The 576,716-nt window shown below is 48.2% G+C and overlaps 2 protein-coding genes across 7 annotated transcripts in view; both read right to left on the bottom strand.

Annotated features, from left to right (window-relative positions):
• Positions 1-200,097: 200,097 nt before the first annotated feature.
• LOC309608733 (uncharacterized protein) lies at positions 200,098-506,078 on the bottom strand (the record flags this gene model as incomplete). The annotated part of the gene is made up of 3 exons (XM_082349153.1): positions 504,253-506,078; positions 200,983-201,222; positions 200,098-200,103 (listed from the first exon to the last, which is right to left on the bottom strand). Exons 1-3 carry the CDS (start codon positions 504,538-504,540, stop codon positions 200,098-200,100), a joined length of 534 nt encoding a protein of 177 aa, XP_082205279.1. The 5' UTR covers positions 504,541-506,078.
• A 36,785-nt stretch (positions 506,079-542,863) lies between these two features.
• Positions 542,864-576,716, bottom strand: part of TBC1D22A (TBC1 domain family member 22A) — a 314,445-nt gene continuing 280,592 nt past the window's right edge. For 4 of the 6 annotated variants that reach the window (XM_082350602.1, XM_082350601.1, XM_082350604.1 and 1 more), the window contains 2 exons: positions 576,707-576,716; positions 542,864-544,761 (listed from right to left, as the gene is read on the bottom strand). The exon at positions 576,707-576,716 is cut by the window's right edge and continues 86 nt beyond it. In XM_082350602.1, coding sequence (XP_082206728.1) covers positions 544,352-544,761; positions 576,707-576,716 — 420 coding nt within the window. In that variant the 3' untranslated portion in view covers positions 542,864-544,351. The remainder of the gene's footprint in view (positions 544,762-576,706) is intronic. The other 2 variants (XM_082350605.1, XM_082350606.1) reach the window with 1 other exon arrangement.

Genomic DNA, 576,716 nt, shown 5'->3' with positions numbered 1-576,716 from the left:
GGAACACGGGGACCCTACTCGCCCTGGTCCCCCACCTCACCACATGCACAATTTTGGAGGCATGGTGTCTACAAAAGCAAAATGCTGAACTGACAGTTTGGCTTCACAGTTCAATTGCATGATCAGGAACATCAGGACGAGAGACAAGTGACTCTGACACCACATCAATAAGAAATGAGATGGAAATCCAGGAGGGCAAGTGGGAAATTCCTCCCTGCCGTTCTCCACTTCCAGAGAAGCACTGAGGAAAGCTGGAGTCGTGGGGTTCTCCTCTGACACAGCTGAACAGCCGTGGGGCAAGTTAACCCTCACGCAGAGAGTCAGCGAGGGGCCTGAGCCCGTCACTCCCCAGGACCCCCAGGACCCAAGGTGGGCTCTGGAGGCCAAGTTGCTTGTCATCCATCTCTTAATGTGGTAGCAAGATGCTGAGTAAATGAAGGTCACACAGGTGAGGGGCTCTGTCTGTGGTCTTCTCCCATCACCAAGGTTGAACCTCATGGACTTGCAATAGTCAAGCTAGGAGTTGCCAGTGTCATAGGGCTCAACAAAATATTCCTTTATCCATGATTAATTTTCCCCAGAAATTCTGCTGTGATGCTCCCAGAATAACATGCAAGCCTGATGCCATGGTGATAGTTGACCCCCTCAAACCTGCTTGCTTTCCAAAGCACCCTGAAAATCAGGTGGGGAAACCCCAGAAGGGAATGTAGGATCAGGAACCCCCCCCCCCACCACCAAAGTGGTATCCAGATGTGGAGGATCCTTATCTGGTGGCTCTGCACAGAGCATAGGATCATGTCATGGTCAGCTATATTTAAGCCCAAAATAAGGCATCGGAGGGGGAGGAGTTGCTTAGCTGTAAGAACGGGGTGGTGGTTTGAGTGCAGACACTTAGATTTGGGTGAACTAGAGATTGCCAACGCCCCACAGTGATTCTTTCACCCAGCAGTCGCAGGACCTCAGCACAGCCCCTGATGGACACCAGCCCTGCTCCTCAAGGCAATGGTCTATGAGCGGCATGGCAGGGGTCACCCGTTATGCCCAGTGCAATTACCACTTCACCCAGGCCCGCCCAGTTGATCGACCACTATCTCTCGTCCACCCTGACCTCCTCAGGAGTCTGCTGGTCATCCCCACTCTCCCTCTCCCCAGACACCTCCACCTCCGGTGTGGTGTCCTGTCCCGAGACCAACACAGCAGCCTTCTAAGCACCGTCCTGCCTCTGCGGCTGGACCTCCTTGCCACCAGCTTTCCCCAGGCCCCTGCAGGGGCAGCTGGCCACAGTGCCCCAGGCAGAATTGAGGAGCGGCCAGGACTCTGGGTCCTGGGTTGCATCTGGACTCCACACCCACCGGCTCTGTGACGTCAAGTGCATCATCTGACCCTTTGTGTCCCATCTCCTCACCTGTGGAATAACAGCATTTACCTCCTGGGGTTGCACTGGGACTCAAGCTGATTAAAATGTCAAACGCTGTACAGGGCGTGGTGAACATCCCAGAAGCGTCCACTCCTGGCATTTACGTGCATTCACTGAAGCCCTGGTCGCAGGCACTTTGTGAGGGTCAAACAGCAGCTCTGCTGCCGGGAACCCCTGGGCTCCCAGGATGAAGGGAGAGCTCCTGTAGAGCTCCAGGGATCTGGGCCCAGCTCCCCCATGTTCCAGCCACACAGAACTTCTGCTCTTCCCAGAGGAATCTCATCCCCCTTCCAGGACAGCCTGTTGACCTCAAGTGGGATTTCATCTTGACCTCCATCTGGGAGGAGAGGCAGACAGAGGTATCAAGAGAATAAATGGCATCAAAGATGCAGGGACCGGTGATTTGCAGAAGGAGTCTTCTTCAAGTCCTTCTATGGCTGCCCAGCCCCCAGGATTTTACGCATGGGTAGGAGTTTTCATCTGGCCGGCAACACCACGTCCCTCGAAGAACCCACAGTCGGCTGTTTCTGTCCACAATTGCGCAACTACCCTCCTCTGCTCCTTTTCTGTTTTCAAGCATGAGGGGTATGTTACCTCTGTGTCCTGGCAGATGGGAGCAGACGAGATTATCAAACAGAATAGGGAACCCTGGGCACCAGAAACGAGTAATAGGGGATTGAGGGCCTGATTAGAGGCGCTGATCCCAGAAACGATGCGGTGGCTTCAGCTCCAAGTGGTGGCAGGGAGGTAATCCCAGGGCTGGGCACAAGGACGTGAACGTATGCTCCGGATGTGAGAGCATCTTCGTGAAGACGTTGCTTAGCAACAGTGATGCTAGCTCGCCTTTTGACCCCATCCCGAGTCTCCAACCTGGACCTCCTCCACGGCATGCTCACCCCTGGTCTGCTCTCTTTCCCCTGGGAGGCAGACCCCTCCAGGCGCCCAATGAACCTTTTGGGTGGCTCTGGGATGCAGCCTCCCCACCAGAACACCGTTTCTTGGAAGGGGCTTCCTAAGGCTCTTAGAGAGGAAGGAACACGGGCCAGGAGCCCACAGAGCCACGCCCAAGTCCCAGCTGCTGTTAACCCAATGGGAGGATGGGAAAGTAGTGGATGGGAGCCTGCAGCACGCAGACGGCAGCCCTTGGCCTGGCTGCCGGACTGAGCTCTGTTTCAGCCTAATGGATGGGGTCCTCCTGCTCCCAGAACCCTTGGGACCAAATGAGTTTCAGAACTCAGCATCCTTCAACATCTAAAACATACATGATGCACATAAAGCATTTTATGTAACAGCCCCGGGGGTACAGACAACACCTGTAATCAAACACAGACATATGAATAGTCATGCCAATTGGGTCAGTCAAAGGCCATAAAGAACCTCAGGTAGCTCAGGTCAGATTTGTCCCCAGAGGACTGCAGGTCGGTTGGGTTTTGCCGTTACATAAGATCCATGAGTACTTCAGGCATCCGGACCCATTAGGATGCTGGCCCTGCAGGTGAGAGATTCTGAGCCTAGACCACCTGTCGAGTGACCCCAGGGAAACGATGGCTTATGGGGGCAGAGCTGGCATCACAGCTCACTTGTGTCTTACTTCAGTCTGTGTGGGGCTCTGCCACCCAACCACACAGTCCCTGAAATCCCAGCACGAAGAGCGACGTCCAGCACACAGGTGAGCTGGCCTTGCGGGGAGGCTGGATGCACAGGTCACTTCCTTGTCGGCTGTTCTGTTTCCTCCCCCAACAGGGAGAGTGTATCACCTCTCCTCAAGTCTAAGACATGTGCTTCTGAAGTTGGACATCTTGTTATGCGTGTGTACATTTAATTTGAGAGGATTTTATTTCCCACTGCCCAAAGAGCTCTTACTAAGACTCTGACATCTTACTCTCTGGTACCATAGAACAGTAGCTGGTGTCAGAATATGGAGGTCGCCTCTGGGCCCAGCTGCCAGGAGATTGGACGAGTAGATTCTATATAAAGCACCCAAGACAATTTGGGGGGGGGCAAGGGGAGACATTAATAGTGCTCAGGAAGTGACACGTTCCATGAGTAGAATCTGACCTCAAAGAACTCAGGCTCCAGAAGGAAGGAAGTCAAGGTACAAATAACTCTAATAGGAGGTGGAAGGAGGTCGGTGCTGGGCTAGTAGGATGGCCGAGGTGCTGGGGGAACATATGGGCTGCAGGGAGGAGGAGCTGATTACCAAGGATGGCATTTGGGGGTCCTCTGAATCTGAGAGCCTCTGTGAGTGGAGATCAGGCCCTGCGTGGAGGGAGATGGGGTGGGATGGTCAGCCCTGGGGTCCAGCCTTTTTGAGATGCTGCCTAGATGTGTTCTGTGCACACTGGGTGGGTGCTTCAGGTGGTCCTTCAGGTCTGAGCTGCGCTGGACTCACTGAGAGCTCAGTTCTCTGCACCCTCTGGAAACCCATCTTTTTCAGAAAACTTCATATGTTGACACCAGTGACCTTTGGGACTGATGCTCACAGGGGCACCTGGCTTGCCTGGGAGAACAGGTTCTGGATCGGAAGGCAGAGGCCCTGTTCCCGCCCATCCCAGGCCCGGGCTCACCTGCTGTGCAGCTTCCCCCACCCCCCACCCTGCTCCCAGGTGCAGCCTCATCACCTTTACTGAAGAAACCCCGATTACCCAAAACTCTCCAGGTCACAACGAGAACTCCAGGAGCAAAGGAGCGTCAAAGTGCCCTTGAAGGGAAAACACCTGTGAGAAGCATCACTCCTTGTCTAGTCCCTTATAAACACCTGCACAGGTGCTTTTGTGCTCCAGGCTGGGCACCATGATTCCCCAGGCCAGGAACCAGGATGTCCCCATGGAGACACCCCTGCTGCAGGGCCAGCAATACTGAGCTTGTCCCTGCACAGGCAGGGCTTGATTTCCTCTGGACCTGAAACTGGCTTTTATTTTGTGGAAAGGGCACCCAGGTGGGGTCTGAAAGCCTGTCATCTGGCACCTGGTGTGTGTGGGAGGTGATGGCTCTCCACCTTGTGCCATGCACATGATGGCACCTGAAAGAAAGGACGCTCAACAATGGGTGACAATCTTTACTTGATTTTGTGTCTGCAAATTTCAGTGTCTGCCTGGAGATATTATTCTGTCTGATTTATGGACACTTTGCTGTCTGCCCACAATAATTGTTTTCCCTTTATAGGTGGCTTATTTGGGTTTATTGGCAGATTTGAATTCCAGTGGACATTTAGAGAACCATACAATAAAGCACTTAACTAAACGTTGTCACAGGAAACTGTGCTGAGGCCAGCCTCTGATGTAGGACTGCAGGCTCAGCCGTAGGAGACCGCCTCAGAGGATTCCAGCCAGGAGGACTGGGATGCAGTGCGGCCAGGGCTGCCCAGGTTCCCTGTGCTGTTTTGTACCAGGATCTGAGCTCAGAGAGTAGCAGAGACTGCGAAAGGATGGGGCTGAGGCGGGGCAGGGCAGGGAGCAGAAAGAAGATTCCATGTCACGGCAGGAAGGGCAAGAAAGATGATGGTGATGCTGCTGCTGTTGCTGATGATGATGGTGACGATGGTGATGATGGTGATAATGGTGATGATGATGGTGATGATGGTGATGGTGATGATGGTGACGATGATGATGGTGATGATGATGATGATGATGATGATGGTGGTGATGATGATGGTGATGATGACGATGGTGATGATGGTAATGATGGTGATGATGATGATGGTGATGATGGAGGTGGTGATGATGGTGATGATGGTGGTGATGATGATGGTGATGATGATGGTGATGATGATGATGATGATGGTGATGATGGAGGTGGTGATGATGGTGATGATGGTGGTGATGATGATGGTGATGATGATGATGGTGATGATGGTCATGATGGTCATGATGGTCCTGATGGTCATGATGATGATGGTGGTGATGGTGACGACGATGAAGGTGATGATGATGATGGTGATGCTGCTGCTGTTGCTGCTGATGATGGTGATGATGGTGATGATGGTGACGATGGTGATGATGGTGATGACGATGGTGATGACGATGATCGTGATGATGGTAATGATGGTGATAATGGTGATGATGACGGTGATGGTGATTGGTGATGACGATGATGATGGTGATGATGGTAATGATGGTGATAACGGTGATGATGACCTTGATGATGATGATGGTGATGATGGTGATGATGACGGTGATGATGATGATAGTGATTATAATAAAAACAATAATTGTCATGTTCAGAGTTGTGGTAGTCATAGAATCACTACTGGTGCTTAGTGACTGGGAGCAAGCCATGTGCTGGGCATTGCATGCTACTTTCCAGGTATCCATGTTTAATCCTCTCACCAACGCTATGAAGCCAGGACCAGTATTATCCCTGTTTTGTAGATGAGGAAACTGAGGCTCAACCATACTGCCTGTCAGAGTCCAGGTCTGTCTGAAGCCCAAGCCCACGCCCTCACTACTGTGCTCTCCTCCCTACGGTGCAGCAGGAGAATGGGACCCATAAAGGAGAACCCTGAAGAATTACAGGTACAATCCAGGTGGGGCAGTTTAGAGAGGGCTTTGAAGGGCAGGCTGAGGATTTGGGGCTTAATTCAAGCCAGTGATGGGAAACCAATTTAAGAATTCTTACCCTAGTGGAACAGGAGCCGAACTTCCTAAGGTGATTGGCAAAGGGCTGGGAGCCCTGTAGGTGTGTGCTCAGGTAGAGAGACCCAGGCTGGGGTAGGAGAGGGCCAGGCAGGTTTCCAACCTCAGTGGCTTCATTGCGTGGGTGCATTTTTTACCTAATAAGCTCAGTCAGAACTGAATTCTTAGCTGGGGTGGGTGATGTGTACAGTGGGACCCCCGTATCCTCAGGTTCTGCCTCTCCTGCTTCAGAGGCAGATTCAACCATCCACGGATGGAAGGATCAAAAATATTTCCACCCCCCAAATCCAGAAAGTTTCAAAAAGTAAAACTTGAATTTGCTGCATGTAGGCAACTATTTACATAGCATTTACATTGTATTTACAACTATTTACATATCATTTACATTGTATTAGGTATTATAAGCAATCTAGAGATGATTTAAAAGTGTAAAAGATAATGTGCATAGGTTATATGCCATTTTATATAAGGGACTTGAGCATCCGTGGGTTTTGGTATCTGTGGGGGTCCTGGAACCAATCCCCCATGAATTGTGAGGGCCGACTCTATCTGGTTGTCCACTTGGAGCTCCATGGCCCACTTCCTGCGTGTCAGTGCAGGAACAGTGCACGGAGGAGTCTTCTACGAAGAATGTAAGGAAGACTTCAGGACCACAAGTGAAGACAGTCCACAGTGGAGAACACTCCACCTCCGCAGAGGAGCCAGGGACATTGCGCTGACACTGACGGCCAAGGCTTCCAGCAACATGCAAGGCGGAAATTCCATGATGGCAGGAAAAGGAAGACGAGGCTTGAGGCCGAGTGGGCTGCGTTTCCTCTCTGCTCGTGGTCGGAGTTGTGTTCATCGTCTGTCTCCAGAGCTCGTGCTGTTCTGGGCCGGGTCGGGCTCTGATCCCCTACTCTCAGCCCTGGAATACATGCTTGCTTATGTCCTTCTAAAGAGCATCCACTGGCCCATGTCCACAGGGCTTGCTTCTGTCTATGGCTGTAAAAATACTGCTTTCCACGGTGCTGGTCAACCTGGGGAGGGCTGCCAGCAGTGAGCCAGGCTCCACGGCCCCGTCCTCCACCCTTGCACCAGGAGCTTCTCTCTGGGAGGCTGGGTGCAGAGGCTGCCCTTCACCCACCTGGGTCCAAGCCCAGCTCAGCCAGGGCAGGCATGAGTGACCTCCTGGCACCCAACTTGGGCACCTTTCTTGATAAGGAGGAGCAAACAGCCAGACTCTGGGGCAGCCGAGAGCCTAATCTGGATTCCCAGGTGGCTGGGGCCCAGATGGGGCTTTGTACGGAGGTACATGAGCAGAAATGCTGCTCAGCCCATTGTGATCCTATTAGGAGCGGAGAAGTTAATGAATAGTGTGTTCTTTCTTGCTTTCCCTGTCTGCCTCCGGCACGTTGTGTTTTATCTACTTACTTATGGAAATCCAGGCCTTCTTAGCAAGCAGAGCAGAGAAACAATGTCTTGTCTTCCTGTAACGCTGGCTCAAATCACTCTGCTCAGGCACAAGCCTTGACTGTGCTCCTTAAGACTCAATCAGATGTCCTTAACCCTTCCTCCGCCCGGACGCTTGTTGTTTTATGTGGGCTCTTTAAGGATGTGAGAAACAAAGAGCTGCTCAAGGAACAAAGAAATTCCCTGGGAAGGACTTTTATTAAATTTTATTATAAGCTTCAAGAGACACAGAGTGAGAAGAACAGCTGCAGAGTTGAGCTACAGAGTAAGGAGCTCGCCAAGGGCATTCAAAGTCAAAGACGCTGTGGCTGAGCCATCTGGCCGTGTTCCAAAGGTACAAAGGCTGGCTCCCGCCCTGTGGTTGTCCTGAGTGCCTCGCTTCCCCCAAGGACTCAAGTGCAGTGGATCAGAGCGAGGGTCCAATGGTGTTGGCCAGTCTGCCACCATCTGGCAGAGTCTTCTGCTGGGTAGAGCCTCCCCTGGAGGGCGCTGTGGGTGTGGATTGAGCCCAAGGGAAGATGGGTCCTGGAAAATCAGGGACAAGTGTTGGAAAATGGAACTGCTTTTATGTGATAATGACAGCAGTTACTTCTTTTTGCACATTGATCACGTCCCAACACTGTGATGAGTGTCAGGTGCAGACACCCAGAGCTGTGACAGGTGACCCCAGCGCTTAGTGACAAAACCCGCCATTAACTGTGCTTACAGATTCCAGGACTTCTGGGCAATTATGGCCTGGGGTGTCCCATGTGGCTGCAGCCAGATGTTGGCCAGGCCGCAGTCATCTAAAGGTCTGACAGCCACAGAGGACCACACAGGCCACGTTTGGTGCTGGCTCTTGGCTGGGGGCTCTGTTCCCTTCCACGTGGACTTCTCCTGGGGCTGCCTGAGCATCTTCATTGGATGCTGGCCACCTGCCCTCAGAGCAAACCATCTGAGATCCAGGTCCAGGTGGAAGCTGGAATGGCTTTCATGGCCTGGTCATTCTGAATTCTGGGGTCACACAGCCCTGGCTCCACACAGGAGGGCACCATCTGAGGATGTGAGCACCGGGAGCCATGGCTCTTTGGGGCTCCCCGGGGTGGGGGGGGTACCACAATCTCTCCTCTGGTTTCCAGTGATTACATCTCTCTCCTAGGCAATCCTGGAACTTTCCATCACTGTGTACCAGGTGCCCCTGCTTCCACTAGAATGACCTCCCTTCACTTTGAGCCCTCACCTTTGCCTCTTAGACACACCACCTAGTGGGGGTGGGGAAGCAGCTGTAACAATTACAAGATGGGACATTATGAGAAAAAGTAATACAGTGTTACCATTATAGCTGGCGTAGGGGGGCATTGTTGAGAAAATAACCCACTTACCCCTGTTTTCTTTATAAGGCCCAAAAGAGGGATTTCTCCCAGGCCATAGCACGGGGGAGGCGGGGGGGACAGACTCGGACAAGCTCCTGAAGATTTGTGTTTTTATTCTAATAGATGCTGAATCACACAATTTTCATTCTGCTCTGGCTGTCAGGTGACTCACGCCAAATCCACATCCCCCTGTCAGGGCCGTGGAGAGGGCAGATGAGCAGCTCTCAGAGCTGACTTTGAACCTGCTTTCTCACCACTCGGTCCTTACACTCCCCCCAACCAAGCAACACTGATGTAAAACCCATCACAGGCTCTGGGGTGTGTGAAGACAGCAGAGTCCAGGGGAAAAGCACCGCCTACTGTGTGCTACCACCCATGTGACCTCGGGCCTTAATTAACCTCAATGCTTGTCCCCGTATCCATCAAATGCTTCCTGATGACGAGGTCTGGCTCAAGCACCATCTCCTCCAAAAAGTCTTTCTCTCCCACTCTCCTCCATCCCAGGACCAAGTGTGAGTGACCCTTCCCTCCTGGGGACCCTGGGGACATCCACGTGGAGAGGAACCGAGACCCCCAGCCAAGAGCCGACAACTAGCTGTGCACATGGACCCTGCCTTCTAATGAAAACGCTGATAGGAACTTACCTGAGAGTTAGGTTGCGAGGTGCCAGCCTCACATCCATTATTTCATTAACTCTACGATCATTCATTCATTCAAAGAGGTGTCTGCCGTGAAGGTCTGTGCCATGTACCCAGCTCCTTCTATGCTCTGAAGGCCTGATGATCAGGAACTTATATTCTAGGAAGAGAAGACGGCCATAAACTAAAGCCAAGCAAAAATTAATGCAAATTAGACATGCTCCCAGGTAGCCATAGGCCCTGTGTAGAGATGCATCTACGTGGTTTGTGGGTGAGGCGATGGTACCCTAGCTTACCCACCGGGGAAGCCTTCCTGACACCGTGCACTTTGGTTTGAGATGTGAGTGAAAGACAGGGCTGCTTGGGTAAACATCTGGAGGAAACTGACCTGTAGGGGCAGGAAGAGCTAAGGCAGAGCCCCCGGGCCCGAGGGAAGGAGAGAAAACCAGTGAAGCCACAACAGAGACACACCGGGACAACGTTCTGTTGGTGACACACTCAGCCCCCCAATAAGCCCTCCCACCTGCAGGTGAGGATCCCGTGCACCCACTCCTCTTCCTGCCCCACCTCCCTCTTTAGGGGCGCTGCCGTCCTGACTCGCTTCTCAGTGGACGCCGGGCCCTGAGTCTTACTTTCACCGTGTCTGTCTGAACGTGCTAAGTTATTTCTCTCTTTATAAAACTGTCCACTTTATAAACATGTGACTCTTTCTGCAACCTGCTTATTTTCTCAACATTATATTCATGAGGATAGTGTATGTTGTTATACATAATCCCAGGTCATTTATTTTCTCTGTAAAGTGTCTTGTTGTATGAATATACTACAATTTATCCATTTTCCTCTTGGTGGATTTCTGCTGTTTCTGATTCTTTTCTTATATCAGACTAATTTGAACTGCAATGACGGATCCTGTATGGGGTTCCTTATCACTTGTTTAAAGGTTGAGTACAAGACTATGAATGAAATTGCTGGGTGGTGGGAAATACGCATCTCACATTGACCGGTTATTGATAAATTTCGCTCCAGAGCAGTGGTACAAACGCATTCTCTTGCCAGGGGCAGGTGTGTCTCATCGTTCACATCTTCCCCACCCCTTGGGACTGTGTACCCTTTTAATTTCCTGATGGGTGTTGTCTCAGTCTGCTTGGGCTGCTGAAAGAATGTGCTATAAGGATGCCACAGACTGCGTGGCTTATAAACAACAAAAATTAATTTCTCACAGCTCTGGAGGCTGGAAGTCCAGCCCCATGTCAGCCCGGTCAGGGACTGAGAGCCATTCTCCAGGTTGCAGATGGCTGAGTCCTTGCTGCGTCCTCACAGGGTGGAAGGGGTGAGGGAGATCCAGGGCCTCTTTTATAAGGACACTAATCCCATTCATGGGGGCTCCACCCTCATGACCTCATCACCTCCTAAAGGCCCCACCTTCTAATACCATCACATTGGGGGTTAGGATCTCAATATATAAATTTGGGGAAGATACAGACATTCAGAAGACAGATAGCAGGTATGAAACTGTAACTCACTGAGATTGTAAAATGTATTTCCTGAATTATTAGTGAGTTTGGATTTTTTTGATATGTTTATTCAATATTCTAGTTTCTTTTTCTGTGAAACACTTCCTCACATCCTTTGGCTTTCTTTCTCCTGTGGTTCTTTGTCCTGTGGATCAGTGGGAGTTCTCTCTGCAGTCTGAGGTCTGATCTTTCATCAGTGATACACGTGGCAAATATCTTCTTCCAGGTGTGGTCTTTGTTTACAGTGTCTTTTCTTTAAATGAAGGTTTTGATTTTTAATGCCATTGAATGTATTCATATTTTCCACTGTGACTTGTGTAGTTTAAGGCTAATGTAAAAATGCATTATTCACCCTGAAGTCATAAAGATACTTTCCTCTATTTTCTTCTAATATCTGAAGTTCTGCATCTGTCATTTGCCAATGTCACATGATCTTATTTGGGTCACTTTTATAGTAAATCATTATTTCTGCTGAGGCAAAATGCTCCCGGATGTTCTGAACACTTTCTTCTTCCATATGAAGTTAGAATCAACTTGATGTAGTCTATGAAGAGCCCTGACAGCATTTTGACTGGGCTTCCTTCAGCTCTGGGGATGAGTCTGGGAAAAGGGACGTATGTTCCTTACTGAGCCTGCTTCTCTACACACGTGTATCTCCCTCCATTTATTTAGCTTTTTAAAAATGTCCTTAATCAAGATTCATATTTTTGTCCTCAATTAAGTCTTATGCTTCTTTTGCTAAATTTATTCTTCAGTATCTTGTAATATTTTTTCATTTTTGTAATCACCATTTTTTGTTTTTGTTTTCTGTACACAAAAATGAAATTTTTTATTGCTCTTGCACTTATAATTTCTCATTTAATAATTTATCTGTAGATTCCTTTGGTTATCTATTTTTCTCATAGTATTTTCTATGAATAAGGAGAGTTCTGGCTCTTCCTTTTTTAATTCTTGTAACTTGTATTTCCCTTTATCTTATGATTTCTTTCCCAGAATTTTTCTCTGACCTGCCTCTTAAAGCCTCACATGCAGGTGATCAGGGCATGAGGCTGAAGTGCTCTGGCCAGCAGACCTGAGGGCAGTGCCCTCAGGACACACAGGTGGAGACTCCCCGCTGCTACTGGTTACTCAGGGAGGAGTCAGGACTGGAGACAGAGCTGGAAATCGTACTCTGGATGTGACGGAGGAAGCTCCTGGTGTGGATGGTAATGAGAAGGAGGTAAGGATTGACAGGTTGGAGCATACAACATACTAACATTTGGAAAGAAAAATCTAAGAAGGAGAAAAAGATGATGAGAGAGATGATGACCAGCCAGGCTAGGGCAATTCCTTAGGGATCAATAAAGAGAGGTTGGAAAGCAAGAGTCAGCAAGGTGGCACCAAGGGTCAATGAGAGGTCCTCCCCCAATCTCCTAAAGCAACATGGAGGCAAACATCAGTGATGCCAGTGGGCAGGTTAGCTTTTGTCCAAGTACACACCTGGCTTTGTCCTTGGGCAGTGGAGATGACTCAACAGGACCCGAGCTGAGGGAGGTTCCTTTGATGAATCTGGCTCTAAGTCTTTACTTCCCCCACCCCAAGTAGCAGCTGCTAGGAATTTGTCTGTACATGGATGGCGCCCTCCCTACACTGCCAATAATTGATGAGAACCCTAGATTTGGGGAAGGGGCAGGGAGCGAGATTTGTTGTAGGAAATGCTAATCCAGGCAAGAATTTTTCTTATAAGAGAGAAAGGGGAGGAGAAGTAAAGGAGGTAGGTCATATGCTTAATTCCTTCATCTCTTATTATTTATTATACATTTAACATATTGATGCATTTTCATTTTTAAGAGATTCTAGAAATATATGGGGGAAAAGTAGAATGTCTCTTTCAACACATGCCCTCCCTCTTATGTACCCATCTGGCCAGATGCCATCAAACTATCCCACCTGGTGTGCACCCTCATGTTCTCTCTCCTTCCTCACCTCCTCCCCCATGGATGTGTATATATTGATATATGTATTCTAGTATTAGTGGGATCATATTTTACCCTTTCTATAACTTGCTTTTTTTCACTTAACAATATATCTTATTAATTTTGCAAGTCAGTCTTGTAGATGTAGCTCCATTTTTAACTACTTTAAGATTCCATTGATTGGATCTGACATGATTAATTTAACTATTTTCCTCTTGATGATTGTTTAAATTGTTTTCATGATTTGCTACTACAGATAATGCTGTGAAGCATTTCTTTTTACATGCATGATACATGTCTCGTGCACATGAGTTGGTTCTTTTTTACATAGATTCCTAAAATGTAAATACTGGATCAGCGACTATGCATCTTCAATTCTGCTTGACTGATAAACTGCCCTGTTAAAAGGCTTTATCAGTGCACGCTTCCCCCAAATTCAAAGACAGTGCATCCTGCCTGACAGTTCTTGTTATGATTTTTTTTTATGCTTTTCCCCTAATATAATAAGTGAAAAACAATCTTTAGTTTGTATTTGAGAATAGTTTAATGTGTTTGTTGGCCATTGTGTTTCATGTTCAGCAAACTTACACTTCATATTCTTTGGCTATTTTCTACTGGGTTGTCTTTTTCACGTTGATTTGAATCTTCTCTAAGTTCTGAATATTAATCTTTTGCTGTTTCTATTGAAAATATTTTTGTCATTCTGTCAGCTGCCAATTACCTTTGTATATTTTGTCATTTATTGCAGGGAATTTGTCAGTCTTTTCCCATATGGTTTCTAATTGTTTCATATCACTAAGCTTTCACCTGCCAACAGTCATATAGATATTTTAAGACATTTTTAATCAAATTGAAATGTATTTACATATACTATAAGTTATGATCCATCTATACTTTTTTTAGCAAGTGGAAAGTGAATCATCCCAGCATGATTTATGAGGTAGACTCAGAACGTACTGACTGGCAATGCCCACTTTTATTATCTATTAATTTAATCTTATGTGCAAATTCCCTGATGTGTCCATTTGTTTCTAGATCATCTATTCTGTTCCATCACGTATTTGTGTTGCATTAATATCATGATGCTCTTATTATTCTAACTTTGTGTCCCATCAAGTAGGGCAAACTCACATCCACAACATGCCCACGGTGTATCTTTTCAAAATGATCCTGGCCATTCCCATACACTTACTGTCCATACAAACTGAAGAATCAAGCCATCTGTCTCCATGATAAAACCTATCAGATTTGCTAGAGATGTAGATAGAATGCATGGATTCTTGAGGAGAAATGACCTCTTTATGACGTTGGGTCTTGTCATGGGTGGAATACCCTTGTTAGTTTGCCAAACCACTTTTCATTTCCTCCTGGATTCGGGGCGGGTGACACGTCTACCCTCCCTCACGTTTGGGTGTCACTGCATGAGTAGATCCAGACAATGGAAACTTGAGCTACCTCCGTCGGCCCAGAGAAACCCAGCGCACTGGGCCCCACCATCTCTTCCATCTTCCCCCACCTGTGTGCAGAGCCCATCAAGGGAACCTGGGGCCATAGGATGTCAGAGCTGCAAGGTGGAAGGATTCTGGGTCCCTGGATGGCCACATGGATGGCCACATCCTGGAAACCCACGCAGAACGATTATTTAAGCAAGAAAAAAAACATATTTTGCTAAGCCACTGAGATTTTTGGATTGTTGACTATAGTGTTGTTCTATTCTGATCAATCATATATGTCCCTTCTTCTATTCAGGCCAATTTTCATTTTTTTTTCAGCAGGTTAGTATCATCTGGAATTCTTTTATAAGATTATTTTGGCTGTGAATAGAATGTTTTTACTTCTATCTCATTTTCTATTTGGTTTCTATTTGGTTGTTGCTGGTTCTAGAAAAACTATTGATTTTCGTAGGTTGATATATTCAGTCCCAGGTTCCTGAACTCTCATGACCAGTTGGAGCAATTTACCAGTTTATGCTTCTTCATTCTTGTAGAAAAGAACATTCTCATATACATAATGTCATATTTCTTATGGTTTTTTTTTTGCATTTTTACACTGGTTAGAACCTTTGGCACAATATTAAACAGTGATGTATAGTGACCATCCTTGCTGAACGGACTTTTAGAAAATATCACTAACGTTTCACTATTAAGTATGATGCCTGCTTCAGTTTTCTGGTAAATACATTTTATCAAGATAAGAGTGTTTCATTACTGTCTTTGTTTTCTAAGTGGTTTTTATCAGGAATGAGTATTGACTTTTATCAAACACTTCTTCAGTATCTAATGAAATCATTAAAGTTTCTCCTTTATTATCTTAGTGTAACAACAACTTTGATAGGTTTTTCTAAACACTGTTATATTCCTGTGATTAACTTACTGTGGTTGTAATGCGTTATTTTAATACCTTGTTGATCTTGATATTAAACACGATTTAGGATTTATTTATCTGTTTAAAGTGGACATGAATATATATTTTTCTTCCTGTGCCTACTTGTCTAATTGTGGTGTCTTACTTATAGCAACTATTTGAATGGAATAAGTATCTATCCCTCTTTTCCTATTCTCAGAATTTATAAATCTTGTGATTTAATAAATGTGTATGGGCATTTGATGTAAATATCTTTCCTTTTAGCTACTACTGTTTACAGATTTTATTTATATATATATGTGTGTGTGATATAGCTATAGAATCCATTTCTTAAATATTTACTTCTTATCAAAGTTATGTAATATGTGGTTTTAAAAGCTGTAAAATTCTACAACTCTCTTATGCCATCATAGCAGCCCCCTGCACCCCTACTTTCTCTGCCTGCTCCCCAGAGGTAATTACTTAATCTATTTTAGCTGTTTCTTTTAAGATTTCATATGTCTAAGTAATGCATTTTTACTGCCATTTTTGATTCATCATTATTAGATATTAACTACTCTCTTCCTATCAAAGAAGTTGGGGATTTATTTTCTTATGATCTCCCTAAAACCTACATACACACTTTCCCCCCAACCAAACTCTATTGCCTGCATATAATAACTCCAGGATAGGTTTATACTCAATATTTACATAATTTTGAGTATGTAAACATTTTTATATATGAGCCATGTATAAAGTTATTTACTGTTTTATAATGTTTTTCACTTGTTCTTAAGTTAATAATGATGGCCTTCCTCATTTCTAAAATAATTAGTCCCAAATTCACCCCCAGATCTGTATAACCCTCTCCACACATTTGAGTCAAGGAAGGGTTTCTCTATGGAATTATCACACACACACACATGAGCACACTCATGCACAAATGCATATGCCATAATATAACCACCTAATAAATTGTCACAAGTAGACAGACCCATGTACCCACACCTCAGGGCAAAAAATAGAACATTACCATTATCCAAAAAAAATCTCTCATGACTTCTTTCCATGATTAACCCCCCTCCCTAAACTTAAACCATTAGCTTGGATTCTGACACTACAGATGCTTATGCCGTTTCTAACACACACATGGGCACACACACAAGCACGTGTATGCACATGTGTGCCTGTGTCTGTATTCTTTCACTCAAAATAATGTTGTTGAGAGCCATCTATGTTGTTCCATGTAACTGCAGCTTGTTATTTCATAATTGCTCTCATATATGACTGCAGAAGTTTGCCATGATGTATTAAACCACTTTACTGTGATGGGCATTCAAGATATTTCCAATTGTTGACACAAAAAACAATGGGACATATTATGCATGCCCACTGGTGTTTCTGATGTTCATTCAAAAATTATCTCTGATAACATAAGTTTTAGTGATTTATCACTCACATGTAGATCTAAGACATATCTGGAATTGCTTCTTGTATATGATGTTAGGTAGGAAATCAAAATATATATTTTTTCCATATAGGTATCCAATGACTCAGAACTACTCTTTAAAAAAATATTCTGTCCAAACTCCACAAGAGGGACATTTTTGTCACTAATCAAGGCACCCATAACATATCTAGGGCCCAGGTTAAAAGTATAAATGAAGGCTCTCAAAGTGTAGTTGTAAATATTTAAATGTTGTAAGTCAAGCAAACAAATTATTACATAAAATATACTATATCACCCTATATTGACACATGCACACTTTTCTTTCTTCATATTTCTATTTAATAAAATAGATTTCCATGTAAGCATTAGTTTAGACTTATAAATTCTACTACATATTATTTGTATTAGCATTTAGTTTAAAACAGTTTCCAATGTTCATATTAATTATTTTGACCAGAGTTATTTTAAAGTGTATTATTTAATTTCCACATGTATAAAGATTTCCTAGTTATCTTTTTGTTATTAATTTATCATTTCAGCACTTTGATATGATAATTTTTCCATTATCTTATGGCTTCCATTTTCTCTTAAGAAATTAGCTGTTAGTTTTCGTTGTTTCTTTGAAGGAATTCTCATTATTTTTTTGTTTGCTTGTTTTTTAATTTTATTTTTGTGACTTTTAAGCCTTTCTTTTTGTCTTTGGTTTCCAGAATTTTTTGATATTGTGATTAACTGTGACTTTATTTTTATTTATTCTGCCTAGATTTTACATTTGGTATGAAAATATTTATACTCATGTTTGGAAAATCTTTATCCTTATTGTTTTCAATATTGATCCTTTACAATATTATTTTCCTCTCCTCTTGGAACTTCAGTTACACGTATGTCAAACTTTTACACCATATCCCCTCTGTCTTTTATTGCTTTTAAGTATCGTTTAAATACTTTTATGGCTAAGTACATGCCTGAGTATTTTCTTCTGATCTGTCTTCCAGTTTTCTAATTTTCTTTTTAGCTGTGTCTAATTTTGAATTAAAATCCTTCCCTTAAATTATTAATTCCCTTTGCTTTTTAAAAACAATTCTATATTTTCCATTTGTTTTATTTTATTAGTCACCAATTTACCACATAAATTATTAATCTTGTCTTTTATTTCTTTGGGTATAGCAAATATATTTATTTGAAAGTTTACATAATTCATTATCTAAATCCCCTATGAACATGTTCTTTTTACCTTTTGTTTCTTTTGGTTTTGGGTCATGTTGTCTTTTAGTAAATGCTGGGCACTGAATGTGAAAAATTGTAGAGATTATTTAATGTTCCGGACAGTATTGTCTTCCTCCAGAGAGGAATTCTATTTGCTTCTGGCCAGCAGCTAGGCTGGAAACACTAGTAATCTCAAAGCCTTATCAATGCATGGATTTAGAGAGTTTGATCCTGGTCTCCTACATTTTAGGGCCCTCTCTTTCCAGTGGGCTCCTACTTCTAAGGTATATTCCTTTGGGGCACTAACCCAAAGTTAAGGGGAGCATTTCCAAACTCCTTTCTTAGGCGGGACTCCTCAGGAAATGGGTTCTGAGATACAGGTGTGTGTGCAGTTTTATTGGGAGAGTTCTTGGGAAAGATTCTGAGACAACAGGGAAGTTGGGTCAGGTAAAGGGAGAAGCTGAACTGGGATGCAGGTACAGCAGAAGCCTCGGCTGATCCCATAGGGGGATCTGCAGCTACAGTGCCCTTAGTAGTTGTCCTCTATTTAGGCGAAGGATCCAAGTCTTTATCTTCCATCAACCAGGCAATGGATCTGTACTGTGCCAGTGAGGACTTGTAGCCCTGGACAAAGCAGGTCCCTTCAGCTAAGAGCACTTCATCTGTACCCTGTCAGCAGCCAACACTCCTGAAAGCTGGGGAGTGAGTCAGAGGTTGAAAAGCTTCATCTACAAAAGGCCAGAGAGTCAATATTTAAGCCTGTGCAGCCCATGTGGGATGTCTCACAACTACTCATCTTTGTTGCTGTGGTATGAAGGCAGCCACAGGCTCTATGTAACCAATGGGCTTATCTCTGTTCCAGTAAAACTTTATCTACAAGAACAGGCAGTGAGTTGTATTTGGATCATGGGCCATCATCTGCTGACCCTGGCCTTGGTCACAGAAGGAGGCTTAGTTGCCCATAACATCATCCTTTTCACCCCCTGTTCTGAGTAGGCTCTGGGCGCTGATATCTTGATTCTGTCCCCCTGTTCCAGCTGTCAGCTTAAAGCTCCCATCTGCCTCCCAGCCTCTCACTTGCTTTTTCCAGATTTGGCAAATGCCTCTGGAGTGGTGCTACCCAATACAGTAGCCACTAGTCACATCTAGGTATTTAGATTTAAGTTAACTAAAATTAAACAAACTCTAAAATTCAGTTTCTTGGCCACAGTAGCCATGCTTCAAGTATTCAATGGCCACCTGTGGCTCATGGCTACTATATTGGACAAAGGAAATGTAGAACCTCTTCATCATCAGGAAAGTTCTGTTGGACAGTGCTGGACTAGAGAAAATGCCTCATGTGCCAGGATAACCTCCATGAGTTTCTCCTTCTCCCACACCTTTGCTGCATCATACTTCTCTCCCTTGATATCTCTCTGATAACTTCAAGCTTATTTTTTTAATATTTTGTTCTACTTTCTTAGTTGTTTTCAACAAGAACACTGGTCCTCGTTTTTTGGTCCATCATAACCAGAACCAAGACTCTATACTATTTTCTAGGGTTCTTTTCTTCTTTGATGTAGTCTGCTCTTTGTGTTACCCATTTGAGCATATTAAATACTGTTATTCCAAATTCTATTTGCAGTCACCCTGTTTATTTATTTTCTTGTGTGGATTTCTGAACTGGTCTTTATTTTTCATCCTCAGTGGCAGTTATATATTGTCCAGGGTTTCACATGTGCTTGTCTTGTTTGTCTTGGGGCCCTATTAGTTCCACTGTCCTGGGATAAGTGTGTATGTGTGTTCTGTGTGTGTGTATCCTGTGTGTGTGTGTATACATGAGCATACTAGGGGTTTCTGTATTGCCTTTAGCAGAAAATCTATGTCCTGTACCCACTAAAAGTACAGGCTCAAGTTTTGTTTTATCAAAGATGCTTTGCTTCTATTGATGGTCTGGGGAAGTTGGCTCACTTCTAAGTTGAAAGACTTGGGCCATCAAGTGTAAATTTTACAGTCCCTTTTTAACAAAGGTTGTAGTTCATTATGCAGGAAGCTAATCCCCCCATGAGGCCTTCAACTTCAGATCCTGATGAGTATGTCAGTACCAAGTGGTTGGCCATGAATCATTTTAATTTTTGTCTAGAAAGTATATCTATATTTCAAGCATGTAGTGAATTCTCCTTCTTATCTGCAGTCTGACCTATATTTTCTACATTCAATATGTGTTTAATCCAAAATTTCTGTGTTTGAAGTAGAATCAGAGGATTCTCTACATCTGTTCAGTCTTCTATCTTGAGTAGAAATCCCATATATTTATTTTTCAAACATTATCACTTTCCATTCTCACATTGGCCCTAAAGTTGGTAACATAATCATTATTTTCTGAGGAAGGAAAAAGGCTTAGAGAAGTTATTAGCTGTGTGACTTTGAAGAGCTACCTGATATGGGATTCTATTTCCAAAGCCTGTCATCTTCCTGACATGCTGTTCTAGCACCCAGCAAAAGCTCTCTGCTTCTAAGCCCTGGGAGGCCAGGAGGATAGGCATTTACCACCACTGACAACAGTCCCACCAGGAGCTACTGGAAAGCCACAAGTTCAGAAAGAGTATCTCTGACAGGGAGCTTTCATCTGGCTTGGCACATGAAATGAAGTCAGTAAATATTTGGGGAACAAGTGCTCAGTTTCCATTAAGAATATGCTAGGCAGTAGAGGCAAGATGATGTGGAGTTGTCAGTGCAGACAACCTTTTATCCTGGCTTCCTCTGAAGACCTAATAATGCTGCTGTTTGCCCTCCTGTGAGTGATTTTGGGTGATGGACTCAGAGAGGGGCTCTGGGCTTCTTGAGCAATGGAAAGATACGAGCAGTGGGCAGTGAAGAGCATTTGTTTTTGGAGAGCAGCTAGTGTGCTTTGAGCACAGTGTCTGGAACTCACTGAGCATCTGATAAATAGTCATTGAATGGATGGATGAACAGATATATGGATGGATGGATAGACGGATGGATGGATGAATGGATAGATGGATGAACACATAGATGGATGGATGGATGGATAGATGGATGCACAGATGAAGGATTAGGATACAAAATCAATTATATGAAGCTAAAATGAGGGACACCTGCTATAGCAGCATTTTACGTGGCGATAAGTAAATCTGTTATTTACTGGGCACCTGTTGTAATAGATATTTTTAAATTTTCCATTTGATCTGGTTTCGATAAGAGATCTGTAAGATACTATTTCCCAGTTTCCAAGTGAGATGAATAATCTCACACACAACCAGTCCTGAAACTTGGAGCTTTCAGATTCTGACATCTGCACAGAGCATGAGATTTCAGTCTGATCGTAAGTTCTCTGTTCTACTTTTGAGACTGTGTCTAGGCATTGAGTGGAAGGATGGCTTACAGACCCTGAGATGGGCAGGGACAGTAGCGGGGGTGGGGCATCAGGCAACAAGGAGGGGCATTTCCTTTCCGTGCTGGGCTGGCTGGACCCAAGTGAGGGTGCCATGTTGGTTCAAGGCACAATGTCACATAAAAGTCAGTGGATGACAACTGGGGTGGATCATACAGTCTGAAAACCAGGCAAGTGATACAACAGGACAGAGGGAGATTTTAGCCTAGAGAAGAGGCATTTTCTTCCCATGCCTGAGGGCTGTTACAGGGCAGAGGGACTGATCTTCTGCAGGGTGATATATTACTTCAGAAGCCTAGTTTCATGACATTTCCATCCACTTCCTCCATGGGAACCAATGGTGTTGACTTGTGCTTGTATCACCATTTGTTCTCACCTGGGAGAAGGCAAGGTGGAGAGATGGTTTCTAAAGACCTTTGAAAAACCATTATCTCGAATCAGAAACAAGGACTGGTTTATTCTGTTCTCTTTTCTTTCTTCCTGAAATATCAACAGTTATAGCTCATCTGGCTTGATCTCTTCTGGGCCAGGCCAGTAGGGAGCCCGTGGGCTTGGCAGGGATCAGCAGTAATTGCCTTGCTTGAGCAGATAAGAATGACATACAAATTACTCCCTGCAACCCAGAATAACAGATGACAAGGAAACATTCTTACAGCAGCATTTCCCGGGAAGTTTGGAACAATCATCAGGGTCTTCAATCGCCTGAGTGGTCCCCACGCAGCAGCAGCAGGCCTTGGTCTGGGGTCTCGGGGGCTGATTCCAGCATCTGCTCTTGTCGGCTCATTCATGGGAGCTCCTCAGATGTCAGCTCAGGGAAGTCGGCGCTGCTCAATAGAAATTCATGTCCCTCCAAACCATTTTGGAAGTTCCGTGACCACAACCATCCCCAAATAGGAAGAGCGAGCCATATGGCTCCTGCTACTAGAAGTTGCAAAGTGGACGTGTGTCCATGGCCTGGCCTGGGGCCTCGCCTGGGCAGATGCTGGCTGGTTAATGACAGGTGAGTCTGAATCTGATAGAGAAAGCCTCACAACAGAAATCTGGACGTGGAGAGGAAATACCTGGATTCCCTGACTGGGGCAGACTTAGGCTCGGTTGGGGCCTTATGCCCTCACAGCCCTGCCGACTAAAGGCAAGCCAGTCTTCTCAAGCCAGAGAGGCCTCTTTTGAATGGGGTCATAAACTCTGATGCAGGGACATATCAGGAAAAATTGTGATAAAGGGATGATGGAAGTGATGTGCTTCACACCGTGCCTGGTGGAGGTGAAGCCCTAAGCCTTCCTGCTTGTGGGTGAGGTTTGCTCCCTGTGATGACTACCTAAACCAGCCAGAGCTATTCTCATAGACCATGCACCCCTACATGACTCCCCATCCATCCCTAGGCATGACAGCCTGGCCGTGTGTAATTCTTACGTAGGACCTGCACGGACCAAGGCAATGGGCTGATGGTCTCAAAGAGAAGTGGCCTCCTAGTGTCCCGGGTTGTCCCCCTCTGGACCTCTCCTGCTCTGTCTGTAAACAGAGCTGCCCTCTCTGCTCTGGGTTTTTCTGCTCTCCATCTTTTTAGCTTGAGAATGCATCAACACGCCAGGCCCCTGATCCTGCCCGAAGCGCCTGCAGCAGCTCCACATCATCTGACTTCAGCCCGGAGACTCTTACTCAACCTTCTTAAAGAGATCTCAGCTTGGTTCAGCTCTCCTGGTTCACTTCTGGGCATGTAGCAGGACCTCAGTAAATATTTGCTAAATGTAATTCAACTGAAGGGAAAAAGCCAAGAGGAAAGTGTGTTTGATGTTTGTTCGTGACCCAGCTTCTCCATAAGTGGCACGTTGAACCCAACACTTGCACGTGCGTTCAGAAGTCGGAAGGGCCTCCCTAATGGCAGAAAATCTGTAAAGACAGCAGGAGGTGATTACATGCAGTTCCACAAGCTGCTGAGAAGCCAAACCAAGTGGGAAACCAGCAGTCGAGAGCAGACCCTATAGTTCTCGGCCACACAGACCTAGGTCCCTCCTCTCTGCCTGGGCTCCTGAGTGTTGAACTGAAAGTTTAAGTCCTGTGAAGATTACAAACAGAGAGTCCCTGGGAGAATCCACAGAGTGTTCTGAGCCAGCTGCAGGTCTGGATAGATCTGGCGCTCGTGCAGGGATAAATGAATGGGGGAGGGGAAGTGAACATATTATTCAGCATTGATCAACACTATGCAACAGATAAGTGAAGCCTATTTTTATTCTACAAATACTTACTTCTAGATAAGCCATATTGTTGAACCTCTTCTTCTGGATCGATCTCAAGAATAGACTTGTATGTGCTGGCTCCTTCCTGGGCAAAGCCTGGTAAGAATTTTCCTATTTTCCCTGCCTCTCTCCCTCTCTCCACCTTCCACTGTTGGTGCTCAGGTAGGCAATTTTGCATCAATAGGTTAAATGAATACCGTTTTCATTTTGCTCCCTGCTTATTTCTACTTCTCAGATTTTCACACCCGCGACACCCCTTCTGTGAGGCCTGGGAATGTGCCGATCCCTTTGCTGGAACCTTCCTCCTTAGCTGGTACAGGGATCGATCCCTTGCATGACTAAGACTCAGCTTACAGCTCCTCCGCAAAATCTCCCCTGACTGTGCATGGAAGACAGTGCCCCCATCGCGAGGGACCCACTCCCCCAACTGCACTTTGCTCCTGGTGCTGAATCCCTTCTACACCAATCTTAACCCAATCTTGTCAATCTCACGGTGATTGTGCTTTGCTTCTCTCTTAGGACGGGAGCCCCGGGACAGCAGGGGCCTTGCTTCTCTTTTTCTGCTGTGTCCCCCCACCCAGGGAAGGCCAATCTCTGTTGGCCAATGGCATTTATGAGTTTATTGAGGCGCCAGCCCTAAACTGTAAGTAGCCACTGCCCTTGACCTCCCAGGACAGTGAGGAAAGTTCACTTCTATCAAATAAGATAAAGTGACCACAGTCAGATGATATTCTGAGATGAACTGAGAAAAATGCCAATTCATAGACTGCATATCGATCAGGGTTTAACAAGAACAGAAAGTAAAGATAACGATAATGAAGGAAGATTGGGGAACACTTCCCAGAATGAAGAGTAAAAAGGCAACATTGAGAAAGAGCTCTGAAAACACGAAACGACGCAGAGGACACATAGTGTGATTCCAGCGTCAGCACACAGAGGTGTTGGGGAAGCAGTACGTCAGATGCAACAGAAACCACGTCCATGTAACTCACAGAAAGAAACCTCCTTGAACTTAGCAAGTCAGCAGGGATCTCACCGAGCAGACATTACAAACATGTGGATGTATCTTTAAGAAATGATTCCGTTTCAGGAACCTGTAAAAAATAAATATACTGTGAATTCAACTCAACACATTAATAAAAGGGAAACAGAAACGTAAGTGTAAACAAAGATACACCCAGGTCAGAGCAACACTAAATAGATAACAGCAAAATGACAACACTGAAATGAAACAAGTCTATAGAATGATTTTCTTATTTTAAAAAAAACAACGCTGCAGACTAATTCAGAAAAAGAAGAATAAAAAGTCAAAGAAAGAGGCGGTGGCAATAGATGAAGGGAAAATAAAAGGGATTGTGAGATACATTTTTCTAGAATCTGTGCAATATAGTTTTAAAATGAGAGTTTATTAGGGCATTATAAACAGACTGCATCAGAAAGAGGTAAAGTGTCTGGGCCACTCATCAGACAGCATCTTTCTGAACCTTCGCTCCCAACCAGCGTGACCTGCAGCCCCTCCCCCACAGAGCGGCCAGCATTGTCCTTTCAGCTTGGGTCATGCCCACCCTTGGCGTGACCCCTCAGTGGCTACTACCTCACTCAGAATCAAGTCCCCCCTCCTTACTGCAGCCAGGAGCTCCCAGAGCCTCCCTCACCATCCTCTCTCTCACCCCATCCCCCTTCCACCTTCCCCAGATCAGTCATCTGCAGTTGCCGGGCCTCTTTGTTCTGTGCCCATCTGCCCCAGGGCCTTTGCACATGCCAGGCCCTGACCAGGAGAATACCCCAGACCTTCTCCCCTGTTTGCTTGGAGTGTGATAAACTATCACCTTCCCAGTGAATCCAAAATGGCACCCCCATCACTGACCCTGTGTCTGCATTATTTTCTTTTCATCATCTAATAGATATTATGATTACTTTTTCACTTTTAAATCAGTATCTCCCTCCCTTCCTCTTTCCCTCCCTCCCCTTTCTCTCTTTCTGTCTCTCTGTCTCTGTCTATGTCTCTGTCTCTGTTTCTCTCTCTCTCTCATACACACACACCACACACAGTTGGTGCAAGTATTTCAACATATAGATTTAAGGAAGAGATTCCATCCCGCTGGGAGCCCACATGGTGGGTCTTACTTCAGCACCAGAACAGGAAGGCAAAATCGCCCTCTCCCTGGACTAGAGCAGGAGGGCACCCCCAGCCCCTCCCTGACAGGCTCCTCTGTTTCAAAATCACCGTCCGTGGCCTCAGATGGCTGTGTGTGCACGCATTTTATTACAAGGAGCCTCCACTCAACCTCGCTGTGGCCCCGGGACAGAGCGGGAAGCAAGGACAGGCCACCAGCCTCACATTCGTCCATACGTTCCTTCATGCTCCTTTAGTCCGTGGTATCTGAGTGCCTAGGACTTGCTGGGCTCTCTCCTAGGACATGGGGCTCAGCAGTGAGCGAGGGGACAAAACAGAACAGGTCCCTGACAGTTCCCAGCAGAACCAACATTCGAAGGGGCCAGTAGGTCATGAACAGGGGAGCTCTGAATTTGAGAGATGCTGCGAAGCAAGGGGGCAGGGGCATGCTTTGGGCACCCGGGGCAGCGCTGTCCTGACTCGGGGGGAGGTCAGGAAAGAGCTGGTGACGGGAGCTGAGAGTGAAGGAGAGGATCCAGCCTGGGGAGATGGTTCTTAGGGCGCTGGGTGGCCAGGGCAGGGGACGAACCACTGCAGACAGAGGGACCTTCAGTAAGAGCAATGGTCCAGAGACAGGAGAAAGCACGCTGAATAGAGGAACAGAGTGGACACTGAGTACCCGGGGCTGGGGAGAGGGGATGCCTTACGGATTCTGGTCTGTCTGCCTCCTGATTTCTGCTTTATGATGCTGCTGTCGCTGCAGCTGATTCTGCTGGCATCAGGCAGCATGTGCACATAGAGGGCAGAGCCAGGCCTTGAAACTCCCAGAATCCAAAAACAACATGAGAAATTCAAGAACAGGCCGATGGCAGAAAGGCAATCACTCAGAATCAAGCGCGTTGGCGCTACTGAGGGAGATGGATGTGGATAAACACAGGACTCGGGCTTGGGAGTCAGGCTTGGGCAAGCTGCTGACCCTCCCCCAGCCAGACCTGGTCTGTCCTGCAGCTGGAGGAGCACCTCTCCTGCCCCCTTTACAGGAGAGGAGCAGGATGGACGTGGGAGCCCAGATGTTCCAGAGGAAATTTCATGTAAGATGCCAGATGTTATTTCAGCCATTGCCATGGGGCGAAGCCGGTTCATGGGCGGAAAAATCTCATCCTCCCACTTGTAGGTAGGCAGATAGATACCCGAGTTGATTAAAGGAAGCTTCTAGAAGGTCTCCCCCACCCCCATCGTTGAGACCTGGCTTCAAGCCCAAGCGCCAGGCCCTGCCATTAACCTTCAGGGCCCCTCAATTAGCAGCAGCGAGGGGGCCTTGGCAGGTGTCAAGAATTTGCAGGGATGGGCCCCGCACATCGCCCCAGGCTGCCTTAAAAGGGTCTAAGTGTTCTGTTGGAGGGAAGCCCAGGAGACATCGATCAGCTGCAGGTGGGGCGCCCCCGCCAGAGGCTGCTTCCCCAGACCCCGTCCTCTGTCCAGAGAAGGTTTTCAGTGGGGCCGAGACCCCCGTCACCCCCTCCCCCCTCTTCCATGCATCCCTCCTTCTACGTGGACGGAGGCCGTGCAGCCGAATGACAGCACAACTCTGGGCATAAAAGGAAGAGCTTTGTGGACTTCAATAATGACAGTTTTGTTTAATCAGCAAACTCGGAATCGGGTGGTTACCGGAAAAGGAGATCAGCCCCTCACCTGCTACTGCGTGGCCCTGAGCCACAGTTTCCCCGGATGTAATGAAGGCGCTGACACCCCCCATCCCAGATCTGCCGCTAAAGAGTCACGTGGCCTTTAGCAACGTGCGAGCTTCCCTGGGACTCAGTTTCCACATCTGACACTGCGAATAGCAAAAGCGGCTTCAGGAGGGCATTTTGAGGGTCACACGAAATGATCTGGGAGTGTTGTACTCTGGTAGGCTTGTGCCAAAGTCCCTGACCCCAGGGTGAATTTAGGAAGAGCCCAGAGGGAAGTCGCAGGTTTGCAGTCCAACAGGAAAGGCCGCGAGTGGGAGCTTGGGGTGGATTTTCCCTGAGATGCTTCAAGGCAGTGACATCTCGGATCTTAGCTCCTGCCCCATCGCACACTCTTCCCTCAAGCGGGACCCTCTCTGCACTGGCCCCGTTTCTCAGAAAGTTGGGGGTTGGGAAGGCCCTGGTCCAGGAGGACATGGGATCCCAGGTCTATGGTGGGTGTACTCCCCTAGGGGTCCTGTCAGTAGGACTTGACTTTGAGGGGCTCCAAACCCAGGAGAGTGAGTTCTAGCCCCCATGCCCTTACTTCTTCCTCCCTCTCCACAGAGTTTCATAAATTCCCTTCATTAAAAGTCTATCTTGGTTTCTAAAAGTCATTCTCCAGTAAAAGGAACAAGGCTCCTCGGAGAAACGGCTGATTTGAGGGCTGAGCAGGAAATACATACAGTGAGCCTGGAGCGCCTTGTAATCCCTCCAAAACAAGACGTGCTTGCGTCACTCCTGAGCTGGGGGTCTGTCAACCGAAAGTGTTCCTGAAGGTCGAAGCTGGGACATTTTGGCCAACAAAATAAAGTGGAATTGCGTTATAACCCAGAGAAAGAAATAAGTGCCATGAGTCCATATGATATAGGTAAATGATTGAATACATAAATAAATAGGGGAGAGAAGACAATCTCTCATACAGAAGAATTCCAAATTATTTACGTGGGCACTCCACCCTCAAGAGGTGGAGCCTAACTGCCCCCCTTTAATTTGGGTCCAGCATTGTGACTTCCTTACTAAGAAGATGGAACAGAAAGGGTGAGAGAAGAGGGATCCTACAGTGGGGAAGCCTGACAAGCACACCTCAGCCAGGTGACCACAGAGATTAGTCATGTTGATGGCATGAGCCCTGATGTGTGGGGATGAGGGCACTTCACCTTTGGGGTCTTCTTCCCCAAACCCAGGACCCCAGTCTAACCAAGAAAAACGTCAGACAAACCATTTGAGGTGCGTCCTACAACATACTTGCCCAGCACTCCTCAAAACTGCCAAAATCATCAAAAACAAGGAATGTCCAAGAAATCCCACGGCCCAGAGGAGCCTAAGGACACAAGACAACTAGATTTTATATGGGGTCCTGGAACAATGGACAAAAGCCAGTAGATTAAACACAACAACAAACAAACAAGTCAAAAAAAAAAAAAAACCTAGAGAAATCTAAATAAATGATGAAATGTGGGTAACAATAGCACACCTATATTGGTTCTTTAATTATGACAAATGTACCATACTCATACAAGATGCTAATAGCAGGTAATCTAGGCATGGATCCTATGGGGATTTTCTATGCTATCTTTGCCATTTTTCTGTAAATCTATAACTGTGCTAAAAATAGTTTTTGTTTTTTTTTAATCACCCTATAGTTAGATGTGCTCATCCATTCAAAACACACCGGAGGCTGGGCTACGGGGCCGGGATCTTTCTACTGTGAAAACCTGACAATCTGTGCTGTCCCCCTCTGCACATGCTTGCTGAGGGTCCCCTTGCTGCCAGTGACACGGAGGGAGGGCCCCGTGGCCAGCACCCCCTGGAGTATGCACTCCAAACAGTCCCTTCCCTCATTGTCCTTGAGGGAAATATCTGCCCAGGAGATAGTGACCTACAAATGAACACGTTGTATTGCCCGGAAGATCCAGCTGCCACTAGAGGCCTATGGTGAGCTCAGCTGGATCCCGTGGATCCCTCTTTCTGCCAAGGCAAGGAAAACCTCAAATTAAAGCAACCCAGACCGCCTCCTGTGCTCCGTGCCATGCCCACTCCCCCGCCCACACACAAGTCTCAAACCTTCCGTGTTGGCCCCAAAGCCCAGATCAAACAGGACGTGGGTAAACCTTTCCAGCCAGAAAGCCCAACTGTGTCGCCAAGGAGCCTTTTAAGGTCTCAGATTCTGGATCAACTCTGCCTGCCCAGAAATTTTAGGTGCAAAGGGGGCACACGGTTTGCTGTGCATGGATATGAGCAGAGGGGGGAGAACCAGAGAGAGGTCACCTTAGATCCTGTCCGCAGGAAAGTCAAACTCACCTTCGCAGAAAGAGCCTGGCAGCTGCAGGGCTTCAGGCTGAGGATGGAGGGATGGACAGCGGGACTGGAGGCCATGGGCACTTCTCCCGGGAGCTTGACACGAGTGCCCCAGCCACTAAGAGGGGGAGTGGACAACACAGCAGGGCCTGCCCGAGGGACGGGCAGATTTCTAAGCCGCTCCTCGTAAGTAAGAACCTGGTTCAGGCAACACACCCCCAGCAAGAGAGAGAAAGGGAGAGAAGGGAGGCCGCGAGGCCTAGGGGCTGGTGAAGCTGGCCACGCCCCCTGCACCTGCCGCGGGGGCTCTGCCCAGAGCAGCCCCAAGGAGGAGTGGGAGATGACCCCACTTTCAATCACATTTAAAGTTTTGATTATCACACCAGACCGAGCATACTAATAATCAACTTCCGTAGCTTTTACTACCTGAGATGACAAGGAATTCCACGGTGCTTCTGGCATTTTCATACAGGGCAGGGGAATAAAGGACCCTGCAGACTGAACTTAAAGGTCAGAGAGAAAAGAAAGGAATTCTGCTGAATCACAGCAACCGTCGATGAACCATCCACATGATGGTTATATGAGACATGCGTGCACATGCTGTACATGTATGTGCAAGCATGTTATCAAAAAACTTTGAAATCAAAGTGTACACAATGCTTTGTGATCTTATAATATAGTGTGATTTTTTTAATTAATTAATTTATTTGTTTATTTATTTATTTATTTATTTTTGGCTGTGTTGGGTTTTCGTTGCTGCGTGTGGGCTTTCTCTAGTTGCGGCGAGAGGGGGCTACTCTTCATTGTGGTGTGCAGACTTCTCATTGCGGTGGCTTCTCTTGTTGCAGAGCACAGGCTCTAGGTGCATGGGCTGCAGCAGTTGCAGCACTCGGGCTCAGTAGTTGTGGTGCATGGGCTTAGCTGCTCCGCAGCATGTGGGATCTTCCTGGACAAGGGCTCGAACCCGTGTCTCCTGCATTGGCAGGTGGATTCTTAACCACTGTGCCACCAGGGAAGCCCCAGTGTAATGTCTATAACCAAACTTCTGCTGATGGACCTCTAAGCTGTTTTCCTGTTTCTAATAAACAGGGATGCTGCTGGGATGGGGCTTTCACAGCCTTCTCTTCATGTGCCGCCAGGAGCCACAGTTCCTGAAACGGATGCCCTACCCTCCACCAGCAGGCGCTCCAGCTGGGGGCTCACGACCCTCTCCCCCTCCAGCATGGGCCTGGGTCTTGTTCGGCCTGCATGTGTCCTGGGAGGGGGGGCCTCGCCCTCCATCCTGGCAGCACGTTTCCTCCTCCAGGCCCACAGTCTTCCCGGCACTGCCAGCGGCAGCCTGAAAGCCCTCGGCTCCCAGCACTCTCTGGGTTTTCCAAATGTGGCTTGTGTGTTCCCAGGGGAAATAAGGCACAGAGTGGTGCAGATCCTGTCATGAGCTCCTAATTGACACTGTTCCATAAGGAAATGACAACGTTCTGCGTTCTGATGTCCCCAGGAAATGCTTCCCCTGAGAGTTCGGCAATGTCTGTGTGGCCCCTGGACAGACATCAGATGAACAGGCAGCAGTAATGACCCTCCCTGGGCACTGGGCAATTACACACAATATTGGCCTCTTTATTACGTCTGCACTCATCACATAGTGACTGGCACCATAAACCAACAACTTTCTTAAATCCTCAGAGAACGAACCTCCACAAACTCATACAGAAGCCTATTTGGTCCCATAGATCGAGTGCATTTCATGCATTAGACATCATCCCAGACCCGGGAGAAACAGTCATGAATAAAAGACCTTGGTATACAGTTAGGTGACGAACAAGCCAAAGAGATAAGTGCCTCCAGATACAAAATTGTAAGCCAGGAGAAACCAAGTGAGTGTGCTTAGAAAGCAAAGAACAGTGGGGACACAATTTAGAGGGGAATACCAGGGTCAAGGACTTTCTCTGTAATGGGATGTCCTTCAGGCTGAGACCTGGAGGATGAATATAGTTTAGTCAGGGCACTAAGTGGGTGGGGTGAACCACAGCCATTGGAGAAAACTCCAGGGAAAGAAGGTGTTTGTGGTTTGTAGGCACCAAAAGAAGACCAAGGGGCAGGGCGGTGCATGGAGAAGCAGAGGCTGAGGGGCCGGAATGGTGGGTTGAATCGTGTCCCCCTAAATATTCTGAAGTTGTGAACCCAGTACCTGTGAGTATGACCTCATTGGGAAACAGGGTCTTTGCAGATGATCAAGTTAAGATGAGGTCTTTAGGGGGAACCCCAATCCAATAGGACTGGTATTCTTATAAGTAGAGGGAAATCTGGACACTGAGACATTTGCACAGAAGGAAGAAGGTGTGAAGACACAGGAAGAAGACGGCCACCTACAAGCCAAAAGGCAGGCCCGGAACAGATCCTGCCCCCAGAGCACTCAGAAGGAATCATCCTTGTTCTCAGACTTCCAGTCTCAGACTGTGAGACAATAAATGTCTGTTTTTTAATGTCTTTTCTCTTATTTGTAGGAAAGCTTTAGCCTCCTAGGCCTTCCCCAAGTTTCAAAGAGCAAATTTAATCAGAGAAGTGAGAAAATGCAGAAACAAAGGAAAACAGTCAAACAAGACAAAATGATAATAGTTTAGCCATAAAACAAAGTCAAGGACATTTAGTTCCTCCTCAAGGGGCTACAGATAATATCCTGAGCCATATCCTTGAGCTATTTTTGCAGATATGGAAACCCTCACCAGGTGGAAGAAGTTAACTGCATGCTGACCATCAGCACATAGACCCCAGAATGGCTGGAACCAGGAGGCTGATGATTGAGATTCGTGAAACATCACCCTGTTACCTCACCACCCAACAATCACAGAATTGTACACGAGCTGATAACACACCCTGTGACCCTCTCCCTCACACTGTCTTTAAAAATCCTTCCCTGAAATTCATCAGAGAGTTTGGGTCTTTTGAGCATGAGCTGCCCCTTCTCCTTGCTTGGTCCTGCAATAAACGCTGCACTTTCCCTCACCACAACCCAGTATCAGTGGATTGGCTTTGCTAGGTGTTGGGCGAGTGGACCCAAGTTTGGTTGGGTAACAGCCTGTGGTACTTGTCATGGCAGATGAATACAGCCAGCAAAGGCCAGTCATGTGGGGCCTTTCAGCCAAAGTCAGAGTTTTACATTTAATCCCCAGGGTAGGAAGGCTGTGAGGCTACTGAGGAGAGGTAAGCAGGTGGTGAGGTGAAACGATCAGAGTCAGGTTTAAGAAGATGCCCTGGTGGAGGTACCACCCGGACCACAGGGTCAGTGACCACGATGGGATACACACAAGGTCACCTGCTAGGGCAAGAATCTGCTACTCTCCGTAAAATGCACCACATTGTCCAGAGCAGAATACAAATACAGTCAGCCATGAGAACAAACAGGGAAATGTCACTCTTAGGTAATAGAAAAGCCATCAAGAAAAACTAGTGCTGAGGGATTTAGATGTCAGGATAGCAAACAAGGGCTTTTTTTTTTAAATTTATTTATATATTTTATTTATTTATTTTGGCTGTGTTGGGTCTTTGTTGCTGCACCCGGGCTTTCTCTAGTTGTGGCGAGCAGGGGCTACTCTTCATTGTAGTGCGCGGGCTTCTCATTGCGGTGGCTTCTCTTGCTGCAGAGCACGGGCTCTAGGCGCGTGGGCTTCAGTAGTTGCAGCATGTGGGCTCAGTAGTTGTGGCTCACGGGCTCTAGAGCACAGGCTCAGTAGTTGTGGCGCAGGACTTTAGTTGCTCCATGGCATGTGGGATCTTCCCGGACCAGGGATCGAACCCGTGTTCCCTGCACTGGCAGGCGGATTCTCAACCACTGCACCACCAGGGAAGCCCCCAAACAAGGGCTTTTACATAAACTAAAAGATGAACTGGGCTACACTTAAAATAAAACTTCTTTTCTTCAAAATGTACCAATTAGAGAGTGAAGTCAATGCATAGACCTTGGCTTCTGGTCATCGTATCATTGTAGAGTCACTGGTAAAGAACTTGGTCTTTCCCCTTAAAGAACCACAAATCAGGTTCCAGACACTGGACAGAAGGCAGAGCAGAGCTGTGTCCTGGGAACGGAAACACAGGAGGTGAGCACATAGTGACCCTGGCTTTCTGCCTGTGGCCAGCTTCTGGGCAGTATCAGCGAGCCAGTGCCCGAGCACAGCATGGACTGTCTGAGATGAGGCAGAGACCGAAGAGACCTGGGAAGTGGATCCTCAGCCAACAGCAGGACTGCAGACACCGGGGTGAGGGTCCGGAGACTCTGGGACTCACCATTGGCATTCTAGACTGGCCGGTGCAGGTGCCGACACCTCCCCTAGCATCCTGGGCATCTGGTAGAGAACCCAGAAATATCTCAGCCAAGAATAAGAACAGCACTACAGAAAAGAACCACACACTCAGACTAAGACCCAAACTGCAAATTACTTGCTGTAATAAAATAAAAGAAAGCCTGACAAAATAAAATAATCTGCTTCTAGGAAAACAAACAAACAAAAACTCGACACCCTTTTAAGGAAGAGAGTGTAATCTACTCTCTCTAAAATGTATCACCACAATGTCCAGAGAATACTAAAAATATTATCAGCCATGAGAAGAAATGGGAAAGAATGCCCCTTAGGTAATAGAAAAAGCATCAAGAGAAACTGATGCTGAGTGAGTTAGATGTTGGGATAGCAAACAAGGGCTTTTAAATAGCTATTTTCAATATGTACAATGATTTAAAGTGAAGGATGGCTATAGTGAGTGAACAAATAGTGATATCAACAGAGAAATAGATACTATAAAAATAACCATATAGAAATTCCATAACCAAAAAGTACAATATATGATTTTTTTAAATTCACTGAAAGGGATTCTTTTTGCATATTGCAGAAGGAAGTGTGAACCTGAAGACAGAGCAATGAAAATTATCTAATTTGAAGAATAACAACAAAAAAAGATATGCTAGCTACATAAAAAGGATCCACAATATGACTTCTCATCAGAAACACTGGAGACCAGAAGAAAGCTGAACAGTGTCTTTAAAGTGTGAAAAAAAAGATGAACTCTTAAACCAGAATTACAGAAGCAGCAAAATATAATTCAAAATAAATGTGAAAGAAACAAAGACAACTTTTCCTAGAAGAAAGGTGGGAAAATTAGTCACTGACGAACCAAAAATAAAAGATATGCTAATAGGAGTTCTTCAAGCAGAAGATAATGATATGGAATGAAAACTCAGATTTGCAGAGAAGATTGAAAAGCATTGGGTGAGTGACTGTTAAGATATTGTAATAACATTGTACTGTGGAATTGATAATGTATCAAGGTGTAAAACATATGACGACAATAGTGCAAAGTACAGGAGGAGAATTTAAATGCTATTGCTGGAGGGTTCTTAAATTTTAGATAAAATCATTTAATATTAACTCTCAGAGCCTCTGATAAGGAAGGATCATATTGTAATCCCCAAGCACTTAAAACACACATACACATGCACACATGCATTTACTTGAATGAAGTAAATAACAAAAAAAGGAGCAGATTAATTAAATAGAAAACAATTCAAATTTCGTTTTTTGAAATGATTAATAAAATTTTAAAACACCTAGCCAGATTGATTAAGAATAGAGAAAACACAAATTATCAATACAAAGATTGATAGAATAGATGTTACTGCATATACTACAGACATTAAAAAGATAGTAAACTTTATGCCAATGACAATTTAAGGAAAACAGACATAACCTTTGGAAAGTACAACTTAACAAAATTGACAAAAACACTATAAAAAATAGAAAGTTATAGGTAATGTTCATGGCAGATGTAGATAAAACAATAATCCTTAATAAACTTAGTAAATTGAACCTAGCAATATATGAATATGAAATATACTAGAAGCAAGTAGCCATCAGAGAAACACAGAGTTGGTTTAATGTTCAGATGTCAATCAATTAACATTCACAGAATAAAAAAGAAAAGTTTATGATAATCTCATTAGGTACAGAAAAAAATATTTGACCAGCATTCAACAGCTATTCATAATGAAAACGCTCAACAAACTAATAGTGATTGAGTGCAATCTGCTAAAGGATATCTATAAAAAATACCTACAGCTAGCATAACTTAATGGTGAAATATTGAATGATTTCTCCTAGGATTTGGGAACAAAGCAAGGATGTCTGCTCTATTTATATTGAATACTGTGTGGAAGATTCTATCCGGTGCAATAAGGCAAGGATAAGAAATAAATGCAGAAAGATTAAAAGAAAACCTACACTTACTTCATTTTCAGAAATGATTTTCATGTGAGAAAACAAGGAATCTATCAAAACAAAAAAAAATTCTCCCACTGATAAGTGATTTTAGCAAGGATGAAGAATACAAGGACAATATGCAAAACTCAATTGTGCATCTCTAGAATATCAGCAAGAAAAAGGAAAATGAAAAATATTATATTTACAATAGCATAAAAACAAAATATATTCAGAAATAAATAAAAGAAAATATCTGCAAAATCACTACACCAAAAGCTATAAAACACTGCTGAGATTAATTTAAGAATATGTAATGAATGGATATATATATTAATATATGTTTTTCATAGATTGGAAAGTTCAAGCTTATATCATGTCAGTTCTCCCTAATTTAAGTAATAGATTCAAGCAATCGCGATCAAAATTTTTAAAGATTTTTTTGTAGAAATTAGGAAAAACTATGTAAAGTTTCTAGATCTCAGAGAGGCAATGATTTCTTAGAGAAGACATAAAGAGCAATGAACTTTAAAATTAGTTAAAAATTTTACCAAAATAAAAGCTCTGCTTGTTAAAATAAACATTAAAATTTTAGAAACATGCTATGGATTTTATATATTTATATAATACTTATATAAATTCTATCTCTCTATATAAATTATATATGCAACTTAAAACCAAGCAAAAACCACTTCATCATACCCATAAAAATGACCAGAATTAGAAATACTGACAACAACAAATATTTTCAAAGATTTAGAACAACTGTATCTTTCATATATTTTTATTGGAAGTGAAAAAGGAAACTACTACTTTGTAAAATGTTTTGCTAATTTCTTAGAGTTAAACATACATTTACCCTATTGCTCTCCCATTCCACTTAGAGAGATAATGAAAATGTATGTCCACAAAGTGGCTTTTATAGGATTGTTTCCAGCAGCCTTAAACATAATAGTCCAAAACGGGAAGCCACACAAATATCGATCAACAATAGAATGGATAAGCAGATTGTGGTTTATCCATGGAATGCAAAGCTACCAAGCAACAAAATGCATCAAGTTCTGAAAACACATGACTACTACACAGATGGACCTCAAAGCACGCTGAGTGCAAGAAGCCAGACACAAACTTACACCTGCTGTAAGACTCTATCCACATGAATAGAACAGGAAAAAATAATCTATGGCGATAGAAATCAGAAGAGTGATTTCCTGGTTAGGGGGTGTGCTGGGAACAACTGGGCCGAGCTAGGAGGCAACCTTTGGCCTGAAGGAAATGTTTCACATCGTGATGGGGGTGTGGACCATGTGGGTACATGCATCCATCAAAGCTTCTGGGACTGTGTACTCAATATCTGTGCATTGCATGGTTTGAAACGTATTCCTTAAGGAAATTAAAAACAAAGATCCATGCCATATCATGGGAGGACGTATTTTAGTGCAGACATCCAGAATGTAGCAGAGATTCTACAAAGTAATAAAAAGAGATGGAGACTCCCAGAGAGCCATGGACAAAAGACTCAAGCAGGCCCTTCTTAAAAGAGGATCTCCAAATGGCTAAAAGGAAAAAAACATAGGTGCTCTGCCTTGTTAGTCATCAGGAAAACGCAGACTAAATCAAAACGAGAAAGCACTCTACTCCCACTAAAATGGTTTAAATGGAGACAGAAAAAGAGATAGTACCAAATGTGGAATATTCTGATGGAAGTTGAAATTCCATCAATTTCTTAGGAAGACTGGGTATGTACCTGGCAAGCCTTACCATACTGTCAAGTCCAGACCTAGCAACTCTGCTCCTAAGGAAATACCCAAATGTTTATGTATACTCTCTAACAGGCATGCTCAGGATTGTTTCTAGAAGCTCTATATGTAGTAATCTAAAATTGGAAAGAACTGAAAAGCCTATGAACACTTCACTGGACTCACAGATTGTGTTATATTCACACAGCACTTTGACTGTAGCAATTATCTCCTCTTCCACAATTGACAGGTATGGATCTCACAGATCTCATGTTGATGATGGAAGCCAGTCCCCCCAGAAAACTTCATGAATGCAAGATTGCATTATATGGAATTCAAAATTCACACAGCCGTGTCTAGGAACACAGAGAACTTGTACTATTCAGTGTTTTTAGGAAAGCATGGGGGTTAGAGATGGGTGAGCTTTTGCAAGTGTAGTGTTGCTGATTTATTGGGCTGTTTTAGACCAATTCTTTGGTTAGTAGTTTAAGCCTGGGACTAGGGACAAGACATCGTCAGCCTATCTTGAAGGTGGAGAATGCCGAGTGCGTTTGTTCAGGGGTTATTGACTGTGAGGGCAATTAAGAGGCACTGAGGTGCTGGCGATATTCTGTATCTTGATCTGGACTGAAGCTACATGTGTATTTGCTTGTAAAAAGGTCCCCAGGCATTAGATTTGTGCAATTTACTTAAGTTTGCAAAAAAATATATTCACTAAACATTTAGAAAAAGTCCTTATAAATGAAAAGGATCGTTTTAAATAAAAAGTTAATGTGTGTTTAAAACAAATTAGAAATAGCTTTAAAAAAGAAAGAAAAAAGAACTATGAATCTAGAATATGAACCTAGAGGGTATATATGACAAAATAACCCAAATGCAGCTCAGAGATAAGAACACAGGGAATTTAATAGGCAAGTTAAGAGGCAACATTAATATTAATAACCACACTAACAAGAGCAGTAAGTGAGATTTATATAGTTTTTAAATATGTTAGTGTCATCCGTTTACTCCTCATGGCTAAAATCATACTCATTTTACAGGTGAGATTTCAGAAGAACAGAGATTTTAAGGAGCTTGCCCAAGGCCACACAGTTAGGAACTTTTGGAAACAGGATTTAAACCGTTCTTCAGCGATCTTGCATTTCACCGCCATTCAAGATTGTCTCCGGATGAGAGAATGAGAAAGTCTAATATTTTTTTCTTCCCACAAAGCAAGAGAAAGAGAACAGGGAAGAAGACATACCAGCAGAGATACATTTCCATAATGTTAAAAGAAATGAACCCACCAGGATAAGAAGTGCTGCATATCCGAGCAGGATAAAGCAAGCTCCACGCCTGGGCGTATTGTTAGCAGAAGTGCAGTCCAATGTGACAAAGATAGTCTCTGAACAGCAGCCAGAAAGAAAACAGAGATAAAGGGAATGGTTATTTCCACTCCACCTTGCTCCCTCCTATCTCCTTTCCCGGCTGTGACACCAACAGACTGTGAATCGACTCTCCTGGCACTGGCTTCTGTTGGTTTGGCCAATGGAGGGTACCACGGGGGACAGGAGGATGGAAGGGGGCATCTCTCCCCTGCTGTCTCCACTCTCCAGCACCTCTTCTCTGGAAGCCCATGCCTTAGGGCTCCACCTCCTGAGTTGCACCCCTCAAGAGCACCAGATCCCACAGGACCCTCGTAACACGGTTTCTTCCCTTGCCTGTTTGGTTCTTGAGGTGACAAAGTCTTCCTTTTGTTGGTAACCCTTGGCTGTTTCATGGCCCCCATTTCCTTCCTTCATGCCCCCTATACTCTTATGAGTTGTTATTTCATACAGGTCTCTCCATTTAAACCATTCATGTGAATTTTGTTTTCTACCAAGACCCTGTCTGATACAATTGTTGCTACCAAGAAGGGACCAGGAACTAAAATCTCGAAATGGGATTTGGGGACTGGGTTTCTCACCTTGTTGATGAAAGCATGGGTGGCCTACTTGCTGGAGAAAGTCCTGAATAATAATACCCCACGTGCAATGACACCACACTTACTTGATGCATCCCTGATGGCAGCAGGGGATAGAGTGCTCGTATATGGCAAGGCTTTGAGTAGGCAAGTGACTGCTGCCCTTGGGCCCTGTGGCTACAGTGGCAATGACCAAGATTGTTGGTAACTGTGGGGCGTGCTGGCTTCTGATCACATCCCCGGAGAGATTACAAGAGCAAGTTAAAATAAGGGTCTTACACCTACAAGAGAAGCCTGGTTGGAGAACCAGGAGGTTTCTATGGCAGCCATGAATGAATCCGTTATCGTGTGTGGCCGGTGTGACTGAGGATCAAACCCATCACAGAAATGGGTGGTTTGCTGTGATTCAAAGTTGACATTCTATGTTAACGCACACATTTTCCTGGTCTCCATGCTGAGATTAAGAACTGATTGAAAAGAAAGGAGACTTGAGGAGATGTTTGGAAATGTGCAAGGGAACTGGGAACCTTGAACCTCTAAATGCAGGTGAAGGTCTCGTGCTGGTGGAAGTTGCCTGGCTCCCGCTTCTGAGGAATTAATCTCCTGCTGCATGAAGACCTTTCAATGACCTCACCTGCAGTAGCTGCCTCATAAAGGGATGCCAATTCGTTCATGACTTGTCATTTCCTCCAAACCTGAAATGTAGTTAAATCTCAGCTTAGCCCAGAGAAAAAGTTGCCAGGTCTGCCCTGGGAGAAGATCGAATACACACCAAAGCAATTGTAAAATCTTAGCAGTTTGTATCAGCGGGACCTGAGAAGCCTGCTTAAAGATGGATTCTAGCAGCCTAGACCAAAACAGATGAAATTTAATTTTGGATCAGGGCACAAGTATTGATAAGGATGCACTCCACTGGGATTTAAAAGTCTTCACTTGAGCAGCTAGAAGTTCTGAGTATTTGCTTTGTTTGGATTCAACTAAGTTCTACACTCTTTAAAAATGAGATACAGAAATTTTCCCTGCCATATTTTAGAGTAAGGAGTCTGAAGTAAGGGGACATGTTCACGCCAGTTTGCCTGGGACTTTCTTGGTTTTAAAACTAGAAGACCCGCATCCTGGAAAACTCCTCAGTCCCAGGTAGACCAGGACAGTTGGTCACCTTCGTGTAAAATAGGAGTGGTTCTTTAATGTGCAACCAGCTCAGCTACACCTAAACTATATCTCTCAGGTGGTGAAGAGGACACATCCTTCACCAAAGCCTTAAGACATCCTTGCTAGTGTGGAGGCCACCCTCTGAAGCCTGGAAATAATGGTGGCAGATTCTGCCACTGGGTTCCAAGTAGTCGTTAAGAATAAGGATGACAGAGTTTGATCTGTAGGGAACTGTGCTGGTGGCGATTTGATCACAGGTTCCCTGTAAATGAAATAGATGGGCAGTCTACCTACTGAGGTTTTTCTTATTCCATGTTCTGGGAACAGCATCTCATTCTGGTGGCAAGACACCTGGTTGTGTCTCTATAATAACCCATGACCTCATGCCCTGTCCCTAGACTTTGGTTAGCTGACAGATCTGAGACCATTTTGGGGAAAAGTCCAGTCCCTTTGGGGAATGACCTTGTGATGCAGTTACATGTGTGTACTGTTACTGAATCAAACTTGTGTCCGTTCACCCAACACACAGCAAAGCCAATCAACTGACACTGGGTTGTAGTGAAGGAAAGTATAGCATTTAGTGGAGAGCCAGGCAAGGAGAAGGGACAGCTCAGGCTCAAAAGACCCCAACTCTCTGATGGCTTCCAGGGAAGGGTTTCTAAAGACAGCATGAGAGAGAGGGTCACAGGGTGCCTGATCAGCTCATGCACAATTCTCTGATTGGTGGGTGGTGAGGTAACAGGGTGATGTTTCAGGAATCCCAATTATCAACCTTCTGGTTCCACCAGGTCTGGGGTCTACGTGCTGGTGGTCAGCATGCAATTAACTTCTTCTACCTGGGGAGGGTTTCCATATCTGCAAAACAACTCAAGGGTAGGGCTCAGGATATTATCTGTAGCCCCTGAGAAGGAACTAAAAGTCTCTGACTTTGTTTTATGGCTAAACTATTATTATTTTGTCTTGCTTGGCTGTTTTCCTTTATTTCTGCATTTTCTCACTCCTCTGATTAAATTTGCTCATTGGAACTTGGGGAAGGCCTAGGAGGCTAAAGCTTTTCTATAAACCAGAGGAGGAGGACCCTGGGGTCTGTCTTCTGGAAGGCTGTGCAGGGTCCTGCTCAGTTTCAACACTGTGACGGTTCCTAACCCTTCCCCAGAGGGAAATGTGGCCCTTTACCAGGGTAGCTGTCAAGAAAGGGAAGTACTTACCCCTACCTTCCTGGGTTTTACTCAATACTATTCAGAGTTGATGCTAATCCTGGAGACCCAAAACACCACAGTGGCCAACCAGGTTGTGCTTGGGCTTATGGGGGTCAGACGACACATGAAGTTTGGCTTAAATTGGTCTCATTCTGGGACCAATGGGCCAGGAGGACCTGGCTGTGGTTATTTATCTAGTTTTTGAATGTAGAGTTGGAATAGATATTCATAGCAAGTGGCCTAATCCCACAGGGTCCCCCTGACCCACAGGTGAGGTCTTTATGGCAGGTCAGGCCAAGGTCAAATCTTGAACTATTTTCTCCCACAACCAAAAGGATAAAAGTGATATCATGTCCCTGGGGATTGCAGAGATCGTCACCATCAGCTTAGACTTGGGAAGTGCAGGGGTGGTGCTTCGTCCAGACCCATTTAACCCACCAGTTTGGCCAGAAGCCAGAAGCATGCTTAAAGACTAAGGATGATTTTAAACCCAAACACAGGTGGTTGCTAGTCTCAGCTGCTGTTCTAGATGCAGTAACAGAACTAATCAAGTCAGCCAAAATGTTGATTCCTAGGTGCTACTACTCTTCACCTGGGTCAGGAGAAATGTCAGTGTCGAGTCTCATGTCCTTGGGTGCTGGGAACCTCCTTGAATTACTAATTCCCTCCCTCCCACGATAGTCTCTCCTTCTGAAACTTGTCATTAGGATATTTGACATCCTGCACTTACCTAATTTGCCTTCTTTTTTTCTAAGGCTCTCTCCTAGTCTGCTTTCTTTGTTTCTAGTCCCCATTTCCTCAGGATTCTCTTCCACCTTTCTAACAGACGTGCGTGTTCTGCGCTGGCTCCCAGATTCTCCCCATCAGCATCAAGTCCTACTTGTTCGTCATGGGAATTGGCTCCATAATAAGCCATTATTCGCACCTTCCTTTCCTTGTCTCACTTCCCCACTCCCTTCTAGGTATTCCCTGCTGCCCTAAAGTAAGTCAGTCGCAGAAGAGTCTTTGTCTCAGCTGGAAGGCAAACCAAGACATGCTGGTCTGCTAAGTTACCTTCACCCACCCCCTCCATTCCCACTTCCAAAATGATGTTGCTGTCATCTGTTCTCTTTGTCCAGGTGGCCTTTGGAAAAGTCCCTTAATTGTCACTTGAGGGCTTCCCTGGTGGCGCAGTGGTTAAGAATTCGCCTGCCAAGGCAGGGGACACGGGTTCGAGCCCTGATCTGGGAAGATCTCACATGCCGCGGAGCAACTGAGCCCGTGCACCACAACTACTGAGCCTGCGCTCTAGAGCCCGCGAGCCACAACTACTGAGCCCACGTGCCACAACTACTGAAGCCTGCACGCCTAGAGCCCCTGCTCTGCAACAAGAGAAGCCATGACAATGAGAAGTCCGCACACCGCAACAAAGAGTAGCCCCCACTCGCCACAACTAGAGAAAGCCCGCGCACAGCAACAAAGACCCAATGCAGCCAAAACTAAATAAATAAAAATAAATAAATTTATTTTTTAAAAATTGTCACTTGAATGCGTCTTTGAGAGGGAGCAGAGCTAAGCCAGGCTGTTACATGTGCCGTGTTTAACCAGCAGACGTCTCTTACCCTTCACGGTGTCGGCAGAATCCTTGCCCGGTTGTCTGTCCGTTCACAAAGACACAAACAAATGCATTAACACATGACTGAGAACTTGTAACTTCTCCCCTTCAAGGGGAAAGATGCAATTCTGACCTGTCATCTGTGATTCTTCAAAATTTACTGGAGTCCGAAAGGAGGTCTCCATGCCAAGAGGCAGTTAGCTTTGCCCAGGTATGACGGTATTTCATCGCTGCAGCAGTTGGGAGCCCATCACTTTACCGTGGGAAGCGGATGCAGGCTCACAGCTGCTACTCCCCCCCCGCCCCTGGCAGCCCTTTCATCCCTGGACCGTGAAGCCATCCTCATTAGCACTAAATGCGACGCTGCCACCAGCAAGGTCACTCAGAGAGATGCAGGCTCCTTGATCGCCGCACAACACCAAGAATAATGAAAAGACCAGCTCCCAAATCAGGTTCTGGTGAGGCCCATGATGCCCTGATGATGACATTAGGACAGGCTAAATTGTTTTCATTAGAACATTAAAATGCAGCCCCTTACTGTAGATGAGAACAGAGCTCCTTGGAGGGGGATTTCAGATGTATGCCTTGTTTCACTGAATTATGGAAAATTAAGGTGCTTCCACCTTTGCTTCCTAAAGGTAATCACGTTCCCTCAATTGGAGGACGGAGCTCGTGTGATGAGGGAGCCAGGAGAAGCAGGGCATATGTCTAATGCTGCTTTCAACAACGGCAATGACAACAAAAATAATACCGTTCATTAACAGCAGAGAGGGAAGAGATATTTATATATGAAACGGGTGCTTTTGATTTGATCCCTGGAGTGAAATGTCATAAATAGCTGTTAATTTGGGTCTGTTTACTAAAAATTTAATGCCTGCAGAAAATCTATTTGACTCATCAGAAATGTAATAATGTCTACCAGGAAGAAGGCTGGGAAGACAGAAGCAATTTGGGATGAAACCCCAGTGTTTGGGAGCTGGTGTCAGCCGAAGTGCAGCGTAATTAATGTTGATGTGCTTCCCACCGAGCGGATTCAAACCCAGCAGAGCATCAGTTAGAGGGACCAGCCCAATCCTCAGGCCTGGCTGCAGCAATAAACATCTTTTTTTTCCCTAGTACTAAATGTTAATGCTATTAATATGTGGTCCTTGAATATTTTCTTAACTCTCCTGATGAAAGGGGTTAATTATCACGATGATTATTTCATCATATGATTTTGTTGCTCTGCCTGGAAAAACAAAAGACATTTCCTGGCACAAGAGGAAGGATCTCCAATAAAGTTGTTGTGTGTAGACCCCAGGGAGCTGACTCTGACACCTGACCGTGCCCCTGATAGTGGTGTCCGCTATGAATGGCTCTGGGGGCAGATCAGGGGCCTTTGATCCGGGCTCCTGAGTCAAGCAGAGAGGAACAGAGGCCTTTTGTTTTTCCAGATCATCCAAAGGCAACACCTCCCCGTGTTCTTTCTGCTCTTCGCATGTTCTTTCCTTCGAGTATTTCAAAAGCTATAGCATCTGGGTCAAGGTATCAGAGAAAATGACCTTACTCCTGTGTTCCTTTCAGCTGTGCTAGCCCATAAGTGCTGTGGGGTGTCCTGATGGGGACTCCTCCTCACCACCTGCAGGGAGGACCCAGCACCTCCGTGTGACACGTGGAGGAACAGCGGTTGGAGAGCTGCTCAAGGTCTTTACTGGGATGCGCACCTTCAGCTTCATTTCCAAGCTCGTTTGCTTCCGACTGTCCTAAGTCGCTGCCTCAGTCTCCTGACACATCCATCAGAGCCCACAGGCCTGGGGCCATGCTTCCGGCTGTGGTGGGTCCCTGTCTGGGGACCCCACCTGGTGGCCTGGAGATGAAGGAACTCCCCCACCCCATGGCCTGAGGCTGGCTCAGCCAGACAGGGCCTCAGCTCTTACTTTCCACACGGAGACGGAGGAATGGTCTCTGCTCTTCTTTAGGTCATGGGCCAGAGGTCTTGGAGTGAAACCGGTCTCAAATTTCAAACTGTCCACCCTCCACTCAGCCTCATTCGGAGTGCGTTTCTTAACATCTAGGGTTTTCCCATCTCCTGGGGTCCTTGGTGAGCTCCATGCTGCGCCCAGAGCAAGCGGCTGGCTGTGGCTCTCTGGAGCTCTCTGGAGCTCCCCCTCTGTCCCGGTGAGGGCATGTTCCCATCCCCTCACTGGGACAGCTTAGCTGCACCCAGCCCCATCCCATCCCATCTCAGATTGGATTCTGCTCAGAAACTGCCTTTCTCCCTGTTTCCTTTCTACTGATGTTGTGGGCACAGAATCTCTCCTCTGCTGGGCTGGAGCCAACCTTCCCAGCCCTGATGACTTTTGCTTTCTCCTCCTCAGCATGACCCTTTGAAGACAGCTTGTGTCCACCTCTGTGCCCCATGCCCAGATGTGATGGAACAGCCCAGCCATCTCAGAAATGCTGAGACTTTCTCATCAGCGTGGACCGCACAGGAGTCAAAGGCCAGCTTGGGTAACCTGCCTCTGGGGAATTGAACAGGTGTTGATGGAAAACCAAGAGGTCTAATCAGAATCAAACACAAAGCAAGACAGAATGCCTACCAGGTATAGTCTAACTTTCTAATTGGGACATGAACAAAGAGCGTTTAAAATCATTGTCAGGGTACCTCCCTGCAAAAGCATCCCCCAACTCAGGTGCTCCACATATGGGCAGGTGGAGGGTCCAAGCTCCAGGACCCGTGAGATGGAAGGGATGGTGTCTGCTTTCCCAGCTAACAGTCATGGTGCCTGGTGGACGGCAGGAAGGCAACAGTGATGAATGAATAAATGAACAGATACATAAAAATACAAGATTGAAATAGAAGAAAATTGAAATATCTGCTGCTTCGGACCCTTGTGGTTTTGGCCAAATTCAGCCACTCCCTGCTTCCCACCCAGGATCTCATGGGGATGCTGTGAATCTGCTCTAAGCAAAGCCTTTCTGGTTCAATATCTTGCATTTATTGTCAGTGATCTCTTTGACTTAACAAAAGCTTCTGTAACTTGGATCAGGCTGTCAAGCTGGTTTGCTACGCTTGAAATAAATATATAATAGCCCTTGTATCTTGAAGTTGTCTTTAACTTGGCAGTGGATGCCCAATGGCTACACAATCGCTGGCACCTAGGAGCTCCTCTCCCCTCACAAAAATACACAAACGAATAAAGAGAAGGAACGAGAAACCAGTCGTCAGAGCTGGATTTGCTACATCTGGTGGGTGCAGAAGCTGGCTTGTACCAGCTTGAGAGAGCCAACAGCAATGTCTGGTAATGCCACGATGGACACATGATCAGCCACGGTGGGAGGATTCACACCATGGACATGGGACCATGCTACAGATCAGGCTTTTAATTTCTGGAGAGTGGGCAAGCCTGCACAGCCTGGACAATTCACGCTCTTCCCTTCCTGTGCCTTCCCTTCTCTGCTGATCTGCACCCTTGAACAGACACACTTCCTGCAGGATGCCCTGTACCGGCACGCGTGTGGCCATGGTTTCCATCGCGCTTGTTGGTCTCGATCAGCGATGCAGGGCAACAGTGAAGGCTGAAATGGTAGCCATGTGTCATTCAACAGTGGTCTTCCTTCCACGCGGGAACGGGGGTCTTGGGCTCAGCCCAGGACTGGTGGGGGATTCCTGTTTCTAATGAGAAGATTTCGTTAGGAGAGAACATCAATGGATTCCATCAAATGTGCTGATTTCTCTCTGGACAACAGGGCCCGGTGAGGCATTCTGCGCTTGGCAGGACAACAAAGTCCCATCCAGTGGGGCTCAGGGGCCACGTGGTTGATCCCATGGCTTTGAGCTCAGCTCTGGACCTCACCATTGTTACAGCAGGCACCCGGACCTCTGTGCTTCTCCGTTTGCTCCCCTTCACTGTGGAGGTTCCGCAGAATCTAGGAGATGAGGAAATACCCATCGAGGGCTCAGAATGGGGCCTGGATACCCGCTGTGTTCCTGCTCATTGTGTCATTCTGTTATGTTAGACCAGTCCTGCGGATATTATGCTACAGCAAGTGTGGTGAGTCATACAAACAACAGCAAAACCAGGGAAACAATGTGCTGTCTCTGCACCCTTGCAGGGACATCACGACACACATGAGCATCTGAAAAGCGCAGAGAAGCCCTTTGGGGAGTCTCTGACTCACCGCGCTTCCCATCACTCGGCTCTCGGTGACCCCAATGGCGCTGGAGAGCTGGGAATTCGAGAGGCTTCGCAGGAGTCAGGATGAAATTCCCTGGACTTTGGGCAAGCATGTGATGCCCAGTGCATGTAATTCACATCAGGGAACAGGGATGAGGTGGGGGAGTCTCATCAACACCCAAGGGGGGAAGATGAGTAAAGAGACGGGTGAGGACCTCCTGGGGTCCCAGGTGTCCTTTGTCCCAGCACTGGTCCATGGTGTGGTGACATCGGTCCAGCGTCCAGCATACTCCTTAACACTTAAAGCAGTGCCATCGTTGCCGAAGGAGTGAATGGACACATGGATGAAGGATGCGAAGGCCGGAGTGTGTCCTGGGGAGGGGGCTCAGAGGAGGCTCAGCGCAGGCTGGTCTGACCGCATCTGGGTGGGGAAGCGGAGGCTGCCGGCAGAGGCCAGGAGGAGGCCAGCGGAGCGAGGCCATGGGAGGGAGGGCCCTCATGGGAAGACTCTCCCCAAATAGCATAGGGGCCGAACCACAGCCCTGAGCACAAGGACAGGGGAGAGTGGGCAACAGGAACAGGCAGGGGGCATCTGAGAGACGAAGGGGGAGGAGGAGCCGGCATGGGCCTCGACTTCAGGAGCCTGGTCTACAGGTGGGAGGGATGGAGCGTGCGTGGGAAGGCTGCTCCTCAATGATTAGGATTTCAAATTCTGGCTGAATCCATCTGTGCCCAGGAGCGCAGGAGAGGAGCCCTGGTCAGGGGTGTGGGTCTAAACTTAGAGAAGAAACCCAAATACACAAGGAGAAGTTGGATAGAAAGCATGTTTTACAACATGAAGCAGTTCTCTGAAATGCTTGCTCAATGAGCATCTATTGAGTGAGCCCTGGCCCTGAGGGCAGCCTGTGCAGGAGACAGAGGGGACGTTCCCAGGACTCTTCCTCTTCTCAGTCTGTCGAATGAGCAGGGAACTCCTTTGCTGTGTGTGACAGGCAGGGAGCCTCTGGTCCACGCGAAGACATGGCCGTGGGTGACTGAACTACGAAGAACATTCAAGTTTCTTAAGAGAGGCTGGTCACGGCTCACAGATAACAGAGGAGGGAACCATCATTTGACCCAGAGAAATCAGGGTGGGCTTCATGGTGGAGGAAACATCTGCGGAGGATCCCAAAGTTCCAAGTCACACATTGTGAGCTGCACAAGGTTATCAGGGAAAACGTTTCCCTCACCCCATCCTCACCCCTTCTGATACCCACACCCCCATGCCTGCCATTTCCTGCACTTCCATCTATTTTCCCATGAACCCAAAAGGAGAGATAGCAGCAATTAATATTTTTATGCAAATGTTCTGTGCCTCGGGGTACATCTTTGCTGTGATTTATGAACAATGATTAAAAATAACTCATTTAATGTAATCTAACATGAACAAATACGGGAAGACAAGATTAAATTAAATTTCTTCCCCCTGGAAAAAGAACTTTGAAGGTCACCACCCTCTTGGAAATAAAAATGGCCTCCTTCATTGGTGTTCAAGGTTTCAGGCCCCAAAATGAAGTTTTAAAAATAAAAGGAGCTGCATTTAAGTCTGTGCTTCTTGTTTATCTTCAGTCACCTTTCAACATCTCTGAGCTCTTTTTCTGCCCACAGAGCAAGGTTTTGAACTGGGATGAGCTGGTAAGTTTTAAAAGCACAACCATCTCCCCTGGACCCAAGGGGTCTCTTTCCAGAAAGCACTGTATCTGAAGGAACAGCCCCAGTCATAGACCAACAGGTCTTCTGTGCTTTTACCTGCGTGAAAATGACTGAAGCTTCCAGCTGCGAACTTCACATAGGATTTCCCAGAAACACAGGAAGGATGCAAATCCATAACTCAGAATGAGGTCTCCAGCTCTCCAGGCCGGGGCCTGAAAGTACGTCACCGTTTGCATTTGATTAATCGACACTATTACGTGATAGAGGGGCACTTAAGTGGGAAAAACACAGGGAGAGTGCTTTGCATCAGGAAGTCATTCTTAGTCTGAGAACTGAGAGCTGATAGGAAGTACGTATCATAGGATGTAGCCATTTATTTATTTATTTTAATTGAAGTATAGTTGATTTACAGTGTTGTAAGGAAGTAGCTATTGAAACATTTATTTTCCATCTGGAACTGTGCAAGTTCCCTCAGGCATCTTTTTTTTTTTTTATTGAGGTATAGTTGGTTTACAATGTTGTGCTAATTTCAGGTGTACAGCAAAGTGATTTAGTTATATATATATATATATTTTTTTCAGATTCTTTTCCCTTATAGGTTACTACAAAATACTGAGTAGAGTTCCCTGTGCTATACAGTAGGTCCTTGCGGTTTACCTATTTTATATATAGCTCTGTGTATATGTTAATCCCAAATTCCTAATTTATCCCTACCCTGCTTTTCCCCTTTGGTAACCATAAATTTGTTTTCTGTGTCCGTGGGTATATTTCTGTTTTGTAAATAAGTTCATTTGTACCGTTTTTATTAGATGCCACCTCTAAGGGATATCATACGATATTTGTCTTTGTCTGACTTACTTCATTTAGTACGATCATCTCTAGGTCCATCCATGCTGCTGCAAATGGCATTATTTCATTCTTTTTTGTGGCTGAGTAGTATTCCATTGTAGGGTGTGTACCACAGCTTTATTCAGGCGTCTCATCACCGCTGTGGCTACACACACACAGGAAGATGTGACACACCCTCACTCCAGCGAGGCGTGTCCCGAGTCAGACAGCAAGCACACACACTGTCCTGGACGCCACCGGTGCTACCAACCGGCCAGGGGGCCAGGCTTCATCAGGAAGGAGGAAGGATCCACAGCCTGGGGGCATCTGTGTTCTGTGGCTTGGCATCCTTTCAGCCTCCTTCTGGGAAAGTACTGACGTTCTGGGTTTCTATGGGTTTTTCAATTATTTTTATTTTTATTTTTATTTTTTTATTTTTATTTTTTTCAATTATTTTTATTTTTTTAATTGAAGTATAGTTGATGTACAATATTGTGTAAGTTACAGGTGTACAATACAGTGATTCACCATTTTTAAAGGTTATACTCCATTTATAGTTATTATAAGACTTTGGCTGTATTGCCTGTGCTTATTTATTTTCTACGTAATAGTCTGTACCTCTTAATCGCCTCCCCCGTGCAGTGCTCCTCCCCGCTTCCCACTCCCCACTGGTAGCCACTAGTTTGTTCTCTATATCTGTGAGTTTGCTTCTTTTTTTGTTGTATTCACTACTTTGTTGTTATTTTTTAAGATTCTACATATAAGTGATATCAGACAGTATTTGTCTTTCTCTGTCTGACGTACTTCACTTAGCATAATACCCTCCAAGTCCATCCATGTAGCTGCAAATGGCAAAATTTGATTCTTTTATATGTCTGAGTAGCATTCCATAGTGTACGTGCGCATGTGTGTGTGTGTAAATATATAAACCACGTCTTCTTTACCCACTCATCTGTTGATGGACACTTAGGTTGCTTCCATATCTTGGCCACTGTAAATAATGCTGCAATGAACATTGGGGTGCATGTATCTTTTTGAATTAGTGGTTTTTGGGGGTGTTTTTTTCGATATATACCCAGGAATGGAATTGCTGGGTGATACGGTAGTTCTATTTTTAGTTTTTTGAGAAACCTCCGTACTGCTTTCCACAGTGGCTGCACCAATATATTATGTTTCTTGTCGCATCTCATGACGGCACCAGTGGGCCTTTATTCCCAAGAACATGGGCTATGACACCAAGAATCCCAGGCAGGTAGAACACAGGAAATGCAAGCCTCCATGTTGGAGCACCCATCAAAAGCATCACGAACCTCAGAGGCCCCAACAACTACTGTTTCTTTACGATGACAACTCTCCATCCATCGATTCAATCATCCTTGCACCCCCCCACACCCATTCACTCAGACACCTGACTGCACACTTTCCACGTGGGTGCTGGGCACCAAGTGGGTCGCTCACTCTCCCCTGCTGTCTGGCTGGGAAGCAAGAGGAGGAATCGTTTATTTCTCAAGAGCTTCCTTTATGTAGACAACATGTCAATACTACCTCACTTAGTACCCTTAAGGACTCATAATAACTCGTATCTGAATAATAATCATAGTTATATTTCATTGAATTGAACTTATTCATCCATTCTCTCCTTCAACAAATACTTACTGGGCATCTCCTTTGTTCCAAGCAGTCTTCTAGGTACTGGAGACACAGCATGGACCATAGAGAAAATGATATTATCCTCACTGAGTTTACATTATCATGGAATACCAATTATGCAGCACTTTCTGATATTCACTGTCTGTAACATAAAACAATGCCCCCGTTTCATCAATTCTAGGAAGACTCTTTGTTCACTTTTTAACATCTCTGAAGCCTGGATGTGCTTTGTCGTGCCTGTTGGCCAGAGGGTGGTTTTATCATAGTGGGGTCATTGCCTGGACGTGTGCACTGAAGCTTGCAGAACAGGGGCAGCGGCTTGGAAGGAAATCCCCGACACCCAAGTGGATCACTCCCTTAAGGCATGATACACGAACACTTGTGATGGTATAGAGGAGGAAGTCGTGTGGAAGAACAAAAATACAGGCAATTCTTTAAAAGTTCCTGAGATTCAGGCTGCAAATATGAAGCAGTGTGAAGAATACTAGGGTTGGTGGGCAGACAATGGCCTCCAAGGATGTCCATGCCCTAATCCCCAGAACCTGTGAACTTGTTAGGTTACATGACAAAGAGGGATTAAGGTTGCAGGTGGAATTAAGGATGCTTATCAGCTGACCTTGAAATAGGGAGAGTATCTGGCTGGCTTTGAAGGGGAGGCAGGAGCCGTGAGCCAAGGAATGCGCCCACCTCCAGAGACTGGAGAAAGCAAGGAAGCACATGCTTTCTGGAGCCTCCAGAAGAAACCAGTCCTGCCAACACCTTGGTTTTAGCCCAGGGATATCCACATCAGATGTCTGACCTACAGAATCATAAGGTAATAAATTAGTGATCATTGGTTACAACATTGATTGGAAACGAATACCAGTGCATTACCAAATTAATTTCACTTCTATTTTATGAACACACAAAAGTGATATAGGATAAAAATCTATAATACGCAGACTAATTCTAAGTGATAGGAGAGCATTGCATCTAAGTACCATTGGGAGACTTTTTTTCTTGCTTATGGTACAGAAGTGATCAATGTCAATCAAGGACACCTTAGATCCAATGAATAAGTAACAACAAAGCAACAAAGTTATCCATATTGCCATCTTCAGATGTGGAAATGGAGGGTAGTGAGCAAGGAGCCATGATCTCATTCCTCAGCCTACCCCCAAGCCCCTGTCTCCCCACAGCATCCTTCTGGCCTGAATGGTTGTGCCCAGGTCTCAGAAGGAATATATTGACCTTGGATCTCAGACTTAAGGGGCATCTGGGGGACTTGGAATCTAAGCCACAAGATGTAAAGGGTGTGGGGCCCATCCTTGTTATCCGAACCCAAAAGAGGAGGGCTGTGCTGGCCAAGCTTCGTCCCCCAAAGTCAGCCTGGTGTCCTGTCCCTCCTGCACAGGATATTGGGGCCAGTTATGACTTTGAGAGTTCAGATGGATGTGTTTATCTCTCGGTGACCTGGAAAAATGAAAACCTTCATTGCTTACGGCCCTGGGCTGGATCTCTGAGCTGTGTTTTCTAAGAGACCAGGCACTGAGCATGAGTTTGCTCTTGCAATTCACTGGCAGTGACGCCCCCTGGAAAAAATTCTCACAAAAATGTCACTTAGGAATCTTTATGACTCAAGCCATTCATTTGTCTTCCCAACAGGTCAGCTCTTGACTACCTGTGAAAAAGATTTTTCAGAAAACCTTCTCAAGTGAACCCTTAATTCCTTTTCTCTAACAACTTAGAAGAACAAAACTTTATGGAGTTGAAAAGGAAAAGCAGGAGGAGGCAACTTTCTTGAGGCCCCATGGGCACAATGTGCACCTGCACTCCCTCTTCCCTCCCTAATGGGCACCTCTTCCCACCGTGAACATCTGGCAGGTGCCTTCAGCAATTCCCCCTCGCTGAGATCCCTCTCTCCTGGAGGTCTCCAGAAGCACAAATTATGTGCTGACCCACCTGGAAGTGAGTTGCATTCACCCTGGACCATCCTTGATGGGGCACGAGTACCACGGAGCTTTCTCACTGTCACTGAGGGCCCAGGACATCTCCCAGGAACCAGAAACCAGAAACATGCCCTCGATCTGGGCTGCCAGGCACCCACCTGATCTTCACTGGTGGGGCGGGGGCGCTGAGACTGCCTGCTCCTCTCTGCTACTCCGGCCTCTTCCCAGGAGCCTTGTCTCAGACAGAAATTATGATGAATTCCCTGCAAAGGAACAGCTTAAAAGAGAAAAAATAACAGAAGACAGCCTGCAGTCTGACCCCTTCCAGGGCTGTGTAACTCCAGGCAAACCATTGGTCTTTCTGAGCACTTGCGTGCCTCATCTGTAAAATGGGGATAATCACGACCACCTTATACACCCTCCAAGACTGTTTGACATAGAAAGATGCAGCTCTTAAAAATAATAGATCTGCAGGTGGATGTGAATGCCTGCCTCTCAGGGGCCTGCTGGAGGAAGCAAAGGGACCCAGGGATCAAGAATCAGCTCCCTGAGCCCAGGTCCTGCTGAATCTACTTGCTCCTTTACGGGGGGCGGGGAACAGTATATCCGCCACATCCTGGGGCACCCGCTCCCCTGACTGGGCTGGTCCTGTGATGGGTCTGTGAGCCCCGGATGGCTGGAGCTCCCACCACAATAGTGGTGGCCCCCAGTCCCTGTCATGATGAGGTCTTTACACCGTCGGTGGCCATTTGTGATTTTGAATAGATGCCTGAGCTATGGGGATGCTGGGAACAGTAGGGCAGCCTCTCCTGTGTTCCGGAAGGTCCTGCTCCAGCATCCCCTGTGCTGAGAGAGCCCTGTGGAGAGAGAAAAGGGAATCAGAATGTCTGTCCCGGGAGTATTAATAGCGGAGTTTGGGGCGGCGGGTGGTGGGTGGGGAAGACAGAAATGATTGGGGCCTTGAGTAGAGTCAACACCAAATTCCTCACAAGAACTCGTTTCCCAAGCACACACTCTCCTTGACTATGCAGGGCCCTCACTTGGGAGGAATGCGAGCCCCACCCATCCGTGGTTTGAACCTGAAGGAATGAAGGCAAGCAGGGGTCAGGAGACTGGGTTCTTGCCAGCTTGGTCTCTGATATGAGTCCCACGTAGGCTGTAGAGAGGACACGCAGAACTATTGCGTACCCGTGGACCCTCACGTGGAAGGGCAGGGGTGCCGGGGCCCAATGCTGGCAAGGACAGTCCCAGGGTGGGAGGAAGAGGGCGCTCCCTCCTGATGCAACCTCTGAATGCATCCGGCCCCCCAGCCTTGCCAGCTGCTTCGAGAAGGCCTGCGTCCTCCTGGGAACACTGGCCACGGGGCTGTACCTCGCCAGCAGTGGAAGGTGTGCAGTGGGTCAGCCGAGGCTAATTTGATTGGACTGGACCTAGGAACCACGTCTTCAACAGCCCAGTGTGCTTGGCCTGAGCTTGTGGTCGAGGAGAACGACCTTGATTTTGGAGAAGGGGCTGGAGGGGAAAGTACGGGTGCACACGGAAGGTCAGGTAGAGATGTCACCAAACAGCCAGACGCCTACAGAATGGTCCCTTTTCAAAGGAGAGTGTGCCCTGGTCACAAAGACCTGACACGTTCATGTCCCAGGGAAGAGGAGACCAGGTATTGGTGTTCTCCAAACGTTAGAGCAGAAGAGATGGCCAGTGTGGCAGTGATGGGACACCCTCCTTGACCAGCTAATGTCACCCCCTGTGAACCATCTTCTCAACTGTGCTCCATCTGTGGGCTTCGTATCACCCAGTTTTAGCAAAAATCCTGTCAAGTCGATTTAGCCAGAATCTCTTACCCTCCGTATCTAATCAGTTTCTTCATCCTCACCATCTTCTCGGTGGTGCCAGGTCACCCTCAGTATCTGACCAAAGTCCTCATCCCACCCCTCTCCCACGTGATGTCTGGTCACCCTGGCCTGCCCCCAGCAAAGAATGACCCTACCGTCTCAGTTATTTTCAAGTCACCTGCAGCCTGCCCCTGGGCTGTAAGTCCCCACTTTTCCTTGTTGTTGTAGCAGCTGAACCCAGTTCCACACCAAGGTCTCTTTTCTCCTCTTGCAATAATTCCAGAATAAAACCTGTTTTTACCACTTGACTATCTGGCTCTGGTTTCCTCCCGCAGGGGAGGCTGAGGTGTGCCCTGCAGCAGACAACGGCAGAAGGGGACGCCCGGGCAGGACACTGACACGGAAAGGGCAGCAGTGTCCCAGGCAGTTCCAGCAGCAGCAAAAGCAAGAATAACACCCAAGTTCATAATGACGTGGCAGCACGCTAGAGCCCCAGAAGAACACAGGTACAGGACAGTTTAGAGACAATTTGGCAAAAGTGCAAAGGATTATTAGGACTGAACCTCAGTGAGGGTGTCACTTGTTCGGGGTCGGTGCCAGAGGCAGGACCCAAGCCCGATCCTGGGACCTGCGCCTTATCCTGAGTGCTCTCCTTCACACCACAGGCTCTCCCTGCCCCGTGGACAGGAGCAGGAGTGGTCCAAGCCCAGGAGCCTGCGGTGGGATGAGGAGCCTTGGGCAGCGGAGGCAGGGAGCCCGGCCATCGCAGGGCTGGCAGGAGTGCGGGGGCATGGGAAGGGGACGGCCAGGATGGGCAGCTCCACCAGTGCCAGCCCAGGGCAGGCCGGCTGGACGGGAGAATGGATGCAGGAGAGGAAGCCGATTTCAGCCAGGAGGAGGAAGGAAAGGCAGAAAATGGGAAGCAATCGGAGTGCTGCCAGGGCAGAGAGAGGATAAATCGAGTCCATGGTAGAAAACAGAGCCCCACCTGAGGTCCGGGTGGAAAAAAGGAAGAAAGATGAGGAAGACTTTGGGGAAATTAAGGGCTGGCAGAAAGGCCCCTCGGGACACTCCCAAGATTATCTACAGGACACGTAGAGCCAGAAGCAGGAGAAGGTAGAAGCTCTGAGTAATTGAGGCCAGCATAGGCTTGTCCCCACCACGTCCCCATGAGAAGCCCTTGACTTCTCCATCACTCCCTCGGAGCTTCGTGACCTCAGACCAGGTCCATCATTTCTTTGAGCCTCTTTCTTCTTCTGTAAGCACATGAACAATAACATGTCCTTTTTGCAGACACCTTCTTTCACTCATTCATTCATTTATTCAAGGATGAATAAACTCTCCAGCATTTGAATCACATGCACTATAGGAGTAACTGGGTAGGAAAGATTCATTTCCTCCAAATACCCAGCACAAGAGCCTTGGCACCTGGAAAGTGCCCACCTGCTTGCTTCCCTGGTAACTTTATACTGAGAATCGTTTTGAGCCAGGAATATGTAGAGCTGTGACTTCACAACCTGAGATTTATGTGTCATTAAGTTCCCGCAGCACATGGTAATAAATAAGGGCTAAGTACCCAGAGGTCCCACCCTGCTCTGCCAGGGGAAATAGGGGGTGGGGAGCTGGATGGGGGGACTGTCTTCCACTGTCCCAGGTGTGAGTGGCTGGGTGCCTGCAGAGCCCTCAGAAAAGGGCAGAATTGCTGGGAAATAGGTGCAGGGGGTCCCAAGGAACGGCAACAGATGCCTGGTTGCCCTGGCTCGCGGGGATGGATTCAGAACATCTATAATCTGTCGGGGAATGGAATCCAGTGCTGATTCTTGCCCAGAAATCAGTTCAGTGGGCACGAGGTGGTGGATCCTTCAACAGAAGGGTGATCTGTTAGTCAGGACCCACTTGGTTGCAAGCAAGATACTCACCTTGAAGTTGCTTAAGGAAAAACCATGTCAACTCATTAGACATTTTCTAGAAGAAATAAACAATAAACCCCAGGAATATGGACACGGTGTGATTCTAGGTGCCTTGAGGTCTACAGCTAGTAATTCCCACATCCTTGAGTCTATATTTTAATATTTAATTTAAGGAGGAAATTTCATCTTTTTTTAGTGTATTGTTTCAGCCAAAAGTCTAGAGAATAATGAATATTTTCATACCCACTGCTTGGTTTTCTGTGTTTGGTTTAGATGACTTTCTTTAAAAACAAAAAGTTAATGAGAGAATTGAAGCATCCTATTTGCCCCTCTCTAATCTCACTGTTTTGCATTTTTTTTAATTTTAGAAGAATTATTTACATTCTATAACATATTGGATTTATACATTGAAATTCATACTTCTGATCACCATTACGTTTTTGAGATTTAGATGTTTGTATCCAACTTTGATACTTCCAGGTATAATTTGCACATCCTGTGTCTTATGTAAGATCCCATTCCCTAGCCAGAAGTGGTAAAGATATTATGTTGAACTCGGAAAGCTTGAGGATTGTGTGTTTCTTGTTTATATCTTTAATCGACCTGGAATTTAACTTGATGTATGATGTGAGGTGGGATCTATTGCATTTTTTTAACACCTTTATTGGAGTATAATTGCTTTACAATGATGTGTTAGTTTCTGCTTTATAACAAAGTGAATCAGCTATACATATACATATATCCCCCTATCTCCTCCCTCTTGTGTCTCCCTCCCACCCTCCCTATCCCACCCCTCTAGGTGGTCACAAAGCACCGACTATAGAAATGATCCCTGAAAGTATAGTCTTTATTGCATTTTTATTTCATATGGAAAACCTAACACCCCCAAACCATCTATTGAATGGTCATCCTCTGCCTGCTGATGTGTAGGGCGAGCTCTGTTTCACACCAACATACACAGGGACTTGTTTCAGGGCTCCTTGTCCCATTTCCCTGTTTGTCTGTCCCCACAGCAATATCATTCTGTCTTCATTACTATTGTTTTACAATAAACATTGATATCTGGCAGGTAAATGAGGCTGTAACACAACAGAATACTAAATGTGCTAACAGTAACCACACACATCTCTGTCCATCTTTCTAAACTGTAATTCAATAGCGAAGATAAATAAAGACATGTTTAGACAAAGCCTTTACCTCTGTGTGCTTCCTCCTGGTTAATTTCCATAGTTTTATCTTTCAGTTTGTTAAGTCTCTTTTACGCTGTCTCTAATATGGTGCTCAATATGACCAACGAGCTTTAGATTTTGCATATATGTATAATTTTTATTTCTAAGACATTCTATTTGATTTTTCTGCAAATCTGCTTATTGATTTCTACTTTATACTTTTATGCCCTTAATCTGTCCGATTATATTTATTTATCCTCTTTTTCAGGTTGTTCTAACCTGGTTCCTCCTATCTGCTAAGGGGACACCTGAGTGGGACCTGAAGCCTGGGAGTGAGTAGATCCCACATGTGTGAAGGAGGAGAATTCTGGCCAGAAGGAGCAGTGGTGCCAAGGTTGAGAGGGGCGTGTGCCCGGGGGGTTCAGAGAGGAGGTGAGCGCAGAGGAACAGCCAGGGGCCAGCTCACGGAGGCGTGTAAGACCAGGCAGACCTTGGACTTCAATCCAAGGGAGATGGAACACCGCTGGGGTGTTTTAAAAGAGGGATATGATCTGGCCAACTTCCACTCATCATTCCAGTGGCTGCTTTAATGTAATTTACAAAAAATGCCTGACTCTGCTCCTCTGCTGCTCTCTCAGCATCCCAGCCCCACTGACTGCTAGCACTTGGTTCTTTCCCTGGCATCTGCTGTGGCAATGAGCAAGTCCTCGTGCGTCTCACCTTCTGAACATACAGTCTGCACGTAGGTAACTTTGTGGGTTCTTTAATGCTTGTCTCACAACTAAGCTGCACACCCAAGAGGTCAGACCCATCTGTCTGGCCAGGGGCTCTGTAGGTCTGTCTGCTCTCAGCCTTACTGTCTATCCCCTCCTCAAACCTCCCTGCTGTGCCTCCTTTGACACCATACTCCTGAAACGGCCGCTCTGTGTGCTCAGCGGCTGGACCTCTCACCCACTGTGTGACTATGGGAATGTTTTTTCATGTCTCTACATTTCAGCGTCACCCTCTGTAAAGTGGGAACAATAACATTACGAACCTCACAGGGTGCTGTGCAGTTTGGGTGAGTTCTGAGAACACAGCTGCTAAGTTCTCAGTACATGATCTTGGTTCCCATCTTGGTTCCTCTGTGTCACTGCATCAGTGTGCTGGGGCTGCTGGGACAGGATACCATACATGACACCTGCTATGGCATCTCTCCAGCAAGCTTTTAAAAATTTTTTGTTGCTATATTTTTCAGTTATATAATTTCTGATTCTTTTTTACAACTTCTCTCTCCTTGCTGAAACTGTTTTTATTATTAGTTTCAAGAAAATTTATAACAACTGATTATTGATGCATTTCTATGATGTCTGCTTTGAAATTTTGTCAGATAATTCCAGCATCACCTTCGTCTTGGTGTCGCTGTGTGTTAATTATCTATTCTCATTCAAATTGTGATTTTCCTGGTTCTCGGTGAGATAGGTAATTTTCAAGTGTATCATAGACATTTTGTCTATTATGTTAGGAGACCCTGGGTCCTATTTAAATCTTTTATTTTAGCAGGCGGTCACCCTGTTTACATTAGCACACAGGTCCTGGCCTCCTTTGGGAGGTGATGGTTCCAACGACAGTTTAATTTCTGGAGTTCTTGCTGTATTGTTTTGGGCTGCCTGGCTTACCTGGTGCTGTTGGAGTACTGTTGGTTCCACCTGAGGGGCTGAAGGGGTTTCTGCAGACCAACCCCCGTGTGTCTCTTGATGGTGGAGGGAGGTCTCGGCATTCCCTGTCCAGGCAGTCATCGTGGGGGGAACCCTCGCTGGTGCCCCCAGGCTCCCCACTGTCGGGGTGGAGGAGAGACGTCTCAGGGCTGCGGGGACCAAGAGGGCTCCCAGGCTGCACCATTTGCTTTGCTGTGGTCCCTCTTGCGCTGCCCCCAGCATCGCTGTAGGTCTAGGTTGGGGGCAGCCTCAGATCTGGTGGGGAAGGAGAGTGTCTCCCCCAGCTACTTATTTTTGGCAAAGCTCCCGATTGATCCCCTTGGCAGTGGGTCTGGGATCCCCTGGTGCTGCTGGAGGACTCGTGTTTGAGCAAAGCTCCCGATTGATCCCCTTGGCAGTGGTTCTGGGATCCCCTGGTGCTGCTGGAGGACTCGTGTTTGATCCAGGGGAGAAATGAGTCACCTGGGCTGGCCTCTGCTGCTCACCTGGGGGATGGGAAATGCCAGGGTCCCTTTCTTCTGTGGGTGAGGAGACAGGAGGCCTCCTGCCACTGTGCTGTCCTTCCCTTCCTTGGGGTCCTAACCCGTTTGCCGGCCTCTTGCAGATTTTCAGCGACCCCAGGGGTCGCCTCCTGCATTACCTCCGGGTTGTAGTTGTGCTGCGCAGAGGCACCCTCTCGTCCAGACCAAAGTCCTCCTTGTTTCTGTGGGCCCGTCTCTTCTCTGAGCTCTCGACTCCTTCGAGACTCTGTCAAGGCCCCTCCTTCACCTCTCCTTTTCCTCTGGCTACACGTTCTCCTTGGGTCACCCACCTGCTCCCCTGTCTTTAGGTAACACCTGCCTGCTCGTGACTCCCAAGTCCCTCCCTGCAGCCGGAGCCACAGCCTTGAGCGCGAGACACGTACATCCATCAGCTACTTGCACGGCATTTCTCGTCTGATGCTTAACCGCATCACACTCTTACCTGGCTAAGCAGTGCCATTGATTTTAGCCCCTAGATCCACGATGACTGTAGCTTTCTCCACCTTAGAAAACTGTAGCCTACCACCCCATGGTTCTGAGCTGAAACCAGGGAGGGTCACTGAACGGCGTCTTCTTTGCAGCCCACACACCATGCATTAGTGTCCCATCCCCTCTACTCATGGTCACAGCTACGACCTCAGTCCCAGCCAGCTCCTGCTTCACTCGGACAGCCTCCTCTCGGGTTTTCCCACATCCTCTCTGCTCTATAGCAGCCGAATGAATGGTTGGATGCATAAAGCACCCAGGTCACAACTCTTGTCAAAACACCCTGGTGGTTCCCATCACACCAGAAGCAGAGCCATAGGAGCCCAGAGACGCAGACCTGGTCCTCACTTGATGTCACCTCCTCCTTTTCTCCCCTGATTTACAATATGCCCCAGGTTGGCCTCAGACCCTACAAAACTCATTTCCAGTCCAGGGTGTCACTTCACGGTCTTTCTGTTTGGGATGTTTTCCCCCGGATTTCCTGTGGCTGCTCTCCCTTCAGGCCCCGACCAACCGTCCCCTTCTCAGAGAGCCCTTCTCCTGTGGACCCGAACCTCTACTCAGTATCTCCTCCTTCCCCTCCCTCAAGGACCGTCCTCTGGGACGTTAACTAGCCTGATCTTTCCCAAAGCTCAACAATTGCTGGACGTCCATTATTTGTTTACTTATTTAATGTGCTCATTATCCGTTTCCTCTCACACGGACCCACACCCTTGGAATCCAAGGGCCCTGTTTGTACCGTTCACTACTGCCTCCTCATCTCCCACAATAAATGTTGGCTGGAGAGTGAATACAGTTAATGAGAGCACCAGGTGTGCCAGGCAGGTGGTAAGGAGCCAGGCAAGGTATCTGAGCAGAATGCCAGCATCCTTCCCACTGATCAGTTTCCTCTCGGCTCAATCGTGAGCCTTTCCTCCAACCTTGGAGCGACCTCTCCAGTGGAGAAAAAGAGCGAGAGAAACACGGGTGAGCAGATTGAGGGGCTGGGGCGGGAGGAGACAAGACTCAGAAAGAGCTGGCTTGGTTTCTGTTCTTACCAGACCCTGTCCCAGCACCCAGATTTCTGGAGACCCTATGAAGCTGAGCCCCTGTCTCCAGTTGTGTTTCTAAACCAGACCCAAAGGGGCAAGGCTCCACTCACAGGTGCCCCAGATCTGGGGGCCAGGGCTCTCAGCACGTGACTGTTTTGACTTTTCCAATTCACAGACATCTGGCCAGACCAAGGTCCCCACATTTACTATGGGAGGAGGTAGAGAGAAGCAGGGGGGGAGGGAGGAGTCCTGGTAGGGAGGGAAGGGAGAATCCAATAAGCAGAAAGAGGCAGAGGCAGGATGGGAGACATAAAATGAGAGAAATAATTCTTAAATTGGATGCTGGCTCTGGCATGGGTTTTATAGCATATTATGAGATTCTAATGCAAACCGGTGCCTCTGGGTTTGTTTGGGTTTTTTTGGTTTTTCTTTTTTTTGGTTTTTTTTTTTTTTTTTTTTTAATGTAGAAAACCGACTGAATGATCTGCGTGGAGATTCATGAATTTGAACTCCTGCAGATCTAGTGTTCGGGAGTAGTGGGTTGTTCTTTTCTTACCTCTGCATCCCCTAGTCTTCAGTGTGTGTAGCTCTCAATGGGGAAATAATCTTCCCTTTGATTTCAAACTGTCTCTGAGTCTTTCAGAATCCTTGGGGCTGTGGTAAGAAGTTGGTAAGTCATTCACTCCAGAGCCTGGCCTGGTAGATATGGATTTATAGACACAATGTCTGTAGAAAAAGAGTCTCTGGACCCAGAAGGACTGTGAAGCAATTTCACTGCAAAACATGGTCTTTTTTATTAGCCTCATCCATTCATTCATAAGCTATGGTATCGCAACTGTGCAAAGACCCAGCCATCCATCCCCTCATTCATCCAGGGACAGGAATTGAATATCTATTGTGTGAAGAGGACACACGGGGCTTTGTGGAAGATGCAGGGGCAAAGGAGGCTTGCCCGCTACTTGGAAAGACCAGAAACAGAGTCTGCAGCCACTGAGGACCATTGCCCGTTGCGTGATTTCCCAAGTGTAAAACAAGGCGGGCACCTGCTGATTATGCGAGTCTAGTGATGTACTTCAGTCTTGAACCTTTCCCGATGACCCCAGCTCTTCAGGTCTGACTTCCCCATTGACTGTTGAATATATTTGCTGCATAGTTAGGAGAAAACTATTTTACTCACTTAACGTAATCACTTAAGACATATACTCAATGATTTCTATTTTTTTTTATTTGATACAAAATTTCAAACATACCTGAAAGTAGAGAGGTCTTATTTTTCACATTTGCTTCATTTATTCGTTTGTGAATTTTCCCTTTTTTAAACCTATTTTTTTTTGCAAATGCCAGATATTGATTGTATCATTTCACTCATAAATGTGTCAGCGAGTATCTCTGAAAAATGGGCATTTTCATTTATAACGAGACCCCATATCACATCTGACACGATTAATAATTTCTTGCATTTATTCAACCCACAGTCCAGACTGTTCCTGAGTGTCTGTATAGGGTCAGTTTGTTTGACTCAGAATCCAAACAAGGTTGATACATTGAATGTGGTTGTTAAATCTCCTAAGTACCTTTATTGCTCCGGCGTCTCTCACCCCCTTTTATTTGGTACATTAATTTGTTTTAGAATTTAGATCAATTGTCCTGTATAACATGAACCAAATGGGATTTGTCTGTTTGCTCCTTGTGGTGTCATCAGACTGATCTTCTATTCCCCATTTTTTGTAAATGGAAGGTTAGAGGCTTGAGTCATTTCAGATGTAATATTTTGGGGAAGAATACATTATAAGCAGAGCTGCATGATCCACGCTGCATTACATCAGGAGACACACTTTACAACCGTCTTTAGGGATGTTAAGATCAGCCAGTGGTTTTAAGTGGTAGCATCTTGATCTTCCTATTATCAAGTTTACTGTCCTTCACCTGATGGATTCACCCATTGATAAGCATTGCCTGGATCGATTAATTCTACAGAGGCTGCAAAACAGTGATTTTAAAACTTCTCTAATTCCTTCTACATTTAACAACTTATGGCTTGAATGAATAAAACTAAAAGGGACTTTTACATGTACTCAATGGTGTATCAGTACATTAATTTCTTTTTATGTGCAACGGAGAAAGGAGCTGAGCCTTTCCAGCTCTGCATTGTCTCAAGAGGATGGATGCTCATTTATTTCAACTCTGTCCATGTTTACCAAGAGGTAACTCTGCGCAGGGGTCTTAAGCGAGTGTCTGGAGATCTGAGATGCTTTCTGCCTTCAGGGAGCTCATGCTCAGGAAGGGAGAGAGAACACAACAGTTCCTTTACGCTCCACCTTTAGTAACAGATTCCTGTACTAGGAGCAGCGTTGGCAAAAGCGAAGATATGAGCAAATATGCCTCCACTGAGCAGGAAAATTTAACAAAAGATAGGACATGGGGGTTCACCCTTGAAGGATGAGCTGTGTTTCCAAACGGATGCGGGATGGAGTGCAGAGACCCCCTGCAAGGGCAGAATGGTGCAGAGGCTGCACATGTGAGACAGTTCAGTGCTACCGGGGAACTCCATGTGGTCTGGTTGGGTGGAATATAGAACAACCATGTAACTGACCACCCAAATCAGGACCTGCTTGATAATGAAAGGGGTCAAATCCTGGACTATCCAGGCAAACTAGGATATATGGTTACTGTGAACATTGGCTCAAAATAGAGAATGATGGAAAATAAAACTGGAGAATTAAGCAAGGGTCAATGAAGGAGCCAGCTGTTAAGAAAACAAAATTGGTGGATTGGCATGCTTTGGCAGAATAATGACACCCTCCACCTGCCCCCCCGAGATGTCCATGTCCTACTCCCTGGAAACTGTGAATATGTTCAGTTATATGTGAAAGGGGAATTAAGGTTGTAGATGGAGTCAAGGTTGCCAATCAACTGACTTTAAGCTAAAGAGATTATCCTCAATTATTGTAATCACAAAGGTCCTTAAAAATGGAAGTGGGAGGCAGAAGCGGTCAGAGAGGATGTGACCATGGCAGGGAGGTCAGAGTGCAGCAATGTGCCAGGACTTGGCCCTTCATTGCTGGCTTTGAAGATGGAGGAAGGAGCCACCAGCCAATGAATGCACACAACCTCACGGGGGCTAGAAGGAGCAAGGAGATAGATTCTCCCTTAAAACCTCCAGAGAGAGACACAGCTCTGCCAGCACCTTGCTTTTAGCCCAGTGAGACCCATAGCAAACTTCTGGCCTACAGAACTGTAAGATAATAAGTTTGTGTTGTTCTAAGTTTGTGGTCATTTGTTAGAGCAGCCACAGGAAACTAACAAAAGGGTCAACAGATGACCCTTAAATTTCATTTTTGGAAAGCTAGGTGTATCATGGGGCCATTCATCAATAAAGAATCCTATTCAAGGATAAAGATGATAAATTCAACTGTAGTAGATGTAGTAGATGTCATTGAGAATCCTGAGCTAAGCAGTACAGGCAAAGACCAAATGGCTGGATGGATCTCAAGAGATTTTTATAGTCCACGTGGTATTTAGCACACTGTAGGGTTGAGAAAATGCCTCAAAACCAGACTCAGACTGGGAAATGTTCATTAACATTTAAAATCCCTCACATCATAATATCATTTCTGGGTTCCTTTCCCTGACCATGTCAAGGGATCGATCTTGATCCATTGCTCATATTTTATGATTTGAATAACTACAAAATTGATCAACTCTTGGCATCTTGTGATAACTGTAGTGTACATTTATTGCTTGTATATCCAAACATAATCATCTTCATTGGGGAAAAGATTTGTTTTAAACCATAGCTTTGTAAAGAAGACTACTCCTTCTAGCCTCAAGATTGTCACATTGCCTATTCCACGGTGATTATAGAGATCCATTTCTCATACCAGAGATTTGTTCCAGAAATGCACACCTGAGCCCTCACTCAGTATAGCTGACACTTGAGAGGGTGAGGAAGGCTGGTTCCATGGGTCACAGGGTATTAGGATGTAAACCCAGTGTCTCCAGCATCAAAATTTGTCCTCGTGGAGTGAGTCTTGTACCAGTCAGCTCAGGCCAATTGTGCTGCAGTAACAAGCATCCTCAAAGTATCAATTGACTCGAGACAAGAATTTCTTACCCACATTGCATGCCAGCTGATGGTTTGCTGCTCCATATCTTCCTCAATCTGGGGTTCTAGAAGAAGGAGGAGCCTCCACCTGGACTACCCGTGAGCCCAAGACAGATGGAGAAGAATGATGGTACAACCATTGTGTGGTTGTACAGGGCTGGGAGCTCTGTTACAACCTGCTGCAGTGCGATATGAGAATCGCAAGAGGTGGTTTGTTGTGTGTGCGTGATATTTTTGGTTGCTTTGGTTTTATTCCTACTCTCTGGTCCTTCCACCAGCCTCAAATCCTCGCCACTCTTGGTACCTGTGGTTGTGTATATTCAGGGAAAGATTCCTACAAGTGAGATTGCTAGATTAAAAGGCAACTACAGTGGGTACAATGAACTAGAGTGAAAAGATGCCTTAAAAATGCTTTAAAGTGGGAACAATGACGGGCTTCTCATGCAGGCCTGTGAGTGGCCTCACAGATGACACAACTTTCAGCACTGGGAGCACATCACCAGGCACTACCAGATGAAGCACAAGAATTATTGAATCATAGTCTCTGATCTCAGATTCACAGTTTTGTGGAGAGCCAGGGCAAGGAGATTTCTATGGTATCTCCTGGCTTCTCAGAAAATACCCTGAGCTCCTGGGAAGTAAAGTTTCAGCCGTGTGGCTGACAGGGTCTTGCTGCTCTGGTCAGGTGTCAGACCTGAGCCTCTGAGGTGGGAGAGCTGAGTTCAGGACATTAGTCCACCAGAGACCTCCTGACCCCTATTAATATCAATCAGCTAGAGCTCTCCCAGAGATCTCCATCTCAACACTAAGACCCAGATCCACTCAATGACCAGCAAGCTCCAGTGCTGGACACCCCATGTCAAACAACTAGCAAGACAGGAACACAACCCCACCCATTAGCAGAGAGGCTGCCTAAAATCATACTAAGTTCACAGACACCCCAAAACACACCACCGGAAGTGGCCCTGTCCACAAGAAAGACAAGATTCAACTGCATCCACCAGAACACAGGTACCAGTCCCCTCCACCAGGAAGCCTACACAATCCACTGAACCAAACTTACCCTATGGGGGCAGACAACAAAAACAATGGGAACCACAAACCTGCAGCCTGTGAAATGGAGACCCCTAACACAGTAAGTTAAGCAAAATGAGAAGACAGAGAAATACACAGCAAATGAAGGAGCAAGGTAAAAACCCACCATACCAAACAAATGAAAAGGAAATAGGCAGTCTACCTGAAAAAGAATTCAGGGTAATGATAGTAAAGATGATCCAAAATCTTGGAAATAGAATGGAGAAAATGCAAGAAACATTTAACAAGGACCTAGAAGAACTAAAGAGCAAACAAACAATGATGAACAACACAATAAATGAAATGAAAAATTCTCTGGAAGGAATCAATAGCAGAATAACTGAGGCAGAAGAACGCATAAGTGACCTGGAAGATTAAATAGTGGAAATAACTACCACAGAGCAGAATAAAGAAAAAAGAATGAAAAGAATTGAGGACGGTCTCAGAGACCTCTGGGACAATATTAAACACACCAACATACGAATTATAGGGATCCCAGAAGATGAAGAGAAAAAGAAAGGGACTGAGAAAATATTTGAAGACATTATAGTTAAAAACTTCCCTAACATGGGAAAGGAAATAGCCACCCAAGTCCAGCAAGTGCAGAGAATCGCAGGCAGGATAAATCCAAGGAGAAACATGTCAAGACACATATTAATCAAACTATCAAAAATTAAATACAAAGAAAAAATATTAAAAGCAGCAAGGGAAAAACAACAAATTACATACAAGGGAATCCCCATAAGGTTAACAGCTATTCTTTCAGCAGAAACTCTGCAAGCCAGAAGGGAGTGGCAGGACATATTTAAAGTGATGAAAGGGAAAAACCTACAACCAAGATCACTCTACCCAGCAAGGATCTCATTCAGATTCAATGGAGAAATTAAAACCTTTACAGACAAGCAAAAGCTAAGAGAATTCAGCACCACCAAACCAGCTTTACAACAAATGCTAAATGAACTTCCCTAGGCAGAAAACACAAGAGAAGGAAAAGACCTACAAAAGCAAACCCAAAACAATTAAGAAGATGGTAATAGGAACATACATATAGATAATTACCTTAAATGTAAATGGATTAAATGCTCCAACCAAAAGACACAAATTGGCTGAATGAATACAAAAACAAGACCCATATATACGCTGTCTACAAGAGACCCACTTCAGACCTAGGGACACATACAGAATGAAAGTGAGGGGATGGAAAAAGATATTCCATGCAAATGGAAATCAAAAGAAAGCTGGAGTAGCAATTCTCATATCAGACAAAAGAGACTTTAAAATAAAGACTATTATACTACATGATGATCAAGGGATCAATCCAAGAAGAAAATATAACAATTGTAAATATTTATGCACCCAACATAGGAGCACCTCAATACATAAGGCAAATGCTAACAGCCATAAAAGGGAAAATCAACAGTAGCACAATAACAGTAGGGGACTTTAACACCCCAATTTCACCAATGGACAGATCATCCAAAGTGAAAAAAAATAAGGAAACACAAGCTTTAAATGACACATTAAACAAGATGGACTTAATTTATATTTATAGAACATTCCGTCTGAAAACAACAGAATACACTTTCCTCTCAAGTGCTCATGGAACATTCTCCAGGATAGATCATATCTTGGCTCACAAATCAAGCCTTGGTAAATTTAAGAAAATTGAAATCATATCAAGTATCTTTTCCAACCACAACGCTATGAGACTAGATATCAATTACAGGAAAAAAAATGTAAAAAATACAAACACATGGAGGCTAAACAATACACTACTAAATAACCAAGAGATCACTGAAGAAATCAAAGAGGAAATCAAAAATTACTTAGAAACAAATGACGATGAAAACACAACAACCTAAAACCTATGGGATGCAGCAAAAGCAGTCCTAAGAGGGAAGTTTGTAACAGTAAAATCCTTCCTCAAGAAACAAGAAAAATTTCAAATAAACAACCTAGCCTTACACCTAAAGCAATTAGAGAAAGAAGAAAAAAACCCCAAAGTTAGCAGAAGGCTAAAGAAATCATAAAGATCAGATCAGAAATAAATGAAAAAGAAATGAAGGAAACAATAGCAAAGATCAATAAAACTAAAAGCTGGTTCTTGGAGAAGGTAAACAAAATTCATAAACATTAGCCAGACTCATCAAGAAAAAAAGGGAGAAGACTCAAATCAACAGAATTAGAAATAAAAAAGGAGAAGTGACAACTGACACTGCAAAAATACAGAGGATCAGGAGAGATTACAACAAACAACTATATGCCAATAAAATGGACAACCTGGAAGAAATGGACAAATTCTTAGAAAAGCACAAACTTCCAAGACTGAACCAGGAAGAAATAGAAAATATAAACAGACCAATCACAAGCACTGAAATTGAAACTGTGATTAAAAACCTTCCAACAAACAAAAGCTCAGGACCATATGGCTTCACAGGTGAATTCTATCAAACATTTGGAGAAGAACTAACACCCATCCTTCTCAATCTCTTCCAAAATATAGCAGAGGGAGGAACACTCCCAAACTCATTCTACGAGGCTACCATCACCCTGATACCAAAACCAGACAAAGATGTCACAAAAAAAGAAAACTACAGGCCAATATCACTGATGAACATAGATGCAAAAATCCTCAACAAAATACAAGCAAACAGAATCCAACAGCACATTAAAAGGATCATACACCATGATCAAGTGGGGTTTATCCCAGGAATGCAAGGATTCTTCAGTATATGCAAATCAATCAATGTGATACACCATATTAACAAACTGAAGAATAAAAACCATATGATGATCTCAATAGATGCAGAAAAGACTTTTGACAAAATTCAACACCCATTTATGATAAAAACCCTGCAGAAAGTAGGCATAGAGGGAACTTACCTCAATATAATAAAGGCCATATATGACAAACCCACAGCCAACATCGTTCTCAATGGTAAAAAACTAAAACCATTTCTACTAAGATCAAGAACAAGACAAGGTTGCCCATTCTCACCACTATTATTCAACATAGTTTTGGAAGTTTTAGCCACAGCAATCAGAGAAGAAAAAGAAATAAAAGGAATCTAAATTGGAAAAGAAGAAGTAAAACTGTCACTGTTTGCAAATCACATGATACTATACATAGAGAATCCTAAAGATGCTACCAGAAAACTACTACAGCTAATCAATGAATTTGGTAAAGTAGCAGGATACAAAATTAATGCACAGAAATCTCTTGCATTTCTATACACTAGTGATGAAAAATCTGAAAGAGAAATTAAGGAAACACTCTCATTTACCATTGCAACAAAAAGAATAAAATACCTAGGAATAAACCTACTTAAGGAGAAAAAAGACCTGTATGCAGAAAACTATAAGACACTGATGAAAGAAATTAAAGATGATACAAACAGATGGAGAGATATACCATGTTCTTGGATTGGAAGAATCAACCTTGTGAAAAGAGCTATACTACCCAAAGCAATCTACACATTCAATGCAATCCCTATCAAACTACCAATGGCATTTTTCACAGAACTAGAACCAAAAAATTCACAATTTGTATGGAAACACAAAAGACCCTGAATAGCCAAAGCAATCTTGAGAAAGAAAAACAGAGCTGGAGGAATCAGGCTCCCAGACTTCAGACTATACTACAAAGCTACAGTAATCAAGACAGTATAGTACTGGCACAAAAACAGAAATATAGATCAATGGAACAGGATAGAAAGCCCAGCGATAAACCCACACACCTATGGTCATCTTATCTTTGATAAAGTAGGCAAGAATAGACAATGGAGAAAAGACAGCCTCTTCAATAAGTGGTGCTGGGAAAACTGGACAGCTACATGTAAAAGAAAGAAATTAGAACACTCCTGAACAACATACACAAAAATAAACTCAAAATGTATTAAAGACCTAAATGTAAGGCCAGACACTATAAAACTCTTAGAGGAAAATGTAGGAAGAACACTCTTTGACATATATCACAGCATGATCCTTTTTGACCCACCTCCTAGAGAAAGGGAAATAAAAACAAAAATAAACAAATGGGACCTAATGAAACTTAAAAGCTTTTGCACAACAAAGGAAACCATAAACAAGACGAAAAGACAACCCTCAGAATGGTAGAAAATATTTGCAAACGAAGCAACTGACAAAGGATTAATCTCCAAAATATGCAAGCAGCCCATGGAGCTCAATATCAAAAAAACAAACAACTCAATCCAAAAATGGGCAGAAGACCTAAATAGACATTTCTCCAAAGAAGATATACAGATTGCCAACAAACACATGAAAGGATGCTCAACATCACTAACCATTAGAGAAATGCAAATCAAAACTGCAGTGAGGTATCACCTCACACCAGTCAGAATGGCCATCATCAAAAAATCTACAAACAATAAATGCTGGAGAGAGTGTGGAGAAAAGGGAACCCTCTTACACTGTTGGTGGGAATGTAAATTGATATAGCCACTATGGAGAACAATATGGAGTTTCCTTAAAAAACCAAAAATAGAACTACCTTACAACCCAGCAATATCACCACTGGGCATATACCCTGAGAAAACCGTAATTCAAAAAGAGTCATGTACCACAATGTTCATTGCAGCACTATTTACAATAGCCAGGACATGGAAGGAACCTAAGTGTCCACCAACAGATGAATGGATAAAGAAGATGTGGCACATATGTATAATGGAATATTGCTCAGCCATAAAAAGAAATGAAATTGAGTTACTTGTAGTGAGGTGGATGGACCTAGAGTCTGTCATACAGAGTGAAGTAAGTCAGAAAGAGAAAAACAAATACCGTATGCTAACACATATATATGGAATCTAAAAGAAGAAAAATCGTTCTGAAGAACCTAGGGCAGTACAGGAATAAAGATGCAGAAGTAAAGAATGGACTTGAGGACACAGGGAGGGGGAAGGGTACCCTGGGACAAAGTGAGAGAGTGACCTTGACATATATACACTACCATATGTAAAATAGATAGCTAGTGAGAAGCAGCCACATAGCACAGGGAGATCAGCTCCATGTTTTGTGACCACCTAGAGGGGTGGGATAGTGAGGGTGGGAGGGAGACGCAAGAGGGAGGGGATAAGGGAATATATGTATATGTATAGCTGACTCAGTTTGTGATACAGCAGAAACTAACACACCATTGTAAAGCAATTATACTCCAGTAAAGATGTTAAAAAGAAAAAAAAATTAAAAAAGGAACCACAAGGTGTGTGCACTGAGATGGAACCACAATGGTGTCCACGTTCTCGGCTGCAAATGCTCCCAAGAGCTGTTGTAACTAGATTGTGGGAAATAAGCCAACCAGTTTATTTTGCACGAGGGTGTTGAATTGGATTTCCATCCTTGGTACTACAAACATCCTGGTTGATTTTTACTCAATCCCCACAGAGATGAAGTCAGCCATGGAAGTTTTGTAAAGCTGAAATCTAGGATAAGCTTATGTGGATGTGACCTTAATTTTTGCCAACTGTTTCTCTCAGTCATATCACGATGTCTGATATGATGATTTTAAAATACTTGGTCTAAAACATCTTTGCAGGCTTTTAATTGGGTTAGAACATAAATGAAGTAAATTGTACAGATCTTAAGTTTACAGCTCCTGCTATTTTATAAAGGGAAATGTGTAGTCAGATTTTTAAAAATTGGCTATTACTGGCATCCCAGAAGGCTTCGTCATGTCTCTTCCAGGATCAACACCATTGAACTTTATATAAATGGGGGGGGTTCACACACAGCTTCATGTGGGTAAGATCCATCCATGCTGCTGTATTTAACAGAATTTTGTTCTTTCATTGCTGTATATTTATTGTATGAGTAGACCACAATTCATTTGTACATTGTGTTGTTAGCGTGCGTGTTGGTTGTTTCCAATTTTAGGCTTTTACAACTACGTTTGTTGTGAGAAAGTCCGCCTTCTTTTGGTGTTCCTGTGTTTCTATTTCTGTAGAATAAACATATATTTGGGCTGGTTCAGGTGTGCCTGGGAATCCATACTCAGGGACGACTCCATTTCTTCTTTTAGTTCTCTGTTAGGTTTATGTATGTTGAGGTTGCATTAAGTGGATTGCCATATTATTTAGAGCTGTTGTATCTACCTGTTGAATTGACCTTTTGATCATTAGGAAATGTGCCTTTTCCACTATTATTTCTCACCACCTTCAGTCCACCATGTCTGATACTAACCCAGTCCTACCAGCCTTCTTTCAGCGGGTATTTGCATGATGTACTTTTTAAATATCATTTTACTTTCAATTCTTCTTGGCCCCTCTCTTGGATTTAATATGTATGCCTGTTGTTTGAGTTTTTGAATCCAGTCTGATAGTCTTTGTCTCTTATTTGGAGCATGCAGTTAATTTTCATTTAATGCATTGGATTGAACCATATGGAATTGCCAACATTTGATAAGTTTAACCAACAAAAAGACAATTTCCTATGATTCAACCTGGTAGTTTCTATGTATTTGATTTCAAACTATTATCCTCCCATTTGTTTCCTATTTCTCTCATTTTTTCCCTTTTCCTTTACTTCTTGAATTATCTATATTAATCCAGTATGTTGATTATTCCATTTTCTCTGCCATGAGCTTATTGAACATCCTTTTCTTGTTATTTTAGTGATTAAATAGAGAGATTATAATAGGCACCTTTTATTTATTACAACCTTCCTGAAATTAGTAGTTTTACTAAATCCTGGAAAATACAGGGGCTTACCACACTTAAATTTCACTCACCAGCCTGCCTCCTTTGGGGCATTGTAGAGGCTATTATTCCTAATTCTTCACTAATTTTTCAATCCCTCCTTGTAACAGGATTACAGTTCTGGCCACCTCCTCCCACTCCAGGGGAGGAATATATTTCCTCACACTGAGATACTCAGTGGGTCATGTGGACCAAACAGTGCACCAATGCTGCCATAACACCTGGTGAGACAGCAAGTGTTTTCCATTGTTCCCCTTGTGCTTCATCCATTTGCCACGTGTGGGACATGCCCCAACTGTCCAAGGAGTTCAAGGAGAACTAGCAACACGTGGGGAGGATCGGACCTGCCCCTCCGCCTGGGGCCAGACCTGGGGAGCCCAGTTGTACCCCACCTGTTGGTAAGCATCCAGTGAGTCACCATTTTTTATATCCCATTTTTCATTTCTAGTATTTGCATTTGGGTATTTATTTAGCTTCCATCTCTAAGATGAGATTCCCAGTTTGTTTCCACCTCTCTACTCCGTCCTTCGACATAGCTGTTGTAGGTATTTTAAGGTCCCTGTTGGATAATCCCACCATCTAGACCATCTCTGGATGCTTATATAGGCTCTTTCTTCTCAAGACCATCAGTCTCACTTTCTTTCTTCTTCTTTATGTGTCATGTGATTTTGTGTTTTATCCTGGACATTGTTTGTTTAAAAAAAAGATAGAGATCAAAAATAAATAATATTTAGATAATAGCTCCCATCAGAAGAAAGCTTGTCCTTCTCCTGCCAGACCATAGTGTGTGGAGTTGACGTGGGTGAATCCATCTACTTATCCGTTGAGTTGGGTCTGGGCTGTGCTGGGGCCGTAATCAGATTCTGTTCACCCCCAGATTGGAATGTTTTCAGGGTGATATCAGCACCTTTCTGTGAGCACCACCTGTGATCTCAACACTAATGAGATTCCAGAGATCTCATTGTGCTTTAGAGCCCAGACATCAGCTTTCCAAACCATGGGCTTCTCCTTTTCTGCTTTTCAACCAACCAGCCAGCTTTGGAAAGTCGTCTTTTCCCCACTTGTGTCCCCAGCTTTGTGCACATCACGTGTCCCTCTCACCTTCTGCCTCACCCCAGCTTTCAGTCTGCTCCTGTGGTCATTCAGTGAGGGCCTGGGGTGCCTTGGAGACATTTCTCCTGGTCCCCTGCCCTGTTCCTAGATGTTGATGGCCATTGCCTTGCACTCAGCGGAAATCTGCAGACCTGTGAGCTCCACGTTTTAGACAAGGACCAGCTTACACCCTGCAACACGCCAGCTCCCATCGAAGCAGCTCAGCTCTTAACTTGAACTACTGAGAAACACCATCATCTCAGTATTCTACAAATACCATGTGCTGTCCCCAGTGGGAGTGCCTCAGACCTGGAAACAAGAATACACAATTTGAGGAGAGAGCAAGTAAAGGCCACTCAGCCCATTAGAATCCATTTTGACTTTAATACCAATTCCCTCTAGAAACCGTTTAATCGTTTCCTGACTGACTCTAGTATTTTGACTTGATATTGGCTTCCTCTCTTATTTGCCTTGTACGACCTCTTCTCTCTGAGCCCAAAATATTACCTCCACCTCATCGACACCATTTAGGACTCAAGGCAGCTGAGTTGAATTATCGCAGAGCAGCTGACTCCCTTGTCTGTGCAGAGGAAGCACTGTCAGCTAGTCTGCAGAGGCATCTCTTTTCCTCCCAGAACTATGACTTTGTGCTTTAATCTGATTTGCTTTACTTGGAGCCTAACTCAGTGTCTACACCCTACTTCTGAAGGAGGCACATCAGAGGAGCTGAACTCCCCTTGTGCTCGTGGCGGCGGGGCTATGATGGCGGGCCAGCAGGACACTTTCTGCTCTGTTGCCACTGGAGGAGGTCTGGACACAGTTTACCCCACTGTCTGCCACTTCCAGAAGCTCAGCCCTGGTCAGGCCAGGCCCCATCCCAGCACAGGGCTCTCCTGACAAATATCTCCAGGCATTGAAGTTTACCCCCTCCTTAGCAACAAGGTCTCACCCACCTTTCCAGATGTGCACTCCTGGCTCCACTGTGCTTTTTCTCTCCCGCCACTTCAGATCTCTCCCTGGACCTGGTCTTGTTAAAAGAACAGTAAATCTGCAGTGCGTGGGGAGAGGGCTCAAGACCCAGACCCTACAGAAGGGCCTCAGGGCAAGGGAGCTCTTGACAATAAGGTGTATCGTAAATATTCCTGAATGTTATCTTTCCTCTACATTCCGTAGCTACATTTGTTTTCAAGCAAAATAAAGATTTAGATTACCACTGAGCAATATGAGCTCTGTGAAATAAGGCGAGGAGAGTGCTTATCCCCTGAGGTTATCCGAGGCTGAGAAAACACGGGCCGGGGGTCCAGCACAGACGCAGACGCACACTCAGTAAATGTTAGTCACTTTGATTATCTCAGCGCCGCCGGGTGCTGATGGGGTGGGAATCTAAGGAGCGAGGAGGAAAGGATGGAGGAAGGAGTCTCTTGAGTGTGGGGCCCCAAGCAAAGGAAAAGGAAAACAGAGGAGGCCTTAAGATTCGACCAGTGTTCATCCTGCGAGAGATGGAGAAGGAAGAGCCAACGGAAGAAGCAAGTTTAATTAACTGCTGTGAACATTCAAATAGAAAAGAGCAGGAGACATGACACAAGGGAAATGAGTCCCTGGAGGCAGAGCTTGTTGCTCTAGGAAGGAAGCTGACTTAAGTTACCAAAGACCAAAAATCCAAACCTGATGGAAGCCAAGGTCTGGGGAAGGTCGGGTCAGAGGTCACTCACACCCCCTGGGACCTCGGCACAGGGATCCTCCGAGCGCTTTGCCCGCCCTAGAGAGCCCGGGAAACTGGGGTGATCTCGCCGGGTTCTCGATTAGACCAGGCTGGAGCCCCTGCCCGTGTGCTTCTGGGGAGTGGGTGGGCAGTGGGGTGGGCTGTGCAGGAGCACCCCCATCCCCCCCAGCCCTGAGCACCCCTCAGGAGGGAGACTTGGTCCAGCTGAACAGGGCCCGGGTGGCTTCAACCAGCGGCCCGCCCCCCAGAGCCTGCCCCAGGATTCAACTCCTGCTCCATCTCTGCAGAAGGGCAGGCCTGCTGCATCTGGTCTCCTGAGGATGCAGGTGAGACTGGCTAGTGCCCTCTGCCTTCCCTCCATCAGCTCCATTCCCAGAGGAAGCGGGGACAGACCCCACTAAGAAAGGGCCAAGCAGACCCCAGCATCCTCTCAGGCTGCTCCTGAGCCCAGGTGAACGGGGGGATGCAGATGTCACCACTGTGGCTTCAGAGGCCAGCCAGCTTCTCCAGTCACTCTTGACCAGCCCTCCCTCTTGTGGTTGCAGGCTTCTAGTTACCTCCGTGATCCCCAGTTCCATCCTTGGGTTGCTTCTCAGCCGGGTAGCACCCAGGGGCTACGGAGGCACCTGGACACACTAACCATCTAACAAAGGACAACAGAGCCCTTGTCCTCAGTGAGGAGATGGGCACGTGAACTAGTAGCTACAATACAATGAATCAAGTGTTATGGGATGGTCCTCAGGAGCAGCGGGAGTCACCTTGACTTCCCCTCTCACCCCCACTCCCCTGCTGACCACAGGTGCTGTCCACCCTCCAATGCATCTGCAGCCCACCCTTGAGTGCCAGCCCTGCCTGGACCAGGACAGCATCTGTCTCACCTGGTCGGTGGTCTTCTGACTCCGCCTCCAGTGGGCATGGGACAGTCTGGCCAGTGGTCTAAACACGTGACTCCATCCTCCTAAGATCCCTTACTGGTCCTTCCTCATATACAACTCAGAATGGGCAGGGCTCCCCAGGGGAAGCCCCCCCCCCCCCAATCCATCAGCTCTGCCTTGTCTTGGTCCTGCCATCCCCATGGCCAGGTGTGGTCCAGCACACAGCCGATCTCACCATGCCTCCCTTGCCTCAAGCATCACTGCTCTCCCAGCTGTGGGCCGTCACTGGGTCATTTCTTCTCTTCTGGATTCCTTTTCCATGATGTTTGGCCTAAAACGTTCCTCTTTGTCCATCAAGACCCAGTTCAAATGTCCTTTGTCGTACAAAACATTCTCCTACACCTGCAAGCAGATTTTTAAAAATAATAACAGCAGATTTGAAACACCAGAGGTGCAGAGCCCTCGCCTCCCATGTGCCAGGTGCTTATTGAATAGCTTATGGGCCAGCGTTCCCTACACCCCACGATGCCCCTGGCACCATGCTGGGGACGGTTCAGCAGACAAACAGAAGCACCCCAACTCCCAGAGCCAGCAGTTGAACTTTCGGGAATTCTGCACGCCATGTTAAACATAGCCTTTATTAAAAATTAAATGATATAAACTCACAAGTAAATACATTTTTTTGACGGTGAAAGTATTAAATACTCAAAACTCATCCCTTCCTGATTTCCTTCTACGTTTCACTACTAGTTAAGCTGTTGAGATTACTCACAGCTGTTGTATCTCCAGGGTGGAAATGCCCTCAGACGGGGGGATACTGCACAGCCCTTCCCAACCCCCTGGTCAGTGATGTCAGGTTGGCAGCTTGAAACTGACCACGCTGGGAACGTTCACCCTGTAGGAATCAGCAAGTGCTACTACCCAGAGCTTGATTTATTCAACTTGATTGCCTAGATTTAAGAAAATTGGGGAGAAGCTGTGCATAATGTAGACTGAACCTAAAACTACATCTTGTCTATATAGCTCATACCCTGTGAATAGAATAAAAAAATGAAAAACTCTTCTCCAGGTGTTGGAAAACCATAATCTGATTCAGCAAAGAACTGAGTCACATCGTTGGCATGTGTCTTTATTGCTCCACTTGTGTCTCATTAGTTAACCTGAACAAAAATATCAGCCAACATTCATGTCAGAACTTTGTTAGTCAATGTGGTGAGCAAATTCTTTTCTGAATTGGACTGTAATTGATCACTTATTTGTAGTAAAATTTATCATAAACTTAGGTACACACATGTGCACACACATACGTACCCGTACAAAGCCCATTGTTAAGATGCAAATGAACTTATTTCCAAAACAGAAACAGACTCACAGCCTTCAAAAACAAACATACGGTTCTCAAAGGGGAAAGATGGGGGAGGGACAAATTAGGAGTTTGGGATTAACATATACACACTACTATATATAAAATAGGTAACCAACAAGCACCTACTGTATAGCACAGGGAACTGTGCTCAATATTCTGTAACAACCTATATGGGAAAAGAATCTGAAAAAGAATGGATACATGTTAGTATACAACTGAATCACTTTGCTGTACACCTGAAACCAACACAACATTGTAAATCAACTATACTCCAATATAAAATAAAAATTAAATTAAAAATTTTTAAAAAAACATTTCCCGGACTTCTCTGGTGGCGCAGTGGTTAAGAATCCGCCTGCCAATGCAGGAGACACGTGTTCGAACCCTGGTCCGGGAAGATCCCACATGCCACGAAGCAACTAAGCCCATGTGCCACAACTATTGAGCCTGCAGTCTAGAGCCTGCGAGCCACAACTACTGAGCTGGCGTGCCACAACTACTGAAGCCCGCATGCCTAGAGCCTGTGCTCAGCAACAAGAGAAGCCACCGCAATTAGGAGCCCACGCACCGCAACAAAGAGTAGCCCCCATTCGCCACAGCTAGAGAAAGCTCGCGAGCAGCAGCGAAGACCCAATGCAACCAAAAATAAATATAAATAAATAAATTTATTTTAAAAATAATAAAAAATGTTAAAAACAAATTTCCCAGCACCCATTAAAATCACCCTAGAGAAGCAGGTAGGATCCTTATCAACCCAACGTTACAGGTTAGGAAGCAGAGGCCTAGGGAGGGGGCAGTTAGCCAGGGGCAGCAGGTATGCAGTGACAGAGCTGGGAGTGGAACCACAACCCTTTGCTCTCACTTCCTGGGCTGAATTCCCTCTGGGACTGAACGCCTCCCTCCTTCTGCACTGGCGAAGCTCTTTGTGCACACCCGTCTTTCTCTGTAGTGATAATTCCAAGATAATTAACTGGGTTCTTTTCTCCTAGTAGACGTCTTTATTTCTCTTCCTCCAGGGGCTATGGCACAATCCCTGGCAAACGGTAAGCACTCAATAAATGCTTAAAGGCACAGATGAGTCCATACATCATTAACGTGGTCCCATTTGCTCTTGACTTCCAGCCTGAAGACTTTGGCTGTGCTGGTTCGTCTCCTCTGAGCCCCCATCTCTGCCTGCAGGAGGGACCCTGTCCCCAGTGCTGGTCCCCAGTGGGGCATCCTCCAGCCGCCTGCGCCTGGGTGTCTCTGCCCGCCCACAAGATGCTCCCATACCCTCTGCAGGCAGCCCTGATGTTTATATGTGCATTTCACTTCCCTGCACCCGAAAAGCTTCCCTCTTGTAGATGGAAATTGCCAGACAGGTCACCTCACAGGGCGCATCAGGTGTCCCAATGGCTGAGGGTGACTGTGAATGAGATAAAGGCAGACTTGACCTTCCTGGGGAGTCCTGCCTGGGGCTCCTGTTCATCTGTAGGTCTCCCTTGCTCCCGGGCAGTTCCCTCTGCAGACGCACCCTCCATCTGAGAGAGGGTGAGAGGGGCTGGGGCACGCGGGGCTCTATCCCAATAAAAAGGTCCCCTCTCTGGCTTTGAGCTGGCTGGAAGATGAAGGCATCATACATTCAGATGACAAACACACCCCTGGGCCCTGCACTGGGGCGTCCCGGCTGATGCTTGGACAACCGTGACCCCTTGTGCATTTACACAAACTCTGGAATCTTCAGCAGCACCAACTTGAAATGGCTGTGGGCACAGGGGAGGGCTGTGGGTAGGTGGGCTGAGCCCTGGGTGGAGGGGGAGGGAGCGAGGCAGAGAGAAGGCAGTGGGGCTTGAGCAAGTGCAGAAGGCCCTGCCCTGCCAATCCCCGCATCCTGGGCAGGTTCCTGGGGTGACCTGTAACCCTTGGCCCCCGCCTGGCTGGCAGGGGAGGGGAGGGGACCAGAGGCCTGGGGATGTCTTGCGTCAAATCCGTCTTGCTTGCCTTTCCTCAGGAATGATACAAACCCTGGTCCAGGCAGACAGGATGGAGAATGGGGCTGCTGGAGAAAATCTGAGAGGCCCATCCTTCCCCTCACTCTGTCCCGGCCCCGCGCACAGAAGTGGCCGGCCTCACACGTATGCAGTGGTACCTGGACCGAAAGGAAAGTCTCAGCTGGGAGCCTCCCACCTCGGCTCCTTCAGTCCTGGATGTGCAGCTTGGAAAGGTCACTCTGCCTTCCGGATCCTCAGTAGTTTCTGCTGTACAAGGATTTAGTGATTCCTGTCGGGCAAGTGGTGGGTGAAAAGGCCTCATTTATGGGGTGCCTGGCGCTGCTCTCCAGGCAGAGCAAGTCCCCCTCAAATTGTAGGGTCATCATTCCTTTATCACCACCGTGGTTTTTACACCCAACGTCGTGGTCCCCCGTAACCAGCACCTGAAGGCAAGCTGAAGATTACCTTGTGTTCAACACTTACAGTTGCTTTTAATGACAGAGGAAAAAAGAGACGAATTCTTGTTGCCAACAATTCCAAAGACGGAGGTCAAAGACGCCCTCGGCCCTGGCTTCCCGTGGCTTCCTCAGAAGTAACTCGTGTTTTCAGGGCAGGGGGCAGTGGAAAGGATTCTTTTCAATTTCAGAAGCCAAGTGAGAAAGCCGGTGTCCAGTGCCTTTTTCCCATTACTCTTTGCGTCTCTCCTCCTGTGAGGTTAGGGGCTAGTGCTTCCTGCCTGCCCGTCTTTGTGCTCCTGTCTCTCCTGGTGACTCTTCCCAGCCTATGAGCTGCTGGGGTGACACAGTTCCCTGCAACGGCGCTGGTGGCCACCTGGCTGCCGTGTGCAGATATGCCCAGCGCACGGCCTCACAAAGGTCCCAAAGCAACGTCACAAAGATTGAGAACCATCTCCCGCAAACCCACGGTTGGCCAACAGAGAAACTGAGGACGCAAGGAGTGGGAAGGGTGGAGTTAAGACTATGACCCATCTCTTGACTTCTGAGCCATTGCTTTTTTGTTGTTGTTCTGCTTTTTTTCCCCACTATTCCCCAGTGCCTCAAAAAATATGCAATTATGTAGTTATGCTTTCAGTCTATCTGTAACCCCTGAGATCCAGGTGAAGTGGAAGGGAGTCCCCAAGTCCAGCCCTACTATTACCTCCTTTTACATTTACTCGGAGAGGGAGGGAGAGAGAGACAGAGACAGAGATACAGACAGAGACAGAGACATTTGAAGAATAAGTGAAGTAAGCCAGACAGAGAAAGATAAATATCATATGATATTGCTTATATGTGGAATCTAAAAAAAAAGATACAAATGAACTTATTTCCAAAGCAGAAAGAGACTCACAGACATAGAAAACAAACGTATGGTTACCAAAGGGAAAAGGGAGTGAGGGATAAATTAGGAGTTTGGGATTAACAGATACACACTCCTATATATAAAACATATAACTAACAAGGACCTACTGTAGAGCACAGGGAACTATACTCAATATTTTGTAATAACCTGCAAGGGAAGAGAATCAGAAGGAGAATATATATATACACGTATATATGTATAACTGGATTGCTGTGCTGTACACCTGAAACTAACATGGGATTGTAAATCAACTATACTTCAATAAAAAGATGAATTAAAAAAAGAACATTTCTTAATTCCCACTTTGTCTCCAGCGCTGGGACCCACACCAGGAAATCTCAGCGAGCCTGGCAAGCCGTGATACTGACTCTGAAATCAGCACGGGGTACATTAAGCCGTAATCGTAACTGCTTTTGTCTCCTGAAGATGTTTTGTCTTATATGACAATTTCTGCAGAAATAATTGATTTTATGCCTGGATTTCATTCCTTGCCTATCATGTTGAAGACATAAACACATAATGAGAATGTGGTCTAACATTCAGCGAGTTAAACACCAGCAGAGTATGTGGGATTAATCAGCCCTGTTTCCTGCATTAGATTATCTGGAGCAAGGCAGGGGTTTCCTCGGGACTCAGCTGCCAGCCTGTCCCCAGCAGATGTGGCCCAAGAGGGCACGGTGGATCCCAGGCAGCCTGACTGTAAAGGGCTCTCGTGCAGCAGATTAATATTAGGGTGATATTATGGCCAGGGTGCCCTTACCACCCAGATCCTGCTTTGTCCTGGTCATTCCTCCTCCTAATAAGCTTCTGGATGTGTGTCATGAGAACCACAGGCCTAGAGTCAAAGCCCCAGTTTTCACCACTTTCCATCATTACCCCAATGCTGGGCTTCCTGGCAGAGCTAAATGCAGCAAGTGACTTGGGTTCACACACCAGGCATGAATTCTCCTTCCTTCTAGGGGTGAAATGGAGGGGGTAGGGGGTGGGGGGTGGACAGTGCCACTGTCCTGCTGACACTTCTACCTACTCAGTGTATCATTGTCCAGGGGCTGCCATACAAAGGACCACAGGCTGGGCGGCTTAAACAAGGGACATTTACTGTCTCACAGTCTGGAAGCTGCAAGTCCAGGATCAAGGTGTTTGCAGGGTTGGCTTCTTCTGGGGTTGGTTCTTCTTGGCTTGTAGATGGCAGTCTTCTCCCTGTGTCCACACATGGCCGTCCTTCTGTGTGTGTCTGTCTGTGTCCTAGTCTCCTCTTCATGTAAGGACCCCAGTCATATTGGATCAGGGCCCACCCATAGGACCTCATTTTCCTTAATCACCTCTGTAAAGACCCCATCTCCAAATACAGTCACATTTTGAGGTCCTGAGGTGAGGACTTCAGCATGTGAATTTTAGGGGAGGTCACAGTTCAGCTCCTAACATCAGCTTATGACTTAAAAGGGAAAGCTTTGCGTGAGTATGTGACCATCGCCCCTTTGATCCCACCCACCGGAGTCCATCCCCTCCCCGAGATGATTCACTGCAGTAACACAAACAGCACAGAAAGATGCAGGATGCCCAGATGCCAGGACGAGTCAGGCACGATCTCACCCTCCGCGGGGCGGGGGGGTGGGGGTGGCACACAGCCCTCCAGGTGGCACACACAAATCACTCTAAATCAAGGCCGACCAGGACTCAAGTTCAAGAGCAGTGAGATGCTGCAGAGCCCCTGGGAGGAGGTGTCAGGACACCAAGTCCACCTGGGCAGATTGGGGAAAGGTGTTGGGAGGGAGGCTGGAGGAGGGTCTCTGCTCTTGTTGACTTGCTGGAGACATGCCCCCCATGGAGCAGAGGAGACAATGCTTGAGATGAAAGAAGGGGCAGGGTTTGCAAAGAGACAGTCAGCCAAGGGCAGCTGCCTGCAGGTGAGTTTCAATGCAGATGACACCTTGGGGGTGAGGGCAGACACTAGGATGATGGACCAAGAGAAGGGCGGGCCTCACAGTGGCTTTATGAGGTGTTGGCATTGGCCTTGACAAACACCATGGACCCCCTGCATTGTACTCCACAGACATCACCTCATTTAATCCTCCCAAGAAAACTCCCAGAGGAGCTCTTGTGCAGCAACTCCACGGACACTGAAGCCGAGTCCCAGAGTCACCTAAAATCACACAGCTGGGAAGGGGCGGGCTCTGAACCCAGGGACTATTTCCTGGCAAATGCCCATCACCTTGGTGACACACGGGGCTGGAGACAGAGCGGAGAGGCAGGAAGCCTGGGGAGGAGTAGGAGCAAAGGCAGTCCTGGGCTGTGCAGAGAGGGTCCCCCAGTCCCTTCAGAAACTCCCACCTGCCCCAAGGTCTCCCCAGTCCCCCCTCAGAACACACTTCAAATCCCGCAACTCTCCTGGCCTCTATGGGAGGCGACCTCAAGCCCCTTGAGAGCAGTGACTCCACAGACAGTTCCTTGAGAGGAAATTCTGGTTCCACCGCGTTTTAAGTGTTGGTCGTGGGCAAGTTCACGCATCTCTGGTGCCACACAGTTTCATCCTGTATAAAATGGAAAGGGGTAGAGGGAAATGGAAACAATAATCAGACCTATTTTATGGGGTCATCTGGAAAATTAAATGAAGTTTTATGCACGCACACGCATATAACTTCTCCGAGTTAGCAAATAAAAACGCAGGACTTCTTGTAACAGTCATAATTTATTAGCATAAATATGGTCAAATATTGCGTGATATCCACTAAAACAAATTTTATTGTTTGAGATTCAAATCTAACCAGACATTCTGTATTTTTTTCTGGCCACCCTAACACACACACACACACACACACACACACACACACACACACAGTGTCAGGAACGTGCTTCCCAAATCATAGGAAATCATTATTCCCTCCTCTTCTGTCCTCTAGGATCAACCCACATTCCCACTGCCCCCATCAAATGCACACACACAGACACACACACACACGCCCACACCTCTGCACACACGCTCATCCCTGAGGACACGCCCCGCTTTCTCCACATCCTGCTGTGCCTGCTTCCGCGTGAAAATCAATGAGTTGTAGGAGTTGGAAGCCACCAGACCCTCGCTGTGCAAACTCACTCTCCAAACAGCTAAGTAAAAAGGAGGGGCCACATCTGTAAATTCATGCATATTTTTGACTATTTTTTGCTTTTTTATACAGATGTTTGGTATCATAAAGACAGTTTTGAGGGACATATTTCCAAGCTCTCATAGGAAGTGGGAACAAGAGACAGTGCTTCCTCCTGTGACCTTCAGAGGAGTTGCCCAGGAGATGCCCTGGAGACACAGTGAGTAGACTGGGCTGTGTCCACATGGTGAGGGGGACATCAGTGTGTTGGGTTGAATGCGTGCAGGCACTTGCCCATTTAGTCCTTACGGTCGTGTAGAGACTAACAATGACTCAGTTTTATAGTCAGGGGACCGAGGCATGGAAAGCTTTCTTAAAAATGAAAAGTGTTATTTTATATTAGAGTATAGTCGATTTACAATGTTGTGTTCGTTTCAGGTATACAGCAAGGTGATTCAATTATATATATACTTATATCTATTCTTTTTCAGATACTTTTCCTATTTAGGGTATCACAGAATATTGAGTAGAGTTCCCCGTGCTATACAGTAGGTCCTTGTCAAATCCATCTCCGCGGAGCACACAGACCACACAGACCTGAGAAGCACGAGGGGGACCCACTCAGTCAATAAATTAATGGCAGGGTGTGCCAACGTGTGCCGTTCCATCTACGACCACTGGCTGTCACTGAGCATCCAGCTTGGGCAGGCTGAGGGTCGGCACAGAGAACACAGGGCAGTCCAGGGAGAAGCACCAAACACCTGCAGGAATCCTTACACGGCGGGACCGCGAGAACTCTCGGCCGTGGGCTGAGGAAGGGCAATATGGGAAGGCACCCCCCCAACGCAGCAGCCACCAGACTAAGAGGCCTTTGCTTTGGACCTTGAAGGGCAGGTGGAGTGCGGGCACGGGAGCAGGTAGAAGAGCATCCCATGTGTGACAGCAGGCATCCCTTCCTCCCACGTGGGAGAACCTCCTATGGTTCTCCACTCTGGGCTTTGTGCTGTGGGGTGCGGGACCAGTGCTGACCTTGAAAGTCTCCAAGGGCAGGGATGCAGGATGGTGCCATGACCCATGGGAGCCATGGACATGAGGCTCGAAGGGCAGTCGGGGTTCCACGCCTGGAACGTGAGAGGGATGGAGGCGACAGTGGGCTGCAAGAAGGAAGATGTGACTTGTCGGGTTGTTTTGGAAAGTTCCAGAACCCACCAGCATTTGCCCCCTGTCATGAAGCGGCTGCTGGCCGAAGTTCCCAGTGATATTGCTGTCCAGACACTTAACATAATCAAAGCCCATTGCCATAGAAACATCAAAAGTAAGGCTGACGTGTGGCAGTGTGCTCTGAAGCACCATCGGTAGAAGCCGCATCCCCACGTCTGCTCCGGGAAGAGTGGGGGGCGGGGGCAGAGCTTCCCCTGAGGGCAGTCAGGCAGAACCCACGGTGGGATGTGGCCCCTCTGCCAGCATCGCCTGGCTCTTGCCTCCTGCCTGCTGTTCTGGTTCCAAGCAGAGGGAGCCAAGGTGGACGGGCACCTCCTGTGGACGAGGCACATTCACCCACAACCTCCACCCGCCCCTCAGGGAAGCTTTCACCAACCTCCCCGGCAGCTGCACTGCCCCAGGCTCGCTGTGCCACGGGTCTTGCCAAATTTGTGGGCAACTGTTTGCTGCCGTGATTCCCTCACCAGCAGGACTGCGGGGGCGCAGGCGCCCCCATCCTGCCTCAGCGCCCCATCCCCCAAGGTGTGTCTCCAGGGACCCTTGGGGTCTCTCCTCGGGTCTGCTGCCCTGGTCCCCTAGAGGTCCTCTCTCCACACAGCTGCTGGTCAGCACGCTTGGTCCGTGCCGAGCTCATCTCTCAGACAGAGCCTGTCGCACACCCAGGGGCTGGTTCCAGAGGCTCCCAGGCCATGAAGTCTTCTAAATGCCACGGAGGCCGGCCCTTGTGGACTTCTGCCCGGACCCACACTGGGCTCTGGGCAGACGCACCATGTGGTCTCCATCCCACTCTGTTACAGTGGGCCACCTGAGCTTTGAGGAAGCAGGATGGGTGCTCTCTTAGCTCCTTGTTCACCATGGACCTGGGCCAGGTGGGTGGGGGACAAGTGCCGAGAAGTCCTATCTTGTCTCTGTTCGTCCTGCTCCCTAACCACACCCAGCTCTGCAGGAAAAGGCAGACCTTGTGAGCAGGCCCCTGGACTGATCCAGCATCCTCTCAAAGAGCTGGACTCTGACCCCCACTTCCACTCAGCTCAGGAGAGTCTCAGCTGTGCACGGTGTCAGGGACGGACCTGCCCAGGGACACACTCCTGAAGGTGGTGGAGAGGAAACAGAACCCAGCTCTGCCCAGCTGTCCAGCCCACCCCCTCCCCCGGGAGATCCAGGCCATGGTTTGTAGAGCACGTGGGTGTCATGTCCAACTCTGCTCCCCTTCCTGGGCCTCATGGGAGGACTTCCCAGACCCTGTGGTGAGTTGCAGCCCAGTGACCACATGTGACCAGTGAGCTGTGATGAAAACAATGCCATTTGGGGTGGGAAGCAGTGACCCTGCAGGATGAGGGTCCTTGACAAAGCCCCTGGATCCCTGAGTCACTGCCTGGAAGGGAGCTGCCCTGAGCATAGCCACAGACCTGCAGTGGAGTAGCCAGTGAGGAATCTGAAAAGCGGGGCTGGCTCGTTACCGCAGCACAGCCATGACCTTCCTGGCTGATGCAGGCTCCAAAGGAAAGAGCCCTGAGCCCTTCATGAACCCCAGGAGGGCCATGTCTGAATCTAGGGACCCATCTGGGAAGCTGGGAAGCAGGGTGGGTCCCAGGAGGGGAGCCAGGGGTGCAGATCACAGGACCCAGGGTCTAAAAGCAGACCTCCACGAGGGTGTGGAGAAAAGGGAACCCTCCTGCACTGTTGGTGGGAATGTAGATTGATACAGCCACTGTGGAGAACAGTATGGAGGTTCCTTAAAAAACTAAAAATAGAATTACCATATGACCCAGCAATCCCACTACTGGGCATATACCCAGAGAAAACCATAATTCATGCACTTGTCCCCCACCCACCCCAATGTTCATTGCAGCACTATTTACAATAGCCAGCTCATGGAAGCAACCTAAATGCCCATCAACAGACGAAGGGATAAAGAAGATGTGGTACATATATACAATGGAATATTACTCAGCCATAAAAAGAAACGAAATTGGGTCATTTGTAGAGACGTGGTTGGACCTAGAGACTGTCATACAGAGTGAAGTAAGTCAGAAAGAGAAAAACAAATATCGCATATTAACACATATATGTGGAATCTAAAAAAATGGTACAAATGAACCAGTTTGCAAGGCAGAAATAGAGACACAGATGTAGAGAACAGACGTATGGACACCAAGGGGGGAAAGCAGGGGTGGGGAGGGTGGGGTGTGGTGTGATGAATTGGGCGATTGGGATTGACATGGATACACTGATGTGTATAAAATAGATAACTAATAAGAACCTGCTGTATAAAAATAATAATAAAATAAAAGTCAAAAAATAAATAAACAAATAAAAGCAGACCTTCACAACCTCGGAGTTGCCCCCTAAATGTCAGCTGATTCCCTGCACTCCCAACAGCCTCTTGGCCAAATCAGTGTCCCAAGTCCCATCTGGGGTGCTATTCCTGGGGCCACAGACACTGAGCATCAGGGCAGCACTGAGCACCTGCTGGTGCCCAGGTGGTTGTTCTGGGGAAGCTCTGTTGTTGGTCGGCGCCCAAGGGCAAAGAGGGCAAGTGAGGGGCTGGGGCATCGGTCCCTCACAGAAGCCTGGAACCTGAGTCACCTGCTTCACCCAGCACTGAGCCCGAGCGGGCCTGAGGCTCTAGGCCATCAGGCTGCAGAGGGCGTGGTCGGACTGCCCATTTGGCCAGTCCCTGACTACTCATTGAGCATTTCTGGGGACAAAGATGAATCCAGCTTCACCCCTGCCCTGCAGGAGACCCTTTCTGGTGGGAAGCAATTGGAGACGGAGCTTCCCTCTGCAAGGTAACCCACCCATCCCCAGCCCCTGCTTCCCCTCAACACCATGCCTTGCCCATCTCCCCAGGGGACAGCAAATCTGGTAAATCATCCGGCTCAGGAGATGCAGCTCTCAGAGGCTGGGGTCTCACTTCCAGACCATCCCCCCCAGACTGGAGCTCCACCCCCAGGCAACGTGTGCTGCCAGCACCCAGGGTGTGTCTGGTCTCCACTGGTACTTATATGTGATGTGAGCTCTTGAAAAAGTCCACATGTGGGGTTCCTATTCTCAATTTTGGGTCCTTAAAGCTAGGCACCGAGTTTGTTGTTCCCTAAGCCACTCACAGCCCCTGACACAGGCTCAGAAAATACTGCGCAGTCAGTCTGATGGTTATGTGACTGGATGGATGGGAGAAGAAATGACCGAAGAAACACTAATAACTTTTCCCCTCAACTAGCCCAGGCTAATGAGCTGAAAATGTCAATAGAGGAATGTACCTCGGATTTCTGAGCTACCACAAAAGAACGGAATTGCAGATAAATGAGAGTAAACCTGGAAAAAAAATCACAGCCTAATCCTTCAGGGAGTTTATTTTAAAAGACAGACGAAAAGCACATTTAATTTAATGTTATGCTAAAGCAGCAGCAATGTTCAAAGGCCGTGCATAGTCAGAGAGCAGTTGCTTCTGCGCCCCTTGCAATAACAAACCTCAGGAAGAATCAGGCAGCTCCTCTGCGAGTTCCGTGCAAGCATCCTTCTCCTCCACTCCTGCATGCCCATAGCACGCTGACTCCAGAATATTCATTCCCTCAAGGCCAGCATACCCCGCCCCCTCAGGAGCCTTCATACGCCAATCCCTAAGCATCGCTGACATCAAATGCCTCCCATTCTTCAGGGCCCTCCCTTCCCCTCCTCCTCTCCCTCCTCCGGGGCAAGAGGTGTCCAGGAGCTGTCTCACTTCTTCGTTACACCAGCCTCCATCCATCCACTCAGCTGTCCCCTACAGCCAGAGGACAAATTAGATAGTGCGTTGAAAGCCTCTAGAAGAGGCAAGGCCCAGAGTAGGTGCCCAGGAAATGGCAGTGAAATGCAGCCGTGGTGGTGGCGCAGGGGCAAAGGTGTCAGAGGTGGGTGGGGGCCCAGCAGGGATGGAGCCAAGTGCAGAAGCCCCTGTTCTCACGGAGCTGAAATTGTAGAGGTTCGCTCACATTCTTGCAAAGAAGTTCTCGCCGTCCCTATCTGGGGATTAGAGATCGCTTCCCCCAAACTGAGACATCCTTCTGGAGGTTCTCGTGCTGACATCTAAGCCTCTGGAAGCTGCTCCAGATGTGGAGAGTTGGGTCGGGTCTGATTGATCTTGGTACAAGTAGACAGCTTAAGTAGACGGTCATTGAATGTTTCACTGGGTGAATTAGTCCAGGGACAGGCTGTGGCCGCGCAGGCAGCCGACGCCAGCAGACAATCGACTTTTTCTCCAGTGACTGCCTTGCACTGAATTCCTACCAGGAAAATTAAACTCCAGCAGCTCTTCGTTTCAGTCTGGGTTTAATTGGTTAGTAACCTATTAGTCAAAAATGGTAGAACCAACATTCTGTGATTTGGAAGAAAGTTCAGACCTGAAGAGAAAAATACCTTGGCTCTACCAGACCCTGGGCGGCCAGGGTCACGTGGCTCAGAGGATGCTGGCAATTTGGTACAATCTTTAGCCTCTCTGGTGCTAATATTACCTCAACGAGATCATTATTTGATGTGTTCTTGTACATTTTGCATATATCCTTCAGTACTCTAATACTCAAAACAAGTTTTTGAAGCTGCATAGATTTCCCTACATGATGAACATTATAAAATTTATTGGAACCCATGTCTTATCAAAACGCTTCATAAGCATCAAACAGCTTTGCTCCAATGTGTCTGAGGTGGGAAGACCCGCGGGAAGGGAGTGTTGGCAGTAAGGCTTGTAGATAATAGAAATTGACACTCGTGGTGGCCTGGGTGTGCAGAGGAGATCTCTCTCAGCGAATCAGTGTGATTGTCTTTTAATTATCCTTGAAATAGAAATATGCTCAAACATGGAAGCCTTTTCCGGTGAACTGCGACAGAATGGAGGTGCCCTCTTACTATAATAACATTTTAAACTTGATAATGTATCTAACATTTGTCCAGTGCAAGTGCCTATACGTGCTAGGATACGCTGGTTGTGTTAATAACATCAAACAACAGTCTTGAGCTAAGGACGGTGATGAGATGAGGACATCTCACTCAGCTAAGCTCCCCACCTCTCCTCTCAGGGGCTCGAAGCGGGTCCTGCGCTCTACCTCGCCTCCTTCCAGCTTTGAGAGGCTGCCGTGCTCTGCACCAAGCCTGTGGAATGTTTCTGAACCAGGCTGTGCTCCTTCACAGATATCAGCAAGCTGGCTGGCCCGCCCTCCAGGGTCCTGCCAGCAGGGGTGGCGAGGTGGGTCCACCGTGGCAAAGAGAAAAGCCAGCCTCCCCTGGAGGGAGGGCTCTGACTCTTGCCTTCATCTCCATCCTGGAAGAGTGTCCTGACGGTGCTCAAATCCCATGGCTCAGCTCCAAAGCCAGTCACAACCCCTGTCTGGCTAGAGCTCGGGGAATGCTCAGGGACTCGGCCCCTTTTCTCTCATGTCCCCTCATTCTCCCAGGAAGGCTCCACTTCGCCCTCTGCAGCCAGCTGGCAAATGCAGAAAGAGGAGGCGTGGGGAGGCTGCAAGGGGCAGTGTAGGGGCAGGTCTGGAAGTGCTGGACCCCATCTCTGCTCTGGTCTCTTGGCCATAAGTCAGATGTTCAGCCCTGTCTGTTCGGGAATGTGCATCCAGGAAGAAAATGTAGGGTGGTCTGTGGACCAGAGCATACTCTCTGCCCCGTCGACGCCTGTGTCTGTCTCCACTAATGGGTCCCTGCCAAGGCAGAAGGGGGGCCCATCATGTCTCTGCCCGGAGGCCCAGCCCGGGGAGGCATTCAGTCCAGGACTTGTGCGTCTTTATGTGGGCGAGTTAGTAAGACAGGTGCCTCTGATGACAAGGACAAGGCAGGGAGGGAAATGATGGATATATGAGGCTGTCCCGGTCGGCTCTCTGCAGTGTGACAGGAGGCATCAGAGCCCTGGGGGAACTTGCTGAGATCACGTGTGCCATCCTTGGTGAAGCCGGGAATGGAACCAGAGCCCTTGCCCTTTCCACCGATGTTCCCGCGGCTGCGCTGAGCGCTGTGGGGAGAACAGCTGCCCTGGGGAGGCCCCAGGAGGAGATGCAGCACCTCGGGCACCCTCAGAGAGGCGGTGATGAATTGTTTTCCTTCCCTTTGTCTGAACCCAGAGAGACCCCTGCCCCCAGCCCACCCTCCACACACCTGATGAAATGCCAGGGCTGCGTCAGCCCAGGCCCGCCCGGACTCCAGGCTTCTCTTGGGGAACTTCAGTCTGTTCTGTGCGCTAATTACGGCCTGTCATCTGGAACAAATACCTCCTATGACAAGCGAGATAATTAATATGCTGAGAGAAAACTTTCTTTTTTTAATTAAAGCACGCAATTCCCTTTAAAAGTCAGAAAATATATCTATTGTCTCGAGTCAGCGCACATACGTATCAAAGTCTGAGGAACACTTCTGTTTTGTTACATGGTGCTTTCAAGGGTTTTTTTTGACATACATAAATAGTTAGCAGTTGACATTTTTTGTGGAATAAAAATCGGCCCGAGATTGTCAGATGAACAATAATAATAACGATGACTATTGTTATCATGGCTATTGTTATATTGAGGGAGCATCTAATATGTACGAGGCATTTTGCAAACATTATCTGTAAGGACCAGTCCCTCCACCTGGAATTGGTATTATCCCAATTTTACATGTAAGAAAATGGGGGATCAGGGAATTTTAAGACTGTCACGTTGTTATGAGCTTGGAAATGGCAGAACAGGACTTAAAGCACAGATGCTCATGGCCTGAAGCCTGGTTCTTCCTTCCAGGTCGTGCTGCCCCTCTGGGAATGGCACTGAAGCAACTCAACAGTCCCAAATGCTTTGGGGCGCTGTTCGGTGCCAGGCGCTGCTCTGCGGGCTGCCAAGCACGTGAGCAGACAGGCCTGTCCTCCTGGGGGGCGTAGGAGGCATGCATGCTGCAGGAAAAAGAAGGGCCGGAGAACCAGAGCTCTCCCTCTGACCCTGGGGGCTCCTGACTGTCCCCATGTCCAGCACAGAAGAAGCCAGGGGAAAATGAACCGGCAAACAGCCATGCCAGCAAATCCCAAACAGATGATCACACCTGTCACTTCGGGAGAGACTACTCAGTCCTGATCCCCTCCTCGGGAAACAGAGTTCATGCACTGGTTCCCCTGCCCAAGGTCACTCCCGAGAAGACGGGGATAAAGTTCTCATCTCTTAACATCGAGTGCTTTATCTCTTCCACGTGGAGACAGGCAATCCAGGCTTTGTACGTTCTGATTTATGCTCTTTCCTCTTCTTGAAAAATGTTCAATTGTATGGCTTTAGCCATCAAAAGAGAGGGAAAAACCCACAATTTCTTGTAAAAGGCTCTCCCAAGCTCACAATTCCTTTTATCCTCTTAAGAAATGGAGAGAGCGGAGCGCCAGCCCCCCATGAGCCACAGCTGGCAGCGCCCACGGATCCACTGGGTGTCACGTGGCAGAAACCATTGTGTCTGGGGGCCAGAGGGTATCCAGGAACTTGGAGAACCACCATCTTCGATCAGAAGTCCTCAGGCCGGATTGGGTTTCCATGGAAAGGACCAGGTTCATCTGGGGGTCGCACACCTAGAGGGGCAGGTGCAAAGGACTCCCTAGTTCTGCATCCCTGAGAGGGAACCACCTAGCCTGGCTTCGGGTCAGGGGCGCAGGAAAGGCAGCTGTGTGTGTGTGTGTGTGTGTGGTCTGAGGTGATGGGGACTCAGGGATCAGAAGGAGGTAAAGTCCGTGCCTCCCGATGGAAGGGTCCAAGAGTACCGAGGGACTCCTGGGCTCAGCCCTAGCACAGCCTGTCCCAGGAGGCTGGCATCGCCCATCAAAAGACATCATGCAGTAGAGAAACAGCAGGGCCCAGCCAGGAAGGACAAAGCCCCAGTTTTAGATTAAGGGTCCATCATATTGGTTCCTGCTGGAAGCTGAGGTCAGCCAGGGAGGGGAGATGAGAGGTAGGGGGTCAGACTAGGGGTCCACAGCCCTCTCCATGACAGAGTGCAGCCTTCCCTGGCACAGGCACTCTGGCAAGGTCATGGGTCCAGCCCAGGAGCCAGACAAAGGAGGAAGATCAGAGTGGACCCCCCCCAGAAAGAGGGGCATCAGCCCTACAAAAGGCCCAGGTGAGATCAGCCAGAAGGAGAGGGGAGAGAATGATGGAGAGTCTAGAATGGGAGGCCTGGGGCTGAGGGTGATCCTGGTCAGTGCAGGGTGACCCATAAACACCCTGATTCGGCCAGGGGTCAGCACTGTTCCACAAGGGACGGGACTACGTCCAGGTGGGGAGGACTGAGCAGTGCTAGGTAGGACAGGGGCAGGTGCATGGGTGAGTAGGATGGTGGTACATGCTCCTGAAGAAGACGAAGACCCTTCCCTTTGCTGAACCTTCAGTTTAAGAATCCCCCCATCCACTCAGCACTACTTCCCAGCTCTAAATATTATGGCAGAAGGCTTGTGCCCTGGCCTATTTGGACACTTACTGAGGGAAGAAGAGACCTGTCCAGGTGATGAATTCTATCCAGCCACCCAGACACGCCCACCTGGCCCCAACACAGCCTCCGAGCTCCATCACAGTCAATCAGGGCTGACTCAGCACCTGGACGGAGGTTGCCCAGTGCACCTGGCCTTAGCTCCCAAATTCATGGAGTCAGTGCTGCCCCCAGCCCCTGAGGCTGGCCTGTCATGTGATCAACTAGCTCAACGCCCAGAACTGCCCAGTGAGGAGTGGGCATGACCACCAGGCAACATTCATGAAGCAAAGGTTAACGTTACTTATTTTGTGGGTGGTTGTGAGAAGTACTGATCCATCTGTTCATCCATCCGCTCATTCATCCACCCATTTATTTAGTATATACTGAGCACCTGCTGCGTGCCAGGCACTGTTCCAGGCACTTGTGGTGTGAACATGAGCAAAGAGATAAGCATCTCCATCACCAAAGAACGTATACTGTGGTGGCAGAAACAAACAACAAACAAGATAAATGAAAAATAGGAAGAGAAAATGTACACACATATAGTAGAAGAGGTGGTGAGCCCTGTGGTGAGTAGGGAAGGAAGAAAAGGGACTTAGGGGGTTTTTTTCTTTCCTTTTAAATAGACTTTTTCTTTCCTTTTAAATATTTTTAGAGCAATTTTGGGTTCACAGCAAAATTGAGTGCAAAGTACAGAGATTTCCCATGTACCCCCTTGTTCACATGCATGTGCACACACACGCAGGCACACATGCCCCGGTTGTCCTCATCCTTCACTAAAGTGGTGCATTTGTTACAATTGATGCACCTGCACTAACACATCATCATCACCCAAACCCACAATTTCCATTAGGATTCACTCTTGGTGTTGAACTTTCTATGGGTTTGGATAATTGTATAATGATATGTATCTATAATTACAGTATCATACAGAGTAGTTTTACTGCCCTAAAAATCCTCTGTTTTCCATCTGTTCATCCCTCCCTGCCCACCCCCAACTCCAGGCAACCACTGATCTTTTTACTGTCTCCATAATTTTGCCTTTTCCAGAATGTCATAGAGTTGAGTCATATAGTCCATAGCCTTTTCAGATTGGCTTCTTTCACTAAGTGATATGCATTTAAGATTCCCCTATATCTTTTCATGGCTTGGTAGTTCATTTCCTTAAAACACTGAAGAGTATTCAATTGTCTGGATGTACCACAATTTATCCATTCGCCTACTGAATGACATCTTGGTTGCTTCTGAGTTGTGTCTATTATGAGTAAAGCTGCTATAAACATCATCCGTGTGGACATAAGTTTTCATTTCCTTTGGGTAAATACCAAGGAGCATAATTTCTGGATCATATGTAAGAGTATATTTAGTTTTATAAGAAACTACTAAACTGTCTTCCAAAGTGGCTGCACCATTCTGCATTCCCACCAGCCATGAATGAGAGTTCCAGTTGCTCCACATCCTCACCAGCATTTGATGTTGTCAATGTTTTGCATTTCGACCATTGCAATAGGTGTGTAGTGGTGTCTAATTGTTGTTTTAACTTGTATTTCCTTAATTATATATGATGTGGAGCATCTTTTCATATGCTTATTTGTCATCTGTATATTTTCTTTGGTGAGGTCTTTTGCCCATTTTTTATCAGATTGTTTATTTTCTTAGTGTTGATCCTCTGAAAGAGATTGTAGAGAATTGGTATCATTTCTTCCTTAAAGGTTTGATAGAATTCACCAGCGAATCCATCTGGACCTGGTGCTTTCTGTTTTGGGAGGTTATTAATTATTGATCTAATTTCTCTAGTAGATATAGGCCTTTTCAGATTGTCTGTTTTTTGTGTGTGAGTTGTGGCAGATTTGTGTCTTTCAAGGAACTGGTCGATTCCATCTAGGTTATCAAATATTTGGGCATGGAAATGTTCTTAGAGTTCCTTTATGATCCTTTTAATGCCCATAAGATCTATAGTCATGTCCCCATTTTCCTTTCTGGTATTAGTAATTTGTGTCATCTCTCTCTTTTTTTTTCTTAGTCTGACTAGATGCTAATTGATTTTATTGCTCTTTTGAAAGAATCAGTTTTTGGTTTCGCTGATTTTCTCTGCTGATTTTCTGGTTTTAATTTCATTGATTTTTGCTCTAATTTTTATTATTATTATTATTTTACTATTTACTTTTCATTTAATTTGCTCTTCTTTTTCTAATTTCCTAAGGTGAAAGCTTAGATGATCAATTTTAAATCACACTTCTTTTCTAACATATGCATTCAATGCTATAAATTTCCCTCCAAGCACTGCTTTTGCTGCGTCCCACACACTATGAAAAGTTGAGTTTCACGTTCATTTAGTTGAAAATAGTTTTTAATTTTTCTTGAGATTTCTTCTTTGACTAATGTGTTATTTAGAAACGTGTTGTTTACTCTCCAAGTGTTTTTTGAATTTTCCAGCTGTTATTGAATTCTAATTTAATTCCATTATTATCTGAGAGCAGACATTGTTTTATTTCTACTTTTTTTAATTTGTTAAGTACGTTTTATGGACAAGAGTGGTTTATCTTTGTGTATGTTCCATGGGAGTTTGAGAAGAAGGTGTACTCTGCTGTTGGAAGAAGTCATCTCTAAATGTCAATTACATCCAGTTGATTGATGGTGCTGTTGAGCTCAACTGTGTCCTCACTGATTTTCTGCCTGCTGGGTCTGTCCATTTCTGATAGAGGAATGTTGGAGTCTCCACCGGTCGTAGTGGGTTCATCTATTTCTCCTTGTGGTCCCATCACTTTTTGCCTCATATATTTTGGTGCTCTGTTGTTAGGTGCATACACAGTATGGATTGTTATGTCTTCTTGGAGAACTCACCCCTTTATCATTATGCAAAGAGGTGCTTCAGTTTTAAGTGAGGTGGTTAGAAATGGCCTTTCAGGAAACCTGACCAAATAAGTCTGAAAGGTGAGGGAGGAGCCACCTAGACACCTGCTGGCAGAGCTGACCTGGCAGCAGGAACAGGAAAGGTGAAGGCTGGCAATCGTGTGTGCCAGAAGCAGCCAAAGGGCCCATTACAATGCAGACTGGATCCTGCCTCTGCGGGCTGAACCCCCACTCCTGGGTTTTCATTGACCCTAGAATAAGCCAATCCACACTGACCCACAAGACCTGTGGGATCCAGCCCTGGGTGCCCCATCTATCCTTCTCCCACGACTCCCGCCCTCCTTCCCTAGGCTCCAGCCACCAGGGTCTGCTCTCTCTGCCTTTGACCCATCCAGCTGGTGCTCACTTCTGGGCCTGCACCCCTTTCTCTGGGGATGCAGGTCCTCCTGCTTGACACCCCATCAACTCCTGGTTCTACAGGTCTCAGCTTCCAGCCCCCTCCTCTCAGCAGCCCCCACCAATGGCCCCATCTCACATTTGCTTGCACGCCCCAACTTGTTTCCATCAGAGGAACCACACAGTTGAGAAGGGTCTGTCACTAGATTGCTTTTTCCCTGAGAGCAGGGATGTGGTCTGTTGTGCTTTCCTGCTGCAACCCTCAGGGCGAGGAACACAGCAGGCCCTCAACTTCTGTGCTTGGGATGAATGAACACCTGTGAGGACAGAGCCTGGGACAGTGCCTGGGATGGATCAGGCCCATAAGAGTTGCTATATATAATGTCATTCACAGTGGAGGGTGGTCCTCAGAGGGTTAAATCATCTTCCTCAGCATCTCCCAGCTTCCAGGAGCAGGGCTGGGATTTGAACCCACGGCTCTGGACCACATCCTGCACCTCTGCAGCAGGGCTGCCTCAGTGCTGATTGGAAGGATTGCTGACCGACTCCTCAGGACAAAAGGCAGCAACCCCTCTGCTGCTGAGTGGGGTCTCCTGAGCCAGGACTCCCACCATGGTGACAGGCATGTCTGTCTGGACGCCCATACACACACACACACACACACACACACACACACACACACACACACACACACACACTCTCTCTCTCTCTCTCTCCTCCCCAGGGCTCCCTGCAGGGGCAGCTGTCTCAGCATTTCTGCGGCAGGATGCTTTCCTGTATGTATCCCAGCCCTGTTCCCTCTTTAAATAATTCAAAGCACCAACCCTTACAGATCCTGCAGGCTGGGCATCCTCCCGGGAAGCAGTTGGAATAAGAAGAAAGGGCTGCTGTTCAACCCTGAGTTCAAGAGCTGGCCAAAGCTTTTAATTTAGTTTGATTGATCTAATATCCTGCATCCTGGGAGCTGCGCTCAGTGTGATCCTGGCTGCCTCTCTCTGAGCTCAGCCGACAGTGGAGCGGTGCATCATGGGACCTGGAGCGGTAATAAAACGCTCTCTCCTCTCCTCCTGGCCCATCCATCCGCCAGGGGCTATTTGCAGGGAGGAGCGATGAGCTCAGTCACCGTGAGCTGGGCGAGCCCCTCCCCTGTGCTGCAGAAGGCACAGCAGGGCTGTGCCACCTCCTTATTCTGGAAAGATGCTTGGAACCACTTTTTGCTGCCACCTGGGAAATTTTTCAAAGGGGTCTCTCCTCCACTTTATCCTCTACCCCCACCAATGAAGACATTTACCACTGGGGTCTCCCCCAGTGCATGTGCCTCTTCCTCCAGGAAGCCGCTGGAGACTTGATCTTTGCAGCTCTGTGGACCAAACGTCATCGACCCAACAGCAGACAGGTCCTTTGCTCCCATTGGCTTAGATCCCATCATCTCCTTCTGGAGCCAGAGGGTGTCCTGCAAGTAGGACAGGCCCCAAGCCATATCATCCTGGTGGCTCAGACTGAGCCCACATCCATAGCAGGAATTAGGCAAGATGAGGCCAGGGAATGGTCACAACTGCTTTGCTGGACAAGCCTGTGGGGTCAGTGAGGGGAAAGCAGGCTGGACCCCAGCCGCGGCCTGCTCTCCAGGCCTCTCCTCCCAGCTGGGACTCCCCGATCACATGACCTGCCTCTAGTAAGAAACATAGTAATGGGGTGTAGGGGGGGATGGATTGGGAGTTTGGGATTAGCAGATGCAAACTATTATATAGAGAATGGATAAACAACAAGGTCCTACTGTAGAGCACAGGGAACTATATTCAATATCCTGGGATAAACCGTAATGGAAAAGAATATTTTAGAAATGTATATATATATATATAACTGAGTCAGTTTGCTGTGCAGCAGAAACTAACACAACATTGTAAATCAACTATACTTCAATTAAAAAAAATAATTAATAAAAAAAAGAAACATCCACGTCAGTCTCCCCGTGCCTCTTCCATGAGGGCAGCCCCTCGGCCTCAAACTCACCCCCTCCAACCAGCTCATCTCAGCCAAACAGTACTTCCCGGCCTCCCTGGGCTGCCAGCTGCGCCATCAAGGGCCCAGGAGATTCCCGTCCTGCTCTCCTTGGCAGGTCCAGGGCGCTCTGTGTGCTGAGCGGGTGGTCCTGGCAATGCCAGGGGTCCAGGGAGACACGAGACCCCAGAAAGTGGAGAGGGGGTGACTTCTCCCCTGTACATGCCTCGTCATGAACCCTCACCCTGCAGGTGTCCTGGCAGGGGCGTGTCACTGTCCCCATCAACACGGTCACACCACGCAGAAGGAGAACCTGGGAGGGTCCTTCCTGGGCCCACTCCCCAATAAATCAGGCTCTTCCAGCTAAGGAGAAGGATCCATGGCTGCCAGGCCTCCTCCTGGAAGGACTGTCCATCCCTCGTTCTCAAATCTCCAAAGCTTGTCCCTCATGACCCCACTTCCACGGCCAGCCGCTTATCCACAGCTGGCCACTCCTGAGCTGCCCATGTTGACACAGCAACAGGTGGAAAGCTGCACCCTGCGAGCGTGACCTCTGCCAGCGGGACCCTGGGCTTCTCCTGCTGGTGGTCTGCGTCATGTCTGTCACTGCCAGACTCAGGTCCAAGGACCCCGCCCTGAGTGTCCACGAGCCAGCTGGTCTGGTCTGCCTGGGATGCCGCCATCAGCGAAGGAGGAGCTGGGGCCGGCACTGATGCTGTGTGACGCTGTGACGTGACACAGGATGGGGGTGCCCAGGGCACCTGGCCTGGCCCACAGCTGTGTCTGTGAGTCCCGGCCAGCACCCGGCCTGTAGATCAGAGGCAGCTTGTTGTGTGTCCCTGCCTGATGACCACAGGAGTTACCTGGCCCTTACTCAGCCCCCTGTGCCGGGCACAGGGAGACAGACATGGCCTTGCTATTTGGGATCCTGTATCTCGGTGTGTGGGGGGCTTCACGTGGAGGCCGCACCTGCTCTCATTGTCCTTGCCCCCTTGGGAAGGCGCTTCTGTTACCCTGTTGTCACCACCTTGGACAGAAGGAAGCTCCACTCAGAAAGGCCAGCCAAGGGCAGAGTGGGGTTTGAACTGGGGTCTGGCCGGCCTGTGCACACACTGCTGAGCTTTATCTCAGGACACCTTGTATTGGGAAGAAACAAAATATAACAAGTCATCTTTGAACCATTTTGCTGGCACCATGCTTAGCACTGCCACAGAAGCAGAGTTCATCATGTGAGTGTAAACAGGCCTTACTGGGTAGTGAGTGCTCCTCGAGGTCTGGCCATTGCTGCTCTGTCCCATGTGTCCCCATCTGCAAGCTGTAAAGGCAGTGACACCAGGCAGACGAGAAAGACCATGGCCAGGGGTCCTGCTACCAGGATGCAGTGGGCCCTCCCTGATTGATGACCAGTCCAGACAGGTGTCCAACATCATCGGGGCTGTCTGGAGCCCCAGGTGTCCCCCAGTGACTGGCCCCAAAAGGTCTACAGCACAGGGTAAGGGGGCCGAAGAAGGACACCTCTCTCCAGGCAGGATCCTGGCGAGAGTGAGGTTCCTCTTCGCCTGGAGTCGAAGCATCCAACGTCGGCTCAGTATCAAGTGCTGGGCTGCTTACTCCCCATGAGACTTGGACAGGTTACCCCAACTCTGATGTGGTCCTCTCATGTGTTTGATGGAGAGAGTAATAGAAACCCCACCTTAGATTCGGGGATAAGATGAAGTAAAAACTAAAATAAGTATGCCAAGCATAGTCTTGCTCAAGGAGCGTGAGTGTGGTTAACAATTATTCTTGACGCTGAGAACACTGGGATGATTTTTCCATGCAGGGATGAGTGAGTGGGTCCAAGGACTCTGCCCGAGGGTGGCAGTTGTGAACTCCATGATAAAGAAGGAGCAGGAGTGAAAGCCTTGGGGACCACCCAGGCTGCAGAGAGAGGTGGGGAGGGGGAGGTGTGGTCTGGGGGGAGGAGCCGGGAGACAGGCAGGGCACTGCTGAGAGCCAGTGGAGAGATGGGCCATGGGACCAGCATCAGGCAGGTCCCTTCGAATTCCGGTCTCCTGCCCGAGGCAGTGGAGGCCCTTTTCTAGGAGGAGACCCCTGGATAAAGCAGCCATCCCAGACGCAGCCTCGATGTGCCCAGGTCTAAAGATGAAACACTCATCTTCCCAGGATGGGCCCCAACAGAAGGGGCCCTGTAGGCTTTGAAAGATGTGCCAAGTGTCAAATCTCACCTTAGCCTGAGGGACCCATGGGAGACGGGTGGCTCCCAGTGGCAGTTTCCTGGAAGTTGCCAGGAGGAAACCTGGGTCCCTCCAGACAAGATGCTTCTCACCTCAGCCTGAGTGCCCAGGGAGGAGCTGGTCAGAGTCAGTGGGCTCCCTCAGCCATCCCCTTCTGGTTATTTTTGAACCACACTTTACATCTTTCCTCCAAGAAGACCCAAACTCTATGCAATGCTCTGTTGTCTTGTAGAGGCTGTTTTATCAGACAGAAAACAAGTGATGTGACTGTGGCCTTTTCCCAGGATGTAAAAGAAGAATCATTACCCATTTGACCAACATTTAAGGCCCTCGCTTGGGTCCACAATCTCTTACCTGAATCCTGGACCAGACGCATTCCAGGGTCAGAATCTTCTAGAAAGGGAACAGGGTGCATCTGCCCTGTGCCATGAGAGGTCCTCGTCTGGGTCTGGGTGAGCCCCCCTCCACCAGCATTTCAACATGTCTGCAGCAAATTACACCCATGTCCTCGACACACAGGATAAATTAAGGCTATTTAGGACGTCACAGTATTTCAGAGCAGCTTTTCTTGCTAAAGGAATTTCTTTATTTTCCATATGGAAAACCAAGTGGTAGTTCATCCTTGTGAGACACTAATATTGACAAACCTACTTTATATTTTTAAAATACATAGATTCGACTAGATTTTTCTTTTTCATTTGAATATTTTTGGTCTGTATTATATTGCTTTAAATATGCCTCCTTAAATACCCTTAACTCTGTCTCCTCAGAGTTATTTTCCCATTCTTATTCTAAAAGGTTTATATTTTTAACTTGAAAAATTTAGATCGATAATCTAACTGGAATTAATTTTCAAGTATGGGGCAAAGTAATTCTTAATGTTCTTCTCCTTTTAAAAAAAGAATTTGGACATCCAATTGACCAAGAGCCAGTCAGAAACCATTAATCTTTTAACACATATATTCAGCTTACTATTTTTTGTAAAAGTCATAAAAATCAGTTATATTCTTCTATTGAAGAAAATAAGACCTTTAGTGTGTTTTGATTTTCTCCCTTTTTCTCCCCTCTCCTACCCAGTTCTTACTACTGTCACATGGAAATCCTCTTTTTTAATATTTAAAATACTGTGTTCCCTATATAGGATCATGTCAACTGCAAATATTTATTTTACTTCTTCCTTTTTGATTTGGATGACTTTTATTTCTTTTTCTTATCTGATTGCTCTTGCTAGTACTTCAGTGTTATGTTGAATAGACGTGTTGAAAGTGGGCATCCTTGCCTTGTACCTGATCTTAGAAGCAAAGCTTTCAGTTTTTCCCTATTGGTTATGATATTAGAGGCAAACATTTCATAAATGATCTTTATTGTATTGAGGAAATTTCCTTTTATACCTATTTTTTGAGAGTTTTTTTAATCACGAATGGTTGTTGAACTTTGCCAAATGCTTCTGCATTTATTGAGATCATCATGTGATTGTTATCATTCACTCTATAATGTAGTGTATCACATTTGTTGATTTGAGTACGTTAAACCAATCTTGCACCCAAGGGATAAATCCCTCTTGGTCATGGTGTGTAATCTTTTTGATGTGTTGTTTAATTCATTTTGAACCTATATGCAAAACCCTAAAGCTTCCATTAAAAAAATTATTATAACTAATAAACAAATTCAGTAAAGTTGCAGGATACAAAATCAACATACGAAATTCAGTTGTGTATCTTTACACCAAGAATGATTTATCTGAAAAGGAAATCAAGAAAACAGTCCCATTTATCATAACATCAGAAAGAAAAAATACTTAGGAATAAATTTAACCAAGGTGGTGAAAGATCTGTACACTGAAAACTATAAAACATTGATTAAAGAAATTAAAGAAGACACACAGGGACTTCCCTGGTGGTCCAGTGGTTAAGACTTCACCTTCCAATGCAGGGGGTGCAGGTTTGAACCCTGGTCAGGGAGTAAGATCCCACATGCCTTGGGGCCAAAAAAAACAGAAACATAAAACAGAAGCAATATTGTAACAAATTCAATAGAGACTTTAAAAATGGTCCACATCAAAAAGAAAAAAAAAAAACACACATGGAAAGCTATCCTATGTTCATGGATTGGAAGAATTAATATTGTTAAAAAGGTTATACACCCAAAGTAATAGATAGAGTCAATGCAAATATTACCAAGCTTTTAATGGCATTTTTCACAGAAATAGGAAAAACAATTCTAAAATTCATATGGAACCACAAAAGGTTCCAAATAGCCAAAGCAATCCTGAGAAAGAAGAACAGAGTCATCATACTTCCTGATTTCAAATCATATTACCAATCAAAATGATGTGGTACTATCATAATAACAGACACATAGACCAATGGAGCAGAATAGAGAGTCCAGAAATAAACCTAAGCATATACAGTCAACTAATGTTCAACAAAATTGCCAAGAATACATAATGGGGAAAAGACAGTCTTCAATAAATTGTGTTGGGAAAACTGGATGAAATTCTTTTTACCCTTATACTGTACACAAAAATTAACTCAAAAAGAATTAAAGACATAAACACAGGACCTGAAACCATAAAACTTCTAGAAGAAAACATAGGGGGAAACTTCCTTGGCATTGGCCTTGGCAATGAAATTTTTGTATATGACATCAAAAGTTCAGGCAACAGAAGCAAAAATAAACAAGTGTGAATACCTCAAAATAAAAGGCTTCTGCACAGCAAACAATCAACAAAATGAAACAGAAATCTATGGATTGGGAGAAAATGTTTGCAAACTACATATCTGGTAAGATAAGGAGTTAATATCCAAAATACATAAGGAACTCATACAACTCAATAACAAAAAAAACAAACGGCCCAATTTTAAAAAATGAGCAAAGAACCTGAACAGACAGTTTCCTAAAGCAGACATACGATTGGCCAACAGCTATATGGAAAGGTGCTCAACATCACTAATCATCAGGGAAATACAAATCAATACTAAAAGATATCACCTCATACCTCTTTGAATGGCTATTATCAAAAAAGTAAAAGTGTTAGTGAAGATGTGAGAAAAAGACAATGTTTGTGCACTGCTGGTGGGAATGTAAACTGGTGCAGTCACTGTGGAAAACAGTGGAGGTTCCTCAAAAAGTTAAAAATAGAACTACCATATGATCCAGCAATCCCTCTTCTGGGTGTTTACCAAAGGAAATGAAATTAGTACCTCAAAGAGATATCTGCACTCCCATGTTCATTGTGGCATTATTCTCAATAGTCAAGACATGAAAACAATCTAAGGGCACGTTGACAGGTGAATGGATAAAGTATATATACATATATGTATGTATATATACTTTATAAATATATATACTTATCAGCCTTAAAAAAGGAGATCCTGCCATTTGCAACAACACTGAAGAACCTGGAGGATATCATGCTAAGTGAAATAAGGCAGACACAGAAAGAAAAAAACTGCACAGTCTCACTTATACATGTAGAATCTAAAAATCTCGAATCCATAGAAACAGAGAGTAGAACAGTGGTTGCCAGGGGCTGGAGGTGGAGGAAATGTGAAGAAGCTGGTCAAGTCTTTAAAGCTGCAATAACGGAGGATGACTAAGTTTAGAGACCTACTGTACAGCATGATGACTATACTTAACAAGACTGTAATGAGTAGTGGAAACTTGCTAAGAGAGTACATTTCAGGTGCTCTCATCACACATACAAAAAATGGTAACTGTGAAAAAATAAACGAAGTTGCTTGACTGTAGTAATCATTTCTCTATGTATATGTACATCAAATCATCATACTGTATACCTTAAATATATACAATTATTATTAAAATAAAATAAATAATATGTTCTCATTTTAAATATTATACCTAAAAATTCATTTACATTAACTACCAGCTTGACTGGTTTCTTCCTTACCATTATTCTTGATCCCAAGTCCATCTTCTTATTGAGCTCATGATTTTTGTTTGCTTTTGTTTTGTGTAATGGATTCAAGTTATTTTTCAAAAAGTACCCACAGAAGGTAAATTTAATTTTCTCTTTCTTCATGCATGGAAATTGCTTTATTTTCCCTTCTACTTGAGTAATAGTTTTCCCAGGCATGGAATTATAGAATCAAAACTCTTTTGGATCTTTAAGGACATTTTTTTGCAAGGTGTGGTGCTGCTTTTAGAAATTTGCCACCAGTGTGATTCTTGTTCCATTATGGGAGTCTGTTTCTGTCACAGTTATTAAGATCTTTGGAGAGTTTCTTAATTTTTGGACTGCTGGCATTCATCCAGACTGTATCCAAGTGCTTGCATTTTTTTCATAATCTATCTTGTCCCATAATAGACACTTTGGATGGAAAAACTCATAGCTTTCTCAATTTGGGAAAAAGAGACTCTTTTCATCTATGAGCATTTTTTCTCCTTTAATCTCTGCTCTCTCCTTTTCCACTCATTTTTTTGTAAAATTTCATAACAATCATCTAGGTGGGTAATTCAGTATTCAGCTCTAACCGTTCTGCTATTTGGCCATTTGGGGGGATTTTAATGTTATCAGATTTCCAAGAACTCTGATCATTTTTATTGCTAATTTGTTTTTCTTGTGTCCTAGGATACAATCTGGGAATGTCTCCTGAATGGAATCCCAGCATCTCGGCTTCCTGAAAATTTACCTGGAAGGCACACACTCCCTCGAGCAGAGCTCTGCTTCCCTTCTGTGGACCCTTCTCTGCCCTCATCAGCCTCATTCTCAGGTTACCAATCTTCCCCAAAACAAGCCCAATAAAAATTAACATCCAGCGATGCTGAGAGCGAACCAGACACCGGGACTTAGACATTCTCAGTATCCTCGTCCTAGGGACCTTGGGCAGGGGTGAGATTCAGACCCAGAGAGGCTGATCTGGAGCAAACAGGCTCCACTGTGATGCCACGCAGCCTCGCCAGGCCCTGGTTTTGTTCAGAAAGGAGCTTCAGATGCTCCTTCCTGGGCCCATTTGTTCAGAATTCCCTGGAGACGGCTCCCAGGCACCTCCTCTGCCTGACGCCGGGCTCGGGCTCCGTGGGGGAGGACCGCTCTGATCTCAGCAGTAGATTCTCCTGCAGTAGATTCTCACCGACGGTTTGCTCTGGTTTCCCCATCAGTCTGATGCTGCCCACCGTCCCCGGAAATCCTACAACACTTCTGCTTCTTTCCTGACATCCCTTCCTGGTTGTCATCCCCCTTGTGTAGCATATTCTCATTTGTTCTTTCTTATTCTGTCATTTCTATGGCATTTCTGGTGGGGAGGAGGGAGTGATTGTGTTGTTCGGTGGGTCATTTTGGTCCAGTAAAGTCATCTTTCCGAATGTATTATTGCCTCATTCAAGGCGCGGCGGGTTCCACATTGACGCTGGTATCTGGTCTAAACTCTCTAACAGGGCTCAGGGTACCCTGTAGGACGGGACCCCCTGGTCTCCTCTGGCCCTGGTTCACCACGGCCAGCCCTGCACCAGGGATGCAGGACATCTCCTAAATGTGTCAGAGGGACCACACGCTGGCCCCATGATGAGCTGAACAGTCACACACAGCATCTCCCATACTGTGTTGTTGCAGTGGACTAGGGTCTTTCTGCCTTTTCCAGACTTTCCACCTCTGGAAGGCAGGGATCGTGCTTTCCAGGTCCTTTTGCAGGACACGCATGCAGTGGGCATTCACTTTTTTGAACGCCAGTGCCTCTCCCCTGTGAAATGCCTGTCTGTCCCCATGCTATTGACACCTGTCATCATCCTATTACTTCTGTAATAGCAGCTTGTACATTTCATTAAGATCATTCCTTCATGCATCTTTATCTGACACTAGAGCGGGGCTGTCTTAGCGCACAGATTTAGGATTGCATTGCTACATTCTTTGAAAATAATGGAGCATGCGGTGTGCAGTTACTGCTCAGTTAGCCCCGCTCAGCGGATGAAAACAATTCCATCCTCAGCTCTGCCCCTGCCCCTCCAGTGCCGTGGTCCCCAGCCCACCCCTTCACATCTCTAACCCCCAGGCCCTGCAGGTGCAAGTCTCTGCTCTGTAGGACTGCAAACTCTCAGGGCTGGACTGGACTTCCTCACAACTGCTGTGCTTCAGCTGTGCAAGGCTGCTTCCCCAGCTGGCGGGGAGGCCCTTTGAGCAGAGATGATGATACTTTGGGTGTGTTGTGCTCTGGCCCCTCTTGGCCCATGGAAAATGCCAGACAAAGAAGAGTAGCTCATTACATCCTCAATGCCAGTGGAGCACGGTGGAAAAGGCAACCCCATGGATGTGACTCTACTCTGAGCGTGGTGGGACTGGGACCCCCAAGCACCACAGCCAACCCCAGAGTCCACGTCCAAGCTTGGCCGTGCAGAGGCTCAGACCTCCTTCCAGACCACCAGCGTGTAGGGACAAGTGTGGCCAGGCCAAGAAGGCTGCGCCTGACTTGGGCGGAAATCCTTTACTCCCAGTGACTCACCCATGTGTTACTTCATCTGCTCAGCTCTTTCAACATGATCGTAAGGCTGGTAACATCTGCTGAGAGCCTCAGATGTGATCTCACAAGGAGCCCCTGGGCCTCACCACCCACTTTAATGATGTAGAATTGGAGGCTCAGGGAGCGGGGGACCTGGTCAGAGGTCTGGCTGAACTTGAATCCAGGGCCATTTGATTCCAAACTTACCATTTCCCCCACTCCAGAGAGCTGCCTCCCTGACGAGTAAAGATCACAGGATGCCTGGAGTTTCCAAGTTCCTTCCTGAATTTTTTAAAAGGTCATAAAAGTTTAATACTCAAACGCGTTAAGAAATACCATAAAAATACTGTCTGTCTCAAGACCAGAGATGTGTTTCTCTCTTGGGATCAAAGGAGAATTATCCTCTTGTGTGGGAAAACGTGTATCGGTTAGATGAATGAAGCCCACTAATAAAGCAAATTAAAGATTGAAAGCCCAGACCAGCTCCCGCGATTCACAGACTCATGATGTCTGAGTCTCTCAGTTTCCGCCCCAACTCCCTGTAGCCAGCCCCCGTGCTCCCCTGTCACCATCCATCAGGGATTTAGGACACGTGGTTGGCAAACAGCCTATGAGCAGGACTCCCAACAGGCGTCCCTATGGGGAATCCTCACCTTCAAGCAAATGCTCGCCGTGTAAGTGGGTTTTTCTCTGGGGAGGGAACAAAGGAAGGAAGGAGGCATGGCCTTCCTCCACTGCTCTGTGCCAGGACCAACATCACCCCGGAACCCTGGAAAGCCTACGACTGATGCGACAACCATGGGACAGGCAGGAGGGGAAAGGGTGACACCACAGGAGGGTGACTCCCTAGCCCCCAAGATGGGCATTATGGGCCCAAGTTCTGTGTTGAAGTCCTAACCCCGAGGACAGCAGAGTGTATTTGGAGATGGGTCTTTACAGAGGTGATCACAGTAAATGAGGTCACAGGGGCGGGGCCCTAATCCAATATGACTGGCATCCTTATAAGAAGAGGAGATCAGGACACAGACACACATGGAGGGATGACCATGTGAGGACACAGGCAGAAGACAGTGTCTACAAGCCCAGGGGAGAGGCCTCGGGAGGAACCAGCCCTGCTGACACCTTGACCTTGGAATTCTAGCCTCCAGAATGTGAAGAAATCGTTTCTGTTGTTTAAGCTGCCCCATGTGTGGGCCTTTCTTATGGCGGCCTGAGCTGACTAATCCAAGGAGTAACTCAGTAACACAGGGGCCTCTTTGGAGTCATCGAAGCCTGGGTCCTGTAACCACTCTGGCCCCATGTATGAAAGGCAGTCTTCGGAAGCAAGATCCCTGTGGCCTTATCGGGCAGGACAAGAACTCGGGCGAGGACACTCAGGCAGGAAGAGACACACATCCAAAGGTCTAATGGCTGCTTCCCACTGGAGGAAAAGCCAGGCCAGCAGGCTAGGTAAGGGGCATTGAGGGGCCACTCAGAAGAAGATGGGGAAGGAGAGGGTCAGGGCTTGAATCTCACCCTAGAATAATATCACCTGCTAGTTCACGTTGACACCACGGCGTCCCTCCACCACCTTGGGAGGAGTTATGTTACGGGACCCAGTGACTGCAAAGTGCTCTGGACCCATTTGACCCCGAGAGCCTGGTCCTGCTCCCTCCCAGAAGACAGGCCTCTCTGATGCAGGGTAGCCGTTCTGCCTGCTGTGTGGCGGTCATTAACCCCGCAGCAGCACTGAAGGCCACTCCCATGTAGGGTGGCACCACGGAGCAAGCAGAGGTTCCCATTTTTCCCATTCTCTTCTGGGGGTTTACCCCAGCAAGAGGGGCTCCCCAGGCTATGAGGCGGCACCGGCAGAGGGCCTGCTGTGAAGAGGGCAGGGTCCAGGTTCCATTCATCCACGAGGGAGAAGCAGAGCAGGGAGGCCTCAGGGAGGCCAAGGCCATCCTGGACGGTCCCTCTGCCGTTGCTCTGCTTTCCCTGCCGGCTTTCGGGGTTTTGGCCTGCCGCCCTCCTGGGCAGCTGGTGTCCTGTGTTCAGCCTCAGTGACTAGGGGAGGTGACCGTAGGGGTCCTTCCTGTCCCTCTGTGGCATCGATGCAGCTGGGTGGGGCTTTGGGAGTCACACAGAACCTGGGTCCAAGTGCCCCCTCACTCATCAGAAGTCTGGTCTGGCATGTGGACCCAGCCTGAGCCTCGGTCCCCTTGTCTGCCGGTATGGACTCCCTCAGACACTCGCAGAGGCGCATCATTGCAGGAGCACAGACTCCTGTGTAAGCTGTGGCCAGGATGCTGTCCTCGGAGGGCCTTCTGCCCAAGTGCCAGGGTCCCCTCCTGGTGAGTGATCAGCCCCCAGGGCAGCCTGGGGACCACAGAGCCTTGAACGCTCCCGCTCTGGAGCTGGGGAAGAGCCCTCTCCCCACAGCTTCAGGGCCCTGGACTCAGACCCCTCTTCTCAAATAGCCGAAGGGCTGGCTGTCCTGCAGAGAACTGCGGGGCACGGGGTCAACCTGCATCCTCTCCCCTGGGGTCCAAGTCTATCCCAGGACAGGGACATCTGGTCTGTCCCACCCCCACCCTGGGGGCCGTTACCCTGCCCTGGGAGCTCCCCGCTTGTCGTGATGCCCCGTTACCCGCCCTGAGGGAGAGGGGAAGGGCTGCAGTAGGCACTGCTCTCTCCAGGTGGGCCCTGCACCTGAACTCCAACCCTTGACTAAAGTAAATTGGGAGACACCAAGGCTCAAGCAGCAAATAGAAGCTCCAGGAACACAGAACACGGGAGGAGCGGGGCGTTGAGAAGAAACCCCCCACCCCCGCATCCTGGTGGGTCCCACAGGTAAGTTACCTTCTCCTCACCTGGTGAGCCAAGTGGGCTTCGGTTGGGTCCTAGGAATGAGGTCCTTCTAGGGAGAGCCCTGCCCACCAGGTTCCCCTGCTGCTCCCCACACCTCGAGGTGCACCCACGGGAAGCCAGACCCTCCCCACCCTGGGAGGACTTCCCGGCAGCCTTTGCAAGGTGTGGAGACAAGCCTGAGACCCTCACCCAGACACCGAGGCCAGCTTGGAGCCCTCACCCCAGTGGGAGGCCAAACCTGGGCGCTGAAATCACCCTGAAGATGGCACCCGGCTTCCTGGGCTCTCTGGGTTGTGACCTCCCCCACTACGCCTACCTCTTCTGCTCCCCCAGCCCCATCAGATCAGCTCATAAGCTGCTCACGCTCTGTCCTCTGACAACAAGTTTAAGAAAAAGGCTCTCGAAGCCCCAGTCCCACATCACTCTCTCTCCCTCACCCTCAGGCTCATCTTGCAGGAATGATCCCAGTGTTACCACCCTCTCCTCAGCGTGCACCCACGCTGCCACCAACATCCGCAGAGAGGTTTTCATTTTGGTTCAAAGCGGAAGTCTCAGCCCATCTCACAGAGACACCCAGCAGCCCAGGGCGCTGTGGCCGCTCTTGTTTTCTCTCCCATGGTTCCTCCTACTGCTCTGTCATCCCAGGCTCTCTCTGCCCAGCTCCATGGTTCCCCAGAAATCTCCCGAAGCTCCGTGTGCAGTCTTTGTGCTTTGGGCCTCTGCCCCGGGCGTCCAGCATCTCCCCTGGCCGTGTCCAATGCAGTCCCTCCTCTCCTCTGTCCCCAAACACAGCCCACTCCACCCCCCAGCTCCCATCCCTCTGCCCCAGCTCTCCACTCCTGTCGCCGCTGGCCGCTCAGACCGCCGGCTCCATGCCTGCATCCTTAGCCAGCCTCCGACTGTTCTGGTGACTCAGAACTGCCCTCACCTCCCCCGCCCACCAGCCTGCTTATCGCAGTTCCTCCACGTTGGACAAGATGCATCCCTTAGATCTCAACCTCCCACCTGTGTTTTCTGTGTCACTTCCTGGTGTGTAACATGGCCACAAGTGACAAAGCCACATGGTGCTTTGTTGTCAGATCAGGACAAGTTCATTGACTTGAGGTGCTCAGAACCATCCCCAGTGCACGTGAGGACTCAGTTGGTGTTGGATGCTGTTCTCATGCTGTGTGTTACACTTCACCATGATGTTACCATTTAAGGCCCAGGGGGGACGCGTCCTCGCTAAAGAATCTGCTGTGATGACCCGCCTCTTCCCCACGCGGGATGCAGCCCTGCTCTTCACAGGTCACTGGCTCTCCTGGGCGTTCGTTCCTTCCACAGCTACCTGCCATCACCTGCTGTGTGCCAAGCACTGCCCCCTCCACAGCCCCGCCCTATCATCAGATTGATCCTGTGGAGAGGTCAGTGGGGGCCAGCCATGCCCGACTGTTTCCTATGCCAGAGCCCAGCTGGACCCAGAGCCTCAGAGCGGGTCCCGGGGCATCGAGGTCACACGTCCAGGTAAAGAGTTTTTCTTGTGGGAGTCCCTTGTCCGTGTCACTTTCCACTGCCCACAGCTCTGTCTCCGTCCACGTCCGGGGTGGGGGGGTTCGGACAGGCTGCTTCCAGCCCTGACGCCAGACAGGGAAACAGAGCGTGGGGTGGACGTAGCAACCAAGCCAGAAATGCCGCCTCAGCCTCTGCCAGGGACGGAAGCTGGAGAAGTGCTCCCGCCCGGAGCCCTAAGCCACGTACGAGCGCAGAAGTGCAGCGGCCAAATCAACTGTCTGCAGGCTGAACCCCGAGAGGGGCACACAAGGCTGCCCCAGCCCGGCCGTTAAGTGGAGAGAAAGCAGGGAATTCGAGGAATGAGTCCCACTCCCTTCATTGCGCTGGGCCCACGTCTGCTTCCGACCACGGTGAGCCCCGTGGGGGCAGAACCCCTCGTCTCCCTGTGACCCCGTGTCTAGTCCAGAAGCCACCGCGGGCCAGCACGTGGGCAGCTGGATAACTGTTGTCACCACAGAGGCCAGCGCGCATCTCTCTGACTCCTGCTGTGCCCACGTGCCTCGTGCAGAGCCTGGCGCAGGACGGGCGCTCAGTAAACAGTGGGGAGCGCTAGGCACTCGCCCACCACCCACTCGTTAAGCCAATCAGCCCTGGCGGGGAGCACGCTGAGCTCAATGGCCGCGTGGTGTCGTTACCTGCAGCTCTGGCCCCGTATTGAGGCCCCAGTGCTCCTGTCTGCAGACTGCAGGCCGACACCAGGGGAGCCAGGGAGGGGCCGGAGCCCGGAGGAAGCCCAGGAAAGGGCCCAAACACCCTTACTGCACGGCCTGGACGTTCAGGGGTTTCCAGCTCCAAGGAATTTTCCATCTTGTCAGACGCCATGTCTCAGAACCCAGCCCACTGTAGTGGTGTCCCCACTGTGGCCTTGGTCCTGACCTCACAGACGAGGAGGCCCATTTCATCCTTTTATGGGGAGGGGAGCATCTTGCTGACGTCAGGGCCGTGCCCAGCCCCGCCCTCCAGGTGCGATCCAGAGCTAGAAATCCGTCCAGCTGGCGAAGAGATAAAAGACAGTCCTTGTCGGTGAGTGGCAGGCCACGTGGAGCAAGGCGGCTGGCCTACAGAGGGCGGTCTGAAGGCGGAGGCGGCAAGGCTGGGGCCGCGCTGGGGTTTGGGAGCCCGTTACCACGACCTTAGAAAGAGGTGCTGATGCTTTGAAGGATGGAGTGACAGTGGGAGTGAATGGGATATAACTTGTCAACCAATAACCCTCTCTACAGGGAGAGACTGGGAGGTTTCCACTTCCTGCCTCGTAGAGCTGAAAATCAAAGCACTGCCGTGTGGGTTTTACACTTGTCTCTCGTGAGCTGCGCATCTATGTGTGATCAAGTCTGAGCCCCAGGGGGCTACGTCCAGACCCTGACGGACGGCAACTTCGCTGAGACAACACCCACCACCAGCAAAGCACAGCGCCCCCTGAGCTTCGCAGGTGCCAGGTACTGCCCTCGGAACCAGACACACAGCCAGGACTAGGACACATCTGGCCCCAAAGAGCTCGCATTGTCATGAAATGTCTCCTGGGGGACCCCAAACTCCATCCGCCACTATCTTTCCGTCCCTGCCAGGGAATTATGTGAGCAGCCTTTGAAACTCAGAAGTAGGGTTTCCTGCCCAGAGTTCCTCCCATGATGATGTCTTCTTGGTGGAGATTCACGGGCCTTTCCACTGCGGGGATTTGGCAGCCTTCAGAAGCCATCACGCCTCGGATGACTCAGAAAATTATTTCCCCGAGGATCAGATAAAGTGCACTGGCACGGTCCCCACTGGGCTGTCACGCAGAGATATCCCCGAGCCCCGCAAAAGTGAGCAGATCCCAAGATGGCAACATGATCAAACAGCCAGTCTCGGCGATAAGGTCCTTATCGCTCTGAATCTGCAGGGCAGTTGCAACTTCTCTGCAAGAGGATGGCATTCCTTTTCTCCCCCTCACACTGTTCATCCGAATCCAGCTCTTTCCTGGAAACAGGAAACCTGACTTTGTTCAAGTCACAAAACCTCCAGGGCAGGTTTGCTGCGTGCTGCCCTTGGGCCTTGGGCTAAAGGAGGGCATCAACATCCTCCTGATGGGAGGGCAGGGGTTTCCCCGCATCACTGAGCTGAATGCACCTTCTGTCCCTCTGTCTGTTCTTGTCAACAGTCATGGGGAAATGTTTTTAACTTGCTTCTTTCAGTTTTCTTATTTCTTCCAGGAGAGGAGATATATTGCAAGGCAGAAGCTGTGGCTGGGACCAGATCTCAGAAAACCTGTGCCATCCTAAGGAGATGACGGCATGAGCTCTGTGGCCATGAGGAACCACCCAAGGGTTTATGCAAAGAAGAGATGGTCAGATGTGTGACCCAAGGACTGTTCTGGCTTCAGCGTGGACATGGCTTGGCAGAGACAGCCAAGAATCCATTGCAGTGGAATACTACTCAGCCATAAAAAAAGAACGAAATCATGCCATTTGCAGCAACATGGATGGACCTAGAGATTATCATACTAAGTGAAGTCAGTCAGAAGAGAAAGACAAATACCATATTATATCACTTGTATGTAGAATCTAAAATATGACACAAATGAACCTATTTACTAAACAGAAACAGACTCATAGACATAGAGAACAGACTTGTGGTTGCCCAGGGGGGCTGGGAGAAGGATACATTAGGAATTTGGGATTAGCAGATACAAACTACTATATACAGAATAGGTAAACAACAAGGTCCTACTGTATAGCACAAGGAACTATATGCAATATCCTATGATAAACCATAGAGGAAAAAATATAAAAAAGAATGTATATATATATATATATATATATATATATATGTATAACTGCATCACTTTGCTGTACTGTAGAAATTAACACAACATTGTAAATCAACTGTACTTCAGTTAAAAAAAAAAAAAGAATTCGTTGCAGCCTGGCAGCATCTATTCAACTCAAGCAAGGGACACACACTTGCTGAGTTGAGAGGATACATTCACTTCCTTTTTACTTTCATTCTTGTATTTGATTTTTAGATGCCATCCCAACAGCTAAACATGGCAGGCAAAATTATTCGAACTTTTCAGAATTGAAAAAAATATCACTGAAATGTTTAAGTAGCATTTGTATTCTAAGGAATGTAAAATCAAGTTTATATGCCTCTTTCTCACTCAACCTTATTTAATCTTTGAAAAACCCCACGGGGCGGTCACGTTACTCGTGTGTGACTGATGGAGAGGCTGAAGCTCTGAGAAGCCACATCATGTTTCTGGTCCAAAGCCGGGCTCATCTCCCTGTGAAGCCTGGACACGTTTACACAAAACCGCAGGGCAGTCTGACCCCCACGCTGCTGTGCCCAGATGGGAAGAAAACAGACAATAATCGATTGTGAAGGATTTCCCTCTGGAAGTGCCCTAAAAGGAGCCTCTGCCATCCCCTTCCTGCCCTCATCCTGTGCCCAGGCCCCCGGGCCCAATGAATACATGTCTCAGCCATCCTGAGGCGCTCGGTGTCACTGAGCTCGACAACGGGGTCTTCTATGGACTCCAGGGAACCGAGACAGCACGGGACCCCCAGGCAGCAGCGGTACAGGCAGGGGTCCCGTGGTTTTGTTCCGTTTCGCGCTCTCCCGGTGGGCTCCCCCTCTTCCAGGATGCTCTCCTTGCACTGATGAGAAACAGAGATGATAGCTGTCGTAACTGCTGGGCGAGCACGCATGCCACCTGTTCCGTGTGTTATCTCATGACGGTTCAATTGTAGTATTTCCTAGAGCCCCTGGGTACACCCAGATCTTAAGACACAGTGATGAATGGGTCCTGGATACTGCCCTCTGGGGGCTCGGGAGCCAAAGCAGACAAGGTAAGCAGCACACTGTAAAGCCAGACGGGCTGACATCCTTGTCACACTGTGTGGACCTCAGACGTCACATGTGTCAAAAGGGAGCAGGGACGATTGTGATGCTGGCGTGAGGGACAGGGAGAGAACCTGCAAAACTGCAAATACCGTTTAAAACGCTATCGCTACTAAAACACGGGGTGTTCATTTGCAGGTTGGGCAGGAGCTTCCCGGGCAGAAGGAACGGAATTTGCAAATGCACTGAGTTATTAAAGTACTTGAAATGTCTGTGGGACTGCAAGCGAAGGCAGCTAATATTAATTTAGTTCTTGCATGACGGTGTAATTTGCAAGGCAATGCAAAAGCAATCACATATAATAATAACAACAATATAGCAATAGGAGCCGTAGTGACTGATTTCTCATGGCCAGGTAGGCTCTTGCAAAGTTCTGCACAAGACTTTATCCTCCCAACGCCCCTGCAACCCTGTCGGGGAGGGGATGCCATCATCCCCGTGTTCCCTGGACTCAGTCTCGGTCTGAGGACGCACAGCTACACACCTGCTGTGGCCACTGACCTGTCCTGCAGTCCGTACTCCCCTCCTGATGGCGATCCCTGCCCTTTCTAAAGCCCAAAGTGTGGTGGTGCCATGATGCTGGATCCCGGTCTCAACCTCTGGCCTTGCCCATTCCATGCCATTTAAATGAGGCTGACCCAACCTCTCATCCCCACCCATCCTGATGTCAGGCCACAGAGGTGGCCACATGACCTCCACCTGGCCAATCAGCTCATGGACCAGAACTCAAAATCCCTGAGAGAAAAACACCTGGTGCTGGAGAGATGGGCATGTGACCTAAGCAGGACCTTTCTCACAGTTGTCTTAACAGAACTTATGGGAAGTTTTACGCCCATTCACAGATACAACAATGGACCTTGGAACTGCTGTGACTATCTTTCCCCAATGTAGAGAGGATAAGACCACACAGTCAAGCAGGACCAATGGAGGGTTAAAAAATAAAACCAGAGTCCTGATAATGCCATTAGGGATTCTGGATCAAACCATGCCTGAAGGCAAACTGTCCTTTGGACTGTTCAGTTACATGAACCAATACATTTCATGGTGGGTGCTGTTTAAGGCAATTTAAATTCCATTTCCTTTCTTGTAACAAAGAGCCCTAATAGCAAGGGAGAATCAGAATGCAGACCCCTAGCAGGACTATTCATAGCAGCCAAGACATGGCAACAACCTTAAAGTCCATCAACACATGAACGGATAAAGAAGATGTGAGATATATATATATATGTACACACACAATGGAATACTACTGAGCCATAAGAAAGAATGAAATGATGCAATTTGCAGCAACATGGATGGACCTAGAGATTGTCATACTAAGCGAAGAAAGTCAGACAGAAAGACAAATACCATATATCACTTATATGCCGAATCTAAAATATGACACAAATGAACCTATCTATGAAACAGAAGCAGACTCACAGACATAGAGAACAGACTTGTGGTTGCCAAGGCGGAAGAGAGGTGGGGGAGGGATGGATTGGGAGTTTGGGATTAGCAGATGCAAACTATTATATATATGTATAACTGAATCACATTGCTGTACAACAGAAATTAACACAGCATTGTAAATCAACTATATCTCAATAAAATTAATTTTTTTTAAATTAAAAAAAAAAGAATGCAGACCCAGAGCCCATGTTCTTAGCAACGATAGTAGAGAACATAAAAATTTGATGTCTGCACCTGTTTTTAGTAATAATAGGAGTTCTAGGATTAGCTCTGCATGAGAAACGGCAAGGAGCCTTCACCTTCTGTGCTAACCTGAATCGCCATGGTTTCCTTTTTACCATAACTCTGGGATGTGGTGGTTACAATGGTCCCATTTTACACATGAGGAAGCCGAGAAGGAGCAGGACTGGAGTGGAGCTTTTGAGGGTTTCATATAAATGCAATCGTAGAGAATATAAAGTTTTGAGATCGACATTCTTCCTTCAACATAATGTCCTTGAAATTCACCCATGTTGTTACGAATATCAGTAGTTCATCCCCTTTTATGGCTGAGTAATATTCCCTCGTATGGGTATCACAGTTAGTTTATCCATTCACCTGCTGAAGGACTTTTGGGTTATTTGCAGTTGGAATGATTATTAATGAGTTGCTACGAGAATCCCTGCACATGTGCAAATATAAGTTTCCTTAGGAATAGAATAACGGGGTCATGCAGCAGGTGTTTGTTTAATTATGTAAGAAACTGCCAATCTGTGTTGCAGAGTGGCTGCATCATTTTGCATTCCAACAGCAAAGTATGAGACACCCAGTCTTCCCAACACTTGGTATGGCCGGTATTTTTTATTTTGGTCATTCTAATAGGTGTGTAGTGGTATTTCATTAGTTTGCCCTTTACGAATGGCAAGTGATCTAGAAATCTCCTCATGTAATTATTTTCCATCCTTATGTTCTCTTTGGTGACATATCTGTTCAAGTCACAAGTTGTGTGTTTTTCAGTTGGGCTATTTATTTTTCTTACTGTTGAGTTTGGGGAGGTTTTTAAAAATGTCTTCTGGATACAAGTATTTTGTTGAACATGCAGTTTACAAATATTAAGTATTTTATCCCAGTCTGTAGTTTGCTGTGTAAGTTTCCTGTGGCCACTGTAGCAAAGTACCACAAACTCGGTGACTGAAACAACAGAAGTATTTTCTCACAGGTGTGGAGGCCGGAAGTCTGAGATCAAGGTGTCATTTCCCTGTGAGGGCGAGTGGGAAGGATGTGCTCCAGGCATCTCCCCTGGTTTGTAGACAGCCGTCTTCTCCCTCTGTCTCTTCATGTCATTCTCCCTCTGTGAGCATCTGTTTCTGTGTCTATCACTCATCAATGATATTGTATTACAACCCACTCTAATGATCATATTTTAACTGGATTACCTCTGTAAAGACCCTGTTGCCTAATAAAGCTACATTCTGAGGTCCTTGGGGTTAGGACTTCAACATGGGAGTTTTGGTGGAACAACATTGAACTTACAACCCTTTTGCCTTTTCGTTCGCTTAAGTGTCTTTTACAGCAACAGCTTCAAGTTTTGATGAAGTCCAATTTATCCTCTTTTTTTCCTTTTGGTGCCATGTGATGTCTAAGAACACTTTCCCAGTCCCTGGTCTCCGATGGTTTCTTTCAAAGGTTTTAGACTTGTATGTTTTACACTTAGAGCAATGATATTTTCTGAGTTACTGACTGTACAAGGTGTGATGTTGTGTAGGTCCCCATCTATTGATAATGACGCTATCATCCAGGAACGCCTGGCACACTCTACTGGGCTTGTATTACTCTTACGAAGCCCCACAGACATTCCCCACTAGTGTTGTGGCTGGACTGGGCCTCGTGGGTCTTATTATGATTGCAGAATGCACTTCTGCAAAGACCATCGGGAAACTTTGAGGAATAACATTTATTACTCACAAGTGCTGGAGGGTACACGGCACACCTGGGACCCACAGGGAGGTCAAGGGTAGAGAGAGAGAGCACCTGGGGACCTGGGGCTCTGCCTTTATTAGGGTCCAGAGGTATTATATCTAGGGTTGTGTGGGTTCACTCTTTATCAGTGAATTTATTTTTTTTTTATTTATTTATTTTATTTTTTAAAATTTTTATTGGAGTAGAGTTGATTTACAATGTTGTGTTAGTTTCTGCTATACAGCAAAGTGAATCAGTTATACATATACATATATCCTCTTTCTTTTAGATTCTTTTCCCATATAGGCCATTACAGAGTATAGAGTAGAGTTCCCTGTGCTCTACCGTAGGTCCTTATTAGTTATATATTTTATATATAGTGGTGTGTATATGTCAATCCCAATCTCCCAGTTTATCCCTCCCCCCACCTTTCCCCCTTGGTAACGATAAGTTTGTTTTCTACATCTGTAACTCCATTTCTATTTTGTAGATATCATATGATATTTGTCTCTGTCTGACTTACTTCACTCAGTATGACAGTCTCTAGGTCCATCTATGTTGCTGCAAATGGCATTATTTTATTCTTTTTTATGGCTGAGTACTAGTCCGTTGTATATATGTACCACATCTTCTTTATCCATTCATCTGTTGATGGACATTTAGGTTTCTTCCATGTCCCGGCTATTGTGAATAGTGCTGCAATGAACATTGGGGTGCATGTATCTTTTTGAATTATGGTTTTCTCTGTATATATGCCCAGGAGTGGGATTGCTGGATCATATGGTTTTATTGGTGAATTTAAAGCATAAGAGCAGGAACGGGGATATGAGAAGGAAGAAGCTTGGTCACTCAGATGGTTAGTTATCCAGATCACCCAAGGCTTTCTGAGAAAGGAGCTTCATGGGTGGTGGCAGTCTAATTCCCTATCTGGTCATTTTGCTAGTAGCACTATCGTACAGCTCGTTGGCAATGTTGTTCACTTCTCTATCCTCCCTGAGCTTCTGTCTCTAGTTCTGTATCTAAGAGAGGACTGTTGAAGACTCCTGATACCATGACGGATTTATTTATTTCTCCTTTTACTTTCCTCAGTTTTTGTTTCATGTATTTTAAAACCCTTTAGTTAGATGCATGCACATTTAGGATTGCTGTGTCTTCTTGGTAAATTAACTCCTTTACCATTATATAATGCCCTATTTTATCCCTGGTAAATTTATTTGCTTTGAACCCTATTTTGACTGATAATATAGCCAATCCACTTTTTTTGATTAGTGTTCACATGGATAACTTTTTCCATTCTTTTACTTTTAAACTACTTGAAATGAGTTTCTTGTCAGCAGAATATGGGTAATTCTTGCTGTTTTACCCATTCTGGCAACCCCTGTCTTCTAATAGTGTATGTAGACCATTTTTTATTTATTTACTGTTAATAATTTATATATTTGGATATAGTTTTATCATTTTATTAATTGTTTTCTGTTTGTTCCCTCTATTTTACTTTTCTCTGTTTCTCACTTCCCTGCCTTCTTTTGGGTTATTTGAACATTTTTCATATTATCTATTGTGTTTTTCACTACCTCTCTGTGTAGATTAATTTTTCAAATTGGTTGTTCCAGGGATTGCGTTGTACATACTTCACTTTTCAACTTAAAAACAGTATGTTATCAACTTCCAGTGGAACGTAGAACTCTTACCTCCATATAGGTCCCCTTAGCCCCCTCTTCATGTGATAGTCATCTTATAAATTATATATGTAAATTGAAAACTTCTTCAGACAATGATACAATTTTTTTACTTTTGACTATGAAACATATTTTTAGTTACCATTTTTTTATTGAAGTATTGTTGATTTACAATATTGTGTTAGTTTCAGGTGTCCAGCAAAGTGATTCATTTATATATATGTATATAAAATTATATTCATGTATAAATTATATACTATATATAATATAGATATAAAATTTCTCAGGTTCTTTTCCATTATAGGCTATTACAAGTTACTGAATACAGTTTCCTATGCTATACAGTAGGTACTTGTTGTTTATCTACTTTATATATAGTAGTGTGTATATGTTAATCCCAAACTCTTAATTTCTCCTTCCCCAAACCCTTTCCCCCTTTGGTAATCATAAGTTTGTTTTGTGTGTCTGAGAGTCTATTTCTGTTTTGTAAATAAGTTCATTTGTATCATTTTTTAGATTTCGCATATAAGTGATATCATATGATTTTAAAGAATTCAGAACATAAAACAGTCTATTTATTTACCCACATATTTCCCATTTCTGTTTTTCTCTTTATTACTGACATTCCAAGTTTCTTTGTGCTATCATTTCCTCTTTGTCTGAAGATTTTCCTTAAGGAATTCTCTTGAAGCAGTTCTGAGAACGTCTTCTTTTCTTCTCTATTCCTGAAGGTATTTATCTCTGGATATATATTTCTGGGTTGACAAGTCTTTTCTTCCAACACTTTAAAAATCCTGTGCCACTCCACCTTGCCTCCATGGTTTTGAATGAGAAACCCACAGCCAGTTGAATTGCTTTTCCCCTATAGGTAACACATATTTTTTGTGGCAGCTTTCAAAATTCTGTGGGTGTCCAGTTTGCATCAGTTCGATTATGATGTGTCTGGGCATGAATTTCTTTGAGTTTATTCTCTTTGGGGTTTGCGGAGCTTCTTGATTCTGTTGGTTTATGCATGTTCCCAAATTTGAGAAGTTTCAGTCAATATTTTTTCAGCATCACACTCTTTCTCCTCTCTTTGATTCTGATGACACAGATGCTAGAACTTTCTTGTTGACCCACAGGTCCTTGAGGCTCAGTTCATTTTCCAAATCTTTGTCTCTGTTATTCAGATTGGATAATTTCTATTGATCTGTCTTTGAGTCCAGTGACTCCTTTTTCTATCATCTCCATTCTGCTATTGAGTCTATCTGGATGGTTTTTTTTTTTTTTAATTTTATGTACTTTTCTTCAGGACTTAAATTTCCATTTTCTAATTTTTTAATGATTTCCAACATGTTTGTGATTGCTTGTTGGGAATATTTTAATAATAACTAATTTAACATATATACACTTCTATGTATAAAATAGATAACTAATAAGGATAATAACTAATTTACATTCTCTGTCAGACAATCCCAATATCTGGTCATCTTAGTATTGGTGTCTGCTGATTGTCTTTTCCCATGAAAAGTGAGACTTTCCTGGTTCTTCATAAGCCAAGTAATTTTGGATTGTATCCTGGACATGTACAGTGTTATGCTGTGAGGCTTTAGGCCATTCTCTCATGGAGAAGGCAAGTTGGCCACAAGTTCCAACTTACCTTCTCTGGACCCTCTGTGGTGCATGGTCAGATCAGGCTTCCAAGCCTTTGCAGGTCTATTATACCTTTTCCATACACGTGTCCCTCAGCGGGACCTGATCTGTGGTCTCTCTGTTAGTTCAATCCTCAAAATGTTGGAAGGCTCTGCAGGGTGACAATCATGTGTGCACAGCTGGTTGGTGGAGGGAGGTGCTGAGCCGGGGCATTCAGTAACTACCCTATAGTGTCACTTTCCCAAGGTCCTCTGGCTAAAAAACTGAGACCCTGCTCTCAGATCCCCTGAGCTGCTCTGCACTCCTTCAACTTCTCTCATTTGAGGTCAAGCAGCCCGGGAACAGAGAAGGAGAAGCAGCATTTGGTGTGACCTCCCGGTCCTAGAACTCCAGATCCACAGTGTGGAGAAGACAATTACCCTGCCTCCAAGTACAGGTTCCTGAGTACTCTTGTTTCCGGCTGTTGCCATTGCCTCCAAGTGATTGCTTGAGGAATTGGGGCATGGAGAATTTAAAAACAGGGAAGAAAATGGGACTAGTGAATTGTCTCTGTGTTAGGAGTCCTCTTTCCTGCTCCTTGAGCCATAGCTGGAATGTCTCCTGGAGCTCTGTCTACCTGCCCATTTCTGGGTTTCCAGTGCATTGAATTCAAGCTAGAGGAGACCAGAGGGGGAGAAAAAAACAGTAAACTCTCCTTTCATCTGGTGGCACATTAAATTTTGGAGTTCTTTCCCAAATTACCTGCTACTACCCATTTTCCCGAGTCTTTAAGTAGTTGTCTTACATATTCCATCCAGCTTTTATGGGTATAATCAGTGGGAGAGTCTAGGAGGAATGTGCTTAATCCAACGTACCCAGATCCAGAGCTGAGTCTGCCTGACTTTGCATCAAAGACGTTTGCACACATATTTTTCTTAAGCTTCTTCTGTACAGCCCTCATGGTTTATGTCTGCTCAAACCAGAGCTGTGAAGCTCTACCTGGTGGTGTCAAGTAGCATGTTTTGATGAAATTTTCTACATTTGTTCTTTGTAAGATTAAAATATATATTTGTGTAGTTTTATTGATTTTGATTTGGAAACATTTTTGAACACTTTTAACAGAATTCTTGTTCAGTGTGTCCCAGACCCAAGTATCTGGTAATAAGCTGAGAAAAATTTAAAAATGGATTTACTTTCCTTTTAAGAAAATCAATAAATCACAAGAGATGAATTTACTTAAAAAAAACACAGAGAAATGAAAGTTTCTGCCTTATTATAACGTTCATGTTGGAATAGGAGACGGTGTCTGTGAGTCCATCCACGTGGGGACTGTGGAGGTGGCCGCCTGAGTTCAGAAGACACAATCGGGAAGACTGATGACACTGGCCTCAAGTCTTATTGGTGAGACCTCACCTCAGATGAGAAGAGTTAGGATGCAAGGGAGCCGGCTGACCCTGAACATGGGATCCAGAGAGCAGGAGGAAGAGCGTCAGGAATGAGGAGCAAGGGAAATAAGGTCAGCCAAGAGCTGACCACAGAGCCTCCCACGGTCTTGTGCTGAGTGAGGCAAACAGTGATGAAGGACCCATGTAGTCAATCCTGAAGGCCCCAGGGTAGGAGGGACAGGAGGTCAGTGGTATCTGGGGAGAAGCAAAGGATGAGGAGTCACTGGAAGTGCACTCAACTATGCAGCTCTCACTTTATTCCCTGGATGGAGACGTGGATGCAAGAGGAGGTGTGTTCTTGACCAGTGCATGTGGGGACCATAGCGCCACCTCCACTCCATTTGCTGGAGCCTCAATTCTCCACCCCCTCTCCATCCATTCCCCTTACAATGTGCAGATCCTCTTTAATGAGAGGCTGTGGGAGCTACTTATTTCTAACTCATGAAATCAAAGAAGGCTCCCTGTAAGAGGAGTTATCTAAGCCAAGTCCTAAAGGAGAAATAAGGAGGCAGCCAGATACAGCAGAGAGAGGAGTTAGGGAACCCAAATAATGACTCTCTTTCACTGAGCGCCTACTGTATGCCAAGCACTGGGCTAAGCAGCATTTACTGCCACCATTTCTAATCTCTACCAAACAGCAGCCCTGGAAGGTACTCACCATCATCCCCAGTGGTAAGAAGAGAAAACTATGGCTCAGAGATATCAACTTTCTCACTCAGGGCCACTCAGTAAGTAAGTAAGGCAAAAGAGAGCAGGACTCATTCAGGGAACTCGGGTAGACCAGATGGCTGGAATGTGCACTATGAAAATGAAGGTGGAGACTTTCTCCCTGAGGACTCAGTGGCACACAGGAGTGGGTAGGTGGGCAGGCAACAGAGCAGGCAAGGAATTTGGAGCCCAGCTCAGTGGAAGTGGGGCCATTAAACAGAGGCCGGATGTGATCTGAATTGCACCTGGGACAGAGCCGTCTGGCAGACAGGAAGGGGCACTGGTGCAGAGGTGCAGGAGTCGGGGCTGAGAGCTCAGGGTCATTTGGGATTGGATTCTGCACTGTGGGCTGCAGACGGTTCTGTCCCACTGGCCTCATCAAGGCCCAGCCTGGCTCGAGGACAGGGAGGACCCGACAGGAGGCAGGGGAGGTGACTGACAGGGTGGACCCTGGCTTCCTGCAGGGGCTTTGTGGGGGCCCAGCTTGGACTTCCTATTGCATTCGGGTTGGAGGACAGTTGGGTCTCTTCTCCTGGTCAGCGAAGTGCATGGCACTCGCCACCACTCTGATCTGGTCAATGGTCAGGATGGAGGGAGTCACCCCACGTGCCTGGCATTACCCTGGGCAGGGTGTGGCGGGGAGAGCCATGTGCTGTGGCCAACAGGGCCCTCGAGCTAGACTCAGGTGGGGGATCGGCCCTCTCGGGTCCTCACTGTGGATCAGTCATGAACCCATATGAAAGCCACAAGCAGCATAAGGACTGATGGTGTGTGCTCAGGAGGGCCCGTATGAGCCCTGTGGGGAGCTATACATCCACACCCCAAACCCCCCTCCCCCACCCCGTGCAGGCAGGGCCCCGCCCCCCGCGGTGTGCTCTCCGTGCATCCAGAGAGTCATCTCTCATTTGGCTGGAAGTCCATCACCCAGGAGCTGCTCCAGTGCAGTCTGTCACACTCTCATTCTTGACGGGCGCAGGCCGAGGACGCCACGAAATCTTCTATAAAAGTCATGATTGGTCAGCACGGGCCTATTTTAGGGACATCTGATAGTAACTGACTTCAGGTACAGAAGTACGTTGGCAGCAGGTGACTGATTTGAAGAGCGGGATTTAAAGACACATGTCTCCTCAGATTTAAGTGTATGCAAAGCACGTGGGGAGAAGAGGATCTCCTCTCTTTTTTCCCTTCATCTGCCTAAAAGTGGAATCCCTCACTTTATAGCAATCTGTGAGCTCCTGGCTTCCCACAGATATCTTGCTCCCAGGAAGGAAGTCACGGTAGGGAGAGCAATGATGTCTGGAAAGCAAAACCGAGGCCAGAGATTTTCAAAGATTTCAGTCCATGGAGAGCGGCCTTCCACCCCACAACCTGAGTGTGATTAATGGAACACACGGTGAGACCTTCATTCTCCAACTCAGCCTTTGTGGTCCAGCACGTTCCACGTCCTCCAAGGTCATCCAAGCAGCGCCGAGCCAACTTCCATGCTCAAACCTACACTTACTCTCCATCGATCTTGTCCTACCTTTAAATATCACCTTTACTCTGGGGACCCACAATCACATCTCCAGCCCAGACCTCCTCCCCAACTCCACACTTGTGTGACAGAGGGTCTTCCTGGCTGTTATCTCTGCTGGGATGACCTATGGCCATCTCAGTCTCATCATGACTGACAGGGATCTCGATCCCTGTCCACCCAACCACTGCACCAGAGCAGCAAAAGACAAACTTGTCCCACCCACTGGAAGCCCTGGAATCATCCATAACTTTCCCCTCTTTCTTTTCTTTCCATAACCCCAAGACCAACTCATTGGCAAACACTGTCAACTCCCCCTCCATTATAGATCCAGAATCCCAACATTTCCTCCATAACTCAGCTTCTGCTGCCTCAGTCAGGCCACCACAGCTCTCAGCCTGACCCTTGCTGGATGCTCTGACCTATTTCTTATGGTCCTTTCTGGACAGGGCAGCAGAGTTTTTTTCAACCAATATAAATCAGATCATGTCATTCCTCTGCACAAAGTCCTCCATTGGCTCCTACAGGAGGAAAAGATTCTCCAGGATACACATAGAAGATTCCAGACGATTCATTCTGTGCTTGAGCTGGGAAATCCAATCCCTGAGCTCATCCTTTTCTTCCCTACTTTGTCCAGTGACATCAGGAGCCACCAACCACTGTCATTATACTCATTAGTTTTCCAAAAATATTGAAAGTATCATATACAGAACCACCTAGCTCCTTGCTTTTTATAAGCAGTTGATTAAGAGTATCCACTGCAGATATTTTGTGTGTCTACTGCTACTTCACACCACGTGGGCTACCTGTGCTCTCTTTTCTACCAGAAATAGAGTCACTGGAGTGACATCTTTAAATCTAATCAGATTAGAGAGCAAATTCCAGAAACCCCAGAACCAATTCAATAAAGCTCATCCTTAACATCCTTAAAAATCCTCTGGAATCCCTCTCAGTACCAAAATCTGTATTAGTCAGGGTTCCCCAGAGAAATAGAACCAATAATATATATAGACATCTAGAAAGAGATTTGTGATGAGGAATTGGCTCATACAAATTATGGAAGCTGAGAAGTCCCGCAATCTGCCATCTACAAGACAGAGGCCCAGGGAGGCCAGTGGTGTAATTGGAAGACCTCAGAGCAGAGACTTGAGATTTGGATTCCGGGCCATGTCTGAAGGCCTGAGAGCCAGGAGATGAACATTTCAGCTCAAGCTGTCAGGAAAAGGGAGCAAATCCCCCCTTCTTTCACTTTTTTGTCCTATTCAGGCCCTTGGTGGATTGGATAAGACCCCATCACATTGGGGTGGACAATCTGATTTACTCAGCCCACCAATTCAAATGCTGACCTCTTCTGGAAACACCCTCACAGATACATTCAGAAAAAATGTTGGGCTTTGTATCTGGGCATCCCAGACCCAGTCAAGTCAACACGTACAATCAACCATTGCAGCATCTCACTCAAAACAAAATCCAAACTAGTGAGCACAGCCCCGCCGGAAGCCCCTCCAGCATGCCTGGCCCACCCTCGGCTCACTCTCTCCCTGTGGGTCCTGCCTTTCTCTTTCTCTTTCTATTCTCCGTCATTGTGTCATCAAGTACCACAAACTTAATGGCTTAAAACAACACACATTTGTTATCTCACCATTTCCAAGGGTCAGGAGTCCAGCATGACTTAATTGGATGCTCTGTTTAGATGCTGCTAAATGCATTGGCCAGCTCTGGGGTCTTCCCTGGAGGATCGAACCATGAAGGCTCTACTTGCAAGCTCCCTGGGGTCATTGGAGGAATTCATTTTCTTATGACTGCAGGACTGAGGTGCTGGTTTCTTGCTGACTGTAAGCTGGAGACCACCCTTAGCCCCTAGAGGCCACCCACAGGTCCTTGCCACAGGGGATCCCCCAACTGGTCTCCGAGATCTCCAACCAGCAAAGAGTGTGCTAGGAAGATGGGTCTCACCATATCGTAGGAGTGGGAGGGATGTCCTACCAGCTTTGCCATATTCCATTGCTAGCAACACTTCACAGCCCCCCGACCCAAACTCTGAGGAGGGGATGATACAGGGAATGAACACCAGGAGGAAGGATCATGGGAGCCACCCTAGGGTCTGTCTGCCCCACCTCCTCATTTCCCTCCATCTCATGGAATCCTGCATGCCTCGGCCCATGTGTCATCTGCCTTAGATAGATGTGAAGATAGCCGAGACCCTAGTCAGATTGCTGGGAGTCATGCCACATGCTCAAACCCTATGGGAGAAAACCTCAGGCTCAATCTAAACAAAATAAAGTAACACTGACTATTTTATCTGTTTTCCAAACTTAGCAAACATGATATGAAAGGTTCTCAAATAGTTCACAAGTTTCTCCCATAGGTTCACTGTTCAGGATATTCTATTTAGTTCCTATCAGAGGTAACTTGAGTTTTTACTTGCTATTAGTTCTCGTCTAGACAGTTGAAGATAGAGTTTTGGATGGTGATAAATGAGATTTCCAGTGTGGTCCTTGCCATGTTTAAACAACCTGAGACTTAAACTTAATTTCACCAGATTTTGTTTTCCAATCTTTTTGTCTGTAATAACAAGTCTTCATATTTTCCACCCTGGGAATAGCTTTTCACTGTTCAGCTGAATAACACGTCTGAAAGATGTAATTTGCGCTGGGCAGTCAATTGCGTATGTGGAATTTAATACATGGTAACTCAGACTCCTTAACAAAAAAGAAAGTGCCTAGTCCATTAGTAACTTCTATAAAACTGGGCTGGATGCAAAAGGACACAGGGATGAGGGCCAGTATCCAGGTGTCAGGTGTCTTGTTACTAAATTGTTATCTCAGTGTCTGATGTCATCATGTGGACTTCAGGTTTATGTCAATCTAAAATGCAAGTCATTTGACCTCTCTAATCCTCATTTTCCCATCTATAAAGTGTGGATTAAATTATACCTACTTCACAGACCTTTTTTCCACATTTTGTGAATTTTAATTTGATGGTTTTTATGATCTACAGAAGTTAAGAATTTTATGGAGTCAAATCTATTTTAATTTCTTCTGTGATTTCTTCCATTATCCCTACAAGGTCCTTCCCTGCTCTAATATAAGTTGATTACTTGCACCCATATTTTATTCATAGATTTGTTTACTTTAAACATGTTGCATTTTTAATATATGTGCACATTTTGGTGCATAGTGTTAAGTGAGGATTATCTCTTCCAACCATTCAATCTCATCAATGCCATTCATTGTTTAATCTACCTGCATTAGTCAGTTTTTCTTGTAATGATGTCACTTAACAAACAGTCCCTCAATATCTCAGCAGGTTAAAAACAACAAACACTGATTTCACACTAACAGCTCAGATCCTGATACTTCAGCTCCGGCAGGGGTGAGGTTCAGGTATGTTCTGCATTTATCCAATTCCAGGGCCTGGGCCAAAGGATTGGACTCTCTGAGCTGTGATTTCTCCTGGTAGAAGAAAGAGCACAAACAGAATAATGGAAACTTGTCTCTTAAAACCTTTGTTTGGTTTGCTGTCATCTCCATGCACATTCCAGTGGCCAAAGGAAATCAGATGGTCAAGTACAGTATCAATGATGCAAGAAAGGATTCTCTTCTTGGGCAGGAGAAGGGGGGCAGAATGTCAGCAGAAGACAGCACATGTCTTCTGACTAATACTGCAGCCCCCAAAGTCAACCTCCTGGTCTGGCACATGCATCTCCTTCCTTCCTAGGTAAGACATCCCAAAAGGATCAACCATCAAGGATCAAGGTTTGAAAGCCCAAATGCTGTAATTATCTTTTTTTTTTAACATCTTTATTGGAGTATAATAACTTTACAATGGTGTGTTAGTTTCTGCTTTATAACAAAGTGAATCAGTTATACATATACATATGTTCCCATATCTCTTCCCTCTTGCATCTTCCTCCCTCCCACCCTCCCTATCTCACCACTCTAGGTGGTCACAAAGCACTGATCTGATCTCCCTGTGCTATGCGGCTGCTTCCCACTAGCTATCTATTTTACGTTTGGTAGTGTATATATGTCCATGCCACTCTCTCAGTTTGTCCCAGCTTACCCTTCCCCCTCCCCGTTCATCAGGTTTGAATGTAACTCCTCTTGACCTGGGGACCTGGGGATTATTTTTTTAATTATCTGCCTCCCAAACAGCCAAAAAATAATGGTGGCCCAAAGACAGGTTGGCTGTCTTCAACACTTGTACTGGAATGGGGAAGAACAGCACGTACCCAGAGTCTCTGGTCCATGATCATCCTGAAATCCCGGTGTCTAGTGATGTCAGTCTTCTAGTCTAGGGTGAATTTTTTGCTTTAAGCCCAAGATGTGTTCTATTGTGGCTCTTGGCTTCTCCCTCAAAGCATTTCTTTTTTAATTATTTTTCTTCCAGGCAACATCTTGAGAAGCACTAGAAATGATGGCTGATCATCTTTTTTATCTTTCTTCCCGCCTTTAGAAATGTGGGTGTCAAAGGTCATTTTTCACATCAAAACTTAGAGGAGGCACTTGGAACTTATCTGGCTTCTCAGGACCACATTCTTTCGCTGAAACATTGGGAAATATTCCACCACAGACTCAGCTGAGGCTGTAGATCTTTCCTTCACAAGGATTGTTTGAACAGTATCCACACTGGTGCCACACAGGTGGCCTTTGCACTCACCTCACTGGAGCATCCTACAAGCGTGGGACAAAGAACACAAGAACTTTCTACAAGTAATATATTATTAGTAGTAATATGAAGATAAGCTCCAAGAGAATAGAATATAAATATGTGGACTTTGCTATCACAAAAAGAATTAGTGGATATTCCACAAGAGAAAAAAATATTAGGAGATTTGGGGCTTAACTACTTCTCCAAATTCTCTAAAATTTGCAACTCATTTCTGCTCCCTCTTTGACCCCAGTGAGTTGGTGTACTTGTATATCAATTTACATTTCCTTGCTTAACTCTTCAGAAACAAATTACCCCAGAAGCTTTGGAAAATGCATTAAAAAGGGGAATCCATGTTGAAGATAAAACAACCAGAGGCGAGAATCAGATTCTGAATGTCTAGCTCACCTGTGACTGTACACAAGGCTTTCAAACGTTTCCTTTGACACACAGTGAAACTCACGTCCTTTCATTTCCTAACTCTTTTTGGAATGAGCAGTATCTACAAAAACAGGGAATTTTTAAAAAGGTTTTAGAATCTTCACAATGTTTTTATTTATTACCAATATGCATTTCGATAAAAATTTTCAATCCAGATAAATAAATGAATACATAAACAGGTAGATAAGTAAAATGTGAGAATGAAAAAGAGGGAGACTGAATTGCTGATAAGAAAATAGAAATTCTTGGGGGAGGGATAAATTAGGAGTTTAGGATGGATTAGCAGATACAAACTACTATATATAAAATAGATAAACAACAGGGTCCTACTGTATAGCATAGAGAACTCTAATCACTATGGTTTATTATTGTAATAAACCATATTGGAAAAGAATATAAAAAAAGAAACGTTTTTCTTCAGCTTTTTATGAAATACAAGAATAAATATTATCATTGCCATTAGGTGTAAAAAAAAAAAAAGAAAATAGAAGTTCTCATGTCAAGAACAGTTAATCTATAAACCTTTATTAAGTGTTCATGGTGTGGATTAGACAAGAATGTTTTGGCTATTAAGCCAGAAGAGGGAGGCCTTAAGGGAACACCTCCTCTTACTTCCAAAGAGGCACTAGTGAATTAATAGCAATCTCAGGATTATCTTGCGTTTGGAGAGTGCATTTCCCAGGATCTCATGTCATCCCCACACCCTAACCAGGTGAACTGTTATTAACCAATTTAGCAGATAAGTAACTGAGGTTTTGGAGAGGAACTAACTTGGTCACATAATAAGACCAATGACAAGCAAAGGTGAAACAAGAACCTAGTGTTCCAACTCCTCCTACAATACCATGTCACCTGTTTTCTTGTTATTTTGTGTTATTTCCTTCTCTTCTTTGTTATTTTAAATCCACGTCTGATACCTCCGATCTACCAGTCACCCATGGGTCTGATTCTATTGTCAGTGTTTTCTCTTTTTCCTATTTCCTGATATTCCTGCTAGTATTTAAGCTGGTCCCAGCCATGCATGTGGGAAATTTTAGGGGTTCTGTATGTTGTCTTTCCCCAGGAAACTTTCATTTGGTCCCCTTATAAGGAATTTGAAGAGAGGAGAACACGTCCATTAAATCAGGCCATGAGCTGGTTGGAGGCTGGGTCTCAAGTGTTTTCTGGTCCAGACCAGCCCTGGTGTGTCTCTGATGCTAAGCTATAGCCCTTCAAGTTTCAGCTGATATCTGGGGTTGCCTGCCAGGGTCTGTTCTTCTTGGAGTGTTCTACGCCCACCTGTGCTTGCCAACTCTGTGTGACCACCCAAACCTCTGCCCAGCCTTTCTGCAGCTTTCACTCTCAGCTACTTAACATTTGGCAAATGCCTTGGGAGAATGGTCGAGAGTATTAGTGTTATTTTTCTCGACATTCTTTCTCTCTGGGAACTTAGCCCCTCAAATATGTCTACCTCTGTGTCTTTCTAATGCCTCCAAACATTTTTTAATCCTTATCTTAAAGTTTTTAATTGGAAGGATGCTCTGTTACTGCTACTTGGTCATAGCTGGAAGGGGACTTCATCCTTCCCAGGGTTTCTGCGATACTAAAATGAGAAATGTGATTTGCCTCAGAGAATATTGTAGAGTAGGTGTCCAATAACATAACCAAAATAGAATTAAAATAATAAAAAATTATTACAGTGATGATTACTTCTACTAATTTTTAATGACAATATTTCAAAATCAAAACTTCTGATTAAATTTTTTACTGTTATAATTGAGCTTCACATAGACAGCAGATATTGGTTTTTCCAGCTTACTTGATAGTTGTATTTCTCATTGTGATTTACTACATTGACATTATGATCGATGCAGTTATTTGTAAATTTGGTATGTATAATAGCAATATTAATAATGATAATTATAACACAGCAATAACAACTAATATGTATTAAGCAATTAACGTATGTCAAGTTTGGTTCTAAATATTTTATATCAATTACTTCTTCTCCTCACAGCAAACCTATCGTGCAGATACTATTGTGAGCCCCATCTCACTCAGAAAGAAAGAGACACAGAGAGATGAAGAGCTACCCTTAAGGTCACACAGTTAGTAACTAGCAGAGCAAGGGTTTGTGCTGAGGCTGCCTGACTCCAATCCCAAGCTCTGAGCCACCAGCTCTGTTGCCTCCCCGGAGTCACACAAGAGCCCCAAAGACTGAAACTTTACAGTGCAACAAAAAGATGCAGATTTTGAAATACAATCTTTGGTACCCTGGGAGGTCCCATGCAGACAAGCAACAGATTCTTTTGTCCTCTTTAAGTCCACAAATATGAAATAAAACTACGTACTAAACATATTTATATGTAATCACGGTATTAAAATCTAGATAACAAAAGTAATACATGGTCCCTGTCCTTACTGAGTCATCATCTATGGAAATGAAACACTTCAATCAAAACTTATACCTGCAACTTTTAATTGCAGTTAAGTAGAGAATGCCAAGAAGGAGCATGACCAAGGGTCCACACTGGTCTGGAGGGTCAGAGATGGCTTTCTGAAGGAAGAGACATTTCAGCTGAGTCCTGTTAGGAAGGTGAAGAGGAACAGCATTCAAGAGCATGACAAGCAGGTGAACCAGCGTGCACAAGGGTCTGAGGCTGGAAGGCGCCTGGACCATTCAGGGAAATGGAAGAAGGTCATCCTACTGCTGGAACCTAGTCGGGAGGAAAACCCAGAGAGAAATGGAGGAGGGCTCAGCTGGGGCCAGATCATGTTACAACACAGCCAGGTTATGAACTTGGAATTTAACTGAGGAGTAATCCCATCAGCCCTGAAGGGATTCTAAGACAGGAATGGCATGATCAGAATTGTGAAGTTGCATTTTTAATGGATCATTCTGGCTGTATTGTAGAAAATACATTGGAGGAGAGAAAGGCTTCAAGCAGTCAGTAGCCCAGGTAAGTGAATAGCCCAGGTGAGCAAGTAGGCTAGGTGAGTGAGTAACCCAGGTGAGCAAGTAGCCCAGGTGAGTGAATAGCCCCAATGAGTGAATAACCCAGGTGAGCAAGTAGCCCAGGTGAGTGAATAGCCCAAATGAGTGAATAGCCCAGGTGAGTGAGTAGCCAAGGTGAGTGAATAGCCCAAATGAGTGAGTAGCTCAGGCGAGCGAGTAGCACAGGTCAGAGTAAGTATCCTGGGTAAGTGAGTAGCCCAGGTGAGGATGCAGCCCAGGTGAGCAAGTAGCCCAGGACAGAAGTCTTGGTGGCTTAGACTAAGGAAGGTGTTGGCAGTGTTAATAAAGAGAGGAAGAACAGCACAAGAAAGATTTAAGAGGGAGAACTAGCAGGATTTAGTCATTTGTTGGCTTTGGGGTTTCAGGAGAGGCTGATATGAAATGCACTCTCAAGTTCCTGGCATGAGCGACAGGGGACATAGGGGTCATCCCCTGGGAGGAGAGCACCGGTTTGGAAGGGAAGCTTCTGAGATAAGTTTTTGACAGATTGAGCCAATGCTGCTTGGGGGACATCCAAGTGGAGTTTTCTGGTCAGCAGTTGCAAACACCTGTTTGAGCTCAGGGGAGAGATCCCAGCCAAACACAGAAAGTCAGGAGTCCACATCCTACAGACTGTAATTTAAGTAATGGGAGATGAAGGAATATCTCAGAAAGAGCAGAGAACCAGACGCAGGGGCCCCGAGCCTGGTGACCCGATGGACTCAAACATTCTTTAGTCTTGGTCCAATGTTGTTGACTCTATTCAGCATCTTCCCACACATCTTACTTCTAATTACTTTTCTCGTTACTTCTGGGGGTACAAGACTGGACTCCTTCTTTTAGCTGCTCTTCCTCAAGTCCTCAGTGACCTCTCTCTGAAGGTACAAGCCTCCAGCCTGTCTCCCAGGTTGGAAACACTTCTCAGCCGTCCACTCACCTCCGTGGTCCCTGTCTGGACACCCCAAATCCAGACCCCCTTCTCCCTTACAAGAATATCTGTGATAGGTTCCCAAAATCTCACCATTGCCAACACTGACAGGATTATGGTCCCTGGGTCAAAATGAGCCACGCCTTCCTGAACCCCGCACCTCTGTGCTAACTTGCTGTGCATCTCTGTCTCCCGCAAACCTCTGCATCCTCAGCTCCATCCTCCCTTACTCACCAGCTCCCACACAGCGGCCACCCTCAGGCCACAGCCCAGAGCACCATGTGACCTACCCCCTGGCTCATCCGTACCTCTAAGTCTTTGCCTAATTTGTTGCCTATGCCTGAAATGGCTTTCCTTAGCTTTTCGGAGGTGATGCTACGTTTTTGCACATTTCAATCCCTCCACCTCTCAGGAAGACCACATCTCACACCCCACTGCATGTGGGTGGGGACCTGTGATTACCTCTGACCAACAGGAAAAAAATGATGGTATGAAACTTCCATGGGCTGCCCTAGAAAACACTCCTGAAGCCAAGCATTGAGAAGGACAGCATCCCAGTATGGCAGAAGGAGCACCGGCCACCGGACAGCTGCATGGAGGAGGCGCCCTTGCCCCGGACCACCAGCCTCTTGGGGGGGCGATGGGAGAGGCTTGAATGTTTCTTGTGCCATGTGCCTGAGATTTCATGGTGTATTTGTCACAAAGCACAGCCCACCCAGCCCAACTGAGGCACCATTACCCTCGCCTACCAAACCTCCGTCCACCCCGCAAATCCCGGGAAACCTCTGTGCTCCTCACTCAGACCCAGAGGTTCTCCCAGGTTTCTTGCGCTGTTTGCTCACAGAGGATTCGAAACTAGCATTTAGTGCATCATTTGGTAATTTTCATATGACTTCTCCCTCGGAATGCAAGACTCCGAATGGCAGGGATGTGTTGTCTTCGGTTCTGTGCCTCCATGTCTTGGCTTTTGACCTGCGGCAGCCGCAGAGCACGTGCTGGGCCTGAGAGGTGATGGGGAAGTAGATTTGGGGGGTCGGGCTCGTCCAGCAGCTCCCACCTCTTTTCTTGGTGTGATTTGCTGCCCCTGCCAGGACTGTGAATTGCAGTGTCACCTCCCACCCAACGTCCCACAGGTGTGTGCTGGGGACCAAGGCCAGGCCAGTCATCAGGCCCTGTTCGTCCTGGACACACACCAAGGTGAGCACACGGGAAGCCTGCTCTACGGCTGCCACATGTTTGATACCTGGAGATACAGGCACACCTTCTTCTGCCATCATAAGCTCTCTGATGAGACCCTGGTGCTGGCGGCCGTGCCCTCAGCTGTCAGAGGAACCGGGGAATTCAGCTGGATCCCAGAGAGAAGCAAAGATGATGGTGATGAGACAAGAGTCCCAGCACAGTTTAGTCCTGGAGCCCCGCCTGTCCTTTCCAGGTACCTAAGGAATAAGTCCCTCCCTTCAGAGAACATAGCTGGAGTCAGCAGGGTTATTCATCTGGAACCAAAGGGCTCTGATTAATACAGACAAGCTGATATCAGAAATGACACACGACCCTTTTTCTACCTGCTCATTTTGCCACACGTATGAACCCTCAGTTCTCAGACGTACCTTCAGTGCTTCCCAGTGATGCACCTCTGGTGTGCAACAGGTACAAGGTTCATCTGGTGTTTCTCCTGGGTTCACCTTAAGATTTTCTATGGAAGTGTGTGTTTGTAGATGATGACAGGGAGGTAGATGGATAGAGATGGAGAGACCCTGTATGTGTACTTTTAGGCATCCTCAGCCCTTTGTTTCAAAGATTTGAGATTTCTCATAAGTGTGCAATAGTAGTACATGATAAAGTTAACAGAAAAGAAAATCACAGCGTTTGCTTTAGTGAATCAGATTTGTCCCATACATCCTTTGCGGTCGTTAGAGCTGTTTTCACTAAAGTTCAGAAAAACTGTAAAATAATTATTTACTACATGTTCAATGTACCCAGCCTAAAATTCATCTATTTCTTAACACGAATATCTAGTTTTTAGAGATTTCAAATCTCTTTGGTTCAAGCACTGCCAGGAAAATTCCTTACTGTTTTTTTTTTTTCACTCTTTCTTTTTACGTTCCAAAAGGATGCAGAAGCCTGCCCGTTTCTGCACAAGTACAGAGAATTTGAGAAGCCTTCCAAAGTGTAACGGTGTAACTCCATCCATTTTATATGAGAGTTTTAGAGTCATGAAAATATCATATTGCCTCATCTTGGGTCAGGGAACATAATCTGAATGAGTAAGTTATTCAAATGTGTGAGATATATTTGTGAAATTCACGTGAATTACTGGTAAAATTTTTTTATTAAATTTTGTCCAATGTAATCAAGCATTTGTTTACTCTAAGCATACGCAATGGTTCCAACGATAAAAATTAATAATTCCCAAATGCCTTTGTATATCCGGAAGCCCCATCTGACTGGTTAGATATGCCCACCGCTAGAAACTTCCAAGGGCCGTCAACAGCTCGTGCAGAAGATCACAGTGGCGCTAGGATACGCCAGCATCGTTCTTCTTCAGGAAAAGTCTGTTGTGGAAATTTACCTGTGCAATGATTTGGGTTGAAAAAAAAGTATTTTCTCTGAACAAATAAGAAAGAAGAGTACAATAAATATATCAACACTGGTGATTTTTTTTCAACATTTTTGAGAGTCTGACAGAGGAAAAGAAAAAGTCCTGAGGTTCTCCATCCGCTTCACTGGCAATTGTTTCATCTTTGGGAAAACACCAGCTCCGTGAAGAACTGCTTCATGTGGAGACAGGATTTCTAGGCAGTTTCCTCTGCTCATCCTCACAGACAGGGCATCACACTAGCCGTGAGAATGAAGCTCCAGCTGGGCAACTGTACGTGTCCACACTAGGGCACAGGCACACAAAATGCTTCCAAGTAGTAAGACCCTCGCCTATGCTCATAATCTCACATGTATCTAGGTTTTGCTTTCTGTATTACTCTCAAGTGCTGCTTTTTGCCTAAAAAGCCCAATAACACAATGACATCATAGAAATTACAACCAGGAGGGACTTTACTGAGTGCTTAATCCAGACAAAACATTGCTTTTTCAGCAAGACTTTGTCCTGAAATGCTATACGATAGTGTGTACTGTTTGTATTAGGTTCTTAAGGTCAATGGCTTAATTCCTTGAACACGTTTAAATCTATCAAGTCCCCTAAACAACTCAGTAGACAGTGAGTGTCCCCTTGGTGAGAGCTAAAACTAATCGCTACGTGTGGAGTGTGCCCCATTCCCTTGCCCTGTTGTAGGGCTGCACACAGTGTGATGGTTCGTTCTGTGCGCTGACTTGGCTGGGCTGTGGCGCCCAGATGTTTGGCTGAACACCGGCATGCATGTGGCCGTGAAGGCACCTTTCAGCTGTGATCACCAGCTATAGTCAGGGGACTCTGAGTAAAGCAGATTGCCCTCCATAATGTGGGTGGGCCTCAGCCAATCAGGTGAAGGCTTATGCTGGATCGTGTTTGCCAGTGAGAAAGCACTGACCCTGCCTTCAGTTCTTGGCCAGGTCTCTGGGCAGAGAGAAAAATGCCTGGATCTGGAGGCGCGTATCCCTGCCATGGTGCTGCATGAAGGAGGCCTCATGCTTCCCATCACAAAATGACATCAACATTTGCCCTGCCTCCAGCCCAGGCTGGGGAAGAGCAAAAGTGAAGACCTGGGAAACAGCTTTGGGATCAAGTGGGGTGTGTGTGTGTGTGTGTGTGTGTGTGTGTGTGTGTGGTGTGTCTGGTGTGTGTGTGTGTGGTGTGCGTGTGGTGTGTGTGTGTATGTCTGGTGTGTGGTGTGTGTGTGTGTGTTCTGAGAGAAAGTTACTTCCTGAGATTTACGGCTTCCAGATACAAATGCTGTTGTGGAAGACTTTTATATTCATATAAATCACAATTAATGGGAATGGAGAAAAGCAAAGAACATTTATTTTGGTTAAAAAAAAAAAAGCCTTTGCAATAAGTAAACCTCCAGACTATTAAACACGGAAGGAGGGAAGGAGGGAAGAGGGAAGGAAGAAAACACTGCATTTCTCTCTTTGGGCCTGGATATTGATTGAATCATAGTCAGCAGAGCGGGAAATGAAGAAAGACACTTGTAAATTCCTGGGAGACTGTCCTACTTCTCCAACACAGGTGCAGGCAGGGCAGGGCACTCAGGAGTGTGTGTGCCCTCACACTGGCATGTTCACACACACACACACATGCACACACTTTCACACATGCACACAGCTTTCCCCGACCCTGGACGGGATGGGCTGCAATGCCCAAGGTTCTCTGTAAAGTCAAGGTCGGGCAGGAACTTGACAAGACAAAGCAGCCCATGCAGTTGCACTTGAAAAGTGTCCCCTGGCACAGCCCACCTTCCCACAGGGACGGGGATGAGGTGGCCAGGCCACCCTCCAGGCCGCCCTCTCACCAGGCTGGCTGCGCCGAGAGCTCTGCCCAGCGAGGAGTGATGGGCTGGGGTTCACGCATCCAGGATGGTGTGCGAAGGGGGCGGCCATGGAGGCTGGAAGGCTGAGGAACTGTTAGCAGTTCTCTGTGCATGGGGCAACACGGAGGGGATGGAGGTTGGGAGGAGCTCCCAAAGCCCCCCTCTGCAGAGATGGCCCGTTACTTCCCACGGCCTCAATCCCCAGAATCGGAGTAAACAAATTCCACGCGTCACAGGTCAGGGAATGCCCGGCTCACAGAGAGCCTCTGTGCCCTCCTCCAGACAGTGTGGCCCTCCGTCCAGCAGCTGCAGGACGTAGTTATAAGTGCAGAGTCTCTGACGCCACCCTGGCCAGAGGCCCAGATTGTGCACGTCAACACAGTGCCCAGGGGATGTGTAAAGGCTCCGGAGTTTGAGAAGCGCTGCTCTATACGTCTGTCACTAACGTTATTTTTCACTGCACACAGAGAGAGCTCATGCATTTTTGCCACCCTGTTAAACCCCCAGCCTCTGGGAGGCGGGTGCCATGCCCCCGGGACAGGGGGCACCTTGGCTCCCCTCCCCCTCCACCATGGCTCCGCGGGGACATGGACGTGTCAGTCTGCCTGAGGCTCTGCTGCTCTGGTGGTATGTCACCCACCCTCCCAGACAGGGTTAGATGGAGCCCACGCTCAGAACTCCCTGACACACACAGAATTGCTTATAGAGATATTATTCTACAATTAATTCTGATTCTACAATCATCATTCTTTTATAGATGAGGCAACTGGGACGCAGAGACCTTCCATTTTTAGACACAAGTGACCCTTTGTGGGTAATGGAGCCGAGACTTGAACTTGAGTCCATCAGACCCCAACACCTCAGTGGTCTCCACTGGACCCTGCTGTTTCCTAAAGTGCCCGGGTCATGAGGTGGCCATCTCACAGCTTGGAGCTCCAATGTCCTTCCCCTGTCCCCATCCCCACAGGTCAGATCTCGGGGGTGGAAGACAGAATGAGTACAAATGCTCCTGGCCTCACCTGAGGGTCCGTGTCCACCTGGGACCAGCTCCAGAGCCTGGGACCCCTGCCCAGGAGACAGGTGACAGCATCAGGAAATCAAAGGACCAGATGGAGATCCCGGGGACCTGCTTACTACCTGGATTTCCCCCACTGAGTCCAGCTGCTAAAACACACTGGTACCTCCTGCCCTCAGACCATAGCCGTCCTGCCCCAGCCTAGAAAGCTGAGGACAAGAGAAGAAAAGGGTCGCCAGCAAATCACAAGCTTTCCCCTGAAGTGATGATCATTCTTGCTCTGGTCAAGGGAGCTGCTTCTGGCTGTCAGGTTTCCAGAGCAGAGAGAGCAACCCCTTTAAGAACGGCAGCAACCCTGAAAACTCACAGCAGAGCTCCTCCCGAAAACGATGAACCGACAATGAAGAGATACAATGGATTTGATCTAATGTCCCCCCGAGAGACCACCACCCACAGTGCGTCTTTGTCAGGCCCGCCGGGATAACATGGAAATCTCATAGAACAATACGGGGGAGCACGTGAGACTTAGACGCTCAGGGTTTACAGGACAGTGAAAGTTTTGATTTACTGGAAAAGATCTGGAAAATGGCTCACCATTTTCAAAGCAGTCTTCAAGAGGAAAAACAGTCCATTCTGAATGACAGCCTGCTCCTTGCCCAGGACATTTAAACCCACGGTGATGCTGGGTGCAGAGCTGAACTACAAGCTCTCAGTAATCCTGGGGGCGGAGGACAGGGTGAAGGGCCTCCTCCCACCCCATCACTCTGCTCACGGCAGCCCGGAGCCTAAACCACTAGGGCCATGCTTCATCTCTCATGAAAGCCCCACTTTGTGAGCACCCACAAGGAACACACGGAATAAAGACTGGCATGGACGAACACCATCCTCTGCATGGAGATGTCTCTCCAGTGGGGAGCATGGGGCAGACAAGCATGGAACCCCTGCTACAGTGGGATGTGTTCCCTCCCTGAATCGCAGCTAAGATCTGAGGTCAGATGCCCCCCACCTTGTGTTCAGAGGTGCAGAGAATTGGTCCACGGCACACCCTACCTCTGCTCACCTTCTCTGGGCTACACAGCTAAGGAGAGGGGGCCACTCACCAGCCCAAACCTGGACGTTCCTTCAGAGAAAACTGTTGGACGCTTGTGTTTCTGCCAGGCTGGCTGCCAGGAGGGTGGGGAGTACATCTTCTGCCAATCTAAGTGCCGAGGCTTCAGAGGGCGGGTGGGGGAGAAACCGTCACCCCAGAGCTGCCACAGGCAGAAGTCATTCTGGGGGTCAGACGGACAAAGAGTTTAATGAGGCGTCCACACAAATGCCTGTGAAGTCCTGAGAGAGACAGACACAGAGACCGAGAGAGCTGGGTGTATGCGCCAGCTGGGGTGTGTAGGCTATGTCTCTGGAATGGGACCCCTGTGTGATCCTGGCTCCTTCACCTGAGACCTCTGGGGCCACAGGTAAGTTACTTCCTCTCTTTCCATCAGTTTCCTTGTCTCCAAAGAGAGAGTAATATAAAAAGGAATGAAATAATGCCATTTGCAGCCACATGGATGGACCTAGAGATGATCATACTAAGTGAAGTAAGCCAGACAAAACAAATGCCATGTGATATCGCTTATATGTGGAATCTAAAAAAATGATATAAATAAACTTATTTACAAAATGGAAATAGACTCACAGACATAGAAAACAAACTTATGGTTACCAAAGGGCAAAGGGGGTGAGGGAGGGATAAATTAGTAGGCTGGGATTATCATATACACACTACTATGTATAAGGTAGATAAATAACAAGGACCTACTATATGGCACAGGGAACTATACTCAGTATTATGTAATAACCTGTAAGAGAAAAGAATCAGAAAAAGAATATATATATATATATACACATATACGTATATACGTATGTATAACTGAATTGCTGTGCTGTATACCTGAAACTTACACGATACTGGAAATCAACTATATACTTCAATTAAAAAAAATTTTTTTAAAAGGGAGATTAATAACAGCAACATTGAAGGACTGTGGAAAATATAAGCAATGCAACATGGAAACACCTAGCAAAGATCCCAGAACCTCCAGATGATCCGGAAGTATGCCTCCCACCTCCTGCATCTGGTGAGGCTGGTGCCAGAGCCAACAGGTGACACTGAAGCTCTGTGGATTCTCTCAGGCTCCTCTGCACACTTTCCTGACCAGTCTCCTGACGCCCCCAGCTACGGCCTGGGCTCACTCACATCTCTCTGACCACAGACGAGTCCCCTGCCCCTGCCCCTGGCGCTGAGCCCACCCCTCACAGCCTCCCTCTGCGTTTTAACTGAGTTGTTTAGCAAGTTAATTTGATTTCCCACATCCAGTTTCTTTCCCCCTTTAAATACAACTCAAGTGTGACTCATGCCAGCAATAAATTGTGCTCAAAGTACGCAGGGATTCACCCCTCAACTTCTCCTGACTCACCCAGAATTAAACAACGGGGCTCCGGGCCCGTCCTAAACTCCAGCCAAGAAGATGACTCAACCACCCCTGGTCTGAGGGCTGACGCGGGATGGGGCCAGGAGATGCAGGGCAAGGCTTGGTGCCTCCCCACGGGAGCCGGGCCTGGCTGGGGGGATCAACCAAGCACATTTCTGTGAAATTGCTCTTGTTCTAAGAGGAGACTTGGATCCTATTTAAAGCAAATTGCCCAGGGATTGGAGCAGCTGGTAAGAGCGTGTCATCCTTAATCCTGTACCCTTATTAACGGGCGCTCCTCCACCTCCTGCTCTGCAAAAAGCAGACCGAGAGATTCCTCATCTTGTTCTTGGGGGAGGGTCTAGGCAGGGTGACTTAGGATAACACCCATGTTCAGAAGTCTTTTATTTAAGTACAAATGAACTTTTTCTTTTCCTTTCTTTTCTTTTCTTTTTTTTTTTTTTTTTGGCTCCTTGAGGGAGTAGCAAGAGCCAGAGTTTTTTCTGTCAACACCTCAGAACCACACTCCTGGTCTGCCTGTAATACCTGGCATACCCATCATACCTGGCACACCTGTAATACCTGGCACACCTATAATACCTGGCGTACCTGTAATACCTGGTGTACCTGTAATACCTGGCGTACCTGTAATACCTGGCGTACCTGTAATACCTGGCACACCTATAATACCTGGCACACCTGTAATACCTGGCACACCTATAATACCTGGCACACCTGTAATACCTGGCACACCTGTAATACCTGGCATACCTATAATACCTGGCACACCTATAATACCTGGCATACCTATAATACCTGGCACACCTGTAATACCTGGCACACCTATAATACCTGGCACACCTGTAATACCTGGCACACCTTTAATACCTGGCATACCTGTAATACCTGGCGTACCTGTAATACCTGGCATACCTGTATTACCTGGCACACCTGTAATACCTGGCATACCTGTAATACCTGGCATACCTGTAATACCTGGCATAGCTGTAATACCTGGCATACCCGTAATACCTGGCATACCTATAATACCTGGCATACCTATAATACCTGGCACACCTGTAATACCTGGCATACCCGTAATACCTGGCATACCCGTCATACCTGGCATACCTATAATACCTGGCACACCTGTAATACCTGGCACACCTGTAATACCTGGCATACCTGTAATACCTGGCATACCTGTAATACCTGGCATACCTGGCTTCAGGTCCCCAGGACAGGACGGGGCTGACGTTGGCACAGCTCATTTCTCAGGAGCCCCTGAGAAGCATAGGTGACAAGGAAACATCCAGGTGTCCGTGGTCTTCCCTGCAGGCTCCACCTGAGCTCTCCCCATTCTGTCCCCTGAAAGGACCACTGGGACCCTCAGCTCAGTGGTTACACATGTCCCTTTTTTGACACCATAAGGGTGGGACAGACTCTCTGAATGGATTTGAACTGATTCTCCAGCCTATTTCCCTGCGAATCACACTCGTATCTAAGGTACGAATGACAATACCAGGGCCATATGATTCATAGACCTGCCTGCCCCCACCTGTCATCGTGCAAACTCTGCTGCCGGTTCTTGGGAGAAACTGCACCGATGCCAGGGTCTCCTACCCTGTCCTTCTGTGGCATCCCTGGTGTCCAGTTGGGCATTCCTTGGCCTGATAGATCTACCCAGAAACCCCTTTTAGTCTCTCAAGACTGAGCTCCAGCCCCAGGTCATCTGAGGGTCCTTCCCTCACCTTTCCATGCCGAGTTGGCCTCCCCCTCCCGCCACACCTTACACAGCACACACGAGATGGCGAGCCTGACACAGGGCCTGGGGCTCCTCCACCCCACTTGTATCTATCATTCTGCTGCTGGCATCTCTCAGGCCCTTGAACAAAAACATGGGTTGAATCCAAAGAAGGTTGAGTGATTGACATCACAAGGAGGTTATCTTTTCCTTTCTTTTTGTAAAGCGGGCTCTGAGCCAAACATGTCCCCGGATAACTCACCCTGTCTACGTGTCTGAGCTCCCGGAAACAGGTAACTCTGAGCATCTTCTCACTGATAAAAGCAACCCTCATGTAACGATACAAGAGAAGGACTGTTGTTGGTATCGTGCTCTTGCCAGGCAAATCAGATACACTCTCTTCCTGAGTCCTCTACAGCATTGCAAACAGATGCTATCCCCACGCACATGGACGAAATGGGAGCTCAGAAAGTAACTTGCCAAGATTACAGATCTGGTGAATGAGGAGCCAGATTTCAAATCCAAATCTGTCCGCTTCCATTCACAGCAGTTCACTTCCAGTAGTCCCAGGAAGTTCAGCCATGGCGTTTATCACTGCTCAATTTTACAATGAGCAGTGCGATTTTAGAAAGCAATGTCCATCTTCCCTGCTGAACTGTAAGCCCCATGAGGACAGGGGTTTTGCCAATCTCATTAACCATTTCATTAGGACTGCCCAGCATGGGGCTCACGCTTAGTAGGATCTCAATAAATACCTGTGAAGAAATAAATGAAAGAATGATTGACCGAGTGAATACTTCGACGTAGACAGAAGTCCATCTGGCATACAGTTAACAAAACCCACGATTCCCAATTCCCTACACCTGTTCTTGCAATTCTCTGTCTCCATCAATCCTGCCATTGTCCAAATCTCACTCCTTTATCCAAGGCCCAACATAAAGGCCACCTCTTCCCTCAGCGTCCCTCTGGTCCCTAGCTAGAAACTGACCCATCCTCCCTGTACCCCCGCAGCGCTCCCTGCAGTGTTAAATACTTCACACCGTTTCTTCCTGGTGCTGTGATTGCATGTGTTCTTATATTTCCCCCTAATGGACTGGCGTTGGGGACAGTGCAACTGCAGGAAATCATGAGAGTTACATACAATTGGATGGGGCAAACTTGAGAGAATAGGGAGGCTGTGTCGAGAAGCTTGCCTACCCCTTGGCTGGTATTTGAGTGATTGGGGGTATTTAAATGAGGGCTTGACATGATACAGGTAATATTTGCTTCAGTAGAAAGAAAATTCTTTGTAGTAGGATAGATAGCTCTTCACCAAGAACAAATTTTCAGACACTTGCCTGTGAACCTCAGGGGGAAATCTCCTGCTTAGTCCTTCTTTGGGTTCTAAGGAGTCGCCAGAGTTCATGCTGGTTTTACCAGCAATCGACTTACTAAGTAAGTGCCGGTCATAATATCCTGAAGGGTTCAACAGCATGCAGATGTCTTCAGCCCCGCCTGTAGACACTGCCCAGTCAATCTGGTGCTGCCTGGCCCACCTAGCATGATTGGGAGTGGGCAGGAACATCTAATGTCAAGTGGAAATAAATAGAAGAGACTGGGCTCGGGCAGGTCAGCACAAGCAGATGTCTCACACTCACCTGGCACCAACTCCTGTTGCATCACTCCCTTGCCCTGAGGCCATGCCCATGGCTTCCTAGGGTTTTGAACCAATCCCTGGGGGACCAGCAGGCCACATGGTGACAGGTGGATTACATTAAACCACTCCCACCATGGAGGAGGCAGAGAGTCGTCCTCACAGGAGTAAACACACATCATGAATATGGATCTGCCTTTCCTGCCTGGAATGCTTCTTCCACCACCATCATTCCTGGGCTCACAGAATGCATTATCTGCCACCATGGCATTCCTCCCAGCCTTGCAGCTGGTCAGGGAAGTCATTTCACAGCAAAGAGTGCAGCCAAGGGCTGTTACCCATGGAATTAAGTGGTCTTACCCCATTGTCCATCATCCATCCGGAAGCAGATGTCCTAATTGAAAGGTAACTGAAGGCACGCTTTTTGTGCAGTGAGATTCAAGGTCCTGAAAGGATGGATTAAGTCTTATAAGATGCAGTCACGTTTTAAGTCAGACTGTTATATGGTACATTTTCCCCATAATACATGGGTCTGGGAATCAAGGAGTTTAAGCAGGAGTGGCCACTCTCACTACTACACCTACAAATCTAGCAATTATATGTGAGCAAACTCATATACCTAAAACTAAAAGATGACTAACAATGTTGTCAATTCAAAATTACAATTTTTTAAGCAAAAAGTTCCATTAATATTTTCATTTTCACTCCCATGACTATTCATGACATTGATCATCTTTTATGTTGTTTATTGTTATTTTGTATTTCTCAGATGAAATTTATGTATTTAGCCAAATGTTTTGCCCATTTCTACATTGGGTGACCTCTTCCTTGTTAGTTAATAGGTGTTTTTCTGTTTTTTTTTTTTTACATCCCAGGTAATTATAATTTTCTCTCAGATTAAAACATTTCTTTTGATTTTTGTTTATGTTGTCATTTATTATTCAGAGATTTTATTTTTATTTTAATTTGGTCAAATCTTTCTGTATTTCTCATTTCTCATTTTCTCATGGTTTCTAAATTCTGTACTTTGTTTTGGAAGAACTTTTATATACCAAATAATTAGAACAAATTCTAATCTTTTCTTCTTCTCTTTCATGATTTGTTTTAATGTTTAGCATTTAATGTCACCTGTTATTTATGATATTACATTTCATTATATGATTAGACATTTGTTCCAATGTCATTTACCTAGTAATCTAACCTTTCTCCATGAATTTGAAATGCCTCTTTTACAACCTCACCATACACTAAAAGTTGATAGTTACATGACTATGTTTCTTACCCTTATTCCGTTCAATTTAATATTTTTATAGCATCAATAGCATGCTGCTTTAACTACTTCAGCATTGTACTACATTTTGACATCCTATAGGGTATCTCTTCTCTTGTTTTGCTTTTTAAAATCAAAACAGAAAACAATGATTTTGGCTACTTTGTCTCACAAATTTTCTTTCATACAAACTTTAAAATTAAATCTGTCAAGTGGTACACTATTTCATTGGAAATTTTTAGAAAAGGGATTTCTTTGATCCTGTAGATTAACTTATGGAGACCCTTCATATTTGAAATATATTGATAAGGAAAGTCTATTTAATATGCTCATACAGGGAGTCTTTTCTTAGGAGGTGAACTTTGAGCAGAGACTGGAATTAATGAGCTAGTGAACCATGAGGAAGAACATTCCCTGCAGATGTTACAGAAAGCAGAATGGTTTTAAGTAGAGAATGAGCTGGGGTGTTTGAGAGACAACAAGGTGGACAATGATTCAGAACTAGAGTGAGTGGGGCAAACAATGGTAAGAGATGAGGTAGGGAAAGCAACAGGTGCAAGATCCTGTATGCCTTTAAGTCCATATTACAGACTATGATTTTTTTTTTTCTTCTAAACATGATGAGAAGCAGTTGGAGAGTTCTGAGAAAGGGGAATATGTGGTTTGGTTTTTATATTTTAAAGAACTGGGAGGTCCAAGAGGGAGGGGATATATGTATACATATAGCTGATTCACTTCATTGTACAGCAGAAACTAACACAACATTGTAAAGCAATTATACTCCAATTAAAAAAAAAAAAAGAATCACTCTGAACAACTCCATGAAACATAGAGTGTAGATGGTCAGGAATGGAAGAAGAAATATTAGTAGTGATCTTGAGTAGGCATTGTGTATATATGAGTCTAGATTTCAAGAAAGGAATTGGGGATTTGTGTATGAGGAAACATTTTATCATATGTTGATTTTTTATCCAGCCCCCTTACTGAGCTCTTTTATTACTGAAATGCACTTCAGGTGTGTTTTTGTTTTCTTTTGTTTGATACTTTTAACTAGACAAACAGTTTATCTGCAAAAAAAAAATGGTCACTGATTCCTTGCTTATTACATATTACTTCTTTTCTTGTCTTGTTGCATTGGGCAAGATATTCAGAAAAATGTTGAGTAGCAGCATATCTGCATATATATGTCACTTCCCATTAAGGATTCTAAATTTTCACTATTTGGTAGGTTGTATACCATGGTTTCCTGCAGAAGACCAAGCTGAGTCTTTGTATTTCTTATATCAGACTATGAAGTTAAAGACTTTGTCATTGTTATTGTGACAGTTGTTGTTGTGGTTACCTAACTCAACCAAAGGGTGGTTTGATACAACTGTTTGCCAATTCATAATGTTAATTTTCAAAATATCTAAGTGTTCTTGGTGGTTGTAGACTTACATTTCCAGCAGATGACAAGGAAAGAAATTCCCTGCTTGGAGGCTTTTGAGTCCACATTTTCCTGCCAGAACTCATTTGCAATTAAAAATCCTAATCAATTCTCAATTTAATCAATGTGAAAACTTCTGCTAATGGGGAACTGACAGCTTTCTAAGGCAGCTATTTTGTTGATGTGTAACTCTTCCTTTGGTACATTTTTCCTTATCTTGAACCAAAATATTCTTTCATATGATTTCCATTCCTCTGGAGCTTTTGTGCACTTTAACAAATTCCTGCTCTCCCAAACTCCACCGAGGTGTTTCTTATCTTTTGGTTAACCTTCCCCAGTTTTTCATGTCTTCATGGCTACTAGACTCCTAATTAAACACATATTTATTGACTTTGGCTAGAAGAGGCAAAACTGTCAACTCTACTCTGTAATCAGGCCAGGTTCCATCCCATAAACAGTTTGATTTCCAATATCTCTGGAAAGCAAATTCCACAGATAGCCAAGTAAGGGTAAACACATCAAACACCCAGAGGAAGACCACAGAAGAACTAAAGGAGGAGAAGGGGGAAAAGGAGGTAGATGGAAAAGAGAGAAAAGGAAGATGAGGATAAGGAGGAATGTGCTAGGTTTTATCTGCTGAGAACTAGACCCCAAAATGGGATTTGAACAAATGCCTGTGAAGGACAAAGTGGGGAGCAGAAGAAGGTAAGGAGACCCTTCAGACCATGATGTAGGTCAAACACGTGAAGGAGAGGAAATAGAAGGATTGAGTAGAAAGAGTCTTGGGCTGCAGCACAATTCTAAGAAAGTTTTGGCCAGGCTGATGGCAAGTCCTCAAGCCAAAACTGTCCATCAGATGAGTCCACTTCTTGCATGTGTGGGCCTGAATTTGTAGCCCTGTGGTGCTCAGCCATTGGCTGGAAGCAGCCTGAGAGAAGATATGGGGTCACCAATGGTGGTGCACCCACAGAGGCACCATCTGGGTCCATGAGTCAATCAGGATCCCCTCAGCAGGAGAGCTGAGCAGTCCATTTTCATGACTGCCACAATGGAGAAAAGGAGGAGGAAGAGGAAAACATTAATAAAGTGGAAAGAATTTATAGAAGAAATCATAAATGTGTGTATTATTTTCATTCCACTTACATTCTTGAAAAATGACAATATTGGACTTTCCTGGTGGCACAGTGGTTAAGAATCTGCCTGCCAATGCAGGGGACAAGGGTTCAAGCCCTGGTCCAGGAAGATTTCCACATGCCGCAGAGCAACTAAGCCTGTGCTCCACAAATACTGAGCCCACAAGCCACAACTACTGAGCCTGCATGTCATGACTACTGAAGCCCGTGTGCCTAGAGCCTGTGCTCTGCAACAAGAGAAGCCACCACAACTAGAGGAAGCCCGCATGCAGCAACAAAGACCCAACACAGCTAAAAATAAATAAATAAATAAATGTTTTTAAAAGACAATGTTTATACCTTTATATAAAAGTTTATTCCCTCACAAAAGGAGCACTGTTGGCTGATTCTTGTTTCCTAATATTAACATCAGAAAACGCCATCATCATGTGTAGCGTCTCCCAGAGAACTGCTCCCAGGAAGGATAGGACCTGGCCAAGTGGTCCACCACTGAGACAGAGCTGGGAGAATGAGCCGTGGATCCCCCTTCCTCACTGTGGAGGAAACAATGGCATCTGCATTTTAATTAATTAACTTATTTATTTTATTTTTGGCTGCATTGGGTCTTCATTGTTGCACACAGGCTTTCTCTAGTTGTGGTGAGCGGGGGCTACTCTTCGTTGCAGTGCGCAGGCTTCTCATTGCGGTGGCTTCTCTTGTTGAGGAGCACGGGCTGTAGGCGCGGAGGTTTCAGTAGTTGTGGCTCGCGGGATCTAGAGCGCAGGCTCAATAGTTGTGGTGCACAGGCTTAGTTGCTCCACGGCACGTGGGATCTTCCCAGACCAGGGATCGAACCTGTGTCCCCTGCACTGGCAGGCAGATTCTTAACCACTGCACCATCAGGGAAGTCCCTGCATCTGCATTTTAAAGAAACTTTCTTCCAAAGACATTAGCATCACTTTCAAGGGAGAATCCATTGGTTCTTCCTCAAGCATTGGGTGAAACAAGATATCTGTCTTCAGACTTCTTCCACTGGCTCCAGCAGCAGTGAAGAGCTAGGTTTGAAACAAAGTAAGTGCCACTGTGGTTTGGGGTTCCCTCTGAAAAATGGTCTAGAAGAGCAGCCCTCCTCAGAGGAATGTGATGGGGAGAAGGAAGAGATGATCCAAGGAAAAGGTCCAAGTCCTCGTGCCCTATCTTCAGTGCTCAAAATATTGAGATTTTTATTGGGGGTAGAGGCAGGACAGTGGTTTATGTTTGGCCATAGTTTCAAAGGGAAATGTATAATGAAAATTGAAAAAAAATGTAGGCTCACTCTAAGTTATATTAGACCATGCACATTTCCTTTTTTCAAAAACTTGAGGTAAAATGTACATGCTTGGAAATGCAGAGATGTGGATCGTATTTTAACACACACACTCTCAAGGTTTAAAACATTTTCATCACCTCAGTAGCCTCCTCACCACCCTCCAGTCACCCCCACCCTTATAGGCAATCACCGTTGATTAGTTTTGCTTGCCTATTCTTGAACTTTGTATAAATGTAGTCACAGAGTATGTGCTCTTTTGGGGTCTGGCTTCTTTCACTCACCACAATGTTTTGACGTTCATCCATGTTGTCACATGTAGCAATAATTCATTATTTTTGTTTCTAAGGAGTACATTATTGTATTAGTGTTCCAAAAATTATTTCTTTCTCCAGTTGATGGCTATTTGGGTTGTTTGCAATTCTGGGCTTCTATGAATAAAGGGAATATAGCACTCATTTATAAGTCTTCTGAGAAAGTATGTTTTTATTCCTCTTAAAGCAGAAATTGCCATATCATAGGGTAGGTATACACTAAAATTCACAAGAAATTGACCAAAATGATAGTATCACTTTTCACTTCCACCAGCAACATATAAGAACTCTCCTAAATCTACATTCTTGACAACATTTGATGTTGCCAATCTTTAATATGGATGGGAAGTGGTATTCAGTTGTGGATTTAGTTGTATTTCCTTTACTATTGAAGTTTTTAACCCTTTCCATATGCTTATTGACACATATTGGTATATCTTCGTTTGTGGAGTAGCTATGCAAGTCATTCATCATTTTTTCCACTTTTTCTTGATGTTTTATAACTGATTTAAATGATATTCTTATATATCATGTAAAATAAGCTATTTGGCTTGAGATAAAAGTTTGTACTGTATCATATTGTATTGCCAATATTTTCTCCCAGTCTGTGACTTGCCTTTCATTTTCTTAATGGTATCTTTTGATGAGAAAAGGCTTTTAATTTTGAGGAAGCTCAAATTGTTAATTTATTTTCTTTTATGGTTATTGTTTTTGTATCCTGATAAGAAATTTTGCTTACTCCAAAATCACAATTACACTCTTTGGCTTTCTTTTAAAAGTTTCATACTTATAGGTTTTACATGCAGGACTATAATCACAATTAATTTTTGTGAGGGGTGTGACATAGGTATTGTTTCATTTTTTTTCTATATGGATATCCAATTATTAGAATACTATTTGTTAAAAAGATTTTCCTTTCTCCATTAAATTACCTTGACATCTCTGTGAAAAATCAATTGACTTTATATGTATGAGTCGATCTGGATTCTCTATTATTTTCATTGATTTATGTATCTAAATGTATGCCATCAATACATTATCCTATTTATTGTAACCTTATAGAAGTACTGATAACAGTTATGAGGCTTCCAACTTAGTTTCTTAAAAACACTTTATTCTAGTTACTTTGCAAGTTACTGTAAGTTTTAGAGTCACTTATTACTACCATAAAAGAGAGAGAGAAGAAGGAGGAAGGAGGTGGGGAGAGAAGGAGAAAGAGGTTGGATTTTGAATGAAACTGAATTTAATTTATACATCAGTTTGGGGAGAACTGACCTATTAACAATATTGATTCTCCCAATCTATTAATATGGTATATATCTGAATTTATTTATCTCTTCTTTAAATCTATAAGTCATATTTGTATTTTTCACACAAAAGGTCACATGTGTCTTTTGTTAAAGTTATCCTTAAGAATTTTTTTCTTGTTATAAATTAAATTGCTTTTAAAATTCATTTCCAATTGATTTCTGCTATTATATATTAAAAAGGATTTTATGTTGATTTGTTTCCCATGGCCACAGTTAAGTGTACTTAATTATCTGTTTTTTTTAAGATTGCTTAAGAAATTTCTATGTAGACAATAATGTTGTCTCTAGACATGGATAGTTTTACTTTTTCCTTTCAAATATTTATTCCATTTATATTTTTCTTGATTCCTGACTCTAGTTAGGACCTCCAGTATAATGGTAGATAGAAGTGATAAAAGCAGACATTGTGCCTTGTTCCTGACATTAGGGTAAAAGCGTTCAGTGTTTCACCATTGTATCATATTAGCTGTAGGTTTTTCACATATGCCCTTTATTTGTTGAGGCAATGAATTAAACTGATTGATTTTTGAATGTTATACAAACACTGCATTCCTGGGATAAACCCCATTTAGTCATGGCATATCATACTTTTATATACTAGAATATTCTATTTGCTAATGTGATGTTTAGGTTTAGGTCTTTTGTGCCTATATGATGAGGACTATTGGTCTATAATTTTATTTTATTGTAATACCTTTGTTAGGCTTTAGTTTCAAGTTTACACTGGCATCATGCAATGATTTGCAGTATATTCTCTTTTCCTTTATACTTTGAAATAGTGTGTGAGATTGGAAATACCTCTTATACTAGTGTTAAAGTCATTATTCAGACTACCCTGGCCTAGGGTTTTCATTGCAAAAAGGTATTTACTTGTGAATTCAATGTTATTATAAGGCTATTCAGAGTTTCTATTTCTTCTTTTTTTATAAGTAATGTGTCTTCAAGAAATTTATTCATTATATCTAATTTGTGAAAACAACTGGCATAAAGATGTTCATAATATTCTCTTACCGTTCATTGAATGTCTGTAGACCTTTTAGTGATATCCTGCTTTCACTGTAATATTGATCATTTGCAGCTTTCCCTACCCCCTCTCCCTTGTGTGTGTGTGTATGTTCTTTATTATCTGTCTTGCTAAGCTTTTACTAATTTTGTTAACCTTTTCAAATAACTTTTTTTCCACTTTGTTGATTTCTTTTTTTTCTGAATTTTATTTTATTTTTTTATTCAGCAGGTTCTTATTAGTCATCCATTTTACACACATCAGTGTATACATGTCAATCCCAATCTCCCAATTCATCACACTCACTTTGTTAATTTCTTAATTGCAGGTTTTCTATTTCATTTAATTCTGCTCTTACCTTTATTGTTTTCATTATACTACTTTCTTTGGAAGTAATTTGCTCTTATTTTTCTAGCTTCTTAAGGTAGATCATTAACTTAAAATTTTTATTCGCTTCTAATTATGCATTTAAATTTATCAATTTCTTCTAAGCATTGTTTTAACCTTGGCTCATAAATTTTGATATGTGTGCTTTCATTTTGGTTTATTTTAAAATGTTTTCTAATTTTCATTGTGATTTGTTCTTTGACTCATGGGTTATTTGTAACTGTGTACCCACTTGCCAACTATTTGGGTATTTTACCATTATTTAATTTCTAATTTAATTTTAATATCTTAGTTGTGTTTTGGTATCATGGTTATGCTGGCATCATAAAATGATTTGTAAATTATTCCCTCTTCCTCTGTTTAATGGTACTGTGACCAGAGAATATATTTATTATTTCAATCCTACAAAATTTACTGAGACTTATTTTATGTCACAGAATATAGTCATTCCATCCTGTGAACTTCCTATTCACAGAGGAAAAGAATGTGTATCCTGCAATTGTTAAACAGACTGTTTACAAACGTCAATAGATCAGGTTTGTTGATAGAGTTGTTTTTTTTTAAACCTTCCATAACTTTAATGATTTTGTGTCTATTTGTTCTATCATTGTGAAATATGGGTGTTAAAATCTCCACATGAGATTATGGATATATCTCTTTCTCCCTTTAGTTTTCCAGTTTCTTCTTCATGTATATAATTCATAAACAATATGATTCCATATGTAGAAAATACTAAATAGTCATCAAAAACCCAACAGAACAAATAAATGAATTCATCAAGGTCACAAGATACAATTTCCATACACAAAAATCAATTATATTTCTACATACTAGGAATGAGCTAATTGAAAATGAAATTTAAAAAAATAATTCCACTCAAAATAGCATCAAAAACAATAAAATATGTAGGAATAAATTTAACAAAAAAGCATAACTTGTACACTGAAAACTGTTAAGCTGCTGAGATAAAGATCTAAATAAATAAAAAACATTCCATGTTCATAGATTGAAAGACTCCATATTGTTAAGATGGTGATTTTCCCTCAGATTGATTTGCAGATCCTATGAAATCTCAAATAAAATACTCCCAGTTTTTTTTTATATTATGATATGTTGACCCTAAAGCATTTATGCAAATGTAAATGTCCTAAAATAGCAAAAGTAATTTTGAAAAAGAAGAAAGTTTGAGGGCTTATTCTTCCCAATTTCCAAAGTTACTCTAATGCTACAGTAATCAATAATATGTGAGGGGCTTCCCTGGTGGCACAGTGGTTAAGAATCCGCCTGCCAATGCAGGGGACATGGATTTGATCCCTGGTCCAGGAAGATCCCACATGCCGCGGAGCAACTAAGCCCGTCCACCACAACTACTGAGCCTGCGCTCTAGAGCCCATGAGCCTCAACTACTGAGCCCACGAGCCACAACTACTGAACCCGCGAGCCACAACTACTGAAGACTGTACACCTAGAGCCTGTGCTCCACCACAAGAGAAGCCACCACAATGAGAAGCCCATGCACCACAACAAAGAGTAACCCCCGCTCACCACAACTAGAGAAAGCCCAAGCAGCAACGAAGACCCAACACAGCCAAAAATTAATTTAATTAATTAATTAATTAATTTTTTAAAATAATATGTGATATTGACATAAGGATAAACACATAGAGCACTGGAAGAGAATTAAGAATCTAGAAATAAATCCCAACATTCAGGGTCAGTTGAGGGGGGGGAGGGGAACTTGGATGTTTACCTCACACCATATGCAAAATTAACTCAAAATGTATCAGAGGCCTGACTGTCATCCTTGTAAGTTTAAATCTTTGAGAAGAAAACTTAGAAGAAAATCTCTGTGATCTTTGCTGAGTCAAAGATTTCTTAAATATTGTGACACCAAAAGTACAATCTATAAAAAGGAATTTGATGAATTGGATTCCACCAAAATTTAAAACTTTTGCTCTTTGAAAGAAACCATTAAAAGACAAACCAAAGACTGGGGGAAATAGGTGCAAATTATTATCTGGTAAAGAATTTACAGACAGAATATATGAAGAATTTTTACAACTCAAAAATAAGACAACCCAATATTTTTAAAGGGGAAAAATTTGAATAGATACTTCAATAATGAAGAGCTGCATGGTTTTAAACACATGAAAAGATGCTCATCATCATTAGGTATTAAAATGCAAATTAATGAGATACCACTTCACACCCACTAGAATGGCTGTAATTAATAAGACAGACAATAACAGGTTTTAGAGAGGAGAAAGAAACAGGGACCTTCATATGTAACTGGTGGGAATATAAAAAGGCACAGTCATTTTAGAATAACTGGCAGTCTCTTAAAAAGTCAAACATAAACTTGTTATAAACCCAGCAATTCTACACAAGAGAAATTAAAGCATCTATCTACACAAAGACTTGTACTGGAAATTTCCCTGTAGCTTTGTGAAAGCCCAAAGCTGGAAACAAGCCAAATGTCTATCCACTGTTGAACAGATCATCAAAATGTCATCTAGCTAAACAGTAGAATTCTCCTTAATGAAAAGTGTCCCAAAGTTTCCTCTTTTCTCTCTTTGTTTCATCTTGGATGGTTTCTATAGGAACACCTTCAAGCTAATGTCTTCTGTGAGGTCTAATCTGCTCTTCATCTGTTCCAGTACACTTTTCATCTCACACACTGTAGTTTTCATCTCTAGATGTTTAATTTGGGCCTTTTTTATATCTACTGTGCCTCTGTGTAACTATTTCAACATATGGATTCCGGTTATAATAACTGTTTTAATGCCATACCTGCCATATGCTAAGGGCCATCACATTAATGCTTCTCATTAGACTAGACAAATGGACACCAAAAGCACAGCATACATTCCTGGCATGTAGGCAAACGATGCCACATGTCTTTGTAAATCATCTCGTAGATTCCATGGAGCCAAAGCTGTGTCCTTCCCCGGATCACAATAGAGAAGCATTCACTTGCCACCATGAGTTTTGAACCGGAAGTGGCGTGGAGGTCCTGGCCCACACTTTGAGGAACACTGATCTAAAGTGCCCCCTGGATCTTTCTGCGTTCAGGTGCACAGCCATTCACTTAAGAAACACATTGTGAGCACCACTGTGTGCCCCGTGCCCCGGGGAAGGGGCCAGCAGTCCCGCACAAGCACAGAGGGAGGGGACTCGGCTTGGACAGGGCGTCCAGGAAGATGCAGGAGGGAGACTACCAAACTGGGAAGGAAGTGAGAGTCAGGTGGTGCACGGTGGGCAGGGAGGGCGTAGCAGAGGGTGTGGCAGGAGCAACACTTGGGCAAGACAGTACCGGCTCTTCGAGAAGCTTCCATCTGCCCCTTCCCCAGTGCAGTCTGTGGGGCCCCATTGGTCCCCAAAACAGTTGTCACTGTGCGTGGTGAGAGTACAAAAATTGAGAGCAGGCATTTAGAAATGTTTATAGAAAATTGACAGAGTAATTTTATGTCTGTTGAAATTATTAGTAAAAGCATGGGGTCTGTTTTGTATGCCTTTTGATTTCATTTTCTGAGTGATTTCTTTTCGCTGTAATTTTCAAAGGACTGTCTGTGATGGACAGAAAAACAAAAAAAAAACAAAAAAAAACCCTTCCTCCACCACAGATGAGAAAAATGCACCAAGTGGTTCCATCTGGCTAGAGGTGAAGCGCCAGGGGTAGGATGGCAGGGATGAGGCACGTGGGCAGGTGGGCAGGAGCTGGGCTGGGAAAGGTCAGGTGGACCTCATCGGGTTTCCAGCAGGGTGGACCCCATCGGATCTGCCTTCTAGATGATTCTGGTAACGGTATGGGGGATGGAGTGGGAGGAGGGAGGCATGGAGGAGCAACGCTGGGTTTGGCATTAGTCAGAGATGTTTTCCCAGAGTCCTGGGGTCGCCTTCTGAGCAGCGGTTGGGGGCAGAGCAAATCAGGAAGTGGCAGTGAAGGAGCTGCCCCTCCCCACACACAGCTCCCCGCAGCCCACCCTTGGCTCCACCCAGCCCTTCCCCAGCCCCAAAATCACGGAGCTCTGGAATTTTTCTAGTAGGGTGGAGGGAGGATTTGCAAGGAAACGGGGCTCCCTTTTATTTCTCCATTGGGGGGGAAGTTGTGTGTTTAGTGATTTTTAATCCCTCAAAATCAGTGACTTAGCAGTGATGTCCAAGACAGCCAGAGCACCCCTCTGTCACCTGGTGGAAGGAAACACTACCACGCAGGGGGTGCTTGAAGTGGAGGCTGCAGACAAATGCAGATCCAGCGTGGTGGGGGGTGCCAACTACAATTTAAATTTTAAAATAAACACCTTCTTTTGCAGCCACTGAGCTTTAAAGGGAAATAAATAAATATCTAAGAGACCCCCCCCTTTAACTCTCTGAAAAGAGTCAAGACTGGGGAGCTTGCTGGAATGAAATCAAATGCCAGGTGAGGTGTCAGAGGGGCAGTCCTTCCTCCAAGCCCCCAGCGCCACCACCCACCCCTGGCTCTGGGCTCAGCCTGGCACCCACCCTTCACAGGTGGCCTCCTGAGCCTCTTCTCGAAGAAGCGTCCATCCTACCAACCTGAGGTAGAGATCAATTATTATCCAAAGGGCCGACAGGGGAATGGCAGCTTTCTGCCGGGGTCGGGGAGGGAACTATGAACTGTGCCTCTCTGGATGCAAGAAGACCGCCAAGGAGGGCATTCTGAGCTGGGTTTTGTGATATGAATAAGAGTTTGCAGGAAAGATGGACGAAGACACAGACATCTGAAACAATGTGGCTTTGGGGGACTTGCATGTGGCTTGCTGTTCTTGGAGCACAAAGAGGGAGGCCCGGCAAGACAGGCCAGGCTTCAAGAGGTCATCAGAGGGCAAAGGGTAAAGGGCATTGCTTGCCATGTTAGAAGCTCCAGCTTCTAGACATGGGGAGCCTTGCATTGTTTTAAGCAGAAGAGTGAGGATACAGATACAGCTTTGCTCATGCGTGTGCCTGTGCTATGGGTGCACGCATGCGCAAGGATAATGCCGCGCTGCAGGTGGGTCCACACCGCGCCGCGCCTCGCCTGGTCCTGAGCTGAGGCTCCATCGCTGCTTGTTGAACTGGGAGACAGCAGCCCAGTAGAGACTCGCGCCTTTCCCAGTGCTGCAAACACTGATGGCCGCGCGGTCCAGAAAGTGCAGACAGGATGCCCGTACAGCAGCTCGACCTCTCTCCCCATGATCCCCGCAGACTGCCCAAGCCACAGAAGGAAAAGAACCCTGGAGAAGGATCCGATCGACTGTGCGCAGCAGCCGAGGAGGGACTCAGCACCCGTCTGTGCCCCAGGTGCAATCCACCTGTTCACACCCGTCCGGAGTTTCTCCTTTCCAACTGCCCCTGGATTTCTCCCTGCTCACCCTGACTGGCGTGGCCCCATCATCCAGGCATCATGGATCCAGCATCCAAGGAAGGAGAAGAAAGTAGCCTGTGCAACCGCTCGGCTCGCTGAGAGAGTGGCGGGGCTCAGGTCCGGAGATAAGATTATCCGGACAACTCCAGACACCGAGGCTGCGGAGGAGAGACGCGCAGCTAACGTGGCATGTGCACTTGCAAAACCACGGCCGCAAGATTCATGCTGCATGATTTGATGCGCTGTGGAGGTGAGGGCGGCGACTTTGCATACTGGAACCACCATCCCCAAACTGCGATGGAGCACACCGAATTCGTCACATCGACTCCGAACTCTGGGCAGGAGGAATAGATGGAGGGAAAGCTTGCCTCTGATTGTTTCTCAGGTAAGTCTTTGGGTTTGTTTCCCCCAGAACAACGCAAACCCTAACGATGGATGTTCAGAAACTGCCCCTGATCAGGATGGACCCCCACAAAATGCGCCTGTATTCTGTAGTTGGAGGTTTGGGGCAGGCGGAGTCCCCAGGCTGATGTGCATGGCAACCTCCCTGGCTGGCATCCTGAGAGGAAGCAGAGGCTGGAGCGGGCAGACCTCGCAGGTGTGAGAGCTGCCTCCAGGCTGGAAGCCAGCCCTCTGGCCCTTCTCCACCAGCCTCCCACAGCCCTGGACTGTCCCTCCCCATCCCAGGCAGTAGATTAACTGGAACAGCCAAATCTCCATACTGCACACGGGATCAGGTGAAGCTGCAGGTGGCGTAGGGAGCCTCTTTCCTCCCATAATGCGGTCACTCACAGACCCCGGAATTACCCAGGGCCGTTCACCTGCCCTGACCTCATGTGAGTTGGAAGCTCCCCCCATGATGCTCCAGGTCCAATGACACACTCTCCATCTGAGCTCTGGTCCTCTAACAGCCTCTAAAATGAAGGTCACATGTTGGCTTCCACCTTTACTCCCTCTCAATGTGTCCAAACGCGGGAGCCATAGCAGGTAAGAAAAGAAGAGCGAAGCACTGGGGGAGGGGACCCCAGCAGTGAGCCACCCCTGCCCTGCTCCTGACCTGGAGGGTTAGATGGTTGGCACTGAGACCGAAAACTTTATAAAAGCAAGGCGAAGGCAGGAGACACACAGTGACACTGGAGGCTCCTTCCTGGAGCATCTCTCTCCTCCAAGCCCAAAACCCGGGGAAGGCCACCAGCTGGAGGGGGACACAGCCCCCTCTCCAGGATGCATCACCAGCTAAGGCAGCTAATGTCCCCAGGGAGTGTGAGCTCACAATGCAAATAATGATACTGAGGGAGTGCAATCAATATAAAAGAACCCATATCAGACAAAATAGAAATAAGACATATTATTTCCCAAAACAGACATTAAAGACATACAACCAGACTAAGTTAGAAAGAGGAACAAACTGGAGATGACAAATTTGTAAAATATAATTGTTGGTATTTAAAACAGAATGGATGGTTTGAAGAGCAGAATGGATCCAGCTGAGAACAAATCAGTATCCAGAGGAGCTGGTCCAGGGTCTGTCCCAGAAAGTCCAAGAGAGGAACAAATAAATAGGAGAATACAAGCAGAGACACGGAAGATAAAAATGCCAAAAGCACATAATAGCACCAGAAGGACAAAGAAGACAGAGAGGAGAAAACACTTTAAAAAATTGACCACCAAAAATTAGCAAGAAATAGAAAAAAGAGACCTTGAGTTGAAAGAATTCAGAATGACCTAAAATAACAAATAAGGGGAAAAGCAAAACTAGACAAAATTAAAGTAAATTTTAAAACATCAAAGATAAAAAATTCTAAACATTTCCAGAAAAAAGTTTTAAAAATCACCCTCGTAAATATGAATAAGAATCCAGCTAGTATCCTATGTGTCAGTATTACAAGGCAGGCAACGGTATAATCATTTTTACATATTAAAGGAAAAATGATACTCAGACTGTTAGGTCAAGCTAATCTATTATTTAATGCTAGGGTAGGATAAGATTTTCTCAGGCATATAAAAACATTGATGAATTCGACTACAGTGAAATTAGGAGCTTTTGTTCATCAAAAGACACTCTACAAGAATGAAAAATAAGACACAGAATAGAAAAGATATTTGCAGCACCTGTAACCAAAAAAAAGGGTTCATATCCAAAGCATATTATTTTTTTTAAGAAAACTCTTGCCAATCAATAAAAAAGAAAAACAACCCAAAAGAAAGGCCAAAAGAATGGGAACAGATACTTAAAAAGAGAGGAACCAGAATGGCTAACATTGCACATGACAAACATTCTCTCATCAGTAATCAGGGAAAGGCAAAATAAGACCTTGCAAACACATGCCCACTTGATTGAAAAATAAGTTTAAAAATGCACACATGAACTGATTAATCCTTTAATAAAAGTCTGGCAATGTCAATATCCGTGTGATGTTGGGGCAATAACAGCTCGCAGACCTTGGTGGTGGGAGTTCTAATCAGGATGTCCACTCTGGAAGGCATTTGACCTTACCTAGTGAGGTTGCCCATGCACAGACGGGCTGTAATGCAACACCCTACTGCTAAGAGCAACACGAGAAACACTGGCGTGTCCACCGAGACATGCGTAGGACTGCTCATGGTAGCCTGGTTTGCAAAGCCAGAAACTGGAAACTGACCAGTGGCCGTCAACTGGGGAATGGACCCAGTGAAACCCACAATGCCTACTAGACTGTGCTGGAAATAAGTGAGATACAAATGCATGTAAGACATGGAAGAAACACCAAAACATAACTTTCAGCGAAACAAGAAGACATGTGATTCCGTCCATGTGAAATCAAGGTAATGATTCTATTCGTATGAAGCTCATCAGGGGCAGAGCTAAATGTCTGGTGATAAAGCAACAAAGCAAGGACATGAGTATCTCAAGGGCTGTTACCTAAAATTTCATGATTACATGTTACAAAAATTTCACTACCTGTACTTGTTACCTAGAGGGAGGGGGTGCTGGTAATATTCTATCGCCTGACCAGGGTGCTGGCTACAGGGGAATCTCTTTTTACTTGTTTATCAACCTGTACATATGCTTTGTGACCTTTACAATGTATCTGTATTAAAATTCAGAAAAAGAAGTAAAAATCAAATAAAGAAAGAGAGAGGAAAGAGGGAAGGAGAGTAGGAGGGAGGAAAGAAAGGGGAAGGAAGGGAGAGAGGGAGGGAATGAAAAAAAGATTCATATCATGTAGCACCTGGGGGAAAAGACAGGTGGCTCTTTTCCTGGAAGATGTGACAGAGCTGCAATCCTTAGCATGGCTCTAGCCCTCAGTCACCGAAAACTACTTCTCAGCCACCAAGAGCAGACTGTCCGAGAGTAAGTCCAGAATGCTGATGTATTGATTTATAATGCGAAATAAAAACAGATACGGCCATCTACGTAAGTTAATGAATGAAATCATTGAAAAGTAGGTGTATGGAGAGTTGACAAAGGTTGTTTCAATAAGAAATGTGTAAAAATACAAGATAACACTTTTCATGATTAGACTAAATAGATGTTAAGGTGAAAAGCATCATAATGACAAAGAGTGATGTTATATCCAGACAAAACAGAATAGATCAAGAAGATATAGTAGTTGTGAATATATATACCCTTTAAAATATCACATCGCAATATATAAAGTAACAACTGACAGAATTATGAGGGGAAATAGAGACAGCAAAATTTATTATCCAAGATCTTAACAAAGCCCTCTTAGAAACTGGTAGATCAGAGGGACAAAAGCCAAAAACAAAAAGGTGTAAATACATATAAAATTTGAATGACAAGATTAGTAAAAAGCTCAAAGTAAAATGTGTGTGTGTGTGTGTGTGTGTGTGTGTGTGTGTGTGTGTGTGTCTGTGTGTGTTGGGGAGCTTTTACAACCACAGATAAGGGACTAGATAGGCAGGTCCAACACCCAAACAACCCATCCAGGCATAATGTAGTCTCTGAGCATAATTCAATAAGATTAGAAATCAATAACAAAGGATGATTAAAAATAAGTAAAACACCATATGTCCAAAAACTAAGAAATCAATCATTCTGCTAAAAAGATGCTAGGATAGAGAGTAAAGCATAAGAGAGATACAAAATAATGGGACCGTACTATAGTGACAGCTGCATGTATTTAAATATATTATCAGAAAGTAAGAAAAAAAATGAAAGAAATAAGCTAAGCATTCAATTCAAGGAGAAAACAAAAGGATAAACACAAGCAACCCAAAGAAATAAGAAGAAAGGAAATATAACAGATAAGAACAGAAATCAATGAAACAGAGAAGATTAACAAAATCAAAAGCTCTCTCTATGAAAGATTAGCAAAATATACAAACCTCTGGCAAATCTGATCAATGAAATGGGGGGAAGATGCAAATCTACAAAATACAGAATACAAAAGAGAAAAATTTCTGGAGAGATATAATATCCCCAATTGTAGCAAGAAGAAGTAGAAAATTTCAATTTAAAATTTGCAATGGTAATTAAACCTCTCCCCAAGGGGAAACAAAACAAAACAACCACAAAACCAGACCTAGAAAGCCCCACAGGAGAGTTACAGCAGAGGTTCAAAGAAGAGAGAGTTTCTGTCTCCACAAGTTGCAAGTTGTTCCAGTTAATGAGAGAGAGGATGAGAATGCTTCCATTAATTTTAAATGCCTAGGGTTCTACTGATTCCAAAGCTGTCAAAAAACACTTCAAGAAGCCAAGTATAGACTCATTTCACTTATGAATAAACTTATTTACATAGTTTCTAATTGACTTTAACATTGTGTCAAAAATAATATATCACCGTAAGCAGAGTTTATCAAAGGAATGAAAAGAAGGTTGAACATCAGAAAATCTGTGAATGTAATTTATCACCTCAAGGTACAATACTAAGTTAAATAAAGTAAAAAATATTGACTAGGTCGGTAGAAGCCAAAAAAAACACTCTTGGAAATATCCAACATATTTTTAAATAAAATCTCAGAAAATTGGAAATAAAGGGGAATTTTCTTTATCTGACAGATAACTATGAGCTTATGTTCTACAGCAAACACTATATTCAGTGGATTAATTTGAGACATTACTACTATGAGCTTATGTTCTACAGCAAACACTATATTCAGTGGATTAATTTGAGACATTACTTCTCTAAGACCAAAACAAGAAAAACACAACCATTACCATCTCTCCTGGCAATACCCTGACCAAGGGGAGATGAAGAGAATGACCAGCAAGAGGTAGAAGAACATCTCAAGAAGAGTGAAAGCAATCCTTATTTGTAGATGATATGATCACCTAAACAGAAAACTCACCAGAATCAACAGACAAAATATTGGATTTAACAAGAGTTCCACAAAACTGAGAGGTGCAATGTCAACAGTGCAATGGTGTTTCTTCACACTGGTCATTTCTAACTAAAACACATCATAATAGAACAATATAACCTTTACAATAGCTGGAAAAGCTACAGTGTGTACAGAAATAAATCTAATAAAGAATTCATGAGACCTTGATGGAGAAAGTTTTAAAATTCATTCAAGGATATAAAGAAAGATCAAAATAGAGGGAAACTGTACCATATTCAATGATGGGATGGCTTAACATTCAAATAGATGGCGATTCTAATTCTCTGCAAAAGCCATACTTTAATGGGAGTCCAATGAAATTTTTCAAGAGTAATTTTTGTAAACTTCAACAATCTTATTCTAACATTTATATGGAAGCATAAAGGTCTATGAAAAAATAAATCAATTTCAGAAAAAAGGAGGAGGATGAAATGGGACCTGGCCTACAAGATATGAAGAAATTCTACAAAGTGCTAGTTTTAAATAAATGTGGTTTTGGTATAGAATTATTAAATACACAAGTAGAATAAGACAGGAATCTCAACAGCAGACTCGTGTGTTCAGGGTCCTGTATATAAGAAAGGTGATGTCACACTTCAGTGAGAAGGAATAGATTTTTTAATAGATAATATTGAGTTCAAAGAGCTTGCTTTATGGATAAAACAAAAATTGGAACTCTCCTTCACATCCTAAGGAAAATGATCTCTAGATTGGTTAAAAACTTAAGTGCAGGACAGGAATAAAGACACAGACATAGAGAATGGACTTGAGGACACAGGGAGGGGGAAGGGTAAGCTGGGACGAAGTGAGAGAGTAGCATTGACATATACACACTACCAAGTGTAAAATAGATAGCTAGTGAGAAGCAGTTGCATCACACAGGGAGATCAGCTCGGTGCTTAGTGAGAAGCAGTTGCATCGCACAGGGAAATCAGCTAGGGGCTTTGTGACAACATAGAGGCGTGTGATAGGGAGGGTGGGAGGGAGACGCAAGAGGGAGGAGATATGGGGATATATGTATACATAGAGCTGATTCACTTTGTTATACAGCAGAAACTAACACAACATTGTAAAGCAATTATACTCCAATAAAGATGAAAAAAAAACCTTAAGTGCAGGAAGTGTAATGATAAATCGAAAAGAATAAGTTGGAGAAAATTTTATCTTGAACTGAATATGCACTTTGTATGTAATACTCAAAAGGTACAAAATCTAGCAAAAAAGAAAAACTGGATTTAACCCTAACCATATTAAAGACTTGGGTTCAAGGTATAATTACATCATTAGACTAAACAAATAGGTGACAGATTGGGAAAGTCTACTTCTTAAAAAAAAACAGCAAGAAATTGACATCTGGAATACTCAAGGGATTATCAAAACCCAACAAGATGATGACGATAGATTTGTTAAGTGGGTAAAATATACTGATAGGCACTTAATGGATGGGGAAACATGAATGGCTGCTACATGATGAAGAGACGTGCAACTTCCCTAGGAATCACAGAGGTGCTGGTTAAAAGAATCACAAGATTACATTCCACATCCATCCCTCTGCTTGGCAAAACTTTCAAAGAGTATGAAAATGTCCGTGAGGATGTGGTACTGCTGATGGGATACAGCCTGCCATGCCAGTCTGGAGAGCAAGGTGGATGTCCCTAGTGAAACTAATTGTGTGTCCCCTGTGATCCAGCAACACTGCTCCTGGGTGGAAACCAAGAGAAAGTCGTAAAGGCTCAGGGTGAGGATGTTGTAGTGTTTGGGGGGTGGGGAGGGGGGGACCAGAGACCATGCAGGTGTTCATGAGAGAGGAACAGAATAGGTAAGATGTGGTGGGTGTGGTAGGTGCACTGCGATGAATCAGAGGTTAGAGGTCCGTGCAGTAAGGTAGGCACATTTTTAAAAATATAGTGTCGAGTGAAAAAAATTAAGAAACAGAATGAGGGCTGTGGCACAATAACGTGTATGGAAATTTAAGATGAACACATAACTCTTGAAAATTAGATTCTCAAAGTTGCACAAATATTTAAGGACAGATAAAAATATATTAGAAAGAGTGACTATAGGGTGGGAAAGGAGGGGCTGGGAGTCAGGATTTGGGATGAAGGGAAAACAGAAAAAAACAACAGAGGAAATAACATTCTTGTAGGGAGTGACAAAACAGTGCACCAAGAAGTGAGATTAACAGCGCTTTACAAACATGCAAACCGAAGTACTGCTAATAAAAATGTATAATTAAATAAAAGTACTTTGGATACACCTCATAGAATCAGTTTGGAAGTGTTCCTTCCTCTGCAAATTTTTGGAAAATTTTGAGTAGGAAAGGTGTTAACTCTTCTCTAAATGTTTGGTAGAATTCCCCTGTGAAGTTATCTGGTCCTGGTCTTTTGTGTTTGGGGAGGTTTTTTTGTTTTTTGGGTTTTTGTTTGTTTGTTTATTGACTCAATTTTTTTTTTAAACTGATAATTGGTCTGTTCATACTTTCTATTTTTCCCTGGTTCAGTCTTGGGAGTTCATACATTTCTAGGAATTTGTCCATTTCTTCTAGGTTGTCCAGTTTATTGATGTATATTTGTTCATAGTAACCTCTTATGATCCTTTGTATTTATTGCTGTGATGTTGTTTGTAACTTCTCCTCTTTCATTTCTGCCTTTATTGATTTGGGTCCTCTTTTTTTCTTGATTAATTTGGCTAAAGCTTTATCAATTTTGTTTATCTTTTCAAAGAACCAGCAACTCCATTTCTGGGTATTTATCCAAAGAAAATGAAAACGCTAATTAGAAAAGACATATGCACCCTATGTTCATTACAGCATTATTTACAATAGCCAAGATGAGGAAGCTACCTAAGCACCCACTGATAGATGAATGGATAAAGAAGATGTGGTATACACACACAATGGAATACTACTCAGCCATAAAAAAGAATGAAATCTACCATTTGCAAAAACATGGATGGACCTAGAGGGTATTATGCTAAATGAGTAAGTCAGACAGAGAAAGACACATACTATAAGACTTCACTTATATGTGAAATATAAAAAACAAAACAAATGAGCAAAATTAACAAAACAGAAACAGAGTTACAGATACAGAGAACAAACAGGTGGTTGCCAGAGGAGAGGTGGGTGGGAAAAGGAATAAGTAAATAGAATGACGAGCCACAGACATGGAAGACTTATTTGCAACATGTTCACCATATGTATGGCAAATAAGTAAAAATAACTTTTACCTGTTTCTTAATAGAAGACAGCCAATAAAAAGTGAGCAAAGACCTGAACATATACTTCATAAAATAGGATATCAAAATGGCCAACAAATATGAAAAGGTGTCCAATTTTCTTAGTCATCAGGTAAAAGCATTTGAAAACCACAAAGAACTTCACCTATATTCTCACATAAATGGCTTACCTTTTAAAAACCGACCACACCAGCGTTGGTGAAGATATAAAGCAGCAGAAATTCTCAGACAGTACTGTTGGCAGTGGAGATTGGTATGTAACTTTGGAAAGCTGTTGGATGTTATCTATCAAAAATAAACATATGCATCCCCTCTGACCCAGCAATCCTACTCCTAGAACAGAAGTGTGTCCGTACGTGCATCAAAAGACATGTCCACCATGGGGCAGTATTCTAATAGCCAAATGCTAGAGACAACCCAAGTGCCCACCAACAGTAGAATAGATAAATACACAGGACTGGTTCTTGCAGTAGACTCTAGCAATGGACAGGAATGACCCACTGGCACCCTCGACAGCAGGGATGCATCCCACAGACCTGACATTGTCTGAAAGACACCAGACTCAAACAAGTGCCAACTGTGTGATACAATTTATATAAATTTGGGGGGAAGTTGATGGTGATACAAGCAAGAATAGTGGTAACATTTGGTGGGTAATGGCTGGGAGGGGCTGCAAGTGTGCCTTCTGAGTTGACATCTTTATCTTCCTGTTGGCAGCAAGAGTGTGCTGTCTATGTGCATCACTGATTCATCATTCATTCAAGCCCTTTAGATCTTGCTCTTTCATATTGTTTAAAAAAGATTATCTTAAGAGGAATAAGAGAATACCACTGAGTTCACAAGGTTTATTGAAACATGGAGAATTAAAGACACTTTGTACTTGCTAGCTTAACTTATTAGATTTACAAGCATTATTTAAATGCTTTTGAAGCTTGTTTGGTAGTCATACAATTGAAATAGAAAGAAAGAAAGAAAGAAAGAAAGAAAGAAAGAAAGAAAGAAAGAAAGAAAGAAAGAAAGAAAGAAAGAAAGAAAGAAAGAAAGAAAGAAAGAAAGAAAGAAAGAAAGAAAGAAAGAAAGAAAGAAAGAAAGAAAAAGAAAGAAAGAAAGAAAGAAAGAAAGAAAAAGAAAGAAAAAGGAAGGAAGGAAGGAAGAAAGAAAGAAAGAAAAAGAGAGAAAGAAAGAAAGAAGAAAGAAAGAAAGAAAGAAAGAAAGAAAGAAAGAAAAAGGAAGGAAGGAAGAAAGAAAGAAAGGAAGGAAGAAAAGAAAGAGAGAAGGTGAGAAGGAAAGAAAGAGAGAGAAAGAAAGAAAGAGAGAAAGAGAGAGAGGGAAGGAAAGAGAGAGCGGGAGGGAGGGAGGGAGGGAAAGAGGGAGGAAGGAAGGAAGAAAAGAAAATATATTAGATATATTCATTCCATTTAAAATATTTAAGGGAATTTAATTACCTAAGTTTATAAATAGAGTCAAACTTTAATCAAAGTTGAATCTAAAGGGATAAAGAAGTTATTTTTTAATGTGTGATTTTAATAAACCAAAGAATAATTTCTAAAACATAAGGCCCTAAGTGACCCTGGAATCATCTTTTTGGTGGGCACAAACAATTCTCCAGGGTACTGAATACCTCCCCTTGACACCACACGATGTGGCCAACATGGACCCTGGAATCAAATAAACACGGAAGGCCAGACATCATCACCATTGTAATTCTAATTACACTTGTCCTGGTCACCATCCATGTCATTCCTCAGGTGTCTGTACAACTGCCTCACGGATTCCTCTCTGCGGTGGTGTCTCTCAGCCACCCCACCCCACTGTTACACCACTGAACCATCATGGTCCCTTTGGGGGCAGGGGGTTGTCAAAATCCTTGAGACCAACTCTGCCTTAAGATCCCCTGTGCAAGGACCCCAACCCCCAGTCCCCGATGATGTCTCCCTCCCGCCCAGAGGAGGATGTGGCCCTGCATCAGGGTGACCTCCTTCTCCTCCTCCTGTGTCCTGTCTTAGACCTGTTGGCCTTCACTGCCCAGGTTTTTGGAGAGAAGCATCCCCACCTGCTGTTTTCTATGAGACTTGCCATATCCTGACACTTACCTTTTGAGCAAAGCATGTGATCTCCCTGAGCCCAGGTTCTTTATCTCTAAACATCAGGGACAACCACACTTACCTTGCAGGGCTATTCTGTGAATAAAAAAAGTTTCTTAGTATGTTAAACATGGAGTAACCATGTGACCCAGCAATTCCACTCCCAGCTATATACCTAAGAGAATCAAAAACAGGTATTCAAACAAAACCTTGCATATGGATACACATAGCAGCATTATTCACAGAAGCCAAAATGTGGATACAACCCAAGTGCCCATCAGATAAATGGATAAACAAAATGTGGTCTATCCATATGATATTACTGGAATATTACTCAGCCATAAAAAGGAGTGAATTCCTGATTAATGTGCAACACGGATGAATATTGGAAACATGATACAAAGTGAAAGAAGCTGGATACAAAAGTCCACATACTGTGTAACTTCACTTATATGAAATGTCCAGAATAGGCAAGTATAGAGAGACAGAAAGTAGATCCATGGTTACCAGGTGCCAGTGGGAGGGAGTGTTACTGAGTCCAAGCTCGTACTGTTCACCACGTGACAGGCCAGTAATCAAGAGAATTGCTGGGAACAAGGAATCACGACTTCATTTGGAAAGCCAGATGGTGGGCTAGTGCCCCAAAGACCCATCTTGTCTGAGTTAGAATTCAGGCTCCTTTTATATGAAAAGGGGAGGGAGTAAAGCCAAACATTTCCTGGTTCCCATCAGCCCCCAGAGGGGATGTGTTCATTTCTTCCTGCCTGCAGTCATTCACAGGTGGGCCTGGGCAGGCGGTTTCCTGTGAGCTAAACAAAGGCATTTTAGCTTAACGCTCATGACCTGGGAGGCAGGGTTCCCAGAGATGGGCCACTATGTATAATTTAAGCTTATAAGCAACATCCCTTTAGTGATGAACTTGTGATAGAACACAAAGGTTCTTGCCCGTTACAGTGGGAGTGAGGAGTGACTCCTAAATGAACACAGGGTTGATCTTTGGGGAAATGAAAATATTCTGAAATTAGCTTTTGCTGAAAGTTGTCCAACATTGTGAATGTACTTAATGCGGCCTAAATTAAGCCAGTTTAAAATGGCTAATATAGTACATTTTATGTTATGTGTGTTTTACCACAATTTTTTTAAAAAGAATGTGACAGGGCTCTGGAGGTGGTATTTCCTTCCTCCTTCATTCCAGGGTCTCCCCTGATACCCGGGCTCTGTGACTTCCTAATTGCTGGCTCCTTGTTGAGCTCGGGGTGGGTATATACAAGACCCATCAAAGGTGCCCACATCCTAATCTCCAGAACCCATGACTGTGACTTAAAGACAAAAGGAACTCTGCAGACGTGAGTAAGGGTCTGAGATTGGAGATGATCCTGGATTATCTGGGTCATTTTGAAGGTCCTTAGGAAGACAGGAGGGTCAGAAAAGATGTGAGGATGGGCACGCAAATCGGAGACACAGAGAGGCTGGAAGATGCTGCCTTTGGAGACAGAGGGAGGGTCCACCAGCCAGGGAATGCTGGCAGCCTCGAGAAGCTGGAAAAGGCAGGAAAGAGATTCTCCCCTCTAGCCTCAGAAGGAACACAGCCCTGCCCAACTGTTTTGGACTTTGATCTCCAGAACTGTAAAATCATAAATCTGTGTGGTTTCAAACCACTACTTTCGTGGTCATTTCTTCTAGCAGCAGGAGAAAATTAATACAGTCTTCAAACACCATCAGTTGCCCCCATGGACAGGCCTTTGCTTCTCCACCCTGACACCACTTCTGTCCATCCATCTCTCCTTCCCTGTGGGACTCATTGGTCACTCATGCATGCATCCTGCCTGAGAAGCCCCCAGGATTAATCCCCTGCCCTCACAGTCCAAGAGCACCTCCTTGGGCCTCACGAGTGTAGACACAGCCACAGCCAAGCTCCATTTTGAAAACCCTTTCCCACTTGAGAAGAATTCTGGTCTTCTCAATGGCTCCCCACAGGAGGCAAGAGGAACAGACTGGCAATTACGCTCCACTGTGCAGAAGGTATCATGGAATCTTCCAATTAAAGGTATTTTAATTACTCCTAGTCCTGAGGCCCCGGGCTGGGTCTCCCATCCTCCCGATAAAGATGCTGGAAGAGAGCACAAATGAGATTCTTCCCAAGACAGAGTCTCCGAGGCCTACCTGAGCCTCTATCTTTCCCTTTGGAATGTACTTTAATTACACGCTGTTGGTAGTCACAACACTTTACATCTGAGAAGGAAATTGTATAATCCCTTTAGTGACAATTAAAAGGAAGGATTTGCCTGAGGGTCATCAGGACCATCTCGGAAACATCACCTGGCTGCTCTCTTCTTTTCTCACTTTAAACCTGTTATCTTGTTGACTTGGGGTCCCTTTCTTTATTACTTTCAAAACTTTATCAAGGAGGAGGAAAAGCAATCAGAATACCTGCATGATGGTTATCTTGCATGGTTGGAATCCATACAGCTGATCTCCAAGACCTGGACACTGAGAAGTTGCCTTGGTAACCATTGAGCCCAGGCCTGGAGAAGAGGCTCCAATGCAGGTGTCAGTGCCCAAGGCTTCCTGCATCAGGAAGGATGCTCAGGGCACAGACCACTCCTGGGAGGCAGGGGCCTGACTGATCGCTAGTGTCTGTTGAGGGCAGAGGCCCAGATGACCACCTCGCACCCACGCCTCCTTTCACAAGGTAAAGAGAATTGAGCCCATGGTAGGGTTCACACCTGCTTGCTCGGGCAGGCTCTGTTTGAATATCTCAGCGTCCTTAACAAAATCATAAAGAAAGTTTGAAAACAGAGAAATAGCATCTTGTTCATCAGAAGACACAATAACCACACAAGTCTCTGATCATAAGGGGCACTAGTAAAAGTGGGAGAAAGTAGAAAAGAATGAACACTTGTCCACGTGTTGCTCTGTTGTGCCACCAACCCCAGCTCCCCGTCTCCTGCTGCATCAGGTGTGCCTGGCTTCCGGCTCAGGCCCCAGCATCGAGCACAGAAACTGAAGGGCCACAGGTGCCAGGTAAACGTGGTTGCATTAATCCATGATCCCAATGAACCCACAGAGACCCGGGCACAGGCCACTCTGTGCTTCAGAGAGCGTGACGTTCACAAGCTGGTTGTACTTCCTTCTGCAGCTGGACTGTCCCCTGTCCTATTCCCAGCCTGGGCACGAGGAGGGATGTGTCCCGCTGTAGAGGGACTGGGCAGGCGTGGCTCAGCCCCAGACTCCCACCCCCGGCAGCAGAGAGGGTTCTGCTTCTCCATCTCCATCCTGTGCGTGACAGAGCAGCCTGCAGGGAGAAGCTGTGACGCCCTGGGTGGGTCTGCTAGCCTGCAGGAGACCTGGGGAGGGGCCTGGGGGAGCCCCAGCCCCCGCCCCCGTCTGCGGCCACGTGTCTGTCCTTAAATAAAGTGATGCTGAAATTTGCTGCCTCCCCTGCACCCAGTCACTCGGAACGGAGTGTCATTTATCAGCCCCGTCAAACTCCAACACGGGGGCTATCCCAGGGCCAGCAATCAGGCTGTTGCATGCTTGATGCTCAGGCCCATCCGGTTTATGCAACCTTAGAGCTGGACGTCCTGAATTCTCATCACCCAGTTGCCTGATTTTGCAGAAGGGAAAACAGGAGCCAGAGGCACCGAGTGAGCCCTGGAGGCTGAGTGTCCAGCTTGCCCCAAACTCCTCCTCGTTGGCCTAAACCTAAATCCTGAGATGCCCGTCTACTTGAAACCAACAAGCAGAGAAGAAAGGGCGACAAAAAGACCCCCTGATGCCCAGAGCACATCTGAGGTGGGTCTCCCAGGGCTTTGCCCCCAAATGGGCAGCTATGCCCCTGTCCCCTCCTTGAGCCTGGGCAGAGGGCGGGGCTTGGAGCCCTTGGGTCTCGGTCTTCAGGCATCTGGAGACATCTGGCATCCCTGGCCCACATTCTGGGGCTCGAGTCCCCAGGGCACAGAATGAGGGAGATGCTAATCTTTTGGGGCCTGAAAGCACCTCGCGCTTCGTAGGGACGGGCTGGAGGGAACAGGAGCCGTATGCTCAGACTGGCACGCAGGAGGCCCCGTGGTCCTGCCCTCTGGGGGCTGGGATTAGCCACATCCTGCCATGTCCCGGCTTTGACCAAATGGCAGAGCCCAGAATCTACCTGCCCCAGGTGTGTGGGAGGTGGGGAGTTACTTCACAAGAAACCTACTGGAAGCGACCTTACGGCTTTTGCGTCACATGCCTGAGGAGTTGTCTGCTACAGGATGGGCATTTGTGTCTCGAGGGAGGAGACACCACAGAGGAGAGGGGATGGTGCCCTGGGAGGCCCACGTGAGGGATCTGCCTTGGGCGAGGTGGTTGCCACCTCCGGCTGGTGCACCTGCCGTCCTGCCCGCCAGGCCCGGAGCCTGAGAAAAGGAGCGCCCAGCACCACCACCACCGCCCCCAGCCGACAGGGCACCTCCTGCCCCCTAGGCTCTCATGCCCAGGACGCAGGAACAGCCATTTGTTGGGACAGAGACACCCTCGGAGTGAAAGCCTGGCCGGACAGCGTGCGGTGAGGCCACCCAGCTCCACAGCCTGTGGCTCTTCCTGCTCGGGCTCCCGCCTGTCTGTCCCCCAGCGCTGTGTGGGTCCCAGCCCCATGTCACCTGCCTCATGCCCAACACTTTCCGTCCAAGCGGACCTGCTCACAGATTGTCCAGGGCATCTGCTGGCCTGATGGCCAGGTCCCTGAGTTGGAGATGCCAGCTGCACCGCAGGCCAGCTCTGAGCCATCACCGATTCACACTGCCAGTACGAGTCGATGCCTTTTATGGCCCTTTTCCATCATGGCCTCTCCTGTAGCTTCTGCTCCAACCCAGCATGACTTAAAGTCTTTGCGATGCTGGGACTTTCCTTGTTGATGTTCAAAGCGGTCATCATGCTGGGGATGCTTCTGGAGTGGACACTGTGTGTGTACACTTCACTGGACCTTCAGGACATGCTGGTGCATGACCGTCTCCATCCCCTTGGCGAGGAAGCAGGGTGATGGGTTGTGCCCACGGTCACAGTGCTGGGTGGGCAGTCGGGTTCCAGGGCCTGGTCCCAAAGCTGAAGAAGGACCTTCAGACCCACGTGGGGGGAGGGGGCTGCTGCCCGGAAGCCCCCATGGGCATGAATTCCATCTTTGAAGATGTGCCTTTGCTCTCGACTATGGATAAGGCCCCAGACCACTTGGTTCAAGCCACTTGCTACCTTGTACGTTTTTGCCCGCCAGAGATGCAACTGTGTCTTCTGGAGAAGACAGCCCCGCAGGTTAGGACTTGGTCTCCTCGGGGACGGTAAGGCTTCCTCTTTAATTTAGCGACCTCACACCAGCACGTGCCTTTCCCGGCTCCTCGTTCAAGCCTCAGCTCCTCAGAGTCTCCTGTGAATCCGGTTCTCTGTCCTGCCTGTTCCCACCCACCGCCATGCAGTGAGGAAGCTCATCTTCAACAAGTGCTGTCTGTATTTTATGTCATACTTTTTAACTGTCAAGAAGCGTGCTTTGTTCTGAGCCCCTCTTGTCCTTGCTCCTGGTGTGCAGGGCCCCCGTGGAAGCCTGGGCCCCCCTCGGAGGTGGAATTCAAAGGTACCTGACCTCCAGCTGCCTCAGTCCAGCCTCCATCCTCTGACCGTACTGCTTAAATGGCATTCATCTCACCTCATTCCCATCTCCATGGTGTTGCCAACCGCTCACGCGTAAACAACAGCTTCCAATTGTGTGAATTCCAGTTCACTCACCTTCCCTCCTGAAGTCCTTGCCACTTTGACGGAAAAGAATGTGGTTTCATGCTTTCCATTTTTGACCCTTATTCAATCACGGGGTGACAGGCCTTTCCCAGGCTGTTTGTTGAATGAATGAATGAACGAGTGAATGAATGAGTGGGATCTTGATAGATCAGAAGGTCTAGCTTGGCCCTTGCTTGTGCAGCTTGAGCTGCAACTCAGTTTCTAGATTGCCGAGTGGCCTTGGGCAGACCATGTCTGCTCTCTGGGCTTCAGTTTCCCCTTCTGTTAACCTCGGGGCCAAGTGGGTGATTCCAGATGCCCATCCCAGCTCCAAGTCTCTGACGGTATTACATATGGTAGAAATTGATTCACAGACAGATCTTTGAACACGCAGACACTCAATGGCACTAAGTTTAGAAGGAAAAAAATATTAATGATGTGAAATTCACAAACGGAGCGAAAACTCTTCCATCAGCATCAGAGTTACATTTGTCAGAAGCTGCAGGAGCCATAGCTGGTCGGATGGACTCAGCCGTCAGCTGATATTTATTCACAGGGTGGGCAAAGCAACAGGGCAAGTCTCCTTTCTGTGGACGTTGACTGCAGAGGCCAGCAAAGGGAAGCTTTCAAAGCTATCGGGCCAGAACCAGAAACTACCAGCTCCTCCTTCCCTGAAAGGGGGCCCCAGCCAGCCTGGACATCTGTCCCTGGCAGCGTCAGCCCTTCCAGCAGTGGACAGGTGGGGAGGGCCCGGAACAATTGGCCGTCTGCCCTGCAGATAATTAAAGAGAGAGGAGCTAAGAGTCTGGCATCTCCCCTCGGGTGAGTAATTTGACAGTTTGACAGAGAAGGGAATTTCCCCTGCTCCTCAGCCTGGGAAGATGGCTTCCTAATCCTCACCACCTATTCCCATTTCAATGCAGACTGATTTCCATCTGCAGAGGACACCCGGGGCTCTTTTCTATTGAATTTGCCTCTCAGTGATTGGCGACTGCAGGAGACTGGGAGTCAGTCTTTAGCTGTGAGCTCGTCAGTGCAGGGGTCTGGTCTCCAGAAAAGCACCCATTCCCACCCCCACCTGCAAACTTCATAATGAAGAGAAGGACGTCAGTACAAATCAGGAGGATCACTGGACTGGGCACTTAGCATTACCACGGGCGATCAGAAAGGTGTCAGGATGTCTCAGGGATGACGCACAGGAGCTCAGATGAAGGAACTCTCTCCCTGAGAAGCAGGCGCCTTTCTTCTTCAAAGCTCTGGTGTTTCAAAGTCCCCTAGGGAGAGAGGGGAAGTGGGTGGGAGATGAAAATTGGGTTTTGAAGACATGTTAATAAGTCTCTTCTTGGAAGACAGAGAAACGTCCTCCAAGTGATAAGGCTGATCATGAAAGGGCAGCTTCCCTGTTATCTGCAGCAGCAGAAGGTCCCAGGAGCTCAGGACTAGACCGCTGGGCACAAGCCCTCACCGAGTCTCGGACAAGGAAACCAAGGCACACACGGCAGGGAAGGAGATGGCCGGTGAGAGTGAGAGCTGGCCAGGTGTCACTGATGTAACGCTTGCCAAGGCACTAATTTGCTGGTGGGACCATTCAGCTGAGGTGTGAACACTTTCTGTGTGTCAACTGAGTATCAGAGCAAGAGGGAGACCAATCCATTCAATCTGTGGAGAGACGTCAGTGCCAGGAGCTCGGCCAACCTGAATCCCGTAGATAATCTCCCACGGCTCTGTGTGGGGTTTTGCACAGACTCGGTTTAACCCCTGATGGCCCAGCTCTCAATGCCAGCCAATGCCCAGCTTGTAATATAGTGAGAAAGAGAAGTGCTGAGACAGACAGACCAGGGCTAGGTCCTGGTGACCTTGCCACCAGCCAGTTGACCTTGGGACTAATTAGAAGACCTTTCCTCCCTGGCTCTCTCATCAGTTGCCAAGGGTTACCATCTCTCTGCCAGGAGTGCTGCTGAGATTAACATCTAAGATACTCGCAAAACATTGAGAAACTCCCCACCACTTTCATGAGAAATAAGAAGATGACCCCCGATCACCCCATCACTCCTGCCCCAGATCCAGGGGACAAGAGAGGCTGCAGGGGAAGGACCACAGGTTAGCATCCGCCCACAGGTGCTGACCTTGCACCTGATCACACAGGCACAGCGGGACCTGATGTGAGGGGTCCCGGCTGGTCCCAGAAGTGAGAAGAAGGGGTCTTACCACCCCAGCAATCTCCTGGCAACTGAGCCAAGCATGGAAGACAGATTCTGCAGACAGCGGCAAAGCCTCCTTACCCAGCCTCTGCAAAATTCTCCCGAAGTTCATTTATACATTTGATGTACTTCCCATTAAAATCCCACTAGAACATTTCTACAACTTGACCAAAAGATTCTCAAATTTACCCAGGGGGAAGAAAATAGCTAAGAATGGCCAATAACTATTGCAATAAAGGAGAATAATGAAAAAGAGATTTTCACATCAAATAATGAGGTTGTATTATTATTCAAAACAATTAAAGCAAGATGGTGGTGAAGCAAGTGTAGACACAGAAAGGAGAATAAAATCTCCAGAAACAGATTTAAGAAAATGCAGAATTTCAAGGGATGAAAATGGCTGATTTCATAAATGGCCAAGAAAATGTGATGTGTAACGATTTGGATCGCAACAAGGTCCAAACCCTACCTCATTGCATATTCTAAAATAATCTTAGATGGTTTAAATAGTTTAATAGGAAAAATAAAATCATGAAACTTAGAATAAAATGTAGGATATTGTTTATCTCATCTCAAAGTAAAGTAAGCCAGATCTTTAAGGGCAAAAAAAAAAAAGCAAATAAATTTATAACATTTATATATTAAACAACATAAAGATTTAAAAACTGATACAAAATTAACATAAACAGAATTCAGTTTTAAAAATAGCAAAAATAAAATGTTGTAACAATATATGACAGTTAATGTCCACAATATACAAAGTGCTCTTAAAAACCAACAAGAAAATAAATAATAACCCAAATAACACTGTGAACAAGGAGGGTGAATTTATAATTCATCAAAGGAAAAGTAAGAATTACCGAAGAAAACATACAAAAAATCACCTTAAATGGTAACCAAGTGAATTACTTAACACAATGAACTAATTTTTACATATTTATTTTATTAAAATGGATCACTTACCTCAAATGGAGCTTCTGGAACCGTCACGACAGCAGCCCATGGAGGACGAATCAAAGGAAAGAGCTGTGGGCATGACAGAAAGGGCCGCTTATTACTGACCAACGCTGACTATTACCACTTGATTATGGGACTCACTTATACTAAATAGGTACCTTAATAGTACCTAATAGTACACTCAATTGTAACTGAGCGTCCTTTATTTAATCTGGTAACCCTGCATGTGAGGCAGCTGCTGCTGAGGTCCCCAGTGGGCCCTCCTCTGTCTCCCACAAAGGGGAACAAACCACTTCTGCAGACTCAAGTGTCCAGGGGAGCAAGATCTTTAATTATGTCTCCTGGAGACCACATCCGGGTCCTAAAGTGCCTTGCCTCCCCTCCCCAGGCCCGACTTAGGCAGAAATGTTACAGAACTCGGTGTAGATCCTTCACCTGTTTCAGATCCCTGATCACATAGGTGGACGTTTTGCAGCTGGCAGCTCCTACATGCCAGGGACTAATGATTCCCCACCTCCCCAGTGGTGGGATCCTCATTGCCAGCCAACCCAAGAGTGGTGCCAGTGCCAGGATCCCACCCTCAAATCTGCTTCCTGGGAGGCAGATTCTGTAAACTGAGGGCAATTCACCAGCAGAGAGGAGCAGCTGTGGCTGTCTGCGTCCTAATCACAGCAGCTGGGGGCTGGGTGGACATCCCAGTAAAAACAATCTGTGTGGACATCACAACATCGTCCACAACCGGTGACTTTTCAAGAGTAAAGATAACACGCCCAGAGGACACAGAGCAGACTGGTACACGGGAGGCGGGGTAGTGATGGTGATGACCTTGGTGATGGTGATGGCAGTGGTGACCAGGGATGCCATCAGCAGCAGCCATCATCGATGCCACGTTTTATTTTTCTCAAGTGGGACAGGTGTCATGATGATGAACCAATGAACAATATGGGTTTGCAGACTTCTATGCCTATAGAGCTGCACCACGATTTTAACCCTTGGGACATCTTAGCAAACTAAGCAATGACTTCCTGGGGCCTTCTTCCTCAGTGCAAAGGCAAGGGGTTCCTCACTGTGCTGGTTGTTTCTATAGACACTCAGACCTTCCCCATACTCCCAAGGTCCCCTCGATGTACACTGGAAGCCACATGTCCTGGTCCTGGACCGTCCTGCTAGCAGGCTTCCAGGACTCTGCCAATGGGAGATACTCAAGTGAGATATGGGAAGCAGACACAGATGCCGTGTTTCCCTCGGTGGAGACAGGTCTGTGGATGGAAGCTGCTGCAGATTCAGGGTGAGCTTCTGTGAATTCGGTCCAGGTGCTAAAGGCAGCTGAGTCACAGGACGTGGCTTCGTTGCAATACGGACACCCCCTGCCTCCCAGTTGCTGTTATACACCAGTTCCTCCTCCTGGACTCCAGACCCCCAGCCCTCTGATGGCTTGAAAAACATCTTATTTCCTGACTTCAACACCCTGCTTGACCCATCTCGAGCAACTTCTGTTTTCCTTACTCAACCCTGACAGATATACTCCCTACAATCCTCCCGATTCCCAAAAACCAATAGCAGCAACTCACCTAAAATGGGTTATAAACTAAGAAGCTTTAGCCAAACACACTATTGCAGTGCCATCAACAATTAAATAAAGAGGACAAAGGTGGCTGGCACTGAACCAGAAGGTCATCCATCATCTGTCAGAGATGGAAATGTCCAACAGGGGGTGGGGAGGGGGAACATGGCCTTCGATGTGTCAACATGAGGTTTTGCCCAAACACACTTTCTTGAAGGGGAAAGCCTTTCAGAACCGGAGGGGGACTCAGAAAGAATCATTATATTATCGGGTTACACGTGTTACAAACCATCTGATATGGCTACCCTGGATGCAGCCATCACGTCGCTTCTGAATAAATCTGCTCCATCCCAGGATCCCTGCCATGGGATTGGAAATACACAGGTGCCAGGGTCATGATCTGGGAGCAATGGATGAGTGTCGCCATCACTGCCCCAACCTAAGCTTTGTTATAAAACGTAAGCACACGTCTTGCTACCAGGTCAGACAGCCTTAAATCTGAATGTCCCTGGGCTTATGCATAGAGGAAGGGGAGTTCTTGGCCAGCACACATGTTATAATCTGGCTCAGGAGACCTACCACATCCCCAGAGGCACATGGGGTATCACGAGCCCACTGGGGGCTAGGGCATCCTCTGGGTCATTCCCCAGGGCCAGGCCTGCTGACCTTGGTGAGATGTTCCTGCCTGGCAAGTGGGCAGAGTTGCCCTGAGGGCCACTTCTGTGCATTCCCTAGAAGGGCTGCTTTGTGTAAATGACCACGTTCCACTCCGAGATCAGGAACAGCCAAAGATGCATCGGAGCCTAAAAGGGGTCCACAAGAAGATTCAGACCCAGGCACAGCATCCAGGCAGCAAGGCCTCTTTCACTCAGGGCACCAAACACCACAATGCAGGGACCCAGATTGTACATTCAGGGCAAAGGCAAGGTCCAGATATGAGGAAGCAGTGGTTTGGTCTCACAGGGTCTGTTGCAGGAGGCATGATGAGACTCTTAATAATTTAACCTCCAGGTAATAAGATATGTGATAGAAAATGTGGACCAAAACCCTGCCTTTAAATAGAGAAGGACATTGCACCTGGGTCAGAGCTAAGACTGGGTGGCCTGAGGGTATCACAAGCCAAGGATTCGAGACTGGAGAAGGTGAAAAGGGCTGTAGGCAGTGTCTGGGGTCCTTTGTGGACAATCTGTCTCCACTGTGATCCTGTGAGTGGGGGCCTCATCCAGCACCCCCCAGCCAGTGGGATCCAGAGACCACTTGGTGTATATACATAAGCACCCCTGGGAGTCTTTTCGACTGTTGGTTGTGTATCCTCAGAAAAGTCCTGATACCCTGCTGGAGAGTGGGAGAGGCTCAGAGTGGAAGGTGCCATGCTGAGGACCATATAGTCCCTGGCGCCCACGGACCACAAGCTCCCTGTCCTGCTGGACCCCTCATCTGTGTGCCTGTGGCTCTGGGGGTTTCCCCACCACACACGCAAAGGGGGCGCCAGGAGACCAGGGCAGTGTGGAACCAAAGTCGCTGGTCTATTTGTACTTGCTGTTCTTATTGATTTGACTGGGTCATCTCCTTTGATTACAAGAGTCTCCTGACTGCTGGAACCATGGTATTTTCCTGGCCCTAAGCTTTGAAATTCATTTTGCTAAACACATCACCCAATGTCACCATCATCACAGTCAGAATCAGAATCATCAGAATCGTCATTACTTTTTACCTTGAATCATTCTGCCTCTGGGCATTCTGTTTCATTCCTGAAAAGACTGACATAGCTGGATGACAAACTCATTGAGAACCTGCTTTTCTCTTAGATTTTAGAGTCAAAACCTGCTACTCCTTTCTCCATATCTAATCAGCCATTAGCTGTCTTGTGGACTCTGCTTTTATAATTCTGGCTTTTCTTTTATAATTATCTCTGTGTTTCTAGCTTTTCTATGTTTTCTACTGTGTTCGTTTGTGTATTTATTTTTGTCATGTAGACACTCTGCTTGTTCCATGAAGGATCTGAACACCCACACTTTCTCCACTAGCCCAGGGCTTAATTGGCTCTTGCCCCAACATTGCAATCCTGACTCTCAGACACTCTGGTTCCATTGCCAGTTTCTTGGTCTTCAGATATTGTTTCCTCGCTGGCACAAAGAAAGGAGAAATAATGGCCATCATCAAAAAATCTGCAAACAATAAATGCTGGAGAGGGTGTGGAGAAAAGAGAACCTTCCTACACTGTTGGTGGGAATGTAAGTTGGTGCAGTCACTATGGAGAACACTATAGAGGTCGCTTAAAAAACTAAAGATAAAGCTATCATATGATTCAGCAATCCCACTCTTGGGCATATATCCAGAGAAAAACACGGTTCAAAAGGATACATGCACCCCAATGTTCATTGCAGTGCTGTTTACAATAGCCAAGACATGGAGGCCATCTAAATGTCCATCGACAGAGGAATGGATAAAGAAGATGTGGTACATATATACAATGGAATATTACTCAGCCATAAAAAGAATGAAATAATGCCATTTGCAGCAACATGGATGAACCTGGAGATGATCATACTAAGTGAAGTAAGTCAGACAGAGAAAGACAAATACCATATGATATCACTTATATGTGGAATCTGAAAGAAATGATACAAATAAACTTATTTATAAAACAGAAACAGACTCAAAGAACGAATGTATGGTTACCGGGGGGGAAGGGTGGGCGAGAAGGATAGTTAGGGAGTTTGGGATTGACATGTACACACTGCTATATTTAAAATAAAATGCCTTTCCATAAAAACAAAAAACAAAAAACTACAATGGCTCCTACTGTCCTCGGGGACCAGGGTAGGAGCAGCTGACATCTGAGGTTCTTTGTCATGGGTTGTTTCTACTTTGCACCTCCAGTTTATCTCCCCTTCCACCCGCCCACACGGAGGACATGCAGGGTTGTGAAGGGCAGGATGAGTCGGCTGCCCTGGGCGTCCTCGGACCTGCGTCCAGCTGCCCCTCTGCAGGCAGAGCTCATTCAGAATCCGTTCCTTTTTCAGGCACAGCTTGAGGTGCTGCACATCCTCACGTGAGAACAACCTTCAGGACCTGCCTGCCCAGATTCAGATCGCAGTGTCACCACTTAAGACCTGGGTGATTCAAGTGAATGAATTCTCCTTTCTAAGCTGCGGTTTCCTCATCTGGAAAATAGGACTCACACTAGCCCTAATGCTAGAACTGTAGGCTTCAGTGGGCTGCTGTCAAGAAGGAATCTCTTACGGCATCATTGCTGGTCCAAAATGAACATTCAATAAACAGTAGTGGAAGTGGCCTTGGGTTTTGTTGTCAATGAATTCCTAGACCAACACGGGCAGACTTAGTCTCATCTTTCTCCTGACCACCTAAAGCAGACATTGTTGATTTTTTCATATAGTTGCACTATTTACCCTAAACCCTCTACAGCTTTCCTGCAGGTGATGCTCATGTATTATTACATGTCTCCCATCATCTTCCCTTCCAAAACCTCACACGTGTTGGGATGCACAAATTTTAGGAGCCCAGATTATCCATGATGGGGAGCAGTCTGCAGATACCAGAGATGACACCAGGATCTGGGTTTCAACATGTTTGAGACAAAGTGTCCCAGAATGAGGTGTTGAGAAAATCTCATTGGGTGGCTGGTGTTTGTCCTCAAGTCCTTCATCTCCACAGGTGACAATGGAAGGAAAACAAACTAATCAAGCTTCTGCAAACATTCCTCTAATCAATCGCATGTTTTATGGTTTCATTAGCTAAGGAGTCAAACTCAACCAGGCAATCATATTTAATTCCTTGCATAATGATTTATAAAGGATGGTTCTTGGCTGCCTGCTCGTTAGCAGAGTGAGATAGGATTCCCTTCTGATAATGAAGCCGCATTAGGGCATCTGAAGATGACACAGAGCCCTCAGTGTCCTGTGACGAATAGGAGGGCTACTTACAATGTGTTGTCTTTGCAGATTTCTGTTCTTACTTCAGCCTTTTCCTGGACACCCTTTGGACTTCCATCAGAAGTGGCTTTTCTTGAGTCCTTTGCCTTTATCGGGCTGCAAGTGAAGACTTTTCATCACACAGCTGTTGACCTCTTAGAAACACTTTGCACATTTTGAGGGTTTCCACCAAGGAAAAAGTACAACTTGAGGGTACATGTTACATTTTAAGACTTGACCCCTGTCACCTTCGACACCCTCAATGTCAGATTCACCATCATCACTGCCACCATCCACAGGATTGCCACCCCCACTGTAGCTTTGTCCCCATAGCTCAGCTGCCAGAACCATCATGCCTACCACCTCACCCTTCATCCAAGCCATCTTTTGCTTCCCTTACCCCTCCATGCATATAAAAAAGCAGAATCGTAAAGTCATCCCCACTTTGGTTTTAAAATGCCAGAACAAGAGGGAAGTTAGAGACCTAAAGCCAAGATTTCCAAATGTGCCAACACTCCTTTTGCTGGTCTTTCCCTGTGTTCAATCAGAGGCAGCCAACTCACTGGGGAGAAGTAGGGATTTTTTTATAGCTACTTTTTAAAAAAATTTTAAACTATAGTAAATACCAAAATCTTAAGAAAAATGCCTTTTGGAGTTGTAAAAACTGGCATATTTTAAGTATCAAAAAAAAAAACCATATGGATGCTGTTACTTTAGGAAGGAAGACTGATACTATATAAACTAGTTTTCCTACCAAAAGAAGAGATAAAGTTCACCAACTTATGAGGAGGAGGAAGGAGAGAAACAAGTAGGTAGGAAAGGGGCTTAGAAACCTGTGGATCACTAAGAAAGGGCCAAGATCCCTCCCTTTCTCCTCCACTCCCCAAATCACATGTAACCAAACAGCCTTACATGGGAAGTGCTTTCCTGTGAACCAGGAAGGGTCCAGGCTGGCCCAGAACACAGTCCTGATCTCTCCCTACACAACCACTTGCCAAGAACAGTTTATTCAGCACCAGGCTGACCAACCTTTCCAATTTGCCTGGGACTGAGGGTGTCCTCGAACATGGGGTTTTCTGTGCAAAAACCAGGGAAGTCACAGGCAAATTGGGATGCATGGGTCACCCCATAACAGTGCTCACCTCGGGTAAATAGGACCAGTCATCACAAAGGGAATTGAGTGGAATGCAGACACAGAGAGGATAAGGGGAAAGAGAGAGGGGGCAGGGAGAGCAAAGGGCAGAGGGAGGCTGATCGGGAAAGTATGTCACCAACCAGACCAGCACCAGAAGCCTAGAGAACCCTCTCGATGAAACCAGCAGAGACCTGGACCGGGGCTACAAGACTCCGGAAGTAAGTGGAGGAGCAGCATGAGGAGGTGAACAAGGCACGGCTGGTAGAACTTGGAGAAGGAATTGAAAAGATAAATGATGTCCCTCATCAAACAAACGCCACTGTGGGAGCAGTACTTTTAAAAAAGCAAAACACACTTGGAAAAAAGCACACGTAGGACATGACTAAGAAAACAAAATGAAATAAAGCCGAACTGAGCAAAGAATTTAAGATGATTAAAGAGGAAATAATAAATATGAAAAATAAAAAAGATCTGACAGTAGCATAATTGGTGTCCCTAATCAACAGAACCAAACAGAATAGATATAGACATAATCCAAGAAAAGTTTTGCAAAATAAAAGAAAACTTGATTCTATCGTGCAAAGCCTCACCATAGCACAAGAGAAAAGGAAAATAGATGATAATCAACACCAAGAAAGAACCTAGTGAAATTACCAGAGTTTGATAAGCACAAAGAATCCTTTGAACACACAGGAAAACATACCAAGATACTTGTAAGGGAAAACTATTCTAAATAGCCTCAGCCTTCTCCTAAAATGATTCAATCCTAGGAGATAAGGAAACCATGCCTACACAATCTTCAAAGACTTCTTGTTTCCTCAACGAGACTTGCACTCAAATATCTGAGCAAGAGATAAATACTTTTGAATATTCAAAGATTCAAAGAATATAATTCTGGTGAGAAAGGAAAGAAACCACAGCAAAAGTGCTGATGTAAGAATTGATTCTGTTCATTACAGTTTTAAGATCAAAATCAGTGTAGGAATTATGATCATAGAATAGAAGGTAAATATTATCAATCATGACACTATAGAAATAATATTGGGGGACTTCCCTGGTGGTGCAGTGGTTAAGACTCTACACTCCCAATGCAGGAGGCCCAGGTTCAATCCCTGGTCAGGGAACTAGATCCCACAAGCATGCCGCATCTAAGAGTTTGCATGCCACAACTAAGGAGGCCACCTGCCGCAACTAAGACCTGGCACAACCAAATAAATAAATAAATATTTTTTTTAAAAGAAAGAATATGTGTTATATACATTCAATGGAATTTTTTTTAAAAAGAAGAAAAAAAAAAGAAATAATATTGGGAGGGAACAGAGAGAGAAGCAAGAAAGCAGAAAAAGAAAATTCCAGTGTTTCCATTCCATATTGTTGGAATCCAAAGGTAATATTTAAAACTGATAATGTAAGTAAAAATATATTATTAAAGACATAAAGTAAAAGAACAACCACAAAAGCACCAGGTCCAGACAATTTCAAGAATGAATTCTTTTCACTCTTTAAGGCAGATGATTACAGTGCTGCTTAAGCTGTAACAGAGAACACAGAAAGGAAACAAACTTCCAGATTAATTTTATGAGGATGAAATTATAGTGAAACAGAAACATTACAAATAAAATGCAAGAAAGAAGGTATCAGTCTCATTTATGAATGTGATATCAATGGAAAATATGTTAGAAAACTGTTGGAGATTAGGAAACAGAGTCCAGTAACAAAAGAAAACAACCTCACAACATGATGGGGTGGAGTTTATTCCAGGAATTCAGTGATAACTCAATATTCAGAGAGTCAAATAACATAACTCCTCACAGTAATTGATCAAAAAATATATATAATTCATCCCAAAGATGCTGAAAATTCTTTTAAGTATATTTAATTCCATTTATTGGTAGGTTAAACTGTTAATACTTCTTTGCCATGATTTTGTTCTTCTATACATGTACTGATATGAAAAAAAACCTCCAAGACAAATCATTACATGAAAAAAGATACAGAAAAGCTTATGTTTTCATAAGATAGAGAAACGAATGCAGTGACTGTGTGTGTGTGTGTGTGTGTGTGTGTGTGTGTGTGTGTGTGTATGCATAAACTACTTCTGTAATTATAAGCAAGAAACTGGTAGCAATGGGTGCCTTTGTGGGGAGAACTGGAGAACAAGAGTGAAAGAAAAACCTTCTCTTATATCCTATTAAAACTTTCAAAACATGCACCTTATAGCAAGTTTATTTCTGTAAATAACAGTTTGGCAAAATTGTTGTTACAAAGCAATGGCTCTCAATAGGGTCAATCTGGCACACACCCCTCCCCAGGTGGGGGGGACATCCAGTAATACCTGGTGACAACCAGGGAGGGGCGCTACTGGCATTGAACGGGTGGAGTCCTGGGATGCTTCTCAACATCCTACAGTGCCCATGATGGCCCCTCAGTAGAGATTTGTCCGGCCAGACGTTGCCATGCCAAGGCCGAGAAGCCGTGGTACAGAAGGGTCACTTCTACCACGGACGTAACTACCAGGCAACCATGAGTTACAGGTCTTACATCAGAAAACCTAAGTTCCCTTCCACTGTTTATTAGCTATCTGACCTTGACCTTGGGCGAATCACCCCTCACACAAAGCATCACCTGTGCTTTTCTCACCTTTCTCACCTGTGACTGTCAGGCGATGGCGTAGAGACTGAATGATGTAACAGCTGGGAAAGGGCCATGTAGACACTCAACCACTCTGTTCAGAGAGCTGATTGGAGTAAAGGGAGGGGGGACCAGCCAGATCCGGGTCCCCAAGCCACCACCAGGTTGAAGAGGTGACGAGTGAACAGATCTCAGTGTGTACCTAAGGGATAAGACAGACACACGGAGGGAGCTTTGGGAGCAAAGGCTGGAGTCCACTTCAGGCAGGGAGGATGCATGCAGACGGGCAAAGCTCAAGCCCCTGGCAACTCCCGGCTCCGATGGCCTCGCGCCCGGCTAAGCGCAGCTGACGTTCAGAGCAGAGTCACCAACACGCTGCCTGTCCTCAGGCAGGAAGGACCTCTGACACCCCACATCAGTCCGTAATGCACGCAGACGACAGACACGCACTCGTGCTTGCACGTGTGTGCATTGTACATAAAAGAAGTTAGGAAATAGTGCTTACCTTTCCTGCATATCGACGCTTCTGTTTTCTACTCTGTTGCATTACTTTATTCGGGACGGGCTGATCACCTTTCAGGGGACCTCACACGACACACGCCGCAGCCGTAGGACTAAAATACGGATCGGAGGGCACCAGTGCCGAGACAGACACATTCGTGGGCTCCCCGTCTCCCTAAGGGAGAGCCCAGATGCCTTCACACACCGGCCCTCCATGCTCTGACCCTGAGAACCTTCCAGGCCGCCCTGTCTACTCCAATCCTGCATTTGTTTGCAAGCTCGTCACACGACCTGGTTTTGCCCTGAGTCCCTTGCTGTGTAACACGGTGGAGGAGAATCCGGCGGATAAATTCCCCCTTCACCTTGATGTTCCTTCTTCTTCTGAGATGGAGGAGGACAGCTTCTAGTGGATAAGTCAGCTCAAATGTAGGTTTGTACTCATTAAATGAGTGACCATTTAAGTATTGCTCTCAAAGTTTACTCTTACACTGATATGTCTCTAAATAGCCTTTAAGCTCCCCACCCCCAAAACAATTTTTCACATTTCAGGATCCAGAAGGAAATAATTTTAGGGTGCGAAGTCTCTGTCCACAAAGCTTTGATTTGTCACTGTGGTATCGTGATGCTTTGGCACCAATGTCAAGGACATGGAACATGGTTTCCCCAGTCATGAAAACCGGGACAGTAATCCTTCTCTTATCTGTGTCTTGAACCTGCTGTTAATATATGACTTTGAAGCAAGCTTGAAAGGCAGCCAGTGATTTGCCTGATCTTTCTGGTGAAAACCCTGCACCTGAGGGAGCTAAAGGGACTGAACCGGGGTGTCAGAGCTGCTTTGGGGTCCTGAGAGTGGGCCTCACTGTTAACATTCAGATCTGAGCCTTGCAGCTGAGAACAGCACCTGAAAATATTTGAAAGTCTAATATTCAAAGACACTTAACATTAACGTACACTCAATACAGCCCGGCGAGGATATCAAGCCCATCTAGACATCATCTTCATCAGACAGTGAAATTAAATTAGACTTTCCCAATAACCAGCATCAGTAGGCCCATTTGCATTGTGGGTGTGAGAGTAGAAGTCCAGTCATTCAGTAACGCAACTGCTTGCAGAATTTCTGAGCCTGCCTTTGGGCTCAAGTGTGTCTCCATTTCATTTCAGATGCACAAAGTTTCAGCTTTAATGCACACCCAGAGGTCATGCAGTCAAAGCACCCAGGGTCCTCCAGCCTCTGCCCTGGAGTGGGGAGCCCACCAATACCCAGAGGACCCCATTCCTGACTGAGTCTCTCTGGGACCAAACTTTAATCGGGCTCCTCTGAGCTCTCTTCTCAACCAGGCCCTGACTTCCTGGCTTCTGTGTTCATTTGTGCATTTTCCAGTTTTAGAAGGAATTCTGCTAAGTCAGTTTAGCCAGAACTCTCCACCCTGGATATCTAATCATGTCACCAGCCCCAGTAGGTCCATCACTTGGGGTGCACAGCCAGTGAACCTGCCAAGTACTTTCTATCAAAGCAGAAGTATTTATTACTTGTGACAAGTAAGGAGGCAGAGCAATAGCTCTCAGAGCACCGTCTCCCCAGCAAGACGAGGGAAGTTTTAATTTAAGGGGTGCATGCGTATTCACGGAAAAGCCATTGTGACCTTCCATGGAGAGTGGAGTTCTAGATGACAAGATGCTCCAACATATGTCACATGTTCAAAAATGACAGCCATCCCCACTCTTGGTGTGGACGTTTTAGCATTAAAATCAGGCAAAGGTCACTCTAGGCTGACAAAATCCAGGCACCTAGTTGAGTGAAGTCACGAAGGTCAGCAAAGGTCAGTATCACTGTTCCTCAGGCTCCGGTTGATCTGGTAGTTGAGTGCTCAAGGGGGGTTGGATCCTGCAAAACAGCCCAAGAAAATGCTTCAGGCTGATCTTCACATTTGAAACAGAACGGGGAGTCTTCGTGACTGATTTATTATCTTTGCTATAGTTACTTCTCTTGCCTGGTAACACTCATTTTGTAAGCAGATAGGTTGGGGTGTCCCCAGAGAAAGAGAGAATCAGGAATGGCTTTCTTGACAAAAGAGAACCCATTTTGGCCTAAGCCATTTTGGGATCTAAGCCTGATGGTAATGCTGGCCCTAGAATAAGTCTCAGTAATTAATGATATTAAGGGAAGTGAGGGAATGCAGGAACAAAGGAAAAGCAGTTAAGAAACAGTAGTGCAGCCTTGGGGCAGAGTCCTGGTTCCTCAGGGGATACACACAATAATACGGTCTTTGCGTTCTTCAGGAACTAAGGCCCCCACCCGGGTGGGGGATGGAAAGATCATGTTGACCCTCCTGATTTCAGTCAATGAAAGCTTGGACACTGTGACCTTTGTGCCAATTCTAGGCTGAATTCTCCTCTGCCCAAGCCCCCTCGCGAATACACATGTACCCTTAGCTTAAAACTTCCCCAATTTTGCCCAGTCTCTCTCCCCCACTTCAGAACCCCATTGTACTAAGTCCTCCACCTTGAATAAAGTCTGCCTTACTATTTTTTAACAAGTATCATAAATAATTTTACTTTAACATTCCATGTAAAGTTAACCCTGAGGATGAAAAATGTTGCCCACCATATTGGTAAACAAAGGATGTTGCAGCCATCAAGCCATCAACCATTACCACTGCCCCTAATGGTGCCCCCTGAGGGAACTCAGGATGGAAAAGAACAGGATACTGACCATAGTTAGCTGAGGTGCAGATCAAAGGAATGATTTCAATGAGCCCAGACTCCTGCATCTTCCCATATATAGAATAGCGCTAAATTCCTTAACTTGAGATGTCTGGTTTTCTTTGATTAACAATAATATTTTGATGTTCCAACTACCTGGTTTTTGTTACAAAAACTTCTATATATCCTGGCTCCTCCCTTACCTCTTCAGAGCGGTCCCTCGGAGCTTTTTGAGAGGCCATCTTCCAGGCTTAAATCCTCAGAAAGTCTGCCAAATAAAACATAAATCTCAACTTTTAGCTTGTGCATTTTTTTCAGTTGACAACCCCAAGAGGTAGAAAACCGGTCCCTCCACTGAGACAAAATCCACCTTGGTCTTAATTTGGTCCTTTGAGACCACAGGAGACTGGTCCATCTGCCATAGGATAGCTCTACCCACTTCCAAAGGTCATATCCCTTTCCCTCTTCACCTCTCAGCCCTTCCTGTTTCCACTGACCTAACTTCTAGCTGCCTTCACATAGTTTTCTCTTGATGTGTGGAAGCTGATGGATTTGCTCTCTCCTAGGTGGAGAGATAGCAAGTCAGCCAAGGTGAAGGAACTTCCAAGAGTGATGGTACATCCTTGGGCTGGGGCTGAGGCTGGAAATGAGGGCAGAGCTCTGACAGGGAGTGCAAACTAGGGTCAGAGCATTCTGAGTCAAACCCCCATCTTGTAGCCAAGGTTGGCTCCGGAAGAGGATGAAATCACATTGGGCTCTGTGGTTAAGGTGACTGAAGGACTACAGGACCACAGCCCTCTTCTGGAGATGTCACATCTCTCAAGACTTGGCATCTTTAGGGTGTCAGGCCATCTCAGGTCAACATCACTCTGGAGAGAGTCCCCTTCATAACTCTCTGTCATCACTACTCAACACCCAGCACCAGACCCCAGGCATCTTCCTTGTAATACTTGTTTTGTCAGTTTAAGTAAATGAATAAAAACTATTTTATTAAAATATCCTAGTGTACCTTACCAGAGGGAGAAGGGGGAAGAGGAAGATATGAAGAAGAAAGAAATGAAAGTGATGACAAAGATAAAGATGAAGAAGAGACAGAGAAGCAAGAGGAGATAAAGGTGATAAAGAAGATGAAGGAGGAGGAGAAAGTAATAAAGGAAGAGGAGAAAGTGATGGAATTGATGAAGAAGATGAAGAAGGAAAAGGAGGCGGATGAAGAGGAAGAGGTGATGGAGGTGGGGAAGAAGTAGAAGAAGGAAGAGGAGATGAAGATGAGATGAAGGATGGGGAGAAAGAAGAGAAGGATGAAGAAGATGAAGAATTGATGAAGAAGATGAAGAATTGATGAAGAAGATGAAGAAGGAAAAAGAAGGAGGAAGAGGGGGTAGAGGAGAAAAAGAAGGAGATGGAGGAGGAGGAGGATGGGAATTATTAAGAAAGGGGAAGAGTTCCTTTCCAAACGATACTTCTGTGAATCTTCAGACTGCCTCCAACCTTCAAGAATGTGGGGTGACAGTGAGAAGTCAGAACACCCCCCTGGACATCCCGAGTGGGCTCTGACAGAGACCAAGGTGGAGATCAGCTACTGCCTTTGTGCCCATTTGGCGAGCAGTCACGCAGCAGCCTCCAGCCGAGACCAACGTCCACCAGAGGACCTGTTGCGCTAAGCCTCTCGGTGCCGAGAGCAGGATGCACTGGGCCCTGCAATATGGACTGAGCTCAAAAGGAAAATGAGCTTCTGTTGATCTTCTCTCTTCAAATAAATGCCCATTATCTACGCATGTGGGAAAGAGACTGAGCTTTTATTTCGCCTGGAAGCCCAGATGCTCATCTCCAGAGAGGGATTCCCGTGCAACAATCACAGACATTGTTCATCAAGGAGTCAATTAGTGGCCACTTGACTAAAGGGTAGTTATATCCTAAAGAAAGTGATAATAGTGTTCTCTGGATGCATTGTTGCTTTTTAAAGGGACAATACCCTTTTATCCTCTCCACTGAGCATTTGATAGTCAGTTCTGCATGGTGCTGGCCTGCTGCAAATTCAATCCAGGGAGGAGGAGGATGAAGATTTGCAGCCTTGAGGGCTCTTCCAGGTGTCACCACTCCTCCATGTCAGGGGCGATGGCAGGTGAATGCCCAGGAGTGCTGAGGTTGGAGAGAGCACAGCATGAAGGAAAATGCATCTTATAGGGTGCAGAGGGAGGATTTTACAAACTGTGAGATGCTGTAAATATTCATTCAGCTATAAGTTTCCTTGGCCATTGTGCAGAGGACTCAAGAGTGGGACAGAAACGAATGACCTCTATGTGTTCATAAATAATAATAATAATAGCAAAGAATAATACTCCTTCCCATTTACTAACATCAATGTTCTAGATGCTCATTGTTCCACTGAGTCCCTAACAACTCTAGAGGAGGATGCAGAGTCCATGATGGAGCGAGCTCACACCTGTGCCCAGGTGAGGCAGAGCACACTGGGCTCAGGACTGGAAACCATGTCTTTGGGCTGCAAAGCTGATGATCTTTCCACTGTATCACCTGCCAGCACTCTTCAGTAAAAAGACTAGCTCTCCACCTCTCAGGTAAGTATACAGATTCAACCTAGCACTCATGTCAGGAGGCCACCTGCACTGCTCCCAGGTGCCCCCATGCCTCCCTACCTGATGGGGGGCTGGGATCAAGTTGGGGGAGGTGGCAATTGGGGACATAACCCAACGCTCATCCCTTGACCTTCCAGTGGGTCCCAGGCACCATCACACCATTTTACATCCATAAGTCAATCCCAACTACCCTACAAACTTTTCCAAAATCCACCTCCCCGCACTGCCCTAAGCCTCACATTGCTCTCCGTGGGCTGCTGAGTACAGACAGGACTCCACTGCCTGGCATCTAATTTCCTTGCAGATCTCACCTGTATCTTCACATATTCATGCATCCAGCCACCCAAGAGACCGTCATGAACATCGACTTTTCATGAGGCCCTGGCAGGGGGCTGGGGGTGGGAGACAGCTCTCAGATGCTGACGGAGCAGGACAGGGACAAACACAGAACCCACACTGCAGCCCCATAGCTGTGCCCAGAGAGGAGAGGAGCATCTGTACGGTGAAGTGGTCAGAGATGAGAGTGGGATTAATTCCACCCACGGAGGCAGTGGAGGCTCCCAGAGGACCTGGAGTTTGAGATGGAACTTCCAAAAAGGGGCAGGTGTTGGCCCTGAACAATGGGGTGAGGGCCTTCCCGGCAGAAGGAACAGCTTGGGGTGTGGGAGGGTGCCCATCAGCCCAATCCTAACCCTTGACTCCGTACACTCACCTTGGGATCTGTTCCATGCAGGACACACAACGCTTCCTGAACCTACTTGTGCCGCAGGAGGACCGTCAGGCTGTGGTCCAGCTGCTCTGGACTCAGATGCCCACCACCAGCTGCAGGGCAAGACTCCCTCCATTACTGAGGCTGCGTTTCCTCCCTGTGAAGTGAGGATCGTCCCATCCGGGGCTGATTGAGGAGCAGAAACAATGCATATCGCAAACCCATCAGGGGACATGACACCTAGTGATACTCAATTAACCAGAGTTGTACGGACAGTGACCATTTTCCACCCACCCAGAACAGAACCTCAGAACAGCTGAGGTATAGACAAATCTTCAGAAAGCTAAGAGAGACACGTAAATGCAAATCTGTAGTGTTATTATCACTATCATCATTCTCATCATTCTCAATATCATCATCACCCTCATGGTCAAATATGAATTCATACATAACAATAATATTTTACATTATCTTTAGTGGAACCGGGAGGAAATTATAACAGTGTTCCTGCGGATAAATTAGTTTCCTTTCCAGAACTCTGTGTTCAACTTACAAGCCATCATGCATTTACTGGTAGAAGTATCTTTAAATATAATCCAGTAAATATCTGTGTCCTCCATGGCTATTAATCGCCAAACTCTGTTTATTAAAGAAAAAAAAAATGAGACAGAAAAGAAAAAAGGGGGAACTTAAACTAGGAGAGGGACAATGTGCTCCAGCAAAAGCTTGTTTATAAAATTCAGTGTCTTCCTGAGTCACCTCTGCCCCCGGCACCCTGCACTGGACGGGGCACATGGCAGGTGCTCGGCGACCATCAGTTAAGTGGACGAGTGAAAACCTCCACAGGAAGAGAGTGTCCTGCCCCACATCTAAACTCTGGTGCCCAGCATAGGGTCTGGCACAACAACGATTTTTAATGAGTGTGTTTAATTCATAAAGCATTCAAGGAAGTGTCACCAGTCCCCACCCTGCCTCTGGTTGGTGTAGATTTCCTATGTGGCCAACTCCACAAACTCACGGGGACAACTTTGGGAACTGTGGAGGGTAAGAGAGTCGGGTGGGGCAGTCACAGGTGAGTCTTCTTTCCCAAACAATAGCAGGTTGGTCATGGCACACAGTCAAGAACAGCCGGAAGGAAGAGAGGCCCAGGGCAAGCGGTGCGAGTGGGGCGTGGAGCTTCCAGGTCTCTCCAGGCGCAGGTTCCTCCCAAGGCCTCGATGGTTCCACCAGCCCAGAAGTTCCCCAAACCCCATGGTTTAGGGCTTTTATGGAGGCCTCATCACATGGGCACGATTGATTAAATCACTGACCTTGGTGATTGACTCAACCTCCAACCCCTCTCCCTTCCCTGGAGGTCAGAGGTTGGAACTGAAAGTTCTCCCCCTCGAATCACATGGTTGTTCCTCCATCAACCAGCCCCCATCCTGAAGCCACGGGGCGGGGGGCACCAGGAGTCACCTCATTAGCTTAAACTCAGACGTGGCTGAGGGGGCTCATTATGAAAAGGAAAAGACGCTCCTCCCTGCAGTTTGTTATAGAAGAAAGTTGCTAAGAGTAAATCCTAAGAAAACAAAATTTTCTGTTTCTTTAATTTTGAGCCTGTATGAGATGATGGAGGTTCACTAAACTAATTGTGATCATTACTTCCTGATGTGTGTAAATCAAATCGTTGTGATGTACATCTTAACCTTATACAGTGCTGTATGTCAATTATATCTCAATAAAACAGGAAGGAAATAAAATGAAATAATTTGGGGGGAAATAAAAAGATGGTCCTCTCACTGCTATTGCTCAGGAAATTCTAAGGGTTTTAGAGGCTCTGTGCCAGAAACTGGGACAAAGGCCAATATAAATATTTTTTATTATATCACAGACACCAGGGTGCCCTGAGACCCAGCCATCTCCACCCTGCCTCCCTCTGGGCCCCCCTCCTCGTGTGGGCCAGTTCCTGCCTTCACCCTGTCCTACATAACCAAGGCCAGGTGGGACCCCTGACCCAGCACTACTACGCGCATTTCTGGAACATTCCAGCGTGCAGACTTGGGGGCACCAGGGCTTAGAGAAATCTGGGCTCTAGCTCCGTGTGAGCCAGCACAGCACTCAATCCCAATGCACCTCAAATTCCTGAACCTCAGTACCTGTTCCTCAGCGTGCTCTGGGGACCAGACAGCATTGTTATTTCTTTGTACCCAGCCCAGCTGTGTGCCCCAAACCATGGAGGTGGGGGCAGAACTGGAGGACTCAGAAGTCAGTGCATCAGGTGTGCATGTGTCCATGTGCATGTATGTGTGTGCACGTTCTCCGGCCTGAGTGCCCACGGCATACCTGGGCTTGCGCATGTGCCCCTCGCAGGTGTGTGGCTCAGAGTCAAAGTCTACCTGGCAGCTCCCCCTTCATCCCTTTCTCCTGCTCCACCTCCTCAGGAAGGAGGAAGGGCTGGCACTGCTTGTTCCAGGAGAGACAATTTGAAACAACGCTGGCAGAACAAAACCCCAGCCTAATACCTTTCCAAAGAGCATATTGCTTTTTGTAGCTGCAGCAGCTGAGAGTCCAAAGCTATTCCCCAGACAGCCCAGCACAGAGCATGGCTATTTTTAGACTGTATCACACCTAAGAGTCTGTGCAGAAAAGACACTGCGCCCCGAGCAGACGTCCAGCAACCACTTAGCTTCATGCAAGAGAAGCAGCCTGCCTGCATTTTTTCTTCATGTATCAGATTCCAGCAACAATATGCCATTCTCTCTGAATCCAAGTGTCTGGTACACATTCATACCTCTTGATAGCTATTATTACAGCACCCAAGTCAGCCCAATGCCAAATGACAGAATGAAAACTGAAAAAAATAGCCATCGCATATCCTTGTGCTTGGTGGGCAGAATGTCACTACATCTGGATGTCTGAACACTTTGTGATGTTCGACTGCACTTTCAGTTTTCACTGAGATGTTTGGCATCAAGTGGAATATTCACACCCAAAATAACATTAACATGAGTAAGTGCAAAAAACTCTTTACATTATAAAGTAAAAAGTACTGGCACTTTGGAAATGTTGGAACCAATGTACAATTTTCATGGGGATAGGATGCACTTGCTGATAAAATGTTCATTCCCATTGACTTTGTCACCTTGCTCACCATCATCATCGCCATTATTATCACCACCATCACCACCATTATCACTGTCATCACCATCATCACCATCACCATAATCATCATCATCACCATCACCATTGCCATCACCACAATCATCACTGTCATCATTCTCATCACCACCATCATTATCATGACCACCATCATCACCCTATCATCACCATCATCATCATCACCACCATCATCACCATCATCATCATCACCACCATCATCACCATCATCATCACCATCATCACCTCCATCATCACCATCATCATCATCACCACCATCATCACCATCATCATCACCATCACCTCCTTCATCACCATCATCATCACCATCATCATCACCACCATCATCACCATCATCACCATCATCATCACCATCATCACCACTATCATCACCATCATCATCACCATCATCATCACCACCATCATCACCATCATCATCACCATCATCATCACCACCATCATCACCATCATCATCACCATCATCACCTCCATCATCACCATCATCATCACCATCGTCACCATCATCATCACCATCATCACCACCATCATCACCATCATCATCACCATCATCACCACCATCATCACCATCATCATCACCGTCATCACCACCATCATCACCACCATCATCACCGTCATCATCACCATCATCACCACCATCATCGCCACCATCATCACCATCATCACCACCATCATCGCCATCATCACCGCCATCATCACCGCCATCATCACCATCATCATCACCATCATCACCACCATCATCACCATCATCATCACCATCATCACCACCATCATCACCAACATCATCATCACCAGCATCATCTTCACCACCATCATCACTATCACCATCATCACCACTATCACCACCATAATCTCATCATTACTATCTGTACTATTTGTTAATCAGTACCAAGTGCCCAGTTCTATGCTCATCATGTTTCACACATCATCTGCACTCTTCAAAGCAACTTGCATCATAAGCGCTAGATGCTTTTTTTCTTTCCAAATAAAGCTTAGTGAACTTAAAGTAACTTTCCCAAGACTAAATAGCTGTAAATTGTATGATTGAAAACAGATCTCTGAAACTCCCTAACTCTTTCCATCACATTTAAGCACATTCCTTAATGTGCTAAATTGCCTCAAGATCATGTTCTGCTGCAATGACAAAGGACTTCAGCAGCCAGCTTGCTGCCCTCTTGGGTGGCCAAGGAAATTGCTCCTGCATTGAGTTCTTCTTCCAGGCTTGTCTGTGTCTCTCCTCTACAATGTGGCCCCTGTGAATGGTGCTGCCAAGCCACCACTTCCTTGGGACCTCTCTCCTTAGCTGGTCTCTCCTTGGGCAGCTTGGGCTGAGACTTCCCCAGCCACCTGGGTGGCACCTGGTTCCTCCCAGGTGCTCAGGAAATACTACTGGCATGAGTATTGCGTTGGTCTAACCTCAATGAAGAGTATGCTTTGAGTGAGGGAACTGGGTACATGCTTCTGAGCTGGATCATGCTTCACCCCCAACCGGCCAGGTAGCCTTGGACTGGCCTCAGAGCCCTGATATCCTGGCCATCAGCCTTGACCCCTCACTTGTTTTCATGTCCCCATCCAATACCTCACCAAACCTGACAGTCTTTACCTTCAAAGTATTCCTCAAACTCTCCCTTTTCTCTCTCCGGGTCCACGCGACATCACTTTTCTAAGATACGAATAGTACGTGGCCCCAAGGCCCTATTTCACTTGATCTTCCCCATGAATGGAAACGACCCTGCTCTGTACCCAACTGTCCACGGAAAGCAAACACATGAAACATTGGAGCTGCCCTTGGCCCTGCCTCTTTTCCATGAACCCTGTATCCAAGGGTCAGCGGATCCCATCAACAGCAGCTTCACCACACAGCCGGACTGGCCACTCTCATGCCATCGTGCCCCCTCTGCTGTCCAGGCGCCTCCCTGTTGCTTGGACCCCTGCAGTAGACTCCTGACCAGCCTCCAGTCCTGCACCACCGCATCTCGGCCATCTGTCCTCCACCTGGCATGTGACTCTCATGCCGAAAGTCCCACAGTGCATTCCCTCTGCGCGTCATGTCAGATCCAAAATGGCAAGAACAGCCTCCAAGCCCTCCTTGGTCCAGAGCCTTCCATCTTCTCCATCCTTGTTTTGGCCACCCCTCTTCCCTGGGCAAACTCCACATTCACAGCTCGGACACCAACATTTCTCTCTTCCTTAAAGCTGCCCCGCTACCGCCATGGAGACTTAGGAGGCTTTCCCATCCTGTTCGGCTGGTCCCTCCTCTGCCCCCAGGTCTCAGTTTGAAAGTCACTTCCTGCAGAGGGCATCCCTACCCACAGATGAGATCAGATCTCTGTCTTGTGTGTGTCCAGGACGTGCATCACCACGTATAACCATATATTCACCTGTTGTTATTTTTTCTTTCTCCTCCTCTCCCTCCAACTGGAAAGGAAGCCCCTGGGGCTCGGGCCTTGCCCTGCTCCCCACCGCATACCGGCACCTACAGCAGCACCCAGCACACAGTAGGACCGGCCCGTGCTGGGTGGATGAGTCAAGGAAACCGGATAACGTTTGTGCCCCGCCATCCCGCAGGCAGCTCTGAGGCTCCGGGGCAAGAGGTCTGCAGTCTCAGGGGCCGCGAGGGGCCTGAAGTCACGATAATTGAGCCACCCATGTGACAACAGGCCTGCCCGGCTGGTTAAGAAGAAAGGACCTGAAATACGCCCAATACTGTCACTCGGCAGGTGTCACACTTTCAACAGCATTTATTTTCACCACTGAACAGAAGGGACACAGAGGCTAAGGTGACAACAATTTGCCCAGGATGAGGTCCAGCAGAAGATGAAGAACGGGACTTGCAGAGGGTGCAGCGTGAGTCCAGCCCCCCCTCTTCCCACGGCCCAGTGTGGCCGCATTGCCCCCCTTGCAAACTGTCCCTGCCAGCACATAGACGGGACAGCACACAGCCCACCCCAGGCTGCCCTGCTCCCCCAAAGCTCCTGCCTGACCTTGGGTGACCCCCCCCCAGGACAGCATCGCTCTGACCTTGGGTGACCCCCCCCCCGGGACAGCCTCGCTCTGACCTTGGGTGACCCCCCCCCAGGACAGCATCGCTCTGACTTTGGGTGACCCCCCCCCCGGGACAGCCTCGCTCTGACCTTGGGTGACCCCCCCCGGGACAGCATCGCTCAGACGCCCGCCACAGCCTTGCAGCCTCCCCGTCAAAGGCAGAGCCAGTTTGCATGCGTGCCAGGCCTCTCTGTATCATGAGAATTCACAGGTTCTGCTTGAGAAGCTTCCAGCAGCCTCCACCCAGCTCCGTCCTGGGCCATCCTGCTGGCAGTCCTGGGGCTGCTTCACCCTCCCTGGAAGGGGCAGGGCACGCACCGCCACCCCAGGCTCTGGTCACTGCCCTGTTGGACAGTTTGCAGCCAGATTCCTCTTCCGTGCGGTCGGCTCCCTCGAAAGAATGGGAGAGACAGGTGGTCCCCGAGGAGCCCCACTAGGGGGGTGATGGACGGGGCTTGTCAGCCGTACACTTCCCTGCCCCACAATCCACAGCTCCCAGCGCCGAGCAGGACAGTGCCAGAGGAGGACGCCGAAGGGAATTTCAGAGAGTCATGCCTCCGCCCAGAATTACAAAGAGAGCATTCTGCATGCACACATCTAACCGACTCTTTTCAGAGGCCTTTATATCAGGCACTTTAGGCATCGACTTTGGATAAGGAGCTGATTTCATCTTAACCACGATGTGCTTTAGGGAACGAGAGAACGAACATCTGTGGAGCCTCCGCAGGTACCAGGCATGATGCGTGTACTATCGTAAGCAGCCGGGTGGAAGCCTTTGAGTTCTAAGAGCCTGGGCTCCGGATCGGGAGCATGGAGTGGAAGCCGGCTGTGCAGCCTGGACAAAGATGATGATGGTGGTGGTGGTGATGGTGGTGATGTTAATGATGATGACGATGGCTGCTACGACGGCCTCTGGGCTCGGCTCTCCCTTGTAGAAACTGCATGGATAATTCATAGAAAACACTTAGAAGAGTACTGAGCACATAGAAAGGCTCAATAAATCTTAGCTAAGAAAATTTTCTTCTTAGAGGTGAGGACTCTGGGACCCACACAGTTTTTAAATGCACCCAGAGCTGCTCTGAACAGGCCGCAGGGCAAGGACTTGAACTCTGGGCCCCGCAAAACTGCCTCTCCTCCTCAACTCCTCTGACTGTAGACCCCAGCGTCAGAGTCATGAAAGCATCTGTAGACAACGTGTCTCATCAGAGGCTAAGGCATTTTAAATACCATAATATCAGAAGAATATAGTGGGGAAAAATCAGTAAAAATCCATTTTCTATAGTGGAGGCCCCAGCATGGATGGGGCGTCCTCGCACATTGGCGGAGGGTGTGGAGAGGTGGGCGGGGAACTGGGAGCCGGGACCACAGGCTCTGGGCTCCAGCCCTGGTCCCCTGCATCAGCTGGTCCTGGAATCCAGGATGGAGTTGCTGCTCCTCTGAAACAGTCAAGGCTGCCCTGAGAGAAGTCAAGACCCTCCCCCACTCACCATTCCGCAGAGTTCCCTCTGGCTCACACAAGCTGGCCCCCAGCCCCTCCTGCAGCCCTGCCCGGGAGCAGCTGCACTCTGGTGCAACCAAGGAGAAGCAGCTGCGTGCAGAGACGCTCTTGTCCAGAGCCTTCGGCCATGCCCTCCGCCCCACAGTACCAGCCCCACTCTGCCTGCGCGGAGGAGAGAGGCATAAGCCGTTCATTATGACCCACTCCAGCTATTCCCCACCCCGCCGGCCATGAGGGACAGGCTTCGTGGCACATCCTGCCTTCACTTGAATGCCAGGTCCAGGTGTGCATTCATCACTCTGGACGCCTGTGCCCGTCTCAAGGCCTCCTCCAGCACTCTGCCCTGATGCTGGTACCGCAGCTGTCCCTGACACGGCCGCGTGCTGCACACACCTGCTCCCTGAGGGGGGACCCACTCACCAGGGTTTCCCACTGCGCTGACACCTTGCAGTCGCAAGCTGACACTCTCTGGCTAGAGGAAGGAAGCACGCTCCTCTCTTTAATCCCCTGGGTTCCTCCTGGACCCCAGTCATTCTCACGTTTAGATAGACAGGTGGATGGATGGATAGATGATAGATAGATAGATAGATAGATAGATAGATAGATAGATAGATAGATAGATAGATACGATAGATACATGATGGTTGGACAGATAGATAAGATAAACAGATAGACACACATATACATACACACATCAGTAGACAAGCCCAGACCCTCCTGCCTCTGTGCCTGCCCCCCCGAATCCTCCTCCACCCTCTCCACACACTTTTTGCCCAATTCAGATGGCCCCATCACTCCACTGTACTCACCAGCATGAAGGGCCCCGTGGTCTCTGAATTTCCAACCCTAGGATTCCCTGCAGGTGTTCAGCAGGCCTGGCTCTTGGTGGCAAGTCTATGCTGACGGCCCTCCTGTTGTCACCCTCAACCCTGGGCTGCAGGGGATGCTACCCTCCCCCCATCTCTGCCATCCCTTCTTACCCCCCGTCCTCCCCTCCCACGGCTTCCCAGCCAGGGTTGGACTTCCATGGGCTCCTGCTTCAAATGTCCAATAGGTCTTTTTCCAATGTCCTATTAAAAGATGTATAAATGTGAAAACGTGTATCACCACTGGGGGAAAAAGAAAGAGAAACCCTGACAGTTTGATGGGACAAGAGAACATTAGACAAAGTCTCATACAAAAACAGTTACGAGATGTTCGCAGACACAGAGCACCCACGCCTGCCCATGAGGAGGGCCGTTACCCGCAGCCGGCATTTCACACACAGTGTGCTGTGCTGAGAACTTGATCAGTGCTGCCATATTTACTGTCCCCAACAACCCTATCAACCAAGTCCCAGTCATTTCCACGGTATAGGCGAGGAAACTGAGGCTCAGAGATGCAAATGAGGTGTCCAACATCACACAGCCAGCATGGGGAGGAGCAGGGTTACATCTTAGAGCCCGTCTCGTAACTTCTGCAGGACCCGAGGTCCACTGCCTACAGCCTGGTGTGTAGGAATAGTGACCCCTCTATGAGTTTGCATCTCCACCCTGCGGTTTCCCCTACTCAGAAGTGCAGCCTTGCTGCCCGTCAGAAAGTTAGCCTCCTCTGCTGTGTCCATGAGCCATTTTCTGGGGTAGACAGAATGTGGATCTCCTTCTCTGTGACACCTGAGTGCATTTCCTTCTGGAGCCAGATCGGGGTTCCCAGAAGAGAGGCAGGGGAGGCTGCAAATGCCCTGAGGGGCTGGGACTCAGCAGCAAAGCCTCCAGCAGACAAGCCGGGAGCTGGAGAACCCCTCTCTGACGGAGAAGGGAGGGCTCCTTACTTTGCTTTTGTTTTTTATCTTTTTATTCTTTTATCTCCTCATCTTTCCTAAAGTAAACATTTAATAAATATTGTGTTTAGATTTTATCTGTAAATTTATTAGTATGCATCTCTACAAGAAAGGGCTTTTTTAAGCATATCCACAATAGCAACTAATATCCAATAATATGCTTCAATTTGGCCAACTATCTACATTTTTAATTTTGTTAGTTTGAATCTGAATCCAAGTAAAATCCATAGTTGGAAACTGGTCGATATGTCTCTAAAAACTTTTTTTAGTTCAAAGATCTGCCACCCGCATCCCCTTTCCTTTGTAGTGTTTTTAGGAAAGAAATTGGGTTTATCCCTGAGTCTGGATTCTGAGGATAAACACATCTCACTGGCCCTGAGGCTCGAGTAAATCAGGAGTTAGATTTTGAGGTTTGATATCAGATTGGGTTTTCATTTTTGGCAAGAGGATTTCACACACTGGGCTGGGCTTCTGTCAGGGACTCCTGGTGTCTGCTGGGCTTTCCTTTTTCTGATTTTAGCATCTGTTGATGACCATTGTAAGTCCATTAATCCATGAAGGGTTGAAAATAATGACCTTCTAATTCTAACATTAATTCTTTATTTAACAGCTGTGATGTTCGTATATAAAGAAACCTCCCATTTCAATTATCTCTTCACCCAGAAGTCAAATTCTTATATGCCAAACAGGGATAAATACTTATTTCTTTCCCTTTATTTAGCAGTTTTCAAAATAATGAGTAGGTACCCGACATACTCCAGCAGTGACCAGTATTTTACATTAATACAGACTCAAGGATTTGAACAGAGTCAATGTGTTCTATCCATCAAAGTTCATCAGTTTAATGATGCGAAAATTGCCCCATCTTTGGTTAGAGGACCTCTTCAACCTTGGCTCTGAGTCCTTTTTTCCCCCATTCTTCTTCTTTTTTAAAGATTTTTAAAATGGTAGTGAAATACACATGACATAAAATTTACCACTGTAACCATCTTACAGTGTACAATTTAGTGGCACATTCACAATGTTGTGTAACCATCCCAGTGTCTAGTTCCAGAACTTTTTCATCATCCCAAACAAAAATCTGTGCCTAAATGTTCTTAGCACATCTACTCTCAATGGCCAAAATGTAGAAACAACTCAAATATCCATCCATAGGTGAATGGACAAACAAACTGGGGGACACTCACACAATGGAATATTGTCCAGCTACAAAAAGAACGAAGTTCTGGCACCTGCTGCCATGTGGATGAACCTTGAAAACATGCTAAGTGAAAGAAGCCAGGCATAAAAGGCTACACGTTGTCTGATTCCTTCTGATGTGACCCCAGTCATTTTACATTCCCACCAGCAGTGTATGAGGGGTCCCACTTCTATGCATTCTCACTGGCATTTGGTGTTTTGCTAATTTTTATTTTAGCCATTCTGATAGGTGTGTAGTGATCTCTCATTGTGGTTTTAACACATGTTTCCCTAATGGCAAATGATGTTGAATATATTTTCATGTGTTTTCCATCTAAATATCCTCTTTCATGAAATATATCTTCATGTCTTTTGCCCATTTTCTAATTGGATCTCTTTTACTATGAAATTTTGAGAAGTCTTTATGTATTCTAGATGTTGGTCCTTTGTCCTTTCTCCCACTTTGTAGTTTTTCTTTTCACATTCTCTTAACAGCGTCTTTCACAAATCAAGTTTTTTATTTTGATGAGATCCAAACTGAGTTTTTCCTGTTACAGTTGTGCTTTTAGTGTCAAGTCTAAGAATTCCTTGCCTAGCCCTAAGTCCTGAAGATTTTCTCCTGTATTTTTTTTCTATAAGTTCCATAGTTTTATATTTCACATTCAAGTCTGCCATCCCTTTCAATGTGAAATCATATGTGAGCATCAAATCAAGGGTTTTTTTGGTTTTGGTTTTGAGTTTTGACTATGAATGTTCAATCGCTCTGGCACCATTTGTTGAAAAAGCTATCTTTCCTCCATTAGATTGCTTTTACACTTTTGTCAAAATTCGGCTGACATGTTTGTGTAGACTTATTTATGGATTCTCTGTCTTCTCTTATTTCTGGTATTCTCTGCCAATACCAGTCTTGAATACAATAGCTACAAAAAAATTCTTAAAATCAGGTGTAGTGCATCAAAAACCACAATCAACAGAGTGAAAAGGCAATTCATGAAGTGGGAGAGAATATTTACAAATCGTATATCTGATACGAGGTTCATATACATATATAAAGAACTCCCATAACTCAACAATAACAAAAACAAACAAACGACTTGATAAAAAAAACAACTTGATAAAAAAAAATGGGTCAAGGACGTGAACAGACATTTCTCCAAAGAAGACACACAAATGGCCAATAAGCACATGAAAAGATTTCCAACATCACTAATCACCAGGGAAATGTAAGTAAAAGCCACAATGAGATGCCATCTCTCATCCATTAGGATGGCTACTGTCAAAAACACAAAAAATAACAAGTGTTGGTGAGGGTGTGGAGAAATTAGAACTCTTGTGTACTGTCACTGGGAATGTAAAATGGTGTAGCCACTATGGAAAGCAGTATAGTGGTTCCTCAAAAAGTTAAAAAAAGAGTTTTCATATGATCCACTGATTCCAGTTCTAGGTATATACCCAGAAGAATTGAAAGCAGTGTCTTGAACAGGTATTTGCACACCGTATTCATAGCAGCTTTATTCACAAGAGTCAACAGGTGGAAAAATCTCAACTGTCCATCAGCAAATGAAATGGTAATCAAAATGTGGTCTGTACATACAATGGGATATTATTCGGCCTTAAAAAGAAGGAAATTCTGACACCTGCTACAACACAGATGAACCTTGAGGACATTATGCTAAGAGAAATAAGCCAGTCAGAAACAGACAAATATTATGTGACTCCATTTATATGAGGTCCCTAGAGTAGCCAAATTCGTGGAAACAGAGATAGAATTGCGGGTGCCAGGGGCTGGGGGAGGGGGCAAAGAGGAGTTACTACTTAATGGGGACAGAGTTTCAGTTTTGCAAGATGAAAAGGGTTCTGGAGATTAGTCTCACAACAATGTGAATGTACTTAACATTACTGAACTATACACTTAAAAATGGTTAGGATGGTAATTTTTATGTTGTATGTAGTCTGCCACAATAAAAAAACAAAAACAAATCAGGTCAGCCAATTCTTCCCACTTTACTCTTTCTCAAAATGTAAAATTTAGCAGTTTAGAGTGTCTTTGCTTTTCCATGTGAATTTTACAATGAACTTATCTATATTTACAAAAAAAAAAAAAAATCTTTCTGAGACTGATAGGCATTGCATTCAACCTGCATATCAGTTTGGGTAAAATTGACATCTTTATGACATTCCAACTTTTTAAAAAATTTCTGCTCTTATCTTTATTCTTCCTGCTTGCCATGGGTCCACTGTGCTCTTCTATTTTCAGGTTCTTGAAGTGGGAGCTTAGATTATTGATCTGAGACGTTCCCTCTTTAGTAACATGTGCATTCAGTGTCACCGCTTTAGCTGTGTTCCACCAATTAATTGTATTTCCATCTCCATTCAGCTCGAGGTATTTTTTTAGTTCCCCTGAGATTTTCTTCTTTGACCCACGGATTATTCAGGAGTGTGTTGCTCAGGTTCCAAGCGTTTGGAGGTTCTCCTGTTTTCATTCTGTTATTCATTCCTAGTTTGACTCCACTGTGGTCTGACAGCACACTGTACGATTTCAATTCTTTTAAAAATCTGTTGAAATTAGTTTTATGGACAAGGATGTGTTCTATCCTGGTATACTTCTGTGAGCACTTGAAAAGAGCATGTATTCTGCTTTTGTTGGACAGAGCATCCTGTAAGATCCTGTGGTTGATGGTGCTGCTGGATTCTTTCCTACCTTTCTGATTTTCTGTCTACTTTTCCATCAGTTGTCGAGAGAGGAGTGTGGAAGTCTCCAATTCCAGTTGTAGTTTGTCTATTTCCCTTTTCCGTTTTACAGGGTTTTGCCTCATTGATTTTGTAGCAGTGTTGTTCGGTGCATCCAAATTTAGGATTTCTGTGTCTTCCTGGTGGATTGACCCTAATATCATTATGTAATGTCCCTCTCCATCCCTGGTAATTTTCTTTGCTTTGAAGTGTACTTTATCTGATATTAATTCGGCTACTCCTGCTTTCCTTTGATTAGTGCTTATGTGGTACAGCTTTTTCCATCCTTTTGCTTTGAACTTGCCTGTATCATTGTATTTGAAGTGAGTTTCTTGTGGACAGCACATAGTTGGGTCATGCTTTTTAACCCACTCCTCCACTGTCTGTATCTTAATTAGTGTATTTGGATCATTTATATGAATGTAATTACTGATATGGGAGGAGTTAACTCTGCCATTTTAATTCTTGTTTGCTGTTTCTTCTCTCAGCGTTTTTTTGTTTGTTTGTTTCTTCCTGTCTTCCTTTTTTAGAATTCCATTTTGATTTATCTGTAGTATATGAAGTATAGATCCTTTTCCTCTCTCACAACCCTTTAACTCCACAGTTAATCATACATAAAATTGCCTTAAATAGCTTCTCTGCATATTTTGAGAACCACATCAGACAGTGTTGTAATTTTGCTTCAAGCATCAGATGTGATTTATAAGACCCAGGGGGAGAAGGAAAGTCTGTGGCATTTGTCCACGCTTTTGTTCACTGTGTTCTCTCTTCCTTCTCAGTGTTTTAAGGTCCCTTCCTTTATTGTTTCTTTTCTGTTTAAAGAACTTCAGCCGTTCTTCCAAGATAGGTCTGCTGGTGACAACTTCTCTTGGTTTTCCTTCATCTGAGAATATCTTGGTTTCCCTTCATTCTTGAGGGATATTTGCACTGAGGATAGAGTTTGGGGCTGGCAGCTCATTTCTTTCAGGACCCCCCAAAAATTATTTCCTTCTTGCCTCCATGGTTTCCTATGAGAAATCCACTGTCATCCAAATTTTTTTACCCTCCAAGTAAGGTGTTTTTCTCTGACCACTTTCCAATTTTTCCTTTGTTTTTACCATTCAGAAGCTTAATTATGATGTATCTTGAAACAGATTTCTTTAGGTTTATCCTGTTTGAGGTTCTTTCATCTTCTTGAATCTGTATATTTATGTGTCTTGACAATTTGGGTAGTTTTCAGTCATTATTTCTTCCAGTACTTTTCAGCCCTCTTTCTCCTCTCTTCTAGGGACAAAATGACACAAATTTTAGACTTTGTCATAATCCCACATGTCCCTGAGGTTCTGTGCATTTCTTTTCAGTCAATTTTCTCTCTGATGTTCTTTTTTATTTTTTTTTAATGTTTTCTAAAATTTTTTTTAATTTAATTTTATTTATTTTTGGCTGCGTTGGGTCTTCATTGCTGCATGCAGTCTTTCTCTAGTTGCGGTGAACGGGGGCTACTCTTCGTCGCAGTGCGCAGGCTTCTCATTGCGGTGGCTTCTCTTGTTGTGGAGCACGGGCTGTAGGTGCATGGGTTTCAGTAGTTGTGGCTCGCGGGCTCTAGAGCACAGGCTCAGTAGTTGTGGTGCACAGGCTTAGTTGCTCCGTGGCACGTGGGATCTTCCGGGACCAGGGATCGAACCTGTGTCCCCTGAATTGGCAGGCAGATTCTTAACCACTGCACCACCAAGGAAGCCCTTCTCTCTGATGTTCTGATTGTGTTGTTTCTCGTTTCATCTACCAGTTCGCAGATCTTTTCCCTGCCCCTCCATCCTGATGTTGAACCCACCCCATTCACGGTGTTTTTTCTTTCTGTTGTATTTTTCAGTCCTAAAATTGTTATTTATTTACTTTTTCTTTATATCTATATTTCTTTACTGAGGCTTTCTATTCCTTTGCTTTGGTTTTCTATTTTTTTGTTTGCTTCAGTGTGTTTATAATTGCTCATTGGAGTATTTTTATCAGGGATGCTCTGAGATCTTTGTCAGGTCATTCTAACATCTCTGTGTTCTACTGACCATCCTTTTCATTCAGTTTGAGATCTTCCCAATTCTTGGTCTGACCAGTGATTTTCCACTGAAACCTGGACATTTTTGTATTATATTATGAGATTGGCTCTTAAGTGAGCCTGTGTTAGCTGCAGAGCAGGTCTGCTTGTGAGAAATTCTCTTCATTTTCCTTCTCATGCTGCTCTGGGAGGGAAGGGAGGGGTCACCATGCTCCCCAGTTTCTTTCATTACAGTCAAGTGGAGACAGACATAAACACCCAGGTTCCCCACTCCACCTCCCTCGACTCCCAACGTGGGGCGGGCTCTTTGTTACTGCTGCTGGGGATGGGGGTTCCCTCTCCCACATGGTCTCTGCTGCATGAGGCTGTGTCCTCTCTCTTCACTGGGCCAGGAGTGGTACGGCATCTCCTTCCTGACGGATGGGAGTGATCTTTGCTGATGTGAGTGGGGTGGGCACAGATTGTTCTGGTGTTTCCTGGAGCAGGGCGGTTGCTGTCTAAAAATCTTCTGTCTTGCAAAGCTGCCCCTTTCCTTGTCCTTTGGCTACAGAGAGCAGGCTTTTTTGGGTTGTTTCATTGTTGTTTGCATGACATTCCCAAGCTGCCTCTACCTTCAGCTCCAAGTCTAGGATATACAAGGCAAAAATATAAACAGCCAGAGAACTCACCACCATGTCATTCCTTGGGTCCCAAAGTCAGCCTGCATCCCCCTCTTCACCTCTTAGAGACTTCTTTCTTTGGTTTTATATACAATGTCCAGGGGTTTTAGTTGTAGGAATAGGGGAAATTACTCCATCTTCCCAGAAGAACAAGTTCTTAGTGATTTTTTAAATGTTGCTTTTATAATATGCTAATTTAATACATTCCCTGCTTCTTTTCTGTAAGAGTTTTTCCTTTGATTTTGGGGTCTCCAAAATATTTAATTTGATCACCTGCAAATAGGGATGATTTTGTTTTCTCCTCTTCTCCAGCTCCTGTGCCTCTATTTTTTTTCTCTCTTCTAATTACAATTCTAAAAGATCAAAGGGATGTACACCCCTATCTTCTTCCTGTCTTTAGCTGGAAGGATGTTTGTGTTCTCCACTGAGCTGTGTACTAGATTTAGGGTACATCAATTGCTATTTTATCGTGTATTTTTAACATAATGTATTTAATTATGTAAAAAGTCTGTTCTGTTTTTGAAGTGATCAGATATTTTTGCTTAGTCCTTATTCGTTTGATGGATTATATTAACATGTTTCTAATATTGAACCACCTTCCTGTTCCTGGTAAAATAACCACTTGGTCATGATGCATGACTTTGTAACATGTTGTTTGCTTCTGTTTCATAATGTTTTATCTAATATTTTGGTGTGTCTATAATCATAAGTGAGATTGGTCAGTAACTTTTTTTTAATAAAAGCTCTGTCAGGTTATGGGGGTTTTACTTGCTTCATAAAAAGAATTTGGAAAATTTCTACCTTTTCCTCTCTTCTAAAATTATTTAAGTAGCATTGTTGTTAATTGATCTAATTAAAACTCGGTTTATTTCCCCTGTGCAAATGGTGTTGGGAGGAAGTTAGTGGCCTTTAACTACTGTCTGTATTTTTTCAGTGGTAACTGGCCTGTTTAGATTTTCTGTCTTTAATGGGGTCAATTTTGGTACTTGGCATCTTTCTAAAAAGTTACTTATTTCATCTTGGCATTTAACTTTATTCGCATGCAATTTTACAAAGTAATCTTGTTTTAAAAATAAATCCTTCTAGATTTGATGGCTATTTACACTTTGTCGTTCCTAGTTTCGTATGCATGTGCTTTCTCCCTCCCAGCCCCCACCAGCACTTTTTTTGAGCTGGCCTCTAAAAATCAGATTTTGGATGCATTTACTGGTTCAATTTCTTTTGTTTTAACACTTTAGTACTTCTGTTTCTTCCTTTTTCTTCTTTCTTTGGATTAGCTTTGTTGTTCCTTTTCTAACTTTTTGTGTTTGATATTCATTTATTTTTATATTTTCATTTTTACTGATATTCGTTTTTATTTCAGGTTAAAGTTGTTCTTTTATAACTGCTTTAATTATATTCTGTGGAGTCTAATACTTTTGGTTTTCATTATTGTTATATTTATAAAATTCTGTAATTTCATTCTGATTTTACTTTTATTCCAAGAGTTGTTTAATAGCACATTTTGTGGGCAGGCTTTTTTGTTTGGTTAATGCTATAATTAACTTCTAGTTTTATTGGTGGTGGTAAGAGAATGCTGGTTGCATTATTTCTATGCTTTAGAATTTAATGAGATTCTCTTTATAGCATAAGATGTGGTCAGTTTGGGGGGATGTTTCATGCACTTTTAAAAAGAAGAAGTATTCTCAATTACCAGAGTTCAGAGGTCAATGCATATCTGTAGGGTCTGCCTCATTAATCATGTCATTTAAATCTTCTATCTCCTTCCTGAGTGTGTCTACTTGATTTCTCTTGGATTGAGAGTGGTGTGGTGTTATGAGCTTATTTTTGTCTACTTCTCCTTCTATCTCCTGCAATCTCTACTCCTTGAAAGGTGCTTCTGCATTATTGGGTACTTTCCTTTTAATTAAAAAAAAAAATCTCATTTAATTTAGGCAGGTTTCATGCATAGTGCTGGATTTCACTTTGTTAGCCAATCTGAAAATCCTATTTCTTTTGTTTGAATTAAGCCCATTTCCGTGTGTCATTTATCAGTATAATCAATGCTTGTCCTCCTTCTGTCATAGTTATATGGCATGCATATGTATATAAATGACATATGTGTCACACACACACGTATTCACCCACCATGCACTATGCTTAGTTTTCTCTTTTTATTTGTTTTTTCTCTCTTTCTTAGGACTATCTTCAGGTATCTAGAAAGGCTTGTATTTTGTTCTCATGAACACCTTTCCACTAATACCTTGATGATTACATCATCATATCTTTTCCTGGACACAGGTTACCAGTACCCTGGTGTCTTCCTCCCTCTACCCTTCTTCTCCCAAAGCAATTACTTTGAAGTAATACAATTTTATTTCTCAGTGAATGCCTATAAAATAATCGGCTGAATCATTCTGCTTTTTACGTATCCTCCCTCCAGTTTTAATAGTTTCCCAGATTCTTTGTTGTTAGAGCATGTGGTCATTACACACCTCCTGTCTTCCTTATAGTCATCACTTTGTACGATCTCTACAGGTACATCTGGTATACCACACTGACTGTTCATCCTTCCACCGCTGCTTCTCCAGTCATTTCTGTTGTATAACACTGGTTCTCAGCTACACACTTCAGTAGGGGTGCATAGCAACTTCTTCTGAGTTTTTATAAGTATGTATACCTGAAAGTCAGTCCGGCATGTTGGCTCACATTGTCCATCTTTGAGCATATTACATATGTTTCTTTATTTTCCTCTGGTATAAAGACTTGTTGTCAAAAATTGAAGTTAGTAGGATTTCCTTTCTTTTATAAGAAAAGTTTATAATGTGATTATAAATATTATCCAAGTACAGAAGTGTCTATGAAAATATATATAAATGTATAGTTGAATCCTGAACCCCATCCAGTGTGGTAGATGATGTTACATTCATTTATATGTGGAAAACGAGATACAAAGAGGATAAACCACTGAGAACATGAATGAGCTGGACTTTAAACCCCAATCTGACTGATACTCAAACTCAGACTCTCAACACTTTGACTCCCTGAGCTATAACTAGCTCTCTCATGACCATAATTCATCAATTTCAGTAGAAATTGAAATGAGCACCTCCACATTCCAGGCACTAGTCCTTACATTTCTCTTGGAGAAGCACATAAAAACAATCTAGCAAGTGAATACAGAGCATGTTAGAGAGTGGTGATACATTAAAGAACATAAAGCAGGAGCTGGGGGTCGGTGTGCCTCCAGTGAAGAATTTGTTAAGATCAGGGTGGTAGATTTGAAGGACACCAGGGGCAGAAGGCACAAGAAGAAGTGTTTTGCTTTCTTTTATTTTCCCTTTTCAGTCTGGTGTCTTGAGTGAATTACATAAAATGTGACTTCTTCAAGCTGTCCTATTGCAAAACTTTTAAATGAGCGCCAATCATCTGCATTTGTATTAGGATTCTCCGGAGAAACAACCAATAAGATGGATAGGTAAATAGATAGATAGATGATAGATAGATAGATAGATAGATGATAGATAGATAAAAAGAATAATAGGTAGATAGAATGATAGGTAGATTGGTAGATAGATAGATAGAAAGAATAATAGGTAGAATGATATATAGAAGGATAGGTAGGTAGATAGATAGATAGATAGATAGAATAATAGAGTGATAGTTAGATAGACAGATAGATAGAATGATAGGTAGGTAGATAAATAGATAGATAGAAAGATCTATCTATTGGATAGATCTAACCATCCAATAGTATCAACCTATCATTTATCTATCTATTTATCTCTCTTATTTGTTCTGTTTCTCTGGAGAGCCCTAACTAATACAAATGCAGATTATCTATCTATCTATCTATCTATCTATTTATCTGTCTATCTACCTATCTACCTATCTAGCTATCTATCTATAGGTAGAGAGAGAGATTGATTTATTTTAAAGAGTTAGTTCCTGTGACTGAGGTGGCTGGCATGTCCGAGTCTGCAGGGCAGGCCAGCAGATTGGAAATTCCAGCAGGAGTCAGTGTTGTAGCTTGAATCCAGAGACGGTCTGGAGGCAGAATTCCTTCCTCTTCGGGGGACCTCAGTCTTTTCTAAAGGACTTGAACTGATTGGATGAGGCCCACTCACATTATGAAGGTAATCACTTTCCTCAAAATCTACTGATTTAAATGTTCATCACATCTAAAAAATACCTTCACAGCAACAGCTAAACTTGTATTTGACCAAACAAGTGGACACCAAAGCCCAGCCAAGTGGACACATGAAATTTCCCATCACAGCCTTGAAAAGTGAATGCAGTCTGTGACGTCATAGACATCCTAAGGCCAGGATGAATAGAAAGTAGTGGCAACTCACCAATTTAATTCTCCATAGAGTCATCTTTCTCTGCCACTGCAGTGCAAGGTCATTTCCGTAATGACAAAGCTGACATTTGAAGATGCCAGTGATTTCATCTTTAACTGACTGTCCCTACATCATCCATCATGACGTGGGTTGGCCACCACCCAGGCTCTGTAGCAAGTGTGGAGGCTTATCCAGAGAGGCAGAGGAGTAGGAGTGGGGGATCCTCATCTCAAATGTCACAGTGATTTATAGACTATATTTCCTGGGGAAAATACAAAGATTTATTTCCAGCCGACAGGCTGTTTAAAAACACACAGCTCACAGGTGTGGCTGTGTGGGTGGGTGAGCCCTCCGGGGCTTATGCCTTCAGCCAGGAAGAGGAACACAATCGGACTAGAGGCAAGCCCAAGGGCTTGGGCCCAGAAAACCCACAAAAGGACACGTGGAATAACAGTTCCTTTCCTTTATCTCCCCAGGGGAGCTAGGATTAGATCCACTTGCCACCTACCTGGATGAAAAGTGAGAGGATGAAAGTACTAGTAGTAAATTGTATGCACATAATAATCTCGCTTTAAAATGTATAAAGCAATTACCAATGTAAAACAAGAAGAAACTAACAGGTCTACAATCAGTCCAGGAAATGCTGACTCACCTCTCCTGGTCATTGAAAGTTGGACTGGAAATCACCCCACATGAAGCCAGAACTCAGGGTGGGGTCACTGGAGAGAAGAGGTGAGCTGGTAGGGGTGCGAATGGAGTGGGGGAGGAATAGTCCCACAGAAGCAGAAAGCCACGAAAGTGTCTTTCTCAGTCCTGCATTTAGTGGAAGAAGAGAAATCTACCCAAGAATCCCAGGCCCCTTCATGTCATCAGACAGGTCCTTTCCCAGCTCTCCACAGTAGAGATCAAACCACTATGATCTCATAACTAAAACTTGCACAGCCATAGGGATGAACAAGTCACCCAGACAGAGCAAAACCCAGCAAGAAGCAAAATAAGGAGAAAAGAACAGACCCAGACTTCAGAGATTTTGACCACCACGCACAGAATGCAAAATAAGCAAATGTAAAGGGGAAAAAACAGGGAATCAAAGATACGACAGGAGTGAGGATCAAAAGATCCACCTACAACAAAAAGACAGATTCAAAGGAGAATGAAACGGAGCTTCAGTGAATGGAAAATACAATCCACGACCTTGCTTATTAGTTCTGATCTGTAGATGGTTTGGATTCTGGTGTCATCACACCATCTGTGCGTGAAGTCGTATGAGGAACTCAGATGTTCCTCAATAAGGCTTTCCTGCCCCTCTGGGATCTTCCAAGCCCCGGGCCACCTCTGTGCTCACACTCAAGTACACGGCGTGCAGTCCACCCACCAGCTACACACAAAGTTGTGAGCCTCTGCTTCCTCCACAGACCCACTCACAGCGGGGCAGGTGAGGAATTCAGTAACCTCCCCGCCTGCAAGGAGCCTGCAGGGAGGGTGGTACTGCAGAGCGTGGAGGCTTCTGCCACTTCTAGCTCCAGGCCTTACGATCTTTCTCCGGAAAGACAGGCCGGCTCTTCCTCATCAGCTCACACAACAGCCAGCTGGCATCTGCTCACACCCCGACCCTTGGGATTCCCACATTCTGCCCCAGCAGGCTTGTCAAGAAATCCCTTCTGTGGAGGAATAACATCACCCATACCACACCCCCCTGAGAAGGACCGGCGGTGGTGGGGGGCGGGGTGTGCAGAAATGTCTCCATCTCCTTCCAGCAGATGCCCGGGCAAATCAGGTTCATGGTTAGAGGGCTGTGTCTTGTTTACACGTCTCTCTCCTCGTGGACGGTGGGCTCTGGGGGCCGGGTCTGTGCCATACTCACCGCTCAATCCCTAGGATGACTTTACCCAACGTGGGGTAAGTTAAGAGCTGGTGGGGCAGGAGTTAGAGGCTGTGTCTGCAAACTGGGGCGGGGCCTTGCCTCCTGAGGACTCCGTTCTGGGTGGTGGGATCTTGCTTCCCCGTTTTTGCTGCTCTGCCTGCCAGCATTACCTGCTGCCTCGGAGCCACTGTTAAGGGCAAAACTCACCCCTGGTGCCACGAGGCTCCACGAGCAGTGGATAATGTCTACGCAAAGCAGTTGCTTTTAAACTCTTTTATGTGCCTATCATATTAAAAGCAATCCTTTGGAAATTACCAAGACATGAGGCACACCTGCCTACAATTTTTATAGCTTCTTTTATCCCCCCAAGTGAGGAACATAAAATGCCTGAATCTAAACTTGGTTCCTTTTCTTTCAAAACGGGGCCTGTGGATGTTCCCTCCTCACCCCTCGCCTCTCAGGCTGGGACGCTCCTCCGTTGCCAGGATCCTGACAGCTGCTTCCCTGGGCTCAGGCCTCCCACCTGTGTCTCTGCCTCCGGTTTTGCCTTTTGCCCCAACCTATTCAGCCTGCCCTGGGCATCGCCACCAGACATATCTTTCCAAACAAAACCCTACTCTGTCACTCCTTGGTTTAAAACCCCACGGTGTCCTCGGTGCTCCCTAAAGCAGGCCCAGACCGCTGCCTGCAACCCCTCTTTAGGCACCACCTCCCCCGGTGCCCCCAGACCCAACACCCGGTGGTGCTCTGGACCCATCCTACCCGCCACTTTTCATTTTTGTTTTCCGAATGCTCACATTTCCCCATCAGCATCTAAGATGCTCTCAACCATCTTTAAAACAGAACCTTCCAGAATGCCAACAGAACTCACAAAAAAAGTCCTTTGCACACACTACCCAGGTCCCTCTCACTAATCAAGCACTTGGCCCTGGTTTCCTACCCTGTATCCCCAGAGTTGTCCTGCTGGGCTCGGACCTCAGGGTCACCAAATCCAGTGGGCCATCCTGCAGCAGCATTTAGGCCTGTTCTAAAACACCCCTTTCTTGGTTTCCCTGTCACCACCTCCCCCGGTCCCCCTCTCTCTCAGGCCTACCTTTTGCCAAGACGTCATATTCTCCCCAAACCCTAAGTGATCCCGTCTGCCTGAAGGACCACCTGGCATATCCCAGTCAGGTGTAGAGTAGGTGGCGATGCCGGGTTTCACGCTAGAGACAGGCTGATTTCTCCTTTCCAGAAGAGCCTGGGCTGGGCTGTCTGAGGCCAGCTTTGCAGCTCAGGGACCATGGAGACCAGGCTGCCTGTATCTTCTGCCTTGACAGCTCCATCCTCCATCCTCCAGTCTCAGGCCGCCTTAGGCACGTCCCCGTCCAGGCGGCAGGAAGAAAGAAGGGCACAGGGCCCCAGGGCTGGCCCCTCTGCCGGCCCTGAGAGGACTTTCCTGGAAGCCCCTTCCCCACCCACGATTTCTGCAGCCGCCACCTTCTGGAAGGGAGCTGGGAGAGCAAGGCTTCGGTTGGCTCGCGCTGCCTCTGTTACTAAGGAAGAGGGGAGCATGGATTTGGGGCCCGCAGCTGACGTTCTCCAGCCCGGGGCGCCAGAGTGAACCCCCCGACTGCACGCCCACCCGTGCGCCTCCTGCTTTCCCACCACGTGCACCCGGCTGCTCACACCCCACTCACCCCCCTCTGCTCCCCTCAGCGCCATCACATCCCTCCTCCCAGGGGTGCACGTGGCTGCCGGCTCCTCCCAGGCTCCGTGGGGACCCTGAGTCGCTGATGCGGGGAGGGCGGGGAGGGTGCAGCCACTCCCACTGCTCTGTGCCACCCGCCGAAAGCCCGGGGGGCTCTGGCTGGGCCCATCGGCACAAGGCGCTTGGGCACAGAGGGTGAGGCACGCCATGGGGGTCCCTTTCCAGCTTGACTGACACAGGGTGTCCAGAGAGGCCCAGCTAGGCTTGGACAGAAGATTCCATGGAGAAGGAAGGGGGCACTTCACATGGGCCTTGAGGCTCCCACCAGGTCAGAGGTGAGGACACGGGGGAGGGAGGGAGGTGGGAGAGCCCTGTCCAGCCCGGCCCAGCCCCGGGGGCAGGGGCAGGTGACGCTGTCTGGCTGGGATGCTGTATGCAGCTCTAAGCTGGGCTGGGAGAGGGGCCCCTCCCCGCCTCCCCTCAGTCCTGGCTGGAGTTGGTGGGGGTCGGGCTGGGGGACACCTGGGAAGGAGGCGCCTGGGAGGTGTGGACGTCAGGGACTGGCCCATGCCTGGAGTTGCCCTTGGCCATCTGGGCACACCCAGGACCCAGGCTCTGTGTGGGACCACCTGCTGCATCCTTTCCACATCAGGTGGGTGGGCGTGGGGTCTCCCTGGCTTTTGTCGCACACACAGACACACACACACACACGTGCCTGGGTCCCTGGTGTGTACACACGTCACAGGTCTGGGCAAGCCTGGACACGTAAAATCACACAACGCACTTGACTATGCGTGACTACCCAGGCCCACTCACACTCACACACACACTCACACACAGGCCGGCACACACAGCACCGCACCCCCTGCCAGGGCAGGTGGACCCATCTGTCTGTAAGTGTCTGTCAATCTGACGGTGCTTCCAGGATTCGACCTGACTTTCCCCAATTATGTTCCTCAGAGAACATTTTATTAAAGACAATTTGTCAGGCCCGTCTCAGGTTTTATAGGAGTAACAAGCCCCTCTTTATCACTTCCCGAGCACTCTCTGACAGAAAGAAAGACGTTCCCTCCCCCGACCCCGGAGCGAACAGATCATCAGCGCTCCCACCCACCCCCCAGAAGTGAAGATTCCATCTGTTTGATTTATGGGTCACGTCCCCTGGCACCTGAACTTGCCTAAAAGTTGGGAAATATGATGACTCACCATGTTGGGCAGCTCATACATATATATTTTTTCCAGAACACTCGTGCTCATGCCCACTGTAATTGGGAGCTATATAACCAGGGCATTCGGCTGCCAAAATAAAGTGCACAATTCACAGCAGCCTCCCAGCCCAGGAGGAGAAGGAAGACAGAGCAGCAGAAAAAGGTCTTATAATGGGGCTGAGCACGTTTGCAGGATCTCAGTGATCCATGAAGAACAGCCGGGAGGCCGTTTCTCTCCAGGCTGCTCGGGAAGAACCCAGGGTCCCAAGGTCAGTTTCCAGAGCCATTGCTCAGCCAGGCAGGTGCTTCTGGAAGGCACGTAGCGAGAGGTGACACTCCCTCCCCAGCCTGCAATCTACACTCTAGGTGATGCATTAATGCTACGCCTACAGGTACAAGTGAGTAAAGCCCAAGAGAACCAGCTGAGGCACAAGGGAGTGTGCTGAACCACAGGAGTGAACGGTCCAAAGGCAGAGCAGGCTGCAGGTACGGCTTGATGGAGGCGTCTCAGTTCATGTGCTTTACTAACAAGATGGCAGCCAGCATCCTCTTAACAGCAAGTCCAGAGGGAAAGCCAGGTCCCGGGAATGTCTCACTGAGTCCACTCGGCCCACCTGGCTCCCCTGTCCATCCCTCTGTGACCAGAGGAGTGGAGCATCCAAGGCTTCCTCCGTGTGGGGACTGGCGCTTCCCCTGAACCTCAGAGCCCGGCCGTGGGACTGGGGAGGCTGCTCTGGGAAAGTGTGGGTGTGTTTGCCAGACAAAGGACAACCAGACGCTGAGTGGCAGAAAGGACCCATGCTCAAGGCTGATTTATGTGGAACTATGAGTCGCCAGCTGGTGTTAGAGACAGACCAGCGGGCAGAGGGAGCTTGGGGTCACCCAGTGAACAAGGAAGAGATCCACAGCCATGGCGACTCCCAGGAGACAGAAGACTGGGTGTTGGGGAGCATCTCCCCTGAAGGCTGATGGAAAGGAGCTCCCTGGACCAGTCATGGACTCAATCTTTGGGTTCCCCTCCCCAAATTCCTATGCTGAATTCCTAACCCCCCAATGTGATGGCGTCAGGAGGTGGAGCCTTCAGGAGGTGATGAGGTCATGAGGGTGGGGCTCCCAGCATGGAATTAGTGTCCCTACAAGCAGAGGAAGAAACCAGAACTCTCTCTTGTCACCATGTGAGGACACAGCAGGTGAGGCGGCTGCCTGAAGCCAGGAAGAACCTCACCAGGAACAGAATCGGCACACCTTGATATTGGGCTTCCAGCCTCCAGAAATGTGAGAAACAAATGTTTGTTATTTAGGTTGCCTGGTCTGAGGTATTTTGTGATGGTGGTCCAGGCAGTATGATGTACACTTGTCCCAGGGAGGGGGACATGACCTTGTGGAGATGCACCCTGATGGGCAGCATGGAGCAAGAGGAGTGGTCAGGCCTGGCCCCTTGGCACTGAGGGTCCCTGCAGGGGAGACAGAGTGAAAATTGGGCCTGGGTGCTGGCTCACAGTTGGTGTGGAGGGGACAAGGGCAGAGGACCAGGCAGGCTCGCCCCTGGGAGGGGCTGGAGGAAGAGGAGAGGCCGACAAAGTGGGACTGGCCAGGGGGTGGCAGGACCATGCCTTGAGGGTGAGTGGAAGAAGTGTGATGCTGTGACTGGTAAGGTGCTGGTCAGAGGCTGGAGGACACTCTTCCCCAATCCATGGGTCTGATTTCTCTTCCAGACTCAAAATTCAATTTCTTCAGGTGTCAGCCGAATTCTGCTTTGCCTATTTTGATGTCCTGCCCGGAGCAGGTGCGGAATTAGGGACATCGGTGGGTGAGAAATCATTGTACTTCCAAGGCCTATTTCTCACAGTAACAAGTCATTACTTCTGTGCCTGGAGCCATTTCTCAGGATCTTAATACATTCGTTTATCAATCAATACTTAATTGATGTTCATAAAGCAGGTTGGAATCAGAGGCAAGAGCCGCTCTTGGAGGCCTGGCTTTGTGGCCGGGGCCACCTCTGCTGCAGGGGCCGGATCTGCGTCCTGGGAGCTCTCACAGCCGGATGTGCTGGGTGCTCCCAGCCCCCACCCCATTTGCACATGGAAATCAGGGAGCCAGGGAGAGTGGTTGGCCCACCCTCCGGGGGTCCACAGCCCACATTGGCCCAGGGGTGGCAGCTGTAGTGGTAGAAATGCACGGAAGTTTCTATTATCCAGCCAGGTCCCCAGATCAGATCGGCTACCTGTTTGTTTGACCCTTAGCAAGTTCATGACCGCTCTGGACCTCTGACGTGGACTCAGTGAGCATACCTCTCTGGAAAGGGTGGAGGGGCATGGGACAAAGGGCTCCGCAGGGGTGTCACAGCAAGGTTCAAACATCCCTGTTATTCCTCTGTCACTTCACCTGGTCCTGCGGCCGAGTGACGGAACCATCACTAAACGGTGGCTTCGCCAAGGCCGGGGCCTACCCTCACGAGCTGGGAAGAGTCTGGCTGCCGGGCTTGGGAAGGAAGACCTGGGTCTGAACCCCAAAGTTACGACCAGACACAGGTGTGACATTGCCAGGTGACTGCAGCCCTCCCCTCCATGCCATCTCTTTGTCTGCGGAGCGGAGAGGTGGAGATTCTGGGTTTGCAGACACAGTGCAGCCCCAAAGGAGAGAAAGGAGGTCGCCGGGGGACATTCCAGGGCCCCTCCCCATCCCTGGGCCCCCTCACTGCCCCAGACACGCTCGCGGCCCAGGTGGATGTAACAATCTCCTACCAGATGACGGACACGTCTGGGTGGCCGGGATGAAGGCCAGCAGCCCCACCCTCCCAGGAGAGCCCCCAGGACGCTGGGCCGAGCTGCCAAGGGGAGGAAGAGCGATGGGCCCCCGCATGCACGCCTGCGCTCATGTCTCATGATTGCAAACTTGCTGGTCATCATTTGTCTCCCTGACCTGCTGTTCTGAGCAGGGATCTCCCGGGTGCCCGAGTGGGCCCAGGCCCTTCAGCGAGCAGTGCCCGAGGCCGTGCTGATGACTGATTGGGGATGAGGCTGTTGTCCCTGCCATCCTGGGAGCCAGAATGTTGATTGAATGGCCATCTCACTCTCGCCAACAAGCAACTAACAGTATCAACTGGGGTCTAATTTATCAAGACCGGGCACTTGTATTCTTCGCTGGCCGTGTTCCTGCTGAAATATGGCTGCTGCCCGTCTCTGGGCCCACGCGTGTACGATTTTATGATATTTCAGTTTTATGGAGGACACCTCACTGATGAATGTCTCTTAGTGAACGATCATTCTGGAATCTATTTTGCCTTCAAAGAGGCTTCTGCTGGAATGGACTGGGAGGGGGCGGACACCCTGTGATATATAAATCCACCACCAGGAGCACGGAGCTGGGAGGGAATGAGGCCAGCCGGAGACAAGAATGAAGCGTGTGAGTCTGCAGCCAAACGTGGTCCCTCTGTCACTGTCTCAAGGCTGCCGGCACTGGCGGAAGGTAGGCCCTGGGGTCCAGCCGCCCTGAGTGAGCCCCCCGCTCTACCACCTGCCTCTGTGAAGCCCTGGGCAGCTCACTGCCCTCTGGGGGGGTCTTCATTATTTGCAGACTCCTGCAGTCCTACTTTTTTGCACTGATTGTCTTTACACCCAGGCAGAGCTGGGAGACGAGGCTGAGCTGCACCTCGAGTTATAGGTGAGGATCCCAGGGACCACAAGCCTCCCCTCTGCTCACAGCGCTTTCTGCCTGGTGTTTGGCCCAGACACCCCCGGCTAGCGGGTCCTTAGAGCTCAGATTCCCTGTTTTCTCTCTTCTGAGATACTGACAGCTTCATTCTCTTGTGCGTGTGACCCCAACAAAGTTCCTGGATTCAAAGAATCCAGATCCTGGCCCTGGCACTGGAGTTGACTGGCCTCAGGACCCGGCTAAGTTGCTTCTGCTGCCTGATTTAGTGTCCGAGCCTGTCAATGAGGCTGACGGTTTGCCTCTGGAGCTGGAGGGCCTGGGAGTCCTGGCCTGGGCCCTCCAGCAAAGCTGGTCCAAACTGTGCACGGTGTGGAGCCTGACATCCCAACCCAGCCTCAGGGGGACAACTGTCAGCCAAAGAGATGTCTGCCAATCCGTCTCCTTCCAGGAAATCGGGGGCCTGAGTCCCCTTTCTAGCGTCCTTCTTTTTCTCTAGGACAGTGGTTCCCAAAGCAGGGTCCCCAGACCAGAGCAGCAACATCGCCTGGAAGCGTGTTAGAAATGCAGACTCCCAGGCCCCTCTTCTGGCTGCGGGTTCAGAAGCCCTGTGGCGAGTTCAAGAAGCTGTACTCATTTTCTATCGCTGCGGGCACAGATCGAGACATACTCAGAGACTTAGAACAACACAGACTGATGACGTTACAGCTTTGCGGGCAGAAGTCTGACCCGGGCTGCATGGGCTAAGCTCAAAGTGCCTTCCTTTCTGAGTCTCCAGGGGAGAACCAGTTCCTCACGTATTCCAGCTTCTAGAAGTACCTGTATTCCTGGGCTCCTGACCCTTCCTCCCTCTTCAAAGCCGGCGACGTGCATCTCTCAAAGCACCCTCCCCTCATCACATCCCACATCTCAGATCCCACCGGTGAGATTCCGGTGGGCCCACCTGGACCATCTCCACATTCCAAAGCCCTTAACCTAATCACAGCTGCAAAGTCCCTTTTGCCACGTGAGGTCACAGATTCACAGGTTCAGGGATTAGGACGTAAACATCTCTGGAAGGTCATTGCTCGGCCAGCCACAGGAGCCCTCAGGTGACTCTGATGCAGCCTGAACCCTGAGATACAAGTGCTCTAATGGATGTTACCCCTCGACGCTAAGCTCATCAGAGGGACCCTGTCTTATTCACACTGGTATCCCTGACATCTGTCCCCGTGCCTATCAGATAACAGAACCTCAATGAGCAAAGGAGTGCATTTGTGTATGAATGAGTGAGTGATTGACTGAGTGAACAAATAATGAGATGGCCACCGGACTCTCACTCAGCCTTCCATTTCAGAGAACACTCAAGAAAGAGAACCCAGAATGGGGACCAGGGACCCTGCACGGGGCTGCCAGATAAAATGCAGGACACCCAGTTAAATCTGAATTTCTGAAAAACGAGTAATGTTTTAGTATAAGTACGTCTCTTGCAATATTTGGGACATACACATAGGAAAACAGTGTTTGTAGTTTTTCTGTTTAATTTTTTTTCTCAAATTTGACTGGGCATCCTGTATCTTTATTGGCCAAATATGGCACCCCTAAACACGAGTCCCAGCCACGGCCCAGGTGTTGGCATTGGGAAATCAATGGCTCTCTGTAAGACTCTGCTTCCCATCTGATGTTTTAGGAAGCGTCCTTTTCTCTCATCCAGACTCACCTGTCTAATCTCAGTGGTGGTCTTCCTTCCTCTTCTTTCCCTCCATCAATCGGTAGTCTCTCCTCCCCCTGGAATTTGGGAGAGCCCTCTTTGAAGAAAACAAGCCAGAGGTGATCCAGGGAGAGTCTAGGGTCTGGAAGCTTCTACCAGAAGCACATCTGTTGTGTCCGCCCAGAGCACGGGGATCTCACACAAACGCTGGGCCCTTCCTTTGGGAACAAGAAGGATGCAGGTGTGCTCATCCCAAGATCCTGTCCGGAGGCCTTGAGTTGGAGCTGCCCAGCTTGCACCTTGCGCTCTGGGTATAGGGGTTAGCACTGGTCGGCCCCGTTTCCCCCACACTCTGGCAGCTCGTGGTCAACGCTGGAATAAGGAGACTGCTCATAATAGCCGGCACCCCCTGGCCCATCCCGCGTCCTCAGCACCGAGCTCTGGGAGGAGGGAAGACCTCCCCAGCTTCTCTGGGTGAGACCCAACAATCAGCTGCTCTCATGGGTTCTAGGAACTTGTACCCAAAAAGAAGGACTAATGACAATTCTTGATTTCATCTTTGGGGATGTTAATGGAAGAGAAGCTACGTGAAAGAGAACGCACTTGGACATGTGATCCACTCTAGGGAGGAAAAACCACGAAACCCACTCACACGGCATCGACCGCGGAGTTCAGGACACCCCTCCCCACCTTCCTTGGAGCCTTATTATCCTTTGATCTTTCTAATAATGTGTTTCTTTCCCAGTAATAGGTTTTCATCATCCTCCCAACTTATTGATTAGAACTCTTTTCTGGGGTTTTGAGATATTGGTTAAAATAAGGGACAGAATAATTCAGCGTTGGGCTGATGTTTCCAAGGAGGTGCGTTTGTAACATCCTCCTACCCGCACGAGGTCCAGCTCAGAGACCGGGCAGAGCCAGAAAGAAAGGCCTGCTTGCTGTTCGCTTCACTGCTGGCTCTGCTCTTTCGTTCTCACCCATTTTGTTTCTGGATTGGCGAATGTGTGACAAGAGCCACTGGCCAGCACGACACCCCAGGCAGACCTGGGGCAGCGAAGAGGAGGAGGAGGCTAGGAACGGGGGTGGTAGCCTCGCATGTCTCCTGACAGAGGTTGGGGCTCAGTGACTTGTCACTGGAACCCCAAGTCTAGAGACTTGTGCACGGAATTTCTACCTTTAAGCGGAGAGGAAGGAGGGATCTGCCACGTGCCAATGAAGAGTCAGTGAGGACTTGTGGGCAATGGTCTGGGAGGTTCTGGAAGGACAGATCGTCAGGTCCCACAGAGCAGAGGGTGCAAGATTGAAAGGCAGTGAGCTGTGTGGGCTGGTGTGAAGTCAGATCAGGAAGGCCCAGGTGGGCATCCAGGATGCCCGGCTGGGGAGCTGGTCCTTGGTCAGTGGTGTTGGCTGGCTGCAAACTTAGGAGACTTGGTGACAGACGTGTTTCAGGGCCTTCTCGTGGTGGATGCATGTGACGTCAGGACACACCTGTGCTCAAACAGGTACCAGCATGACCAGCCCTTCCAGGTGGACAGGAAAAGCCCCGAGTGTGGACCCACCGTGGGTCTGGGCTTTACATATCACTACCTGAGAGGCCTCCCTTCCCCACCCAGGACAGAAGCGACCATACCACTCTTCCTATAAACACACAAGTAAGTGGTTTTGTAGCCAGTGACTGAATGAAAAATAGTAACTGAAGCTCCCCCCATGGAACCCCTAGATCAAAGATTCAGAACACAGACATCAAGGTAAAATTTCACTTTGCATTTGATTCTTGAGGATACTGAATGTATATTTCTTCTGGAAATTTCTGTCTCAAAATGTTTGGTGAGACAGAGAACCCCTCCCAAGCAAATGCAAGGATATGGTTTTTCCTGAGGCTTCCTTGCTGCGGGACCCCATCCATCACTTTCACAAGTTCAATGAAACCGTTGCAAATACAATCAATCATCTTTTTATTGAATTAAGACAAATGGGTGGTTATTAATAGGCTAAGACTTAATGGGGAAAACGGATAATGTAGCACAGTGAGAAAGCAAAGAAACGTGTACACACTGTGCTCTCCTTGGAAAGATCTGGAAGCATCTTCAGTAAGGAAAGACCTTGGATGGAAGAGCCCTTTGACTTACACTGAGAATGAACAGGAATGTGCTTAGAAATCAGAAACTCTTGGTTTGAACTTTTCTCCACTATCTTCTAGCTTTGTGATCTTTAGGCAGTGACTTGACCTCTCTGAGCTTCTGTATTCTCTTTGTCAAGGACATGTGGAAGGTGCTTGGCTATTAGGACATGTGTCGGGGCGATGCTGGGTGCCAGGGGGAGCCTGGGCTGGGAGACACACAGCCCTGGCCTTCGACCCAACAGTCTGGGTTCTGCAGGGAGCCAGATGTGCACCACCTACAGTGGTGCACATCTGTAGGGACAGAGAGGGAGCTGCAGCTGTAGGGACAGAAAGGGAGGCTTGGGGTGCAGAGCTGGGGGTGGGGGGGTTGCCCAGAAGGCCTGTCTCTGAGCTGGGTTTCCAGAAATCCCTGGAAAGGAGTGCAGGAGGGGGCAGTGTTCCAAGTGTGTGTGGTCTTGGTTTGGGAGGCCTGGTGTCTGTTTATGGCAGTGCTTCTGGGGAAACAGATTGTGTTTATGTCAGAAAGAAAAGACCATGTTTCGGGGCAATCACTGCAGCTTGTTAGGTCAAACCGACACCCTCAGCCCCATCTGCCCAAGCAGGGTGCCTCAGCCTCCTCTGATGCCAGCAGGCTGGGGCCTCACCGGGGGGTGGTCACGCTGCAGGGGAGGGGCCCTGCCAGGCTGTGGTCAATGGCGTTTCCTCGGAGTGGGAGTCAGGTAGCTCTGGGTTGCTTTCCCTCCATTGCTCAGGCAGTCGGGCTGCCCCCCACTCCCACCCCCGGCTCCGGCTGGGCCCTTCCCTGCGCGGTCAGGACTCAGAGCAGCCCGGGGGGCCGGGAGGGGTACAGAGCAGTCAGGGAGCTCAGAGGGAAGACTTGGAGCTCAGGGGCCTTGGCCAGCCCCTTGTCTTCAGGGGGTTGTTTGGAGGGAAATCCACAAAAAAATGATGAGACAAGAGGATGCAAAAGAAGAAAAGATCCGTCTGTACCACAAATGTGTTTATTATCATAGCCAGGGTGTAATGGAAAGAGTAACCAGGAGCCAAAAGGACTGGTCTCTGGCCTGAGAGACCACAGCCCCCAAATGACCAGCCCAGGGTGGCCATGGTGACCCTCCCTCCATCAGGAAACCTTCCTCCCTGGGTTCCCCATGCTGCTTCCTCTTGGGTTTCCTCTCATTTTTATGGTTATGCCCTTCAGTCTCCTTTGGGATCCCCTCTTCCTCTGCCAGATGGGGGCTCTTGGGCGTGGCGTAATAAAAAAACACGATTTGGTCTTTATTCCCAGTTCCAGGCACAGAGCTCCTAAAACCCTTGTAATTTCCCAAGTGACACTTTTTGTTATTCATAAGGAGCCCCTTTTGATCACACTGGAGTGTATGCTAATGAGGTGAGAAGAGGGGTCCCTACATAGCCTCAGGATGGAGGCTGGTCACAAGGATGATCACATGATTAAAAGGTTGGAACTTTAGGCCCCACCTCCCAACCTCCAGGCAGGGGAGACAGATGGAGACTGAGCCCTGTAAAAACACTTGAGCAATGAGATGTGATGAGCTTCTGGGCTGGGGGACTCATGGAGGGGCTGGGAGGGTGGTGCACCTGCCCAGGGAGGTCCTGGACACTCCATGCCCCACGCCCACACCTAGCCCTGGGCATCTCTTTCATTTGCCTCTTCCTGAAGGATATCCTTTATAATTAAATGGTGAGCACAAGGGAAGTGTTTTTCTCAGTTCTATGCATTGTGCTAGCAAATTATTGAACCTAAAGAGGGGTTGATGGGAACCCCCAAATTTATAGCTAGTTGCTCAGAAGTACAGGTGGCCCCTAGACTTGCAGCTGGCATCTGAAGTGGGGGCAGTCTTGTAGGATGGAGCCCTTACCCTGTGGGGCCTGTTCTGACTCCAGGAGTCCATGTGAGGATTGAATTGAGTTGTAGGGTACCCAGCTGGAGACGGAGAATTGGCTGGGAAACCCCACACCTGGGGCTCCACGCTTATCACTCTTCCTGCCCTTCCTGCTCAGCCTGGCTGCTTCCATCTGAAACCGAGCAGGGCCCTGTGGGGCTCCTGGGCACAGAAGACTTTCAATCAGTTGCTAATCAGGGAAGGGAGGGGGTGCAGAGACAAGGGAGAAGCAGTCAAGTAACAATAGCACAGCCTTGGGGCAGGTCCTGGTTCCCCCTCAAGGGATACACATAATAATATCTTTGAGCTCTTTACAGAACTAAAACCCCCCCAACAAATGGACGATGTTAGGGTTCTTCATTCCAGAGAAGATCACAGTTTGATAACCTAGAGAAGCTCATCAGGAGACCCCCTGAGGCCAGATGAAAGGAGTGTAGGCCCTGCACACACCCTGATCCTTATCAGAAACCCTGCCCTTGAACCATGGCTATAAAACTCCTCACCAAATCCTCCTGGGTTGGGACACACAGTTTTTCAGGGCACAAGCCCGCTGTGTCCCCCTTTGCCTGGCAAAGCAATTCTTTTCTACTTCACCCAACTGTGTCTCTGATATTCGATTCGGCACCAGTGCACAGAGACTGAGTTTTCAGCATCACGTCCCTCTACCTATTTCCTCCACACATTATTTACTTAATCCTTCTGTTGGCTCCCTTGCTCCAGAAGCGAATTGGAAGTGGTTCCCCAGTCTCAGGGAGGTTACGCCCTGGTGCAGAGGGACTCAACCACAGCCCCACAGGCATCAGTTGCCCTGACCTTATGTGATTGATCCAAGATCTGGATCCCAAGCCCAGCTCTTACAATCCTGATGCATCTCCCATCTCCCCACCCAAGACACCCCAACTCTAACGCATCCTGCAGCCATGATCCTCACTCAGAAGAGTCCCCCTCCTCACTTGCTGTCCTTTTTAGCTGCAAAGAATCAACGAAGCTTGGGACTTCCCTGGTGGTGCAGTGGTTAAGAACCCGCCTGCCAATGTAGGGGACACAGTTTCCAGCCCTGGTCCAGGAAGATCCTGCATGCCACGGAGCAACAAAGCCCATGTGCCACAACTGCTGAGCCTATGCTCTAGAGTCCGCGAGCCACTACTGAGCCCATGTGTCACAACTACTGAAGCCCGTACACCTAGAGCCCGTGCTCCACAACAAGAGAAGCCACTGCAATGAGAAGCCCATGCACCACAATGAAGAGTAGCCCCCACTCACGGCAACTAGAGAAAGCCCGCGTGCAGCAACAAAGACCCCACCCAGCCAAAAATAAATAAATTTTTAAAATGTTTTTTTTTAAAAAAAGAATCAACGAAGCTTGATTTGTGGTTCCTCCACGATCATTAAAGCTCTTCCAATCGTTGCATTATGTTATGCTTGGGATGCATCTTTACCATGGATTTAATTAGGCCAACACATAATTCCTACACCAGCTGGGACACAGAGATCTAAAGGACAAGAAGTTATGTTTAAGCAGCAGTAAAAAACCACAGCCTCCTGTCTTGACCATCAGTAATGATTTATCCCAAAAGTTGGATGAGCATTCATAGTCAAATGATAACCATCTTTGCTTTAAAAATAGAATTTTTCTTGAGTTTTGCATTGGTCTTGTCACATGTTGCCAGAAACCAGATTTGCTAAGTCAGAATGGTAAAGGCCACATCTCTGGGCACCAGGATCTTAACTGTACAGTCAAGCAGGGTCAGCACCGTCCAGTCACATGTCTGAAGGAGAAAGTTCTGGAGAAGGAGAAAGCGTCTGGGGAGAGTGGCTGCATCTGCATTCTGGAGCAAGGCACTGTGGTCCCAAATAACTGAACAGCTTCAACGTGGGGATGCAGGTGTTTACAGGAACATCAGAGAGATGGGACATTCCTTAACCAGGGCACCTGAGGCACTGTCCACACCACACCACTTGCATGATAAGACGCACACCCCTGCACGTAGGCTGCAGGCCTCTTGGGCACCATCCAGACTCTCAGGCTCTGCCCCTCCACATTTATGATCCAGGTGTGCCCATTTCCCATGGCTGTGTGTCCTTCCCTGCTCACAAGGCTGCTCTCTCTCGCTGCAATGCTCTGTTGTAGGCTGTTTGCCTAGGAGATGCCTGCTCCTTTTTAGGACTGAGCTCAGAGGGTCTCACCCAGAGCAGGCATCTGTTCTGCTGCCTGTCCCTTCTCCCTTCCTCTGGGAAGAACCAGCCCTCCTCTTCTGGGAAGGGAAACTGCTTCCCTACATCTTCGGCTCCAGTGGGTGTGGCCAAGCATAGAACCCCACCCTGGAGACAGCTGATTGGCCAAGGAAAGTTAATCAGTGTCCTTCCCTGGGGCTTTTTGCTCTGGAATGAGATGAAGGACATTTCCTCTCTGGCAAAGCCAGGGATGTGAGGTCTGGATCCTGCAGCCTACACATGCCCAAAGACCCGGAAAGGGTAAACCGTGGCACACATCTCCACTCTAAAGGGTATTATTTACCCCCCATAAAAGTTTGGTTTTGAATAATAATATTTGATGACATAGAAAATTCTCACCATGTGAAAAAAATAAAAGGGAACAGAAGCATATAAAAGTACGATCCCAGTATCTTCCAAAAATAAGGAAGTAGGATCATTGCAGATTTAATGACAAAAGACCCAGAATAGCCAACAAAATACTGAAGGAGAGGACAAAGTTGGAGGATTGGCAGTACCTGGCTTCAGGGCTTACGAAAAAGCTACAGTCTTTAAGACAGTGTGGTGTTGGTGAAAGAAGAGACAAACAGGTCAGTGAAACAGAACAGAGAGCCCAAAAATAGACCCAAATAAATGTAGTCAACTGATCTTTGTCAAAGGAGCAAAGGCAATATGATTCAGCAAAGATACTCTCTTCAATAAATGGTGCTGGCACAACTGGACTTCTGAGTGTAAAAACATGAATCTAGTACAGACTTCACACTCATCACAAAATAATTAACTCAGAATGGATCATGGACCTAATGTAAAGTGCAAAAGCATAAAACTCATAGAAGGGACTTCCCTGGTGGTGCAGTGGTTAAGAATCCTCCTGCCAATACAGGAAACACGGGTTCTATCCCTGGTCCGGGAAGATCCCACATGCCGCGGAGCAACTAAGCCTGCGAGCCACAACTACTGAAGCCCGCGCTCCCTAGAGCCCATGCTCCACAACAAGAGAAGCCCCCACTCACCACAACTAGAGAAAGCCCGTGTGCAGCAACGAAGACCCAACACAGCCAAAAAAAAGAAAAAGAAAAAACTCCTAGAAGATAACATAGTCCTAGAAGATAACATAGGAGAAAACTGAGATGACCTTGGGTGTGGCAATCACATTTTAGATTCCATACCAGAGGCATGATCCATGAAGGAAACAATTGGTAAGCTGGACTTCATTAAAACTGAAAACTTCTGCTCTGCAGAAGACAATGTCTAGAGAATGAGAAGAATGTCAAGCTACAGACTGGGAGGAAGTATTTGCAAAAGACACAGCTAATAAATGTCTACTATCCAAAATATAAAAAGAACTCTTAAAAATTCAATAATAAGAAAACAAACAACCAGATTTTAAAATGGGCCAAAGATCTTAACAGATACCTCACCAAAGAAGATGGCAAATAAGCATGAAAAGATGTCTACATCCTATGGCTTCAGGGAAATGCAAATTAAGCAATGTGTTACCATTGCACACCTATTAGAATGGCCAAAATCCAGAACTCTGACAACACCAAATGTTGGTGAGGATGTGGAGCGACAGGAACTCTCATTCATGGCTGGTGGGGATGCAGAATGGTGCAGCCACTCTGGAAGACAATTTTGTGTACTCTTACCACACAATCCAGCAATCATGCTCCTTGGTATTTACCCAAATAAGCTGAAAACTTACATCCAAATAAAAACCTGCACATAAACCTCTATAGCAGCTTTATTCATAATTGCCAAAACTTAGAAGCAACCCAGACGCCCCTTAGTAGGTGAACAGGTAAATAAACTGTGGTCCATCCAGGCAATGGAATATTGCTCAGTACTAAAAAGAAATGACCTATCAAGTCATGAAAGGACATGAAGGAAACTTAAATGTATATTATTAAGTGAAAGAAGCCAAACTGAAAATGCTGTATACTCTATGACATTCAACATCCAACTCTATAACATTCTGGAAAAGGGAAAACTATGGAGATAGTAAAATATCAGTGGTTCCCAGGGGTTGGGATGGACGGATAAATAGATGGAGCTCAGAGGATTTTAAGGCAGTGAAAATACTCTGTATGATATTGCAAGGATGGATACATGTCAGTATCACCAGGAAGGAACCTCATGTAAACTACAGACTTCGGGTGATAATGACGTGTCAGTGTAAGTTCACTGATGGTAACAAATGCACCCTCTGATGGGGGGATGTTGACCGTGGGGGAGGCTATGCACATGTGGGGCAGGGGGTACGTGGGAAACCCCTGTACATTCCCCTCAATTATGTTGTGAACTTAAAACCCTGTAAAAAAATAAAATCTTTAAGACATTTAAATGATAAGACCTTTTTTTCTTAAACTGAGCAGCTGCCGGGTGGAAGACATCATGGTCTGTGGTGGGAAGACAATGGTGAAGAAGACAGAGAACATCATGAGAGCATGGGACATCTGAGACCCCTGTCCATCATCTTCCCACTTCACCTCCACCCCGTCTCCACGGGATCCAAGGGGCTCTGCACATCACAAGTTGAAAACCACTGCTCAACCAGGGGCAGGACCCCCGACCCGCTTTCTCAGGGCCAGGGTAGTGTGGCCACCTCACCGAGCCCCGCTTCCCTGATCTCAGCCCACTGGCGATGCTGGCCTCCTTTGTGGGGGGCAAGCGCGGGTCCAGCCCTGGGAGATCAGGGTGATGTTGGTCTTCTAAATCATGCTCCCCACGGCTCACCTGGGAGACATCCTTTCTCAAGGCCACACGCGTGATGAGGTGGAACGTGGAGCGAGATTAGCACTTTTTGTCTCCACAAAATGGTTTTCCAGAGGCAAGTCATATGAAAGCAATATGTTTCCTCTAAACTAGTAAATATTCTCCCGGAAATGCAGGCTGGCAATGAGCAAGTCCATATGTTTGCATTAGTGGGGGCCAAGCCATATTCCATCTGTGTCACAGCCTGATTTATCAAGGCTTCCACCATAAAAGAGCCTTATTTATGGACCTTTTTTCTGTCCTGTCGTATGCAAGTCCACACCCTTCTTGCATGTCCATAAACAAATATAACGGAAACGGGTACCGATCTCACCTGCCCCCACCGCCCCCACCGCCCCCCGCCGCATCGCTTTCTTCAGAAATCTGCAGCACGAGAGGCCTCCGATTCCTCCCGAGGTCTCCCATTCCAGACAGGCAGCTGCTGGCAGCTCTGAGCGAGCTATTTAAAAGCCCACTAACGAGGCATCTTTGGCTGTGTGCAGAAACCAACAGAACAGTGCTCTCACGGCAACGTATTCATTTTAGTGCCACTCGGAGAGGTCTAAAAAGACCTGAAAAATGCTTAAAATCAGAATGATTCTCAGACCGTTCCCAACACCACTGGTATTTAATTAGCCTCCATTCTGGGTCAGGAAAGCAAGAGAAAGACACCATGAAACCAGATATATGCCCAGCGGCTCTCCCTCCCCTCACCACACACACATCCCCGTCTCCCACCTTGTGTCTTAGTGGGCAATCAAACAAATGATGCTGTGCCAGGCGCTCAGGTAGGGCTGGGGACCGGGAGCTGGGACCCTGTCCAAGCCTGGCGGATGAATGTCACATGGGTGTTCCCCCTTGTTGATCAGGCAGGGCAGCTGGACTGGACACTGGGGAGGGGCCAGGTGACCTATGGGGTCCCTCACTGCCCAGGCTTTCTCCGGGGGCCACAGGGAGTGTTCTCACTGGGCAGGTGACACAGGCAGAACTCTGACCTCTGACCTGCTCACAGGAGTGGCTCACGAGGTCGAGATCCACTGACACATAAAATGACAGTAAATCTCGACGTCTTTCTGTTTTCTGTTCACTGTTAGTCAAGCACATGATGCTCTGTGTATTCTCCTAGGCACCAAGTACACAGCCCAGGGAAGCTGACTCCAGGTTGGCTGGGGGAACTGGTGTACGGAGGTCACCAGTGTAGACATGGCTGCCATAGAAATATCCTCAAGTTGGAACAAGGCCATGGTAGCCGACCCAACAACAGAATCCAGATCCAAGTCTGCAAATCCCTCTGTGGGTTGCAAAGGGGCTAGGTATGACATTCTCAACCCAGTGAATATTTATTGAGGGCATTCTGTGAGCCGAGCACCATTCCAGGGGCTGAGGATACAGCAGAGGGCAAGGTAGACGAGTACCCCAGCTCTTGGGGAGTTTACATTCTACTGGAGAGAGTCAAATAACCAAATTATAGAAAGTACATTCAGAAGCACATTAGAAGGTCATCTTAGTTCAGGCTGCTATAACAGAATGCCCCAGACTGGATGTCTTCTAAACCACAAAACTGTATTTCTCCCAGTTCTGGAGGCTGGAAGGACAAGCATGTCCCAGTTCTGGCAAGGGCACTCTTCTGGGTGGCAGACTGCCAACTTCTCATGGTGACTCACAGGGCAGAGAGGACTGGAGAGCTCTCTCGGGTCCCATTTATAAAGGCACTAATCCCATTTGTGAGGGCTCCACCCTCATGACCTCATCACCTGCCAAAGGCCTCACCTCCCGATTACCATCACATTGGAGGTTAGAATTTCGATATATGACATTCAGTGCATTGCAAAGGTTCCATGTGGGACAAGAAGCAAGATGGAGTCAGAAAGGACTGAGGGGTTGCCTTTACAATAGGGAGTGAGGGAAGACCACATGGAAAAGGTGACACTCTGACTCGAAGGACTTAAAGGAGGTGTTGGAACGAGCCATATGGACACCTGAGGGAGAGTGACCTGGGTGGCAGGAACAGCCAGTGCAAAGGCTCCAAGGGAGACACGTGCTGGGAGTGCTCGAGGGACCACCAGTGGCTGGATAAGATGAGCAGTGGGAGAGGTCAGGACAGAACGAGTTCTTGAGGAGCCTTGCAGAGCTTTGCAAAACTCTGCCTCTCAACCAGAACGAGATGGAGAACTACAGGAGAGTTTGTGCAAGGAGAAGCATAATATGACTTAGGATTTTAAAAGATCACTCTGGTGGTTGTGTTGATCTCAGATGATGGGGGACCAAGGGGGAAGACCAGTGAGGAAGCTATCTTGATAGTCCAAGGGAGAGCTGGTGGTGGCTTGGACCAGCCGTGGAGCTGCGGGAAACGGTCAGGTGCTGGGCATTTCCAAGCACATGGGATGAGACGTGTCAGACAAAGAGGAGTTGAAATGCATCTGAGGCTGAGTCCTGAGCAGTTGGAAAGGGGAGGAGAGGTTGGCTGTGTGCACGGCTCTGGGTGGAGCAGACACAGGAAAAGCTGAGTGGTCCCATTTAGGGCTGAGCTTGAGATGCCTCCAGACAAAGTGGTGGCCACATCTTCTGGGCAGTCGGACAGACCCGTCTGGAGATCACAGGAGAGGTCTGGGCTGCACATAGCAAGTCAAGAGTTCTGAAAGTGTAGATGGTTTTGAAGCCATGAGTCCACCAGGGAGTGAGCGGGGATGGAGGAGAGCATGAAGTCCGGGCTGCCCCAGCATCAAGAGGCCGAGGAGAAGAGGAAGCACTTGCAGCAGAGGTGAGAGGAAGCCCACCAACAGGAACCAAGGGAGCCACAGCCAGAAAGTGCTTCGAGGAAAGGAAGGGGCAACGTGTGCCAGGCACCGCTGACAGATCTCGTATGAAGAGCCTGCAGAGCGACCGTTGGACTTAGTAGCGTGGTGGTGATGGCGAGGGGAGCAGTTGCCCCTGAAACCCAATTGGATTAGATGGGTGTGTAGTGCACGGGATGGGAGGACCCAGGTGTGTGCTGAAGGCAGACAGCTTTTTCGCCGAGGTTTGCTGTAAAGGAAAGCGGGACAAAGGCAGGAGCTGGGGGGAGAGAGGGACAGTGAAAGATTGCTTTAATATAGGAGAAATCTTGACGAGTTTATATGCTAATGTAACGATCCAGAAGGGGAGGAAGAGGCGATGGTGCCGGAAGAGAAGTGTCCTCGCGCCGGTGTGGAGGGGGCGCCCACCGTCACAGGGGGAAGGCAGAGCTTGCCCAGGGCTGCGGGCGGCGGTGGGGAAGCCTTTGGGGTACTAGGCTCAGTAAATGAAATAGTAAAATAGCTTCCGACTCGTCAGTACCATCATCACTCCTCACCTGCCCCAGGCTGGGGGCTTGCCTGGCAGCTGGTGCTGCTGCTGGGGGTGGGAACCGGGAAGGGGGGGGCGCCGAGCCGGCCTCGAGGGAGGGAGCTGTCGATTGGGACCAGAGTGACGATGGGGAAGAGTCGAGCGTGCCAAGCCCTCCTCCCCCGCTCCCTCCCTCCCTTCCACAATGACCACTGCGGGCCTACTACGTGCCACAGAGGGTTCCAGATCTGGAGTCCATCCGTGAACAAAGCAGGGGAAACGCCCTTGTCCTGTGGATGTTCACTGGTGTAGCCCCAGCGGTGAAAGGAGTGCGGTCCCTCCGTGAACGACTGAAGGCTCGCAGACAGCATGAGGCGCTGATGCCAGGAGGTCGCCCTGCACTCAAGGCTGCTCCAAGCCTCCAGGGACTTCTGCCCCACCGAGCCCCTGCCCCAGGCCCCGCCTGGCCATGCTCTGCTGGGGAGAGAACTTCAGTAATAGTTTTCACCTCCAGGCCATTTCTGGTTGTAATTGGCTGATGTGCACATGGTTTGATAAAGACGGATATCTCTCGCCCCAGCCTGGTTCAATCCATCACCTGCGTGGCCCTGCTGGACAGGATGAACCTCACTGTCTACAGGGTACGCTCCCAGCCACGCCTGCACCCAGCGCGGTAACTCCAGAGGGCACGTCCTCCCCAGGGCTGGACCCGCCACCCCCGGGGGGCTGCGGCTTCCATCACCCAGATCTTTATTCCTGATCCTCACACCCAGGAGAGCAGGACCACCTGTCATATCAGACAGAGAACCAGCAAATCAAAGCTTGTGCCAATGCAGGATCAGGCAGCCCAACATGCTTATTCCAGAGATGGGGAAACTGGAGTTTAGAGGCACACCTACAGTCACAGCCGAGAAAACGCCAGCTTGACAGACAGACGACTTTCTTCCCATCCCAGAGGACTCTGCTGACCTCCTGAGCTGGAGAACCACGTCTGCAGGCTGCCTGACAAGATGCTGTCGGTGTGATGAGAGCAGACAGAACGTTTCAAGACGCCGTCCACTAGTCCCAGGTACAGCGGAGCCATCTCTCCCGAGAGAGAAGAGCAGTGATTTCTATTAAAAAACCAGGCCAGCCCCCTAACTCCTGGTTCCTTACAAGAAAATCTTATTTCTTGCAAAGTACAATTTGTCTGGTTTGTAACAGCATCGCCTGCAAGGGAAGCTCTGTTCCTGGGTGGATTCTCCTCTGCTGGGCCGAGCCTCACTCACACACTGATCTGGGGAGAAAAGCGCCTCATCCAAGCGGAATGCACCGGCTGTGTTGAGGCTTCATCAGCTGATCCCCCCCAAAATGTTCTGATTCAGTTTTCTCAACTGACAGGAAGCAAGGAGCAGATTCTCTCTGGAGACTCCGGAGGGAACGGTGCCTTTCAACACCTTGATTTTGAACTTTTGGTTTTCCCATGGAGTTTCCTAGCAGCAATGAATACAACCGGGGCAACGTGATTCCCTTTCAGATAGTTGGCTGTTTTTGTGTAATTTCTAAACGGGAAGGAGTTCTTAAGCCTGCTAGCCTTAACGACAGACATTAATTTCCGAGGTTAAGTTTGCAGAGGAAAACCAAAAATGGACTTCTCACCTCCTGTTAGAAGCCAAGGAAGGAAGCACTAGCGAGGTCATTCATACGAGTCACCCAAGAGCTCTGTGAAGCCCGGCCAGATGTGGTCAAGAGGAAGGTGTACCCAGCTGCACGGGGAGAAAATCAAAGGTATCCAGAATGTTTCCAGCCATCGGTGGATGCCGGGATTAGCAACGTGGAGAGGGCAGCTGGTTAGAAGCAGCCCCCGACCCCATGAGAGCCTGTGGGGTGGCCCAAGGAGGTCACCCCATCCCTGCCTCCTTCTCAGTTCAGACCTGCCTTCCAAGCTGAGGTTCTCAGGAAAACCTGCCTTGGCCCACACCTCTGGGCCGTCAACTCCAGACGTCACGGCTATTATTCCCAATACTTCCCACCATCTTTCAAGACAAAGCCTCTACTAAGAGTACAGTGACTGCACTTTCTCGGAAAGCCCTTGTCTTTTAAAATGTTACCCGGGATTTTTGGTAGAGCAACTCCCGGTACTCATGTTTCCCCAAATGACAAATTGCAACTTTGCTGGGGTTTGAGGGTTTGGAGCAAGATGAAGAAGGGAGTGATAAAAATAAATGTTTCTTTTTTTTTTTAAACTACAGAATGCTCAAAATACCAAATATGTTGAAGTATATTTGAATTTCTTCAATAATACTTAGCACAGAGCTTTGTCCAAGAGTATCTGACCATGAATAGAGCACTGGTAACATCTCCCTCAAAAGCAGGGAGAAACCCCTCGTGCACAGGTGTCATGGACCAAAGGTTTGCATCCCCCCCCAAATTGACATTTTGAAGCCCCAACTCCTGATGTGATGATGTTAGAAGGTGGGGGCCTTCGGGAGGTGATTACGGTTGTATGAGATCATGAGGGCGGGGTGCCCATGACCGGATTAGTGCCCTTACTAGAAAAGGAAGAGATGCCAAAATGCTCCCTGCTTCTCTCTCCCTCTCTCTCTCTCTCTCCTCCCCCCTCCATGTGAGGACACAGCGAGAAGGTGACCGTCTGCACCCAGGAAGCCAGCTCTCACCAGGAAACAAATCTACCAGCATCTCAGTCTTGGACTTCCAGCCTCCTGAACTGTGTGAAACAAATGTCTGTTGTTTAAACCCCCCAGTTTATGGTATTTCCTTACAGCAGCATGAGCTGACAAAGACAACTGGTGAGGTATTTTCGTCCAGCTTGGAATAACAACAAGAACAACAGAAAACAAGAACTGAACCAAAACAGATTTATTTTTCTCACCTAAGGAGATGTTCACAGCTGGGTGGTGGCTGGCATTGGTTCAGCATTTCAGGGCTCTCCAGGCTTTTCCCTCCAGGCCTCGAGGTGGTGACTTCTGCTCCAGCCATCACAGCTGTACTTTAACAGGAGCAAAAGAGAAAAGTGATGGGGCTACGACATTTCCTGGAATCCCCCATGACATCTGTTTACCCCTCATTGACCAGATGTATCACAAGATCACCTCTAACTGCAAAGGGAAACAGGAAGTATAGTTATTCTAGCTGACGCATTTCTCCCCCAACACCAAAGTTAATTTAGTAAGAAAGAATAGGAAAATGGCAAATAGTGTCTCCCACAACTAGTGGAACATATTCAATTAGAGTCTAAATATAGTTCATTGGTAAAGAGAAAAAATATATATATATATATATCTTTTCTCCTTGTGAGGGGTGATTATATAGTCTTAAATATCTGTTTCTAAATCATAAATTCTGTGGCTTTTTAGAACTTTTTAATGAGAGGTTCCTTGAGAAAACTAATTCTGCTTTTCCCTCCTAGGGCTTTGTATTGAATTGCATGATAGAGTGTCTCCATGCAGGACTTTTTCAATGTATAAACAGTTTATTGACAAAGAGAAACACCCTTGACTTGTCTGGGTTATAAAATATCTGCTTTATTCCAGGGTTTCCAAGTTCCAGACGCTGAAGTGCAATCATGTTTTTTATAGACAGAAGCACAGAGTTAAGCAAGAGGGTCCAATGCGGGGGGTGGTGCTAAATGCTGTAGCTACAGAACCCCACAAGAACGGGCAGTCCCGTTGATGATCTAGACCATCGACTCAGAAACCTCGCTGCCGACAAGGGCACATTGTGACTTGTCTGTTTACAGACCAGATTCTGCAGCCACTCAGGGCTCACCTGAATGGAGCCGCTGGATTTGGGTTGTGCTTGAGAAGGACAGGGACATCCTGGGGACAGGAGGCAGGACGAGTGTTCCCAGAAGGGAGCCAGTGGCTGAAAGATCAGCGGGCTGGGGACACCAGGGGTAGTGGGAGGGTTTGGTTCTGGCGGTTTGGGGGTTTTGGGTGAGGAGGCTGGGAGAGGAAGGGAGTATGGCATGAGGCCCCAACGGGCCCCAGGGCATTTCTGGGATCGTGGTAGGCAAGGCTGGGCTGTTGGCAGGCCTGGGTCCTGGAGTAGGCCGGGAACCCCAAGGAAAGGGGCTGAGACCCCCTCCCACATGCCCCATGGGAAGGAGCTGCGGACACATCTCTGGGCTCGGTGAGCTTAGCCCAGTGGGAGCATGGGGGTGAGGAGGGAGGAGGACACAGCATGGCTCCATCAGAGACCCGGACGCCCTCCATTAAAGCAGGAGCGACAGAGGTGGGGAGAGCTCACTGAAGTAGAATCCATGGAAACGAAGGCCCTCTGGATGATGTTCATGAGTTAATAGAGGGATGGAAGGTGGTTTCCAAAGGCTCCATTGCGGCAGCTTCTTGAACGGTAATCCCACTGATTAAAACAGGAACACAATGTTGGGGGAGCAAGGTGTGGGGGGCACCCAGAGGGCAATTTGCTGCGTGAGCCCACCGAGCAGGAAGCTTGGGAAAAGGATGCGATCTGGGGGTCCTCAGTGAACAGGGGGCCGCTGAGGCTGTGGGGAGGGGGGCTCACCAGGGAGAGAGGGCAGAGCAAAACGCCCAGGATGCAGCCAGACCCAGGAAAAGAGTCCACGGGGCGTGTGCGGGACACGCAGGGGCAGGTGCCTGTGAGGGGGGAGGGGCAGCGGTAGGGCCCGGCCAGCGGGGGCCGCTGGTGACCCGGTGTCGGAGCCCCGTGCTGTCCTCTCCCTAAATCACCCTGGCCTTCCCTGCATCGTTTCTGTCGAGCAGAGATTTCCTTGTTGGCACTGTCATTTTCAGAAACAATTTCCAGTTAACACTAAAACCACAAAAAAATGCACTACATCGAATTTCAATTTTTGGAAAAAGGACACTTCAGAATGCAGGCTCTGCTGGAAAAATAAATAATGACTTAGAATTGCCAGATATCATTCGAGATGCTAATAGCATGGACTCAGTTAAAGGGAGACAGAAAATCCTGAGTGTCCATCCTCCTGGACGGTGCACGTCCTGACGGCCCAGGAGGAGGAGAGGCCTGCCCCCGCCCCCGGCCCCCCGGTCCCCCAGCTTCCCCCCGACCCCGGTCTCCCCACTCCTGCTGCCTGTCCCCAACCAGCCCTCTCTCTCGAGCTGATAAACATCAAAAGCAGGGCTCACTAAGCCTCGGGGGCCTAGAAGTTCCTGTCCTCACGCGGTGGCAGATCTGTGAACAGCTGGGTGGGCACGATGCTTGGCCCTGGGCCCCCTCCCCACGCACTGCAGCTCAGACCTAAAAAGGAAAATGGATGTTAGCCCAGTGATTAAGGAAAGGAAACACAGGGGCTGTGGAGGTACAGAGCCAGGGGCTCTATCCAGTCCAGAATGCAGGGCGGCCCCTCGGGGGAATTCTGGAGAAGTCCTGTCTTGAAAACTGAGCAGGTATTTCCCATCCCCCAAGCTGGTCCTCAGTACTGAAGCCCTGATGGAATTACAGGAGGGGTCCTGGCAAATCAAACAGAAACTGAAGCACAGGCTGACCCCACTCATCCTCCAGGACCCAGCTTGGGCATCGTGCCTGTAGAAATTCCCCGCGGGGACCCCAGGCTGGGCTGACCCCACTTCTTTGGGGTGCTCACAACCCCCCCAGAGCCTGGATTAGCGCCACTTCCGTCGTGACAAAGTTTAGCAAACCACAGTTCCTTCTGTGTTAGAAATCAACTAAGTGTTTCAAACCCTTTATTGAGGTATGATTGGCATACCAAACAATACACATGTTATGTGCACAACCCGTGGGATCTGGAGATAAGTGTGTAAGCGTTCCCTGTGAAACCATCACCACGGTCTACACTGTAAACATAGTTGCCACCTCCCACACTTCCCTCTGCCCGCCTGAGAAGAACACTTACCATAAGATCTGCATTCTTAGCAAATTTTTAAGTTAACAAAACAGCGTATTAACTACAGGCACCAAGCTCTGTAGTCGATCCCCGATCCCCGGAATTCACTCATCTTGCACAACTGAAATTTCGCTCACTTTTACCAACACCTCCTTATTTCCCCGCCCAGGCCCCCACCGATCTCTCTGCCTCTATGAGTTTAACCACTTTAGATTCCACATATAAGTGAGATCACGCGGTATTTGTCTTATTTCACTCAGCATCATGTCCTCCAGGCTCATCCATGTTGTCAAAAATGGCAGGATTTCCTTCTGTTTTATGGCCGAATAACATTTCTTTGCAAGTATATATCACATTTTCTCTGCCAGTCATCCAACTGAGGGCACTTAGGTTGCTTCCGTGTCTTGGCTGTTGTGAATAATGCCGCAATGAACATGGGGGTGCAGAGATCTCTTCGAGATCCAGGTTTCAATTATTAATAGCTAATGACCATCCTGTGATTTGAAAGACAAGCAAAGCCTTTGGGAATAAGGCATGCAGGTGATCCCCGCCACCTAACACGAGACAGAGCTGGCAAGGACTGGTCCAACCTCTGACTTGTGTCTCCCTTCTGGGCCATGACCTCCAAGAGGCAGGGGACTGCCTCTGTGTCTCTGAGCCTCCGTGCCCGGTGGGTACCCAGTGTCCTGTAGGAGCTCATTGTGCATCTGGTGGCGGATCCCAGGGACCACTGAGCAGGACTTCAGCTCCTCTGCCTGACGGGAATGGCGGGGCTGCCTTTGGGTGCACAGACAGCAGGAGGAGGTCCGGGGGTCCCTGCGGCTCTGCCAGGGATGGCCGTGAACAGCCTGCTCCAGAGTGAGCAAGAAGAGGACCAGCACCTGGGACGGGAAGGCAATCTCGGCCTCGCGGTCAAACATCTCTCTATCAGCCTTGAAGACAAGCCACCCTCCCAGCTTCGGAGGCCATCTGCAGGAGGTGCGTCAGCAGCAGTAAGTTAAAATAGACCTTGCTACAGGGAGGGAGTTTCTGAGGCATTTTATGCCCCGAGGCTACCACCAGTGTGACTTTGGAGTCTTTAACACTTACGCCAGCCAGTCAATCATAACATAACCGTGGGAACGAGGTGAGCAGCAAATCCAACAGGACCACTAGAAATTAGCCCCATGAGAGAGGAGGGAAGGGGGCCGCCTGCCTGTCTTCTATCACGACAACAACTTCACCGCAGGCCCGCCGGCCTGGTAGATTTCCAGCACAGAGGAACTCGGCCTTCAAGGGGCGGAGGAATTATTCATGTGAACCATTTAGGGGTGAAAGCACTTCCCACCTAATACGCTCTTCTCCAGGGGCGCAGAGCACGGTGTCATCCGTGGGGGTCATCCTGAGCGTCCTCCAGGGGTGTCTCGGTGTCCTGGGGGCAGAGTGTCGGCTCCCGGAACCCAGAGGTTGTCCAGCCCACACCGTACTTGGGAATGAGGTCACGTCCATGGGCTCAGCACCCCCGGGGCCACTCGTTTCAAAGAACCCCCAGGGCAGCGCCTGACGGGGCAGTCTGGGCTCCTCCAGGTCATCATGCCATCAGCCATCAGGGCTGTGAGAGGTCCTGAGGCCTCCAGTGGACGTGACAGAGTGAGACAGCAGCAGGACTGGGACCCCATCTGCCACGTGTCATCTGGGACTTCCTAACTCGGGGGTCGAGAGAGCTGCTCTGCCCCCCGGGCTCTGCCCGCCCAGGCGTGGGCTCCAGCATCGAAATTCAACGCACCTTGGCCCTAGGATGATAAGCAAATGGTGTCTGCATCTTCCCCTAGTTTTTAAAATAATGTATATTCTTCATTATAAAGATAATGCATTTTCAGGATAAAAAACAGAAACGCACAAAAATCTAAATAAGAGCTCATATTTCCCAGCACCAGCCACAGGCCCCGTTAGGGACCAGGGAGCCCTGGGTGGGTGCACTTGACCTTCTCCACCTCAGTGCTATGGACACAGGGGCCGTGCTGGGCGCTGTGGGGTGCTGACCACGTCCCTGGTCTCTACCCACTGACGCCAGGAGCGTCACTCCAGGTGTGACCCTCAGAATGTCTCCAGCTATTGCTAAATATTCCCTCGGGGGGGGCATAGTCACCCCCCGTTGAGAACGACTGACTGGCCTAAGCAGAGATCAGATTAGGAAACCCCCCAACTCTGAGCATGGGAATCGGGAGGCATCTTGGGGGTGGAGGCTGAAACAGTCTCAGAGGCTGAGATTAGCCACATTCAGGAATGTCCACCAGGTTACCAGGATGGAAGTCACATGTCAGGGTGACCAGGGTTCAGAGACCCCCCTGGGGGGAAGGAGCTGCCAGTGTGTGGGTGCGCCCAACCACCACCCAGATGCCCTGGGATCCAGGTCTCCTTCAGGACCAGCGTACAGAAGGGGAAGCCTTCAAGAGAACAAGAGATGTGTACCCGTGGCCTGGAGCTGACCTGGCCCCAAGCCCCTGGAGGAGCTGCAGCGAGGCAGCCAAGGGACCGGAGGGGCAGGTGACAGTGGAGGCCCTGGCAGAGCAGGTGCCGTAGTGACCCCAGTGCAGGAGGGCTCCCAGGGCAAGTTCCCACAGCCCGTGCACCTGCTACAGAGGCTGGAGCCCAGGACCCCTACTCACAGTCTCCTGGCCTCCAGCCTCTATGAGGACGCCAGTGTAAGAGTGGGGGTGACGCTGACCCACAAAAACAAGCAAGAGGGAGGGGCCCCTGGGGAGAGCTGAGCCCTCAGCCCAGCCGCCAGACCCCAGGAGCTGCTTCTTGACCTTGGACTTGGATCTGTCCAATCCATCCCCTCCTGTGCTTACAGCTGCTTTCTGTCCCTACAACCAACTAGGCCTGGCCTGAGCCCCTGAAGGGTTTTTTTCAAGGGGAGGGGCTGGCCATCAGGGATGCAGGCCGGGCTCTCCCCGCTGCTCCCACCGAAAGAAATGAACGCAGAGTTGAAGGAAAGTGAACAGGACAGATTTCAGGAGCAGATGGCCTGAACCATTTGGATCCTGCCATTCAGCAGGCTGATGCAACACAAAAACACACCAAATAGCAGGGCTTAATTAGCAAATTAATAATAAGTCAGCATCTGGTGACATTGGGAGGAAGGGCAGCACTTTGGAGCCTGGCAGAGCTGGCCCTGGTCCTGCACGGTCCTCCGAGCTGTGTGACCTTGGGAGGTCACCTCGCCTTGACCTTGGGAGTCCTCCTCACCTTGGAGGACAGGTCAGAGGATAACAGCACCTATGATCACTGCAAGAATCACAGGAAAGGATGCAAACCACGTGGGCAAAGTGGCTGCACGGGGCAAAGATGACAGATATCAGCATCCTCACAGCATCATTCTACTCGCATTCCAATAACCTACCGAGCCCCAAACAGAGGGCAGTGCAGGGGACCCACGTAGCCCCCCCCCCCCGGCTCAGAGGGCGCCACGACTGGGCCTGCCGTGCGGGAGGAGGGACGTCCTATGTCAGCATCTAATTTCTGGAAATTGCTGGGTAGACTTCAAGTAAATGAATATTCTAAGGTTTGACAACGTCTGAAAAGAACCGGAGGGCAGAGGTTCCCTGGGAAGAAGTTGATGATTTTCCTACTGAAGAGCCTCCCACTCAACCCAGCACCCAGGTGGTCAGCCCGCAGACGGTCTGGAGGTTGAGCAGGATTTGGCAGTCACGTGGCTTGGGGTTACTCTGGCGGGGAGGGGTCAGAGCACTGGGCCAGCTTGGAGGGAGAGCCTGCAGACAGACACCATCCCCAGGGAGTTGGAGCCTGGGGCAGAGGGAGGGGGTGCTGAGTTCACCATCTCTGTCCCCCCTTCGACCGTATCCACAGTTCACATTTTACCAGGTGGCATCACTGAATTGTCACCACAACCCTGTGAGGTGCTGTACTAGTATCCCAGGGCTGCTGTAACAAAACCACACAGACGGGGCAGCTTAAACAACAGAAATTTATTTTCTCATAATTCTGGAGGCTAGAGATCAAGGTGTCAGCAGAGTTGGTTCCTTCTGAGGCCTCGCTCTTTGACTTACAGACGGCCGTCTTCTCCGTGTTCTCACATGGTCATTTGACTGTGTCCTAATCTCCTCTTCTTATAAGGACACCAATCGTGTTGGATGGGGGACCATCCCAAAGACCTCCTTTTAACATAATCACCTCTTTAAAGACACTTTCTGCAAATATGATCCTGGGGGTTAGGACTCCAACAGGTGAACTTGAGGGGTTTACTCTGTAACCAGTGGGTTATGATTCCAAATTTACTGGTGAGGAAACAGCACCTTCAAGGACTGTGGTCCAAGGTCACCTCTCTAGTTAACCTTCCTCTGTCTCATTCTCCTTGGCTGTAAAAATCATTCATCCAACGAACACTTGTGGAGCCCCTGTGATAGAGCAGGGGTTGGGCATCCCCTGGCCTCCTGGAGCTCATGTTCTCTTGGGCTATAACACTTCCCTGGAATGGACAACCTGCATGAGGCCATTATATGGACTGTCCTGAGTGCAGGCCACACGAAGTCTGCCTTCACCAGGAAAGGTGGATTCTGGGGCAGAAATGGACCCAACACAGCAACACTGATTTCTCCATCTCTGGAAGTCCACGCAGGTGGGCAGCCTTCACCATCTTGCAGTGATGCCCTCGGAGCCCGAAGCCCAAGGAGGGCCACCACCTGGACCCCCGGCCACTCTGGGGTCGCTGTCACATGATGCTGGGGTTGCAGGTGGTGCGCTCTGCCCCCAGCCACGCTGCCCTGCCAGCTTCAAACTCGCCCAGGGTATGAACGCTGCAGTCAGGAAGGGGCAAGGGCTGGAGTGATGGCTGGGAGTGGCCGGGAGGGTGGTTCTAAGCAGACCACCCAGGGGTCAGTGGAGGGGAAGGAAGACCTCTGAGTCCGGGCATCCGTGTCCAGAGCTGGGGGGCTGCAGAGACTGGGAGGCCGGCAGAGAGGAGCGTGGTGTCAGGAGGGCAGGAGGGAGGCTGCAGGAAGCCCTGTCCAGTGAACTCAGATGCTGGCTCCTCCCAATGTCGTTCACATGAGCTCAGCCCTCCACGGCTTGGTGGCGTTGGATTTGTCCCCTTCTGTTTCCATCTTTTAAAATGGGCATTTAACGCCTTATCAGCAGTTCTCTTAACTTCCTTGAGACCAAGGAGATAAAGAGTCCAGAGGTCACAGCTAAAGCCCTGGATCTGCCTGGCATCTGGGTGACCTTGGCCGTGTCACCTCCTCTCCCACCTGAGCTCTTCTGTAGGACGAGCCCCTAAGCCTGCCTCCCGGGGGTTGTCACAGACGTTGTGACCTTAGCCACAAAGGCAAGGTCACAGCCTCAGCCTGGGATGCCTCAGCCTTTTGCTGACGGTAAAACCCTTGGCAACTATGAGCTATAATTGTTATATTTCTTCCCTCAGTGCAGAGAAGAACCTTGTAGGAACTGTATGAGATGCTGAAATAAATTAAGTTTTCATCTGCCCCTCGATACGGGACCAAGTGTAATTGAATTTCCTGACTTTCACTCAACTGTTTTGAGTGAAAGGAATCCTAGGGTCCTTTCGACTTCCTTTCTTATTTTGGAAACATATGAACAATAATTCTTCAAGTTTATAGAGGGATCCTCAGGATAAAACTTTCCCACAGGCATTATTCTGATTGGTCTTAACCATGAGTCCTGAGTGTCACCCCAGAACAGTCCAGTCACTGGAGTTGGGGGGTTTTCTGGCCAGTCATCTGGAGGGCAAAATGTGGGGCTGACCTGAGAAACACTAGGTCTGGGGAGAGAAGACCTCCAGCACCCTTGGGCCTCCCCCTATGATGCCTCATGTCAGGGTCCCAGAGAGCTGTCTGCTCACCTGCTGAGATCCAATGGGGCGGGGCGACCAGGTTTCCCAGACCCTGGGACATTCCAGATCCTGGCGTGGATGGTTAAGGGTGGGGTGGGTGATGGCCTTCAAGCCAGGAGTGTTCTCTGGAATGCTTGGAGATTCGGGGGCTGCCCACCCCCTCCAACTGCCCCAGGAGTTAAAGTCCTGACTTCTCAGAGCTCAGGACACCCAGAGGTCCCCCAGGTCTAAGGTGCAGCTCGCGTGTGTCAGCTGGGGCTTGAATTTCCTCATAGAGGGGAGAAGGGGGATCCAGGGCAGCAGCAGGAGGGAGGCAAAGAGACAGGGCGAACCCACGTGTCCTGGCATCGGCACCTTGCTTGCCTCACGGTGGGAATGGTGATCAGGACCCCGCCTCGGGGACCCCCAAAGCCACATTTACAGTCTGTCCAAGAAAAATGAAATAGCAAAGAACGTGGGGCTTGAAGAAGACAGGTTCAGGTTCATTGCCAGCCCCACTGGGGTCTGTGTGGAGACCCCACTTTCCCACCTGCAAAACTAGAAGCAGAAGCCCCGAGGCATGGCTTGCCACCCAGTAGGCTCCCTTCTTTCCTTCCCCTACAGCCTAATTAGAATTTAAGCAGAAGGACCCAGAGAAAACCTCGGGGAGAAAAGCAGGCCAGGTGATCGCCTGCCATGCTGTAATTTAAAGCAATTTTGCAGATTGAGCAAAACAATCAGAGAAGACCAGTGGGGGACGGGTGGTTGAGAACATTTTTTTTGAAATCACTTGGGCAAATGGTTTGTGCCCCCCTCAATGTATCTGCGGTTCGATATTCCCTGAGGGCCATTATTCTTTCGTGGAAGGGAGGAGAGCTTTGGCCAGAGCTCAGAGACCTCACCAAGCATTTTCACTATTGATTTTTTGGAACTCATTGACTAATAGGGCCATTTGGCACCAGGATCCTGGGGAATCGAAGGGAATCTCAGGTCTGGTGTTGATTCGGGAGTTGAAATGTGTATTTTCCTGGAAGGGGGATGGGGAAGACGTGTCCAAATACATCTTCTCTTCTGTACAGATAAACCTCAATCCCAGGAGGGCACCTCATTTTTACAACCAGCACGTAACTCACTGTAACATTTTATAAATGTTTTACCATGGGGTGTTAAAAAATATATTTGGTCTTTGTCCTGGATTCCAGACACGGATCTCCTAAAACCCTTGGAATGTTCTGAGTAATAGGAGCATCTTTTGTCTTTCATAAGAAGCCCGGGATTCCCTGGTGGCGCAGTGGTTAGGAATCCACCTGCCAATGCAGGGGACACGGGTTCGAGCCCTGGTCCGGGAAGATCCCACATGCCACAGAGCAACTAAGCCCATGCGTCACAACTACTGAGCCCACATGCCACAACTACTGATGCCCGCCAGCCTAGAGCCTGTGCTCCAAAACAAGAGAAGCCACAGCAATGAGAAACCCACGCACCACAATGAAAGAGTATCCCCCGCTCGCTGCAACTAGAGAAAGCCCGTGCGCAGCAACGAAACCCAACGTAGCCAAAAATAAATAAATTAATTAATTAATTATGTTAAAAAAGAGGCCCCTTTTGATCACCCCTGAGTTTATGCTAATAGGGTGACTCAGGTGGGACCCCTAGGTAGCTTCAGGAAGGGTCTGGTCAACAGGGAGAGCCAGTGATTAAAGGGTTGGCTTTTAGCCCCACCCACCAACTTCCAGGGAGGGGAAGCAGCTGGAGACTGAGCCCTACAGAAACTCTTGGACAATGAGATGTGATGAGCTTCTGGGTCAGTGGACACACGGAGGTTCTGGGAAGGCGGTGCGCCCACCCAGAGGGAGGGATGGGCATGGATGTCCCCTGCCCCACCCCCATACCTGCCCTGGGGAATCTCTTCCATTCGGTTGTTCTCGAGTTGGAGGCTTTATCATAAACTGGTAAATGTAAGTAAAGTGTTTCACTGAGTTCTGTGAGCCATTCTAGAAAATTATTAAACCTGAGAAAGGGGTCAGGGGAGCCCCCCAGCTTGCAGTTGGCCCAGTAGAAGCGTGGGCAGCCTGGAAACCCCATTTGTGGCTGGTATCTGAAGTGGGGGCTGTCTTGTGGGCCTGAACCCTCATCTATGGGGTCTGCACAGTTAGTGTCAGAATCAAATGGAATTGTAGGACAATGAGCTGGTGTTGGAGAATTGGTTGGTGTCAGAAAATCACACACTGAAAATCATGCAAATAAAAACAAATGATAATAATCCAAATGATAATGATAAACAAAATCCATAATAATATAGCTGAACACACATAATAATGATATAATCCTGGCTGCTCACCCAGAAAGGCAGAGCCAGTCTCCCAGAAGGACATGGCACCCCATTTCCTGGGCTGGTCAGAACCCACCTGGCTCTGTGTCCACGGGGGGTGTCATGAAGGTCAATATTAACACATTAGGAGGCCGAAGGGCTTGAGAGCCATGAGCCCTGAAGGGGGAGGAAGGCAGGCGGGTGCGGGACGCCCAGGTGCAGCCCCACAGAGCACTTGCAGAGTCACGGCATTTCAGGGGGACAGACCCCAAGTCAGCACTGGGGGGCCTGCATCCCAGTGGGAGCTGCACCAAATGACCGTCTCTGTCTGGAGGAGGGGCCAGGCCTTGTTCCTGGAAGCAGTCTATGAAATGCAAGATAGAACAAAGCAACCACAGTTCTGCATGTCTGTGAAGTATGAGCTTCGACCCGAAGGAAGCTACTCCCTTTTATTCCGTTGTCAACTAACAGGCAGTCTTGGGTATTTACGAGAGCTCTTACTGTAGGCTCAGGAAAGAGGTCTTCCAGGGGGCTTGGGGTTTTTTTGGCTGTAAAGAATCAGTGATTATTTAACTGCTTCTTTCTTCTCCCACTTCAAGGCATCGTCATCACACCATGCCACCCAGGAAAAACACACACGTGCACACATGTACACACATGTACACACCACACACATGCATTCACACATGTACACGTGCACACACCATACAATGCACACACGTACACACCACACCCGTGCATGCACACATGTACACACCACACGCATGAATGTGCACATGTGCGCGTACACGTGTGTGCACCACATATGTGCACACACGTACACATGTGTGCACACCACACATGCATGCACATGAGTACGCACACGCACAGAACACATGCACACATGTGTGTGCGTGTCACATACATGCACGCGCCACACAATGCATGTACACATGTGCACACACCACACTCACACATGCACACATGCACGTACATGTGCATACACCACACGCACTCACATTAGAAGCATCTCCCTTCCCAATGACCACCAGTCAAAATTGCCCAATATGTTAAAAGTGCCCAAAATATGGAGAGAAAAAGTGGTATACGGGACACGTTGCTCTTTATGGATTCAGAACCCAACGACCTAGGGTGTTGACAAACCTCAGACTTAGCTTTTAGTCCAAAGTTTCACTTCCAAACTCGGAACTGGAGAATTGAAAGTGGCCCAAAATGTCTTATCGCCGCAGGAAACAGGCGAAACGATTCAAATGCAAAAACATAAGCTGAGAACACATACACCATAACACATTCTGGGAATTAAATAAAGCTAAGTATGAAGAAGAGCCAGGGAATAAAAATATTTCACACGAGACGTCAAAGTAGGTCCTGGCGGGCAGGAGGGAGAGTGGGTGGACGGCCAGCTCGCGCTGACAGCTTCCAGGAACCGGGTCAGGACAGGAGGGCTGCTGCAGGCGATGCCGATGGAGAAACTGGGGAAACAGGTTGGTATGATCCACTTAAAGAAACATGGAAACTGTGTGCAGCACCCACTGAAGAAAGACATTTCAGTTCTTCCGGGTGGTGGAAATAGTCCATAATTAATTAAAAGCACTACCTAAAATCTTTGTATTCAGAAAAACTGCTGCCGTGTTTTGGAAAAGTAAATTATTACTGACCAGCCACTCTCAAACTTATAAAATGTTAAACACACACACACACACACACACACACACACACACACACACACAACATGTTGTGTAGCTGAAATCCAGTACCACCCCCATATCCCCTATGGGCGGGTGAAGTTGTCCAGGAGCTGGGAGTCACAGCCCTCAATGAGATGACTGTCCCACTGCCCATCTGGTCACCACCTCTGCTGAGTGACAGCACCTCAAGCACCCGGAACTCCTATCGGAAGAACCACGCTTCCCAGACACTAATGAGATAAGCCTCAAAACACAGCCTCCCATTTGGCTCAGTGCAGAACGAGAATGCCCATGTGACTCGCCATCCTCTGGGCTGATGGAGGACCAGGGTTGGAGAAAGCATCCCACCTCCCTCCCCTGTGATAGCAAACCCATCACACTTTGTCCTCCAAGGTGTCCTTTTGGGATGGGACAACAGTGAGAGAGTTTTGCGGTTGTCCCGAAGCACTTGAGAATGTCAGAGCAGAGCAAGCGAGAGGAATAAATTCTCAGCTCATGAAAGATTTCATCAAAGGGTGTACATGATCAGGGGATCCAAGCCTATGGGTGTGTCCATGGCACACCGGCCGCACAGGCTGGTAGGAAGATCTGGTGAGCAGTTTGTCTCGGCCGCGCAAGAGCAGGGAGAAGAACATACTGCGGTCCCTAGAAACAGTTATTTCTCATAAAACAGTGAGAGAAACAAACCAGAGTCGGAATAGGGAAACGGACTTCTCATCACATCTGATTCCGTCCTGCTGGTGGCAGCTGGGTAGCAATGGGGAGGCGACCTCAGTGAACCAGGGCCGCTGAGATGCTGCCCCTTTGTCTGGTGGAAGCAGAGATGGAGGGTCTGCAGCAGGACGCACCTGCCTCGAGCAGTCTCCCCACCCCCCGTGGGGTGTGTGCTCAGGTCGGGCCCAGGTGGGCACACTGGGGATGGTGGTCCAGGAAGGGGGGACCCGCCTGTGCTCCTCCCCCTCTCAGCAGGAGTGAGTGGACGTGGGGCTTTGCTGAGTGTGAGATCTTACCTGGTGGGTTCAGGCCGGCAGGTCTCACCCGCCTCCTCCTCCAGGAAGGCTTCCTGGTCCTGATGAAGACAGGACCCTGAGCCAGGAGGGCCCGACCTGAACTGTGCTGAGCCTTCCGCCCGCCCAGTCTTTCCAGAAACTTCTCACTCTGACCCAGCTTCCCTCCTCGCCTCGAGCCTGTTTCGCAGGGAGCCGTCTGTCAGACAGCAGTTGTGTGTTCACCAGGAGCAAGCGGCCCTTCATGGTGAGTGAACTGATTTCTTGATGTGGTTTCTGCCACATTGTTTATTTTATGATGTGCTTTTGACGGAAGGCTCCGGCCCCGTAGATGTTATTGATGGCTCCTGTGAATTTGCATTAAAAACACCCATGAGCTGGAAAATGTCATCTGTGTTGGCCCGAGCTTGCCGTGTCCCTGCCACAGCCTAATGGCTCAAGGCAGCAGAAAACGAGACTCGGCTCCATCGGATGCCAGACCGTGTGTGGGCACCGAGGGGTCCCCAGGGAGGAACGACACACCACCCAAGCTTAAGCCGCTCACAGCCCGGGGATGGGGCCTGAGTGAGGGGCCGTGGGCCCAGCCTGGAGCTGCAGAAGCATATAGAATATATACGTCATTCCTGGGCCCTGGATGAGGGCCCAGAGAGAGGGGACCTCACGCAGGAGCAGCCGAGGGTGTCAGGAGTAGGGACGGAATTCAGTGCTTGGGGGGTTGGCTGAGCTGCATCTCTGCCTGGGGCGGGTCGCTGTGACTCGTGAGGAAAGAACAGAACCTGATACACCCGCTGTCTCCAGGGAGCAGCCCTACAGGAGCCCGGGAACCTGATCCAGGGCGGTTCAGCTGCAACTCCTTTTCCGAGCAGGGCTGGACCCCAGAACAGAGGAGAGAGAAGCGGGACCCACAGCCTTCTCCCTTGAAGAGCTGGGGGCAGCTGGACCACCACGTCGGGGAGGGCAGTCATTTCTAGACAGAATCCCAGGGCCCGGCGCTGAAAGCAGCAGCCTCGCTGCTGGGCCCTCGGTACCCAAAGCAGGCTCAGCGGTCAAGAAGTAATGCCCCTGGGTGACCAGGGAGCCTGGCGTTCAACTCGGCTACTGACCAGGCAGCAGAAAGGGGCCACCAAAAGCTCCCCAGAGCCCCCATCACCCTGCTCAGCCCAAACCACCAATAGGCAGCACAGCCTCTGAGGTCAGAGGAAGCCTGGCCCTCCTCCCCCGCAAGGCCAAAGACCCCCATCCTCTCCCTCTCCCTCCTGTCTTCCCCTCCCCCCCGTTCAGGGACCACCTTCCACTACTGCCCCCTCTCCCTCCTGCGTCTTCATCCTCTCCTGTCTAAGGATTCTGCCCCCAAGACCTCGGACAAGCTCCCACCATGGATCCCCTGGGCAGCAGCCCTGCGGTTAGAGGATGAACTTGGGAACCAGACAGCCCCGGTGGGGCTCAGGGCTCTGCTGCTGACCATCTGAGTGGCCTGAGGCAAACCCACGAGCCTCTCGGAGCCTCCGTTTTCTTGCCTGGAAAAGAAGATGATGGTGCCAATCCTAATACCTTACAGGGTTGTCGTGAGAATTAGTAGAGTCATGTATGTGAGCACGCAGAACAGCATGCAGCCCACGGGGAGCACGTGTAAGGTCTTGCTTTCAGGGCTGCACTCCTCTTCCCTGTTGGCTACGTTTCCCGTGAGGGTCGTGGGCTCTCTCGGCTGTCTGGCCCCTCCCAACCATCCCTGAGCCCAGCACTGCACGGCCTCTGCCCCCACGCCACAGGGGCTCCCCCCCGGCCACCTCAGGCCGCTCCCCCGGAGGACATGTCTTGATCCTTGTCTTCTTGGAGTCACTGTCGAACACTCAGCCCCTGGAAGTTTCCACTGTTTACCACTCAGCCTCCTGGAAGTTTCCACCAGGGGACAGCTTGTGCATCATTCTCTTTGGTCACACTGCCCCAGTATCCCTTGGGGGGACCCCCTCTCAGTTCTGAGCTCTTGCGGTTCGTGGGCTGCCCTCGCTGTCCTGTGCCAAGATGGGCATGTGCCAGAGGCCTGGCCAACCAGCAGACATCCAGCCCCATGTCTGGCATCTGGTTCAGCATGGCTACCTCACCCAGGAGTCGATCCAAATCAACGCTGGGGCCCTGGCTGGGACTGTGGAGAAAGGGGCCCCCTGGGTCCCAAGGTTGACAGAAGGATAACTTGTAGCTTCAGGGGAGGGTGGAGGCACAGGGGCATCCCTTGGGGAAAGCTTGCCCGGAAAAGAGCTGAGATGAGAAGACATAAATTACCAATGGCATTTTTAATACACTTTGTGTTTTGGAACAAATTTAGGTTTATAGGAAAGTTGCACAGATAGTACAGAGTCCTTGTATGCCCCTCCCCCAGTTTCCCCGTTGTTAACATCTTCCGATCCCGTGATGAGGTCCTCGGCTGACATCAACACTGGGACGTGGCTATTGGGTGTTGCCTGTTTTTCCACTTAAGTCCTCTTTCTGCTCCAGTATCCAGTCCAGGGAGCCACACTTCGTTGAGTCACATCTCTCCAGTCCCCTCTGGTCCACACAGTCTCAGTTTTTTCTAGTTTTTCCTGACCTTGACAGTCTTAAGGAGTACTGCCCAGGTATCCAGTAGAATGCATCCCAGTTTGGATGGATTTGTCTGATGTCTTTCTCATGCTTAGACTGGGGTTATGGGTTTTTGGAAAGACGACCAGAGAGGAGAGGTGTCCTTCTCATCACATGGTACCTGGATGTACCTGACATCCACCTGGCATCATGGGTGACGTACACCTTCCCCACTTGGCTAAAGTGGGGTCTGCCAGGTGTCTCTACTGTAAAGTTATGATTTCTCTTCCACACTCTGTCCTTTGGAAGCAAGTCCCTAAGCCTCGTCACCCTCAAGGGAGGTGGGGAGAAAATTAAGCTTCACTTCTCGAAGGATGGAGTGTCTACATATATATTACTGGGAATTGATGACTTTCATTGAGGACCCAACACAGCCAAGCCAGAAAGAAATTCTACCCATAGACAATTATATGAGCTAATGTTTCCTTTATATTAAAAAAATAATTAGGCAAATTTGAATGGGTTCCTGTCATTTATAGCATTATAAGCACACTTGGATTTTGTGACATACCTGTCTTTAGGTTCTTGTATTTCTTAGGACATAGATTGACTGCTACACCTGAAAGACCCACATATAAATGTCTCATAGTGAGATCAACATTTTGCGTATTTCTCAACTTGCGTCTTCTCACTCAAGATCTAAGAAGGCTGCCGCAGCGCTGGCAAAAACACTTGCATTCCAACCAGCAGAACTGAGAAAATGGGAAATGGAAAGTACTTTTTGAAAGCTAGACATAAAATTTTCCAGTTTTTTCCCATTTTCCAAACTTGACCTTATGGGAGCATCTAGTTGCAAAGGAGTTTGATAAGTGGAGTGTCTATTTGGGATGCCACATGCCTAATTAAAAATGTCATTATTATTAAGAAGAACCTCTTCTCTCCTTTAAGTGTGCGTGTTCCCCGTGGCATCACCTGCAGCCCACAGCTTGGCTCACTCAGCGTATCATTCCTGGGAAATCACACCTTGCTCATGGTTTGAGCTATCTCCTCATTGAGGATGGCACTCGGATATTTATCTCCATCCTCGGAATCGCCCCTAAGCTCAAAGATCTCCCAGCCAGTCCCTGGACAGATTTACTGGAATGCCCCACCAACATTTCAAATGCCACGCGTCCAAAATCAAGTTCATGATCCTCCCACAAACCCTCTCCCCTCCTCCCTCCCCATCTCTGAGAACAACCAGCCCGACTGCACGCCCCTCATCCAGGACAGAAACCTGCATCCTCTGTGCCACCCCTTCCCCTCTGCAGTACGCAGTCCAGCCTCAAACCCACCTGACTCACCTCCTCAGCATCTCCTGACTCCTCTCCTTTCGACCCCGAAAATCAGTGCCTTGATTCGGCCCCAAATGAAGGCTTCGGTCATGAGCCCCTCTCGTCACTCTGCACGCTGAGATCACTGCTCCTTCTAAAACGTCTAGTGCAGTGGCTACAGTGGAGCACCAGACCCCCTGGGTTTACCCCTTACAAGCTGTAGCGCTCAGGCAAGTCTGTAACCTCTTCCAACCTCATCTGTAAAATGGGCACAATAATAGTACCCCTCGCATAGGCATTCTGAGGATGCAGTTAATTCACGTAAAAGTGATTAGAACAGTAACTGGCCTAGGAAGAAACCAACAAACATTAGGTTTAATAATAATAACAATCGTTATTGTTACAAAACCCTCGAGTAGCTCCCACCCCCAATCCCACATTCCATCTGAAGGTTTTGTCCCCCCCATAAATCTCCAGCCCCATCTCCTGCTGACTTTGAACTTTGTTCTCTACCAATATCTAAGTGTCAGCATGTTCCTGAGCATGACATGCTGTCTGCTGACTCTTAACCTGTGATTTAATAGTCAGGTCACACCTGCTCTATAAGCTATTCTACAGAGAAACTCACACAGCAGCACCAATACACACACGCACGCACACACACGCACGCACACACGCACAGATGTTCCTATAGCAGCCAAGCCCTTGGAAGTGAGTGAGATGCCCACTGAGATGGAAACGGCTGAATGAGCACTGACCTGCAGTGGAGGGAATACCCCACGGCTGTCCAAGGAAAGCGATCCACCCGGTCATGTGCAGGTGAATGTCTAACACAGGCCTTTCTGAGACGGTGAAGCATGATGTCAGTGTCTGATGACTTCCAGAGTGTAAATACTCCCACCATGACAGACTTCAAGCGACCAGCATGATTTCAAGCAGCTCGCGAAATTCCTGATAATTGAATAACTGGATCTCACCAGCCAGTACGGGCCAGCTCACATGGGCCAGACCTAAGGACATGTAGACATCTTGAAGGCATATTGTTAAGTGTGAAAAGCATATTCATTCAATAGGGTCCCATTTGTGTACAAACAGGTAACATGTGCTTCCATGTAAATGTGTGCGTTTTCCTTTATCACATGGACACCTAGTACCGAACTAAGACATCTCAGACCCCAGTGCTCAGGAAGCTTTCTGGGCTCAAATGCGGACCTCCATTTTCCCAAAGTTACATTTATCCTCCTTACCATGGGTCTGAAGGCTTCTTAAGGGCAAGTGTGGGGAGATGACTGGTCGTGTACTTTCTGATTGAATTCCCGGAGCCTACACGGGGCCTTTAATAAAATGCTAAATGTACTCATCAACCACACATTCACTGCAGATCCCACGACACCACACGTGGAAAACTAATGTCAGCTCACTCGGTATCAACCCAGAATCCTCTGCCAGTCTCCACTCTGCAGGCTCGAGTCATGCCCTGTCTCCCCAGCCTCCCTGCCTCTTATCTCCTGGAGGAAGCCCCTCAGGGAAACCACGGACAGTCAGCTCCTTCCGCACCAATAGGAAACCTGCCGTGCCTCCCACTAGACCACTGCCCAGCCAATGACAAAGTCCCCACAGCTCACACTGCCCAGAGCCCCACAAAGTCTCCCTGGAGGTGCCCAATCCAGAGACCTGGTCTCTCTCTCTCTGCTGGCTGCATTCTGAGGGGGCACTGGGTGAACAGGGAGAGAGAACGGTCTATACGGTCCAAGGGGCTCTGCTGACTGAAACATTGTCTTTGCAGCTTATCCGTTGGACAATCCTACTTGTCACATCCTTTTTGAACATTAAATCTTCTCCATTTGACAGAAGACTGCTATCCTTTTCATCTACAACCTTAATCCTCATTGATGCGCGTGCAAATAAATCTGTTTTGCATTATAAAAGAAAGAAAAAAATTAGGTGACATGGTTGAAATAAAGACATCTTTACAGATATCCAAGAAAAGGATAGGTAACCCCCCTCAGAGAAAGGTCATAAAATAATGTCCATCCATGTTTACTAAATGATTAGCCTCAGTTTTATAAACCATAAAAAAGTCACAGTTTTCAGATCATTATATCAGAAGATATTATAATAAGCTGTTCTGTCTTCTAAGAAGAGGATTTGGCATTGGTCCACAAAGCAGAGAGAACTTAGCCCCAGAGCAAAGCACTAATCCTCACGGTCATAAACCAGGGAAGAACCGTGACGGAGACCTCACTTTCCCACTGGGATATGGAGATGGTAATATTTTCCCCATGTCGCAGATTAGGGCGCAAAAGTCAGTGACTCTGGGTGAATCAGGATGGTACAGAAGGGGATGAAAACAGCTCTCTTGGACTTCAAGTCTCATGCATATTACAATATTTTCTATTTCCTTCTTACCCCCGGCACCCAGCACAGGGTTGGGTGGAAAGGCATGGTTTTTAAATGCTGGAAGATTTGAACTTAATTGCTTGGCCCCAGGTTGAGGTCCTACCTCTGCGATCAAGCTAATTGACGTGGATACACGATCTCTGTATCTTGACCCACCCTGACCGAAGCATCCAGGACGCCAGACTTGGGCAGTCATGTCATGAGGTTGGTTGCCATGCTGTCTGCGGACGGCGGCGTGAACCCGTGCATCCCACATCTCCAAGTCGGGGATAAGCTGTGGATGGCGGGTGCACGCTCACACCCACGGCAGGACCCTTTTCTTCCCTCTCCCAGCCATCCCCTCATCCATCAGCCTCTCCCCAGAGGCCAGTGGCAGCCAGCTGTTCAGTGCAGACATCCAGCCCTCCTTCTGAGAACGGTGTTATCATTATCCTGCGTCATGATTATTTTGACAGGATAATTTGAAAGATAACTTATTGGATACTTAGTCGTATTTGTCAAATCAACAATTGCAAACAGTCTGTTTCCTCTCAGTCACCGAGCACGCCCGCCTGCAGACTTCAGAATTCATGGCAGACAGAAGGGACTCATGGTTTTCTCCCACTGAAAGTAACAATTGTGGGTGCAGACAGAAATTGGAGCTGGCCTCAGGCATAATTTTGACAGAGCAATGTTCGTCCTCCAAATATGTAGTCCTGCATCCCAGAGCCCCTTTTCCTAGACAGATCCAGAAATTCTGGAAAGTTTTAGCATTCACATCTTCGTTACCCTCATTACTCAGTCCAACCGCGGGACAACTCATTTCTCCCACTTGATCAGCGGGTGACTGTCCTTTTTTGTTCCCTGGATGTGCAGATGGACATCCACCCCAGCACGGCCCCACTCACCGCCCTCCAAGTCAGGAACCTGGACCAACCCTACGGTCTGCCTCTGGGCATCACTCCTGGCCACGGACGTCCGATGGGCATATCCTTGTCGGTTTCTCTCTATCTCCTGCTCCCATTCAGACGCTGGATCATCCCATGCCTGGCCTGGCCCCTTCCCTGTCCACACCTGCTCCCTCCACTGTCTCGCCAGCCACAGCTGTAAGTGCTACCGAGTACAGACAGCGTCCAACTGTCCCTCGCCTGAACTTGAGCCTGGAACGTCCAACTCCCTCCTTCACATCAGTGGGGATATCTGATGGGCATCTACATGCAGACGCCCAAGACCCGACTCTGTGTCTCTGCCCCGGACCCCTGTCCCCCACGCTCTTCCCCGTGTCAGGAAACGGCAGCCCCATCGTTCCTGTTCTTCAGACCGAAGTCCTCGATGTGCAGTCCGCCTGCAACCTCCGGGAGAATCGGAGCCCATGGCAACGCCCCTGGTTTCTGCAAAGCTTCCAGCTGGTCCCCCGCACTGCTCCCCAGCTCCTCCCACAGCCCGTTCTCAGCCCTGGAGCCAAAGCTGATCCTCTGAAGCCCAGCTTGGAAGTCGGATGGTGCTCAGAACTCCTCCACGCCTCCTTCTTGAATAGGGAGAGCCTGGGTCTCTTGCTGGCCCGTAGGCCTCCGCATCGACCCCCCACCCCCCTACCCTGACCCAGTCCCTCCCTTCCTGGTCCCTCATCTGCTCGAACATGCTGGACTCTCTCCCAACTCAGCATCTTTGAGGTTGTTCTTCTCTCCTGGAACACCCTTCCCCTGATGTCCCCACGGCTCCCTCCCCTTCGTCCCTCCTTCAGGCCAGTGCTCCATGGCGGGGTCTTCCGGGACCCCCTCTTCAAAACTGCCATCCTCCTCACCCCAGAACTCTCACTGCTATGGGCTTGATTGTTCTCCATAGGAGTCACTGTCTAATAAAACAGCTGATAATTTACTTATTGTTCTTGTATATTATCAAGCCCCCCTCCACCCCGCCAGAACACAAGCTGCATAAAGGCAGGTTCTTTTTCTCGTTCACTTCTGTACCTCTAGCCTGAACCACTGCCTGGCCCCCCGAGAGCGCTGTGCACACATCTGTCGAAGGAACTCCAAGTGGGAAGCAAGTGGCATCTTCAGGGAGGCCAAGTAGCAGAGGAGGCTGAAGCCGGGCCGGGAGGGCAGGTGATGGAGACACAGTGGAGAGCAGGCTGGCAGCGCCTTGTGCCGGAGTGGGTTCCGCCTTCATCCTTAGCCTCATGGGGAGTCCTCAATGCCTCTGGATGCAGGGAATGTATGATCCTACTTGTGCATACGTTCGTCTTCTGTGCGCAGCATGGAAACTCCATCTAAGGGGAACCAGACCCAACCCACCGGGCGGCCAATGGGATGACAGGGTGAGGAACAGAGAGATGGAACAGGGGAGGGGCAGCTGGAAGGGGACAGAGGATGCCTGGCCCCCACCGAGTCATCCATCAAATCCCAGCGGCAGCCCCCACCTGCTCTCCAACCCTGTCCTTTTTTCTTCCTCAACTCCTCTCCACCGCCCACGTCCCCTTCCATCATATTCGACCCTGGGTTACTTTCCCTTTCACGCTAATTCCTCGTCACAGCACCCAGAGCTCTGCTGGGTTGAATTTTCCTGTCTCTGCTCTCTGTGGAGACTGATGACCCCTCTCCCCTCAAAGGAAAGAAAGATGCGATTAAACCAGTTCTTTCAGCGCCTCCTTCACTGGGTTCCCCAAACTCTTTGGACCGCCCTCTGCTAGAGCACTTAGGGGGACTGCAATTGATTTGTCTGTCTCCTTCGTGGCCCTGAGCTCACTGGGGTGGGGACTGCGCCCCATTCATCTCTGTGTGCCCAGTGCCTACTGCAGACCCTGGTACCCAGTAGGAATGCGGTGAATGTGTATTGAGTAAGCACGGCACGGCGGGGGGCAGGGGGCGGGGGGCGGGGGGGGGAGGGATGGGTAGTTTGGGCTGCACCCTGGTGTGGAGGGGTTTATGTGTCTGGAACTCCTGGACAACTAATCATACCAAGAGCAGTGGATGGCATTGCCTTCCCTGGCTGCATGCAGAAGTCATGTAAGTCTGCAGTGACGTATTTCACAGGAAAGGGGAATATGGATTACCCTGAAATTAGTGAAACATACACACAAAATTAATGGTATGAAAAATGGCTTATGAAAGCAGCAAATAGCTTCTATTGACCATATGCTATGCCATTCTCTGTCTCCTAAATCATAATAAACCTTTGTTGCAACATTATGTACCTTTGGTAGGGAGCGGTTTTGAGCTCCTGCTGGTATCTGCCCTCACTCTGCCTTCAGGCTCTTTCCTCCCTGGTAGATGGCAGACGATGGCTGCTCCCAAGGGTCATCCTGAGGATGAGATGAAGCAACACCTCGAATAAGTTAAATTGCTGGAGAGATGTAAATGGCAATTTGGGGACTCTACTAACGCAATATTTAAGCTAATTTCATAGGTGGACCAAAAACTCCCTGAGAATGTTTTTTGACAAAGCTGATCTTAAGGCACAGAGTCTAACATGATTGTAGGTGCTCTCCTTAATCCAGGGAGAAAAAGAAAACTAAATAGATTCAAATCTTTAAAAGCAATCATTTCAATGTAATGGGCTAATTACAGATGATCCGAACCTAGTAAGAGCTTTCCATTACCCTACTCCATCAGAGAACTGACTGTTGGTTCACAGTATGGTATCTAGAAACTTCTTATTTCTAATTTTTTTTATTTTTGGCTGTGCCTCGAGGTATTCGGGGCCTTAGTTCCCCGACCAGGGATCGAACCCGTGCCCCCTGCAGTGGACGCATAGAGTCTTAACCACTGGACCACCGGGGAAACCCCCGAAACTTCTTATTTCTAAAAGGGACAATTCAGATTGACCCCAGATCTTTGCTCCCATCCCGCCCCCAACACACACCCACTTCATCCGTTCACCTGGATTCTCTGGACACAGGCAACCAAGGAAATCCTAGAGACCTTGGGACCTCGAGTCTTTATTGATACACAGCCTCCAGCTCCAGAGGACAGACCTTTCTCTCCTCTGCTTCCTCACCCACAACCCTGACATCACACATCCCACACAGTGGGGGGTAAAGTCAGGGGCAGGGCACTTTGGAGGCACTGGGAGAAAAGGGAGGTTACAACCAGTATCCAGGGCTGTGTGTTTACTGAGCCCCCAGGTGAGGATGCACCCCAGGTGGGCGCCTTTCCTTTCTGGGGGGCCAGCACTGACTCTCCAGACTGAATAGGATCTGCCTGCTGGCTCCTCCCAGAAAGGAGGAAGCCACACCCTGGGAGGGCGCCCACCCTCGGCCGGCTCACTCCCAGTCTGAGTAGCCCCACCCCCTAATTGTGCTCACTGCAGCTGGGGGGCCTCAGGAGGAGCACTAGGGCTGCTGCCGTCCCCACCTGGGGAGGGCCCCACTGATGCTCGTGTACCTGTAGGCATCACCTGGCCTCTTCTGGTGCCTGCTGTCACAGCCACCAGGGCCACCACGTCCCAACACAGCCTGGGTCACCACATCTCTGTCCCTCTCCACCTCTAACAGGAACCCAAAGACGATGGCTTCACAGCCCATGCCTGAACCCTGCCGGCGTTCTCTGCTTTGAAGCTGCAGGGGCTGCATCAACAGAGAGCCCTGCCAGCTCCCCTGGCCGGGGCAGACCTTACGGGTCCATCAGGACAGAGCATGACCCCTCCAGGTGCACGCTGTAGGCAGCGCCTCTCCAGGCTGCTCCCTGGGGGCTGCGAGCACCCCAGCAGACCCTACACAGGACCCGGCTCCCATGCAGGGCCCCTGGCCCACCTGGACCCCACTCTTTTCCCCCACAGTCAGCTGTGGTCCTGAGCCAGCCTCCTTGGGCTTCTGCAGACTTCCGGAGACCACCCCTCTGTACCAAGTGTCAAACACGAATCCTTTCCCCTCCCCGCCCTCCTCCCCAAATGTGTCCACTTCCACATCCCAACAGCTTCGCTCAGCCTCAGGGTAGAGCCACCCTCCTGCTCGTGAAGCCAAATCCTCTGCTTTGCCCCCAGCCCACCTCCCTTTGCCCTTCTTTCTCAGTCCCTCAAATCTTCAGCTTCTCTTCTGTTCTAAAGACCACCCTCTTGTGACCCTTCAGCCCCTTAGAGGGCATCTTTTCTATTTGAGGCCATGTTTCTGGGAATAGTTGTCAACGCGTATCATCTTTCTCTCCAGGACTCAGAAAACGCTCCCACAAAGTCACCAGCGTCCTGATGGAAACCTGACACCAGGGCAGCCGCTGGGCCATCATAGAAACACACGTGGATGCCTGGACGGAAGGCAACTGCAGGCATCACGGCTGAGCTGGGTCCCCCCAAACTCACATATTGAAGTCCTCACCCCCAGGACCTCAGAATGTAACTGAACTTGAAGATAAGGTCCTTAAAGAAGTGATTAAGGTAAAATGAGGTCACTAGGGTGGGCCCTGATCCAACACGGCCGGGGTCCTTATAAAAAGAGAAGATCAAGACACAGACACACAGGCATGACCACGTGAGGACACAGGGAGAGGACAGCCATCTACATGCCAAGGAGGAGCCAGCCCTGCTGGCACCCAGATCTCTGACTTCCAGCCTCCAGAACTTGAGGGATTAAACCCCTGGAGTTTAAGCCACCTGTTCTGTGGACTTTGTTATGCGGCCCAAGCAGACTAATACCGTGGGCAATTTTCTCAACCCTTCAAAACCCACTTTTCGTTTTGGATAACCATTCATGTCACTACTGCCTTCCAACCGAGGTCCTGACTCTCGCCCTCCTGCCCTCTGTAGCTGGGGACGCCAAACATGCTGGCCTACCCGTGCTTCAGGTCCCCCATGGGGGGCTGTACCGGGAGTGTCACTCCGTTGTCCAGACCCCACGCTTTTGATGACCCCTCCACCCCAGCCACAGGGCAACTAGAGAGTGGCTGCTTTGCATAATGTGCCACAGACTGGTTCAGGAGTGGTCACCTGACCCATGCTGGGCCAATCAGAATGATTGTGGATTTGGGACCCAGGGAGACTGGGTCTCCCAGAGCTCTGCAGGTGATCTTAATTTCTGCCTTGAGGACAAATGCAAAAGCAGTGTGGTGGTCTGCGGTGCAGTAACGGTCAGAGAGGGCAGACCAAGCAAGAGAACGCTAGGAGTCCTGTTTGTGTCGGTTAAAATGACCTCTCTCCAAACAGTTGTCTGTGGTCCTTATCCTTGTAGAGGATCACTACCTGGGCATGAAGCCTAAATGTGCAGAGCAATCGGCTTATCTCTGTGCCCATGAGTAGACCTGCCTCCTGCACTCTACACCAGGTGAGTGATACCACAGTCATCCACACCCTGAGACAGAACCTGGGGGCAGTCCCACCACATCTCCCTGTCTTGACCCACATGGAACACTTAGCCAGGTCTGAAGACTGGATCTCACTTCAGGTGGACTTTGACCCTGTCTCCCTCCCTTTCTCAGCCACTCCTGGACCCATGGAGAACCTCCCGGCCTCTCACTGGATAATTGCAATGGCATTCTGTGTGGCCACCAGTGTCGGGCCTCTGCAGGTCTCTTCATGTCATCACCAGAGTGGTCCTGCTAACAGACGATGACCTCATTTCCTGCCAGAACCCTTCAAACTCCCCCCACCACCACCACCACCAAGTGAAGATAGCTCTAGAGCCATAGCATGGCATCCTGCCCACATCACCGGCCAACCTAGCCCCATTTCCCACTCTCCCAAACCCCTTTAAACAGCAGCAAACCCAATCATTTGGAGCTCTCCATAAGCTCCATCTCGAAACTGCCCCTAATATCTTCCTACTATTCCCTCTCCCCTAAAATGCTCTTTTCCACTTTATTCACTAGGCTAATTTCAAGCTAATCCTAAAATATTTTACTCAAATGTCACTTCCTTCAGGAAGTGTTTCTTATCTCTTAACAACAATTCTGTTTTGTTAAACACTTACATGCCTAAGTGCCCAGGCATAGTCATTGCATTATTGCTGATGATAGAAACTAAAACTGGAGACAATAAAAGTACCACCATTTGTGGACTGATTAGGAAAAGCATCATGGTGCGTATAGTGGCATAGCACGCAGCCATTGCAAAGAATGTGGCAGAATACGTTACATGCTTATAAAACCAATAGAACTAAAACTAAAAAGTAATCCCTCCAAATCAAAAGCAAAATGAAACAAAAAATGTAACTGTGTACCCAACTGGTACTCAGTCACAGAGAGAGAAATTATTTCAATGAATTTAGAGCACAGTTATTATTAGTCTTGATAGATAGATGATACAAAGATATAGATATATATTTAGAAAATCCTCATTTGGTGACCATTATAATAATAATTGATTCAGGCAACGGTCATCAACAGATGTTTGATAAAGCTAAAGGGTGAAATTTGAAAAATAACAGGATATTTACATAAATTCAAAGCATCTCTCCATAAGATACTTGTGAATTACAAAGGGGACAATTGTAGCTCTCCCAGGGAGAAAGCTGACTGACCCCACCTTCACCGGGAAATCAAAGCGCACCTCCCAGGAGACAAGCCCACCCCACATGCCTCCTGAGTCTATGCGCTGAGAGGGACACAGCATTGTCTTTGTTTGTTTCTGCCATAACTGCATAAACTGAGTTGGATCTTTAGGAAGTATCAGACAAGTACAAAAAGGGGGAATACGTCACAAAATCATAATCCAAACATACCATGTCATGAAAGACTAAGGTGGACGGAGTCAGGTTTCCAGGTTAGAGGGGCCACAGAGTGCAGCCCAGGGATGGGGGGTTTGTTTTGCTGTACAGACCCCAGTGGGACATTTGACAAACTCTGAATCACATCAGCAGAAAAGACAGACATCTTTTTCCACTGCTGACATTCTGACTTTTACAACTGTAGGAATGAAAGAAAACGCTGTTGTTTTTAGGAAATACACGCTGAAGTTTTGAAGCTAAAGGAGCATCAATCTATACCTTACTCTCAAATAGTTCAGAAAAAGCACAATACATCCAGAGAACATGGTAAATACACTACAGGAAAGAATTCAGCAAAATTCAAGATACATGAAAATGTCTAGGACAAGCAATAGATAAAGTGTAAGGGAAAAAAGAGGGAGAGCAAACATCTAGATTAAAAGAAATAAAGAGGCATCCTGACCAATGCAATGTCTGAATTTGTCTTGGTTCATAAGTCAAAGAAATAGGAAAATAAAAATAATGTTACAAACAGGGAAATTTGAATAATGGTTGTCTTATCACCTTACGGAATCATTGTCAAATGACTCAGATATAATACAGCACTGGATCTTTTCAAGACAGATACTCAACTATTTATTAAAGAAAGGAGATGATGTCTGGAATTTGCCTCACGGCAATTCTGTCAGGGTGGGAAGTGGGCGAGATGGACCCTGGTAATTATAGAAGCTGGGTGATCGGTACGTGGAGGTTCATTATAACACACTTTTTACTCTTCTATGTGCTTGGAAATTTCCATAATACAGAACTTAAAAAATAATGAGGGAGATATTTATGTGCTGATGTGGAAAAAAATGTATAAGGCACATGAAGTGTGAACAAGGTGAATTTTATATGCAAAATGACTCCTTTTCTGTAAAAAGATGGATGGATGAATGGATAGATAGATAGACTATAGATAATACGTAGATGATAGGATGGATAGATATACTATAAATCTTCAGTTTCTTGAATTATACAAATTATGTTATATATATATTACTTAATTTATATAACATATATATTATTTATATAATGTAATATATACATATATGCTTGCGGGGGCCTGGAAACTTCCCAGAAAGGTACTATTAGCCGTTGTTACTTCTGAAGACCAGAGGTGAGGGGAAAGGAGACTTTTTTTTTGACACGCCCTTCTGCACTATTAGTATATTTTCCATGACAGGTAGTAATTTTACAATTTAAAACCAATTTACTTTTCAAAATAATGACAGTATTTTTAAAAACTGGGGAAGTTTAAGTATCCTACAATGGGAGACCGATTAAATACATTAAAATGAAAGAAGACACGTGAACATTCTGACTCAGTCTTGTAATGAATGATGCGGATATAGTTTAATGGTCACTGAAAGATGTGAAGTGAATAAAAAGACAGGTTGGAAAATGCTGTGTGTGACCAGGTCCCCGTATCAACACACATCCGGGTCTGTGTGCCAAAATGATTGTTTCCAGCTAGGGGCTTAAGAGGAATATCTCTTTCCTTTTTATCTACCTGTAATTTCGAAAGGTTCCTCAACGAATACACACTAATTCTGACATTAAAAAGTTAAAGCTGCACGCTATCTGTTGATGTTACGTTTTCTCCCCCACTCCCTGGGAACACGAATGGTGCCCAAATCCCCTACCCCTGACACTGTGCCTGGCAGAATCAGGGATTGGCAAACATCTGCCAATCTGAATTGAACTGGCTTGTCCAAATCAGTGAAGTCTGGACATGTGCATAGTCTGGTGGACATACAGCGTGTTCCTAATGAACTAGGCCATCTGCTTCTCCCGAACAAGCCACATGGCCCGTCTAAACATCTAGTGATGGGTATCTGCATATGAGAGACAGAGCTGCGTTTTGGGATAAGTATTGCATAGATGAGGGCCTCCAGGAGCCCACATAAAGGGGGTGGGCACAGTGAAGAAATAAATAACAGCTAGAACAGAGGCAAGTATGTGGAGAAGGAGCCAAGGAAGCCCCTACATGGGGAGGTGGGGAAGCACTTCCTTGGGGAGGGGAGCTGTCGGCCATCCAAGCACAGCTCCCGGGGGAAGCAAGGATGTACCCTGGCAGCTTGTGGAGTCAAGTCAGCAAGTGTTGCTCTCTGTGCCGGCCCCACAAATCACCACGAACCGAGCAGCTCAAAACTACAGCAACAGATTCTCTCCCAGTCCTGAAGCCCAGGAGCCTGAGATCAAAGTGTCAGCAGGCCGAGCTCCTTCAGAGGCTCAAAGGGAGGGTCTTTCCTGCTTCTTCCAGCTGCTGGGGGCTGCAGGTGCCCCTTGGGTTGTGGCCACCTCCGCTTCCTCCATACGGCCTCTGTCTCCCATAAGGACTTTCTCATTGGATTGAGGACCCACCCTAATCCAGCACGATCGCATCTCAGTCCTTCACTTAATTACACCTGCAAATACCCTATTTCCAAATAAGGTCGTTTACCAAGGCTTCACGTAGACATGAACTTCAGGGGGGCTCTATTCAAATGCCTCCATCAAGGCTCCATGACAAGGACGCATTGCCAAGATGAGCAGGTGATGGTAAGCACAGCTGTGCCACTAAGCAGACACGAAGGCAGAACTGGGCTCCAGGAGTGAGGGTCAGAGCAGTGAAGGACTGCGGACACAGAGGCGATACTGCCCTGGGCTCCCTCCAGAGGCGCCGAGGGGAGGAGGGATGGCGGACCCCCTCAGGACTCCCAGAGTGTGCGCTGCGTGTGGTTGCCCATCGACATTGGCTGGAAGGATCTAGCAAGAACTACAGCAGCTGCCCTGAGGGCCAGCACCAAGGAAGCAGGAGAGCTGGTCTGCAGGGGTGGCTGAACCCACAGAGTGGAGTCTGTTTAGGAACGAGCCCCATCAGCCTCCTCCAGACCACAGGAGGCCCCCGGAGTCGCCTGTGTGATGGCACAACTCTGAGCAAAGCATCTCATCTCTCTGAGCCTCTGTCTCCTCAAGAGTAAAACAGACAAAACCCGTGCCTTAGAGAGCTCTGGTGAGAATGGAACAATGTGACTTTGGAAAGCCTGTAGAACACGCATCAACAAACAGGAGGAAGCTTCATCATAATCATTATCTTTGTTCTTGTCCGTGTCCTGGGTTGACCATTTGTCCATCTTTCCACTCTCTGATGGGCAGGAAACTGATTTAGAATTATAACCAGTTGGTGAGTATGTAGCATAATTGGAACCCTCATACACTGCCAGCACGTATGTAAATTGGTACAATCACTTTGGAAAACCCTTTGGCGGTTGCTCAAAAAAGTGAACACCCAGCAGTTCCACTCTTGGGTATATACTCAAGACAGGTGGAAACTTATGTCTATACAAAATCTTGGACACAGATGTTCATAGCAGCATTATTCATAATAACGAAAAAGTGGGAACAACCTAAAAGTCCATCAACTAATGAATGGATAAATAATGTGGTGGATTCATACAAAGGACTAAAAATAAAAAGAATTATAATCAATTAATGTGGTTTTTGAAAGTCGTTTTACCTCCTTACAACGAGAAGCATAAATCCTTGGGGTTGTGCAAACCACTGGAGCTCAGTATGAATTGTTTCATCCTGGTTGAAGGGGGCCGCAGGGGATCCTCTGGTGGGTGTTCACCTATGTTGTTGCCAGAAGCCCAGCAAATCTCTGTTCTACGCAGCCAAGAAGTGGGGATGTTCTAAGAAGGCAAAAGCTGATGGAAGAGGAGCAGCCAATAGTTCTAGACGGTGGTCAGGCCTGGCTGCCCTTGAAGGGGACTCTGGGGCATTGGTCATTGTGGCGAGTCCTTCTCTGGGTACTTCTCTTCCTTGACTGAACCCTTTTCTCACCCTGAAGACAGCGAGCCCGCGCCCCCACCGCCCTCTGGTGGTGGTTCCTGGAACCACCACCAGAACAGGAACAGGACTTGTGGCCGCCACAGCAAGGAGGGCACATGATGGCCGGGCGACCCCTTTCCCGGCCTCAGTGAAGACTTCACCGGTGGGTCTTCAAAGTTGTTTTCCTCCAGGTGTTGGACTGGCAGATTAGAGTCAATGTCTATTTGCTGCTGTGCATTTCAGCGATCACAAGGTGTTACTGATTGGCAAATTCAAACACATATTGTCCTTAATTCGAGGTTAATTATATATAACATTTCAGAGGAGGTAATCTCATTAATTTTGATTTGCTTCTAACAGTATTAAAGCACGCAGTGGAAGACCGACTCGATTAGAATGGAGCGCACGGGGAGAAACCCGGCTTTCCCAGCAGCATCGTTATGGGCACTTTATCAGCCAGGGCTAGCCAGGAAGGTTGCTGGTGGTGGAACTTCTCCAAAGAAGAAGCTCCCCGACGATGGGTGGATCTGCTTGAGGGGCGTGTCCCCAGCTCCGTGCCTGGTGGACATCCGATGTTTCATAAACTTCGGTTGGATGAATAAATGAATGAATGGGAAGTCCCAGTGGGACAGTCATGGTAGATGCAGAGGGAGCTATGGTGATCTGCATCCTTCTTTCATGCCTTGATTCAACCAAAAGAAAAGCACAGAGCACCGCCCATGAGTCAGGTGCCCCGGGAGGGAATCAGCAAACGCAAAAGTGAGTGAATAAGCAGGACCTCAGGTGCAGGTGATGCCGTCAAAGTGTCGATAGAACAGGAGACACTTTGGGGCTGGACGGATCGGGACAGGTCAGCCACCTAGTGGGGGGAGGTCCTGGAGGAGGGGCTGGCCATGCCAAGGGCTCGCTGGGGGGGGCACAGACCCCAGGCTCCCCTGCCTCACTTTAAAGTGAGCAAAGTCCTGGGGCGACACCAGAGTGGGTGGGGCCCAGTGTGCCAGCTAGGGCCCCCCGGGAGGCTCAAACAGCTGTGCCAATATCCAGCCAGCATCCTTACTTTGGTTGTTTGTGGGAAGGGGAGTGAGTACACAGAAGGGGCCAATGCATGTGTTATGATTTAGTTATTTACTATAAAAAGTATGATTTATTTATTTACTATATATATGATCTATCTATTTACTATAAAAAGATGTTAAATGTTTAAAATTGTTAAATAGCTCATAAACATCAAAGAGCAGAGTCAGGTGAGTTTTTTTTTCCAGAAAATTCTAAGTCCACTCTTCTATAAAGAGCCAAACTTGGACCCCCTGTGTGAATAGAGGCTGCCCTGCTCTAATAATAATGCTCTCATGAGCATCCTTTTTTTCCCCAGAAAAAAAAACGTTTCCACATTTTAGATTATTTCCACCAGGTGTGAACACTTTTACAGCTTTTGTTACTTGCTGCCGTATGGCTTTCTGACCAAATGGCACTATTTATGACACTACCAGCAACAAATGACTGCCAACTTCACCACACCGTCCTCCATGAGAGATGGTTCTGCTAATTTCAGAGTTACTTTCTGCTTTTAAGCAAAGTTTCAATCAACTTCCTTCTTCCCTCCTTTCCTTCCTCCCCACCTCCCTCCCTTCCATAACTGGTTACCAGGCAACCAAAGGCTGCAAAGGAGAGGCTGAGGCTCAGACAGCAAAGGGCAAGGTGGGTCCAGAAGCCTTGGGGAGGGGCAGGGCTCTCTCCTCTGTGCCTCCCCTGCCACATCAGTGACTAGAGTTTGTAATTCAAGAGCCACTGATGAATTTGAATTAAGAGGGTGTCTTAGTCCAGTCCAGCTACTAAAACAAAATAGTATAGACTCAGTGGCTTATAAACAACAGACATTTACTTCTCACGGTTCTGGAGGCTGGAAGTCCAACATGAAAGTGCCAGCAGATTCTGTGTCTGATGGGAGCCAGCTTCCTGGTTCATAGACTGTCATCTATTCCCTGTGTCCTCACATGACAGAAAGGGTGAGGGAGTTCTCTGGGGCCACTTTTATAAGGGCACTAATCCCATTTAGGAGGGCTCCACCCTGATGACCTCATCACCTACCAAAGGCCCCACTTCCTAATATCACCACCTGGGGGTTAGGTTACAGCACATGGATTTGAGAGGGACACATTCAGCCCGTAACAGAGGGTGGCTTGGTTAGATTTCATTTTGAAGGCATTTCTGTGACTTTCAGGCCCAGAGCATATAGAGGGACCCCACATCAGACCCCGCTCAGTGAGGAGGTGCCTTGGACTGAGCCAGGGGTGCTGGAAATAGAAGGGGTGCCTCTGGGAGACGAGGTTGAGCCAGGTGGACAGACACTGGGGGTCAGGAAGTGTCTGGAGACCTGAGGGCCTCTGGGGACAGGTGTGCACAGCTGGGGGACAGGTGAGACACCCCGGAGAGGAGGATGCAGGGAGAAGATGACAAGTTCAACATGCCCAGTCACCCTCTCTCCCTGCCTCTGCCCAGCCTGCTTCTCTGCAAAAATGTCTATCCCACACCAGCTCTCTCCCCCCCCAGGGACCCAGAAAGGGTGATCGAGCTGGGAGGGGACATTGTGCTCCCCACCTTACCTCCTTGCAGCACTGACTCTGGGCTGCATGTAAACAAAGCGTTTCCGACCATGAGAACTAAGACATCAAGGGTGGGCGCTGAAATTGTTTGGAAAGGAAACTGGACAGACAGGCTCAGTGAGTGGCTGGGGAATTCCACAGGATGGGCAGCCATAATGAGCAGCTTTAAATCTTTATTCTAAAAAGCACACCCAACCACGAACAAATCCCATCTGGTGACAGCGAAGGGAAGACAAACAGGGAGTAGAAAATTAAATACCAATCAAGTTATTTGATTTGGGGTATATATTTGTGACGAGAGAACTAAATCATATATTGATCTCAAATAAGAGCAAATTCAAGTTGTGTGTGTGTGTGTGTGTGTGTATTTTTTTTTAAGGTACAAAATACTTTGGAGCCTCAACTAGAAGGAAAAGACACAAATAGAGGAAGCAGTGATTGTTGACTCTGAATTAGAATGGCCCCTTGGTATTTGAATTGATTGGATAGATTTTGCACTTTATTTTGTTGGAGGGAAGTTCATTTCATGCCTTTGCCAGTGCAACCAGCTCAGACAGATCCAGAGGATTCCTGGGTGGGAGAGAGTTCTTCCTGAAGCCTCCACCTTCGAATCAGGTAGGTCAGATGGAGGCGGAACATGGGGGATGCCTCAGCTCTGTCTGCAGCTTCTTGGAAGGTTCCATTGAAAAGGCTACAGCTGGTCTTGACCTGGAAGGATAAATAAGTGTCCTCCAGGAAGAGGACAGTGAAGGGGTCCCAAGCAGAGGGGACAGCCAAAGCAGAAGGATGGCTTGGGAAAGAGATTTGGAGGGAGACGGAGCATGGAGAACTGATGTAGAAAGTTATGGCCAGCCTACGGAGGGCTCTCAGCGTCATTCAGAGGATGTCAGAGTTCACCCATTTATTCCAAATGCTTGCTTTTGCAGACACTGGGTGGACTTTTGTGAATATGGTTTCTGCCTTATGGATTCAAAGTCCAATGAGGGGGAGCATATGTTAAGAATGTATCACCCATATACATATAAAATGATGAATTGTGTAAGTGTATGAAGGAAAAGAGGTGGGTGCCATGCAGAAAAATACAGAAGGGGTGTCTCTCAAGTTGGGGGTCAGGGTTGAAATGAGAACCAGGCATGGGTGAGAGTTCCCGGCAAGGAAGAGGGCGGTGGGTGTCAGGCAGGGGAAGGTCGAGGAACAGAGGGAAAGTGTATGAAATTAGATTAAAAGGTAGATTTTTATTTCCACAAACAACAGCCTTTAGGGAGAAAGGCAGAGCCCAAGTGGGCATGGAATTATGATTTCAGTAGATTTATTAATCACAAAATTACATTCACTCTAGATATTAAAGCCAATTACAAAGCTACAATAATTAAGAGTAAGATGTTAGCATCAGGATAGAAAAAAAAAAAAACCACAGGGAACAAAAGAGAGAAAAGGTGAGGGTGGAAATTATGATAAAGGTGATGTTTCAAATCCAAGGGGAAAGGGAAGGCTTTTCTTCCAATCAATATAATTAGTATAATTAGTTAGCCATTTGTGAAAATATTGAGATAGATCTCTCTTTAACACTTACACCAAAATAGATCCCAGATGAATTTAAGATCTAAAATATTTTTAAACACTTAATCTGTAAGACAATATTTACTTTTATAATCTATGAAGCAATTATACTTTATAATCACTGGGTGAGGAAAGCTTTTCTGCTCTTGTCTCTACTGGCAACAGATCAGTAATTTGACTACAGGACAATAGAAAATACATAAGGAAAATAAAGGCCATTAACAACTTTAAAAGCAAATGAACTGGTAGACAAAAAGTTATTTTTCTTAACATTTGAAGGGCTCTTACAAATCGGGCGTAACAAAGACAGCTCCAATAGGAGAAAAATGGGCCACAGATTTGAATATAGGAAAATATATTCAGGCCCAGGAGAAGTCACATAATTACAGGGTAAAACAAGACACACATGTGCTTTGGATTGGCCGAGGTTTCCGGAATCCTCTCTCCAGTGCTGAGTGGCCATGGGCATGCATGCATGTGTGCTCCTGAGCAGAGAGGCTGCTTCCTGGCACAGGATCTCTCGAGAGCCACTTGGCAAAGGTACCAGAATCCCTGAAAACGGGCACCTCCTTCGACTTGCCAGCGCCTTCTCTAGGGATTTCACCCAGTAAATAAGTGATTAACGTGCATGTGCAAGAGTGCTTATCAGAGCAACTCTTACGATAATGAGTTAAAAATAATCTAAATACAGGATGTGTTACATTTATCTTGACGAGTCTTTCATACAAGGCAATACTATGCACGTACTAGAAATAATCACGTGAGAGATGTTTATAACATAGAGGGCTTTTCAAATCTGCTTATGAAACAATATAACGTGCACCATTGTTGTTGAAAAAATTCTCTCTCCCTCTCTCCCTCTCTATCTACCTATCATCTATCTATCTCATCTTTTTTTTCTTTTCCTTCGTTTTTCCTCTTTTTTTTGGGGGGGTGTTATTTTATTTTATTTTTAACCCTTCTTTTATTGAAGTATAGTTAATTTATAATGTTATGTTAGTTTCAGACGTACAACAAAGTGATTCAGATATATATATATATAGTTTTTCAGATTCTTTTCCATTATAGGTTAGTACAAGGTATTGAATATAGTTCCGTGTGCTGTACAGTAGGTCCTTGTTGTTTATCTCTTTTATATATAGTAGTTTGTATCTGTTAATCCCAAACTCCTAATTTATCCTTCCCCCACCCCATTTCCCCTTTGGTAACCATAAGTTTGTTTTCTATGTCTGTGAGACTGTTTCTTTTTTGTAAATAAGTTCATTTGCATTAATTTTTTTAGATTCCACATATAAGTGATATCCTATGGTATTTGTCTTTCTCTGTCTGACTTACTTCATCACTTAGTATGACCATCTCTAGGTCCATCCATGGCGATATTTCATTCTTTTTTATGGCTGAGTAATATTCCATTGTATGTATGTACCACATCTTCTTTATGCATTCCTCTGTCAATGGACATTTAGGTTGCTTCCATGTTCGGCTATTGTGAATACTGCAGCTATGAACGTTGGGGTCTATCTCATGTTACCTAAATAGTAATAGATACTTCAAAATGTATCTGGTAAGATACACAACAACCAACTTCTGTCCTTTGAGATAGTGACTTTGGGGTTGACTTTGCTTTCTTCTTTAGACTTTTCTCTGGTTAGCATAAAATACTTTGAGAATTTGGGGGAAGATTAAGCTATTTCCAAAAATGAGGCAAAAAATAAGAGGTCACACAATAGTATATAAAGGCCAATCCGACTGGGAAACTAGCATGATGGAGAGAGCCCTGTCTCCTCAGCACAGAGATCTCAGTCTGAGACCATGGGCCTGCCTCCCGCTGTGGGTTCAGGGCAGGCAGGGTCTCCGGGAGGAGAAGGTGGCTGCAGGGACCCTCACATTCACAGTGGAAGGCTGGAGATTGGCCTTCTGGCCCCAGCTGTCCACGTGACTTGCGTGCCAGGAAGGCCACCCACGGGAAGCTGGAACAGATTTCCCCCAAGAAGGAAAAGCCATGCTAGGTGGCGATCCACTTTCAGACATTTCAAGCCATGTTTGCAACCCGTGCCTTAAAAGTGTAGCAAGTAGAAGAACTCCAGAAAGAAGAACAGAGCTGGCTGCTTGTTTGAAGGCGTCCTTGTCCTCCTTGGCTTTGCCAACCCACGTTTGGCTCTAGACTATTCTGTCGGTTTAACTCCTTTCAACTTTCTTGCTCACCTGCATCTGACTATACAACCCTAAAGCAGACAGTAGACAGTCCGACTTGAACCCTTGCCCTTCTTCACCTCACACCGTCACCGTCACCCCTGCCTGTAATGAAGCAAGACCACCCTGGCTCGCCTGGGGCCAAGGTGTCTGAGGCACTCATTAGAATGTGCAGCTTTTAGGGACAATGAAAGGGCAGTTTAGAAAGTTCCAACCCTCCCAGGAATTCACCAGACACTTGTGGAAAGGTGAGTGACAGCCTCTCCTCCCCTTACCAACTCGCAGGGTTGATTTCAAATGCAGACCAGTCAATAGAATTGTCAGCTTCTACAAAGAGCCCCGTTATAAATGCCAGTTGCCTGGGACCCTGAGGGGATGTGCCTTCCATGGGGTCCTTGTCAACTCCGGCAGAGCTGATGGGAGGCCCTTGAATTTGTTCAGGGAAGAGCAAATCGGTAAGGTGAAATCAGAATTCCCCGGACACTGGGGAGGGTGGCTCACGGCACGTGGCTTACAAAACAAAAGGCCTCCTGTCTGCATGTGGCTTTAGGGCTCCCGGAGTTGTGTCCAAACCCTTCATTCCATTTGGTCCCCACCATAAGTGCTGGAGTGACTGCTTGTCACAAGGAAGGACCAAGGAAATGCCACTTTTTGTAAGGAAAATGAAAATCCAGTGGCTCCAAGGTTGACACTGAACAGAGTGTCCAGGTACAGACAGTGGAGGGACCTGTGGCCCAGATGCGTCTCCAAGATTCTCCCCTTCTGGGGCCTCCCACTGGGTCCAATAAAGCCGATATGATGGCCTGGAGATGCTGACCCCTCCAGCCCTGTGCAGCCCAGGATCCATCCTGCAGCCCAGCCCAGATGCACATGGAGCGGTCCTCTCTCCAGGGTCAGGAGTAACAACAGGCAAACACCACCTGCACCATCTAATCAGGTATCTGCTCAGGGCCTCCCCAAGTTTACCTTGAATCTCAGTCTTCTGAGACGGGTGTCTTCTCAACGCACCATGACAAGACATTAGGGTTGCTGGTGCCCGGGTGTAACTCCAACCCTGTGTTCACCTTTATATCCTCTGACCCTCATCTCCACTTGGTGACATGGGTGGGTTATGACCACTTTCTAGTTGAGGGAAGGTCACATTATAGGTTATGAAACTTGCCCAAACTCAAAATTCTAGCAAAAGGTAGAGCAATGTATGAGAGTTCCAGTTCTTCCAAATCCTTGCCAATACTTAATATTTTTCATCTTTTAAAAATTTAACCATTGTAGTGAATCTGGGTTGTTAGCATTGTAGTTTTAAGTGTATTTCCCTGATAAATGACATTGAATCTTTTTTTTTTTTAATACAAAGGGTTTTCTCAAGACTTTTGTCCGTTTTCCCATTGATATATATTTTCTAATTTATCTGAAGTAGTTCTTCGTGTATATAATATGAATATGAACACTTTGTTGAATGTATTTATTGCAAATATTTTCCTACTTTGTGACTTGTCTTTTCACTCTCTTAAGGATATCTTTGGATGACCAGAACTTCCTAATTTCAATGTAGTACAATTTATCAGTGTTTTCTTTTAAAATTAGTACTTTCTGCATCTGATTTAAGTAAATTATCAATCCAAGGTTGTGATGATATTCTTCTTTGTTTTCCTTAAAAGCTTTATTGTTTTATTATTCAAATTTAGATTTACAGTAGGTCTGTATGGTATACAGGACAGGATTAATTTTTCCGTGTGGCTATTTCATGTTCTTTCCCCCACTGACCTACAGTGTCACAAATCAAGTGTCAACATATGTGTGGACCTGTTTCTGGACTCTGTTCTATTCTATTCCATTGGTCTCTTTGTCTATCCTTAACTAATACCCTCTTGTCTTAATTACCATTGCTTTATAATAAATGTTGATAATCAGGCATTTAGGTCCTCCACCACTGTTCTTCTTATTTAATATTTTCTTGGTTATTCTTGGTACATTGGATTTCCATATAATTTTTTAAACACTTTATAAATGTCCTCAGAAAATTTACTGAAACTTTTTAAGGGATTGCATTAGATCTACAGACAAAAGTACATAAAGTGGATGTCTTTACTATATTTAGTTTTTCAATCCATGAACATGGTATAGCCATTGGTGTACTGGTAACTGGCGAACAACAGTTTCTTCAAGAGAAAATATGTGTCTTGCATTGTTTGCCAATTTCTGTGGTGTAAATACTATCACCTTAGCCAATTTCAAGGCATAAAATTGGCTCTTAAGAGAAGTTATGATTAAACCAGTGGATATAGCCCTCTATTTATTTAGGTCTTCTTTAATCTCTCTCCATAATGTTTTTCCCTTTTCTATATGGGGAACTGCATGTTTATCCCTAGGCTTTGGATGCTCTTGTAAATGTTATTTTAAATGACATTTTAAACTTTGATTTTCTAATATACATCAGATCACCAAGTATGCAAAGATAGGCAAATACATAATAAGTGATTTACTGATACTACATCACAATAAAGGAGAAAATAATATTATCTATATTTTCAGAATTTGGGGCCATCTTAAGGAAATACAATAGATTTTTGTGTATTGAACTATTCTAAAAAACGTCAAATTCACACATTAATTCTAATAGCTTATTTGTATTCTCTTTTTTTCTTTATGTATATAATCATTTTGTATTCAAATAATGATAATTTTATTTCTCACTTCCCAATTATTCTACATGCAGTTTCTCTTTCTTGCTTTTTTTTTTTTAAATAATAATAATAGGCATTTTTTTCTCCCTTTGTGTGTTACTACAGCTTTAAGTCTGATGTTTTGGTAGGTGTTTTCGGGGTTTGTTTGTTTGTGTTTTTTTGTAAATATATTTTTACATATTAAGGAATTGGCAAATCTCTATGTCTAATGTTCTAAAATTTTTGTATTACTTTTGTATTGAATTTTATCAAATACCTTTGTTTTATCTACTGAATGATGTAATTTTATCTTTTATTCTGTTTTTACTGTATATTATGTGGAATGATTTTCAAATGTTAAATCAACCTAAAATGCTTGGATGACAACCAACATGGCTGCAATATATTATCTGTATATATATTGCTCAATTCATTGTGCTGATACTTTGTTTAGTATGATTGCATTTATGTTCATGAAAAAGGTTGTCCTGCAATTCTCTTTTCTTTTAAAGTACTTGTCAGGTTTTGCTACTAAGATTATGCTGGCCTCACAAAATGAATTGGGAAGTATCTCTCTCATTCAGTTTTCAACAGTTTTACCATGATGGGCCTTGATGTGGTTTGTTTTTTATTGAATCCACTAAGGGTTTTTAGCACTTCTTGAATCTGTGGCTTAAAGTTTTTGCCACTTCTGAAAATTTTTCAGCTGCATTGTTGCCTTCAAAAATTGTGATTTCCCCATTCTCTTTTATTTCTGCTAATGGGACTACCATCACATGTGGGGCAGATCTTTCCACTGGGACCCATATGTGTCTTATAGTCTATTTAATATCTTTCATACTTTTCTCAATGTGTTGAATATTTTATTCTAATCTATCTTCCATTTTATTAATTTTCTTTTAAGTGATGTCTAAACTGCAAGTAAAATGTTTTTTGAATTCTTTATTTCAGCTATTTTTGCAGTTCTGGAATTTTAATTTTAGCTTTTTAAATATTTTTATGTTTCCTGCTGGCATTCTCTTTGTATTTTAATTTATTGAATACATTAATTATCATTATTTTAATATTTGTTCTGACAGATCCAATAACTGGATTTCCTGTGAGTCTGTTTCCATTGTTTATTTTTTTCTTAATATCCAATCAATGTCTGATTATCTTTTTTGAATGCTGAACATTGTACGTGGAATAGTGTAAAGGTCATTTGAGCCTCTGGATGATATCATTCTATGGAGGCATTACTTTTTCTTTTGGCATTTGGGTAGGAACAGATCTCTTTAATCCAATTAGAGAGCAAGATGATTGAAACTTGGCCTTGAGTCTCTGTGAGGGCTGTTTTTTTCCAGTTCACCCTTATTCCAGAACATAGAATATTTAGGTTCTCCACACTGAAATCCTAGCATGTGTATGAGGGCCCCTTATTTTTGTCAAGCCATTACTCCAACTTTGGTCCCCAAAGCTCCATGGGTCTATAAAAACTGGTCAGCTCCTCAGACTTTCAGCCACAGCTAGAAAATCAGCAACTACCAAGAAGGGAAAAGCCATTCCAGATGTTAAGCTCTGCTCTCTCTGTTTCTCTCCAGAAATTCTCTCTAGAGTTGTAGGCACCCAAGTCCTGTCAGCTCTTTACTCTTATCCGTCAACCTAGAGGTCTTACCTTTTATCAACACCATTCTGTCATATTGTCGTGATGTTGTAGCTTTATAGTAAGTCTTGAAATCAGGTAGTAAGAGTCTTCCCACTTTGTTCTTCCTTTCCAAAATTATGTTAGATATTCTACTTTCCTTGATTTTCCATATAAACTTTAGAATCAGCTTGATTTTATATACATATATGTATATATTGTGTATTTTATACATTTTTATTACTATTCAATAAAGGTGCTGAGGCAATTCAGTGGAGAATGATAATCATTTCAAAAAGTGGTATTAGAATAATTAGACTCCATCTGCAGAAAAATTAACCTCTATCCAATACCTTGTACCATATAGAAGAATTATCTGGGAATTAATCATAGATCAAAAACCCTAAAGCTATAAAATATCTAGCAAAAAATAGAAGAAAATCTTTGTGGCATTGGATTAGGCAAGTAGTTCAATAAGGCACAGAAAACATAAATCATGAAAGGAAAAATTGTTACATTGGACTTCATCAAAACTGAAAAATTCTTATTGAGAAGACACTCCTAAGAACACAAAAAGACAAGCCAGAGACTGAAAGAAAAGATTTGTATATTTAGTGAAACACTGGTTTTAAAAAGTATATTAAAAAATTCACAAAAGTCAATAATAAGAAACTAAACAACCCAATTTAAAAAATGAAATGGACAAAAGATTTGAACAAACCCTTCACCAAAGAAGATATACCAAATAAGCGTGAAGCATGGGAAAAGATACTTGGCATCATTGGTCATTATGGAAATGTAAGTAAATTAAAATCAAAATGAAATAACATTACCCAACCAGAAGAATAGTTCAGTGAAACTAAATTTGTAAAAATATTGATAAGGTCAACTGCTGGCAAGGATATGGAGCACCTAGAACTCTTGTCCATTGCTGGTAGGAATGCAAACTGGTACAGCCCCTTTGGAAACCAGCTTGACAAGTTCTTTTGAAGCCACATATACAATTACCCAGTAATCCCACCTCTGGGTGTTAGTCTGAGAGAAATAGAACCATATGGTCACACAAACACCTGTATGTGAATTTTCACAGAAGCTTTGTTCATGGCTGGAAAAAAAAAATCCTGTAAACAAATGTCCATCACCTGGTGAATGGATGAACAAGTCATGATATATCTCTACAAAGGGAATACAACTCAGCAATAAAAGCCAACAGTACATGCTACCAATTCCAATAGCATAGACGGATCTCAAACACGTTATACTAAGTTGAAAGAAGCCAAAGACTGCATAATGCATAACTCTGTTTATATAACAAATTGCAAAAGGAAAACTATAGAGGCAGCAAACAGATCAGTGGATGCCAAGGAATAGGGGTAGAGAGGGGGATTTGACTATTAAGGGGAATGAGAGACCTTTTGGAGGCTAATGGAAACATTCTTTATCTTGATTAAGGAAGAAGCTACATGACCCTATGCTCTTGTCACAATTTGTAGAACTGTACATTTTTAAAAGGTGAGTTTTGCTTTTATAAAAATGATAACTCAATAAACCTAACTTTCAAAAGATGGTTAATCATTTCTCTTTAATATATATCTATTCTTTATTTATTTCCTCTGGTCATTGCTTCTTGTGTTTCATAATCCTAGTTGGATAATTTATCTTGTGTGGGTGCTTTTGCCTGGACAAACTAGGGCTTACACAATAGTTCTGTTTTCTTGCTCCAAATGGAGAATGCAATTTTCAATGAGCGTTTCTGCTGTCACAACTCTGGCTTGGAGTGCAATCTCTGGCCCCAAATTCTCTGAGGGACCAATTATAAATTCTGACTGGTCTTAGGGTTGTGCCCAGCTTCTACTGCTGTATTACCAACCACACAATTGTCCTGGCCTCACCTGCCTTCCCTTGCTGTCGGCCCTATCGTTTCTGTCTGTATTAGCCTCTCTTGGTTTCTACCTTGGTTATTGGTCTAATCAGGTTTTATATATTTCCTTGAGTTCCTTTTGGTAAAGTGCACATCTTCAGAATATCATTCATTCAATTTATCATTTAATAAATTTAAAATGTATGCAATTTTAAAAATACATTCATACATCATGGTCAATAGAATTCTCATATAACTTCAAGTTTTCCCATATTTGTTCTCATTTGTTTTTGGCTCTAGTGGTATTTATCTGTGTCCTGGGGCTCGCCCGCCTTGCTGCACTTGGGAGGCTGAGCCCATCATATGAAGGAGCCCAGGCTGCCGTGCTGGGGAAGGGCCATATGCAGAGCCCGTGTGCTCCAGCCGGCAGCCTGCCAACCACCAGATGAGTGACCAGGGCAACGCTGGATCAGCTAGCCTACCCACCAGTGGACAAGCCCAGCTGAGATCAGCCACACCGACACAGGTCAGAGGAATGACCCAGCCAACCCACAGAGCCAAACACAACAGTTGTCTAAAGGCACTAAGTTTGGGGTGGTTTCTTATGCACCCAAAGCTAACAAGTATAATTGTTATGTTCGTAATGTTGTTTCCTGATAAGGTAACTTCCAGTTATGAATTTTCCTTTGAGGATTATCCAACTGAATGTGTTAAATTTGGGTGCATATCGTTCAGCATAGTCTGTAATTGAAGTCCCCCTTCCTTCCTTCCTTCCTTCCTTCCTTCCTTCCTTCCTTCCTTCCTTCCTTCCTTTCTTTCTTCCTTTCTTTCTTCCTTCCTTCCTTTCTCCCTCTCTTTCTCTCACTTTCCTTCTTCCTTCCTTCCTTCCTTCTGCTAATAATGAGTTAAGAGAACATTTACATTCCATCTTTCCTTAGATTTTAAACTAAGGAAAATCTTTTTATTATTTTCTAGTTTTATGACAATGTGGTTTGCAAAAGGAACCTGAACAATTTCTGCTTTTGTAATAGATTGCTGATTTCTTTATGGCTTAAGAGTTCATCTGTTTTTATAAATGTCCCAAGAGTTTTGGAGAAGAATAGATATTCCCTACAGGAGTCATATTTCAATGATTGATGTCTCTTCAGTTCACCTTTCCCAGACTGTGTGCTTCACAGGGACATTATGGCCGTCCTCTCACAGCTGCGCCCGGCATGGGAATGCTACCTGGCACGTAGGTGGGCGCTCTATCCATATGTATTTGCTGAGTGATAAACAAATGGACTTAATTAACAATACTAATCAGATCCTGTATTGCCTTACTATGACTCATTATTTATGATTTGTTATGATGACTTATCTTACTAATATGATGAAAAGGGAAATACATGTATTATTTTGCTACCATCCTGCTATTGCCAGCTTTTCCATCGGTATATAACACTCTTTCTTGTGCCTCTTTCTATATTATCTGCTGGGCATAAGTTTTCCTATATCTTTGATGTTAGCTTTTATCTTTATAAAATTGTAACTTTGTCTTTGGATGCATCTTGCCATGAATTGGTCTTTGTCTGATATTAATATTGGAACTCCTGTAAACCCATTGCCTGATCTATTTTTGCCCCTCCGTGGCAGAGATGGCTAGGTGACCATCCAATACCCAGTATTCATTTTATCCTTGGTTTAAAAAAAGAAAAAAAGCCACTTTTATTTAAGGCATCAATGTGCACATCTAAAAAGTCACATTTTCCCTGAAGTAGGGATGGTGTTTTGACTAAGTTCTGGCCAATGAGATGTAAGGGGGAGTTGCTTAGTGGGACTTAAAGAAGATTCCTTAAGAGATGGCCAGGGAGTGCCATCGCATCCCTTGCCTGTGCCCTGCTGCCTGGAAGACAGATGTGGTCAGTGCCCCTGCAGCCATCTTGGACACTGAGGCCCTCTGAGGGCAAAGGCTACGCACTGAGTGCCAGTGCAGCAAAAAGACAGAGCAGATCTAGTCTCCGTGGCATCATGGATCGGCCATACATCTCCCGTGTTCTGACACCTGGACTTATATTACGTGACAAAATAAACTCTCACAAGCATATTGTGCAGAACCCAGACTAAACTCCAGATCAACTCACTCCAGTCTGTGGTCAAGACATAACTGAGGGGGCTTCCCTGGTGGCGCAGTGGTTGAGAATCTGCCTGCCAATGCCGGGGACACAGGTTTGAGCCCTGGTCTGGGAAGATCCCACATGCCGCGGAGCAACTAAGCCCGTGAGCCACAACTACTGAGCCTGTGCGTCTGGAGCCTGTGCTCCGCAACAAGAGAGGCCACGATAGTGAGAGGCCCGCGCACCGCGATGAAGAGTGGCCCCCGCTTGCCGCAACTAGAGAAAGCCCTCGCACAGAAACGAAGACCCAACACAGCCATAAATAAATAAAATTTAAAAAAATAATACCTAGCATATATATTTAAAAAAAAAAAAAAAAAAAAAAGACATAACTGAGCAGCCTGAACCTCCGACCAAGAATTGGGTCTACTCACCTCCTCGTCCTCTGTGGATCCCACATCATCCCCACTCACTTCATATCAACTCTTGTTCGTATATTATTTACAAGATTTTTTAAATTTCCTCCAGAATTTTAAAAATTGTTCTACATTTAAATAATTCCAACACTCAAAAAATCCTGTTATATCATAACTTTACCATCATTGAGCTCCTAATTTGTTTTTATCTATTGATGGGCACAGATTACATCTAAAAAAGGCTACACCGAGTGTGTGTGTGTGTGTGTGTGTGTGTGTGTGTGTGTGTGTGTGTGAGAGAGAGAGAGAGAGAGAGAGAGAAATTCTTTTCGTATAGACTTCACACCTTAAAAATCAATCAACCCAATTCAATCAACTTTCACTGGAAACCAAGTTATTGGATTATAAAGGTTTTCTCTTAAAATCTTGGCAGAAACAGCAGAGACTTTTTTTCTTTCCTTCTTTCTCTGTAAGCATGGCTGAGTGAGCTTATTGCACAATGTAGACTCACAGGAAATATGGTTAGGACTCGAGCCTAAGCAGAGTTCTCTGGACCAGTGCCTTATTGGCATCACTCCTTCAGGAAGCCTGGGTGGAAGATTAGGACGCAGGCAAGTCCCTAACCTAATAAGTTAATAAGACCCTCCTAACTCAGCCTCAGACTCACACCCAGACCAGCATCTCCATACCAGCGGGGTCCATGCCGGGGCCACAGCAGCGAGAGATTGTCACTTTCCCTGGTAAACATCATGGCTTCCTCTTCCAGCTCTCAGCACTGCAGGTGAAAGGCTGGTCCTGGGGTCATCTTGTGTGTCCTGCTGACCCTTTGGAACATGAGGAAGCGTGGACCCACAGGAACTTGGGGTCTGCATCCTCCCCCACGTCGAAGTGCTGATGCAGTCCAGCCCCTCCAGAGACTTCTCTGCAGACTGGATACACCACCAACACCCTGAAGGAGGCCCTTAGGCAGAAATTTCACTTAGGGACTGGAGTGGGTTAGATAGAGGCCCCCAACAGATATGTCCATGTCCTAACCCCAGGACCCTGTGAATGTGACCTTATTTGGAAAGGGGATCTTTGCAGATGTAACAAACTTAAGGATCTCCAGGCAAGATCATCCTGTGTTTAGGGTGGAGCCCAAACCTTTATGGAAGAAAGGCACAGGGATATTTGAGACACACACAGGAGAAGAGGCCACGTGAAGATGGACGCAGAGACCGAGGGAGGCTGCCACAAACCAAAGACCATCTGAAGCCTCCAGAGGGACCATGGCCTTGCTGACACCTTGAGTTCTGACTTCTGGGCTCCAGATGGTGAGAGAATAAACTTCTGTCGCTTTCGGCTACCAGAAATTTGTGGTGAATTGTTACAGCAGCCCCAGGACACTGATACAAGGACTCAATTCATTAGTGGCAATTTATTAATAAAAATGAGTTCAAATTGTTCAAAGTTGGGGTATCTTGTGCTGCCATCTGGTACTGTTTGTGGAACCACCTCTGTCGATCTGAAGTAGGATAAAGAATCGAGGGTGAACTTGTGGCCGAGGGGGCACAGGCAGCAACCCCTCTGAGGGTTTGGGCATTAAATGTGGGAGGGGAGAAAGCTGAGGCCAAAAGGACCTCATTCATGTTGGTGTAACTTCTCTCTTCTACCTAGGTATTTGCATAACGGTTTTCTTTATCTTTGTCATTTAACAATTTCCCTGGATGGGTCTCATTTTGAGCTTAATATAGTCAGCTGCTTCTAACTGATGAATGAGCTGTTTCTTCAAGAGAAAAACTCATCTTCCACATCTCCCAGTTTTGCTCAATTCTGCGTCTTCAGGTCTCTTCCCAGACATGTCAATTGCCCGCTTGCTGACTCTCTGCGCTCTGTCTGCCACACCAAACGTCAAACGTTGCTCTCATTCCTTCTACCTCTCCGGCCTTTCCCTCTCCAACCAGGAACAGTAATGAACAGCTTCCCAGGGGCCGGCATGTCAGGCTCCGGGTTTTATACCAGAGTGGTTATTATTGTCACTCTCTGTAGATGAAGCAACCTGGGAACAGAGAGGTTAGGTAAACTGCCCCAGGTCAATCAGCTTGTCAAGGGGCAGAGTCAAGGTCCTCAAAGGAAACCTGCTTATTCTCTCAGGATGAACAGAACTGGCCCTGCCCCCAATCCCTACAGATGTCCCATCCACTCCTAAACATCATCTCTCAGTCCAGCAGGAACTCTGCCCCCAGAGATCCAGTGCAAATGCCCTGACCCCCTCTGAGAAACCTCCACAGGGCAGCAGGGTCTGTGTTAGGACAAGCAAGGCCCCCCGGAGGGACGTGAGATCACTCTGTCTGTCTGGAGCATGTCCGAGCACATCCGGGGTAATTAACGGGACCCTCCAGCTCCTACTGGCTGCACCTATTCTAAAATCTTCTTCCGAACCCCAAACACATCAGACGGTGGCAAAAACAAAAGCACCGCCCAAGCAATCGCTTAGAAACCCAAGCTGTTTTTTTCTTTCCCAAGCAGAAGCCTGTCCACACACTTCAGTACTTTTACAGCCTTTATTAAGAGAAGCGAGAACTCAGTCTATTTGATTTATAATTGAAAATCATAAACTATAGCATTCACCTGCTGTTCCCAGGCAATGGTGAAATGATACAAGGCTATTGCATCACTCAGCCTGGTAATTGGCGTGAGCCAGCATCAGTATGCGCCGCCGTGTTCCCAGAGGCCCACTAACAAGTTGATACAACTGCACACGCTGGAGAGCAGAGATTTAGTAAAAATATTATTTCGTGCTGATTTGTTCTCTAACCCGGGACACACAAGGCCACTTCATTAGTAGGGGCTGGAGGAGGAGCAGGCCTGGGTCTGGCGTGGACGCATGGACCTCATCCTTGGCCGCGCGCGGACCCCTCAACACCAGCCCAGAGCACATCCGGGCAATACCTCGGGCATCACCATCACCAAGCCTGGGGTGGGACCCACGTGGGTTCACACAGCCAGAGAAGACAGTCTCCCCACTCAAGGACCCTCCTTTGGGGTCTGAGGGCACCCACTGCTCCAGGAGGGCTGGTCTTCTGCTGAGCATGTTTCTGCCTCATCTGGCCGGTCCTAGAGACACAGAGGCAAACCAGACGCAGACCCACCCGCCCCTCCCTTCCCTCGGAGCTTCCGGGTTGGGGCAGGGGATGTTGGGGGGATACGTCACAGCAGAGAAAATGAAAAGAACAGTCTAGACGAAGAGCTGGGGGTGGGGTCAAATCACTTTTGACTTTTCACCTCAGGATCTCCATGAGTGAGTCATGACCATTACCAGCTGGGCTTCACAGGACCCCTCGGAGCTGGGATGCAGGAGGATAAGTGTGAACCAGCCACGGGGACCCTTTCAGGTGTTGTGGAGGTGACAGCAGGGGATGGGGCACTGTGCATTGCCAGCCAAAAATCTTCATTGGTCCTGTAACATCCCAGTAGAATCTTTTGTACAATTTTTTAATTAATTAAAAGAAGAATGGCACCAACATGTATGATGTACACCTATGGATCAGGCATTTTTGTTTCATTATATCATTTTTTATTTTGATTTTTAAAAAGTTAACATGCAATAAAATTGACTTTTTTTGGTTGGCAGTTGTATGAGATTTAATACTCGTGTAGATTACTGTAACCTCCGCTATAATCAGAGTAGAGAAAAGCTTCATCACCCCCAAGACGCCCACTGGAGCCGTCTCTTTGTAGTTAAATGCCGCCCCCCACCCCAAATCCTGGCGTCTACTGATCTGTTCTTGGTCATTCTAGGTCAGCTTTTCCAGAATATGATATAGATGCATCCCGCAATGAAAGCGGCTTCTTTCCAACAGCGTAATGCTCTGAAGATGCATCCATGTTGTGCGTGGGTCAATATTCACTCATTTTTTATTGCCAAATCATATTTCATTGTATGGATGTATCACAGTTTGTTTATCCAGTCACCAGCTGAAGGACCCTTGGGCTGTTTCCACATTTTGACGATTATGATTACAGCCCATATAAACATTCGTGCTGTGTGGAGCTTTTGTTTCTCTACAATAATTATCTAGAATGGGATTGCTGGGTCATAGAAGAATGTATGTTTAACTTTACAAGAAACTGCCAAACTTTTTCCAGAGGAGCTGTATGTACGCTTTTGCATTCCCACCAGCAAAGTATGTGTGAGTTCCAATTGCTCCCCATCCTCATCAGCACTTGGTATTGTCAGATTTTTTATTTTAGCCTTTGTGGCAGGTGTGTAACGGCATCTCATTGTGGTTTTGATTTGCATTTCCCTGATGCTGAACCAGGTTGAGTATCTCTTAATGGGCTCATTTACCAGCAGTGTGTCTTCTTTGGTGAAGTGTCTGTTCAAATCTTATACTCATTTCTCTTCCCCATTGGGTTTGTTTCTAACTGTTGAGTTTTGCAAGCTCTTTACATGTTCCAGATACAAGTCTTTTATCTGATATGTGATTTGCAAAGACTTTCTCCCAGTCTGCAGCTTAGTTTTTCATCCTCTGAACAGGGTCTTCCGCAGAGCAAAAGTGTTTTAGTTTTGATGAAATCTTATGTATTTTTCTTTTTTTAGGTCGTGCTTTTGGAATTCCTTATGTGACAGGTTGCAAATATTGACTCCAGTTTTTACTGTCTAAAAATTTTATACATTTACTTTTATATTTAGATCTATGACCCTTTTGGAGTTTTTTTTTTTTTTAAGAATGCAAGCCACAATCTTTTCTTTTTTTTTTATTTTTGTTTTATTTTTATTTATTTATTTATTTTTGGCTGTGTTGGGTCTTCGTTTCTGTGCGAGGGCTTTCTCTACTTGCGGCAAGTGGGGGCCACTCTTCATCGTGGTGCACAGGCCTCTCACTATCACGACCTCCCTTGTTGCAGAGCACAGGCTCCAGACACGCAGGCTCAGTAATCATGGCTCATGGGCCCAGCCGCTCCGCGGCATGTGGGATCTTCCCAGACCAGGGCTCGAACCCGTGTCCCCTGCATTGGCAGGCAGATTCTCAACCACTGCGCCACCAGGGAAGCCCCCTTTTGGAGTTTTTATATGAGGTGTAAAGTTTAATTCCAGATTCTTTTTTTGTATATGAATGTCCGATTGTTCCAACACCATTTGTTGGAAAGCTCATCCTTTCTCTGTTGCACCTTGGAAATCTTCACTCAGACATATTTATGTGGGTCTGTTTCTCTGTTTTCTATCCTGTCCTCTTGGTCTTTATGTCCATCCCTTTGTTACAACATGGTCTTTTATACTGTAGCTTTATGGTAAGTCTTAAAATCAGGTAATGCGCTTCATCTAAATTGATGCTTCTCTTTAAAGTTGTTTTGGTTATTCTAATTCCTTTGGTTTTCCATATACATTTTTTTTTTTGACCACACGGCTTGTGGGATCTTAGTTCCCCGACCACGTATTGATTGAACCTAGGCCCTCGGCAGTGAGAACATGGAGTCCTAACCACTGGACTGCCAGGGAATTCCCTTCCATGTACATTTTTTAATGTTCGTTTATGCCTACAAAAGAGAATCCTGCTGGGATTTTCGTTGAAATTACATTAAATCTATAGTTCTATTTGGAAAGAATTTAAATCTTAGCTACTTTGGGTATTCCCATCCACAAATATAGTTTCTCTCTCCATTTACTTGGGTCTTCTTTGATTTCTTACATCCATGTTTTGTGGTTTTCAGTATATTGATCCTGTATATGTTTTGTTAGGTTTAAAGCACAATATTTCATATTGTAAGGAAATGTTTTAAATTGTATTATTTCTATTAATTTTTGTTTCAAAGTATCCATTACAAGTATATAAAAATATAATTTAATTTTTATATGTTGACCTTGTATTTCTACATCCTTACAAAACTCACTTATTCCAGTAACTTATTTGTTGATTCCTTGGGATTTTCTATGTACACAATTAAGTCATATGCAAACAGCTACAATTTTATTTCTTTCTTTCCAGTATTCATGCCTTTTATTTCTTTTTCTTTTTTTTTTTTTTTTTTTTTTTTTTTTTTTTTTAAATAATTTCTAGTTTGCCTTTATTCCTGGAGGATATTATTATCAGGGGTCCCAAGTGAACAACACTTTAAGTTTTGTTTTTTTTTTTAATTTTTATTTATTTATTTATGGCTGTGTTGGGTCTTCGTTTCTGTGCGAGGGCTTCCTCCAGCTGTGGCAAGCGGGGGCCACTCTTCATCGCGGTGCGCGGGCCTCTCACCGTCGCGGCCTCTCTTGTTGCGGAGCACAGGCTCCAGACGCGCAGGCTCAGTAATTGTGGCTCACGGGCCAAGCCGCTCCGCGGCATGTGGGATCTTCCCAGACCAGGGCTCGAACCCGCGTCCCCTGCATTGGCAGGCAGATTCTCAACCACTGTGCCACCAGGGAAGCCCTATTTCTTTTTCTTGCTTTCATGCACTGCCTAGGACTTTCACTACAGCGTTGACTGAGAGTAGTGAACATGTGATTCTTGTCTTGGTGCTGATCTTAGGAGGAAAGCATTAAGTCTTTCACCATTAAGTATGATGTTAGCAGTAGGTTTTGGAGTATGCCCTTTATCAGGTCAAGGAAGTGTTCTACATTTCCTCGTTTGCTAACAGCTTTTGTCATGAATGGAGTTGAATTTTGTCAAATGTTTTTCTGTGAAATTTTATTTAATCATAAGGTTTTTCTTTGCAGTCTTCAGTATGCTGGATTATAGTGACTGGTTTTTGAATATTGAACACATCTTTTTATATTCTTGGACTCAATTTGCTAATATTTTGTTGACATTTTTGCATCTCTGCTCATGAAAGATATTGATTTTTTTATACTCTCCTTTTTTATCAGGGTAGATCTGCCCTCATAAAATGAATTAGGAAGTGGTTCTTCCTCTTTAACTGTCTTGGAAAAAAGAAAAAGCTGTATAGATATGGTGTTACTTTGTCTTTAAATATTTGACAGAATTCACCAGTGAAATCATCTGGAACTGGGCATTTGTTTTTCCTTTTTCCTTTGGAAGATTTTAAGCAATAAATTCAATTTCTTTGATGGATATGGGACTCTCCGGGTTATCTATTTCTTCTTGAGTGAATTATGGTAGTTTGTGGCTTTGGAGGAATTGATCCATTTCATCAAAGTTGTCAAAGTTATGCGTGTAGAGCTGTTTGTAGTGTTTTCTTATTAACATTTAAATGTCTGTGGAAAGTGTAGTGATAGCCCCTCTTTGTTCAAATTGATCATGTGTCTTCTCTCTCCCTCTTTTCTTCCTTCCTCTCTCCCTCCCTCCCTCTTTTTCTTTCTCTCTCTCTCTTTCTTTCTTTCTCTCTTTCTTTTTCTCTCTTTCTCTCTTTCTTTCTTTCTCTCTTTCTCTCTTTCTCTCTTTCTTTCCTTCTTTCTTTCTCTCTCTCTCTTTTTTCTTTCTTTCTTTCTTTCTTTCTTCCTTTCTTTCTTTCTTTCTTTTCTTTCTTTCTTCTTTCTTTCTTTCTTTCACAGTCTGGTTAGAAGTTTATCCATTTATTGATTTAAAAAAAAACAAATTTTGGTTTCATTCTTTTTTGTTTTTAATGTTATTGTTTTCCACTTCAGCCATTATTATTCCCTTTCTTCCCATCATTTTGGGCTTATTTTGTTTTTCTTTTCTGTAGTCTTAAGGTAGAAATTTATACTTTTTATTCTCAGCATTTCTTCTTTTTTCTTATAAACAATTTAATGCCACACATTTCCCTCTCAATGTGTTATTAGCTGCAGCCCACAGATTTTATATGTGGTTTATATGTTACATTTTCATTTTTGTTCAGTTCAAAATATTTTTTAATTTCCCATAAAACTTCTTCTTTGACCCATGTATTAGTTAGGAGTATGCTGCTCCAATGTCAAGTTGAAGATTTACCAGCTTTGAAGATTTACCAGCTCTCTTTCTCTTGTCAATTTCTAGTTTCATTCCATTTTGTTCAGAGAACATGCTTTGCAAGATTTCAAGTCTTTTAAATGTATTGAGATTTGTTTTGTGATTAGAATAAAGCCCATTTGGTGAAATATTCCATGTGCATTTGGAAAGAATATATATTCTTCTGACATTGGTTAAAGTATTATTTAAATATCATTTAGATCCATTTGGTTGATGATGTTCTCAGTCTTCTGGGTCCTTGCTTGTTTTCTATTTGTTCCATTGATTACTGACAAGGGAGTAAAATAGACAAATTGCCAATTTGTCCAGTTTCTCTTTCAGTTCTATCAGTTTTTGCTTCATTTACTTTGAAGCTCTACTTTTTAAGACTGGTATATCTTCTTGGTAGATTGAGCCTTTCATTATTATGTAATGTTCCTCTTTATCCCTGATAATTGCCTAGAGAAACCCCACGTGAGCAACAAAGACCCAATGCAGCCAGAAAGAAAGAAAGAAAGAAAGAAAGAAAGAAAGAAAGAAAGAAGAAAGAAAGAAAGAAAAAAATTATTAAAAATAAATAAATAAAATAAAATAACTTTACAAAAAAATGGGTTTTATGACTGATCTCCGTCTCTTTCTTTTAATTGGTATGTTTAGACTATTTACATTCTGTTTTTCTTTCCTATTTCCCATTTTCTTATTTAATTGTTTTAATATATTTTTAGTATTCCATTTTATTTTATCTACTGAGTGTTTGACTATATCTTTTGTGTGAGTTTATTTTACTGATTGCTATAGGAATTATAAACACAATGAACTTTCACATAGAATTTCATACAGTCCATATAGAATTAATATTTTGCCCTTTCAGGTGGACTGTATAAACTTGAGCATCACATATGTTCCTTTACATTCTCTCTGCATTGTATTATTCAGAGGAATTACATCCACAATCATTGAAAATCCTATCAGACAATGTTATAATTTTTGCTTTCTGTGGTCTTATTTTAAAGCATTTCAGAGAATAGTCTATTTACCCAGAAAGTCATCATTTCCTTTGTTGTTCCTTTATTCTCCATGTTCCAAATTTCCCTCTGGTATAATTTCCTCTATTTCTGAAAAAATTCCTCCAGCATTCCTTTTAGAGCAGATTTGTTGGCAACAAATTCTCTTAGGATTCCTTTATCTGTCTTTTCTCACCTTTACTCTTAAAAGATACATTTTGCTGAACACAGAATTCTGGGTCAACAGTTCTTTTCTTTCATTTAAAAATTTTTTTAAATGTTATGTCAGTTCCTCCTGGCCTTCCTGTTTTCTCAGGAGAAATCTTCAGTCATTTGAATCATGGTTTCCTTACATTCTATTTAGTGTCTTTCTCCGGCTACCTTCATTTTTTTGTTTGTTTGTTTTGGGTTTTAGTTTGGGGAGCGGGTTGTCTTTAGTTTTCAGCAGTTCAATTTTTTTTTTTTTTTACTTTTTTTTATATTTATTTTTTATTTTTGGTTGCGTTGGGTCTTCGTTGCTGTGCACTGGCTTTCTCTAGTTGCAGCGAGCGGGGGCTACTCTTCGTTGCGGTGCATGGGCTTCTCACTGCGGTGGCTTCTCTTGTTGTGGACCATGGGCTCTAGGCGCACGGGCTCAGTAGTTGTGGCACATGGGCTTAGTTGCTCTGCAGCATGTGGGATCTTCTCAGACCAGGGCTCGAACCCATGTCCCCTGCATTGGCAGGCAGATTCTCAACCACTGTGCCACCAGGGAAGCCCCAGCAGTTCAATTTTTATGTGTCTGATCAAGGATTTCTTTGAGTTTATCTTCTTGGAGATTCTAGAACCTGTAAGTTTATATCTTCCCCAAATTTGGGAACTTTTCAGCTAATATTTTTTCAAATATTTTTTTCTGCACCATGTTCTTTTTTCCCTCTTTCTGGGACTCTGATGACATGAATGTTGGAGCTTTTTTGTTGTCCCACTGACCTCTGAGGTTCTGCTCACTTTTTCTCCATGTCTTCTCTCTGGTGTTCAAAATGGATCATTCCTATTGGCTTGTCTTCCAGTTCACTCACTCTTTCTTCTGTCATCTTCAATCCACTAGTGACTCCATCTGTGACATTTTTATTTCAATGATTATATTCTTCAGTTCTAAAACTTCCATTTGGTCCTTTTCTATACCTTCTATTTCTTCACTGAGGCTTTCTAATCTTTCCATGTGTTTCCAGAGTGTTTGCCCTTACTTCTTAAACCATGGTTTTTTAAAGTATTTTTCTAATAATGCTAACATCTGTGTCATCTCGACATTGGTGTCTATTGATTGACTTTTAACTTATAAGTTTGCTTTTTCTTGTTTTTTTTGGGGGGGGCACCAATTAATTTTGGAGTGTCTCTTGAACATTTTGATTATTATGTTATAAGACTCTAGGTCTTGTTTAAATCCTTTAGAAAATGATGATGTTTTGTTTAGCTGATAATCCACCTGATTATGTTCAGAACAAAGTTCTGAGGGTCTTTCTGTGGATTGTGGTTTCAATGTCAGTTCAGTTTTCAAAGGCTTTGTGGGGCTATTCAGACCTGACTAGTGTGTGTGCCACCAGGTGGCCAGTCTGGGACTTGGGCAACAGTGTATCCTGTAGTTTAGGTCTCAAAGTCCATGATGTTCTCTTTGAAGTTAGATCCATGTATACACAGCTTGGAGGGAAGCTGGAGCTCATGCACCACTGTACAGGATAGCTGTCTTGACTTCCTTTCTCTTCATGGCTACCCCACAGTTTCTGGTTCTCTGGGGCCCCCTTTTGTAGTCCTCAAGCCAGAAACCTGGGGCTGCCATTTTTCTGTCCTGCCATTTACTTTCCACAACTGCATTTGTGTCTGAGCCAAACACTAGAAGGATAGAGAGGACAAAGCAGTAGGAACTCATCTATTGCTCTTAGGATCCCCTCTAGTAGAGGGAAAACTCACCCTCCCTATGCCTTTAAGGTGCCTGCCCAGCCCACCCACTTCTGCTGCATTCTCTTGGGATTGTGGCAAGAAAAAAGGCTAACAGGAAAAAACAAAATAACTGATTCCTTCACTGTCGCTAAGCCTCTGGAGTCTCCTTTTCCATTCCTCAGGCCAAAAAGCAAAGGCTTTTCGTGAGGCTCTTTCTGTCCATACCTGGTATATATGTCCATGTTTCACGCTGCCTTTAACACCAGGCTGGGAAGTATCAGGGGAAAATAAAATGGGAAACTCACCACCTGTTTGGTGCTGGTCTACTTCCTCTATCCACCTCCTGCCATGTCCCTCTCTGAGCCTCACATAAGCTCTGTCCAGGTTTCAAATTTGCTTTCAGTAGGATGACAAGATGGGATGTGCTGAATACTTCTTACTCAAAATTGGAACTCAAAATTATACCTTTAACCTTCTTAGCAATCTTGCAGGGAAGTCATCATTATCTCCCTGCTGCCAATAAGGAATCTAAGGCTCAGAGAAGTTACGTAATTGACCCAGGATCACACAGCCAGTGAGTGGGATTCAGAGCCAGGTCTGTGTGACTTCAAATCCTGTGCTCTGTCTCCACAGACCCTTTCGGGAAGCTGTGTGGGGGAGGGCAGTGATGCCTGGTCTGGAGAAGGGAGCCCAGATCCTGCACCCAACTCTCTATCCGTGGGACTTTCCCTGAGTCAACACCTGTCTCTGTACTCACTTTTACCATCTGTAAAATGAAGGAGGTTCTCAGGTACTTTGTAGGTCAGACATCGTATGGTTTTCTCTTTGGACAGGTTATACAGAGGAAGGCAGTTTGTGAAAGCTTCCAGTTGCTAAGGGTAACCTGGGCATCTAGGATGAATCACCAAAGTTACTTTTCCCCTAATAGCACCACCCACCCCCAGGCTATCTTGGGGCTTCACTGTTGGGAAGGGGTTAATAGTGGATTGCTTTTCTTTTAATGTTAATAGAAAATCAATTACACCTATCCCGTGATCTCGCACCCCTACTCACTCACTCACAGGCCTTGCCCCTGTGGCCATGCAGATGGTGAGATGCATCCTTGCCTCTCAGGGTGGAGGCTGGGGCCGCAGAAGCTGTCGAGCAAGGGTTCCAAGGCTCCTGAGAATACGTGGCTGGTGTCTGAGGGGTTAAGAGCATAGACTCGGTTTTCACAAGACTCTACGGGTCCTCAGCGCCTGCGGGGCGCCCGCTCCCAGGCACGAGGTTGGCGCCTATTTTCCAGATGGAGCCCCAGCCAGCCTCTGTGATCCCCCCGTGTTTCTCATCCCTGCCCTTCCCCTGGAACCCTCTGCCCCCAGCATCAGGCTGGACAGGCAGGTCCCCGCCCAGTCACCAGGCTGTCCCCTGAAGGCTCAGCTCCAAAACATCCTCCTGCAGGGCCAGCCCCTCTGCCCACACTGTTCTCCTCCTAAGGACTGTCTTTTATTTATTTAGAGCAAGAAAATAAGCCCTGCCTCTTGCAGGGGTTCTGAGCACCTCAGGGCCCAGGCTGTTGAGGGCCTCGTGCCGTGAGCTCCTGCACCTCCAGCCAATTTGGGCCTCCCCTTCTCTACCCAAAGCTCAGGGGCATCCGAAGGGAGTGATTATGGGCTCGCGAATTCCAAGCAGGCAGGAAGCTTTGTGCTCCACAAATGGGGTTTTTCTGGGTCACGACTCAGAAGGAATAAAGGATTCTGATGAAGTGACAGAGAGAAGTGGCTGGATTCCAGGGTCAGCCGCCAGCCTGATGCGATAGCAGAGCTGGGGCCTTGGTCCTCATCTGCCCAACAGCCAATAAGGAAGCCAGCTGGGGGCATGGAGGGGGCTGCAGGCCGGCCCGCCCCCACTAAGTGACTGTGTGACCTTGAGCTGGCCCTCCGCTGCTCTGGGCCCCCCTCCCGCCTGTAAACGACGATGGCTCCCAGCCGCACGGTTCACTGCATCAGGGGAGGTCACGCCAAGGGGACACCCAGTTCGGCATCTATTTTACTGTCACTCCACGGCTCAGCAGCTGGTTATAGCTTCAGGGCACATGAGTGTGGAGGGACCTCAGCCAGCAACTCAGTAAATGCCAGCAGCTTCCATCCTTGGGCCATTTCACGCACGGTGGAACTGAGGACCGGGTGGGGCAGAGACCAGAGGCAGTTTGCAGAGAGGCCTGGAGCTCCCGCCAGGGCTTTCCCCCAGCAAGGCAGGTGGTTCTCCAGGTCCTCAGAGGAAGCCACCTAGGCTTTGCTCCTTCCCGACACTTCTGAACATTTAACTCAGGGCTGGGCCCACTGTGGTCTTTAAAGTACCAACAGTTCTGCTCTAAAAGACTTCCTCTGGCCCGTCCCCCACTCCCCTCCATTGTCCCCCTCCCCCCTTTACATTATAATAGAAAAATTATCCACCAGACACTTGTTAAACCAGCAAGACTCACTTTATTCGAGACTACTGCCATGGGGCCAAGAGATTGAGCTCGATTCCAATTACTGCAAGGACAGCCGGGAATCTAAAGCCAAAGAGCAGAGTGAGAGGGTCAGTGGGTGGAAAATTACTAAGAGAGACTTGCTAAGACATCAAGGGTAGGAAGATTCTTGCTAAAGGCCCCACAAGACTCTTGCTAAAGGCGGGCCAAGATGATCAGCTGTGAAGGCTAGGGTCTCCCCAGTGAACTGACCTAGCAGGATTCTGGCTGTGTTGGCTCTGGTAGCCCAGCCGCCTGGGGACTCAGGCTTGGGGACCCCGCTAGGGGGCCAAGCTGTGGCCATTCTGAGGGAGGGTCCTTAAGCCAAGATGAGGAGCAGGCACTGGGGAATATGCTGAGTAATGGAGGAGGTGAGGCCAAGTCCAAGAGGGCAGGTGCAAACCACGGAAGTAACCCAAGGGCAGGGGCCAGGGAAGGCAACAGTGCAGACCAGCTTCCCCAGCAAGAGAAGGGCCAGGATTCCCCCAGTGACTATGTCAGCAGAGGGGTCTCCCAGGAGCTGGGTCACCCCAGAGCTGACTCTGCCCTCCCCACATCAGGCCCTGCACGCCTCTCCTGGTCCCCAGCCCCCTCCCCCGTTCCTCACCAGAGACCAGGACTGGCCCGCGTCTCTGACCACACGCCCAGCCCCAGTCCTACCCCAAGTGGGCCCTGAGGGAAGCCTGTGGAATGAAACAGCCAGACGCAACTGCGAAAATAGTTACCCTTTGGGGAGTGATAAGGGAATGCAATCAATCAATCAGTGAGAAAGAGATATTCATGCAGATTAATTAAAAAGCATCTTCAGAGTGTAATTGCTAAACACTATTTTGTTATCATCTGCTTTTTCAAAATGGGGTTATCTACATATATTTGTGTGCTGTTTCTACTTTAACCACCCCTTTGATTGATCCACCCATTCACTTATTCATCCCATAAACACCTACCTCCCTAAGAGCCTGCTTCAGTGGAGACACAGAGGCTCAGAGCAGCTGAGGCTGGTGGGGAGAATGGAAACTGAGCAGGCCCTCCTGCATGAGGACACCCCTACCTAGCCACATCCAAACTCCCTCACGTCCACTCCTTCCTGGGGACTGGCCCCTGAGGGTAGGTCGGCTGGAGGACCAGGGCCTCGGCGTGTCCCCCAGCTCCACTCCGTCCCTGGGACCATCGGCCCCGAGGCATGAACCGAAGGAGCATCATTCATTCTCCCCTCCCCCATCCATCCCTGTGTGTGCCTGTATCCGTGCATACAGCAAACACACACTTACGCTCACACTGGTGGCTCCCTTCCAACAGCGTTGGTGGGAAGGTGAGTAAGGTTGGAAGGGGTGAGGGAGGACGCCTGGCCTCATTCGTTCATTCAACACACGTTGCCTGTGCCCCTACTGGGCGCGGGTCCCTGAGACAGGCACTGAGGACACACTGTGAGCAAAGCAGTCAAGTCCCTGCGTTCACAGAGCTGACACTCAGGGGAGGAGACAAGATACAGGTAGGGGTATCACCTGTGTACCTACCTGTGATGGAGGAAGTAAAACAAGGAAATTCAAACACACAACTGATAGGAATAAAGCCAAAACCTCGTGGCAAGCGAGTCCTCAGGATGTGCTCAGCTTCACATGCTTAATGCTGGGCAGAGGGGGAAACTGAGGCAAGGGAGGTGAAGAAGCTGCCAGACCTCACAGCCAAGCGAGGCTGCAGACCCAGCAGTGGACCCTGGAACGGCGCTGCCCAGTGCCGGCGTAAGAAGCCCCAGAGCGAGCCAGGTGTGCAATTTTGCATTTCATAAAATCTTAAAAAGTCAAAAGAAACAGGTGAGATTAATTTCAATAACATAGTTCATTAAACCCAATTGATCCAAAGCAATATCATTTCAGTAAGGAAGCCGTATGAAAAAATGATTGAGCCATTTATTTTACATGCTCTTTTTTCAAAATAAGTGTTTGAACTCCAGAGTGTGTTTACGCTCACGGCGCATATCAACGCAGACCGGTCACTCTCCACGTGCTCGGCAGACACATGTGGTTCGTGACCGCCATGTTGGACAGTGAAGACGCAGACCCTGGGGCGGCCAGGGCGGGGATCCTGAGGCCGGCACGGAAGGGCAGACAGACGCCTCTGCAGGTAACCTTGGCTTGGACCCTGGGAACCCCGGAGAGGATTCGTGAGGCTCAGTCATCTTCACTGCCGCCCTCTGTTTGGGCTCTGTAGCCAGGGAACCCCTGCAACAAAGCCGCACAGGGTGAGGATGGTTCCGTAGAAAGTTCTAGAGCAAGGATGTGTGTGGTTGGGGCACTCGTGTGTCAGTCACTCAGTCTGTCCACAAATCTTTGTGCAGCATGATGGACTGTTTTAGAACCAGGGACACCAGGATGAATAAGCCAAACCAAGTCCCTGAGCAGACTGAGCAAACATCCTAGTGGGGGTCCAGCTGTATGCGTTACCACGTTCCCTCCATTCACTTTTAACCCCTGGGAATCTAGCTCCTCAGCTGTGAGACAGAGGCAAGTATAACTCAGACGGCCCTTCCTGAAACCCAGGATGTGCTGTCACAGTAAAGTACTGTGCAAAGTACCCACAATCACCAACAGGAGAAAGCAACCCAAGTGTGCATGGATGGAGGAATGGACACACAAAATGTGACACCTCCACACAACAGAATCTTATCTGACCATAAAAAGAATGAAATTCTGACAATGGATGAATCTTAATAACACATCTGCTTTATATTAAGTGATAGAAGTCAGTCACAGAAGGGCAAATACTGCACAATTCCACTGACTTGAGGTCCCTAGAGGAGTCAAATTCATAGGGACAGAAAGTAGATGGTGAGGCCAGGGGCTGGGGGAGGAGGATGGGGAGCTCTGGTTTGGTGGAAACAGAGCTAACGTTTGGGAAAATGAGAAAACTCTGGAACTAGATAGTGATGATGGTTGTACAACCATGTGAATGTAGTTAATGCCACTGAACTGTACACTTAACAAAGATTAAAATGGTAAATTTTATGTTATGTATGTTTTACCACAATAAAAAGAAAATTAAAACATTTTAAAAGTTTTTTTAAATGAGGAGTTATTATTATCATCATTTGCAAGACAGTGGTCTAGCATATGGATGCAAGGTCCCTGCCCAGCCATTCAATCACTGCCCAACATTTTCAAGGGTCCACAGAGAATCAAGAAGTGCTCCAAGTGCCAGCGACACAGACGTGAGCCACACAGCCAGGGTCTGTGCCCTCTCGAACCTTCACCCAGTAGGAGGATCACATTGCAAGTAAACAAACATGTAGTTACAATAACTACAGATTTTATGAAGGATTGAGAAGGAAATGTGGGAAAGTGGTGAAAGAATCCCTAGACAGTTGGGGTGTCTGGATTTGGAGAGTCAGAAAGGGTTGGGGGAGAGGGGAGGCTGGAAACAGGAGACCTGCTGGCAGTGGAGGCGAGTATGAGGCCCTGAATGGTGATCACAGAAATACGCATTGCCTCAAATGATGTAGCAAAGAAGAAAGGTGGGAAATACATCAATAAGTGTTCCACCGTAGGGGTTGAAAAAGAATGGGGCGAGCTCCAGTTTAGAAAGAAGGAAGGAAATGATAAAGATAGTAAAAGCTCAAATGGATAAATGGAAAACAAAGTGAACAAATGAGCTGGGCATTATCCCAGTTTTACGAGAAAAACAAGGCACAGAAGGATGATTAGAGGAAAATGCTTCAAATGCTGGAGAAGTTAAGAATTATTGAAAAGAAGTAAGTATTCTACTTCAGAATTTGAAAAATTAGAGTAAACTCAGGAAGGTACAAGAAAGGAAATAAAGAAGATACTGAACTCAAATTTATAAACAGGAAGCAAGGTTAAAATAGAAACAATCAACAAAACTAAAAGCTGGTTCTTTGGAAAGCCTGATAATATAGACAAATCTCTGACAAATTGGCTGGAGGGGGGCAGGGAATACTGACAAATATGTGCATTTCACAGACCATCAATTGGAATAATCACTTTGCAGACCAAGTCACCAATAGCAAAGGCGAGGGTATCTGTATCTTATGAAACAGAAATTGCTCCCCTAGATAAATATACAAAGGAAGTTCCACATACTGCTCCCAAGGAGCCATGTGTGAGAATGATGGTTGATTAGGTAGAAAAGAGTGGACCAAAATTAAAAGTTTACCAAAAAGAGGAGGCATGGCAAAGATGGCAGAGTAGGAAGACCCTGAGCTCACCTCCTCCCACAGGTACATCGAAATTACAACTATTTACAGAGCAACTATCTATGAGAATGACCTGAAGACTAGCAGAAAAGATTTTTCCATGACTAAAGATATGAAGAAAGAACCACAGTGAGATGGTTAGGAGGAGTGGAGACTTAGTATAGACAAGACCTACAACCCCAGGTAGATAAGTCACAAACAGGAGGATCATTATAACTGCAGAGTTTTTCCCCAAGGAGTGAGAGATCTGAGCCTCACATCGGGGGTCCTGCACAGAGAAGATGAGCCCCTAGAACATCTGACTTTGAAGGCCAGTAGGTCTTGCATTTGGAAGAGCCAAAGGGCTGTAGGAAACATAGACAATGACCATAAAGGGTGCTAACAAAATCTCACACCCTCTGAGTCCCAGTGCAGAGGGAGTAATTTGAAAGGAGTCTGGGTCAGCCCAGTTACTGATCTTGGAGAGCCTCCTGGAGAGGCAGGAGAAAACTGGGACTTTCCCTGGGGACATAGATGCTGATAATAGCCGTTTATGGAGCTCACTCTACCGTGATGACACTGGTGCTGACAAGTACTGTTTTAGAGTCCTCCCTCTAACCTATTAGCACCAGGTGCTTACCCACCTACCAGCCAGCTGGAAACATCCCAGGACCCCCCAGGCCAAGCAGCCAGCCCCACAATAGATATCATCCTCGTAGACTGGAAGAATTAATATTATTAAAATGACCAAACTACCCAAGGCAATCAACAGAATCAATGCAATTCCTATCAAAATACCAATGGCTTTATTCTCAGAATTAAAACAAATAATTCTAAATCTTATGTGGAATCACAAAGACCCCAGGTAGCCAAAACGATATTGGGAAAGACAAAGCTGGAGATATCAACTCCCAGATTTCAAACCATACTACAAAGTTACAGTAATCAAAACAGTATGGTACTGACACGAAAACAGACACATAGCTCAATGAAACAGAATAAAGAGCCCAGAAATAAACTCACACTTATATGGTCAACTAATCAATGGCAAAGAAAGCAAGAATATACAATGGAGAAAAGACAGCCTCTTCAATAAATGGTATTGGGAAAGCTGGACAGCTACAGGTGGAAGAATCAAACTGGACTACTTTCTCACACCATATACAAAAATAAACTCAAAATGGATTAAAGACTTAAATGTAAGACCTGAAACCGTAAAACTCCTAGAAGTAAATATAAACAGTGTGCTCTTTGATATCAGTCTCAGAAATATTTTTTGGATACATCTCCTCGGGCAAGGGAAACAAAGCAAAAATAAACAAATGGAACCTAATCAAACTAAAAAGCTTTTGCACAGTCAAGAAAACTATCAACAAAATTAAAAGGCAGCCTATTGAGTGGGAGAAAAAATATATCTGACAAAGGGTTAATATCCAAAATATACAAAAAATTCACTAACTCAACATCAAAAGAACAAACAACCCGATTAAAACATGGGCAGAGGACATGAATGGACATTTTTCCAAAGAAGACCTGTATATGATCAATAGAAACATGAAAAGATGTTCAATATCACTAATCTTCAGGGAAATGTAAATCAAAACCACAATGAGCTATAATCTCACACCTATCAGAATGGCTGACAACAAATAAAAACTGTTGATGATGGTGTGGAGAAAAGGGAACCCCCATGCACTGTTGGTGGGAATGTAAATTGGTGCAGCCACTAATGAAAAGAGTATGGAGTCTCCTCAAAAAATTAAAAATAGGACTACTGTACAATCCAGAAATCCCACTTCTGGGTATTTTTCTGAAGAAAACAAAAACACTCATTCAAAAAGATATATGCACCCCTGTGTTCATAGCAGCACTATTTACCATAGCCAAGGGGACTTCCCTGGTGGTCCAGTGGTTAAGAATCCTCCTTCCAATGCAGCGGATGCGGGTTCGATCCCTGGTTGGGGAACTAGGATCCCACATGCCGCAGGGCAACTAAGCCTGAGCACCACAACTAGAGAGCCCGTGTGCTGCAACTACAGAGCCCACACACCTGGTGCCCACGTGCCATAGCCAAGATATGGAAGCACCTCAAATGTTCATTCATAGATGAATAGATAAATAAGTTGTGGTATATATATATATATATAGTACTCAGCCATAAAAAAGAATGAAATCTTGCAACACGATGGACCTAGAAGGAATTATGCTAAGTGAAATAAGTCAGAGAAATACAAATGCTATATGATTTCACTTATATGTGGAATCTAAAAAACAAAACAAATGAACAAACATAAGAAAGCAAAAACAAACTCACAATACAGAGAACAAACTAGTGGGTGCTAGGAGGGAGGGGAGTAGGGGGTGAGTGAAATTGGTGAGAGAGATTAAGAGGTTCAGCCTTCCAGTTATAAGATAAATAAATCACAGGGATGTAAGGTACAGCATGAATATAGTCAACAATATTGTAATAAGTTCATATGGTGACAGCCAATAACTAGACTTATCACGGTGATCATTTTGCAATGTATAAAAACATTAAATCATTTTTTGTGACCTAAAACTAATATAGTATTGCAAGTTAATTATACTTCAGTAAAAAATTAAACTTAATACCCTCAAATTACACGATAATCAATATCTATAGAGAAACAGATGGTTGATCACAAGAAAAGAAACATTGGAGACCTCAGTTTTATCGGGAATGGTCCATCTGGTTTATAAAAGAATGATATCTGAAGGACACTTATAGAATGTTAATATTTGTTCATTTTAGTTTATAGGGTGCTGGTCATAAGGCTTATTCTCTATTCCTTCTGTGTTTTTAAAAGAAATATTCTATAAAGTAATACTACTTATAAGAGTTGGATACAAGGGCAAGAACATAGGAATAAGAAGAAAGGCCAGAAGCAGAAGTTTCTACCCAGAAGGACCGGGGCCTTGGGATGAGGGGCGTTTCAAATCAGACGGGACTGTATGGGGCTGCAGGGATGTTCAACTCCAGGCTGGACTCCGCCCTCAGCTCATTTGCCAATTAAATATTCAAGTGGTATGTGGGGTAGGGGGCGGAAGCCATTCAAGACCTGGAAGGAAATGGCGATAAATGCTTTTCTGACTCAGGACAGGAGCCCCTCCCATGCACAACATCAAAGGAAAACATCATAAAGGGGAAGACTCATAGAATTTACTGTTTGACTCCATAAAAATAAAAAGAAACTTATTTTTTTGCAAGAACGCTATAAACAACATTTAAAAGCAAATGACAAATTTTACATGGTGGAGATAGAGCCGAGCGGAGCCCAGGCAGAGGGCAGAGTGGCCTTCAGAGGTAAAGGCGGGGCCTCTGGGGGTTGAGGAGGGGAGATCCCTGGGGGACCAGGACCGGGGCAGCCCCCTCCTCCTCTCCATCGCGCCCCAGTGCCCTTCTGCGAGTTGACAGCCTCTTTTCCTCAGGATGTTGGCTGATCACCAACACCCATGGCACTAACGAAGTGACTGAGGAAAGCTGAAATCCCAGAGCAAGTTCCTGGGGCTCACAGCACATCAGTGTTCCGTTTTTAAATGCCCTTCCTCCTGTGCTGTGGCCTTTAAGCTCAGAAATAAGTCTGAATTCCCAAGATGTGTTTGTGGAACTCTTCCTTTGAAAACCCTAAACTCCCCTCCCTGGAGCATGTGGGTGTTGATTAGAACCTTGACCCACCATCCATCCATCCTGTAGACAGTGAGAAGCAGACCTCAGTGGCATCCCACCCAAGGAGGTGGGGGCACTGCGCACGCCTCCTCCAAACCCCCAGCAGCCCGCCCTGCCCTGGGCCTCAGCCAGCTGGCATCCCCAGCCTGCCCCGTGGGCAGGGAGGACAGTCCACACAGGCAGCCCTCCCTGCGCCCAGAACAGTAAAGCCGAGGAGCACAGGCAAGGCAGCAACAGCGCCTGCTACAGGGGGACAGATGCATAGGCAGGATAAGGAAACAGCACAGTCACCGCCAGGGCCATGGCCTTGACAAGGACCCAGGGAGCAACTTAGGTCAGCAGGGGCCTCGCTGCCCAGGGGGGGGGGGGCGTCTGACAGGAGCGTTGAAGCAGAGGAGAGGTTTGTGAGTCGGAGGAGAGGGGAACTGCTTTGAGGCAGTGAGCGATGCCTGATAAGATATTCACGCCCGGGAAGGGGAGTGGAGAGCTATTCTCAGGGAGAGGTGACACAGAGGCTGCCGGGTTGGATGCGTGACGCATCTCACCTCTCCTCCTGTCCTGGAGGCTGTTGGTTGTCACGGCGCCTGCCCTGCAGAGGGCGGACAGCTCCCCACTGGGGAGGGGCTGTGTCTCCTTCTTTGCCCTCTCACTTAAGGCATGGTGCCTCCTTCCTCAACAGCTAGCTGGCCCCCCCCAGACTCGGTGATGGAGTCACGTTACCTTGGGGGTGAGCAGGCCAGGCAGTGACTCACAGAGGGGCCGAGGGGACACCCCCTCCCCCCAGCCCTTGCTTACCATCCTCCAACCGGGCTCCTGGCGCCACACGAATGTAAATTCACTGCCTTTCTTAATAACTGGAAGTAAAAGTTTGTGTAAACTCAATTGTCGGAGCACTAATAATCCGATTTCTCTCAGCAGGGTCAGTCCTCTGGGCTCCATCTATACAACAAATGTTTGTCATCCTGCAGGAAGCACTTCTTAGGGATAAATATAATCAAGGAGCGAGTCGAGCGTACACCTGACCACACGTTTATGTATTCTTCTCTTTGCACATCGATAACCCCATTGGAATTGGATTTATAAATTCAAATTATCTTCGCTTATCTTTGTTTCCAGTGGCAAAGCCAGCACAAGAGGTGAGGGGAGAAGCACGCTCTGAGCGTCGCTGGCCCAATGCTCGGGACCCCGCGTCTCCTCGCCCGGAGCTCGGCTGCCCCCCTGAGTCTCACCACCCAGCTGGCAGGGATGCATGTCTGCAGGACACCTACTCTCGGGGTTGCGTCTTCTTCCAGGACTAAAAGGGACCCGGGGTCAGAGAGCGAGAGAAAGGGCAGTCAGGCCACATGAGGTGGAGGTCCTGAGCGCCAGGTGGGCACTGACCCCCACCTGCCCCAAGGAGCACGGGGGCAGGAGTAGAGGAGCAGGTGAGGGTCTCTGACCAGTTGCTCAGGGACGACTCCGGGGGTGGGATTTGAGCTGCCCTTGGGACCAATGAAGTCTCTCTCTTCCTCTCCCTCCCTCCCCCACCCTCGCCCTCTTCCTTCCCCTCCCCTCCCTTCCTCTCTCTCTGTCTCTCCCTCTGTCTCTGTGTCTCTCTAGGACCCTCAGGTGCCCGGGGGAGAGGCCCACGTGGCAGCCGGTGCCAACAGCAGGAGAGGCCCCTCGGGGAAGCAGGATCTCCAGCCCCAGACATGGTGCCCGGTGATGCGGCCCCGGCCGACAGCCTGACCTCAAGCTGACGGGAAAGCTCCAGCCAGAACCCCTGGGCTGCACTCTCCCAGCTCCTGACTTCAGACACTGCAAGTGGTTTCTGTAGTGTTAAGCAGGAGTTGTGTGGTCATTTGTAGCGCAGCAGTAGGGACCTAACGCAAAGCTCCCGAACATCTCATGGCTGAGCCACTGTGGAGGGGCAACTGGGGGATGGAGGGGGTCTGTCCTGGACAAAAGAGACCCGAAGAGGAGCAGGCCTGGGGGAAGAAAAGCCCAGAATCCCGTATTGGTCGCAAAGAGGTTGAGAAGCCCCCGAGTTGGGCCAGAAGACACGTGGGCTGTCAGAGAAGGCTGGCTTGGGGGTCTTTGGCCGCTCAAAACCAGACAGAGGTGGCGTCGCTTGGCACTCTCCTTCGTGAGCTCATCCAGGGCCATAGCAGTCCTGTGAGCTAAAACTATTATCACCCTGCTAACAGAGGTGCACTTGGGGCACAGAGAAGTCAAGCAACCTGCCTGAGGTCACAGAGCTGAGATCTTAACCCAGGCATTCTGGTTCCAGGGCCGAAGCCACAGCCAGGTGAGATCATCTGAAAAGAGCACTGCAAAAGCACCTGCCCTCAGAGCCTTCAAGGGGCAGAGGATGGGGTCTCAATGCCGGGGTGCCCTTCAGTTCTGGAAGACACACGCAGGACCCAAGAAGGGCGAGCAGCCTCATGACCCAATGGCGCCCTGAGGCAGAGCCTGCGAGGGTTGGGGGGACCCCGTGCTGGGTGGGGATGGGAGGGATTGGGGAAACAGCCCTGCACCTGTGCAGGCAGATACCTGGGATGCTCTGAGCCTCCCTCCTCTTATTCTGATACACAAAGTTCTCCCAGAGGGACCCATGAAGGTTTGTTAAAAAGTCACCAAATATTTATTTTTAATGAGGGGCTGCTGGGGCATTCATGCCGGGGCAAGACAGGGGTCACTGCTTGGAGGGCCAGTAGATAAGGACTGCAGGAGAGGTGCAAAGAATGCTGGGAGCACAGAGCACGATGGGCTAATTCTGACTAGAGTGTGAAGGTGTAAGGGGAGGTGGCTGGGGAAGGTTCCACCAAGGAAGAGGCAAACAGCCAGACACTGAAGGAAGAAGAGTACCCACTGGGGAGCCTGAGAAGAAAGAACAGACAGGGATGGAGGTGGGGACATGTGCTGGGAGACGGGAGAGCAGGTCCTGCAAAGGTGGGTCCCAGGCAGGGGCCAGGGAGTGTGGACAGAGTGCAGCCCCGTCTGGCAGCTGAGATGTCCTTGCACAGGAGAGCCGTGGGTCGGTCGACCCTGGGTAAGCCCTTGAGTCCCCAGCCAGAGGGCATGCACTCTGACCAGGCAGGACTGTATGTTTTCTGCACCCTGGTCCCCTTTCTTTTGGGACAGGTGCTGTCACCCCCACCCCTGCCCCCAGCAGCCTTTAGCAACTGCGGGGAGCCTGGCTGGGGTGTGGATTGGTTGGCATTTAAGTGCTTTTCACAGCCCATCTCCCAACGCCACGCCAGGAGGGCGCAGCAAGAGCCCTCACTCCCAGGGGAAGGCAGAGGAGGGCGGCTCAGAAAAGACGGTCACGCACCCAAAGACCCCAGCTCCCCCGCTGCGGACCCAGGACCCAGGAGCAGGACTCAGCACCTGGTACTCCGTCTCTGCGGCCACTGGGGGCTGCCAGGGTCTGGGGGCCCTGGGGACCTCGGACACCCCGCCAGGGCCTGGGCCCTCCAGAGATCAGAACCCACAAATTCCTGCCCCCTCCAAGCACCCCAGTGCTGTGAACTCGGCCGGGCTGCCCACACCCTGCAGAGCCCACTGCCCCGTCCCCCTGCCCGGGCTCCGCTGGAAAAGAACGCTTTGTGCCATCAGCTTCCACGGCCAGGGAGGGAGCTGGTGGGCTATGAATTTCACATTGTGTTGCAGGGCCTCCTTTCCAAACGAAGTAAGTAAATAAATAACTAAACAGAGGCCGGCTCTCCTGCTGGCCCGCTCCTGCAGGCTGAAATTGATTATTTTCTCTGCCCAGTGCCCGCTGTCTATGCTTATTGAGGAACATATATCTGAAGCAGTTGGTTTTTAAACTTGTCTGCACGCCCGGCACTCTCAGGAAGCATCTTTCTTCCCTTTGAACAGCTGGGTTCTCGCGGCAGGGGTCTGCTGGGCCTTTTCATAAACTGCAGAGGCATTTTTCTTCCCTAAAACGAGAGCCTAGCCGGTGAGTCTCTAGGAGCTGTTGGCAAAGCGTGCTTCCAGGGCCAGACCTGCCCTCCTGGGGACTTCTGGGCACTGGGGCCTGCAGCTGGGGCTGCAGGGTGGGTGTGGCCAAACCCTGACACCTGGGGTAAGCGTGCCTCCTCCCCCTCCCCTCCCACCCCATGTCCGCAGGGCTGGGGGCAGCACTCGTGGAGGACAGGACAGCAAGAGCTCTCTGGGATCTCTGGATGGGAAAGACTATTACTGTCGCCTCTCTGGTAGGACGGGAGGATTCTGGGCCTCAGCCCCCAACCAGGGTGGGGCCCTCCAGCAGCACCCTCATCTCTGCAGAAGCACCATGAACTGCGTGTACAGAGTCAAGGTCAAGGCAAACACCTTGTTAATTTGGGAAACAGCAATACTCACAGATGAGACATGCAGTTGGTCCCTCTGGGTGCTGGGTTCTGTGCAGTAGAACAGTAGCAACTCTCTTTAGAGCACCCCCCCAAAGGGGCTACCTTGTCCAAGAAACTGCACTCAGGGCCTTTCATCTCATCCATCAACAGCCCTAAGAAGGGAGTCTCTTTTGTGCGTTTTATAATCGGTGGAACTGTTACCTAACAGAACTAAACGTAGAGAAGTAGGGTGGCCCCCCCCAGAGTCCCCCAGCCAGGAAGGGTCAGAGCTGCGACCTGCCCCAACGTGTCTCACTCCTCACCAAGCCACGCCTTGTCTTGAAGAGCTGGCCCAAACATGCTTGTTTGGTGTTTGCTCGCTGCCCCTCTTAGGCCCCCCTTGGCCCTTCACGGAAAAGCAGCCTGAGCTCAGAGACGCTTGCCAGGGGCCCAGGCACACACAGCCAGGGAGGGAGGGTGGGAGAAGAGCCCTTTCAGCTGGCCTCTGTCCAGGGCCTCTCCTCCCCGCCTCCCATGGCCCACCACCTGCATGCAAACAGGTCTGAAGGTAATAAACTAAAGACCACAGTGAGCAATTATTAGGGCTTTACTTCATACACACAGAGCAATAAACAGAGCCATAAAGGGGAGAGCAACCACTGAATCAGGAAGATATGGCACTTCTCGGAGTAGTTTATAAGTTGAACAAAAAGAAAACTCTAGTATTCCATTCTGGGTATTCAGCAATGCTCCTACAGCTATTTGGATTGTAAAGTATTATTGAGCTATTCCTGTAATGTAAAGCATACAAGATGGACATAATTAAAAACAATTGATTCCATTTTTTTTTTTTCCAAACCTCAGGGTTAGAATATAAACTAGTCGTGATGGAGAAATGCCAGACCTGGAGTGACCTGAGCGAAGGTGATCTTTGTAAGAACACAGCCACCAGCAGAGGGGAGGTGACAGCGCCTGGCAATGGGAGTGAGAACACACACACACACAATGGGGGTGAGGACACACACACACACAATGGGGGTGAGGACACACACACACAATGGGGGTGAGGACACACACACACAATGGGGGTTAGGACACACACACACACAATGGGGGTGAGGACACACACATACACAATGGGGGTGAGGACACACACACACACAATGGGGGTGAGAACACACACATACACAATGGGGGTTAGGACACACACAATGGGGGTGAGGACACACACACACAATGGGGGTGAGGACACACACACACAATGGGGGTGAGAACACACACACACACAATGAGGCACACACACAAATGGGGGTGAGGACACACACACACACAATGGGGGTGAGGACACACACACACACAATGGGGGTGAGGACACACTGAACCATGGAGTGACACTAACAACAGAGTAACGAAAACAATATGATCAGTATTGGCTCAGACAACATGTCACACGCCATGAGTCACGTGGGGCTCATGACCTGTGACACAATGAAGAACAAAGCAAACACACTTCCTGCCTGGAGGACAGACCCCAACAGCAGACACCACTTGGGTGTTCGGAGGACGCCAGGGCCCCTGCGATGCAGAGCGCCAGGTGTACCAAGGCCGGGCGCTGGGCCCTCGCTTGGTCTGCGGGTGGGAGGCCCGTTCTCGGGAGGCCCCAGAAGTGTTGATGGTGCCAGGGTCCGTGTGGAAGAGCAGATCCAAACCCAGGCCACACTGCCCACCAAAGAGCCCAGCCTGCCTGGAAACAGAGGGGGCACTGGTTCAACCCCATCTGCCCTGGAGCTTTGCCAAACGCCCCAAGTTGCTGAGTCACCTGGAAATTGGCAAGACCTCCTTGACGGCCCTTCACCTCATGGCAAGGCCACCTCCTGCCCACTGTCCCCTGGGAGGACCAGTGCAGAGCGAGACGAAGATGGCTCCAGGCCCTCTGTGCACTGGCCCGGGTCAGGGCGGGCAGGGGCGTGGCCGGGAGAGGCCAAGTGCAGAAAGATGATGTGGTGATGCCGGGAAGCTACTAGGAAAGAGACACAAAAGGTCCCAGGAGAAAACACGAGGAAGCACTTCTGGTGGAAGCCAGCTGCGGGCCCAGGCAGTGGCGCGCTGGTGGGTGTCTGACGGCCGGCTCTCCCTGGCGAGGGGTACGGGAGGATTGCGGTCTAAACCATTATCCATCATCTTCACCAATATCTATGGTGCCAGGACTCCCCCCAGGGCCTATTTCAAACTCCCAATGTGATGTCAACGGATGTGCAAAGGCCCTGGAGATTTAACAACGGGCTCTTGCGAACGGTACTGGCCACCCCCGCTTGGCCGCTCCCCACTCCTCTGGCTTCTAGAGACGCCTCATCTGCAGACCCCTCCGGGGAGGACCTGTGGTGAAAACCCCCCAGCAGGTCCCCTGGGTGGCAGGGGCTGGTCACTGTAGTCTGTTTACTGCAGACTCATGGGATTTTAGTTTTGAGTACTAAAGTGTCCATCCCATCGGTGGGACTCAAATCATCCCTCCATCACCTGATTTATCAAACACGTGCGGTTTGAGATCCGTGCTCGACTGGAAAGCTACACGCTCTGGTTGGACCCACTGTCACTGAAACTCTCGGAGGCCCAGGAGGCGCCCTCCCAGCAGAGGGTCGGGCGGGAGAAGGTGTGAAGCTCTTGCGCCGTGGGGGATGGAGAAGGTGGCCAGAGGTGCTGGATGGAGAGCTCGGCCGAGCTCTGAGACAAGGGCTGGGCAGGCACCAGGCAGGCAGAGCAGAGCAGGGGGGCACTTCCAGGAGGGTGAGAAGCTGTCCAGACATGGAGGTGCAGGTGGGTCTGAGCAGAAGTCAGTGCAAGAATGGAGAGGCCTCGGACTCACCGCACAGCACAGGGAACTAAACGTGTAATAACCTATGAGGGAAAAGAATCTGAAAAAGAATATACACGTGTGTGTGTGTGTGTGTGTGTGTGTATAACCAAATCACTGTGCTGCACACCTGAAACTAACACGACACTGTGAATCAACGACACTTCAATAGAGAAAAAAGAAGAATGCAGAGGCCTGGAGGGGCCAAGGAGGCCGAGGCCACAGGACAGAGAGGAGGAAAAGCAGCTTCGGTTTACCAAGCCCTCCCTGGCGCCAGGAACTGGGCTTTCCATTTATGGACGTCACAGCACAGTAAGACGTGCGCCAGTGTGTCCCCACCGAAAACCCAAAAGACCACAGGGAGAGCTCGCAGGGGACGGAGCCGGAGTCTGAACTGAATCCAGGCCCAGGGCTCACACAGCCCGGGAGGGACGGGCGTGGCGTCTGCAAGCTGCTCGCGTCAGGCAGGCCCACAGATCTCCCTGCGGCGCTCAGGAGGGCGCCCTCCCTGCCCTGAAAGCTCCACCCCTGCCGGCTGCCAGGCCAGGTCTCAAGGACCCTGGCAGGGCCTGGCGTCTGGGGCAAAAGAAGGATGCCCAGCTTTAGCTCTGGACGCACGGGGTTGGGGGGGCGGAGGGGCGGGTGGCACGTGAACGCTGTTGTCCTCTGACCGAACGAGGAAGTGCGCAGTATAAAAGGGGAGGGGAGGACAGAAATGTGGCCAGATTTTCTGAAACACACCTGAATTGTCGCGGGCTGCTCGAGGTGGAGCTGCAGACAGGCTGTGATGAGGGCGGGGTTCTCTTCACCCCCGCACCCGCCAGCCTCACTTTTTCTCACTCGGCTCCTCCGGCTTGCTTTGTGATTTCATCTCTCCACCAGAACCGTGTCTGTCACTCATTTTCGGGGAGGTGTCCTTTTGACTTCAGCACATATTTTATTCATCTCCCCAGAATCGTGCAGGCCCAGGCCTGATTAATCTCACCGTTTATGTACACCCAGATGGGTATCCGCACTTTTTAATCTCTTTGCATACATTCCAGAAGAAGAGCCAGGATGGAAAGGGACTCAGCAGGGCCTGTAAGGAGAATGGTGGCCCTCAGGACGCCCCCAGCACTTGGAGGTGATCTGCTGGAACAGAAACATGGGGGCCCGCTGACCCCATTCAGACAAAAGGAAGAGGGAGGCGGCCTCTTAGCTGGGACTCAAACGCCAGGCTGCAAAGGGAGCATTTAGACCCACGCAAGCACGTGCAAGTACGCAGAGGACAACCCTCACCTAGGGAGCCCCTGACACCCTCGTATCCAGGCTCCGACCCCCAAGGGCTGCAGGGCTGCTGGCCTCATCGTGGGGCCTGAGCTCTCTGTGGTGCGTGTGGGAATGCTTTTATTTCCCTAATTCCTGAATCTGAAGCCCCTGCTTGTTAAAGCTCAGGCCCGTGTCTGATCAGAAACTCGCTCCTTCCCCAGTTCAGTCATGTCCTCGACGGGCAACCGCCTGTCTCCTCCTAGGCTGGCCAGGAAAAAGCAAGTGGGGAAACCAAGGGGAGACCTGGGGACAAGACAAAATGAGGTGGACACCAAAGCAAAGCAACCAGGAAGATGCCTTCGGGGCGAGGAGGAGAGGGTCATGGCTCTGTCTGATCCTCACACAGGAGGATGGAGGGCTTCCTGGAAGAGGGGATCTTCCCCACTTCTCTTTGTTTCCACCTCTTGGTAGTCTGTTACTCTACCCAGGAGCAGAGGTGTGACCCATGGGGGTGTCCCAACAGTGAATGGTGAGACCCTGCGCCCCTGAGGTCCTGCCTCCAGGCCCAGGACACCCACCACTCCTCCTCTCCCCTCACAGCCACTGGCACCAGCCCATCACGAATGCGGCGCACACTCCCCTGCCCAGCCTGGCTCACATCCCCACCGTCTGGTCCACTCCTGCGTGGCGGCTGTCTCGGTGAGCTTTCTGGATGCACATCCTTCTCGGGACCCAGCTTAGAACTGTTCAGTCTCCTCCCAGCACCTGGGCAGGTCCGCAGCCCCCGTGGAGACTGGCTCGGGATGCCTGGTGATGGAAGCACAGAGCCCACGCCCTCCCGTCCCCCTGCCCCCTGTTTCTGGCCATGCCTCCTTCTCCAAGTCTCCTGTCCATCCACGGGCTGTCCACTCTCCATGGATGCCCACCCCTCCCAGCCTCAACTCAAACCCCAAGTGTCAGCTTCAAGTGCCACTGGCACCACCCGCACTGGGTCAGAGGCCTCCTGTGCCCCCCCCCCGTGCCATTCCATCTCCCACCTGGACGGTGGGTGCAGCCTGAGGCTTTCTGCTGCGTGTCCTGATGCGTGGGGGAGTTCGGGGCCCGGAATAGACGCTCGTTCCGTGTTTATGGAATGAGTGAGTGAATGAATGAAAAGTTGTGCAGCAGAACCTGCGTCCTCTCCTCCCGGGTCCCCTCAGCCTTCAGGTGTCCCCTCGGGTCCCCTCGGCCTTCAGGTGTCCCCTCGGGCCCCTCGGCCTTCAGGTGTCCCCTCGGGCCCCTCGGCCTTCAGGTGTCCCCTCGGGGCCCCTCGGCCTTCAGGTGTCCCCTCGGGGCCCCTCGGCCTTCAGGTGTCCCCTTGGGCCCCCTCGGCCTTCAGGTGTCCCCTCGGGCCCCTCAGCCTTCAGGTGTCCCCTCGGGCCCCTCGGCCTTCAGGTGTCCCCTCGGGCCCCTCGGCCTTCAGGTGTCCTCTCGGGAGTGGCGCCTGGCCCTCGGCACCCGCCGGCCATCACCTGCAGGCTCCAGCCCAGTGTCTGCCTTGTTCCTCCAGTTATGTTTCTTCCTCATCGTGTGCCGTCCCCAACAGATGAGGCGCGAGAGCCGGTGATGTGCCTACAGCAGGTGCTCAGTCAATGTCGGACGATGAGGGAGGCGGGGCGGCCAGTTCTCAGGCCCACACCCTCCACCTGCGTGCGGACAAGGACGGTGTGGAATCACAAGAACAGGTGAGGGGAGCGTTTAACGCGTGCCAGGGACGCAGCGAGACTCAGCATACAGGCTCCTGGAGGGGGGCTGGGAGCAGGGGGCACTCGGGGACACCGAGTTATGTCCCACCCCCCGACCCCACGGCTCCCAGAGAGGCAAAGCTGACTCCAGGTGTTGCCCGGGGCCACCAGGCAGGCTCTGGAGCCGGTTCCCCACGCTGGACTGCAGATCCCACTGGACCCACCCCTGCACCGGCAGAGATGAAGTACGTGGACGGCCCCATCCGGGCATCTGAGCTCTCACCCAATCAGAAACCAGATAGCTGTGGTCAAGGGGAGAATGACCCCAGAGACCCCAGAGCAGCAGGGCCCGGCCCCATCACCTTCTACATTATGGTCTCACAGGTGGGAACCCAGCGTGATTTAACCTAGTCAAGGGCACCAGGCAAGGAGACCCCAGGGGGGGAGGGAGAGACACAGAACTTCTGCTCTCAAAGGGCTTGTGTGCTAATAGCATCCGTGTCCCTGTCCTGCACCACCCCCGGCACCTGCACGAGCCCAGACCTCTGTGGGGCTTTAGACGTTCATCCCCTGGGGCCACATGCCCCAAACACGCCTGGGCAGAGCCCACCACGTGTGGACCACCCAAACCACGTCCACATAGACTGCAGCGTGCACACAGTAGGAACTCACAGCACCCACGACCCTGATGCCTGAGCTCCGCCGCGCCAGCACCTGCAGGGACGAGAGGCCCCACGAGGCTCCACTGGCAGCCGCGTCTGCTCTGCGGGTCCTCGTGTATATCCAGTCCTGGGGGCACCAGGCAGGTGGCTGGCCAGAGTCCCACCAGTGTAATCCTAGCACCCACTGCAGAGGGAATGGGGGGTGATCCACGAGGGTCACATCTATCTGGACACAAAGACATCTATGGACAGGGGAGGGGGGCACAGAGAAGGCTGCTTAAAGAGAGGTCTTGTCTTCTCCCCCAACACACACACACACACACATGCACACACAACGGAGCGCTTTGAAATACGCTCTAGATGGGGGAGACCCTGGCAGCCCCAGGCTGACCACCAGAACCTTCTCTGCAGCCCACTGTCTGGTCTCAGCATCATTGCCCAGGCATCACGGCTCTGCTCAGGTGTTCCCAGCCTCTCTGAACGACCCGGGGTGGCTGACCCACCAACCCTTCTCACCCGGGGTGAGACCACCCACCCTTTCTGCGAGGGTGTTTGGTATGAGTTGCCCCCGGAGTGTGGCCAAGGCTCATTCTGCGCACCGGGCTCTGAGCTGAGAACGTGGGCTGTGGAGCTAGGTCGGGGAGGGCGGTGGTCCGGCGCGCTCGTGGGCCGGGGGATTCACCTCAGACGTGCGCGGCCTGTGGACGCAGCCCACTCTTCCTCCCCAGCGTCTTCACCTTCCTCCCCTGTGGGGTCAGCCCGGCCGCTGGCAGAGTCCATCCCCGTGGGAGGGCTGGGGCTTCTCATGTCAGATTCAGAGCCACACGACAGAGAGGCGAGATTCCTAAAATCCATCTGCATAGTAATTGGAATTTTTTCAATTTTTATTTAGAGTTGTCAGGTTCTGATTCGAGGCTGGGAAAAGGAAAGGCCAATTCTCATTTCCTTTGCTCATCCCTAATTTGTACCAGTGGATGTTTTAATTTACAAGTCAAAGTGAATGCATGGTGTGTGTCCCCCAGGAGTTCACGGGCCTCCTGATTTCCTTCCCAGCCTGCACGGCGGCACCGGGCAGCTCCCCAGGGCAGGCGCTCAGAGGGTGCCCGAAGCACAGCCTGCTCCAGCCTGCAGCCACCGCCCCCCACCTCGTGGTGTCATCCTGGGAGGTCCCCGGAGAGGGGAGGCAGGCCAGAGGCCTGGACCTGGGTCCTCACAGGCAGGCTTGAGTAAAATAAGTAAAACTTTAATAGGTTAATTAAGAATGAAAAAAGATGTGTGCGTAACTGAGTCACTTTCCTGTACAGCAGAAACTGACACAACGTTGTAAATCAACTACACTCCAATAACATTTTTTTAATGACAACTGTTTCCTTTTCCCCCCAATAGTAATATGTCTAACTGATGAAAATACAGACTATCAAAAATACACATTTGGAAACTAAAACAAAAGAAAAGAAAAGAAAGGAAACAGAGAAATCAAAATGTATCAATAATAATAATGATTACTAAGACTTACTGCCATTCATGTGCAAACACACTCACTGCCTCTTCCATAGCATTCAAACAATCCCAGGAAGCGCAGGTCCTATCAGCCCCCTGCAGGGGGAAGCACTGTGGCCACTGGGGTGACCTCGCTGTCCGTGAACTCAGAGCACCAAAGGGTCGCGCTAGGCTGGAGCCTGTGTCTGCCCAGAGCCAGCTTCATTCCTCAGATCTCTAAGGAAATCTGCCAGAAAAGCTCCAGTCAGAGGTGACCCCGAACGTTCTAGAGAATCTGGAAACCATCCATCTTCTCCTCAGAGGTGAGTTCCTGAGCCATCCCAGACCCTGGTCTGAGCAGTCACCCCCCCTTTGTCTCCACGCTGACTGCTGAGTGAATGCGCTCCTTCTGAAAAGAGAATCTGCATTTTCAAAGAGGTTAAGAGGAATCTGAGAAAATTCATGTCTACAGGTGGAAGGGGAGACATGCACGACCTGAAAACAGTAACACTCTGCCCATCCTAATGATCCCCCAGAGCCCATCGACCTGCTCTCACCCCCACCCTTGCCACATGCTGAGTCCCCAGCGGGGCTGCCCATGCCCCCCCTCCCCTGCCTGTGTCCACCTGGCAAATGCCCAGAGTCTGCCACAGCTCAGGTCAAAGCGTCACCTCCTCCAGGAAGCCTTCCTGGGCCTACCCGCCCTCCCATCCTCTAACTTCCCATCCTCCCCTCCACCGCAGTGCTTACCAAACCGGGTTGTAATTGCCCATCTGCATGCCCCTCATGCATGGCACTGGGAGCTACCAAGGCAGAGGCCTAGGCTTGCTCTGGCTCCCATGTAACAAGGGGGACGGAATGCCCCAGGCCAGCCCCTAAAATGTGAACCCAAACAAGACCTTCACAGGAAAAAAAACCCTTCTCCACTCGTGGTATTTTTCTAGTCCTCCCCCAATTCCTTTACAAACCTATTCTGTAACAGCCTGACAGATGGAAAGGGCAGAGGATCAGAATCATGACAGACAGAAGCAAACAGCCCTCCTCTGTGGGTCCCCTCCAACCTCTTCTTTTAAACTCTCATTCATTCAATCAATGGACAAATACCTCCTGAACACCTCCATGTCCCAGGCATGTTCTCGGCACCAAGAAATGACAGCGAGTAGGATGTTAGTGGTCCCTGCCCTCATGGGGTTCAAGCCTCAGTGAGTATATAGACAATGAAATAAGCAGAGAGAGCTGAACCAGGCGCCTCCCCAACGCCTCCACCACAACCACAAAGAAAAGCTGGATAAAATATAATCTCTGACAGTTACAAACACAAGATTAAAAGGAAAGGAACCAGGTTCCTGAAATAGAGTGGGAACTCAAGGCCAGAGCGTTGCTAAGGTATCTGACCTGGTATGAGGCCCAGCAGCTGGGTCTAGGGCTTTCACGTCCATACTGGTCAGAAGACGTGGCCTTGTGTAAAGGCAGGACACTGAACCTGAGACCCCTGAATAAAGGCAGGACCCAAGATGGGTGATCCACCCTGAAAAGTGGACAGAAGCTGCCCAGCAAATAGGGAGCTGAAGGGGGAGGTCACGTCTGTCCCCGGATGTGGATGGAAACAAAGGATCTCATGAAAACTAAACACAGAAGCCTTAACCATATATAGGTGTGCGGTCTGAATTTAGAAGAGCAAAATGGAATAAAAGTCCTCAAGTAAACAAAGGTCCTAGACAGAAAACCCAGGGTCCCTCGGCAGAAGGAAGGAAAGAAGGAAAATATATATCAGTAGAGACACACCCACCCCCCAGAGTCCGTAAGACTCCCAAAATTAAAAACAAAAACTGACGATGAAGATAGATTCACAGTAACAGAATGACAAACCACATGAGTAGTTAATCCACCATGAGCAAGTGCTAGCACATACCAAAAAAGAAGAGTTAGTACCTGTTTCAGCCAGCTTAGACTAGGTTATGTTGTGTAACAAACAAACCAAATCCCAGTGGCTTAAAGAAGCAAAAATGCTTGCCCCACTCACACTAGGTAGCACCCTGAAGGTTGGCTTTGGCTCTGCTCCTTGTGTCTTCTTCATCCTGAAATCCAGTCTGAATGAATAGCCACTATTTGGGACATATTCTCATATGCAGTGGTTCTTAAGCCTACTGTTAATATGGGGCACTTTTGCTTATGTTCATTTAGCCAAAGTGATCCCCAGACTGATGCTGGGGGGTGGGAGAGTATCTCTTCTTGCAGAGAGGCATTGCAAACCACAAGGCTGCAGCAGGGATGTATGTACAACCCTCTTATAAAGGGCAGAGAGTAACTGGGAGCAGCATACCAACGACCTGAAATGTTAGAATTCTGTGAAACCATAAAATTATTATGTTTAAAATAATTGAAGAGATCAAATAAGGAATAGAAACCATATGGAAAGAACGAGATTCTAAAAAGAACATGCAGACTTGGAAAAGAGCCAAAGACAATCATTTAAATTAAAAAGTCAAACAATCATTTCAATGGTTGATTGAAGCAGCTGAGAAGAGAATTAGTGAAGTGAAAGATAGAAATGAGGAAACGCAGCACATTCTCTTAGAATGCAGCACAAAGAGGTAGAGGATTTGAAAGTATGACTGAGAGATGACAGGAAACTGAGACCAAAGTAATATGATCCTGGTATGGGTCTCATTTGAGTTCCAGATGGAAAGCATAAAGAGAATGAGACAGATAAGAATGGCCAAGTGATTTCCAGAATTGAAGAAAGGCCTGAATGCTCAAGCTGAGATGCTCACTGAGTCATAAACAGGAGAATTAAAAATAAATGCTTGCCTGGACCCAACATCAGGCAATGTGAACAAAAAAAAGGCAAACAAAGTATTGTGAAAACAACCAAAGAGAAAATACAGATTGCCTACAAAAAGAGGGGGAAAAAGGAGAAGGAAGAAGAAGGGGAGGAGAGGAATAAGACTGGCAATTTTCTCATTGACAATAACATTGGCTGGAAGAGAGTACGTAAGATCTTCAAAAGTCCTTGAGAAGAATGACTTTAAGCCTAGAATTCTCTACCAAACTAAACCAATGAAGCCTCTTTAAGTCTGGTGTATGATATTCAAGACACAAGGGAGTACAAGTTGTCCCTAGATGGCTCTACTGAATAAATAAAAAAGAGGCTGCCTGAAACATCGCTGAATCCTGGGACAGCTTTTATTCTAGAGCTTTAACTGAGAACACACTAACTCATTCCATTTTAACCGCTGTCATTGTCAGCAAAGACAACATGCATAACAAAAGTCTGAGATAGAAACTACATCATGGCCCAAAGGCTGGTTTTATCATTGGGGTAGAGTAAATAATGTGAGGGAGGTGACGGACCCTGATGGAGCAGATGTTTCCATCAACTGTACCTTCAGATTAGAAGATACATATCAATATCAGTCAGAAATCAACCTCCAAGTCAAGTACAGATGGAGTTTCTTAGTGTCTCTTCACAACAGTCCTTCTCTTCCATCTTAACATGTTTAATGAAAATCTCCAGACCATTGTCTCCTGGTTCACAGATTTGAAGACAGGAGACTACCTCCTACTTTGTGGAAACAGGGTGCTGGACAGAGCTACTGGAAAGAATTTCTCAGTCCATGGTTTTTGGAGTAAACACTCCAGTTACCGATGATGTGGCAAAACCTCCTCCCTCCTTTTTGTCCCCGGGTCCAGGGTCATTTTCTAAAAAGCTCAAGGAATTGGATTTGAAAAGGCATAGAAAGCATTTGCAGCACTTGTTAAGAAGCATGCATCAGGAAATACTAATTTATAAGGAAATTAAGGGAGATTATTAGTGCAGTATATTGTTTAATCTGTGAGCGTTGCACAGACTCCTAAAGGTGACACTTTGGAGTAATAAAGAAAGAGCAGTATAACACAGCTGCACAGAAAGAGTGGGCAGAAAGGGAGAGAAATGCTGCCTGATTCTGGGTCACCATCACTCAAGGTCTGCGGCAGCTCTGTGGACCAGGGACGTGGCTCTGTCTCCAGTGTATTCATTCATAAATGACAAGAGTCCCTCCTTCATGCAGGCATCTGGTGGAAGATGAGCCTTGATCTAGATATTGTCTTCCCAATTGTTTGCCATCGATTCAGTGAAGGTGAATAACATACAGTGTTACCACGGGGAATTAACAATCTAGCATGAGACAAAGCGCATACCTGGGTTCACATCTGATGCTCTTTTAACTTCTGTGTATTGAAGTCTATTCCTTGGAGAGAGTCTGCCAGGGAGATGGGACCCCACCCAGCGTGGTTTTCAGTGTGTGTTCGCCCCAAACACAGCGTGGATAAGCCGGAGCCAGCCAGGTCAGCCAGCAAGCTGCAGAGAATGTGGGATCTCGATTTTTCCCTGACCATTGACAGAAGGAAAGCAAACACCTTTGTTTAGGGGGCAGGCAATGGTTTCCTTGACATCCATGAAGACACAGGAAGACTCATCGAGGGTCTTAGCAAACCACCATGAACCAGGTCAGAGCAACGGGTGATGTCTATTGACACAAACCCATGTGTACCGCTCTTTATGAGCAATTGAAGGAAATTTCAAGAATAATTTTGATTACAGGCAATTTTCACCTCCTAGGTGACTTTAGAACCACACTCTATACAAGATACAACTCCACTGTCAACAAGTAATTACATCCAAAATGCCACATGTAGTGACAACAGGATGTCGGAGGTACAGACAGAAACATAAAGAGGGGTGATTATCTCTGTTTGGGATTTTCAAGAGAGACTTCAGACAGAGGGTGAGGACTGAATAGGGTTTGGAAACTGAAAAGAAGCCTTTCAGGTACTGAGATGAGAGCATTTCAGGCAGAGGGCAGCCTTTGGATAGCACAGACGGGAAGCAGTATGGGGCGGTCAGGACTGCAGGCGGCTTGGTGTTTATGGAACACAAATGCGGGGAGGGCAGCACGGAGGGCAGACATCCCCCCTTTTAAGGTGCCCCAAGGAGCTCCGATGCCTCCCAAAGGCACACAGAGAAACAGAACAATTCTAGCAGAGCAGGGATGTGAGCAGATTGTGCATCTTTCAAAAATCCTTTAGGACTGCCTGGTAAAGAAAATTACCGAAAAGGTAAAACTGGAAGCAGAGAAACACATTATCGGCTTTGACGGCCTGGGGAGAGATAGGGAGAAATGTTGGAGTCCAAATATGGCCACAGCAGCAGGGATGGCTGGAGAAAGTACAGTATTAACTGTGCTGTATGGGAGTGTGATGGAGACTAAGGCAGGACGGGAGGAAGGACCCAGTGCCTGGCTCGTAAGTCTCAGGGCATGGGGTCACTGATCGGCTGATACCCTCGCTTTCCTAGCTGTCACAGCGGTAGTTGATTAGACCACTGTACTTTATTATTTTTTTTTTTAATCACTGTCTCTTTCTCTGGCTCCTCCAGGGCTAGGACCACATCTGTGACATCCCTTCTCTATGACAGCAGTGAGGGGACAAGCTCAGGGTATGCAGTAGGCCCCCAGTACACATCTGTTGAATGAACAAATGAACATATGAATGAATGAGATACAGATTAGTTAAGAAGGGCACAGAGGGGAATTTGAGGTTTGTTGGGTTTGAAGTGTGTGGTCTCCTGGGAAGTTCACTGCAGCCAACTCAGGGAAAATGCAATCTTGCCCACCAATCACCCTGCTCCAAATGCCAACGAGCAGAGAAGAGTTTGGGGCATCCCCAGCCTGCTCAGGGGTGGCACCACAGGAGAGCGGAGGATGGAAACCCCAGTAGGTAGAGCCCCAAGCAGCAGAGCTCACGGTCTGCCAGGAAAGGGAGATGGCCAGAGGGGCAGGTCCATAGCTATTCATGATCACTAGTGGTTTGACTTTTTGTCCAGGGACCCCAAGGAACAAGAGTGGGAGCCGGGAACAGAATGTTTGGGGGAGGCTTGTTGCTGGAACTTTCAGAGAGTGAAAATACTTGGATCTCTCTAAATGGCCCCAAAGGGCATGCATGGTCGGCAGGTATGGGTCAGCCAGCCTCATTCCCATCCTTGTGCATCCTCAATGGGCGTGTGGACAAAATGGACTCGGAGGCAGAGAGGGACAGTTCAGGGGCTGGCAGACCACCTCTACTGAGAGCCTGAAATGCCATCAGCAGTGGCCAATGCTGAACCTTGGTCTGGCAGCAGACACCTGGGGCACCAGCCACCTGGCGGCAGGTGGATTGTATCGCACCCCTTCTAACACGGAGGGGGCAGAAATTGGCCCTCAGAGAAATAGACACATTCCAAATAACTGTTTGCCTTTCCTGCCTAGCTCACTTCTCCGAAACGCCATCTGTGGGTTTTCTAAACACTTCGTCCATTGTTACAGTATCACTTTCAATTTTGCTTCTGTCCAAGGAGCCATTCTGGGGGGGCGAGAAGACGAACGAGACAAAACTGTGAGCTGACTCATGGTATTCAGTGTCTTACGATGTTCACCTTCAACCAAGAGCACATGAGGTCCCAGAACCGTGGAAAACCCTGTCGCAGACTCACAAGTGGCTCCTCGCAGAGAAAACACCTTATGAAATTGGCGTGCTCCTCTCTGGGAGATGCCTGCTCTGAACAGAAGCCGACATATGGCACTGTGGGGGGCAGGATCCTAAGATGGCCCCGAGATTTCCATTCCCTGGTGTATGCAGCCTTCAAAACACCTTCCTTTGTCCGTGGGCAGGACTTGTCAAAATGATGGTGTATCAGCCCTGTGACTACATTACATTATACTGCAGAAAGGATTTTCATGTGTAATTAAGGTCCCTAATCAGCTGACTTTGAGTTAAACAAACAAAGATTATCCTGGGTGGGCCTGACCCCTAGAGGGACGGGGCATTCTGTGAAGGGGAGATTTGAGGCCTGAGAGGGCCTCTGGGGAGTCACAGAGCCAGGAGTTGGCTTGGCATGGAGTTGAAGGCAGTCTCTGGGAGTTGAGCTCAGCCTGTGCCCGCAGCCAGCAAGTCAAGGTCCTGCAGCTGCAAAGCAGTACATTCTGCCAGCACAGCACCACGTGATCTTAAAGGAGACCCAAAGCTCCAGAAGGGATGCAGGGCTGGCCAACACCTTGGTTCCAGCCTCACGAGACTCTGAACAAAGAACCCAACTCAACTGAGTCCAGAATTCTGACCTGCAGAAACCGTGAGATAATAAACGGACATCACTTCCAGCCTCTGGGCTTGTGGTCATTTGTTACACAGCGTAGGAAACTAGTACAGGGGCAGCTGCTCTCACAGAACACACTTGTCCAGGGACCAAGGGTGGAGGTGACAGTGACACCTCCCACGAGCAAAAATTGTGTGTCCAGTTCATGCAGCTCAGGGCTCTTCTGGCGTAGACACTTTGGTCCCTGGAGGAGGAATTCTCCAATGGGGAACCCTGACAACAGTCCCACTGACTTAAAGGTTAACGCTTCAGGCTCCTCAAGTCCCTGGGCAGGTGAGGTGGGGAGGTTATTGTGTTGTCTGGGAAAGTTTGTCCTGACCACCAAGGGAAAACTAGAAGTCCCTAAGCAGTGGTGACAGAAAAAAAAGTATGTCTGGAGCCCAGACATTCTCTGGGGTCCTCCCTGCTACCTCCAGGTACAGTGACAGGAGTTGGGGGAAGATTACAGCAACCCCCCAACACACAGGACCACCAAGGGCTCAGGCCCCTCAGGAATAAAGGTTGGAACCACCCTACAAGATAACAAGCCTGACCAACTGGGTGCTAGCTAAGGGCAAATGAATATAACATGAGTGATGGATAATGGAGGCTTTACATGCCAGCCCTGGCCTTGTGACCTGTTACAGATACAGAAATTGTAGCAGCCAGCCATAGCTCTCCTTGCTCTGTCAAGCATGCATGTACGGATAGATGGCTTCTCCCATTTTTTCCATCACTTTACACCTCTTGTGTCATAGAGGGTGTGTCATGGTGGTTAGTTCTATTATCTGGTCCATGGATTACAGGTATCAAGATGGAATTGTGATTGGGTAATCATCTTCCAGAAGTGGACACAGATGACAGTGAGGGCCCTCCCTCTTGGGGGGAGGGAGGATGCATTATCTGTGCACAGGAACTTCAGGGAGGCACAGAGCTGAAGCTACTCTTACAGCTGGAAATTTAGAGATGGAAGAAGGATGTGTACAGATGCGGAAGAGCTGAAAGGGAGAATGGGGCAGACTGCAGACCCTGAGACACTGCACCAAACCCATCGGCAGGCAGAGGTCAGAGTTCCAAAGATGACCTACCTTCATCCCCCACAGAGCTAGGTTTCTCCTGCTACACCACCTCTACCAAGCAGCTGCACTCGCCTGAGATTTGGAAATCGAAATAAAGCGTGGGGGGCAGGGGCAAGCAGCAAAGGCCCCGCCTCTGTTATGGCAGCTGGCCCAGGTTCCAGGGGCCAGTCCCTCGCTTGTGTTTGCTGCATGGTGGGTCGTATCAACAGTGGAAATTCCCCTGAAATGGTCTTATGGTTTGATTGGAGTCTTCTCCTGCTTGGTCCCTGAAAGAGTTAACACTCAAACTGGATTCCTTGTCCATCCAAGAAATCCTACACAGCATAACACAAATACCCTCCCGTGGAAGACAGGCTGTGCATGTCCTTCACTGTCTGCAGCTAGGATCCCCAGGTCCCATAGGGGCTTGTGGGACATTCACTAGGTGCTGCCATTATCAAATTAAGTAAAAGTTACAGGAGAGGTTAAAGGGACAGTTCTAGAAGTCATCTGCAGGAGAGCTGAGACTGTGGGACCAGCTAGGATCTTTCAGGTTAAGTGACTGATGCGCCAGCCAGGAGGAGAAAGCCAAGTACAGACTGTGTCCCCTGGGCTACCCTAAGGATCCCACAAAGTGGTGCTAGAGGGAGGGTGTGGCAGAAAGTTAGGAACTAAGCCCGCTGGAGAGAATGTTTGTCTGCCCTTGGTACCTGAGCCTCCCAAGAGGGAGAAAAGATTTTTAGCACTTAAATGGAAAGAAGGGAAAGCTTTGGTTAAGTGTAAGACCATTTTTCACATGTTCAATAACTCAGTCCAATGCATTATCCAGCATGTAGTTACGGAGCCTCTCTAGGAAGCCTTGTGTTCTCCAAGGACATAAAATGCACAGCCGCACTTCCTTGTCCTTGAAGAGTTCACTCTGTTGGAGAAGACGCACCAGCTACCCCATTGCCTGAGCGGAAAGCTCAGTCATCTTCAGACCATCCTCCGTGGTCCCACACTCACTACAAAGATGAAGGAAACGTGGTCCCTGTCCTGGAGGTGCCACGTCTGTGGATTTAGAAGCATGCGCTAATCTCCTTATGCTACGATGATTTTGAGTGTTCTAGAATCAGGGTACAGAGGAAGAGTGGGAGCAGGGGGGCTGGTTGACTGGCAGGGATTGTAAACATCCAGAAGCCTTCTAGGAGAGGGTGGGAACGTGGATGGAGCTTGAAAGATGGGTGGCAGGAAGAGAAATCCAGGCAGGAGGTCCCGCTTACACAGATGGGGATCCAGAAGACTCAAGGAATGGCAAATAACACTGAGAGGCTGAATGTGGTTAAAGCAGGGGGAGTGGAGTAGTGAGAGGTGGGGCTTGAACAGGTAAAAAGCAGGCTGTGGAGAGCTAGTCTGCTCAGATCAAGAAGCTGAGGGACTTCCGTTGTAGTCCGGTAGTTAAGACTCCACACTTCCAATGCAGGGAACACAGGTTCGATCACTGGTTGGGGAACTAAGATCCCACATGCCACGCGGTGTGGCTGAAAAAAAAAAAAAAGAAGCTGAAAGGTACCTTTCTGGTAATAGGAGGACATCAAACATGGTCAACTGCCAACTGATGAGACAAGGTGGCCTCTCCCTCTCTGGAAGATGGCAACATCCAATGAGAAGCAAGGGACATATGGATCACGTTACAGACGGGGAGGGGGAGGAGGAAGTGTTCACATCTCCTGTGCCTTGAGAACACTTCCCATTTGAATCTGCCTCCTTGCCTAGGACTGTGTCCCATTCTTCCGCATGTCCCCAGCACTTAGCACATTCCAGGAATATGGTTGATACTCCATAAATACTGAAGGTCCATGACTGGAAGTCAAGGGCAGACTCAACAGAACAAAGAGAAGTTGCCATAGACATTGACCATCCACAGGCATCTGACCACTTACTAGAACTTTTCAGTGAAATTTTCATTAAATTGACAAAACACATCCTTTAATATATGCATTATTAGTCCCCTTTTATAGCTGAGGAAGCTGAGACTAAGAAAATGCCCCAAATCACAAGCTGTTGTGTGGCTTCCTCTTGGGCTCAGACCGATGTTTGCTTAAGTCTAAATCATGGTCACGTCCCAATGTCCCAGGCACTCCAAGCACAGATGCCCACATGGGTGTCCAGGACACGTCAAGCTCATCATGTCCCTACCTGAATGGATCAATGCTCCGCTCAACCATCACTTCCACTGCAAAAACCACAGAACACAAAGAAATGAATAAAATTGCCATGAGAAAATGAGACAGGTTAGTACCATGGGGAATGCATAAGCAGGTGGGCGGCGGGGGTGGGGGGGGGTGGGTTTCAAGAAAAGGAGACTGAGAATAAGCAACAGAGAAGTAGGTGAAGTACCACAGGATGTGTCATCACAGAAGCCAATTGTGGCAAATAGAAAAGGGAAGTCGGCAGGACCAAATGCTGCCCCTTTTCCTCAAGGACATTTACTACTGTCAGGTAACCCACAGCATTTTCCCGCTGAGCAAAACTGCACCCCCTCTGCATGGCTGCACATGAATGATCCGTACCTTTGCTGGTTAGCCAATCCAGAAGAGATGGGTTGACTGGTTGGTTGGTTGGTTGGTTGGTTGGTTGGCTGTTTGGTTAGTTGGTTTGGGTTGGTTGATTTTTTTTTTTTTTTTGGTCGGTTGGTTGGTTGCTGGGCTTCTGGTTGGTTGATTTGTTTTTGGTTGGTTGGTTGGTTAGTTTTGGGGTGATTAATTGGGTGGTTGGTTGATGGGTGGATGGATGGGTAGGTGGGTTGGTTAGCTGGTTTTACCCCTAAATGACAAAATTTTGATCCTCACATCTAACAGGAAAGTTTCTCCCTATACCAATGAGTGGATCAGAATTGAGTACTTATAGTGGAGACATCATATATGAATTTAATTTCTATCACTTCCAGTCTCTATTTTCTTGGCACAAAAGAAAAGGGAAAGAAAAGAACTTAGTGTGGTTTATTTTCGTGCCTTTCCATTCAATAAGTGATCAAGACACAGGAGACAAAAATCACCTTTTCTCCCATTCAGGTACATCCCTCACAACTGAGTAGCTCGTCAGCTATGTGTGAGTCTAGCATTTTAAGATGGTGTTTTAATGCAAATAGCCCCTAAATGCAAGGCAATGACTTTATCCAGTTCCCAACCAAAGAGATACACACCAGTCAGAGTGCTGTAACCCTCTGAGAGATCACACTGCAAAGAAGTTTATAGATGCTTTGAGGAATTATCAAAAGAAAACTGGCTTATTCAGGACTTCTGTCATCACAAAGAATTTAAATCCCGCGTAAGGAACTCCTCGACTGCAGCACATGAGTGATGTTCTTTCCATGGGTGTTTGTTGATCATGCACGGCAGATAGGTCATGGGCCGACAAAATATGCCCAGCCCGATCCTGTTCTCAGAGATCTTACTGGTTTTCCCAGAGAAATACATCCTCAAACTGGACAAGTGAGTGATCCAGAGATGACTCCCTCCCCTCGTTCATCCCTCCAGTAAACACTTTCTGAACATGATGTACCGTAATCTGTTCTAAGCCCCGAAGGCAGAGGGATAACAAGTCACGTGCCCATGGCGGTGGAGACCGGCAGATTCCAGATGGCTGCAAACCCTGGGCTGGTTCCACGATGAAATCAGCTTCTGGGCTCAGCTTTGTGACATTCACTTAGATAGCTCAGGTCTGCTGTGTTTGACAAACATCACCCCCATGTCCTGGAAGCCACACGTGGCATTTCGAGGAGAAGCAATCTGGCTCTGAAGGGACGTTTAAACAGAGTGGCGGAGGGCGGCTGACACCATGATGTGCCCTTCACAGCACGGGCCAGCGAGGCCTCTGCCAGAGCTGGTCCCGGGGCTGCCAACCCCGTGCGTGTGGGTGTGGAGGAGAAGCTCCCCCCCATGTTTATTCATGCTCTCTACTCAATTGGCTCGGAAGCAGTTAGAGGCCCAAGTTCAGAAGTAAAACTCAACCCAGGAGTCTTTTAAAAACATCCCTCTCCCAGTGGGAGACTTTCTGGAAACAAAAGCAAACCCATTTAACTTATTATTGAAATTGATTATCCATTCCACAAGACTCTTGGTTGCCATTTGCCTGGAAAGAAAGCACGTGACTGATTATGCCAAAGGGAGAATGGGCCGGAACCAGGCAGGACTTTGCCAGTGGGAGACCTCTCCTGGTGACTCACAGCCACCCTTCCAACTTGTGCCCAGGGCTGCGGGTGATCAGAACAAATGCACGGGGTGTGGGACTCAAAATAGCCCTCCCTGTGGGCACTGCCATCCTCCCTGGCACCAGACCTCCCAGACCAAGCTTGAAATAATGACCCTGAGCTGGCAGAGGAGGCTGGTGGAGCTCATGCCCATCACTCATGGGATTGATGGTGCGGCTGGGGCATCTCCATCAACCCAGAGATGACGGCACATCAGCCGGGGCACCTCCATCAACCCAGAGATGACGGCACATCAGCCGGGGCACCTCCATCAACCCAGAGATGACGGCACATCAGCCGGGGCACCTCCATCAACCCAGAGATGACGGCACGTCAGGCAAGTGTGTTTGACCAAGTGAATAAGCTGCTGGGGACTCACGGGAAAGGGGAGAGGGGGCTGAAGGAGACCCTTGAGGAGTCACACACCTCAGGGGCTCCAGGTAAGAGGGGCCACTCCCACCAGCTCCCACAGGGACCCCGGTGAGCACGCAGTGGTTCTGCTCAGAGGGGTTGAACTGGGGACATGAGCTATGTCCCCATATGTTATTAGCATCTCACAAAATTACCTTCATTGTATCATATTCAAGCAAGAAGATGGCTCTTGCCCCATCTCTGGGCCAGCAGAACACTGAACAGAGGTCTGCTCAGTAAATCCAACTCAGCCCAAAGACAGAGCCGCTGATATTTGGCCTGGTGACTGGAAGCGGGGGAGGGGCACTTAGCCACCCCCTCCCCAACCGGGGCTGGCAATTCGTGGAGGATAAACTGTGATGGGACCAGAATCCACATCCTGGGGGGAGATTCTTTCCAACTCGGAAGCGTGCTTTCATTCCTCCATCTGTGTCCCACGCTAGGAGCAGCCCCCGTGGAGTAAGGCACAGCCTCGCACACACACATTTGCACCCAGGTCACACAATGGAGATGGGAGGTGTTGGTTCCTCTGTGTCCTGCTGCGGAGGGCAGGAGAGTGGTCCCGGGGTCCTGGGGTTTTCAGACAAACGTCTCCAATCCCATCAGAGCCAGTGAGCCCTGGGGCAAGTTGACCCTGGAGGACCGGACAGCCAAAGGGGGGCATGTGTGCTTGGCCAAGGGCAGTGCAGTAAAGACGCTGGCAGACCATGAGTGACAAGCAGCGGGGAGCTTGGTGACCAGGGACCTCTGCACATGCCCCCCCCCCCGAGCAGCTCTCCAGCGGCATGGGGGTCCCGGGAGGGGGCCGACCAAGTGTGGACTGGCGTGGGCAGGAAAGGCTTTCTGCAGCCAGAAGAGCCAAACCCAGCCTGGAAGGAGGGGTCGGTGGGCCAAGCGGAGGAGAAATGATGGCCTTTTAGTCATTAAATACATCAATTAATCATGATGCCACTTTGGAAAAATCAGGTTCCCAGCAGGAACCAGAATTCCACTCAGAGGTTGAACTGGGGAAATTAATGAGACTATTTACAGAAAGAAGGGCAGGACTGGGAGACTGAAGCCAGAGCCGGTGGCAGCGGGAAGGCACGGCCACCCCTAGGTGGGAACGCAGTGGGAGGGGTGGGTGCCGGAGCTGCAGTCGGGGAGGGGTTTCAGCCGGAGCCGGGCAGAGGAGGCGGGGAACACACCTAGCTCTGCTCCTGCCCCCCCATCTCCTGCCAGCACCCACTGGAGCACCGGGCGCGGCCAGGCATGGATCTGGGGGGCAGGTGGAGAGTAGCCAGGTCCCCTCTCACCTGGAGAAACATCGGAAATGCCAGGGCAGCCACAGGGGGACACTGGCTCCCCGAGCAGATGCCAGCAAGACCTCCAGGCCCCTCGGGGCTCCTGTGTGTCTCCTTCTTGGCCCCTTCCCAAGAGCTGGGGCTGGGACTGTGGTGGGGCTCCCCGCGGCTGCCACCCAAGACAAGGAGCGGGACTCTGCCAGCCCACCCGGGGTGACAGGTGGGGACAGGGCAGGGAGGGGACCGACTTGCTGAGGGTGGCACCGAGGTGCTGGACCCCATCCCCACGGAGTCCTACCATGGCTTTGAGATGCAGGCCTTGCTTCCCTGGGTTTGCAAAAGAGGCGAAGTGTTGTTTATGGCACATCCAGTGCATGACGGGGCAGAGCCAGTGTCCTGGGGGCAGCATTTTGCCCGACAGGCGGGGCTTCCATGACGTCCCTGGAGCCCCTCCTCTTCTCAGAAACAGGGACATCCGGGGTTTCCCTAGTGGGGGCACGTGAACCAAGCGGGCAGGTGTGGGCAGCAGGAGCCCTGGCGTCAGACATCCCCATCGCCCCCCTCGCTGGGCACCAGGGACAGACACTCCGCCCAAGGTGACCACGGGAGTTCTCCAAAGCCGCCTGCAAATGTTGCTGTTGACTCCGTGAGGGATGAATAGGTGCTTGGCTGGGCCATGGGGCACCCCCTGCCTTGGGGCCCAATGCCAGTTCTCCAGTGGGTCACCCACGAGGACACAGGGCATCACCCACTCCCCACCCGGAGTAAGTTAGATGGTGGTGCCCAGAAAGATATGTCCTCATCCCAGTACCTGTGAGGGTGACCTTACCTGGAAAAAGGGTCATTGCAGATCGGATCAAGGTAAGGATCACCCTGGGTTACCCACGTGAGCACCTATAATGTCTTATAATGATGACTGTCCCTATAAGAGGCTAAAAGACAGAAGAAGAGACACACGGGCAGGAAGGGGGGGGCCACGTAACAACAGAGGCAGAGACTGGATGATGCGACCACAGCCCAGGAGCACCTGGAGCCCCCGGAACCCCCAGAACCTGGAGGGGACAAGGAGGGAGCCTCCCCTAGAGCCTCCAGAGGGGGCACAACCCCCGATACCTTGATTGTGGATTCTGGCTCCACAAGTGTGGGAGAATCGTCTGTGACTTTAAGCCCCCTGTTTGTGGTCATGGGTTATGTCCAGCCCCAGGGCACTGAAATGACCCGGGAAGCTGTCCCTCCCAGAAACCAGCACAGACTGGGCTGGGCCTTCAGGGAAACCAATGTGAGAGCAGTGGTCCCTTCTGCAGCCCTGAATCCTCTGCAGGGTCTGGAGAAAGGCAGGCAGGCTGGCGTCTCTGAGCTGGAGGATCACGGAGCCTCAGGACACGAGATGAGGGTTACAAGTGTGAACACGGCGCCTGACAAGCCAGAGACGCTCGGTCTAGGGCAGCTGTTGTCACCAGAGGTTTAGAAACAAGACCAGAGAGTAGGGGCGCCGAGGCCGTGCCGAGGGCAGCTGAGAACAGAGGGAACTGGCGGCCGGCTCCATCAGCTGGGACACACCTGCGACGCAAACAAACCCAACGCCAGCGGAGTGATGGAGGGGGCCAGCGGGCCGCTTCCTGTTGATAAATGGCTCATTAACATAAACTTTGCTCCACTTAGTATCTCTTATTGCCAATTAGCAGTCGTGTCCCCACCACACTTCAGACGACTGCAAATTAATGGTTTTCCATTTTCCCGGGACAAGCATGACCGAGGGCTTCTGTGCAGCAGCTCTGAACTGACCATTGGAACTTTGCAGAATACGGCACCCGGAGTGGACAGACCTGGGACCTGCCAAAAGCGCTTGGAAGCATGGTGACGGTCAACAGGCACAGAAAAGTCCCCAGATCCCCAGATTCTCATGCAGCCATGGGAACTGGGGATGTTCCTGAGTTCCCGGCCCGCTTTTCCAGCCAGCCACTAACTCCATCTCTCTCCCCAGGTGATAAATGACAGCAAGTTTGTGTCAGCAAGTAAACAATGGAATTGTGCTACCAAGAGTTATGGGAGAAATAAAGCCATCTCTCTCCTGGCCCCAAAAGATAGCAGGAGTTATGGCAGGGCATTAAGCATTCTTTGCAGGGCAGAAATACATTGATTTGTGTTTAATGCGTCAGGCTGTTAACGTGGTTGCTTATCAGAAAACGTGACCCCAAAAGCGCAGCACACACACGTTTGTGCAGCTGGCCCACACTGGGGGACTCCGGGATGCCTCCTGGTCCCGGGCAGCGTGTGAACGGGAGGTCAGAGCTGGGTTCCAGAGAAGAAGGTCACGTGACACAGAGGCAGAGAGAAACACAAAGATCCACATGTGGGCTTTGAAGGTGGAAGGAGGGACGTGAGGAGCACAGCTCCAGAAGCTGGGAAGGCGAGGAAACAGGTTCCCCGCAGAACCTCCTTGACTTCAGCCCCAGAAGCTGATTTGGGACTTCCACCCTCCAGAACTGGAAGAGAATAAATGGGTGTCGTTAAAGCCACTAAGTTTGTGACTGTTTGTCACAGCAGCCACAGGACCCCCACCCCAGTCCCCTCGCCCAGAGCAAGCAGGGTCGTCCGTGTTGACCGGGAATCAGTCGTAGCTCTTGACTCTGTCCCACAGGAGGAGGGCCGGGCTCCTCGCATCCCTCCCTCCACCTTCAGGGCCCACACGTGAATCTTTGCGTTTCTCTCTGCCTCTGTGTCATGTGACCTTCTTATCTCCTGAAGTCTCATCTGCAGGGACCCTCGTGATGACATCGGGCCTGACAATCCAAGATCATCTCCTGTCTCGGGATCCTTCCCTTATTCTCATTTTCAGAGCCCCTTCTTCCAGTAAGGTGACATGTACAGGTACTGGGGATTGTGGTCTGAACATCTGGGGGTCATTATTCAGCTGAGTACAGGACCAGAGTGCTGCAAAAAGCTGGGAAGCCCCTCAGGCCTGGAGAGCCAGAGCCCTTCTCTGCCAGTGAGGTCGTGGAGGAGGAGGAAGATGGGGTTTTAGGGTCATGCATCCCAAAACGTGAGGCCTGGGCACCGATGCACCTCTGAGCAGCTACGTGTTCCGTGGAGGATGCTTGAGACTCCCCCACATCCCCCATCCTCCATTCACCCGGCCCTCAGCTTCCTGCTCTGTCTTCTGTACACTTCTCCCAGCCCTGCCTCCTCCCCTCCCCTCCAGCTACACCACCCCTGCTCACCCCACGAGCTCCCCTCGCCCTGCACGAGCACGCCCTCGCTCCAGGGGCACATGCCCCACCACAGCACAAGTGAACTCCTATTCCTCCTGCAAAACCCAGGCCAAGGGTCGCCCCACCCGCAGCCCGGGCTAATGAGTTCCTTCTCTGTCTGACAGTCTTTAACTGTAGGGCCCGTGTACTCTAATCTGCCTGTCTCCCACATAGACTGTGAGCCCTGAGTGCAGACAGCAGGGGGAAGTCTCCCTCCTCGGTGCCCTCATCACATGGCACAGGGCCTGGCCCGTTCAGGAACGCGGGCATGTGGGTGAGGGGGTGTCAGCATACTACATGTGTGGAAAGCGGAATGCACCCTGCAGATGCTCCCCAAATCCCCAGAACCTGTGACTAGGAAACATGTCTCCTGGGAATCTGTTACGTTGTAGCCTAAGGGAGAGGGTATGTCAGGTGGGCCTGACCTGACCAGGTGAGCCCCCAAGAGCAGAGAGCACTCCCTGGCGGAGGGCAGAGGGAAAGAGACGTCCCGAGCAGGAAAAGGCCGTTTCTGGCTTGAAGGTGGAGGGGCCGCGTGGGAAGGGATGAGGGAGGCCTCAGCTTCTCCGAAACCCCATAGGTGGGGGAAGGAGCCACGCACAATCTCGTTTTACAAATGAGGAAACTGACGCCTGAAATGTCCTTGGTGACCCTCCCAGATGGCACTCCTGATGTGGTACAGACCCCAGGCTCCACGTGGGTTTTTACTTCTGAATCTCACGTCCTGTGCTGGTGCAGCTAGCTGGAAGGAGCCCGGGGCGTGGACATGGTGGGTTCGAATCCACATCCCACCTTCCCGCGTTCTCGCCCCTCCCACGCTAGGCTGAGTCCTCCTGACCGTCCAGCCCAGGGTCCCGGCTCGGCCACCCAGCCTCAGGGAGGTGCTTCCCCTGGGCCCTGAGCTCTGATTCTCTTCCCTCATCACTCGGTGCAGAACTGCTGGTCCCGCGCTGTCTCCACCCTCAGACTGTCTGCTGCCCGGGGGCAAGACCCTCCTTTCCTGCCTCTCGTTCCCGTCACCCGGACGGCGTCAGCAATGTTGGCCACGCTCCCAGGACCAATCTGAAGTCCACTGAGCGTGGCCTCGACCACAGTCATCTTCCAAGCGCCTTGGGGGCCCCTCCTCCTGGGGCTGGCGGATGGTCTCAGAAAGCACCTCATAGGAGATCTGGTGGGTGAGACTCACATTATGCTCGGTGCTTCTGCTTCTGTCCCCGCAGCAGCGCTCTTGACGGGCAAGCACAGCCCTGCAGACCGGCTCCCCCAAGGCCTAGCATGGGCTTGTGAGTAAGTGGGGGAGGGGAGGGAGGGGAGGGAGGGGAGGGAGAGGAGGGGAGGGAGGGGAGGGCCCACTCTGCCTGGGGAGCCTCTAACTGGCCTCAGCCGACACCCGGCCTCAGTGGCCTCATCCAAGGCCCTCCAGAGTGGCCTCTAGTATGGTGATTGGGAGCAAGCGTTTGTGGTCAAACCCAGGCCATACCATGACCCCAAAGGTCCAGCCGACACACAGCAGGTGCCTGGACCTGGGCCCCAGGAGAGGTACAGGCTGGGCTCACATTAAGACTTTAGCCCGTCTGCTGTCTCAAGGGGAGCAGCTGCCAGGTGAGCCTGCGTCCATCACTGCCAAGCCCAGCAGGATATGGATTTTGTGTCAAAACCAGAAAAGGAAGCCTTTCTGGTATGGCTGGTCTCACCGGGCCACCTCAGCTCCCTGCCCAGACCCCTCCTCCATCTGAGAATGAAATCAGGACTCTGAAGGTCTCCATTCCTGCCCCTGATCCTCCCACCCAGGCCCCTCATCCCAGCTAAACAGGGGTCCCGGGGCAGGGTTGGGGGATGGTCAGCCAGGATTAGTGGAAGCAGCTTCCATGATAGGGTTAGACATCGCACCCATGGATTTTGTTGGCCAACTCCACTAAACGCTGCCCCCAGACATTCCATCCAATTACTTAAATCCCAGCCTCTTTGCTCACTATGAAGATTGGACAGGATCGGACATTTATTAGCTAACTGAATGGCTGTAATAAGATAGCAAATCCAAAGGAGCAGAAAATTAAATGTTCTTGAGTTATCTTATTGAAATTTCCCTTCTACAGCTTTTATTGGAGGTGACAGCACCAGAATTTCAAAGATGCACTCTAAGAGACCGCTTTATGGGGTTGCCCTGTGAAAGCTGAAGCCGTCCAAATGAAAGCAGCCAGCAAGCCGCTGGCCTGGCCTACCTCTGAGTGAGGCGGGAACAGCAGCCCGGGGGTCCCACTGCCATTTGGGAGCTCACCCCCTTCCCCTTACCAGTCCCTGGGGAATCCAGAACAAATACCAGTGTGCCCGGCGGATGGTTCTGCTGATGCAGACATTGCCTTTTATTAGGAGCGTTCAATATTTTATTCATTGAATTTTGATTACTTATTATCATACAGAGATACTTTTATTTCATAAGCAAGGCAGGAGGCTCAACCACAAGGAAGCCACTGTGGGCTTGAGCGTGGGCTTCCGTCCACAAAACCAGGACCCCACCCAAGCGCAGGGTGGACACAGGGATGTCATTAGGAGGAGAGGCAGGCTGGGGAGGGGCTGAGGCGTGCCATGTGGGGAACTCTTTGAAACCCCAGCCCCAGCAGTGCACCCCTCACAGCCAGAGACCCTTTGTGCGAGACACAGTGGGCCCTATCATGCCTCCCCGCCCCCACTCAGGTCAACCTTTCTAGAAAATGTCACCCTATCCTTCATGACAGCTTTATTTCCCCTGCAGACCATGTGGTGTTAAGAATGATGGTAACAACATGACCTCGGCCTGGTCTTAATTTGTAAAGGGGTCAGAGTGATGCCCTAGAGACATCAATGCCATCGAAAGAAAAGTGCAGTATAACTCGCAGTTCCCCTGGAAACGAGAGGCAAACCCTGCAGGGCCACAGGGAGAAGCACCAGAGTTGGACAGGAGCCAGAAAGGATGGAGGGGGCCTCAGCCCAGCCTGTATCAGGGTCCCTGAGGCATGGTAAGCAGGCTTGGAGTCAGCTAGTTGGAATGATTTCGGCAGGCCTTGGGGCATAGGGTGGTCTTGGCCCTGGGTGATTTAGGGCAGGGCGACACCAACCTGGTGTATGAGAGGCAGATGAGGAGGGGTTGGGGTGATGGACTCGGATTGGTTGGTTTGCATCTGAAGGACATGTTAGCAAGCCAGTTGCTTATGATCTCCAGGAATTAGCTTCCTGGGTGGGACATCTCCCCCAGCCAGCAAGGCCCCCCAAGATGTCAAACCATCACAAAATACAGAACAGGAGAAACATGATTAATGAACAGCACAGCTCCCACAAGTCTAGGATCTATTCAATTTCAGAGAAAAGATTCTGTAGCTGAGAACATGATACTGATTTAGGGATGGGACACAATGCATTTCCAGGGTGATGCCCAGGACCCTGGGCTGTTTTGCATGAGGAGGGGTCAGTGGAAGATGGTCCTGTGTTTCTGGGCCTGAAGTGTCCCTAGACAGGTGGGGAGGTGGTGCTGGGTGTGGAGATTGAGGGTTGCACCTGGGGCAGATGGACAGGTGCCACTCATGCCAGCGTCCCTGGAGCACCCTCTGCTGATCATCTGTGGGGCGTGGATCAGGGTCAAGCCAATGCCATTAAGCCCTGCCTGGTGACTCAGCCATCCTCAGCGAGAGGCAGACACACACGCAGCATCACACGTGCTTACAAACAGCAGCAACAAAGGCCCTGCCCACGTTGGGTCCTCAGCTCTGGGCAACTTCCCTTCTCCCCCTACAGACAAGGAGCTTACCCGAGGGGAAGGCATTCAGCCTGAGACTGGAGAGGAAAGGGCCATCCTGCTGTGGACTGAGGGTCACATGATCCAGGCAGGGAGGGAAGGGTTCTGGTGACTATCAGCCCACTGGGGCTGGCACATGTGTGGGAGGGAGAGGTGGCCCAAGGTGATGCTGGAGAAGCAGGCCATGATGGGGAGCTCAGACTTGACCCCCAGCCTTTGATGGGTTCTTGGCCCCTTCACCATCCTTGAGGATTAGCCCAGCAGTGTGTGAAGAGCAGAGTGGAGCAGGTCGGGTGGGTGGGTGGAGAGAGTGGGCTGTCCAGGGGTGTGCCGTGGTGGGTTGGATTAAGAGGCGGGTCCATGACCTACTGGAGAGGGGTGATCACCAGGCCTAGTGGTCAATTGAACATGGTGAGTACAGTGGACCACCATCCTGGGTTTTCTCCTTGACACCTAGCGTAGGAGCCTGTATTAGTCTCCTCTTGCTGCTGTAACAAATTACCACAGGCTGAGTGTCTTCACACAGATTGTTAGCCTTACAACTGGGAAGTTCTATGTTCCTTCTGGAGCTTCTAGGAAAGAGTCTGTTTCCTGACCTTTTCCAGAGTCTCAAGGCCACCCACAGTCCTCAGCTTGTGGCCACTCCCTCCATCTTCAAAACCAATGATCACACCATGTCTCCTCCCTGACACTGACCCTCCTGACTCCCTCTCGTGAGGACACTTGTGATTACACTGGACCCACCCGATAACCCAGGACCATCCCCCTGGGTTATAATTAGTCAAGATCCTTGACTAATTATGTCTCCAAAGACCCTAGTTCCAAACAATGTCATATTCTGAGGTTTCTGGTGGATGTGCACTTTTGTGAGGCATGATTCGACCCCCTACACCAGGGAAACAAGGTGAGATGGGGAGACAGCAGACAGCACCAAGAGCTCGGTGTACCCAGGAAAGGACAGGCCACTGCCCCCATCCCCGGTTGTTCCAGAAAGTGTTGAGAACCCCTGCAAGGGAGGGAAGGGGCCGGGGTGGGGGTGCAAGTTTCCAAATTCTATGCAACAAAAGGTTAACTGCATGAGTTCACGGAGAACTTTTATGAAGTTGCATCCATCTGACACCCATTCCAGCATTCTGTTGACGCCTGCGAAATCTGTCCACACTTGGGGCCGGGAAGAGTCATTCTTGCTTCGTGCATCACACAAGACATCTGTAAACTGGATACTCTTTTCCTCCCTTTAAAAAATAATTTCCCTCAACCGTGATACGCAGACAATTTTACATAGAGGAGTCCCGGCTGCGAGGCTGGAAATGCTGAGTGTCAGTGGAAAAGGCAGATGTGAAATGATCCCCCAGCCACTGAGGTGCTTTCTGGAAAATGCAATCAAATACTTGATAACTTGCTAATAGTATGGTTATTAAACAGGCTGCCTTCATCTTTCCCAGAGAGCAAGACAATGTACAAGAATTTGCAACACAATGGAAAATGGGAGATTATGAAAACGGACTTCTTGTTGTTAATATTTATAGTGCTTTACATTTCTAAATGGGTTCATGATCCCCTTTGAGCTTCTGCCCACCCCCACCAGCTCCCATGGAGCTTCCTTCCAAAGAGGCTGGGATGTTGACCACACCCCCATTCACTCCTGCTGAGCCCTCTCCAGGTCGGGTGGTCCTGGGAGTCCCAGGAGCCAGGGACACTTACAGACCTGCCCTCAAGCTGACTCTCGCCAGCTAGGTGGCCTCCTGATCCCCGGCAAGTTAGTTAACCTCTGCGTGCCTCAGTTTCCCTGTCCTCAAAGCGGGAATGAAACTAGAAGCATCCCCAAAGCCTGTTAGGGTGAAGCAGTGAGATGGTAAAAATGGAACATGCTCAGAGGAAGTTCTGACATGGTGAGTCTAGATAAACATCAGCAGGGACCTTTGCAGTCAAAGACGGGAAAAGGGCAGCCCATCGCCCTTGGACTAGAACACTCCAAGGGGTACAGAAAACCGTGCTGCCCCTCTGAGGCGGAGGGAGGGCAGGAATGGCAGGAGTCACGTGCCAGGAATTGCCAGAGGGAGGGGCCAGGGCATCAATTACCAATCCGATGATTGGCTAGGAGACGTCAAAATTCACTCACTTATTCTTTCATCAGAATATGCCAGGCGCTTTGCTAGACACAAGACATCAGTGTTCCAAGGGCTCTCATAGATCATCTGGTCCAGCATCCCTCCTCCAAGCGGGGTCTTCACCCTCCCCCACAGCCAACATTTTACAGATTAGTAAATTGAGGCTCGGAGAAATATCTGATTATCTGGGCAGGCACAAGAATCCTGCTCTCTGGAACCTGCTCCCCCCCACTGCCACCCCAAATGCGAGCCTCCGGTGACAGCATCCCGCAGATGGGGGCTTTCTTTCAGAGTCAATATAAGCCATGTTCCTTGGTACCTTCCCACCCATTAATCTACCTGCCACCACCCCTAGAAAGGAGCCCCGGGGTGTCCTCAGGACCAGCACAGTGCCTGGGGCCGAGCACACAGGCAGGGAATGCCTGCAGGGCCAGTCAGTGAAGGATCAGAGCCTCTTTCCCGTGTCTGCCTCTGCCCCGGGATTATTCTGTGTCTCGCGGAGTCTCGGAGCTGCATCGTTCTCACCCCCGATTCTCACCTTGGCCCCGGCGAGCTGGTGACTCTGTGAGCTACAGCCCTCCCTCAGGACCGGTCTCCTTGGCAGCAACACCAGCCCTTTTCATCTTCCTAGGTACCTATCACCCTCACAGAGGCTAGAAGTATTATTTTCTTGGTTCTACAGATGAGGAGACTTAGCCAAATCACAGGTCTTCCCAGGTTCACACAGCTGCAATCCCAACTCAAACCTGGGTCTGCTGCCTGGGTGCCCGGCTCCCTTTGCTGCTTAATACACACCAGCCCCCGCCAACGGATTCAAATACCACTGGGGGTAATTGGATACCTTCCATTTTGTTTAAGATGATGCTCTAAAATATAAGGGAGTACAAATATGGAAAGGAGGGATTCTGGAATGAGCCTGGTGGTGGAGAGAGATTTGAGGTATTGTCGTGAACTCCTGGTTTTCAATGTATAAAGACATGCAAATAAAAACAAATGTAAATGCATATATATGTATATGTGTATATATATATATATATATATATATATATATATATATATATGCAAATTTTTTTCCACTGAGAGAATCTGACAGCAGTGACATTGTGCCCAAATCTTGTCTGAATACCATTCTCTACTAAAGGAACCAGGGCTCCTTGGAGAAATGGTTGATCCCAGGGCTGGGACAGGGAAATTACAAGTTGAGGCTGAAATATCTTGATGGGCCAGAACATAGGAAGGGCATAAAAGGGATGTGTCAAAAAGATACAGAAATGACTTTTGCTCCCAGGGACTGAATTTATGTTCCCCGCCAAAAAAAAAAATCCCCAAAATGGTAAACATACATGAAACAACAGTTTGCAAGACATAGACGTCAGGCAACAAAAGAGAGTGATCCTGAGAGATGGAAAACAAATGAGGAGACCTAGGATTTCCCCAGTTTCCAAATTTGAGAGTTTCCAGCTCGGGGGCATTCCGTAAGTGGAGGAGAGAGAGCCGAGAGTCTGGGGAACCAAAGCAGCCAGAGTTCATCTGACAGAGAAGGAATTCCAAGATCTGCAGAGGGTTCCCTCCTTCAGTGAGTTAAAAACTGATTAGCACGTAAATATGAGGAAACCATCCAAGGCCAAATAAAGAGAATTAAAGTTAGCAATGACCAATACACACACACAACTGGGAATAGTGCCTGCCCCACAAGCCAGACTGGAAAATCTTACTTTTCATTAGACATTGCATTGATACTCAGAAGAGTCTTGCCCCAGTAGTAAAGAATAATCAGCTTTGAACACTATTCCAATTCTCACCTAAGAAATCTTAAAAGCAGGACCTGAAAGGATCAAACTGTTTCAAACAACTTAACTGCATCCCAGGAAAAAAAAAGCTCAGGAATGTTTTCTTGGAATACAAATTATCCAGCATCAAACAAGGTAAAATTCACAATGTTTGACATCCAACCAAAAATTACCAGGTGTGCAAAGAAGTAGAAAAATGACCCAGGATGAAGGAATAATCAATAGAAACCAAACCAAAACTGACACAGATATTAAAATTAGCAGAGAAGGACACTAAAACAGTTATTATGACTGCATTCCATATGTTCAAGAAGTCAATTCCATATGTTCATGAAAGATGGAAAACAAAATGTCCCAAATTGAACATCTAGAGAAACTTCAAGGCATAAGGTGAAAAATACACTGAATAAGATTAAAGGCAGAAAGAAAGATTAGTAAACTTGAAGATATAGCAGTAGAAACTATCCAAAATAAAGCATAGGGGGGAAAAAAAGAATTTTTAGAAATTGAACAGAGCATCAGTGAGCTATGGGAGAGCCTCAATTAGCCCAATACATGTGTAATTTGAGTCCCTGAAGAAGAGAATGGTGGGGGAGGAGAGAGAAAGAAATATTTGAAGAAATATTCCAAATTTTATAATTATAAACCCACAGATCCAAGAGGCTCAATGAATCCCAAGTGCAAGAAAGATGAAGAAAACAACACAAGGCCACATCATAATCAATTTTCTCAAAGCCAATAATAAATTGAAAATCTTAAAAGCAGGCAGAGATAAAGGAGATGTTACATACACAGGAAAAAGATTGATATAACAAGAAATTTCTCTTCACAAAAGATGGAAGCAAGAAATTTCTCATCAAAAATAATGTAAGCAAGAAGACAGAGAAACAACATCTTTAAAGTACTAAAAGAAAAAACCACCATTCCAGAATTCTATACCCACCTAGTACACCATTAATTCAAGGACTTCTGCTCTCACTACTTGTATTCTACACTTTACTGGAGATACTAGCTAGTGAAATAGAGCAAGTAAAAGAAACAAAAAGAAGATGTAAAGTCAAAGTGTCTTTGTTCTCAGACAACATGATTGTCTCTGTAGAAAACTGGATGGAATCTACCAAAATAAATAAATAAATAAAACTACTAGAATTAATAAGGGAGTCTAACAAGATTACAGGACACAAGAACAACATACAAAAGTCAATTTTATATCTATATATTAATAACAATCACATTTTAAAATTTAAAAAACAATAACAATTAAAATAGCATAAAAATATGAAACACTTAGGTATAAATCTGACAAAAAATGTGAAATATCTATAAATTGAAAACTACAAAACATTGCCAAGATAAATTAAAGAAGACAAATACATAGAGAGATACACCATGTTCTTTCACTGAAAGACTCAATATTGTGAAGATGTCACTCCTTCAAATTGATCTGAAGATTTAAGACAATTCCAATTTAACAAAAAAAAAAAAAACCCAGTAGGTTTTTTTTGTAGAAATTAACAGACTGATCTAAAATTTCTATAAAAAGTCAAAGGATGTTGAACAACTAAACAACTTTGCAAAACAAGAACAAAGTAGGGCAACTAAAATTTCCTGATTTCAAGATTTATGACAGTAATCAAGACAACCTGGTATTGACAGCAAGTTAGAAAATATAGATTAATGGGACAGAACAGAGAGTCCAGAAATAGACCCACACATATGTGGACCACCAATTCTTTTTTAAAGATGTAAAGGTAATTTAGTAAAGAAGGGATAAATGATGCTAGAACAAATAGATATGCAAATGCAAAAAAAAATGTACTTCAATCCATACCTCTCACCATATACAAAAAGTAAACCAATGTACAACTGAAAGCTATAAAATTTCTAGAAGGAAAAAAAAAACCTTGTGACCTTAAATTAGGCTAGGTTTTCTTTGATATGACACCAAGAGTAAAATCTAAAAAAGAAAATTAAAATTTCTGCTTTTTGTAAAACATTCTTAAAAGAATGAAAAGTCGAGCCACAGACTTGGAGAAAATATTTGCAAATCATATATCAAACAAAAGACACGTATCCACACCATATAGAGAATTCTCAGAACTCAAGAAAATGAACAACTTAATTTTTTTAAAACGCTAAAATGTCAACAACAGACACTTCATGGAAGAAAATATACAGAGAGCAACAACGCACATGAAAAGATGGTCAGGGACTTCCCTGGTGGTGCAGTGGTTAAAAATCCACCTGCCAGTGCAGGGGACACTGGTTCGAGCCCTGGTCCAAGAAGATCCCACATGCCGTGGAGCAACTAAGCCCGTGTGCCACAACTACTGAGCCTGCGCTCTAGAGCCCGTGGGCCACACCTATTGAGCCCATGTGCCACAACTACTGAAGGCTGTGCACCTAGAGCCTGTGCTCCACAACAAGACAAGCCACCGCAACGAGAAGCCCGTGCACCGCAAAGAAGAGTAGCCCCCACTCACCGCAACTAGAGAAAGCCCGCACGCAGCAACAAAGACCCAATGCAGTCAAAAAAATAATAAATTAATAAATAAATTTATTTTAAAAAGAAAGAAAGAAAAGAAAAGATGCTCAGTGTCATTGTCATCAGGGAAATGCAAATTAAAAACCACAAAGAGATACCCCTGCACATATGCTAGAATGGCTAAAAGTAAAAAGACTGACCTTCCCAGGTGCTGAGGGTGCTGTGGAGGAAGGGAAACTAGAAACTGAAACTGGAAACTATGGAAAACTGGCAGATTCTGAAAATGTTGAGCTCACGTGGACTGTATGATCCTGTCACTCCACTCCTAGGTATTTGCCCAAGAGATAATGTAAGCCTGTGTCCATGCAAACACATACACTATGCTATGGAGGTTCATAGCATCTTTATTTTGTAATATTCAGTTATATTTCAACCACGGCGTTAAAGAAATACAAAACACAGAAGAGGCTCCCACAGACCAAACTTGGGAAAATATCAGCATCCAAGTAAATTTTGATAGTGACATATTTGAGTCCCTTGAATAGCCTAGGAACCTCTGAGCCCGTATAAACAGTATATACCAAGTATATGTCTGTATCTATTATACTCACACCAATCAGTTAATTAATTAATTATGTAGCAGAGAATTTTATTTCTTACAGATGAATGCTAAATAATAAATGTACAACAACAAGGATATATTGTACAGCACAGGGAATACAGCCATTATTTTGTAATAATTTTAAATGGAGCATAATCTATATAAATGTTGAATCACTATGTTGTACACCTGAAGCTAATATAATATTGTAAATCAACTATACTTGAAAGAAAGAAAGAAAGAGAGAGAGAAAGAAAGAAAGTAAGGGAAAGAAAGAGAAAGAAAGAGAGAGAGAAAGAAAAAGAAAGAAAGAAAGAAAGAAAAGAAAGAAAGAAAGAAAGAAAGAAAGAAAAAAAGAAAAAGAAAGAAAGAAGAAAGAAAGAAAGAAAGAAAGAAAGAAAGAAAGAAAGAAAGAAAGAAAGAAAGAAAGAAAGAAAGAAAAAGAAAGAAAGAAAGAAAGAAAAAGGAAGGGAGGGAGGGAAGGAGGAAGGAAAGAAGGGAGTAAAGAAGGAAGGGAGGGGCTTCCCTGGTGGCGCAGTGGTTGAGGGTCTGCCTGCCGATGCAGGGGACACGGGTTCGAGCCCTGGTCCGGGAGGATCCCACATCCCGCGGAGCGACTGGGCCCGTGAGTCGCGGTTGCTGAGCCTGTGCGTCTGGAGCCTGTGCTCTGCGGCGGGAGGGGCCGCGATGGTGGGGGGCCCGCGCACCGCGATGAAGAGTGGCCCCCGCTCACCGCAGCTAGAGGGAGCCCTCGCACAGAGATGGGGACCCAACACAGCCATGAATAGATAAATAAATAAATAAATAAATAAATAAATAAATAAATAAAAAGAAGGAAGAGAGGGGGAAAGGAAGGAAAGAAAGGAAGTTCTAATCATGAGGAAATATCAGACAATCCCAAATTAATGGACATTCTACAAAATAACTGACCTGTAACCTGAAAAAATATCGAGGTCATAAAAGTCAAGTTAAGACTGAGAAACTTGTTCCAGGAAGTTATTAAAGAGAGATGACAAGAGCCTGCCATGCGTGGTCCTGGATTGGGTGCTTTTGCTATTGAAGGGCATCATTGGGACTACTGGTGAAACTTGAATGGGGTCTTCCAGTGAAGGGTACTATTTTTGCAACTTTTTCCACAAGTTGGAGATTGTTTCAAAATAAAAAAGAAAAAGGAAAAGAAAAGAAATGGCGTTACTTGTGCTCAATACTGATGAAAGGGCTTGTGTGTGCTCAAGGCTCAGAAAAGAAGGTCATTTCTACCTCATTCAGGCTTTCTTCTCCCAGCCCTGGGGATTCATTAGGCAACGACGCTCCATTTAGACACCTGGACAAAAGAAGCACTATTGCCCCATTAGGAAGCTGCCTCGGCCACAGAGGTCACAGGTGAGTAATCAGGGAAGAAGGCATGTGGGGGGAGAGGAGCCTCCTGAGGTCATCATTTTGCATAAGGTTGTTAATAATGCAACATCGAGTCTATTAAACAGAGTAAAAGGTAACGTTGGCCTGTGGGGAAGGACCATTATGCAAATTCAAGCAGAAGCAAGCCTTTCAAAATGCACATATTTAACTAAAGCATCCGGAGTTTTGGTCATTAGTTTCTTTTAAAAATGTTCCCCAGAAAGCACTGTTTCCACCAATTGCCACTGCAGGGAGAGCTAACGATTTGGACTCAAATGAGCCAGGGAACCAGCTCCATATTGCTGCTTTATCCACTGTGGGGCGTTGAGGACGTTACTTTAAAGTCTCTAAGGCCCAGGGTCCTCACCAGTTTTTTGTTTTTTGTCTTTTTTTCTAAATCCCTTTCAGACCTAATGAATGTTCTTCTGGAATTCTGAGTTAGTGCAGAATCTTCGGGTGGAGCTGCTGTCCAGAGAGTTGCGGTGCTGAAGCTCATGGTTGCCGAAGCCCTGGCATAAATGTGCCCTCTCTGACGCGTGTCTCTGGGATCTACCTGCACCATCCTATCCGTGCGTGGCAGAATGTCTGCTCTGCAGCCATGGAAACAGCTCTCCGAAAGGCAATTAGTGCACAGGTGTATACTTTAGATCTGCGATGTTTTGAATTTATTTATAACTGTAAAAGCAATTAGTCTACATAATGAACTAATCACTTACTGGAATTTGGAGTTCTTTTGGATCTCCATGTAACACACATGTATCCAGCAAAATTTATTTTTATAAATGCCGATAATTAAATCAACTCCAATTTCATTGCAATTAGATCGAGCACAACTATCATGGTAGATTTGGAAATTGCCTTGCAGTGTTCTTTTTTTTTTTTTTCTCCCTCCTTCCGGCTGGTTTTAAAAGTTAGGTGAGGATATACTGAGGCAAATAATATTTCTTTGGAGAACTTTCCACGGGAGCATATATTATCCTTATTTTACAAACAAAGATCTTTTTTAGAAAGGTCAAGGCTAACTTTAAAAATTATAGAGTGCCTTTTTTGAACCAGAAAATATATAGTATATTATCTCATTTAATTCATCTGACAACCCAAATATGTATTATCCTACATTTACAGATGAAGAAACTTGGTCCCCTAGAGGAAAATGAAGACTAAAAATACATAGTTACTAGTCACCAAATGGGTGTATATGTTATTCTTTAACATCTGTAACAATCCTAAGAGTGAGAATTTACCTATTTCAGATGAGAAACCAGAAGTTCAGAGATGTAAAGTAACTGGCCCAGATTTATCTATAATAAGTGACAGATCTGGGTTTTAGACTCAAACGTGACTGGCTCTACAGCCTAGAATCTTCCCGGGACACTCCAGCAAATCTGGGCTGCCCCAGGGAGCTGGCCATTCTGTGCCTCCACTTGGTGAACTCAGACTCCTCTTCCAAGATTCAGGTCCCATCATTTCCTGGCTCCCCTTCCCCTTCACACAGAGAAAAATTGACGCTACCGTGTCACTGGACCTGGAGGCAGGTGTTGTCCTTGCCTGCCGTTCCTGCTCCCAGGCCATTCTCCCTCCCTTCTCCATTAAGTGCATCAGTTGTGAGTTTCACATATCAGACTGTGCCACCCACCACTCCTCCTTTGTTGAAGCTCTCTACTCCTCCCCAATCACTCTCCCTGATTCCTCAAAGATCTTAGCTCCTGTCTCATTGTCTACACAGCTGATACTTCATGACTCAGTCATAACCACTCCCTCAAATATGCCTTCAACTCTCTTGCCCCTCTTTCACTTTAACATCCTCAGTTGAGCCAAACCACAACTCCGGTCATCATCTCCAACTGAATACCTACCACGCTTGCACCTTCTCAGATTAGTGTAGCTGGAGAAAAATGCATAACCATGCTGATAGGTCTCACTTTAAATTCTTGACCCCTAACTTTAAGTGGACTCTTAATGCTGCCCAGGAATTTCTATCACATTTTCCCAGTTCATTCTGTCTCCTACTTTCCTAGGTGATTTTTTTCCTCCTCCTTTTTCTTCTTAGACACCCAAAGCATCCTCTCACTCTCCCTCTCATCCTTGCTTAGTATCTCCCTGGGAAACCAGAGGCTCTCAGAAGAGACCTGCTGAAAGCCCTAACCATTTTCTTTAACTATGGCTGAGGGTTCTGCCTTATCTCCTGTTCCTGTGGGTGCATCTCCTTGCTCCTAGCTCTCATAACGTCTCCACCTGCCCGAGAGAATCCAGGCATTCTTACCTAAAAAGACACAACCCAACAATTCTTTCCTCTCACTCAAGGTCATGGTTTTTTCTTGTTCTACTGGAAGTAGGTCATTCCCATCAGCAAACAAACAGGCTACTATTTCTCTGATTTAAAGGTTTCTCTTGACTGCACTTCACTCTCCAGCCTCTGCCCCTTTACAGTAGAACTCCTTGAAAGAGTTATCTCTACTTGCTGTCTACACTTCCCTCCTGCCGTTCTCTCTGTTGAATCCTTCCCCAACAATGCTTTTCTGCTCCCATGACTCCAACCTAACTACCTTCATCAAAGTCTCCACTGACCCCCATGAGGCAAGATCTGAAGTGCAATTCTCAGTCCTCATTGACTTGTCCCCTTGGCAGCATCTATGACTGTTGGTCACTCATTTTTCCTTCATTCGTTTTCTCCCCTTGGCTCCCAGAACTCCAAAATCCCTTGATTTTCCTCCCATTTCTCTAGTCCCTCCTACCCCTTTGCTGCTTCCTCCTCATCTCTCTGAGCCCTCAGTGTTGGGATGCCCAGGTTCAGCCCTTGGACCTCCCTTCTTCTCTATCTATGTTCATTACGTGGGTGATCCCATCCAGTCCTATGGCTTCACTTTCTACCTACATGCTCATGAGTTTAAATTTATTTGTTTAGCTTTGTATATGCAGTTGCCTACTGGCAGCATCATGTTTTGGCACTTCCAACTTAAAGGTCCAAATCCTGATATCCAGTACCTTCATCCCTGCTCCTCTCATGGCTTCTCCTACCTCAATAAATGGTCACTTTATTCTTCCAGTCCTTGTGCTAAACCACTTAGACACACCCTTTCCCCCTTCCAGTCCTTTAAACTCCCTGTAAACCCATCAGCCAATCCTGCTGACGCTAACTTCAAAATATAATGTTAAGAATCCAACCACTCCTCGCCACTTCCCTTACTGTAACTTTGGCCTAAGCCACAGCCAACTCTTGCTGGGATTGTTGCAAAACCCTGCTAGCAGGTCCCCTTAAGTTTATTTTCATATATATATATATATATATATATATATATATATATATATATATTCTTTTTCATATTCTTTTCCATTATGGTTCATCACAAAATATTGAATATAGTTCCCTGTGCTTTACAGTAGGACCTTGTTGTTTATCCATCCAGATTCCCTCTTCTTAAGCCTACTCAATAAGCGTTAGTATTGAGGAGGAGAGTGGTAAAATGATATTTTAAGTAATAGTTGACACTTGTATAAATTTTTTACTGTCAAGGCAAACTTTACATTGATTATCCCATTAACCTGTCAGAACACACCTGAGACAGGTATTATTCCCATCGCACTGAGATATGGAGGGATTTGTCCCAACTCACCCAGTCAGCAGTTGGAAAGGTGGGATTAGCATCCCAGATTCCTGACACCCAACAAGTGCTCATTTCCCGACCGGCTACAGGAGGACATACCTCCATGTTTTCACAAGTTCCTCCATTAAAAGGAAAGGTTAGACAAATGCCGTGCTTGGAATCAATGTCGGCAATCCTTCTCTCCGCACTGGCTCTCAGTCTCCCTGCCTGCCCTGTGAGCACTCTAAATGCCTTTTACTACTTCCTAATCACCCTGCACTGTGCTCCACACCCACCTTGTTATTTAAACTCCAATAAAAGGTAAAATAAAAACAACTTAATGGTCTAAAGCTTGCTTTTTTGAACAACCTAAGAAGACATCTTACTCATAAATGAAAGTGAGGAAACAGGATTCCATTTCTGCGGTTATGAGACAAATAAACATCTTCCCAGGGCCCGGCAGCCCTGGCATTGAACAACTTGCCTGGCAACACCATGCACTCACCATGCTTCTCAGGCTCCAGCACACTTTACAGCCATGGAAGCGGCTCCTTGGAGGGAGAGAACAGGACTCCTGCCCTTCTGTGTGGGGCCATCCCTTCTCTCCATCAGCAATGGAGCACCTGCGACACGTCAGGCCCTGGGGTGGAAACCTAGGACCAGGCACAGCTCCCTCCCTCCGGAACCCACAGGTGAGGACACAGGTAGGCAGTGAAAGTACAGCACATTCAGGTGCTATCGAGGAAGGACAGGGTGTCGCTGGGACTCATAGAAAAACATTCATTCCATCCTGGGCATTCACAGAAGGCTTCCTGGAGGAGACTGTATTCATGTTAAAAAAATGAATAGGATTTTGCTGGGTAAAGAAAAGAAGAGAATTCCAGACCGAGGCAAGAGTCTGAGCAAGATTGGGAGAAGCAGGAAAGCACAGCACGTCAGGGACGTAGACCAGTAGATGGCGGGGATGGCCGGAGAGCACACTGGACGGGTGTGGCTGATGGTGCAGAGCCTGGGACGCCTGGCTGGAGCACTTTACAAAAGGGGGACAGTCCTGGAGCGGCTCTGAGCACGAAGGAGAGTCCTGTGACTCCCACTCAGGAATGCAAACACTCCCTCCCACTCCTCTCCCCCAGGAGGGAATGGACACAAATGGATAGAATCCCACTCAGGAATGCAAACACTCCCTCCCACTCCTCTCCCCCAGGAGGGAATGGACACAAATGGATAGAATCCCACTCAGGAATGCAAACACTCCCTCCCACTCCTCTCCCCCAGGAGGGAATGGACACAAATGGATAAAAGAGGGAGAAATGGTTCCTTTCTCCGGAGCATCCTCTACCCCCAGGACCACGTCTCCTGTATGACAAGGATGGCAGTGCACAGAGAAGGGAGAAGCCAGGGTGTCCAGGGGCAGGCGAAGGCCTGAACGCCTCCCAACACGGAGACCTGGGCCTGCCCCTCTCCAGCACCTGTGCTGTTCTGAACACACACGTCCCTCGGGGCCTGGCTGAGCCCTTGCACTAGCTGTGCTCAGCATGTGTGTGTACAGTGAACCAGTAACAGGGGCAGAGAGAGGCGGAGAGCGCTCACCTAGCAGCTGGGAGGTCAGATAGCCTATTCTCAGAAAAGCTGCATGTACATTTAACAAGACGTACAGTTTCAGACCTGGAGCAGGCTCCTGCGGGGTCCTCTAGAGGAGTGGGCTCTACCCTCTAGGGGCCCTTGGTCTACAGAGAAGACAGACCAAGAACACAAGGGACAATGAGATAGGGGATATACCCCCATGTCATTCTCTCCTGGAATGGATGAAGTCTAATCAGCATGTTGGATCCAAGCATCACCTGCTTATGGAAAGCATCACCCATTCCTGGCCAACCTCTCTTGGCTCCTTGAATGTGGTGGTTAATTGTGTACATCAGATTGGCTGAACCAGATATTTGGTCCAAAACTATTCTGGGTGTAGCTGTGGTGGTTTTTATGGATGAGATTAATATTTAAATTTAAACTAATATTTAAATTTGAGTAAAGCAGATTACCCTCCATAATGCGGGTGGGCCTCATCCAATCAGGTGAAGACCTGAATAGAACAAAGGCTGACCTCCTCCAACTAAGAGGGAATTCTGCCAGCAGACAGCCTTTGGACATGAACTACAACACTGGCTTTTCCCTGGGTCTCCAGCCTACTGGCTCACCCTGCAGATTTTGTATTCACCAGCCTCCATAACCACATAAGCCAATTCCTTAATAATAATCTCTCTCTCTCTCTCTCTCTCTCTCTCTCTCTCTCTCTCTCTTTCTCTCCCTCTCCGTCTCTTCATTGGTTCTGTTTCTCTGGAGAAACCTGATTGACCGATGAATCAGATGAGCTGCCCCACGGGCTGGCCTGGTGCTCCATGCCCCCCCCCATCTCCTCCAGCTGCCCTTTCCAGACTATCCCCGTGAGACAAAGCTCTTGTCCGTGGGAAGAGAGTCTGTAGTCTGGGTTCCAGTCCGTTTGGAGGATCCCACAGCAACAGTTCCTGGGCTCCAAAGTGCTATGGGCTCCTTGACATGGCTCTCCCTGCCTTTGCTGTAGCCCCTTGGGAATGTGGGGTCAGAACTAGTTTGCATCCTGGCCACACACTGTACCCAGACCACTCTCACAGACCTTCTAGCTGCTTACTGACCCTGCTCCTTACCTGCTGGGGGATCCATCCTTGGGTTTCTGTTGTAGACCATGTCACACTTTCCAAGTAGTCACTGTCTTCCCTGTCACCACGTGGCCTGTGGTGTCTCCCTGGGTGGGGCGGGGGCGTATTTCACCCCCTCCCCATCCCGTGGGCCAGGTCACTTTCTTTAGCCAATTAAACTTGAGCAGGGGCTTTAAGGGCGTCTCATGCTTCCATCAGCTCTGCTGCTCTTTTCCCCCGGCTTTAAGAATGGAAGATCCAAATTGATAGCTAATCCTTCTACCTGCTTCCCAGAAGAAAGAAGATACATGAAGCAGAGCCACAGACAATCCACAGCCAACATATAAGATGAAACAAATCTTTCTGCGGTAAGCTACTAGACTTGAGGGTTGCGTGTTACCATGGCACAACTTAGCAAAAGCTGACTAAGGCAGCTTCCATCCCCCCTCCTCACAATCCGACTCCTGACCCTGCACACCCCCAGCCACCCAACGGGTCCCAAGTGGATCCAGCCACCCAGCAGACCTAGCTCCCTGTGCCCGTGTAGACATGAGTGACTTCTGTTCCCACTGAGACTGTCTTCAGGTCCCAAGTAAGTCAGTGAATGCAGGTGGATAAGGACGGAGGAGCAGTGCCTTGTTCCATGCTGGAGAGTTCCTAGGACTGATGCTACTCCTCCATCCTGAAGCAGAGAGTGCCTGGCGCCACAGGAGAGATGCCAGTGAGGCCCACGGACATTCACATGCAAGACAAAGCCTCCCTCTGAGCTGCTCGCTCTTTCAACTGTCCCAGAAACTCAACCAGCCATTTAAAAGAAATTGAATGAACCTGAGTCCGGTATCCCTATTTCCAAGCCCTATCCCGCCAAAACCAATTCCCATCCTCCCAAAAAAAAACAGGTTTAAAATGCTAATTTGACCCTTTCACTCTTCTCCAAGTGCCCATCTGCAGGGATGGATACACAGCAGGAGGTGGCTGTTCCTGATGAAACCGCACACGGAACAAGAAGTGAACTAGAGGGGCATCCCGCATGGACAGGTCTTAACACACAGAGTCCAGTGGAGGGCCGTGGGGACGAAGAAAGACAATGGCGTCTATAGCACATACCCACTTAAGGAAAGTTAAAGCACTATTTATATAAAACAACATTATTTTGCAGAGATTTTGCCACATGCAAAGACATACACCAAGTCTATTATACTTTGCGCTTATGAGGCTTAGAGGCAGAATGGAAGGGGAGACAGAGAAAGGGGGGAAGCACAGTAATAGGACAAACGAAAGAAGACCCACTGATAAAATATATAAAGTGAATAACCCTTCTGATGACAAATGAACACACCCAGTAAAATACTGTTCTAAAAATCCCTTGAAATATCTTGCTGAGTGGGCAAGAAAGAAGAAATCCTCAGAAACCAAACAACATTGAAAGTGGGATTGCAGAGAAGGACCAGAACCCGGGAGCCAGCTGTGAGCCCAGTGATGTCTGCTAAGCCCTGAAGGTTGTGACCTTCTGATCTGATGACTGCACAGTCCTGGGATTCTGGGGACAAGGCTAGGCCAGCCCTTGGAAGGGTCTCATGAGAGAACCCCACGTGAAGCTGGACCTCCAAGGGCTGCCCCTCCATGTAATGGTGACCTGGAAAGACCTTGGGAAAAGACAATAAATTGGCTCAAATTTGGTGCTGAGTGGATGGAAAATTAAAATCTCCCCTGATACTTTGTAACCCCAAGTCCCCACGTGGTTTTGCAGCCTCAACTCATACCAACTGTGTTAAAAAGAAAAAAAGCTTCAAGTGAGAAATTATTTTAAAGTTGTCCTATCCTGAGCTAGTAGCAACCCAAAGTCCCTAACAGAATCAAATACAAATTCTCTTCAGCAGAATGCACCTTCAACACAGGCCTCACATAATTCTCACATGTAAAGTTATGAGAAAAATGAGCGTTGGTCAAAAATCACAAAATAAACAAAGAGGAAAGTTGCATGCATGAGAGCTATCAGAAACAGATTCTGCTAGCAAGGAGCAGAATCACACCACAAAGACTTCAGCTATTGCATTTGTATAAGCTGGAATAAAATAGTATGTGAAACATGCTTCAAGAAGTAACATTTTAAAAATGCATAAAGTACAAAACACTATAAGATGGAATGGGGCAGATTTGAAAAATAAGTAAAAGTTCTAAAAATTAAAAAAAAAAAAGATATAATAATTGGAATAAAAAACTCAATGGACTGGTTATAGCAGATTATACACAGCTGATGAAACAATTATTGAACTGGAAGGTAGGATGTAGCACAAGCACAAACTGATATGACAGATGCAAAAGACTTGTTAAGAGGGAGACAGAGTGGAGAGGGTACATAATCAGAATTCTAAAAGGTGTTAATACAGAGGATAGGGCAGAGGTAATACATATTACATGTTGGGTAAGAATTTTCAGAAACAGAAGAAAGGCACCAATCCTCAGATTCAGGCAATCTAGCAAAACACAACAATAATAGAGTTTTTAAAAAGAAATCCACACTCAGATACATCATAGTAAATTACAAAACAAGCAAGGAGAATATCAAAGAAAAAATATTTAAAGAAGTAAGAAAGAAAACAGATACTACCTACAAAGCACCAACAATGAGACTAAGGGTTGATTTCTCAACAGCAACAGAGGATGCTAAAAAAAGTGCAATCATATCTTCAGTGTGTTTCAGAGAAAATAAAAGATTTGAATGCTCAGAAAAACTATAATTTAACCATGAAGGCAAAATAAGACATTTTCAGATATAAAATAACTTAAAGATAATTTGCCACCAATTACCTTTATGTAAAACCATCAGTGTCATGTAAAACCATGTCCAGAAGAAATTGGGAAAACCCAGAGGGAATGGTGGGTAAAGAGACTAATAAATATGCAAATAAATCTACACAAACCTAAACTGTATAAAGTCTAAACAACAACAAAAGAACCACCAACGGCATCAGTAGGACCCAACTGGGGGGGGGGGGCGCTTAAATATATATAAAATTTAAAAATTGTTAAAATGCACAAAATAACTCCTAAGTAGAGAAGGGAATAATTCTGGTAGTTAAAAGTATTCTGAGATCCTTGTGTTGCTGGGGAAGAGGGCAAATATATTGCTTACTTTTTACTTTGTTAGGTATAAAAGTAAAGGTTTCAAGGTGAACAACTGAAATAAAGTAAATAAAGTGCAAAAACCTCCAAAATAGCATTGGGGAAAAGTGGAATGAATAAAACAAACTCCATCAATATATAGAACAGTAAGAAGGGAAACAGAAAAAGGAGGAGAAATAGACAAAGATGATAGAAATGAATCAAGATTTATGACCAATTACAATAAATGTAAATAGCTCAGATTCATCAGTTAAAAGATAAAGATGGTTAAACTGAATTTTAAAAAGATTATGGATCTATATGCTACATGTTGTTCACAAAAAATGTTGCAAAACTTCAGAATGCAGGAAGGATGGAAAAAATATGTATCACCCAAATATTAATCAAAAGAAAACTGGAGGGCTTCCCTGGTGGCGCAGTGGTTGAGAGTCTGCCTGCCGATGCAGGGGACGCGGGTTCGAGCCCTGGTCTGGGAAGATCCCACATGCGGCGGAGCAACTGGGCCCGTGAGCCACAATTGCTGAGCCTGCACGTCTGGAGCCTGTGCTCCGCAAGAGGAGAGGCCGCAATAGTGAGAGGCCTGCGCGCCACTATGAGGAGTGGCCCCCACTTGCCACAACTAGAGAAAGCCCTCGCACAGAAATGAAGACCCAACATAGCCATAAATAAATAAAAAATAATAATAATAAATTTAAAAAAAAAAGAAAACTGGAATACAGGATATATGTTAATATGTTTATTTTTATATATTTACATATTTATTCATACATATATTTATTTATATTTAAACACATACAGTAGTCAAACAATGTATTTAAGGCAAACGCATAGAGATAAAGAAAGTCACTATAAAATGATAAAAAGTCAATTTACCAAGATATATAAAAATTCCAAATAAGAACATAGCTTCAAAATAACATAGCTAATAACATATGTAATGACATAGCTTTAAAATATGTGAAACTAAAATTGACAGAACTATATTCAATCATAGAAGGAAATTCTCTTCTCTTTTGCAGCTATTAATAGATGGAACAGGTAAAAATCAGTAAATATACTAAATATTTGGATAGCACAATTAATAAACTTGATCAAATGTATAAATAAAAACAACTGCAGAATAAATGTTATTTCTAAGCACACATGGAACATTTATAAAAATTAGAGTGAAATAGAGCATAAAGCAGTCTTACATCTCAAGGTTTAAAAATATAAAAACCAATTTTTCAGACAAAAATTTAATTAAATTAGAAATAGCAAAAATATTAGAAATACCACAAACATTTGAAAATATCTACTAAAAGCACACTTTTGAATTAATTATGGATAAAACAAACACATTATAATGGAAATTAGAATTTTAAAAATAATGAAATTTCAAAACTGGTAAAATGCAGCTAAGTTAGGAATATCAAAGGAAATCTATAGCCTTCACTACTTATGTTAGAAAAGAAAGGTTGGAAATTAATGAGACAAGGATCCAACATAAGAAGTCAGGAAAAAGACAACAGAATAGACCAAAGAAAATAGAAGGAAGAAAATAAATGTATGAAAAAAATATTCAATTAATGAAGAGAAAGTAAAAAACAATAGACAAGATCAGCAAAGCTTGAAAATACTAACTAAATGACAAAACTGCAGCCAGAAAAGAATGAGAGAGGAAAGTTATAAAGAGAGTGAGAAGGTTACATCTGAGCAAGACTGGGCTGGGGAGAAGTGGCCCTGGCAGAGGGAAGACGTGCAGAGCAGGAGGTAGGAGCGCCTGTTCTGAACATTTTACCTTCCCAACGGGGCTTCCTGGGCAGCAACGTTACAAAGTGCCACCAACACTTCCTATGCCTCTCCCTCCCTTATTTTCCTCAATAACATTTCCAAAATAATTGGGAGGCACACACATATATAACACTTCTGATATACCTGGAACACTTCATTTCCTAATGAACTATTTGACTCATTCTCTCGTGTGCGCACGCACGCTCTCCAGTAGAATTTAAGCTCCAAAAGGGCCATGGTTATTGCCACTTTTGTTCACTGTTACGTTTTCAAGGCCTAGAACAGGATTTGTCACTTCAAAGGTGCTCAGTAAAGAATTTTGGATGAATCAGTCAATCAATATGGAAAAAGACAAAAACTGATAGAACATGGGCAACAGACTTGACTGGGCACTTTTCTGATGGGGAAACGCAGATGTCCCATGAACGTGACAGGATGCCCGCCTCTCGGGTAATCACGGAAGGAATGGTAAACGTCCCCGCCCCGCTGTGCAGACCGAGAGGTCGGCAGGACTGTGCAGCAGCAGTAAATCTGAAGTTGGTACAATCACCCTGAGTGATCACTGGTGACGTCTAGTCACATTGCAGATGTGTGTGTTGGTTATTCTTCCCTCCTTTCCACTCCCAAGAACCCTCTCTAGCCGTCTCTGCCCTGCTCTGCGCTGCTGGGGGTACGTCACCCAGACTCCCTGCCCACGGAACTCCAACTGGGCTCAGCCAATAGGGGTGGCACCCGCAGGAGGCCAGGGAGCAAGAAGAGAGCTCAGGGTGCTGTTCCCCGACTTCTTCCCTGCCCTGGTACCACATTTCTGGCAGGGTTGCAGCCTCAACAACTTTCTCCTACAATGTGGAGTGAAAAAAATTGCCAACCGCTTAGGAATTCATACAGCACAGTTCCATTTTATACAGTTCAAAAGCATGCCGAACTAAACAATATATTATTTATATAGTAAAGAACTAACAGTAGAATGATTAGCACCTAATTCAAGATAATGGTTATACCTGCTAGAGGGAGAGAGGAAACAGGGGCAAACATGACGAGTGGGACATCAGAACTTGCCAGTTACCTATGTAAGCTGGGAAGTACCTACAGAGAGGCTCCCCTTAACCTTTATTCTTTATACATTCCTCATGTGTACCATGTGTCTCTTGTATATATCTATTATTTAATAGAAACTAATTCTAAAATGATACTCAAGTTTCTTCCAGAACAAAGACTCTATTATTTAAATGGCCATCATGGTAAAATGAAAAAATATGCAGAATTATGTTTTTGCAGAACTTCCAGCTACTACAAATAGGAAGCAGAAAAAAAAAAAAAAAAAATATATATATATATATATGTATCTCCTGGGTCGAAACATTTTTTAATGACTCTATTTAGTAGAGAAACATTTACCAAAAAAAAAAAATTAATCCAATATCTTGCAAAATTTTAAACACTGTCTCATGAATGAGTATATATTTAAATACCTAGTAAAGGTATTAAATCTTCTTTTTATTTTTATTTTTTTTAAGAAAAGAGGATCCTTACATTTCATGCCAGGAACTAGAAAGTGTGATTAACCCAACTCTGCACCTGAGGTCAGAAAGGATAAAAGGAGAAAATAAGCCAGAAGGAAAAGGGTGAGAGGGAGGAGAGGGAAGGGAGGGGAAGGGGAGAGAGTATAGAGGGGGAGGGGGAGGGGAGGGGCAGGGGGAGGGTTTCTGGGTCCTCCATTGAATGAGAGAAAGTGATGGCATGTCCTAAGGGAGACCCTAAGCATAAGCGGGGGGACAAGCACAGGCAGGGAGCTCCAGAAGTGTCAAAATCGGGAGCAAGATGTGGGGAAGCTTGAGAGCACATTGCCCCCATTGCAGGAGGTACAAATAGTCAGTATTTAGACAAGTTAAGAGAAGATCCGGGACCGGCAGGCTGGAGATGGGGGCCGTCAATCACAGAAAAACAGGAGCGAAAAGCCTGTGCATTAAACTGTGACTGCCCGGGTTTTGCATCTGGGCTCCTTGAATTACTAGCAGTGTATCCTGCAAGAGCCATATTTTCTTCCAACAAACATTATTTCAAATTTAATTAAACTCACCGTGTCTCCATCCCCTTCTGCAAGTGGGCATGACCATCTACCTACCAAGTTTGTTGCGGGGATAAATGAGATCATGCATCTCCTGCACGATGCCTGGGGAGTGGTAACAAGTCCATAAACCTCTGCTATTTTTGCAAAACTGTGATGCTAGGTGGAGAGGCTGGAAACAGGCAGTGCAGAGGTCCCATGTGTCCCTGAAAGGCATTTGGATGTTATCCTGCAACAGAGAAGGGTCCCTGTAAGAATTCTAGGTAGGTCAAACGCGATATCTAGACAGGTCCTTCTGGCTGGGGCAGGGAAGGGGTGAGGCATGTTTGCAAACCAATTAGAAGACTGCTGGCAGAGTCCAGACAAGAAAGGGAGGGAGGGCAAGACCTCCCATATGACCCAGGGGGACCCAGCGGCACCAAGTGTAGGGGAACTCCCGGGTTTCTGACTTGGTTAAATTGCTACAGTTGCTGAAGTTCCTCTTGTCTTTCTGTCCTGGGTTCATTTACATTCCCCCAAAAGATCTCTTGAAGTCCTAGCCCCCAGTGTCTCAGGATGTGACCTTATTTGGAAATAGGGCCATTGCAGAAGTAATTAGTTACGATGAGGTCAGACTGGAGTAGGGTGGGCTCTTAATCCAGTATGACTGGCATCCTTTTAGGACACAGAGGGAGACACGCAGGAGAAGCTGCCACATGACAATGGAGGAAGAGACCGGAGGCATGCTGCTGCAAGCCGAGGGATGCGGCAACACCAGGAGCAGGGAGAGGCAGGGGAGGAACCTCCCACAGGCTCATAGACCGCGGCCCTGCCCACACTTTGATTTCTGACTTCAGGACCATGAGAGAATGCATTTTTTTTAAACATCTTTATTGGAGTATAATTGCTTTACAATGGTGTGTCAGTTTCTGCTGTATAACAAAGTGAATCAGTTATACATATTCATATATCCCCATATCCCCTCCCTCTTGCATCTCCCTCCCACCCTCCCTATCCCACCCCTCTAGGTGGTCACAAAGCACCGAGCTGATCTCCCTGTGCTATGCAGCTGCTTCCCACTAGTTATCTATTTTACATTTGGTAGTGTATATATGTCCATGCCACTCTCTCACTTTGTCCCAGCTTATCCTTCCCCCTCCCCGTGTCCTCAAGTCCATTCTCTACGTCTGCGTCTTTATTCCTGTCCTGCCCCTAGGTTCTTCAGAACCTTTTTTTTTTTTTAGATTCCATATATATGTGTTAGCATATGGTATTTTTAAGAACCTGGTTTGCGGTGCTTTGTTATGGCAACTCCAGGAAACGAAGGCACCCTCCCTGCCCCAACTCAGATGCTACTTCTTCTGAAAAGGCTTTCTGCTCTCTTCACAGAATTCAGGTTTTACCCCAACTGTAGCCTCTGTTCCAAGATGGATTTTAACCATGCTCTTTATTTCTTATTCCTCCACTAGACAGTGAACCCCACGAGGGATAGGTGTGAGGCTCTGAATATCTCTGAAACTCCCAATCTCAGCACAAGGGATGAGCCAGTGAGTGAACCACTTGGGTCAGCCTGGCCCTAGGAGGGCAGCCCCCCGGCACTGCCCTCAGTGCCCTGTGCCTCCTGCATCTCCAGGTTCACCCCAGCCCTCCTTTCTGGCTAATGCTCTGTCACCCCACCTTCAACAGAAGGGACCCTCGGGCATCACTCTGGAATTCACCAGGAACTTGGTGCTTCAACACGAGAAACTAATCGGCTGGCGCCCTGCTTGCCCTGATGACTGATTTTCCCAGCTTCCCTGAAGACTGAGGCTGCAAGCCCACATCCTCCACTGAGGACATGTTGTGCTCAAACCTTTCTTGGCTACCCCTGCCGCTGAAAGGCGCATCCAGCTCCTCGCTGACGCCTGGCTGGGGTACAGTCTTTGAAGATGCTCCATTTCCTTCGTTTTGTGACGGCAAACTTCTCCAGTCAACTATTTCTGCTCCTGTTTAAACAGTTTGCTCAGCTCCTTTCTCCTCATCATAGCGGCCAGAAGCCGCTCCCTGTTTCTGCTTCATTTTGAAATGCAGTTCATGTTCAAATCTGCGTGCATTCGAATGACTCTGTGCTGCTACAATCTGGAGGTGTGGTTCTGGCGTAATCCAGCAACATCTGGAAACAGCTCCCTGAGCTCCCAGTGCCCAGATCCCACAGCTGCAGTTTCCTCCCTCCCGAGGAGGGGAGAAGGGCCAAACAGCTGCTCTGTTCCCTGCTCCCTCCTCATCCTTCGGTGAGGACTCCCAGCTACCAAGGCTACATATGACCTGCTTCCCCCTTGAGTGATTCCTGAAGGAATCTCGCAGACCTAGTGCTACTTCCCACCCAAACAAGAATCTGCCCCCAGCCCCCAGCAGGGCATCCTTCCACACACTGCAGGGTCCATTGTCCCTCTGCACAAGGTTCCTTTCACGTTGAATCTAAATTTCCCCCCTCGTGACTTCCCTTTTGGATTTTCTTGGACATCCTGAGCAATGCTCACCAACAGAATTTCTACAATGATGCAATGTCCTCTATCTGCACAGCCCAGCACAGCAGGCACTGGCCAAGTGTAGCTACTGAGCATTTACAGCTTGGCTAGGGGAACTGAGGAACTGAATTTTTCATTTTGTTTCATGATAATTCATTTAAGTTCAAATGTACATGAGCTCTTATCACTAGCAGCTGCTGTGTTGGACAGAGCAGCCCCAGAATATTCCTACTAAGAACCCAGGGCCAAAAATGGATGAATTGAGCTAATGCCCCTCTCCCTACTCCAAAGAGATAGAAACACAGAATAAATCCTAACAACAAAAACCGTCTTATAAAACAAAGCCAAACTCAAAAGAAGAAAGAAAACCCTTCTATGCCAGAGGACAAAGGAAATGTAGAGTCAGAGCATTAGCCGGGAATTCCTTATAAACTTGGGACTGGGAGCCCATGAAAGAGCCCGAGTGGGGGGTGCATGAGGAGCAGCAATGTGGTCCCTGTGCTTCCCTATCTCCGTCTCTGAGCTGCATCCCAGGTCTTCTGGGCTCATGTGTACCTACCAGAACGCTGTTTCTCTCTAGGAAGGTGTAAAGCCTTTCCTGTGAAATATCTATTTCAGAGATTTTAAAATTATTATTATTTGGCTGGATTTTCCAGTGCTCTCATTTTAATTTGTTTTTATTTTTAACAACATCCTTTTGCTTGTAATAATGCCCTCATGCCATTTGATGAATTCTCTCTCTCTCTCTTTGTCTCTCTGGCCATGTTTAATCATTAAAGCCCTATTAGGATGCTCTATTATTTCTAGTTCCTCAGGTGTGAATTCTGCAATGAGTCTTCTGCTGAATGCCCCCTGCCATGGGGGGGTTCTCCTTGCACTTGGTACACCATCATCTCATCCTCCAGCAGCATTTTCCTCTGCCATAGTTCTGCTGGTTCCCAAGAATGGGAAGATTTTTCTACAGGACTGTATTTCAGAGGTGCTTTATGAGCTCACTTGTTCTAGATCAGCTGACTTTAAGCTCTCACTTCAGGCTTTTTGCACTGTAGTCCCGTGTGGATTTGGACTCTGAACAGCCTGGGCCTGGGGCTTTCACTCTTTAAGAGAAGCCATCACTGCCTAAGGCAGCTTGTTCCTCATCTGCTTCTCCAGGCCAACCGGCAGAGATGCTCTGTTTCCTGTCATAAATTAGATAGCTCTTCCTGCTCTAAGCTTTCTGCAGAAAGCCCAGGTCTAGATCCTTTATAAATTCTGGGTCCTCTAATCTTCACACAAGACCCAAAATAGGCATTGGACCCCAGCTCCTAAGATGTCTGTCTGGGCCTAATACTCCATCACCCCTCACTGCTAGGCTATGAGTTCTCTCTGATTGTCTGACTCCTGGAGATTTCCCAGCACATTTGTATCTGTTTGGACAGGAAAGGAGTTTCCCACATAGCTCATTTCACTGTTTTTTCTGATGGATTTTTATCTGCTTATTTTATTGCTGTATGACAAACCACCAAAAAACTCAGTGGTCTGAACTATCAACAGACTTTTTCTTTGCGTACAAATCCATGCTTTGGGCAGGGCCCAGCAGTGATGGCTCGTCTCTGTTGGGAGTGGTCACTCAGGGCAGCTTGATAGAAGCTGGAGGACCCACTCCCAAGACAGCTCACGCACATGGCTGGCAGCTTGGTTTGCCTGGAGGCCAGAGCTGAGCTGCAGTGCTGTCCGCCAGGGGCCCCCATGCCTGTCCACGTGAGCAGCTGGTCTTCCTCACAGAATGGTGGCCCGGTGCCAAAGGCCAGTATTTCAAGAGGCAGGAAATGAATGTGACCAGCCTCTTAAGGACTGTGCCTGAACGCTGACCCAGTGTCACTTCTGCCATGCTCTGCTGTCAGGTGTCACTGAGCCTGCCCAGATTCAAGGGGTGGGGCCTAGGTCATGCCTCTGAACGGGGTGACCAGCAAAGATTTTGCAGTGGTCTTTAATTCGCTATGACCACAGGGGCAGAGACCTCCCACCTTCTTTTCTTCCACACTCTAGGTTTTTCAAACACGTCTCACTGGAAATGCATTTGAGGATCCCCACAACCGTGCCTTCCTCTACACTCCAAACTTTCTCTTACCTTTATGAAATAAATGCCCAGCATGCTTAAGATGGCATCCTACCGCTTTACCTCAAATCAGCAAACTTAAAGCAACGTTCCTGATGATCTGTGGCCTAATTCCCAGCTGACGTGAACTTCAGCACCCTTTTATAACATATTCATATGTGTCGACAAATCCTATCCTTTTTTCTCCCTTTGGTGTAAGGAGGTTGTACTTTGATATATTTTAAGAACATCTTTTCATGTATTCTTCCAAAAGCATGTCTGGGGGAAAAAAAACGTGCTTCTGATAAATATGTATTAAACGTGAAGCATTTAAAGATTGTTGAACCTGTTTTGTACCCTTATACATGTCTTTTTGAATTAATGTTGAATTCTTAAAGGGTTTCTTAATCATTAATTACAATTAACTGCATCAGTTGTTATGCTCTGTGCATTCTTGATCCATCCCCTGAAGGCTGATCAGTCTGCATATTGGATGCCTCCTCATCTGCATCTCAGCGGGTCCTGGTGGCAAAGAAGTCAGCGAGTCCCTGGAGCACCGGGCAACCACGAGGAGCTGCTGCCAGACTTGAATTAGTGTCCTAGAACTTGCCCTGAGGAATGCAAGTTTTTCACTGACAGCCGTTTATACCCCCCAAAAGGGAGGCTTAGAGGTAGAAGGGACGCCATGAACGACAGGGTCAAGTACAAGGGCTAGTGGAGAGAGGCAAGGACGGTGGTCAGAGAGTTAGGAGAATGAAATTGGGTGCCCCCCAGAGAACCTTCATAAAACGGTTGAATGTTCCCAAATTAATCACTGAGGAAATTGATCTGCATGCTTTTGGCAAACTGACCCAGCTTTGGATGTGAGGCGCAGTCACGGTCAGAGCCGAGTGGTGTGTGGGCAGGTGCCTTTGTCTCTCCGCTGCGTGTCCCTGTGGAGAGCTGACCGTGCAGCAATGACATGATCCCACAGACCCGGGTTCGGCCCAGCGCCACCGAGCCCAAGCGACGGGACTGCACAGTCCCTGCATCGCTGGGTCCCAGCCGCTTCACCTGCCGCCGAGCCAGTAGCAGACGCCTTGGAAAGGTGGTCGGAATTGATCTAGCCTAGCCGGTGTCTATAAAAGGCTTAGCTCTGTGCCTGGACAGAGGAAGCGACAAGCAAATGCTCTGCGTTACTTTTATTTTCTAAGGCCTGTCTCCCTCAGGAGATTGTGAATTCACAATGGAGATGGCAGATGGGAGCTTTGGCACATCTTTCATTTCCTGATCATATTTCCAAAGACTGGAAGCAGCACACTTCTCGATGCTTAAGACAATGGCCTCAGAAATGGGAACAGACGCTACACAGCCTCTGTTCCCTTTCAATGACCACATTTTCCATTCCTAGAATTTCCCTTTGGTTCTTTTTTTGTTTTTGAAACTACCTGTTTAGTTTCTTCGCAATGCCCTACTTTTGTCTATGTGGTCCATTCCTTCGTCTCATTGAAAAACTTAAACATACTTATTTTAAGTGTTCTTCCGACTGTTCTGTCATCTGCAGTCCTGGAATGTGAATTCATTCGTGTGCTGTGTAGTCTCTGTACCTTTTCACTCTGAGTGCATCTTGCATGAGAATTATTGTCCGTGGGCATCCTGAGCATCCTAGGTGGTGGAGGCATTTGTGGTGGGGGCAGTGGTTTGGCATTTGTGTCTTTGGCAGACAAGTGCTTCAACCAGTCCCAGATGCATTTTTCTGAGGCCAAACCCTGACTTCTCCCCTCAGGGTCTGTGTGGTATAAATATGAATTCTATATATCCAAAGTTGGCATTACGAAATCAGGAATCCACAGCTTACAGCAGGTAACCACTTGGTTGTCCCATTCACAGAAGTGACAGCCTGTGTCAGACCCCGACTTCATGAAGGGACTCGATCCCAGCTCTCTGCCGTCCCTACCCATGACACTGCCCTTAAACCCACCCCCCCCCCCACTCTGGCCTTGAATCCCATCTACCTCTGGTATCTGAGGTTTTCCCTTGCTTTCACATTTACACGCATTTACAGTTTTCTGTTGTACTTTATCCATCATTTCTGCATGTTTGAAGCAGGGGAGGCATTCTCCATCAATTCAGTTCACCGTATTGACTACAAGTCATAAAAAATACAGGCAATGCCTGTAGCCTGGTGAGGGCACCAGCAGACGTGACAATGCCAGTTAAATGTGGGCCAGATTCTCAGGCGGGCTCCTGGCCAGCTGTCCTAGTTTGATCCTCACAACCATTCTGTGGGTGAGGTATTCTTATCCCGATTTTATAGATAAGAAACTCAGAATTAGCATTTCCTTACTTCTCCAAAAGAAAAGGCCAGAATTGGCTGCGTTCCACCCAGAAATATGGAGAAGCTTCTGGAACTCAAGGCTTCCAGCACGGCCAGCAATAATGAGACACAGTCCTCTTGCCAGGATCACAGAATGCAGGATGGGGTTAAAGAAGGGAGGCGGGGGCAGGGCGTGGCGGAGAGAAGGGCAATTCCTCCCCCGCCTCTGTTAGCCAGTCCAGGGCATGGCCTTGGGAGACCCGAGGGGACCCCATCCGAGTTAGGGCTGCTAAGAACCATCTGAGGCCATTAAAAACCAAAGCGCAGGGCAGCCCATTGTCTAGAGATGGTCACTGCCCATCCCCATCCACGTGAAAAGAGAGGAGGAACAGAGGGGCCCTGGGCTGTGTTAGGAAACAGGGGAGCCCCCTAAGCAGAGCAGGGCCGGGTAGAGACAGCCTGGGTCACCTGGACAGCGTCTGTCCCCAGTGCCTCTGAAAAGCCAGACAGCCGGGTCACCGACACGCCAGGAATGATTGGGAGTCCAAGTGACTCAGCACATGCTGTTTTCTCGGCCTCTCCAGAATATTCCGGGAGCAGAGAAACCTAGAAGCTGTCCAGTTTCAAGCGTGGGTCAAGGCAGCAGCCCCCCGAGACGCTTTCCCACATGGTTTCATTCCATGCACTTCCCAAGCCCTCAAGAGCAAAGCAGAAAAATGTTTCTTTTGGGACTTCCCTGGTGGCACAGTGGTTAAGAATCCGCCTGCCAATGCAGGGGACAAGGGTGTAAGCCCTGGTCCGGGAAGATCCCACATGCCGCGGAGCAACTAAGCCCGCGAGCCACAACTACTGAGCCCATGAGCCACAACTACTGAGCCCACGAGCCACAACTACCGAGCCCACGAGCCACAATTACTGAAGCCTGTGCGCCTAGAGCCCACGCTCGGCAACAAGAGAAGCCTCCACAACGAGAAGCCCGCGCACCGCAACGAACAGTAGCCCCCGCTCACCGCAACTAGAGAAAGCCCGCATGCAGCAACAAAGACCCAACGCAGCCAAAAATAAAAATAACTAAATTTTTTTTAATGTTTATTTTAAAAACTCAAGACAAAAATGAATAAAGTACATTATCATCCAAGATTTTCTCCTCACTGCCCTTTTCTCTCTTCCCGTGAGGCCCCATCACACCCTAACTGAGCAGGCTGACCTTGGGTTATTAGTACACCCAGAGCTGGCTAGGGGCTGCTGGGAGTGAGGGGAGACCCCGCCAGGGAGAAGGGGTATACCACCCCACCCTCACTAGCATTAATAATAAAAGTGATAACAGGAAACCTATTTTGAGCCCAGCTCTGGGACAGCCCTGCCCTGGGAGGCTGGCATGAGTTATTTCATAAAAGCCTTGGTGGTGCTACCACTAGGTGGGCATCACAATCCAAAATTTTACTAGTAAGGAAACAAAGAAGAATTCAGTAACTTGTGCCAAGTCACTCAGGTGCAAACAGGCAGAGATAAGAGCTGACCCCAGGTGGGTGACGGCAAAGCCGGGGGCTGTGGTCCACACGAGCGCCCCCCTCCCCAGCAGGGAGCGCTTGTTCAGAACGGCCCCCTTTCTGTGGAGGGGAGGGGTGGGGGAGCCACACGACCAGGATGGAGCCCAACTCTGGGGACCCTTCAGGACGGAACGGGGAAGGCGGGGGTTTGGGGCCAGACCTAAGTCCCGCCCGTGATGTCAGGTCAAGTCAGGGCCCACAGAGACTTCTCAAGGCGAGACTTCAGGGCAAGAGGCCCAGCCAGGCAAGGCTGAGAGCCACACGAAAGCCACTTCTGTTTGGAGTGGAGAGGGAGGGAGGGAGCGGACACCTACCAGAATCTCAAGTTCACGTGCTGAGCCATTGCTGCTCCGACCATGAGCAAAGGCAAGCTCGGTCATTCCAAACCCTGACCTCCCCAGCTGGAGGGAAACCTCGTTCAGGCTGAAAATCAGCTGGGCCTGCCCACAGGGTCTAGGGTTACAGGCAGCTGGGATGTCGCCGGGGTAGGCAGGGAGTCTGGGAGCCCCAGACTCAAGGCCATCATCCCCTTGTGGTCCCTCCTGTAGCCTCTGGGTCTGGAACTGGGGCTGGTACAGAGGGGGTGTCCCTGAATGTTGGGTGAATGAATGGATGACTTCCCAACTGATGCCACGGAGGGACCCCAGCCAGTACTCCAGGTCAGGAACCCTTAACCAAGGGGTAAGTTCCCCCCATCCCAGGGACGGTGCCATGGTTCTGTGGCTTCCCCAGTGGAAGCAGTCATCCAGGCTCGGCAAGGACCCACAGATAACACACCCTCATCTTACTGGCCCTCCCTCCCTCCCTCTTCCCCCCCACCTCACCCCCGTGAGCCCCGCATCCCCACCCCCTGAGGCCATACCCTCTTATAAAGTGGTCAGCTCTGCTAAGGCAGGTGTCTCCATCTGTATCATCTTCATCTGTATCTTCACCAGCACGAACATTGTATCTTCCACCCACCCACTCCCGCTCCCTAGGACTGTGAGCTCCTTGCCAGCAGGTGCTGTGTCCTCCGCATGGAGAACCTTCTAGAAGCCAATGTCAGGCCCGGCCTTGAGCATGGTCCATATCTGTGTGTGCTGGGCTAGGTAGCATGCAAACCAGTGGAGTGTGGTGGGATAGACACAGGCAGAGCAGGGTGTGGGGAGACGCAGGGCAGAAGCCCCCAAGTTCCAAGGACTAACTGAGGTGTTTTTGCAAACCCCTGACACAGATGCAATAATCACTTCCATTTTACAAAGGGGGTTTACGGAAGTTAGTGTCTCCCCCAGGGGCCGCAGCTGGAGAGAGGGCACCCGAGTTTCAGCCTCACCTCTGTCTGTCTGCAAGTCTGTGCTCTTAAGCGTGATGCCTGGTGCCCTGCCTGGTGCCCAGAGAGGTGCGTCATCCTAGTCACCAGCCTCTCCCCCCAAAAGTCTGAGCCTTCCTGGTGCCGGCCTCTCTGGGCTCCCCTGGGAATGGCATGGCGTGAGCCAGAGGGGAGGTGCGGGAGTGGGCGGCGGGCTGCTGGTGGGTGAGACCTGTGGGCAGAGGGAGTTGCAGAGAGACGAGAAGGAAGGCTTGGTGGAATGCGGAGTTGGGTGGAGGGCGTTCCAGGAACTTCTCAGAATGCCAAGCTCTGTGTCTCCATCCTTCTGGCGGGGAGGAACCAGGGCCAAGGACACAGCGCCAGTCACCACACAGCCCAGGCATCATAAAGGGGATTGCGCCAGGACCCCACGGAGGGACGCGAGCCTGAAAAGGCCCTGGGCCTCCAGGGCCAACGTGGGCCAAGTTGACTTGACCACTGGGATGGTCTGCCATCAACTCGGTCAGAAACACACGGTCTCAACCAAAATCACAGGCGATGAAAGACCACCACAGCTAAACAAGCTGAGGCGACACCTGCACCCACAAAAAATAACCTCTGAGCCCCAGAACCGCTGATGTTGGGAGGGAGGGAGAGAGGGCGCACTCGGGGGGCTTCAGTCGCCACTCCCCACCCATGGAGCCACCCCGAGAGGACCCGAATCCAGGTCCCATGAGGAAGGGGCTGACCCGAGACTGAGAAGGCCGGGAAGCCAGAGATGAACCCCAGTGATGATCAGGGAGAAGCGAGCATCGATCAAGACCCCAAACTCTAGAACGGATGCTGGCCAACACAGCCTGCGGGCCAGACCCGGTCCACAGGCTGCTCCTACACAGCCCACGAGCTGAGGATGCTTCTCACATTTCACGGGGTTGGAAGAGGAAAAAGGAGAGGAGGAGGAAAAGGAGGGGGGAGAGGGAAGGAGGGAGGGAGGAGGGGGAGGAGGAGGAAGGGAGGGAGGGAGGAGGGGAGGAGGGGAGGAGGGGAGGGGGAGGAGGGAGGGGAGGAGGAGGAAAGGGGAGGGAGGGAGGAGGGGGAGGAGGGGGAGGAGGGGGAGGAGGGGGAGGAGGGGGAGGAGGGGGAGGGAGGAGTGAGGAATGGCAGAGACCATACATGGTGTGCAAGGGCTGAAACATTTACTGTCAGTCCGTTTACAAAACAAAGTTTGCTGTCCCCTGCCGTAGAAAGAAGAGGAGGCTAGAAAAAGGAGCCGACTGTCCGTCAGCTGTTTAGAGGCTGCACAGCAGGGAGGCCTGGGTCCAGCATTAAGTCCCCCAACTCCAAGGCCAGCTGGCGAGCCTCTTCTGAGTTCAGGCATGACACCAAGGGAGGCACACGGAGCCCCTTTCATTCATTCCCCCTGGAAGAGGTTTGGGGCGCCACGCCAGCTCAGGCTGGAGAGGCAAACTCTAGAGCAGCCCCTCCCATGATAGTGGACGTGGTCTGGATCCTGGACCATCTAGCCCGCAGCCTCCGGCCCCGCGGGGCTGCTACGCTCTGGGCATGTGGCGAATGCATCTGAGAAAGGCAAAGTGCATGTCGTTTTTTTGGTTTGTTTGTTTGTTTTTTATATTTATTTTTGGCTGTGTTGGGTCTTCGTTTCTGTGTGAGGGCCTTCTCTAGTTGCGGCAAGCGGGGGCCACTCTTCATCGCGGTGCGCGGGCCTCTCACTATCGCGGCCTCTCTTGTTGCGGAGCACAGGCTCCAGACGCGCAGGCTCGGTAGTTGTGGCTCACAGGCCTAGTTGCTCCGCGGCATGTGGGATCTTCCCAGACCAGGGCTCGAACCGTGTCCCCTGCATTGGCAGGCGGATTCTCAACCACTGCGCCACCAGGGAAGCCCCCGCATGTCATTTTAATCCCTGTAAACTCACTGGATGCTCGGCTGGAGGTGGCCACGATGGACCGCACCACCACGAGCCAGGCTGCCTGGACCGCGTCCTGGCTGTGGCTCTTCGTCAGCGTGACCCCAGACATCCTGAGACCCTCGCTGAGCGCAGTTTCCTCTTCTGTGGAGTGGATAATAGCCATCCGCACCCAGGGGTGCTCTGCAAACCGGACAGTCCCTGTAAGGCGCTCAGAACAGGACTGGCGCCTGGTGTCCCTGCAGGGCTACGATGGTGATGGCTGTGTGCCATCGCCGCCTCGACTCTGGATGCAGGGGTGGAACAAACAAGCAGGTCCGGGCCCTCGTGTGACCTCACAGTCCGGGAGGGGAACCGGATGCCCCTCAGATAATCATGCAAACAAATGCCAAGTTTTACCCAAGATGGGGCTCTAGGAAGGACGGGAGCGGGGGGAAGTCAGGGAGTAAGACAGGCATCCCTGAGGATGTAAGTGCAAGCAGAGATCCCAGGAACCGGAGGAGTTCATCAGACTAGGAAGGAAGGGAAGGTGGCTCCTGGCAGAGCAAACAGCTTATGCAAAGGTCCTGTGGTGGGAGGGACCCCAGTGCTGGGAAGGCTGCTGCTGCTTGAGAGCAGATAGCACGGACTGTGGTGGGGGACGAGGCCAGAAACAGCAGTCGGACTGCACGGTGTAGGGTCCCAGGGCCACACATCCCAAGGCTCAAGGTCTGCAGACCTGGGGTCCCAAACCCAATGCCCTTTCATCTACATTCTGAAAGTTCTTTCTCCAGGCAGAAGACCTTAGGACACCCGTGGGCCCCTGTCCTTTCTGCGGACGTCACCTCTTCTCCTGGCACTGAGGCTGAGAGCCCACTGAGGACACGGCAGCAGATGCCAGGGAGGAACCACCAGACCACGGCCTCGCCTGCCCGCCTCACAACCCTCAGGCCCCCGGGCACCCAGCTTTGCCCGAGCGCTGGGATTGAAGGCTCTTCTGTGCGTGGCCTGGACGAGACACAGGAGGGGACCCCCTCACTCTAGTGTGTGCCCCGCCCAGCACTGGAGGATGGCAACCCATGGGCTTCTCACAGCCCTCACTCTGACTCGGGGACCAGGATCGGTCAGGCTGTGTGTGCACATGTGTGTGGGTCCCCGTGCACATGTGAGCGCATGTATGCATGCATGTGCGTGCGTATGTGAGTGTGAGCGTTGGCCTGGTGTGGATTAGAAAGGCAACATAAGGAAACCGATCAAGAAGAGATTTGTAAACATTCACATCCCCTGGTGCCCCCATAATTACAGTCCTTGTGAAGTTCACCGTCGGTGAAAAGTGTTTCCTCCGTAATTGCTGTTTAATGTGACTAAGAGGGGCAGAGCCCTGGGTCTCCTGAGGCATGCCGTGTCCTGCTTCTCCCAGCCTCCCGGGGCCTCAGGGCCAGATGACACACTCGGCTATGCCTGCCCGGGCATCACACTCAGCGACACACACAAGTGCCCACATCTTGTACCTTTTCCTTTCCCTCGAGGTTCATAATCACCCCAGTTTCTTCCTGTTTTAAGGGCTGAAGTGCCGCCTCCCGACGTGGTCTCTCCAGAAGGCTCCACGCTGACAGTGGCCTCTCCCGCTGGGAGCCCTGGGCCGGCCTCTTGACCAGCACACGGCCCTGGAGAAGAGGGCCCTGGGGGGACAGAGCCGCCAGCTGGAGCTGCCTCTGCTGTGAACTGGGGGCAGCTGTGCCCCGACCCAGGGAGCATGAAATGAGGTGAGGCCCAGTGCAGGACACGCACAGCGTGCTGGCGGGGTGGCACCCAGCACCGGGCAGCTGGGAACTGTGGATGTGCTTTGCCCCCTGCAAGCCCGGTAGCATGGAGACCCAGGCGCACACAGGCCCGCCACCCATCAGCAACCTCCGCAGGGCAGCTCGGCTTCAGCAAAGATCCAGCCCCCAGTGTTAGTTTCCTATCGCTGCAGTAACAAACACACATGCCTATTCCCTGACACGTGTGGCGGTCAGAGTCTGAAATGGGTCACGGGGCTAACGTCAAGGTGTGGGCGGGGCTCCTCTGGAGGCTCCGGGGAGAATCCCTTCCTTGCCTTTTTCCAGCTTTTAGAGGCACCTGCATTCCTTGGCTCCTGGCGTCTTCCGTTTCCAAAACCAGCAAGAGCAGGTCAGGTCCCTCTCAGGTTGCTCTCTGACCCTCACGCTCTTGTCTCCCTCCTGCAAGGACCCTCTGATTACACTGGAGTCTCCCAGATAATCCAGGTAACCCTGATTCCATCTGCAACTTTAATTCCCCTTTGCCTGGTGACAACTTATTCACAGGTTCCAGGGATGAGAACATGCATATCTTTGGGGGTGTAATTCTGCCGGCCACACTGATACTCATCCTTTCTCTTTGTACCCAACAGCATTTAAAAAGGACTTAAGAGCAGAGATTTAACTCATCGAAGTTTTTCTAGACTTCTCGGCACCTACAACGTACTCTGCACTTAGGGTTTCTCTCAAAATCTTCAATCAAGTAGGATAGACCTGCTCTGAGCGGGGTTCCACGGGGTGCAGGAGAGACGGCCAAGCCCATTCTCAGCACCCCTGCCGCCCGGAGGAGGCCATGCACAGGGGTGCATCCTCCCACAACCTAAGGAGGCTCAGAGAGGTTAAGTCACTGTCCAAGGTCACACAGCCAGTAGGTAGAGACATGGATTCAAGTGTGGGCTGCCCGGCTCCTCCAGTGAGGAGGTGAGACCTGGATGCTGGGTCCCAGGACCAGGAAGGTCTCTTTCAGTTTTTATTGGTACCTGTGCTCTCCATGGACAAAATCGGCGCTCTGCACATTTCCTCTTGTCCCCTGTCAGCTGCATTCCCAGGGACTTGTCTGTGAAATAGAATCAGAGCACACTTACCTGCAGGAGCTGAAAGGTACAGCAGGACCGTGACGTGATTAACACGTGAAGGAGCCCGCAGGAGGCAGTTAAGCCCAGACCATGGGCCTGGGGCTGAGAACCATCACCCGGCAGGGAAGGCCCGGGCTCCTGGGGGTGGGTTTAGCTTTGCCTGAGGATGCCTGAGCCCTCAGCAGGGCTGAAATTCAGGGCGCAGAGCTTCGGGCCCGGTTCCGTCTCACAGGAGATATTTTCGACACTTATATCCCAGCTGCATCCCAATATCCCCAAAATAACCACCAGCAGCCTCTTCTGAAATCACTCCCTGTTATGCTCCCAATCAAGCCTCCACCATCTGACAGCTGGCCTAAAGGGGGGAGGTGCGTGGGCTGTGGGAGAGTTTGGAGCCTGGTGAACCTGGGTTCACGTCCAGGATCAGCCTCTGGCCAGCAAATCCCTGGTCACCTCCGAGCCCCATTTTTCTCATCAGCCATGAAAGGGCCCCAGTGGCACTTGGTGGGGTTTGTGAAGATATAATTAAATAAAATATTCAAGACCATGTTCAGGGCTTTGGCACCTGAAGCTCCTGATGAATGGTGTACTGTGAGGGAGGAGGGAAAGCGGGGGTCCCTGAGCCTCAATTCACACTTGAAGACCAGGCCTGGCTCGGCTGCAGAAAGGACCTTCCAGCCATCTGCCAACTCCGTCTGGGCACGGGGCTGGCCCCTGGCATGGGACGTCCCTTTCCTCTCACGTACCCCATCCCCACACTGGGCTGACTCCAGGACAAACCTCAGCCCTTAAGTCTGGGCTCACCTCTGCAGAGAGCCTCCCTCAACCCCTCCAGATGGGCGCCATGTCCCCCCACCCTTTAGAACAACCAGAAAATCCAGCTTCACAGAAGGGTCTGCTGTGGGAGACAAGGTCCGTGAGGTTCTGGCAGGTGGCTCCCCCACTGCCCCACCCTCGGGCCCTGCCTGCTGTCCTCTGTCCCTCGATGACGCTCCCCAGCTCGGTCCCACCCTCTGCACCCCTGGAGCAGATCAAAGCCTGCCTCTGAGGCTCAGCAAAAAGCCTTTCTCTTTACTCCCCAGAATTACTGATGGTGAACAGGGAACCCGAGTCCGCCCAGCCCTGCCTGAGCTCACCTTTTCCCTCACTGGGCCTTGGTTCACCCCATTTGTAAATTAAAAGACTGGAAAAGGAAGGGGCTCTTACATTGGCTACACATTAGCATCAATGAGGAGCTCAAGAAACAAGAGACCAAACATGATGACTTCATCCTAACCAGGACCAGATCAGAAGCTTTGAATCTTGCACTTCAGGTAGATCTTTTAATCACACGTAGTTTTACAACATCGTGCATTGGCCATTTGGAAATTATTGCTTCACTGAGCCATGCAGGTTTTCTAAATGTTGATGTATTTTATTATCCAATATCAAGAAGTCACGTTTGTTAATATCACCAAGAAACTCATCAGAGAAGCCTTTAAGCACTGGGGTGCTGGCAAACTCATGGTAGCAGATGCAAGTGTTATTAAATCCTAATTTTTGTTTGAAGATTCAAAGTTTATCAATAATATTATGCTTAATACTGTCAGTTTTTTTCCTTGAAGTCACAGGCTCACTTCTTTCATTTTTGGGAAAATGTCTGCTGAACACCCAAGTTTGAATATGCCTAGTTTGTCCATCACATTGTTCTTTCAAGTAAAAACCATGTTTGTGAAAACAGGGGCTAGTTTAGCTTGTAACTCAAGTACCACTGTATTCAGCACGCATCACAGTATTCTGTGTGTGCTTCCCAATTGGTCACACAAAATATTAACACACTGTGTAGCCAAGGATGGAGATTTAATAAAACTAGTAGTTTTCACTGCTTCACTAAGGAAATTCCTGAATGAAACTGAGAGTTTTGTTTTACTGTGAATGTTTAGAGGCATAATCTTTTCAACAAATGGTGCTAGGAGAACTGGATATCCACATGCAAAAGAATGAATTTGGACCCTTACCTAAAACCACAGAAAAAATTAACTCAAAATGGATCAAGGACCTAAATATAAGACCTAAAACAACAAGAGAAGAAAACATAGGATGAAAGCTACATAATATAGATTTGGCAGTGATTTTTTTGCATATGACACCAAAGGCACAGGCAACAACAACCCAAAAAAGACAAATTGGAATTTATGAAAATTTTAAAAGTTTGTGCATCAAAGGACACAATCAACAGAGTAAAAAGGAAAACCATAGAATGGGAGAAAATGTTTGGAAATCATATATCTGGTAAGGGACTAGTATCCAGGGTATACAGAAAACTCATGAAACTCAACAACACCAACAACCTCCATTTAAAAATGGGCAAAGGACTTGAATAGACATTTCTTTAAAGAAGATACACAAATGGTAAATAAGCACATGAAAAGACACTCAACATCACTAATCATTAGGGAAGTGCAAATAACAATTATGAGATACCACCTCACACCCATCAGGACAGCTACTTTCAAGAAAACAGAAAACAACAAGCATTGGAGAGTATGTAGAGAAGCTAGAACCCTTGCACACCACTGGTGAGAATGTAAAATGGCACACCTGCTGTAGAAATATGGCAGTTCCTCAACTCTACTTCTGGGTATATATCCAAAAGAACTGAAAGCAGGGTCTCAAAGAGATGTTTGTACACCTATGTTCATAGCAGCATGATTCGTGATAGCTAAAGCATGGAAACAACCCAAGAGTTCATTGACAGATGAATGGATAAACAGAATGTGGCATATACATACAATGGAATATTATTCAGCCTTAAAAAGAAGGAAATTCTGCAATGTGTTACAATATGGATGAACCTTGAGGACATTATGATAAATGAAATAAGCCAATCACAAAAAGACAAATATCATATGATTCCTCTTACATGAGGTACTTAGAGTAGTCCAAATCAAAGAGACAGAAAGTAGAATGGTGGTTTCCGGGGGCTGGGAGGTGGATGGGGAGTTATCATTTAATGGATATAGAGTTTGTTTTTCAATATGAAAAGAGTTCTGGAGATGCTTGGTAGTGATGTTTACACAACATTATGAATGTATTTGATACCCCTGAACTGTACATTTAAAAACAGTTTAAATGGGAAATTTTATATTCTACACATTTTATGATTTTTTAAAAAATAAAAACAAAAAAAAATCATTAGAGAACTAACAAAATAGTGAAAATCAGCAGGCCAGGATCTGTGGGAAAATGGAAACCAAGCCTATTTTTGTGGCTGCTTTTCCCTGGGGCTGAAAGACTAAGCTGTGCTTTACTCCCTCGAGGGTCTGGGACCACAGGAATGGGTCCTGGTGAGCCCCCTCTGGCTTTGGCTGGGACACCAAAGGGCCAAATACCCTAGAATCCAGTAATGGCTTTCTCAGGGGATATAGGTTACATATTATCCTCTCAGCACTTGGAGTTGACTGAAGTGACCCCAGACACCAGTGCTGAACAGCAACAGACAGAAATAACAATAGTCTCTGAAGGAAGACGTCATCCAGGCCTCAACGGATTTCTTAAACAACCTGAAAAGGACAACATATGCACATGGTAACTATACACAGAAAGAGTCAAGATGACACAAACAAAACCAGAAGAAATGACAGAAAACAGAAGCAGAATCACCAGGACCCTAGATCTTATCAGACAAATACTTTTAAATAACTATGTTTACAATGATCAAGGGGACACGGGACACAACTGGAAATTTCAGCATAGAAGTGGAAACTCCTTTTTTTAAAAATGGAAATTCTAAAACTGAAAAATCCAACTATGAAAATAAGATTAAGTGGATGGGTCTAAGAGCAGATTAGATGCAGGTGAAGAGAGATTTAGTGAATAGAAGATAGATGTCAAAATAAAATATCCAGAATAAAAATACAGAGGTACAAAAGGATGGCAAATATAGAGAAACAGGTACAAAGTAGAAAAAACACAGGGAAACAATTTCACATACCTGTAATCAGAAGCTCAAAAGAAGATAAGAGAGTGAATTAGTCAGAAAGAAAAATTGAAAAGATAATGGCTGAGAACTTTCCAAAGTTGAAGAAAGACATCAAGCCACAGAAACAAGAAGCCTTACAGAGCCCAAGCAGAAAAAATAAAACAAAATCCCCACCAAGCTATATCACAGCAAAACTGCTTATAACCATAAACAAAGAGGATTTTTTTTTTTATAGAGAGGACATGCGCATATACGGCAGGGTTTTTTGTTTTGTTTTGTTTTAAATTTATTTATCTATTTATTTACTTTTGGCTGTGTTGGGTCTTCGTTTCTGTGCAAGGGCTTTCTCCAGTTGCGGAGAGCGGGGGCTACTCTTCATCGCGATGCGCGGGCCTCACTGTCGCAGCCTCTCCCGTTGCGGAGCACAGGCTCCAGACGCGCAGGCTCAGTAGTTGTGGCTCACGGGCCCAGTTGCTCTGCGGCATGTGGGATCCTCCCAGACCGGGGCACGAACCCGTGTCCCTTGCATTGGCAGGCGGATTCCTAACCACTGCGCCACCAGGGAAGCTCCCAAAGAGGATTTTTTTAATGGGAGAAAAAGACGGATTTTTTTTTCAAAGACCCAATATTAAAATAACAGCTGACTTTTCAACAGAAACAATAAAAAACTAAAATATAATGAATGACATCTTAAAAGTGCTAAAAAGAAAATGGATGCCAACCAAGAATGCTACATGCAGTGGAAACAGTCTTCAGAAATTAAGGTCAAGTATGTAAGTGCACAATGCAGTGTTGCTGGCTGCAGGCCCTGTGCTGTTCAGCAGAGCTCTCGAACGAATTCATCCTGCATAACTGCAACTTTACACTGACTGCACACAGCTCCCCAGCTCCCCCTCCCTCCAGGCTCTGGTAACCACCATGCTACTCTCTGCTCCTATGGGCTTGACTATTTTCAGTCCCTCATGCGGAATCATATACCATCTGCCTTCTGCGACTCGCTTATTTCACTTTGCACAGCATCCTCAAGGTTCATCCATGTTATAGCATCACATGTAATTGCACTAAACTGTCCAACTAAAGATAAAGACTCACATGCCAGATAAAAAATAATCAAGACACAACAGTACCCACATGGTGTTGAAAAAAGACGTTTCTATAGCACATATACTGATACAAAGGTATATATATATATATATATATATATACCCTTGTGTGTGTGTATATATATATATCTATATCAGTATACGTATATATATGTATATATACATAGGATATACATATATCCTACCACAGCTGTGAAACTATGTTAATGTTAAAGTGAGCTAGTAGACTGCACATAAATAAGAAAAAATAAAATTAAATAAAAAATTTAATTTAAATAAAAATAAAAATTAAAAGCAAAACCATCTAAAAATGGAGCATGTTTAGATGTCAATTGTTTTAATTCTTAACTGTTATTCTAATCAGATTATCTAATTTTTCTTGACTTAGTCATTAGTTTCAGGTAGAATTTTTTAATGTGTTAACGTAAAGTTGTTTCTCATTAATTATCATTTGAAATTATTGTAGCTGTTAACAGATTTCCTTTGTAATGGAAAAATACATGTGTATTTTTTACCTCTGTATTTTATCTTGCCATGATAATACTAGCCATAAATTGTCTATTTTATGATTTATTAATTTAAAAAATCACTCTTGGATTTGTCTAAACTGCTATTTTTGTTTTAAAATGAATTAATTTTTTGAATAAATTTCTAAATACTGAAAAAAATAGACTGTAAGTTTTAAAAATGTAGAGATAAAGAGGAACACTTCATGATAAAATTTTCAAAGCACTAGGAAGGTTTAAAAATTCCAAATTTAGGACTTCCCTGGTGGCAGTGGTTAGGAATCCACCTGCCAGTACAGGGGGCACGGGTTCGAGCCCTGGCCCGGGAAGATCCCACATGCTGTGGAGCAACTAAGCCTGTGTGCCACAACTACTGAGCCTGCACTCTAGAGCCTGCGAGCCACAACTACTGAGCTCACGTGCCACAACTACTGAGCCTGTGTGCCTAGAGCTTGTGCTCCGCAAGAAGAGAAGCCACCGCAATGAGAAGCCCATGCACGGCAACAAAGAGTAGCCCCCGCTCACCGCAACTAGAGAAAGCCCGCCCACAGCAATGAAGACCCAACGCAGCCAAAAATAAAAAGAAATTTTTTAAAAAAAAAACCTTAAAAAAATTCTAAATTTATGGGCACCTAGTAATAGAACTTCAAGAAACAATAAACAAACATCAACAGAACTACAAGGAGATATAGACAAACCCACAATCCAATGGGGTATTTTAATACATGTCTCAGAAAGTGAAAGAACAGGCAGAAAAATGTCAGTGAAGATAGAAAAAAATTTGAAGAACATGACTTACAAAATCAAGCCCTGTCTCCAGCAAATGCAGAATAGACTCTATTTTCAAGCACACATGTCAAACACTTACGAAATGTTGGGGCATCAATCAAGTCTCAAATCTTGAAGGAATAAAAAAATATCCAGTCTACTTCATTACGACGATTCTAGAGAATAACGACAAATTTCCCCCAGTAGCAGAGCCTGGGCAGAAGAGGTGGCCGCCGTGGACGGGGCAAGAAGAGGTGGGTTAAAGGCTGCCCGTGGCCAGGGTGTCAGTTCAGAATCACTGGGCGCTCGAGACCCGAAGGAGGTCTGCACTCACCCACAAGCTCTTCTCCAATGGGCGCTGCCAGAGCCACGGGGGAGGGTCCCTGCAACAACAGGAGCGCATGGGACGATGGACAGACACAGAGAACAAGCTCCAAGCACAGCCCGTGACTCCAAAGCCCCCCACCATCCTCAAGAACAAGGGGAACCCGCTGCTTCTGGAAGAAGGGGAGACGCACATGCCGCTGGAGGAGGGGCAAGAAAACCCTTTGACCCGGATCTTGCATCAACGACAAGCAAAGGTGGGATCCTTGTTTGGCTGCCCTGATGGGAGGGGCTGGAGGAGCAGGATCTCGGGAAGGCCCCAGCCAAGGCTCTCCCGGGCCGGGCGACCCAAGCAGAGGACCCGTGTCGTAATGACAGCCCAGCCTCTGTGGGTCTGGGTTTAAGTGCCATCTCCAATAGAGGTCCCTTTGAAACAGCCCCTACGGTGACATGGACCTGTCCCCTCACCCAGCACACTAGCGCCCCTACAGTGACATGACACGACCTTGGCCATTTGCCCGTTGCTCATTGACTCTCCGTGGCCTCCGCTGGAACATAAAATGCACAGGACTGTGATGTCCCCTGAAGTCAGCAAAGCAGGCACCTGGGTCAGGCTCTGAAACCACCTGTTGAATGAAGGGCTGGGAAAAGCTACTACTGATTACAGCTAAAGAGCCATTCATGAAGTGCCTACTGCTTGCCAAACACTGGGCTTGGCCCATAACCCGCACAATGGCCCCACAAGCTGGGCATTTTTATTGGCATTTGGGGATGAAGAAGTGGGCAAAGGGAGGCGGAGGCACCGCTCCTGCGGGGAGATGCCAGGCTGGTACTCAGACCCCTCTGACCCAGGACCCACAGGAGCTGCCCAGCCTCCCCGCCTCCAAGAGAGGAACTGGGCTTCACCCTCACCCTGCAGAGAGTCACCGAGACCGTGGCCAGGCCAGGCCCTGTGCCCTGAGCTCCGGGAATGAGAGGTGGCTCGGGCACCAGCTCCTCTTGACTTGGTTCCAGGCTGTTTCCCCACCTCAGCTGCTTGCCAAGGGTCTACTTCTGAGCAATCGGACAAGGCCCCTCTGTTCCCACCAGAAGCCCCGACAGGGCAGCGCCAGTACGGCCTTCTCCAGTGGCCTGAGGTGACATGAGCCTTGATCACACAGCTCTCTCCAACAGCAGTAATCAACAGTCCCGCCGTGGCATTTAGGACCCAATTAGCGGACCCGCATTTACAACCCAGATAAACTCCTTTTTAATGAGAATACTTTTCCTTCCATTATTTTATGGGCAGTCGGTTAGAGACGCTTAGTAGAAACCATTTAAAATAGCAATAAGGTGGCTGATGGGGGGACAATGGGCCCTGAGCATCATTTAATGTTGTAAACTCAATGGAAAAAGCCAGGGTCTCGATGGGCAGCATGAGAGTAAAGGCCAACACGCAGCTGCCCAGGGTGTGTGTCTAAGACCAAAGGCGCCAGCAGGGCGCGGAACCCAGGGACGAAAGGGCTGGGGGCAGCGTGGGAGAACAGCTGACACCAAGGTCCAGCTGGGGAGAGAGGCCCCAAGAGGGAAGGAACTGAAAGGCCCAGCTCAGAGTTAAGACCAGGGAGAGGCAGGAAGGAGGAGCAGTGAGGGGGCCACAGCTACGGGGGGTCCTCTTCTGTGGCAGCAGGGTCCCATGGCAGGGTGCCAGAGTAACAATGCAGGTGATGGCGCTTCCCAACCCTGACACGGTAACCATGACAACGACCTGCTGGAGATGGTATCCAGCACTCTGCAGCCCCACCTCTGCACCCTTCGAGGTGAGGATTATGACGATTTCCATCTTACAAAGGGGGAAACGGAGGCACAGAGAAGCATGAAGTTTTAAATCCACCCCAAAGGCATGTTAAGGGGTAAAGAGTGTCATGAAACTCTAAATCCTGTCCTGCCTTAGCCTCCACCCCACCTTGAGGACTCCATGATGCCCACACCACCCACACCGGGCAAAGCTGGAAGCCCTGGTCTCAAATTCTGTTTGGTGTTACGTGGAGTTTGTCAGCTGCCAGCTGGGGCAGACTGTCCTACGTCTAGAGCTTAGCTCCTGGCTCCAGACGCCCCCAACCTGGTCCCCTCCCTGCCCAGCCGCAGATGCAGCGCCAAGGACCGAGGCAGAGAAGAGGGCTTACAGAGAGAACGTGGAACCCAGCTCAGGCAGGAAGGGCGCTGAGCCAGCTCGGGCAGGAAGGGCCCTGGGCAGGAAGGGACGAGACTGAGGCCATGACATGGAGCCCAAGGACCACACTCTGGCCCAGCTACCACTTCTCCGCTGCCCCCGACATCCTCAGGCCTCAAGAGCACCCGTTAGAAAGCACCACCTGCCCTCTAAGTGCAGCCAGGAGACAGAGCAGGTGAAATGGTCCCCCAGGACATGGGCAGAACACTGCACTTCCAGAGCTGAGGAAGGGGAGCCTTGCACACTGTACAGGGGAAGGGAGTGTGTGCAACCCAGGAGCAGTTTACCCCCACGGAGGTGACTGCAGATCAAAGGCAAGATGCAAGTATTTTCAATCATATTTTCAAAGAATCTGGAACTAATGCCCCTATGAGCCCTTCTTGATGAAAATCACTCAGATAAAATGCATCCGACCAAGAGATGAAGCCAGAAAAGAAACTAGGAAGAAGCCACAGTGAGGGAGGGAGGGAGGAAAGGAGGGAGGGACCGTGAACATAAATATTTACATATCTACCTACACACATACATCAAAAACTGATCTCCAAGTCTGTATTAACACATAACTAAGACTTTTAAACAACTTAAGGAACACTGCTGCACTAGAATGGCAATGTCATAAACCCTGACAAAATAAAACTAATATAAGCAACAAAACTTGGGCAAGGGGGCAAGGGAGAGCAAAAAAATGTGTAAAAACTAGAATCACAGCATTTTTTTTCTAGCCATGAGTTAGTTCTTACTGTCCAAAATTGAAAAAAAGTGTATCTTAAAAAATAATGACTCCATGCTTTTAATGGTTTTCATAATTTATTTCCTTATTCTCTGAGAGATCACTGAGGAACTAATATCTCTTGTGGTTTAAAAAAAATGATCTGAAGCTCAGCAAATCTTACCATTTTGTATCAGTTTTTCTTCTGTTAAATGCCAAAGGAGTTAAATTTATGAATTCGTGATTTTGAAAGCATGATTAAATAATGCCATTCTTACGAAAGTGTTTCTACCAATCTACCTTTGCAGATTCTACACCTGCTATAGAGGCTACCACCTACCCATCACGCGTTTGTACCCAAGCCTGAAGAGTTATCTGGAAAGATGTTCACTGGCGGTAGAGCGAATTTTTCGAAGATGAACATGGTAATGCCTCCCATCCCCAATGCTCTGGGCACGTGACCTTGTTCCTCCCTCTTCAAGAAGCGGTCTCTAATCCCCCTCCTCTTGAACTGAGCTGACCTCAGGGACTCCCTCCTGGTGAAGAGAACACAGTGTGATCCAACGGGGGTCAGAAAGAGGTTTACAGCCTCTGCCATGGTCTCTTGGACCACTCACTCTCCAGGTCCTCCCTTTGGGGCACCCCCTCTGCAGACCAAACCACCACACTGGGACAGCCTCAGACACTTGGAGAGGTTGGTAGCCTTGGTGAGAGTCCTCACGGCCCAGGCACCAAACATCTGAGCGAAGGCCCCTCGGGTAGATTCCAGCACCCAGCCCATCAAGCCACTCCTATCCAATGGCGTCTCCCCAGCTGAGGCCCCAGACGCCATGGAGAAGAGACACACACCCCAGTCCCAATTCCTGACCCACAGAACCCAGGAGCATAACAAGATAGTCCCTGTTTTATGCCACCATGTGTGGGCTGTTTGTACATAATGACAGATAAGATAACGGGAAACGTCGTTAATTGTGTGATTATTTCTGAGTAGTAAGATTTTAGGTCATTTGTTGCTTTCTTCTTTATACAGCTTGGATTTTTTAATGAGTAGCTATCGCTTTTATGAAAACAACAGTGCCATGACTTGTTGAAAATGCTCTTTCTGCTACATTATGCTAACCATCAGAGAGCTGATTTCACCTCAAGTGATGTCTGCAAATCTGTGCTTCCATATCATGAGTTTATTTAAAACTGCGTTCAGTGGCATGAGGTTGCCATCTCCCTGGGGGCAGTCTGTCCAGGGCCAAGGAGAGTAGCCCATAGAATCAAACCCTTTGTAGCTACTACTGCCGCTGATGAGGACAAATTATCCAGTTTTGAATGCAAGTGGCCTGATTCTCCAGATAATTGTTTGTGTTTCAAAGCACTTTGTACTGTGCTCAGTTGGACAAATGCTTCATGTCTCTGCCAGTTTGGGTGAAGGGCTTAATTCCCTGAAAAATCAGCTTGGCAAGCTGGTGTATGTCAATGCCCTTCTCAGGAAAAGCTGTCCTTGCTTCTGTTATTCAAGAACTGCTCTGTCACTCAGCACCAGAATATCATCCTAATTAAAAACCTCTCTGCTCCAAATAGCTCCCTTTACTTAAGGCTGTTTCTTTCCCTAATCACAGAAAAGCTGTTCCAAAGTCACTTTTTTTATATAAGACCCATATGTCTGCACTCTAGCCCGTTAATGGGACCAACCCAAGAACAAAACAGAAAGAAAACGTTTAATGGCATGTAACTGCAAGTTCTCAGAGGGAAGAAAAACACCATCAAAGTATGTTTACCAATATGTTTATGAATGGGTCAGGTGCATTAAAGAGATGCATGGTAATCGTCGGGAAATTTGATAAATGAGTTGAAAATAAAGGAACCAAATGTAAATGGACTTGTTTGATGTTTCAAGGCATTTTTCTGCAGGTTGGAAAAACTGTCTGCAGCAGAAAGCACCAAGGCTGAAATCTAGGGTAGTGTATTGCCGGAAAGCCCGGGCTATGGAGTTAGACAGGCTGAGTTCATCCAGACAGCACCTCCTCCAGGCTGCATGACCTTGGGCAGGTTACGTACCATCTGTGCCAAGGGATCAAATCCTGGGGCTCTGCTGATGCTTGCATGAGACAATCTATGTAAAGCACTGAGCAGGGAGCCTGGTTCAACAGCAACAATGACTGTTAGCTCATGTCATCTGACCCACCTCCACGGTCAGCCAGCGATGACGCAGTTCCCGTCACTGAGAGACACCTAACCAGTGGTGGGCTGGAGCCAGCTTGCACAGCCCAAGGCGAGAAGTATCCTTCCCAACTCAGCATCCAGTGGCACCTCGTGGGTAGCCTGCAATGGGTCAGAGTGGAGTATCTACACCATGGAAATTGGCAAACCTCATAAATCCAGGCTCTTTTTCCCATTGAGTGGCCATTAAATACTTACCAGCACACCCTGGGCCCAACAGAAGAGAGATGAACAGGAACAATTTAGGGGACCCTGAAGAATCGGATGGGGGTGGGGGAGACTTGTGCATCCGACCACGTGGCCCTGAAGAGTTATCCCCTCCCTCTTCAAACATGGCGGATGCCGCATAGCGCTGGGGACAGAGCTTGGGCTATAGTGTCAGAGCTGGATTTGAACTCACCCATTTTAGAGGTGGCAAATCCGAGGCTCCCGTTGGGACTGGGACCTGCTCGGGATACGAGAATTAATAAATTAATTCAAATTGGTAAATGGCAGAGCCAGGAATGGAGCTCAGCCTCTCTTTTACTCATGGTCTGCCTCTTTCACTCATCAAGCAGCCGCTCTTGTCTGCCCCTGCTGGACCCAGAAGGCAACTGAGAGACCCTGAAGACGTCTGAACAGCGAAGGGGCCCAGTGAGTGGTGTGCAGGCTGTAGGGACTTGGTTGGGTTTCTGGTCCTGAGATTTGTGCTTTTCCACGAGAACTACAAGAACCAAACCAAACAAATGCTGGAAGCCCCAGATGAACCCATGTCGTTGAACCCCACTGGAAAACTGTTTAAAAAGAAAAAAGCTTCCATTGATTTCTGTATTCATTTGCACAAGCTGCAGAGCTTGATTCTTTTATTTTTATCAGGGAACAAGTTGAAACAGCCCTCCAAATTAAGGAAATAACTTTATGAACTCAAGTTTTATGTTTTCTTATTTTAGAAATATTCATTGTCTCGCTATGTGTCTCCTATGGACTTATATAAAAGCATTTTTCTCTCTCTTTATCAATTTTTAATGATTTTTCTTTCCTTCTACTTACAACAAAGCCATCCTTTCAAATTAATTAAGTTTTCATTAAAATGTATTATTGTAATGTCCCAGGTACTGAATAGTGATTTTGTTTCCAGGAGAACAAGCCTGCAAGAAAAACACTATAAACTTTGCAAGTTGACAATTTCAACCCAGTTCCTTCCTCCAGCATCTGACACAGGGAATTTGCACATAGTAGGTTCCAAATAAATGTTTGGGAGAAGAACTAATAGAGGTTGTAATTATTACTATCATTAAGAAAGAGAGTACATTTACAGAGGGTTTTCAAAAGCGTACAGCTATTTTGCATATGCTATTTCACTTTGTTCCTACCATCCTCTGATGTAGACCCGAACATATCCTTTTTTTAGTGTTTAATGAGGAAACCAAGACCCAGAATGTGAAGCCATTCACCAAAGAACACACAGTATAAGGCAGAGTTGCCACTTGAACGTGGGTCTTTCCAACTCCAAATGCACTTGAGGGTGAGGTTGAAGGAGGGTGGGGTCTTGGTACCAGGAAAAGTGAGGCACCTCCTCGGTCAGGCTCCCCTCATTATTACTTCCAGACCACGTTAGCTCTCAATTTGGGGCACGGCTATTTTCTTTTCAAGACTAACAAGCTTGATTCAAAATCAGAGTCAGTTTCATGTTTTTAGAATATCAAGGAGCTTAGAAAATGTGAACACTGGAGGAAAAACAATTCCCAAGTTATTTAGAAAGGCGGAAATTGACCTTGATTTTGAGGGCCATTAAACCTTCTGCTATTCGCTTGTTTTTAGTAATGCTGTATTTGCTGTACTGATGGGGGGCCAGGTACCATGATGGGAATGGAGACTTGAGTGAAACCTCCAAGTGTTTTCAGACACTTGGTGTCACAGTGGGAGTAAAAAATGGAAAACACTAATCTGGATGACTGAAGGGAATTACAGATGTTCTTGACTTGGCATCTTGCAGACTTGGTCTTGAACCATCTTGGGTGAAAACTCTGAGTCCTAGGGGCATTTATGTGGCCAGCAAGCCAGCTGTTTCACCAGTAAGATGGACAGAGGAAGCCAATCTGGGTTCTCTGGTACAAAAATTACATAATTTCCTCGTTTGTTCATTACTGAACTGTATGCTCTCCTTGCTTTGGGTACCTGTCTTCATTTCCACTTGATTCGCCTCTCCAGGCAGAGTGGACACACACATCCCCCATCCCATACTGTTCCCTGAGCCGAACATTCCTGCCGACGGCTCTGTCTGGGGGACCCTCACAGTCTCACCAGCAGGATAAAGGGTCACCTCTACCCAACCAGCCCAGAGGTGAAACACTCCAGGAAACAACTTGGAGCTGGCAAAGCTGCCTGCTGCGCTGGCCGGCCTGCCCCTAGCCCTTTGCTTGTGCCACATCCTCCAACTGGAGCTCAGAGCAGCATGGTCGGGGGTGGAGTGCTGCGGCAGACAGACCATGCTCCTTGGACCCAGCAGCTGTGGGTTCAGATCCTGCTGGGGTGTTACACATTGTCTCACTTTGGGCACAATTTGTTCTCTGGTAACACCCGTAAGATGCCACCCTGAGTAACGCAGTGAAGTGGCATCCATATCGGAGGCACCCTTGAACGTGTGTGCCAGCTCCTAGGACCGCTCGGATGTCAGCTGGTCCACACCAGTGGGACAAAGGCAGTCGTTTTGTAAATGCAACGCTACCCTGATGGGACTGGGGTGGGCCCCTGACCCTTCCCTGGGAATGCGGATTTGAGCCCAAGAACAATCCCTGTCTTCCAGGGGCTGGACTTGTACCATCAGGTCGGGGGCTGCAAGAAGCAAGAGGAGCAGGGACACAATTGCAGAAAGAGGAGGACGAAAGCAGACGAGCACACGAGGAGCAGGAAGAAAGTGGGGAGAGACACGGATGTTTCTCCCCATCCGACCCTGGTCCGACCCAGACATGACCCTGATCTGACCCTGGTCTGACCCTTCCGCCTTTCCAAGGTCCAGTCCACACTCCTCCCCGCATCACACGAGATACTCAAGAATCCCCATAACCAGCTCCTGTTTCTCGCTTATGGTGACCCGAGTTTGCTTCTGTTATTTGCAAGCACATGGCTTGAATTAATGCCATAAAGAAGGCAGCCAGGGGAGCGCTCAGCTCATGATTGGGGCTCAATAAACATCACCTCCTTTCTCCCCACCACCCACTGGAGTCAGACCCATCCAGCAAATGACCTCTCAGCCCTAAAGGAAACCACCACCCCCTCCACCTCTGCAGAGAGTGGGGGCCCAGAGCCCATGTGGAGCCCTACTAAGCTACTGGAGAAACCAAACAGTCACTGGAGGCAGCCCCAGGACCCTTGTAAATGCGTGCGTTTTGCCCCGAGGGAGACTGCACCTGCGCAGGGTGAGCGGGGGGGGGGGGGCAGGGGGGGGCGAGAGGGGATCCTGGGCATCAGGCCAGGGGCTCAGGTGGCTGCCACCTTCCTGAGCTGCAGGACTCTTGGCAGAGCCTCTTCCCTGCCGCTGCTGCTGCCCCAGGACATGGACAGCCCTCGGCACCAGCCCGGCCTCCTCTGTGCTCCAGGCTCCAGCCTGTGCTTGCCCGCCGCGCCCAGAGTGGCCAGATCAGGAGGACCAGACGCCACAGGCCAAGGTCAGAGCCCGGGACCCTGGCCCCTCCCCAGATGGTGCTGAGTGTCAAGACACTGCCCACTCTTTGAAGCAATGGCTCGTTGGCTGGGATGAAACCCACAGAATTTATGCTCCTTGATTCCTGGTGACATTATTTAAATTGCCTCTGATTTATCACTAACTCAATATGCATTGTCATTTTTAAGTAATTACAGAAAATATTGTAATCTAAGTGCTATTACATCAGGAGCACAGCTCCAAATAAATACTGCCTCTGCCTTCAGTCAACTCAGTAATGTGAATCGATATCTTTTTTCTAACATGAATGTGATGAGTGGTCCTGGAAGCCCCTTTGCTGGGGCTGGGACATAAATCCTCCTCCGCTAGAGAACGAGGGCCGGCAGCAGCCCATCCTCCTTCACACACTTCTGTAGGCATGTGTCTTCCCCAGGTCCTGCAGGTCATCCTTTGGGCCTGCAGGGGTGCAGGATTCTGCAGGACTTGTTCAGCCACAGTCCCTGCCTGAGATACATAAAGTCCACTCTCTCCCAGGCACTTTCATCAAACGTTTCATTTATGTAAGTATATCACATGACCAGACATGTGCTAGGTCCAAGGAGGGATACCAAGAAAGAAGATGTGACCCCTGCACAGGCAATGTTCTGAGTCTCATCTGAAGAGTCTGACGCAGGTGTTTAAATTATGAGATGGTTTGGGTTGTGTTTCTGCTTGGCTTCTTATTGGCTGGTGGCCCTGGGACAGACCTAACCTCTCTGAGCCTCAGGTTACCCTTGTAAAACAGGATGAATATCTGCCCCATCTGCTGCCCATGGCAACTGGTTGAAAGGATACCTGAGTTGATGGAAAAGAAAGCATTTTCAGGTTGCAAAGTGCTGCACAAGAATGAGGAACTGACGTTATAACAGAAGGACAGCGACTTGCAGAAAGTAAAGTAGTAAATCCATTAAGGCTCAGAGAAGAGAGAAGACCCTCTTCATAGAAATACACGCCATTCCACTACCCTTCTTGTACGTGAAAGCAGAGCTCATAGAAATACACGCCATTCCACTACCCTTCTTGTACGTGAAAGCAGAGCTCATAGAAATACACGCCATTCCACTACCCTTCTTGTACGTGAAAGCAGAGCTCATAGAAATACACGCCATTCCACTAACCTTCTTGTACGTGAAAGCAGAGCTCATAGAAATACACGCCATTCCACTACCCTTCTTGTACGTGAAAGCAGAGCTCATAGAAATACACGCCATTCCACTACCCTTCTTGTACGTGAAAGCAGAGCTCATAGAAATACACGCCATTCCACTAACCTTCTTGTACGTGAAAGCAGAGCTCATAGAAATACACGCCATTCCACTAACCTTCTTGTACGTGAAAGCAGAGCTCATAGAAATACACGCCATTCCACTAACCTTCTTGTACGTGAAAGCAGAGCTCATAGAAATACACGCCATTCCACTAACCTTCTTGTATGTGAAAGCAGAGCTCATAAAAGTACTTAATATAAACAGTAATCAATAAAATAGGATCCATTTCCATAAAATGATCATTAAAAGAAGGAGAGAGAAGATAGGACAGAGGTTGGTTCAAAGTCGGTGTCCAAAACTACTTGTTGCTTGAACAAAAGAGAAGAGAGACATAAAGAGGAGAGAATCCGTGGGCCCAGCAAGAAGCTGATGGTGAGAAACAGGAAGAACCAGAGAGAGATGCACCATGAGGGAGAGAGGCCCCCCAGGACCTGCGGTGGGGTTGGGGGCTGCTCCAGGGTGACGGACAAATACAAAAGCAGAAAAATGGGGTGTGGGGGGGAAAAGCCAAAACCTCCTCTCACCCTCAACACAGGAATGTCCTAACTGATAATAAAATCGATCATCAGGACATGAAGCAACTCCAGATGAAGCTAATTGCATGGAACAATTAGTCTATGACTGAAAGAATTATGTTTAGAGTGCCTAAAGAAATAGCAGAAGGAAATGAGGGAGAATGTCTGCTTAAAAGTACAAGAAACTATAGAAAAATGAAAAAGGCATCTAAGTAATAATGACAGGCATTTTAAAAAAAACAATTAGAAAACTAGGGAAAAATTTAACGTTCTTGAAATAATATATGCTATAAAAGGAATACATTTTAGGCAGAATGCAGTTAAAGATAGAATTAGTGAGTTGGAGAGGACATTGAGGAACTCACCTTGAATGCCACCTAGAGAGACGTGATTTATGTAGATATACAGATGTGGACATGCATGTGCACATGCACACACGCGCACACACACAGACACACACACACACTGCGCTTCATCAGTTCCTTGTGCATTGTTTCATCCTTTAACATTTCTGAAATTAGAATACCTGTGACAGTTGAAAGTCACTTATGACCAGTCTTAGTCTAGATTGGAAACAACTCCCAGGGAGAAGTTGCATTTGCCCTGCCAGGCACCTGAGAGTACTACTGACCCATGACCACTTGAGGTTAAAATGTACAGTTAAGATTTGATTTCAAACTGTAAACCTGAGTATGTAGACTTGGTTTAAAATTTCAGAGGAGAGAGCAGTTTTCCTTGCTCCCTCTTTCCACACAGTGGGTTTCTTTCTCATTTACAGCAAGGCTGCAGCCCTTTGGGGTCCCAGGTTTACGCAGGGGGCTCCAATCAGACCCCTTACCTTTGGCATGTTTCTTTCTTAGTGACACATGAAAAAAAAATGGCTCCTCCTTCTAAGGAGAATGCCAAGGGCAGGGATGTACACCTGGGATGTTGCTGGTCCCAAGACAGGCATCACTCCAGGAGGTCCATGCTGATGCAGTGTCAAACATTAGCCTTGAATCTCACTGTGACATATGGGCACCCTCCGAAGAAGGAGGAAACAAGCAGCCCGATATCTCTTAGAACCCCACATAAATAAATTTATGAAAGTCAACATCAAGGGAAGAAGTAAGACTGCATTTTGCAATTGTTTCATCCAAAAGTGTTGACCAACTCCTCTGAAGATTTGTCAAGCCCCCTTCCACAGAAGTCTCTACAGCAGCCCCTAAATGGTACAGAATCTTTCACAGGTCTCCTGAGTCTGATGACTTGTCCCAAAGACCCTTCCTCACCCTGCTCCTTTGCACACCTCTTCCACAACCAGGATATAGTAACCCCCTCCACCCTCATCCACCCCTCTTCTCAGTTGACTTGGAGCTTCAAGTCTCTACCTCATTTGGGAAGGAACTGGCCTTGAGTTTTATTAAGAATTTTAGTCTGCATTTTTCCAACAAGTTTATTTATTTCTGTGTGTGATTTGCCATGCTGTGTGACAAACATAATGTTTGCGGAACAGCATATAAACGAGACATATTATTGCCTGCAAAGCAGTGGTTTGTCAACAACCGTAGCAAGCATTGGTGATCTGGAAGCAATGCATAAACATTTTATATCCTAATATGCTAGGTTTTTAGTTTTATATAGGTACGTTTTCCAGGTTTTAGATACAGTCTAGGAAATTGGTTGAGAGTTTGGGATGGATATATAATACATTATAAATTTTCCCCTTTTTTAATAGTGGGAAATAAACTCTTGGTTAATACATTTACATAGAATTGATTTTCAGTGGTTCACGGGTGACTGACAGGAGAAAGAGAAGCATGTATTAAGTACCTGCATTTCCCTAGAAAAATTGTACAGTTAAATATTAAAAAATGTAAAGAAAAACCACTAAAATCATATAATTAAAATATATAACACCCAAACCAACAAAGAAAAAACAAATTTAGATAGTACTATTAATCCTATAGAAGGCAAAAATGAAAAAGAACTGAAAAGGATTAAAAAAATAAAATAAAATAATCTGGATATAACTCTAAACATATAAGGAATCTCAATATATGCAAAAGGATTAAAATCATGGAGTAAAAGTTCCAAAATATGATACTGGATTTTTAAACATAGCTAATTACTGACTACAAGAAACATATCTGAAAGCAAACCACACAGAGAAGCTGAAAATAAAGGGATGGAAATATATACATACATGAAAAATACTACATAAAAGAAAGGGATGTAGCAAGAGAGAGGGAATATAATTTAAGTCAAAAAGGTTTAATAGGGATTAAAAAGGAACATCACATAGTAAAAAGAATAAATAATAAAAACCATGAACTTGTAGGAGAATTTTCCAAATCTACAGTTATTGTGAGAGATTAACTTATAAGGAATTAATACATAAAACAAATAAAGCTTAATAAGGATTTGAAATCAATAGGAAATGGCATAGGAACTAGAATAGCCAAATCAACTGTGGGGAAAAAAAGAACAAAGTTGAAGGATTCTCACTGATTTCAAGGCACACTATAAAGCTACAGTAATCAAGAAAATGTGGTATTGGTAAAAGGATAGACATATAGGTCAATGGAACAGAGCAGAGTCCAAAAACAGACCCACATGAATATGGTGAATTGATTTCTGACAAAGATGCAAAGGCAATTCAAGGGATAAAGGAGAGCCTGTCCCACAATTGTACATCCATATGCCAGAGGAGAGAGAGAGACAAAGAGAGAGGATTTGACCCATACCGGCACCTTTTACAAAATCTAACTCAGAAAGGATCAAAGACTTACACGTAAAATGTAAGCTATAAACCTTCTCAAAGAAAGCAGAGGAGAAAATCTTTGTGAGCTAAGGTTAGGCAAAAAAATTTTAGATACAAACACCAAGAGTATGATCCATAACAGAAAAAAATATGTAAATGAGACTTTGCAAAAATTAAAAACTTTTGACCTAGGCAAGACACAGGAGAATGAAAAGACAAGCCACAGACTTGGAGAAAATATTTGCACATCACATATCCCACAAAAGACTTGTATCTGCAATATATGAACCATAAAAATTCAGCAATAAGAAAACAACACTCCAAATTTTAAAAAAGGCAAAAATTTTTGAGCAGACATTCCACCAAAGAAGATATCTGGGTTGCAAATGAGCACACACAAAGGTGCTCAACATCATTGATCATTAGGGAAACACAAACAAAAGCCACAAGGAGATACCACTTCAACCCACTAGAATTGTTAAAACTAGACCAAATCAACAACAACAACAAAAACTACAATGTCAGCGGGCAGTTAGGTGGCAGAAGGAGCAACTGAATTTCTCACTCACTGCTGGTGGGAATGCCAGATGGTACAGCCACTATGGAAAAGAGGAGCTTTCTTCTAAAAAGGCCGTTTCTTGTAAAGTGCAACATACAGTTTCAAATGACCCAGCAACCGCATTCCTTGGTGTAAGAAGAAATGACAACTTAGAGTCACACAAAAATCTGAATGTAAGAATATATGGCAGCCCCAAACTGGAAACAACCCAAATGTCCTTCAACAAACGAAGAGACAAAGACAAGTTCTTTGACCTGGTCAAGACTCAGAAACCTACACCAAACTTGAGAATTCATTTCAATGGAGTCATCAACTATCTGTACAAAGAAATACACTCAGAAACACACAGTAACCAGTTCTTGACTAATGCCAACAAATGGGTGACAGAACCACATTCTGCTAAGTAAAAGGGGTCTGACTCATGAGGCTATGTGTATCATTCCATTTCTATGACATTCTGAAAAAGCAGTCTAGGAATGGGGAACAGGTCCGGTGTGGTCAGGGCTGGGGGGAACGGAGAGGAATTGATCACAGATCAGCAGCACAGGGGCACTTGGGGCTGTTGCTACCCTTCTACATCTCCACTGTAATGTTGACGTGACTATGCCTTTGTCAAAATACATTGTTCTATGCAATAAAATTTAATTTTACCATATATAAAATTTTATTTTAAAAACATAAGGACATATATCCAACTTGGACACCCAAACTGGACAAGATAGTATAAGAAGAGAAAATTATAAAGCTATCTCACAGGGAAATACAAAAAAAAAATACCAGCAATTCATAGGTAGCACTGTATATCATTACCAAGCATGATCATGGGACTTCTGAAGCAGCTCACCATAAGAAAATCTATTATTGGGATACCCCAAAATAACAGAATGAAGAAAAACAAATACAATCACCTAAATAGATACCGAAATAGCATGTGATAAAATTCAGTGCCCATTCAGGACAAAAATGCTTAGCAAAGAATACAAGGCGTCTTCTTTAAGGTGATCCAGACTTTCAGAAAACCTACAGCAAACTGTAGAAACCATTTCATTACAGGCAACAGCCAGACAAGGATGCCCTTTCTCACTGCTTCTCTCCTGTCTTGCCTAAGTGTCTTGACAAGCAAGAAAAACAAAAAACAAACCAAAACAAAGGAAACTAATCAAATATAAACATTAAATTAGGAAGGAAGGAACAAAATCTTCATAATTTAGGAACCATATCATTTCATGTTTTATATAACAGCTCTGCTGAGACAATTCACAAATCCTGCATTCACTTAGGACATTTCATCATGACAAAAAAGAAACCCAGCACCCACCACCAGTCACTCCCATTTACCCCAACTTCTCCCCCTCCCATCCCTGTCCTAGGCAATTCTAACCTACTTTCTCTCTATATAGATTTGCCTATTCTGGACATCTCATTGAAATTGAAATATACAATATGTGGCCTTTTGTGTCTGACTTCTTTCCCTGAGCATCATGTTTTCGAGGTTCCTCATGCTGTAGTATGACAGTACGTCATTTCTTTCTATTGCCAAACAATATTCCATTTTATGAACATACTACGTTTGATTTATCCATTCATCAGTTAATGAACACTGAGGTTTTTTCCAGTTTGGGGCTGTTATGAGTAATGCTGCTCTCAGCGTTTGTGTATAAGCTGCTGTGTGGGCACTTGTTTTCCTTGATCTCGGGGATACAGCAAGCCGTGGAATTGCTGGGTCATATGGCAGTTCTGTTTATCCTCTGAGAACATGCCTCTCTTAGCTCAGGCTGCTTTAACCAAAGATCACGGACTGGGGGGGTGCTTAAACAACAGAAATTATTTCTCACAGTTCTGCAGGCTGAGAAGTCCCAGATCAGGGTGGGGCTCTGGTGAGAGCCCTCTGCCCAGTTTGCAGATGGCCACCTTCTCACTGTGTCCCCACAGGTAGAGAAAGTAAGCGTGTTTCACCTGTCATTTCTTACAAGGGCTCTCATCTCCTCGTGAGGGCTCCACCCTCATGACCTACTTTCCTCCCAAAGCCCCACCTCCAAATACCCTCACCTCAGGGATTAGGGCTTCAAGGTATGAATGGGGAGGGGATACAAACATTTAGCTCACAGCACTGACAGCCTGTGTGCTAAGGAAGCTGTTCCATTTTGTAATTCCATCAGCAGTGCATGAGGATTCCAATTTCTCCACATTATCTCCAGCATTTGAAATTATCTATCTTTTTTTATTAAAGCCACTCTAATGGGTTTGAAGCAGTAACTCATTGTGATTTTGACTTGCATTTTTCTGATGACAATGATGCTGAGCAGCTTTTCATGCGCTGATTGGCCAGTTGTTTATCTTCTTTGGAGAAAGGTCTAGTCAAACCCTTGCCCATTTTTAATTGGGCTATTTATCTTTTTACTACTGAGTTAAAAGTTCTTTATATGTTCTAGATACAAGTCTCTTCTATGATTTGCAAATATTTTTTCTCATTCTGTAGATTGCCTTTTTCCCTTTCTTGGTGGTGTTCTGTGCAGAACAAAAGTTTTTAATTTTGATGAAGTCCAACTAATCTTTTTTTTCTGCTTTTTGTTTTTTGGTTTTTGGTTTTTTTGCTTATGGTTTTTTTTTTTTGTTTTTTTTTTTTTATTTATGGCTGTGTTGGGTCTTCGTTTCTGTGCTAGGGCTTTCTCTAGTTGTGGCGAGCGGGGGCCACTCTTCATCGCGGTGCGCGGGCCTCTCACTATCGTGGCCTCTCTTGTTGCGGAGCACAGGCTCCAGACGCGCAGGCTCAGTAGCTGTGGCTCACGGGCCTAGTTGCTCCGCGGCATGTGGGATCTTCCCAGACCAGGGCTCGAACCCGTGTCCCCTGCATTGTCAGGCAGATTCTCAACCACTGCGCCACCAGGGAAGCCCTTTGCTTATGTTTTGATGTAGTATCTAAGAAACCACTGCCTCTCTAGTCCAAGGTCATGAAGTATACACCCACATTTTTTCCTAATAGCTTCATAGTTTTAGCTCTTACATTTAAGAGTTAACTTTTGTCTATGTTACATGTTGAGTTAATTTTTGGTGTAACTTCATCCTTTCATGCATGGAAATCCAGGTGTCTCAACACCAATCATTGAAAAAGTTATTCATCTCCCCCATTGAATTGTCTTGGCACTCTCTTCAGAAATCAACTGGCCGTAGATACATGGGTTTATTTCTGGACTCTCAAATCTATTCCACAGACCTACCTGTCTATCCCTATGCCAGTACCACACTGTCTTGATTATGGTAGCAGAGCAGTAAGTTTCAAAATTGTAGAAAGTGAGTCCTCCAACTTTGTTATTCTTTTTCAAGATAGTTTTGGCTATTCTAGATCCCCTGATTTTGTGTGTGAGTTTTAGGGTCAGCTGGTCTATAGCTACAAGAAAGGCAATAGAGATTATTTTGGGGATTGCGTTGAACATTTAGATCTATTTTGGGAGTATGGCCATCTTAACAATATTAATGCTTCCAAACCATGAACATGGGGTTTCTTTCCAGTTATTAGGTCTTCTTCACTTTTTGCAAAACAGTGTTTTGCAGTTAGCAGGCTATGCATTTTGCGCTTATTTGTTAAAATTATTTTTAAATATTTTATTATTTTGATGCTATTTTAACTGAAATTACTTTCATAGTTTCATTTCTGAATTGTTCTTTGCAAGAGTATAGAAATAAATGGATTTTATATATTGACTTTGCATCCTGAATCTTGGTGAACACGCTTATTAGTTTAACGGCTTGTGGGGAACTTCTTATGGTTTTCTATATACAAGTTTACATCATTTGCATATAGAAATAGTTCAAATTCTTTCTTTCCAATCTGTATGCATTTTATTTATTTGTTCTGCCAAGAACTTCCAGGACAATATTGAAGATATCTGTCAAGAGCAGACATCCTTTTCTTGTTCCTAAACTTAGGAGGAAAGCATTCCATCTTTCACTATTAACTATGATGTCAGCTGTGGCTTTTCCCCAGACGCCTTTTATCAGGTCGAGGAATTCCTCTTCTTATCCTAGTTTGTTGAGGTTTTTTTTAAATTATGCAACAGTGTTGAATATTGTCAAAGGCTTTTCTTGTGTCTATCGAGATGACCATGTAGTTTTTGCTTTTTATCTTTTATGCTACTGACATAGCATATTATATTATTTGATTTTCAAATGTTAAACCATCCTTTAACTTTTGGGACAAATCCCATTTGGCATGTTCTCTACTTTTTATGTGTTGCTAAACTTGTTTCCCAGTATTTGTTAGAATTTCTGTGTCTATATTTGGAATATATATTAGTCCGTAGTTTATTTTTCTTTTGATGTCTTTGTCTGGTTTTGGTGTCAGGGTAATACTGGCTTCATAAAATAAGTTGGAATGTACTCCCTCCTCTTTTATTTCTTGGAAGAGCCTGATTAACATAAAACCTCACACTAAAAGCCTAATTACCTCAGCTTCTCTGGCCTGATATATTAGGTCTGGATGTGAACAAAAACAACATCAAAAAGTCATGCTAAAAGGTAAGAAAAAACACAAAACAAGACTCAGATATGACAGAGACTTTTGAATAATCAGATCAAGAATTTAAAATACCTATGATTAATAGGTTAAGGACGCTAATGGAAAAAGTAGACCACATGCAAGATCATATGGGTACTCTAAGCAGAGAGATGGAAACTCTAAGAATGAATCAAAGGGAAATGTTAGAAATCACATGCACTGCAACAGAAATGAAGAATATCTCATCAGTAGGCTGAACACAACTGAGGAAAGAGTCAGTAAGCTTGAAGGTAAGTAAATGGAAACTTGTCAAACTGAAATGCAAAGAAAAAAAAAAGAATGAAAAGAAGGACAGAGCACCCAGGAAGTGTGGGACCATATCAAAAAGTGCAAGATACATGTAATGGGAATATCAAAAGGAGAAGAAAGAAAGAAGCAGAAGAAGTATTTGAAGTAACAATGGCTGAGGATTTTCCAAAATTAATGACAGACATCAAACCACAGATCCAGGAATCTCAGGGAACACCAAGCAGGATAAGTAGCACAAAATCTACACCAAGGCATATCATATTTAAAATACAAAACAAACAAACAAACAAAAAACAAAGAGAATATTTTGAAATAAGCCAGAGAATAAATACACCTTACCTTTAGAAGAACACAAATAAGAATTACACTGAACCTCTCATCGGAAACCATGCAAGCAAGAAGGGAGTGAAGTGAAATATTTAAAGTGTTAAAAGAAAAAACATTAAACTAGAATTCTGTGCAGAGAAATTATCCTTCAAAAGTGAAGGAAAAATAAAGACTTTTTCAGACAAACAAAAGCTTAGAGAAATTGTTGCCAGTAGACCCACCTGGCATGAAATATAAAAAGAAGCTCTTTGCAGAGAAAGAAAATGATATGGGCCATATACTCAGATCAAGAGAAAGAAAGAAAAAGCTTCAGAGAAGGAATAAACAAAGGTAAAATAAAATCTTTTATTTTTCTTAATCTTACCTGATCTAATAAATAACTGTTCAAAGTGATAACAGAAACAATGTGTTGGGAGATGATTGCATATGGATAAGTGAAATGCATGACAGCAATTATATTACAGATAAGGGGGAGTAATTGGGAATATTCTGTTAAAAGTTACCTGAATTACCCATGAAGTGATTTAGTGTTACTGAGAGTAGACTTAGATTAGTTGTAAGAGTGTATTGCAAACTCCAGGACAACCACCTCAAAGTTTTAAAAAGGAAGTATAATTGCTATACCAATAGAGGAGAGAAAATAGAATCATATAAAACGCTCAATTAAAACTGCAGAAAATGGTGGGGGGGATCAACGAAGTACAAGTGCAACTAATTGAAAACAAACATGGTAGATATTAATCCAACCATTGTCACTGATCACTTCAAATGTGAATGATTTAAGTATACCAATTAAAAGACAGACTTTCAGAGTATTAAAAAAAAAAGACCAAACTATGTTGTCTACAAGAAATTAACTAAATATAAGGACACAGATAGATTATAAGAGATGGGAAAATATATTTTATGCTAACATTAATCAAAAGAAAGCTGGAGAAACTGTATTAATTTCAGACAAAGCAGACTTCAGAACAAGGAAAATATCAGGGATAAAGAGGGGCGTTACATAATGACAAAGTGGTCAGTTTTCCAAGAAAACATAACAAGGACTAACATGTATGCATCTAACAACAAAGCTTCAAAATATGTGAAGCAAAAGTTGATAGAATTGATAAAAAGAAACAGATAAATTCACTATTATAGTTGGAGAATTCAACACCCGCCATCAGTAATGGACAGATCCAGCAGGCAGAAAATCAGTAAGATATAGTTGAACTGAACAGCTCCATCAATCAACTGGATCTAATTGACGTTTATTGAATAGGTCATCCAACACAGCAGAATACACATTCTATTCAATCTCACATGAAATACTCACCAAGATAGATCCCATGCTGGCCCATAAAACACACCTTAAGAAATTTAAAAGAAGAGAAATCATATAAAGTATGCTCTCAGACCAAAATGGAATCAAATTAGAAATCAATAAGAGAAAGACAGCTGGAAAAAAATCTCAAAATATTTGGAGATTAAATAACTTTTATAAAACACCTGAGTCTTCTTCATAAAAGAAGTCTCAAAAGAAATCTTAAAATATTTTGAACTAAATGTAGATAAAAATACAACTTATCAAACCTTGTGGGATATAATGAAAACAGTTGCTAGAAATTTACAGCATTGAATGCATATTAGAAAAGAAGAAAAATCTAAAATCAATAATCTAAGCTCCCACCTAAGGAAACTAAAGAATGAAAACCCATATAAACCTAAGGCAAGGAAAAGAAAATAATAAAATTTAGAGCAGCTATCACTGAAATTGGAAATAGGAAAGCAATAGAAAAAGTCAATGAAATCAAAAACTGATTCTCTGAAAAGATCTTTAAAATTGATAAACCTCTAACCAAGCTAACAAAGAAAAAAGAGAAGACACAAATTATTAATGTCTATAATGAAAGAGGAGTCATCACTACTGATCCCATTGACATAAGATAATAAAGGAATATTACAAACAGCTCCATGCCCACAGATTTGATAACATAGATGAAATAGGCCAATTTTTTCAAAGACAAAAGCCACCAAAACTCACACAAGAGGAAATAGACAATCTGAATCTAATCTATTAAAATAAAATGAATCAGTAGTTAATAATATTCCAAAAAAGAAAGCACCAGGCCCAGATGGTTTCACTGGTAAATTTTATCAAACATATAAGCAAGAAATGATACCAATCCTCTCCAACTTCTTACAGAAAATAGAAGCAGAAGGACAATTTTCTAACTAATTCTATGAGGTTACCATTGCACTTATGCTAAAATCAGATAAAGACATTACAAGAAAGGAAAACTACAGGCCAATACATATTGTGAACAAAGATGCAAAAACCCTCAACAAACTATTAGCAAATTGAATCCAACAATGTGTAAAAAGAATTATACACCACAATCAAGTGGGATTTATTCCAGGTATACATTCAATTAATATAAGCCATCACATCAACAGATTAAAGAAGAAAGATCAATGATCATATCAATAGATACAGAAAACTCTTTTGACAAAACCCAACCTGCATTCATGATAAAAACTCTCAGCAAACTAAGAACAGAAGGGAATTTCCTCAACTTGATAAAGTATATGTGCAAAAAAAAACTTATAGCTGATATAATACTTAATATTGAGAAACTAGATGCTTACCTGCTAAGATCAGGACCTAGGCAAGAATTTTTCCTCTCACCACTCCTATTAAACATTGCAATAGTATTGGTAACTAAATCAATAAGACAAGAAAGAAGCCAATCTGAAAATGCTACAGACTGTATGATTCCAACTACAGGACATTCTGAAGAGGCAAAGTTATGCAGTAAAAAGAGTCCGTGGTTGCCAGGGATTGGGGGGCAAGAATAAAGGACAAACAGGCAAAGCACAGGATTTTTAGGGCAGGAAAACTAGTCTGTATGAGATTGTAACAATGGATACATGGAATGACTGCATTTGTCCAAACCCATAGAATGTACAGCATGGAGTGAACCTTCGTGTAGTTAATAATAATTTATCAGTATGGGTTCATCAATGGTAACAAATGTACCACACTAAAGCAAGGTTATAAAAATAGGGAAAATGGGGAAGAGGTATATGGGAACTCTCTGTACTCTCCACTCAAGGTTTCTGTAAAGCTAAACCTGTTTTAAAAAATAAAATCTATTCTTTTTTTTAAAGAATATATAATCAGGATACATAAGACAAAGTGATTAAATTGGGAAGTGTACTGTGCTCACGCAAGGGAAGGGTCAACATCAGGAAGACGTCGTGTCTCTAAAGCCAAGGCATACTTTTATCACAACTCTATTCAAACTTCAACAGGTTGCTTTGTTGCTAAGCTCACCTTAGAATTTACCTGGAGGAGGAAAGGCTCAGAATCGGCTAAGGAAATCCTGAACTAGGAAACAGGGGATGGGTTTTGTCCCACCGAAGGGCAGAGCAAGTAAAGGGGTGTAATGCTGACACAGGGGCAGGAAATAAGCCAGTAGAACAGGCCACACCGCACAGAAACAGACTCACATGTCAATGAAAACCTGAAATTAACAGAGTGACAGGGACCCCCATCCTCCCCCAATACCTGGGAGCAAAGAAAGAGCTGAGCAGTCCCAGGGACCAGAGACCAGCTCCTGACCACTCAGTCTCCGAGACAGGAGGAAGGGGATCCTGGGCTCTGAGTGCCCCTGTTTCCAGCCAGAAACATGGGACACCTTCTCCAGAGGAAGATGATAAAGACCCCAGGCTTAAAACTGTTTCTACAATTTTCCATATACAACATCCAACATCCAATCAATATCAGCCAAACGCACAGCAAGGCAAAGCACAAATCAGTAGGGAACAAATGAATTATTCTGTAAATGTCGCTGGATTGAGTGTTCATGTACAAAAAATAGAATAAAATCTGAACCTTAACACAGTCCTGTGGAGTGTGGGGCTGGAGGCTTGGCTGAAATATTTTATGGCAAGAACAGGCTGTTTTCATAAGTTCAAATGACATATCCTCAGCCGATCCTGCAGCAAGTCAGGCTGGGCTGTGTGTGCTGAGCAGGAACCCAGGCCTCCTGCTTCCTCGCTGGGGATGCACTGGGCCAGCGGCGATGGTGGCAGATGGCGTTGCCGTGTTCCAAGGGAAGAGCCGCCGTGTTGTCAATAATCTCGTAAAAACCTCTTAGGTCTCCAAACACGCCACGTTGAAATTCCAGCATAAATACTTTATGTGGTCGGAGAAAATCTCCTTTAAGAAGACACACTGTAGAATCTAGTGTCCTCTCCTGGGTAGTGTTTTCCTACATCACCAAGCCCACCCGGCTGCACGCTCCACAGAATGTGGAGAACTGACGGGAAATCCAAGGTGCGCAATTCGGAGACTAGCGCGGATGCACGTGATGTGTCATCAGTAACCCCCAGGAGGGGCTGCACCCACGTGACCCTTACCTCACACGACACACGTGTCCGTTTCTAGTGGACGAAAGGCCTCTGTGGTGAAAAGAAAACTACAGACGTTTTTAAAAGAAAATATGGCAGAATATCTTTAGGACCTAAAGGCAGAGATTTATTAACAGCACACACACACAAACCCACAAACCAGAAAGGAAGACAATTTTGTTTTCAAAAAGACAGCGTAAAGGTAAGTCACAGCCTGGGGGATGCCATTTCAACTCACATAACTGACCAGGTATCAGCATTTGCAATATTGCATTGCCAGATACACAGGTAACTCACAGAAGCATTTGCCAGATACACAAGCAACTCACAGAAGCATTTGCCAGATACACAGGCAACTCACAGAAGAGAAAGCGTGAGCAGCCTCTGGGTCAGTCTGAGATGCAGAACCAGTAGGAGGTCTATATCCTTTCTTTTGAAGAATCGGTTGGCACAGTTATGGGGCCATTAGGTCTGAAATCCGCTTGGCAGGCCAGCAGGTGGGAACCGAGGCAAGAACAGGTCCTGCGGTCTTCAGGCAGAATTTCTTCCTTCCTGGGAAACCTCAGCATTCGCTCCTAAGGCATTCGACTGATTGGGTGAGGCCCACCTGCACAATCAAGGGTCATCCTTCACTTCAAGTCCACTGATCGTAGATCCACCACATCTACAGAACACGCTCCCAGCAGCACCTGGGTGTGGTGTGATGAAATAAGTGGGGACCGCCACCCAGGTGAGCCATGAAACCAACCATCACAGACATTCAACGTGAAAGGATGCCCACCATTGTTAACCACCAGGGAAGTGCCCACTCACCACCATGGCGTCCACCAGATGGGCAGTGGGCTCGGTCTGACCACACTACGTGCGGTTGAGGGGTGTAGCAGCATCGACTTTGTGTTCGTGGTGGTGGCACAGAAAGTGGGTGGGGACTTTGGACAGGCCCCGGGGCCACAGAACCTCCAGTTTCTCTCTTCTGCCCTGAGCAGGATGGCCTGGGTTTTGCGTTTAGGCTCTGCCACTTCTCAGCCATGAGACCTTGGGCCAGTTATTTAGCCTTCATGCGCCTTGACTGTCTCATCTGGAAAATGGGGTCGTGTGAGCTGTGACCACCAGCAGTGTCTAGCAAAGAGGCCTACACACCCTATGATGCAGCCGACCCATCTCTAGAAGCTTCCCACCGCTGAACTCTGCCACATAAATTCAGGTGAGGGGGACAGCAATGGGCACGGCAACTGCATCTGCAACGATCAATGGTGGGAAGTGACTAAAATATCCACCAGCGCAGGAATGGAGGCCTAAGCCATAGCCAAGGCTGTGCAGCCGTTCAAAGGAATGAATTACTGGGATCGATTTTAAAGAAAAAAAAAAAATCATGGAACATGTAGATTTCATTCATATACAATGTTAAGCACACAAACAATACCGGATACTGTTTATGTACAGATACATACATAGTAAAGGAATAAAAAGAATGCCAGCCAAACTGGGGTTCGTGTTACTGCTTCCAGGAGATGGGGCAGAAAGGAGTTGTTGGAGGGACATAAAAGGGGCTTCAAGTATAACCCACCCACCCACGTGCCCACAGCCGCCAGACCCACGTCCTACGGGGCTCTCTGTCTGCCCCCAAACACTCCTGGCTCTAATGTGTTTGGGTCAGACCTGCAGAGTTGTCAAAGTTCTTCACTTTGAAGGTGACAGAACTTTCCTTTTCTTCCCTGCAGAGTCCTCAAAGGAGAAGAAGATGGAAAGGTTCCCCTCCAAGTCTTGGAAACAGAATCACCCATTTCTGGGTGGTCCAGACGCCAGCGTTTATCCCCAGGCTGCAGACCCAGCCCCCTCCTTGCTCCTCATCAGGGGGACTCACCCTCATGTTGGCTTGCTTCCAGACCCCTCTCGACCAGCATTCAGACCCCAAGGCCCCCCCAGCAAGCCTCTACCTACAGGCTGGGCACACGCATGTCAGCTCCAGGAGGGCAGAGCCCGGCCGGCCCGGGGGATGAGCCCTGTCGTTCACACAGTAGACACCTGCTGCATGAATGAACCAGCCGTGCTCATGGAAGCTCGTGCATCATGGACCTAGAATTCCGTAGGTTCTCAATGAATGCTCCTAGAGCAAATGCAGGTGTGCCGTGGGAGAGCACTGTGCCCCAAGAAACATTCTGAGTCAGAGCAGCCGCTGTCTCTGGAGCCCCATCCGGGAGCTCTGCTCAGCCCATCTCTCCCCTCAGGGTTTTCCCGTGACCACGGGGCTGCTGGATGCTGAGGGGGCTGGGAATGCCCCAGAGAAGCGAGGAGGGAAGTGCTTCCAAGAGGACCTTGGAAGTGATGATGTGGGGCATCTCGGGAGCCCACCGCCCCACAGGACGCACCTGGGGGACCGGCCACTTCCTGGCTCCTGGCTCCAGGCGGGAGTAGGGGGAGTTAAAAACAAGCTGCCCACCTTGGTGCCTTTTTATCCAAAGCAGCCTCACTCCTATGCAGGAATGGGGGGAAAGGGGTCTTTGCCGAGGCAGGAGGGGACCAGGAGGACCCCTGCTGGGGACTGAGCTGAGACGGGGAGGGAGGGCAGCATCTGGAGGACAGAGCCACACACCATCACGACAAGCAGTCGGGGCCAGGGATCAGAGAGGGGAGCATCTTACAGAGGCAAGATTTATCGGCCTGTCACTCACCAAATGTATTTACAATAAAACCTGACATCACAGGAGTTTCTGGAATAAATATTTATCTGTTTTTTGTGCTCTGGCTTTGAGGCCAATCCATCTCTGAGTGGCAGCCAGGGTGGGGTGAGGGGGGGAGAGAGGCTGTCCCCTCCCGGCCCAGGAGTCAGGGGGCTGAGCACGAGCCATCCAAGCCTGGGGCTCGGGGGGCCAGCCGCCCCTCCGACGTGCTGGTTAAACCGGGAGCCTGTGGACAGACACACCTGCCTTCCCGCAGGTGAGGAAACACCCCGAGCCCCAGGGCCCTCCGTGGACGGGCTGTCCGCACCACCTGAGCTCCTGGCCTGGCATCTGGGTGGTTTCAAAGGAGAAAATCAGTGAGTGTGGGTCTTGAGAAGGTTACCACCCCCGCGTCCACCGGAGGACCACGGAGGGTGACGCGGGAGACTCCAGGTCAGGATACCTGGACCGACCCCTGGTCACCTCTGTGCTGAGGATCGGGCGGACCACGAGGCGTCTTGTCCTCGCTGCCATACAGGGAAGGAGAAGGAGACAGAGGAGGAAGCCCTTACAACACTGGGGAGCCAAGCTCGGGCCTTCACATACACCACGCGCCACAGTTCTAAAGCTGTGTCAACCCCGGGACTTCCCCGGCGGTCCAGTGGTTAAGGCTCCACGCTGCCACTGCAGGGGACACGGGTTCAATCACTGGTCGGGGAACTAAGGTCCCGCCTACTACGCGGCATGGCCAAAAAAATTTTTTTAATTTAAAAAAAAAGTAGTATCGACCCCAAATGAACTTATTAACAAAACAGAAACAGACTCACAGACTTAGAGAACGAACTTCTGGTTAGCAGGGTGGAAGGGTGGTGGGGGGAGGGATAGATGGGGAGTTTGGGGTCGACATGTACACACGGCTATATTTAAAATAGATAACCAACAAGGACCTACAGTGGAGCACAGGGAACTCTGCTCAATACTCTGTAATAACCTACAATGGGAAAATTATTTGAAACAGAAGAGATACGTGTATATGTATAACTGAATCGCTGTGCTGTACATCTGAAACTAACACAACGTTGTTAATCAACTATACTCCAATATAAAATAAAAATTAATAATAAAAAAAGAGAGTATGGGAAGTGGGTCCAGTCCTGAAAAAAATGAAATCCAGTGTACATTAATTATGATGTTTGGCCGACATTTAAGTAAATAAGTTCCTTTGTTCTTGGCTAAAAAAAAAAAATTAAAATTAAAAAAATAAAATAAAATATTTGATGCATAGAAAGGATCTGTTTTTTGAAGAGTGCCCCAAATAAAGGTATCTGCAGACATCCAAGTAAATAAAGTAGTATCGGCCCCATTTTACAGATGAGAACACTGAGACTCAGGAAAGGTGAATAACCATCCAGGGTCACGCAGATAGTAACTAGCAGAGTAGAGATTTGAAGCCAGATCCACTTGTCGCCCTCCCCCAAGGCCATACTCCTGCCGTCACACCAGGGACCCAATGACCTGCCACTACATGAGTCAAGGACCTTCACAGACACGGGCACTTGGCCTGATCCAGTCTCCCCGGCACCATCAGAGTGTCCTCAGACTGTCCTCCCCCGCCCCTGCCACACCTCGCCTCTCCCAAGAAGGCCCCGCCCCTCCTGCCCACCCTCCCTCTCCCCACACGCCATCTGCAGCTCCGCTGTAGCCCCCGGCTACAGGGCTTCCTGCCTTGCACCAGAGCCACCAACTCGGCCACCAGGCTCCTGGAGGGGACATGGCAGACCTGGGAGCCCAGGACGGTGGCTGACCGAGATGCGGGAGCACAGAGAGAGGTAGTGATCGCGATGAACCAGAGACCACTGGCCCCTTTCAAGGGGACGGCCTACTTACTCCCAGGGGAATGTGGCCCCTGGACATCCTGATCAAGGATGGCCAAATCTATTAATTTTTCAACAGGAAAACTAACAGAACTACAGAGTTCCAATGAATCCTCTCAGGGTTTAGACACTGGTCTGAGATTTTGTGAAAACGCACAGCAAGGCCTGCTAGCAGGTGGACGGTGGCCAGAGTGGCCTCCACTGTGAACAGGGCAGTCAGCCAGCAACGGGAAGGGCACAGTGCAGAATGGGGCGGCAGCTGTACCCGAAGGCCCCCTCGCTCTAAGGAATGCTTTGCCAAGGAAAGGCATCCCAGGAAGGCGGGAAGATGCCAGGGAGGCCAGTGTGCACAGGGGGCCCTGACTCAGCTTCTAAAGGGGAGGGACACCGTCGGACCCACCTGTGTCCACACTGTGAGCACGTGGACCTCAGTGACTGGACTCAGAGAACCGTGGCCAGTGAGGGAACACCCTCACCTGCCTTTTCTTCCTTTTTACATTTTCGAACCGATCTTTTCCCCAGGCCAAGTTCAAGTGCAAAGCTCTTGTTTTCTGGAGAAGACTGCGTGAGAAGCTCTCCTGGCTTGGACAGGGAGAGAACGGTGTTTCAAGATAAAGCTGTTAATCACTGCAGTGTTTCCAGGCCTCGGCCGGGGCTGCCCGAGGAGCTGGAAGAATCCGCAGATAAGGGGGCTTGCGGGACACCGGTTTAGTGTCCTCGGTGGGCCCTGGGCGCCAGCCGTGACAGGCAGCTCGGCGCAGGGGTCTCGAACCGGAGCATCCAGCAGCCCCGCCTAGAAAAACAGACCTCGGGCCCATCCCCAGAGCTCCCGACGCAGCCGCTCTGCATTTCTAGCAAGTTCCCGGGGTGGGTGCTGCACCGTCCTTGGTGAGCAAGGCCTGGGACAGGAGAATGGCGGGGGGGCCCCATCCAGACAAGCCCTCTGGTCGCAGTGGCCCTTACAGGAAGGAGCGGGCATGTCCCTGTGGGACAGTGACAGGCTGTGCCCCTGGTGGGTCACTGTCTGAGCCCTGTCTCCTCAGCGGCACAAGGATGGCATCCCTACCGCCCCGCAAAGCCATGGGGCTGGAATCAGGAAAACCACCACATGGGGCTTTGTGGACAGTTCTGCGAGGACCACGGTCACCTGGTGCCCGGGAGGGCTGCCCACACCCCCGCGGCCACCTGCCTGCACTCCCCTCCGGCACTCTCCAGCAACCCCCTGGAAGTTTCTCCAGGACTCCCAGTCTCCCGCGAGCCACAACACCCCGGCCTGTACCCACGGACCCCCTCGCCGCCTGGCTCACCTGGTCGGTGTCCTGGCCACCACACCTGCACCCAGCAGCCCCACCTGCATGCCTGCACCCAGATGGCCTCTGGACCACAGTACCCACTCCGCCCTTGTCGCCCACCAGGTGGGCGTGTGAGGGATGCTGAAACCAGCCAGGCTGAGGGCCTGCCCTCCTCAAGGTGACCACGCAGCAGGCAGAGAGGGAAACGCCCAGAAGAGCCTGTGTGACGGGCCGTGGGCACGCGAGGAAAGGGAAGGAAGAGCACAGGTGTGTGTATCCTCTGTGCCTCGGTGCGTGTACACCTCCCGTGCATCTGCGTGTGCACCTGTGCGTCACTGGCCAGCTGGCCGATTTAGAGCCCTGATTCCATCAAATCCTCACAAATGCAGTGGAACAGGCTATGTTGCTACTCCAGTTCAGAGATGTGGAAACAGAGGCTCAGGTGACCGAGGGGCCACGCACACACAGCGGAGATGGGGCGGGACTGGGTCTGTCTGATCCCCGAGGACGCATTCGCTTCCCGCTCCTTTGACCGCAGACACCGTTCCCTGAAATACTAATCTCGCGTCCCCATCCTGGTTCCTGGATGGAGCGTCGCCCCCGAAGCCTGACTCCACGCCCCTAGGTCTGAGCCAACAGCCTTGGAGGGGACCTGACCCCGTCCCGAGAGCCTCAGTGTCCAGAACCCAGAGAGCTCCCAGCCTCACCAAACACGCCCTGAGCACCCATCTGGAGTAGGTTGAACAGTGACCCTTAAAAATAACGTGTCCACATCTTGATCCCTGGGCCGGTGAATGCGACCTTATTCAGAAAGCCAGTCTGCAGAAGTGACTGAGTCCTGGGTTTTCAGGTGGGCCCTAAATCCAGCTACAAGTGTCCTTATAAGGTACTAAGAGACACACAGGGTGGGAAGAGGAGGCCACGTGAGGACAGAGGCAGACGATGGGGCCACAGCCCAGGAGCCCCTGGAGCCACCAGAACCTGGAGGGGACAAGGAGGGAACCCCCTACTCTGGAGCCTCCAGAGGGAGTGTGGCCCCCGACACCTTGATTGTGGATTCTGGCTCCAGAACCATGAGGGAATCAATGCCTGTCGTGTTAAGCCCCTCTGCCCCCGGGTGGGGTCCGTGGGGTCCAGGACACGGATGCACCTTTCCTCCCTCAGCTGTAACATGAGCCTGGGATTCCGGCAGGTCTGAGTTCAAATCTCTGCTCCTGGACTTACTGCCTCTGGGGCCCCCATGCCCCCCACCTTCTCAGAACAATGGAGACAGGTCGACCTTGCTCTCGCCGTGAGGCCTGGGCAGGACGACGGGCACAGCCACCAGGGGGCAGCAGGGAGTGACACAGTGAGAAGCCAACAGGCCAGGCTTCCGCGGCTGCCCTCACAAAGGACCCCAAACTCGGCAACTTCGACACCAGCGACATGTCGTCCTGCAGCTCTGGCCACCTGAGTCTGACCTGGGTCGCCAAAGTCAAGGGGCACACTGGGGGCTGGCTCCTTCTGGAGTCTCCCGGGGACAATCTGCCTTTTTCAGTTTCTTGGTCGGTACCCCTTCCTCCGTCCTAGAACCAGCGGTGCAGCATCTGCAGATCTCTCTCTCTCTCTCCCTGACCTCTGCCTCCATCACCACATCTCCTCTCTGACTCAGACCCTCCTGCCTCCGTCTCATGAGAACCCTGTGATGACGCTGGACCCACCCGATAACCCAGGCCCATCTCCCCATCTCAAGGTCCTTAACTCAATCACATCTGCAAACTCCCTCTTCCATGTAAGGAAACACTCCCAGTTTCTGGGGACCAGGACCTGAACATCTCTGGGGTCCTTATTCTGCCCATCTCACGTGGGTTCCCCTCTACTCTGCCCCTAGCTGATACATGATCCTGGGCAGACCCTTGCCCTTCTCAGGCTTTGATGGTGAAGACCAGGGCCATGAAAATGTGGACACAGCACCTCACCCAGCCTTGGGCGGAGGGAGCTGGCACAGTCCTGGAGGATGTGGGGAGATGAACCTGAAAGAAGCGTGGGGTGCCGGCTCCAGAGGGGACAGCACAAGCAAAGCCACAGGAACGCAAAAGAGCCTCCGTGCCTTTCATTCCAGCAGAAACCTAGTAACGAGGTTGCCCAGGGTCTTCTGGAGGCTGTAAGCTTTCAGATCAGTTTCAGTCCTAACAGCTGGTCAGGAAGCGGGGATTCCTGCAGAGAACATTAGGTGACTGGAGAGGGTGATTGGCACAGATGGTCCAGGGGAAAGCCGAGGCCAGCATCCTGGGAGCTGTGGGCACCCTCCAGACTCCCCACCAAGGGAGCTTGGCATGTTCCAAAAGCCAGCTCCAAGGTGCCTCCGCAGAGCAGCCCCTCTGATGGTCTTTGATGTCAACATGGCCGGGATCCGGCCATCAGTTCCAAAGCCAACTTTAACCTGACATGCCAGCCAAGCTCCCTCTTAGCTGTTTCCTAAAAGGACTTCAGAGTTGCCCAGAGTTCCATGTTGGGCAGAGGTGTAATAGAAAACTGGGAGTTAGAAGGCCCCGTTAGACAGTAGAGCCAAGGCTTCTCTGTCTTTTGAGACCCAAGTCAGGACCCACCCACGCACATAGGCCTGGCACTGCCAGCATCTGCCTGCCTTTCTGGAGCATCTTTCCTTGGCAAAGCAACCTTTCAAGCAATGACACCTTCAGGTATGGCTTGCTCAAGCAGAGCCATTACTCCACTCTGCACTGCACCCTTCACATTGTTCACAGTGGAGGCCACACAGGCCACTCTCCACCTGTAAACAGGCCTCGCTAAGTGTTTTAACAAATCTCAAACCCAGGACTCAAACAGCACAGCCAGGAGGGCCTACCATGGTGGGAAGGAAACCGTGCAGCCTGGCTGTGTCACCAACTCGATCTGCCTTCTCAGGGACCCTCTTGGCCTGCTCATCTCTAGAGAACCCCATGAAAGTGGGACAACACTCAAGAATTCTGGAGGCCCCGAGAGTCTCACATTCCTGATACGCCAGCTCTTCTCTGCCTCTGTGAAAATCACGACCGCCCCTGGACTCTCCACCGATACAGCGAACATTTGACCCCAAAGATCAAGGGAGCGTAAGAGGTGCCTGCAGCCCAAAGACCAATTTAGCCCTTGGGACAGATGTCTCCTCTCGGTCCCCACTACGTGCGAGTCTCTCTTCTCTGATCCGCCCCAGGCCGGCCCTCACCCTCACAGGGCCTGCCCTCAACGGCGCGACCCCCAGCCCCTGGGGAATCAGGGAAGGGCTGCATTTGGCCCACACTGTAAGCCCTTCACAGGACATGTTACATGAAACAAATCCCTCTATGGAAATAAAACCTCAAAAACGTGTTTAATAAATGGGCATTAATGTCTCTCCTGGCGACGGGCAGCGTGACTCTCTCAGCAAACTTTCAGCAATAATTCAAGCATATTTCCCTACATCGTGTGGCAACGATTCTCAGAGGGTTCCCTGGAATAATCGGCCCATTCCACTTGTTAGGACGTGGTCTTTAAAACTGAGTTATTCCTGAACATTCTTGGGAAATTGGGGCTCTTCATCTCACCAATTATGAAATACCGCAGACATCGTTTGCAATCGGAAAAGAAGATTTATGGCCCCAGATCCAGGGGAGGCTGCCGCCTGAACTCCCAGAGATCCTGTTCTCGAGTTTCTCATCATTTTGCAAGTAGCCTTTGGGGAGGGTTTAACTACCGTGTGGTGGGAGAAAGGATGCAGTACCCCCCCTCCCCGTGCTCCTGTCAGGGGAGGGAGTGATTGAGGGGGCTCCGAGGGAGGAGAGCACCGGGATTTATGGTCTGAGCCAGTCGGAGGCCCCCGTGGACCACTCACTCATTCCCTCCTTCGCAGTCTCCCACCCCAGTCCCTCCTCGGAGCTGGGGCTGCAGCGGAGGTTGCGTATGCGGGATGGGAAGGCATCTCTGGGAGTAACCCCTGCCCGCCCGACGACGTAAGCAGTGCCGGGCGGGTACTCAGAGGCTGGGCCTGGACCCCGCTCGGCGGGACGTCGAGGCTGATGCTGGGATGCCTCCCCGCCTCCTCTCCTGGCCCACAGTGCCTGCTCTGGCCTGCCCCGACTTCCTCTGATGCAAACCCCACCCGGGACGTCCCTCCTCGCATCCGCCCAAAGCCTCCAGAGCTCTCAGGGTGGAGATGGAAACTTTGACTTGGCAGCCAGCCCCGCAGGCCAAGCCCCCAGCCTCACCTGTCCCCGCTCCCCCATCTGCCCGGGGCGGGCCCCGCCGACACCCGCTCCGTCCCTGACCCACCGCACCCTCTGCAGCCTCAGGGCCTTGGCACACACCACGTCTTTTCTCTGGAGTGGTCTTCTCCCAATCAGGGGCCTTGGCAGCTTCCCTGACGACTCCTGCCCCGCCCCCATCCTATTCCCATGGCTCCAGGTCCCCCTCACAGCCCTGGCTCAGCGTGAGTTTTACATGTGTGACTCCTTGACTAAATTCAACTCCCCCATCAGACAGCGGGGCCCACGTGAGGGCCCACCTGTTTCGGTTCCCCACCCTGGGGAGGGCTACCCTCTCCGGGCTAGGCTGCCCCAGGGAGATGCAGGCATCAGAGACTAAAAGGGCCTCACGCCCCCCTAACCCCCATGGAATGCAGCATCTAACCGGACGGGGCCATCACAGCACCCAGACCGTGTCCACGTTCCTGCCTGAAGGCAGAATTTCAAACCCCCCAGGGCTGGCTTTCCTCTGTCTGTGATCAAGGCAGCCGTGTGATTTCCTGAGCTTTGCAGGCTCTACAGTGCTGGGCTCCAGCCAGAGAACGGGAGGCCTCCCTGGCCGGGATGGAGGGATACAGAGAAATGCAGCTCCAGCCTCCATCCACCTGTGGTGAAACCCAAGGATAAATTCTTTGGGACTCAGAGGGACACCTCCTCCCTCATTGATCTAAGTTCACACAGGTATCAAAAGGAGGTCCCAGCAGGAGCCCCGAGAACAGGGCTGCCACAGGGAGGCAGCTCAGCCTTGGTCATATCATTTTAACACACGTGTTCCAGTGGGAAGGGGCCATCGCCTGGCCATTGCTGGGGTTCAGGCCACAGGGAGAGTTTTGCTTTTAGTCTCCTCCATACCACAGACATCGGGGGAGTGGTGAATAAACAGGTGGGAGAATCTAGTCCATGAGACACATTGTACCAACAGGGACACCCAGGCCCGATGGTGACATGAGCTGGGAGCGGCCACACTAGGTCAGCTGAAGCACCTGCCCCGGAATCCAGATGACGTGATTGGAGCCAGGCCTGGGGGACGGGGACAAGGCCCCTGCAGGTGTGGGTATCGCAGCCAGTGGGGGCGGGAGGAGGCGGCAGGGCCCGGCCCTTTCCATCCCCAGCTCCCAGCTGCCCGGCCTGCTCCTGCCAAGGCTTAAATCACAAGTGTATGAGAACTAATGCATTCCCTCAAATTGTAATGAATTAATTTGAAAGCTCTGTGGTGATGGGGAAGTGGTGTTCTTTCCTCAAAGAGCCCGGTTGACAAGGTCCTGAGCCCCCTTCGCTGTCAGTAACAGTGAGCCCTGAGGGACCTCTCTCAAATCTTTCCTGTATCCTGATATCTGGGCAGGGGGTTGGGAGGGGCTTTGGATGAGGGTTGTGCACAGAGGGGCCATTGCCTTTCCCCCTCCCTCCTGCTTTACTGTAAATCTGTGGACGGTCACCCCGTTCCGGATGTTTCTAACGCAAACGACAGAAGCTTCAGCTGCCCTATCAGAGCGTCGCCACCCGGCGGGGTGCTGAGGGTCCGTCAGGTCGTGTCTAGTTAGCAGAGTTTCTGCACAAACACCGTCTTGGCCGAGGGCAGGCCAGGGGATGCTGGTTGCCCAGCGCCCTCCCCTCGTCTCTGTTACCAAAGCCAGACGCTGGGAGGAAAGCAGAGGAGGAATCAGTCACACACGTGGCCCCTCCCCACCATGCAACTGAGCTCGAGCCCTGTCACCTCCCCGTCCTCAGCACAGCGCCCTCCCCGGGCCTCCCTGGCCTTCCGCGCCGGCCGTGGAGCTGCCCTGATTCAGGCCTTTCTGCAAACACGGTTGGAAACCGCTGTCCCATCTCCACACCCGCCTCTCCCCGCGACATCCGTCCTCCAGCAAGCCTGACCATGTCAGCACGGGCGCCAGCAGCCCCACGGCCCAGCCTCCACTCTGACAGATGCCCGTGCAGTGTCACATGACCAGGAGCACCTGTCTGCCCGCTGGACGGGGACCCCTCCAGGAGAAGGGCCCCCTCGCAGCCTGCGCCCATGACCCCCAGGCCTGCACCCCAACGTCCAGCGTGGTCACCTCTCAGATCCCACCCTGAGCACAGGCAGGGTCCAGAGCCCTGGAAGCATCCAGCAAAACAGGGATCCACATCGTGCTCTCTGAGCTTCTATGGAAGGTGATTCTAGACACTTGCATTTGGCAGGGGGGAGGTCACGGAAGCCAAGCTGCAGGAAACACAGGACGCAGCACCAGTGACCTGTGAGGCTCACATCTCACAAAACAGGATCAGGGATGAAACCCCGGGGCCCGGCCTGGGGCGGTGGTGACGCGAGACGCAGGAAACACCCCGGGAGAGGCTTCCTCACCACGGGAGGCACGAGGCAGGACACGGGCTGGACCCGCCGAAAGAACACGAGCAGGTTAAATCCTCCCTCGGCTACCATGCAGATCAGGGAAGCACCTGCGTGCTCGGAATAGATGAGCGCAAGAAGCAGGCGCTGCACCCGTGTCCAGCTCTGCACGGGGTCAGGGTCAGTAGACGTGGGAGGCCGAGGAAGAGTCCAGGTGGAAGTGTGGACTTGGGAGCCTGTGAAGGACTCTGAGAGTTTTCACCATGAGCATCGAGGCTCTGGTTCATTGGACATGGCCCGTCCACTGCCATGTCACAGAGCCTGGGAGAGTGGGGAGCACAGGGCAGGGCCTGCGTGGGACCCAGAGTCAGGACAGGGAAAGGGAACCAGGACCAAGAGGCAGAAACGTTCCCGGAGCCTCATCAGTTTCTTAATGAGGCCTCGGCATGTCATTGAAGTTGTCATGTACATAATGATGTTAGGTTGCTTCGAGAGAACTACTGAATTCATTCAAGTGTGGTTTAGTCACTGTGACAAATCCTTCTGTTGCTGTCTTTACAGAGGCCGTATCACATGAACCGTATTTGTTGTTATAAGTACCTCCATGGTTGAAAAGAAGCGCTAGAATTCTGTTTCCCACTGTGGCAAGTTCAGAGTTTCAAGACTTGCGGAATGGCCATAAATAAGATCAATCTCAGTGCTACACTGCACTTTATTATACTGGGCTTTCTGTAAATTCCTTACTGAGAATACATTATCGGGAATTCCCTGGCGGTCCAGTGGTTAGGACTCCTCACTTCCACTGCAGGGGGTGCGGGTTCAATCCCTGGTCGGGGAACTCAGATCCCACAAGCCCCACAGCTCAGCCAGAAACAAAGAGAGAGAGAGAGAGAGAGAATACATTATCAATATTTAGCTTCACTAGTAATCAATGCAATGCAAATTGAAATAAAAATTAAAGCAGTTTTTAAATGGCAAGAGAAAGACAGTTGTTTCCCCCTCCTCCTTTTAGACATGAACCAAATAGCACAAAACAAGAAACAGAAACATATCGATAGGCCTGAACCTCGGTGTATAAGGAAGGACTGCCATATGCAATAAAAGTCACACGGAAGTACGGAAAGGGACCAAGAAAGGCCCATGGGGGTAGATGTCGGGGGGAAGCCAAAGCCCCAGTGGAAACTTTCCACTCAGCTTTGGACAAAGTGAACAGGACACAGACCTGGGACACAAGCATCCATGGGCCAAGTTTGTAGGTTTCCAGAAGTAGGAAAAAGGGACTGAACCAGGGATTCCACTGAGATGCCCGATTTACAGGAAGCCGTTTCTTAAAGAGCCAGACAGAGGAAGGAGGCGGTGCTGTGAATTAAGTGATAACCCAGTGTGGCCAGGGAGAAGTATAACCCAAATAACACAACCTGCATCCTCAGGGGACTTTTTGCTGGTCTGTAGCACATACCACATATTTCACCATGATCAGGAAAGATGTTATGTTTAACAGAGAATCAGTTCTATAAACATGAGCTCAGAGCAGAGATAAAAGTATCAAGAGAAAACAAAGAGATGGGCGGAAAAGTGACAGCGTTCAGGAAAAAAGTAGAAGGAAAACATAAAAACGACACCTAAAATGTAAACCCGGCTGAACGTGGTGCAAAGACAAATGCGAATATGAGGAAAACACAGTAATAGACATGAGAGTTGATTGAGAAAAGCAAGCAAATGAAGTGGAAATCCACGAGGACTGAGAGGATGAGGGAGAAAAGCACAGACATGGAGAGCAAATTAGTATAACAGAAAAAGTTTACTATCATTCAAGAACAATTCTCACAAGAAAAAAGGACGTGTGTCTACAGATGGAATGGTACATGTCACAGGGGGGAAAAAATTGGCAAAGGTGTTAGCAAAGTTGCTCAAATTTAAAGATAAAGAAAGAATTATTTCAGCAGCCAAAGAGAAAAATCAAGTCACATAAAAGGGAATATCATTAGTCCGGCCTCAGTCGTTACCATGACAACACCCAGTGCTGGAATCCAGACTATGAATGCCTACAAAGTCCTGAAAAGGGAATTGGAACCCAAGAGCTTCACAGCCGGCCAATCTGTATCTTTCAAATATAAAGACAAAAGACAGGTATGTTTTGAAAATTCAAAATCTAGAGGAAAATCCTTAAAATGAGCTCATCCTGAAGAACCAACCAGAAGACAACTTTGGGCAACCAAGAGACAAAAGGAGAAAGTGGAGAAAAAGAACCAGCAGTGAGCATGTTTACACTGTTAACTATGAATGAAAAACTAAAACAAATATGGTGTTTTAGTTACCAGAGAAAATGTAAAGGTTAAATATGAGAGCAGTTTAGAAATATTGTACCTTCAAAAGCTGGAAGAGAAAGGACAAATTATTCAAAAGGTGGTATAAGGACACAGATTTCCTTCCCTGCCATAACCAGAGACAAAAATGTATTTAAATCTGATAAATCAATCAATTGCTAGATGTGTAAGGATGTGGGAAAGTGTACAGGTAAACTCTGAGATTTGAAAAGAAACCCAAGTAAAGTTCGCAGAGAAGGTTGAGTTGGACTTGTTCTATAATTTCTCATCACGTGGAATCAGTAAAGGATTGAGTCAAATATATGAAGTTCAGACTATAAGATAGTCACTAAACAAACTTCCACACAATAAAAATAAACTGACACAACAGAGTAAAGGACACCAAGAACTTATGGTGAAAAACGGTCTTAAGGCACAATCAAAAGTGGAAAGTATAACAGAAGGAACCTCAGACATACCCCTGCTTCACTAGAGGGTTAAACTGGACCAGGAGGAAAGCCCAACTTCAGGCTGCATCCTGAGATTATTTGAAAACAAAGAGACTCAGAAAGGTTAAAGATGGATGTGTACAAGACAAGTGCATACAAAAATGCAGGGACAACAGTAACATCAGAGAGGGCTTATTTGGAGACAAGAGGCATTATACAAAACAAAAAAGGCACTTTATAATGGCAGAGGGTGCCATCCACAAAGAAGTCTGCAATTATGGACATTCATGCATTGTAATGTCAAGTCACTCCCAGAGCAGGCGCTCAGAGAAGATCGGAGGAAACAGGGATGTATTTGGGTAGGAAATGTTCATGCATATCTCCTAGTCCAAGACAGATCAAGGTGGGAAAATGAGTAAGAACACAGGAGATCAGGATATAATTAATATGGTCAAAATCTTCAAGGGAGCAGAGATACCTAGGGAAGCCCATGGGGCCATTGGTGGTGCGGCCTTGGCCACATTAAGGGTAGCACAAATCCCAGAGACTGTAAAAGAAAACAGGTTCGATTACATAAAAATTCTTTTAATCTTCATGTCAAGAAATGTATAAACTAAATCAAAAGACAAACTATAAACTGGAGAAAGGGTTTGCAATTTATGTCATAGACAACTGCTATTTCTTTTTTCTTTTTTTTTTTTTAATTGGGGTATAGTTGCTTTACAATGTTGTGTTAGTTTCTACTGTACAGCGAAGTGGAGTTCCATGTGCTATATGGCAGGTTTTTATTAGTTATCCATTTTATACATATCAGTGTATACATGTCAATCCCAATCTCCCAGTTCATCCCACCACCACCCCTGCCCCCCGCTTTCCCCCCTTGGTGTCCATACATTTGTTCTCTACATCTGTGTCTCTATTTCTGCCTTGCAAACTGGTTCATCTGTACCATTTTTCTAGATGCCACATATACACGTTAATATACGATATTTGCTTTTCTCTTTTTGACTTATTTCACTCTGTATGACAGTCTCTAGGTCCATACGTCATAGACAACTGCTATTTCTTTTTTTTAAAAAAAAAAAGGGGGTTCTTCAGATCAATAAGAAGACCAACAGGACAGCAGAAAAATAATCCAAGGATATGTACCCAGTTTACAGAAAAGGAAATACAAATGGTACTAAGCATATAAAAACTATTCAACCTTATACACAAACACACACTTACGAAATTAAAACTACAGTGAGATACAGTTTTCAGTTTGATGCCATCAAATGTGGGCAAAATGTTGACAAGTACTTTGTGGTTAGAAGGTGTAGCCATGGGCCGGGCACTGATACCAAATACTATTATGTATCAGCCAGAGTTTGGCCAGGAAAAGGGGACACACAACAAAGGTACTTCAACAAGAGGGGATTTCATGCAGGCAATGAGAGGCTTACAAAACTGTCGGGAAGAGTAAGGGTCAGGGAAGCTTCTGGAGCGTTTGGGAATCTAAGGAGAGCAGAAGCTGTGGGGAACCCCACTGCAGATCTCAGCTGTGCACTAATGGTCTTTGCAGGAAGCCACACCTGAAAACCACTGGCAGACTAACCAGCCTTTGTGGAAACCCACATGTCACAACCTTGTTGACATCAGCTTCTTATATTGGGCTTCTGAATTTCATACCAGTGGCCTCATTGGCAGATAATAAACAAGACCCATGCTCCTAAAGGATTTGGGGAAAATAGTCTCCAGGCTCTGACGCCTGCAATACAGGGGGGCAGACAGAAGGGAAAAGGAATGGGGAAGTAACAAGAGGTGATCCAGAAAAGTGGGCTAATTGGTTCAATCTCTCTGAGTAACGACACCCATCACATTTGCCCTTTGACCCAGTAATTACACCAACCAGAAATTTATCCTACTGGTACTTGAGCACATGTGCAAAATGACACGTCTACCAAGATATTATTCATAGCACTGTTTGTAATACCAAAAGACTGGAAATACCATAAAAGCCCATTAGTACGTGACTGGTAAAATCAGTTATGATGCACTCGTGTAAAAGAATATTGGGCATCCATTAAAAACAACGAGGCAGCTGTCCATGATACCACGGTTCCATCTCCAAGACACACTACCAAGAGAATAAAGCAAAAACAGTGATGCAATGTGCTGCCATTTGTGTGAAAAGCAGAGTTGTGTGAAAATTAAAATAACCAGGTACACATAAGCTTGCCTGTGCATGGACTTACTTTCCAAGATTCACAAGAACCAGCGAGTCTAATTACATCTGGAGAGGAGAGCTGGGCACGGGCTGGCCAGGAGGGTCGGCCAACTCTGCATGTCCTGTTTGCTTTCCCACGTACTGCCTAATCACAAATAAGGATACCGTTTGTGTCAGTCGAGGTCCAATCAGAGAAGTAGAACCAGTAAGTACAGAGACAGAGATGGACATGGACATGGTCATGGACATGGTGATGGAGATGGAGATAGAGATGGAGGAGGAGGGGAGATGGACATAGATTTGTTACAGGGATTTGACCTCACACAAGGGCGGGAGCTAGTTAAGGGGTCTCTCAAGGGAGGCTAACGTCCACAGGGCAGGCGGCGCGGAGGGAAGAAGGCGGTAGGTGGGGGAGCCCAGAGGATGGACGGAACCCACGTCCCTCTGTTGCCTCCGGCCTGGGCAGTGTGGGTGTCCTCGGGATCCAGCCCTTTGTCGTGGAGCGGAACGTGCCGGAGGAGCTGGAGGAACCAGGAGCAGCCCCCACGCCCCGGCGTCAGGCCAGCGGATAAGGGGGTCACACGTATGAACCCCGCACGCCTCCCTCCGCAGCTCACGTGAGACCCTCACCCACCCACCACTCCGCCCAGAACCTCCGCGAAGGGAATTCTGGGAAGTGTAGTTCACCTGGCCAAGCTGACGCATCACGAAACCACCACACTTTCAAAACGAATAATGCGGTCATATTTTATATCCACTTTAAAAACGCTGAGAAATGAGTCTTAATCCTGGCAAGCGTTCAATAAAATCGATGTGGTCATATGTCCTTGGTGTCAGTCCAAATTGGTTCGGACTTAGGAACAGCAGTTTGGACGGACAGGTCAAGAAGCAGTGGAGCCCTCCCACCGCTTCTGGGAATTGGACAAAAAATACACATCATCCAAAATCAGGGGGAGAAGGAAGGCTCCATCACTCCATCGTCACATGACCCCTAACAACAATTAGAAGCAAACTAAATGTCAAAAAATAGTGACCTCGCCCGTGCAGTCTTACTGTTCACAGCTATCGTGCATTTTAATGTTGCAAGCTCTGGCCACGTGAAAAATGCTTGCAATATTAAGGGAAAATAAAGCAGGATACAGAATGCTTATGTGCTTTGCTGTGGCTGGGCAGTAAGATGAGTTACATGAGGCCCAAGGCCAGCCTGCAGCACCACGGAGGCGCCCTGCCCGCCACGGCCAAGGGACCCTTGATGGCTCCCCAAACATCAGAGCTTTTCCAGGAAGAGGTGCCCATGGCTGCCATTTTTCCATCCCTCCTCCACGTGAAAGGCTGCACACATGTTACTGGTATGTGTGCAGCACATACCCAGCAAGGCAAGCCTTCTTATCCTCGCGTCAGCTTTGAGCAAACGAAGGTCCAGGAAGTTTAAGCCCAAGTTTCATCACTCTGAGTGGCCGACCAGCCTGGGAGCCTGAGCAGCCCTGGTCCTTCTTCCGCACCAGGTCCCCCTGGAGATCTCCAGCAGGGTACACAAGCGCCTGCTGATTACTTTTCTCAGATGAATCTAATTTTTCATCTTATTCAGAGTAGGGGTTTGGCAGGGATTTCTATTCCCTGACCGTGTCCACTCATATTACATGGAAGTGATTTTCAATTGATTTAAGAGCCTTCCTCCCGGGTGCTGGTCCCAGCAGATTGGACATGCTTGCAGCTCAGTATCTAGGTGATTCGATATATTTTAGAACAGAACTGACTACAGGAAAGAAGCTTCCCAGTGGAGACTGTGGAAAGACGGCACTCCAGAAGGAGGGGGCTAAGTGTCAGGCATAGAGTTTGGCCCTCTTTCTGTTCCCGCGTGGAAGGAATGCCCCCAAGATCGTAGGAGGAAGGAGGTGAGATGCAGCGCCCTCCACCATCTTGCAGGAGCTGCTCCCCACCTTATTCTCCTTCCTCCCACAAAGAAGGACAAGATACTCGTCCGATTGGTCAAACCCTGTGGCATAGATTGGGCCCCTGGTAGATCTTCTCCAAAAGTAGCCACACTAACTCCCTCCCCATATCCGTGCTCCTGTGCAGGTGACTTTCAGCTCCTCTCAGCAGGAAGCACAGCCCTTCTCCACCCACTGGACCCGTAGAACATGCTGGAAGGGATGGACAGTGCACCAGTCCGAGCCCAGGCCTCAAGCAGTCACTTGTTCTCCTGGAAACCTGCTGGCAGCCGGGAGCCAGCCTGCTGGGTAAGGAGGGACACGTGGCCTGGTACCCACTGCTCCAGCCGACAGCCTGCTGACCCCCAGGAGCAGGGCCACCCCGCTGACCTGAGGCTGACCACCAATGCTGGAGGGAGGCTCCGAGAGGCCCAAAGACCCTCCCAGGTGAGCCCGGCCCAAACCCTGACCTGCTGAATCATGGGCTAAATGCTTGTATGTTGTTTTAGCCTCTAAGTTACGGGTGGCTGGGGACCAGCACAAGCTGACTGATTCCTGTGGATTTACTAATGGGTGGGGTCCCTTCTCCTAATTCTTGCTCTGCCTTCTCGTCCCCTCCCCTCCAGGCGGAGGGAAGGAGCTGAGCCCAAGCTGGCCCTGAGGCCCAGGACACCATGCCTTTTTTTCCCCACCCTCTCCCTCCACCCCGGCAGGGAGCAGTGCCTCAGGGCGTGGCTTCAGCACAGCTGTAGCCATGGCCACGCTCAACACACCCCCTCGCAGGCAGGCCTTTGCCCCAAGGCCACCTACCATCCAGCAGCTGGACCATGACCAGCTCCCAAGTCACGAATCCTGGGGGGGGAAGGGACACAGGGGTCTCTGTCGAAGTCTCAGGCCTAAGCTTTGAGCTCCGACCTGCCAGGGAACCTGGGGTATCAGGGGGTGAATGCACTTATTCCATTTCCCATCTGGCTGGCCCTTCTGACCTATCTCAGAGCCAAGGAGCGATGGACAGGACAGGAGGTAGGCAGGCCTGGGTTCCCGGCCACGCTCAACACTGACCAAATCCCAACCTGATCCCCTAGAAAAAATGCAATCCTGTTCACACGCGTCTGGGATTCTATTTTAAGGGAATAATCGGAGAAGTGCATCCGGACTGATAATCCACGGTGTTCCCTGTAGGCTTATTACCCTGGAAAACAACGTAGGAAGATTATTGAATAAAGGTCAGTGCCACGAGGGTGGAATATCACTGAGGACAGTCAGTCACCTTCCCCGACTGTTTCTCACCGGGGCACTTGGTGCTCAGACACACAAGCCACTCGAGGCCCTACTATGGAAAGGGGTCCACAGCCAGGGGCCTGGGGGCTCAGTTACTCACTCATCAGGTGACAAACAGTCCCTGAGCCCCTGTGTGCCAGACACCTCTGGGGCGCTGAGATTACGAGCTGGCCCAGGTTGCCTGCCGAGGGGCCAGGGGGTCTCAGAACCAACTGCTGTGAGGCAGAGCATGGGACGTGCCCTGGGAGAGAGACAGCGCTCGGGTGGCCCAAAGGACGTGGTCTCATCCCTTCCGCTCCCACCCACTCCCAAACCCCACTCATCCGGCACTTCACCCTTCCCTCACCACCTGGCAACCCCACCTCCAGGAGGCCAGCCCTGGGTGCCTGCCTCTCCCCTGTCCTGCGTCCCCGCCCCTTGACCTTGGAGCTTGGAGCCAATGCAGCCTCCCCTTGGCCTCAGCAAACTGCCCCGGGTTCCTGCTTCTCCACCAGGACGGAGCCAGGGCTCTCTCTCCTCTGCTCTGTTCTCTGCTCTCTCCTCTGTGCTCACAACATGCTCACATGGCCCTTCCCCTCTCATCCAGCCTTCCTGCCCACCATCGAGGGTGGTCCACTTTCAACGTCACCTTGGCCAGGCCAAGGCGCCCAGACATTTGATCAAACACCAGTCTAGATGTGGCTGTGAGGGTAGTTGGTAGATGTGGTTGACAGCTGACTGAGTAAAGCAGATGATCTTCCATATGTGAGTGGGCCGCATCCAATCAGTTGAAGGCTTTAAGAGAAAAAAAGGTTGAGGTCCCTGAAGAGGAGGGAATTCTGCCAGCAGACAGCTTTTGGACCCAAGACACTGCAATAGCACCTCTTCCTGGGTGTCCAGCCTGCCAGCCCACCCTGCGGACCACAGACTTGCTGGTCCTGCAGTCACGTGAGCCAATGCCTTAAAATCAACCTCTCAAAGGGAACCCTCCTACTCTGTTGGTGGGAATGTAAACTGATGCAGCCACTATGGAGAACAGTATGGAGGTTCCTTAAAAAACTAAAAATAGAGCTGCCATATGATCCAGCAATCCCACTCCTGGGCATTTATCTGGACAAAACTATAATTCAAGAAGACACATGCACCCTTATGTTCACAGCAACACTATTCACAATAGCCAAGACATGGAAACAGCCTAAATGTGCATCAACAGACGAATGGATAAAGAAGATGTGGTACATATATACAACAGAATACTACTCAGCATAAAAAAGAACGAAATGATGCCATTTGCAGCAACATGAATGGACCTAGAGATTATCATACTAAGCAAAGTAAGTCAGACAGAGAAAGACAAATATCATATGATATCACTTATATGTGGAATCTAAAATATGGCACAAAGGAACTTATCTACAAAACAGAAACAGACTCACAGACATAGAGAACAGACTTGTGGTTGCCAAGGGGGTCAGGGGCGGGGGAGGGATGGAGTGGGAGTTTGGGGTTAGCAGATGCAAGCTATTATATATAGGACGGATAAACAACAAGGTCCTACTGTATGGCACAGGGAATTATATTCAGTATCCTGTGATAAACCATAATGGAAAAGAAAACAATAAAGACGCTCTAAAATATTTTTTTAAATCAACCTCTCCCTTTCCCCCCGCCTCCCCCCCACACATGTGTGCACGTACATATACATAACCTCCCACTGGCCCGGTTCTCTGGAGGACCCAGCTGCTCTCCCGTCCCGTCACCATCCGGCTCCCTGCCCCCAGCCCAGGCAGGACTCACTCCCAAGGTAGCGCAGGCCTCCGTATTGCCACATCCGCGGGCAGCTCTCTGGGCTCAACTTGCAGGATCTGGTCCAGACGCGCGCCTGCCAACCACTGGGGGCTCCGTGGAGCAGACCTCCATCCTGGTGGCCCAGCTCCCTCTCCAGCAGGGTCTTCTCTGCCCGTGGGAGCTCGGCCAGTGGCGTCCCCAGCCGTCCCCTTGGCGCCGTGGTTCCAGGGCTCCATCCCGAGGCCCCCGGCTTCTCTCTCTGCTCCTTTCCCTGAAGACACTCACAGAGGGACAGGCAGAGGGACCTTAATGACCCCTGGGCACTCGCATCCGAGTCTCATGAAACTGCACGAAGCGAGAGCCGTCATCATCCCTATTGGACGCGCAGCGCATCTGAGCGCAGGGGTCACGGTACCCGCCCGGGGCGACAGCTCAGCAGCAGCGCCCAGTGCAAAGCTGGGCTCACCTCAGGGTCCTCCGGCCACATCACCGGCCACAGGTGCCCACACACCAAGCTCCCAACCGCCTCGCCAGGCCTGAGCACCTGCCCGAGTGCTGTCTGCTGGGTTCCTTGCCCACCACGCACCCCGCCCAGCTCACACACAGGCGCCCCAAACTTCACCGCCCCCCGGGACCCTGGCCCCACCCACCCAGCACCACCTCCTGCCCGGGCATTCCGGCCAGGACTCCGTCCTCAGCAGCCCCTTCCTCACCCGGCAGCCCCATCACCACGTGTGGCCCCGGCTGCCCCAGCTGCCCATGCGCAGTCCTGGGCTGGTACCTCCTGGGGCTGGGATGCAGGAATCAAGTTGCCGGTCTGACTGCTGCTGATAGAGGTTTTTCACTCATCAAATCATTTTATTCCTCAAGTACAAGGAGGGTATAAAGCAGTTTTCCTTTAGTATGAAATTCGTATTTTCGACTCTTACCTTGAAAAAGTTTTCCTTCCCAGACTGAATACGGGATTTGTTGGAAAAGTTAATAGTATCATCCTTCTGGGATTTCTCCTTGAAGCCAATCAACAAATCGTTTCTGATGGCTTTAGCATAGATTAACCAACTAAATAAGTCAAGTCAGGGTTTATTTAGCTTCTTGGAAAGGAGAGATTTTCAACACCGAAGTTTAGGAAAGTAACAGGGGTCTGCAAGCCATGAGGGTCTGGGGTCTTTACAAATGGCTGGATGAGGTCCAGCGGGGACCTGTCACTTCAGCTGCCATCGTCCCTATACGTCCAACACCCCGCTCCCATGTGAGCCAGAGTCGGGGAGACGGCCGCCAGCACCAGCGGGAAGGCCGTTCTCCTGAGGGTCTATTCCCACAGACCTGCCCAGAGCACTAATGTCTGGGGAGGAGGAGGGACCGCAGGGCAGGAGGGGGACAGAGCAGGACAGGGATGGACAGAGGAAAACAAAGGTGGACGAGTCAGAGCAGGATGGCGGGGCCCTGCTGGACCAGCACCCTCTGACGGGGCCCACCCCTGGGCAAGGCAGGTGCGGTGCAAAGGGCCAGGTGTGGCTGGGCTGCCTCAGTGCGCCTGAGGGACTCCCACCTGAGGGAACCTGTTATAATGTCTGGGACGTTATGTCTCTTCTGTAAATGCAAAGCCCCCAGAGGATCTAACTGGCCCAGCTTAGGTCAGATGACCATCATCCCCAGACCAAACAGCTCTGCCCAGAGGGCAAAGTGAAAACATGGCCAGCAGGTGCCACACCCAACCACAGGCCAAAGATCCTGTAAGAGGACCAAGAACATCCCTGTAGATGTCTACCAACTAGGAGGTAGTCTTTCAACATCTAAAAGCCTCAGGGAGACACTGAAATGATTCAAACAAAAGAGTGTAGAGGATTCAGGCTCCCAGGGGACAGGCCGCTCAAGGGAAGGGCTCAAACTTTGGGGTCACCGACCAGGGTTCACAACCAGCCCTGCCACTGTAGCTGCGACTGTGGTCTCCAAGCTGCAGGTATTTCATCTAGAAGATGAAAGTACGAGGGCCATTTCTGAGGCAGGGCTGGGGTGTCCCCCCAAAAGATGTTGAAGTTCTAACCCGCAGTGCCTCCGAAGGTGACTTTGTTTGGAAATAGGGCCCTTGCAGATGTAATTAGTTAAGATGAGGCCACTCTGGATTAGCGTGGGCCCTAAATCCAATATGACTGGTGTCTTTACAAGAAGAGAAGAGACACAAACACACAGAGAGAAGCCACGTGAAGACAGAGGCAGAGACTGGAGCGATGAAGCTGCAAACCAAGGATGGCTGGTGGCCCAAAAGCTAAGAGAAAGGCATGGGACAGATTCTCCCTGGGAGCCTTCAAAGAGAGCTCCAGCCTCCCAACACCTTGATCTCAGACTTCCAGCCTCCACAACAGTGAGAGAAGCAACATCTGTTCTTTGAAGCCCCTCAGTTTGTAACAGGAGCCACAGAGAACTCACACACTTCCCATGTGCTTGTCCACTGGTCACAAATCGGCTGTTCCTGCTCCAGCAGCACACCTGCTTTCCAGGCAGGAAGAAAGGCCCCAACCAGCAACTTCTCACATCTCATCAGAGAGAACTTGGGTCATAAGGTCTGGGCCACAAGGGAAGATGGAAAATAGAGTTGTTGATGTTGTTGTTTTCAAGCTGGACACAGTTCCACCCCCAATGGGTTCATGATTCTGTTGGTAAGAAAGTGGGGTAAAGTGGATACTTCGAAGGCAGCTAACAGTGGTATCAGGGAGGGTAGATGCTGTCCTGGTCCTGAGTCATGCCCTCTGTCTGGTGTCTCACTGCTTCCCTGAGGACACAGATCATTTCTCAAAAAAATAAAAATAAAAAAATACATATATATATGTATATATACATATATATACACACACACATATATTCTACATAGTACTTATCACTTATCTAATGTTTACTGTGTGCCATGTACTCCCCTAAGAGCTTGACCTATGTAACTCATTTAATCCCCACAACACATCTATGAGAGGTAAACTCTTGTCCCATTTTACAGATGAGGAAACTGAGACAAAGAGCAGTTAAGAAACTTGCCCAAGCTCACACAGCTAGAAAGTGAAGGAGCTGAAATTTGAACCCAGGCTCTGTCATCTCTCCACAGTGCTTAACCAGCTCTGCTAATATCATAACTGCTCCAAAAAAAAAATCTATTTATTTGATTAACTAGCTTGAATAGGAAGAAAAATAAATGCAAAAAATCCCATTTAATCACTAGTTAAAAATGTACAAAACCACGTGGATCTGCTTTACCCATCAGGAACAGTTATCCAGGCAATCAGGTCCTTTCCCATGGAAAAGCTCCCAAGGCTGGCACTCTTCACGTGTGCTATGTCCTTTGTGACACAGGCTGAATTCTAGTTTCTTAAAATTATAGAACTAGATATTTACGTTATCATCAAGAATAGCTTCAAGGCAGTTCTTCCCAGCCATAAACTAGAAGCAAACACTTACCCGAATGGACTAACTTCTCATCTGCTCTGTCAGTCACAGCATCTCAGCCCCAAAGCCATTTGAACTTGGGCCTGACAATTTGCATTTTCAAGTATCTCACTCGCCCACCCGGCATTGTGACAAATCCATAAATCTCGTTCTGCAGGTCGCCTCTAGCCCCATTCTGGTTTCCCGTGTGGATGTCATAGACTGTGCACTGCATCAAAAGGGTATTATCGGGCTTCCCTGGTGGCGCAGTGGTTAAGAATCCGCCTGCCAATGCAGGGGACACGGGTTCAAGCCCTGATCTGGGAAGATCCCACATGCCGCAGAGCAACTAAGCCTGTGTGCCACAACTACTGAGCCTGCACTCTAGAGCCTGTGAGCCACAACTACTGAGCCGGCATGCCACAACTACTGAAGCCCACACACGTAGAGCCGATGCTCCGCAACAAGAGAAGCCACTGCAGTGAGAAGCCCACGCACACTGCAACAAAGAGTAGCCCCCGCTTGCCGCAACTAGAGAAAGCCTGTGCGTAGCAACGAAGACCCAATGCAGCAAAAAAATAAATAAATAAAATAAAATTTAAAAATAAAATAAAATAAATTTTTTTAAAAAAGGGTATTATCATTATCATCATTAGTAGTAGTTTTAGTATTATATTATTTTTTTATTACATTTTTATAAATTTATTTATTTATTTATTTTTATTTTTGGCTGTGTTGGGTCTTCATTGCTGCACGCGTGCTTTCTCTAGTTGCCGAGAGTGGGGGCTACTCTTCATTGCGGTGCGCGGGTTTCTCCTTGTGGTAGCTTCTCTTGTTGCGGAGCACAGGCTCTAGGCATGTGGGCTCAGTAGTTGTGGCACATGGGCTCAGTAGTTGTGGCTCGTGGGCTCTAGAGCGCAAGCTCAGTAGTTGTGGTGCACAGGCTTAGTTGCTCCACGGCATGTGGGATCTTCTCAGGCCAAGGCTCGAACCAGTGTCCCTTGCATTGGCAGGCAGATTCTTAACCACTGTGCCAGCAGGGAAGCACTATTATTATTATTAAATGAGATCTTTCATGCCAGTTTAGTTTCTGCCTGCTCCTCTATGGCAATAAAACCAAAGCACTATGAACTTTGCCCTGATTTCAAAGAAAATAGCTCAGCTTTTCTACAACAACCATCAATGTTCCGGCCCATCTTTGCCCTTGGCAATCCCTTCAGTCCCAAGTTACAGTGGGGCCTCCAATCCCTTGTTCACAGCTTCATCTGGAACCTTCTTGGCTCAGCCCTTGCTGGCTCTCGATCTGCTGGCAACTCCTGATTCCTCGCCTGTTCCTCACTTCTATGACTTCTTCTTGCTTGTGCCCAGATCCCCTTCAGGCTCTCAGTAACCTTTCATTTGTTTATTCAGAGAGTAATTCTAGAACACCTGCTACGAGGCACATGCTATCGTAGGCACCAGAGTGAGCATGAAAGACAAGACCCAGCCTTCTAGGAGCAAATGTTCAGTGTGCTAACCAGTCAACAAACAGGGAACAAATCAATGAAATTTAATTTGGGTGGATATAGGGCCAATAAAATAAATAAAGCAGGGTAAAGGCTGAAGAGGTATAGGGTGCGGTAGCCAGTCTTGAGATGGCCCCCCATGATTCTCACCTCCTAAATGCATGCCCTGTGTGCTGCCCTCACACATCAAATAGAAATGGCGCATGTAACCCACAGCGTACTGCAGAAATGACTGAGAAAATGACAGTGGCTAAAAGTCAGTGCCATTGCTGCTGCCACTCACTCTCTTGTGTCACTCACCCTGGGGGAAGCCAGCTGCCATATCATGAGGGCACGGAAGCATCCCTGTGGGGGGGGGGGGGTTTCCTGCTAACAAGCAACCTCACATCTCCAGCCAAACGAGGGCGCCATCTTGGAAGTGGTCCTTCAGCTCCAGTCAAGTCTTAGGGTGACCACAGCCTTGGCTGACGTCTTCAATACAAGTTCATAATGGGTCTCAAGATGGGGTGAAGCCATTCCCAAATTCCTGACCCACAGAAACTGTGTGAGATTATAAACACTTACTGTTGTTCTAAGTTTCAGGATCATTTGTTATACAATAATAGATAACACATCAAGGGTGCTCTTTTGCTTAAGCGATGAAGAAAGTCCTCTCTAAGGAGCTGCCCTTTGAGCAGAGATGTGCGTGAAGTGAAGGAAGCCATGGAATGATGTGGAGATGAGCATTCCAGAAAGAGGGAACAGGCTCTGAGATGATGTAACAGACTTTTAAATGAATAACAGGAAGCCAGTGTGACTAGAGTGAGTGAGAGCAAAGGAGGCCAAATCAGGTAGGACCTTGTGAGCCACAGCGGGGATTTTGGATTTTGTTCTAAGCATAAGCAGAAGTTATTAGACCATCTTGAGCAGAGGAGAGGCATGTGTCCTTTGGCCGCTGGATGGAGAATTAACAACACAGGGGCAGGTATGGAGATGAGAGGCCACTTAGGAGGCTCCTGCACAATCCAGTAAAAAGGTGATGGAGCCTGGACTTGGAGGGTGTTTCCATGGTAGGACCCACAGCTCTGCCATTAGAGCAGATGTCGTGTATGAGAGAAGAGGAATTGAGATTATCTCCTATGTTTTGGACGGAACAAGGAAGACTTAAAGAAAAGTGGGTCAATAGGGAGATGGAATTTGAATTCAGTGTGTGACATTTTAGGCTTGAAATGGCTGTAGACCATCAAGAGAAGAATGCAAAGAGGAGAGGAATACACAAGTCAGGATCTCAAAGCAGAGGTCAGGACTGGAGGTAGGGTTGCCAGACATACATCCAGTTACTTAAAGCCATGGCACTAGAGGAGATGACTACGCACATGGGCACAGGTAAAGAAGAGCAGGGTGAGGAACTGGCCAGAGCATTCTAACATTTAAAGGGTAAAAATATGACAATGTAAAATAGATAGCTAGTGGGAAGCAGCCACATAACACAGGGAGATCAGCTCGGTGCTTTGTGATCACCTAGAGGGGTGGGATAGGGAGGTTGGGAGGGAGGGAGATGCAAGAGGGAAGAGATATGGGAACATATGTATATGTATAACCGATTCACTATGTTATAAAGCAGAAACTAACACACCATTGTAAAGCAATTATACTCCAATAAAGATGTTAAAAAAAAAAAAAAAAAAAGAAGTCCTTAGACTCCACGTAGGAGCCTAGAAGGAAATATAGAAATCCTCTCTGGAGGAAGCTATCATCTTATGTCTCCAAATAATTTCCAGAAAGACTTTTGTTCAACTACAGTCACCAGAAAACTAACCAAGATAACCAGACACCCTGAGTGAAAACCAGTAGAAACCACAGTTTAGAGCAACAGACCTAAAGCGTGTCCAGATATTATCATAGACTGTAAAACAACTATGCTTTCTATATTCAAGAAGATAAAAGTTGAGCATGAAAATCTCATCAAGAAACTGGAAACCAAACAGAACAAAACAAAAATAAGCCTAGCAGATTTTAAAAGAAGAGTCAAATTAATTTTTTAGAATTTAAAAACAAACGAAAGTTAAGAACTTGACTCCGTGGAAGGGTTTAACAGCAAACCAGACACAGATGAAGAAAAAATTAGCAAACTAGAAGATAAGTGAATAGAACCTATTCAAAAGGAAGATGAGGAGGAAAAAAACATGGACCAAAGTAGATGGTAAAAGACATAGATGATGTCAAAGAGTAGATCCAAGTTATGTTTAACTGGGGTACCAGAGGGAGAGAAGACACAGTGTGTAGCAGAGGCAATACTTAGGAAGATAAAGACTGAGAATTTTCTGGAACTGATGAAAGATGTCAGCACACAAATTCTGGAAGCCCAGCCAATTGCAGGCAGAACTAATAGAGAACAAACACACTTAGTATTTCATGGTGAAACTGCAGAATTCCAAATATAAGAAAAAGTCTAAAGAATAGACAAAGAAATAAAAGATGGATTCCTTCTTAGACTGCAGGCTGGGCTTCTCCAGAGCAAGTGAGGAAGCCCAAAGAAACTGAGGTAACATCAGTGTGCCAAAATCTAACTGTCGTCCTAGAAATTCATACCCTGCTAAGATATTCTACAAGAAGGGGGTGGGGGGAAAGAGAACTCTCAAACAAAAACAAAGATCTCACCAACAGCAAACCTACACAAAGAGAAATTCTGAAGGGTGCTCAGCAGAAAGGAGAAAATAATCCAGGCACAAGGCAGCAGTAAACAGGGGAATAAATCTAAATACACATTGATTGTACATATCAATAATATAATGTCTGGTAAGTTTATAAATAAAAATATAGAATTAAAATGCCCAGCAACTACAGCGTACATGTCAGGAAAGGATAAGAAGGGTTAAATTGTCCTAGAACTCTTGTATTTTCCCAGGAGGTGGGTGAAAGTATTGATTAACGTTAAAGTTTGATGTGCCAATGATGCATATTACAATTTCTAAGGTAATCACTAAAATAGAAGAGTGCATATTTCTAAACTAAAAGAGGAAAATGTGGAATGATTTTTTAAGAACTCAAATCAATCCAAAAGAAAGCAAGGAAATGAGAAATAGAACCTAGAACAGGTGTAACAAATATTTATCACAGAGTAAAAATGGAAACAATTTAAAAATATCAGTAATCACATTAATTGTAAATGGACTGCTATGGACTGAATTGGGACCCCCCCCCACCCAATTCATATGTTGAAGACCTAAACCCCAATGTGACTGTATTTGGAGCTTTAACTTATAGGAGGTAATTAAGGTTAAATGAGGTCCTAAGGGTGGGGCCCTAATCCCATAGAACTAGTGGCCTTTTAAGAAAAGGAAGAGAGAGCTCTCTCTCTCCACGTGCACATACCGGAGAGAGTCTGTTTGAGGACAGTGGCAAGGCAGCAACCACAAGTTAGAAAAAGAGCTACCCTGGAACCACATCTGCTGGAACCTTGACCTTGGACTTCCGGCCTCCAGAACTGTGAGAAGATTGATTTCTGTTGTCTAAACCTCCCAGTCTGTGATATTTTGTTAGGGTGGCCCATGCTGACTAACACTCGGACTTAACCATTTGATTGAAAGTCAAAGATGGTCAGGCAGGATTTTTAAAAACCTATATGCTGTTTCTGTGAATCACATCTAAACATAAGAAAACAGAAGGGTTTAAAGGAAAGAATGGGGAACGGTATATCTGTAAACACTAACTGAAAGGAAGCTGCTAATGAATATCAATATTGTATCAATAAACTTGAGGGTAAAAGATCACCAGAGACAAACACTGGCTGTTTATATTGACAAACATTTTAATTCACCAAGAATATATAATTCCTGAGTTTGCACCTAAAAACATGACCCCAAAATACGTAAAGCAAGACTTGACAAACGTACCAAAAAAAGGCAAATCCCTAATCGTTATAACTGATACATCAAGCAGGGTGGGCTGGGGAGGGAGGAAAGACCCAGAAGACTGAACCACATGATTAACAAAGTAATGCAATAGAAAAAAGTGTACATGAGGAGAGTCACAAAACAACAGTTAGTTCTTTGAAAAAACAAACACAATTGATAAATGTCTGATGAATCTAATGAAGAAAAAGGGACAGAGAGGGAGGAGAAGAGAGAGAACACCAAACCAATATTAAGAATAAAAAAGGTGATGGCTACAGAACCTGCAGGCAGAACCTGCCTTTGTGATAAGAATTTTTGACAATGTAGATGAAAATAACTAACTTCAAGGAAAATACAGCGTACCAAAACTGCCTGAAGGGGGGACTTCCCTGGTGGTCCCGTGGTTAAGAATCCACCTTCCAATGCCGGGGACGCAGGTTCGATCCCTGGTCGGGGAGCTAGGATCCCACATGCCGAGGGGCAACTAAGCCCACGCACCAAAACTACTGAGCCCACGTGCCACAATTAGAGAGAGAAAACCCACACGCCACAACTAGAGAGAAGCCCGCATGCCACAACTAGAGAGAAACTCAAGCAGGCCGCGCGCCATAACGAAAAGATCCCGCATGCCTCAACAAAGATCCCTTGTGCCGCAACTAAGACCTGACACAGCCAAAAATTAATAAATAAATATTTTTTTAAAAAACTGCCTGAGGAAAACAGAGAAAATCAAAATCATCCCATAAATAATAAAATTACTGAATCGGTAATACAAAAACCTTCCCCAAAAAGAAAACTCTAGGCAAAAATTTATTCAGTGGAAAGTTGTACCAAACCTTGAATGAAGAAAGAATTCCAAATGTACACAAATTCTTTCAGATAAAAGCGAGAAAAAAGGAACATTTCCCAGTTCACTTTATAAGACTAGCATACCTCTGCTCCCAAACCTGACAAGGATAGTATGGAGAAGAAAATGAAAGGTACACATCAAACATACATGCAAAAATCCTAAATGAAGGATTAGCACAGTGTTAATAATTATCTAAGAAGGATAACAACTACGTAATGACCTAATCTGTTTATTCCCAGAGTGTAAATTTGTACTAACATTAGAAAATTGACCAATATAATTTGCCACATTGACAGTTAAAGGAGAAAAATCATGATCATCTCAAAACAAAGCAACTGTGATTTAAAAATTCAACATTCATTCATAATTTTTTTTAACAAGTAACTGAATCAATTTTAAAATAGAATAAAATGTCCTTAATCTGAGGTGTGTCTTCAAAAACACCTACACTAAGTATTATTCTTTCTTTTAATTGAAGTATAGTTGATTTACAATGTTGTATTAATTTCTGCTGTACAGCAAAGTGATTCAGTTATACATAAATATACATTCTTTTTTTAATATTCTTTTCCATCATGGTTTATCATAGGATATTGGATATAGTTCCCTGTGCTGTACAGGAGGACCTTGTTGTTTATCCATCCTATATATAATGGCTTACATCTGCTATAACCCCAACCTCCCAATCCTTCCCTCCCCCAACCCCCTCCCCCTTGGCAACCGCAAGTCTGCTCTCTACGTCCGTGAGTCTGTTTCATAAATAAGTTCATCTGTGTCCTTTTTTATTTTCTGGCCGCACCGCACAGCATGTGGGATCTTAGTTCCCCGACCAGGGATCCAACACGGGCCCCTTACAGTGGAAGCACAGCGTCCTAACCACTGGATCACCGGGGAACTCCCTGTGTCATACTTTAGATTCTGCATGTAGTGATAACATATGGTATTTGTCTTTCTCTGTCTGACTTACTTCACTTAGTGTGATAATCTCTAGTTGCATCCATGTTGCTGCAAATGGCACAATTTCATTCTTTTTTATGACTAATATTCCATTGTATATGTATAAACCACATCTTCTTTATCCATTCATCTGCAAAGGACATGTAGGTTGTTTCCATGTCTTGGCTATTGTGAATAGTGCTACTATGAACATAGGGGTGCATGTATCTTTTTGAATTATAGTTTTGTCTGGATATATGCCCAGAAGTGGAATATTCTTAATGGTGACTTATTCAAATCTTGGCTTAGAAATAGGAAAGGGACAAAAATGCCTGTTATCACAACTTCCATTCAGTATCTTAACAGTAGGACTAGGCAGCACATTAAGTCAAGGAAAACAAATAATACATGTGAGAACCGGCAAAAATAAAAATAAAAAACAAACTAAACTTTTACTATTGGCAGATGTTATAATATAAATGTAATGCAAAGGAATTTGCACTATGTAATTTGAGTTAATATAACATTTTTCTAATGCAGCAGGATATATAGATCAATATTAAACATCAATTTTATTTCTACATACCAGAAAACAATTTTTTCCAGATAGCATGCATATGCTTTTCAGTTTCTGGTAATAGTGGAGAAGCCGATTTCAAACTAATCCTCTTGCTGATGACAATTATAAACTCCAGGGAAAATGTATAAAGCAACTTTCTGAAATCACAGGAGAGCAAACAAAATTCGACAGAAACTGGATGGAGATACCACACGTGAAAGAAGACAGTCACACGGGGTGAGTCTATTTCCCCGACTCTTCCCAGGGATATGGCACACACAGGATGGAATTCACGCAGAAAACAGCGTCTTAGTGAGTCAGCGTTAGTTAGGTGTCAGAGCCTCTGGAAACTGAGGGGGAAAATACCAGAAAAAGAAAGAACCAATAAGGAACTGGAGTCCCAGAAAGACAAAGGCAAGGTAATGAGAGATATAAAATATATAACTGAAGAAATATTGTTGAAAATCTTATAAATTTGACCCAAAGCAACCTACAGCTGCAAGAATCTCAACAAATTCCAATCAAGACACACACACACACACACACACAGCCCCCACATTTGGGCACCTCATAATCAAACTGATGAAAAAAATAAAGAGAAAATTTTTAATCAGCCAAAGATACTCCCTTACTGGGCATGAAAAGTAATTAGTGTAGAATCTGCCTTCTCACCTTAACCAACTTCAAAACTTCTCAAACTATACAAATATACATATGTATATAAATATACAAATATATAATATACAATACATATACATATATGCATACGTATATAAATATACATATGTATATAAATATATATGCGTATATAGGCAATGTATGTATGTATGTATATACATATACATATGTATATATAAATATACAAAAGTTGGAGCAAAAGAGAGTGCAGGACGGTAGTCCCTGAGATAGGGTAACAAATGTGGCTAAGTCCTGAGACTGCCCTGGCTTTCTTGGGGCAGAACATAGACTTCTTGATGAAATGAGGAGAGAGAGAGAAAGCGGAGCCTGGGGAGGCTGCAGCAGCTGGAATTTGCAAGGCAGATTATCAGAGAAGAAGTCAAGCCGAGAAAGAGCTCCAGGAACCTTCATAAGGATCTGGTGGAGACTCTGGCTGGACACTGGTCTCTGCATGTATACAGTAAAATAACACAAAGCCAGTCTGCTGGGTGCTCTAAAGTAAAAAGCTTCCGGACCCCACACAGGGATGGGAGATATTTTAATTCCATCCTTCAAGAGTAGAAAGACTGGAGTGATCATGAAGACCTTAGAAGGGTTACAGTGTAGTAGTAAGGCTAAAATTTCCCCAATAAAGGCTACTCTAGATGCCACCAATGAAACTCAAAAACAACCCACCAGGGTGGGTGGGAGAGGGATGGATTGGGAGTTTGGGATTAGCAGGTGCAAACTATTATACATAGAATGGATGAACAAGGTCCTACTGTAGAGCACAGGGAACTATATTCAATATCTTGTGATAAACCATAATGGAAAAGAATATAAACAGGAGTATGTATGTATATATGTATAACTGAATCACTTTGCTGTACAGCAGAAATTAACAAATTATAAATCAACTATACTTCAATAAAATAAATTTTTTTTAAAAACCCTCCAAGAGATCAACTGGATCCCAAGTGATCTAACTGTCCGTCAAAGCAAACATTGATTGGTTAAAGGAAGACAACCAAAGGGAAACAGTCAACAATGTAAACTTCAAATAGCTTGGCATCCAATCAAAACCTGTAAGCTATCAACATAAAAAAACAGTTCATAGGAAAACATCCATCACTCAGACAAGGACTTAAAAACAGCTACTTTAAGTATTTAAATTTGCTCCGCTATTTAAAGGACAACATGAACATGAAGAGAAACTGGAAAATATCAAAAAGAGCCAACAGCAAAGATCTAGAACCAAAAAATACAATCTTTCAAATAAAAATTTCACTAGATGGGGTTAGCAGTACATTACATAGTGGAGAACAGAAGATTAATTAATTCAAAAACATAGCAATAGAAACTATACAATATGAAGCAGGGAGGGGAAAAAGACAAAAAAAGCCACCCTGAATAGAGCCTCAGTAATCTCTGGGACAATATCACACAGTTTAAAATGCCTGCATTTGGAACCCCAGAAGGAGCAGAAACAGAGAGAGGGGAAAAGATTACTTAAAGAACTAAATTTTGAACTTTTCTGAATTTGATGAAAACTATAAATCTACAAATGCAAGCAGCTCAAGATAAAAACAAAGAAAACCATACAAAGTCACCACCAAACTAAAATTGTTGGAAGCCAGTGATAAAGAAAAAAAATCTTAAAAGCAGCCAGAGGGGGGTGGAAAGACCATTATGCAAAGAGAAGAAATACAGCAGACACAGCATCTGAAACTGCACAAGCCAGAAGTCATGGAATGCTGTCTCTGAAGCACTGAAAGAAAAAAAGTCACCCTAAATTTCTATATCCAGCAAAAAATACTATAAGAATGAAGGCCAAATAAAAACTTGCTCAGATGATCAAACACTGAGAGAATTTGTTGTCAGGAGACCTACACTTAAAAAAAAAAGCTTATAAAAACTTCTTTAGGTGAATAATTGTTCCAGGCGGAGACATGGGTCCACATAAAGGAATGAAGAACAGTGGAAATGGGAACTACATTGGCAAAGATAAAAACCTTTTTTTCTAAATTAAAATATGTATTTAAAATAAAACACATATTTGGAGTTTTATAAAATATATAGATGTAAAATACATAGGACAGCTATTGTAAAAGGACGGAAGGAGGAAGTGAAAAGTATACTGCTGCAAGGTTCTTACACTCTGGGTGAAGTGGTGTGTTATCACGTAAAAGTAGAGACTGGTGACTTAAAGGCACGTAGTGTAAACCCTAAAGTAACTATTAAATATTAAAAATAAATAAACGCCGCTGTCAAAAAGCCACTAACGCAGGTAAAATGGAATCATTAAAAAATTATTAATCCAAAGAAGGCAGGAAAAAGAGGGGAAAAAAGAAAGAATCAGTGGGACAAATACAAAACAAATAGGAAAGTGGTAGGTTTAAGTCAACTATAGGGACAATTACATTAATTGTCACTATGGATGGAAAAGTAAGAGTCAACAATATTCTGTCTACAACAACCTACTTTAAATATAAAGACACAGGAGAAAAAAATTAAAAGCAAAGGAATGGAAAACATATGCCATGCCAAACAGGAAGCATGAGGAACATGGGCATTACCAGGCATAAAGGGAGGCATTTCATAATGATGACTGAATCAGTTCATTGAGAAGGCATAATAATCCTACATGTGAGTGTTCCAAATAACAGAACTTCAAAATATATGAAGCAAAAACTGGTGAAACTGAAAGGAAAAAAGACACAATCATAATTAGAGATTTCAATGCTCTTCCCACAGTAATTCATAGAGCATATAGACAGACTGTCAGTAAGTTTAAGCAGAAGACTTAAACAATGTTATCAACCAGCTAGACTAGTGACACATAACACTCCACCTGGTGACAACAGAATACATTTTCTGTTCAAATACACATAAAACATTTACCAAGATATACCATACGCTGGACCGTAAAATAAGTCTCAGTATGCTTAAAAGAATTAAAAGTATATTAAAACAGAAATTTTACAAAAACAGAATTAAATTAGAAACCAATAACAGGGACTTCCCTGGTGGCACAGTGGTTAAGAATCCGCCTGCCAATGCAGGGGACACGGGTTCGATCCCTGGTCCAGGAAGATCCCACATGCCGTGGAGCAACAAAGCCCGTGAGCCACAACTTCTGAGCCCGTGTGCCACAACTACTGAGCCCATGTGCCTAGAGCCCGTGCTCCGCAACAAGAGAAGCCACTGCAATGAGAAACCCACGCACCGCAGTGAGGAGTAGCCCCTGCTCGCCGCAACTAGAGAAAGCCCGTGCGTGCAGCAACGAAGACCCAAAGCAGCCAAAAATAAATTTTAAAATAAATAAATAAAAATAAAAAGAAACCAATAACAGAACAAGATATTTTGAAAATCCCCAAACATTTGAAAATTAAATGATATACATCCAAATAATCCATGGGCCAAAATTCCAAGGGAAATTAGGAAATAATTTATGCTCATAAAAATAAAAAGGAATTTATCAAAATTTATGGGATGCCACTAATGTAGCATGTAAAGAAAAATTAAGAGCTTTAAATGTTTATGTCAGAAAATTAAGAAGGTCTAAAGCCCATAATTCTATTTTTCACCTTAAGAAGATAGAGAAAAAGAATATATAAGATGCAAAATTATTAGAAGGAAGGAAATTATAAAGGTGATAGCAGAAATAATTGGAAAAAGGCAAATAGAGAGGATCGATGATACCAAAATCTGGTTCTTAGAAATAACTGACTTGGGCTTCCGTGGTAGCGCAGTGGTTGAGAATCCACCTGCCAATGCAGGGGACACGGGTTCAATCCCTGGTCCGGGAAGATCCCACATGCCACGGAGCAACTAAGCCCCGTGCGCTCCAACTACTGAGCCTGTGCTCTAGAGCCCACAAGTCACAACTACTGAGCCCGAGTGCTGCAACTACTGAAGCCCGCTCACCTAGAGCCTGTGCTCTGCAACAAGAGAAGCCACCGCAGTAAGAAGCCCGCGCACCTCAACAAAGAGTAGCCCCTGCTCGCTGCAGCTAGAGAAAGCCTGCGCACAGCAACAAAGACCCAACGCAGCCAAAAATAAATAACTAAAATAAATTTTTAAAAATGAAATAATTGACTAATTTGATAAATATCTAGTACATCTGATGAAGACTGTAAGATAAAAGACATAAATTTGCCATCAGGAATGAAAGATGTGACATAATTATAGATCTCACAATCATTCAAAGGATAATATGAAAACATTATGAACACAAGTTACGCCAATAAATTCAACTACTTGTATGAAATAGACAAATTCCTTGAAAGACTCAAATTACCAAATCTGACTCAAAAAGAAATGGAAAATCTGAATAGCCCTCTAACTACTGAAGAAATTAAATTCACAAAAATCTAACCGCCAAAATCACTCAAGGCTCAAATGACTTCACTGATGAACTGTACAGCACAATTAGGAAAAAGTAAAACCAATTCTACACAATTACTTTCAGAAAATGGAAGAAGAGGGACTACTTCACTGTTTATTTTGTAAAGCCAGCATCACCAATCACTAAAGCCTAATAAAGACATTATAAGAAAAAGAAACTACCAACCAATATTTCCCATGTATATATGTGCAAAACCTTTAACAAAATCTTAGCAAATCAAATCCACCGAAATATAAAAGTTGCTGTATTCCAAAAATACAAGGTTGTTTTAGCATTCAAAAGCAAAAAAATCAAGGCAATTCACCATACTAACAGAATCTAGGAGAAAAATTATATGCTCTTCTCAAGAGATACTGAAAAAGCATAGAACACAATTTAACATCCATTTGTGTCAACAATTCTCCACAAACTAGGAATAGAAAGGAACTTCCTCAAAATAATAAAAAGCACCTACCAAAAACCTACAGCTAACATAATATTTAATAATGAAAAACCAAACCCTTTCCCCCTAAGAGTGAGAACAGTGCAGGAGTCTGTTTCCACCATTTGTGCTCGGCATTGTACTGGAGGTCTAGCCAGTGCCATGAGGCACGAAATAGGAATGAAAGGCATCCAGACTGAAAAAGAAGCAGCAAAATGTTTTTATTCATAGACAACAGGCTTGTAACTGTTATGATTAACTGAAATGAATCAGAGTTACATGTAAATGCTAAAACTATAAAAGTTGTAGAAAAATACTTTTGCAACCATGAGACAGCAAAGATTTCTTAGCTATGACACAAAAAGCACAAACATCAAAGGAGCGACTGATACATTGGACTTCATAAAATTCAGAATCTCTCCTCTTCAAGAACATCACAGAGAAAATGAAAAGGCAAGTCACAGACTGTAAGGCGATATTTGCAACCATATATCTTAACAAAGGACTGGCGCCCAGAACGTATAAAGAACTCCTACAACTCAATTATAAGAAGACAAGTAAAAATGGAAGAAAGATTTGAAAAGACCTTTCATAAAAGAAGATAAAAAATAGTCACTAAGAACATAAACAGACACTTAACATCACTAGTCACCAGAGAAATACAAATTAAAACAGTAATCAGGTACCACAATACACCCACTGCAATGGCAAAAATAAGATACCAAACGGAGAGAATGTGGAGTAACCAGGACCCTCACACAATGCTGGTAGTAGCATTAAATGCTGTAATCACTTTGAAATATCTTAAATAGTTAACCATATACCTACCCTATGACTCAGACATTTTACGCCTAGTACCTACCTAAGATAAACAAAAACACTTGCTAAGACTTGTACATAAATGTTCCTAACAGCTTTATTCATAAGAGACAAATACTGAGTACAACCCTAATGACCACCAACAGGTGAACGGACTAACAAATTATGATATAAACATACATTGGAATACTACAAAAACAAATACCACAAAGACCGAAAAACCCACAGAAATGAATGAAGATACAGCCCACATGCAACAACGTGGTAAATCTGAAATCATCACACAATGAAAAAATCCAGATACTGAATAATGCCTACTGTAGGATCCCATTTATATAAAATTCTAGAAAAAAAAAAGGTAATCCCTAGTTCTAGAAAGGAGATCAGAGATTTAGGGTCAGAGGTTAGGGGGGCAACTGACCGCAAAGAGGCAGGAGGGGATTTGGAGTGATGGAAATAGTCTGTATCTTCTTGATTGTGGTGGTCATACATTCATGTGTACATTTGTCAAAAATGCATCAAGTGGTACACTTAAAGTGACTGTAATTTATTGCATGTACAATACAACTTTCTAAAGATGCTTTCGAAAAGAATAAAAGACTTGACCAGACACATCACAGAAGAAGATATATGAGGGGCCAATAAGCACATGAAAAGATGCTCAACACCATTTAGTCATCAGGGAAATACAGATTAAAATCGCAATGAATAGCACTTCACTCTCCCTTAGGAAGGGTGAGATTAAAACGCCAGACAACAGCAAATGTGAGGATAGAGTTGACTGGGATTCTCAGACGCTGGCTGGTGGGGATATAAAATGGTACAGCCACGCTGAAAATTCTTTTATATTTTCTCATAAGTTAAACACACCCCCATCCTGCAAACCAGACATTTCACTTCCGGATATTTAACCAAGAAAATGGAAATACACATCCACACGAAGACTTCTACCAGAATGTTTACAGCACCTTCGTTCATAATTGCCAAAAACTAAAAACAACTCAAATAACCATCCACAGGTGGGTGATAAATTATGGTGTGCTCATCCAATGAAATGCCATTCTGAAATAAAAAGGCACGACTACAGATACACAGAACAACATGGGTAAATCTCACAAACGTCGAATGAAAGAAGCCAGACACCAAAGGGTAAATACAGTCTGATTCCGTTTATACAGAGTTCTAAATCAGGCAAATCTAATCCACAGTGACGGAAATCCAAATAGTGGTTGTCTCAGCAAGAGGAATGGGACAATTTCCCAGAAAGAGGCACTAGGGAACCTTCCTGATTGAGATCTTGTTACCTTGAGTGTATGTATATGTCAAAACTCATTGAACTGTACTCTAAATTGCGTGTAATTTGTTGTAGGCAAATTATACCTCCGTGAGAAATGCTCAGGGAAAAAATTTACAATAGCATCTAAAAATATGAAGAAGGGATAAATCTAACAAAGATGGAAAAGATCTTTATTCAGGAAACTATAAAACACGATTGAGACATTTTAAAGAATCTCTTAAAATGGAGAAAATAAAATTTGCATTTATTCGTGGACACAAGATTAATGCTCCCCACACATAAATTCTCTGTAATACTAATCAAAATCCCAAAAAGCATGTCTGTGAATCTCACTGTGCTAGTTCTAAAATGGATATGGAAATTCAAAGGGCAAGAATAGCCAGCACATTGTTGACAAGCAAGAAAAACGTGAGAGTATTTGCTCTGCCAGATGCCAAGATGAAGCTCCTGTAATCAGCCTAGAAAGAGGCCACGGGTAGGTGGACACCTGATTTAGTACAAAGATGGTTCTGACGAGCATTGAAGGAGAGAGACGATTCTGGTACAACTGGTATCCCCACAGGAAAAAAAGGAACTGGAACTCCTGCACCTCCCAGGCACCCAAACGGTGATTCCATGCAGACTGAAATCCCAGTGTGATAGTCAAAACACTTAATGAAGCTTTTAAATGATGATATAAAAGAATATCCTCATGACCTTCAGATGGGGAAAGATTTTTGAACAGAATTCAAAATGCAATAACCATCAAGGGAAAATTGGATGAATTTGACCACATAAAAATTACGTATTTCTATACATCCAAAAACACCAGTAAAAGAGTGAAAAGGCAAGACAAGTGGCAGAAAGTATTTGGAATACACATAACTGACAAAGGTCTCATATCTGACATATATAAAGAACCCCTGCAAATCCAGTCCAAAAATGGGCCCAACACGTGAACAAGAACAGCACAAACGCAGAGCCCCAGCTGCCAGTTAACACAGAAAACGGTGGCCCATTAGCCATGAGGGAAATGCACATTTAAAACCACGGTGAGAAACAACCACAAACCACCAAAAGAGCTAAAATGACTGGGGGAGGATGCAGAACAAGGGGGACCATCCTAAGATACTGTACACCCTGAACAACGGAATTGTCTGAGAAATGTACAGACGCACGTGCTCTGCGACCAAGGATTCCACTCCTGGGTATACACCCAACAGAAAAATGTTCACGAATGTACCAGGACCCAAATATTCTTTAATAGCAAGTAGATGAGAACATCTCAGTATCAGTGATAAAAACAAATGCATCACAGCTACACACAGCCCTGGGGATTAAACATAAAGTTTAAAACATAAAGTTGGGTCGAGCCAGCCAGACACAAAAGTACTCTATCATTTCATTGGCATAAGTGCTTAGAACATGCAAAACTAAACCATATTATTTGAAGATACCTACAAAATCTGTTTGCTGATGACAGAGCGATAGAAGAAGGCAAGGAGTAAGTGACGGCATAAAGGTCAGGGCCACAGTCACCTTCGGGGAGGACGGGGCCTGGGAATGGAGGGGTCGCTTGTGGGGTGGGGGGGTCTGGTGACTGACTGGAGGTGGGAACCATGGGCAGAAGGGGGGAGCGCTTCAGAGTCAGAGTCAAGGGAGGATTTCTTTTTGACCTGGAAGCTGGATGTTGACCATCCTGGCCCAGAGGAGCAAGTAGAAGATGGTAATGCAGGAGGAGCACGAGAAGACCAGAGGGGTGGGAGTCTGGATACAGGGAGGGGTCTGGGCCGTTCATCCAACCGAACACGGGTCCAGGATACGAGGCTGATAGATTCAGGGGAGGAAAGATGAAGGGATTTTCTGTCTGGTTTCACCTCCTTTCTCAGAGAAATAAGAAACAGCATCAGAGGCCCCACGCCAGAGCTTCCGGAACCACCGAGGTTTCTCAACACTCCTGGGCCGGGCCCAAGACCAGGTCAGCAGGTCCCACCACCTCCTCTCCAGCCCCTGCCCGCGGGGTGCCGACGGCTGCAGTGTCTCACCTGGAATGAGAGGGGTCCCCACAGAAACCATGGGGACACTGGGACAGCTAACGGTCATGCTGCCAGCTGTGTCAAAGCAACAAAGCCAGGGGCTCGGGGCTGTCACTGGATACTGCAGAAATCAATCCCTAAAGAAAAACGCTTTTAAAAAAACACTATCTGTGTTGAAAACAAAAAAAGGACCCAACCAGCTGCTGGGCGAATGAAATTCTCCACGTCAATGATCATCATTATGGAAAACATTATGGAGGGACTTCCCTGGTGGCGCAGTGGTTAAGAATCCGCCTGCCAATGCAGGGGACACGGGTTCGAGACCTGGTCCGGGAAGATCCCACATGCCAAGGAGCAACTAAGCCCGTGCGCCACAACTACTGAGCCTGCACTCTAGAGCCCGCGAGACACAACTACTGAGCCCACATGACACAACTACTGAGCCTGCGCTCTAGAGCCTGCGTGCTACAGCTACTGAAGCCCGTGTGCCTAGAGCCTGTGCTCTGCAACAAGAGAAGCCACCGCAACGAGAAGCCCGCGCACCACAACGAAGAGTAGCCCCCGCTAGCCGCAACTAGAGAAAGCCCGCGTGCAGCAACGAAGACCCAATGCAGCCAAAAATAAATAAATAAATAAATTTGTAAAAAAAAAAAAAAACATTATGGAAGCACTAAGCACATCTCATCATAGCTGCAGTGACAAGAAGTAGGAAAGTTTGTTCTGAAAACTCCAAATTCAAGTTCTTACGTGCAAAATTTGCCTGTACATCTGAAATGATAAAACTGAGGAATTTAGTAAATACCAGCTGTTTTCAGCTTTCTGGGAAGACATGGGGTCGGAGCCCCGCACTGGTCCCTCAAGGCAGAGAAGCTGGCGCCCAAGGGGAGGTTCAGCCCAGAGCTTAGGGCTAAAATATAGATTTTATTTTTGGGCTGATTTATCGAAGTAAAGTCACTGGCTTCAAAAACGGCTGACTTCACTGCCATTTCTTGAGCACTGAAATGAACTTATTTGAAAATTGCAAGAACTATATGAAAATATGGTAACATTTAATGATAGACTTGATGGATTCGAAGCAAAACCATCAGAAATGTTCACCCACGATGTTTAGTGAGGGTTATAATTTGAATCCCAAAGAAGAATTAGTAAGACTCTGGGAGCGACATCTGTGGATGCTGAAGAGAATGTCATCGTTATTTTGAAATATTTGATATAAAAAGTTCAATTAGATTCAAAATCCATTTGCATTATCACCCAAAATTCCAACATTATATTTGTCAACGACAGAAAAAGACGACTGTTAGATTGGAAGACGGAGTGTTCCCTTGGAGTTCAATTTAGACACGAAATGATCCAGATTCTGGTTAATGGTGAGGAAGGAGGTTCTGCCCGGCGGAGAAATGCAATCAATGATCTTCGGCTGTTTGCTGGAGGCCTCGCCGGCGTCTCTTAGCAGCAGCAGGTCTGGCAGTCAGCCTTGGACGAACTGCACTCAGGAGTTGCCTGAGACCATTTCAAATAAAAACCTGCCATGAAGAAGGTCATGTGTCTGCCTCTGATTTTTAATTTTTGAGAGGGTTTGATTTTGAAGTTTTAATGTTCAGTCTGTCTACTACTACTTTGCATTTTTTTCTTAAAACTATACAATATGAAAATATATGGCTATTTCACCATGGTCTCCAGTCTCGTGCAGTTTGCTCCAGCTTGCTGCACAAACGTGGCAGGTCCTGTGTCTGCAGGACAAGAATGGGGCTTAGAAGTTTTTCCGTCTCAGGCCCGGGATCAGAAAGTTGGTCTCTAGGGACTTCCCTGGTGGTGCAGTGGCTAAGGCTCTGCGCTCCCAATGCAGGGGGCCCAGGTTCGATCCCTGGTCAGAGAACTAGATCCCACACGCATGCCGCAACTAAGACCCGACACAGCCAAAAAAATAAAATAAAATAAAGGGGTCTCTAGACACAGGGAGTCCACGTGGAAAACCCCGCTCCAGCCAGAGGCTATGGGGCAAGCAACTGGGCCTCGCTGAGCCTCAGTCGCCTCATCTGTAAAATGGGACAAATAACCTAAGCAGGTTTTGTCAACATTAAACAGGCTAATCCTGACCCCAAAAGACCACTTGATCTGAGTCTGAAACAACTTTGCAGAAAGAGGACAGACAGGCCCAAAAGACAGACCCAGGCTGCGGGCGGGAGCAGCCCAATGACCTATGTGACCGGGCATTTAGGTGGGGATGCTTATCCCAAGTCCCAGGTAGGTCAGGGCAGAGCCTGGCCAAGACCCCCAGTCCTGCCTCCAGTTAGGGGCTTGGTTCCCAGTGGGTCTCAGGGAGGCAACTGGGTCAGAGGCTGGTCTGAAATGATGCCAGTTCTTCCACACACCACACACGGCTTGCTGTGGGGACAGAGGCCCACTGCCTCACCCCCTTCCCGGGTCAGCCAGCCCCGAGGGAAAGGCCTGCTCTCACCTGGAGCCTTCAGCACGGGGAGGGGCTCTGGAAGCATCCATGGCTCCTGCGGGGACTGGAGATACAGCTGGGCCTGTGCAGGCCGTGGGCAGCGGGAGACCCTCCCTCAGGGCTCCTGACTCACTGCCCCCCTCTCCCCACCCCAGCCAAAGCCAGCCCCCAAGAACCCACCACCCTAATGGAAGAGAGGAGTGCAGGACAGTGGCCCTTGGCCCACCGCTGCTTTTTGGAAGCCAAACGAACAATTTGTATCACAGGTATTCTAATATACATATTTTTTATCCCAAAATATATATGCTCTTCTAAGAGTTTTCCCTGGAGACATTCTCATGGATCTGCATAAAAATGTACCTGTGAGATCGTGCTCTCCACCATCTTTACAAGAGTAACACGTGAGGGGCCATTGAAATGGCACGTCCATGAGACAGACAGCTGCAGACAGACGCGTGTGACGTGAGAAGAGTTTGAAAGACGTTATAAAGTAAACAATGTAACCTCAAATCGTCTGCAGTTAAGTTTTCAACATAGGTGTATATTCCGTGTGTGTGCACACGGGCACTTAAGAAAAAAATAAACCAGAAAAGGCACTCAACAAAATCTTAGCTTTCATCCCTGGGTGTCGAAATGCAGGTGGCTTGGTGATTGCAGAGAGTAACGGTGAGCAGTCTGGGCTCTGAAATACAGGCGCTTTTCCTCTTCGGGCTACTTAGTCTACCCTCCAGATAACATATGGTGAGCATGAATCGCCTGCGCACCCCAGAAACAAGCATTTTAAGCAATTAGTAGGATCTAGCTTGTGTGACACATCACAGCTTACCTTCAGGAGTCTGGAGCCAGTGGGTCCCACCCCACATAAGGGTGTGTGCACCACACTGGGTGCAGGAAACGCAAGGATGATACACACGGGACAATAGTTACAGAGACAGCACACGTGTCACAGCCACTCCGTGCCCGATGCTATTCCCAGCACTTTTAACCCATTGATTCGTTCCTTCCAGCCCCACTGGGGAGGAGCCCTTAGGAGCCCGTTTTACAAACAAGTGCCCTGAAGCACAGAAATGAGTAACTCGGCCCAGGTGGCCCAGGCTGCGGGTCCCGGACACGCGTAGTCCGGGTAAGGGGTCCCCCAAGTAGTGTGGGACGCGCCAGCCCAGGTTGGGGGGGGCAGTGACCTCCGGCTCAGCCACCTCCTCCAGGGCCCAGGGCCAGGCAGAGAAAGCGGAGGAGGAGCCTGGGAAGGGGCTGGGGCGAGCGGCCCCCTCCCCTGCAAGGCCGGGCTGGGCATGGGGCAGGGCCGTAGAGAAGGTCTGTGGACCTGCCCAGGGAGAGGCAACCCTGGTCACGCCATCACGTGGCTCCTGCAGCTTAGAACATCCCTGCACGGACTGTGTGGTGTCTCTCCCTCCCATGCACCCGGTCAGGAGGGGTCACGGCCCTCACCCTCCCACGAGTGGGGCTCAGGGGGGCCTGGGTGGTGGCCTAGGGGAGCAGGCCCTCTCATCTGCCCAGGTCAGCATGGGCCTGCAGCGGAGACCAGGAGGCCAGCCCTGTCTGTGTCGGAAGGAAGGGCAGCAAGAAGATGAAGTCCAACCGGCGGGGAGGTGGTGGAGACCCGTGACCTACGGGCGGGGTCCTCCAGAGCAGAGCCCCCGTTGCACCCTGGTGAGCGCAGGTAGCTGTGATGGCCACTCCCACACTCTGCAGGGGAAACTGAGGCTCAGCGAGACAGCGGACAGGGTGACCCCCCGTGCGGATGCGGGGCTGCAGGTGGTGGGGAGTGAAGTGAAGGGCGAGCATCATTTGTCAAGGCCTCCGGCGCCAGGCTCTGGGCCAGGCCTGCGCTCACCCAACACCTCACTTTGACACCTGGAGCGATCATCCCTATTGTTCTGTGAGAAACCTGGGGCTGGGGAGTGAGTGACTCGCCCACGTCACACGGCTGGCAAAGGGCAGAGCAGCTGTTGGACCCAGGAAGGGGACGAGCCCAGCTCCGCACCGGGCCCTGGGAGCCAGACACAGACGGGGAGAAAAACAGTGACCACACAGCAGGACAAGGGCCAGGATGGGCCACGTGGTGGGGACACCTCATCCAGACCTTGGGGGTGAAGGAAGGCTTCCTGGAGAAAGTGGCATGTCACATGAGTCAGCAAGAGTACATGGGTGTGACCAGGTTCATCAGTCAGCCCTTGCTGCATAACAAACGGCTCCAAAACTCAGCTGCATCTGGCCAGAAGCATTTACTTTCATGCCCTCGATCTACAGGTCACCTGCAGAAGGGCTGACCAGGTTGGGTTTGGAGGGCTCCTCGCTGGAGGCTGGGTCCAGGGCCGTCCCTCCAGGGATGAGCACAGAGGGTAGTCTATCCACATGAATACACGTCGGGTCTGCAGCCTGACATTCCTGGGGTGGGAGAAGCAGGGAGGGACTGGGAAGAATGTTCCAGAATGTTCCAGTGTATTCCAGGCAGCAGAATCAGCAAAGGTAGAAGCTCAAGATGAAGGAGAGCCCAGGAGTGGGTGAAGGCCAGAGCGTGAGAGAGTGGCCTGGAGAGGTCAGAAAGAACCAGACGCCCTGAGTGCCGCATCCTTTCCCTTGGCTCTCTTCCAAGAGTAGGGACAGCCGTCCTGGAGGGAGGATATGGGAGCAGAGAGCCCAGTGGCTGTTCCATGTGGTCACTGGGCCAGAGAAACCCAGACGGCACAGAGACCTCTTTGTGAGAGTCCAGGGCCCCATCGCCACCTCTGGTCCACCTAGAATGTCCTCAGCGCCCTGCTGCATCCCAGAGGGGCTGCCAGGGGTCCTCTGTCTGAGCCTCATAGAAAGAGGTTTCTGAACATGTTAGAAACCAAGCACAAAACACCTTTTCTCATCTCTAAGATGTCTAGTGTGGGGACCTCAATTGACAAAATCAGTATTGGCACATACATTTCACTGCATTTTCCCAGCGAATTCCCAGCCGTCCCCACTTCAGATTTCTCACACACGCCCGTTGTGGCAGAGTACAAGCGGGTAATTAACTCCCCACACCTCCAGTGGAAACCAGTCCTCTTTGTTTCTTGTCAAATTCCTTTAATTATGAACGTGCAGTTGGCCTGCTCATAAAGTCATCTTACACGGGAGGCAGCCTGCCTTCTGCCATTCCAAGTTTTAAAGAAAAGTTTAATGAGCCTTGAATTTTAGCAAAGAAACCAAACTTTATAAAACACACTGGTGGGTAGAGATTGGAGAGTCCCACCTCCCGCAAGAAACCTTCCCTGGCCAGCCAATCGCATCTGACAGTACCTCCTCTGGGCTTCTACAGAACCTACTGCCCGCATCCCTGGCCCAAATGCCCACCCCTCCCTGGACACAGCCCCTCCCAACGTGACTTGGCAGCTCCTCCCAGGACAGGCGGAGTCGGAGCTTCCCCTTGAATCTGGACGGGCCTTGTGACTTGCTTTGGCCCAAAGCATCCAGCAAAAGTGACATCACCCCCTTCTGAGCCTGGCCTCAGGGGCCCCGCGGGCCTCCACTCCCTCCCAGCTGCCAGGCTGACCTGCTGCCGGACCAGAGACCCGATGTAGCAGAAGCAAGCTGTCCCCGGCAGCCAAACCTCAGCTGGCCCACCCTCTGATCCCCGATGCAGGATCCAGCCCAGTCAGCCCAGCCCAGCCCAGCCTGGCCCAGGCCAGCCAAGCAGACCTGCAGACACAGAGAAATAAGAAGCGATTGCCGTTTTGAGTTATTAAACGTGGGGGGGTAGCTTGTTACACACTGAGAGCTGACTGATGCAGCAGCCATGAGCCTCAGCTTTCCCATCTGTGAAATGGAGATGCCAGTACCCGCCCCAGCCTAGGGCAGCCACCGCGTCCTTCGAACTCGGTCACCTAAATCCCTCCCGAGGCGTGGGTCCCCAGCCCTGGCCCACCTCACCCACCTCCAGTCTGAGGGGACCCTGGGAAGAGCGTTCCAAAGCACACAGCTTGCCCTGACCCCCGACACCTCAGGTTACCCCAGGGGCACCTTGGCCCTGCCTCTTATACGGGACACTGGGCCCTTCCTGCCCTGGCTCCCCGCTGCAGCGCCCACCCCACACGCCCCGCCTGCCACCCAGAGCTGCCCCATCCCTGCCCCGCTCTGGACCCTTCACCCACTCTGTTCCCTCTGCCTGGGATGTACGTTCTCCTCCCAACCCTCCAGCTCCCGGCAAACTCCATCTTCAGGACCCACCTTCCCTGATGGCCCACGGTCACAGCCAGCGTCTGCTGAGTCCCCAGTGGGAGCAGTGGTCCCCAGTGGTCAGGAGTATAGGTAAGCCCCGGGCTGGGCCCCACCTCTGCCACTGACCAGCTGGGTGACCTCAGGGCCCTCACCTGGCCCCTCTGAGTGTCGGGTTCCCCATCGCTAACATGGATGTGATTCTGGAACAGTCCCCACTGTGTTGTCACAAGGAGCGGGTCGTCCACGTGAAGGCATGTGCCGGCATGGAGGCAGCTCACACTTGACGGGGCCGGGGCTGAACACCAAGACTGAGACCCCCATCCCTGTGCCCCCTCCAGGCCCAAATCCTAGTCGACTTAGGGGTCCTCACAAACCCACCAATTTCTAACTTGGGGATATTAAAGAATGAGGGTCCAAATGTGGCCTTTCAGCCACAGGACTGGAATGGGGGAGACACGGGGGTCCGGCCCTCACTGCCTCTGCCCGATCAACCTGCCCCAGCGGGCCGCGCATCTCTCCTTCCACCTGGCTATTTCGAGCTGCATAGACACAATCTCCGATCCCATCCGTGTAAGGTAATTAGTTCACCACCCGCAATCTCTGCTTTTTGAAATTTATCCAGAACTCGCGAAACCCGCTGGGCTTCATCTCAGATGCCGGCGCTCTTTCATCTTCCCAGCCCCCTTCATTAATCCTCACGCACCAGCTGGGGTACCACAGCCCGCCTCTCCTCTCCCGGGCCTCAGCCCTGCAAATTGACGGGAGCCTTCCCGTCCCTGGCATTTGCACCACGGGAGATGGTCTTGTGTCTGTCACCGGCCGATCTCGCCTTTCCCTGCCATTTGCAGAAAGCCTGAGGTCCCCAGCACAGGGAGGTGAGGGCAGATTAATTGGCAGAGCCAGACAAGGTCCGGTCCGCCTCCAAAGCAGGTGCGGGGCAGTGGAGAAGTCGCCGTTTAATTGGTTACCTACGACCCTCTCCTTCTGTTTTGGATTTAATTCTAACTTTTAACATTTGAAGCCACATCAATATTAATTACCGATGCCTCTTTCTGAGGCCCCTCTCACCCAGGAAAGGGCACGTCCATTCCTCAAAGGCAGCAAGGCAGCTGCAGCATCTGTGGCCGAGGGTAAACTTGGAGACTCTGCATCAACAGGCCCCTGCGGATGGGGAAACGGAGGCCCGGAGAAGTGGTGCCTCCCCAGGCCCGGGTGGCACCCTGATTCTGGAGCACCCCCTCCACTGCCCTGTGCCTGCTCCTAACGTCTGCAGGTCATGGTGGGGGGAGGGGGGAGGAGAAGTGGACAAAGGGACAAAGCCACTTGTTTTTGCTTTCCGATCCTCCAGCATCCCTCGGGAGATTTGGAAGGATACTCCCTTGATGTTTCTTTCTTTTCTTTTTTTCTTTTAATTTATTTATTTACATTTATTTTTGGCTGCGTTGGGTCCCTGTTGCTGCGCACGGGCTTTCTCTAGTTGCGGCGAGCGGGGGCTACTCATTGTTGCAGTGCGTGGGCTTCTCATTGTGGTGGCTTCTCTTGTTGCGGAGCACGGGCTCTAGGCGTGCGGGCTTCAGTAGTTGTGGCACATGGGCTCAGTAGTTGTGGCTCGTGGGCTCTAGAGCGCAGGCTCAGTAGTTGTGGCTCACGGGCTTAGTTGCTCTGCAGCATGTGGGATCTTCCCGGACCAGGGCTCGAACCCGTGTCCCCTGCACTGGCAGGCAGATTCTCAAACACTGTGCCACCAGGGAAGCCCTCTCTTGATGTTTCTGAAGGACGGCAACTCAGCCTTGCCACCCGGGCACCGGTCTGCCGTGCCGCTCTTTCAGAAGGGGGACGTTGAAATGGCCGTGGAAGCCTGAGGCCAGGCCTGGGTGGAGGGTCTCGGGAGCCAAGCCCCGATCCCCCTCGGCGGGAAGAGCATGGCGACCCACCTGGACACTCCGGCCGCTGAGGACGCTCGCTCCTGTCTGCAAGCACCGCCTCCCCGCGGTCCCCCTGCCACTCAGGGCACGTTAGCGAGAGACGTGATCAGAAAAGGCCCGAGACTGGCTTCGCCGGCTCGGGCTGCTGCAGCAGAATGCCACAGACTGGAGGGCTGGCACACAGCGTTTATTTCTCCCTGCCGTGGGGGCCTGGGGGGCCCAAGTTCAAGGCGGGGCCGATTTGGCGCCTGGGGGAGACAGCCGACTTCCACAGTGTTTGCAGATGACCCCCTTCTCGCTGTGTCCGCCCCATTATAAGGCACTAATCCCATCATGGGGGCATCTCCCCTGTGACCCATTCATCTCCCAAAGGCCCCATCACATGGAGGGGGGCGTGGTTAGGCTTCACCATATGAATTTGAGGGGGACACATTCGGTCTATAGCAGGGACTGAGATGCAGGCGTGCTGTCCCAAAGCACGGGCGTTAGATCTCCTCTAGGCCACGGCAAAGGCTAACCCAGGGCTGATCCCAATCCACCCCACCTGCAGGGGGAGGGGGAGTCCAGTGCCCCCGTGGCGAGTGGGTTCTGCGGGGCCCCAGGCCCTGAGGTCACCGTCCCCAGCCAGGGGCTCTGGGACAACCACGTCCCCTGTCAGGGAGGCAGGTCCTCGGTGCCTAATGGGGAGGGGGCGCCAGGCTCCCTTTGCTCGCCCTTCACGCCTCCACCTCGTACGTAACTCACGCTTCCTGGGTGCCCCTGTGTCCAGGTGCCAGGGACGTGGGTCCTCACTCCTGCGGATCTGCTGAGGGCCCGACTACCGTCGGCAGAAACAGGTGCTGACGGATCGAAGTGGAGAGAAAACCCACTAAAGGATGTGGAGCATCTCAGGACTAAGAGGCTGGAGAGGTGGGTCTGGGGTCAGCCAGCAGGGGCTGGGGGGGTTCCCTATACCCAGCCACGTCCCAGGCACTGGGGATGCAGCAGGAAATGCATGAAAAGACAAAGCCCCCCATTTCTCCCATGCTTGCTCCCAGACACTCAAAATGCAAAGTACGGGCGGAGAGCATCGGATGAACGGAGCTTTGGGCACCTGCTCAACCCCCAACCCCGGCTCACACCAGGGCGACTGGTTTCACCAGTGGCTCTTACTAACCCTAATCAGATGCATCCCTGGGGGCTGGAGCCTGTCGCCAGGATCTTCCTCCCCAGCAGGCCCCACGGCCACCTGCCTGGACTTGCAAGCCTTCCTTTTCCAGAAGTCTCCACCACCGGCTACAGAACACGATCCTTTGAGCTGCCCACTCTAATTGCAGGCAGCGATTACTCCCACAGTTTCAGGGACAACAGCTAGGCTAAGTGGCCGTCCCCAAAACCCATTTCCTGGCTGGCTGCGCACCGAATGTTCTTTCCCTCTAAGTAAAATAAACAGGCCTGAACTCCCTGGACTTTTCTATTTGCTGTCCACTAAAGCCTTCTAGCTCCTGGGTTTTTATACAACTAAGATTTATAGTATCTATTCTCACCAGTGCAGAGTCCCCAGATAATGTTAATAGATGGTTAGTTTTGCCAATAAATCCCTCCTGCGGTGGAGAGAAATATCTATTTCAGATGAGTTTCTCCGGAGTGAAATCCACATTCCAAGTGGTGGAGGGTATTGGGCTGAACTGATTCCACTCAGCAGGCACGGGCCCCTCTGCAGGGTCCAGCCTGTGTCCCCCAACTCTGCATCCTGGTACCCAGAGAGATGCCAGGGCTGATGGGGGGAGGGCAGCCACGCTGGCAAAATGCCCCTGAGGTGGGTAGACCAGCAGGCCGCTCCTATAGAAGTCTGGCTTGTCTGGGGACCTCTGCCCAGAGAAGGTGTTTGATGAACGCTCACCAGTTGGGCAATTGATCAGCCAAACACAACATCCTCCCCCGGGGCAGCTTCCTCTCCCGCTCGCTGCCAGCCTCGGGTCACCCAGGCGACAATGTCAGAAACAGAACTGACCCCTCCTCTTCCGGACACCCACCCCCAAGCAGTCAGCTCTCTCTGCTTCCAGCTCATCCCTCTTCCCAGGGCTGCTGACAGGGTCTCCTGACATCAGACTCCCCCCGCCATCCATCCTCAGCCTGTGGCCAATCCATTCATCCTGAAGAACTGACCATCCTGGGCAAAAACCCTTGCCTCTCCAGGGTCTCCATTTAAAGCAAGAACGGTGAATGTCCAAAGGTATTTGTGGGGACGCTCCCATGGCATTCAACGCTCTCCCAGGAGGGGACACAAGCCACCTTTCTAGGTCCCCACCAGTCCCCCTCACTCGCCTTGGACATACGGACCCACATTGGCCCCCTGCTCCCTCACCCCCCAGCTGAAGTCACCCAGGCTCCTGAGACCCAGCACAGAGGCCATCAACTGCAGGCAGTTTTCCGGTCCTCTGGTCTGCTGAGAGCAACCACACGCAGTGCACTGTCCCTGTGCTGGGAAGAGGGTAGAGGACACAGCCGCCTGTCCCTCCTCCCGTGGATGCCCTGGTTAGAGCCGTGGGTGAACACCTGCACGATGCGGACAGCAGGAGCCGTCAGAGCCCTGGGCTGGTCCCGGGGGGACAAGCTGTCTTCCACCTGCCAGGTGGCCCCAGGTGGGTGAACCCTCCAGAAACGGGGCAGAGGACTGGAAACCAGCTGTCGATTCCTCCACATGCAGGAGACTGCCATTCCCTGCAGGAAGCCCCCCGTGGAAGCAGAGGGGCTCCAACTCTGCCCCTAAGGGAGTCCAGGCTATTTCTGGACTGAATGGCTGGGCATCGTGAGGACCCCAGAGCCTCCACCTCGGCCTCAAGGACCATCTGGTCAACAGCATCGAAAGCCTCCACACCCAAAGCCAAGGCCCCCAGGGCAGTGCGCACACTGGGACAGCCTGGAGCAGTCTGACCCCACTCGCCCTTGCTGACTGGCTACCCTGCCAAGGGACTCACCTTTCCTTCTCTACCCGGAGGCCAGCCTGCCTCTCTCCAGGTCTCACCCGTTCTGGGCAGGCCTGTGTTTCCCTCCCAGAAAACAAGCTTATTTCTCTTTTCCAAGTGTCGTGATGGTGGGGGCGAGCATCTCCCAACCCCCTCGCCCTCCCCCCGACCCTGCGGCCATCACTTTCCCTGCTGAGGCCACCTGCTCCGGAGCACCCAGAGGTGATGTGAGATTCTAGATGCCACGGTTCAGGGGTGCACGGGGGCCCTGAGCCGGCCCGGGCTTGCTGGGCCTCAGAAAAGCTGGGAGGACAGCAGCGCCCAAGGTGACGGGGGTAACAGCTGTCGATGGTCACGCCAAGGCCACCAGGGCTGGCAAAGCTCTCAGGGGCCTCAGGTGAGAGATGGGAAAGGACTGGAAAACCCTGTGACGTGTGATTTTCAGGAGGAGACTTTCGCTTCAGGAAGAGAACACTCAGAGCAATCAGTCCTGAAAACTGAAAGGAAGGGCCTCACTTTCCTGGGCTCCCGGCAGAGAAGAGAACAAGAGGACCTTTTCCAGCGGGTCCGCTGTGTCCCAGGGAGCGGGGGCCGCTTTTGTCTCCATGCTCATCTTGGCTTCCTCGTTCCAGGAGCCAGCGGGCCCCGGAAAGGACAGAGCCTCGCTTTCCCCACCGAGGGAGGGGGATCCGGGCCTGGGGCGTCCTGGCCGGTGCAGGACATGGGTGGGCTGCATCTCCCAGGCCCTCACATGGGAACACGGGCACGCGGCCTTGCTTTTCTGTCCTCGCGCCCCACGGGCAGCTGACCGTGACAGGCAAATAAAGGCAAGTTGATTGAGATTCCGACCTGGGGTAGGAGGGGGGCTGTGGGGAGGATTCCTGCCCTTCACCAGAGGCGGACAGCACCCCGGGAGCTGGATCCTTCTCAGTGCTGAGATCGTGTCTCCTCACTTGCTCATTCATTCATTCATTCATTCATCCCAAAGTACCTGTGGGTCCCCAGGCCCTAACAGGAGGGCTCTGGTCACGGGGACTCCACCAACATTAACGAGATTTCTCTCTCGGGCACTTACATTGCCCCAAACTGTCCCTTCTTGTATCACGGGAAACAGCCGCTGGACCAGAGTGCCCGCCATTACCACCCCATCTGTAGAACTTGACTCCAGCCAGGCAAGGCTGACGGGACCAGTGGTGGGTGGTGGTCCGCAGAGGCCCAGTCGGACCCTCTCTCCTGAACCCTGGGGTTCGAGCAGCAGAACCTGTGTCCATAAGGGTCCTGCACGCAGATCTGTGGAGCCAAGGACACGACCCCAGAGGTGGCACGGATCACGGACAGGACAGGGGGACGGAAATGTCACCACACGCACTGCAGTGCTATTTGAGTTCTTACCTTGTGCCCTCTTAACTTAGCAGAGGAACTGCCACTGTCAATGCCTCTTTGAGGATGGGGGTGGTGACACTGCGGCCGTCCCAGCTCACATGGTGGCGGGAACACCCTGATGACCGGCCAAGGGACACTGAAGGCCACACAGCCTCGGTCCGGCTCCCCGTAAGAGTGGCCCCTGGGAGCAGAGGTGGGTGCTGAGAGGCTCAGCAAGTACGGAGGGCCCCCCCCACGCCAGGCCGGGCGCAAGGCCCACCCAGTGCTCCCCGCTGCACCCCTGGACCAAGGAAGACCAGGCTCCAGCCCGTGCGCGCCTCTAGAGCACTGCTCACTGCTGGGGGCTCACGGCGGCCCCCCTCAATCCCCTGCCCGTTTTCGCAGCATAACAATCGCTGGGTGTTCCCCCAAGATGCTCAGAGTCATTCACCCACGAAATAGCAGAGCCTCGTGCCTTCCAGATAAACTGACCATTTCTCAGAGCCGCCCGGCCTCCGGCCCTTGGAGTCCTGGGGACGAGAGGACCACAGAGGGGATTCAGGGTGGACACCGTAGAAGAGCTTTTCTCTCTCCCCTTCGCTGTGGTTAAAGTCTTCACAGCCTCTCCCCGATCTTTGATGAAGTGGCGTTTAATACTGTTTTATCAAGTTTCCCTCTACAAGGGATTGCCTTGATCCAGGAGCTAATTGTATTGACATTAACCTGTTTTAACAGGTCTAAAGTATCAATAAATCATTCTTTAGTAGCTCTTCTTATTACAGCACTTTATTAATGTATTGCACTTGAAGTGACAAATAGCCCGAGAAATCATTGCTTTCCTGGATTATACTTTGTCTTTTTAAGTCTTTTCTTTCCTCCTGGTAGTTCGGAGACTTCTAATGTTGATTTAGAGGTGAATAAAACGAAGGCAGGGCCGGTGCTGTGCGTTGGGCTGTAACCCTCCACAGTCCACCGGGGCGCCATTTCACCCGGACAACAGCCATTCGCTCGCCCTTCCCGTCTATAAACAACCAGAATTTGAATAATTGCATGTTATTTACTTGTTTCTCTGTAAGAAGGACCTGGGGATGTGTATGATCAATATCTCTGAGAAGGGTTTGAGGCTGAGAATTACAAGGAACAATCTTCATTTAGGCTATTTCAAAATATCAAAATCGATAGATGAGCAAAGAAATAAAAAATGCAAAAACTTCAATGAACTTTAGAAGTTGCCAAAATCTAGCTCTGAGTTTACTGGAGGCCAGAGCAAAAAGAGAAATACTTTCTTTTTTTTTATTGAAGTATAGTTGATTTACAATGTTGTGTTCATTTTAGGTGTACAGCAAAGTGATTCCGTTTACATATATATATTTATATATATATATATTCTTTTTCAGATTCTTTTCCATTATAGGTTATTACAAGATATTGAATATAGTTCCCTGTGCTGTACAGTAGGCCCTTGTTGTTTATCTATTTTATATATAGTAGTTTGTATCTGCTAATCCCAAACTCCTAATATATCCCTCCCTGCTTCCCCTTCCATAACCATAAGTTTGTTTTCTATGTCTGTGAGTCCGTTTCTGTTTTATAAATAAGTTCATCTGTACCATTTTTTAGATTCCACATATAAGTGACATCATATGATATCTGTCTTTCTCTGACTTACTTCACTTAGTATGGTAATCTCTAGGTCCATCCACATTGCTGCAAATGGCATTATTTCATTCTTTTTTACTGCTGAGTATTATTCTATTGTGTATATATACCACATCTTCTTTATTCATTCACCTGTCGATGGACATTTTGGTTGCTTCCATGTCTTGACTATCGTGAATAGTGCTGCTATGAACACAGGGGTGCATGTATCTTTTCAAATTAGAGTTTTCTCCAGATATATGCCCAGGAGTGGGATCGCTGGATCATATGGTAGCTCTACTTTTAGTTTTTTAAGGAACCTCCATACTGTTTCCCATAGTGAGAATCTTGATGATTGAGTTTTGCGACCCCCTTAAATTCTGTGCCTGAGGTGCATGCCCACCTGTCCCTTTGGGGTTTCCCTTCTGGAGCCCATTTTTAGCTGAGATTCCATTCTCCGCGGATGGGTGTGGACGACCAGCCCCCTGCCAACCTCGGCCATTTAGCGTGGAGCTGCTAACATGCAGCCACTCAGGTCTATTAAAATCCTGTCTCTTCCCTGCCATGCGTTAAGGAGAGATCCTTTTCTCCCAGTTCCCACTTCCTGCTTTCAGCCCGGAGAGAATAATTTATTCTGTTGATCCCTAATTGACTTCAGGTGGTTCCAATACCAAACACTGACACCATTCCGTTAATGAATAATTTCTTTGCTTAAACTGATTTCAGTCTTATTTGGAAGAAAAGAATAAGAAAATTAAAGCCACAGGAAGCTAACACAGCAAAGAATGAAGCATATTTACATATGCAATCAGGCACCCCCTCTGCCCTAGGAAAAGGCCGGGGAGAGAGCTGCAAACAGAAAGAACAATCCACGCCAGGAAAACTCTTCATACGCGGGACCATGTGCTCTGGGCCCAGGAGGTTGATGCTGTAAAGTTGGGGGACTGGGGTGCCAATGCCACCAAGGGCCCCGTGCGGCCAGGACGCCCAGGAGGCTAAGCCACTGAGCCACTGCGTCAGACACCTAGAACCTTCCATGGCTGGTGGGAAGGCCATGGGGACCCTAGGCTCTCCTTGGTCACCACCAAGGGACCCCTGCCTGGTCTTCTGGAAGAGCCATGCTCACCGAGGCACAGCCTACCAAGGGCAGGTCCTCCCGGCAGACAAGGAGGGAGATGCCCAGAGCTAGAAATTGGAGGGACAGGCTGACTGTGGGGTTCCAGGCTTGCAAGTAGTTTTCACTATTTATTTAGCGGCTGGGGACGGCTGTCTGGGGTGAGTGGGTGCAGCTCAAAGCCTGCTGTGGACATCACGCTGGCCAGTGACCGCCCCCCACCCGCATCCTGCAGAGCCCAGCTCCTGACTCTCCACACTGCTGCCCGCAGCCCCATCTAGCTCTGTCCCCGTCAGGTCTCGCCGAGGCATTCAGGGTGTGAACGCTGCCTCTCTTCCCCCCCCATCCCCGGGCCCTGGGGGCGCCAGGCCTGTGGGCAGGAAGGAGTCAGATCTCAGACCTGCAGTGAGGGGCACAGGCAGGCCAGGCCAACTGGTCATTTCCATCAATTCATTCAGTGAACGACACACTGAGGGACCAAAGCAAACAGGGCAGCGGCCCCGCCCACATGGGGCCGATGGACGTTCCGGGAAACTTGCCTTGGGTGTGAATGGAAGTTCACTGCTGGGGCTGAGGGCCCACAGGCGTCTGGGTTACACATCTGTTACTGCAGGACTGAATCTCCCCGACAAGCACGAGGCGGGCACCTGCTTGAAGATGAAGAGAGGCTTGGTTCAGAGAGGCTAGGTTCAGAGAGGCTAGATCCCCTGCCCGAGGTCACACAGTACATAGGTGACCTTGCCGAGATGTGAACGCAAGCCTGTCTGATTGCCGTCCTCTTAGCCACTAGACTCTAGACCTCAGCAAACTAGTTCCATCGAGGTCCAGGCAGTAAATACTTTACACATTGCAGACCACTACTCAACTCCGCCATCTCAGGGTGAAAGTGGCATAGACAATATACAGTGGAATGAACCCTGTTGTGTTCCAATAAAACTTTATTGACAAAAACAGACTATGGGCCGAATTCAGTCCACGGGCCATACTTGACCAACCCCTGCCCTTCCATCTTATCATATCATTTGCAGCTCCCTGAGTGTATGTGGCATTTTTGGAGGGGTCCTGACTTGGTCGGGGGGGAGGGGGTTGAGAGACAGAAGAGAACCAGGTGCTGTTTCAGTAGGTAGGTCTCTCTGAGAAGGTGCTGTTTGAATATGCCTGGTTAGGAAGGGGGGCAGACGGCATAGCCAGCAGATAAAATTTAGAGAAGACAAAGTATGGGTCAGGGATCTTTCAGTTGTACCTGGCAGAATTTCAAGCCAAACTACACTAAACAAACAACAATCACAAACACAAGATTCCATGGTGCACATCTGTGGGACACTGAAGCAGTGAGGTGGCTTCAGGAGTGGCTGGACCCAGCACCTTGTCAGAAGTCTGTCTCCTTTCTCGTCTCTTGGCTCCACTTTCCTTTGTCCATCAGGCTCCCTTTGTGTCACAGGGACATCACCGCCAGAAGTTCTGGACCTGCCTCATCCTCGTTAGGATTCTCCGTGAGAGCAAGTGGGCTTTTGGCTGGTGAAGTTTAGAATGCGGGAAAGTATTTCACTCCCTCTCAGTGCTCCACCAAAACATCAGTAAGGAGGGGTTTTAAGGTATAGAACAAGAAAGGAGATTCCAAAGCAAGATGCTAGAAACTGCAGAACAGCCTATGGCTGGTAAGTGATTTAGCTGGCCTGAGTAAACCAAATCCCAAACATGCAGCCTGGAAATTCGAGGACCAATCAGACCGACACAGCTAGAAACTGAGAAAGCAGGCACTTCTGGAAGCTGAGATGAAGGGAGGGCTGACAGACATGAAGAGGACTGGGGGGGGGGGGTGGGTGCGTGCAGAGACAAGGGAGGAGCAGTCAGGAAACACTAGTGCAGCCTTGGGGCAGGTCCTGGTTCCCCCTCAAGGGATACACATGACAATATCTTTGAGCTCTTTATAGAACTAAAACCCCCAACACATGGAAGTTGTTAGCATTCTTCATTCCAGAGAAGATCACAGTTTGATAACCTAGAGAAGCTCATCAGGAGACCCCCTGAGGCCAGATGAAAGGAGTGCAGGCCCTGCACACACCCTGATCCTTATCAGAAACCCCCGCCCTTGAACCACTGCTGTAAAACTCCTCAGCAAATCCTCCCAGGTTGGGACACAGTTTTGAGGGGCACGAGCCCACTGTGTCCCCCTTTGCCTGGCAAAGCAATAAAGCTGTTCTTTTCTACTTCACCCAGAACTCTGTCTCCAAGTTTCGATTCAGCACTGGTGCGCAGAGGCCGAGTTTTCAGCATCAAAACTAAACACAGGCAAGGTCCCCAGGGAGCAAGCAAGGCTTGAGGAAGAAGAGGATTTCCCTTCGTATCCTCAGAGAAAGAGATATTGCATCCAGGAAAGAAAACCAGGAGTTCCAAAGAAAATGGAGGGGAGGGCATCATTTAAAAGGCAAGAGAGGGTGGGCGGGCTCTGTCCAGAGGTGGCTGGGGGCTTGGGGTGGGGAGGGGCGTGTCTTAGGCAGCCGTCTACTGATGGGTGGGGCTGTGTCCCTGCCCTGCTAATTGCTTGGCCTGGAGCTTCCCTGCACTGGGTCTTGGAGCTGGCGGGCTGGAGGGAGGATTCCTCTGTGGAACTGCCAGCACCTGGGTCCCCATGGTTGACTGAGTCCCCAGGGATGGCTGTCGCCGGTGCCCATGTCCCCAGGGTGAGCTGCCGTTGCCTCTCGGGGAGACTCTCCAAGACCAGCAGGTCACAGGCAGGGAGCTCACGTTTGATGCCTAGTATCTGCAAGACGGCACACAAGCCCTGAGGATGCAGGGATGAACAAAACAGACCCTCTGCGCCCTCAGAGAGCTCACAGTCTTCCTAGTCTCCTTAGCTGCTAGTGGAGTTCAGGTTGGCGGAGGAAAATCAACTGGGGAAAGGAGGCTTCGGAAGCACGAGGCCCTGCTCGCGGCCACCAGGGCAGAGGAGGCCCAAGCGGAAAGTCAGATCGGCCACTGCCCGCAGGAGCACCCACTGTGTAAAAGGAAGAAACTGGTTTTAGACCTCTGACTTCTTTTCAGAATGGAAACAAGACAGCTTTTTATTTTTTCCTCCACCCATTGAATGCAATGAACAGTAAAATAAAACACTGGTTTGCAAGCTCAAAAAAAAAAGAAAAAAGGCACAAGAATTTCCCAGGAAGGAAGATCATTAGTTCACAAATTTAAAAGGCCACCGAGTGCCCAACACAGGCAGATGAGAATGGACCCACACTAGGGCACGTCACTGGGAAATTTCAGAACCCAGGCCACACGAGGAAGATTCTTCAGCCTTCCGCATGGGGCCAAAAAGGGGCAGGAAAACAGGTCACATGCAAAGAATCGGAGAGCAAAATGGATTTGGACATCTCAGCGACAACCCTGAAATCTAGAATACAGTGAAGCGAAGCCTCCCAAATTCTCACGGGAAATAGTTCCCAACTAGAATTCTTTACCCAGGAAATCACTCAGACAAGCATGAAGGTAGCGTGATGACATTTCAGAAACACAGGGTCTCAAACTTTAACTTCCTTGCGTTGGTCCTCAAGCAGCTACTGGTGCATGGCTCCAGCAAAACCAAAGCATAGAAGAAAAAAAGAAGCAACAGATCAGAAAGTGAGGGAGCCATGCAGAGAACTCCAGAGGGAGATGGGAGAGCAGCATGGAGGACGACAGTCCAGGCTGGGATGGTCCAACCCAAGAGATAGACAGGCTTAGACGCACAGACCCTCCTGTCCTGTCAACCTAAGGACAGACACTGGCTCCAGTCGTGATCTGAGCTGGGCTTGGCCACACACCGAAGGAGCCCCACGTCCCTGCCACCCTCTGCTTGCAGGACCTCTGAGAGCACTCAGGGCAGTCCCCAGCCGCGTTCTGCAGGGACTTGGTCTAGAAACCATGAAACAGAAACACGGGCCACTCCGCAGCTCAGGCCTCGCCCACCGATTTTCCCAAGAGGGACTTGCAAACCCTCAGGGAAGCTGAAACCAGCCTCGAGGCTGTTAACACCTCTTCCTCTGAGGGGACGACACGCCCTTCCTTACATGTCACACATGTGCTGCCCTGAGGGTCTTCAATACTTCACAATATCGTCCTGGATGATCCAGAAAGACAAGGAAGGAATGAGACAAGTCAGGCTCCTCCTCCAAAGAATCCCTACAGAGGGGTCCCTACTCTGGGATCACTGCTTTGGGGGCTCCAAATATTAGAAACATCCCCCAGAAGTCACTCATTAAAGAAGCCCTGGGTGCACCCCTCACTCCATCCCAGCCAGACCTGTGCCCCAAACCCCCTGAGAAGCTCTTCCCACCTCCCTGGCTCTACCAACAGGGTGCAGGGCCGTGCTACCCTCTTGTCAGAGGCAGACACTGATCTCAGAGACAGAGGCTCTGGGAGGAGGAAGCACAGGGCGGGAGGAAAGTCTAGTTGTCGAATTCCTCCCTCAGATAGCATGGATGTGGTCAGTTTGAAACCAAGCAGGACCCTGTGGGGCTCCTGGTCACAGAAGCCTTTCTGTGTCCCCCGTTTCTTGTTTGTAGGGAATAGACTCCAGCCTCCATGACCTTCCTGAGTCCCAAAGGCCAGATTAAAGGAACCAGAGAAACTCATCAGGAGACACCTGAGGCCAGATTAAAGGAGTGCAGGCCCGGCACACACCCTGATCCTTATCAGCGACCCCACCCTTGAACCATTACCATGAAACTCCTCACCAAATCCCCCGGGCTAGGACACACAGTTTTTCAGGGCACAGAACCCACCGTGTCCCCCTTTGCCTGGCAAAGCAATAAAGCTAATTTTTTCTGCTTCAACCAAAACTGTCTCTGAGATTCCATCCAGCCCCGGTGCACAGAGGCTGAGTTTTTGGCATCAAGTTGTTGTCTGTCCATCATTTCAATTCGGTTGTTAGGAGGGCATCCTGCCCAGTAGTGCCGAGGGACCACTTTCTTGCCTCTCCTTGGACAGCATTTCTGTTTCCGAAGGTCTCACCAGTCAGGAGGCACAGGTAAGTGTCACACACGGAAGCTGGGAATGATTTTGCAACCTTAGGTAACTCTTCTCTGTTTACATTTATGTAGAATTAGATGGAACATGAATGAAGCTTGGTATCTGTTCTTTGCAGTGTTGCAGGAATCTTGACATTGACAATGAAACATGAGGAAAACTGTGAGAGAAGTGATTGTGATTTTATATGATGAAATTAAAATAGGATGTTTCCTGTGTTAATGACTATGTATAATATGCAATCCCTGAAAAAAGAAAAAAAAAAGGGGGACTTCCCTGGTGGTGCAGTGGTTAAGAATACACCTACCAATGCAGGGGACACGGATTCGAGCCCTGGTCCAGGAAGATCCCACATGCCACGGAGCAACTAAGCCCGTGTGCCACAACTACTGAGCCCATGTGCCACAACTACTGAAGCCCGTGCACCTAGAGCCCATGCTCTGCAAAAATAGAAGTCACAGCAATGAGAAGCCTGCACACTGCAATGAAGAGTAGCCCCCGCTCACCGCAACTAGAGAAAGCCTGCGCGCAGCAACGAAGACCCAATGCAGCCAAAAATAAAAATAAATAAAAGAAAAGAAAATATTCAATCCCATTACAATGATTAAACCTTATAAGTAAAATTTCAAAGAAATTTGGTTAATTTCCTTCAATACCTGTCTTTAAGGGTTTTATTGACCGTCCCAGCTACTACTGCCTCGGCAGATCAAAAAGTTTCTCCAAACTGAAATTAATTTTTAAAAACTTATCTAAGAACAACAATGACTCAAGAAATGGTGTCTAATTTGTCACTACTGTCAATAAAATGCAAATTATGTGAAAAATCTTAATTATAACAACATAATTAGCAATAGTGCTGAAATGAAGGCAAGAAAATAAATTTTATAGAATAAACATACAATAATTTATAAATTATGCATGTTTTGGTTTTATTATTCATCCAAGCATTATTGGCCCATCAACAGAACACTCAGGCATCTGCAATAATAATTAAATTCAGTTCTCTTTGATATTTTGCCAGCTTTCAGTTATCAAAAAATAACCCGTAATTCTATACATCTTTTCAGTTTTGTTATTATGAAGGTATATTTGTCAAAGCAGGAGGCTAGAACATTTTTTATTTAACAGTTCATTAACTTGATTTATAATTTATAAATATTTTGACATATGGTATGTGGGGCTGTGTTTGTACTCTTGCCCCGAGCCCCACAGATGTTAGGGAAGGAGGGAGATAGGGTTAGGAAGGAGTACACAGAGGCTCTAAGGTACCAGAATATTCTATTTCCCAACCTAGGTGGTAGACGCGTGGGTGTTTGTCTTGTTACCTTTCAGTAAACTGTATTTATATTTTACCCATTCTTTTGAATGTATGATATATATGACAGTAACAAAATACAATGAAAATGAGGCTGAGAAAAAGAACCTGCCCTGTTTACTACACAGAAATCGTCTGCTTACCAGAAAAGGTCACATACAGGAAAGCACATTGTAAACCCAAAACCTTGCTCCAATGCAAACTGCCCTTATTGTTTATCTGCCTCTGGCCTGGGGGTTGGATATTACTAGCTCAGTTGAGAATGAAAATCCTGTTGACATTTTCCTTACCAGAATTTTTAGTATCATCTTTTCTTCTGCACTGACTGTAAACACACTACTCACCCATTTTGGAAATTTTGGAAACTATGAATAAAAAGCAAGCATACATCTTACCACCCAGAGAAAAGCCCTGTGGAAACACTGACCTATTTCAATCTTTTAAAAAATATATCTGTCTTTCGATCTGTAATTGTGTATGGATGAGATCAGCCTCCAAATAAAAATTTTTTACCTGGTTGTTTTCCTCCCTTAATATGCTAGACATTTCCCCATGTTATTGCAAACTCATTGTAAGCATCTTTGGCTACATAATTTACTTAATCACTTCCTCATTATAGGACATCTAGGCAGGTTCTAATTTCTCACTCTCACGAATTACTCTGTGATGAATAAACAGTACTCTTCCTAAGTCTTTGTGTGGACTTTGGATTCTTTTCTTAGGACCAATACCTAGAAATGGCCTTGAGAGTTGTTAAGATTCCAGACGTGGCTCTTGAAGACATTTACTTCATAGGTACGTATCACTGAACTTTCTCATTTGAGCGTGGACGTTCTGGCACCCTGGAGGGCAGCGTTAGTTACTAAGCGAGTCTGAAAGCCACAAAGAGGCAAACAGGCTTGAAATCCCAGCCTGGCTCTGCAAACATTGTCGGATGACCTCAGGACAGTCACAACCTCCCCAAGCCTTGATTTCCTCACCTGTAACAAAGATAGAACCATGACTACTACAGGTACAGTACTTGTAAGGATTACAAACAATGTACACAAACCCCTAGCCCAATGCCTGGCACACAGTAGATGCTCAATAAACAACCACTAACACTAAACTTTTTTCAAGTGTCCTTCTAATTTTTCTGGAAAAAAGGTCCCAGGCCATACTCTGATTGGCCTGCCTGGAGTCACATGCCCCTCTCTGAGCCAGTTACCATGGGCTCTGATTGGCTTGCCTGGAGTCACGTGACTGTCTCTGAGCCAATTACCGTGAGCTCTGATTGGCCAGCCCTGGGTGTCTTGCTCATCCTGATATGGGAGGTTGACAGCTTATTTGAACTGCAAGGACTAAGAGTCGTGAGTCCCCCAGAGAGGGATTCTGCTACCAGAGTGGGATAAGGGGCTGAACCACAGATGTCCAGGGCATCTATAACAATGCCTTCCATGCTGCTTTTTTGGGAAAGGGCTGGGGTCCCAGACAACCCCCTGGGGACCATGTGGGCATGGGAGAATAATCCCCATAGTAAGTGTTCAGATGGGGTGTAAAAACCAAAGCAGAACTAAGGTGAAGATCGCTGCTGGCTACCACAGAGGGTTCTCAAGACGCGGAGCACAGTTGACCCCAATGAGCTTGAAAATCTTTCCAACCTTGAAAGACTGAAACTACGGGCAGGTCTAGAAAAGGAGTGAGTTCACCAAGGGCTTTGATGCCTAGGGAAACCGATGCCTCCGTTGGGACGCCATGGACAGGGCCTTCACTGCTAGGACGTGAACACGCCAGCTGGCCCTCCAAACCCAGGCCTGTCCCAAAGCCACTCATCGGAGAGGGGTCCCTGAACCCCGGCAGAGGTGAACAGGGCCAGCACTAGTTGAAGGCAACGGAAACAGATTTCATTCCATCTGCTGCAATAGAGAGGAGGGTCCAGAGTACACGAAGCTCACCTTCAACCTGTGCAGCGGTGACCGGGCATCTTAAAGGGAGGACGAGGGTGGAGCCGGGCTGGAGCAGAGGCAGAGCAGTGGAAATTTACAAAAAGCAGGGAGGTGGCCCATGCAACAGCCACCTGGGTTTGCCATCTAGGGCTGATCCAAATGCTCCTCCCCTCCCACGGACGCTGGAGACAGGGCCCATCTGCCGGCGCTGGGAACAGTGGCAGCCTGTAGCTTTCCCCGGCCAGGAACCCAAGGGGCCTTGAGCTGCTAGAAACGATGCCAGTGTGGGTTCACGTCTCTTGCTGGGACTGGAGTCTGCAGTCCTTTAAGGCCTGGGCCGAGGCCTCGTCAAGAAAAGGGCTCAGAGGAGCCTGCGCTTGGTGGAGAGGGTCGGTCAACCCTCATTTGGTGCCACTCCACCATGGCCTCACCCCCCATATTACAGCCATTTGAGTACTTAACTCTCAGCCCCAGAGCACAGTCAGATGCCCAAGGACTGGCTTCCAGCTCTGCATCCCTGGTGCCCTGCACAGGGCATGACAGAGGATAAACTCACGGTTAAGTCAAGGTGGCTGGTGCCCCAATGACAGACAGCGGGACGAGCTGGGCTGGGCAGGTACACGGCTCCAAGCCCCTCATAGAGGGACATAAGAGGCTCAGCTCTCCAAGCCTGAATGCAGGGATTTCGATCCAGGGATCTGGATTTATGAAGCTCAGGGAGTGGTTTTTAAAGCTCCCTGACGATCCTGATGTTTAGCCGGAGCTGGAACCCGCTGGCTCAGTACCTACAGATGCGCCTCTCATGTGACACTCTCCGCTGCACAAAGACGGGCCTCCAGGTGGCTCCCACCTGGGTCCTCCTGCCCCCGCCTCCGTGCTGCCCATCGGGGCACGGGAGCCATGGCGCCCGCTTCCGCCTCTACGCTCCTCCCTTGGGGCTGACAAGTCCTCGGACTCAGGTCAGGGTTTGAGGCAAACAGACAAAGGAAGCCCTCCAGTTCAGTTGGCTGGAGAACCATTTGGGCCCTAAGGCTGACCCCCCGGGGCTGGGTCGGGCCAGAGCTTGAGCCAGCAAGAAAGCCTGCTTCGCCCAGCCCCACCAGCGGTCCCCTGCTCGCTCAGGGGGCAAGATTGTTCCCGGTCATTCCAGAGTCCCCGGTTATAACTCAGCTCTGTCCAGTCACCACTCCCACGGGAGCCGCCAGTCACAGAGGGTTAGGGCAGGGAAGGCCTGAAGAGCATCCCACCCGCCACCAACTCTGACAGACAGGGACACTGAGGCCTGGGGTGGCGCTCCGCTCAGGAGAGCGGATTCCATTGCTTCTCCCGCAAATCCGTCTCCATGCCTCGTTTCCTTCATTTTCATCCAAAGTTTGGGCACCACGGCCAGGCACAATATTCTTCCCAAGTTAGTTTAGGGGTTTGGTTTTGAAAAACTGTAGAAAGGGCGTGTTGACCTCTGCCTGCCGTGTCCATCCCTTGGTGGCCCCAGATTCGAATTCAAAACTGCACTAACTTTCAAGATGGAAAGAATTAGTTGGAGGAGGAAAGTGGACGGGACAAGACTGGGGACTTTTCTAGGCCTTTGTGGGCATTGCAGAGACTGGCTCTGTGCAGGTGGAGGGAAGGCTGGATGGGCTAGGGCAAGTGGGTTTCCTGGTGACACAGGGGACAGAAGCCAGCACCTGGCTGGCTGTCGGGTGGACCCGAGGCTGGGCTTCCAGAGCAGAGGGGGCTGCAGGACAGCTAGCCCACTGCTGGCAAAGGCAGCGACTTCCACTTGACACTGTCTATTAAGTGGCATTATTCAAACCCCGCCAATCACTCAGACCTGGCAGATTGATTTTATCTTAAATCTTTAACCCGTGAAAATATATCAAAATGCAGCTTTTTACAACCAGACACGGTGACAAAACAGAAGTTATGTCTGTACTCGGGCAGCGTCTGCTGATGCCACACGCCAGCAGAGGCCGCGCTGTTGCCATTAGAGGGAAGGTACCGAGGGGGCAGGCATCTCTGTTTGGGTCACAGCGGGGTCCCTGGGGCATACAGCAGTCCCTCCCTGGCCCGAAGCAGGCACCTGGCAAATACATGTTGAATGAACAGTGAACTACCCGGCAAATGCACCCGTAGCAACTACTCTGTGCAGGCCGTGGCCAGTGGGGGGCGGAGAGGGCGCGGGCCATGGGGGGAGAAGCAACCAAGACCCCCAGGCAAGCACGCAACACCAAAGGGGCTGGTGCGGGGCTGTGGGAACAACCCACCCAGGCCTGGGGCAATCTAGGGGGGCTTCCCAGAGTCGGTGATGCCTGGTCCTAAAGCAAAGGGGATTCACAGGTTTTTTTAAAAGTAGAGAAAGGTGAGTCCAGAAATATGGCCATCCATTCACTCAAGAGCTATTCACGGAGCCCGTACTGTGTGCAGGAGATGCAAGGGTGAGCTAAGATGGTCAGGCCCTGTCACTGAGAAGCTGACGGCCTAGGAGGACAGACGTCCATGAGAAGGAGAGAACCACAGCGCCGGGCATACGACAAACTAGGACAGGTCTGCAAAGGAGGGAACCCGGCTCCAGGGGGAAGGCAAAGCCCTGCCGGGACCAGGCAGAGAGCACGACACGATAGGCACCCAGGTGGGACCCATGGGTAAGGGGCCTGGGCCTCACCCCACTGGGGCCCCAGGGAGTCAAGGGGGCGGTTTTACTGCCGAGGGAGCCACGCCATCGGGGGGGGCAGGAAAGTCTCTGTGGCCCCCTCCTGAGGAATGGCAGGGGACAGGAGAGAATAGAACGGGGTCCCCATGGGAAGGTGCTGGTTCTCCAGGCAAGAGAGAGCAGGGCTCAGGGCCACAGCCGCAGAAGGTGCTGGAACACTGGCCAGTAGTAGCCTGGCCCTCTTAGCCCCAGCCCTCATCTTAGCCGGCGCCCAGAGGCAAAGCGCCTCATCTTGGAAATTTACCGTGATGCTCACGACCCCTTGTAGCCTGCAGCAGCCCTGAGCAGGGCCAGGCAACCAGCACTGCCCACCTCAGACGAGAGACCCGGGCTGAGACAGGAGGCAACGTGTCCACGGCCCTGGGGAGCTGGGCCAGCTCTGCTGAGATCCGGCCCAGCCAGCCTCGCCTGGACCCAGTTCTGGCTGGACCTTCCTTTATTCGTCTCCGGTGGCCTCTGGGAGAAACCAAGAGGCTTAAAGCTACGTGGGTTTATTGTCCTACAGCACTGGGATCAGAAGTCCAAAGTGGGTTGGCAGGGCCATGTTCCTTCTGGAAGCTCAGGGAAAGCCCATTTCCTTGCCTTTTCAGGCTCCTAGGGTCCCCCATGTTCCTTGGCTCGTGACCCCATTCATTCGACCTCTGCCTTCATGGCCACACCTCCTCTCTGCCTCTGACCCTCCATCTCCCTCTGATCAGGACCCTTGTGATGACGTTGGGCACCCCTGGGTCTCCACGATCCTCCGGGGGGCCCCAGGGGGCCGAGGGCAGCCCAGAGCTGACCAGAGTTCCTTCCTGCAGGCCCTGGGCCTCCCCACTCCCCCAAGTCCTGGGGCCAGGACACCTCCCCTTGCTCAGAGATCCCCAAACACCCAGCCTCGGGGCAAATGAATGATGTCTGTTACTTTTTCCGGTATCTTCAGAGTCAGAATAAGCTGATCGGAGATTTTCAAATCCTTACCTAAACCAAGATCAGAAATATCTTCACAGATGTCACTACCTGTTCCTCATGAGTTTAAAACATGGGGATCTGACAAAAGCTGGCGTTGGTCCTTAAAGACAGGAAAGGCCAGAGGCAGGAAAGGAGGCAGGAAGGAAGGTCTGCTCTTACTATGAGCCAGGGACCCACGGGCACCCTGCACACACCCCTCAGCACTCACAGAATCAATCAGGAAAGGGCTGTGGGTTTACTTTTTACAGACTCAGTGTGGTTGGCCGTATCATTATCAAAATTTTACGGCCCGTTCTGCAGTAGGTTGTGCGTCCTGTCCCACTGGGGCTGGGTACGGCCCCTGGGCTCACTCTGGCCTTGAGATGTGAGTGCAAGTACATTAAAAGCCTCTGTAGGGTTCCTGGCTCTCTCTGTCCCTCTTCCTTGCCACCAGCACGTCCCAGAGGGGGCTCAGCTGGGGTCCCAGGGTGATGAGCTGAGCCCCTCACGATGAGCACGGATGGGGGGGTGTTTGTCGCTGCAGCAGAACTCAGCCTAAGTTGACGGACAGACACGGAGCCAGGGATTCAGGATCACAGAGCTAATCCAACACAGCAATGAGCCAGCACCTATGAGCCCACCATCAAACAGCAAGAAAACAGCTAATACCTATGTCTTGAGCATTTTCTTTATGGCAGGCACTGTGTCAAAAGCTTTATAGCCTTTCCAGTGACCCTCAGTAGGAGGAGCAACTCAAACCCTCATTTTACAGGCGAGAGACTGGGGTTCATGTCCTTTCATTCCAGTGTAGATCTACCTCACTCTTTTTGCCATCTGTGTAATAGTCCACAACATGAATGCAGCTAATATAGGCACCCATTCCCCATCAATAAACATTTCAGTCACTTCCACTATTTTGGAACTACAAACCATGCTGCTATAACTGTCCTGCTGCACATAGGTCTTTGCATTTCTTTCTGTGGGGTAGAGGCCCACAGTGGGATTATAGAGTCAAGGATATCCAATGCATGCTGAATTTTGATGGAAACTAAAACATAATCCATCCAAAAAAAAAATTAGTGCCTATTTGATGAATTTTCATTCTCATCGATAGTATAAGGAAGATGTTTCCCACTGCTGTACCAGCCTTGGACATCAGCAGTGTTTAAAATTTTACAAACTGGAGAACTGAAGAAGAATATCTCATTGTGTTTTAATTTGGAGTTTTTGAATTATTGATGGGGAGGTACATGTCCTCCAGTGACCATCAGCCATTTGATGTTGTCTCCCGTATGTCTTGAAGTAAATACCTCCTCCTGGCAAGGTAGCTACTGTAGCCTAGAACATCCACCCAAATCCATCTGGAGATGTGGTCCGTGTCTGCTGTGTCTCCATGTCCCCAAAAGGGCTGGCCCACTCAGAGGGAATGGATGGGAGGAAAGGACACTCTACTGAAAACTTTCTAAGTGCCCCCCACTGTCTGTGACAATTTGCCCCTGGGATCTCACTTCACCCTCACAAGAACCTGTGAATCAGATATGCATCTATCATTTCACCCCCAAATCCCAAAGTCCAAAGAGTTCTAAAACCCAAAAGATTTTTCACAATTTATTTGGCAACAAAATCTGAACTGAATTCTCAAGAGACCACTTATAATCTGTTTACCACATTATTTAAGGACTCACGTTTTGCTGCTAAAATAACAAACTTGATTCTGTGGTATTTGCCCTGGACCCACTGGCCAGGTTAGTGATATGTAATCCACACTGGATTGTTGTTCCAAAACCCAGAAGAAAAGTTGTGAAATGGTAACCCACCTGCCTCAAGAGCTTCTGCTGAGGGCTGCAGACCTGGGCTGTTACCCCATGTTATAGATGAAGACGCTGAGAGATTGATAGCTTTCCCCCGGGTCCAGGGCTGCTGAAGGACAAAGCAAGACGTTCAACTCTGACCCAAAGCCTGTGCTCCTCTTTCTGCTCTTGGCCTGACCCTTCATGCCACAGAAGGGTCGCCTGACTTGTGACCTTTGGGAGCAGTGAGAGCTCGGTGACAACCCTACATTTGTGAAGGCAACAAGGGATGGGACAGGGCTGTTAAGCTGACTGATCTCCCTGGGATTTCAATTCCGGGATGTTATCATGACTCATAAATGCCACGCAGGGTCCTGGACCCCACAGGCTGTGTCCAGGTAGCCGGACAGCTCTTTCCCCACCGTGTGACTGAAATCGGCCGGGTCAGGAAGCAGGCTGGCTCTTGTAACAGATTAGTTTAATTAAAAGTGGGCTGCATGCTTGGCCTGCGTTGGAGACAATCATTAAACAATCAAAATGCTTCAGTACAAGGAACTAATTGCATTGCACAGAGACCTTTTTGCCATCAAGGCAGAATCAATCAATAATTAAATTAGAAGTGAAAATGAGTTGCTCAGGCCCATGGCTCACTGACTTAGCAGATACTTCATGACCCCACCACAGGCTGAGGGCATGTAGATGAGGGGGCTTCAGCCACCAAAGTCCCTGAGGCTAACCCAGCAGAGACCCAACGGAGTGACCTGTGTTCTCCTCAGGCGTTGGGCGGGGCTCTTGACACAGTTGATTCTAAAATATTGTAATAGTGAAATGTCTTCTCAGTTTGAAGAAACTGAAACGAATAGGAATGGGGGATGTAGCGGTTAGCTACTGTTACATAACAACCACCCCCAAACTCAGCAGGGCATGAGCAGTGGGCGTGGATTTCTCAGGCATCTACAGGTGGGCTTCGGTGGCCCCGCTGATCTTGGCTGGGCTTGTTCCTGTGTCTGCAGGTCAGCTGGGATTGTCTGGCCCAGGCTGGGGGTTCTGTTCTAGCAGCAGGACCTGGGACAACCACACACTTTCATCCTCCTTCTGGGCCCACGAGGTTGGCCAATGTGTGGTCTTCTAGTGGCGATGGCAGAGGGCAAACAGAAGCACGTGAGGCCTTTGAAGGCTTAGAACTGGCACACCATCACTTGTATCCATATGTCACCTGCCAAGTCCCAAGTCAAGGTGTGGGGAGGACCCCTGTGACGAGGCATGGCCAGGGTGTGGAAGCAGAGGTGGCGGGGAGGCATGGAGAAATGGGGCTAATAGTTCAAACCTCCACAGGGAAGTCGGATTTGTTTTTTTTTTTTTTGAGCTCCTTCTGTAAGCCAGTCACTTTATACAGATTATCTCAAAGAATCTGAGATGTGCCATTCTACGAGATGTGCCTGATTACTCCCATTTTAGAGATGGGGCAGCTGAGACTCTCGGAAGCAGCCAGGCCAAGTTCATCCACTTAACAAATGGCTGGACACAGGCCAGCCTGCTTCCAGAACATCCCACCACCCCACTGCCTTCACCCTGACCTGGCGTCAAGGGCAGCCGGGTACTAGTCCAAACCCTGCCTCACCTGCAGTGGGGGGCCAGGGGCAAGGCTCTCCCGTTTCTGGCTGGATTGTCTTCATTTGTGGACAAGGAAGTTTCCCAGGGCTCTGGAAGCCCCTGGAGGTTCTGAGAGTCCTGGGTTTAAGGCTAATTGACTGCTGTACCCAGCAGGTTTCTGTTACTCTCCATGAAATGGGTGACAGGGCAGGAAATGGAGCAGATACAAACCACAGAGGCTGCTGGTTGGTTCACTGTGGTTCTACTCACAGAAGCTCTGGGCTTGAAAGGACTTTTGGGGTCACTTGGCCTCGTGGCTTCTGAAAATTTCTGACCATGACTATGATAGGCTGAATTATGGTCCCCAAGGATGTCCACATCTTAACCCTGCAAACCTGGGAATCTGGTACTTTACATGGTGGAAGGGACTTTGCAGGTGTGAGTTAAGTATCCTCACTGGGGAGATTATCCTGAATCAGTCAAGTGGGTCCAATCACACCCCGTGAGTCCTTAGAATTGGAAAACCTTTTCTGGCTACAGTCAGACAGAGATGTGACAGCGTAAGAGTCAGAGAAATTCTCCGCTGCCGGCTTTGAAGAGGGAGGAAGGGGGTGTGAGCCAAGGAATGCGGGTGCCTCAGAAGCTGGAAAAACAAGGGAACAGATTCTCCCCTGGAGCCTCCAGAAAGGCCTTGATTTTAATCCACTGAGTCTCACTTCAGACGTCTGACCAGGAGGACTGAGAAAGAATCAGTGTGGATTGTTTTAAGCCACTGAATTTGTGGTCATTTGCTACAGCAGCAGCAGGAAACTCATACAGTGATCTTCAGTACAAAACTCATTTTATATCACAGCCCAGTACACACACGCCCCCCACACACACACACGGACACACACACACAGACACACACGGACACACACACACACACACACACACTGCTTCCTGGAGGCCGGAGACCCTGAACTGAGACTTGCAGGATGAGGAGGGAGATGTCCCAGAAGAAGGTTTCTGGAAGAGCAAACACCGCGGGCAAAGGCTTGGAGAAAAAAGAGAACACGGCGCCTGGGGAACGGTCAGTTCAGGGGACAGTTTCAGGAGTGGAAGTTAAGGAGTGAGAAGTGAGTCTGAACAGAAAGGAATGCTTCATGACATAAATGTATTAAACAACCAGGGTTTCTGGGGGAGGGAGGGGAGGAGATGCCGTAAGCAGAGCTATGCTTTACAAAGACCCATCAGAATGGGCGATGAACACTTGAGACTAAATGTTGGCTTCATTAAAAAATGATGAGAATATAAGTTAAAGAAACAATAATATGTCTTTTCACACCAACTAAGCTAGAAAGAAACGTAAGGCTCTGATGACAAGTGTTGAGTAGGATGCGGAACACGCATCTCTGCTCTGCCAGTGGGCAACCACTCGGAGAACAGGATGGCATCGCCTGGTGAAGTTAAAAACGCACTCACAGGCTCACAATCACACACCTGGGGTATACGCCGTACGCCGTAGAACTCTCCCACGAGTGACAGAGAACATTCAGTACCCGATAGGAAAGCAAACCAAACAAACCTAGAATCAGTCAAAGTGTCCATCAGTATGAGAAAGGACGGGTTAAATTCTGTTCTGGTTCCACAACGGGATCCCATTCCTGAGGGAGAACTAAGGAACCAGGGCATGGACAACAGGATGGCTGGGTGGGCTCTCGGGGATGGACTGTCATACAGCGAATTGACCCTGATTCCCCTATGTACAGCCCAAGACACGCCAAACCAGAGATGCACTGTAGACAGACACGCACTTGTATAACTTAGGAGCAAAGTAAGAGAATGATGAATACAAAACTCGGGGCAGCGGTTACTTCCCAGGGGAGGGGGGATGGGCAGGATGCAAGCACAAACCCAGGGTTGCAAAGGTCACATCTAATTCCCTAAGGTCGTGCTACTGCCAGGGTGCTCAGTGATGTCTGGGTACTCTACAGCTACTGGATATATATTATTTTGATTTTACTCAATATTTAATTAAAACAACAAAGAAAAAGAAATATGAAGAAAATGACAGAATTTTGGGGAGAGCAGAGAAAAAATAGGGATCTCTAGCTACATTAGGAGCTAAAATTCTTTATCTTATTATCTAAATATTAAAAATGAAAATAAAATTACTTTTTCAAATTGAATTATGGTTGATTTACAATGTGTTAGTTTCAGGTGTACAGCAAAGTGATTCAGATATATATATATATTCTTTTTCAGATTCTTTCCCATTATAGGTTATTACAAGATATTAAATACAGTTCCCAAAATAAAATTATTCTTGGTACATACTTACATCCTTTAGTCATTTTCCTTCCTCTACATATCCATACTGGGTAAGTAGTCTTTTTCAGAAGAATGCATTTTTAATATCATTATGTCACCTTAAATATTTCCTATAATTGCATGTAACAGTCTTCAAATTGTGTTTTTAAGTTGTTAACATTCCACCTGACTCTTCTCAATAGGCCATATTTTTTATTTAAAAATATCTCTACAGGAATTGAAGTACCTGGTGAGCTCAGAGTAATTCTGTGAAATGGAGAGTGTTTGCAATTCTAACATTTTGGCATTGAAATGTGGAGAGATTCCAGCAGCAAAGTTGTCACAAATCCTGCCTTTTGCCTCCATTCAGTGTACCGTGTTTCAATGCATATTTTTTCACGACAAAATATGTCAAATACATCATCTCTATTCACGATCTTTTTGATGTTTCACCAAATGTAGATACTGTAAAATCCTAGTCCGGGGTCTTCTGCACAAGGTTCCACTCCTGCCCACATCATCAATTTATCCAAATAAACATAGCGGCTTCATTTAAAGATTCTTCCTGTGTGTCAAGATATGCCAAGGTTTAAATAAGAATCTCAAAATAAAAACTCGTGGGCTTCCCTGGTGGCGCAATGGTTGAGAATCTGCCTGCCAATGCAGGGGACACGGGTTCGAGCCCTGGTCTGGGAGGATCCCACATGCCGCGGAGCGACTAGGCCCGTGAGCCACAATTACTGAGCCTGCGCGTCTGGAGCCTGTGCTCCGCAACAAGAGAGGCCGCGATAGTGAGAGGCCCGCGCACCGTGATGAAGAGTGGCCCCCGCTCGCCGCAACTAGAGAAAGCCCTCGCACAGAAACGAAGACCCAACACAGCCAAAAATAAATAAATAAATAAATAAGTGAAATTTAAAAAAAAAAAACAACAAAAAAAACTCGTACACTGAGCTTCACCTACGCCATGTCCAACTCCCCTTGGCTCCTCTAGGGATAAATTTCACTGTCTTCCTGCATGTGAGTTTTGTTTGCAATAACCACAATTGGTGAAAAATGTTCCTGACATTTGTGGCTTGCATCCATTAAATGCTTCAATTAAACATTTCCAACTGGTTTTATACAACTGCATCCAACATTGAGAGGATTTATTTACAAAAAAATGTTTAGTACCATTATAGGACACTTGAATTGATATTTTGAGCAAAGGCTCAAACATTTCTCAAATCTGGTTGATAATAGGAAAAAGGAAAGAAAGTTCTACCATGCCGAAAAAATTAAACTGTAGGTTCTTTAGAATTTAACATTAACTTAATCACAGAGTTGTTTATTTCAAGTCTTTCTGGGCACACACATAACAGCTGCAAATTTTGACAGCTACCACTTCTGTTTGGTTGGCAGATCATCACAGCTTGTTTGAATGCATCACCAGAACCCTAGCCCATTTCTGCACTTAATTTACAAAGAACATTGGTTTTTTTCCTTATTTTTTTATTGAGGTATAGTTGATGTACAATATTATGTAAGTTACATGTGTACCATATAGTGAGTCACAATTTTTCAAGGTTATAATCCATTTATAGTTATTGTAAAATATTGGCTACATTACTCGTGTTGTACAATATATCCTTGTAGTTTATTTTACACCCAATAGTTTGTACCTCCTACTCCCCTCCCCTTATATTTCCTCTCCCCCCTTCCCTCTCCCCACTGGTAACCACTGGTTTGTTCTCTATGTCTCTGAGTCTGTTCAAAGAACATTGTTTTTACCATGACACCAGCTTCACCAAAGCAACGTTGTTTCACCAGCAACAGGAAGAACTTCAAAAGCTTTATTACGATTCCATAAATTAGATGAAAATGATTAAACCATCATTGGAATTAACAGATTTTCTTTTTGAAGCATCTGGTAAAGATGGCATAAAACTGGAATAATTTAGCTGATTCCAAATTCTGGTAATGGAGCCAACACATCCCCAGCCATTGCTTCCAGGAGAGGCGTGCTGCCTGCAGCAGGGAGCGCGGCCACTGCAGACCCTTCAGGGCTGCCTAATCACAGACCGGCCGGCTCACACCTGACTAGGGCTTGGATGGAGGAGCCGGCGGGTTTGAGGCCTGGCCGTCTTGAGAGTGTTCACGGCGTCCACCAAATCCACCCCTCAGTGCAGCTCGGGAGTGCGGGACCACATTTAAAGGGTGAAAGATCTGGCACGGATGCTAAGAGAAACCAGCACAGGTGCCATCCCAGTCATCTGGAAGGTGGGGACACTGATGGCCCGGGGGTCCTGGGGCTGTGTGAGGACCGCGTAGGTTCACGTCTGTCACCGTCCCTGGGCAGCTCTACAGTTTGCCGTCTTGTTATCATTACTTAATGCCTTTGAAGACAGTTGAGAGGAGATTATTTTAATGATCCAGGGAAGAGTTGGTTGGGAGGCGTGTTGAGAAGGACACACACTGGCTGATGAACCACAGACCATCAGCAGGGGGCTCTTTGACTCCCCCACGAGTGGCATTTTAGGTATGATTTCTGCTCTGCTCGAGACCTACCATCACTAGAAACGGGGCCCAGAGGTCAGAAAGGACCTGATGAGGCCACAGAGCTGGCAAGAGACAGAGTCAGGGGTCAGCCAGGTTCATTAGGAGCCTCATGACCCCAGGCTGCTTTAGGGGGGAATGCAAAGGCCACCAGGCAAGACAGAGCAGGAAGGAAAGACTGAACCCCCAAACTCTGTCAAGCTCCAGGCACAGAAAGACCCTCACACCCACCCGTCTCTCTAGGCCAGGACTTCCTGTGCCCAGTTGGGCAGCAGAGAAGTCCAGGCTGCCATGGGGGCACCGACCTTGGGATGATCTCCCTGCAGGTGGCACACAGTGGTCCCAGGGCCCCTCCCCAACACCCTATCCTGCAGAGGGAGGAGGTGTTAAGTGCCGGCCACCCTCTCCGTAGCAGGAGGGCTTGTACATCACAGGTCCCTATGGCAGCATCAGCCTGAATGGGATACAGAGAAGCTGCAAAGCTGAAGGCTGCTTTCCCCGGCTCCCTCGTAACACAGGAAGTAGCCCGCATCCACCCACATCAGACCATGACGCTCTGATGCTCCGAATGCTCATGCAGCGACAGCCAGGCCGTAGCCCAGAGTGGCATTCCCAGCCACGACGGCACCCGGGGACACCGCTTCACTGCTGAGCTCTCCTACTCTGTGTAGTCCCCACACACTGTCCCCAGCCCAAATGTCCACTCCAGGCCGGGACTCACAGCAGTGCAGCCAATGCCCCTGGACTTTGGTGTCAAAGCACCAGTTGGGGGCCCCGAGCAGCCTTCCTGAATGTCCCTTCATCCTTGTGGGGTTCATCCTGGAGAGCTGCTGCGATGTCCGAGGATGATGCCCGGGCCCAGCCCCCCAGAGCATCCTGGGACCCTCAGATTCCAGGCTTCTGGGCAAGTCCACCTGGAGGACCATCGTATCCCCGAGTCTCAGGGAAACTGGCTGGAGAGGACCCTCCTCCACCCCCTGCCCTGCTCCCTGTCCCTCCCCCTCCCCTACTGAAAGGGTGTCGCTTTGCAGAAAGCAATTCCTGGCCAGATCAGACGCCCACCTGCACAGTGGTAACGAGAGCGCATGGATAAATCCAAACATGGCGGGCGACTGCAGCTTGCTAAGCACTGCCCTGTGCTCAACCCCCAGAAAGGCTTGCGCAGCCTGAAATGCTGCCATCAGCCCTGACTGGTGGTATGTGAAGTGCCGCATGCGTACCCCCTCCTCCAAGAAGCTTTCCCTGGCCACCTCCTTCCCTAGACAGATCTTTGGTATAGCTCTCATTCTGACTCTGTGCCATGTGCTGGGGCCAAGGAAACCAATTCGAGATGGGACAGGCCCTTGGGGAGTCCCACTCTAGGGGGCAAACACACAGGAATGGTGACCATGCACAGGGCTGCACAGAGCACAGCTGGACACCAAACCTGGTGGGATCCCCAAAGAGGGAGCAACTAGGATAGTCGGGGTGGGGAGCAGAGGAAGGGAAATAGGGGGAGAGGAAGGGAAGGGATGGGGAATGGGAGAAGGAAGGGGAGGGGAGGAGAGGAGCTGAGACCTGGGCTTTGAGCATCAGCCCATGCATCACACTGTACCCTGGTCATCAGCTTCTCCGGCTCCTCCTCCACACTGGAAAGCCTAGAGGGCAGGGACAGGGTCTTATCCATTCATTCATTCATTCATTCGCAATGTTTACTGAGCACTCACTGGGCACTGGGCACTGGGCACTGTCCTAGGTGCTGAAAATACAGTCCTAGCAAAGCAGACAGGCTCCCCGCCTTGGAAGCTGGCGCTTCCATTCTTACCCATCTCGGAGCCCCATCTCCACACCTGGCACCCACAGATGCCCAGTAAATGCTTGGGAAGAAGACTGACACAGCATGCAAGACATCATCACACTGAACTGCTGGGTGTTTCCTGCGCCGCACAGCTGGTGGCTCGGTTAGAGCTGTGGACCAGTGGAAAGGAATAAATCACCTCCTCATCCAAATGCACAGCTGGGTCGCAGCTGCATCCTGATGGGACTACAGACACTCTGGTGCTTCAAATAGCCATCAGAAGCCTGGATGGATGGACAGACACATCTTTGTTCCAAGGGAATAATTAGGTTAACCAACATCAGGCTAGCGAGAAACATGACAAGTGAGTTTGAATTTGTCCTTCTTACCTCAAACACTAATCTGTTCACTCATAAAATCCTGACTGCAGAGATGTCAGCCCACTGCTTAGCTTGTAGCTTGATTTAATTGTGGAATCAATGAATGCATGCATCGTCCAGTCCAAATGTAACCCAGCGGCACCCTGTGGGGCCTTCTTGGAACAGACCACCCCCCACCATGTCCTCCACCCGCCTCTTGTCTGCAGAAAAACTTTAGCCTCCTAAGCCTTCCCCGAGTTCCAAAGAATAAATTTAATCAGAAAAGTGAGAAAATGCAGTAACAAAGGAAAACAGTCAAGCAAGACAAAATAATAATAGTTTAGCCATTAAACAAAGTCAAGGACCTTTAGTTCCTCCTCAAAGGCTAGAGATGATATTCTGAGTCGCATCCTCTCAGCTGTTTGGCAGATGCTGAAACCCCCACCAGGTGGGAGAAGTTAACTATCTGCTGCCCAAAAGCACATAGACCCCAGACCGGTTGGAACCAGAAGGTTGATGATGCTGACTCTTGATTATTTCACCACCAACCAGTCAGAAGAAAGTCCACGAGCTGATCACACACCCTACAACCCCCCTCCTCGCTCTGTCTTCAAAAAACTTTCCCTGAAACCCTCCAGGGAGTTCAGGCCTTTTAAGCACTAGCTGCCTGGACTCCTTGTTTGGCGCCTGCAATAAGTGCTGCACTTTCCTTCACCACGCACGACCTCATATCAGTAGATTGGCTTTAGGGTGCACAGCCAAGCAGACCCAAGTTTGGTTTGGTAACACAGCCGCCTTAGTTTACAGGTGAAGAAACTGAGGTTGAGGAGTGGGAAGTCTCATCCAGAGTTACAGAGAACTTTTTACAGGAGTTGGATCCAGGGAAAGACACATGCACCCCAGTGTTCATTGTAGCACTATTTACAGTAGCCAGGACATGGAAGCAACCTAAATGTCCATTGACAGAGGAGTGGATAAAGAAGATGTGGTACATATATACAATGGACTAGTACTCAGCCATAGAAAAGAATGAAATAATGCCATCTGCAGCAACATGGATGGACCTAGAGATTGTCATACTGAGCGAAGCAAGTCAGACAGAGAAGGACAAGTATCGTATGGTATTGTTTATATCCAAAAAAATGGTACAAATGAACTTATTTACAAAACAGAAATAGAGTTTCAGATGTGGAAAACAATCCTATGGGTAGCAGGCCAGTGGGGAACAGGGGGGAGGGATAAATTAGGAGATTGAGATTGACATATACACACTACTGTATATAAAAGAGATAACCAATAAGGACCTACTGTATAGCACAGGGAATGATACTCAGTATCTTGTAATAACCTATAATGGAAGAGAATGTAAAAAAAGAATATATGTATTTATATATATGTATAACTGAATCACTTTACTGTACACCAGAAACTAATACAACATTGTAAATCAACTCTACTCCAATAAAAACTAAATAAGTAAAGACAAAAGAATTTTTTTTTAAAAAGAGTTGCATCCAGGGAAGTCTCTGGCAAAGGACATCAGAGCCCAAGACCGGGGTCCTCCGCCACCATAAGGTCCGAAAACCAGGGAGGCTCTTTGGACTGACAGAGCCCACACTGCAGGGGACAGGGGACAGGTGTGACTGCACCTCTGTAATCCAAGAGAGCACAGGGTTGGCCCTGACACCCCCCAGATACCTGATGGTGGGAACCCAACCCATCAGGCTCCCTTCCTGGCTAGCCTCTCACCTGTACCTGCCCTGGCAGGCCCTGCTTGGGGCAGCCGACTGTACACCAAATCCAGCCCTCGCGGGCGACCGTGAGCCACAGGGGTTCTAGGGCGCCCTCTGCAGGTCAGGGCGTGCAGCGGGGCCTCAGGGGCTGGACCCACCATGAGTCTCCTGGTCCAGCTCCACCCACCTCCCCTCTCCCAAAGCTGCAGCCTAGAACACAGGTCTCCCGTCCCCAGCGATCACTTGTTTTGAAGTTTAACCAACCATGATTTCCCTTTTATGCCCTTGCATTTGTTTTCCAAGACGATGATCACCCATTCATAGAGTATTAATGGCCTATTAATATGGAAAGACTGGGGAGAGAGCTGGGTTGTGAAAGAACACACATTTTTATTCAAATAAATTACACGGATGTTCGATTAAAATGCTCCACTTAGAATGGACACTTAGAGAGCTCTCTGGGCGTCTACTGCCAATTCCCCCCCTTCATTATGGCCGCGCCGAACAAAAGGTCTATTCAGAACGCAGGCTCTTTGCAAGCCCAGGATGGCCCCGAATCCCGGCATCCTCATTGCTTGTTTGCCTGGTACATCTCGACCCTCGAATGCACTTCTGCAGAAATAAATCAGACTCGTGGGCTGGTGCAGCAAGAGGAGGAAGTAGTCCTGCCTCAGGTCCTGCTTCTCCAAACTCTGCCCCGCAGACAGATCCTTGCCACCCATCAGCTGTCTGAGCCCCTTTCCCGTCGCACCAACGGCAACTGACAGAAGGTTGATCAGCCCCAAAGCTTCCCTCCGGGCAGGGACTCAGCCCCACATCTCTGACTGTTCAGGAGAAGCAGTTTCTTCTGATGGCCCTGTCTCGGCTCGTGTCATGACAGCTGCTGCAGCTGGTGTGACCCCAAGGGCCCCTTCGTCTGTCCCCAAACGGATCAAGTCCAAACAGAACCGGGACTGAATCTGGCAGCAGAGATGAAATACTTCCGGAGCCTCCTTTGGAATTCTTCTTGTCTGCGTGGCTCAGACAACAACGCCACCTCCTGGGTCCCAGTAAAACCGGGGTGGGGGGGGTGCGGTGGGGAGGGTGGCCTGTGGGCTCCTGGGCACAGAAGCCTTTTTGTTGTCCCCTGTTTCTTGTAGGCAAGACCCCAGCCTCCATGACCTTCCCTGAGTTCCAAAGGGCAGATTTGAACAGTTGCCCGTCAAGGGAGAAGCAGCCAGGAAACCGCCTGAGGCAAGACTAAAGGGACCAGAGAAGCTCCTCAAGATTAGGAGACCGACCACCTGAGACCCTGCACACACCCTCATCTTGTCAGCAACCCCACCCTTGAACTATTGCTATAAAACTCCTCATCACATCCTCCCAGGTTGGACTTCCCTGCTGGCTCAGTAGTTAAGAATCCGCCTGCCAATGCAGGGGACATTAATTCAAGCCCTGGTCCGGGAAGATCCCACATGCTGCGGAGCAGCTAAGCCCGTGCGCCACAACTACTGAGCCCACATGCTGCAACTACTGAAGCCCACGCACCTAGAACCCGTGCTCTGCAACAAGAGAAGCCACTGCAATGAGAAGCCTGTGCGCAGCAACGAAGACCCAACACAGCGAAAAATTAAAACTTAAAAAAAAAAAATCCTCCCAGGTTGGGACACATAGCTTTTCAAGGCAGGAGCCCGCTGTGTCCCCCTTTGCCTGGCAAAGCAGTAAAGCTATTCTTTTCTACTCCACCCAAAACTCTCTCTCCGGGATTTGATTCGGCACTGGTGTAGAGAGACCGAGCTTTCCGCGTCACCAGCCCTGGCTCGCTTTCTGGTGGTGCCTCCAGGACTCAGGGCTATATGATGGGGCGTCACTGCCTGGAGGGAAGAGGCAGCACCAGGACCCCAAACGCCAAGTTTCCATGAGCTTCTGCCCCTCGTCGGCTGCATGCCTTGTCCTCTGTGCCTCAGTGTTCTCGTCTGTAAAGTGGACACAAGAAAGACCGGGCCATGCTCTCCTCATAAGGAGCTGTGAGCATTGAATAAAATAGCAAAGTAAAATAGTGTTGGTATCATCATTATTACAGAAAAGACAATATCGGGGCCAGATCCTGTGGGGGCTGCTTTAGAGCCCTTACTGCTAATTTAGACCAGAACAAAAGGCATTATTTCCATCTGATGGGAGGGGAACCGAGTGTTGGGTATCACATGACTGGCCCGAGACAACTAACGCCGGTAGAAACGGCCGGGCCGGATCTCCCACGCTCCGCACCATACTGACCTCCCCTCCAATGGGAAATGTCCTCGGTTCTCTGGGGTTTGGGGGCCCTTCTCACTCCCCTCTGTGCCCCCCAAACCTGCCAGGACAAGTATCTGCATTGGGTTTGCTGGAACTCTGGCTTGGCCAGTGTCAGATTCGTTCACACCTGAAGCCAGAACACCGTCAGACAACCTCCGAGGAATTGAATCTGCCCGGCACTGGGCCAGCCAGGAGCTGCTGCTGGAGATGGGGCAGCGGCCAGATCTGTCAGGACCCCTGGGCCCCGGGACGCAGCCTGGGGGTCCCTCAGAGCAGCGAGAAGCAACTGAAGACCTGCATTTCTGCAGACTCTTTCCAAGATTCTCTCCTTGAGAGCTGCAGCCACACTGCACTTGGGAGACCCCACGCCCATTCCAGAGCACTGCCCCCCCCATCAGACCCGGCACAGTCCCGCTGACTCCTGCGTCGTGGAAGTCAGGAAGCCCCGGTGCCAAGGAGGATTGGGTTCAAGCCTGCCTCCTCTTGTGAGGGGCAGGTGGCAGTTTACAGGATTTCCCTGAGGGCAGCATCCTGAGACTAAGGCCCACTTGGTGGGGCTGTCGAGGAGCTGACAGCTTGGCGTGTTGATGTAAAGCCGTCACCATGGTCCAACGGAGGACGCCTGTGTCCAGCCCCAGAACACAGGGTTTCCCGCTGAAGTGTCATCAAGGATGCAACCTGCTGAGCCCCAGCCGCAGGCAGCCGCAGGCAGCCGCAGGCAAGGCAGGGAGCTTAGTCTGGGAACAGAAAGTCCCCCAGGGCTTGGGTGGGCTCCTCGTGTCTCCCCCAAGGAAGTCAGTCTCAAAGAACCCGAAGGCTGGCCCAAGGGCACACATCCTGAGTGTCTTCAGTTGCGGGCAGGAGGTGGAGCTGAGCACGTCACAGGAGGACAGCTGACTGGTGACCTCTCCAGGACCACCAGCTGGTAAGTGGCAGAGTCAGGACCTGAACTTAAGCTGCCTGGCCACAAGGACGGTGCAGTGAACACTGTGCTATGCCGTACGAGATGATGCCTGTAAATGCTCCACATGGCATGTGGCCGCTACTCAGCCAATGATGCTACCCTCCCCTCGGACTTCTATGCATCCCTCAATGCCCTGCTCAAATAGCCCCTCCTCCAGAAAGGCTGCTGGGATCCCAAGAGGCTGTTCCCGTTCCCCGTGTTGGGGGTTCATGCTCCAGAACTGGAGTTCAGCTAGGTACCGGCGTCATGTAGAACCCCAAGGCCCAAGTCCTGGGCACAGTACTCCTGGGGCTCCCAGCCTCGGGGTCAGGAGACCACTGTCCCAGACCTGCCCCAGCCTGGAGGTGGTGATGAGTCCTACTTTCAGTCTCCTTACAGAAAATGGAGAGTTTGGACTACATGACTTTATGTGACCCCTCCCAGGTCACCTAGGGATAGAGTCATCTGCCAGAGGACCTCCGAGGTTCCCCTCAGGTGACCTCCCCCCAGGTGACCTCCCCCCAGGTAACCTCCCCCCAGGTGACCTCCCCCCCAGATAACCTCCTCCCAGGTAAACTCCCCCCCAGGTATCCTCCCCGCAAGTGACTACCCCCCAGGTATCCTCCCAGGTAACCTCCCTAGAACCCCCCAGGTCACCTAGGTGCAGAGCCCCCTGCAGGGAGAGCCTGTGAGGCCTCTGGGCCGCAGCCCTGCTCTGGCTGAACATACAAAACCCCCTCAGTCAGGGTCCTGCCCTCGCTGACAGATTCCAGCTTTCACGTCTCCAAACATTTTGTACTTATCCATTTCACATTCTGAACCCGAGAACCCCAGCGCCTGCGATCCGGGGGTTGTGTTATCTGTTGTGTTATTTTGGCTGCCTCTTGCTCACGGCATTTGCTTTCCTGGCGTGCTGGTGAAATCGTCATAGTGAGGTAGTTCGTGTGCTCGTGGTCTCAGCGTCTGGGGGTCCGCAAGGCCTCCAGTCGGGTCACCGTCCTCCACAGGGGAGTCATTTTCTTCCTCTAGGAGCCTGGCATGGCTGCTGACCCAGGACCTAGGTATCCCAGCTTGTCTGAGGAAGGATCACGCTCAGCCCCCTGCCTTGCTGGGGACTCAACGAGTGGAGGCATGGGCCCCTGGGGACCCGTTTCCCACAGGCTCAGGGTCACACTCACCCTCCATCAGTGCTCATGAGTCTTTTTTCTCCTACTTTTCTGCTTGGCGGTGTCTCCCATTTTCCTGAAATGCACCAAAAACTCTGTCTACAGTGGAGTCCTGCTTCTAGTTGATGTAGAAAATAAAGACCATTACTCTACAGAAACAGCAAGAAAACACCACATAAACTATAGAATCATACTTGATAAGCCTTCAAAGAGCTACAAACGCAAAAAAAACCTCGAAATGAACCAAATTTCAGAGAAAGACAAGGCCTTCATAAGTGAGCGAAGACCAATGCCTGCCATCATATCTGGGGTAGTTACTAAGGCTGGGGTCTCACTCCTCTGCCTGCCATAGGCCAAGACCCTTAAGGCTCAAGGAGAAACCAGCCAACCCCTTTCAGCACCATGGGCTTATGTGCAGACTGGAATTTTTTTCTTTTTCTTTTTTTTTTTAATTTTTATTGAATTACAATGTTGTGTTAATTTCAGGTGTACAGCAAAGTGATTCAGTTATACATATATATTATACATATATAATTACATATACATATATAATATATACATATATACATATATGCACATATATACATATCACACATTTATACACATAATATATTACATATGTGTAGATATATGTATATACACATACATATACATAGATAATACATATATGTATATATATACATACATATATACATATATAATATATTTTATATATATATTCTTTTTTGGATGACAGACTGGAATTTGAAAGAGACCCAAAGGTAAAAATAATCTCTATCACCTGATAATGCTAAGTTAGAGGCAGATGGGGGTGAGGTTGGAAAGCAGAGCAAGATCTTGAAGTTTCATGATGTTTAGACTCCAGGGCCCTGCTGGGGATGAGATGGTGTCTGACTTTTTTCTCAAAAGAGTTGAAACCATGGTTGAACTAGAACTAATCAAAGCTGTAACTAGGACTTCCTTGGTGGCACAGTGGTTAAGAATGCACCTGCCAATGCCGGGGACACGGGTTCGATCCCTGGTCCGGGAGGATCCCACATGCCACGGAGCAACTTAGTCTGTGTGTCACAACTACTACTGAGCCTGCACTCTAGAGCCCACAAGCCACAACTACTGAAGCCCGAGTGCCCTAGAGCCTGTGCACCACAATTACTGAGCCCATGCACAGCATCTACTGAAGACCACACACTCCAGGGCCCACGTGCAGCAACTACTGAAGCCCGCGCACTCTAGGGCCCACGTGCTGCAACTAATGAGCCCACGTGCTGCAACTACTGAAGCTCGCGCACCTAGAGCCCATGCTCCACAACGAGAAGTCACCATAATGAGAAGCCCACGCACTGCAACGAAGAGTAGCTCCCGCTCGCCACAACTAGAGAAAGCCTGCACACAGCAACAAAGACCCAATGCAGCCAAAAAAAAAAAACCTGTAGCTAATTCCCAATGAGCTCAATTTCTGATAAGACCACAGAGATCACTCCCTTCATGGAGGATGCAAGAGGAATTGGAGTTTGGGGCTGAGGGCAAAAAGAGATCCACATGGTTTCCTGGTACTTGCAGAAGGAAAGGGCCTGACCCCACCCTCAACGCACTTGAAACCAGAGAGGAACAAAAACATATGAGAGGTGAGGCCAGCCCCAGGTCAGTTGGACTCTTGGTTGAAAATGTGACCAATAATCAAGAGAAAAAACAGTTAGTACAGGTAAATGCCCAGATGACCCAGATGTTGGAATTAGCACATGACAACTTTAAATTTTTACTATAAGTTTGTTAAATAATTTAGAGGAAAATATGAATGAAAATATGAATTCAGAATGAATGAACAGAGATTATTGACTGTTTAAAGCAATGATATCATCATGCTATGGGGTTTATACATGTAGAAATAAAATATATGACAATCATAGCACAAGAGGAAGAGGAGTTAAAGGGACTTACACTGCTGTAATGTCCTTATAATTGAGCTTGAAGTGGTATAATATTAATGCAACGTAGGTTGTGATCATTTAAGGATTTATGTTGTAATACCCAGAACAATCACTTTAAAGGAAAGAGGTACTAAAAGGTCAAGACAGGACATACAATAGAATATTTTAAAATGCTCAGTGAATCCAAGAGAAAGCAGTAAAGAATCAGAGAACAGATGGCACAAATAGAAAACAAACAGCAAGAAAGTAGATGTAAACTCAACTTTATCAGTAACTTAATTAAATGTAAATGGAATAAACACTCCAATTAGAAAGCAGGATTGTCAGATGGTATAAAATTAGAATCAAGTAAAGTTACAGAACAATAAAATCATGTAAAAAGTTTGAACAAAGTATTAGCAAAACAAAACCTGTGTGTGTGTGTGTGTGTGTGTGTGTGTGTGATAAACAAGTGGGACTTATTCAAGGTGCAAGGTTGGTTTAACATTTAAAAACTCCATGTAATTCACCAAATCAACAGAATAAAGGAGAAAAAAATATTATCATCTCAATAGATGCAGAGAAAGCACTTGAGAAGATTCAACACTTATTCGTGATTGAAAAGAAAACTCTCAGCAAAATGTAACAGAACAAACTTCCCCAATCTAATAAAGAGTGCCTACAAAAAACCCTACAGCTAACATCATACTTAATGATGAAATATTGAACACTTTAAGATTAGGAACAAGGCAAGATGTCCTCCTTCACTGCTTCGACTTGACATCATTGGGAAGGTCCTGGCTGGTGAAGGAAAGTAAGAAAAAGAAAGGAAAGGCAAAAAGATTGAACAGGATGAAGCAAAATTGTCCATATGAGCCAACATGACTGCGTATATGGAAAGCCTAAGGAATCTATGACAAAACTACTAAAAGTAACAAGCAAATTTAGCAAAATTGCAAAATGTAAAGTCAATATACAAAAACTAATTTTGTTTCTATATATTAGTAATGAACAATTGGAAAATGAAAAATTTAAATACCATTTATAATAGTATCAAACAAATCAAATGCCTAAGAATCCATCTAATAAAAGATATGGAAGATCTCTACACTATAAGCTATAAAACATGTTGAGGGGAATTAATGTTTTCAAAACCTGAATAGGTTTGCCATACTCATCGATTAGAAAATGCAGTTTTTTAGGATATCAGTTCTCCCTAAACTGGTCTATAGAGTCCATCCAATCCCAATAAAATCCCAGCAGGCTTTTTACAGACATTGAAAAGGTAATTCTAAAATTAATCCGGAAATGTAAAAAGCCTAGAATATCCAAGAAAATCTTTGAAAAAAACCCAATAAAGTTGGAGGACACTCTCTTTACCATAAAGCTACAATAATTAAGATTGTGTGATATTAGTGCAAAACAGACAAATAGATCAATGGAATGGAAGAGAGTCCAGAAATAGATCCACACATATATAGTCAACTGAGGCACCAGGGCAATTCATCAGACAAAGCAGAGTCTTTTCAACACGTGATCGTGGAACTAGCTGACAATATGGAAAAAAATAAACTTTGATCCCTCCCTCACCCCATACACACACATTCATTCAAGATGCATCATTGACTAAAAGGTGGAAGGTAGAAATATGAATCTTCTAGAAGAAAACATGAGAAAATATCCTCACTATTTTGGAGTAGGCAAATATTTTTAGAGAGGACACAGGAAGTAATCATAAAGAAATATATAAATTTAATGTCATCAATATTTTAAACTTATGCTCATCAAAGACACTATTAAGTGAAAAACAATCCACGGATCAGGAAAAATATACATGATACACATTTCTGACAAAGAACTCATAAGCATCATACATAAAGAGCTGCCATAAATCAATAACAAAAAAGCAATCCAATTAAAAAGGGACAAACGACTTGAATGGGCAATTCACAAAAAGAAATGTACTCATGGTCAATAAGTATAGGCAAAGTGCTCAAACTCATTGCCTTAGATCCACAATGAGATATAGTTTCTAACTCACTGGAAGGGTTAGAAAAGAAAGACTGACAGTGAGGAGCATTGGTGAGGATGTAGAGCCACTGGGACGCTCATACACTTCCGGGTGGGAATGTAAAATGGTTAAACCATTTTGGAAAGCTGTTTGACTGTGTATACTGAAATTAAGCATACTTTTACCACATGACCCCACAATTCCACTCCTAGGAATATACCTAAGAGAATGTATATGGCCACCAAAAAAGAAATCACGATAATAGCTAGAAACTGGAAACAGTCCCAACGCCCATCGACAGGGGAGTGAACCACCTGCCCTCTGTCCACACAGAGGGACCTACTCGGCAGTGAAAGGGGACAGCCCATGGCACCTGCAGCAGTGTGGGAGCAGCCCACAGACATTAGGGTGAGTGAAAGAGCGGGACACACCAGAACACAGACTGCGTGATTCCTTCCACGGGCGGCTCAGGGGCCTGAGAAACTGGCTACGTGAAGCAACTGGGCTGACTGGTCTATTGCATCACCCGCTCCTAGACGTCTCCAGACAGGACGTGAACTCCCCAGCGGCACTGCTGGCTGCTTCCTTTCTCCATACGTCCGGGACGGGGCGGGGGGTGGTCACTGGCTCCCTGGGCTCCGGGCAGACGAGAGGAGGTGCATACGGACTCAGGACGAGCAATGACCACATCTGTGATGGGGCCACGGGGGAGGAGTCCAGGGTGACGGGGAGGGGGCGGGGCAGGCAGCCTGACACTCTCGATGGGACAGAATGTGACTCGGGTCACGAGTAGTTCCTGAATCTCAATTGCAGATTTGGCCCTCAGCTTCCTCGTGGCTAAAAAAAAGAGGGAAGGATGAGCAGGGACCAGAAGCTCACCATTCTTATGCCAGTGACACATGCGTCCCCTCTGGCAGCTCCTTGCCTGGGACACGGACACGGGACCCCGAGACTAGCCGAGGCAATGACCTCAACCCCATCTCAAAGGCCAGGGTACCACCTGCGCATCCTGCCTGACCCACGGCCCATTTAACTGCATTCCATGACGAACCATGTTGCCCGTGACACGCTGGTCACACTCCCTGTGACCTACGAGGCCTCCGCCCATCGGGGTCAAAATCTGCCTTGGGCCGGAGCTGGGCTGGGGGCTTGCACCCCCCGTAAGGGCAGAGTCAGCTGCCCTCCGTCCAGCCCCGTGTGCCCTGCCACGTCCCCTTGGCTCTGGGACACTCCTGGGCCTGAGACTGTGATTAAGTTTTGTCTTTAGAGAAATAGATTTAAATTTAATTGCTGCTTGAAAGAGAAGGGGTGGGGTGAGGCAGCTGGGGAGGAGGGACTGGAACAAAAGGAGGAAAGCAAAGGCCTGATCAATTGTTTCCATTTAAAGAGGCTGCAGTAAAATGGCTGGAAGACAGAGTTGTGTGCCTTCCGAAAATGCGCCAATAAATAAGGGAAATCACCCAGAACAAATAGCACCAGCTGTTTAGGTGCACAGAGGAGCCAGGAAATCTGAAGAATGGACACCCACAGCTGAAAATGATGGACAGGGCCAGCGGGGGGTGGAGGCGGGGAGCAGAGACCCTCAGGCAGGTGCCCGTCCCAGGGAGGAGCCAGGGTGCTTGGACACCCTGAGGAGGGACCCTCCAGCCCCTCAGCCTGGGATGCCCTGGGGGGCCTCGGGGAGCAGAAAGTCCTTGGGGGGAAATTGCCCAGCCAGGGCACTGCAGTACAGACGCATCTCCCAGCCAACATTTATTCATTCAACTAACACCCATGAGCTCCCGCAACCTGTACCTCATCCTCACGTAGCTCAGCTTTATAGGTGAGGAACACATGCTCAGGGCAGGTGACTGGTCTACCCAAGATCACACAGCATCTGACCCCATGCCCTGCCTGGATACCCTCCCTATGAGCCACTTGGTCCCTGAGTTACTGGCAGAGGCCAGGTCAGGCTAAGCAGGACCCTGGCCCCCAGAGGTTTAGGTTTGCAGAACAACCCTCCCTTCCCCATCTGGGTCCAGGAGTGTCACACAAAAGGATGTCCCTCCGCATGGAAACATGAGAGGTGGAGAAGATGCATTCCCATCTGCCAGTTCGGAGCAGTGGCTAAATGGAAAGAGCATCCATGGACAAGCCACCTGTGGAGCCTCAGTTTCCCCATCTGTGAAATGGGGACAATACAATCCCAAAGTTTAAAGTGGCCACAGAAGTCACCAAGCCCGAACCCTTAGAACATGATCATTAGGCTCTCCTTGCACACCTTTGAAAGCAGAAGCTCACAGTATCCCTACATGATCTCTTCATTCCCACCCTGGATCTGTGGGGGTAAAGGTCCCCTTTATATTGAGCCCAAAGTGCTCTGTCTTCCCCTGGAACTACTCAGAATGCATGTGGTTTGGAGCAGCTCTAAGCCTGCACCATCCTCCCTGCCTCTGCGTCCCACCTTCCACACAACGCCTGGGTACCCAGCCTAGGCACGGATCAAGGGCAAACACTCTGCAGAACCACCAGTCGCTTAGAACGATCCCTCTTCCCACCCTTGTCTGAGGGCTAACAATTTTTTCCAAAATGCCTTCTATCTCCAGCATACACTGCTGGATCAGGACAATGCCGGTGCTGTCTAGCCTTAGTGGGCTGTGTAACATGGGGCAAGATGCATTAGCCACTCTGTGCCTCAGGGTCCCCACATGAAAAGCAGGAATGAAAATATCTCCTCATAGGGCTTTTGTAAGGATTAAATGAGTTAATTTAGGTAGTGTTTACAGTAGTGGCCAGAAAATATTAGGCACAATATAAATGTTAATAGTCATCACCACCACCACCATCATCACCACCATCACCACCATCATCACCATCACGGTCATCAACATCATCACCATCATCATCATCATCACCATCATCACCACCATCACCACCATCACCACCATCATCATACCATCATCATCATCACCATCATCATCACCATAATCACCACCATCATCATCACCACCATCACCATCACCACCATCATCATCACCACCATCACCACCACCATCACCACCACCATCACCACCACCACCATCACCACCATCACCACCACCACCATCACCACCACCACCATCACCACCACCATCATCATCACCATCATCACCACCATCACCACCACCACCATCACCATCATCATCACCACCATCATCATCACTATCACTGTCATCAACATCATCACCACCATCATGATTATCATCATTTTGTTGTTGTCGTTACCATTTTTTTCACCCATCAAATAAGGTTGTAATAGGTGCCCTGAAAGGGATCCTCCTGCTCTGGAATTGAGAGACTCTTTTGCTCTCCATCTCTGTCACACATTTCTGCTGTCAAGTCACTGCTGCATCTCAGACTTATGTGAGGTCACTTGTCCCATTGGTGCAAGTGACCTAAACAGCCTTAATGAACTCAGTGCCTTCCCATCTCGCCCTCAGGATGAAAAAGGCAGCTCCATCTCTGCTCACCCCTGACACAATGGCCTTCTCTGGGCAAAGTGTCACTCAGAGGAGACTGGTGACACATATCTCACTGGCAATATTCATTTAGGGCAGCCCAGCTCCACCTTCATGCCTATAAACCCAAGGTAATTGTTGGTCTGCTCCATACCCCACCCTGCTCACATAGGAAGGGAGACATCTGATGTTTCCATATTCCATAGCAACCACCTGACCCATATGTTCACAGGCTTTGCCAGATGTGTCTTGCTAGTATGCTGAGGATTTGGGACACTCACTGTCACGCCAGGACCCAGGCTCACTATCTCCCTCCTGGGCCGTCCTCCACACTGTCACCATCCCAGTGAGATTTATAAAAGGCAAATGTCATCAGATCACGCTGTGTTTAAAGACTTCAGAGCTTTCCACTGCCCACAAGATAAAGCCCAAACTACTCAGCCTGAAACCAGTGACCCCAGGATATGTCCCTTAACCCCAACCTCTTCAGCCTTGTCTTCTGCTACTCCTTGCCCCCACCTTCGGTTTCCTTCTGGACTCCATGCCGACGGTATGTATGCATTCTGTTCCTTCTGAGTGGGAGGTCCCTTCCCCAGCCCCTTTGCTCACAGACCAGCATTCAATCCTCTCTTAAGGCCCAGCTTACACAATTCACCTCTTCTGGGAAGCTCTCCTGATTCCCCAGAAGATATGCCCTTCATTGGACCCCCACTACCCTGACTACATTTGTCAATATGTCTGTTTACAGATTGGTCTTCACCAAGTAGGCTCTGAAAGACTCAAGGAACCACAGCAGAACTATCTCTGAATCCTGGGGCCTAACACAGAAGGATGCTCAGGAAGTGTTTAATAAATAAATGACTGGATGGATGGATGGATGGTGGATGGATGGATAGGTGGATGGATGGATGATGGGTGAATAGATTCATGTTACCAGAAGCAAGGGTAACTGTGTGTTCCGCTGGTTCCCTGGGCAATCAAGACTGCCTCTGACTGAGGCAGAGTGGGGCTGGAGCTAAGTCGCAGGGCTGCTTCAGGATCCCCTTCAGGATTCATGGATGGCTTGATGGATGGGTGGATGGACTCATCAATGAATGGATGGGTGGATGTGTAGGTGAATATTTTTAAACCCAATTTGAAAATGTTTTTTCCTTTAGTAAAGACCTTATGCCTATCTATTTATTTATGACCCAAATGAATATGTTTGATCTTCTATACCTTTGTTTTATGCTTTTTTATTTTTGGTTTTATGCTTATTCTTGTGTTCTTTCATTTCTTTAAAAAAAAATTCTGTGTGTTGATACGGTCATTTGGGGCTTTCATTCTTAACCAGTGATTTTGAAAGGATCAATCCTGTTTTTAATTCTATAAGACTTTGCCTTTAGGTTGTTAGAACTATTCTTTAATCTCCAAGTCTCTGAGGTCAAAGATAGGAATGAACCTTTACCTTTTGACTCCTTCTTTTTAAGAAAAAAGTAGTGCAGGCACTCCGTTAGGGGTCCCCTCTGCTAGGGCCTGCTAGAGCCTGGGAGGCAGCTGGGAGGAAGGGCTGCCGTGGTTCTGAAACCCAGCGCTTCGGGCCCATCGGTCTCTGTGCTTCCTCATTGGTCTCTGAATGTGCCTGCGGTGGAGCCTCTTGGGTCACCTCTGGCCCTGGCTCCGAGCAGCCCCCGTGGGTCTGTGGACCAGAGAGCTGTCGTTGTCATGTCCTTGGAGAGGCTGACATCCGGCACGTGCGCCCAAGTTCTGGGTCGCTGAACTCTGCTATGGCAACCGCGCATTTTGAATGAAAATGCACGCTGAGAATTGAAGGCTGTTTTGCTCACTGCTAAAGCAAGAGAAACGCCACGCTGGCCGTCACGTGTGGGCAGGTTGCTCAGATCCTGTAAAGGGAAGACCGTGCTCTGAAAGAAAAACATTCCACGGCCCGAAGAGGAGCAGCTGTCTGTGTGCCTGTCCCTCCGTAGCGGTGTGCCGAACTAGCAGCGTGGGAGTCCAGCCCCAAAGGTGTGCCTCCCAGGTCCTGCTTCTTGTATGCCCCAGGGCTTGTCCCTCGGGGTCCCTTCGTCCCCTCTGCTGCCTGCCACGAGGCCCGGGACCCCTCGCCCCCTGTTCTGATCCGCCCAGCGGGCCCCAGGGCCTTGCCCTGAGCTGAATGGGGCCCACTCCCCAGGCGTGCTCCGCCCTGCCTGCCTCAACTGCGGTGTTTCCTCAGCCTGGAATGTTCTCCCCGGCCTCTGCGGATCCTACACATCCTTCTAAGCAGATGCGTGGAGATTCCAAGCACAGGCCTCCGAGGGAGACCACCCGAGCCAAAGCCCCAGCTTTGCCCTTTCCTGCCGGGGGAATCGGGAGCAAATTCCCGAGGGCCCTGGAGCCTCAATTCCTTGGCGCTGCAAAGAGGAGGGAGTATCCCCTTCCAAGCGGCCGAGAGGGTTGCTGAGTTACTGTGCGCACCGCGGCGGGCGTTGGTGCTGAAGATTATGATGGCCCCGCCCCCTCTGGTGGGAGGTGTCCAGAGCCCCTGCAGCCACCCAGAAAGCGCCAGTCAGAGGGAAGCTGAGATCTCCGCAGGAGTGCAGAAGGAAGGAGGAGGAGGCCCGAGGCCCGAGCTGGGGGAAGGCCCACGGCTCGGGTGGAGGACGGAGGCCACCGAGCTCCACGGTTGCGGAGTGAGAGGAGGAACCCAGAGCTCTTGGCGCCTCCCAAACCAGGGGGAGGGGCTCAAAGTGGAGCTTGTTCCAAGTCTTCTGGCAGTGCAGAAAGCCTGAGTAGTGAGAAGGCTCTGGGGAAGACACAGATTTGGAGATGGGGGGCCACCGGAGACCTTAGGAGGAGCAGTGGATGGCGGGCACAGAAGGCAGACCACCAGGGCTCTGGAACCTTCAAAGCCATTGGGCCCAAGTGCCCTCTGGACCATGAGCCTCCTCCACAGTATCCCAGCCTCCTGTTGTCCAGTCAGTGCTTGATTACCTCCAATGATGGGCAACTCACTCCTCCTAAGGACAACTGCCTTATTGTTGGACAATGCTAACCAGTTCTTAGAAGGATTTTCCTTTTCCCTTAATTCAAATCAGTTTCTCTTTCTTGTTTTGTTTTACAAAAATATTTTAATTTTTTGGAAAATTTTCCAAATTTAAATTTTTTTTTCAAAATTGCCTTCTTTAGAATTTAATAATATTCTATTTTAAAATTAAAATTTATTTATAATAAGTTTTCCTTATATTTAATGATGAATTTTTGGCTTAAGGAAGAGGAGGAGATTCACTTTCTCAGACCCCATTTTTACCATCCATGTTGAAAAATGCTGAAAATGATGAATGAGAGGAAACTGGGTGAAAGTGTAAGTAAGAAACAAAAACATGGTGAAAGCTATTTCCTCTTCTTTATAAATGTTTACTGCTTCTTATGCAACAGAACACTTTCACATAGTAGTATGGTATCGGCAAAGCTGTAGCATCATCTTGAGGCCAGGCATTCAGAGTGTAAAGAAAAAAGGGATGTAATGTTTTAAACGTGTGATGAGAGCTTTAAAAGCCAAAATTGTGCATTACAATTTCTCAAAGTAAAAATTAAGAAGCCACTGAGGCATCTTATGGAGCTACCCTTTCACTAGCTGGAGACACGGGCATCACGGGGAGACTAATAGCGCCATGCAGAGTTGGCAGCGCTGGGCGGAAAGTCAGCCCTCCACTGCCCAGCACCACGGTAACTCGTCGTGTAAATATTTATCTGCAAACATGGAGACTGAGTTAACAGTTCGTCAGCAGAGGTGAACTCTGCTCTGCATACAGAGATATCCACGGACCCAGATATGCTATCCGCGTGCGTTGGTCCCGTATCAGCACCACCTTACACCTAAGATCTTCTCTTCTGGGTCTTCTCGGCAGCAAACACGAGTGGGAGGAAATCTTCACGCTGCAGAAGAACTTTGTGAAGCTCATCATTTATTCTGGAACAACTAGGTTGACATTTGCCCTGATGGTGCAAAATCAGTGGCAGGCAAGGCTATCATGACCCTCAGCACAGTTGAGGCAGTGACACCAACTGTACCAGCAGCTATTGTATTATTTACTGCCATGTGTTTGCAGGGGAAAAAATGTCCTTGAAGAGCAGCAAAAAAAAATTAATTTTATTAGGTTCCATTGCTTGAATGCACATATTCTTATCCTTCTACGTGCTATGGTCTGAATGTTTGTTTTTCCCCAATATGCGTACGTTGAAATTCTAATCCCCCAAAGTGATAGTATTAGGAGGTGGGGGTCTTTGGGACGTGTTTAGGTCATGAGGGTGGAGCCCTTATGAATGAGATTAGTGTCCTTATAAAAGAGAACCCCCCCCAGAGCTCCCTCGCCCCTCCCACCCACGAGGACACAGTGAGAAGACGCCGTCTGTGAACCAGGCGGAGAGCATTCACCAAAGAACACAACCCAGTGAGTGCCCTGATCTCAAACCTTCAGTCTCCAGATTGTGAGAAATAAATTTCTGTTGTTTATAAGCCACCCATCTAGGGCATTTTGTTACAGCAGCCCAAATGATTGGAGATGGTCTTGACAAAACAGGAAGCATTCAGAAAGCAGTTCACCTGTGTACTGAGAGCACTGCTGTCACCTTCAGGAAAAGCTCTTGCGCAAACATGTGAGTTATGAGCTGAACTACCTCCTTTTTCATGGAATGCAATTTTTACCTAAGAGAACACTGACAAAATATGGTTATCCAGATATGGGTGGTTGGCAGATATTTTCTTTGTTCAAAAATGAAGCAAGCCTGTCATTCAAGGAAAACAACTGACAGTAGTTGATGCCAATGATAAAATTTTTTGTGGGGGAAAATTATAATGTTAGAAAACGTGTGACCAACATAATGAAATCATAGCTTCTCAATACTTTTAAAGATTTTTCTGATGAGATCAGTGGTGATATTAACAAATTTTATTATTTTTATTGAGGTAAAAAAACTCATAACATAAAGTTTACCATCTTAACAAATTTTAAGTGTACACTTCAATGGCAGTAAGCACAGACATATTATTCTGAAATAGATCTCCAGAACTTTCCCATCTTGCAAATCTGAAACTTCTAGACCGATTAAATAACATCTCCCCTTCCCCCACCCAGCCCCTGATAACAACTATTCTATTTAGTTTCTATGAATTTGACTACTTTCAATATTTCATATTAGTGGAATCATATAGTATGTGTCTTTTTGTGACTGGCTTATTTCACTTAGCATGATGTCTTCAAGATTCATCCATGTTGTAATATGTGATAGAATTTCCTTCATTTGGGGGGATGAAAATACTCCACCATATGTGTAGACCACATTTTGTTTATCCATTCATCCATCAATGGAAATTTAGGTTGCTTCCACCTCTCGGCTATTGTGAATAGTGCTGCTATGAACATGGGTGTGCAAATATCTCTTTGAAACCTGCTTACAATTATTTTGGGTATATACCCAGAAGTGGAATTGCTGGATTGTATGATAGTTCTATTTTTAATGTTTTTTAGGAACTCCATACTGTTTTCCATAGTGAGTTCACCATTTTACAGTCCCACCAACAGTACACAAGGGTTCTAATTTCTCTGCATTCCCACCAATACTTTTTTTCCTGCTGTTGTAGTTTTTTTTAATAGTAGCCATCCTAACGGGTGTGAGCTGGTATCTCACTGTGGTTTTGCTTTGCATTTGTCTGATGATTAGTGATACTGTGCATGTTTTCATATGCCTGTTGACATTTGTATATCATCTTTGTAGAAATGTCTATGCAAGTCCTCCACCTATTTTTAAAACTGGATGGTTTGATTTTTGTTGTTGTTGTTGAGTTGTAGGAGTTGTTTATATATTCCAGATATTAACCCCCTCATCAGATATATGATTTTCAACTATTTTCTCTCATTCCATAGGCTCCTTTTTTACTTTGTTGATTTTGTCCTTTGATGTACAAAAGTGTTTGTTCGATGTAGTTCCATTTGTCTAGTTTTGCTTTTGTTGCCTGTGCTCTTGACATCATCTCCAAGAAATCATTGCCAAGTTCAATGTCATACAGCTTTTCCCCTATGTCTTTTTCTAGGAGTTTTGTAGTTGTAGGTCATATGTCTAGGTCTTTAATCCATTTTGAGTTAATTTTTGTACTTGTTGTAAGGTAAGGGTCTATCTTCATCCTTTTGCATGTGGACATTCAGTTTTCTCAGCATCATTTGTTGAAGAGACTTTCTTTTCCCACGTGAGTGGTCTTGCCACCCTTGTTGAAGATCACTTGACCATATACACAAGGGTTTATTTCCAGGCTCTCTGTTCTTTTACATTGGTCTATTTGTCTGTCATTATGCCAGTACCACACTGTTTCGATTACTGTAGCATTGTAATATGTTTGGAAATCAGGAAGTGTGAGTCCTCCAACTTTGTTCTTTTTTTTCAAAATTATTTTTGGCTATTGGATTTAGATTCCATATGAATTGTAAGATTTTTTTTCTACTTCTCCAAAAAAAAAAAGTCATTGGGATTTTGATAGGGATTGTGTTGAATTTGTAGATTGCTTTAGGTAGTATTGACATCTGAACAATACAGTCTTCTAATCCATGAACATGGCTCTCTTTCCATTTATAAATGCGTCTTCTTTAATTTCTTTCAGCAGTGTTTTGTAGTTTTCAGTGTGCAAGTCTTTCACCTCCTTGGTTAGGTTTAACAAATGTGATTTTTTGATAATGTATAATGTAATGTGTCAACATTTGGAATATCTGCATAACTCAGGTCATTTTCCAAATGACACAGTGCATGATGTTACAAAATCATAAAGGGCTAAATGATCCGGTCAAAATGCAAAATAGACAAGTAGGGTTTAATGTAACAGAGTACAAAAAGGTCACTGATATGGTTTCAGATTCCACAATACAACCAACCTTTAAAAAACCACCACTTGCCAAAGAAGAATACCCACAATTATCTGAAAAGACTGTTAAAATATCCCTCCCTCTTCCAATTACATATCTGTGTTAAGCCAGGTTTTCTTCAAAATGCAAAGCAAACAATCTATTATCACAGACTGAATGCAGAAGCAGATGTGAGAATCCATCTGTCTTTCTAAGTCAAACACTAAAGAGATTTGCAAAAATGTAAACTAATGCCATTCTTCTTACTAATTTTTTCTTTGTTTTAGAAATATAGTTATACTTCATTAAAATAATGTTATTTATGTTAACATGCAATGTGTTTATCATTGTGATTTTTCAGTGAAATAATTCATATTTTCAAATTTTCCAGTTTTTTGTTTTTAATACGGTATCAATAGATATTACCCACATAAACAAAAGCTCTTTGGGGTCCTTGATGGTTTTTAAGAGTGTAAAGGAACTGCTGATGTAAAGCAAATGGAGAATGATTATGAACAGTCTATAAATGCACAGTTAAAAATAATAACTATCACTGAATTATACACTTAAAAATGGTTAATGGTTCACTTTATGTTATGTGAATTTTACCTCAATAAAAAAGAAATGTAACCACTCAGACAAAACATACACATACTAAATTATCAAAAGTAATAGGGACACAGAAAAAAATATGATAACATAGACTATACAGTACAAGATATTTAAGGTTTGGGACTTTTCTGGTGGTGCAGTGGTTAAGAATCCGCCTGCCAATGCAGGGGACATGGGTTTGAGCCCTGGTCTGGGAAGATCCCACATGCCGCAGAGCAATTAAGCCCGTGCGCCATGACTACTGAGCCTGCACACTAGAGCCCATGTGCCACAACTACTGAGTCCACGTGCCACAACTATTGAAGTCTGCGTGCCTAGAGCCCATGCTCCGCAACAAAAGAAGCCACCACAATGAGAAGCCTGCGCCCCACAACGAAGAGTAGCCCCCACTCGCCGCAACTAGAGAAAGCCCGCACACAGCAATGAAAACCCAATGCAGCCAAAAAAAAAAAATAGAAAAAGATATTTAAGGTTTAAACAGAAAGCATAATTTAAAAATCATGACAGAATTAAAAGAAAACTATTTTATCAATATATCTATATATTGAAACTTATATTAGCTAAACTTACATAATAAAAGAAAATGACTAAAGAGATATTGTTTGGAAACTCCATGTGTGGTCACCCCTGGGTAACTGTGCCAGGCAGTGATGGGGGGTGATGCAAGGAACCCTTTGCTAATCCTGATGGCTTGTCTCAAAGGGTGTGCTTTTCACTGATAAAAAGAAAACAAAATGACTAAGATTAGGTCACCAAAAAATCCATATCTACACTATTATATACAAAAAAACACACAAAGTGATTCAGAAAGGTTGGGGGGTGGGGATTAACATGAAGAAAAAATAAAACAGGGTTCTCAATCTCAAACTCTTAATATCAGATAAGATTGAATTCAAGACAAAAAGCATGCAAGGGAAGAAAAACAGAGCCCATTACAATGATAACGGATGCCATCCACAATGAAGACCTAGCATCTGTGAATACCATGCACCAAACAACAAAGCATCAACATTGATAAAGAAAAACCTTTAGGCAATTCAAGGTAAAATAGAGAGAAACACAATTCACCTCCCTCCATAAATGCATGTTTCAATATAGGCAAGTTTATTAATATAATTCATTATATTACCAGATCAAACACAAATCATATGATCATCTCTATGCTGGAAAAGCATTGATAAAACTCAACATCTTTATTTTACTTTTAAAACTTCTCAAAAGTGACTTGATTGATACTTAATGTGACAAAATATATTTATCTCATCTCCAAGGTCAGCATTATGTTTAATAGGAAAATACTTATAAACATCCTCCCATTAAAGTTAAGACATGAGAAAGATATCTATTATTGCCACTGTTACTGAATATTATCCTAGAGATACTCACCAACACAAACAAGAGAAAGAAATAAGATATATAAAAATTGAGAAGAGATAAAATTATTATTGTTTGCAGATGATAGGATTATATATCTGGAAATTCCAAGAAAATAAACTGAAAAACTATTACAAATAACAATAGAATTCACCAAAGATGTTGACATAAAATTTGTATATAGAAGTCAATAGCTTTTATGTATTACAGCACAATTCATTGGAAGCTGTAATGAAAAGAAGATTAAAATACCTAGAAATAAACCTAAGAAATGTGCAAGCTCTATTTAAAAAAGAAAAAATTTTAATAGAACTAAATATAAAAGATAACTTAAAAATACATATGTGCAAACCATGTTTTTGGATATGCAGTCTAGATAGCATGTCAATTAACCTCATGAAAAATATCAACTGGGGTGTTTTGAGGAACTAGATAAACTGATCCCAAAGTTCTCATGAAAAAGAGGAATGAGTGACTAGATAGTAAGATACATTGAAATTATAATACTTTTTAAATTGTGGTGCAGCTGCATTCATACACAGATCAACAGGGGGAAAAGGAAATCTCAAATACATGTGGGGACTGACTATATGATAAAGGTGGAAATCTAATTAAAAGAGAAGATGAATTACAAAACAACTCATGTCTGGGAAAAAAGTTGACTCCCTACCTTACATCTTACAGGAAAATAATTTCCAGATAAATCAAAGATTTAATGTGAAGAACAAAACTATAAAAGTACTAGAAGAAAACATAAGAGAACTATTTAAATCTCAGGTTGGTCATGCCTTCTGAGTTTGCTAAAACAGGCATATGTAAACACACAGCAGAAAAACTTGAAATTTTTGACTACATAAAATTTGTAAATTATATGCTGTAAAAACTATATAAAGAAAACTGAAAGACATGTAAAAGAGTAAAAAGATATATGCATTTTATATCACAGAAGGAACTAGCTACTTTAATATGTAAAGAGCTTCTATAAATCAATAAGGTCAACAGCCCAAATGAAAAAATAGACGAGTTATGAACAAACAGTTCACAAAGAGGGGAAAGCACATGCCTCTTAAACATTTGAAGAAATGCTCAACCTTACTCATAGTAAGGAATTGCAAAATAAAACTAAAAACGAGACTTTTTTTACCTACCATGTTCGCAAAGATCAAAACATTTGTCAACTCTGTGATGAAAAGGGTGTGAGAAACTAGGCAGCTCAGTGTGCTGGTTAAGAGCATGAACTTCGGGCCAGAATGTCTAGGTCTGAGTTTCACTTTCACTTTTTCACTTCGTCACTGAGTTTTCACTTTTTTTTAATACACTTGAAAACGTTACTTAATCTCACTAAGCCTCAATTTCCTCATCTGTAAAGTGGGGTTGTTCTGAGGATTGAGTTAAAATTTGTCAAGGGCCTGGTACAGAGTATGGGTTAAATGTGATACTAACCAAAATGAAGCAAATATACTGCTGATGGAAATGTAAACGGGCACAAATTCTCTGGAGAAAAAATTAATCTATTAAAATTAGAAATGTATACAGCTTATTAATGGCAATTCTACTGTATATACGCTCTCATGTTTGTGAGATTCAAGTAGAACACATTTCATTGTTTGAAATAGTGGGAGACTGGAAATAACCTAAACGTCCTCACCCAGGACTGGTAAGCGAATTAAGGTACATCCACATAATTGGAAATTAGAGAGAAAATAAGACAAATCCAAGAAAAACCAAGGACGAAGAAAGCAAAGTTTACTGAATTAGAAAAGCAGGAAAAAGTACCGATAAATTACTATGATGACTTCTGCTGTTTTGTCTTGCATGAGAAAATACACAAATCTCTGGAAAATGTAATTCTAAAAGTAAGAAAGAAAAACAAAAATGCATAAATTACAAGAATACTATACAGTCCCCCCTTGGTATCCACGGGGGTTTGGTTCCAAGACCCCCACAGTTACCAGAATCTGCAAACACTCGAGTCCCTTATATAAAATAGTGTAGTATTTGCACATAACTGACACAATCCTTCTTATGGCTTAAATCATCTCTAGATTACTTACATTACCTGATACAGTAAATGCTACGTAAATAGTTGATGGCTGCAGCGAATCCAAGTTATGCTTTTTGGAACTTTCTGGAATTTTTTTTCCCAAATATTTTCAATCCAAAGTTGGTTGAAACCACGTTTGCTGAACCTGCGGACACAGAGGGCCGACTGTGTATACTTTTATGTTAAGATATTTTGAGATCCCCACGAAATGGGACATTTTCCTAGGAAAATATAAATTATGAAAAGTCTAGACTAATGCAACAAAGAATAACAATGCAAGGAAATGTAAAAATTTAATATAAAAACCTCCAAATCATTCCAGGTTCAGATGGTTTCAAATAACAGATTCCCTCCAGTGCCAGATAAATAGCTGCCGACCACTAAAAAAAAGTGCCCTGGTTTGTGTTGTAACAACATTTAACCTTAAACAGCAGGAGAGCAAGGGAACCACAGGCCAATCTCACTTATTACCGGAGGTGCCAAGTCCCTTTCCTCGTTGGAGAAAGAGCGAGGTTTTCTATGTGACCGGCTTTGTCCCCAGGACACAGCGGGGAGCAGAGACCCGCACGTGTAAGCACAGCGCTGCACACCTGGGCAGGTGCGGGGGACTCCCGACCCTGCTGAGGGCCAGCATGCGCTGCCTGAGGAGGGGACACCTGATCTGGGGAGGAGGGGTTTGAGAGACTCCAAAACGAATGTCCAGGTAGAGGGAGATGCACCTGCACAGATGCCACAAGAGGGCTGCCAGGTGATTGATGGAGATACAAGAGCAGGACACAGGAAGAGAGGGTTAGGGCAGGGGAAGAAGTCCTGTTATCTGATGGTGCCTGATATCACATCTTAACTAAAAGGAGGGCTGAGGATGCCCATGGGCTTTGGGGTCCTGAGGTCACTGGTGACTTCTGAGCAATGGTTGTGGTGGGACCTGGTACAGAGGGTTAAGAAGTGAGGGGAGGAGTGGGCTGGTCACAGTGTAGGAGGTCAAAGGTTAAGAAGAGAGAAAGAATAATAAACAGGGGCTTCCCTGGTGGTGCAGTGGTTAAGAATCCGCCTGCCAATGCAGGGGACACGGGTTCGAGCCCTGGTCCCGGAAGATCCCACATGCCGCGGAGCAACTAAGCCCGTGCACCACAACTACTGAGCCCACATGCCACAACTACTGATCCTGCGCTCTAGAGCCCAGGCACCACAACTACTGAGTCCACGTGCCACAACTACTGAGCCTGTGCTCTAGAGCCCGCGAGCCACAACTACTGACTCCACGTGCCACAACTACTGAAGCCTAGAGACTGTGCTCTGCAATAAGAGAAGCCACCGCAATGAGAAGCCCACACGCCACAACGAAGAGTAGACCCCGCTCGCCACAACTAGAGAAAGCCTGCATGCAGCAACGAAGACCCAACTCAGCCAAAAATAAAACAAATAAATATATATATATATATATATATATATATATATATATATATATATATATATATATATATGAAGAATAATCAACAAGAGTTCCTGAGAAGGCGAGGCGAGGTGAGCCGGGGTGGGGGTGGGACCCACCTGGGACCCACCCACCCCCAGTGCAAGGGAAGAAACCTCAGCCAACTGAACAAAACGACTATTGATGCCGACAAATGGCCCAACTGCGGGGGGCTCAGCTCAAGTCAGGATGCTTCCAGAATAGGAGCCCATCAGAACACACACCAGTCGCATGGATGGTCCAATAAGGAGGCACTTCTGCCTTCCCCACCCGGGCCCACAGATGTCCTGGAAGGCAGTCGTTCAAAGCCTATGAAGTCTCTTGGAAAACCAGGGCCTCTCCAGAGGCACCAGCGTTCCACACGATGCCTCACAGGGATGTGCCAGGGGCATTCCCATTAATGACAGGGGCAAACCAAGGAAGCTACGTTCGCACTATTATTTTGCCGTTTTCTGAAGTTTTAGCGGATGCTTCAAAGCATAAAACAGACCTCATAGGTCTAATGACTAGAAAGGAAGCAGTAACTGTTTCAAGTTTTACCAAGGATACCCAGAGAAACACCCAGAAAACCCAAGAGAAGTGATTTTCAAAGAGAAGCATAAACAACCTGCAATTAATGACAGTTTAGCAAACTGGCCAGATTCTCAACGAATTTTCTTTATTTTTATATTTTGGCCGTGCTGTGTAGCATGCAGGATCTTAGTTCCCCGACCAGGGATCGAACCCACACCCCCTGCAGTGGAGGCTTGGAGTCTTAACCGCTGGACCGCCAGGGAGGTCCCGAAATGAATACTTTAATATCTCTCATTTTCCTACAGAGTAGCAATGAGCAGTTCGTGTCCATAATGGGAAAAAAAGATTCCACTCAAAGTAGCAACAGATTAAAAAAAAAAAAGTAACACCTAGAAACAGCTGCAATAAAAAATATTCAGCAGTTGTGTGAAAAGAAAACTGTAAGTTCTACTGAGAAAATAATTCCATCAGTATATGGAAGGGCATGACATGTTGCTGGAAAGTGTGAACATTGTAAATATGTGCATTCTCCCAAAACATTTCAAATATTTGGCCCAATCCCAACTGAAGTTCTGATTCAAAAGAACAACAAAACTCAGCAACATTGTTCTAAAGTAGATCCTGAAATACTCTCAGGAGATCATTGTAAAGGAAATGTGGAAAAGAAGGGAATAGGTAATAACTTTCCCCACCAGCTACTGAAATATTTATTTAAAGCAACAGTCACGAAGATACTGGGTACTAACACAAAGCCAAGGGTTACATCAACGAACCAAAATATATAGACCCGAAACAGGCCTTAATACCTCTAAAGGCTTGGTACACACACGTCTGCGGGGCTAGCTGCTTTTAGATTGTTAACAAAGAAATACTAAGATCCACTTTGCACTGTAAACGGGGCTGCAGAGACTTCTCCCGGGTCCTGGGCTGAGGACAGTTTTCTAACCGTCTCCTCTCATCTTGTCTCTGAGGCTGGCCTGGTTGCATCCCCACCTCCCAGATGAGGAAATAAAGGCCCAGAGAGGCACGGGGGCGCCAGACTTGAACTAGATCACCTGGGCCCAGAGCGTACACTGTCGCCCCCCTGCCCCACGCACCTGCGGCCTCCGAAATCTGGTCCCCCTTCTCGTCAAAAAACATATCTGAGTCAATGCGCCAACAGAAGTGCAATTATTCACTTATAAACTACACACGTGTAAGTGCATTCTGGGATCTTTCTAACGGAAGTGAGAAACATTGAAATCAAGATGAAGTAACATATTGCTAAAGTAACGTTAAAATTCCATTCTATCAACAGTACTGAAAACATTTTATTTTCACTAAAATATTATTAAACATATTCTTTTAGTGAGTGTAATCCGATTGTATTTCTCTATTTTGGGGGGAATCTTGTGATACTGCGAGGTGAAGGTCTGGTTCTAAGCTTGGTTACTTCTGCGCTTTGTTTTCACAACATCCATGATGATAAAGTCTCACAAAGGGCCGTGGGACCAGAGGAGGTGAACCTCGCTGGCCGGGCTCACCGTGGACCCCACCACGTACGTGAGATCCTCGCTGGAATGTGGCTGGTACACTTTCCATTTTCCCTGAGATGTCTGTGCTTGTTCTTGTGGGCTACACACACACACACACGCACACACACACACACCACACACGCACACAAATACGCTCAAACACACTGAAAGTTTTCACATAAAGGTTTTTCCAATGATTAGACAGTATTTTCCAGAATGCTTTAAGTGGGCAGGTATGAATTTTATAAACAGATAAACACACAACAATGCAAACATTTCCCAAAGGCCAAAACCATTTTCAAAATATGTCCTTAGCTCAGAAGACTGGTATCTGTCTCTCTGTCACTGTCGAAATTGTCACCCTTACCTGAGTGATTCACGATCCCTTTACATACCTGCTGGGTGGCAGGTGGCGGGGCGGGAAGTTGGCAGCCCAGTTCCTCTCGGAGAAGCCGAGGGGCCGCATCTCTACGGGCTGATCTGACCACCAGCTGGGAGGCCTCTGTGTGTGCAGAATATTTTAGGCTCACGACTGATCTAAGTACGAAGTATTGGAAGGTTCCACTGATTTTGTTTTGTTTTGCCTGTTGTCTGAGTTCTTCTGCCTTCAACTTGGAGGCGATGGATGGATGGAGCAGATGATGCCTTGTAGGGGTGACACAGACCGTCACCCAGTCCCCGAGTCCTTCTTGAAATCCTGTCCAACAGCCTTCCCACAGGTTGAAAGGAAAGTAATTGTAGCAAAACAAGGAGGAAGAGGAGGGGGGGAGGGAGGAGGAGGGAGGTCCCCCTCTCCCTGAGCTTTTTCTTGACAAAACACTGTTTTTTTTTAAACAAACAAACCTTTACTTTGAGAATATATCCTTTCTGCCCGTCTGTCCTTTGGTGAGCAGCCCAAAGCTGGCTTCTTGTCACTATGGAAACTAACTTTGCCACACCGACCAACCGCGCTGGGCCCTGAGCCCCTCCCGGCTACCCCCGCACACCTGGACCAGAGGGCCGGGGCTTTTCCCCAGGTTCGCAGCTATTGTCTTTTGCCAAGGAAACCTCCAAAGGGGCTTCGGGATATTGATCATGACGTTTTGTAAACTTTTACCATGTGGGAGAATGTGTATTGCATGACTTTAAACATTGTGGATAAATTGTAGAAATTGTTTCCTTTGTTTTCTGGTTTAAATGTGTCAATCTGGTGGCATCCCACCTTCATTAGGACACAACATACCCACAGACCAAGGGTCAGGTTCACTACAGGGGAAGCAAATCCAGGGTTCAAAATCCTCCCCCCCCCACCTCTGCTGACTCCTTGTCACCTCTGATTAGGTCTCCCTGGGGCCACAGAGGAGCTGCCACCCAGGGTCAGCGGGACAGGCTGCCTCCTCGTCCCCCTCCCCTCCCCCTCCCTCTCATCCTCCCCTCCCCCTCCCCCTCCCCTCTTCCTCCTTGTTTTGCTACAATTACTTTCTTTTCAACCTGTGGTTCTCCTTTTTTCAGGAGTCTTTTTAAAACTCTTGTCCATTTCGTTGACTTAACATGATTTAAATATCACACAGCATATTCCATCTGTAACCCACCTGCACTGTAGCACTTCAAAGTGCAGCCCCCGTCACCGCTTCTGGGGCCTCTCCTCCCCTCCAGACCTGCACCTGTGATGTGTGACATGGGCCATCCGCAGTCATTTCACACCAGGAAAGCTTACCCAACGTGACTGAACCCTGTAAATGTTTTCCCTGCTTCCCTCCGGGGCAGTCCTGCGCATCCCCGGGGGGGGGGGGGTGGCACCTGGAACAGAGACCCTGCCGGGCCTGGGGAGGGGGGAGGAATGAGAGGCAGTTCCTGCTCTTGGTTTAGTGGGGACACCCAAGCTCCCCCCCAGTTAGGGGAGGCAGATGGAGGGACCCAGGCGGTGAGTGTGTCCAGGCCCCGGGGGAAGGGTGGGTGGGACCCTCGGGACCCTCCCCTCCCCTTTCTCCTGCAGCCTCCCCACCCCCGTTAGGCCTCCCCTGCCCTGGTCCCCCCTCCCCGCCCCCCCTGCTTCCCCCAGAGCAGCCTCCCACCCTCCGTCGTGGGGCTGCCCCTCCGGCGCCCGAGGGATCTTCCTGGAAGGCCCTGCCCCCCACCCCCCAGGACGAGGCCCTCAGGGCAGTGGTGGAGGTGTCTCTGGAGCCTGGGTGCCCGTGTGGGACCCCTTCTCAGCCAGGGCAGGCATCCCCGTGGTGTCCGGATTCAGGGGCACGGTGACAGGGAGGGACAGGCCACGAGGAGGCCTGGCTGCCGGTTCCCCCCCCCAGACGCTCAGTCCCTGGGCGGGTCTGCCTGGCCCGAGGGTCCAGCGTGACCTGGTGGGGTGCCTCCCCCCCGACAGGGAGACCCCGGTCAGCAGGGCAGTCGGAGCCTTGCTCTTGGCCAGAAAGTCAAGAATGTTGCAACTTGCTTTTAGTTACTTTCTAGTTCTTTTCATGGGCCTTTCTAGACAATTTCCTTGCCCCCCCCTCCCTCGAGATCTGGTTTTATTCTTCTGACGATAACACGGTGGCTTTAAAATACGTCCACCGAGTTCTTAATCTCTCCCCTTTGACAGATGGAGACTCATCTCCTGCCCCGAGTGTGGCTGGACTTGGAGACTTCCTTTTGATGAGTGGGATACGGCAGAGAGACGGCGCTGACCTCCGAGGTTTCTTCCCCCATCCTCGCTCTGGGTCACTCCCTCTGGGGAAGTCAGCTCCCCCCGGAGGGACCCACGTGGTGAGGGACTCGGGCCTCCCGCCAACAGCCCTCTTGGAAGCGGATCCCCAGCCCCGTGGGGGCCTTCGGGGGGCAGCATGCCCGACCCGCATCTCGACAGCAGCGTCCCACGCGGGACACCCGAAGCCAGAACCGCCCGGCCAAGCTGCTCCTGACCCACAGACACGGTGAGATGATATACATCTGTTATGTCTTTCTAAATCCACTCTTTTTTTTTTTATTTTTAGCTTCTTTTCCCATTACAGAGTACTGAGTAGAGTTCCCTGTGCTATACAGTAGGTCCTTATTAGTTATCTATTTTACATATAGTAGTGTGTATATGTCAGTCCCAATCTCCCAATTTATCCCTCTCCTCACACCTTATCCCCTGGTGACCATAAGTTAGTTTTCTACATCTGTGACTCAACTTCTGTTTTGTAAATAAGTTCATTTGTACCCTTTTTTTTTTGATTCCACACATAAACAATATCATGATATTTGTCTTGCTGTGTCTGACTTACTTCATTCAATCTCTAGGTCCATCCACGTTGCTGCAAATGGCATTATTTCGTTCTTTTTTATGGCTGAGTAGTATTCCATTGTATATATGTGCCACATCTTCTTTATCCACTCCTCTGTCGATGGACAGTTAGGTTGCTTCCATGTCTTGGCTGGTGTGAATAGTGTGTTATGTCTTAAGGTGCTAAACTTGGGGATAATTTGCTGCAAGCAGGGGATGACGAATATAAATAACAGGAGCTGAGAATTCTTGTTAAGCATTTACGATGTGCCAGGCACTGGGCTAAACTCCATTTCCTGGTTTAATCTTCCCAACGGCCCCCCAAGGGAGCAGATACTTTCATTATTGTCTTTTCCGGGTGAAGCAATGGAGGCACAGAGAGGCTGAGAAACCACCCCCAACCCCATCACACAGCCGGCGGCGGTGGGGCTGGCACTGGAACCCAGGTCTGTCCTATTCCTTACTTGAAACCAACTCGTGATCAATCCCATTTTTCATTATTTTTACTTATTTATTTATTGGCCGTGACGTGCAGCTTGCAGGATCTTAGTTCCCCGACCAGGTATCGAACTTGTGCCCCCTGCAGTGGAAGTGCGGAGTCCTAACCACTGGACCGCCAGGGAAGTCCCCCCATCTTTCATTATTGACGTCTTAATTCTATGCCCGGTCCCTCCCACTCCTGGCCTTCCTGGGGACACAGGTCTGCCCTCCACTGCCCAGGGGGTGGGTCACCTCTGCAGAAGGCATCTGAGACGGGCCCACGGTGGGTGCTGCCCTGCCAGGGCACAGGCTGCCTCGGAAGGGAAACCGTCCCAGGTCTGTCAGGTTGTGGTCACCTTGCCCAGCCTGGCTGGGCCTCAGTGTTACCCTCCCTAAGATGGGGATGAGAATCAGCGCTGAGTCTTCTCCACTGGGAAGCTTCGGAAACCAGAGGAAACAAGGGGGCTGGTGGCCAACGGGTCGGGGGCACCAGGCTCTCCCGGCTGGGGGGGGTCTGAGCTTCTGGCCCCCGTCTTCACCCTCCAGATAGATTCATCCCCGGTGGGTGTCCCCACGGCACAGGAAAAGCAGACGGCAGCCTGGTAATAAACCGGCAGCTCATAACTGTCAGATCGTCTTAGAAACAAAAGGCCACGAGGTCTCCCTGGAGGGGGATGACCCCACCCGTCGAGGGAAACGTACAGAGCGGGTGGACCCAGAGCCCTCAGCAGCCTGCAGCCCCACCTCTGCTTCAGCCTTCGCTCCAGTCTGTTTCCCGTCCGGCCACTTCCTCTTGAAAGTTTCAGAGCTTAAGTATTTATCAGCAAAGCCGCCACTTCTATTTGCTCTGCGTGATTTAATGTCTTTATCGCTGTGCTTTTCAAATGCCTGCTCGCTCCATCTCCGAGATACTCTCCCCTGGACACCCCATTAAATGAATCAGACGCTGCTCCTTCTCTAGCCCTCCCTCTGCCGATGGCCTGGCTGTGTGGCACCTTCAGGGTGAGGTGTTCAAGGCGACGGAGGTTTCCTCCTGGACAGGAGGTGTCTGTGGAGGGGCCGGGGGTACCCGGGGGGCCGCTCTGGGTGCTGCTGGGCTCCGGGGGCGGCAGGGACCCTCTCTGCCGGCTTCATCCTGCACAGTCTCGCCTGCCGAAAGGGTCCTCACGTGTTCAGTTCATGCAGGGAGAGGGTGACCGTGGCCCCCCTGTGTGTTCTGGAACTCTCCGGAGCATGAGGGCGGAGGGGAAGGTGGCAGGGAGTCACAAAGCAGGGGGACAGAGGGACGAGAGGTAGACGTCGGAACTGGGGGGAAGGTTCTGGGGTGGGGAGGCTGCGCTGCCTGGGAGCCTGGGGTGGATGTCCCATTTGGGGACAGTGGCCATGCCCCCTGGGCCACCCCTTCCCCTTCCACACCTGCCCAGTTCCGGTGGTGGTCTCCAGCCCCCTCCCCCCAGGGTGACTGCCCTCAGAGCCCACTAACAGGAGAACTGGGACAATAAAATGGCCATTGATTTAAGTCACCAAGTTTAAGGTTTGTTTATGCAACAGCAAGTAACCAAAGTCTAGGAGCCACAGGGGTGACCCTGGGAAGGGGCGTCCCAGGCGGAGGGAACAGCGGGTGCAAAGGGGTCAGATAAGAATCACCACAGCCTCCAAACAGAGCCTGACTCTATTCCCTCCCCTCCAGGGATGTCTCCAGGAGTTCCCAAAAGAGCAGTGAGGAGACATCCTTCCACGTGGGAGACACACTGTGCATTGCTGGTGTAAAGGTCAAGGTTTTCAAATATGCGTGTGTCCACGTCGACTTGGGTGCCCGAGGGTCTGGGGCATTCATTTAAAGCCACGTGATTATTGACAAGTCTGAGCTGGGTGCCTCTCTCTCCTGTGGGCCTGGAGACGTGGGAACGGCTGTTTTGCTCACTGTTGCGCCCTGGTCCCCAGCTGGGGCTGCTGACGCCCCTTCTGGCTCTGGCCCGAGGACCTGGACGCCAGGTGGCACTCGAGGCCCCTCCCAGCGCCTGCCCCTTCCTGCCGCTGCTGCCCGGGAACCTGAATGCCCCAAATTCCTGGACCTGATTTCCAACCAGCGTCCTAGTGGGTGGAGCTTTCACGGGAGTGAAGAGGGGCGGTGTGAGGGTGAGGAGGCTTGTGCCAGACAGCCCAGGGGTGGACGGTGGTGGTCGCGAGTGGGCTTGCGTGCCCTAGCACCACCCCTTTTCTAGGATGCGAATCCCCTCCTTGACCTCTTTGTGCGTCTGGATCAGCCCTGGAAACACCTGATCTTGCCCTGGGGCCCCAGCTGGTTGATTTTGGAGTGGGCGCTTGACCTGAGCTCTGCCAATGAGAGTCTTCCCGAGAGCTTTGGGAGCTGGAACTGAGACAATGAACTTGACATTTCATGGAGTGCCTACGGAGGAAGATGCAAAGTGCAGGTGCCGTCAGTGCTGTGTTCTGCCCTCGTGGGTCTGAGCAGCTGAGGAGCCCAGCTGCTCAGAAGGAAGGATGCTGGTGCAGAGGGAAGGATGCTGGCTCGGAGGGAAGGATGCTGGCTCGGAGGGAAGGATGCTCGTGCAGAGGGAAAGATGCTGGTGCAGAGGTGAGAAGATGTGAAGGGTGGAGACACACATTTGAATTTCCAGCTCCTTCTGTTCTGAGCTCCAAACTGCATCCTCCCCTTGGGTCCTATGAGGCATCCCAGAGTCCTCACAATATATTCATGGTTTTTAAGCTGGGTTGAGTTGGGTTTCTGTTCCATGCAACCCAAAGAGCCCTAATCAATAAAATATTAACACACATATTTCTATCAACTCTAAGAGTTAATCAGTATCCATCAACTACCACTTGAATGTGACAAGACATTTGGCACGATTTTATTGCAGTCATTCAGAATTTTAGTTCCAGAATGTTATTAATCTTCTTTCACATTATGCCAGTTACTTCGGAACATTATGTCCCGTCTATTTGGGGAATTATTTTCTAACAATGGCATTAAATCTCATTTTCTCAGTAATTATTTGGACATAACTTACGTTTTAATTATCTGTTTGCTCACCCTTGTTTCTTGTGCCCCAATGCCACCCCTGTCTTTTTCTCTTATTCTACTGGATGCTACCCCACAATTATATTTTTCCCAGAGGGAACAGCTGTGATATACTCTTCAAATCCCCGAAAATAGATAAACACATGTATATTCTCCTCACAATGGAACTATATGTTATCTGGATATGGAATTCGAGTTTCGAAGTCCTGTTTCTTCACAACTTTGGAGCCAGTGCAGACGAGAATGGCCAGCAGGAGTGGACCTTTATTCCTTTTTTAAGCAATCTATTTTTCTTTTACTCTGGAATCTTCGAGGTCTTTCTAATCCTTGTCGTCATAAATTTCACCAGGATGTATGGATATATGTAGAGTGTGCCATTCTCCCATGATTCCTTCTTCATACGCCCAAGATCTGAAGGCTCAAGCCTTTTCCCATCTCAGAGGAAATTTTCTTCTCTTATTTCTTTAATTACTTTTCCCCCCATCTCTCCCCTGGGACCCCATTGGCGTGCTATCTCTTCTCCTGGATCTATATTCCCCGTCTCTCAACCTAACTCTTACAATTTCCATCTTTCATTTCTCTTTCTGCCCCAAGAGACTTAAATGGCTTCACCTCTGATTCACCAGTTTGGGTTTCAGCCATGTTATCCACAGCTTCTTTGGAGTTTCAGCGTTTTAGTAATCATGTTTTTTAATTTCAAAGATCTCTTTCTTGTTCTTTAATCCCCCAATTAAAAAACTGTGCCCAGTTCCTATTTCACGGTTCACGGACACGATATCCTTTTGAGTCTCTCGGCAGATGCTAATTAGAAATTTACAATTCTCTTCTGTTTCCTGTATTAATCCTGTTTCATCGAGGATTAGTTGACCACCGGGTCATGTTGGAGATGTGATTTCGAGGATTTAACTGCCCTGCGGAACCACTCTTTCTATAGTTAAGTATATCTTTTATCCGTGTCTGATGAAGTGGCCTGAAGTGGCCCTGGGAGCTGCCACCATGCTTTTCTTTCTAATCCGGGGTTGACAACGTTTTCTGTAAATATTTTCAACGTTGCAGGCCCTATAGCCTCACAGCTGGTCGGTGCAGAGATGAAAATGTAACCTTTATCCGTGTGGCTTCAAAGCCTGAGCCAATTTCTAATCCTGCACCGTCCCCGCGTGTACAAGTCAGCCCAAGTTTCATGAGATTTAACCCCGAAAAAGGATGATCCTTGACACGTACAATTAAATAGGATTTCACTTTTAGACGTTCGTAAGGCGCTTCATGTGAATAAACCCACAAGCCCTGAGAGGCCCGTGCCCACCCCTGGCCCCTGTCCTCAGAGGGCCGTGGCCCCTGCGTCACCTCTGTCCCGGAGACGGGCTGAGGCCACGCCGATGCCCAGATGACTTCTGAAGCAGCCGGTGTGGAGACAGGGCCCTACCGAGCAAGAAACCGTCCTCCCTGAAGACAAGTCCCAAAAGAATTGACCAGATGCCTAATGAATTCTTCAGCAAAGAATTGAGCTTAATAGCCAATGATAAAATAAACAAGGGGGAAAACTAGCGCTCTCTCCCGTCCCCGTTCGGCAGTAAGGGACTGACAATTGGATCATCTCCCTAAGTATATGGCATCATTAAGGAAATGCTGAATCTGGGTGCTCCGGGGGTGGGGGTGACCCTGGCGGGCCCCGGGCAAACAGTCCTTGGTAATGCTCACACAAAGGGGTCTCCCCTGGTCCAGGCAGGACAGAGGGGGTGGAGGGTCCGCAATGAAGACCACAGGCGGTGCCAGGGTGGCTGGCACTCAGGGACCTGAGTTGGGTGACAGGGGATGGAGCAGGATGAGGCTGGGAAAGAGGAGATGCGTGAGGCGGGGTCCCAGCCCTCCAACAGGGGAGATGGAGGGACGGGGAGCTCTCTCTGGCCTCCAGCTGCAGGAGGGAATGAGCAAGGAGGGGACTTCAGGGACAGCGTCCAGGCCGCGTGGGAGCTGATCTCCTAGAAGGTCTGCCGAGGTCGAGAACATGCAGTCCAGTCAGCTCAGAGGCTGCCAGGGATGGAGACCTGTCAGGACCCCGCAGTCACTGGGGTTTCCTGGCTGAACATGAGCTACTGTGAGTGTCTTCAGGACCTGACAAGGCTGCCAGCCCACGGGACACTCTGAGCCCAAGGAGGCATTCTTCTTCCCTCCACCGTGGTCCATGAGGGGTGACTCAGGGCCTCTCCCCACCCCAGCTTCTCCCTAGATGGTCCCATATCTAACCCTGCTGCCACCGGACATACTCTCCCACGTCCCCATGAAATTCCCAAGTGGGAGAATCCAGTCCAGTCCTGAAACACATAGTCAGTGGCTCCTGAGTGCCCGGCCCTGGGCCCTGACAGTGAGCCGGCAGGAGAGAGGGACCCAGGAGCAAAGAGACAACAGGCCAGGTGGCTGCCGGCGCTCGGGGGAAAAGAGCGTGCGGGGACAGAGATGGGCCTCCCCCGGGGTCACAGAATCCTGAGAAGGTGACGCTGAGCAAAGAACTTATGGGCATGAAAGGGCGACCCCTGCAGGTGTCTGGGGAGGACATTCCAGGCCGAGGGACAAGCAAAGGCCCCGGGGCAGCAGTGTTTGGTGTGCTTGCAGGACAGCAGCGTGGCCAGTGGGCTTCCGTGGCAAAGGGGGCAGAGACACGGGGTAGAATGGGCTAGAAATGGGTGAGGCCGAGGAGGGCTTTCTAGGGTGGGCTGTGTCCCTCTGTGTGGATGCTGTGGGAAGGGCCCAGGATGGGGGGAAACGGGATGATACAGAAACAGGGAAGGACAGTGGCTGGAAAGGAGGCCTTGAATAATGTTAAAGATAAATGATTCACCAGACACTTGTTAAAAACGGCAAGACAGACTTTATATGAGCTACTGCCATAGGGAGAGACTTTGGTACAGAGCTGGGATTTGCAGCCAAAGAGCGGAGTATGGGGGAGTGCGGGGTCCGCGGGGGGGAAGCTACTAGGAGGGAGCTGATTAGACCCCAAGGGAAGGAGGACTGCCACAAGGGTGCCAGAGACCCGACACACGTTCCCTAACTACCCGGTAATTGGAATGTTATGAAATTGAAAATTATAACGAACTAAGAGGACAATAAAATAGCGATTTCGGCTCTTTCTTAAAGGGCTACTCACTTCAGGGTATTTCAATGCCCATGAATTATATCACTGGCCTGTTGAAAGTCGGTGACAATTCATTTTTGGCTCAGCACATGATTCCTCTAGAAAACATGCAATAAATCGACGCTTATGTGTGAAAAGCATCCTGGAGAACTCAGGATGCTTTTAGCTCGGGAGCTAAGTCCTCAGTGCTGGATCGCCACTAGCCTGCCCGCTTCAGGGTGCGCGGGCCGGGCGGGCGGCTCACTCCCTGTAGCTCTGGATCCATCCGTGTCACTGGGAAAGGTGGGGTGGCTCAAGGGCGGCCAGCCAGCGGGCTGGGGTCGGGGTGCGAGGCTGGCTGGCTCCTCAGGCGCCTGCAAGGATGGTTGTCCTCAGCAGACCTTGGGCCGTGTGGCGGCAGCAGCTCTGCCCCCAGGGCCAGCGGTAACTAACATGCCCCAGCAGCCGCCCCTGCCCCCGTGTGTGCTGGGCCTCTGCGCCCGGGCTGTGCACTGACCCACCGACCTTTCTGTCGAGGCAACCACTGCCCCTCGGGCCAGAGCCCACCGCCTCTTGCCTCCTGACGAAGATGCCCCCCTTGACCGAACTAGTCAGGTTCCTCTGATGGCTTAGACAGCCCTTGGCATCTAAATCCTGCCTTTAGCAAGGATCCTGCGGGGCCGGTTTAGCAAGGCCACCTTAGGAAGAAGCTTGGTGCTTGAGGATTCAGTCCACTGGAAAGGCTGACCTGAACCAAAGGATGAGCTGGGCAGGGGAGACCGCCTTGGAGGCCAGCCTGGAATACAGGGTCTGGCCTAAGGGCTTGGAGGTCTTGGATCCCGAGCGGCGGGCTCTCACCTGCCCTCAGCTGAGCCCCCCAGAAGTGGAGGCCATGCCCAAGCCCCCAGGGAGGGAGAAGACCAAGGCCTCAGCCCCGCAGAGCCGTCACTGTGACTGGTTCCCACAGATCCATGTTGTTTCAGCAGCTGGCAGCCCCCAGGGAGAGAGAGAGCCCCCCAGGGAGAGAGAGAGCCCCCCAGGCTGCGCTACCAGAGGAGAAATACCCTCTGCGGCACCCCTCCCGCCCCAGGAAGGCGGATGGAGTGGTCACCTTCTCAGGTCCAGCAGGTATTTATGGTTTGTTAACGTTACCGTGACAACCCTCTCTGATGAAGCCGCCGGGTTGCATAAATTAATGACCTCAGTGGGCTGAGCGGAGCATCGCTCTGTCCCGCTGGAAATTCTGCAGGTCAGCAAAAATCACCCTCACGGACGGAAACCAGGCCAGAGGAACAGCGCGCCCGCAGTGGGGTCCGCGGGGGCCCTGGACCCTGGGCAGCCCGTGCAGAGGCCCCACACGAAGCTTGGACGGAAACCCTCCTGGTCTGGGGGAGACGCAGGAGGGGCCGGGCAGCTGCCCGCAGGTTCTGGGTGCAGGAGCGGGAAGCCCAGGCCCCGCTGGTCCCCCCAGCCCCGCCCCACCTGCTAAGCTCTGAGGTTCCGCTCCCTCCCTCCCAGGGAGCTCTCGCCCTGTGGACAGAACGCCATGGAGGCACTGGGGCCCCAATGTGCATGTCTCTCCTGGGCCCCCTGCAGACTCCAGTCCCTTTACCCAACGCCCTCAGTCACCTTCACCAAAAGGCATCTCTGAGACCACGTGTCCAGGACCCAGCCTCAACCCCACCCGCCTGAGAGCATCTCCTCACAAGGCACCCCCGTCTCAGGTCAAGGCGGGGCGGCCCCTCTCCTCCGCCAGAGACACCCCTTGAACGTGCCACTGCCCTGTCCGCACCGCTGCTACACGATGAACTCCCCCCGAGCGTGGTGCTCAAGGCCCCCAGGGGCTGCTCCCAACCTTTCCTCAGCCTGTTCTCCTGCTCTTCCCTGCCCACCCCCAGGCTCCTCTCCAGGCTGGACCTCCAGTTGGTCCCTCCTTCAGCTTTGCCTGTGCTCTTCTCTCTCCCCAGAATGCCCTCTTCTATCCAACAAACTCCTACTCATCCTTCAAGGCCCAGCTGAAAGTTCCCATTCTTAGCGAAGATGTCCCTGACCCTCCCAGGCAGGAGGAGCCCCCAGGGCACCCGTGTCCGGCCCTCTATCAGCATCATTCACGACCCGGGGCTGAGAGCCGGACAAAGACCAAGTATGACAAGTCCCCGGCCTCAGCTCAGGGCTGGACCCAGGGCGTGCGTGAGCAAGGCTTAGATGCAGAGGACCAGAGGGAGCCGGGACCCAGGGCCCCGGGGCGGCGCTGTGCCCTGCCCAGCGCTCCGGCTGCACCCAAATCACTGAGCCTTTGGTCAGACGGAAAGGAGGGTGCCCACTGCCCTCCCGCAGGGCCCGGGGAGCCCCGAGGGGTGGAAGGGTGTGGAGTGGGAGGGCACGCTCTCACCGTTCCAGGGTAATTATTACGGCCGGAACCTTGAACCACACGTCTTCCTTAGGCTACCAAATAAATGACTACATGATGACACTTCAAGTTGACAAGTAAATCTTATTATAAGATGTAATGACACCATAAAAGACATCTTAGTCGCTCCTTTAGTCCTCTCGTCCCGCTGACAGTTCATTACATCTCCCGCGACGTGGAGAACACACACATTAATTTGGCAGATCGATGGAAATCTTTCAGGAGCACAGCTTCCCGGCTCTGGCCCGGCAGCCCTGGTGAGCACGCAGGGCCGGGACCCTCAGCCCGGGGCGGGTGTCAGACTCGGGGGCCGAGGACTCGGCTTCCCCAGGGGGCAGGACCCCGTGAGAACACCCACACGGGGGAGGGGAGAAAGCCCACCGGCTGCTGGACCCCAGCCCCGGCCACAGCCCGCCGGCCACTCCCACCCACCGCCCCAGGCGGTCTTTCCACCACCACTGACGGGGTGACCTTGAGTAAGTCACCGGACACCCCTCCCCCACCATCTTGGGCCTCAGTTTCCTCCTCTGTAAAAAGGGCAAAGGAGTTAGCATAAGGGGGCTGCGCTGCCCCTCTCCTGCCGGCCCTGGGTCCAGGGAAAGATGAGGGAGGGGATGCAGGCCTGCTGGCCACAGGGACCCCGTTTCTGGATGAACAGACAGAAGTGACCAGGCGGCCCAGACAGGTGTGCAGGAGCTGCGAGGGGGGCCGGGACCCTTTGCAAGGACCCTAGAAGGCGGGGCTCAGAGACACTGGGGAGACGGCCCCAACCTCAGCTCCTGGGACTCGGCCCCCCTCCTCCCCCTCCTCTGCTTCCCAGTTCGCTACCGGCCTCCACCACCTTCATGGTGGAAAAATCACAACTGGACACAGAGACACAGAAGACTGAAAGTCACGTGCAGGGCACACCTGGACCCTTCTCATCCGGCAACACCCGCCCCCCAGGACACACCCATCCTGGGCCACAGGGCAGGCCCTCCTCCCCCCACCTCTGAAAATCAGGGATCGGTGTGTTTCTTACATCTTCACACCTGCCTCTGATCTGGAAATTCTGCTGTTGAAATCAGCTCAATCTGAAGTTGTGATTTTTGGAGACTGATCATTTCTTCCATTCTTCCCACCGCTATTAGCAAAATGCCAGAGACATTTTCTAAGCACATTCTTTGAAACTGGGATAAAAGCAGGAAATGGGCTTCACAGAGCTGTGAGCAGAGAACAGAAGCGAGTGAGGCGGCCACAGCTGGGCAGGTGTGCCCGCCACGCCACGCCCACCACGCCCACGCCGCACCGTGCCCACCTTGACACACCCTTTCTGCACCCAGACCCCCCAGGAGGCCCACTCCCTCCGTCCACAGCCCCCAGACGAAGCGCACGTCCACTTGGGGATGACCAGAGCACGGCTGGCCACCTCCCCAGCTCCCCGTGGCCAGGAGCCTTGTCACCGCTGGAGGAGCTGCAGGGAACCCTGACCACCTGGCACTGTGGGCCCGGGGCCTCCCGTACGGCTGGCGGGGCCGCTCCTGCACGGCTCCTGCAGCTCACCCCACCCCCCGCCCGGACTCCTCCCTAGGAGCCGCCTGGGCCTGGGGCAGCCAAGGCTGAGGCCACTCCCTGCCAGGAGGAGGGGACAGAGGTGGCAGGTCCCCAGCTGTCACCTAAGGCAAGTGTGGGAGCCAGCGCTAGGTGGGGCTTCTGGAGGAGGAAGCGGGGCGGGGCGTCTCCAGGGACAGGGGTGGAGCCATGTGTGGAGACCCTGACGGTGGGCCTTCGACACTTAAAGACACACAGGGGTTTCTCAGCCGGAGAAGGACATTCCGGGCAGAGGGAGGGTCCCAGCAAAGGCGGAAGGTGCCCGGACAAGACTGCAGGGCACTGGGGCCGGAAGGGGAGCTGCAGGCAGCGGCCGGGGAGGGAGGGCGGGGGGGGGGGGGGCACCAGCGCTGAGGCCGGGAGGGCAGGCGGCTACTCTGAAGGACGTGGAGCTACCAGACTCAGGGGTCCAAGCGAACCTCGGCCACCGTCCCTTACCGCCCAGGACCTCAGGTTCCCCGCAGAAGCCCGGCCTCCCATCCCAGAGCTCGGGGCGCTGCCCTCTGTGGTCACCGCCCTGTGGGCGCTCTCCCGGCAGGGACTCAGGCTCCCCCAGCCCCGTCCACGGCTGTCTCTCCCCCCTTTCTCTGTCCCTCCCTCTTCCTCCCCCCTTCCCTCTGCCCCCAGCTCTCGCTCCCCTTCCCTCCCGCAGCCCCCTGCTGCTCTGCAGTGCTCAGGAGGTCATCCCTGGGCTCACAGAATTGAATATCTGAAAGATGCCAGGAACGTCTTTCGGTTTCTATGGCAACGTGAGAATAATTCACATTTTCCAGCCAAACTGAAGGAGAACACATTTTTCTTCGCATTGTGGGTGGCCAATTATTTTTAATAGCCGGTCAGGGCGGCTGTCCCTGGGTCCCTCTCACCATTGGCATCCCCAGACAGCAGTGGCCTTGTGAGGATGGTGGCCACTGAAAGTTTATTAAGAGATTCCAGGCCGGAGAGGGGAGCAGGGACCAGCTTCCCACCACTTGTCACCCGGGAGACCAAGGCCAGGCTGTGGCCATCTCTGCCTTGACTCCACTGGGACGACCAAGGCGGATCACCTCTGGGGAGGAGTGGGTTGGGGTCAGGTCTCCCTGGGCTCAAGCACCACTGTCCTTACTCACTGGGTGAGCCTGGACGTCCCTTCTGCTCTCTGACCCTCAGGTGCTGACCCCTGGAGTGGACTCCTAATCCCTTCCAGGGAGGTCACTGTGTGGGGCCCGGGGTCCAGGCCAGCCCAGGCCTCCCTGGCTATAGGGCCCTGGGAAGTCCCTTGGCCTCTCCAGGAGGCCCCAAACATTGTCATTCATTCGCTCCTAAAATATTATCAAGGGCTAATCAGAGGCCCGGTGGGGACCACCCTGCGCTCGTGAACTAGTGGTCGTGGAGATGGTGGTCCAGGCTCTGAAGAAACAAAGGGGTGGGTGGGGGCGAGGGAGAGTGACCGATGTAAGGCACTGGCTCTGGTGAACGCGGGGGCCAGCACGTGTGACCCCAGCCGCCTTCCTCGGTGCTGCTCCCCGACTGACATCCGTCCCTGCGGCAGAGACAGACAGAGGAGTGCCCCCAGGCCTGGCGGCTGTTCTCCCGGACTTGCTGCATCCGCCCCTCCCCCCCGCCCCCTCCCCGCCGGTCTCCCCTGTCCAGATCTGACGCCCCTTCGCTGATGTGCATCCGGGTGTGTCTCAGTTTCAAGTTTCCGCGTTGGCTTCGGTCCTTTCTCCACCTCAGTCTGAGCCGGTCTCCCCTGGAAACCTCTCTCCTCGCCCGCCCTCCATCCGGTCTTCGTCTCCGCTTCCTGGGCTCTCCCCAAGCCCGGCTCCTGATTTCCCTCCAAGCTGAGACCCGCCAAGCCCTTCGTCTACCTCCATCCAAGAAGAGGCCGTATTCTCTGGGCAGTAAGCGCCTCCCCCGTTCTTTTTATTTGTTTGTAAGATAACTCGACCCCCAGTTTGGGTCGCTGAACGCTAAGGCCCTGGTCACAGGTTGTAATTAACCGGGACACTCCGAGGTCCTCATTTTCTTCCATGACACCTGAATCCAGTTCAAAACCATGTGAACTCGGGGCGGCCCAGCCCTAATGAGTTCCAGATAAAAGCTGCATTATTAACCCCAAAGCACGTAGGGGTCCTGGGGGCCTGTGGCCTCTTAGCCTGCAGACTCAGTGGAAAAAAATAAAGAAAACGTTAAAAGCAGCACATAAGCCCCTCTGTGGCTGCTTCCCGGTCCCAACCCTGCTGGGTGTGGGCCCAGGTCCGGCTGCAGCCAGCAGCTGCTCCCCGGGGCCCAGACCCCACTTTCCCCAGACCCCAGGGCCGCTCCTCGGTTAAAGCCCCACCGTGAGCCTTTTCAGCTCCTCCGGGACCCAGAGCCCCTGCCCAGGCCGCAGAAGCCAAAAGCCAACCTCACAGCTGTAAACACGCAGGCCACCCTGGCATGGCCACGCTGGTCAGGTGCAGCCAAGGCCTCAAGCACCGCCCCGCCCCCCCCACAGCTGTGCCTGGGGCCTCCACCTCATGCATTGTTTTGCTAAATTCTGGTCACTGGGGTTTAGTAGAACACGCTGTAAAGCCATCTGGCATGTGGCCTTTGGAAATGGAGACGTGTGACTACCTGTTCAAGGTATTTAGCGATTATTGACCTACTCAGTTTTTATTTCCTTCTCGAGTCAATTTTTGTAATTTGTATTTTTTCTCAAAATTGTCCATTTCATCCAGGTTTTCAAATTCATAGGTACGTAGCTGCTCGTAGGAGGCACTTAATGATTTTTTTAAATTAATAGATTACATTTTTTAGAGAAGTTTTTGAGTCACAGCAACACTAAGAGGAAAGTACAGCGATTTCCCATGTACCCCCCCAACACACATGTGCAGCGCCTCCCCCGTTATCAGCATACCCCACCAGGGGGTACATTTATTACCTCCACGGACACGTCAACATCACCCAAGCCCACAGTTGACGTTAGGGTTCACGGCAGACAGTCTGTGGGTTTGGACAAATGTCTAATGACATGTATCCACCAACAGAGTATCATATGTAGAGGATTTTCACTGCCATAAAAATCCTGTCCTCCACCTATTCGCCCCTCCTCCACCACCACCCCACCCCACCAATCCCTGGCAACCACTGGTCTTCTTCCTGTCTCCATAGTTTTGCCTTTTCCAGAATGTCATCGAGTTGGAATCATACAGTATGTATCTTTTTCAGATTGGCTTCTTTCACTTACTAATGCATTTAATGTTCCTATATATCTTTTCAAGGCTCGATAGATCATTTCTTTTTAGGACTGAATAATATTCCATTGTCTGGATGGACCACTGTTTGTTTATCCATTCACCTAATGAAGGACATCTTGGTTGTTTCCAAGTTTTGGCAATTATGAATAAACAGTTATCTGTAGGGTTTTGTGTGGGCATAAGTTTTCAACTCCTTTGGGTAAAAACCACAGAGCATAATTGCTTACTCATATGGTAAGAGTATGTATAGTGTTGTAAGAAACCATCAAACTGTCTTCCAAAGTGGTTGTACCACATATGTACAATGGAATACTACTCAGCCATAAAAAAGAACGAAATAATGCCATTTGCACCAACATGGATGGACCTAGAAATTATCATACTAAATAAATGAAGTAAGTCAGAAAGAAAAAGACAAATACCATATGATACCACGTGTACGTGGAATCTAAAATATAACACAAATGAACTTATTTACGAAACGGAAACAGACTCACAGACATAGAGAAGAGACTTGTGGTTGCCAAGGGGGGTGGTGAGAGAGGGATAGAGTGGGAGTTTGGGGTTAGCAGATGTAAACTATCATATACAGACTGGATAAACAACAAGGTCCTACTGTAGAGGACAGGGAACTATATTCAATATCCCGTGATAAACCTTAACGGAAAAGAATATGAAAAAGAATGTATGTATGTATAACTGAGTCACTTTGCTGCACGGCAGAAATTAACACCACATTGTAAATCAGCTATACTTCAATAAAATGAATTTTTTTAAATGTATAAAAGCGAAGTCGCTGCACCATTTTACATCCCCACCAGCCATGATGGGAGCTCCCGTTGCTACACGTCCTCACCAGCATTGGGTGTTGTCAGGTTTTCAAATTTTGCCCATTCTCATAGGTGATGTCTCGCTGCTGCTTTAGTTTGTATTTCCCCAATGACACAGGACGTGGAGCTTTTCCTGTGCTAGTTTGCCATCTGTGTATCTTCTTTGGTGAGGGTGTTTGTTCAGCTCTTTTGCCCATTTTTTTTTTTTTTCAAAATTATTTATTTATTTATTTTTGGCTGTGTTGGGTCTTCGTTTCTGTGCGAGGGCTTTCTCCAGTTGCGGCGAGCGGGGGCCACTCTTCATCGCGATGCACGGGCCTCTCACTATCGCGGCCTCTCGTTGCGGAGCACAGGCTCCGGACGCGCAGGCTCAGTAGTTGTGGCTCACGGGCCTAGTTGCTCCGCGGCATGTGGGATCCTCCCAGAACCAGGGCTCGAACCCAGAACCAGGGCTCGAACCCTTGTCCCCTGCATTGGCAGGCAGATTCTCAACCACTGCGCCACCAGGGAAGCCCCTCTTTTGCCCATTTTTAATCCGGTTGCTTACTGTTGCCCTTTAAGAGTTCTTGTATATTTTGGATAACAGTCCTGTATCAGATTTGTCTTTCGCAAATATTTTCTCCCAGTCAGTGGCTTGTCTTCTTATTCTCTGCTGCTTATGATTTTTAAGCACCTGCAGTTTGCCTCCTTTTTTTTTGGTTAATATGGTTGAATTTTATCCCTTAGAAATATTTGTCTATTTTTCATTCAACAAACATTTATTTAATCCCCACTATGTATAAGTGCTCTTTCTAAAGCTGGAGATGAACCAACTGCAAAACAAAGATCCCTGCTTACATTCCTAGTCTACTTTAAAAATTAACTTTGGTTTTATCAGTCTTTTCCATTATTTGTGTTTCTTTTCTACTCCAATAACTTCTGCTTCTATATTTATTATTTTAATCCTTATGGGTTTTTTTTTTTTTGCACTTTTGCTCTCTTATTCTTCTTCCAGCTTAAGTTGAATGTTGAGCTAAATTCTTTTAAATATTTGTCTTTCAATAAAACATGTAAGACTATAAAGTCTCGTCTACTTACTGTTTTAGCTGCACCCCACAAGTTTTGATATTTTAGTCTTTCACTATCATTTTGTAATTTCCAGTATGATTCTATTTTTATGACTATGTATATGTATATGGGGGCTTTGGCATTTAAATGTTCTCCTTGGTTTGGATTTCTAATATCATTGCATTGTGGACAGAACGTATAGGTCTGTATACTGCCGAGGCTTTGGGTTTACTGGAATCTCCCTTACAAAGGCCAAACATTTGTAAATGTTTTTTCACGTGCCGGAAATAAATGTGTAATCTCTTCATGGAGAGCAAAATTCTATTACATCAAACCATCATTTTTATTTAAATCTCTCTTTTTAAAACTTTTCTCTTCCCTTGGTCCACATTTTCTGTAAGAGATGTGTTAACCTATCCGTTTATGCTGTGGAAAGTTCATTTTCTGCTTTCTGTTGGGGTCGTGTTGCCCTATTAACTCAGGCCCATGACTCACCGAGGCCGTCTCTTCATCATAGGACACAACCCTTTGTCCTGTGAATGCTCTTCAAATATCTTTTAGGGGAATATAGATATTCTCAGCCACGCTTTCTTTTGGTTAGTATCTCTCTCACATTTATTGTTTTCATCCTCTTATTTCAAATCCTGTGCCATTGTGTCTTAGGTGTATCTCATGTAAATAGTATATTGTTGGATCTTATGGGGGGTTTTAAAAAGTATAATGTGAATCTTTTTCAATAGGTGAGTTTAAGTAATTTCTTCATCATGATCACTTGCATATCTGAACTTCCTTGGACCATGTTAGTATTTCCTACTTACCCTATTTTTTCTTTGCTTCTCCCCAACTCCTTTCCTATCTTTTCTTGACTCGATCAGTTTTGTTCATTAGCTTTCTTTTTCCTCTCCTAGAAGTTATACTCTCTATTTCTATTCTTCTAAAAGTTCTCCTTCCATTTTAAAATAATTTCTTAAACTTGTATTTTCTGAGACGTTCTCGAGTAAACCAGGTGAGTGGGTGCCACCAAGGATGGGAGGGCAGTGGTCATTTTGCTGACTCGCCCATTCGGCAATAACGACTGAAGAATCCCACTACTAGAAACCTACGATGGATAAGTGTTGAGAAAAGCAGAGATGTGTCACAGCATCGTTTGCGACAGGAAAAAAAAATGGAAGCAACTTGACGTACAGGAAGGGAATAAACAAATTATGTTAATCCATGCAACAGAATATTATGCAGACGTTAAAATCATGTTTTTGAAGAATCTTAATTATATGAGAAAATGTTTATGATATTCGCACAACACGACATCTTAAGCAGGTCTCTGTTTTGGCTGTGGCAGGACGGAAACAGGTGCCACCCCACAGCAGGAGTTGTGAGAGAGGCCGTGTGAACTCTCAGCAGGAGTGGGGACCGGGCTGGTGCAGGTAACATGAGCCCCCTGAGAATGGCTAAGGCTGACCACGCCAAGAGCTGGCAGTGAGGACGTGGAGAAACAAGGACCCTCATAACCCACCAGTGGAAACGTAAACTGGAAAACCAGTTTGGCAAACAGTTTGGCATCATCTGCTAAAGTGGAAGATACCTACCCCACGTGGCCGTGGAATTCCACCTCTAGATGCACGCCCAACAGAACCGGCACGTGTCCCCCCGACGGATGTGCACACAGATGTTCAGAGCAGCAGTATTTACAACAGCTCCGAAATGGAAGCAACTCCAGTGTCCACCACCCACAGCGGAATGGGTAAATTGTGATCCACTCAGAGGAGAGAAAACGACAGCAATAGATAAAATGAACCACAGCCGCCCAACCACGGGGATACCTTCACTAACAGAAAAGTTGTTTGCAAGAGTCTGTCCGTGTGATTCCTTCAGATAACGCAGTTTAGGAACAAACAAAACCACACAATGGTGTCAGAAGTCAGGGTGGCATCCTGCTTGGGGAGGGGGCACCCGGGGACACCATGGGTACGGGCCATGTGCTACTTCTTGATGGTGACAGTGGCTCCTGGTGTCGGCCTTGTGACAACTCACTGTTCCTAGGTTTGTGCTGTGTGGCCTGCTGTTATTAGCATATATCACGGTTTTAAAGTAAAAACAACAAAAATCATTGCCAAATCTTTTGGAAAAAATAGGAAGCCTGAACGAGTGGACTGGTTTTCTATTGCTGTTAATAACTTACCGCAAACTTAGCCAGGGTCACTCAGCTGGTCAGACGTTTTGTGACTTCTGTTTCACTTTTTTTTTTTTTTTTTAATATTTTTAATGAGATTCTTGTCTGCTTACATTCTTTTTATGTATGTATGTATGTATGTATGTATGGCTGTGTTGGGTCTTCGTTTCTGTGCGAGGGCTTTCTCTAGTTGTGGCGAGCGGGGGCTGCTCTTCATCGCGTTGCGCGGGCCTCTCACTCTCGCGGCCTCTCCTTGCGGAGCACAGGCTCCAGACGCGCAGGCTCAGTAATTGTGGCTCACGGGCCGAGTTGCTCCGTGGCATGTGGGATCCTCCCGGACCAGGTCTCGAACCCACGTCCCCTGCATTGGCAGGCAGATTCTCAACCACTGCGCCACCAGGGAAGCCCCTGTTTCACTTTTTTAAACTATGAATGATGTGACCATCTTGTCAGGCACTTGTATCTCTTCCTTTTGTGAATTGCCTATTTTCTGTGCTGTGCCCATTTTTATTTCCAAGAATTATTATTTCCAGTTATTTTCAAGCACTCGGTAGATATTAAGGAATTTCAACCTGTCTCACCTAGGTTGCAGGTATGTTTGCTGGGCTTGTTATCATTTATCTTTGTTTATCGAGGTTTTTGAGCTCTGCTGGTCATTGCAGCATTTCTCCGTGGTGCATACTATAGATGTTTATCATCAGTCTTTATTGTTTTTGCCACTGGCATTGTGCTCAGAGAGCCTTTCACCGTTCCCGGTGATAAAAATATCTATCTATTTCTATTTTGAGTATTTGGGGGGTTTTATTTAATATTTAAATCCATTCATCTGGAATTTACCTGGGTATATAGTTTTTTTAGCCTCGGTTTGTCATTGGAACGGGCTCAAGGGTTAGATGCTTCATGCATGGTCACATGGTCACAGAGTGGCTGCGAGCACTCCCTCGGCCATCCTTGTTAAGATCCTCTCCATGCCGGGGACTGGGTGGGGTGAGGCTACAGGACTAGTGAGACAAGGCCTTGCAGCTGAGAGGGGCAGACCCCATGGGGCTAGGGTAGCACTGGAGGGAAGGGGATGAGAGGGGACGAGAGGGGAGAGGGCCAGCTGGGTCGGGCAGGACCGGGGAGGCTCAGGGAGGGCCCAGCTGCCCAACACTCTCAGCAGACTCCACCGAACACCAGCCCTGAGAGCTGACCCACCAGGCTGCAGGCCCAGCGGATACCTCCAGCTCAGGGTGGACGGGCCCGCAGCCCCAGGCTCGGTGCAGCTTAGCCGGGACCCGCCTTCCTGCAGAGACGCCTCCACGTGTCCAGGGGAACCGGGCTGCTCAAACACAGGGGGCATGCTCCCATTTCAGATTCACAGTTGACGCGGCAAGAAAGCCCTTCCCGCCCGCCCCCTGTGAGTCCCTCCAAAAGCACAAATCGCTCAGACCTCTCCGGCCTCCACGCCCAGAGCCCCACCCTCCCTGGCACCAGACCTCCCCAGGGCCCGGCCTCCCGCTCTTCCCTCTCAGCCGTGGGGCCCACAGGCAGGGCCCCTCCTGGTGCCGGGCAGGGCGAGACGCACAGGGGCAGGGACTCGTCTCGGACCCCTGGGCTTTGGGCCACCCCTGGGGGCTCGAGGACGCCAAAGTGGGCCTGAGGAGCAAACCGCTAGGCCACGAACACCAACCAACAACGACAGCAAATGACAGCCGCCACCAACTGCTGAGCTGAGACCTGGAGCCTGGCATCTCCCGCCTCCTGACTGTGGCGAGGGGCGTGGGCAGCGTGTCTCCACCCTGCGGCCTCGAGCCAGCACCGGGGGTCTGCAAGGGTCCGCCCAGCTCGACGCAGGCTCGTGCGGGGAGGAGAGGTAAACAGACGCCCTCCCCCCGGGGGGCTCCAGCCCACCCATGGGGACGGAACCTCATCCCAAGACAGCAGAGAGCAAAGTGCTGCCCTGTGGGGCCCCCAGCGGGGGTGAAGGGCGGACATGGGGTGCCCAGAGGAGAACAGAGCACCACGAAAGCAGCCCTGAGAAACCGGGGCTCACGGGGCCTTGCTTCACCAATCACTGGGAGGATGGGGGCTGGTTGAGGAGGGGGCTGGACACCCCGGGCCGGGGGGCAGGGCGGATGGGCGTGTCCTGGGTCCTAGGAGTGGGGAGAATTGGGCCCCAGACCCGGGTGCCTGCCCCAAGTAGACGCCTGACAGACCGCGGCCAGATGGGGAGGCCCCTCCTGTCCCGGGCCGGACTGGATCCTGACCCCCAGCCGGTGCAGCCTGGGCTTGGGGTTCAGCTCGAGTCTGAGTCTGGCCCGCCTGCACCTTCAGCTCCCTACGAGGCCCTGATGGGCTTCAGCAAGACTGTGGGTGCTGCACCCCACGCCAGGCCTGGCACGCTGCAGACGGCCTGTATGGAAAGGCCCAGAACTCGGACTGTCCAGCGGCTGCTGTAGGGCTGGGCCAGTGCCCGTGGCTCTCAGCTCTCACCCGGCCTCAGACCAGACAGCCAAGTGTGACCCAGCACCAGGCCAGGGCACCCTGTTCCTTCAGGAGAGCCCCTGAATCAAAGACCAAGGCTGGATTTTCATTGCATCTTTATTCCGTGTTTCACACATTGTATTCCAGACAGAACAGCCTCTAATCACTTCAGACTGATTGGCTCAGGCTCCAAGGACCCCGTCAACACCCCCTGCATTCAGTTCCAGGTTCACATACACATGGAAACACGCTCAGAGCCTCATTGAACTTCGTAGATGCTTCCTATTTGAAAAAACAATTGCCTCCAGGGGACATCTTCTGTGTCCCCAACATTTGGGCTGCACAGACTACCCGAGCCACGGTGGGCAGTGCCCGGGGTCTAAGCAGGACGGGCCTTCGTGGAACTGGACGCCCGGCAGGAAAGCAGCAGCGGGCCGGGGGCCTTGCGCGGGGAGGAACCTCTGATGCCAGGGTGGGGGGCAGGGACCGGCCAGTCGGGGTGCTCTCCGTCTGCTCTGTGGCAAGCAGGGCCCTCTGCTGATTTGGGGGCTTCTGACATTTGCACAGTATTTTGTGATTTCCACGCACACGTAACGAGCCAAAAATAAGGAACGCACACACCACACACGTGCATCTGTGTCTGATCCTCGGCTGCACAGCCTCCGGGCAGCCGCCTGGCACCTGAGCTGTGCAGAGATGGGTGGTGGCGGGGCTGCCCCGGGAGGGCTGGCAGGTGGTGGGAAGAGATGCCTGCGCGTGGATGAAAGCCTGGGGCAGAGGTCAGGAGCCTGTCTCCTGTGTGGCTGTGGCTCTGGCCTAGAGCTCCACGGGGGTGTCCATGTCACCACGGGCGACATGCCCGTGACAGGTGCTCTCTGGCCGGGGCGGGCAATGTGGGGGAAGCAGGACGGGCCCCAGCAGAGCCCAGGGCAGGGCGAGTCTGCCACCTTCTGCAGCTGGGCTCACGGCCCCAGTGACCAACACACAGCAGCAGCGATCATCAGGTCCACAACACACCCGGAGACGCAGCGAGCAGAGGGGCCCGGGCCACTCGGCCCCCGCGGTGTGGGTGCGGGTGCAGGAGCGTCCGGACCCACCTATCCAGGTGGCCCAGGCGAGCGAGGCTGTGGCTGGAGCCTGAGCGTCTGCCCGACGCCCCGCACCACCCGGCGCAAGGGCTCCCGCCCGCACAGGCTCCTTGACAGACCAGCCGGGGCGGTTGTCTGTTTCCAGAGGTCACGGATGGAAAGTAAGGCCATTTCTCGAGGCCGCGCTCTGCTCCCAGCTGCCGCAGCCGGAGCCTCCCCGGGCTCGCCGTCTGCCTTCCAGCCACGTTTAAGCCAAGGGAGCAAGTACGCGGCAACGTTAACGTGACGAAGTTACAGAAATCCGGCTGGCTGTCAGAGGCCTGGGAGAGCACAGACTTCATAGGTTCGTGCAACGTCTCACTTATGACTTTGTCTACGTTTTATTCTCTTTCGCGCAACAGAATAGAACGTTTACATTTCCAAGTAGGTAAGGAGATGGCGGCCACCTCCCTCTGCCCCCGGCACCCGGACAGCAGGCCACTCGGAGACGGTCTGCCTCTCAGGCCGCCCCGGCTGGGGGCTCCACGAGGTGGGCGCTTGGCAAGGATGCTCCAGGGTCGGGAGAGGGGGACGCCCGGCCCCTCTCTGGCCCCGTGTGGCCGGGACCCTCCCTGGCTCTCTTTGGTATCTCAGAAAACAGAGGCCGCCAGCCCTCGCCAGGCCCTGGACCACGTCCCGGCCAGCCGCTCCAGCAAGGCCTCTCCTCGGCCGTGGCCTTCAGCCGGCCGGCAGTGGGGTGTGCTGCCCAGGGTGGGGGAGGCCACGGCGGTGGGCCCGGGCTCATTTCTTGTAGTGATTGGGGGCGTCCGCGAAGACAAACTTGAGGCGGTAGGCCTCGGCCAGCAGCAGGCTGATGTCTTCGTCGCCCCAGTGGGCTGTGGGCAGGTTCTGGAGGAAGAGCAGCAGCTCCTGGGGGGAGAGAGAGCCTGGGTCAGACGGGGCAGCCAGCTGTGTCGGGGTGGGGGCCCCCACGGGAGGAGCCCTAAGGAAACGCACAGGCCCACGGCGGGGTGAGCCGGGGGGGGGCCGCCCAGCCCCTGAGAATCGTGTCCCCTCCCAGCTTGAGCCCGAGGGCCCCACGCCCTGCAGCCAGGAGGAAGCCCCCCGGGAGGCTCCCAGGCCTGCTGGGACGCGGAGGGCAGCGCCAGCAGCGCGACACAGCCGGGCCGCACGCACGCCCCCGGCCTCCGGGCACTCTGGGGCCCAGGGCCATCCGGGCGGGGATGCCCAGAGCCCAGCCGCGGGGGACCCTCGGGGCTCAGACCCAGAAGCCAGGCCTGGGCTCAGGTGCTGGCTGTGCTGCCTCCCGGCTGGTGGGCCAGCCGCTGACCACCTCGGGGCCCCAGGTTCCCCATCGAGACGAGGGCCCCAGCTCCCACCGGGGCCACCAGTGCCTGGCGCTCGGCGATGCGGGGGCCTGTACCAGGCCTGCTGTCCTCACGACGCCCCTCCCAGCGCACAGCCCTCTCCCCACTCCCCAGTGGAGAGCCACGCGTCGGGACTCTCCGCCAGTGCGGCTTCCCTGTTGCTGCTTCCCCGTCCTCGGTCCCATTTCCTTTCGCATTTTGGACACTTTCTGGGGGCCTTTAAATTGAATTCATGGAGCAAACTTCACTGGCAGAACGTCCCCGGGGACGTATCAACATCAATCTGCTGTCTTTCTCCATTAGATGCAACTTACACGGATGCCAGTCCAATTCTGAGCAGGTCGTAAATAAATACCTTTGGTTTTATTTTTAATCCACTTCGCTTCATATTATCATGACCTCGCTACTTGCAAGGTGAGAAGCAATACCCTCCCATTGCGGTAACTCAGCAACTCTACTGCACACTCAATTTCAGAATCTAATTTAGTCCCCCAGGTTCAGTGGACAGAGAGAGAATAGAAATGCCCGGTGGTCCGCAGCCTGCAATGTTAAAGAAGGAAAAATCTGTCCGGGTGACCTTTACGAGAGGCAGGGGACACAGCCGAACACGCCCTTAAATGCAGATTTCTTTTTTTAAAGGCCCGTCTTATTTACGAGCTAGGCAGTGACACCTCCGACCTGGGAGCCACGGCACATCTATTAGCCACATCATTCGGGAAAAGGGCCATCGGTCACGATGCTGTCACTGGGTCACACCCCAGGGGACCCGCCATCCCCTGCGATGGTGGCAGGGAGGGCCCGGTCCAGCAGCCCGCGAGGGCAATTCCGTTTTTAATCTTAACTTCTCTGTAAACAGTGCTGCGACCACGTCTGCAGAATAAAAGTTAAAGGAAGGTTTGCTCACAACACTGAGGTTGTGAGGAATCAAAGACAAGTCGCGTCCCTGTGGTTCTTTTCTTCCCACATCCACAAGATGCCACCACGGCAACAAAGCCACGGCCCGGGGCATCCCGCCCCCTCCATCGGCCTGTGTCATCGTGCCCTCCCACGCTGGCACGTGTTGTCCGTGGTGGCCGGGAGGGACCGTAGCGATGGTGCCGTCCCCACCGTGCAGCCTGGAGGCCTGCTGTTCTCAACCCCCAGCAAGGTCACGGTCACCCCGGAGTCTGGAGGCCCGCAGCACCCGGCCCCGCAGAGGGCAGAGGCCCCGAATCCCGGGTTGCCCGGGGTCTCAGTATGACGAGCGGTTTGACTGTCCTCTGGACACGCTGGATGTCACCTCGCGAGCATGTGGATCGTGGCTGGTGGTCCCTTTTACCAGGAAGTCCGCTGCGGAGGCCCCGCCCGCACCACCCCAGCCACAGGTAGCCCTGCAGGCGTCGTCGTGCGGGTGACGGCAGTGGGGGAGAGCGGGGGGCAGGGTGAAGGGCAGGGCCCTGGGCTGGGCTGTTGCCGGGGACATCTTTTCCACAGGGTCTTTCCTGCTCTGACTTTTGCCTCTGGGTAGGTTCCAAGAAGTGAGCCTTCCAACGTTAAACAGCAAATAATGTTTACAGCTTTAGGGACTTCTTGCCAAAACAGTTTCATTTTTCCAGAGAGAGGAATTACGTTACCATCTGCAAAGTATGATTATCTCTATCTCTTTTGTCCCTCCCAGGAAGGACAAAATGGTGACACAGTGGCATCCAGGAAGGTGGGCAGGGGGTCCCGTCTCAGGGCCCCAGGTTCTCTGTCTGGTTGGCCCCCTGCAGAGGCTCCCATGAGCCCAGCAGTAAGGCCACAGCCAGACACAGAGGAGGCGGGTCCAAGCCCAGCACACCCCCACCACGACCCCACAGAACCCTGGAGGCACATACTTGGTGTCCTCACCTACGTCATGGGGTGATCCGTCTCCTCTGTGACATCAACAGCTCCACGTGTTCCCATGTCCCCAACATGAAGCACACAGCACGCGGTGCCAACCTGTGAACAGTCGCTAGGGCACAGTCGGCTAAAGGCACGCACACTTGTAAAGGATGCTGAACGCGGGGCTCAAATCCAGCCCTGCACCACTCAGCCGTGCCGGTCTCCTGGCTCTCTGTGCCTCGGTTTCCTCATCTGTAAATGGGGACAATAACGCGCCTCCCTCGCTGGGTTGTTAATTTGTGCAAAGTGCTCCCAACAGCGCCAGAATATAAAAAGCACAGGATAAGTGTCACCTGCTGCTTCTATTATTCAATTAGTCTTCAATCACTGTTCGCGGTGGTGGTGATCGTCACGGCAGCAGTAGTGGCGTTTGTGCCGAATAAATTCCTATCCGTGGGAAACGTCAGGGAGTTTGGCAAACAAGCTCAAGACAAAACGGCATCCTCCCTTGACAGCTCAGAGGAGGCAGCGCCGGCATCTTGAGGAAGGAAACACGCCGCACGTGTCGACCTACGGGCTGTGGCTAGGACCCCGACCAGGGAGCCGCGTGGGACCCTTTTGAGGGGACTTCAAGGAGCGCCTGTGGACTGGATCGTCCAGTTCCGACGTCGGATACAAAAGGCACTGCGTGTCATCAAAACGGCCCCAAATGGTCGATTACGGGAAGAGCAGCTCTGGGTGCAAGGCAGACGGGTCCCCTCACTCCACCTGCCTCTGCGTCAGGGCACACGCGCCATCACACGGCCGGCTCTGCCCTCGGGGGCCAGACGAAGGGTTCCGAGGCGAACAACGCTCAGCCCTGCACAGGGGTCCAACCAGGCGTGACTGGCGGGCGGCTCTCGACGCGGCCCCCCGTCTGTCCCCCCACTATGGGGGTCTCGGTGGAGATGTGGGTAGATCACACTCCAGATCTCAGATACTTGGTCTGAACAAAAGTCTGCAAAATGTTTCTTAACTTTAATATCGATCACATGTTGAAAGATAATGTTATATATAGATAGATGTACTGGGTTAAATAAAATATTAATCTCGCTGGTTTTCCCCTTTCTGCGAGGCTCCCAGAAGCCCTCCCTCGTGGCGGGCGTTCCTCTCCAGCGGACAGCGCTGCTCTGATTACACCCAACACAGCCCCCCTGCTCCGGGGCAGCGGCCGCGATGGTGCCGACCACGCCCCCTTCTGCGGACCCTTGGGCACAGGACTCACGCCAAGGCTCCCAGGTCAAGGCCGGCTCCGCGCACGTGGCAGAGCACACCGAGGCCAGGAGTTTACAGCCTGGCCACGCGCAGAGACCAGTGAATTAATCATGACAGGGCTGAAGGCCCAGTTGCGAACTCTGATTATTTTCTCCCCTTAACTGAGAAGAAGAAACAGTAACCCCTGCGCTGACATGGGCAGGTGACAGGCCTAATTGGTTTAATTCACTTCTCCACCACGTTCCGACAGTCAATTTGTGCAGCTCGGCCAGCAAACCTGCGGCTGGGGAGCCCCGACCTGCCGCGGAAGGGTGGCCCTGGGTGCCACATGGGGTGGCCGTGGGGACACGCAGGCTGGGGTCTCGGGCATTTCTCCCACATCCTCAGCCTTGCAGGAGAGGAGACCGAGGCGGGGGAGGCAGAAAGCCTGGCCCAGGGCCTGGGTGGCTCGGCGCCTGTGCAGCAGGTGGGTCTGTCCCCACAAGGCTGGGCGACGTCAGAGCGCAGGCGGCCGGGAACTCTGGAAGCCAAGGCTGCGTCTGCCGGGCGGGGGCAGTGACAGGAGTGACCTCCAGGCTGGGAGGGTCCGAGGAGCAGTGACTCAGCCATGCTCAGTGCAGGAGTGGCCCTGTGGTCCATCATCTCCACATCACCATCATCCCACTGACACCCGGCGGGTCCTGGGGGCGTCACCACCTCAGAGGTGCCGGGCAGCTCCTGCCAGGGCTGTGCTGAGGACCTGAGGACCCAGCGCACACAAGCTCAGCAGGACGCCCGGCACACAGGAGCTGCCACCATGGCCGCCACCACCCTCATCGTGGTCGTGGCCGTGGCCCCGGCTACCAGGACCTCAGACGACGAGAGTGGTGGTCACACAAAGTGGCCGCAGCTGGAATCTGCACGGCACCTTGCACCCGGGCCTGCCCTCTGTGGGCAGATGTGCTGGTCTGGGCCCACGTGGCCAGCCTCCCGCCCCCCTGCCCACCCGGGCGAGTCTCCAGGGACCACGTGCTCCAAAGGTCAAAGGTCACGGTCCAGGCCCAAACCCAGTGCCCGGCAGCCAGTGCAAGGCCAGGTCATTTGTATTCCTGCCCGTGCAGGGGCTGCTGGGGCTTGAATCCACGCAACATAAAATACCTGTTCTTGGTCAGTACATGTGTAAAAGGGAAGAAAAAAAGGAGCCGAGATTAAATTACGCTGAAGCGGGTTTGCGGCAACTGCCGGCAGTGCTGACAGCAGCGGGTTGCCAGGCAATTCTGATGGTTCGGGGGCTCCTGGCCGGGCCTCCCTGGGCACCCCCGGGGGTGGGGGACGGGATGGGCACGGCGCCATGAGCCGGGAAGCTGGCGTGCGTCTGGCACATGGTCCTGGAGTCATGCGTGACCGTACAGCCCGCGGCTCTCTCCTTTCTGCGCCTCCACCCACTGTCTGCTCCCTCGGCCAGGACCTTCTCGTCGGCGTGGGGAGACGGGACCCTGCCCTGGGCCACACGACGGGGTCTGCAGGAGCAGGCCGGGCTCTGTCCCCTGCGTGGTGATGGTTGCTACAGGCAAGGACAAACATGAACCTCGGGGGTCACCACTCAGAGAAGGTCCCAGGGCCATCCCTCGAGTCAGTGGTCAACCACGAGCTGCCCTGGGCCCAGAGTTCACTTTGTGCCAAGCACCAGGCTACACGCTGACCTTCTGACCAATCCCGGGGCTCCCCCCTCCCCCCCGTGTCTATGACCAATCCCGGGGCTCCCTCCCTTCCCCCTCCGTGTCTAAAACCAATCCCGGGGCTCCCACCCCTCCTCCCTGTGTCTACGACCAATCCCGGGGCTCCCACACACCCCACCTGGGAAAGAGGAATCTGGGACCCCAGGAATCTTAGTGACCGTTCAGTTCACGCCTGGCGCTGGGAGGGCTGCTTCCCCCAGGGCTACCCTCCTGAGCCCTGAACCTGACCTCTGCAAGACCCTGCCTCTCTGAGAGGCCACGTGCTCAGAGGGGACTGCCCCCCTCAAATATGCCCCCCTGCTCTCCCCGCAACACTTAAAGGACGCCTCCTTGGGACCCGGCAGCCCTGGGCTGGAGGTCAGATAGCCGAGGCTCTGACCTGGTCCCTCCTCCTAGAGCTGAGAGCTGACCAGAGCATAAGGCCTCGGGAAGCCCCCCGGGTGGGCAGGAGGAAGCTGGGCGCGAGCAGGGCTATGATGCTACAAAGGCCCTGTCCCGCTCCACTGGCACAACCCCCCCCTGCACCAGCCACGGCCCCAGGAGGGGCCCAGAGGCCCTGGTATGAAAATTACCTATGAAAAGTTCACCCTTATTTCCCTTATTTTTAACCTATCACACTCGATGCCCTTTAGCCAGGAGATCAAAGAATACAGAACTCAACCTGACGCTCAGCAGACGTGAAGGCGGCCCTGCAAAGGTCAGTCCGCCCGGCTCGCGGCTCCTCCCAGGCGGATGCTCGCTCGGGGGCCCGACTCGCCACGTCCACTCCTGCGTCCCCACCAGATTCGGACCCCGGCGTCCAGGAAGACAGAGCCCCTGCTGTCTCGGGGGGGCGGGGAGGCGGGGAGGCTCGGGCCCTAACGCCTTCTGGGAGGGGCTGGGCAGCTGGAGGCCATCAGGGCCGTGCTGGGCCCCCTGGGGCTGCTTCCTGCCTCCCTCCCTCTCTCCGCCCTCCCAGATGGTCCTGTGACAGCTGATTCCTTTGACAATCCAGTTATTAGTTTGAAAATCTTGTCAAGTTCTGGACCAAACCAGGGCTAAAAATAGAAGGACAGTGACAGCTGGCTGGGATGGACAGCCAGCTGCCAGGCTGACCCACTGGCTGGTGACAGCCCTCCATAAGGTAGGATATGGAAGGTGACACCGCAGAGAGCGATCTTCTGAGGACTCTGGGAGGTGCGCTTTCCTTGCAATTAATTTCATATTTCTTGGTCAAAAAAGGGATTCTAAAGAGAAAACACCTTTGGGTACTGAAAACACAAGCTTGACATGAGCGCCCCAATCGAGCGAGCTCTGCGCTTCATGCGCACGGCTGAGAGGCGTTTGATCAGCACACAGAGGATATTTAAAATCCTGGCACGGCAGTTAGAGCCGGCTCCATCCCGCAGGGACCTCTCCGCTTCGCGGGCTGGAGGACCGGGCGGCTGGTCGCAGACGGGGTGCGATGGAGAGATGGAGATGCTGTCCATAGAGGCCCCTCGAGAACGCCCGGTCGGGAAGGACGCCCGCTTAGGGGGGAGAGGCCCCAGGCCCATGTTTACCTACACGCAGCAGAGACGCCCCTTCCAAACGGGCAGAGGGAAGGCGCCGTGCAGAAGGCTTGGGAGCCTGGAGGTGGCGCCAGCTGTTCCCCCCCCCGCCCCCCCCCCGAGAAATCAGAGGGGGTCATGGGAGGGAGGCGGGGGGTGGACTGCTGCGGGCTGCCGTCTGAACCCGCCCCCCAGCCCTGGGGGTGCTGCCTGCACAGGCTAGCGGCAGCTCCCACAGCCTCCCACGTCCCCGGGGGCTACCCTGCCGGGCTCTGGGGCAGGGACGGCGTCGGCCCAGCGGTGCCAGCCCACATGGCTCCCCACGTGTGGCCCTCTCCCCATGTCCAGTGTCCCCCCAGTGCCGGTCCTCCCTACTGACCCCCCCTTCCTGAAACCCCCTTGCCCCACCTTGCCTGCAGATCACCGCCCATGCCCCCGGCCACCCTGCCAGTCTCCTTGGTGAACCCTCCCCCTGCCAGGCCTCTCAGGGCGGGCGGCCGCCCTCCCTGGAGCCAGGGTTACCCGCACCCGTGTCCCCACGCCCCCAGCTGTCCCTGAACCCCGTCCTTGCATGTCCTGTGGCTGCCTGCACCCCTCTGCACTTGTAAGCCGCTCGCCATCACACGACCACGTAAGGGCTCCCAAACTAAACATGTCCCCTCCCTCCCCCTCCCTCCACAGACGGGGGCACACAGCCCGCACACATGGTGCCCTCGCCACGGCAGTAAGACCCCTGCTCCCAGGACCGAGCCCTCCCTCCCGGGTCCAGCCCACCCCGGCTCCCCGGGCCCTCCCACCCTGCCTCACTCGCACCCCAGCCCAGCCCACCACCACCCTTTGGTGGATGACCGCGGGGCCCCCGGGTTTCCCAGCCCACCCCCCAATCCATCACCAGCACGGCCGCAACACCGGCTTCGTCTTGAAAAGGAAAACCGTCCCCCAGCGACCCTGCTCTCCACAAGCCACCGAACAGCTGGCGCTGGTGCTGGCCCTAGAGCCCAGACCCGCAGGCTAGGGTCCCTGCGGCTTGGCTCTGGTCGGCTCCAAGCCCACCCAGGCCGCTCTCCCCTTGAGAGACACCAACATTCAGCTCCTCCTCCAAGGGTGTCCCCTGGCGTGCCCCACGACCGTCAGGTCCCGCGTGCACCCCGAGAGCCCATCCCCGGCCACCCGACCTGAGCGCCGAGATGTGCTGCAGGCCGGCCCAGGGCCCCTGGTTGGGGGGGGGGGCATCTTCCTTCCCGAGAAAGGCCCTAAAGGAGACATTTATCTCCAGGGTCTACAGACGGTGACTCCCGCACTCCTCAGAGGAAGGTAACAGAGCCCCGGGTTCTGGAGCAGGGGGCCCTCCACAGCACCCGGCACGCAGTCACAACTGGCAGATGCCCGAGGAGACGGGAAAAGGCCACCCGGTCAGCCGGGGCTGACGGTGGGACAGGGGACAAAGGGTCCCATGAGGTGGGCTGCCTCAGGGCCAGCCTGATGGGGACGCTCGGGGCCCCGACCACTCTTCAGCCTGCCCCGAAACAGCCAGGGGGCCCAGAAGGAGCCCCGGGGCCGGCCAGTGGAGACACTGCTCTTCCCTTTTGCAAGTGGCTGCGCTCAGAGAGACAGACCACTGGGAAAGCCACCACATGGTGGCCTTACGGCTCCCACGAGCTCAGGGTCCTCCTAAACCCCAGGGAGGTGGGGGCCTTCCAGGAAGCCCACTGGAGACCACCAAGACCTCCAGGCACACCCCCTCGGTGACCTCCCCCAGTCCCCAGGAAGGCTCTCAGCCCAGATGACAGCTGAGACACGAGCCCTTCGCCCACCGGGGAGAGAGGCCGCCAGCAGGGCCATGGCTGGACCCACGGAACCAGCATGTTCCACGACCGTGATCCACACTCGCAGAGGCTGCACCCGGACCGCCGGTAGTATCGACTTGCAGCAGAGCTGGTTTCACAGACTCACCAGCAAAATGGTATTTTCTTTGTCATACACATTGTAAAGCTGATTAAATTTCCCGAGCTGTCCAAGTATGTTCTCACATTGATTTTCCCGCTGCCCGGGAGGCCAGGAGGGAAAATGCGCAGCGTGGCTCAGCCCGCAAGGCCCGCTTTCATGCCAGCGCGTGCTGGGGCCACCCTGTGAGATGTGGGGAGAGCGCCCAGGACCACGGGGGCGTGAGAGCACCGCGCGTGCACACAATCGCCTCTGAGGGTGGCAAGTGGACTCAAAGCCACCCGGGCCCTCCTGGTGGGCTCCTGGGAGGGGCCTGGAGGCACGAAAGGGGCATTTCACATGGATAACAGCCCTTTACCAGACACGTTTTGCAGATATTTCCCCCCACTCTGTGCTCTGTCTTCTCATGCCCTTGACACTGTCCTTTGCAGAGCAGCAGATTTCATCTGAGTAAGTCCACCTTACCAGGATCGCGTCTTTGGTGTTGTAGCTAAAAAGGCATCACCATGTCCACGGCCACCCAGGTTGTCTCCTAGGTCGACTTCCAGCAGTTTCGTAAGTTCTGCGTCTTACATGTGGGTCTGTGATCCACGCTGGGTTCATCTAGCGAAGGTGGCAGGTCTGTGTCTGGACTCAGCTTTCCGCACGGGGACGGCCAGCTGTTCCAGCACCCCGTGCTGAGCGGCCACCTCTGCTCCGTCGTGTTGCCTTTGCCCCCTCGTCACAGGCCCGCTGACTACGTTTACGGGGCCTATTTCCGGGCTCTCTGTTACGTTCCAGTGATCTGCGTGTCTCTTCTTTCGCCACACACCCTGCGACCACACCCTCCCTCACCTGGCCTTTGAACACGCTTCGCTGAAACCCTTTGGGGAGTTTGGGTTTTTGGAGTCTTTTTGAGCAGGAGCCACCCGTGTTCGCTGTATGGCCCTGTAATAAACCTTTCTTCACTCCACACGCCGACGTCTCGGTTTGTCTGGCCGCACTGCGCGTCGGGCGCACGAACCTGCGTTGGGTAACATGTCTAGTTGGCGTCTGCAGCCTCACGGTCCATCAGGGTGCTGGGCAGCGGCACCCTCCATCTTTGCTCTTCGCCAGTATTGTCTGGGCCAGCTGGGTCTTTTGCCTCCTTCCTATAAGCTTTAGAATCAGTTTGCCAACAATCCAATAACTTGCTGAGACGTTTATAGACTTTTGAAACTTTGAACAAGTGAATTCTCAGCGACCTGGGGCAGGTGAGGGCCTCCCTGCTAGGTGTCCCCCGGCTCAGGCCCTGTGTGAAGGGCCCAGCAGTCACCTGGTGGCGTCAGTGACGACGCTGGCCCCTCGGCAGAGGGGCCACACCTCCCCAGCCCGCCCGAGCCGCCCTTCGGCAGGGGGCGTGAGTGGAGGCTCTGGGGCCAGGCCACCCGTGCCAACCGCCGGCGCTGCCCTCGCTAGGGGGTGAGCTGGGTGCCTCACCCGCCCCAGCTGTAATAGGATGACGACAGCGCTGACCTCGTGGTGCTGCTGGGAGAACGAGGCAAATGCACAGAGCCCACGGCTGGTGTGCGCCTACAACGTCTGCGCCCCTTCCCCCGCAGTTCCCTTACAACCCCCGTCTACACAGCGGGGCTTCGGCTGCACCAAACGCTCCGTCCCCCTGACTCCAAGGCCCAGGATCTCAGCCACTGAAGTCGTGTCTGGGCACCCGCACGCGTCCCCCTGCAGTGACCTGGTTGACAGCGACACCCGTGCGCTCCAGAGTCCGCGGGAGCTGAGCGTGTAGGGGACCGTGTGCCAGTCGGGCCACGTCCACGGGACCAAGAAGGAGGTCCCGAGGAGGGGCACTGGCCGGTGGGCACGAGGCTCCCCTGCACCTGCGGCTCACCTTCCTGGGGGCCCCTCCCGGCTGCCGTCACCTCCTGAGCCCCCCAGCAGTGCCTGGAAGGTGGGGCTGGTGGGCCCTGGGTGAGCAGAAGCTGCCTTACTCCGCCCTTCATGCTGCCTTTATGCTGCAGGCAAAAGGGCCTTTTCCCCTCGGGAGAAGGGGAAAGAACCTTCTAGGATGAGTAGACAAACTCCGGGAGAGGAACTCTGGGGTCACAAATGTCCCCTTACAGCTCACTTACAATGCGCAGCTCCACCGAGGGCCTCTGGCAGCCCTGGTGCGAAGCTCTGACCTAAGGAAAGAGACAGAAGCCCCGAAAGGAGACAGAAGCCCCAGCTCAGGAAGGTTGCGGGGAGGGGGAGGGATGGGGATTGGGCGGCTCGGGCTCTTTTTCTACGAAAGAAGCCAAAGGCAGTGATATTTTAGAACACCCTTACCCTGGATGTTGGCGTAAGGTTTGCGCCTCCCACCCCTCCAAGCACACGATGCCCTGAGACCCTCCGTCCAGGGGCATCTGGCCTGACCCGGAGCGATGGGGCAAGGGCCTCGGAAACCTCCGACTAAAGGGCCGACTCTGGCGGGAGGCCGGGGAGGCCGCGGAGCAGGACACACGTGAGGGGAGGAGGACGCGTCGGGGCAGTGAGCCGCGAGGCTCTCCCGTGTCTCCTGGATGCCGAGGCCCCCGCGCCTCCTCCCGGTCTCTGCCAGGCCCCAGGGACCGAGCCCTGGGCAGGTTCCTCCAGGCAGGGCCCTTCCTGCGTGTGCAGGTCCAGAACGCGCAGCAGAGAGCATGCAGGGCTGAGGGGACCCTGCAGACAGGGCGGCCGGGAAGGGACGCCAGGCTCCCCAGGCCCGGCTCTGTGATTCAAGTCCCTGCTTCCCAGACACTGGGCGCTGCGTAAACATCCCTCCAGGGGGACACTGTCCACTGAGCTACAGGACAAGTGCCCCGACGGTGAGGTTTAAAATGCAAGCTTCTTCCTGGAAACTGTTCAAAACTAATGAACTAGCTGCACGGCAGGGCTTTTGCCTCCTGATTCCAGTAAGACCCGGGCTGTAAATCGCCCGGCGTTAGGACACTTTCCTTTTGTTTTCAGGAATGTTAAAGGGTCACCGTCAAGTACTCTGGACCTGAGATTTACGGACTTTTAGGGGCAAAAGTGTCTCTTCAGTCTTCATCAATTCAGAAAGGTGTTTAAAGAGGAGATTCTCCTCCACCCCCTACCCTCATCTGCTCCACCAAGGGTCTCAGCGACAGAAGGGACACTGCTGGGCTGAAGCTGGGACTGGGGGTGGGGAAAGAGTTGGCTCCCAGGTCCTGTTCCACTGGCATGGCCCCCTCCCTAGGAGACAGAGGCAGAATTTCCAGGAGAGGCTCTCCCGGAGGCCAAGGCTTCGGTTCGGGTGTTCTCTTTCCAGAGCCACATTCTGGGGAGGTGTGTGGTTCCTTATGATGTCTCCACACCGTGGTCACCCTCAGGGCCTTTATATGATTTTACCATGTGACTCAGTTCCTTGAGGGCAAAGGCTCGGACAGACTAGGCCCAGCAGGCCTCCGGAACTTCACCGTGCTCGACTGAGAGCATCAGGGCATGTGTCCAAGTAAATGTTGAGTGGAGGGTAGGTGGGCAGATGGATGGATGGATGGATGGATGGGTGGGTGGATGGATGGATGGATGGATGGATGGGTGGGTGGATGGATGGATGGATGGGTGGGGGGATGGATGGATGGATGGGCAGGTAGATGAATGGATGGGTGGTGATGGATGGATCAATGGGTGGGTGGATGGGTGGATGGATGGATGGATGGATGGATGGATGGGCAGATGGGTGGGTGGGTGGATGGATGGATGGATGGATGGGCAGATGGATGGATGGATGGATGGGCAGATGGGTGGGTGGATGGATGGATGGATGGATGGATGGGCAGATGGGTGGGTGGATGGATGGATGGATGGATGGGCGGATGGATGGATGGATAGATGGATCAGTGGGTGCGTGGAGAAATGGGTGGATGGATGCAGGGGCAGGTAGGAGGATGGACAGATAAAAAAGTAAACAAAACAACATCTGGGATGGTCCTGAAAGTAGGCTGTGGCTCTAACCTTCCCACCGGAAGCCAGCTAGTCCCGTGAGCAGCCAACCTCAGCCTGAGCCTGTGGGGCCACAGCTGTACCAGATTCCGTACGTGCTCCCAGAGCCTGGCAGAGGGCCTAGCGCACAGGAGGCTTATGTTCCATTAGCACCATTACTGATCAAACTGATGAATAAAAATGCGAACACATTCTGTGCCAGATAACCATTTCATAGAACAGAAATTTCAGTCGCATTCATGTTTTATCCAGTTGAGTGCTACTTGGGAACTAGTGGAATCTGACACATAAACTATAATCTTTAAACTAAATTATTAGCCAAGTCGATCCCTTCCCTTCCTTTCCTGCCTCCCTCTCTCCCTCCCTCCCCAGGAAAACACAGCACAAAAAAATAATCTAATACTAAATACTAATACTAATCCAATACTAATCCAATCCCCAATACTAAACGTGGCCAACAAAGGAAAAACCTACACCCTGAACGAGGTGTTTGGTACAAACCTCTCAGCCCCATTTCTTCTTGCAGAATCGTGGTGCCTGCGATTGGGCAGGCGGGTTGGGGTGTGGCTGGGAGCCCAGGTATGGAGTTGGACTGCCCTGGGGACTGGTCAGCTGTGTGACCCTGGGCGGTCCATCTCTGAACCCCAGATGTAGGGACAACCCCGCCCTCTGGCAGAGCTCTTTCAAGGATTAAAATGTTACACGTAAAGAGCACAGCGAGCTCTGCAAAAGACACACGAAACATGGGGCAGCCCTTAGGAGGGCTGGGATCTGGGCCTCTCACTGGGGAGAGCAGGAAGGTGAGGACAGGGGACCTGACCAAGGCCCTAACCCCGGCCGTGGAGGCTGAATCCTAGGCCCCCACCAGCTAGCGCCCGCTCAGGGCCGCCTGCTGGCTGGTAGTCGGGAGAAGCACGTGTTTTTTTTTGGGGGGGGCCAAGTTCTCATAGGACCGATGCACCACCTCGGCACCAAGAACCACGTGGCAAGTGGCCCGCCACCAGCCCAGGCCCAGGGCAGCAACACCGAAGCGTCCAGGACCACCCCCAGGGCCACCATGTCCGGCTGCCGGGCTGCAGGTGGAGGGCAGGCCGGGCAAGGGCAGCTCCCCAGGGCCTGGCCGGCTGCCACGCCAGGGAAGCTTCCAGGTAAACAGCCCGCTTCCTGAACCGCCCCACGTGACCCGGGAGACCCAGCTTAAAACAGGTGGAGCCAACTGGCCACCAGGAAAGAAGAGACAGTTCCACACACACACTCAGCGCCTGTGCGATCTGATTATTTCCACTGACTTCTAAATACATGCAGCTCAACTTCTCAAAATTATGTCCACTGCTCCCAAGGAGGAGAAATCGCCTAAAGAGTCGCTGGGCTTCACTGGGGGCGCTGTGGCTGCTCCTCACGCCCTGTCTCCAGCGTGACAGAGGTGTCACCTAACGATGCGGGGGGAGGGCGTGCAGAACCAGACGGGTATTTAAGAGTGCGACTCTAACCAAGGGCGACCATGTCACAGGAGGCGTCACGCTGTTTGACTCCGCGACACGTTCACAGGCTGGCGTGCACGTCCCAGCAGGAATGAGGTTTATTCCAACGGGATTATTTGGAGACATAAACCCAGCACTGGGGGCTCCCCTGGTGGCACAGTGGTTAAGAATCCGCCTGCCAGCGCAGGGGACACGGGTTCGAGCCCTGGTCCGGGAAGATCCCACATGCCGCAGAGCAACTAAGCCCGCGAGCCACAACTACTGAGCCCGCGAGCCACAACTACTGAGCCCGCGAGCCACAACTACTGAGCCTGTGTGCCGCAACTACTGAGCCCACACGCCTAGAGCACAGCGCTCTGCAACAAGAAAAGCCACCGCAAAGAGAAACATGCGCACGGCAACGAAGAGTAGCCCCCGGCTCACCGCAACTAGAGAAAGCCTGCGTGCAGCAACGAAGACCCAACACAGCCAAAAATAAAAATAAATTAAATTAAAAACAAAAACAAAACCAGCACCAAGAGCCAAGCCTCTCCCCCGCAGCAACGCCTGAGTACAAACATGCACGTCGGCTACGGCAGCACCAGTGCAGGCCCACGGCAAGCACTGACCCCCGGACAGGAAGTGGCCGAGACCAGATGAGGGAGTCTGCAGACGGGCTGGCCCGTCGCCCTGAGACTCCTGGGGAAGGTGGCTTCACACCTGTCCCCGTGGGTCACCCTCCGCACGGCCCCTATCGGGACCCCGTGGGAGCACAGTCTCAAAGCTCCCTGCGGAGAACAAGAAGGGTGGCAACCCTGGTATGACAGCGATGAAGGAGCTGGGGTCCTCCAGGGCACCTCAGTGGCCTGCGCGACGTGGGTCCCGGGCACGTACCCCGGATAGGGTGTGTGGGACGTGTGGCCTCATGTGGTACCACGCCAGTGCCAACTGTATCCTCTGAAATGCTCCAATCAGCAACCTCCGCTCCAGACACCCCACCCAGCAGTTACGCCAGGGGGAGTGGCCTTTGGAGGCCTGAGTCCTGGTTCCTAATCGGTCACTGATGAGCCCAGGGGTGACTCAGTGTGGACACACAGCAGTGAAACACACGAGGTCAACTTCTGGCAAAGGCTCGGTGTGGGACTCATGAGGGTCTTTCCAGGCCAAGGGGCCCAAATCCAGGCTGGGCCACCAGGGGGGGACGGCCACAGCCCCCAGAGCCGGCCGCACGTGGGTTCTAGGCTCCCGCTGAACAGGCAGCTGGGACACACACAGCTGTACACTGACACCCCGAGGAGGCTCCCCCGAGGACGTGCCGGCCTGGACAGGAAGAGGAGGCACCTGCTGGAGCCCTTGCCCCCAAAGGGACGACGTGCCAAGCAGGGCCCCGGGGGGGCGGGGGGGGGCACTGCAGACACACGGTTCTCGCAGCTTCTCCAGGAAAACACACCCACGTCACGCCCAGCTGCAGGTACCCGCGGTCCGCTGCCTGACCCACTGCCATGCAAGGCCGAGGGCACGTGGGCTGGGGCGTGTGTCCTCAGCCGGAACACACAAAGCACACAGAGAGCAGTGGGCGGGGCCCAGTGCCTCCACTGTCACTTTCACAGGCTGTAACTCTGGGCGTTCTCCTTCAGGACGGGTCGGGGGGCCTGGGGGGACCCTGAGATGCTCTACCTTCCCAACTCCTTGACTGAGATAGCGGGCCTCAGAACTACAGGGGACTAGGAATCCTCTCGGTGACAGTGACACCAGCGATGAGTCTCCATGAGCACCTGTGCTCCCCCTGCATCCGTGACAATCCTGAGAGCGGGTGCTGGTCCCCATCCCTCAGCGGAAGACGCTGAACTCCACACAGGGACACACTCTGGTCTCGGCTGTGAGGTTCGCCGGGGGCTGGAGGTGCTCAGCAGGGTGGGGTCCCTGCTTCGGGCGCAGAGAGTGAGGCTGGGGACGGGGGCAGCGTAGCTCCCGCAGACAGAGCCCCAGGAAAGCCTGCCCCAGCAGAGAAGGAAAGATGGGGGGCATGGTGGGGTCCTCAGCTCCCTGACAAGAGGCAGCAGGTGTCCCGTCTGCCTGCTGCGAGGGGCGCGCGGAAGGGCGGGAGGCCGGGTGTCCGCAAAGCTCCCGCATCCCGTCCAGCTGGACCCTCCACCCCCGCCGGCCCAGCTGAGGATCAGACACGCTAAATAAGAGAAGAGCAAATATTGTTTCTTTGCATGAGGAATTACAAGATCAATGCAACTTCTTCTGTGTGCTATATCTCAAAAAACAAACACCCCGAAATTGAATTAAGAAATCCTATCCTGTTTGCCCTGAAAATCCTCAAACTAATTAGGGTAACAAAATGAACGTTCTGTACAGATCAAGGGCTTTTAGGATGGAAAGTGGATCGTAAGGCAGATTTCTTACAACACTTCCATCAGTTTCATCACATCTGTTATTTATGCGGCACGAGGGGAAAGGACTTGGTGAGCCGAGGACCTTGTGGCCGAGTTTGCTACCTTTGCGCTGGACCCCCTCCAGGGGCCAGAACGGGTGAGCCAGGCCTGCGGGGGGCGAGCGTGCCACCAGTCACCACCGCGCCTGGACTAGACAGTCCCCACCCCCCACTGCTCTCTGAGTTCCTCTCGGGACCTGGTCCTGGGATGGGCGGTGAGTGGGGGGAAGTGGCCACCACTCGGGGTCACACGGGGGTGGTGGCCAGGGGTCGAGCCCAGGACTGCTGAGTCACCCGGGCTCTTTGTGCCCCAAGTCTCTGGGTCCGAGGGGGCGTATGTACAGCCCCATCCCCCAGAGATCTCCCACCACCCACCAGAGCCTCCCAGGAATGGCCTGGGCCGGGGCCGTGGCCACAGTGGGGCTGAGGAGGGGTGGCCACGGCTGGGAGCCGCAGGAAGCTGGCACCCGAGCCCTGCGGTCCCTGCGCTTCTCTGTGCCTCGTTTTCCAGCCTGAAAGGGGGAATCTGAGGCCCCCAAAACCACCTGCTCCTGCCCGGGACCTGCTCTGCCAACTCCACCCAGCCACCCAGGCAGCCCCTAAACGGGTCCCCCTGGCCAACATCTCCAGCCCGGATGGCCCTATCAGGACGGTGCTGCCACATGGCCACGTCCTCAAGGATGAACGGAGCACGCACCCCTCCATACGGCAACCCCTCCCTGGCACAGAGCCCTGGGGGCCTGGGGGTGTGCGATGGCCACGTGGAAACCCAGGACGTAGTTAAATGAGGACCCAGGAGAGAGGACGGAACCACCGCGAGGCACAGGGGCTCCTTCCACAAGGCAGCCCAGGAGCCAGCGGCTATCCCAGCTAATCCCGGGCTCGGCAAGAGGACACGGCCGAGGGACGTTTGATTTCTTTCTGTCCCAGGTTTACAGGAAGCGTCACAGGCTTCTCCGCCTTGGCAACCCATGTAAGTGGCTGCTAAGCCTATTAGGGTCGGCTCCATCCCTCCAAGTTTTGCCACCGGAAAATCCTGAATCAGACCTGCCCATATCCAGGAAGGCTCCGAAGCAGTGCGGGGCCCATCGGCATCTGGGGAGGCAGAGTGCCGCCGACCAGCTGGCCCAAGAGCCACGCACACTTCCCTTACACCCCGGCCAGCGCATCCACGCGGGGCGGCAGGCCCACCCCCAGGCCTGTGTGGTGGTGTTTCCACGCTGGTGTTTTCATGCGGGTGTCCGTGGAAGGTGCAGGATGGACCGCGTGACAGCCGAGGCGGGGCTGTGAGGGAGACGTTTTAATAAGGCCCGAGATGTGATTACACTTCTTCAGGGACTGAACAGATGAGCTTCTCCGAGTTGATCTACCTTAGATATCACACACCATTAATGAGATAATAAGGGCCTTTCAATTAATGATTTGAATGGTGGGTGTAATTTTTTTCTTTAATGGCAAGACTAATTCACAGCAGAAATGAACAGGGAGAGAGATGCTCTCAGCTGCCCTCCACCTCACCTGCAGGGCCGGCCCGTCCTGATGGAGGCTCGGCTGGGAAACCTCCAGACCAGGTGGGCTGTGTCAGGATGCAATCCAGGCCCCAGGGAGGGAAAGGGCCTCAGTGCTGGGGTTGGAATGTCAGTCTCCACCAGGAAAGAGAAATTCTTCCTTTGTGAAAGGGAGGGAGGGGGAGGGATGGAGGGGGAGGGACGGAGGGGGGAGGGAGAGGATGGGGGAGGGGAGGGAGGGAGGGCAGGTGGAGGTGGGGAGGGGGAGGGAACAGGAGAGGAGGGAGGACCCACCAGTGCTCCCAGGAGTCCTAAAAAGCAGCCCTGCAGAACCAGAGTCACTTCCCCAGCAGATCCCAACTTTGCCTCACAAGCTGGAACTGCCTGGGCCTTCAGAGGCACCCAATAGTGAAAGCCAAAGCCTGCACCGCGGGCAGCCCTTGCTGGGCAAACTCTGGGGACCTGTGTCACGCTCAGGCTCTGGGGCCTGGGGACGGCCGCCCCAAGCAGCCCTCAGCAGGGCGGGCTCACAACCTGCTCGGTCCCTGACCCAGGGACTTTCAGAGGCGCCACATAACAAGCAATTAAAATGCAGCCAAACTTCACACTAAATACACTTTTTCTTATACGGCATAAAAGGAATTTTAAAATTATTATTTTGAAATTATTTAGCGGCAAGTAATTCACTTAAGATCGGCTACGATTCCTAAGAAGGCCTTGTGTGTGCCGGGACTGCTGTGAAGTGACAAACTCTAACCCACGTTTATGCTCAAACATCGTCACGTTTAAATAAAGATGAACAGTGAATGAAATGGACAGGATGTTACTTTTTATAGACGTCACCTGAATGTTTGCTGACTTCACCTTTTGGAGCCCATTTTTTCCAAGTCGCAAAGAACACACGCTGCTTCCTGAGACTGCGGTGGCCGCCCTGCCCCAAGCTTGAGCCCAAACTGGGTCCTGAGTGAGGCTGAATCTCCACGTGAACTCGATGGCCATCCCAGGGAAGCTGCGGCCTCGGTTCAAAATGTGTCATGTAGATAATCCACAGATCCTGAAGATTCTCCCAGGCCTGACAAACAGCGCCACGCTGCCACCCGACACGGCTGGGGCGTGGGAAACGGCCACCCTCGGCCCGGCCAGGCCCGCTTGCAGACTGAGGACGAGAGCTTACGGGTCTGAGCTGCGAGCTGACTCTGGACCCCCAGCTGGGGGGACCCCCAGAGAGGCGCAGCCCTCAGAGGGGCGCTGGCAGCTGGCTCCTGGTCACTCTGCACTGACGGTCATAGCGCCTTCCGCCGAGAGGAAGAGCACGTGAACCCGGGAGAGGCGGACAGCAAGGGCCCAGCTCCAGCCTCGTCTGTCAGAGGCCTGGTGGCCCCGCTGTGCCCACAGCGTCCCTGCCCCGCAAGGCAGTGCCTCCGGCTTCCCCGTGTGTCCAGGGCTCAGCCCAGGAAGACGCCACCCGCCTGCCAGGAGAGAGGCAGTGGCAGGCCGAGGAGTTCCTTGTCCGCTTTGTGGCCGTGGATCTTACGGGAAACAGCAGCGGCCCAGCCGCGGAGCTCACACCCCTGTGTCTGTCACAGCGCCATCAGGAGGACGCAGGGTGGGTTCACTGCTGGCCTGGCCCCTGCGGCAGATTCTGCATTTCCACACTTCGAGAGGAACCCACTTCCACCTGCCAAGGACACTCCCCTCCAGCAAGATCGTAAACACACACGGCACTTCCTGTGCACCCAGGTAAGCAGGACGGGACACCGGAGCCGGAGGGAACTGAGCACCCGCCCGTGGCACCCGTGCGTGGTGGTGCCTCCACGTCACCGCGGGCCCCAGTCCCCCGGATCGGGGCCTCTGGGGTTGAGAGCCAGGGACCTGGGCTTTCAGAAGCTTCCAGTCTATTCAGGTCCCCGACATGATGGGACAGATGGACACAGAGGAACACGGGAAGCTCAGAGGCCAGGGGCCATCCGGGCCGCCAACTATTGACCAGGATCCCAGAAAGAGAAACATGGCGTGAGTCCGCAGCTCGGGAAACTGTCCAGAGATGGAGACCTGGCGTTTTGCAGACTGAATGGGCCCAATGACCGCTCCGGCAGGATGACAGAAAGACACCTCACCAGACGCCTCAAGCGGGGGACAGACAAAAGCCCCCAGAGGCGGGCTGTGGGCAGAAAGGCGGGGATAAAGGCCCGGAGTCAGATGGCACTACACTTCTCAGCAGCAGCGCTGGGCACGAGGAGAGCGTGGAGCGGCGCGCTCAACGGCCAGAGGAGCCGGCTCCACCCTCCACGCCGTCCCGTGCCCGAGGGAGGACGGGACACCCTCACCCTGACTCCCCGCCGTGCTCCTGGACTCTGCGGGTGGCAGGGCATCGGGCTGCGGGAGCACCAGCCCAGCGAGGGGGCAGGGAGCGCCCTGGGCAGGACACCGGGAGGACGCTGCGTGCAGTGCCCGCTCGCGGGATTTCTGGAGAAGCTGCCACTTCCGATAAACCACGGGGGGTGGGTGAACCTGTGAAGAATTCGCAGAGAACGTGGGGACACAACCGCTAAGTCCAAGGGTGACAGGAGGGGACCGACTGACTCCCGTGAGCGGCACTTGGCCCCCACGCGGGGCAGCCCGGCCAGGCCACCCTCTGACCAGGACGCTGGGAGCCGGGGGCCATGGGGCGCAAGAGCGAATCCGCACCTTCCCTTTCTGCTTGCAAAGTCGTTATGTAAATAAATCAAGAAAGAGCTATTTAGAAAGACACAGGTAAATACAAAACACGAAAACTAAAGACAACCTAAGATTGAAACTGGCGCCTTTTGAAGTGAGGGGAAGGTGGGGAGAAGGAATGGCTTGTTTTTGGTGAAAAGGCCTTTAGAACTTTCCGCCTTTTAAAAATATACATACATAAGTAGCTTTAACATTTTTTAAAAAATTGTGATGACTGGGGTTGGGCAAGAATACATGGGGACAGTGCCAACCCCACCCACCCCTCTCCGCTTTCTGTTCGAAAACCCTCTGCTGAGCGGTCTTCCGAGAACTGATGGAAATGCCACACCCGAAAGGAAACCGCTGGACCGCCACGCAAGAATCCTCAGGATCTGAACTTCAATGAGGGCCGCGTAACTACAAAGCCGACACTGTCTCATCTCAGCTCTTGTTTACACTCCTACTGGACCCCGGCCGCGCCCGTGGCTCAGGAGCACGTGGAGCCCATGGTGACGGGGCGAGCAACGCAGAGCCTGAGAATCACCACCGAAGGGGTGACAGCGCTCATCACGGCACCCCCGCAAGAAGAAAAAGAAAATCGGGCACAGGGAGCAGGTGCGGACGGGCCCCCAGCTCTGGCCCGCGGGCGCTGCCGGCTCAGGCTGTCCGTACAGGCATGTGCACTTTCACTCGGGCCCGAGGCCAGGTGTGGCCAGGCGTGGCCCGGTGACGCACGGACACAGAGCGGCCCGCGGGCTCTCCAGGTGGCAGTCAGCGGCCTGGGTGCAGCCCCGGGGCCACCAGGCCCAGCGGGGCCCCGCGGGCTCGGGTTCCATGTGCTCACCCCCCGGAGAGCGCAGGACCCGCCGCAGCGAGGCTGATTTAATAAGAGCACAGCCGTGTCTGAGGACGGTCGTGGGACACAGGCTCCCACCTCTGTTCTTCAAACGCCCGTGGAGAGGGCAGTTCTTAAAGGGACACGACCCGTGGGAGGGCAGGGGCCACCAGGGGGCTGGGTGGAGGCGGGGGCGGGAACCCAGCGAGGGGTGGGGACAGCCAGCCCCTGCCTCCCCTCCCACTCGTCACTCGCTGAGACTGCCAAGCGCACCGCCACCCGCAGGGGCCTGTCCTCGGGGAAGACGGAGAACTACGGAAACGTGTCGCGGACACTGGGGTGGCAGGAGGGGCGGGCGGGCGTCAAGGCGAATCCCTCAGATCGGCGAGTCCAGGCCAGCGCACGGGGGGGGGGGGGGCACGGCAGGGGGTGAGGACCACCTGCGCCAAAGACAACGTGCACCCGGCACTCTCCGAGACCGGGCACCTCGACCGGCAAGCCTGGCACGTGGACGGTCACTCCCTCCGCGGCCCAGTCCCTCCTGCCCCGCAGAGAAGGTGCTGCCGCGGGCACCGCACTGTCCCAACAGACCACAAGGCGGACCACCCACCCTGCCACCCACCCAGCACCGTGCGAGCCCTCTTTCCTAAGAGCTTCACGACGTCACACTAGACTGCGCGGCAAGGGGTCGGCACCCCTCGAGCTCCTAGTCAGGAAAGGTCCCGGCAGCTGACACTCCGTCCACCTCCACGGCCACGCACACCCACACTTCAGCACGCATGCCACCCACGGGAGCACAGGAAAGCACGATCCACCGAAAGATTAGTTTTCAATTGACCCAATTTTGTCTTTAAAATGTCTTGGAATGATGAAGAAAGAGACAATTGATCTTTACGTTGACATTTCCTGACATTTGCTGCTTCAAATGAACACAAGATGAAATACAAACCGTTGGAGGTTAACCCGTGGAAGGCCACTCGGCGGTGCAGCAAAATCAGTGCCGCTTGACAAAGACGCACACCCTGCCCCGGGGCCATTCCTCTGACCCAGCGGAGGGGATGACGCCAGGGAACTAATTAGCTGCCTCGGGGGACTGAATGCACCGTGGATCAAAACAGCAACGGACTTGCCCAGGAGGTGCTGGAGCTCCAAACGCAGGCGAGCAGGACGGTGCTGGAGGCGAGGCCGTGACCCCACGCTTGAGGCCTCAGTGACGGGGCGTCGGGTGGCCCCCCCAGAGGTCCCCACGGACGGAGGACAGGAGGATCTTCCGGAAGGTCCCGCCGACTCTGCCAACTGGTTTCAGAGCGAAGGAAAGGAACGGAGTTGGGACAGGCAAAGGCACGCAAGGCGGCCCCTCCATCCTGTCGGAGGCTCCGAGACCTCACGGTCGTGGACACCCCACACCCACGGGGCAGAGGACACTCACCGGGGGTGACGGCCCCCGCAGGTGTGAGCACAGGCTGTCTCCACTCCACCCGCTTCCACGCGTAATTCTAAAGCTACGGCTGATCTTCAAAGGCCCGGAAGTCCAACCTGACAAAGGCTCTAGCTGACGAGCATTTACATGGAGGCCTCTGGCAAAGCAAACAAATTCCACGGGGCTGGGCCAGAGGCCGAGCACACCGGGCGCCGGCGTCCAGGCCGGAGGACACGTAATGGGCGAGGGCAGGTGAGCGGTGAGGTCGCTTGGCCCTGCGTCTACACGCCGAGCCCGGCTCCGTCTCCTCAAAGATCAGGCTTTGCATCTTGTCTTTCTTTCTGTCTTTGTAAATCAGAGATGCCCCAGAGATTCTTTTAATGGCTTTACTAGTAGGCTCTTTACCAAAGATCCCAGAAGTCTGCGGTGAGGTGCATTTAGGGTGGCCTGCTGAGTGCAGGGCCGGGCTGGGAGATGGGGAGGCCAGCTGGGAGGGGGCTTGAAGGTCATGTACTGGAATCCAGCCCAGTCTGCACACAGATCCGGCATGGTTATTTAGAAATGACCTCTTCTAACCCCTTCTCTGATGACAAGGAACCGATGACTTGGCAGAAAGAAGACTGGTCCAATGAGCACAACACAGGCTTTGAGGATGACCGATGGGCTAGACCAGGCGGGGCCAGAACCCTCCGTCACGGCCACCTGGCCAAAGGGAGGGGACAGCTGGGGCGCTGTGTGCAGATTCCGAGCTGCCACGGGCAGGCGGGAGCACACCGGTGGGCACTGGGAGTCCTCACGTGAGACGGACACACTTCTCGCCCCTGGGGACCACGTGGTGTGCATGCCTGTGTCTGCATGTGCACATGTGTGTGAGCTGAGGGACAGAGTCTGCGGGGATCCCGGTGCAGTGGGACACCTGCTGAGACGTCCAGAGGACACTCAGGGACCTCGGAGCCCAGTGTCACTGAGCAGGGCCCCCAGCCAGGCATCTCACTAAGGGGTCTCACCTGCTTAAGGCGGGAATTAACCCCAGTGAGAAAATCATGCTGACCACTCACTGAGAGGACGTGGAAAATACAACAAACATTCAAACAGGAAAGTTAAAATATCCATAATTCTACTAACCTAAACTAAATGACGCAAACACTGTGACCTGCTTCTGTTAAGTCTTTTTTAATTTTTTATTTATTTATTTATTTTATTATTTATTTGGCTGTGCTGGGTCTTAGTTGCAGCATGTGGGATATAATTCCCTGACCAGGGATTGAGCCTGGGCCCCTGCATTGGGAGTGTGGAGTCTTAGCCACTGGACCACCAGGGAAGTCCCTGTTAAGTCTTTTTATTGTGCATATAAGACAAGCAAACTTGGGATCATTTCTACATGTATATACACATGTAAATATATATATGCATTATATATATATGTACACATGTAGGTGTGTTCCCTATATGTGTAGTGTATAGATTTGTAATGTTGAACACATGTACACATATTTTATATACATATGCAGATGGTTTACATGTGTAGGTCATGTGTGCATCTTACATGTGTATACATGTATGTGTTTATACACGTGTGTATATATAGACGTGTGTGTGTTATATGTATGGACATATATAAACGTGTGTGTGTGTGTACGTGTGTAGATGTGTGTGATTTCGGGTCACACTTTTCCTCCCACACAGAAATATCCTGAGAGCACTGTCCAACATCCGTGACTATTGTTTGAAGATGTGATTTTTGGTAGTTAGAAAATAATTCAGCCAGCAACATACGATAATCCAGGGTACTCTTCTGCCAACGTTGGATATTTAGGCTTTTGACGATTTGTTTTCCCGTAATTATAAGCAAGCGGAATTACCGGATCAAAGGTAAGGCTCTTGACATAGATTATTAACAGCTCTCCAGAAAGGTTGTATCTTACACCCCTTGCAGGAATGAAGGAACAGGCCTGCTTTATGCCAACTTCACCGATTTTAAGAAAGTGCATTTTAAAGAGCATCGCTAAGTTGACAGGTAGCATCTGTTTCAACTTTCAATTCTTCACATATGATCGGAGGACATCTCAGGTTTCCTGGACAGTCTGTCTCACCGTACTGATCATCTCCACCCACTGTCTATCCCACGTAGACATTTTCTTCTTAGTTATTTTGTTTATGATCTTTCAGACATACAGACATTTACTATTTCAAGGCTTAGCTTAAAACGTGTCACCTGAGAGAGAGCTGGCACTTTCTCAGCTTAGGCACCCGGGACCATTTGCAATAATTTGGGGTGTTTCGGTCCCCAAAGTCATATACGTTCTAGCCCCAACTGAGTGGGAGGGTGAGGCTGTGGCTGGGAATTCTCCAGGGAGACTTTCCTTCATTCCTGTCCCGTTCAGAGCCAAGTCTTAGAGAAGCAAGAATCCACACGCCCAGCTCTGTGTGTCGGGCTTGCTCGCTTGGGTTCACGGGTCCTGACTCACGCAGAGGGTTTCTCACTCAACATCCACCTGCTCAGGCTCTAGGTTCTCTTTGGTGCCCTGTGCCAGGCTGTCTGCACTTGGGGGCTGCCCACCCCCCCAGCAGGAGCCAGCAGCTGCCCTCAGGGCCAGCACCAGTTCCATGCTGGCTACTCCTTGAAGAGTCCACAAATTTAGAAAATCCACTTTTCATGTCCATGGTGTGTGTGTGTGTGTGCCTCTGTGTGTGTGTGTGTGTGCATGTGTCACATGGGGGAGGACGAGGGGGGCGTCACTGAGCACTTAGTCGTCATCCTGCAGAAACAGGATACTGCAGATTTTATGGGACAGTCCCTGGTCTTTCCCCAGGTATTCGAGGTTGTCGATTTGAGATATTCTTTAGCATGTCAAGATGAATGTTCTCTTATTTCTACTTTATTAAGAGTAGGGTTGGTTCTTCCTTTCTGTTAAACTCAGGAGAAGCTACGGAACCTCTTAAGACCCCCCGTGCCTTGATGCCGCCGGTTTACTGCTAGGACGTTACAACAACAGTGAGCAGGGAGGAGTGCACACAGCTGCCCTGACCTTGGGGGGCCTGGCTGCAAGGCTGCCCCTGGCTGGCATCTGGAGCTTGGCTCCTGCAAGCTGGAGCTGTGTCTCCGGGGCCAGCCTGCCAAGACTGCCTGCACCAACCACAGGATGCACGGTGGGCACTGGCTGTCCTTCCGGGATCTGGAATTTTGGTGGGCAGAGGGTGCCTCCGCCACCTGCCCCAGTAAAAACCTTGGGCCTGGGCTTCCATCAGCTCCTGGAGGGAGGCGGGCTCTGCGGGGCTCGGGCGGGGAGGGCGTGAGGAGCCACTCATCAACCCACTTCCTAAGCCATTCGTTTACTTTATCATTGGTCCCTTCACCGCCTTTTATCATAAGCCAACTTGACTTTTCCATCTCTAACTTCTTCAGTTAAAGAGTTACTAGGCTTTTTTAAAAAATGTTTTTAAATAATAAAAAGCATTTTGCCCATGAATTTGTTTACAAGCCCAGCACAGGCCACACTCCACACATTTTTTTTTTTTTCCTTTGCAGGTCACCAATTATTAGGGCGTTTCGAGTGTTTTGTGATGGGCCTGATTGAGGTTCACTGATAGAAGAAGGGGACCAAGAACTGCAAATGTGAACTTTACAGACAGTAAAGAGGAGTCTATAAGGTCCCATGTGTTTTTAAATTTACTCTATAATTACAGGATCACTTTCATCTTGACCCACGTATTTTGAAGAGGGCTCTCTCATTTCCAAATGCTTGATTACTCAGGTTTAACTTTATTGTCTAGTTTTAAAGGATTATGCTCAGCAAGTGCGGTCCGTATTATTCCGGTTTTTCAGATCTTGACAATTTTTATGGTCTAGATCAGATGATTAATTTTGTAAATGCTCCACAAACTCTTAAAAACAGATGCGTCTCCACCTGTGGCTGCTCCACTCGACGTCTTTCTGTTTGTAAAGTTTTAGACTCAGGTTTAACCTGCAGACAGAGGGAGACTTTGACAAAGTGAGACGTGGACCACCGCGTCCAACACCGCAGAGCCTCTGCCCGACAACGTCTAACAGCAGAGGCACCTCCGAGCCGCGGGCCGCGCCTGCGGACTGTGGCCGCTTCCCCCTCGAAGTCCACGGGAAGACCGCCAACCTCGCTGCCCCCGAGTCTGCGCGGGCTGCCCACCCGTCCCTCTGGGTTCCACGTGCCTCACACCCTGTGGGCGTGTCCATCTACCCACCCCTCCGCGCCCCCCCACCTCCCCCCCCAGGTCCGCCCCCGCCCCCTTAGGGCTCCTCCTCCAGCCTTACGGCCCCGCCTCCTACTGCACGGGCCCGTTCCCACCCCTGGCTCCCCTGCCCTGTTCAGGAAGCCGCCTGGCTCCTCTCCCGATCACCACGCACACCCCGAGCCCGCACGCTCAGCCCCAGCCTCACTGACTCACTTCCCTTGCAGCGCAGGCCGGTACCTGATCCGCTCCAGATCCGGGTCCCTGGTTCTAGCGCCCCAACCTGCTCCCGCACCTGACCCCTGGCCTCACAATACACAGCGCCCTGCTGTCCCCGCCCACTACACCCCCAGCCAGCCCAGCCCCTCGTGCGTGGAAACGGAGTCTCGTGACAGAGAGCACAGGGCCCGGCGCAGAGGGAGGGCCTGAGGGGACACCAGAGCAGACAGACGCCTCCCCCCGGGCGCTGCCCCTGCCTGTCCCCACCTGGTCCCCGCCGAGCGGCAGCCTGCGATCGAAGGAGACAAGGGGAAGGGCCTGCGCGAGAGGAGGCCCCACCGCCAGGGGTGCGGGGCACGGCGGCCACCACGCACACACTGAGCCCCCCCCGTGGACCGGCTGGGGTTTCCAGGCGGGGCCCTACACCCGGCCTCACCCGGGCTCACAGCCTCCCGGGGCTGGCGGCCACCACGCACGCACAGGAAGCCGTTTCTCCCCGTGAGGCTCGTCGTTCATCAACGTATATGCAGCAGCCGATTACCTTCTCAGAAATATTTACAGACCTCTGAGCTCCCGAGGTCCCCGCAGAGAAGGTCCCTGATTTCACTGGAAGTTCCACGCTCTGTTCACCATAAATTAATTGCTTTGTCTACTCTGAAAAACAAAGCACTGCACGCTGCTGCCTCTTTTGCATCTAAGGGACTTGACCTCTTCGAAATCCAGAAGCACGATGCCAGCTCCTATGCGGGGAGAAACTTCGATGTCACAAAGCACCTCTGCACCCACGCTGCCGGGTCATACCCCCCGGGAGGCAGTGAGGTAGGAATGATCCCCCCTGGGTGCTGCCCTCCCCACCAAGCAGCAGGGCCAGGGCGAACCAGGCTCTGCGGGCTGTGAATGAGGACCAGGGGGGCCGCACGGGGGCTGTCGGACCCCCGATGTCCTGGGACACGAGGACAAACTAAGCAGCTCAGACTTTGGGGGGATAAACTAGAATGATTTTCTAGGGTCGCTCATTACCAACTGCTTTATAAGCTGCCCTTATGAATCAGCCAAAGGGCCCGGTAAGGCCAGCACCCCCAGCTCACCTGCATCCCCATCGGAGAGGAGGAGCAATCAGGGGCACGTGGCAGCTCTGGTTCAGGACCTGAGCCCAGCCCTTCAAAGGCATCTTCAGCCATGTGCACCCGAGGGGGGCAGTGGGGGGCCTTGGTCGCTCACCCTCTCTGGGCCCCAAGTTCTTACCGTGGGGCACCCCACAGAGGGCAGAGGGCAGGGACCAGGTCAGTGTGCCAGCCGCACTGCCAGGGGACACAAGACTGGGCACAGGGGGGCTCCTTCCCCCACAGGCCCTACAGAATCTGGTTAGAAAAAGGCAGCCGGGGAGAATCAGGCTGCGGGCGCTGAGGCGGGGACCTCCGTGGCTGGCAGAGTGGGGACGGGGGGCTGGGGGGAGAGGCCGGCTCCGGACACCCAGGGTGTGGCGCCTGCGGGCTGCATTCGGGCAGAGCTGGGGACCCGTCACCTGCAGGACGGATGGCACAAGGTCTGCCCGGGGGACAGCGAATCCTCGGGGGAAAGTACAAGGTCCCTGGGGCACCAGACCTCAGGGCAGGAGTGACCGTCCACCCCGGGAGGTGCCCCCCTCCAACCAGACGACCCAGCGACCCTCCCGGAGGCCCACAGAACGGGACGCAGCCAGACCCCTGGCCTGGGCAGGTCTCAGAAGCCGAAGCACACGAGAAGAGGCGGGACCCCGACTTCACCAGGCTCTTGGGAACTGGACGCAGGGAGCCAAGCCCATGCCCTCCCGCCAAAAGCACCCACACCGCTGGGCGTGCTGAACACTAGGAGGCCTCCGTCTTTCTCCTGAAGACGCCCCTCAGGAAATGACTGCTCCCACGGAGATGACACGGCGGTATGCCATTTCCCCAGGGGCAAATCACGATTCTGCAGAGTGAGGGCCTTTAAAGCCTTTTCCATGGATGTTCCACTGTTGGACCCTCAAGCTGTCTTCCGTGCACACAGAATCATGCTCCTAAACTGCCACAATTGCACAGGCAATTGCCCCGTGCCCACCAGGGCTCCAAAGCTGCTTTATTTAATTTGTTTTCTCTTCTTGTTTGCTTTCCCATTCAGCTCCATTCCCCACAACGCCCTGCATCCAACCCCACGACACCCAGGCCTGAGTCCATCCTGAGTTTGGGGGAGAATCGACCTCATGGCTCCTCCGAGTTCTGGCGCACCGGCTGCTGCGCTGTGCTTGTCCCCCGGCCTCGGTGAACCTCGAGTTAAGAGAGCAGGGCCCTGAGGAGGCCAGCAAAGCGTTCTAACCAGCCACCCAGTAGCACTCTCCAGTTACAACAGGGCAGCGTCTCTGGCCAGACAGCAACACGAGAGCGAGGGGCAAGGGGCTCGTCTTCACGTCTTCCAAGGCCACCAGGGACGCAGCCACGTCAGGTGGGGCGGCCACACTGCAGAGCCCTGGGCAGCCCTCCACGGGCTCCTGTGCGTGGGCCGGGAAGACAGGAAGGCCAAGCGGGGCGGCCCAGGAAGGGCCAGAGCCGGCCCAGCACCGCCCACCCGCGGGCACCTCCTCCCACCCAGCTCAGGGACCCTGGCGTCCAGGGCTGCTCCTAGGGGCCCTGGACCCTGGCAGCACCGTCCCTGTTTGCAGAGCAGGAGGAAGAAACGGAGGGCAAGACCCTTTGCACGAGGCCATTACCAGCTTCAGGTCCCTGTCCCCAGCCGGGACTCACGCCGGCGGGCAAGGGCCATTTCTCGGGCACGCGAGGCTCAGGGGCCGCCCAGCGGTGGGGGTCACGAGCGGCTCCTGGGACAATGACGGGCCTTGGGCTCAGCGCACCCCCTACACTCTTTCCGAACCACCGCCCCCCACCAGGTGCGGGCCCTGCGAGGGCAGTGATGTCCGGCTGGGGCCTCCCGGAACCGCTTCCCCCACCAGAGAAGCCCCAGCGTAACTGAGGCAGCGACACCTGAGCCACCGTCAGCCTGGGGGACTCGGGCACCTGCATCACCTGTCGTCCAGGTGAGAGCTGGCCGGGCACAGGCGTGGACGCTGGCCCTGGTCACCAGGGAGGCGGGGCCCTTCTCCCTTCCAACCAACGGCCCGGCCAGCCTGCGGGCTCTCCCGCCCCTCCATGGACAGCAGGCCCTCGGGGGCCCCCGTCGGCCACCCGCGGTCACCCCCCCTCACTCAGCGACGCAGGCCGGCGCCGGGCTCTCTCGGCACCTCCACGTGCCCAACGCAGAGTGACCTGGGGGGCCGCAGGCCTCCCATGACCCCGAGGGGGCAGGGCAGGAGGCTGCCTTCTCCCCAGTTCACAGACAGCGACCGGAGGTGGGAAGAGGCAGGGCGGGGGCGAAGGCCGCCCTGGAGCCCGGCCCCCGCAGCGCGGCACCCGCGGGCACGGCCAGGCCCGTGCTGACAGCAAGGGCAGGAGCCGGGATGAGAAAAGGGACCAGGTCTCCCCATCTAGCACCTCGGGGCGGGGCAGGCTGGGCGCTGGGCTCTGCTGGCCCGGGCAGAGGCCCTCCCCGTCCACCGTCTCCTGGTGGCCGAGATGGAAAGCCCCCGGGCGCTGCGGCAGGGCTGGGTAGCTCCCCACGGCCCTCAGCGGGTGGCGCAGGGTCCTCAGAGCGTCTGACAAGCACGGGAGCTGAGGGACCGCGGGCCAAGCGAGCTGCCCAGTGTCACCACACTGTGGCCTGGGACAACAGGGCCTCCTTCCCTGTCCCCTCACCTGAAAGATGAGGGGCTCGAGGAGGTGAAGCAGCCAGAGAGTGACCCCCAGCCAGTGAGGGGCAGAGCCTGGTCCCTGGTCCCCTCCGCTGGTGTCTTCTCACTGCACCCCAGGCGGCCCGCCCTCCCAGGGGTCAACACCGCACACAGTACCACCGCACAAGGCACACCTGGGGGCGGGGACGGGGCGGGGGCTCGGCCCACCTGGGGCCCCTGGGTCGAGCACAGAGCCTCTGATGGATGGCGGCGGGTGTAGCTCTCCCACTGAACCGCTGCGGAAACGTGGCTCAGAGAGGCTAAGCAACCACCCCTGGGTCACACAGCTACCAAGTGCCGGGCAGCTAGGCCATCTGATCACGCGGCCAGCCCCTTCCCTAATGCCCTACTCGCCACAGCTGTCACGAGGCTCCCAGGAGCCCCCCGGCCATTCTGCTGAGGACACACACCGGCCGGCTCAGGGGGGATCTCCTGGAGTCCATGACAGCACGTTTAATAAGGCCAGTGTCGGCAGAGCCCAGGCCCCATGTGATCTGTGCCCTCGGCCGTGGAGTCTCAGGCGGCAGGTCAGCGGTGACCACAGGCAGCCCGTCTCCAAGCTCCTCCACAAATAACCCTGTGAACTAAATCTAACGCACCTCCCTCCCAGCAGGAAATCACACTCGGGTTCTTCTGAAAAGGCATTTACTTACTTGAAAATCT

This window comes from Balaenoptera borealis, assembly GCF_965194805.1.
Source record: "Balaenoptera borealis genome assembly, chromosome: 13".
NCBI lineage: Eukaryota > Metazoa > Chordata > Mammalia > Artiodactyla > Balaenopteridae > Balaenoptera > Balaenoptera borealis.
Note: the sequence above shows the minus strand (reverse complement) of the source record. Positions and strands in the feature narration are given on the sequence as shown.